The following is a 527,177-nucleotide window of genomic DNA, read 5'->3' on the forward strand; positions in this document are numbered from 1 at the left end:
AACTTTCACATTCAATTCTAGCCTTAGAAAAAGCAATTTTTTAAATGGCTAATCTAGATTAAATTACGCCACATACATTTAGCACGTGTGTAATGCACCCAGGCCCTTTGTATATAAACGACTGCAGATGGCCAGCTGTTTTATTGCATGACATAAGGTTATGTCATGACATAACTGGGAAATAACATGGACAGGAGAGACTAGGGGAGGGAGAAGGCTTAGGTCACAAACACACAGGGGTGCTTTGTCATCTGTCCGTGGCATCCCAGGTCACTGCCAGTCTGGCCAGTGCCAGGGCCTTGTGTTTTGTGAGCATTATGGCAGAAGAACATTATAGGGAGGGCAGAGATACAAAATCTGTGAAAAGTTTTTAAAATATGAGAGGGTCACGTTGAACTGGCTCCCAAAGGGAACAGGGTGCCGGGGGTGCTGTTTGGCACTGGGCCTGCTCTGCATGTGAGAAAAAAACCGGGCAGCAGCATCTAGCTCATGGCAGAGTTTGGTGAGACACGGGAGCGGGAGTGTGTGGGTCCCACTGCTGCAGCATCTGGGGTGGGGTGGGGATTAAAGGCTGAATGAGGAGCAGATATTGGTTGCCAGGCAATTCATTAACCCCCCACCCCCACCCCAAAAACTAGCAATTTGTTTTTGTAGGATCTGCAATGTTTAGTGCTGTGCTACCAAGCCAGCTGAACGAGGTCCAGCCCTGCTCCTAGCATGGTGCTGATGTGGCCTGGCCCACGGAGCAGCAAATCACAGAAAGCAGCACCACCTGTCATCAGCCCTTAAACAGAGCCGTGCTTGCCAGAGCAGGAGAGCTCAAACACTGCCGAGGACGAAGTTTCAGTCCCAGGTGTCTGGTTCGGGGAGCATGACCAACAAAGGAACACAGGCTACACCAAACACTGGAGGTCACAAAGACACCGCAGTGTGTGTACGTTGCTGCCCCTTCCCAACTGGCTCAGCCCCAGCATCAGCCTGTAATGACACCAGCGCAGTACCACATGCATCATTCTGCCTAGCTCAGGTGCTGGCCCCTCAGCGTGGCTGGGACATGCATCTCACAAGAGGAGGCTGATTACCCCAAAGGCCCATCATTGCCACATGGGTCCAGCCCATCTCATGGCACCTGACGTCTCTGCACAGCTTTGAAGCCTCTCTCCTACTCGTATGGGTCCAGGGCTGGATCATTATATCGCAGCTCCTGGGTCCACTGGCAGCTCCAGCAGTGAGCAAATAGTAACCCTGAATTACTGCCAGGGAGGGCAGCGGTGATGCTAGCTCTGTCTCTGGTTACACACACTCGGCATGATTAAGCCTCGTTCGGCAGTTTCACGGAGGCCACACACTCCACAGGGTGAAAGTACTGGAGTGAAAGCAGGTGTGGCATTGCTTGTGCCCATGCTGCTCCAGCCAGAGCTGGCTGCCTGCAGCTTCCACAGGCCAGACTTCTTCCTCTCTGGCAGCAATAAATCAGCTAATGCCTTCTAATCCACTCTGCCTCTCTGGCTGCCGCAGTAATGGAGCTGTTTCGCCCGCCCTCAGCTCCACTGAGACAAACAGCTGGACATGTCCACGGCAGAATCTTGAAAGAGAAAAGCCCCAGGAAGCCGAACACCATTAGTGCCAAAGAGCCTCCCGAAGGGAGGCTTGGGACCCTCTCGTGATTGGCTCTGGGCCTGGTGTATCCGGTAGCAAGTTTGCTGAGTGCCATTTAGTTAAGTAGGAGGCTAATGCGATGCTGCTCTGTAGGAGCAGGAATTCCTCTCTGCATGAGATGGCTTGGGCTTGGTGTGCCTGTTTCCATACTCAGCTCAGTGCCCTGATAGGGGCCCACAGGACCACACCTTGGGAGATGCTATAAAATGAAGGGCTTAATCCTTGTGGCTGTGACAGGCCCTGTGGTGCCATGCATGAGCGAGACTAGCACCAGCAGCCTGGTCAAATTCCCTGCTAGCTCGCTCAGTGCCCACTGCAGTATCCACTGGACATTGGATTCCTCGTCGCTTCCTGTCCTGAGCTGCTGTGTGGCAGCTGTGTTCCAACGCAGAGGAGGCCAAGTCTTGGCAGTGGGAAGCCCATCCCTGCATCGAGGTTGAATAGCTGGGACCTGGTGATGCCGAGTGCCCTTTTATCAAGCTTGGAGAGCGTTTAGGGCCCTTTGCGTCAGGCACACCCATGTGATGCTGCCCTCAAGGCCATTTCACAGCCTGTCAGCAGCAGCGTGAGCTCCATACAAACACCTGCCTCCCACCAACGGGCCACAGCCCTGATCTGGCAGGACCAGCCTAGGAGTGAGCACAGAGGTCAATTCCTGGGGCCCATTCAGCCCTTGGCCTCTCATGGAGAAGCACAATATGAACCCTGCCTGTGCTGCTTCTGATTTCCCACCCTCAAGGATTGATTCCTGCAGCTCAGCTGGAGAGAAAAAGGCTCAGTCTTTATTTTCCTTTATATCATCCACTTATATTCTCCTTTATATCATTGTTAAGAGTAGCAGATAGTGATATACAATGCATTTGTCATCTTATTGTGCTTCCTATGAAATGTGTGTACATAGTACAGATACCAGAGATCATTCAACACTTTATACACTTGAAGGCATTCAGAGATCGGGAACAGAAAATGGCACAATATCAAGGCCTAAATGCTACTGGATGGGTATCTACACTGATATGCCGCATACAGCTCTCTCTATATATATATGTACACACATATATATATAATAATATATTATATATTATATATAAGAAATATAAAATGAGGATGATATAGTAAAACCAGACAAATACAAAAATGAAGTTTCAGTGAGTGAGCAACCAAGCCCCACCTTTAAAAGCTTTCAAGAGCAAGAATAAGAAAGAAAGAAACCGCAGAAAGGAGCCATAAGAAAATGTATGGATGTGGCTGACCCGTTTGTCTTTGGGCGATTGCGAGCTACAAAGGACTGACCCCAGTTCCTAATTTTGGTCAGGAAGTAAAATAATAATAATAAAAAAGTAAAAGACAGACTAGAAAAATAATAATTAAAAAAATGACACTGCAAAAGCGCTTAAAGCTAAGTAGCACTTTAGCCCCGCACAGCTGTTGGTTGCTGGAGGGTGCAGGGCAGGCTCAAGCATTCTGGGGCTGGCACTGACAGTGGAATAAAATGATGGAGGCAGCCCAGGCAGCTTCTGGCTCTGGAGTCCCTGGCCTGGCTGCTGAGGGTGCTGGGTTTGTTACACACACGTCAAACTGAACTCACAGCTCCTCTCCTCTAGGTACCAGCGTCCCATGGAGGGGTCAGCGACTGGCCTGCCTCCTCCCACACAGCCCAGCTGATAGGGTACTAGTAGCAGAGACTCTGGGACGCACAACAGGCACCACTGAAAAATCAAAACCAGGGCCTGCCACTTTGAGACGTGGCCGCTGTTGGGGGATTCCATCTGGAAATGTGGTGGGGTGGAGGGTCTGTGGAGCCCCCAGATCACAGCGGTCTCTGCCTCAAGAGGCTTGGAGTGGGGCTAGGCTCAGATGACCATGGCAGAGCTGAGGAACAAGCAGGATCGTGTGGACAGCCTCTGTCCTGCTGGAAACCTCTGGCCTTGGGAAGTGAGCTCAGCCCATGGACGCCAGCTTCCCCAGCCAGCTCTGAGCCACGGGCTTCCGTGGTTTCAGGCTGTTCCCAGAGCTTGCCTGGCTTCTGGGTGGATCCATGGCAGATGGGAACGCAACACCCTACACTTCCTTGGGACAGCACCTGCCTGGGGGGGTGTGACTGGCCTGGGAAACCTGGACAGGTGCCTTCTAGGGAGGCATGGCTCCCCGCATAAAACCTGTGTCTGACTAGCCAAGAGGGCAGTTCCAGAGCAGCTGGCATGCTCCGCAGCATGGGCTGCCAGGGATAGGCTCCCCTTCCTGGCCGATCCCACCTGCATGGGAAGTGGCAGCACAACCAGTGGCGCTTCATCCATCACCGTTTTCATTGCCTGTCACGCTCACTCTAGTGCGCCCCATAGCACAACCAGCTCCAGCTGCCTGGCGGGGCAGGCTGAGCTGGCAAGGACTATGCAACAGCGGTGGCTTATGGGCGTGGGGGTATTCTTCCCTTGCTGTGCCCCATTCACTATGGGGCTTCTGCCTTAGAGGCGAAGGAGGCTGAGGCTGCTCAGGTTTTTTTAGCATGTCCTCCTTGACCCCTACACATGGCTACTGTCCAGGGGCTCATTCCTCCCCAGGTGACAGGCTTTGGAGCTGGCTGGACACAGGGAACGCTCTGCACTCTTCTGTATCGTGGGGTTCCAAATGTCAGAGTTTGGGCAGGAGACAGCACTAGGGGTGGGGCAGGTGGAGGAGGGTGATGGTGAAGAGCGGGGGAAGGCTGTGTTAGCTCACCGGTGGGGCTATCATTACCACAGCTCAGCCCACACAGCACCAACCATGGGCATGCTGGAGGGCACAGGAGCCAGGGGAGATCTGGAGGCATCTGCCCTCAAGCTGAACCCACAGCCAAGGAAGTCTCCTTGGGAACATCATGCTCAGAGACTCAGTGCCAGGGGTGGGGGACTAAGATAAGAGCAAGACTGTGGATTTGGCTGCTGAATCAGCTGCGGTGTGCATGGGGGACACAGCAGACGCTTCTGGATCCAGCTCTCACCATCAGCCTCTCCCATCCACACTCGGGGCAATGCTGAAAGCGGGGCCCTAGGCTAACATCCTGCTGTAGCAGTGGGGACCCGGGTTCAGAGGACAGACACTGGGACTTCCACCTTTGTGGAGGTGACACTTTAGTACTAACAGAGTCTCCTGATCTGAGTGCAGGGACCAGGACTCCGCGTGCTCACTCCTAGCCCCTTCCTACCACCAAGGCTCTCCCCAGTGTGATGAGTGGAAGTGGGATAGAAATGGAAACCATGTAGATGGACAAGAATGTGGAGCAGGAGAGTGGGGTTATTCCCCCTTCCCCTCGTGTCTGCAGCCAGAGCTGATTCTTCTGGGTTTCTGTCTCTTTTTAGTTAAAAGTAAAGAGAGGAGCCAAGGAGGAGTGGAGCAGGTCCCGTGGCCCAGCCTGGTCCAGCCCAGTCCACATGTAGCTCCTTCGCAGGCTGCAGAGTCAGGGCTGTGGGGTGGTTGGACCGTAACGTCCAAGAGTCTCTAAACTATGGAGGGGAAAAGGGGAAGCTGCTGCCACTGAGTCTGTATCCAGGGTCAGAAACCAACCCAACCGCCTGCCACCTGGCCCTAAACCTGAGGCCATCGCTCTTGTTAATGTCCCACTGTGGTTAGGAGCAAGGGCCCCTAGGTGTGTCCCCTCCACTGACGCCCCCCAGGGACAGGGGCAGCTCTCCGGAGGGCTTTGGTAGTGTACGTTGTACATCCAGACGTCAGTTAGCAGGTGAAGTCCTCAAATGTGCCCCGGGCCGGGTGGTGAGGTAGGATGTTGGCTGCATACGTCAACCCGGCTGGGTGGCCCCTGATGCTCTCACAGGGATTCTGGGGGCAAGGGAGATGAGGGAAAGAGAGTTAAGCCCGGCAGGTCCTGAGCCCAGGAAGACCAGATGACCCAGCAACACGAATGCCTTGGTAGAGGGAAGAGTCTAGCCCACAGGTAACCCCAGAGACCAGAGGCTCTGGCCGCCTTTGGGAAGCCCAGCAGCTCAGGGGATGCCCCAAAAGCACTGACTGTCCTTGCCCAGCGATCTCCATAGCCCAGAAGATCTCCAGGCACCTTGCTGAGTGACGCCACCTCCCATGTACAAAGACGCTGCTTACAGATGGACTGCAAGGTTCATGGCTCCTGTATAATGAGTGAACCAGCCCCCTGGGCCAAACGCCCATGAGCTTGGGGGAATTGTAGAGCTGGGTCAGAACTTTCTGGCTTGGGATCATGGCCCCAATGAATCACAGTTGTCAGCTAACTTCAGCAATCCAGTCGGCACTGATCTCCGCAGCCTCACTATCATGGTTACTGGCACACTAGCAAGACCTGGGCAGTTTTCTGGCCTCTCCCTCTGCAAAGGCTGTCAGCTACCAGTCCAGACTGTCCCTGAGGACAGGGGTATCGGGCACTGGAACATGGAGCCCCAGGCCTGCATGCTCTGTGCCCTCCTGTGGGTCCCCAGCCATGGCCTTTCACTGCAGGATGCTCACAGCAATCCGCACAGCACAAAGCTCATTCCCATGAGCCACTTTCTCAGCAGCCTTTGGACTTCAGGGGTTTCTAACGTTGGCTTTCAAGGCAGCCAGCCCCACTCAACCCTCCTCACTAGCACAGAGGTGCAGGAGAAGACCAGGACAGCAAGGAAAAGGCCTACGGGAAAGGCCTGAGCTGTATCCCCTGTGTGTGCACAGCTCCCTCTACCCCACAGTAGCACTACGGACTTGCCTCTTTCACAAACACTCAGTCCCAGAGGGGTCCCGGCTCGCTAAGCGTGGGGGGAGGGCACTGCAGGGCTGACTGTAGGGGCGAGTGAGGATGTTGGGGAGTCTAACTGGGGCTTGGCCCAGGCTACGAGGAGAGGGGCGGGTTCAGGCACTTACATGGCGTTTCACATCGTCCATGCTCAGGGCAACGCCCTTGTCTGTGTTGTTCCTTTTGTGATTCTTTTGGCACTTGCCCCGGCGACATAGCTTGTACTTTATGACCTGAAAGTGAAAGATCAGCTGGCGGGTGCTGCTCAGTGACACCAGCCCCCACACTCTGCTGGGGGCACCAGTTACAGGGGCTGGTGCTGAGATCAGCCATACACCGAGGGGCTGGTGGAAACGGCACAGGCCAGATCCTGCTCCCAGCCATAGCAAGGTAAATCCAGAGTGACTCCACATTCTGGATTGGCCTCAGGGTAGCTGAGATCAGAAACTCACCCACCACGTGTGAAGGGTCTCACAGCTCCCATGGGGCAGGCAGGGGATAGCAAGGGGGGAGCTGAGTCCAAGGGGACTGACAGGAGACCCACTCAGGGAGCAGCCTGGGTGGAGATTCCATGCTGAGAGTAAGAAGGGACTGGGAGAGCAGAGGGGTTTGCAGGATGTGACAAGGGCCTGGAGCAGGCGGGGAAGTGACATGCAGAGGGGAAGGGGAGGACCTTTGACCCAACAAGGAAGGAGCTGTGGGGGAAGCAATGTGATGGGGGGTGACCTTAAGGGAGAATCTGGGTGCACCCTGGGGATGGGTCTCCACCCACCCCACAGAGTGGGGTTCCCAGTGATCCCTCCCTCTCCATAGCTCAGCTCACCTCATAGGCATAATCAAACAGCTCCAGCACCGTCAGGATGCTGGCTCCAATGAACAGCCCCATCTGCCCGCCAATGTCACCTGGAGACAAGAGGGGATGAGAGCCATCAGGGCGGGCTGGCAGGGAGCAGGCGGCTCCTCACCCGGAGGCTCAGTTATACAGAGGAGGGCAGGAAGGCTGAGAAATGGAGACAGGACAGAGAAGGGAGGGAGAGAAGGCAGCAGCTACACCTGCCCCAGTGACTTATCCACCTGTAGGGAGAGGCTGGATCTCCACCCTGAGTTCACTCTAGTGCTCTCAGATGAGCCTGTGACATGGACACCCCCAGCCCCCACTCCCAGGCACAGCCAAAGCTGGACGCCGCTGGAGGTCCTTGGTCCTGATTCCAGGCTGCAGCTTGGTGAGCTCCTGACCTGCTGGGCTGGTGAACCTACGAGCTGAGCACCCCGCACTTGGGCTCAGGGTAGAGGTTCTGCCCCCTGCTCAGTGGAAGGAGGGGAGCAAGCCCTGCCCGTCCAAGGAATGGACTTGCCAGTTGACAGAGTTTTTCCCACCACTGTGAAGTCCCAGGGATGAGCCACGGAGCCTGCATCCAGGCTGGCCTGTCCTAACATACCAGGGTACTGGGCTCCAGGTTTTGGCTCTGTGACCCCAATAAACACTCCTCAGCATAAAGCCAGCAAAGTCCCCTGGTCCTTAGGGATGACTACTCTGGAGGTGAAATACCCACAGCTCCCATTGGCCCTCAGCCCCTGTAGGAATTGAGCCCTGACTCTCCATTGCCCTCTTGAGAAGGGGCTGGGACTGGCTGTCAGGATCTAGGGTGCTGCAGAGGTATGCAGAGCTGCTCCACTGACTCATACCAGCAGCTGGACCAAGTGGATCTGATCAGCTCCATCTCTGGAGTACCAAGGCCCAAGAGTTTCTCTAATGCAAGGGAGGGCTGGGGCAGGGAGGTTCTGCAAGGAGAAAGCCTCGGAAAAGCCAGGTCAGGAGGGATAACGTGTGTGGGGGTCAAATTTGGACAGTGATCATAGAGTGTGCTCCCTGGAATGGGGACCTCCCCACTTTCAGAGGTATTTCCCATTCCCCAATCAGCCCAGAGGCAATGTTGACCTTTCTAAACTACTCTCATTGGCTCACCTGCCTGCCAGGTAACTCTATAAGCCAATCTCTCATTGGCTCAGCCACCTGCCCTACAAGGTCCTGTCAATTAGGACCTCACCCCAGCTTCCACCAGTGACAATGGATGACTCAGTGGACTTGCACCCAGAAGATCCTGTATAATTTCTGAACTCCCATGAGTCTTACCCTCACTTGGTCACTGGCTAGAGACCAAACCCCAACAGCTCTGCACTGAGAGGAAAGCTGCTCATTAAATGGATCCATTACTATTTTCCAAATAGTTTATTCAAAAAGCCCTTAAATAGCTGCCACTTGTGTCTGCAGGAAGGAGGCTGCTGCAGAGGATGCTGATCAGGACAGAAGCTTTGGACAAGGACTGGTATTACTAACATGCTGTTTCCTGCTCACTGAGATGGTTCACCTGCCAGACATTGACTATGTGGACCCCCCCATCTGCCTGGTGGGTGGCAAATTGCTGCACTGAGCCTGCTGCCACAGGCTAGGTTCAGAGGTGAGGTGTGCAAAGGAGTATGCTGAGGGTGAGCACACAGCTGTCCGAGCTGGGAGCAATCACACTCCCAGTCATCCAGGTGTTGCTCTGGGGCAGTTACACCAGGTTTACCTCAGTGTCGCTCACAGCAGGGTCTGTCCCCAAGGGGGCAGCAGGAGATGCAGAAGCCCTCTGTAAGAACAGCACCCACTGACACCCTCCCAAGCCTCATCCTTGTACCATTGAAACCAACGGCAGTTTTGCCATTCACAGCAGTGGGATCCTGACTCCGTTACCGCACTCAAACACGCAGTGTCTTTCGGCTCCTTGATGTGCGATGCCTCCCACAGCACACATCAATACCCGCCTGGCCCACAACCCAGCCCCTCCACCCCAGAATTACAATCAGCCCCAGCACTCCCCTGGACTCAGCACCAAAGACCCTGCTCTCCCAGGGGGCTCCATAGCTCATGCCCACTGGGCTGCAGCAGAGCCAGGGTCTCTGACTGCCCTTCCTGCTTCAGCTCACCTCCAGGAATCACTGACAGGTGGGAGGGAGGCCACAGGCCAACGGAAGGGACAGGAGGCAGCTGGGGCTCTCTGCTGTGCGGGTCACTGGAGTTGAATGGACCCCTACCCCAAGCACTCAGCTAGCACTGCTCAGCAGTGACCACAAGGCCTGGCTCCCTGCCTGCCCCTGAGGATGGAGGAGGGAATGTGGCTCACCCAGCAAGCCAGCCACCTCGTAGGCCTTCTTCTGCTCAATGGTCTCATAGTTCAGGGCTTCAAAGAAGATATCCAGCACCAGGAAATTTTCCCTACAAGAAAGGAAGGGGGTGTCACTGGATGGGGCTGGCTCTGTGTGTGAGCATGGAGTCACTGAAGCACATCTGGTATGGAAGAAACAAGGAGGAACTCAGGAGATCAGGGAAAGGAGGCCAGGTATCCCATAGGTCTGGAGACTGGGTGGGCACCCAGGGGTCCAATGGGGAGTGAAATTGACAAAACATGTAGTGTCCTGGTTCCATTGGCTCTGTCCCAAGGCCTGCGCTGCAGGCTTCCTCCCCAATTACCCAATGTACTGCTCCGACTTGTTGTACTTCTTGGCCAGGTACTTGGCTGAAGCCTTGCTGGGAATTTTCACCATGGACAGCTCCTTGCCAAAGCGGGTTACATTGCAGGGCATCTCACAGATGCAGTAATCGTTGTCCTTCTCCAACAGGAAATCTGGAAGGGGCGGGCAGAAAAGGGGAAGAAATGGAGAGAGAAAGCAAAATAAAAGTGAATCAAACAATAGCAGCTCATACTCGGGGGGGGAGGGGGCGCCTCTCAACATTCATCGAACTCCAAAGCTGCCCCTGGAAAGTGCTGCTCAATACACTGAATTCAAGAATAAAGAGGAGAGAATTTCCATAAGATTTCTAGGACCCTCTCTTCCCAGTTCTCATTGTTAAAGAGATCCCCCCTCCCTTAGCTAAAGCTCTCATGATGTCAACAGCAACAAAACAAATACAAGGCGCTAACAGAGCGAAACCAAATTAGGAGAAGAAAATCACCATCTGAATATGCTGCAAATAGAAAGATATGAAGGGAGTGAGGCAACCAGTGTAGGGATCAGTAGGAGGGTCAGAGGGGAAGAGAGAGGTGAGAAATATGCTGCCCACAGTCACGTGTGACAGAAGAGACTTGGGAGTCGGGAGAGATGAATGTCAAGGGGGGGAACACGGTCCACAGCACAGGGTCTGCCGCAGCCACGCCCCCATCATTGTCAGCCATAGGCAAGACCCCAGGCCCAGGTCTCCATTGATGCCTGCCACGGCTGAGCCTCCATCATTGCATGTCCTGGGCAAGCCCCTGTGTCCGACTCTGATGTGGCAGTAGGGTCCCTGAGAGGTGTGCGATATGAGTGTAAACCACAGTAGCGAAGTGTGGGTTCTTCTCCTTCTCTAGTGGGTGGTCCACATAATAGAATAAGGGTCTACTGCAGCTGCCAGCTAATGGAGCTACTCCCTAAGCTCAAGCAGTAGAAGCTTGTGCTTTTAGCAGTGAATGGCCAGGGTTCAAACCCCAAAGACAGCTGCTGGGTGGTGATTACAGGAGCACAGACATCATCAGGATGAAGATCAAGGAGGGGGTCGCAAACACAGCCAGAGTCATCTTCGTCCTTTAGGGATTAAAAAACTAGTTGCACCACAGATAGATTGCTCCATCCATGCATGGGGAGTGGAGAGCTTGCCAGGACCATGGCTCTGAGTATCTGTAGCCGCAGGCTGGGGTGCAGAACCCCAGAGGGACTGGAACTGCACAGCTAGATGGACTGAAGGACCTGATTCAGAGATGGATAGAATCCCTTGGTGCTACTAACGCTCCTTCCTGATATCTAGGGGACCTGAGAGGTGTTGCTGGCATCCCCTGTAGAAACTGGAATGAGGTGTGACTTATGGTAGGAATGGGGACCACTTGAAATTGCACCTCCCTACACCCCACTGCTGCTGGGCGCTCTCCTTCCCCCTTGACATAAGAGGCACAGCGAGAGTCCTGTCCTCCTGAAATGGAGGGAGCCCCAGTGCCCTGCTCTGGGCCAGTGGCCAAACCTGCAAAGGGAGAGAAGGGTAAGGCAGTCTCACCTAAGGCCGGGTCCGCACACTCCTTATACTGCTCGGGGGTGCAGTAGGGGGCATCACCTGCATGGAGACAGAAGAACAAAGTTTCAGTAGAATTTGTGCTGGGGCTGGATTTAAGGTGAAGAGGCTGATTCGGTGTGTGGGGGGGGAGAGGGAGAGGAAGTGGGTGGAAGACACCAGACTACATGGGCCATTGGTCTGATCCAGTTAGAGAGGGGGAGATACCGTGCTACATGGACCAGTGGACTGATCTGGTATGGGTGGGTGGGGCAGGAGGATAGCGGCCTAGATGAGTTATTGGTCTGGTCCAGCATGGGTGTGGGGGAAGAGGGGTACAGGAATAGCTAGACCAGGAATCTTATCCTCTGCGGTAGCCTGTGTATTTATTTTGCTGCTCCTTGAATCTGTGTTTTGTTTCTTAGCCTGCACCCCTCCCTTGCCTCCTGGACTAGGAAATGGCACAGCGATCTCAGAACCCTCCCAGTACCATCAAACAGACAGTCTTTCGTGCAAACAGACAGACAGACTTTCTTGACTTTAGCACTTCACCTCGACTGTGCACGGAAACCCCATCCCCAGGCAAAGCAATCGACCAGAATAATGCATTGCCTGCGATAAATTATATTAATTTCCAAGGTTCTGTTGAACACAACTTATTTGCTATGGCCTGTCTGCAAGTGACTAACCCCGTCAATGTAAGACCAGCGCTAAACCCCTCGGAATCAAGGGCTAGTCCTATGAGGGGGAAGTGGCTACTAGTGATGGGGGAAGAGTGCATAAGATTCAGTCTGCAGCCCCCAGGGAGGGTGCTGCCTGGTCCCCGCACCTGCCCATCTCATGATTTATGTTGCCTCCAAGTCAGCCATGGATCTTAGACAAATATTAGGCTTGTCCCAATCTTGTTTCTGAGGCAACTGCCATTCAAATTCTGAGCAGCTGTCTGGTCTGATATTCAGAGATAGGCTTCGTGGGAGGTCCCTGGGGAGCATGAGCCAGAGCTAGTGCTCTCCCTGAAGACCACCACACCCAGCTGGGGAGGTACCTTGGGACCCAGCCTTACCTGCTTGCATACCCCTGAGAACAAGTTTAACCCCCAGCTGCACAACACTGCCAGAGCCAACTTGTCTACCCCAACCAGCCCCGTTCTCCATGTATCCTGGCTGTGGCACTGCCTGGATGTGTTTTCTTGAGATGCTGAGAATTCAACAGGCTTTGAGGAATTTGGGGGATTAAATTGGAATCAAGCCTGGAGCCCCAGAGCTATGCTGGAAGGGCCAGAATTGCTGGGGCTTAGGAGAGGGGGCTGCAGCTTTTCCCTGTGCAGCAGACTCAGGCTAGAGCTGTATTAACTGTCAAGGCTGTGCTCTGAGATGCACTCTCGGGAGCTGCTCACCTTCAGCTACCGCTTGGCCCAAAACAGGATGTGGAACAAGAGAGCAATGGCCAGTTGGGGCAGGAATCCCAGAGCAGGGAGATGGGGGCACTGGACTAGATGGGTCACTGGTTGCCTCTGTACAAGCAGCGGGATAATGGACTAGCTCCACCAGCAGTCTGTTTGCAGCGGGATACCTGTCTAAATGAACTATTGGTCTGATCAGTGGCAGCAATGAGGTGGAGGTATAGTGGGATAGATTGATCTGATCTGGGATGGCAGGAAGCAAGTGGGGGGGATATCAGGCTAGATGGACCCCTTGGTCTGATCTAGGCTGGCAGGGAGGCATGTGGGGGCGGTACCAAGCTAGATGGGTTCATTAGTCTGATCTAGGGTAGCAGGGATGCTCTGAACTGCACAGGGTGTCCCTGACCTCATTTAGACTCACCGCGCATGTGTACCATGCGGCAGTTGCAGTTTTCCACCAGGTAGCGGGTCTCACAGTCAATGCGACAGGCCGCGATGCTGTAGGTGTCGTAGAACTCGGAGTCCCTTGTGATGGACTGGCAGTCACCCCAGGGCGGGGGCAGGTAGATCAGCTGGGGCAGAGCAGGAAGGAATGAGAACAGAAGCCCCACCTCTTCTCTCCCCAGAGAGCGCTCCCAGAAGGCTCTTGTTGAGCATAAGATGGAGCAGGCACTGATCAGGCTGCCATAGAAGCAAGCTGAGAATATCAGAGTATTGATAAACTAAGCCCCACAAATCCCTGTGCAAGGCTCATTATCCCCATTCCACAGGGAGAAACTGAGGCACGGAGAGAGGAATGATGTTAAGGATGACACACCAGAGCACAGGACAGAACCCAGGAATTTTGGTTCCAAACCACATGCTTTAATGACTAGATTCCCACATCCCATCCCCAGCAAAGACGGAAATCCAGGAGTCCTAGCTCCCAGTCCCATGCTCTAATTACTAGCTCCCATTCTCTGCTCTCCCAAAGGGGCTGTTTCTGTCCCCACAATAATAGATGCATAGATTCCAGGGCCAGAAGTGACCACTATGATTATCTAGTCTGAATTCCTATACAACACAAGCCATATGACTGCCCCCCAGATAATTCCTACAGCAGATCTTTTAGAAAAACATCCAATCTTGATTTAAACATTCCCAATGATGTAGGATTCCCACGATCCTTGGTAAATTGCTCCATTGGTTAATTACTCTTACTGCCTTATTTCCAGTCTGAATTTGTCTAGCTTCAGCTTTCAGACACTGGATCATGTTAGACCTTTTTTTGCTAGACCTAAGAGCCCATTATTAAATATTTGTTCCCCATGTAGGTACTTACAGACTGTTATCAAGTCACCCCTTAACCTTCTCTTTGTTAAACTAAATAGAGCTCTCCAATTTGTCAACATCCTTCTTGAATTGTGGACATCAGAACTAGATATAGTAATCCAGAAGTGGTCGCCCTAGGGCCATATACAGAGGTAAAATAACCTCTCTGCTCCTACTCGAGATTCCTGTTTATGCATTCAAGGATAGCATTAGCCCTTTGGACTACAGTGTTGCACTGGGCGCTCACGTTCACCTGCTTATACACGCCAACCCCCAAATCTTTTTCAGAGTCACTGCTTCCCAAGATAGAGCCTCATCCTGTAAGTAGGGCCTTCGTTATTTGTTGCTAGATGTACACATTTACATATTAGATATTAAATATATGATATTAAAAGGCACATCGTTTGCTTGCCAAGGAATCCAGATCACTCTGTATCAGTGATCTGTCCACTTCATTATTTATCACTCCCTCCTCATTTGCAAATGTTATCAGTGATGATTTTATGTTTTCTCCCAGGTGACTGATAAAAATGTTTAATAGTGTAGGATCAAGAACAATCCCTGTGGGACTGTCACTAGAACCATACCTGGTAATCAAAGATGATTCCCCATTTACAATGACATTTTGAAACCTACCAGTTAGCCGTCTTTTAATCCATTTAATCTGTGCCAAGTTAATTTCAGGTTAATCTTTCTAATTCTTGAAACAAAAATATGTGATACCAAGTCAAATGACTTACAAAAGTCTAAACATATTACATCAGCACTATTACTTTCATCAATCAAACTTGTAATCTCATCAAAAAAGATATCAAGTTAGTTTGACAGGATCTATTTTCCAAAAATCTGTGTTGAGTGGCACCAATTATATTACCCTCCTTATTAATCAAGTCCTGTATTGGCCACTTGATTATCTTGCCCTGGGACAGATGTTAGACTGACAAGCTATGAGCTATACCTGGGTCATCCCGTTTACCCCTTTTAAATATTGACACAACAGTCACTTTCTTCCAGTCTTCTGGAACTTCCCCGGTGTTCCAAGACTTAGTGAATGTCAGCATTAACAGTCCAGTGAGCTCCTCAACCAACTCTTTTAAATCTCTGGAATGCAAGTTATCCAGGCTTACTGATTTAAAAATGTCTAACTTTAGTAGCTGCTGTTTAACATCTCCCTGTGTGGGATTGTGGCTTTTGGGGCATCTAGTGGAAGTGTTGCTAAACAATTCCCAATTATCATTCACACTTTTTTTATTAAATTCTTCCTCCCAGCTGATTTGGTTCATGATCGGCATAACTGTCAAGAAGTGCAGTTATATAAGAATAGCCATACTGGGTCAGACCAATGGTCCATCTAGCCCAGTATCCTGTCTTCCAACAGTGGCCATTGCCAGATGCTTCAGAGGGAACAAAGCAATAATCAAGTGATCCATCCCCTGTTGTCCAATCCCAGCATGTGGCAGTCAAAGCACGGGGTTGCGTCCCTGACTATCCTGGCTAATTGCAATTGACGGACCTACCCTCCATGAACTTATCTAATTCTGTTGAATCCAGTTATAGTTTTGGCCTTCACAAAATCCCCTGGCAATGAGTTCCACAGGCCGACTATGTTGCGAGAAGGAGTCCTTCCTTTTGTTTGTTTGAAAGCTGCTGCCTGTTAATATTATTGGGTGACCCCTGGTTCTTGTGTTATGTAAAGGGGTAAATAACACTTTATTCACTTTTTCCACTCCAGTTAGGATTTTACAGACCTCGTTCATATCCTACCAGTCACCTCTTTACCCCTCCAGGCTCCTGCAATGCTGCATCCACCTCCTTCCCCTGCTTAGCACTACTACTCTGCCTGTGACAGCCCAGAGTGCCCAGCCCATGAATGTCCCTGTTCCTCACCCGCTGCTCCTGGCAGGACACAAAGGTCTGGAATCCAGGTGCTACCCCAAAGCCCAGCTGGTCAATTAAGGGAGGTTCATCCTGGCTGTGAATCTGCACTTTGATCCCAGCTTCGAACGAGGTTTCATCTGCAACAAAGAGAAAAGTGGGAGCTGAGCATCTCAGGGGGCTGGGGAACCCAGGGGTGAAAACTCCTTGTAGCCCATTTCAGATCTGCACAGCCCATATACACCTGTTCTGCTCTCCCACAGGGCCTATGGCAGGACCCTGTTAACCCAGCTTCAGACAGCTTGTCCTGTCCATAATGGAGCCTGGTGCTGAAATAACCCTGTCTTTGCCAGTATGAAGAGCCTTTTCAGACCTGGATGTGTACAGAGCCATGGGACAGTTTCCAAGGGTGCAGAAGTTCCAAGGATGGGAGATCCAGCTCTGCACAGCTGGCATGTTATTGCCACCTACAGCTGTGCAATGCAGACATGTGACAGTCTCAGTGGTGTGAGTGAGGGGAGAGACCTCGCTAGGTCTCATCTCACAGTCACTTTCCATGGGCATGAATGGTGACACCAGGTCAGGTCAGGCTGAGCCAGGCCCAAAGGGGGGAATTCTACCCTCTCTTATAGCCCTGCAGCCCTGTTAAAGGTTCTGGAGTGGCAGGTGAAAATGAAGCCAGGATATACCCCGAGCTAGCTCCACTGGCTTCAGTGGGGTTACTCCTGATTTACACCAATTTGTGAGCAGAACTGGCCCATTCTTGGTGCCTTCCACACAGGAATCTCAAAATGCCTTGGAAACATTAATGAATGGAGACTCAGCCCACCCTGGGAAGTGGGGATTATTCCTCCCATTTTACAGGCGGGGAAACACCCCAGAGGGAGGAAGTGACTCACCCAAGATTACAGAGATGAGAATAGAAGCCAGGAGTTCTGACTCCCAATCTCCTGCTCTAGCCTCGAGAGCATTCTTCCTCTCAGATCTGGGGACACAATCCAGAAGTCTGGTCTAACGCGTTTACCCCCGCCCTGCCTTCCCCAGACTGCAGAGGCAGCTTTCCGTCTGGGCACGTCTCTTCTGCCCAGCTGCCTGTGTAACCATTCTGGAAGGATGCTAAGAAAGTGTGAAGAGGTGCATGTTTCACCGACAGGGCAACCAGTCATGCCCACCTCAACATGTGTGGCCAGATTTGTTTAGGTTTGGGGCTGTTCTAAGACCTACCCTCTTCTCCACCCAGCTTTGGGAGAGGGGTGTCTATCACCTGCACGACAAGCCCTCCAGTGTCTGTCTTGGGGAAGAATTCTGTACCCTTCCCTCTCCATTGTATAACTCTGCCCACAGCCCCAACCCCGCTGTATAGCCCCCACCCTTCCCCCATGCTCCCTGCACCCCAGGGAAGGTGGTTTCAGGCTAGGTGGGGGTAGGGGCTGGGGCTGGGACTCTTCAGGTTTATTGTCTGTGCCGTGCCACTCCCCTCAATGCAGGCATTGTTTCCATCTGCTTTCCCTCCCTCTCAATCCCACTATCCCCGTCTCTTCATTCCCCACCACCCTCCCATACCAGGCCCCAGAGCAGCAGAGAAGTAGCTGGAACTATTTATAGAAATGGGATGGCTACTTAATCTAAATTGGCAGGCAGTTGCTATGGCAAATAATTGAGATAAGAAAAAAGGAGGAAATACCTAGATTGACAAGAAGAAAAATGGGAGCAGCTGAGAAGCTGGGAGCCCAGGAGTGGGGTCATGGGAGTTGAGGCTGCTAGGGACAGAGCATGGCACGGGCCCAGCTCCAGGGAGACAATGCATGGCTCTTTATGGGGCTATGGCTGCCCCACGGGAACTGGCTGCCAGCTGCCCCAAGTGACTGTGCCCTTCTCCAGGCCTGTCTGACACTCCTCCCCAGGCATTATCATTATTGCTACTACGTCTGTTGTGGTGGTGCTCAGTCTCAGGCAGGACAAGTCCCACTGAGCTGGGCCCTGTTGTGCCAGATGGGCCCCCCAAAACCAGTTCAGGACCTCCCAGCACTGTGAATAACAAGCCACGCAGCTGTGTCTCCGGTTGGCTGTGCAAGAGCAGAGGGGGCGTCTGGACACTGCGGAGTCTGGCAGAGAGGCAAGAAGTTGACTGGACAGGAGTCAAGGGAATGGAGATGGCCCCCCCACTGAACGAGGGCAAAGTGCTCTGCGGGTGGAGAAGCAGAGGCAGCCCAGCTCCATGTGGGGCAGGGAGGGATTTGCAGACACAGCGGCTCCAGTGGTGCTGTTGCTGGAGGCCCAGGGTCCTGTTACCTGTCTCCCCCCAGACAGGCAGGTACTCATCCTGCTGAATGTCCAGCATGATCTCCAGGCCGTTGCCAGTGCCGCCCTTCATGGTGATGAGCCGGGGCTTCCCGTCCTGTCCAGAATTGAACGTGTAACATTTGCCATAGCGCGTGAAGACCTGAGTGGAACAGAGGTAGGAGGGGATAGTTAGACAAAGATCTGCAGGGAGGGCTGATGCCAGACCCTACTGCCAGGCTGGGCTGCTCAGCCAGCTCTGCCAAGACTGGGCCAGGAACAAATCCATCGACTTGTGCCCAGCCAGTCAGTGCATCAAGGAGTGAAAAACACAGGGTGTCACTGACTGGCAGCTCAACACCCCCCACGCTCCCTGCACACTCAACTCCCAGTCAAGATCACCGATCGGGGATACTCCCCCACCCTCTGCATACTCACCCCCATTGCAAGGTCACCAAGTGGGATGCCCCCCCTGCATACTCATCCCTCATCGCAGTGTCACCAGTTGGGGATGCCCCCCTTTAATCACCCGCATCACAGTCACCAACCAGGGATGCCACTGTCCCCCACTTACTCAGCCCCCATTGTGGGGTCACCCCACCCATGAACTCACCCCCATCACAACATCACCAATACGCCCTCCTGGACATTCACCCCATTTCGTGGGGTTATTGATTGGGAACTTCTACACCCCCCACTGCAGGATCACCATTCAGTGGCTGTTGCAATAGCTGGGGCCTGATAATCCTACCCCAACTGCGAGCTCAACTATGCGAAAGTCAGTAAGTTTATAAAATGGTCAATCACCTATCTTAAATATTAACAGCAAAAGGTAGAAAGGGGGTCAAAGAAGTGGATTAGTTGAAACAGAAAGGCCCACTGATATCACCCAAGGATTGTGCTAAAAACATGTGCGGTAAACAAGAGAAGTGTGGCACCAGAAATCCAGGGACCAAAATTGGTATGTCAGAAATTAGGCATAACCAGTGAACAAAATAATGAGGGGATGGGCTATTCCACTCATTATTCCCTTGTGGTGGTCCTCACCAAACTTTGTGGGGAATATCAAGCTGGCTGGCTGGGAGATGGATGGATTGCAAGAGAGACCTTTACCATCATGGCTGCCATCCCCAACATCTCCTAGAAGCTCAGGATTGACCATGACATGCTTGGATCTTTGCCATCCTGATCCCAAGAGACGTCCTGACCAGAAAGAGGGACCCAGATGGCTTCACCACCTCCACCAGCTCAGGCTAACTCTCCAACACCTGGGATTTGAGACTTTGGTTCCTGCTGTCACCCTTCCTTGTGCATCTGTTTTGTCAAAAGCAGGGAAAGTCCATAGCGCAGAAGTGCACAACAGAAGTAACCCTTTCCTTTGACAGAATAAAGCGAATAAAGGGACTTGGAAATGATTGGTCTGCATAACCACTCAGTTGTCATTCCAAAATACTTGTGTCTTACTCCGATTCCTTTTGCTTGTGAACCCTGATCAACACATTTTCAGATTTCAGCAGGAATTTGCTAGTGTGTCCGGCCCTGGGACTAAGTATGTCAAGGTTTCTACACTCCGAACCCCCAGCATTTAATGTTGCAAGTGGCAGGGTCAAGTGAACACCTTTGACTCTGCAGGCCATTTATTCCATGGAAATTAACACGACAGGGTTCCCTCACCATCCATTGCCTCCACTCTCTGGCCTCCTACAGGGAATTTCAGACCATTACTTACTTGGATCCAGTTCCTCATGAGTTTCCCCAGCTGCTAAATATTCCAGAGGCCTCCTGCCTGAGAACTAAAAGCAACAGCTGTTTTATCCCATCAGCACTGGTGCTTCAGCACGTTAGTAGTGCCTGCACCACTTCCCATACAGAACAGCAGATCAGGGAATGGGGTCCAGGATCTGCCAGGGACAGATAATCACATTTGGGCATTCCCCCATTTCCCCACTACCCCCATCTCGGCCAACGCCATTCTCCAGCTCCTGTCTTTGCTGTCTGCACTGCCCCCATCCCGGCACCTGCACTGTCCCCACATCCTCCTCACTGCCCCACTTCCTCCAGCTCTGCCCCATGCTATCCCCCCATCCCCACGTCCTCCCCATGGCCCCGCTTCCTCCAGATCTGCCCCACGCTATCCCCCCATCCCCATGTCCTCCCCACTGCCCTACATCCTCCAGCTCTGCCCCACCCTATCCCACTGTCCCCACATCCTCCCCGCTGCTTCAGTGAAAGATGTTGCTGGAGCGCAGGGAGCAGGAGGTGACTTGCAAGGAAGGGGCCTAGACTCACAGTGCCCCCAGCCCCACCTAACACACACAAGGGGTTCTTCTGCCAGAGATTGGTTTCCTGATGTCCCTGGAAGCAGAGATGGGGGGTGGGTGGGTTGGGCCAGGCTGACCTGTCTCACTCGGCTCCTGAGCCCTATTCACTTCAGTGGGAATGCAATGCCTCTCAGTATCAGGCCTTTGTGGCTCAGCTTTTGTCCCAGTCACTTCAGCACCACAGACAGTTCCACTCCAGGCAACGCCTGGCTCACATCACTGTCCAGGGCATTCCCTAGGGACCCTGACCCCACATCCCTCCTCGGTATGCATGATCTCCCCAGGGTTTCTCTCCTCCTCCCACTAGGGTTGCATTCATCTCTTCCTCAGCAACTGGGCACTCCCTCCCCATCTCCCCCCGGTCCCTTCACGTCACCTCTCAGGTGGGACTATTTCCTTCCGCAGCATCCCTGTCTCTGAGCCCCAGCACCAAGGGAGCAGAGACAAAGCCAGCCCTGGCCTTTAGCTGATGTCCCAGCAGCTTCCAGAAGGGGAGGCATAGCTCCCATCAAAACAGAGATGGGGAGCAAGAGGTTGGGATCAATTCAGAACTAAGGGGCTTTTGAGGAAGGGAGTTACTCAGGCATGGACAAGCCCTGTGAGCCTCCACAGTGATGCAGGACAGGCCCTGCTCGGGTTTTCTCCAGCCGTCGTTTCCAGTTTGCCAAGTGAGGAGGCTCACACATCCCCTGGGAGACTGTCGTCCTCCCTGATATTCACCCCTCCACTAGCCTCCACTAACCTCTCTGCCAGTCACTATGCAGACCATGTCCATTTGCCCTCCACCCCACAGGGCAGATCCTCCATGCCTGGGGTGGGAGTGGGGGGGCTCAGCTCTGCCTGTCATAGAATTAAAGGGTGGGAAAAACCCTAGGGATCCAACTGCATTAGAAACAGTCTCTAAGCCATATGTAACCATGGCAACGGCCTTGCAGCACTGAAGGAGCATGGAGGAGAGGAAACAAGAAACCCATGGAAATCTACTCAAACCCTGGCATTCCCAGCAGGACCCTGTCCAGAGGTGACATGCCCTGGCCAGCTCTTAGTTACATTTGGCTGCCTAATGTTTCCTCTGCAGATGCGCGGATAATGGCCCCAGTCGAGGCGCTGGCAGGTAATGAACATAACGCGGAGCAGAGGGACTGAGACTCGCTCTCTAGTGGCTTTTACTGGAGGAATGCAAAGTGGTTTGCAAACATGTAGGGAGCCTCCCAGCCCCCCTTTCTGCACAGAACCAGCCCATCGCTCACAGGGGAAACAGGCCAGGGAGGGGACTTCTCTGAAGTCACACAGAGAAGAGGCAGAGCCAGGAACAGAATCAGGTCCAGAGCCCCATCTCCAAACTGGGGCCAGAACCCAGGCATCCGGGCTCCCAGCCCTTCTACGCTCTAACTATTGGACCCCACACCAATCCCAGAGGTGGGGCTAGAACCAGATGTCTGGGCTCCCAGTCCCTCATGCTTCAGCCACTATTCCCCACTCCCTGCCCTCAGTGCTGGAGCCCTACCACCAACCTGCCTTCTCAGTGCTGGAGCCCAGCTCAATGAGTTCTTCTGAAGCTGGGAGGCTTTCATTTGCTCTTCATTCCACATTCTCCTCCCAGACCCTGGTTGGTCCCACAGCTCTGTTCTGCTCCATGGCTTTGCCTGGCCCCGAGATGCTTCTGAACCACTGGACCCATATCCAGCCTTTCCAGGAGATCAGGTGCTGGATTCTCGGTAGCTGGTTCTGGGGAAGTCAGGGCCGCTGGGCCTGAGAAATCTGTGCTAGCTGCTTCCCTGAGGCCTCAGTGTCTTCCAATAAATGGGTAAAAGCCTCAGACCTGTCCCACATTTCTTCCCTTTGCCCCAGTCACCCCTCACCTCCCAGTCACCTTTCCTTCTCCCCCAGGTACCCAGTGCTGCCCCTCACCCCAGTCACTCTCCCCTGCTCCCTGTTCCCAGTCACCTTCTCCTAACCCTCACTCCCCGACAACCCCTGCCTCTCACACCCCAGTTGCCCATTCCTGCCCTGCTCTTCCTGACTCGGATCCACATTCATATTCTTGCCAGGATGTCGCTGCTTTCCCTGGCTGCAGAGAACATGCTGTCTTCATGCCCACAGTACTGTTACCCTGCAGAGAGCAGTGGAGAGGGGATGCTGGGCCATCACCACAGAGAAGCATGCCATGAAACCAACGCTCCAGGTCCACCCTGAACCTGTCTGACCCTAGTGGGCACACAGCAGACAGGCCAGTTACAGCCACTGCAGCTGAGGCAGGGAGGTGGTAACTCAAAAGCAGGGTTGCTCTGAAGAATGAAAGCACCGGCTGGAGGTTCTACTGTCAGAGGGCAGCAGAGATGCCACACTCACAAAATGATGCTTGCTGGCCTCTCCAGCGAGACTCAACTCACTCTGGTTGGGAGATCTCTGGGCCCAGTTCTCCATCCTTTGCACCCTGTGGCATCATTTACATCAGTGTAAAATGCACTGCGGTTGGGCAGTGTCTCACACCCACCCTGTGCCGGTGTAAATGATGACAGGGGTTCTAGGCCCACGCTCACTCTGCAGGGTCCAGCACTTTAAGAAAATAAAGGCCCCCCAAACTTAACTCTTTCCTTTCCACATTCAGCGCAGACTAACATTTAACGAAATATCTGCCAACCTCTCCCTGCTCTTCTGGGTCAGACTGGTGCTGCCTCATCCAATGCACAGCTCTTGCTACCACTCCATGCAATGAAGATGCACAAGCTAGTCCCAGGAGAGCTGCAAGGGACAGACTTGCCGACGTTATGGTGTCAAACTATTCACATGTGCAAGTCAGGGCTGCAAGTGTGCCCCTTGAGCTGGAACCAGGCAGAAGTTGAGTCCAATGGCAATTTACCAGCACCGGGTACTGTGAGAACAGCCCCTGCCTCAGTCTCACGTCCCCAACTAAGGAGGAAGCTACCAGGATGAGCTGTGTTCTCACTGAGTTCCTTAAGTTTAACCTGGTCATGTGACAACAGGAACGAATCCCAGAGAGGCTGCCTTCTGACATGGAACAAGTGACCAGAGCTGCTCTGTCTGCCTGCTTCACTGAACAGCATCTGTCTAGAACCTGTCTGGCTTCCCGCTACTGCTTTACAGAACCTGCACACGTCCTGCCCAGCACAACAAGGGAAGGACCTTGCCAGGGCAGTGGGGTGGTGTGGCCAGGATATTTTGATGAGAATCTCTAACGCTCTGGCACATCCTAAAAGGGAAAGAACATTGCTCTCAAAACGTATTTGAGCCTTAGAGAGAAGCCCTCCCTGGCAGGTGTCGTTCTGTTTCATCTAATCTCTCTCAGCCATAGATCTCCCTCCTGCCTTCCATGCACTCAGCTGTCCATCTTCCTACCTACCACCTCCACTCTCCTATTCACCCATTCCTTCATCTCCCTCCCTACCCTGTCCATCTGTCCATCCAGGTACCCATTCACTCATCTAGCTAACTATCTACCATCCACTCATTCCCCCATCCCCCACTCTTGGAGACGCAGTGCGGTCACCAGCACCATAGCATCTGATTTCATTGGACCTTGGGTAGGTAGAAGGGGATGACTCCCAAAGACAACCCCGCCTCCCATTTGGCAGTGGAACTTTAACCTCCCTGCAACCACCTCCCCACTCACGGTGCTGAAGTTGTGGGGCCCGCAACACTCGCCCTGGAAGTGGAGGACAGCAGCATTCCTTGAGCTGGTGGCCCAACTGGTCCAGCGGGTGGAGGGTGGCCTGGTCCTGCTGTGGGGGTGGGAGGTAGTGGGAAAAGTCCAGCAGCTTCTCCAGCCAGTGCCAGGACTCGTCCCACAGTAGGTCCCGGGCAGTGGGTTCTGACCACAGCTTTCTGGTTAGCAGCCCCAACCAGTAGCCAGAGAGGTGCAGGTCGGCGCAGCACATGGGGCGCAGCAGCAGCAGGTCGTTGCAAATGGCGATGCCTGGGAAGATGAGGTTGTGGGCGTAGCCCATGTGGACCCTGGTGTGCATGGGCAATGAGAACAGGCAGCAGATGTGATTAGATGACCAGGTAAGCAGCAGGGCCAGTGAGGCAGCAAAGTCAGCACCTAGCGCACCCGGCACGGGCATGACAGCCACCCCGAAAAGATGTACTGCAGCCAGCGGGACTTAGTCTGGTACATGAAGAAGGTGGGAACATCCTGCAGGAAGCCTCTGTCCCTGACAGCCACATCCATGCTATGTCCAGCCCAGCCTGGCTCCCATATCCCCTGGGAGCGACCCAACCCCTCAGGGAATGTGAAAGAAGCAGGAAGGAGGAGAGGAGCAAGAGGCAACGTTTGAGGTTGTGAAAGGCCGAATCTGAGGTAGGATCTCCCCTCCTTTACTCTACTTTGTCTGGTTTGCCTTTCCAGCATCTGTTTCTCTGTGTTCCTTTCCCATTTGCTCTCTGCAGATGGCTTACTGCTCTGCTCCCAGGCAAAGTGCAGAAGGACCCCCTGGAGTGTCGGGTCTGGAGGCAGCCGTGTCTCTGTGAAACCCTTCTCTCATGTCACTCTTGCTACTCCAGAGCAAGCCCCTGTCTCCCTTTCTCTGGGAGAGGCAGATGCTTGGGATCCTGTCTGCAGCCTCCTTGGGCAGCAGCTTCCAGCCTGTTGGCTCCGGGGTGCCTCGGGCAGCCACAGCAAGTGACTGCAGCTCTCCTAACCGCCCAGAGTCCACCTGGGAGGGACTGGCTCCATTCCTTGCCTCTGACCTGGGTGACTCAGAGTGTGTGGGGGGAGGAAAGGAAAGATGGTGTCCAAGAGAGTGTGCATGTGTGAGTGGGAAGCACACAAGCACAGACTCTGTATAACAGTGATACGCAGACAGACGGGGGGATGGAGACGAGACCAAACGCAACCCGGCCCTGAGCTGACTCCAGGACTGCATCTGTGCTGCAGACAAAGCCAGCCAGTGACAGGGATCAATGTACAGTAAATGCAAGAGGCCCCAAGACAGGACTCCCTGCCCTCTGCCCCATAGTGATTGCCAGGTAGGCGCCGGGCATTCCCACAGCTTGAATGGCCCCCACTTCTGGCCTCCCAGGCCCATGGTTGTTGGTGCTATGTCCCAGCTTTAGGGGCCTGCCTCACCAGGCCTGCCCTGCTCACGGAGCGAGGTTTCAGCTGGCTCGCAGAGTCAAGGATGTCACAGACTGGGTCCAACTTGTAGCAGTTCAGACAATGAAGGTCGAAGGCTGCACTTGTCATGGTGACAACATCCTTGGGAAGATGGAAATGGCTCAGTCCATCACTCCTTTGCCAGAACTTTGCAGCTTCCTTCCCAGCCTCTGTGAACAGCCCTGAGAGCTCTTCATATCTCCTGGTGTAGTGGTGGCGGGGCTGGGTTGTGGGACAGTGCTGCCACCTGGTGATCACAGTGAGCGCATGCAGTTTCTGCAGCCCAAGGAACCAGAGAGATGCTGAAAGCCGGATAAGTAGGTGAAGGAAGGCTTTGTGCATACAACATAACCACCTCCATTCCCGGGAGGCTCTATTTCACCAGGACTTGCTCCCATAGTCTGGGAGTTGCTTGCAGGATTTCTACAAATGCAGTGGCCAGGCAGGGCTCTCTGGGAGCTCTGCATGTGGCCAGCAACTCCAGGGAGAAAGGAGGGATCCTGCCTGCAGCCTCCTTGGGCAGCAGATCCTGCCTGCTGGCTCGGGGGTGCCTCAGGAAGGATGGATCATCACAGGGAACATGGCCTTCAGTCTCAGACATGAGCACCACATATGCAAAGTAACACTCATTGGAAGGGAGATCTAAACTCCTCAGGCACCCCAAGGCTCTAAAAAAGACCTGGCAACTTTGCTGAGACACCTGGTCAGCGCGCAGTTGCAGCCAGGAAATCAACAAAAATATCAGGCTACATAAAGAATGGAATGGAGCGTAACAGAGCAAAGAGGCTACAGAGAGCTGTGTACAGATGTAGTCACCCCATCTCAGAGGAAAGAGCAGAGAGAAATCAAGGCACTGGGAGGAGTGATAAGTGGATAAGAAACCTCTTGTATGAAGACAGATAAAAACATCAGGACTGTAACCTTACCGAGGCATCAGGAGAGCTGAATAAGAGGGGATCTGATAGAAGTAACCATAATAATGCATAGGGCAGGGAGGTGAATTGTGAATGTCAGCTCACCCTGTCTCATAACACAAGAACAAGAAAAGCTGAAAGGCAGCAAATTTAGACTTGTTCAAAGGAGATATTTTTCACACAATACGTAGTAAGGCTGTGGAACTCAATGATGTCATACACAGTTAGCATGTGGAACTCACTGCCACTAGATATCACTGAGACCAAGAACATAGCATGATCCAAAAAAGTATTGGACATTTATATGGAGAACACAAATATCCAGAGTTAGAACAGTCAAGACTAAAAGAACAAAGAAACTTTCTGGAGGGGAAACAAGCCCGTATGCTAACTACTGGAGTTAGGCCGAACCTTTACCAGGGGCAGGTTATCCCATAATTCCCCACTACAGACTTTCTTCCACCTTCCTCTGAAATGGGGCACTGGGCCAGGTGAGCCTCTGGGCTGATCCCCACAGCAGTTCTTATGCTGAATGTAGCTTTGTTGACCAGAATATGTTACTTTTGGTAAATAGCCCTTGTTCCTGCACAGTCCAGCCCTGGGACTGTGGTTTCAGGGAGCAGAAATGGTAAACTGGTGGGCGCTCAGCCAAGGGACCATATGTTCTCTAGGTCTTGGTGTTTAGAATTAACATGGGTGAATTTCTCTGGATGCAGAGTTTGCAGCAGACAAGGAATACGTTAGGTATTAGCCCGGATGGGGGCCCTGTGTTCATGTACCCCAGCTCTAAGCAACAGGAGGTCCTGCTTTGGGGATACCCAAGCTCTGAGCCAGGGGAGGCCCTGGAGCCAGCAGGGTTCTTCTGTGAGTTCATGAGCTCAGGAACCCAGGGAGAGGCATGGCAACTTCCTGGTTCCTCATTAACATGCTGCGATGTCCTGTGCTCATTAGCAGCCCATCCTGCCTGTGCAATAGAAATTAACAGACACAGACCTGGGTACTTGACTCTCCATTCACTGTTACTAACATAGAGACTATGACACACAGCTGAGCTGCTCTGATTCTACCTGGCAGAGGGCAGTGGGGTGCATAGACACTCACACAATCTGATTTTCTCCAGGACTGAGTCCCAGTTTCCCAAAGTGTCTCTTGATCACCTTGCTGCCCCCACTGCTCAGTCCCTCAATTCACTGCAGAGGCCCATGAAACGCTGAGGCTGCTGCAGAGACAGAACTTCCATTAGGCTGAGAGAACGAACTGTCCCCGACTGAGCAAGGGTGAGAAAGAGACTCATCCACCCCACTGATTGTAATTGGACACCACACAGCCTGTTACCTGCATTGGCACAATAATGCGCTCCCCCTTGCTGTAGCCGTGGCAGACAGCTGTAATAGTGAGTGGCCTGACCACAGTGGGAGCCTGAGGGGCTGAGATGCCGTGTCCCCCATGGACGCCCCTACAGAAAGATCGGGGGAGGGAGATGTTCCCTCCCAGGGCCCTTCTATAGAGAGATGACAGGAGGTATCTGTGGAGAGACGGGAAGGGGTGGCTTCTGGTCGCTGCCAGCCCAGCAGGGATGGGGCCCAAGAACCCAGGGGAAGGCTCCGGGTATCGTTAGGTACCAGTGGTCCTTCTGAACTGCCACCTTTGGAAACCGCTAAGCGTTGTGATTTTTCAGGGCACAGGCTCCCCACTTCTCCAGGCTCCCAGACGCGATGCTCCCTGCCAGCTACCACACGGGCAGTAACACCCTTGCACCTTTAGGGCCCCGGACTCAGCACTCCCTGCTGCTACCTCTGGGGCATTCTACAGGGCTCATCCCTGCCAGCTGATAAAGTGGAATAACAGTTCATTCAGTGAACTCATTCCAGGAAGACAGCTGACAATAGCTCCCTGCCTTCACTTCACCTGCATCCCTCCCCCTGCTCCCCCAATCCATTTACTGTTAGTTCAGGTCATGATTTCTGCCCGTCACACATGGAGCTTTTAATTACAGTGAGCAGTGGGCCTGCCGTGCAGGGAGCCTGCGGGTCCAGCTGGCGCGAGTCACAGCACCAAAGGAGCGGCATGAGACAGATGAAGGGCCAGAAGGGCCAGCCTGAGCCCATGGTCCTTGGCTGCCAGAGCTTAGAACTAGATGCTCATCCCAGCAGCTAGTACATCTGGCCTAGCAGCCCCTGCCCTCTGAGACAGACACGCTCTCCTCCTCCCTGGAACTGGGAGAACTGATGGTGGTGGAGGGCGAACGGGCCTCAGTCTCCAGTGAGGGAGCTATAGCAACAGCAGGGGCTCCAGCAAGGGTAAGGAAAGGGCAAAACAGCTGTAACAGTAGTTTAGGCCTCAGGGAGTCATCTGTGGGGCTGAAACGGCACTGAAGACCAGGTCTCCTGGTGCACGAGCCCCTTCATGGTGGACATGATTAAAGAGCAGATCTTGGGATAGCCGAGCCCCATAAACATACCAATCGCCATTCTCCAAATGCCACTCAGACAGATACCTGGGTCTGTTCAGGTTCCTGCCGTGCCAGAATGGCACGGGCTGGCCTCCTGTGCCCATGGTAACAGCTGCTAAGTGCCCCTGCCACAGTGGCACAGCTGAGAGACAAACAGGCTGGCAAGGACAGGCCCCAAGACAGAACCAGCTGTGGGCCCAAGCTGCCCATCCATGAGGTGCCCCGTGGCTCTCTGCTGGGCTTCTCCTTCCCCACATTATGAGAGGGACAAAAGCTCCTGGCAGGAGCAGGGCTTACTCACCACCGAGAAGTCCTCTGACCCACACTCAGCACCTCGGTAGCTGCAGCTCAGCAGCATGTCCTCCAGCTGGTGGCAGGTGCGGTTGTAGAAGTTGTACATGTTCAGGGGCTGCTCAAAGGCCTTGGGGCCGAGCTGGGCCAGAGGGAAGCCCGGCTCCATCCAGCTCTCATACTCCACCAGGGGCGCAATGTACAGCAGGTCCTCCTGGCTGAGCTGTGAAATCCGGAGGAGGTTGATGTTGCAGAAGGTGATGGCTGGGAAGGTCATCTCGGGGCTGTCCTGCTCATCCAGCAGCGTGACATGGTGGTACTCCAGGTAGTAGATGATGCGGTCAGCCACCTGGTAGAGGAACATGGAGAGGGAGAGCAGGAAGGCCAGTGCCCAGAGCATCTGCCGCACCCTGAAGCCGCCCTCCATGAAAATGTGGCTGGCTCCATGCAGCGTGCTGCTGCTGGCAAAGGCCACAATGTCAGTGGCTGTCCTCTCCTCTTCCTCTTCATCCTCCTCCTGCCCGTACAGGAACTCGTCCACGCTGTCTTCTCCTCTCCCCATGGTCCTGTTGTCTACACGCCCCTCTTCGCTGGAGGAGAAGGAGATGGTGCAGAATATCTGGATGGGCATCCTGCAGTATGAGGGGGTCCTGCCCCTCCCCACCCCTCTTTGTTCCACTGCAAGCCAGGCAGTCCCCAAGGGCTTTGGTCTGACCCTCTTGAGGGACAAAGAAAAAAAGTATGAGAGAGGGAGAGAAAACTAGGAAGGACAGAGGGAGAGGAAAGTTGAGTGAAAAGGCAGGTAGGAAAGGAAGAGAGAGGAAATTAAAGGGAGACAGGGGGCGGCAGAAGGAGAAGTGGGGAAGCAGAGAGAAAAAGGGATGAGAGAAGAGACTGGAGGAGAGAAAGGGACAAATGAGGCATTATCGGAGGAGCGAGAGAGAAGGGAATGGGAGGAAGATGAGTGAGCGGGAGATCTGCAGGGCTTCCCCCAGCCCCACGGGGAGGCTGGTCCGCACTGTGGCTGGCAGGGCAGAGAAGAAACGTGTTGCTGGCTGAAAAGCTTCACTGCTCGATTTGCTTACAAGTTGGGAGCTCCCGACCCCCGGTGCTCTGAGCGGAGTTGCTGTGCTCCTTTGTGGCTCCCAGCTCCGGACGATCGCACGCGTGTGTGAGTGAGCGCAGAGCCTACAGCCCAGTGCTGCAATCAGCCCCGGCCAGCAGAGACAGGGCCTGCTGAATAATTGATCAGTGTTCCCTGTCCTCGGAGCCTGTGGAGGAGGTGATGAGGGGCCGGGGGGAAGGACACAGTCCATTCTGGCAGCCCCTGAGGGACTGATGCACCCAGATCCTGTCGCCCAGTGCCAGGTTGTTTCCTGAACCCACAGTGTCTCAGTCTGTTCAAACACATCCCAACTGTTTACCAAAAAGTGTCCAGAGACAGAGTGAGTATGGGACCCACTGAGCCCAAAGCACAATGTCTGGGGTTCGTAACACAGAAAATACAGGATCCACTGAGCCCCAACCAGTGTGTGAGGGACATGGCGCTGTAGGGAGTGAGGGGGCGGGGGTACTTTCTCCCTGAGTCAGTGCTGAACAGGGTTAGGGGTGCTCTGCATCTGACCTCCCAAGGCACTTATTGAAAAAGTTGGATGGTCGCCCTGGTATTCTGGCTAAATCTGGGTATCTGAATTCTGTCTCCCTACTCCCAATCGGATACTCCATTCTTATCTACTTCCTGTCCTAAATCATGATGCAGCCTTGCTGTGTGCTAACAGCTGCCACCCTGCACCCCAAAGCTGAGCGTGTTTGAGTCAGCACCACTCTTCTGGCCTTAAGCAGATCAAGTTCCTGCCTTGTGCTAGCAAGCTGGATTCCTGCTGCTCCTGCTGGATACAAAGCAACTCACAAATGCAGGGCCCTGCAATCCCAAATCTGATGCAGTCTCAGGGCACGGGGCACCACACCCCCTGAAAGCAGGAAGAAGGTGCTGCTATATGAGCAGAGGGGGCAACTGGCAGGAGTCTTGGAGGGCAATTTTGAAGTGGATCCTAAAACAAATGGGGAAGAAAGTGCTGGAGCCGTCCTGAGGTGTTTGTGCTGTAAGGGGGCTGACTTCAGGAGAGCTGCAATAGACACTTACGAAAGAGGCTCCTTTCACTCCAATCAGCAGCCTACTTCAGCCTCCCCCCCCTGCAGAGCCTAGCCTGCGGTTTGCCTTTCCTGCACTCAGACCATTAGAAGAGGAGTCTGATGTGGCCACAGAGTAATTTCCAGCCGGTTTCTGGCACCGCAGTTGCTACTGCCTAACCCAAGAGGGATGGGAAATGTCTAAACAGGGCAGCTGGTCAGGAAACTGGCTCAGCATAAAGTCGACACAGCCCATCCTTCTGGCCTCACGGCAAGTGGGCTGCCTCCCCTCACCAGCATTTGGGGGAAGATGGGTCCAGTCCTCCACACACCCACTCTGGAGTGCCACTGGGAGGTCTGCACATGGAAACCAGGGCTTGCTTTCTATTCTAGCCCAGTGGCAAGGGGGAGAATGGCGGTGAAAGATTTGGCTCTGGTATAACCGGAACACGCACCTGGTCAATGATGCCATTCTCTGCGCTGGCCCAAAGAGAGGATTCATCTGCAAAGATGGCATGCCAGGCATCCAGCCCGTGGGAGGTGTGGGGGCTGCACACCGTCTATGCTAAGACCTGTCTACTGCTGGGCCTCACTTTCCCAGCTGTGACACTCAGAACTTCAAGGTGGGCATTATGGGAGCTGGGCTCTACCCCAGCTCTGCCATGGACTAGCTGTGTAATTTGGTAAGTGGCCTCGGGCCAGATTCTCAAGGGAGCTCAGCATTCCCACTGTTCCCAATGATGTGTGTCTGAGTGTGTGTAGGGGATTCCCTCTGGTCCCCAGTTTACCCTGAGCTGGTTGCACGATTGCTGGAGCCAGTTCAGCAGTCACAGGTCACACCTGAGAATGACCTCTCCATGCACTGCCAGTTCTAGGAGTCAGCAGGGGGAGACAGAGGGGATCCAGATCGGCTGTGCATGATCCTCGGAGCGTAGCTTGGGGAGGCCTCTGCCTTTTAAGTCCCACCCCCTCTCTTTCCTGCTGCATCAGTCTCCTGAGACATCAAGTATAGGCCTGACAACCTGCCCCACTGAGGGGCAAGAAAAGAACCAAATGGGAAACTCTTGCAATTAATTCCACCATGGCTGCATTTTCTTTGAGTATCTCTTTGAGTCAGGGTCCAACTTGCCTTGGTTATAAGGACACAGCTGGCAAGGTCACAGGGGCAGAGATGGGAAAAGATCTACTAGCAACCTATCCCCTTTCCTTGCCAGCCTGGGATTGTGCCCTGGGATACAGAGAAGTGGGGAGGTGGGAGAAAGAACGGCTCAGCGGTCAGGGCACTGGCTTGGGACTAAATTCAATTCCCAGCTCTGCCATAGACTTTCTGTGTGACAGACTCTCTGTGTCCCAGCTGCACCATAGCCCTGCCCTGCCTCCCCAGGGAGCATGAGGATTAACACATTACTGGCTGGGCAGCACTTGGACACCATGGTAACTGGGGCTCAGTACGCACCATAGAGAGATACGGGCTTTCCCACACCAATGCCAAAGGTAGGGCTCCTTTCTGCCAATGCATTAGGGGGCTCTGCTCTGGGGGAGCATGCTCTTTACCTAGCAGCCATGCCTGCAGCCTGAAGCACCGGGGTCATTCTGATGAGCCACATGAGCCTGTGTTCCAGACGGGCCTTAAAGGCCTGTTGGATGGGAGGGGAACAATCCAACACCTACCAACGGGGCGGGGGGGGATTTAATACTTTTTCTTGTAAATAATTGAAAATAGGACTCCCTTCAGAGGGCGGGAAGAGGCAAGGCTGTAATGAAAGCACTCCATCATCAGTGGGAGCCATTAACCGGACTTGCTGCTCAGCTTAAACAACTCCGAGAGAATTACTGCTCCCTTGAGCAGCATGGATTGACTGCTGCAGCCTCACACACTGTGTGCACACCGGGTGCAGGTTGGAGGAGGGAGAGAGAAGAGGGTCGCACAGTCCTGCAAGGTCCCACCCTGCACTGCTTCAGTCCTGCAGGAAGCCCAGCCCACACAAGCCCCAGTCCTATGCCTTTCAGAAGCGCTGGGCACCATGCAGGATCCCGGCCCAATTTGCCAAATTCTCCTCTGGCATATGCCACCCTCTGCCCCACTGATTACACCAGGAGATGCATGGGGGTGAGTGACCTCTTCTGTTAGCCCCAACAGCCCAGCTCACCCCTGGGTAACGTCACTGACGACTTTGCCCCAGTGAGATTTGCCCTCACACTCTAGTCATGTAGCTGCTCTCAGCTCAGACACTGCTGCAAATGGGGCCAGAGGCAGGTTTCACTGTCCCTCCCACCTCCCTTCCTCTATTCTCTGACCCTTCTCCATCTCCTTTCCTCCCCAAGCTCACTTAGCACTTAGCTCAGGTGATCTCAGACAGCAGGAGTGCTGATACCCAAGGCATGCAACACGAAGGTGACCCTGGAAAACCTCAGCAGGCTTTGGGGCAGAAAAACTCTGAAGGCAGTTTCCAGCAATTCAAAAGCTTTTGGCCCTAACGAGCTGGACAGGGCAGGGGCCTGTGCACCCTTGCCTAATTAGTGCCACCATCCCGGGGGGGTGGGATCAATGTCAGCTCCTGCATTAACCTTGGCGCGGATTGTCAGCTGGGAGATGACACTTCAATGATGTCTGTCCCTTGGGTGATTCCTGACAAAGCCAAGAGCAGAGTGTGTCCGTCACAGCTCTTCAGTGGGTGTGTCTACACTGCAGTCAAACAGCCAGGGCTGGCCTGAGTCAGTGGGGCTACAAAAGTGCAATACAGACATTCCAGTTTGTGCTGGAGCCTGGGCTCTAGAACTCGAGCTTGACTGTCTACATCACAATTTTAGAGCCCTGCAGCCATGCATTTTTGCAGTGCAGACACCTTGTGAGGCCTGGCTCTGTGGAGTACTGAGCACCCTCAACTCCCATGCAGAAGTCAGTGGAGGGCTCTAGCCGCCACCCAGGACTGGACCCTCAGTGAGAGGCTCTGTCTTGATCTAACCACCTCGCAGCCTCTTTCAGCATATGTCTGTCGGGAACTAACTGATCCCAAGCTGCAGCTCAGATCCACAAAGCAGCCAGTGAGAGGTGCCAGGTTGCAGCCCACATCCACCCAGCAGGGATCAAGTCACACCACGCTGCAGCCCAGATCTAAGGACCCATGAATCCTTGTCTTGCACCACATGCGCCAGACTGGTTCATTGACGATACCATTATCTGCTATGTGCTGTGCTGCACTATGTCTGCCTGCGTGTTGTGGGCATGGGCACGTGTGCTGTACAGCATGATGCAGCAGGGCCTGTGTGTGCACAGCACGACCCTAGAATTGTGCAAATGGCATGGCAAAATGTCCCCGGAGTGCAGGCTAGACTGTGCTGCAAACCCGTCTGTGTTAGCCACGCGTCTTGGGCTGCATGTGACAGTCTGTTCCTAATTCAAGCTGCAAGAGGCTGGGGCTCTGGACTCCCTCCAGCTCTTCCCTTATTAGGCGTTATTTTTACCCTCTTTCAGGTAAGGCATCTTTTTTGTGTGGGGGGGGGGGGAAGGGGACATGGGGGAGGTGTTAAAAATAGACACGGAAACAGAACCAGTGCAGAGCTCAGCAGTGGCATACTGAGAAGGAGGCAGGGGGGCGCTGGGTCAGCCCTTCATGACACACAGGGGGCGGGGGGGCAGGAGGCTCGAAGGGAGGCAGAGCCTTCTGCTCCCCCTGATCTCGGCCCGTCCTGAAGGGCTGGCCTGGAGTGCACTTACCCGCTGCTCCAGTGCCACAGGCCGGCGTCAGCTCAGATGGGGCAGCAGGGCTGGCCCTTCAGAACGTGGGGGTGGGGCGCAAGAGCAAAAATGGGAGCAGGTGCCCCTCAGCCTCCTGAGCCCCCTGCTCTCCGCCCGTCATGAAGGGCCGGCCCGGCACCCCCATCCGAGCTGGCGCTGGGCTGAGGAGCTGGAGCAGGAGAGGCGGGCGCCATGCATGGGTAAGTGCGGGCAGAGGAGGGGCAGCGGAGCCAAGCCTGAATTTATGCCCCCCCATGCCTCATGCCCTCCCCCACGTAGGTACTGACACCCCCTCCCCAGGGTAGCTGGGGGGCAGCGCTGGGACCCCTCCTGCCCTGCTTGGGGGGGTGTGAAGCCTGTGAGGGGCACAAATGTAGGCTTGGCTCCCTAGCGCCGGAGTCCCTCCGTACGCCACTGGAGCACCAGCCAGCGCTCACCAGCCAAAAGTTTGCGTCAGCACTTCTGGAGCCACTTCCATTCCTAGGCACAGCTCACTGAGCCAGTCCGCGGCACCGAGTGAGGGGGTGGAGGAGGCGGATCATGAGAATCCCTGAGCCAGACCCTGGGCTCCAGGTCATTTGGGGTCAGAAAAGCAGCAGGGCAGCTTGGCACAAGGGTGGCTGCTGCCTTAGGAATGTGCAGAGTGGGAGCTGGTCCTGAAAGGCCTGAGGAGATGCTGGGACAGGAGAGAAGCAGCAAAATGTGGGAGCCAGAGGGGGCTTTTGTTGTTGAATCCTTGCCTTCATCAACAGACTTCTCAGAGCCTATGGTGAAACAAGGCCCTGAGTCCTGGGAGGGGGAGAAGCCTGGGGGCTTAGGATCCCCAGAGTGGATGGGAAAAGCCTGGGGGCCAGGGAGAGTCCCCCCAGAGGATGGCAGATGGAAGGGGTCTGGAGTCCCCAGGGTGGGAGAGAGCCTGGATCCAAGGCTGAAGTAGACTCAGGCGAAGAGTTCCACTGACCTGCACATACTTCCCGTAGCTTGTCAGTGAGCAGCCAGCCAGGAGCTGGATCAAGCTCATCTGGGGGCCTTGACTCATGTAGCAGCCAACATCTGACCCAGATAGAGAAGGTGGTCCAGGGGTTGCAGCACCAGGCTGGAACTCAGGAGATCTGGGTTCAATTCCTTGCTCTGTGTAATCCTGGGCAAGTCACTCAGTCCCTCTGTTGCCTACTTGTAAGTGACAGAGATGAGTGAAGAAGTGCAAAGACTTTGGTATTGGGGGACATAGAGGCACCACAGCTAGAAAGGCAGTCTTTCTCCCTTCTCCTGTCCATGACAGGCCTGTACTGTCTCCCACCCTTCCTCAAGCCAGCCTGGAGTCCAGTCATGATGCCTCCCTCCTGGACATTGAGTCTGCTTTGTCTTCTCTGCCTGCAGCGCAAGAGCCACTGAGATGTGTCCCTGGCCCCAGTTCTGACATGATCCTGTTCCTGGCAGTAACATGAGCTAATAAGATGCTTTTCTCATCCTTCAGATTGGAGTGTGGGGAGGTAATGACCAGCAGCTGCTCAATTCATGCCCAGCCTTGCTGGGAGACCTTAACAGGAAACAAGCCCTCAAGAAGTGAGTGGTGGGAGGAGAGCAGGGCTCTGGAGTCACCAGACCCCATATGCTCTGCTCTGCGCAGAACAGGCCGGACACCGGGAGCATCAAACCAGCTATGTTTGCCTGGGAAACTTTCCCCAATGCTACAGGGTTTGACCTGTTCCTCATCTGCCCTTCTTGACCAGGGGCGCCCCATGGTATGCACCTTCAATCTCTGTGGAGTCATCCCTGCTGCAGTTACTAGCTCCAGTGCCTCATCTGCTGAGTCCACGCCATACTCAGCCCCCACTTTGCAGCCTGGTCCCCCTAGATGCAGTGTCACTCCCCATTCCTGAGAGGAGATACAGGCATCTGGGAACGGGAACGGGGATAGGCCAGCCAGGTCCCCAGGTGCAGGAGCTGGCCCCATGGCAGTAGCAAGGGGGAGCAGTGCTGGCCACCCCTGCCCAGTATGCTCATTTAGGTTTGGCCCCATGGCCCCTCTGTTGTGACGGAGGACCACAAGCCAAAGCTCAGCAATGCTGCAACTTCTCCCTTGGCCCAAGGATCACAATGCCATTCACTCAATTTTGGGAAACTGAGGCACCAGGGAAGGCAGTGATTTGCCCACGGTTACACAGAGCAGCAGCTGAGCTGGAACAAGGACCCAAGAGTCCTGGATCCCAGGCCCCTGTTTAAATCATTAGACCCCACTGTCCTCCCAAGGTTGGGAATAGAACACAGGAGTCCTGGCTCCCAGACTTCTGCTTCACCCCTAGACCCACTGCCAACTCCAGGATGTGCTTTGAGCTGCCTCTGCAATTGTGACAAGTTGCTATACGCTCAGAGGCTTTTCTATCTGCTTTCCCCCACTCTGCCACCTAAGGCTGGGGCCTACGGAGCTCTCACACCCACTGCTGTACGAGGGCCTGGACATGCTCAGGGCACTGAGTGGTAGGGCAGATCCTCCTCACCCTGATACTACAAAGGAGCTGGGGAGTGACTCACAGAAGGCTCTTCCCCTTGCTCTGTCCTGCAGCCTTGGGTGTGACTATGGTGCATGCATCAAGATTTGCAGGGTTCGTGGCTAGAAGCCAAAGAGCTAGTGGATGATGTCTTCCTTGGCTGCCGTTCTCTGATCCCGCACCTCCTTATTGGGGTCCAAGAAACAGGATTCTGTGGGGCTGGTGGGAAGTGCAGAGAAAGTGGGCAGATTGGACAGCAGAAATGGCCCATTTCACAGCCTCTCGTGTGACCCCATGGCAGAAGAGATCCAAGCCTGGATGGAGATATTCATGGAGATAAACTAATCCCCAAGAAGATGAGGAGAAAACAACATTGCAAGCTCCACATTATCCCACTGCTTCAAGCAGCAACCACACACGAGAGAGGCCGTAGCTACGAATCACCTCTCGGTCATTTAATAACCAGGAGGCATAACCAACACTCCCCTCCTTCCCTCAGTAGCAGCACCAAGAACCAGTGGGCTAAGAGAGGCAGCAAGGTCCAGTGGCTAGAGCAGGGGATTGGGAACCAGGACTCCTGGGTTCTCCCTGAAGCTTGGAAAGGAAGGGATGTCTAGTAATTGGAGGAGGGGTCTGGGAGTGATGTCCAGTGGTTAACACACTCCCTGGCCTTTGGAGAGCTACTGATTAATAAGATTCGCCTTTCTTCCTAATACTCCAGCTTTAGCCCGGATAGAGGGAGGAGGAAGCAGAGGCTCCTGGTCCTGCTTCTGGTGAGGGCTGATGGGAGAGAGGCTGTTTCCTGGCCAGAATAAGCAGTAATGGGGTATGAGGGTTCAGCCCCCGCTCCCTGCATGCTCTGAACTTGCACCCAGCATAATCAGTTGTGTGGAGCAGCTGGTCTCTCTCATCTCCCCGCAGTAGCTGGAATCGATCAGGATTCAAGTGAACAGCTGTCCAGAATAATCAGGAGTGGTATCCAGGGAACGAATAGCTGATGAGGCAGCATGATGACACCGGAATCCACGGAGTCCTGCCTTCTCAGGGGGTCTCTTCCACAATACCTAACAGAGCAGCCTGGAATGTGCATTAAAAGGCCAGCCCCAGGGTGCAGGGAAGGGGAAGAGGCACAGTTCAGAACACATCAGGCTCCACCTACCCCTAGACTGAGACAAGCTCTCCATCCTGAAACCCCCTGGGCCTGGAGAGACACTGGTTATAGTCCAGCACTGGCAACTATGTTTGCCCTCTGTAGACTCCCCAACATCAGTACTATTTGAATACTAGGATATGGGTGGGCATAAGCCACAAAGGTTAATTAACCTGGAGTAACCCCTGCTCAGCTACCAGGGGAAAAGGGACTTGCTGAGCCTGGGGCTGATATATTGGCCTTCTAGCACTCTCCGGTAGCCATCTAGTCTGACCCTATCAAAGTATGTACAGTTTGTCTGTATATATTTTTATACACACACAGAGAGACTGTTTGTTTGTTTGTTTGTTTGTTTGGATGGATGGATGGATGGATACTCCTTTGGGGTGAAAGGTGCTACACTGTAATTTATTAATTGTTATGACTTATTCTTTGCTTAAGACCTGCCAAAATCAGTGCCTCGTGCCTGATGTGTCACATGGAGTCCAATACACAACACGCCATGTCACATGGAGCCCAGTACCCAACATGAGACGTCACACGGAGCCCACTACTTGACATGACACATCACACAGAGCTCAGTACCCGACACAACACATGGAGCCCAGTCCCTGACATGACACGTCACACGGAGCCCAGTACTTGACACCTCACATAAAAATTACTCAAGTTGCATCTGAAAAGTAGGTTTCTGCCCACGAAAGCATATGCCCAAATACATTTGTTAGTCTTTAAGGTGCCACAGAACTCTTGCTGTTTTGCTAAGAACAGGATAACATGGCTACCTCTCTGGAACTCGAGACACTTTCTTTGTTTTTCTCTATACACCCTGACAGGTAGGGAAAAGGAACAAGCTGTCTCTTTCCCCAGATTTTATAGATGCTTTCAAAATCCACTAATTTTGTCCCTGAAGGGAGCACTTCCCTTGCAGTGAAGAAAGCAAACCAGACATCAGGATGTCTAACGGATGAGCTGGAAGATGATGTGGAGCATATCTAACCACCATTAGAGAATGCAATGGACACCCTCACTCAGAATATTGTGTTCAGTTCTGGTCACCCCACTGCAGATTAGACAAGGGGTCTTTCTCCAGCAGCGTATAGAGCCACAACAGGCCATAAGGGGTTGGAGATGAATTCTATCCACTGTCTGGGGTCAGGAAGAAAGTTTCCCTGTGGCAGGCAGTAATTCTCCACGAGAAGGTTCCTTACACTTTCCTCTGAAACATCTGGTGCTGGCCATGGTCAGGAACGGAATCCTGCATGGGCCCTGGTCTGATCCCCCTAAAGTCTACTCCGTCAGGTCTGGATTGGAGGCCTGGGGAGGAGCCAGAGCTGCTAGGATCCTCCCAGCCCTTGTTATTTTCTGTCCCGACCAGAGAGTGGCCAGTGCAGTGCTGCCAGGAGCCCCTTCCATGCTGACAAGCTGGGACCTAGGGAGACACCAGGCAGCATCAGCTGGCTGAGTCAGAGCCAGGGAGAGCCTCAGTTCAGTACCCCCTTCACCATGATCATAGACAAGTCCTGCCTGATCCCTCCAGAGGGGGTGGTGTGCCCAAGTCCAACCTCCCGATCCTGTCCTGGCCTCTGAGCAAGTTCAGCTCCAGATCCGAAGGCCACAGCTCAGCACAGACCAAGGGGCCTGTGACTGCTCCACTGACCTTTTTTCTTCTGGACTTCTCCCACCAGGCACCTGTTCTTCCAGTCCACAAGATGGCATCATCTCACTTCTGTCTGCCTGGAGAGGGGTCAGCTGAGCTGGTTTTTGGGCCCCCCGGGCTGGCAGAAGAGAGTGCTGGGCTGACACACCCAAGATGCTCTGCTGTGCAGTTAGGAAACCAGTTGAATCCCTGTGTCCCTTTTAGGGGGTTATAGATGCCAGCCATGGAGTTAAAGACACAGGGGAGGGTGGAGGGAATCTACTATCCCTCCACTACTACCAAGACCCCTTTGGTCTTTTAGCCCTATGTCAGGTTGGACCTCTCATACCTCACGCTCCTCACGCTCGCATTAGGGGGAAATGACTGACGCTGAAGATTAAACATATCTGCCCACAGTGAGAGACAGGACACACTCCTCCATCGTACAATGCAATTACACTAGAGCCCCTTCCCTGCCATGGAGGGCCCTAGCGCTAGGGATGGGTGGGAATTTAGTCTCCGTTCAGTCCTTGGCTAACGAGAAGCCAGTCAGTGGTTTCCTGACATGGAAGCCTGTGTCCTAGGAATTGAGCTGAGAACGGCTCACTCATTTCACACCAACGAATGGCCACTGGACAGGAATGGTTATGGGCACCAGTGACTTGAATTTAGACTTGTGTCCTAAAAGGAAAAAGCTTCATAGCCAGTTTTTAAGCCAGCCAGGTCCCCCTACCTGACCTACATCCCAGTTCCATCATCAGCACCGCTGAGAAAAAAAACAGTGCATGCCAGTTGCCCCCAGCTGCACCCCTGGAAGCTGGTTTGCTAATACTGCAGCACAGGGATGCTTGTATCCTGGTGAGAGATGGGAACACACAGTGGACCTGGCAGGAGCAGAGGCTGGTCAGCTAGAAAGTGAGTGGATGTTTCAGCCCAGTTCATCTTTCGCTCAGGGCTGTCTGAGAAACTGCCCAAAGAAGCCAGCACTTGTTCTCTCTCTCTCATAAACTGGAATGTCCACTTGCTCTCTCTATCTCACACACAAATACACACTTAAAATAGTTCACATTCCCTCAGGGAGCCAGGGCAACTGTGGCTCTTGCTTATCTGCCTGCCTAACTCATGGTGCTCGTGCTCCCCAGCAATGGCTCCATGCTCTGACCCGAACTGTCACATCCACTGAGAGCAGAGACCTCTCTGGGGTGCATGCTGGGGGCACCTAGCATGGGGAAGCCAAGTGACATGACCCCTTCCCAGATCTGACAGCTCGGGTAGCTCCCAGCAACCTGACTGCAGGCAAGTTGCGTGATCTCCCATTTAGACCACGTGTTAAACCACGATGTGTGCGGAACTCAGTCCATGACTTCCCATGGAGACCCCAGTCACCTCTTGGCTCAGGGCGTTCACAGCTGGAGCAATACAGGACAGGGGAAGCCCAGGATTGGCTCAGATCTGTTCAGGGAATGGAAGCCCTTCTGTTCCCAGGATGGTGTGACCCCAGAACGCAAGTCAAGGATATGTCTGAACACAATTGCAGAGCTGCCCTAACACATCCATGCCCCTCCCATCAAAGCCTGAGCCATGTGGCTGCTGCTCCCTGGCTCGCTCACTAACAACAGGTCGGGGACGTGGGGCAAGGCGGGATCACCCACGCAGCTCTGATCAATGCCAAGACTAATCTTCTCTTGCCACCTACACCTCACCTTCCAGTTCCAGGCTCCTCTTATCAGATCCTGCCACTTTGCATCTGTTCCCTTCAGTGGCCGAGCTGAGCATGGCTTGTGTTATCCAGCCCTTTATCCCCGAGATTAGATGCGTCACAACGGATTAGCATGTCACATTCTAATGCAGAAAAATTGATGATTAAAGCAGAGTTTTCCCTATGTATAATTCACCCCCTTCCTTCCCCTCCTCACCTTGTCCTCACAGGCTCTGGGAGCCAGGGGAGGATGCTGCACCACAATTAGGGTAGAAGCAACTTCCTTCACCCCTGAAACTCTAATGTGGGGCTGGAGAAGTTGATTCTAGGAGAGCTATGTGGATGGACAGGAAATCCCCAAGGGGAAGAGAGGTCAGCAGGCACAGAAAAGACAGTGGATTGGGGTGGGGGAATCCAGGGTCATGGCAGGCGTGTAGGGGGACACTAAATGAACTGTACCGCAAGGATAACCCCAGCGTGCATCCCATAATACCTTTGGCAGTCTTTCCCAGCTTCCACCCCATAATACCCTGGGGGCAGCAAGCCCCAGCCTCCATAGTAATCAAACCCTAATCGTAGAGCCTTGAGGGGCTGCCCTAGCCCTCGTCCCTTCAAGGATGAATTAAGCTGGTGAGCCAGTCACCTGCACACAGACACAGGCCCAGGGCTCTTGCACCCTAGCTCTGCAGGCTCTCTGAGCTGTTCACCATTCCACTGAGATGTGTTAAGAATCAATTTTTAGCACATTTTTGCAATTATTCAGAGTGTCTGATAAAGGGGGGGAAAAGAAAGCCAGCATGTTCATGGCCTGGAGAAGGTATCTGCAGGAACCTTGAGCCCTGGGATCAGCTCCGGACCATAGGGATAGCTAAGACAGTCTTATGGTGCTGCCCTGCAGTTCTGGGACTCTGAGGGTCTGAGCACATGAAAAGATCCTGCAGCCTTAGGAAAACTATTACTGCATCCTGTGCCCAGAGCCTCTGCATTTCCAACCTCCGACCTGACTAATCAGAGAATATAAGGAAATGTATGGCGGGAGATAGAGAGTGGAGGAGAAAAGATGCTCTTCCTTTGGACCCCAAGCCCACCTCTTGGGATACATGCACCAGACACTCTGCCATGGGCATTAGCCCACGCCCCATGGATGAGACGCTGAGTCGGGATCTATGTGTGGGAATCACATGGTGATGGGCACAGCTATAACCATTCCCTTGTGGGAAGCAGTGCTGTCTAGCTGTTAGAGCAAGGGACTGGGAACTGTGGGAGGAGGGAGAAGATCAAGTGGATACTACAGGAGAATGGAGCCAGGCCTCCTAGATTCTCTTCCTGGCTATGGCGTAAAATGTGGCATGTGGATCAGAGCCGGACAGGAACTGGAAATCAGGGAAATCCACCCCATCTATGCGGTTCTTGTCCTGCTGTGCTGGCTGGTGGAATTTACCTATGGCTCAGGGAGGGTCAGTCACTGGAATTTACCAGCTTCAGACCAGAGTTACAGACCCAACGTGCTACTAAAGGTGCCATTTTTATCCTTCATTCACAGAGCTCGAAAATGCCAAATGCATCAGTCACACACAGTTCCCTTTGCTAGCCACCAGCGCCACAGGCCCACCTCTACCCAGGACATTCTCACTGCTGGCAGGGGCTGGAGATCCCCCAAACTGTCCTGGGTGACTCTGGGAACTGTGATAGGTCATGGAGGCAACTCCCGGATGATCAAGGGAGACTAGGCAGGGCCAGACCCTGGGAGCAGTGCGGATGAAGCAGGCACAGCCACCCTGGGATGGATTATCTCAGTGCTCCAGGGACAGGTGCTCCTCAGATCCCAGCCCATGGAGCCTTGGGAGCCACAGGAAGAGGGAGGAGATGGGGCTGGGCAGAACTGGGGCCCAAAGGGACTGGTGCTGAGAAGACCCAGGGCTGTGGGAGCAGCCGGAATCCCTGGTGGGGAGGGGTGATGGGAGCAATGAGGCCCCTGGGAAGGGGTGAGCAAGGAACTGCAGAGAGGAATGCCAGGGCTGTATAATGTGCCAGTGCCAGAGACCTGTCCCAAGATGGTAGGTATGGAGGTGGTTCCCGTTTATGGCCTTTGCTCCATGTGTCCACTACTTTGCTCTCTGGCTGAGCCCCAATGAGCATCTCTGATCCCAGCAGCTCTGTCCTTCAGCTGGAACATTTGAATAAGGTGAAAGTGAGTAGCTGCACTGGAGATTTGATGAGGAGGACGTGCCAGCCCACTCTGTCTCCCCCTCCACTTGACCCTGTCCTGTCCTATCCCACCCCAACCCGCCCATTTCTTCTGCTCCGCTCTCACCCAGTTCCTCCATCCCCATCTTGCTGCATTCCGCCCATCACATTCCCCAATATCATCCCAATCTCTCTGGACTGGTCTCCCCAGCCCTGTCCCGCCCCCTACATCCCACCCCACCTCACCCCAATCACCCTGGCCTCATCCTCCTATATCCCACCCCACATCATCCCAATCGCTCATCTCATCCCTTCAGCCCTGTCCCATCCCCCCTCACCCTAATCCACTTGGCCTTGTCCCCCCAGCTCTGTCTCTTCTCATCCATATGACTCACAGGCTTTTCTCCTCTGGACAGCAAACCACCTAACAGGGTAGTAAAACCAAACAACTATGGATATTTATGTCCCTGCCTGGCACTCCAGCCTACTGTGCCCCACTCCCACAGGCAGAGTTGTATGGGGGCACCCTGGTGTCTTTGTCTGAAAGCCCTGCAGGTCCTCGGGTTCCTGAAACCCAATGGGGCCTGGACCCTGGGGGGCAGAGGCAGGCTTACAACTCCAACTCACTTCCCTGACAAAATTGTCCATACAGGAAAGGAGTCTGAATAGCAGTGTAGGTGCCTAATAAAGGGAGGGAGGAAGCAAAAGAGAGAGAGAAAAGGGGCAAAGGTGGCAGTGTGATGAGGAGGGAGAGGTTACTGTCTTGTGCAGTAACCGGAGTTCTTCAAGATATGTCCCCCTACGTTGCTCCAGCTGAGGTGCACATACGCCCTGTGTGTCTTTCATTGGAGACTTTCAGTAGCAGATCTTGTTCGGACCACGTACGTGCTCTACCTCCTATTGAGATATGTGGGCACACCGTCCTCCGTTCCTTCTCCACTATGAAGCCCCAAAGATGAGACGACGAAGCAGAGGGGCAGGCGAGTGGGTAGTGGGGACACATCTCTACAAATTCCAGTTACTGTACAAGGTGAGTAACCTCTCCTTCTTTGAGTAGTGTCCTTACAGCAGCTCCACTTCAGGTGACTTCTGAGCAGTATCTAGAGCAGGAGGAGGAAGCTTCGGAGCCGGGTCTAAGACAGAAGATAGAACTGCCATGCAAACAGCAGCATGTGACCAAGTAGTGCCTACCAGATGTGTCTTGAGAAAGTATGAACAGACACCCTGGTTGTGGCTTTGCAAATTTCAGTCACCGGTACATTTTTCAATAATGGTATGGAAGTGGAGTGGGATCTAGTACAATGGACTGTGACTCTCAGAGAAGGCTGAGCACTAGCATAGTCTCAGAGACTTTCTAAATGGTGTCCTTCTGTCCAAATAGAAGGCCAGCACCCATATAAAATCCAGAGTATGGAGAGCAGATTCCTCCCTAGATTGGTATGGCTCTGGGGAAAAACACAGAAGATGTATAACCTGATTGATGTGGAAATCAGAGAATATTTTGGGTAAAAATTTAGGATGTGGTCATAAAGAAACCTTTTCTTTAAAGAAAACTGTAAAGGAGAGATCTCCCATTAAAGCTCCCAGTTTCCCAACCCTACAGGCAGAAGTCATGGCCAGCAAAAATGCCATTTAATAGATAAGTACAGCAGAGGACAATTAGCTAGTGGCTCAAATGGAGGTTTCATAAGGCAAGTAAAGACCAAGTTTAGATCCCATACAGGAGTAGGTTTCCTTATTTGTGGGAATAGGTTAATCAACCCTTTACTAAACCTTGCCTTTGTGGGGTGATCCAAGTGAGCAAATTTTGGGGGTAAGCAAATACTGAGGATACCTCTATAGCTAAATGGTTTAACTGAATGGTTTAACTGAACTCACAGAAAGATCTGACTTTCTGAACTCCAGTGGGTAATCAAGAACAGCAGGGAGAGAACAGACTGGTGAAACTGCCATTGGACACAACAGGGCTGAAATCCCTTCCACGTTCGATGGTAAGTAGTTCTAGTAGAAATCATTCTGCTGTTAAATAAGACCTGTTCACTTCTGTCAAGCAGAAAATCTCCATCTCTGAGAATCATTGAGGAATCAAGCTCTGAGTCAAAGAATGCCCTGGCCAGGATAGGGAGTCCAACTGAAGTTCTGGGATGGCAGAAGAGGAATGATTGGGAGGGGTCATGGCAGGTGGTAAGTGAGGCAAATCAGGTAAGGATATCATACTTGTCTTAGCCAATTGGAGCAATCAGAATAATCTTTGTTCTGTCCTGTTTGATCTTGTTCAGCACCTGTAGGAGCAGAGGTCTGGGTGGATATGCACAGAAAACACTTTCTCCAAGGGATGAGAAATGCATTTCCCAAAGATCGATGACCCACACCTTTTCTCAAACAGAATTTCTTGAATTTTATGCTGGTGGTGAACCCCCAAATTAGAAAAACGTGTCTGCGAGTCAAGTTCCCACTCATAATCTTGGGAGAAATGTCTGCTAAGATTGTCAGCCATAATGTTTTCAATGCCTGGAAGTTAAGGATGTGATTGACTATACACCAGTTCCAGGGATTCATTCTTTGGCACAGAGAGATGGGGATCTCCTCTTCTTCCCCCGATGATATATGTAAAACATGTAGGTTATGTTGTCTGTCTTGATTTTTACAGATTGGCCTCTGATGTGGGGGAGGAAGTGTATACAGGCGGCGTATACAGGTGTGACAGCTCTTATTTCCAGGAAGCTGATGTGAAGATGAGATTCTTGGGTATACCATTTGCTGGGAATAGTGTGCGTCCCTAGATGTGCTCTCCAGCCTACAAGGGATACAATCAAGTTATGGTGACTGTTGGACAAGGTTGGCTGACAGGAACTCCTGCACACATTTTGGAAGGGTCTTTCCACCAAATGAGTGAATCCACAACCCAACGAGGGACAGAAACCATCCTGTCTAGACTGTTTGTTTGGAGTATACACTGTTCTGAGCCATCCATGAAAGCAGCAGAGGTGTAGCCTGGCATGTTGGGCATGAAACCATGTGTCCCAGTAGTTGATGGCAATTTCTTGTTGACGTCTGTGGGTTTGTTTGAAACCTTTATATTCCAGGTATGGAGAGATTCATTTGTGGACTCGGAGAAGAGCTTAAGTCCATAAAGAGGGAGGTCTTTACAGTTCTTGCCCTCCCGAGGAAGAGAGAGCTGTAGCAAAGATACTCTATGCATGACAACAACAATAAAGATGGAGCAGGCTGCAGTGTTGGCTACATCTAGGGAGGCTTGCAACAAGACTCTTCCTAGCAGCTGACCTACAGCTACCATGGCCTGGAACTGCTCACAGTGTTTCACAGGAGGGTGTTCAATAAACTTGTTCAATCTGTCATATGAGTATTGCTGTACTTCACCTTTAGAACCTGATAATTTGCCATCCAAAATTGCAGCATGGACGAAGAGTAGCTCTTATCACCAATTCGGTCAATGTGCTTCTGGTCTTTATTGTAGTGTAGGCTTCGCATGACATTGACAGTCTCCACAACTAAAACATTTGGTGGAGGGTGGGAGACCAAAAATTCAGGCAGCAAGAGGGTGAGCAAGTGAGGTGCTCTGCTCCTGTCACCTGCTCCACCCCTGCAGCCCCGTTTCTGCGCAGTGGGGTACTGTGCCTTTCCTTTGCAGTTTGGATCCCAGCAGACCTTCCCCATGCAGGCCTTGGGAGCACCAACCCTCTCCAGGGGGCGCAGCATACAAACTCTCACACAGACATGTGAAAGGCATGAAATGTCTAGACTCCCACTCATGCCTCCAGCAAGTGACAAAGAGCCTCAGTGTGGCTCTGTTTAGTCCTTGCTGGAATTATCAGCCACGGTGCCTGACATTTGCTGCAATCGACTTTAATAAAAGGCACATTGTGATGAGTAATGTGCTAAAGTGGACTTCATTACGGACACAGTGCCTCCTTGGCTCCCATTGTTCTATATTATTTCATATCAGAACAGCCTTATCTCCCCTCCAAACACTTCCATTTAAACCCCATTAATCTTTCAAATCCTCCCTGCTCTTCCCAGCTCCGCTCTGCTGAGCACTCGCCTAGCCCTCCCCAGCCTGTCCTGCCACAACTGTGTGTGGCTATCCGCCCTGCCACGGTGCTGTGCAAAGCCTCCAGCAAACAAATGTTTATGCCTTACAACAAGCTAGGAGAAGACTCCAGGCTCTCATGTCACTGGCTTCCAGAGTCGCAACTTCCCATCGCTCCAAAGTGCAGGGCCTGCTTCACCCACTGCTGAGGCACAGACAATGCTGTCCACAGCACACAGGAATGCTGCACAATGGCTCAGGGCAGGAGGTGAAGTGGAAGGGCACCTGCCCCTACCTGTCCCGCCAGTGAGCTTCAATCTTACTCCCAGGCGAGCCCACCTACAGAGCACATTCATGGCATATTCTGTCTTTGGCCTTTGTGCTGAGGCTGGTGACAACGGGCTAATTAGCACTAAGTGGAGAGGTTTGGACTTGGGTTGAGACCTGTCAAACTCATTAAAAAAAGGTCAAAGCCATCATGTGACAACGGCTGTGTATCTGGTTCCGACCCAGCAACTTAGAGATGAACTTCTTCGTATGATCCACACCATCCTGCCCACTGAGGCCAGGAGCTCTGGCAACACCAGAGCCATGAAACGTCTGTGTGATTTTCTGTTTACCATTCAAAGTGAAAGAAGCCACATGTGGCACCAGGAATCCTGATTTGGGGCTCAAACACCGTGTGCCATGCCAGCTCTAAGCTCCAAGCAAACAATTATAGAGGAGCAAAAGACCCCTGAAAGCAAGGGGGTATCTTGCAAGCTGGGCTGCACCTGCCATGCTACGTTAATGCTGTGTTATCTGCCAGCTGCAGCTTTCTGAGTGAAATCGCTCACTGCCCTGGGCCTTTGTGAAACACCCTGGGATCAAATTCCCTGTGATGTTTAACGAGAATCCATTCGCATTAGGAAATAATAAGGGGATGAAAAAGAGAAGAAAGAGGCAGCAGCAGCTCCAGCCACTGGTTGGGAGGGACTGTCCTGAGCATTTCAACCCCAGAGGTGGCAGAGCCAGCACAATGCCATTATGGAGGGAAACCAGTTCTAGTGTAATCCCAATATGAAGTGAAACTAGCCCCAATGTGATCCCAGTTAAGCAGCACCTAGGCCCAGTATAAACCCAGTCTGAGCAGCAGCTAGGCCCACTATGAACCAGTATAAGAAGTTAATTTGAATATAAACCCTGTGTAAACAGAAGATTGTACTCATGTAAAACCAGCAGAGCCAACACTGAATCCAGATTGGAACTAGCATGGCTAATGCTGTCCCAGTATGAAACCAGCTTCTTCAATCTCATCTACTCTAACCCAGAACCCTGCAAGAGGGGTTCAGAACAAAACCACTATGGACAGCATGAAACCAGTCAAAAGAAGCTATGAGTGATGCAGAACAGTCTATAAGCAGCACGGCTCTTCATGAAAACATCAGGACTCCAGCAAAGTCCCTAGAAGGGCGGCAGCAGCGGCACCTAATCTGGCAGCTGCAGGGACTGCAGTGAGCATAGGAGGCATGGGGGTGAAGCCAGCTGTGATCGGACTAAGAGGCAGGATCAAACCAGGCCAGTCAGACAGTCTGTTACCCAGTAGATTGACAGATTCATAGGGACCATGAGAACATCTAGTCTGAGCTCCTGTATATCACAGGCCATTACATTTCACTGTTAGCCCAGTGCTCAGCCGCATACATTGTTTGGCATCTCTTCCAGCAAGGCATCCAGTTTTGATGCAAAGACATCAAGAAATGGAGAATTTACTCATTCCCTTGGAAGTTTATTCCAACAGTTAAATCACCCACACTGTTAAAAAATTGTGCTTATTTATCATTTGAATTTGTCTGGCTTTACCTTCCAGCCACTGGTTCTTGTTCAGAGTTTCTCGGCCAGATTAAAGAGCACGTGCAGCACACGTAAGGTACACTGTGATCAAGTCACCTATCATTCTTCTCTTCGACAAGCTAAACGGACTGAGCTCTTTAAGTCTCTTTCTGTAAGGCATTTTCTCCAGCATTTGAATAATTTTTGCACTCTCTCCAATTCTTCAAGATCCTTCTCAAAACATGGACACCAGAAGTGGATGCAATATTCCAGTATTGGTCTGACAGGGGTAAAATCACTTCCCTGTTTCTACTCACTATTCCCCTATTTACACATCCAAGGACCACATTGGTTGTTTTTGCCACAGCATGGCACTGGGAGCTCATGCTGAATTGCTTGTCCACTAAGACCCTTTACCGAGTCACCACTTTTCAGGATTCAGTCCCCCATTCTGCAGGAATGACCAGCATTCCTCGTTCCTAGATGTATGCCTTTGTACTTAGCTGTCTTAAAACTAATTTTGTTTGAATGGGCCCCGCTTACCCAGTGACTCTGATCACGTCATATGACTGCCCTGGCCTCACATTATTTACCACACTGCCAATCTTTTTTTTCTTCTGCAAATTTGATCCCTAGCACATATACTTCCAGATCACTGATGAAAATGTTAAAGCATGTCAAGTCTAGTACTGATCACTGAGGAGCCCCACTACAAACATTCCCATTTAATGAATCCCCATCAACACCTCTTTTTGAGGTCTGTCAGGTACCCAGTTCTTAATCCAGTTAATGTGTGTTTTTAAAAATCAGACCGTTGTGTGGTACTAACTTAAATGCCTTACCAAAGTCCATTACATGTACGCAGTTACTTTTAACAACCAAGCCTGTCATCGCATCAAAGAACGAAATCAGGTCTGTTTGACAAGGCCTATGCTCCATAAAACCATGTTGATTGGCATTAATTATATTCCCGTTTTTTTATCAACTGAATCCCATATTAGCTATTCCATTATTGTGCCTGATGTCAGGCTAACTGACCGATAGTTATCTGAGTCACCCCACTTGACTATTTGAATACTGGCACATTAGCACTGTTCCAGATGTCTGGAATTTCTCTGGTATTCCAAAATTTACTCAAAATTAATATTAGTGACCCAGAGTTCTCCTTAGCCAACTCTTTTGGGAATCTTGGGTGCAAGGCATCTGAGCCTTCTCATTAAAAATGATTATCCCTTTAACATCCTCCTGAGTTGCTAACAGTAGAGTCGCTTCTCCAGCTCTCAGTGCATGCAGTGTTGTAGCTGTGTTGGTCCCAGGATATTAGAGAGACAAGATGGGTGAGGTAATATCCTTATTGAACTAACTTCTGTTGGGGAGAGGGAGAAGTTTTTGAGCTTTGTGTAGCACAAAAACTTGTCTCTCTCACCACAAGAAGTTGGTCCAATAAAATATATTAACTTAGCCACCTTGTAACTCTGTCTGTCAGTCTGCACCCCAGTGTTACCCACCCTCCACCAGCTCCCGGTATCATAGCCTGCATTCTAGTGTGTCTCCCTGCTCACCTGAGGCTCTCACATGTCCCTGGTGCTGCATCTCAGCTATGGCTGGGCATTAGCACCCTGTAATATGATCTATTAACTATAGCCATCCCCTGTCCTCCCTGCCTGCCAGAGACCTGACAGCCAACGAAACAGTGAGTCAGACACGTGGCTCTGACATCAGGGAAACTTCACAGCTGAAAAGAAACCATTCCAAAGCAATTTCGCAGAGCAGCCAGAGACTATTTCATGGCCCAGCTCTAGGCTGCAAGCAGGTGGCATATGCCATGGAAAGCACGTGTGGCATGTCTGACTTCTATTTATAATGCCACAGGGGTCTCTCTCCCCCCCTTCTCCCAGATTCTCTCTTTCTGCAGCCACTGTCTCCTGCTATCAGCTCTCACGAGCTACTGCTAAGCAGGGCTGGGACCTGCTCACTCCCTGGATGGGAGGCAGACCAGGAAAACCCAGGATATTGGGGAGACATACAAACCAATCCACGTCCCTGGCTCTGTTCAGAGTGATTCCCAAACAATAACAGGAGCTTCACAACCCTTACTTCCTCCAGCCAGATAATGTGTGCATATGTGAACAAGTGCTATGGGTGTATCTAAGTGTGTACCGTGCGAGTGCCTATCATGATCCCTGTGTTTCTACACCTATGTGCCATGTGCACTGTGAGTGTGCATGCATGTGGATACGCAAGAGTGTATCTGGCTGCACAGTTTGCAAGTGAGAGTGCAGCTGGCTGGTAAGGGGGGTTCCCTGGGTTCCGAACATGCTGGCAGGATTCTGCTGTCTCCCTGTGCTGCCCCAGGCTGCAGTGCAGATTATAGTGTTCCCCACTATCTTCCTCATCAGCCTCCAGCTGCCCCCGAACCGTATCCCACTCAGGTCTGGGCTCCAGCGTGTTACCGATGAACTGCACTCTCCTCCCCCACACTCCCAAGCGGCCCTGGGAACAAGTCCCTGTCATCTGCAACGAGAGGCGAGGAACATGCTACCAGGAAGAACTCCTGGGCGCTGGAGCCCCTGGTTTCTTTCTCTGGGCTCAGCAGGGCCACTCATGAGACACCAGAGTGAGCAGCAGCTGAACACTCACTGGAGCCTGAGGGCAGCCCCCCAGCTGGGCCTCCCAGGAGGCTTGGCTTGGCTCAGTGGAATTAGAGCTAGATCCATGGGCTGGGCAGCATGAGCCCTGTGAGCTCTAGGGGCTGAAAGTAGAGAACAGGATGATGTAGAGAGAAGTGGGCAGGAAGCCCCTGAATGAGTCAGAGAGGAAATGGGCAGAGTGGGAGAACAGGAGGAGGGTGGGGGCCGTGACCTCCTGGCAGCAGAAGGCTCATATTGATTAACCCTCTCACAGATATCACATGCACCACAAAAGACCTCCCTCCCCTATTTCCAAAACACAAGAGTCCAGTGCAGCCAGCTGGGCTCTGAGCAAAGCAGGAGTGAGGCCCCGTTGCTGACAGGGAAGGGGTTAGGGAGAACAGAAGCTCCTGATCTTCCTAACAACACAGGAACGAGGGGGGCGTCCCATGAAACTGAAAGGCAGAAGATTCAGAATGGATTGAAGGAAATACTTTTAATACAATGTGCAATTAGCCAGTGGAACTCACTGCCACAAGATGTCACTGAGGCCAATAATTTAGTAAGATCAAAAAGGGACTGGCTGTTTATACTGATAACACGAACACTCAGCATTAGAGCAGTTAATGCTAAAAAGGATTTTGGAAAGAGTATTACCCCTCATGTTTGTGGGCTGAAGCCAATCCCCAGCTGTTAGAGACCAGGAGGAGAACCACCAGAGAGCAGAATATCCCACACCAGTCGATTGCAAGGCTCTTGCTCCTCCTTCTGAGGTATCTGGTGCTGGCCACTGTCAGAGACAGGATACTGGACCATGGGTCTGATCAAGTCAACAAGTTGTACAATGCTATTGGGCCCTGACAACAGCCCGGTGAGGCACTGGTGACATTCTCACTCTGTCATGTTGTCACCAGAGTTGGGGCTAAGCCATGAAGCCCAAGATCCAGCAGATTTGGGGTTTTCACTAAGCCTATTTCTGTGACCCATGGGGAGGGGGCTGACATCATGGCAGAAACCGCTTGCTGTGCTGTGTGGAGAAAGGAGCCTGGTCCAGAGGAGCTCACAGGCCTAGGCCCCACAGACTATGGGGAGCTTGGACTGGTGCTGAAGTGCCATTCCTGACGGCTTCTCCCAGTGCTAATCCTGCATCTCCAGAAGCAGCCAGAAAGTGTTTAAGCAGCACAACAGCTGATTGGGTTGGAAGGTGGCAAGAGCCCATTCCTATACCAATCACACAATGTGTTTGATGTGACAGTTTCTATAACTACGTTATCCTTCTTTCCATGAACCTATTTATGCTGCTATAATTGGAACACTTTATAATGCTGGGAGATTTCTGCAATGATTTACCTTGCCATGGTTTCTCTTTCCACTGGGAGGGAAGTGTGTGTAGAAGGATGGGAGGGAGTTCTTGGAGTTTGAATGCTGTCAGGGGCACAACATCCCAGCTGTAACATCCAGCATTCGGATCTGATCAGGAGCTGTCAGGGATCTGTACAAAGCTGCTGAGGTGCAGCTAATTCCAGAGCTGGTGGGATTATTCCTCGCAAATACATTTATCCAAATGCCTTTTCTTGTTTTCTCCTGATTGTGAATTATCCCTGCATGGGTCATGATTTTCACACTCACTCAGATGGTTTGCGCAAATAGATTCAAGCTGACTGTTTTATTGGAAAAAATATTCATGTCTAATTTTCTTGCTGCATTCACCCCGTTCTGTTCTCCATGCCTCATGGTTTTCAAATCAAATCTAATCTAATCTAAGGTAGGTAGTTCTAATGCACACATGGCAGTATAGTATCTGAGTGCTAACATGCAATCTGTTTTGTCACATACTGATCCTGTGCAGCAAGACAGGATTTTGTGTGTGTGTATGATCTGTGAGTGATTCTGTGATGGTGAATGATGCTGTCATAGTGAGTGTGTGCGCGCAATACTGTGTGTGCAGTCTGACTGATTCTGTGCAGTGTGTGTGTGATTCAGTGATGGTCAGTGATATGGTATCTCCATGTGTAAGAAAGGGGGGTGAGAGTGAGAACAACAGTTTGCCTGTGTATGAAAGATGATGCTGGCTTGGGGGGTAACAGAGTTCAGAAAAGACAGAAAATCCCGCTTGGGTCTTACCGGCCATCCCTCTGTCATAGCCAGGCCAGGCATCCAGCCCCCACCCAAAGAGCATTGAATAGGAAATTAAACTGATCCCAGAGCATGTGAAATGGGTTGGGCCTCTTCACACTGATGCTGCTGCAGTCCAGTGGAGTCCTCTATTCCTCTAGCTGGGCCATAAGTCTGACCCGGCCTACCTCAGCTCCCAAGTATGGACTCCCTTCTCCCTGTGGCACACACGTTGGTGGTTTCCCTCTGGTGATTGCTACAACAGTGCTTCTTCATAAGGAAACAGTCAATTGGACCATGCTACCCAGAACCTTGAGCCGGACACATTGCAAATTACTAGAAGGTGGATCATGAAAGCAAACTGGTATGTCTCAGTCATTCCTGACAAGCATCAATAGAGTCCAGAGAACACCACACCCATGAGCAGCACTCCTTGCGCATGCCCCCTTGGTGCCAATGTGTATTATAGGGACTCGCTTCTCTGCTCCTTCCTTCAGTACAGCACAAGGGGCTCAATCCTGCCAACTGCTGAGCCTGGAGCTGGTTGTGGGTGATCAGCACCTCACTGAACTGAGCCCTAGGTGAGGATATGCATCCTCAGCTCCCTGCTTCTTCCTCACACCAGCCTGTCCCTGCCCATCAAGTGAATCATGGGACAAGGCAGGGTGGAGATGGGCGGTGCCAAAGGTTGAAAGGGTTTAAGGAACAGCGGTGCAGGCCGGGAGGTCAACTTTCTGCCAGAGTCTAGAACAGCAACTCCTGAAGCAGAAGTGGCTGGTTGGGGGGCCCTGCTGGAATGTAGACAAAGGTCTGAGCTGGAGCAAAGGTGGCAGGAGTGGCTCTAGAACAGGAACTGCTTTGGAGCACAGTGTAGATTTGTCCCACATGGAGTCTGCTCAGGCAGGGAAGAGGGCACTGGTGCCTCAAAGAGGAAGCACGGATGGAGCCCAGAAATATGGGCACGCACAACAATTCCAGGCCTGCATGCCAGAGAGTGCAGCTCACCTCCGTTTGTTCCCCACCATTATGGCATCTCTTTCCCAGCTCACAGGGATTCATGCCCAGGCAGCCCTACTGGAGTCAGACTCAGAAAGATTTTGCAGAGTACTGAAACCTACTGTTTCCAGTGACTTCACGGTCAGGAATCTTTCTCTCAGTGATGTTTTAGGATTTTAACCAAGACTTTCCCAGCTTGAGTCCCCAGGGGCCTGTGAATTCTGTGTCCTGGGTTGTTTCTTAAAATGTAACCCACTGGAAATTGACCCAACCTCTTTTTCCTGCTGTGTTCTGAATCCCCTCTTCTAGTGTAACCTGCGGGAAACAGACCCTTCTCCACCCCATCCCTGTCCTGTTTCCGACCAGCTCCTCTCCTGTATTATTGCATAACCCACAGCATATCGACCCACCTCCCCTGTTCTATATCAGTTCCTTCCTACTATATTATAGCCAGGGCCAGGGGTCAAACTGAGAAGAAAAACTGATTATATGCCTCCAAGCTCCTCCCACAAAGCAAGCTCCGCCCATGTGAGTCACCAAAATGAGCCAGCAGTGCAAACAGTTGGAATACCATTAGCCCTTCTGACCCAAGTGATTAGCCAATATTTGGGGTTTTATAGGTTTTTTTCATTATCAGGAGAAATTGATGATAGACAGGTATCTGGATGCAATCCTGTTTATTTACAAAGAATGCATGAAGTCCTGTTTCCTGGACACAGGAGGAATCAAACAACATGGGGCAGTGTCTTTGCTCACATTTTCAACCCTCTGTGTTTGCATTCAGCCTCAGTCAAATCCCCCTGCTCACAAAGCTCAGCCCCTGCACTGCGCTGCATATGGCCTGTGGTTTGGGTGGAGGCTCCTATTGTTTTAGTGATTTCACTCCAAAGGGAGCTTAACTGCTTCCTATATTTATCTTGAAAGAAAGGTAGTGGTTATGCCCATCAGTTTCAATGAGGTTTCACACTACTCCAGCATAACAGGATTGTGCAGTTTCCTGGGTTTGTCTCATTCTTGGTGAGGGTAGAGCAAGCCTGGGCTCTGCTTGCCTCCTCCTTGATGGTATCTCCCAAATGCCACCCATGGGAGGCACCCGAATGAGATGTCGCTCATGGTAAATTGTGCAGGTCTCTGACTCGCTCCTTGGTCACATCAGTAACGTAATAGTTAACACTGAGATTAAATTATCAGTGGACATCTGAGTTAACCCCTCACTGAGATGAATGGAGAATTTCACACCTCCAAGTGCTATGGTTCCAGGCACTCTGCAGATTCAGGTGGATACCTGCATCAGTTACACTTAGTTCACATTTTAGAGGCTTTTATTCAGTTTGTCTACACTTGAAAAATTACCAAAACAGCTACTCTCAAATAATTCTTCCAGAAGAGCAATTTCAGTAAAAGCCCCTATGTGAACACCCTTATTCAAAACTGGGAGTTATTTCAGTACATTTCCAAGTGTATGCAAGCCCCTCACATTCCAACCAGCTAATCAGAACTTATTTTTTTTCAATGAAAGCTGGCAATTCTGGAGAACAAGAAAGCAGCTTGAGAGAGGTGCCAGTCCTGTATTGCCACACACTGGTTCAATCTGCATCCTGATTATAGCAGAATTCACAGCAAACCACCCAGCCCCCCCACCCCCTTTGTTCCAGATCAGCTTGTCTCTTGGAACTGAACTTCCCATTTTACAGGAGACTCAGACTGACCTTTTCCAGGGTTTGATATGTTTGAATTTCCTAGGGCCAGGAGGCAGTTCTTGTGAATTAAAAATCCATTATAAACACTAGGTCCTCTCACAACTGGGACTCGTTTCCTCACACCTGTCCCAGCTGGGATCCAGTGCTGTGGGCTTCTCTACAGCAGTCCCTGGAGAGTACCAGCTGGGACTCAAGTGTGGCAACCTTGCTCACAGCTGTGCCCCGTCAGTGCCAGCCAGGATGGCTGTATTGTGTTATCACTGCATTGTCCCCACTGTCCGCAGCCAACATCACAGGGATGGTTTTGTTCCCCAACCACGCAAAGCTAGAGGAGCGGGTACGGGGAGTGGACATGCTCCTGGACTGTGGAATTCTCTACCTCAGAATGGTCTTGAAGCAGGTCCCTGGGAAGTGGCGACCCTGCACTCCCCTTCGAGGAACTGGCATACCCCCTCCCTTCTGCAGACGGCTGCATTCACACACACCATTAGGATTCCCCACGCTGCAATCTGTGCCTTGCAGGCTGGAGCCCCCCATCTCCATTGCCTCTTCGTATCTCTCACAAACAGACATTATCAGCGGGAGCCAGCAGGCCTTTATCTCCCCATGCTAACGCCACTGCTGCACTGCCTGACTGTGTGGAGAGGGCTGCTACTTTAAGTTCTCTCCCTATGACCTGCCCTGTACCCCACCCCCCAAAATGGGCTGGTCCTGAAAAAATCTCCAGGCTCAGAAGTCAGGACTCCTGGGTTCCATTCCCAGCTCAAAGCCAGGATATCTTTGAAATGACAGCCCATTTGGAGTGAGGGCCCGCAAAGGACGAAGAAGCTCCCTCTTTGGGGAGTGACTTTAACTGGTCTCCCTGCCCCAAGCAGCCTCCCCCTCTGCTCTTGCACCCCAGGAGGCTGTGCAGAAGGAGAATGGCATTCACTGAAGACGGCAGACGTAGTTACCACTTTCTTGCTCCCATTTTAGGGCGCTCCGACAAAAGGCTGAAATTACAGGCCATCCATCATGGCGACGGGGCTGGCAGCAGGCGGTGAGGCCCAGCTGCAGCGCATCAAGAACCGCTTCCCATTCACATTTATCTCCTTAATCATCAGTCACCTCCGAGCAAGGCAGCTGCCTGGACAGGCACCACTGCTGCTCCCACCAGAGCCGGGGATGGAACAGGGAGCCATGCTCCTGGGCTAACAATACCCCTGCGCCCCCACCAGAGCCAAGCAATGGCCAGCTTGGCACCACCCCTGCCCTTCTCTGAGAGCTGGGGCAACAAGCCCCATGTCCAGCCAGACACCACTTCACTGCTCTCATTACAGCCAGGGGAAGGGACAGTATGTTTTTTGCCGGGCCAGGCACTGCACACCTCCCCCCCCCCCAGTAGCACCCATACACGCTTGCTGAGCTGTGTGAGACATGGAGATGGCGGCGGGGGGGGGGGGGGGGGGGGTGGTGCTGGGCCAGCATGGGGGGTACAGAGAGGACAGGCAAGGGGGGGTTGCAGGCAGCTGAGCAGTCACTTGTTGCGCAGTCCAGGCTAAGCCCAAACCCTCCAGAACCTTCGGAGACCCTCCTGCACTGTCTCCCACCTCAGTCATTGCAGCTTCCTCCTCCTCGGGATCCCTTGGTGCATGCACCTGCTTGGGCAGCAGACCTGAGGCTCCAGGGCTGGGCTGGGCTGGGCTGGGCTGGAGAAGAAGCCAGGGAGACAACTTCAAAGGAGCCACCAGCTACTTGCTGCTGTCTGGTTTCAGCACCCCACAGCTAGGGAGCCCTCCTGCAAGAGGCAGGAGTCTGGCAGCTCTCCTCCAAACTCCACTGCCCGCCTGGGTGCAGGGTCAACTGGGGTCAGATGCTGGAGCCTCAAAGGGAGAGAAAGTGATGGACTAGCGGGGGAACAGCCACACTGATATGAGGGGGGAACCGGGAGAGGAGGTAAAGGGGATTATGGGGTGAAGGGAAAAGGAAAAGGAGAGCGAGGCGGGGAGAGCAAAGGGAAGGGGGATCAAGAAGAGGGAGCAGGAGAGAAAAAATCTGAAGCAGATCAGATTGCAAGAACCCACAGGAAGGGCCTGTTCGATGGAGCAGATCAGGCTGTGGAACAGGTTGTTGCTCTCAGCATATGGAGTGAGCAGAGAGATAAGGGCACCTCTCTATCACACACACACTCTCCCTTCAGTATCTTGCAGCTTACAGCCCGTAGCTCAATCAAAGACTCCAGTTATGATTTTCCTGATAGGTGGACTGTGGGCAATGGGCTGCATTTGGTATGCATGAAACTCTAAACATTAAACTGGTGACTGGCAGCAAAATCCCCAGATAAGGCACAGCGGGGACTGTCTGAAACAAACACATCTCCCCACATGCCATGCTGCAGCCCTGAATGGAGCCCCAGACTGGACTATTCCAGGAAACATCTGTATCCTGCTACAGAGCCCACAGGATGCCCCATGCCAATGAGCACCCCCCTGCCCTGCTGGAGGGACAAAGCAGAATGCCCCATGCCAGTGAACGCCTGTGCTAGAGGAGCCAGGGCAGGATGTCCCATGCCAGCTGACACTAGGGAACAATGTCTCCCCTTTCATTTTAAATTTTATTCTTAAATTTGAGAAACATTAGAGTGGGGAAGCAAAGACCCAAACTCACCATGCAAACAAAGGCTGGATGGAAAGAGCCCTGAAGCCCTGCAACTGGCTTATACAAAATACGGCTGTAATATCCAATTGTGAGGGCCTCAGATAAATAAATAAATGCCCAAGATGGCGAGAAGCATCTTGAGTCATGATTGTTTCGGGAATTGAGATGATGCCTGCCATTTAAAGGGCCCTGACTCTGGCCAGATGCTCCACAGGCAATAAAACAAAGAAAGGCAGCTATAAAAAGCAAGATAAATGAAACTCCAAGCAAAAGGCTGTGTAACTATTAATTTAGCTGGTTTCTATCTGAACAACAAGTCGCGGCCTTCCTCACCTCTCCAAATCCATCTAATAATCTGCCCCCAGCCCATTCCAGAACGGGGTGTTCCTGTATAGCGTTAAAGCAGGGGAGAGAGGGAAAACTACACAAATATGTTTCCTGGATGGGTTCTTTTATAAAAAAAAAAAAAAAAAAACCCAGCCCTGAAATATTTCTTCTGCCTTGGCTGGAATCGTTCAGCCTCAGTTTAGATAAAGAATAAAGAGAGATTAAGGAGGAACAATTTGAAAAATCGTATATTGTGTCTTATCAATGTGAGGGAGGGAGGTCTCCCACTGGTGCAGGGTAAACCACAGCCTTCTAGTGGCACCGCCCACCACCGCACCTGCCAGGAGGGCAGCCCACCTCAAGGAACAGGTGACTAGTGCCTGGGACGGAGGGGGAGCCTGGGAGGGCTTGCGTGGGTGTGAGACTCAGTGTGTGTGAGTGTGAATGGGGGGCCATGTGGGGAGGCTGTTGCACGCGTAAGTTTGGGTAAATGTGTGTGGAGGTTTGTGTTGGAGAGAGAGTTTCTGTGAGACTGCATCTGTGAGACAAGCACAATTTTCTCCTGCCTTTTGTCACCATTCACAGTGCAAAACACTCCCACTAGTGAGTCCAGATTTGAGGGCATTCTACACTCACTTTGCATGAGTGTAAAGGGTAATGCAAGGTGCCAGGCAGGGAGGGAATGAGGCCCATTCTGTGCATGTGTGTGCACCAGGCCTGTGTGTGTGTACGTGTTGCCTATTCCATATGGCTCGGTGCTTCTGCTCCATGGGGGATCCACGCTCATCGAAGGCACAGGGCTCTGTGTCCTCGCTCTACTGGGGTGCATACTGCCCACTTGTAGGACTCATTGCTGCCTGTTTTTGCTTTGTCTCTCCATGCATGGTTACAGCCAGGAAAGCGACTCTAGATGAACTAGCCCTGCTGGTGCCTCACCTCTGCTCCAAGTCATATCTATGATCTTCAAAGGTACCTACAAGTGTTTGGTCCCCTTATCCCTGCAGGGGGTGATGTGTGGGATTGGGAGCTGAAGGCTATTCACCCTCATGCATGCATCCTGGACAGAACTTCCAGCTAAGTTCCTCCTGTGGAATCTATAATGGCTAGAGGAAGAGATGGGAAGTCAGGAGCCCTGGATTCTATTCCCAGTTCTGGGAAGGCAGTGGGGTCTACTGGGTTAAAGAAGGGATGTGGGTTGGGAGTCAGGACTCTTGGGATCTATTTCCATCTCTGGAAGGGCAGTAGGCTCTAGTGGTTAGCACAGGGAGGTACAGTTGGCAATCTGGAATCTGGGCTCTATTCTCAGCTATGGAAGTGGAGTGGGACTAATAGTTACAGCAAAAAACTGAGGGGTCAGAACTTCTGGGTTCTATTCCTGGTTCCACTGTGTTGTGAGGCCCTGGGGAAGCCCCTTCTCTCTCTGCCATCCTTCAATGGGGATAGCAATTCTCACAAGGCAGGGGATGGGTTTTGTAAAGAGCTTTTAGATCCTCCGGTGGAAGGTGCTAGTGAAGTGCCATGTCTTATTACTATATCTTCTATGATTAATTATTCATTACAAGTAATGATGCATAATAAGGAGCAGGCAGAACCCAGCGGGGCTTTCAGACCATGTCTGATCTACTGTGTGCTCATCACCATGGGATTGGGTGATCACTGGAGAGGTTTGCTGAGCCGGTGGTTTGTCATTTGGAAGGAAGGGAAGCACATTGGATCTGCAATCCCAGATGGCTCATAGGTAAGGGACACCCCACATCTAGGCTTGAGCTCTTGCCTTCTGTGCTCTGGAATAGGCAGCAGAAAAGCATTTTCCTTTGGCTTCTTGTATGTTCTTGCATGCTTGATTCTGCACCAGGAGGCTTCAGCTGGGTGACGTCAGTGAAATCAGGAAAACAGAAATCAATGTGGCTTGTTTGTAAGCAGCAAAGCTGAGGCTTGTGCCATACACAGGGGTACAGGTCTGTGACCCAGCAACCTGATCGCTCCCAGGTCCCCGGAATAAGCAGGGTTAGGGGGGGGAAAAGATGGGCCTTTAACGCTTGAACAGCCACACACGGGATCTCTCCGATGAGCAGAGTCACTCAATAGTAATAATACTTTACGCTGGAATAATATCCCCCCAGAGGAGCCTGTGGGATTTTGGGAGCAACTAGAGATGAGAGCCATATAAATATATGGATGGACAGATGGAAAGGTCCATCAGGATCATCATCCCCATTTTACAGATGGCGATATTTGGCACAGAGATGAAAAGAACTGTTCAAGGTCAGCGGTGGAATCAGGCATAGAACCTAGAAGTCCTAGCCCCTATATACTCCCTGCCCTAACTAATACACAGCACTCTGGGAACAGAACCCAGAGTCCTGACTCCCAGTCCCTTGATTTCAACTCTGCATATTCCTGCTCCCAACAAACATAGTCCAGAAAATGAGCAGCTCGGGGAGAAGGGCAGGATTTCCTGAGAAGCTATTGTCCCTACACCTGTGTCTGTGTCCCAGGTCCCTGGCTCCCCCTGCATCCCGCATCCAGGAAATTCTTGTTCTACTAGGGACAGAGCCAGGCTATAAATGGATGGATGGAAAACGCTCTTCACGGGGATCCCTTCTGGGACAGGGGTCCACGAGAGCAGCTCGGCCTTTCTTTCTGCCCCTGCCTGTCTCACATTCCCCTCTCCCTCACTGGTATCTGCTTCACTCCTATTTCCCCAGAGGCCACAGGCTAATGAGCCATCTCACTGGTGGCAGCCTGTCAGCTCAGCAGTTCTCTCCTGGTGCTTACTGCTCCTGACAGAGCCCTCCCAGGGAACAAATTCCCCAAACCAGTCGAAAGGCAGTGGAGAGGGGCATTCATCTGAAAGGAAAAACCCACTGAGAATTCAGAGAAAGAGAGACCGCAAAGGGAATGAGCAAGACAGAGAGACAGTGACGAGTCAAAGGGAAGCTGAAGCACCTGAGCGGCGGGAATGGGCATTTGTGATCAGCCTGTTGCTCTGACAACGTGCATCCCCAGGGCTGGGGAGTCCCCTGCTCCGGGTTTTCTGGATCTGTTAGCTGGGAGCTGTGGGTCCCAAGGGGCAGGAGGAGGCAGTTTGAAATGGGGAAGTGTGGACGGGCACCAGGATTTGATCTCTCACTGGAGGGCAGGAGCCTGGGACAGCATCAGCACTGGTAACATATGGAGATGAAGGGAGAGAGAGACAAGGTAGGTGAGATAATATCTTCTATTGGACCAGTTTTTGTTCACTGAAGGTACAAAGTTTCAAGCTACACAGAGCTCTTCTTCAAGTCTGGGGAAGGAAATCAGAGTAGCTTGAAGCCTTGAACCTTACACCAACAGAAGTTGGTCCAGTAAAATATATTATCTCACTTACCTTGTCTCTCTCATATCCTGGGACCAACATGGCTACAGTCACGCTGGAACACTATGGGAGATGAAGGAAGGAAGCCAAAGTGCTCTGAAGGCCAAACCTGGCTGGTTCTTCCTGCCCGGCAGCTTTGTTTATGGGACCAGTCTCAAGGAAGAGAGAATTTGCAGGAGCAGCTCCTCTTTTCATGTCAGTAAGCCTCCCCACCCCACAGGTACCAGTGCAGCACCATGGCATCAATCTAGTGATACAGTGAAGATAGGGCTATGAGCTACTGCCGGGCAGGGTCAGGGGACGGAGCAGGGTAAAAGTAAAGTACAGAGCAAGGTTGAGAGAGAAGAATTCGGGACGAGGAGGGTTAGGGGCCAGAGACAGGGCTAGGAGGCTCCACCATGCAGGAGCTGCAGCAGCATCAAGAGCTGGAGTAGGGCCAGGAGAGAGGGTTTTGAGAGTCCATATCGCAGAAGGTTAGGAGACAGGATATGGAAAGGCAGTGGTGCAGAACTTGCAACGCTACAATAACAACCCCCAGCTCTTATCTAGCACTTTTCAAGAGTGGATCTCAAAATGCTTTACAAAGGAGGTCAGTATTATGTGAACACTGGGATCAGGGTCAGACAGCCTGGCAGGCAGCAATGGCATGCAGCATGCTCAGGCTAAAAGATGGCACCAACCTCCTAGCAGACCAAAGGAGGGCCTTGCACCCTCTCAACCCAACAACCACGGACCATGGCCCATGTCCTCATATAACTCAACCCAGCCTCAGCGATGCACCTGGCTCTTTGAGGGAAACCTCCACTGAGGCAGCCAGAGTCACCCTCACAGGATACTAGCACAGCCCTCAGGAGTGGCAAAGATGCCCTCACCCCACCAGAAGGAAGAAATCTGCTCTAACAACAGGATACAAGCCCTGCTATTGGCTAGGCCTCCTGCATACCAATGGCTTTTCATTAGGGGATACCCTGGCTTGAGTGCCGAGTGCAAGAGTGCATAGATGTGTCTGGGTGTATAAAACGCCCCTGCCGCACATCGAGTCGATGGCAAAATACCAAAGACACTTAAACACCATGTGTGATTATTAGGATAAGGAGAGATTAGTGCTCCAAAAACAACCCCAGAGTATCTTGGGAAAAGGACCTGATTAATCAGGGCTTTGCGAGTGGAGACCATATTTAATCAGAGCCTTGGCTTTCCAGTCTGTGGCATGTGCCGAGATGCTTAGTTTTGGGGTGGGGAGTAGTGTTGTCTAATAGTTAGAGCAGGGGACTTGAGCCTGGCTTATGGGTCCAAAGAGGGCTGAGTGCTTAACAGGGGTCATCGGATGTGACTGGACACAGAGACATAAAAAGGAGGGCACCTGGTGCTTTAACTGGGATAGGACAGGACATGTGAGTGTTATGGGAGACCGAGGGCAGGACAGTTCTCATTACCTGGGGCCTACCTAGGCATCCAGCCAAGAACGCCACAGGCCTTTACAAGTGCAGAGTCTGCAAGGAGAAGAAACAGGCAAGGGAGATGGGACAGGAACCTGCACAACAAACACCTGGGCAGGGAAGAGATGGCAGGCAAGGAAACTGCCCCCAATCCCAATACATGCTTCAAAACTGCCCCTCTCTCACCTGTATGTGTGTCTGGGCCTCATTCCTCCTCCCATCCCACATAAGTCCAGGCCAAATCCTCTGCCCACACCTTGAATTTCTCACGCACTCCCCTACTAACCACACAGCTGGAGAGCTGGAGCACAGCAGGGTCACAATCATCATCCTAACCAGCTTGCCTCCAGCGCTGCTCATGGAACTGGCTCCTTGCCAGCGGTACAGAGAATTAGGATGGACCCTTTCCATTAGGAACGAAAGCTCATGAACTATCTGTGTTCCAACCCTCTCTACTCCTGTGTGCTCCCCCCCAGCTCCACTGCTGCTGCTGCCCAATTCCCTCTCCAGCTGGGTGAGAGGAAGGCATCCCATGGGAACAGGGTCCAGCATGGCTTTACCAACACGAACCTTAGGCCAGCCGTTCATGGGACCACTAAAGTGAACCAACTGCAGAGCTGGGGGAAGGGAGCCTAGGAGAGGATCTATAGCTCGTGCCTTAAACTCAGAGGGAACCAAGATGCCCAAGGGAAAACTCTCCCATGCTGCAGCTGGGTTGAGCTGATGCCCTAGGACATTCTGTGTGCATCAGTGACACAGGCAGAGTGCAGATTACTACAACCGCCCTCCCCCAGCTCCACTCAACACTAGGTGAGAGAGACAAGCCAGCTCCAGCTGTCTCCCTCCAGGTAATTACCCAGAAACTCCGCCATCTCCCATGGACACAGAGAGACTCCAGGGATGCTGCCTCCAATCCAGCTCCAGCCTGGCAGGTGCCAAGAGTGACAGGACAGAAAAAGAAAAACTCCTTTAGAAAGCACCCTTCAAGATGAGTGGCTGGTCTGGTTCTTTGCCTGTCCCCAACCAGGTGACATCCAGGCTCATTCACTACCCTTCGCCTTCTACCCTTTTCTGGGCAGGTGGTGATGGGCCTGGTGGGCCTGGGTCTCCATCCCTGGCACCTTGGACAGTCATTTACACCAGTGCAAAGTGAGTGTGAAATACAGCTAGCTCAGAATGGATGCTTTTTCACTCACTCCGCACTGGTGTCAGTGGCTGCACAATGTACTGGAAAATGGAGAATCAGGCTGTGTGTGTGTGTGCATTTAACCCTTTTATGTCTGAACACTACTGAAGCATCTATTCTGCATTTTACAGCTAGATTGGCCTTTCCACAGAGGACTAAGACAGTTTAATCATGGGAGCATGGGGGCAGGGGGAGAGTAGTTTGCTAGGGGATCTGCTACATAAATCAGGGCTGAACAGATCAAAATTAGTTTCTAGAAGTTTAGCTTTGAGCAAATAATCATAACATATTAGATGCTAATGAGTCGCTGGAGCCAGTGAATTCCTACCCACCGTCCCCAGACACACCCGAGACTAATTAATAATAAATAACATTATCTTATATTTCTAGAGTGCCTTTCATCCACAAGGGTACCAGAGTGCTTTGACTTATACAGCCTGTATACTACATGCAGGGATCACTTCACTCACCACTGAAATACAGCTGCCTCTGGGGTGGAATGAAGCAGCTGCTCAACAGCAAAGCTAAGCCAAGGTTCAGCACAGGAAGCACAGAAGAATACTATACTCCAATACAAGTGTATATGTAATAAAATCAGGGCGAATACAATTATCTAAAGAGGAACTTTATGAGGACACCAGAGGTAAAAGTCCTCTGTTGACAAAAAGGACATTGAGGGAACCATTTTCCAAAACATCTAAGTTCCTTAGGAGCCTGGATGACATTTAAAAAAATGATTTTCATACTTGGCTCCTAAATTGCTTTTGAAAATGGGACGTATGCTCCTAAGTCATATATGTGGTTCTGAAAATTTTACCCAGACTCTTTAATGATCCCAAATGGTCAAGATGTCAGTTTTACACCTCATCTGAAAGACAACCCCTTCTGGCAGCATAGCACTACCCTAACATCACACTGGGACATGAGACTCGGAACTAACTCAGATGGGAATGTGCCCCATCCCAATACCGACACCACTCCCTGCAGCACAATAACCCCACAATAACACGACACTGGAGCACTGCCTCTATGCTACCTTATCACATGCCTCCTACTGAATAAATACCAGATCGCAGCCCAAAGCCTACAGATGCAGAATGATTAGAGTTTCTCCTGAAGCCTCGTCAGCCCAGTGATCATCATTCTCTCTGAGACCCATCGGCTCACACCAAACCAGTCTCATGTTCTCTTTGGGGCTGCCACCTCAACAAGGTTTTTATCATAAATCAGTTGCATGAAGAGTTGTGGGAATACTGGTTCCAGCCACTTCTTGTGTAACCCATCTGTGTGTAAATGCACGTGTGAGAATCTGTTCACATATGTATGTGACAAGTATCTGGGCACCTAGGTACTTCATGGTCATCCCCATGGCCACAGCAACACCAAGGATAGAGTTCAGATCCTCCTTCTCGGAAAGCCCACGTCCTTTCACTCCAGCTAAAGGAGACTCTCTGTTAGCAGTCAGGCCTATGACACACATGGATTAGTTCTGACTCCAGTCAGCAAAGGATAGTAGTGCACGCACATGCTAGTCAACACAGATGTGTAACACACGCATTGTCAGTGGCTGCTTGTCCGCACTGAACATGTCAGACAGTCCATGTGGTTTATTATCTGTCTGCAGATTCAGGAAATATCTGGGTATCAGTGATTCCCAAGCCTGTTCTCTCCAGCTGTGTTAAAGCTGCTTCTCACTCTGGCTCTATGATTATCCACTAACGCTTCACTACAGGGGCTCTCCACTCACTGCTGGGCTCCCAGTGTGTAACTGCAAGTATTGACTCCCCAGGCCAAGAAGCACAGCAACCAGGATGGCTGGAGCAGGCAGCAGCCCAGGCTGTTGCATGATGAAGGCACCAAAAGGAATCAGGTTCCTCTGGCGTTTCCTGAATATGGAGACTCAAATCCCCTGCTTCTAAAATTAGAGGGTGAAAGCTGAGGACAGAAAAGGAGGGGGACAGGCAGTCCCTGTGTACTCGGCAGTGGTGTGGTCCCTAGTATCTGCTCACAAACTAAAGGGACGCATGCTCCTGAGTCTACTTAGCAAAGCTCTGTCTGAAGAAGGGACGGTAGAGTGAAAGGCAGTGTGCATGTTGGGAGGGGGGGTATAATAGAGTGCATGTGTGTTGGGGAGGTAGGTACAGGACAGAGAGAGAGTGAGTGTGTGTTGGGGAGGGGGAAATATGGGAAGGTACGTGAGTTACAAGCACTTCCCTCACCATAGGCGTGGCTTGCCTGGTGCAGCACTACTGGAGAGAGGGGACAGGTGGTTTAATAACTGTGTTGCAGAAGACCTGCATGGCCGGATGGCACAGCGGCACCGAAGTCTGAGCTGCCTTGTCCTGCCTGTACTAGCGTTCCCACTGGCGCTAGTCTTGGAGGAGAAGTCCCAGGGAGTACGCTCTCTGAAACTGCCTGCTTTTTGGAAAGGGGATACATGACACTTAGCTGCACAGTAAATACTAAGCAGCAAAGCTGTCCCTTGACTGTCATTCTGGTGGGAGCTGGGCTGATCTGCGTGGCTGATCTGCACCAAGTAACACAGAAAAGGGTGCTCTAGAAAGAAGACAGATTCATTGCAATCAGCCACGCAGCAGAAGATGCCTGCACACCAGAGTCCAGAAAGCTAAACATGTCTGAAGCCTCAAGATCCAAGGAGACGCCCACTGTTCTACTGACACTATTGAGGCAGACTCATGCACTCAGTCAGTCAGAGTCCTCCCGTCTCTCACACCTTCCTGCTGAGCAACTCAGAAATTATGTAACTGAACAGCTGTGTCAAACTACTTGGGGTATAAGGCCATGTCGTCTCCATTCCCGATAAGGCTCTTTCTGCGCGTATACCACTAACCTTCCCAAGGGTATCAGTATCTTCCCTATAAGGCCCTTATGGGGCCTATTCTGCCCTTGAATGCGAGTATCGGAGCAGGATTTGACCATGAACTTGAGGAACCTGTCACAGGGCTGAGAGGAAGCTGGAGCCCAGCTACTGAAACAGTGTCAGCCCCACTGCTCTGGGTGCACACACTAATACTGGATGTACATCCTTGGCCTCACAACAACACCATGCCACAGTTGGCTCATGACTTCTCAGTTAAGACCATGCCATGCTGCACTAACAGCAGGAGAGGGGCCATCTAGCACCAGGATGTGATTCTGCAGCAAGAGTACACTTTAAACCCACACTAGTGTTGAAGTACTGCTGGTGTGCAGAACATGCTCATAACGTGCCTGGGGAGCCATTTTGGCCATGGGCCAGGAGTCAGGAGAGACCTCCACTGCCACCTAGTGCATAGCACACCTGTCGGAGGTGGAAGAGTGGCTCTCTGGCGTGAATCTTCCTACCCCCAGTGCAAAGCACACCTGCCTGGGACTCTAAGCCCTTGAGGGCAATGGATGACTCCACATTCCCAGTGCTCTAAGTGGGATCAGTATCTGGCTCCAACCCATGCAGGCATTTCTGTTCATCTTAGATTTTGCCAAATTCTTTGTTATTGTTTAAATAACAAGCCCTATGGCAATGGGTGGCTGGTCCCACTAAATGAAGTGGTCCAGTTCCCCGGTGCCAGAGAAGGTATTCCAGGCTGGGCCAATTAAGAGAGCGGGGATGCACCTGGGGCTACAGAGAGTTAGAAGGAGTTCCAGAGAGGGGCTGGCTATGAAACCGTACCACCACGCCGCAGGAAGCAGGTCCAGCAGGATTGGGAGAGGAGACAGTGAAAGCCAGAGATGCAGAGGGTGAGCCGAGGAAATGTTTTTTGGTTAGTTGGTTGGTTGAGTTTGAACAATTAAAAACCTGCCTAAAAGAGACTGTAGGCATGTGACTGTTTGGCAAACTGGGCAGAACTCTGTGTTGTGACAAATGGTGGAGAATGTAGGCACCTTGCTCAGCCCCTGGCATAAGAGGAGAGGAAAGAGGATCGTTGGTGGAAAAGATTTCCCCACCACACATGGTACAACACACACACTGCCCTCTGCCTCATATACTAATACACCCAATCCCCTCAAACACACACAGTGTAACACAGCTCTGTGTGAAAGATCACTGTGCTGGGAGGTAACCTAGGGGACTGTCTCATTAGCTCCCCCAGAGGAATGGGCCACCACGGGGGTGACAGGATTCAGAGAAATTGTCAATGCTCAGCCCCACAAGAACTGTCCCATTTACTGTCTTTCTTCAGGGAGCTCGATGGAACCAGAGGACCAAATGCAGAAGATGGCAGTGTGATCCCCATAACATACCCAATTCTCTTCAGTGCAAACACAACTCCTGAGACACATTTAAATGCCCCTGAGTTTTTAATCCTATCAAATTTATCTCAGTATCTGTGATGCCTCTCACCCCATTCCCAAAGCATGACACTGAAATCCATCCCTGCTAGCCCCAGGCTCAGCCTCCCTCCCCTCCTGCATAGCTAACAGAACTGATGGTGAATGCAGATCAGAGAACGTGGCTTTAACTCACAGGCTGGGGATAAGTTTAAAGGGACACTGAAGTAATGGCCCATATTTAGGCTTTAAAAGAATGGCTTTAAAGTGGCCTCAAAGAAAGTGCTCTTTCTGCCTTTGACTGACATTAGTTTGTCACAAATTAGGGCCAAGAAACCTTGTTTGTATCTATTTATGAGGTCCCCTCACCCTTATCAGAGATCTTTACCTATTTTTGGTTTCACTTACAACTCTATCCTGCTTGGAACAGTTAAAAGGTGAATGGCTCAAATCAGCAGATGTGCATGCACATATTTCACACTTGAAAATACATGTGCATTTGATGGTCAAATGGATGAATGAAGTTATTATGAAGACACATGCAATCACAGTAAATATGTGAAATTGAGCAGACATTTACAAGCTGCAGTTATCACAGCTGTGGTGCACACTCAATAACTACACACATCAAGTGTGCCAACATATCTACTTGGCCCTGCCCAGTGCTGAACCTCCGGACCAACATAAATCACAAATGTGATTGTTCTTAAATGTATTTAAAAATGGAAACCTTCCTCTCTGCAGTTTTGGCAACACAAACAGGGGCCACAGTCCCCACAAACAAGGCTGAGAAATTGACTAGAAGCCAGTTGTGAAATAGGCCAGCCTTCTTTCATAATCCCAAGCTTTGAAAGAGAGGGGAAAGAAGTAGTCACCATTATTTAAAGAATAAATTAAGGAAGGGAGGGGGCCTGACTGTCCCCTGCCTGGTGCCGTGTGTCATTGCTCGCACCTGCATAAAGAGTGTGTAAAACTCTACTAAACCAGAATTGGCATTTAATGACTGCTGATGAGACTGGTACATGGCATTGGAGTACTCCAGTCCTCAACAATGGTCCAAAAACCTGCAGCTTACCAGACAGGAATTATTATTCATATTACAACCAAGGATAAGGGCCCTGCTGGGCTGGGCATTGTACATATACATAGGAAGAGACAGTTCCTGCCCCAAACAGTTTACAGGTGAGAGAGGCAAAGAATGGGAGAAAGGGAATATTGCTGTTCTCAGTTTACAAATGCCACACAGAGGGTCAACTGCAGAGTTGGGAACTGAACCCAAATATCCTCATTCCCTGACCAATGCCTTAACACTGTAGCATTATTTAGAGGGGTTGGGGGGGGGAAGATGATAGTACAATGCTGTTGTGTACATTTAAAAAAATAAGGACAAAGCATCACTGGCATCAAGTGAATTAGATGTTTTAAATTCCTTCAGTTTTAATCAAAGGTAATAGTTGTTTTAAAAAAACCCACCTGGACACCTGATCCATTGTTTGTGCAGTGCCCAGCACAATGGGGACCCAACATCAACTGAGCCAACTGGTCACTACCACACTACACTACATAATAAATAGAACAACAAGAGTTCCTAGCATCCTTGCTTTAATTCGTACAATTTGGCTACTGCAAATCTAGGTCCCTTCATGATCATGAATTGTAACAAATATGCCGGTTTCAGATGGGAGGAGGGGAGATTAACTGCATGTGGGATTAAAAGAAAACACACACACACACTTACTTTAATGAACTACAGCCAGTTTGCAGGCTGTGTCACCTAATTAAAATGCAACACCAAAACAGAAAACCTGGAAGCACAACTTTTCCTTCTGCCTCTCATTGTCTCAAATATCAAATCTGAGCATCAGCACTTTCTGGCCTCATGAAATATTGAGTCTCCGAACTTTCGACCGCAGCACATTCTGTCAAGTCATTTCTGAGGGAGTGATAGGGTAATAAATGTCTACATCTCCAGAGAATGCATTGTAAAACTCCGCTCCTTGCCTGTGATGTGGGAGGGGCTGATATGGCCTCTGAGAACAGGCCTGGGGACTGATGTCATAAGAATTGACAACAAACATCTTGGATTTCATTCTCCATGACCCTGGGACACAGCAGGAACAGGGCACTGGCCTTGAGAATATCTGGCAGCCTGTTCCCAGGGGCCCCGACTGAAGTCACTCTGCTCTTACAGAAAGCAAGGATGCATGTGGTATAACAGCCATGCATAGCATTTGTAAGCAAGATGCCTGGCTCACTCCCCGTGCACCAGCTGCCCTTCCAGCACTGCATTCACTCTTGCGTGTGCCCTTGTCTGGGGTAGGCCCACCAGACAGTGATACCAGACAAACAACCCTGAAGAATAAAGAATAGCCCAGGCAGCACTTTCCCTTGCCATCACTCAGCCAACATGTTTCAGCCTGGCTTGGCTTGCAGGGATGCCTGGGGGAGCCGTTCATTAAATGCTCATATTCATTATTATCCTGCCACGAGGAAGCAGAGGGAGAGGAATCATAGACGATTAGGGTTGGAAGGGACCTCAGGAGGCCATCTATTTGTCCAACCGCCTGCTCAAAGCAGGACCAACCCCAAATAAATCATCCCAGCCAGGACTTTGTCAAGCCGCACCTTAAAGATCTCTAAGGATGGAGATTCCACCACTCTCTCTATTCCAGTGCTTCACCCCCTCTTGGTGAAAAAGTTCTTCTTAATATCAAATATATAAAAGATTTCCTAAGGAACTCAGTCTCTCTTTGACCCCTTTGCCGACACTGCCAACAGGGCCCAGTCAGCAGCAGCTGTGTGGGTGGTTTTGATTACAACACCATTGGGAATCAGACTGGGGCCCACCAAATACAGCAAGCTCGCTAGCCAATGACCTGAACCGGATTCAAACCAGCAAAGTGGAAGCCAAAGGAGCCAGAGATGATGAACCTGACAGCCCTTCATGGGAATCCTGAGAGGTGTTCACTATCCAGGCAGCATTACTGAACCTATGGCCTGTGCCTCACATCAGCTATGGTGATTTTCAGCTCCTGACTGGAGAGGGACCTGGGAGAGGAGGTCAGGTAGACAGGGCTGCTTATTGTCAGAATCAACCCTCACATACTGAATCCGACCCCCTTTGTCATCCACAACCACCAGCCTGCTACATGGGTCACTAATGCCACTGAGAAAAGGCAAACAAACCAAATTAACACAATGGGCCTGGCTGATTAGGGGCTGTAATGAGCTGCAGTCTTTCACCAGCCACTGCTTCTACTCAGCCTTCAGCCTTTACACTGCTGTTTGAGCACCTCCTGCTGGAAGCAGTGAGCGCTCTGCACAGAGCTAACATCATCCCCCCGTTTTCTACAGTGCTTCCGGAGGACAGCACCCCCCAACCCTATACTTCCCCCACTTCTTACAGCATCTCTTGCTAGGAGAAAGAGTGACTGGGGTAGATCCCCCAACAGCCAGTGTTATGGACAGAATCTCTGTTCCCTTTGTGACTGCCACTCACTCCCAGAGGTGACAATTAAACGCTCTAACAGCTGGGGATGGTAGCTAGTAATCTGGAGTTTGTCCCCCACCTGGGGGGAACCCATTAGCCAGGTGGTCTGAGCGTAGGTGGGACCCAATAGACAGGGGCTGTATGGGGGGAGTCCCAGCTGTGAATGGGGCTCAACCCCCCTGGTTCCTGTCCCCACGGCTCTTCCAGGCAGGCACAGACCCTAAGCCCCTGCTGCTCCCATCAGCCCCTGGAGCCCAGTCCCTGCCTGGCCCGGTGCCACTACCCATCTCCCATGCCAACCCCTGCTCTAGGGCACAGACCATTTGACTCAAGCATGAGCCCTTTGGCTCCATCAGAGCTTCCAGCTGACGTGGCAGCCTGCCGGCCAGCAGCACTTGGTACCGGGACACCATAGGAGCCTGACATACAGGAAGTTGACCAGCTCCTGCTCAGCACTGACCATGACATGCAGGGCCCGGCAGGATAGGATCACCTTGGATTCAGGAATGAGGGGTGCAGCTCCACTGGAGCCAGGAGAGCCAGCACTGAAGACTAACTCATCCCCATGGTTTCCTTCCTGCTGAATGTGCCCCACTGGAGAAATAGTAGGGCCACGGCCTGCAGCTGGGCCAGGGCTTGAGGCACTAACTGATCCAAGATCTAGTGATGGTCTATTCCCAGGGTCCAAACCTCCTACTCTGGGGGATGTTGGGATCTGGATCAAGAGTGAAGACATGAAACCATCTCCCCCTCACCATGGGTGGAGCTGGGATTGGGGGTACAGGGACTGGAGGCAGGAGGGGGAGCTGAGGTACAGGACAGGTATGCAGATGAGGGGCAGTGGGCTGGGATCTGGGTCGTGAATAGTAAACTGAAAATTCTTGCCATTTTCTGGATTTATCATCATTTCCTGCATCAGAAAGAAGGGCACCAGGGACTACTGTGTCAGAGCAGAGGGAGCTGGGAGTCCAGCCTCCGGGGTTCTATTCCCAGCTCTGGGAAGCGAGTGGGGGTCTAGTGGGTTAGAGTAGTATTTCTCAATGATCGGTCCATGGACTGGCACCAGTCCCTGAGATCTCCCTGACACAGGATAGGAAGCCGGTCCCTGGTACCAAAAAGGTTGAGAAACACTGATTTAGAGCAGGAGAGGCTGGGAGTTAGAAATCCTGGGTCCTATCCATGGCTCTGTGCTGATTCACATGAGGTTAGGTGCCAGTATCACTACAGCCTCCTCTCCCTGTGGCAAATACTGGCGCAGCTCCCTCTCCCATGTGTTGCCTGCCTCTATGCCCTCCCCCTGCACATGAGCAGCCGGGAGGCTCTGAGCCAGCACACTAAAAGAGAAGCATAAAGCAGACAAAACTCTCTCTCTTCTCCCCTCCCTCCAGCATTTGCACCAGTAACATTGATCTTGGTAAGGAAGCAACATGGAGAAGCTGGATTCAACTACATGAGAAGGGCAGAGATCCCAGCCAGCCCTCCTGCCGTTAACCTTTTCAGGAGCAAGCTCTTTCTCCCCATCAGCACACCTGCACTGTCTGTTCTTTAGTGCAGAGTGCTTTATGTATGCCTCTCTCCAGCAGGCAGCCCATCTCTCCAGAGCAGGGGTCTTGGGTTACTGCAGAGAGGGGCCAGAGCTGTAGCTCATGAATAATGAAGCAGCAAGCGAGCAGCATTGATCAGAGCTGCTAAAGAAAGTGTCTGAGTGCAGTACAAGAGGCAAGGGGGGGGCACCTCTCTCTTTAACCCCAAAGCAGGGAAAACCTGGAGAATCCTCTCTACACACCCCCACTTCCTAAAACTGCATGTAGAGGGTTCTCTGCATATAGAGGCCCTGCCCTCGCACTCACTGCCAAGTGTTTTGTATCCTATGTGCTGGTGTGAATGACGACAAGTTGGACAGAGCCATGTGAACCTAGACCCCTGTGGGTATGTCTACACTGCAACAAAATGCCTGCAGCCAGCCAGTGTCAGCTGACTTGGGCTAAACGTCATGTCAGCCCCTCCCCCTCGTCCCCCCCATTCTGCTAGCAAGGCTCCCCAGTGAGCAACGAAAAGCCAGTCTTGCCTAGTCCTGCTTGGGTGAAGTGAATGAGTCACCAGCTCCGTGGCATTCTCTGGGAAATGAAGAGTGGAGCAGTGGGTAAAGGAGCCAAGCCGCTGCCTCAGACAGATGTCACTTTGGTGTGATGTGTCCACAGCCAGATCAGGGTTAGAACTGGATGCTCCTGCCAACTGCACCCCAGCTCCCTAGAACCTCTAAAATGCCCCCCAACAAAACCAGTGTTGCCAACTCTTGTAATTTTATGGCAACTTTCATGATATTTGCTGTTTTTCTTAAGGCCCCAGCTTCTGGAGTGATGGGATTACTAGAGAATCTTGGCTTTCATTTGTAAAAACCTTCAGTGTCTAGCCCTTGTGGTTGCACAGAAGAGACTGAAAACATGACCCAAATGTGACCAGGCTCAGGCACTAGGCAAATCTAAAGAACCAACACCGTGTTTGTGTTTAAAATCTCATTATCTTACATCCGTCTCTGGCCATTTTGGGGCCTGACTCATGATTTTTAAACAACACTTGGGGTTGGAAACTGTACACTCTTTCCATCTTCCGTTGTCCCTCCCTAACACCCGCGCCTCATCACATCCTCCCCTGCCCCTACCTAAAACATGGACAGGCCCCTTCCTTCAGACCCGTCACATCTCACCTGCTCCGAACCCCCCACTGCCAGTCCCGGGTTCATCTCTTGCACTGTACACCACCACCCATGCTCATGCTCAGTATCAGCTCCCTAGAGAGACTGAAGGTGGCACAGCCTCTTCCCCCTGCTGCTGGAGGGGAGCAGAGTTGCCCAGGCCCAGGAGGAAGTATAGCTGCAACAACAGGACCTTGGCATTCAGACACAGAGCCAGCACTTTCGGGAGCTGGGTCCCTGTTTCATCTGAGCTTTTCTGGAAAAGAAAACCCCAGAAGTCAAAGGATCCCCTGGAAGGACCTGGTCCCATGTGAGCTGGAGATGATGATTACTATTACCACCTACAGCAGGAGAACAAGCCTTTCTGTGGGAGCATCAGGCAGGCTGCAAGTTGGAGTGAAGACTGGGCCCAGACTCACTGCACAAAAGACAAAGCAGAAGTGATGTGGGTTGCCCCACCCCATGTGGGCAGGAGACCAGCCCGCGGGACAGCCCATGAGTGGGGGGGGGGGAGAGCTCTCCCTACTTGTGAGGCTGCCCGCATCACTCCTGCTTTGCCTTTTGTACTGTTAGTCTGGGCCCAGTCTTACCCCAGCTTTCAGCCTGCCTGACACTGCAGCAGAAAGGCTTGTTCTCCTGCTGTAGGTAATAAGAACAACACTAATAAAAGCCACTGCAAAGCCAACAGCCCAGCCCTAGGCACAAGGCCCCACAGCTCTCATCTGGCCTTCTCATTCATGCATGATGGAGGCTGGAACTGCACTGGTTAATTCTCCCCTCGCTACTGTACAGCAGAGGTCTCCATCTCCCATCGGAGTTTGATTCCTCCCTCCACACATGCCTGAGGCACAGTTAGACGGTGCTCTGTACCCACAAGAGATCCTTCCATATCTTAGAGCCCCAAATCTCCCGGAAATCTGTGTGCACACTCATCAACCAATAAAGGGAACCACCTGCCTTGTCACCATCACAGATTCATCTGTCCCAACGGGTGGTGTCACACAGCCAGCCACAGGGACATGTCTGCTGATTAAGACAGTAAGGGGCTGCAAAGGGGACTCGAACCAGTCGTCGTCATCGTCCCCCCCGTGCTGCAGCCCAAGGCAGGCAGCTGAACAGCAGCCTCTGCGCTGCATGGAGCTGGCAGCAGCTCCTCCATCCAGTCCCGTGAGGCTCCTTCCACTCTCCAGCTGTGTTTGGAGAGTCATCAATTTCCCACTTGCAGTGTCTGAGAAGTCCAATAAGATCAGGGAAGAGCTTAGTCTCCTCAAGTCAAGGGAAGGAGGGAGGCTGGATCCCCAGAGAGCTCCAATTATCCTTATGTGAGGATAAACACATCCCCTTTGCAGCAGCCACAGCTAGCTCTGCTCCAGGACACAACAATCTTTCTCCACCAGTGGCAAAAGGAGAAGGGCTGGAACCCTTGTGGAGGGAGTCACAGGCTCAGTGAGGAAATTATTTTCTCTGAAGACTGTCCATGAAAAAGAAGCAACAAGGTGAGAAGCCTCCCCTTCTGACAGGAATGGCTGTTCCTTTGGGCAGCCCTCTGTCTCTGAGCCATGGCAACCTTCCTCCCCTGGTCACTGCTGGAGTGGAGACAGTACGATGGACTGGCTGGGTCAATAAGGGAGGAGGAATGCCAGGCCAGACAGGCCACTGTTCTCAGTGATTTCACAGTGGTTCCCATTTCCCTTCAAGTTCCAAATCATTCCCGAATGGGTGAGAGCAGCGAAAAGGCCCCACCGCCACGGTGAGAGTGGGGGATTCCTGGCAGCCTCCTGAAACCCCTGTGCCTCTCAGAAATGTGGCCATGAAACAAATGGAGCAGAGCACCCCCAGAATTTTCATCCTCTCACTACCTTGGCCTGCCCCTGATCAGAAAAAGGGCAGGTCTAGCAACATAGGATTGGCAGTAATGCATCAGACTAATAGGCCATCTAATCCAGTATCTCACCTCCTGCCATCCCAGATGAGACCCTGCCTCTTGCCGTGCTGAATGTGCCCATCTTCTCCAGCAGTATCCAATACAGGTCACTTCAGCAGAAGGTGCTTTTTCTGCCCCACAATGCTTTTGGTCTATGGCACGATGCTAGGCAGATGACCTCTGCTGAAGTTGAGGATGAACTTGAGCCTTGCAAAGGCCAGAGGTTCCTTTTCTGCCTCTAAATTAAACACCCAAAGCAGAATCATGAGCTCCTGGGAACAAAGAATAGCTCCATGAGCAGCTGGGGCCACTCTTCAGACCCAGCAGTGTAGATATCAAAGTACAGCTGCAACAATCCTTTAAGGCTGAGCGAGCCAAGGCCTCGCTGGCTCCATTACCCTGGCCTCTTCCTCCAGAGGCAGGAGGTTACTTACATCAATTCCCTGTTACATTAATGGAGAGATAAGAATCAATTAGAGCAGCAAATGGCTCCAAGCCACTGACACACGGCAATTCTGGCACCTTCAGGGCCCTGGAGGCAGTTTAGCTCCCACTGGGCAGAGCAGAGAGTGGGGAGAGCTTGGTGGGTAGGGGAGGGGGGTGCTGGGTGCAGAGGGCAGAACTGAGAGGGGTAGAGATTCGGGCAAGGAGTTGGGTGCTGAGGGCAGAGCCAAGGTCACCCCCAGTGGGCTGGGACAGGGATGTACGGAGCTAACTTGGAGGAATGCAAATGATGGAAGGAACCGAAAACTCCAGATTGGCACTAATGCATTATGTAGTTCCAGGGCAGTGTCATGGCAGGGGGTGGGGAAAGAAAGAGCCCACACATCTCCAGGGCAGATCCATGGGAGAACTCAGTGGGGACACACATACCCAGAATCCCCAGGGTGGAACCACACAAGGGAGACTGGCAAGCCTAGCATTTTCAGCCTGTAGCTTTGCTACGGTTTGGGGAATCCTCATCTCTCAGGGCAGAAGGGTGTGCGGAGTGATAATTGTGCTGCTTGTAGCAGACGGCAGCCATATGAACAGATGGCGTCAGCTTCTGAAAGAGATTCCACACACATGCAGCATGGGCCCCACACGGCTCCGCAGAGATGCCAGATCAGATCAGGTGTGTGGGATTCAGAGATATTAACTCTGCTTGGTGCAGGGTGCGTGTGGGGCAGACCAGAAACACCGTGGGCCTACACTGCCCAATAAGTCTCCTTGGCTTTGAATGCAGAGGTGTCCACAGTGCCAGTGCCACTCTCCAAATTGATGCTAATGGATTCCTCAGCAGGAGGGTGTGGATGGAATGTGCCATGAGTGCCCCTCCTCATCACATGCCCCCAGACCATCATGTTATGGGACGTTTGATCTGGGAGGTGCCTCCTTCGGAAGGTTCCTCCTCCCCATCCATCGCAGCAAACACATCCCAAGGGTCCATGACAATACAACAACATGACTGCAGCCTTCGGGGCTAGTATGCTACAACACTGCTGCCCAGGCATCAGAGGCGGATGCAGAGCACCACAGTACAGACATCAGAATATGGACAGAGAGACTCACACAGAGGGCATTGTGGCACAGGCACAGAACTCTACAGGACAGGATCAGAGCATGTGGATAGCACTTTGGACACAGCATCACAGGGTGCGCACAAAGCACTGCTGGTGCCACAAGGCAGGTGCTGAGCACCTCAGGACAGAAGCAAGCACTCCAGGACAGGTATCGCAGTAAAGGTGCCACAGGGCAGGTGCTGCAGAGAGGGCAAAGAGTGTTGCAGGGCAGGCATCACAGCGTGGATGTAGAGCACCATGGCACAGGTGCTGCTGTATTTTATTCCTCTAAGGGATGCTGTTCCACCCACCAGAATCCATGAAGCAGCCCTCTGGGGACAACAGGTAGGAGGCAGCCGCTGCTGCCTTATCAGCTTTCATGGTTATTACGGTAATGACAGGACCTCATTTGCATTCCTTGTGTCTCACCCAAGCTCTCCCTTCTGCCGGGGATAGATAACACAGCAGCTGTGAGGCATGGCACAAGAGGGCTGTGGTGTTTGGCTACCAAGTCACGGCTCTTCCTTTCTCCCCCCACATGCTGCTCCTTGACAGCAGAGAGCCAGCATTTTCCCATTCAGCCTCAGATGTCTCTCTTCCCCCATCATTCCTCCCACCAAATGGCCAACTCTCCCTGCTTGTGAACAAAGGCACCAAAGTTGAATAGCTGCAAAAGAGACCAATGTTAAAAAGCAACAGGCCCTGTTGCCACAGCAACTAAGCCCAGCATTCCTGGCTGCACGCATTCAGGCTTCCAGGCTGTCTGCAGAGGTCTGTGCAATTGAGGAATCACCTGGGGTGCCCACCTCCACAGAGCGACAGGGGATCAATCTGGCTCTGTCTACAGCATGTGGCTGGATGAAATCTCTCTCGATCCTAAATGGGTAACCCACTGGGGGCACCACTCCCAACAAACCAGCCGAGGAGATGAGGATGCTTCATGTCCCAGGCAGCATGATCTGAGAACTCCAGGGCTGTAGCCCTGCCCTGGGAGCCAAGGGATGCTATTGTTTTGACCACAGGCCTGGAAGCCAGAGGCTCCTTGTTCCTAATCCTAGCTCTACAGAGCAGTGAGGTGCAGCAGCACAAGCATGGGAATGGGAACCAGGAGCAACTACATCCTAATCCCAGGTCTGACATTAACACCTCCTTGGTCACGCTAGCCAAGGCCTTTCTTCTCTCTGCACATCAATCTGCACGTCTGTAAAATGGGGACAATAATATTCACCTACGGAGCTTTTCAGGGGTTTGGAGAATAAACCAATTAATGCTCCCAAAGCAGGAGGTGGCACAATGCACTATGCGAGCATTATGCTTCATCGCTGGAGTTTAATCCCGAGAAGGCTCTGCTCCCTCAGTGTCAGATGTGTTACTCATCAGTAGAACCACCCCTGAGTGAAGAAACCAGCAGCCCATCTTGTCTGGAATCCTGTCTCTAGCAGCAGCCAATGCTAGGGGAAGAGAATAACCCCCCTGTGGAGGAGAGAACTCACCATGAGAGCACTTCCTCATGGCCAGGCATGGCGTAGCAGCTCTCTTCCCACGTGGGTCCCTGATGACAGCCGCTCTGGCTCTCCAGTGGTCTGCTTTTCCCCAGAACTAGGCCCTCCAGCCAGGTCACAATTTAAGTATGCCCCTTTTGGGGTAATGTCTAAACTCAACACTTCCATCCTTCCCAGAATCAACCCTCTGCACACTCTTCACCCCCCTCCCAGGCTCTGCAGAGCTCCTCCTTATTCTGTCCCATACTGCTGCCTCCCAGGGCCTTCTCCGTGGACACCCAGCTCCTCCTGTGTTGATGACCCTCAAGGCTTCTTCCCTGGCATCTCTCTTCCCCCAGGCCTGCTTTAGGAGTCTCCTTCTCCCCAGCTGCCCTCTCCGTTTCGGGACAGTCTCAGTACAAGAGGCCTCCTGCAGGCCCCTCTATTGCTCCTTTGCCCTTTAGTCTGGGCCTTCTTCCAAAGCCCAGCTTTCCTAGCTTTGCGCCTCGTTTAGGGCTTAGATCTCTTTGCAAAACCCTCACCCGTCCTGCCCTTCTTCCAGTCCTTCTCCCCAAGGATACTCCCTTTCCCAGCAGATCAACTTTTCTTTTCTTCCAAGCCTTCTTCTCATGTTGCCCTTTTCTTAGGATCCCCGTCCAGGGATGTTCCCTTCACCTACAGCCCAGCTTCACTGATGCTCTTCCAGAACTTCCTCTCAGGAGAGAATTCCAAGGGCTACTTTCTGCCTGCAACTGTGCCACCGCTCTAGCCTGAAGCCTTTCCCTTACAGTAGCCACCCAGCTCTCCCCATCGGTCTTGGCACCTCCTCCAGGTTTGCTCTCTGCCTCCTCTTACTCTAAGTGCTGGAATGGGGAGTTATTCCCCATCACATCACCCTTATAATTAACCTCACTCTGCAATACAATCCCATGAGACAGAAAAGGCTTTATGATCTCAAGCTGCTGATCCATTTATGTGCTGAAGTGGGAGGACTGAGGCCCCTTCCCCTCATTCATCCCAGCTGGTTCAACTACAAAGGTCTGGGAGGTAGAGTAGCATTTCATACCTTTGACCAAAATTTGCTAAGCTATGTGCCTCCACATTATCCTGCTGCAATGAGTGCGGCAGGTCACATACACATTGTGGAAAGAAGCATTTCCTTTAACTGTCCTTTGTTTGAGGTCTTTTAGGGGCCCAGTACTCCCTCTTGTGCTCTTATCATGGGAAAGAGAAAGCAGAGCACCTACACGGTCCTGGCCAATGCAGCTGGGGATTGCAGACCTTCTCCACAGCACTGCAGAGTCTACGGTTCCCTTAAAGGGATGAAAGAAGCAGCAGCCTGGAGAGGGTCTTCTCTGTTTTAGGTAAGTGCTTGATGGATCTTGAGGACTATGGGTGCAGCAGCGGAAGCTGCAGGCCAATTCTGTAGTGGGTGGTGAAGATCCTCAAAACTTTAAAGAAGCATTTGTTTCCAGCAGACACAAGAGTACCTCAAAATGCATAACATTAAAGGAGACTGGAGAGGTCTCAAAAGCTCCTCCTCAGGAGTAACAGCACATTAGAATGGCTGGGATCACAGGTCGGTCTGGCACCTACCATGCAAGCAGGTGGGAGCTTGCTGCTTCTGGCGCTGTGGAAAGCAGGCACAAGACAGACAGTAGGAGCTGCAGGTAGTGCTGAATGTGATGGGAAAAAGAGCTTGATCTCCTTCCCAGACAAAATGAACCCCCGGGGAGAGGGTGCTCTGCCTACAGAAGAGAAGGATGGTGTGGTCTCTGGCTGAAGCAGAGTCCAGACAAAGGGAGCACCCCTTCTTCCCCACTGGAGCAGAGACAGCTCCCTTCTTTCCCCAAGATCAGGCCTTTCTGCTGCTGCTGAAGTTCTCAACTGTTAATTCTGAAGGGCTGAGGCAGCAGAACAAACTTGAAGAAAGACTTATCAAAGCATTGACAGAAAAAGACAGAGTGAGAGGAAAAAAAGAGTGTCGAGAGTGAGTGTAAAAGAGCAAACGCAGAGAGAGTGAGTGTGCAACGAGCAAGAGAGCTGAGAGCAGGAGAATGACTGGTGAGAGCTCAGGTTGAGCAAGCATGTGCAGAGACAGTAAGAGCCTGAGAAAAAGTGAGCCCAGTGGGTTAAAGGCAGGAGGCATTGGGAGCCAGGACTCCTGGGTCTATCACTGTCCTACCATATGACCTTCGTCAAGTCCCTTCCTCTCTCTGTGATTCAATTTCCCCATCCATAGCTTGGGGATAGTTGATATTCCCAGAAGGGTGAAGTGTTTATAAGGCCCCACGTAAGTGCTAAGCATTGTTATTCCATCAGCTCTGTCCTCTTGCTTCAGCTGCTTCTATCTGGGACTATCTGACAACTCAGATAAGTGCACAGCCTCATGAGAAAGGGACCAGGAGTCCTACTGCGTGTTTGCAATGCTGTTAGACACACACGCTGGCATCTGCAGCTGGTCAATGCTGTGGTTAGAGCCAGAGCTTTGACAGCTCATGGAGCAGTCTTCTTTCCCTAGATTGTTTGCTCATGAAGTGCATTCCCAGGCAGGGCTGTGTGTGTCTAAAGACCATTTATCTTGAGATGCAGCCCTCAGGAAAATTAGAGAATGGCAGGATGATTGCATGCACAGTCAGTGAGGATCAGATTGACACAGAAGAGGCCTGTGGAGCTTCTCCATCTCTCATCTGGTTTGTAAGAAATTACAATCAAGGCCTCTATCCTGGATGAGACGACAGTGACCTGAGCTTGGTGCCCCATCCCCTGCAGTTCCAGATGGGACCACTGGCTCTGCTGCTGCAACAGATTGATTTATCAGTGATCTGAAGTTTCCAAAACAGCCCAAGTTTCAAGTGGGGGGTGGGAAGCTTGCCATGTTTCGTGGCTTCAGGGGAGAAAAGGGATATTTTAGGGTGATAACAGGACCCCTGCATGTCTCAGAGGATTGCTATTTTCTAGCAAGGGACTCATTTTTTAAAATCCTTCTGGAATAAAAATCATTTCTCTTTGAAAACATGCCATTCCACAATTCCATAGAAACTGGGGGAAAGGAGCTTTCTGGATGCCAGGAACATGCCTGAACAAAGATATAAAAGTAGTTACAAAGAATGCTGCCAAGAATGTCTTGCCACCTTTGAGCCAGTAGAGCATTACCACAGTATGCTGTAACTCACACCTGATTCAATCCCCTTCCACTTCCTGACCTAGGATTTGGAATAGCCAAAGACCCATTTCCTGCAGACAGTAATGCATTTGTGTAACTTTGTTCACATAAATAGCCCTATTGAAGACAACAGAGCTAGTCATGTGAGTTAAGTTACATGCATATGTGTTTGCAGAATTGGGGCTGAAGAGATTAACTGAAAAGAATTCAGGAGGTTTCCAGACTGAGTTCATGGCAGGCTGGAGCATGAGTTTGGAAATTTAGCCAGTGCTGTGTGGATACTCACACAGTGAGATATAATCGACAGCTCACAAATACAGATCTCACTATCAAATCTCAGTGCTTTGACCATAGTAACCTGGGATACAAGCAGATAGCACGTTCGTTTAAAAAATCGAGTTTGCACTGTGACTGCATTAATGTGCCTTTTGCATTCATATTCCCAGGAAGATCTCCGCGAACAATCTCACTCAGCCACAGCTAGTTTTAAACGAAAGCTGGGTTAGTAAGAGTCACAAAACCATTTACCCACCCCATACAATACCATGTGACCAGCATGTCTAATCAACAATAGCTTGGATGTCATAAACTCATAACCAAGGAGTTACTAGCAAAGAATTCTTTGGTAAACAATTTGGAATGACAAAATAAATACCAGAAAATTGAGACAAATTCATCTACAGGAAGAGGCAAAATGCATTTGTTAAAAGAGTTATATATTATTCTCCAAAGTCTAGGTGTGACAGAGAAGCACTGAGCAAACAGGGCTGTATATGGGATGGGAGGGGGGGAGTTGTTTGCCACAGGCATGGGCTCTAATTAATTAATTAATTATTATCTTAGCACACACTGCATTACATCACCAAACTGCTCAGACATGGCAATAAATAACACAGCCCCACATCATCTTTGCAGAACACTCACAACCAGATCCTTGGGTCTCTGCTACCAACATCCTCTCTCACTAGTCTCCTCCTCCAGCCACTAGCCAGCCTGCTCCTTCCATAATCCCATTTCTCTTAAAGGGCCAGGGACCCCAAATATCAAAGCAGACAGAACTGGTTCAACTAAAGCACAATGCACAGCCCAGGGCAGTGCTGCTACTAGAAGCGCATCATACACAAGGCTTGAATCTGCAAGCTGCTGAGTGTCTGAGGGATGCTGCCAGTAATAGATCAGAGGTGGAGCTGGGCCTGAGCCCAGACCTATGAATGGGCCTGCTCCCCACATTGTTCCAGGTGAGGGAAGAAGGGTGCCATATTTCATAGCTGTGCTCAACTCCCAGAGGGGCTGCAGACCACGGTGTGAATGAGAGGGAATCCCCTGAATTTGTAGTGTGTTTGTGGCCACAGTTCTCTGCAGTGTTAGATCTCACTGGGAAAAACTCCTTCAGATGGCCCCAGCACAAGCCAACTTGTTCTTTTAATGCAGTTAAGGCTGCAACTGCCCATGCAGAAAGAAGCCTGTGGCACCAAACCCAGTTCAGTATGTTGGTGGAAGTGATCCAAGTTGGGAGGAGGGAGGCAGAGGCAGCAGAAATTAACCTTTAAGAAAACCTCTTTAAAAGCCTCTGGCAGGTTTTTCCATCTTTCACATAAAAAAAAAAATCCTCTGAATGTTCCTGCTTCTCACATTGTCATGAAAAAAAATCTCACTCCTTTCTTGGATTACTGCTTTTTAAGGCTTAATACAAAGACAGATCCTGATGTGATGCTCTGGGAAAAGCCTGCCCCAGGGCTCATTCCAAGATAATAGGATATTAATTACAAACTGGATAAGCAGCACTAAGTAACACAGTGACACCACAATCCCCTCAAAGTGTCTCTAGTGATCTATTGCAGCCTTTAAAGGTTTTTTTCCTTTCTGTGCAGATGGGTATTTCCCAGCACAGCTCTGCCATTATGTGGGCAAACTCCCTGGAGAATCAGCTGGGAGGCAGAGTGGAGAGAGATCAAAAGAGTGAGAGAAGGAGGTAGATGGAAGGGGGGGCGAGATAGAAGGGGGGAAAAAGAAAGAGAAAAGAGGTAGGAAGAAGTTGGTGCATGAGAGGCTGGGAAAGAAGGAGAGAGAGTGGAAAAGGATGAGTGAGTAAAAGGGGCTGGCTGATTGTATGGCGAGAGAGAGAGAGAGAGAGAGAGAGCACTGGCATAGCAGACATGGGAAGGCAGAAATGGTTTGCAACATCATTTTTCTCAAGTGAAATGATATTCTGCATTAACACAACCACCACTGACAAAGCCCCTGGAACCCATGTGCAGGGAAAAATGGCCAAATATTTCAAAAAGCAGGAACTCTAGGGATGAGAATTTATTGTCTGTAGACACAGCAAAGGCTTCTTCTAACATATTATGCACAAAACCTGCATGTCCAGGGCTACAAGGGGAATCCAAAGAGCAGTATAAATATAGCACACAGCCAGCTTTTTCTAATCAAATCCATTAAATCATCTCAACCTGCTCACAAGGAATAATCCAGGTGGTAATAATGAAACAGCCACTGATATATTCTGGTTGTTCTTCCTCCCAAGTGTGAGATGCAAAGGAAGGTTATATTCTAGAGCAGAACCCTCATAAACAGAACGGACTAATCCAGAGTCACATTGCACAGTTTAGAACCTCATAAATAGAATGATCCAATCCAGTGTCATTTTGGGCAATTTACATCGCTCACGTATAGACTCAGATCCCCCTGTTCCAAAAGTACCAACCCTTGACATATAAGCTAACAAGGAATCTCCATTAGCTGATTGTAATACAGGGCCTAGGACACACAGTGTAGCAGCTCTGATTCCATTCCCAGGAGGGCAGTGCAGCCCATGCAAACTAGCTAATTCATCACATTGTTCAAAATTATCAATTTACAAAAAATATCTACTGTTGTCTCCTCTTTTGATACATATGGACATTGAGATACCTTAGCCTTCAGCCCTGAACACACAACTCCTGTCGCAGTCTATCATCACCTGGGAGATACTCATCTACACACGTGACAAGGATCATTGATTTAGGATTGGATACAGAAACCTCCTTGTATATTTGTGAAATCCATTAGCAGCTAGAAACAAACGTGCGGGATGGCTCAGAGACCAGAACCCCAATGCTACCTACCATCAGTCCAATCCATCCTGCTGAGTAACAGTCAGAGGCAGCTTGTACTGCCTGCTTCTGGGAAACCCAATCAATGAACCAAAACTGATGGAGAGGTGGAGCTGAGGTTCATAAATCATTTGGAAATGCTCAGCTTGAAGGTCCTTATTTCTGTCATCAACTGCAAAAATATAATACTTTGTACTTAAATGAACACCTTCCATTGAGGGTCTCAAAACCCTTAACATACATATAAGTGCTAGGTATCATTAACAACACACTTGAATGCATGATATTTCACAAACATCCTCCTCATATGATGTAGATAAATGTGAAATATCCCTAATTCATAGATGGAAAAACTGAGGCACAGGCAGGGGAAGAAAGTTGCCCAGTGTCAAAACAAGGTTAGATGACAAAGCCTGGAATAGAAACCTGTAGTCTGGACAACCAGTTCTCTGCTCCACCCTACAGATGACGCTACCTTGGGTGTACCAGAAACACATGAAGAATAACACCCAGTTTAGTGAATGTCTGAACTCTCACTGCTGTAAGAACTACTCAGATAACAGTGTACAGATCCCAATCCATGGCCTGTATTTGAGGACCCAAGACTGAGGCTGCAGCAGAGGTGGAACCAGTAACCACCAACCACCACTTTCTACTTCTGTTGTTCCTGCCATCAGAGAATATGAGGCTCTTTAAAAATATGGATTAATTTGCACAATATCCCCAGGAGAAAGGAAAGGGATGGCATCACCTCCTCGCTGAAATGCAGCCACCTCTCGGGTGGAACATGGCTGCTTGTTAACAAATTAAAAACATGGCAAATAATGAAGAGGAATCTTGTATCCAGCTGACACTCTAGAGGGAATTTAATGAGGCAGAATGGAATAACTTGGGCTGGAATGTGACCTGGACACCAGCTCTTGAGCAAAGTGTCCTAGGACCTCTAATGAGGTCAATACTTCAGCTTTCTGAGACAGCAGCTCTTCCTCTCATTAGTCTCGATGTAGTCCTCCCAAAGACCCCCTCTCTCCACTGGTACAGAATCAAGAAGCAAAAGTGCCACCTATAATATCCCAAGCAGCACCTTCTGCAGCACCTAGAGGTTTCCCAATCAAATATCAACACACTTTCAAACCTGTTCAGCTTGTGGAGAATCACAGTATGAGGGATGGCTGAAGTCTTTGGAGGTGGCAAGGGAACCTAGCCTGGATTTGTATTTCTTCCAAGAAAAATAAAGCCAGAGAAGTAGGACCATGCATGTTACATTATCAGCACTACAACTGAGCCTGTTCTCAAACAAACAGGACCAGCTCTCCCAACTGAATTTATTAGCCAACTTTCAAACTTGCAGTACTGTCTAATTTCCAGATGAACCTAAGAGAGAGGGAGAGACACCTATCTTAGATGCTCTATTGTGTATCGGATCTATGTGTCAGCATGAAATAAACACTGCACAGTACAGCAGGAGATGACAAAGCTCAAGTGAGTGACTGGAAACTATATTCCACTGATACACGGAGCGTCTGTGTGTCTATTTATGTTTCTCAGTCTTGTCATTTGTCTCACTCACTTTCCCCAGATTTTCTGCTGGTGACATCTCATTACAGTGACGCTCCGTGGGAAAGAGTCTACAGAATAGGGGGCAGAGGGCTGGAATCTGGGGAGAGGGATTTCCTATTACTCCATGAGAGGCCGCACTCCTTGGCCAGACACTTGCTGAGACTGCTCCAAAGGCTCCTCTTGTGAAGGGGAAATGGCACAGGAGACACACTGGATAGTTCACTTGCCGTGGATGTATCGGTGACTAGAATTCTACAATTTAGAGCTAGAAAGAAATAGAGAGAGAAAGCAAAAGAGAGACACAAAGAGAGAGAGACAGAAAGAAAGAATGGGCAAGATACACAGATCGAGAAAGAGATTAATAGAAAGAGTACAGAGAATCAGACATGATCTGAGATTTGTTACTTGGCACAAGGAGCACCATCAGGGCCCATGGAGCTGGCACTAGCCCCCAGCACCTGAATTCTGAGTCAGAGACCTTTAAATTCTGCTGCCTGTTGACTCTAAGGCTATGTCTAGACTGATGGCAGCAAATTCACCGCCGTCAGATCGATTTATCCAGATCGATTGAGCGGAAGTGGAGACCTGCTCGATCGACCCGGAAATTGATGCTATTAACCCACCTCCAGCAGGTGGAGTAATGCTGCATTGACAGGACTGCATTTCCCACTGGCTCTGCGAACTGAAGACACCGTGGTAAGTAGGAGTTAGGAAGTCGACGGGAGATACGCAAGCTACTATATGTAGCTTGCATATCTCCCATTGACTGCCACCGAATTTGGTGGCAAGTGTAGACATAGTCTCTAACCCTCCCAGACCAGATGCTGTGATAAGATTTCAGTTTCTTGCCATTTTCAATTAAGTTCCTCATCCAGGCAGTGGTTAAGCAGAAAGCAAACCCCAGGAACCTCCATTCAGTTGGATGCACACCCCAAAAAGTGTGACATTTATCTTGGGAGGTCTCTAACAGGCAGGCTCTCCGGCGTTTGGGAGGGAAGCCAGAAACAGGTATGGATAGTTAGCTGGTTGTTTGGAAACTCAAGAAAGGGGCCAAAACTTGGCTTCAGTCTAAGTTTATGGCAAATATTTCACCCAAATTCTCTCATTGCACATGCTTCCTGAGCAGAGGCTACACTGAGCCAGGGGACAGCTTGGATCCCCCCGAAATATTGCTGCTCTCTCACTGGAAAGGATGCCCTTGCCAGGACTAAGATTTCTTTACTTCATCAAACTGTGTCAGTTCCTCCTGGGTTTTAACCTTCATGTTGCATAGAAAATATCCCCGATGTGACTCAAGTGTAACCGATGAAGCAACGTCTGCAGAGCCTGAAACAGTGGGCTGGTCCTCCTAAAACCTAATGATGGCTCTTTAATAATGTCAGTATTAACTATTTCACTGCTGGTCATTTTAGCAGATGGAGTGGCAAAGAGAGTGGGAGGTGGGTACAGACAGGCAAATATCATCTATAACTGGCAGCTCCCTCCCTTCTTGGGCATGTCACACCAAACACACAGAAACCTGGGAGATCAGAATTGGCTTAAATAATTTCCCTCCTCATACTACCAAGGGTTTCCGCCCCATCTGTAGTTGACCTGACCCTGTCACTGGAAGTTTTTAAGAACAGGTTAGACAAACACTTGACAGGGATGGTCTAGGTGTGCCTGATCCTATCTCAGTGCAGGGGGATGAACCCGATGACCTCTTGTGGTCCTTTCCAACTCTACATTTCTATGATTCTTTGATGTATCTTTCTGACGAGTGAGTGCCCCCCACCACACACACACCCCACCACTCCAGAATCATTACAGTGTCTCTGTACCAACCACTCTGGCTCCTGCAGCACAGCACACCCTCTCTGCTCAGTATCACTTGAGCCATCACTTACTAGCAGGGTTTACGCATCTCCAGGACCTGCCCATTAAGTGCTGCAAAATCTGCCATGATATATATGTACATGACTATGGTGTGTCAATCTCAACCCCCTCTGAATCACATACACTGTTCAACTACAGAAATATCTACAAAAGAGCCACAGAAATACCTGCCAGAGGGTACACAATGTCCTCAGAGAACATGGGTAGATGCAGATCCAAGTGTTTCCTCCCTTGCAAAATTCCCCCCCACACCTTTTTTTTTTTCTTTTTTTTTAAATACCTGCTACTTGGTGCAAGCCAGTTCTTGTCAAAGGCAAAGGATGTGCTCATCAGACACTTAAGAAGGTATGCATAGCCACTGACAGAAACATTATCTCGGCCCTCTTTTCAAGCCCTCCCTCCCTCCAGCACGTCACTATCACAGAAATATTCACCATGGACACAAGACACCATGTCCCCAGTAATTCCCATCTTAGACGATGTCCACAGGAACATTTACCACAGTGAGTCTATGTAATGTTTGCAGATGGTGCCCACAAGCAGCACCACCACAGGCCACCCCCACAATGTCCCATGTCAATTCCTGTTGTGCTCACAGCAATGCCAGTCACAGACCCAACACAGAGTGTAAACTCACAAGACACCCTCATCTCAGGATACAAACCTAGATCAGAAAAGCAGTGGCATGGGCCAGATTGCCCTAGACACACCATCATTACAAAGAGTTAGGAGTAGAGGAAGCCCACAGCACTTACCACTTTGAAGTCCTCTGGATTGCATTCTTCTCCACGGAAGAAGCAGGACAGCAGCATCTCCCGGATATCATGGCCAGCCCGATCAGAAAACTCCAGCATGTTGAAGGGTTTTGGCTTGAAGTTTCGGAAGTTGGCCTTATCTTGTAAGATCTCCAGCTGCTTCTCATCGGCCATCTGGGTGTCTGGGATCTCGTATCTGGGGACACACAGAGTCTCTTCTTATTGCTACTTGGAGCAAGTTCTGTCCTCTCATATACAGGTGCAACTCCCACCAAGTTAACCTCTGCTCTCAGTGTCACAGATTACTTCAAAGGGTTATTTCCACATTGATGCTGGTGCCACTGATGGCAGAACTGGCCCATTAACTTAAGTGGGAGCTGTGTCTATAACTGAAGGACCAAAAGTAACTTTGTATTACAGCATGGAAAGGAAACAGCACCAATGCCCAGCATCCAGGCAGCTCCAGCACTGACACGAGACTGGGTCTCCAATGCTATATAACAACACAGGACCCAGGAATCTTCCACACTGAGATATGACTGTGTCCCTTCTGCTACAATATAGCACAGAGCCTAGGCACAAATGCCAAGTTTTGTGCTGCTCCATGCCTGATTTTTTAACATTATTTAATTATATGATTTGCATATTTTCAAATCATTTCCATGTCACCATAAATATCAGCACATGACAATGTACCTTGCACCAAGTAGGGTAATTAACCATGGGAAGAGCTTACCAAGTGGTGCGGTGACTTGTCCATCACTGGCAGTGATTAATTCAAGACAGGATGTTTTTCTAAAAGACCTGAGGTCAGACTTGACCAGCCCGGTGCTCCCTTCTAGCCTGAGAATCTATGAACCTATGAAAGCATAGGTGGCTGGACACAGCGCTGCACAAACGTGACAGCTGTGGTGGGTAGGCGGGTGCTGGGTGCCTCTGAGGAGGGGCGGATGGCTGGCTGGTTGGGTGTTGTGCTAGCTGGGGGCAATGCTTGTGATAGCTGGAGGGGCTGGAGTAACTGGGAGCCTGGGTGCTGGGTTAGGTGAGACAGGAGGCCTGGCCGTGCTGGGGTAACTGGGAGTGTGGGTGCTGGGGTAACTGGGAGCATGGGGGAGCAGGCCTGGCTGTGCTGGGGTAACTGGGAGTGTGGGTGCTGGGGTAACTGGGAGCATGGGGGAGCAGGCCTGGCTGTGCTGGGGTAACTGGGAGTGTGGGTGCTGTGGTAACTGGGAGCATGGGGGAGCAGGCCTGGCTGTGCTGGGGTAACTGGGCGTGTGGGTGCTGGGGTAACTGGGAGCATGGGGGAGCAGGCCTGGCCGTGCTGGGGTAACTGGGAGTGTGGGTGCTGGGGTAACTGGGAGCATGAGGGAGCAGGCCTGGCTGTGCTGGGGTAACTGGGCGTGTGGGTGCTGGGGTAACTGGGAGCATGGGGGAGCAGGCCTGGCTGTGCTGGGGTAACTGGGAGTGTGGGTGCTGGGGTAACTGGGAGCATGGGGGAGCAGGCCTGGCCATGCTGGGGTAACTGGGCGTGTGGGTGCTGGGGGAGCAGGCCTGGCCATGCTGGAGGGGCTGAGATGGAGTCCAGGGTTCTTGCCCTGGGTGGGAGGCTGAGGGCGCCTGGGGTCAGCCAGCATCAAAGCTCCGCCCCCCCGCCCAGTTGGCTCCTTCCTAGCCCAGCCTGCCACCCAGCCGCCAGCAGGAAGAGCTGAGCAACAAGATGAAAGCAGAGAGGCCACCTGGCTGCCAGCACAGCAGCCGCCACAGTGGCCCCTTGGGGCAGGACGACGCAACTGCAAGCAAATGCCCCCAGTCTTCCTGCCCTGCAGAAAGGACTGGCCCTTGCATTGCAGAACCCTGTGCCCAGCTGGGCTCCTCCTGGATGTGAGGTCTCCTATCAGAAGAAAGATGAGGGGGAATGGAAGGAATTCGAAGGTGTGTAGTTTTAGCCTGATCTCTGAGTAAGGAATACCCTACCCATCCACAGCACTTTTCCACTAAGGATCTCAAAGTGCTTTATAGCCACTAATTAATGAGAATAGGTAGAGATCACATCATTCACCACGGAAATGCAACCAACCTGCATTTCATCATAGGAAGACAAGACACTGGGGTAGATGGACCACTGGTCTGACCCAGCTTGGCCATTCTTCTGTGGTCATGTTGCACATCACCTCTGAGGCAGAACATGGCAGCTGCCTACGGAGCCCCTGCTACACAACAGGCTAGAACAGGAAATGAGGAAGAAAACTACATCCAATTGAGAGTAGGGGGGAAGGGAGAAAGATTTAGGGATTCTGAAAGTCACTATCAGAAAGGTAAATGGCCAGGGCAGCAGGTTTAACACAGGTCTTACAAACACCAGCATGGGATCTTTACCTTCATCTAAACAAGACAGCACAACACCCTTCTAAGACTACTGGGACAGCAGCTCAGTACTAACTCCGAGGGAAGACTGCCCTCTATTGAGTCACCAGCAGCTCTCCCTGCAGCTCCGTGTGAGCCAGCCCAACAGGGCTTAGCTCCTGCGACCTGATGGGCTGGCAGGAGGTGGTGATACAGCTGCAGGCAAAACTGGTTTTGCCAACCTTCTTTAAGGTGCAGCCTGTGTGTGTGTGTGTGTGTGTCTCCCTGCCTCTTCCCTCACCCATCTCTTATAACTCACTCACCCTAATGGCACTGCCTTTCTCTCATTCAGCAGATGTAAAGGTCTTTCTTTTGTTGCCTTGAGGCCAGATCCTGCTCCCATTTTTAGGTCAGTGTGACTTTCCCTCCTGACTTTAGTGGGAGCAAAATGGGGCATTTATTTGCATGTACTAGGATCTGCTTGAACACTGACTGAGGGCTCACAAAATAGATTGTATCAAATCTGCTGTCACTTAGGGCTTGTCTACACAGTGCAGCAAAGTGCTCTACAGGGGTATTGTTTGTAGAGAGCGCTAAGGTGGTGCACTTTAACTGCCCCATGTAGATCCTGCTGGCATACTAACATGAGCCTTTTAGAGCATGCCGGCAGAGTCTACACAGGGCAGTTGGAGCACAACATATTATAGTGCTCTACAAAATGCATCCCTGTAGAGCACTTTGTCACGCTGCGTAAACAAGCCTTTAGGGTTTCATGTTTGTGCCTATGCTGCACACAGTGGCCATAAGGATCTTCACAGCAACAGTCAGGATATTACTCCAAAAGCAAAGGCCCTTGCCACCAGCTCTTAGTAGTACAGGACCTAGGACACATGGCTGAGAAGTTCTGATTCTATCCAACAGAAGGCAATGCTGTGCATGTGCACATGCACACACCAGTGGCTGTCACATTCTGCAGTGATATGCACAAGGATCATTAGTTTTCATGCTCTCAGGCATATTAAAGAAGGCAGCTACAACATCAGCCAGAACAATCAAAGGGCAGGTGCTGCTGCCAGCTTAGAATAGCCAAACATTGTCACTGACGAAGACTAAGGAATGGGCAGGGAGCTGCCACCAACACAGCAGAGATGCTGAACAACACTGGCCAGCCTGGAAGTGGAAAACAAGTGCTTTATGGGAAGAATCCATAGTGACCCAGGGCTCTGTACCAACATGGGGAAAATCCACTGGCACGTGGACTGTATGCTAATATGGGGAAAGTGCATATAGCTCTTGGGTCCCATACCAATGTTTGGCAGAAGCATCTATGGGACTCCGTCCCTACACCATGTGGGCATCCAGGCATTACACGATCGGCCCTTCCTCACTGTCCCATCCCCAGCTGACCAAGGGCGTTTACATCTCCCTAAAGTACAGATCAAGACACTATTGCCATCTGCCCTGCCACATCCTTGTGGTACCCTGGATCTGCCTTTATGTGCCTCGCATCCTGTGTCTGAAGAGACTCGCCAATATGTGCAGGGCTGCTTTGCTTGCCTCAGCAACCATCCACGTGGGGTACAGGAAAGCAATGCATGCCCTGAGGAGCAGTGTATTAACAGCATCACTTTGCGCCCCTGCTCTCAGTCTTGTCCTCTGTTGGCAGGAGCCACGTGGACCCCAGGTCAAATTCAGCTGTGGCTGTTGACTTCATTGGGGTTGTCTCCATCTGTGCCAGGACTGTACTCACCCATCATCCCATCCTTCACTCGTATCCACACAAAGGAAGTCCCTATTCTAGCAGCCATAGCACAGGGCTGCTGAGGCTGCCCACAGTTAGTGTGCCACCATATCCCCACCCCAGCCACTGACACCGTCTTTGTTCCCGTAGGGACTGGCTTGTTTCAGTGCCAGTGGTGGGGTGGGCATGAATGTGGTTGTGGGTATGAATGTGATCTGGAGCATTCAGGAGCAGACAGGCATGCACTGCAGAGGGCATGGCTGCAGGTGCAGAATATGGGACTACATTAGGACTGGATATTGGAGCATCCTATCTAGAGGAATGCGTACAGGGAGATGCACGTGTAACGTGTGTAGGTCCCCATGATGCATGGAGTCATGTAGTGCCCTGTTTGTTGTGTGCACATAGACGGCAGCACATTCAGGTGCATGGTGTTGTATTGTCATATCTAGCTGGGCAGTGCTGAGCTCATGAAGTACGCTCGGAGCATGGCTCCCCTGTACCCACCTGTTATTGAGCAGAGTGAGGAGCTCCCCAGCATGGTACAGATCGTTCTTTGTCACCCGGCTGAAGCGGAATTCATTGAGGTTGCAGAAAGTGACAGCAGGGAAGGTCAACCTGGTTGTGGCCACTTCATCCAGCTTGGTGACATGGGGGTAGAGGAAGTAGTATTGGATCCTCTCTGTGCAGACATAGGCCAACAGGGCCACAGAGCCCAGGAAGCAGAGAGCCCAGATGATGCGCTTGAAGGACAGCCTCTCATAGGAGATGATGTGGGACAGGCCATGCAGAGTGGAGCTACTGGCAAAGGCCTGGATACTGACTGGATGGCCATTCTCCACCTCCTCCTCATCCACTTTCAGGTCCATCATAGTCAGGGCTGAGACACAGAGCTGGCCACTCTATGAAGAACAGAGGACCCCATTACTCTCAGCTGGACACATCAACAGGCCAGCCTGGATGCTGCTGCTCCTCCCAGGCCAAGGACAGCAAAGATGCCATAGGGAGGAGCGGCAGTAATGAAAAGTGTGTTCCCAGTGGACTCAACACCCCAGGAAATGGAGCGAATGACAGGACTCCTGGGAGGGTCTACGATTTGGGGAGTGATGCTCCCAGCTGCCTCTGAGGGATTCCATCCCATGCATGTTTTTTTTTAACACAGCTCCTAGTATTTCTACGTCCCTCCCACCCGCTCTCTGTCACCATGATGTCCAGACCCCAAAGCTTGTTACCATTCTCCCCCAAACAACTCCTTCACAGGCTTATCAGATCCTCCTCCTTTCCTACACCTCCCCCCACCATAAACACACACGGCACTAGCATGTCAAGAAACAGACCAAAGGGACAAGAATCCAAACCTGAAGGCAGGGTCAGTGTCCAGAGCTGGGTCCACACTACTCCTGTAGGCTGGTCCCAGAAGCAAAGGAGACAGGTTCTTGCACTAGGGTGGCCCTCTTTCCACCTCTCGCCGTCTGGATGAGAAGAAGGGAGCGAGGGAGACGCATGCACAGAAGGATGAGAGAGTCACAGAGACTGGCAGGTGGAAGAAAACCGGAAAAAGAGGGGGAGAAATAAAAATAATCCTAACCCCTCAAGTACCTTAGGAGAGAGGGTGTGATCCTGTGAGATCTGGGATGCGCCGAGAAGCCTGTTCACTGCAGCTGCTCAGGGAAACCAAAGGAGATCATAGCTGGAAAGGAGGCAGCTGAAGGGAGAGAAGAGCGATTGAGAAAGAGAGCAAGCAAGCATTTGTATCCCTGCCAAACACATGGACACCTCCCCTTGTGGCTATTCAGAAGCTTGTTATTCCTTCAGATGCATAATCCGCATGAATTCATTGTCTCCATGCTGGTGGGGCCCAAATGGCGAGCGGACGGGTCCTGCAGGGGCTGATGGGGAGCTCAGTGAGAGTGAGCGTGAGAGAGAAAGACAGACCAGGGGAGAGGAGGAGGAGGAGGAGGAGGAGGAGAGCAGCTCTGGAGGTATTGAGGCAGTGATTGCAGTCTGGCTGTGCTGTACTGGCTGGCAGAAGCTGTTGATGCTGATGCTGTGTGCATGTGGATAATGTGTGTGTAAGAGACTCTCCCATCCCCCCTTGCTGTCTTAATCAATGCTCTGCTCCTCTCCTAGCTGATGCCACTGCCTGCCATGAACACATCATGTCCTGGCCAGGGAACAATCCTGCATTGGCCAGGGCATGAACAAGCTAGAGTGACCAGATAGCAAGTATGAAAAATAGGGAGGGGGTTGGGGGGGTAATAGGCTCCTCTATAAGACAAAGCCGTGAATATCGTGACTGTCCCTATAAAATCAGGACATCTGGTCACCAGGAAAAAGCTGATCTAACAGGTCTTTGCCATCCCATCCCTCCTAGGATTCTCAATCACAATGTTACCAATTCATTCCAAACTCAGTGGCTGAGGCTGGTCTGGAACAGCAGCATTGCTGTGCCCAGAGCAGTCTCTTCGCTTTTGCCTCTGTACAGTCTTTGTGATGAATCAGTGGCCCTAGAATAAGGAGGAGCTGACTACCCACTTATCCTCTCCCCGAGGCTGGCAGGACAATGGCCAATCTCAGGGATTTATTTCTACCCTCCCAAACTCTCTGGGCCTGATTCTCTATCCCCTGCACTTTGTGTAGTCATTTACTCCAGTGCAAAGAGGATGTAAAATGCTACCGAATCAGAATGAACGTGCACATTGTACTTACAGCTGTACAAGGCATACAGTCTCAAACCCCTCTTTTTTCCTAGTTTTAAAAGTTCAATCATTTCCTAGTCAAGCAATTCCTCCTCCTCTCCCTCTGCTCCATTTTTCTTTAGTTCGCAGAGTTTTGCAAAAAAGTCACAAAGATTCCCTCCCCAGCTCCAAAACCTGATCCTCTGCCCTGACCGTAAGGATGACAACAGAGAAATAGGTGTATGCAGTCAGATATTTGTATGTACAAATCCCTGATTTGTACATGCAGTTGAACGCAAGTTAAGTACGCAATGGCACACATACTTTTACACTTGTAGTTGTGAAAATCTGCCCCTATAAAGTTCCATTTTTCATTCCGTGTGCATCAGAGTCTCCCTCCCTCAGAAATGATATATGCTTCCCCCATACAGGCACTAAAGATGTTAAAACCCTGAACATGCAGGTGAAAAGCTGTACATGCTGTGTTATGCAGTCTTCACCCTGTAGCTTTAAAACTTAGCATCAATAGCACCTGTCCTCTTCCTCAAGTCCCAAGCTCCTTTAGTGAGCTGGCAGCACAAAATGACCCACAGGCCAGATTAGCTGTTGTCCATCCCACATACTGTCTCATCCCAGGAGTTGTGGCTGTGTCAGGCCATCGCACAACTGTAACTGACCGATCTGGGGACAAGGCACGTGGGCTATATCCCTAGAATGTCAATCACAGAAATGGGACTGAGCAACAGACTGATGCACACTAAAGGGAATGAAAGTGGATTATCCTGCTAATGATGGATTCTTGTACGCAGAGGCTAGGACACAGGCCAGGTGTAGACACCCCACTGAAGAAGGTCTGGAGAAGTGATAGCCCAAATGTCCACATGAGCCCAAATGTGAAGGGAAGTGCTACATTCCCAGGATCCCAGTTCTGATTTTCACACATCTGTCCACATTTATTAAGTCCATTCAGAAATCTGGGATTTATTTCAGGACATATACTGGCAATGCAGCATCACAGAATGATGGCAATAAGTGAGTGCATGAGCCCCAACACCAGTATTCCTGGGGAGCTCATCTTGGGGCAACGGCTTTAGAGTGGGAGTTCAGACTCCACAGTTGTATTCGCAGCTCTGCCACACCTTTGCTGTGTGCTGTTAAGCAAGTCACCCTCTGTATGCCTCAGCTTGCCGGTCTGCTTCTTGTTTTGGAGCAGGAGAACCCAAGTTCTTGCCCCACTGCTGCCATGAACTTCCAGGGGCCACAGTGACAATGGGGATGTATTTCTCAGAGAGGAGCAGAGAGGCTAAATTCATTAATGCCTGGAAAGCACGTTGAGGCTGTCGGACAGAAGGTGCAACAGCTGGAGAAAATATCATAATAAATCTGAGACCAGCACAGTTGTCTGTCACTATGCTACTCCATGTGGCCTGTCAGAACTTCACAGGGACAGCAGGGATAGAAAGCAGACCCTCCTGCTTCAAAAGCACACACTCTTACCACATAAGCCAAAGGAGAATCCACCTTGATTGCTAGCAGTACAGGGCCTATGAAACACAGTTGAGCAGTTCTGATGCTAGCCATTAGAGGGCAGTGGTATGTAGGCACACACAGGTGCACGCGCACACACACACACACACACACACAGTGAGAGTGTATTATCTGTTAATACTGGCTATATCTACATTATGAATTATGGTGTGTTTCTTTGCTTGCATACACATACACACGCAAGCGCTCATCGAGCTAGTGCCAGTATAAGTAGCAGTGTAGCTGCAGCATGACAGGTAGTGGCAGGAGAGGCACAACTTAGCCATGCTATGTACCCACCGGTTTCAGGAGTGTGTGTACTTGGCACAACTAGACCTTGCCTCCATTCCTGCTACCTGTGCTACAGCAGCTACATTATTTATGCTCGTGCTGGCTTGATGAAAGCTAGTGCAAGTGTGTGTACATGAGCAAAGGAATCCCTTGCTCACAGCGTAGCTGTAGCCACTGGAAATACATATGAGCATCAAACAATCAGCACCACCATTAATAAGTCATTCTACAGTAAACAGAATCAATGTAGTGTGGCAAAAGCTTGCTGTAGTATCAAGGTTGCCTGACAGAGGCTAGGGGAGTGGAGGGGGGGCATCCCTGACTTTACTCCACTTGGTGAGTTTTCCTTCCCCAGGCCTCTGACTGTGGCTTTCCACTGCAGGGCCTCCCAGTGCCAGGAGGTTTTTAAGTGACATCCTTTGACCTTGTGGAGCTGAGGACAAGCTGACTGCAAGGGTCCCTGATGAATCCCGACAGGGCCACAGCTCTCATTGGAACAACAGGGTTCATGAATTCACCCACACAGGGCAAGTCATCATTCAAGACTTGCTGAAGGGGGCAGTGCATGATGGAACTGGGAGACAATGAAGCCAATGGGAAGAACAGATGGGCTTGAGATCTACCTGTCCTGGGAAACGGGTTCTGGCACCAACTTTCTAATGGTCAATAGCCTGAGACACCCTCACTCTAATAGCCAGAGCTGCTGAGCACGCTCAATTTCAGCTCATGGCACTTAGCACCTCGAAAAAACAAAGCCCAAGAAGTTGTTTCAACCTGGGCAACAACAAATCAAAGCCCCCCAATGAAAGGCCATTTGAAAATCTGGGTCTTAGCTACACAAGGTTCAGTAACATAGCTCAATGGGTTAGGGTCTTTGTTTTGACTTCAACACAGGAAACATAAAAGAGCACCCCTTACTGTCCCCCGGGAGCCCTGCTTTGTAGTCCTGGAGCATGCACTGGATTTATAATTTGACATGCTCCAACGAATGAGTTTGACATCCCTGACTCATGGCCCTTGGCTGATTCTGGTTGGAGATTGTTCTAATTACGCTTGATTAGGAAGTGACAACCCTCTCCCAGATGTGGACTTCCCTATTGTGGCACTGGCCTTTGCAATCTTCAGGCTCCATCACTGCAGGACACTCACTACAGATGGCTGCAGGTGAATGTCACTCAGAAACTTCAGGTGGTGCAGGGTCACCATTATGCTACAGGATCTGCACTGGCTTGCAGTTCTATTAGGGTGCAACTCAAGCGCTAGGGTCAGATTTATTAAGCCCTTTGCAGTTTGGGCACTGGGTATTTTGAGGCCCAAGGGCCAGATTTTCCTTCCTGACCTCTGGAAAACAGGAACAATTTGATTGTCTTCAATGGAGCTTAAGTGATGTGAACTGGGGAATCAGACCCGTTCTCTCTCCTTGCATTCTAATCCAGTGCATGGGAGCAGCCAGAACATACGCTGACAGTCATTAACTTCATCCATTGGACAGGTCCCTCAACTCTGGAAATTTGCTTCTCCTCATTGGCCTGACAAAGTCTGAGTTTGCTCAATATCCAGGCAGTTTGCAAGCCTTTGCTCAGGCTTTTCCTGGGGAGTCAGTTGAGGAGCAAGGGTCTCGGCTGCAGGTGGACTGGGGAGTTTAATTGTTTACAATACCACTTCATGCATGTCTTGCATCTTTCAACCAAGACTCTCATTGCCCTTGACAAGTTCCATGCGCCAGGGAAGCATCATCTCATTTTACAAACTGGCACACACTGATATCATGCAATTTACCCCAAAGGTCATATGGCAAGCCAGCATCAGAGCTGGGAACAGAACCCTGCTTCCCAATGCCTGCACTAACTAGAACCTGCTTTCTACACTGGAAAAACTTTATTCTTTAAGACAAGAAAAAATGAACACAACTCTATCCCAGCAACCGTTGAGATCAGCTGCTGAAATGCAGGAGCGTGCAGAAGAAAGATGCTATTGGGTGAGCTACAGGAATTGTGGAGTAAAGAAAAATCTATTTGGGGATGCAGAAGCATTAAAACTTTTATTGTATGAATCTTAGTATGTTCTTCACTGAAATGAGTGGATCCAGTGAAAAGATCTACAAACCAGGGCATATTCTAACTGATCTTGTTTGCATGTGAGAAACACCAGGATGCATGTAAGTATACCATTTCATACAGGCCATGTACCCATCCTGCACCTTCTCCCTCTGTAAAGTTTCTCTGAGCCAAGCCCCCAAAACCCTTTGGCTAAGTCTCTCAGCCAGGTGCTCATCTCACCCCCAAATTAGTAACTGTAACCCCCTGCTCTCCATCACACCCACAGTGCCCCCTTCAGTCCATTCAAAACTCAGCTACTAAGATCCTCTTCGTGCCTCTCGCTCTGACCACAATCACCCCCTTTACAAATTCCCCCACTCCTTCCCCTTTGCCACAACATCAGGCACAACCTCTCACCCTCACGCTCAGGGCCCTACCCAGCGCTGCCTGCCCCTCCTTTCGCCATCTACCGTTGTCTCTTACTGAACCCTCTCCCATGTTACCCCCTGACACCCATTCAATGCCTTGCCGAGCTGAGTTATAGGGCACTGCCCTCCCTCCTTCTGCAACTCCCTCCCCAAGACCCCCATCTTTCATGATGCCTACACAGAACTTGCAGCGAATAGCTGATGGATTGAGAGGGCTCGGGTATCCCGGAGATGTACTGACATTGCAGCTGTCCCTCTCTCCTCTACCCTTCACATGCCTCCGGTTTTTTCAGACTGTAAGGTCTTCAGGGCAGGGACCACACTGTGTTTGTCCACTACTCAATACAGTGGGGCACTAACTGGCCTCCTGGGGTGCAGCTTCAGTGGAGATAAAGGGCCAAGTGGGTCCTAGAAACTGATCTCCCCTCATACTCAGAGATGACCTCTCTGTCTAATTCCTGAGGCACATCACCGGGGCAAGCTTTCCCTTCCAAAGCCCATGCTGCACCTACAGTGTCAACAGAAGAGTCAGGCTCCAGGGTTGTAAATCAGAAAACTTTCATCAGTGCAAAAGTCACAAACTTACAAGAAAAATCATATTCTTCTGGGTCAGCTCCCTGGCTGCAGTAAATCTCTATTGCTCCAATGAGGTCATTGGGGCTATACTGATTTACACTATCTGAAGATTTGGCTCTTAATCTGGACATTTAAGATTTCAAAGCAGTTTTCAAACCACTCTTTTAGGTGTCTGGTGGAAGGTAGTATCACTTTTTACAGATGGCACAAGCCCTGCCTTTGCCTTTATCTTCCCCTGCTCCATTTTGCACAGGGAGCACGTTGCCTAGGCAGAGAGAGATGACAGTTACGTGCTGATAGCTGTCCCTAGAATAAGTTTTCTGATGAAAATTCAAAGGAGAATGCACCACTAGGATAAAATGTTTTCTCCTCTACTCTCTTGCTGGTTTTCCTGTCATTTATTTTTTACAAACGGGTTCATCCTCTGCTGTATTTTTACAGACAGTAAATTCACCAACAGTTGTAAGAGATAGAAGCTGAAGAATTTATGTATGTGTTGTTTCAGACATGTCTGTGCATGTGCAATGCATATGTGCCCTTACCCTCTGCTTATCTGTGTGGCATAGGCCCTATACTAGCAGCTAATAGAGAATCTTCTTCACATCAAGTGGTCAGTGCTTCTTCTTTTGGAGCAGGAGAACCCAAGTTCTTGCCCTACTGCTGCCATGAACTTCCAGGGCCACAGTGACAGCTGAACTTTGGCAGTGCTAAGGAGCCACGGGTCCTTCTGTCAGCCTTACCAGCCTCTGACTATCCTACAGACCTCACACACACAGTAAGGGGGACTTTAGTGACATGGGGCAGCTTTGCACAGCCCCTCAAAGCTATTTTTCCCTACTTAGGAAGGACGACAATTGGGGCTTTTCTCTAAAGGGAAGGAACAGCAGCCCCAGGGAAGTTGAGCTGCAAGGAGCGCTCTCTGCCCTGGAAAAGTCACATGCTTGCTGAGGAGGGGGAGGCGGGGGGAAGAATATGCTTCCAGAAGGGCATCCTCCTTCTGCAGAGAATGCAATCCCGGAGGAGAACAGCAGAGAAAGAAGTGGAGAGGTCTGGGCGTTCCCCTGCCACTACCCAGCAGAGGGAAGCAGGTCTAACTGGGCCAACATCTTCCCTGCACCTTCCCCCTGCTCTGTTGCCTTAAGACATCAGTCCTTATCTTTAAAGTGCTCCATGGCCTGGACCCAAGACAGCTAAAAGATTATCTGAAGCTCCAAGATTAAGACTGTGATCAACAACTACCCTCCTCTGGCATTCTGGAGCTCTCAGCAATAAGATTAAAGCTCATCTGTGCAGGTGACAGACCCTCTCTGGGGGGATGGTCAGAGACTGTGGAATGAACTCCCCCAAGAACTAAGGACTGTCACAAACCTCACCCTCTTCTGCTCCAAGTGCAAGGCACATTTCTTTGACCCAACCTTCTCTACTATAAACACATAGCAACAGGTGTAATCCTATTTTTTAAAAAGGACACACACTGCCAAAACAAGACATTCCACTGCAGACGCTGTTTCCTCCGGGGAGAGGATGAAAGAACAAGCTCCACGTGACAGATGTGTAGTCACAGGGCTTAATAAACTACTGGAAGGTGCTCAGATACTACGGTGATGAGCACAGTATAAGAAACCTACACAGAATGGAACAGAATAGAATTCTCCTCAGACTCTCGCTGCTGCAGGCATGCAGAGCGGATCCAATTAACAGGAAAAGAGTAATCAAGAAAAGGTGTTAATGTGCAAAACGGTGATTAGGGCTCTTAGCACTGTTCTTAGGAAGTGTGTGTGCGAGTGCACTTGTCAGGGAGAGGGGGGCATGAGGCAAGGGTGAAGGTTTCTGCCTAAAAGCGTGTGAAGGAAGGAGGGAGGCTTCCATGAGCATATCGTTACAATTCCTTCATCCCACAGCATTGAGGCAACTCCCCTCGCACTGGCCCTTGGTTCCATTCCTCACTGCCCTACTGAGGTGACACCTCTCTGGCCATTTAGGCAATTTAGGGACTGAGTGGTGACCCATGTCACTTCATCTCTGAGCTCTGTATCTACACGGTCTCTGATGGGAGTGGTAGAGGCCTATCACCCTTCCTGACTCCAGCATATACACTGCTATGTCCAGTCTCTTTCAAGGAGATTTCTCCCTTAATAGAAGCTCAGTGAACAAACAGAAAAACAGTCTTAACTCAGTCCTTACTTTTAGGTTTCAGCTCCACTCTTCTTAAGAGCCCGTGGCAGCTTCCCAGCTCTGCTCCCTCTCTGGGACTGCAACCTCAGAGCTGTCTCTCTCCCTAAGCGCTTAGCCCTTTGCTCCAGGTGACCCACTACAGGCATTAGCTCCACTCCAGGGCAGCCTTCCCTCCCCAAGCACAGCATATCCCAATCAATTCCTCCTCATCTGGCCCATCAGCAGCCCTTTATAGGCCCAGATGTGGCCCAGGCCCTCTTTAATTGGCTGGATTGGACTCACATGCTCTGGTTCAGGGGCTCTGGGTCTAGACTATCCATAGGGATCAGCTACCCTCAGCAGGTCCACCAACAGCAATTCCAGGCTCAGAGCAGAACAGTCAATGGACTCCCTAGAAAGAGAGGGCTGAGGTCCAAGTGTTTTTACTTATTTATTATGTGCCATGCAGGTTCCTAGGTGGCTGAGGCAGCAGTATCTGGACACCCCAGGGAAATGACTGATGAACACAGGAGAGCTGAGTAGCTGATACCACCTCCTCAGCTAGTGGGGAACCTACATAGCGCATAATAAATAAGCTCAGCTCAGGGGAATGGCAAAGAGCACAAGTAGGGGGCCTCAGGGGAAGGGGGAGCGTGGAGGAGAGGAGGATACGTATCTATCCTCCCATCCACCCAGGCCCCTGGGCAATTGCCTCCCGTGTCCCACCATCAGCAAGCCTGACGCTGAGACAAGGCCCTCATATACATAAGCTGTCTGCTGGGGCCCAGCACAATTCCTCCATAGGCAGACTGAAGCCTCCCAGACCACCACTCCCCACCTTTATGGGGGCTGGGATCTGTCACAGAAGAGGAAGGTCTCAGACCAGCACCTTCATCCTAGCAGAACTCTGTGTGGGGTGGGGCAGTCCTTCCCACTAGTGTCCCAGAAGGGCTGCAATGAGGTAGCAGCAGTGAGGTGCCCTCCCTCCCACAAAACCCTTTGCTAGGATGGTATCAGCAGGGATGCCCCAAAGCAGTTGGTCTGAGCTATTGTCTCAGGCTCTCTGCAGACTCAAGCAGATGTCACTGCATCACTGACACCCAAATCACGTTTACAGGGTTTCCTTCCCAACCATGAGAGCTAGAGACAGATTTTTTTAAAGGAATGCTTAGCGGTGTCACCATCATGTGATTCAAGGAGCCAGGATCCTACGCACATGCCCATAGTGACTATGTCCTAACATGACGTAGCTTAACAGTTATTGACCTGAAGAGCTCCTCCAATGCAGATCCTAAACTAGCTCCTCAGTGCTCACTCCAAACTGCTCCCCGGGTATTCACGCTGAAGTGTTCCTCTCTGTGTGCACAGTCTAAAAAAATCATCCTAGTGTTCATTTCAAACCACGCCCTAGGTACTTGCCCAAAACGGCTCTTGTCCTAGTGTCCTGGGGAACATCACAAAGTGCTCCTCCTGGAACGCTCATGCAAAAGTCCTCCCTGAGAGTCACAGTAAACATCTGCAGGTGCTCATTTTCCTGGACCTCACCCTAAAGAGCTTGTCAGTTGCTCATATTACACCACTCCACACTAAAGAACTCCTCCTAACCAATTTGGTAGGAGTGCAACCTATGCTTCATGCCATATCCTCATCCTGTACCACAGCTGGATGCTCACTCAACTACTCCTAAGTGCTTTCCTGCAATTGCGCTCCAGTAGCGCCAGATGAATGCAATCTGGGGCAGAAAGCACTTCCTCACAAGGAGACTTGTCTGTCCCTGCTCTCACATCATGGCCCTGTCCTGCTTGCTGTAGGAGTGCCAAGGGCCATTCATACAAAAGCCATCTGCTGGAGGCCCCACCACCACTCATCTGTGACCCAGCCAGTACACACCTCTCAGGGTGACTGTATCATGCTGTCTGAAGACTCAGGCAGACACTGCTGCATCTGCTACGCTCAAATCATGTCTTCAGCAATGAGGGATAGAAACTTAACTTGAAAAGGAAGAAAGCTGAGATGCTAACCTTACAATATGACTCCAGCCACTGAGGCCCTATACATGTCCCTACTATGTCCACTCGCCTAACAAGCTCTTCCCACCCTGATCCAGCCCTTTGCCCCACTCCTCATTCTCTTAACAAGCTCACATCCCGCTGTAGCCTCACGCCTCATTCCCCTACTGGGCTGAAAATTTGATCTCTGTTTTTCCAAAACAAAAGTATAAACATTTCCAGCAAATGCACTTAATATAAGCTTGATTGCCAACGGTTGTTCTCATCATCCTCAATAATTAGCAATTGTTCAAAGTGGAACAGTCCTCCTCTCTGTTGCAACATGGCCCCTGGGACACAGACTGCAAAGAGGAGACATTATCTATGTTGAAATATTGGCAACACGCTCATGGGCAAAAACTGTCTCAAGAGACCCAGGAGACCTGGCTGAGTCCTCGACAGATTCCACCCATGCTGGGAAGCCTCTCTCATTCCTGGAACTAGAGAAGCCAAGAGAGTCCTTGTAAGGGAGATGCTATAGAGGTGTTGAAGCAAACCTCGTATTTTTTCCTGCCCAAGAATTCTCCCATTGGTTTACTACCCCAGGGCCAATCTGCCAGTGAGAGCAGTAGTAGGTGCTAATGCAGAGCAGATATGCACAACATGGGGCTGTACACACTGGTAACCTATCTGCACTTGATCTCCCAGAGCTGGGTTTTTGGGGTTTTTTTCGGATAAATCTCCCAGTCTAGTGTACTGAAGGCCAAGAGGGCTGTGGTAGGCTCACGCTTACCCAAGAGTAACATGATAGTTCAGCATGTTCCCCCATAAGAATGTAAGAGCTGCAAATATTTAATACTGTCACTCCTTTAGCTTGGGAGTAGCGTCCCCTGCTTTTAGCACTGGAGGCGAAGGGTTAAATCAGCTGTGAAATGTAGGCTGTCACCTAGGCAGAGGAGTGCTCACCCCCCATCTAATAGCCAAGAATGAGATACCATTGCAGAATGGCTTGGTGTACAGGTACCACTTTCCCCTAGGATGAGATGTTCTGCTTTCAATAAGCAGAAGCTAAGGGAACTTGCTGAGTCTGACTGAAGAAACATGATCCCAGTTTTCTTTCAATCTCCTGTTTAAACAAACAGCACTAGAGTTTGCCATGGGGGAAAAAAAAGTTTCAATTTCCAGAGAGGTTGGGATGTGAACTGGGTCTTCCGAGGGGTCACAGCTCAGCACTGATGGGTAAGAGACCAGGCAAACTGTCCAAATGCTATGCCAACATCCAAGAAAATATTTCCTAGAGGAAGTACTGGCAGGGACACTGTCCGTGCAGGGAAGGTCTGGCTCACTCAGTTGCAGTCAGCATGCATTAGGGTCAAGAGACAGAGAGAAAAATGAAAGAGAAAAAGGAGAACAGAGAACAAGGAGCAATTGAGGGAACAAGAAAGAGAAAGACAAAGAAAGAATGATCAAAATACAGAGGGAAAGGGAAAAAAAAAATAAGAGCACTAGCAAGAGCCAGGAAATCAGAAAGAAGAGAGAGGATCTGAGAAAATGCAAGGACAGAAAAAGAAAGCTTGCAAGGAGGGAAGTGTGAGATGCAATAGAGAGAAAGGAAGAGACAGAGTGAGCTTGAACAGAAGAGATGACAGAGAAGATTGAAAGAGGAAGTGGCAAAAAGAAAAAGAGGAATGGGTTGCTTCCATCCAGCAGAGATGACAATCTGCCAGCGGTGATTGGCGCCATCCACAGACATATAAATTATCTGGGTACCTGAAGTACCTGCCTCATGGGCAGCTTGCACCACGCATGCCACCGCCCCATTACTTCTGGGTCTCAGGAGTCATACACTCAGGAGCTACAGATCTCCCTCTCTGCAGCTCAGTGACTGGCCCAGGCAGAGCACAAAGCAGATCATGGGTCATATGCCTATTGTCTATGTAAAAAGGACAAGACAACTGGGGAGCTGGGATTTAGATTAAATCTCAGGAAAAACATCCTTAACTGTAAGAACAGTAGGACAATGGCACATACTGCCTCGGGAGGTTGTGGAAGCTCCGTCACTGGAGGTTTTCAAAAGGGAGGCTGGACAGACATCTGTCTTGGATGGTTTAAACACAACAAATCCTGCATCTTGGCAGGGGGTTAGACTAGCTGACCTTTGCAGTCCCTTCTAACCTTACGATTCTTACCCCTCACATCCATCCCCCCACCCCCAATCTCCATGCCACCCTTTTAAAACACTCTGATCAGTCAAATTGAAGGGGATTATCCCCAGAATAATGAGAGGCTGGTGGGAACATAACTCCAGTTTGGGGGCTGTGCTTGTACCTCCCTGCATAAAGCAGCAAGCTCACCTGTGCTGCTTCCATGCCATTGCAGACGGTGAAGCAGCAACCCCTTCTTCCAACCCACCCGATCATCTGAACCTCTCCTGAGATTTAGCTGCTTCTAGGGAGAGGAACTCCCAAATGTGCTTCCTTCCTGGGGAACATTGCAAAGCTAAGCAGCCTGGTGAGGGATCGCTAATCAAAGTTAAAGTGCAGGATTCCTCCTGGTGAGTCTCCAGAGAGCTGGCACAAAGTGTGTATGCCTAGTGCCCTAGTGCGCATATAATCTCTGCAGGTCCTGTGTTTGGAGTCTCCATGCATTGCAGGACCCTAGGAACAACAATTGAGCTACACCATAACATTGCACCAGATGATTATGTTGCAGCTATACCTGGCACTTGTATTGTCTAACCATTAAGGAGTCAGTGCACCACTCACACCACCGATAGGCCCGGAGCTTTAGAGTTATCCATTGGGTGCTCAATCCTGCATGCCCTCAATTCCTAATGAAGCCCTTTGGAGCTGGGTCAGGCCCTTGGTTAGTTCCCTTGTATTAAAGGAAAAACATTAGAACAGGAAAACCAAGTTATTTTGGGCAGACAGCAGGTGGCAGCACAAACAGCATAGCACTACATTACAGGAACGCATCCAGTACACAACGCAACCTAATGCTCTTTTTCCCTGGTCAATATAGCTCACCTCCTGAATATGAGGACAATACAGGCTGTTGTCCCCTGCTGCAGTGCCCAAATCCCTAGGTATTAGGTGCCACACCAGGCATAATCAATGAAAAAGAGCCAGCTGTGTGGTTCAGGAGTCTGTTGTGTTAGAAGCCAGCAGTCTGATAAAGGGTTGCCTGCAGGTGTCCCGGGCCTCTCCACCCTATCATGCACAGGCTCCCAATCGGTCTCTGTGGCCCATTCACTCCTTTGCCTCCCTGCTGAGATGGCCAGCAAGGGTAACAATTGTCAGGGATGCCACTGCCAGCAAATGGCTGAGATCTTCCAATTTGTTCCATCTGTGGGGCCACCAAAGAAGCAGCAGAGGGTGACAGGTTTTACAGCCTGGCTCTCCCTCTCCCACCAGTGGAAATCAGGGGTCACTCCACTGACATTACACTGGGCTGAGAGGACAATCCATCCCCTTAGTTCTATAAACCTGAGCTGGATTCAGTCGGTTGCCCCAATGCTGGAAGGCTCAATGTCCTGTTACCCAACTCTTCGATCCATTCACTCTGCCCTTTTCACACTCAGCTAATGCTCTGCTTCCTGCCTTAAGGGGTAGTTCTTCAGGATGCCACATATCCTGTTTTTAAAATGGGTCCATCTCAAATTTGGGGGGGATTCTCCTGGAAGCCTCAACAGCAACTCCACATATCTCCAGGGTTTCTGTGACTCTGTCATAACACACTGGGGCATGGAGACATCCATGCGGCATCATCACAGCACTGGGTCATGGGGGTGTGATGGTGCAACAGCCAGGCAGAGGGAGCCACCATCTCAGGGAACAACTTTTCTGAGCAGCCCATAAACCATGCACTCCCCCACCCTCATTTCCTTAGACTAGGCAGCCCCCGCTTGCAAATTGCTTCTTTATCTGGAACCACAGTTGTATCAAAGGCAATTTAATTCGTATTGGTCTATTAAGTACTGCAGTTGCTGGAGATGCTTTGGTGGTGCCGTGCAATGCAGCTCTGTAATTCTTTAGGAGCTAGTAAAAGCTCACATTTTTTATGAGGCTGTTTTTCCACCCTAACGGTCTAAGACACTTTCTTAGGCATTCCCATAAACTGTGTGACCCCTGTGGCTGCACAAGACTGAAGATGGAGGGTCACTTAAATGCCAGCTATTCAGCACACAGCACAGAGACGTCATTGTTCACTGCTAGAATATTTTGAGTCTTTACAGCAATGGGGGTTGCAAATGGCAGCAATGGCTGGTCAAGTTTGGGCTTTAAGATGCACTGACTGTTACTTTTGATGCCAGAAAACAAGTGAAATCACCTACGCTCACGTAGTTGTCAGGAAGCAAAAATTGAAGTCTGTCTCAGTCATGTGTCCAGTCCCTCCCTAGTGTGGAAGTGACAGGAGTGACACCAGGGATGACGATGGCCCATACTGGCCTCATCTACACTAGAAATCTCACTTGTTTGTGACCAACTTGGTTGCGTGGCATAGGCTGAAGCACAGAAGATTCAGCATGCTGCTTACATTATGTTCAGGTCAGCTGGGGTGCTGCCCTGCAACAGCACTGGCACTTTGCTAGATGGACTCAGCTGTAATACACTCTAGTACCTTTCATACGATTCAGGGTGCAGCTTCCAGGAGCACATTCTGGGAGACTGTTAAAAGCCACCTAAGGGAATAATTTCCATAGCCCTTGGGAAACTCCCATAATTCCATAGGGTAGCCCATATCGGATTTTGTGTCAGTTAGAGAGAGGGAACACCACTCAGCTGTGGGGAACCCTGGGAAGGAAACAGAGCATTGAGCTTCTCCAGCCCTGGAGAGAGGACTATCAGACTGCAGAGCCCCACCCCACCAAAGGAGGGTGCAGAACCTCTCAGTTGAAGGGGAAAAGAACTGAGACTTACCCTGGACACTGATATGCTCAGGGCTCCTCTGAAGTAAGACAGGACCCTACCCTGAAGAGCATGGCTTACAGGTTTTTCCTTTACCTTCCTTTTGTTTAACCCCTTTTGCAGACTATGGCCTGTTTGGTGGCATCATGGGGACCCTGAGAGAAGATGAGACAGTCAAACAGCCCTGGCCAGAAGGTGACTGCCAGCAAGACACCCGCTCAGTACCCACTGGTGGGAGTGGAGTACTTGGACTCACATGTATGCATTCCCTCTGTAGCCTAAAAGAGGTGTCCTAGTGAGGACAGATTTGTGACACTATGTCAGTGCAAATAGGACACATCCATCACCTGTTTCTAAAATCAACAACATGAGAGTCTTGCTGGATCCCCAACTCCTATGAGCTTCTGAGGCAGCAGCGGTTGTCAAGTGCATTTTTCCTCTGTGCTTGGCAAGGGGTTGTGTTTTTTCCTTTCAGAGGCAGGACTCTGTCGTGACCATTTGCCAGGTGACATGTGGAAACGTACACCTTTAGAGATTGCACGTGGTGCGGAAACCTCTTTTAGGGCTTGTCTACACTTAAAATGCTAAAGTGGCATAGCTATACCACTGTAGTGTTTCAATGGGGACGCTACCCATACCAACGGGAGGGGTTCTCCACATGGTATAGGTAATCTACGTCCCTGAGAGGGGGTTGATCGGTCGACAGAAGAATTATTTTAAGTCCCTGTGTAGACAGTGCTAGGTTAAGTATACTTACCACCACCACTCAGGGGTATAGATTTGTCACACCCCTGACCAGTATAATTAAACCAACCTAATTTTCTAATGTAGACCAGGGTTTTATACTGCTGTCTGTCACCAAAGTAACTGAGCATAACACATTGGCCTGCTTATTATGGACTGGATTGCGGAACCCTTACTCATGCATGTAAGCCCACTAACTTCAATGGGCTGACTTCTGCAAGTAAGTGCTCATCAACATCAGTATGAGTTGCAGAACTAGGCCCTAGCTGTGGTCTCATGCAGACAGCACAGCACGTTATCCCAGAGTACAGGTGAGCTGCACCAGCTATCAATTCATTTTCAGGTGAAGCTCAAGATGTTGGTTCTGACATTTGAAGCCCCAGTCTTTGTTGCTAGCTATCGGAGACACGCCTCTTGCCCTATATAGGACCATGGCAGAAGGTTATCAAGAGCTCAGATAGATCAATGGCCCTGCTGGTGTGAACAGGAGGCAGCTGGTGGCAGAAAGTTCTGGCCACTGCTTGGCTTTGAACTTGCTTGGGCTCCAAAGCCTGGACCTTGGGATTTTCAAGAAATGCTGCCAGAGAAGGGAGCAGTCAGGAAAAGCGCTAGAGAACTGAAGGGCAAAGGAGAATCTCGCCATGGAGATTTTTAATCATCTTGTAGAATTTAGTAGACAATCCGATCCCTTTCCTATAGTGCCATAAATGGGTTTAGATCTACAGAAAGGATTTACTAGACACTGAAAACCTAGAGTTTTAGAGCAGTTGACTGTAGCTCCTTATTGATTTAATCTCTATTAAATTAAATGGTGGGGGGGACTGAGCACCAGGCTGGGCTACTCGGGGGTGGGCAATATTGCTTGGAGTTAGGATGCAATAATAAGTAGCTACAAGAAAGTCAGTTGTGGTGGGACCTGTTTGTGGCCTGACTGACAACACTGACTGGCTGGGCACATTGTCAGTATAAATAATCACCAGAAATATAGCAAGCACTGCCATGGCAAACAGTGTCAGATCAGAGAGCTTCTGCCTGTATCCACCCAGCCCTATACATACCCTTAGTTGTAGGATGTGGCTGTAAGGATTTGTAAATGCTAAGAGCTTGATCCAAAGCCTGAAGTCAATGGGTGTATTTCCAGTTAGTTGAATGGGCCTGAGACAGGCCCTAACTGTGCACACGCTTGGGGAGCTTCACAGGTGCAGTTTCCAACAAGCTCTGGCTGCTGCAGGATAACACTAGAACTTAGCATTTCTAACTTCAGACATGTAACACTTGCAGTACATGGGCACAGGCTCTGTAACAGCATGAGGCACACAACCCTGCTGTATCCGAGCTGCAGAGCTAGCTCAGCTGTCCTATATCTGTCTTTGGAGTTGGTGCTCTGGGGTGGGTACTCTGATCCCACCACTGCTGGGTGTGTGCTCCATAGCATTAATGAACAGTTTTTTGAGTGTACACACTCTCTAGCCCCGCCTGTCACCATTTACTACCTATCCATCACCCATTTTGGGATGCTCCTTCCCCTAGGTCTCTGCTTTGCAGTACATGTTCTAGAGCCTCTCATGTAGTCTTTTCAAGGTTCAGGTTCCCCTTTATGCCATCCCTTTTTCAGGTGTACACCCAGCACCCCTGCTTTGAGGAGGCCTGCTCCATCTCCCCCCTGGCATTTTAAGTAGTGCTATCAGTGTCAATTAAAACTGAGAAAAAAAACAGGCCCCCTCATGCTAGGGCTGAGTGACATGTGAAACTTCTCATCTAAGGATGTTTCCTGCTAATGGGTTGCAAATTGCTTCAATCAGCTCTGATCTTACAGATTGCTCATCTGAAATTGCTGTAAGGAACCCATTCCAGGGGCCAAGTGTGCTTCCTAGCTTGGGGAAAGAACCAGCAGCATGGAAGCAATAGTAAATTGTATGCAAATAAGGTACTGACATAGGCCTCACTGGGGCTTTATACACATTCCTTCAGCACCAGCCAGTGGCTGCTTGTGGACGCACACGTTCACGCTCTTGCTGCGGTACTGGGCTTGGATATCGGTTACAGATTACAGAGCCAATTGCTGTGACAGCTGCATAATTCCACAGTAAATGTAACAAAGCAGCACTGGTGGACTGAGAGAACAGCATCCCCATTTAATCAGCTGAAGGCACTTTTCAAATCTCACACTGTGGGTACCATGGGACAGTCCTGCTAAGAGGGCAGGAGGTGAAGATTTGGGTTTTTTGTTGCATCACATTGCCTTCCTGCTTGCCTCCTACTGCATAACAGTAGCAGTCCCATGAACTTCTGGATAGGGCAGAATAGGGCACTGGGTCCAGGCAGAGTAGAAGGGCTGTAATTAACCCCCTGCCTTAGGCATGTAAGGCAAGAGGTACTTGAATAGGGCTAAAGGTCAGTGGTTTCATGGGTCTATTGCTTTCTATTCAATAGGCAGGTGAGCACAGCAGCCTTGACACATAGGTGATTTTGTACCTAAATGGCTGATGAGTAGAAATAATTAGACTAGCTAACTAGATTTAATTATTGTTGGCAAGTGGAGACAGTCAGAAGGTGCAAGAGTGCAGGAGGGAGGCAGAGATGAAGAACTTGTTTGTACTTACAAACCACTTGATGGGCACCCTGAACATGCAGTGTCTGTACCATGTCTCTCAACCACCCTGCTGTTCTGGATGCACTGCTCATAATAGTTGGTTGCAATACCTAGGACAAGGTCTTGAGCTCAGGCTTGGCTGAACTGGTGCCATCTACAGTGCTTTCTTCCCAACGTGGCTGGGTACCACATGGACTGGAGCAGTAGTTCCCTTAATGCTATCCCACAATGCAATGGCTTATGTTTGTACCCAGAAGCCAGTGCCCAGGAGAGTTTTACCTCCCATAACAGACTCTACATAAAGTGTATCTGCTGCACATTTCAGGGGTTAGGAGATGGGGCCTTGTTAAACCTCCCCTGACTTACCATTTCACATGGGCTGCTGGGCACAGATCTCCCCGAATCTGAAACAACAAAGAGGAAATGCAGCCAAGCAACAATTTACAGCAAAAGTCCAGACCATTTACCTGTATTGACTCCAATGAAGAAACTGCCATTCTTGATATTGCTCTGATGTTATATAAAAAAATACTGCTAGCAATGTGATTCCCTACCCACGTGACATATCTCATGATACGTTCACTCAGCTTTGGTTCTAACCAGCCCTGGCTGCCCCCCCTCCAAATCACCTTCCTCCCCAGAGAAAGGGAAAGATACAACAGGGAAAGGGGACAAGTGCATACCACACAGGTTACAGCAGCTCTTGAAACAGGGGAAGGCAGTAGCTGTAATGGTTAGAGCAGGAGTCTGGCTACCAGGACTTCGGAATGAGAACATTATGAATTATCTGTTGGAGCCAGAGCAGATGCACCTTGTTGAGACTAATGAGGCTATTGGTGGAGACATTTCTTGCAATTGCTGATTCCGGCTCAGGTGGGGTGTTTGTTATGATCTCAGTCAGACTGAGCCTTCGCAAGCCTCATATGACGTGTATTCACACTTGCTATTATTTTTTTTAAAAAGTGGTGCCTGACCACTTTGAGTCCTGGATTTCGGGGCATTTCTTTTCAATCTAAATATTAAATGGGGGAATCAATTCTGTAATTAAAGCTTTAAGGTTCTTTTTAAAATGTAAAAACATCTTAGGGAATCAGCAAGGTTCACATGGCCATAAGCACAACAGATCAAATTCACTGAGGTCACTAGAGCTGGAGGGCTGACTTTTAATATTATTTGTATTATGGTTGCACTTACCTACTCCCACTCAAATCATGGACCCATTGTGTTAGGTGCTGTACATGCACAAAGAAATGGACCTGCTCTGTAGAGCTTACAATTCAGCTAAACAAGATATTAACAACAACTGAGGCAGAAAAAGTTTGAGTGATTTTGTCACACAGGGAATCTGTGGCAGAGCCAGGTGATCTGCATTCAATTCCTGAGTCCCAGGCCAGTACCTTAAAAGCAAGGGAGGCCTTGTGGTTACCTTTAATTTTTAATATTTGAATGTGGTAGGACTAACAGTGGGATGAGCGCTTCCCACAAACAAATGGGGAAACAGTCCCTGCCTCAAAGGCCATATGCTTCATCTGACTTTTTTGGTAAGGGAAAGGAGAGTACTGTACAAGGAAAGTAATCAGCATGAGTGGTACACAACCTTGTAAACCTATTAAATTGCCTTCCCAGCACAATTCATCCTTTGTGCATGTCTTCCACATCAATTCTCGTCTTCTTATGAAACTGACTCCACTTGGGCTGACAGCAGCACAATTGCTAACCATTGAGATTTTATTGTGAATCTTGCAATATTTGTTTAGGGGTTTTGTTTGTTTTTATTTTTTTTAAAAAGGTTCACATGATTTTTCTCTGATTTCTGTTTTCAGACTCTCAGTTTTGCCCTTATCAAAAATGGCCACCATCTCCCACGGCACAGAGTGTCCTCAGCAAGATGGTCGCTATTTCCCTACGATCTTTTCAGGTGAAAGTGAGGCTCCTTCCTCACGAATACTCAGGCCACACTCTAGATCCTCTCTCCACAGGGGCCCCTCGCACCTCCTTGATATCCAGGTGCAGTAACCAGTCATTTGCCTCAGTCAGTCAGCACTCACTAGTACCTACTTAGCTCTTTCCCAGCAGAATCTGCACCTGCTAATGGGGCAGAGGGATGACGCTGCCAGACTGTTCCACTCACCTGTGGTCATAGCACATCATTTCTTCTCCCTGACTGGATAATTTCATGTAGTTTTCAAGATGGTCACACAATTGCTTCTAGTATGAATACTCGTGCAAACGTATTCATATGATTATTTGTGCAACAAGGCTTAGTTGAGGTTGGTCCTGCTTTGAGCATGGGGTTGGACTACATGACCTTCTGAGGTCCCTTCCAACCCTAATCTTCTATGATTCTAAGGCTTCCCTTATACAAATATTCATGAAGAGCAAATAAGAGTTGCTAGTATCAGATTGAACATGTGCATTGTATTCAAACAAATTACTGCAGCTACCATCACTTGCCCCAGATCTCCATATTAACAAGGAAAGGAATGTTCTGGCTGCACACTGAGCCCAATCAGCAAAAAATCCCCAAACAAGTTACTTCTCCAAAGCAGAAGCTTTTAAAGCCTGAATATTCCCCCTCAGGAGCTCCGCACGCTGGGGAGACCAGATGGAAATTAGGTTCTTGATGGGAGAAACATTAAGGTATTAATTCAGCTGTCAGGTTGCATCTAAAAGAATCATGGCCAGGATTTGGAAGTAGTAACAAAAGCTGCAGTGGGGGCTGGCTGGCTGGGGGTCTCAGAAGAACATTTCAGTGGCTTACGTGCAATACGGGTTCAGCAGCCCAAATCTTGAGTTTGATCAGTCCCCAAAATTCAGACAAAAGCACCTGCCCCAGCCACTCTGGCCTTCTAAAGGAATCTGAACTCCAGAGTCAGATCCCTATTTTGCAGGTAGCCAGAGTGTGATCAACAGCCTAGACAAGTACCATGTCTAGGTGGGAGGGAAAGAATAGGAATGGAAACCTGAATGTCACTGTTGAGTACTGCCTTCCAGATCAGACCCACTAAATCTGGAACTATTCAGTGTGCCGGTTCAATTGTGTGGCTCCCCTCTATCTGAAATCTCCTTCTGCCACCAGAACTTAGGCTTCAGAAATGTTGACAAACCTGGGCCATGAGGCTGGAATGACACATAGGGTGCCTGAATATGGGCTCCCTTTGGAACAGGTTTTCTTGGTTTTAGCCTCAGTCCAGGAAGGGAAGACAGAAAACTATTGATGGGCCCAAATGACCATATTGACAGTGTGGACATGCCCCTAGAATCGGGGAGCAGCATCTGGGTTTTCCCCTCTCTGGGTCCTCCTCAGAGGGGGACTACCCCTCCCGGCTACCTCTCACCAGGAGCAGTCTTGTGCTCTTCTCAGGGCAAGCAGTCTAAGCGCTGGGCCCTCAGGCCGGGCTGGCAGGTGAGCAAGCCGCTCTCTGGAACGGCATGGCGGGGAAGGCTTTCTCACAAAGGATAGGGAAGGGGGAGGGGGACGCAGGCCCACCCGTCTCCACTGCGTCCCAGCCCAGGGCCCTGTCAGTGGCAACAGCGGTTGCCACGGGGTCGGCGGGGCTCCAGCCACAACACGCCACCCGGGTTGCCCCTGACTCAGCCGCTAACGTGCGGCAATCCCGGGGCTTCTTCCTCCCCAAAACCCCCAGTACCTGCCTCCTCTGGGTCGCTGAGGTGTGGTAGGCCTGCTAGGCCCTCCTCATCCACAGGCGGCAGCTCGGGCAGCTCAATGGGCTCATCTTCGGAGGGCAGCTCTTCCAGGTCCTGCGGTCCCCGGGCAGGGCTGGTAGGTTCTTGGGGTCCCAGGCTCTGTACTGCTCTGGCAGGTCCGCTTCCGGCTCCCAGGCCCCGGGTGTCTCAGGGGGGTTCTCCTCAGGCTCGTCGTCAGTGGGGAGCCCCGATGGGTCTTTTTCCGGCTCCCAGGCCGTGGGGGTCTCTGGTGGGCCCTCCTCCAAGTCCCAGGCCGTGGGGTTCCTGGGGGAGGTCTCTGCCGATCCCTAGGCTGGGGTTAAGGCCGGCCACTCCCTTTTAGCACGGCTCCCCGGCCCGGCCTTAGCTAGGAACTCAGGAGGAGCCGCATCCTTCCCCTTCGGCCGTCTTCCTTCAACTGAGCTGACCGGCCTGGCTCTTAAAGGCCTAGCTCCGCCCCCCTGCTTCTGGTCAGGTGGGGCCATTGGGCCTTTAAAGGTCTAGACCCGCCCACCTGCTTCCAGGCTTCCCCTGCGGGAGGCCTCTGTCAGCCAGGGTGGGTCTGGCTCCCTCTCTGGGTCCTCCTCAGAGGGGGACCACCCCTCCCGGCTACAGACAGATTCAGAGTGCCTCAGCATACCAGAAGTTGGGGGAGCCTGAACCATGAGTTCTGATTCTGGCCCATTTGACAGAAATTAAGAGGAATGGGCATGTGAAATCCCTAGGGAATTGATAAATGGACATTGGCTTGTTCCTTCCCCAGCATTCCTGACCTGAGCAACTGTCAAAAATGCCTGTTTTATTAATTCCAGTGCAGAAGAGTTTGGGTAGAGATGGGACACAGTCCAAATGGTTAACGCACCTGTTATTGCTTTATTATACACTATTATTTAATATCCGTGCTCCAGCAGGGGCTGGAAATCCCTTTATAGCTTGTGTAAATATTTTATACTTGTTACTGTAAATAGAAAAGCTTAAGAACAGGCCCAGAGGAGGGGATGAGGAGTTGGGCTCTGGGATTGCAGCATAAAGAGCACAGCGAGTGGATACAGATAATTCTATTGGACTGTATCAGCTGCCAGTGCTCCCCACAACCAGAATGGAAAGAGGTTTCAGTTGTTCTTTCCTGCCAACATGCAAAAGAGAAGCAGATGAGGATGCAGGAGGAAGAGCAACTTGATATCTAGACCACTGTGGAGCTTAGCCAAGAGCTATACACAGTTTCTATACCACTATAAACCAGTAAACGGATCTAACTGAAGTGGTACAGCCCCATAGAGTGAACACATCGAGTCAGTGTAAAGATGCTTATATTAGTAGAGCTTATTCCTCTAAATTTAGGGGATGGGGTATAAATGCCTTTATATGGGTGTAACTGCGACATCCTATGGGGTTGTACCATCGTAACTATTAGTTTCTATACTGAGAGCACTACAGACACGGTGCATAAAAGCCCTTTGGGATACAGAGGATTTAATTTCATCATCACCTGTTCAAGTTTAGGCCAGACCAATAGCAATTGAAAGCCATTCCTGCCCAGTGCCACGGCAATGGCCCTTGTGTGAGACAAGATGGGTGGGTCTCAGTCTAGCACCAGGTAAGACAGGTGCCCACATCACAAAAAGAGCCACTAACAAAATTCCATTTCCCCTTGTTAACAATTGCAGCAGGGGCATCCCAGGCAGGTCTTAGGTGCATTGATAGGCTTGTGTGAAGGGCAAGCTTGTTCGGTTGCTACCCATAGTGCTCCCAGGTCATGGATAAAGCCAGGCCTTCAAATTCTGGGGTGATCAAGCCAGCAGTACCTGCCACCAGAACTAACATTTAACTTTAAAAGACAGCTACTCCAAGAGCATGAGGTGCCTAAAGAGCAAACACCTCCAGCATTCCCAGGGAGCGGAACACAGCTGATGGAGCTGTCATTTGCAGCATCTCCTCCCAGAAAGGAAGAATGGCATCTCCAAAGGGAATGCTACCCCTGCCCTGTGAATCCAGAGCAGGGAAATACAGTATCCTACATAAGGTACCACCCCTCACATCTGAGACACAGTTTGCAGCTGATTTTTGGCTTCGCACATGAATGTGATTTCGGGGCATGAAGAGAAGGGAAAAACCTCGTAACAAACAGAAACAAAACAACAGGCCCAAGGGCCCTATTATGCATATGTTTGCAAAGTGGAGCAGGCTGCGATGCCGCTGGGGTCTTTAGCATATTAAAAACAGGCTCCAGAGCCTGTAAATAAGGGAAAGGATTTGCAAGTTTGCAGGATAGCATGGTGGGGCGGTGAAATCCTGTAAATGAGATCAAATCCCTTGGCTGAGGCTCCATCTAATTCTTCCTCCATCCCAAGTTCCTTCCTTTCAGCTGAAACTCCCCTAGGGTTTCCACAGCTGGGAAGAGGCTGCAGATCCCACACCAAGGAAAATGGAATGGGAATCAGATGGGATGGAGTGAGCAGCTTTCAGTGGCTTAAATCACAATAATAATTCTAAGTGCTTTAAGGTAGCTTTTCTGTGAGGATCTCAAATCCTCAAAATACAAATTCAACCTCCCCAGGGGAGCAGGTGAGGGATTTATCAAAATATAGGAATTGCTTCATCCACTTCTGAATGCAGCTTCCCCTGGGGTGGGATTTCACAGCTGTCAGCAGTGCACAGTAACATGCCCCAGCAGTTTGGGACAGGATGTGGAGAAGAGCGCACTTGAATGAACTAGAGGAGGGATTTAAGGTAGGCAGAATGCATTGGAATCTGACCTGGTTAATATCCCTTTAACATTATGGAGAGATGCCCGAGGCTCTAAGGGATGTCTAAACTGCATTTTAAAGCCCACAGCAGCAAGTCTCAAAGCCCAGGTCTGCACACGGACTCTGGCTCGTGCTAGGGCACTAAAAACAGCTGTGTAGAAACTCTGACTGGGGGTGGGGCTCTGGAGCCCCAAGCTCCAGCCCAAGCCACCTCTACATAGCTGCTTTTAGCACTCTAGTACAAGCCCTGCAAGCCCGAGTCTATAGACTTGTGCCCCAAGACTCAGAGCCACGTTTTAAACCACAGCAAAGACACACTCCCGGTGACCGCAGTGTTTGGGGACGTGGGGGGCACTGAGGTCAGCACGAAGTCAGAGGGGAGAGCACCTCCTACCAAGTGGCCTACATTTCTTCCTGCAGCACCCAGACAAAGTTCCTAAACTGTCTTCAGTCCAACCGTGTCCTGATCTGGGTCAGAGTTCTAATGGGATCACAAAGCAGAGCTTCAACCTAAGCCAGTAGCACAGAAGACAAGTTCCTCTAATTCAGTTTTTCCTCTAAATTAACACAATTTTAGCAAGCGCTACTAAAACCCACAATGCCACACAAATTCTAGTGTATTCTCTTTGAGGAGGCTGTTAGCTCTACACAGCCCCAGCCATGTGTTGTAATGCAGCCTTCCCTGAGGCTGTAAATCAGAAACAAATGGGGTGAAATGCAAAGTTCCTGCAGAGCCATTGCAGCTGGTCACACTTGCAGCCTGAATTCAGAGACTGCTGGGTCCCACTGCCCCAATAACCAGCCCCTGCTGGAGCTCGTCTCCAAACTAGGCCAGCATTCCATTTCCAGTAACAGTTCCACAGGAGCCATCCCTCTCTTTGGCCTCAACAGGGTGCACATTAAAGATCCTCATTCCAGTGCATTCCTCACCCCCAACCCCATTACAGTGTTTGGTGCCAATCAGGCACAGGTAGGTTAGGGAGTCCCCAATTGTTTGAAAGCAGGCAGAATATCTGGTACACACACCTCCAGGGAGATGGTAACAGCATCACTGGGACAGGATTAAATGGGAAAGGGGAGTTGGAAATGCCTCAGCAAGTTTGCTTTTCTTAAAACTCTACAGGAAAGGATTCAAGTCCCTGATGCTGCAGGATCTCTCTCAGGGTAGCTTTATGTGCAATAAGGTAGGGAAAACTTGACAGAGCAGGAGCACAAGAGGGTGAATCAGAGAATGAGTGGGAGCCAGGACCTCAGGCTCTTCATGTCTCTGTGCCTCAATTTCCCCCATCTGAACAATAAGAATGATAATACAGTAATTAGCCAGTGAGTATGTGTGCAGCACTGCTCTCTGCTGGATGGGATTGGAACAGCTTCACCATGTGACACAGCCCTGCAGTGCCCGTAAATAGACTCCCAGGCACTTCAGTAATACAAACAAACAACATTGTAAATGGAAAATGCCCATTAGCTCCCAGTGAAGCCACATCCCTCATGCTCCCTTCAGTGACACTTTCTCTCAGGCATGGAGTAAAAAAAAAAAGCCCAAACAGGTGCACAAAGCAAGTTACAAGAGGGATAGACCTCTGCTTCCTCAGCACAGGACCCTATTGCTTGACCTAAAGGAGACTTTCCATCACAGGGCCTATGACATGCAGGATCAAGAGACTGGGTTTGAACTGCACAGTGGCTGAGGTGGGAGTGTAGAGAATATCTTCAAAGCCATGAACGGGTGGGATCCCTGCTGAATGGAGGAGAGGGGCAGTGAATCAGAGCTGAGGTGATCACAGGAAGGTGAGAAAGGACATGGATCCTGGTTGGGCAGTTGCTTTCACTTTACCATTGTTCAGTGCAGCACATTCTGGTGAAGTACACAGGCTCCTCTGCAGTATATGCAATTCATTAAATAAAATCAGCTATTTGCTTCCCCTTGCCCCAGAACTGATGGGCCACTTGCCCCAGCAGGGAGTGCCATGTGGCTGAGTTATGTCACACTACCTCTGCACTATAATTAACCTGGCCATCTGTCACAGCATACCTAATACCCAGTCCCTGTTAAATATGGGCTCACTCATGAGCTTGGGATACAGAACCTTTCACCTCTAGGCCATCAATTCAACTTCAGGACTCTGCTTACACAGCTACCAGGAGTTTTTCCCCCCCCCGCTGAGGGGCTGTTCAGAATAGTCACTGGGTGACATGAGCTTTGGAGATCAGGTTTCCACATCCCCAAACCTCCACCAAACAGCATGAATGGGCCCCCACACCAGCAGCTGCAGCAGAGAGGCAGCAGACTGAGCTCCCCTCTTCCCCTTAGACAGGGTCGCTCTAGGGCCAAGCTGAGGCAGATGGGGAGGGAATCTTTATTTCATCGTTTCAGGGGCTGGACCCATAAAGGTCTTCATGCACCAGAGATCATCCCCAGAAGCATCACAACTATGAAACTGACCCAGCTCTCCCTCTGCTCCCACATGCATGCAGCTCTCCTGTTAGCCATGTCACTTCTTTACATCAGAGATTCTGCCATTCCTACATTCAAGTCAGTGACAGCACTGTTGCTACAGACACAAATCACACCGCACAGCTGCTTCAGGTCCACTTCCCCCTCTTTGCATTCCTCCTCCTGATGCTGGGGGTCCTTTTCCCATGTTCAGGGCTCAGTTGGGCAGACAGGGTAAGGACTGGGCTGTGAGGCTGAGATAGGTTCTTTCCCTCTGCTAGTAGACTTTCTTACAGGACCTGGGAAGAGAGTCTGTATAAGATGAATAAGAATGAAGCTAAGAAGGGCTTTGATCTCTGCTGCCAGGCAGAGGCACTCTGAGCCTTTGATGCTGCAGTTTTCAGAAATTTGCTGAGACACTGCATGGGTGATAAAGATATTCTCTTACAACCTTAAAATAGCTGGAGTCCCCCTCACACAGCATTCCCTGGCCATTCCCATGGAGCCTGCGGTGGTCTGCATTGCCATGATGGAGGGTGGAAGCTGGTCTCAGTGACCAGGTCTGCAGTTGCCACCAAGGGGGAGGACCTTCTCATGGAGCCCCTGTGGGCAGGTAGTGGAGTTCCCTCGGTGCACCAGAGGTTGGTCCTGGCTGGTTCCACTGGGATTGGAGACCTCCTGGACCAAATCTCCTCCCCTTGCATTCCCTGGCGTGTACAACAGGAGGTGAGGGCAGCCTTACCACCTGCCTCTCGGGCCTTCCTTGAGTGGGCCATGCAGGAGGATTCTTCCTGCCCACCCCTCACCCCAGCCCTCCAAACCTCACCATAGGGACCCTGCCTAGCAAGCCTCCCCAGCCATCTCCCACCTGAGCCAGCTGTGCAACCTGCAGCTGGCCCACTTCCAAACCACATCTAGGAAACAGCTGTACATGCTTGTGTGCCACACCCTTCACCTTCACACCGTTGTGTCCCACCCTGACACCAAGTGGTGGGACCTCTTACCACCCATGGAGAGTTTGAAGCCCTGGTGGGCCAGTCTGTTTTCTATCCCTCTCCATTCTGTTATGCAGGCAGGCAACGAGGACTTGGGATGGGGCATGCCTGCATAGGAGTGACACGCAGGGAGGGAACACTCCCCTGGCAGATAGGACACAGAAGGGAAACTCAAATGGGGTAGGAAGGCTCAAGGGTTTGTGGGAGAGAAGGGACAGACCCTCACAAAGGCAAGCATCTGTGTGGGAGTGAGTGCTTTCGGGGCAATGTTAAGGGAACACAGAGATATTGCCGAAGGGGACAGGCGATCCCAAGAGGAGGAGGGGGGCTGAGGGGCTGTGTTGGGCTCATGAACACTAGCTGCTCACTGTTTCCTCAGCAGTCAGGACAGTTGCTCTGGAGGCCAGTGAGTGAACGCCATACTCTCCCCACTCCCTCCTCTGAGCACTGCTGGAACACCTCAGCCACTGGTGAGTCAGAGCTAGAGGAAGGTGCTCAGCTGCCCCCAGGCCAGGGAGCCAGAAGGGGGAAGAGAGCACCAGTTGGGGTCCCCCTCAGGCAAACCTTCTGCCCATAACCCTTCTGTGACTTGGACAATTGCAGGAGGGGAGGAGTTTCCCCACTTCCTAGGCTGCTGTATCATGCAGTGTGGCCCCCAAGAAGCCTGCACTCCTTATGCAAGCCCAGAATAAGAGGTTTGTAGATTCATCGATTCCAAGGCCAGAGATCATCTAGTCTGACTGCTTGTCTAACACAGGCAGAGAGCTTCCCCAAAATAATTCCTACAGTGCATGTTTTAGAAAAACATCCAGTCTTGATTTAAAAGTTGTCAATGATGCAGAACCCACCAAAGCCCTTGGTAATTCGTTCCAGTGGTAATGATGTTGTTAAAAGTTTACATCTTATTTCCAGTCTGAATTTGTCTAACTTCTACTTCCAGCCACTGGATCATGTTCTCCCTTTCTCTGCTATACTGAAGAGTCCCTTATTAAATATTTGTTCCTGTAAGCCGGTGGCACAGTCCATCTGGGGCATCACAACCCTTCCTCAGGCCCAGGCTCCAAGGAAGGCCACAGCACCTTCCTACAGTTCCCCATATAGGTACTTCTGGACTGTAATCAAGTCATCCCTTTAACCTTCTCTGTGTTAAGCTAAATAGCCTCAAGGAGCTCCGTCTATCACAATTTTTGTTGCTCTTTTCTGAACCCTCTCCAGTTTTTCCAACATCCTTCTTGAATTGTGGGCAGCTCTTGTAGCACTACCAGATACAGAGGTAGAATAACCTCTTTACGCCTACTCAAAATTCCCATTTATACATCCAAGAATCACATCATCCCCTTTGGCTACATCGTTGCACTGGAACTAGTGTTCAGCTGATTATCCACTCCCCCATCCCTCTCACAGTTACTGCTTCCCAGGATAGAGTGCCCCACACTGGCAGTATGTTCCTTGTTTCTAGAAGGACACATTCCATTTAGCCATATTACAATGCATGTTATTTGCTTGTGCCCAGTTTACCAAGCACTCCAGCTCACCTCGTATCAGTAACCTGCCCTCGTCATTATTTACCACTCCCCCAGGTTTTGGATCATCTGCAAGCTTTATCTGTGATGGTTTTGTTTTCTTCCCAGTCATTGATAAAAGTGTTAAATAGCAGCGGGGCAGGCAGGGTACATCTCCACTGCCATCAAACACTCATGGCTAGCCCATGTCAGCTGACTGTCTATGGTGCAAATTGTATAGCCCCATTCAGATCCAGGCTAGAGTCCCAAGTCTGGGCTCCGAGGGGAAGGGTCCCAGAGCCCAGGCTCCAGCCCAAGCCTATGTCTGTCTACACTGATGTTTTATGGCCTTGCAGCCCTGTGAGCCCAAGTCAGCTGACACAGGCCAGGTGTAGGTGTCAGATTGCAGCCCAGACATACCCAAACAGATCCCTGTGGGACCCCCTTCAAAACACAGTTTTTCAATGAGGATTTCCAGTTTACAATTACAATGGAAGGGACCCAGCTAATTAGGGTTTGAGAATCAAGGCATGTGGAAGCAGAGCTGTTAGATGAGGGAAAACAAACATGGGCAGATGAAAGACCTTGGTGAGGCCACACTGAGCAAGCCACTGTGTTGGGAGGAGATGAAACTCAACATACAGAGACAGGTACTGAGCTGATCAAGATTCCATAACAGCAGGAAGGATACCAGGTAATCAAAGTGCTGAAGCAGAAGGGAGGATACAGAAGGAAGGGTGAGGCAAACTGGGCCCCTCCCTTCAATCTGATAAAGAGGAGACTCTAAAACCCATAGAGGAAGGAAAGCCTTAAATACCAGCTACTCAGAGCCATCCCAGTTCTGCAGCTCAGAAATCTCTCAAGGTATCTTTACAAGCAGGGAGGAACCTAAAGAGGTCAGTCCCTCCCCCCACCCCACCCACCAAATATTAGATACAGGGAACCTTTGCAAGCAAAGGAGTCACTAATACAGACAACAGGGAGAGATGGCATCATCAGAACTGGAACGATAGAGGAGGCACCAGCCACTGTTTCCTGCCACAATCCCAGTTCTGGAGGAGGGTGGAGTTGAGATGGCAGTGGTTTTCCTGTAGCGAATGGAAAGATGTTGAGAAGCACTGGTAGAAGGGGGACATTGTGGTTCTCAATTTCTTTCCACTTACATCCCCAAGACAACCTGTGGTTTCTTGCTGCAATCCTTATTCCATGATCCTTTGGGCTCACAGAGGATTTGGATCACAAGAAACCTGTCTGATTTTAGAAGTGAAAGAGCACAGGGTTCTCCAAAAGAGGTATTCAGGAATTTACAGATGGTCTCTCAGCTCCTTGAGGCATACTCCCTGGGAGAGGCCCAGCTAGCATTATGTCATGGGTTTCCAAACCTTGATCACTAAAGCCCTGCATGGATACAAAAGTTTTTGGAGTCACACCCATGCCACAAAAACAGTAAACAATACAACTGCAGCCACAGATGCAGATAGCTGCAGATTTGCTGGCTCTACTGATCACCACATCTCCTGCTGTGTGTGTGTGTGTGTGTGTGTGTGAGGGGGAGGGGAAAGCTCATATATACCTGGAGACATGACTAAACTCCAAGGATTTAGATGGTCATATCTCCCACAAGATCTGGAATATCATGCAGCCACTCCCCCTCCACCCCCATGGCCAGGGCTACCTCAGCACAGCCCTGAGTCACCCCTCAAGGGCTCTTAAGAACTCACTCAGTTCAAAAGGTAGTTCAAGCAAATCCCATTCGGGGGGGGGGGAGGAGGAGAAGGGAGGGTGTCCAACTTGTTGAATCTTCCAGTACATACTAACCCTCAAGCTTAATCCAAAATAACAAACACAAGCTCACAATCTGCACCTAGATGTCCTTTACTGTCTTCTTACCTGGGGAACTTTCTCTTACTTCTTTGGCTTTTTCACCTGCTGACTCAGCAATCACTTTCTTGCTCCCTTTAATAGCCATGACCCTAACTGCTATTTTCTAAACTTCCCCACTTCATTGACCTTTCCTGCTCTTTTTTATCCAGAGAGCACTTTATTCAGCCCAGGTGTGGCTCATCCTGTGATCAGGGCTGGCTTAGCCCCAGGCTCTCCAGCCCATAGGGCAAGCCACCCTGTTACAGGGTCAAACAAGGGAAGAATCTGTACCATTGAAGTGCTCCATCCAATTAGTTCAGAGCTGGGAGCTTGCAACTGAACCTTGGTGTGCCATGAGCCCTAAGCCTAGCTCCTGCCACATGGAAAGAACGCTCCCGTAGGGAGGGGACTGGGTAGGTCTCCAGGGCAGATGAAAGGAGGTTGATCTTTAGTTGTTAGCAGCATAGGGCTTATGATACACACACACTATTCTAATTCCACAGAGCAGAGGGCACTCACACATGTGCACCCTCCTCCCATTCTTTGCTTTCTTCAGCTACAGAAAGCCAGATCCTTCAAGAGCCCTCAGTCTGAAATGGATTCAGTTCCAAAGCCCTTGTAAAATTAAGGCTGTGCATAAATACAGCATGTACGGAGCAGCCCATAGCTGAGTTTTGAGGTGCTATCTCAGCAAAAGCAAAGACAATTAAGGAGTTACTTAGCAGTACACAATGCAGAGATTGGAGGCTCCCTTGGAAGAGCTGGAAGAAACTAAACTCTGATTACCCATTCATAGCTGAGCTAAGCCAACTGGTGTTGATAGGCTATGGCACAGCTGGGATTTGGGACAGATTTGCCAGAGGATCAGAGCAGTGACTTTCCAGGTTTTTTTTGTCTATATAAACCCTGAGAGGATCCACTCAGTGCGCTGCAGACATCATCCAGATTCCCAGAGAGAGCCTGGGGAAAGGGATGTAGCTCAGGGTCTGGAGAGGCCAAGGTGATGTAGTCACACAATGGACTGATAGGTCCTGGGACTAGGTGTGCCCTTGGAGAGAATGTGTAGCTCAGGATAGATCAGATGGATGTGTCTGAGGGCTGAATGTGACTTCTGCTCATCATAACGCAGTGAGGGTGATGAAGGAACCTATTTCAAATAGGCCTACAGTATGATCTACTGTGCTTCCCTTGGGGTGATATCCTCTGTCCAGAGGGGTGAGAGTGGGCAGACTGACCCACAGCCTTATCGTGGCTTTTCAGAGTGAGCGATTGCCGTGTGACACAGCCCATTGCCTGTTTACAGAAAGGTGTTTCATAGGAGTGCCAATAGTGCAACCAGAGGTATCTTCTCTCTCTCTACGCTAATCTTTGGCAGGACCTAAATAGATAAGTTTGCTCTGCAGACCCTCTTCTCCAAAACCCACCCCCAGCACAGGTTGTTGGCTGGATTGTCTCACCCCAGCAGAGGGTGGCTCACCCAGGGCTAAGATTGAGCTCCATTGATTGGTGCATATTTTGGAAATCTCTAGGGATGGATGAACAGTGAGAATGAATTCTCTATTCATGTCTGCGGACAAGGGTCCTCAAGCTAGGGCTATGTTCACCAATGGAGCAATGTCTGGGAAAGCTTGAGGCTGAATCAATCATGTGCTAAGCAGTTGGTGCATTAATAGACACTGTGTGAAGAGTCAGCTGTGTTCCAACCTGGCTACAAACTCAACAAAATTTGATAGTGCAGACGAGGTCCCATTTCTACCATATTATGGGATCTGGTTACAACACAGCTATTTCTTCCCTGCTCCCGACCGTGCTTAAAACATGATTTGGCCTTACTGTGTACATTGGACCAAACTATGTTTAACTATGTTCCCAAAAGTCTCAGACTTCTGAATGAACTTTGCTGCTGCAGGACTGTAATACAGGTAGAACTGCTTTGTTCCATCTGTGTTACAAGACTGAACTTGTCTTAACCACAGCAGAAATGACTATTAGTACTGGACCTTAGGGCCCATCTTATCAGATTTGCTCATTTCAGGCCCCCTCCTGAAGTGTCCAGTGGGCTGCCTGAGCATGCAGTTTTTAAAGACCATGTACCCTCTCTCTGCTGTCTTCTGCTGCCAACTGGTGTCTGTTTACCCTCCTGGGCTCTTCTCCTCTGTTTCCCATCAGCTGAGCTAATAGAGCTTGGCTTCACCAGGCTTGTGAACTGTTTCAAACTCAATGTCCCTCAGTTGGCATGCAGCTCTGCTGATTCCGCCACGCATACATTTTGCCAGCCTGTCTAGTAGCTAAGGATGGCAGCGGCTTTAATTTCTCACTATACCTTCACTGCCAATTCTGCTATCCACTCACCCTAAGTAAATGGCGTACAAGGATTTGTCTGCCAATGCTCAGGAGATAAAGGGCCAATTCCATGATCTCCTTCCTCTATCACTTTTGTCTCATTAGTCATCCAGTTTGTTAGACAATTAACCTGCTGCAGAAGGCCCTTTACTTTTCCTTTTTTTGTTTTGTCTCATTAAAATATCTGAATAAATCTTCCTGCACAGAACCTGGGCTGGATATTTAGGAATTAAAAAGTTTCTAGCAGCTATTACCAGGCCTTGAATTACCATTGATCGGATGATCAATAACAGTCTGCCTCTGCAGCAAACCTTCCTGTGTTTGTGGCAGGATCCAGTTTGCTAGGAATCTGTTGCTGCTGCTTGGGGCTGTTGTGTCATCAGCAGTCTACTCGGCATAAGGAGACCTGGTGTGGAGACTCTAGACAGCACAGAGAGAACCACAGGGTCTGTCTGTGTCCAGCAACCTTAATAAACAATCCCTTCTATATTTGTGTTGTCTCTTCTCTATTTCAAGGGACACTGCAGGTAAGGGATGGAACTGGCATTGCCAAGGGAATGCTTTGGGATTTGGAAGCCTTTATGGGGATGTCAGAGGTTCCCTTCCAACCTGGCAATCCAGCATTCCTGGTCTGCTCCTCTTTTGCCTGAGCCATTACATGGCTCGCCAGCCTGGCTTGTGGTACAGAGGGCCCAGATCACTTTGGCCGGGACTGTCACAATATGACATGATGTTTAACGTTCGATTTGACATGTTGATGCAGAGTGTCAAAGTTTTACTGTGTTCAAATTTTGATGAAACATGAGGAAGTTTTTGAAGCAGTACAAGAAGCTCACCCCAGCATGCACTAGCTTGACTCCAGGTCTGTGGCCCCTGTTAAGCAGAGGCAGTGATGTTATGGATATCACCGTAGTAATATAAATAGCCCCCTTTCAACTGAGGGATGTCAGGTTGCTTGGCAAAAAAATAAATGAGCAAAGCCTCATAACCCTGCTGTTGTGATCTATTGAATCACCATCTCTCTGAAATAAGAAGCAATTATTAAACAAAGCAACTATAAACATAGACACAAACAGATGGGCTTCCACACACCTTGACTTCCAGATTTGTCTCCTTTGTCTACCAGGGAAAATTATCCTGCCTGGAGCTCTGTTCAGCACACAGGCACCACCTAGTGGCTGAATGATATACTGAAGGCAAACAACATTACCCCTGATATGAAGTAGGTCAGAACTATCCCCATTTTAAAGGGACCAAAACCGATACACAGAGGATGCAAGTTCTTTCCCAGCTCACATAGGAAGTTAGATACAGAGTGGAAATCTAAATTGCATTTTTCTCTCAAAGCTAGCAATAAACCTAGCAGGCCTGAGTAGAACCTGGCAGTCCCAGGTAATAGTTCCCTGCACTAACCAATGGACCTCATTCCCATCAAGGGCCAGGAGTAGAACCCAGTAGCTTCTGTTTGCTGTCCCCTGCTCCAATCCCTACGTGATGGATCCTCCTTCTATTGGTGCCTTGACACAGTGTATTGGTCAAGTTTGTGTTTCTTACCCTTGATGCAGAAATTCTTCTTGGCTGGCTCCTCCATATCCCTACATCCAGCTCAGGTGATTGGCTAGGGGCTGGCTGGAGAAGGCAGAAGAAACAATGACCTGTGAAAGTTCCAGGCAGAGCACAGCAGTTACGCAGTGAGAAAACATTACATTCTAAGGGCCCAAATTCTGCTGCTAACGAATTCAGTAGCAAAACTTCAGTGAGTGCAAGATTGGGACCGTACCTGTTTGCTGATTTTTTTTGGTTTTTATTTTTTTTAAATCAGCAAACTGGGGCACCCTGCTCTCTTAAAGGGATGGATGCTCAAGGGGACATAACTGACTGTCACTGAAAGGGGATTCTTCAAGAGTTATTGTAGGGGCCCTGGGCTGCCACTTGCTAATAATGAAACAGGCAAAAACGTTAGACTCTTCCATGAAATAACTGCATGATTAAAAAGCATCAGAACAAGCAATAATAAAAATATTTTTTAAGCAAGGGGATTAGTATAGCCTGGGACCTGGCTCCCGCACTGTAGCACTTGGGTGCATTAGGCCTGTTGATAGCAGACGGTGTCTGCTTAGCTAAGCAGCCTTGGGTCTCATTAAGAAGCGATTTTCCTCACCTCTGCCTGGAATCTAGTCTTTCTAATAACCTTGTTGTTTAAGCTCCCAGACTCTATTAAAAACCTGCTTGCTTGCTGTTCTTAACTGCCACTGCCTGATGAGGGAGCACCTTGGGGGACGGACAGACAGACAACACTGAACCTTAGATGTCTATATTGCATCATTCACTCACTGCAAACTTTTTCTGATTCCAGGCTATGTCCAGGGACTTCAGAAAAAGAGAGGTGGTTAGAACAGGGGACTGAGAGTCAGGAGCACTTCAGTTCTAAATTTAGCTCTGTCACTGATTTTTCTGTATGACCATGGGTGAATCCCTGCCCCCTACTGTGCCTCAGTTTCCCTCTCTGAAAGGTGGGGTTAAGGAAGCAAACCTACCTCACAGAGGGGTTAAGAGGCTTAATTAATCAATGCATGTAAAGTGCTTTGAAGATCTAGGACAGGGGTGGGCAAACTAGTCTGAGCTTTTCATCAGGTCCGCCAGCTCAACCAATGGTCCATGAAAAGGTTGCGGAACAAGCTGTGCGGCCTGGTGGTGGCTACTCCCCCTCCCAGCCCCTCTCCCACCATATGGGCCCAGCGGCACCCTGGCCGGAGCACGGCGGCCACTCCCCCCTCCCAGCCTCACCCCTTCCCCCCACTCTTCTCCCACAGCATGGGCCCAGCAGCATCCTGACTGAAGCTGCTTCCAGCCCCAAGCAGCACTGCCTCTTGCCCCCGCCCCTCTGTATGACCTGCCATACAATTTCTATTATGCAGATGTGGCCCTCAGGCCACAAAGTTTGGCCACCCCTAATCTAGGACCTTGGCCAGCTATAAGGTGAGTAGGGTTTACCCTGAAAGAAGGGAGTTACAGCTGCTTATGTCACACAAGAATTTGGCCCAACACTAACTTGTCACACTGGAATCCTATCAGCCCCATAATGTGGGCTGCTGCCCAGCTCATAGGACTTGTGGCCTCCCCAGTTCCAAGTTGGTTTTGGGAACATGGCTTGATCACAATCACTTCTAAAGGCATTAAAATGTTATCTAAAGTGCTACAAATAACCCTCTGATTATCAGCTGGATCTTAATGTTACTCCCCAGAGAAAATAAGCTGGGATGGTTCCTCTGGGCCATATAATAATCACTCCAATTAGTCCCAAGCAGTCATTATTACAGTCACAGCAACACTTTAGTTTACAAAGAAGAAATAATTAAACAGGTGCCTGTGATAGGCATATGTCTAAGAGTGACCAAAGTTATTCCATGCTTCTTGCCCTGGGAAAAGGAGGCTATTTGGTCCCAGGAAAACTCATTTGCAAGAGAACCCACCACGTGTCATGCAGCTCTCCTGCAGCACCCCCCACATGAAAGTCCTTCCAATTTTAGAGAAGAGGCAAATATCTCTCCATGTGCCTGGTGAAAATACAACAGGTTCCAGTAGCATTCTGTGCTGGACACCATGGGCTCTGATGTCCCTTCTGGGGACACTAGTCTCTTTACCGCGACACTGGCATGAAAGGGATTAACTGTTGTACAGTGCTTCACAAAGAGCACTATGATATGTTTATAGACTGTGGAAGTCACAGATCATAATCATGTGGCTTGAGCTGAGTTAGCATGACATTTAATTAGTCTTAATTGGTACAAGGCATGATGAACTGGATGTAGTAATTTCATGGTCTATGGTACTTAAACTGCTATTGAATTGAGTCTAATCTGTCCATCCATCCAATTATCTGTTTTTCTATCAGATCTAATCTGCCCTATTTCTGCATTTCTCTTTATCTAAGCATTTATATTACATTCACCACTGTGGCATCCCCAGGTCAGACTACCTCTTTGGTGGCACATCAGCCTATGAATCCCACCGCCACACAGACAGCAGAGAAGGGGGTTAAAGGAATTTGCAAGTCCATTATGACAACAGGCAGAATGAGATGAAGCAACAAAGGGGTTTGACTGACGCCACAACAGGTATATAAAAGGGGATTGTGGCTAAATGCTCCTGAATGCATGTCCCACTCCCTTGACATATTTCAAATAGGAGCATCATCCAAGAGCCCTGGACGCCCCTTGCTGTGTCTTTTTCCTTATTATCAACCCCTGCTCTCTGGAGTCCATGCTCTGTAGTTTTACACACTTTATATTCTTTGTAAATGGCTCTGATTTTAAATTTATTCCTCTGCGCTAAAGCCACAAGGAGGACTGCTCTGCTCCTTTTACTGTGTGTGTGGGTACAGATGGCTTATCTTCATTGTGTCACATCCTATGATTTGTGGTGTCAATGTGTCGTCTCCATTTGTGTGGGGAGGCTTTGTCGATGACATCCCTGGGAACAGAGACAGGAGAAAAACAATGGAGAGATTGAGAGAAAATTCAACTCCCCCCCATCCCAGTGAAACCCTCCTATCTAAATAGATCCAGATCCTTCACAATTCAGAAGAGTTGTAGATTTTTACAAAGCCCTACAGCAGTATTCATTCATTTGCTTGTAGGTGAAATGAAATCTGAAAATTATTTATAGATCATTCAGGCTTCACTTAAGCAAACTGACCAGGGATCCAGCCAAGTTTGAGCCATGAGACGTCGTTTGTAACATAACAGAATTAAAAACCCGTCAGATCATAGTGGGAGGCTGTACATTGTACATTCCTCCTCTCTTCTTCATCAGTGCAGGATCTTTGCACCCTGGTCTTTGTAAGTCCCAGGGGTGTCTCTAGAAGTTCTGCCATAAGATGCTCCCAGGAAGTCCATCTGAAGCGGCTCTTCTGGCCCTAGTACTTCGCATTACTGTGGCACTAAAACACCATTTCTCACAATGCCCCCTACCATAGGCATTTGCAATGCAGAAGGTTGACCCAGCACTGGTACTGCACCTGGATGCAGTGGACTATGTGCTGACTCAGCACTGCCATTGGATGAAGTGTGGTTTTGGTTGTGACCTGATCCAGCACTGGATCTGTGGTTGGATGCAGTGGATTGTGGCTTATGATGTTAGCAAAGTGTTGCAACAAAATGATTATCCAAAGGCTATGGAATATTTTGAGTTTTCAGGTCTTCCCTCTGTCCCACGTGGAATAAAAAGAAGGTCCTTGTAACAGCTCACATGTAGTGTGAATACAGTCAACAGTCTATATAACTGCCCCTTGCTGATGCACACAATGCTCCCAGGAGATGCCAGTATCAGGTAAAAGCAATCAACTTCATGTGACTTCATGGCAGAGTTCAAATGCTCTTGCAGGCATCCATCCTAGAACAGTATCTTACATTTTTAGATACAGGTACAGAAACATGTGAACATGCACATGGCTGTAGGCACAAACACAGCAGCATAAATAAACATTCTGATGCAATCATAATCACACCAGTACAGACAATGACATACATGCACACAATCACAACCCAACCTATTCCAGCAAACAGAAAAATATGTAGTAGCACATCTCAGAATTCTCGTGCTCTCTCACTCACATTCACACTCTCTGTGTGCATACACACATACTTGCTTCAACAGAGACACAGAAACACACTTGCTGAAGATTTTAAATGACTGTAGGAGTCAAGCAGTTAAAACCAAGAGACCAGAGATCCAGAATCTGGGAACCAGAAATAAGCCCATGCAGAAGTTGGGGGGAGGTGATGGCTGGTGAATTATGCATGACACAGGAAAGCCTTTATCAGTGCGGACAAAGGCCTGTGCCAGGCGGCTAGGCTCTCTGCCGTACCTGTACTTTCCTTTCGCTCACACTTTATCTCCGTTCCCAGCTTGTAATTCAGTACAAATATCAGAGGAGGCTAGAAGATTAATTTTCTCCATTTGCATGGCAAAGGGGTGGGAGTAGGGCGAATCTCACTCACTCCAGACTCCCAGCTGCTTAATCCTCAGACAAGCACTGCGGAAGGAAAAGGCAAAATGCAAAATTCTATCAGTATTAGCAAGAGAAAAAAAAAATCAAAGGCAATTTCATGGTTTGGGAAGTGGTGTTTGACCCTGGCACTAGCCTGGCCTTAATATGCTTTGCAGATGGCAGTCACCCAACACCTATATGAATACAGGCCGAACACAGAAGACACTCCATGCCAGGCACTTCACAGGCTCACTACTGCATTCCTTGTGCTGCCCATGCCCACTTATGAGCTGGCCACTCCCACTTTTCTAAGTGCCTGTGAGGATTCTGTGGAATTTTGTCCCCCCTCTAGTGTCTGGTCCTCATAAAAGGACAAGTGCCTATTACAGCTGTCATCTGAGATTTGCTTAGAGGCTCATGCTATTAGTGCAGAAGGTCTCTAGCTGCAAACTCAGCTGTTGACCCAACTGTGGTTGATTAAAAATCCACCTATGGAGAGCTGCTGCAATTTGCCACTCCTATGGTTTGGTAAAGAGATGCTTCCACTTCGGCACAAGCTGCTCACTTTTGACAGTGATTGTGCCATTTTCCCTCTCTTGGCCTTGACCGTGTCACATTTAGGGGAACAATTATGACCCTGGCTTGTCCTTTAGAAAGAGTTTTAACAAAATGTATTATTATTAGTGTAATGAAATAGTGTGTCTGTGCTGCATGTGCATGGCATACACGTAGTATGCATGCTACCACTTCCTAATGGATACAAACTGAACTGCTCATTTGTGTATCATCAGAATGGCTATACTGGGTCAGACCTGTGGTTCATCTAGCCCAGTATCATGTCTTCTGACAGAGGCCAATGCCAGGTGCTTCAGAGGGAATGAACAGAACAGAACAATTGTCAAATGATCCTTCTCCCATCATCAAGTCCCAGCATTTGGCAGTCAAATGCTTAGGGACAGCCAGAGCAGGGGGTTGCATCGCTGACCATCTGGGCTGATAGCCATTGATGGACCTATTCTCCAGGAACTTATTTTTAATTCGTTTGGAACCCAGCTATAGTTTTTGGCCTTCACAATATCCCGTGGCAATGAGTTCCACAGGTTGGCTATGTGAAGTAGTATTTCCTTTTGTTTGTTTTAAACCTGCTCCCTATTAACTTCATTGGTTGACCCCCCAGGTTCTTTTTCTCTACATCAGTCATGATTTGATAGACCTCTATCAGATCCCCCCAAATTGTCTCTTTTCCAAGCTGAACAGTCTTAGTCTTATAAATCTCTCCTCATATGGAAGCTGTTCCATATCCTTAATAATTTTTGTTGCACTTCTCTGTACCTTTTCCATTTCTAATATATTTTTTTGAGATGGGGTGACTAGAACTGCACGCAGTATTCAAGATGTGGGAGTACCATGGATTTATATAGTGGCATTATGATATTTACTGTCTTATTATCTATCCCTTTCCTAATGGTTGCTAACATTCTGTTAGCTTTTTTGACTGCTGCTGCATAGTGAGCAGATGTTTTTAGAGAACTATCCTGCAAGGTCTCTTTATTGAGTGGTAACAGCTAATTTAGACCTCATCATTTTGTATGTATAGTTGGAATTATGTTGTCCAATGTGCATTACTTTGCATTTACTTTGCATAGGCCCTATGGTTCTAAAAGAGATTCTCTATTTGCTCAAGTGATAGGGGTCCAGAGCGGTAGGATGGGAGTTCCAGCCCCTTTGCTCTAACGAAGTTCCTAGTGCCTATGGCATGTTGTGTGGTGATCCTCCGAAATCTGAGTGGCCACAGATTTGTTACAACAAAATATATATTTTAGGAGATTTTTTAATTCATTTTAAACCTTCCCCTGCCATGTTTGTGACCCAAGAGCTGCAGTGTTGGGCCAATGCACGACAGCTAGAAAATGTAATTGATTACAAACAGATGTGAAACTGATTCACCTATTTGCAATGTCCAGTATAAAGGATGTACCAGAAAATTAAATGTTGTCAGTGTTGAAAATGATGCTTCTCTCCCCCCAGATAAAGTGCAGTGGGATTAATGATGGATGAGGGTTAGAGATTATTAGTATTATGGGAGCACCTGGAGGCCTTATCCAATATTCACTTGCATTGTGTGTTTGAGAGAGTCCCTGCACTCAAGAGTTTACACTCTAAAGAGATGAAGATTTTTACTGATGGAGACATGACTTGCCCAAGGTTTCATGGGAGGCCTGTAGCAGAGCTAGCAATTTAACCTGGATTTCCTGAGTCCTGAACCACTGCTTTAAGCACAAGTCTCCTAGAGATCAGTGCATTCATTAGACTTGATTAAATCTCATAGCACCTCTAGCTTGGCAGTCTCATCCCCATTTTACAGAGGAGAAAGGGAGTGCTAATGGGACATCATCAACTTAAAAATCACAGACCGAAAGGGAGGTGTGTAGCTAGGAATCAGCAAGTCCTGAATGCTAACCTTGGTCCTTCCACTTACTGCCCATGGAGCCCCAGGTAAGTCACTTCAGCTTCTCCATTTCTAAAGTGGAAGTAATGGGGCTGGCCCACTGAGCTCACAGGGGTGCTATGGGGATGAGTTAGCAAATGCATATGCAGTGCTTTGAGAATGTATAGCGCTTTATAAATGTTAAGTATGGTTGTATCTGTCTGAAAATTTGTGACCAATTGTTGTTATACATAATCCCTGCGATGACTAAAATGAAATGAGACAAAAAATTTCATTTTTTGTTTTCCTTTAGACAGTTGAGGGCATTTTTGTACTGTCAGTTTGTCCCTTGCTGAAAAGATTGTTATGAACAACAACAGAAGGGTAAATAATCCTTATAAAACATTTCATTTTTAAAGGGGTTTTTTAATTTCAAAACATGCCATTTTGAGGGGGCTTTGTCAGAAGATGTCCCTTTATTATGCAAACAGAATAGATGGTTTGTTAACACACATCCTTGTGTGGATATGATTATCTGTGTCTATAGTCACACTGAAGGACTCCAGTGTTCTTTCACACATATAAATCTTAGTATGCATTTGTGCATGCACAGTCACCATGGTCACATACAACATACAAGCCGGGACCCAGACTCACACACATCTCATGCATACTTAACACATCCATGTCAGCACACAGCAACCTCCCATATACCTAGCATACTGTATAGACCCCTTCACATACAGTCTGCCACATAAATACTTAACACACCATGTACACATACATGTATGTGCACATGTACAGTATACAACAGCCACACAACATACACACATCATACATATTTAGCATCCTAAATGCACACACATGTGTGCACAAACACAGAGTTCACAAATTCCCTTATTCATTAAAGCTTATTCTGTTTCTGTCAGTTCCAAGCCTTTCCCAGCTGAGCCTGGTTTATTGTAGAAACACTACCACTGAAGCACTGAGGGCTCCAGGTCATAATTAGTAATTTATGTAGCTTCTAATCAATGCAGAATGTGAATTTTTAATCCTGGCTTTCCAGCAGGAGCTACCTTCTCTGAACTTGGCATTTTATGAAGAGAGGGGGACGCAGGCCTCCGCTGTGGAAAATACCATATGGCTGCAGGCACCAGCACCTTTCTGAGGATGTGGCACTGTCTCAGCCAAGCACCTGCATCACTGAAACACAGGCTGAGGGGCAAAGTGAGGTGGCCTGAGGCTAGGGACTTCAGTGGGATTCTTATGTAAGAACAATTCTTCCATATAAGGGCTGCAGGATCAGGAGCCAAAATACAGAATTTGGGGTCAAATCCAGCCCCTTATCCTATGGGTGCAAATGTTTCCCTATCAATGTAGACTGATGCAGCTCTCCTGAACAGGTGAGAAAAGTGGATGGGAAGCGCTAGATGTGTGCATGCAGTCCCTACGGGAGCTTTCTGCATGGCAAAATGTGTAAGATTGGGGTGGGAGCAAAAGATTAATATTTGAGGACCTATTGCCTAACACTTGTGAAATAAGGGTTAACATGTTCGCAGTTTTTTGAGCTAAAGCTGTTCCTAGTTATGTAAAAGGAGCATGTTCCTACTAAAGCAAGTTGTTGCTGGCCTGGGTCCTCCTAACTGCTGAGTCCTGCATCTCCCCAGCCTTGGATCTTGTCATCATTTATCAAGTCAGAATTCTCCACTCACTCATCCTGTGGTAGCATCTTGCACTCCCTTTGCAGAGGTAGAAATGTCTCCCTGAGATGCCAGGTGGTGGTGAATCAGTTCCTGGGGTACCTCTGATAAACCCATTTGCTCAAATTTCCCACAGAAGACAAGGAGCTTTTGATCTCTGTTGAGTTACCTCATCACTTATGCTGTTGTTTTACTATTTGTGTATGTAATTGGAAGGGAAATAAAAGAGAGATGGAGTGGAAATAGACAACAGTACAGGAGAAAAACAGCCTTGTTCACAGGAATCTGAAGCAATTACCAGTGGTCAGATGGGGATATTTGTACATAGCCTAATTAAAATAGTGTCACATCATCAGCTGCTCTAAATCAGCACAGCTCCACTGAAGTCAGGGTTAAACTGATTTAGATCACCTGGTTATCGGCCCCATAGTAAGGGCTCATTCTTCTCTCACTTACACCAGTGTGCTCCATTGACGTTAATGGAGTTCCTCCAGATTTACAGCAGTATGAGTGAGAGGAAAATCGGGTCCATTAATACCAGAATAAATGAATGTATTAAGGTCCCGTTTTTTTCTTGAGTTTTTAGTCTGGCTGCAGAACCATGTTAGTGAATTTCACCATGTGGAGGTGGGAGGTGTTGAAATAGCATTTGGGAAAGACAAGCAAACAGCATAAATGATGTGCGGTGGGACTTACTGCTGCACAAGGAACCCTTTTCTGACAGATAATATTTAATGTTTTAAAGGAAAATACAAACACCAGCCAGCCAGCCGAGGAACTGATTCATAAAACCAAGTACAGTAGGGTTCAAAAATAAGTTTGTGAGTGAAGAGGTCATCAACATACTGTGGAGAGATGAAGGGAGGTTGTGGGGAGATGAAATGAGGGGACATTTGTTTGAAGTGTGAACTTTAAGTTGTGATCACTTGATAACTTATGCTGTGTCAAGCTTTGGTGTGTGTTTGTTTGATAATCCCAGTGTAGAGCCTAATCCTGTATGACACTGAATGCCCTCAACTCCTATTGTCTTCACTGAAAGCAGAGAACACCCTGAGCACCTTACTCCCTCATGGCCTTCACATTATGCTATAATTCACACCTGTGTGGTGCAGAGTGGGAGTAAACAGTTACCAGTGTGACTGGCACAGCTATAAATGACTATGCATAGAGCCCTACAGATCCATGGGTATCCACTTTATAGCCATGGACCTTTTTTGCAGATCAGATGTGGATACAAAATTTGTATCTATGCAGGGCTCTAACTATGCACAGGTCTCTAAGGCAGTGGAGAATCAGTCCCCATGTTTATTCTCCTTATATTCTGATTGGCTTCCGGGTTGATGCATCCTCCTTTCTCTCCCCAGTTTTGTAGTTTTGAAGAAGTATTTTGGAAGCAGGGTTAAGTAGTCCTCTTAGCTCCTGTGGAATGAGCAGCTCCCCCAGACAGCTGGTTTTTCTTTCAGGCCTCAGGTAACAGTGGCAGAGAGCAAGCAATCTTCCAAGCTCTCCTCTCTTTGAGTGAGAAGTTATAAAACCTGGGAGAGAGCTGCAGGCCAGCTATTCAACACTCCTGATCTGCTTGCTCCTTGCTTTGGATCTAGAGACTAATATTTCAGCTGGCTTGATGCACCACTTGTTCAAGTCACATGGGACCATGAGATCCTCGGAAGGATGGGGAATCACATACTCCCCCTCTTCTCTGGCAATGATATTGCCAGTGACAGCAAATACATTGCAGTAATCTTTTTAATTTCACTTGTCCATTCCAGGATGTGACCTCCCCTAAATGCCTCAAAGGCTGCAGAGTGCAGGGGAGCCAGATGCTGAATAAATCTTTTCCCGAGAAGAGCTGTCCCCTTCAAATGGAGATCCAAGGTTCTCTCCTCAGTATAGCATGAAAAGCCCCCACAGCTCCAAGACCCAGTGGTAACCTGCAGCTTGGCCTAAGCCAAGTAAAGATGATTTATTGGCTCTGTCTTACACTTGTAAGCAGGGTGGGCTGTTCTCATCCCTGGCTTCCATGAGCCTCTGACCCAGCTGGGCAGAATGAGCACTGAAAGTCTGACAGAGGAGGGAATTTAGTCTGGTGGGGTGGGGAGACGGGGTGTCAGAACGCCTGTGTTCTATGAAGGCTCAGGGAGATGAATGTGGTTCCCACATCCTACTTACTTGCAGAGCTCCTATCTTGCTTCTCCCCTGCTTGGGATCCCTGTCTTTGTTTCCTGAGTTCCAAGGAAAGGTCTGAGCAGCTATTGCTTTTCCCTGCCAAGTCCAGCCTGAGTCAGCAAGGGACTGAACAATGAAGACTCTTTAGTGGTTCATATATGAAACGGGGGGTCACAGTCCAGTTCCTAAAGGCACTCCTGGCATGTGGTATCTCTGCTGTGCATCTGTTTAGGTATTTCTGTGGCCCACATCACCATTGTATTTGAGTACCTGACAAATACTGAGAACTATTGTTATCCCCATTTTATAGATGAGGAACTGAGCCATGGCAAGTAAGGCCAAGATTTGAAAAGGTATTTGGGTATTGCTCTGCTCAGCCTTGCAACACTCACTGACTTAGGAGCCTAAGTGTTACTTTCCAAAGTGACATAGGCTCCTAAATGCCTTTGTCACTTTTTTACAAATAAGACTTAGGCTCCTAGGGCTGGCAGTGCCTGGCAACATGTAAATATCTTTACAAATCTGGGCCTAGGTGACTTGCCTAAGGTGACACAGGGAGCTAGGAATAGAGCCCAGCTTTCCTGAGGTGCCTTAGCCAGTGCATTAGCCGCTAGGCCATTCTTCTTCTCCTTTCTGCCGGCTCACCTCCCATGCTGTATGCTTAAGAAAATAAGAATTGCTATAGTAGTAGAGCCCTGCAAATCTGCAGATACCATGATTATCCGCATCCGCAGACCATGTTTATGGATCAGATGTGGATACAAATTTTGTAGCCATGCAGGGCTCTACATACTGGGTCACACCAATGGTCCATCTAACTCAGTCTCTTAGCTTCTGATGGTGGCTAGTGCCAGATGCTTCAGAGGGAATGAACAGAACAGAGCAATTATCATGTGAGCCATCCCTGCCATCCAGCCCCAGTTTCTGGAAGTCAGAGGTTTAGGGACACCTAGGGCATGGTGCTGCATCCTTGATCATTTTGGCCAATAGCCAGTGAGGGACCTATCTTCCAGGAACTTGTCTAATTCTTTTTTTGAACCCAGTTATAGTTTTGGCCATCACAACATCCTCTGGCAATGAATTCCACAGGCTGACTGCATTGTGTGAAGAAATGTTTCTTTCTTTCTTTTTTTTTTTTTTAAATAAATCTGCTGCCTATTAATTTAATTGGGTGACCCCTGGTTGTTGTATTATGAGAAGTGGTAACTATTACTTCCTTATTCACTTTCTCCACACCATTCATGATTTGATAGAACTCTATCATACTCCTGTTAGTAATCTCTTTTCTAAACTGAATAGTCCCAGTTTTTTTAATCTCTCATCATACAGAAATTGTTCCATATCCCTAATAATTTTTGTTGCTCTTCTTTGTACTTTTTCAATTCTAATATATCTTGTTTGAGCTGGGACAATTAGAATTGCATACAATAATCAAGGTGTGAGTGTATCATGGATTTAGATCAGTGTTTCTTAACCTGGGGTTTTAGAGGGGTCGCAAATGCAGAGCTGGTATTGGGGGTGGCAAGAAAGGCAATTGCCTGGAGCCACAGGGGCGCCATGAAACTAAGTTACATGCCTCAGCCCCGTGGGGGTGGGACTCAGGCTTCAGGGGTACAGTAGTTTGGAAAGGTTAAGAACCACTGATTTAGATAGTGGTATTATGATATTTTCTGTTTTATAATCTATTCCTTTCCCAATGGTTCCTAACAATGTTAGTTTTTGGACTGCTGCTGTCCACTGAGTGAATGTTTTCAGAGAACTGTCCACAATGATTCCATAATCTTTTTTTTGAGTGGTGGTAGCTAAATTAGACACTATCATTTTATATGTATAGTTGGGATTATGTGTTCCAATGTGTATTACTTTGCACTTACAAACACTGAATTTCATCAGCAATTTTGTTGCTCAGTCACGCAGTTTTGTAAGCTCCCTTTGTAACTCTTTACAGTCACCTCTGGACTTGACTGTTTGAGTAATTTTATATCCTCTGCAAATTTTGCCAGCTCACTCTCTACCCTCTTTTCCAGATCATTTATGAATCTGTTTAACAGTACTGGTCCCAGTACAGTGCCTTGTGCTATCTGTGTCTCTCCACTATGAAAACTGAAAACTGAATCCTGAATTCATTCCTATTCTTTGTTTCCTATCTTTTAACCAGTTACTGATCCATGAAAGGATCTTCTCTCTCATCCCATGACTCCTTACTTTGCTTAAGAGTCTTTGGTATGGTACCTTTTCAAAGGCTTTCTGAAAATCCAAGTACACTAGATCCACTGGATCACCCTCCTCCATATGCTTGTTGTCACCCTCAAAGAATTCTAATAGATTGGTGAGACATGATTTCCCTTTACAAAAGCAGTGTTGACTCTTCCCCAACATATCATGTTTATCTATGTGTCTGATGAGCCTGTTCTTTACTATAGTTTCACCCAGTTTGACTGGACTGAAGTTAGGCTTGCCGGTCTGTAATTGCCAGGATTGCCCCTAGAACCTTAAAAATTGGCATGATGCTTGCTATCTTCCAGTCAACTGGTACAGAGGCTGATTTAAGCATTAGGTTCCATACCACAGTTAGTTACATACTTTCCTCTCCCCTCATGTGCAGTATCCCCCTTGCTGCACCCAATAGCATCCCATGCTCCTTTCTGCATGGTTCCCCCAGCCCCTGCTGTGCAGTATCCCCATCACTTTTTGTTAAATCTCCCTGCTTTCCTTAGCACTCCCAATTTTTTATTTTCCAGCTGATATTTTAAAACCCCTTTGAGCACCTGGTGAATTGCAAAGGGCCCTCTCATCAGGATAAATTTGGGCTGGCTAATTGGTAAACAACCCCACTGAAAGAGGCCAGATTGTTCTGAATCCTGGCTGCTCATTCAGCCGCTCTATCTCTACTACAGGTTTTAACAAAATAACAGGCACTTTCTGTCTTTCTGTGAGCTTCCGCCAACCCTGTCAGATCCCCACCTCCAGGGTTCTATAAATAGCCAGGTGCCCCAAATGTCCCCATCTGCAAAGCTTTTCCCAACACCCAAATAGGAAATAAACCTCTGAATGCAACTCACTTCCCACAATCTCCATCTCTTGTCAGCTTCTGAAGGGCAGGGAGAAATACACTGGGACTGGCACTCTGACACCACAGTCATGGATTCATTAGAGACAAAAAGAGGTAGGCATCTCTGATGATGGATACAAAGATACATATGGCCATAGATACTTACAGCAGATAAATGGATACCTGGGACAACAGATAGATGGGTATCTATGGGGAGAACTATCTAGTAACACTGAGCAACACCTGCAGGGCTTCTGTTGCCCACTGAAATTAGTGGGATCACACCCGGAGCAAGCTGCTGTCCCTTGAGGGTCAGGATACAAGACTGTGACCCTAAGTGTATTTATTGTGGCTACGCTTGTGCCTCTTTCATGGTCACTTTTCACAGAGATTTGTGCAACTGGGTTTCACTGGAATAGACATTAATAGAAACCAGACTTTATATTCACATTAGTATGGTTTCCACCCCCATCTAGCCAGGGAACAGAACTGATACTGATCCACTTGTCTGACCAGTCATACTGAACCACTGGAGTTTGGAGAGTGAAATGGCAGAATCTCACCAAGAACCATTCATGATAAACCACAGTAATCTAAAAGAATTCCAGAAAACTAGTTATTGGCTTCTTAAAAAATAATTTGAGGAAATCTTGGATTTAAATTTGTGGGTTACAATATTAATCATGATGTATTTGTTCAACTGAGACAGATGTAGATAGATATAGATTCCTAAAAGAAAGAAAAGCATAGAGAGAGATTTCACCAGGAGTTGAACAGATAGACCCCATAGAAAGTTTGATAAATCCCCTGAGAGAGAAGTATAAAAACATAGAGTTAGATAGAAACCCCCCACCCAGAAATAGAAAATTCTAGAGAGAGAGAGAGAGAAATAATACATTAGATGGATCAATCTTCCGGGAGGGATAGAGCAAGATAGAGCATAGAGACAGAAAGACAGAGCTGATAAGAAGAGAATCTTGTCTCTAGCTGGGTTAGAGCTCTCCACTGTCGAAGCTCTTGCTGTCTCTGGAGTTCCTTGCATGTTCACACCTAGAGATGTGGCATATTTCTCTCTGCAGAGGGAGGCTAAGGGATGCTGCTGCTGTTACATGGTGCCTAGTTCCTAGAGAGAAGGATATGAACTCTTTCAGGAAGTGACAGGACTAAGGGGTGCACACTGTGTCTAAGAAAAGATAGGCCCCTCTGGGCATTCAAACACTTATTTATGGTGGAGGGGTTACAGCAAAACAATAGGTGCTGTGAGAGATGTGATAAGATAACGGGGGAGTGCCTAGCAAAACTCATCAGGACCTGAGATTCCTTTTGGCTTGGATAAATGCCCATGTTCCTATGCTTTTCTGAACTGAATCTAAACTTCAGATGGGGGTCCAAGGTGCAAAATTTGCATCCATATTTCAAATATTCCAGGTCTTAGTGGTTTGGCCCATTATAAAGATAAAGGTTGCGGCCTGGGCTGGAGCTGAGTGCTGGCCAGGATTTAGAGAAACCCTGTGTAGTGATTCTTGTCAGCAGTGAGGGCTGGGACCTACACATCCAAAGAGAACCACAGGGTCTGCCTGGGACCAGCAGCCTCAATAAAGAGTCCCTTTTATATTCCTCACAGCTGAGTACTGTCTCTTCTCTGCTGTGAGGGATGCTACATTTGCCTATCTCTCATTGCCTGAGCTACATGCTGCATGTCTGTCTTTGAAAATGACCTGCATACTTAAATCCTCACACACCAGCTCGTGGGCACATTAGTGGCCATCTGGATGGGTTCAGTTAGCATGCAAAAATCTGAAAGATCAAACCCATCAAAATGTAGAAGTGTTTGCAAAAGAAATACTTGCTGGGGAGTTTGTTTTTTTTAAAAAAAGGTCATAGAGAAATCTGGAATTAAGTTAATAAGGTATCATTATGCCATATTTCAATAAATCATGGCTACAGTTTGTGTTGCTTAAGAGCTGTATTAATCACAATGATAATGATCTTACATTTATATAGTGCCTTTCATCCACAAGGATTCCAAAATGCTTTGTGGACTATATATAGAAATCACTTCATCCACCTCTGAAATGAAGACACATCTGGGGTGAGATGCAGCAACACTAGAGAACAGCTGAGGAGAGGACAATATTGAATCCACTTGAAACAACAGAAGCATTTTACAACTGGCAGAACTGAAACTTGAATTTTGCCCGAACACTGCTGCTAATGCCCCTACTCTTCCAAAAGGATGTGCTGTGGATCCTACCAAGGATGTGCAATGACTATGTGAAATCAGAGTCCTGTTATGCCATTTCATTTGAAAGATGGAACCTCCAGTAGAACAGTGTTCCTAGGAACATACTGTTGGGGTCAATACTGCTCCAGAGAGATCAGTGCCTTTTACTGTCATCTACTCCATTTATTGCACTGAGCACCCCCTAGCACTGGGACATGGAGTGACAGTACTGAGGCAGAGAGAAGATGCCCCCTATTGAGTCACCATTGTCACTCTGCAGAATTACTACTGCACTGCAGTATTGGTCTCAATACTGTCTCAGTGGTGGTAGCACCCTCTACTGAGTTAACACCATTCCCTGCTGCAAAGGGCACCATAGTACTAGATTTGGTATGGAGGTCATTTCTGACTCTGTTGACCCACCATTATCTCATTCTTCAGCACTAGGGGTTTTCCCGAAGATCTCCCATCCCACAGCAGACTTCAGTCAGCTTCTGAGACTGCCAACATCACAGCCTCAGTTGCTATAGCTTCTAAATATTTTGCATTTGTGATGGGGATCCTTGAATACACCAAACAATACTTAACAAGTAATGATGTTAAATGCAGGGGGAAAAGTAACTGAGTAAACATGTTAAAATAGGTCAAAGGGCCTTCAGTGAGGATGGATTTATATGGTCCATGTGGCAAAGTCAGCCTGCTAGAATTATTCTCTTGCTTGACTATGTCCACTTTGGACTGAGCAAAAGATGATCTGTGGTAGATGTACAATTCAATTTGGAGTAGTCAATAACACACATACCAGGTCCTGGTTTTTAACAAGTTCTAAATGCTGTGTGTGTGTACATACCATCACAGTGCATTTTGCCTTTCTAATTCTTTTTCTTTAACATATTAATAATATTGTATAAACTTATAGAGCAAACAGAAGTTATGGGTTTGATGCAGAAATTACTTGGTGAGGTTCTATGGATTGTGTTATACAGGAGGTCAGACTCACTAGATTATCATAATGGTCTCTTCTAGCATTACAATCTATTTATTCCTGAGCTTAAAACAGAAAGTTTTCTCATCAGCTATTTTTCAGACCTCCCCTTCCCCTTAGCTCATGTTTTGATTGGAGTTAAATCATAAATTAATTTAAAAAAACACAACAACCCACCCATGTTCCTTTGATGTTACATGTAGCAATTGACAAGGGGTCTATCATTAAAGGCCTGATCACTTTCTTCAGTAAGAAGATTCCCATTGTCCTCTATGCGTGTTGGACTGAGCCCTGGATTCTCTGCTGATATTGATAAGTAATTTGCTATTTAGAATATGAAAGAAGGATTTTACAAAATTGCACCTAGGACCTGATTCTTCATTCACTTATACCCGATTTACACTAATGTAATTCAGATTCAGTGGATTATTCCTGATTTACCCATGTGTGAGTTAAATCAAAATCAGGCTCTGGGCTCTTTAAACAAATCAATAACACAAAACACAAAGCAAAAACCTCTCCTTGGACACAGTTGTTTAAAACAAGTCTGGACTACATACAAGAAAACATGCTATAGGGTCAGTGGTTCTGAACTTTTCCAGACTACTATACCCCTTTCAGGAGTCTGATTTGTCTTACATACCAGAAGTTTCACCTCATTTAAAAACTACCTGCTTACAAAATCAGACATAAAAATACAATAGTGTCACAGCACACTATTACTGAAAAATTACTTACTTTCTCATTTTTACTATATAATTATAAAATAAATTGATTGGAATATAAATATTATACTTACATTTCAGTGTATAATGTATAGAGCAGTAAAAACAAGTCGTATGACATTTTAGTTTATACTGACTTTGCTAATGCTTCTTATGTAGCCTGTTGTAAAACTAGGCAAATATCTAGATGCATTGATGTATACCTTGGAATACCTCTGCGTACCCTCACCTTGGTTGAGAACCACTGATGTAGGAAACAAACCTGCCTGGAGATTCGTAACAAGGACTGTGGCACCATCTAATGGTCTGTGACAGAAATCATCCCAGTAAGAAAGAGGTTAATTAAACTCCAAAGCAGGCAAAACTCATACAGGCTGAAACCAGGGTGCTCCTTCCAATTTAGCCTCATAATTTTAAATCTCTTTTTTTGTTGTGGTGTTTGTAATAATAACCCATTGAGGATATGAACCTAAAAATCTCTTTTCCTCCATTGTTTTGTGTGGTTACTCATAGGTGCAGTGCAACTCACACTAGTTTGTTGTTGTAGGGTTGCTTTCACTGCTTTATTTTTGAAAAGGTACTCATTACGACTGTCCTGCATACACTGGTTTATTGTTTTAGGGGTGATTAGTGTGGAACTATGAAGGTCAATTTGTTGTTGTAGGGTTGCTTGTGAGCATTAGGCTACATACACTAGTTTGTTAATGTAGATTTGATTAGTATGGAGTTGAGCACACTGGTCTGTGTTTGTAAGGTTGCTCCTGAGTTGGGGACTGTGCATAATAGATTGTTATTGGAGGGTTGCCATGAGATCTGGGTAACTGTTTTTGCTTTTCCCCTCTTCTTATTCAGAAAAGTCAGCTTAGATCATAGAAATGTAGGGCTAGAAAGGACCTTGAGATGTCATCAAGTCCATCCCCATGTGCTGAGGCTGGACCAAGTAAACCTAAGCTGTTCCCTGACTGTTGTTTTATCTAACCTGTTCTTAAAACCCCTAATAGGGATTCCACAACCTCCCTTGGAAGCTTATTCCATAATTTAACTACCCTTATAGTTAAAACAGACACCTTGGTCCTCCAGGTTGGGGGTTAGGCACAGGGCTAATAACCCTGTCCTGTAAAAAACAAAATATGTTACAGAAACAGTGGTGGAGAAATCAACTCTTACTGTGTGTGATAGCCTTCAGCAGTCAGTGACCTATATGACTGCCAGTGGTGAAAACTGAAAGGAAGCCAGTGATGAAAGCTGAAAGGAGACTGAAGTGCTCAACACCACGACGAAACAGGGAAGCTAACTCAGGTCACAGCAGAAATAAGATGCTACAACATGGTGAAGAACAGCTGAAAAACCTGGGTAACAGCTGGGGAACCATTGAAAGACTTGCCAGAAACAGAGAGGAGTGGAGGATCTTTGTCGCTGCCCTAAATGCCAGAGGCATAATGGGAGACTAACTAACTATAGTTAGAAAGTTTTTCCTAATATCTAACATAAATCTCCCTTGCTGCAGATTAAGCCCATTGCTTCTTGTCCTACCTTCAGTGTACATGGAGAACAATTGATCACAGTCCTCTTTATAATAGCCCTTAATATATTTGAAGACTGTTATCAGGTGCCCATTCATTCCTCTTTTTTAGAAAGTAAACATACCCAGTTTTTTTAACCTTTCCTCATAGGTCAGGTTTTCTAAACCTTCTATCACTTTTGTTGCTCTCCTTTGCGCACTCTCTAATTTGTCCACATCTTTCCTAAAGTGTGGCACCCAGGATTGGACACAGTACTCCAGCTGAGGCCACATCAATGCCGGAAAGAGTGGAACAATTGCCTTCTGCCTTCTGCCATACAATACTCCTGTTCATACACCCCAGAATGTTAACCTTTTTTGCAACTACTGTAGATTGTTGACTCAGTCAGTATATGATTCACTTGGTCTGTACTCTCCTCTACAGCTGTGAGACTTGGGTGACCTACAGAAAACACCTGAAAAACCTGGAACGCCAGCACCAGCACTTTCCTTGAAAGATCCTCAACATAAAGTGGGAGGATTGCCATACTAATATCAGTGTCCTCACAAAGGACAACATCTTCAGTGTTGAGGCCCTGATTATCCAACACCAGCTGAGGTGGAGCGGGCATTGCATGCACATGCCTGATGCACGCCTACCAAAACAATTGCCATACAACCAACTCACCAAAGGGGAAAGGAAATGGGGAAGCCAAAAGAAATGCTTCAAACACACCCTCAAGACAAACTTCTAGATATGAGGCATCAACATCACACACTGGGAGATAGTAGCCCAAGACAAGGCTAACTGGCAAAGACTTGTTGGAGAAGGAATGATAATTTTTGAGGAAAATTGTCTCGCCCTGGTCACAGAAAAACTTCAGGAAAAAAAAGGACAGACAACTAGCATGTAATAATTGTGGCCCAACCCTGCCTTCCAACACCACCTGCAGTGTCTGCCAATAAGTTTGTGGCTCAAGAATCAGACTCCTCACTCACCAAAGGACCCATGTAAAATAAAACCCAATGATCCACTATAACCCCTAGATCCTTTTCAGCAGTACTACCATCTAGCCAGTTATTCCCCATTTTAAAATTTTTCCTTTCTAAGTGAAGTACTTTGCACTTGTCTTTATTGAATTTAATTTTGTTGATTTCACACCAATTCTCCAATTTGTCAAGATCATTTTGAATTCTAATCCTGTCCTCTACAGTGCTTGCAATCCCTCCCAGCTTTATGTCCTCCACAAATTTTAAAAGCATATGCTCCACCCCATTATCCAAGTCATTGATGAAAATACTGAATAGTTCCAAACCCAGGACTGACTCCTTGTTGACTCCACTAGATATGTCCTCCCAGTTGGCCAGCTAACTATTGATAACTACTCTTTGAGTATAGTCTTTTGACTGACTAGTTGTGTAGTAATTTTATCTAGATAACATTTTCCTAAGTAAACTAGAGAAATGTGATGTGGAACTGTGTCAAATGTCGTACAAAAATCAAAAGATATCATGTCTACTGCTTTCTCCTTATCCACTGGACCAGTAACCCTGTCAAAGAAGGAAATTAGGTTGGTTTGGCATGATTTGTTTTTGACAAATCCCTACTAGCTATACTTTATACTTTATAACATATTATCCTGTAAGTGCTTACAAATTGTTTAATAATTTGTTCCAGTATCTTTCCAGGTATCAAAGTTGACAGGACTTCTAGATTCTTTTCATGTTCTGGAAGGAGCTGACAATTCTATAATTCCCATTTTTCCCATAATTCCCTCTTTGTTCCCATTTTAAAAGATATGAACTATGTTGGCCCTTCTCCAGTCCTCTGAGAATTCATGGAGGATGGGTGACGTTCTAAAGATAATTGCTAACTGTTCTGAGATTCCTTGGGCTAATTCCATCAGTGCTCTAGGATGAATTTAATCAGTCTATGCTCACTTCATTAGATCTAATTTATCTAAATATTCTTTAATCTGCTCTTTCCCTATTTTGGATTACACTTCTCACCCCTTGATGATGATGATAATTGTGTTGAGTATCTGGTCACCATTAACCTTTTTAGTGAAGACTAAAGCAAAATAGGCATTAAACACTAGCCTTCTTGATGCCATCAGCTATTAGGTCTCCTTCCCCATTAAGTAGAGGATCTACACTTTCCTTTATCTTTCTTTTGCCCTTAATGTTTTTAAAGAATCTCTCTTCTTATTGCCTTTTATGTCCCTTGCTATGTGTAATTCATTTCATGCTTTAACCTTTTTGATTTTGTCCCTACATGCTTGTCTGTGTTTCAACTTTCTGCAGGATTCTTTTTTGATTTTCAAGTCATTAAAGAGCTCCTGATGCAGCCATATTGGACTCTTACTATTCTTCCTGTCTTTCCTTCATATTGGGATAGCGGCAGTTGTGGCTTCAATATTGTCTTCTTGAGAAACTGTCAGATCTCCTGAACAACTTTATCCCTTAGATTTTCTTCCCATGGAACCTAACTTACCAATTCATTATATTTGTTAAAATGTGCCTTTTTTTTTTTAAAAAAGTCCATGTCCCTATTCTGCTGGTCTCACTCTTTGATCTCCTTAGAACCATTAATCTATCAATTCATGATCACTTTCACCCAAATTGCCTTCCACCTTCAGATTCCAGCTAATTCCTCTCTGTTGGGCAGAATCAAGTCTAAAGTGGCTGTTCCCATGGTTACTTCCTCCACTTTCTGAAACAAAAAGATTCCAAGAACTTATTGGAAATTTTGTGTTTTGCCATTTTACTTTTCCAACAGATGTATGGATAATTAAAGTCCACCATTACTACTAGGAAGTGTTTAGTCCAAATGTCAGTCCAATGTTTTTCAGTGGCACCAAACTGTCACACACCAACACCTTGTGATACCACATCTGTACTCCATGCCATTGAGTCATGGACAGTGAAGGCACTACCTCATCCCAGCCAAACAGTGTCATGACACAAGGAGACTGATGATACCAACAGGCACAGGTTCTCTCTCAGAGAAACCACACAGAATGAAGGTAGTGAGGTTGTCCTCCAGGCTCATGGGTGGGGATTTTGAAGGGATGAGCTGCCAGATGGAGTTAGACTATGGCAGAAAGGCAGGTGGAATTTCTACTGTCTGAAAATACAAGGCACTTCCTCTCGTAATCACCAGAATTATCATATTAGCATAAATTCTATTAACAGTTTCCCAGTCGAGACATTTCAAGGGCTGGCCCCCTCTGTTGCAAACAAAAGGGAGGATAATTACTTTGCAATAAAGAGACTGGTAAAAGGGCCTTAGTTGCCAGTTATTTTTTCTCCTTTGAAATAACACTGTACATGAAAGGGCACTCCAACTCCTCTGTACTCATCATGCAACAATCAATCGTGCTTCCACTAAAAAGGAGAAAAGAAGAGGAATTGTATAAATTCTCCATGGAAGTGTGTGGGGCTGAGGTAACCAGAGCCAGGCTGATAGTAGTTAGTGCCCTTGATGGCTATTGACCTGTCTAGGCAGAACCGTAAGAGTTTCCTGACAGGCTTTGTACTTCTTGGGCCCAGTTGATCCCTTTCTGCAATTCTATATGACAGATTGTTAATGAAAGGTATATCTGTCCTATCCAGCAGTATCACCACTGATTCTGATGCCATTTCTTCTAAACTATCAGTACTTGACCAGGTGATCTCCAGCAGCTGTAGGAAGCTCCTCTTTTGGTCATTCAATATATAGCACTCAGTATAGACCTGGTGCCCAGACAGTGGGATAATGTGCTGCTGTAAGTGCTGGATGAGGTGTAAAATCAAGAACGTGCACTTGTGGTTATCAAAGATCCTCTGGCACTATTCACAAGAACAGAAGTATTGGCCCAATATGGGAGTCACTTTCTTATCTGCATAATCATATTCTTCCTCCTTAAACTCCCATGAATTTTTGCTATTATTTACTACCTATCCTAAACTGTTGCCACACATTCCACGCCAGAAGGGGCTGCATTTTGGAAACAGAGTCTCTTAAGAAATTCATTAATGAGATGATCTCTCTAGATCAGCAGTTCTCAACCGGTGGTAAGTGTACCACCGGTGGTACTTACGAGAAGGCTGGATGATACGCGAGCCGTACCGCGCCGCCAACAGTGCCCTCCCATCCGCCCTTGTGAAACCCTGCCGCCGAAAATGGGCAAACGGCGGAAGGGTGTCGGCGGCGGGCATTGTTTCCCCCATGTAAGCCGCTGCAAATCCCTCCCCGCTGCGAAACCCCGCCGCAAATCCCTCCCTGCCGCCGCCGAGAAACCCCGCCACCGCCGCAAGTCCTCCCACTTTTTTTCCCCGAGTGGTACTCGGGTCGGGTACAGTCAGATCAAGTGGTTCTTGACCTGACTGTACCTGGCCCGAGTGGTACTCAGGAAAAAAAGGTTGAGAACCACTGCTCTAGATAGTCTGCAAAGTGCTTTGTGATGGTTCGGATGAAAGGCACTATTGAAAAGCATAGTGCAATATTATTGCATAATAACTCAAAGTGCCATCAGAAAGAGTGAAAAGAATCACCAAATGATTGTAATTAATTCCTGAGATTAAGATTCCATCCAGAACTAAGTCTTATTTTCCAGAACTAGAAATGGCTGGCCAGAATTAAGTCAGGCTTTCCAGGACTGGGTGTCATGGCCCTGAACTAAGTTATACATTCAGTCCATCCCCTACTCTTTATTGTGTCATTGTAACTCTCTGTGCTGGAATATACCGCAGAGGAAGCTTTCATTGCAGAAAGTGCTACTTACTTAACATTGGACATAATTCCTAAAGACACCTCTACAGAGTCTCATCAGTATTGTTAGAACCTATCATCCCACCCATACCCTAAATCAAAATTCTGTTTTCCCTACAGTAGCCTCAAATCCTGGTGGCCCCATGAGCAGGACCGGATGATGAGACTTTCACACCCAGCTGCATTCACTGAGTGATGGTGGGAGTGAAGTCTTTGTTTATTAAGAAAACCTCCCAGAGTGAAGGAAAAGCCTCTCAAGCACTGAGATGTGGAGGGCTGGGATCACTGACATTTTAACACTTTTTAGCTGGCCTCAGAACACTAGATGGAATGTGGCAGCATCAGCTTATGCATGAGTGTTGGCAATTCAGAGAAGACATGCTAGTTACATAGCAAAGATATGGGGTCAAGGAATGTGTCTCTTACCCCTATGTACTTGGTGTACAGAACATGCTTGGGGATGTATTGTGGCCCTTCCACCTACACCCACATCTGCTGTGTCAGAGAGCAGTGACACAGTTCAATATGAGAAGGTGGGTGAGGTAATATCTTTTATTGGACCAACTTTGGCTGGTGAGAAAGACAAGTTTTTGGGCTACACAGAGCATGATGGGAAAATCTACAAATCTGGAAACATCTCTTCATTTTTTAATGCCTCTTACCCCCTATTATTTACAGTTTAGCTTTGTAGTTATATTTAACTCTTTTGTTTTGGATATAGTCTATGGGCTTGTCTGTTCAGGAAAATTAATTCAAATTAACTAAAGGTGTGAATTTGAATTTAATTAGTTAAAATGCATTACAGCCACCTTAATTCTGAATGAAAGTCTCCACCCATGGGGTTTAATGCAGTTTAACTAATCCAATTTTAATTCACACCTTTAGTTAATTTGGACTAATTTTCAGGAGTGTCCCCACATAAACAAGCCCTATAAAAATGCTGACTCATATGAGTCAAAACATTTCAGTTCTGTTAAGAAAATATTCCCACATATACAGTTCTGATGATTAATTTTCGTTAATGAAACAAAGCCCTTCTGTTGATGGGTTCCAAAGAAGTTCAAGTTGACTTTCATCGCTTCAGAATACGTGTCTGAGAATGAGACTGGTAGCAGAAAGTAGCAGTGAAATGTGTTAAAATAACAGTACCCATCAGACTGATAAGGAAGTTGGAGAGATGTTTGTATCTCTGATAAAATTCCAGTTCTTTTTAACACACAAGTCCAAAGAAAGAAACAAGTAGGAATTTCTACCTTGTAACAGTGTCCCCAATCCAGAAGTCCCAGGGCTTGTCTACGCTTACATCGCTGTAGCTGTGCAGTTGCAACACTGCAGCTGCACCACTGTACTGCTTAGTGAAGATGCTGTCTGCACTGGCAGGTAAGCTTCTCTCATCACCATAAGTACTTCACCACCATGAGAGGCAGTAGCTGTGTCAACAGGAGAAGCCCTCCCGTTGTCATAGTGCTGTCTACACGAGGGGAGGGGGGTTAGATTGCTATCACTGCATTGCTCTGGGTGTGGATTTTTCAGGAATGTGGAATGCTTCACAGGCATTCATTAAAGGACTCTGCCCCTCATGTTTGGGAAGTAGATCAGGATTATTACTCCAATTTTAAAGATGGAGAAACTGAAGCAGAAAGAGGTAAAGTGACTTGTCCGAGGACACATGTAAATTGGTGGTAGCATCAGGAATTGTGACTCCTACCTTGGTTCTAAATACTAAATTTACATGCCTGGAAAGAGGTGGGAATAGAACCCAGGAGTCCTGCTTCCAATCTCCTGTTGTAATCCCTCAATGACAATCCCTCCCAGAACATGAAAAGAATCTAGGAGTACTCTCACACAGCCCTCTCCCCAGCTCCAAACACTGAACCACAATCACTGCCTCCTGGAGCCAAAATTCTGACTCCTAATTCCCTTCTTTAACAAAAATCAAAGTAAACAAATAATTTAAAAACCTGCTTTTTATCTTTAAGAATTTTCACGGACTAATTTCTTGCCTACTTGTGTTTCCTGATATGTATTGACAGGTCAGCACGTCCTGCAGCCTCTATATGAGAGGTCTTCAAACTGTGGGGCACGGCTCTGTAGGGGGGCAGGAAGGAACACTGGGGGTGTGTGGCAGAGCCCGGCCCATGCCCCATGGGGGTGGGGAGGGAGCACCTTCCCACCCTGCTCCACCCTGAGCTCTGCTCCAGCTCCACCCCCCAACTGTGGCTCTGGCCTCAGCTCCCGGTCTTGGCTGCTGGCCATGATTCCCCAACTTGGCTCCCAGCCTCAGCTGCCACAGCCCTATTCCTGGCCGCAGTCCCTGACCCCCACCATGGCCACACTCCCAGCCTCAGCTGGGGGGAGGGCGTGGACAAGAGTAGGGGGCATGACCTAAAAGGTTTGGGGACCACTGCTCTATATTTTCCCCATTTGCTCCACGTCCCAGCAGTGACTCTCTGAGGAAACGCAATAACCCCTTTCCCTATAGAGTCCCTTCCCGGAATTGCCTCAAGCTCCCATGCTAATTTGTCACACAAGAGCGTCATTGTCCTACCTTTGTCGTGTAGCATGGTCCACACTTTGTTCCTAGCTGGCTTATTATAAGGAGACTGTTGGCCACTTACTGAAACTTAGTGGGTCGTCTTAGTGGGCCATCTCCGGGTCAGCCTGATTGACACAGTAGCCAGCAAATGGGGGGGTGTCCCGTACTCCATGCGAGCTTGCAGTCTGAAGAGAGTGGGCGGGGCCAAGATGAGAATAAGCAGCACCCTGAGACACAGTAACCTGAGCAGGGTCACAGCAGCAGAAGCAGAGTCAGAGGAGCAGTGCAGAGAGAGAGCAGAGTGAGCACAGCCACACCCATGCTGATGCAGGATGGAGCTGGGGCTGGAGCCATCTGGAGCCCAGTGTAGTGAGCAGCTGGGGAGAGCAAGTGGGACTTTGGGCAGAGGGCCTGGTGCAGGGAGATGCCACCTGCCAAGAGGCCACGCAGGCCGGACTTGGAGGGGGAATCATGACCCCAATGGGTGGCTGACGCTGGGAAGAAAGGCCCTGCTACCTTGAGCCTGGTGGCGTGTGGCCACCACCAGAGCAAGTGTCTGGCCCATTGCATCCCTGCAGCGCAGCCAGGGCCTTGGGCAGGAGGCCTGTGACATGTGAGAAACAGACTGTGAGCTTCCCTTACATCCCAGAGACACTGGGTGTGGTGTCGCTTTGCCGGGGGTCAGCGTTGGATGTTTTCCTTTAACTTTTCTCATTTTTCCTTATTTTTTTATTGGTTACTGTTTAATACGTTGTATTGCTTTGAACTATGTGCATCGATCAGTGGGTTAGGGAAGCGTTCAGTGTGGAGAGAGTACCCCAGAGTGGGGATACCCTAGCCCCTGTCCTAAGTGACCACAAGATTGGGTGTTGAGTCTCCCAGGGATCCTAGGCCCAGCCTTGGGGTTTTGGGGACTTCGCCACACAGGAAAGTAGAAGGGGGGTCCTCGAGGTCAGGCAGGCCTCTGGGTAAAGGGAATGGGACCAAGAACTCAGATCCTTTCACTAGCCAACTCCACCGGGATAGTGTATGAGCCAGGAAAGTTCCCCATAATAGTGGGACCATTCCCCTACTTACATCATCACTGTGCTACAATAGAGCTAGGAATGTTGTAATCATATTGGGCCCAGCAAATGAGAGAGACAAGGTGGGTGAGGTAATACCTTTTATTGGACCAACTTCTGTTGGTAAGAGAGACAAGCTCATGCAACTACACAGCTGTAGCACATCTAGTGAAGAGGCTATATGCCAATGGCAGAGCGCTCTTCCATCACCATAATTACTTCACCTCTGTGAAAGGCAGAAGCTGTGGCCACGGGAGATGCTCTCCCGCTGACATAGCACTGATATGGACAGCACTTCGGTTGCTGTAACTTGTATTGCTCAGAGGGTGTCTTTTTCACACTCTTGAATGACATAAGTTAGATTGACTTAAGCAGTAGTGTAGACCTGCCCTAATAAGAAGCCATAGAATAATTGGCTACAACTTAAAAGAGTTTTCAATTTATGAGAGCAAAAATCCTTTGATTCCTCTAAAGTAAAACCAGAGAATGGCACAACTTGCCTAGAGGTAATATGGTCTAGCCATTAGGGGCACCCGAGACAAGGTGAGGTGAATTTAATGCAGATAGGCACTGTTTAGGGTCCAAGACCTGATCAAAACCCTAGAGCTACATCCTGTTGGAAATTTGGCTAGCTGGAACTCTGTTGGATGGTCTTGTATTGAAAGTAAATGACAAATTGTGGGAGATATGGATTCTATTACTGGCTTCATTTCCTGTGTGATTTTAACCAAGTTACCTCAAATTACCCCTCTATAAGAGGGGTTTATGATACTGACTGACTGCAGAGGAAGGGTTGTGATGCTTCATTCATTAATATTTTTTAAATTATTTGAGATCATTGGATGATGTGTTACAGAAGGGCAAAGTGTTATTGTTAATCCCAAACTTGTCTTAAAAGCCTGTGCAGATGGGGTTTTAGAATGATTTTGTGGTTAAATCACAGGACCTCATGCTGGGCAAGCTAGTTTTTATTCTGTTCTGCCATTGACTCATAGTGTGACCTTGAGCAAGTAATTTCTCTTCTGTGCCTTAGTTTCCCTCCAGAATATGGATAATTTTGACCTACTTTCCTGGGGAGTAAAGTAATGAAGCTTAATTCGTTAATATTTGTAAAGGGCATTGAGGTCCTCAGCTGGAAGATACTACAGAAGTCCAAAATATTTATTATTATTAAAATAGACAAGGCATGGGGCTCTGTAACCTAGGAAACACAGTTTTTTTGTGAAACAGACTATTCTAGACAGTAATATACTTTATTAACTCACTTTTCCACTTAGTAATTTTAAGCATTTAGTTCTGATTTATGATTGCTAATATCCATCCTTCCATTACCTGCTGTTTTGTTTCAGAGTTGAGAGATTAAAATGCATGCTTTTTTTATGGTCATGTGAGTTTGTTTGTGTAATTTTTGGTTTTTATTTTTATTTTAATGCGGTGCACATTGTTAAATGTCTCAGAATGGATCACTCACGTAGGGTGTGAACCAAGGTCTCGTTGTTTAGAGCAGAGGGGAAAGATCTTAAACTGTTTTTCAGATCAAGATGTCAGGGGAAAATCTCTTGAGGTATCATTTTTCTGAATTTGGAGCCCTTAAATGGTCTAATTTGTGTGTTAAAGGTCTCTGAGAGGCAGTTTTATCTAGTGGTTAAAATAACAGAATCAAGAGATGGAAAATATTTTATTAGATTATCTAGTTTACCTCTCTGAAAGCGGAGATGCTGGGTGAGAGTCGGGACTCCTGAGTTCTATCCCTCAATAATTTCTTCACAATCACAGACACATAATCTACTTACACACAAATTTATAAACTGGTCAAGCTATTTCTTTAACAAGCTGTGAAGGGAAGAGAGATTGCTACTATTGTTTTTAACTAACTGGGAGGAACTCAGACACTAATTTGATTGGGGTAGGTTTTATAATAAGTATCTAAATAGACAGATAGGCTTTCAGCAAATTACTTAACCAGTATCTTTTATTAGCAACATTTTTACAGATGGGGAAAATGCAACCTAACCTAACCTAAATGTCTGTCTAATCTGAATTAATTATCTAATTTATCTTTGTTTTATATAGTGCTTGTTCTTGTGGAATCTGAATGCTGATTAAGAATGCTAACATTTTCTACAGTGGCCAGTGATTCTGAGTGTCTCAACTAGAGTCAGACCCAGCTCCCACTGAAGTCAAAATAGAAATACTCCCATTGACTCAACTGGAGTTGTCAGGCCTTTATTTGGTGCCCAAGTTCAGCCATTTTAGGCCATATTTTCAGAGGTGCTGAGACCTGATTTCCTGTTGACATCAGCTAGAGCAGTGGGTGTGTGGGTCTTCTGAAAATCAAGGCCAAAATGTCTCAAATGGGGCACCTAAAAATTAAGGTGGCCATTTTTGAAAATGTTGATCTAAATAACTGTGAGGCACTTGGAGGTTATCAGATGAAAAGGACAGTATTATCATCCTCAGAGCCAGTGAATCTTGTTTTTTTTTTTCCTGATTCAGAAGAAACCTGAATTTGTGACCTCACAAGCAGGTAAAATATCACACTGTTCCTGTTGAGTTTAATGAGCATCTATCCTACCACAGTGCATTTTTTCTCTTTATTATCCTGTATCACCATCTTTCATTGCTTCATGCTCATAATAAAGCAAGATATTAAAACAGTTTTACAAGGAGGAATGGGCTTTCTTGTACACACTAGTAAAATATCAATACTCAGAATTATTACGTAGGGCATTAGAGAGACAAGGCGGGTGAGGTAATAACTTTTATGGGATCAACTTCTATTGGTGAAAGAAACAAGCTTATACAGAGACCTTCTTCAGGTCTGGACATGTCTCAGAGCATTTTTACAGTGCTCTATTGTGCAGACTATGGGGGTGTGAATAGTAATGTGCAACAAAGTGCTGCACTGTGCCTCCTCTGTGTGGATGGTGTGGGCATGAACTAAACAGTTCCTAGTTTGCATTAATCTCTAGTCCCCTTCAAACAGGACTACATTAGTCTAAAGTAGGAACCTTTTAGTTTGCACCTATAGTGTCCACATGGGGGTGTTACAGCACAGCACTTTGGTGCGCACTGCTATTCATACTTGAACTACAGGGCAGTGTAGGCAGGGCCGGATTAATTCTGGGGCTTTAGGGCAGCAGCCCAGGGCCTCAGGCTACTGCCCCTTCCCCCACACCACTCTCCCACGTGATGTGGGCCCAGCACCCTAGCCAGGAGCTGCTCCCGGCCCCAAGCAGTGCTGCATGGCGGCTGCTTCCTCCTCCCGACCCTGCCCCTCTCCCTCTCCCATGTGACGTGGACCCAGCATCAGCGTGAGTGCCACTCAAAATCATCTTGTGTGCCATGTTTGGCACGCATGTCATAGGTTGCCGACCCTTGTTCTACATGTTTTAAGACTGAAATGTAACCACAGAGCAGCTTTATGTTAATTAAAAGGCAAGTCTAGTATAGCGTTAATAGCCTTGGTGCCATAATTGTGATAATTTTGTTTTAAATTAGGAAAAAAGGCTTGTATACAGGGACCCCACAACATCTAATAGACCCGGGCCCACAGGAGAGTTAATCCAGCCCTGAGTGTAGGTACAGTATACCCATTTTATAGAGCAACTTTTGCAAGCCTTAGAGCATTGTGTGGAATTCCAGTATACAAACAGAGTGTCAGGATAACTTCTCATTACCAAGGACTGCAATGCAGCCACTGCTGGGGTGACACCCACTGCTGTTTCACTCTCACAGAGTAACACTGTAAGGCTGGATCCTGCATACATGCACATGCTTAACTTTACTACCACCAACAGTTTTATTGACAGCAGTGAGACTACTGACGGTAGCTATGGTAATACAAATAAATAACACTAAAGTTAAGCATGTGTGTGTTCACAGGATTGGATCCTAAGATTGTAAATTCATTGGCACAGGGTCTGTCTTTTACCATAGGTCTGAACAACAGCTGGCTTGGGATGGAAAATGGTGTATTCAGTGAAAACAAGGTGTGAATGGAAAGATCATAGAATATTAGAGTTGGAAGGGACCTCAGGAGGTCATCTAGTCCAACCCCCTGCTCAAAGCAGGACTAACCTCAGCTATAGCATCCCAGCCAGGGCTTTGTCAAGCCTCATCTTAAAAACCTCTAAAGATGGAGATTCCACCACCTCCCTAGGTAAATTCCACCATCTCCCTAGACTAGACTTATGTTGAAATATGGCCAGGTCCTTGGAACTAACAGCCTGATTCTTAGAAAAAGAAGGCCAAAAAGAAGTCATGACCTCTGTTTTATGTCTCATCTCATAGATTCTAAAGTCAGAAGGGACCAATATGATCATCTAGTCTGATCTCCTGCACAATGCAGGCCACAGAAACTCAACAACTCACTTCTGTAATAAACCTCTAACCTATGACTGAGTTATTATTATTAAAGTCCTCAAATAATGGTTTAAAGACTTTAAGGTACAGAGAATCCACCAGCAAGTGAGCTGTGCCCTATCCTACAGAGGAAGGCAAAAACCCTCCAGAGCCTTTGCCAATCTGCCCTGGGGGAAAATTCCTTCCCAACCCCAAATATGGCTAGCTGTTAAACTCTGAGCATGTAGGCAAGATTCACCAGCCAGACACCCAAGAATCTCTGTAATAACTCAGAACCCATCCCACCAAATGTCCCATCACAGGTCATTGGCATATCTACCACCAGTAGTCAAAGATCATGCCCAATCATACCATCCCCTCCATAAATGTATCAAGCTCAGTTTTGAAGCCAGCTAGGTTTTTTGCCCCCCCTGCTTTGCTTGGCAGGCTATTCCAGAACTTCACTCCTCTGAGGGTTAGAAACCTGTGTCTAATTTCAAGTCTAAACTTCCCGATGGCCAGTTTGTAGCCATTAGTGCTTGTGTCCACTGGGGCACTGATCTTAAATAACTCCTCCCCCTCCCTGGTATGTATCCCTCGGACCTATTTCCTATCTCCCCTCAGCCTTCTTTTGGTCAGGCTGCACAAGCCAAGCTCTTTGCGTCTCCTCTCAGAAGGCAGGTTTTCCATTCCACGGATCCCCCTAGTCGCCCTTCTCCGCACCGGTTCCGGTCTGAATTCATCCTGCCGCACCATGGGACACCAGAACTCACCCAGCATGCCAGCTGAGCTCTCACCAGCGCCTTGTGACACCCTGCGAACACCTCCTGTCACCACTGGAAATACCTGGTCGGACAGGTCCCGGGACACGGCCACATCACACCACACCACACCACATCACACGGGCGGGCGGCTGCTAGTCATCCCGGGATAAGCCGGAACGCCCCAGTCCTTCTCCTCAGGCAGCCCCGCAGGGGGGAGGGGGAGGGGCCGTCAGTCACGCCCTACAAAGAGCCGCGGCGGGACTGGGGGCGGGGCCGCTGGAAATAGCAGCGCGAGGGGGCGGCCCCGCCTCCTCCCACCCCCGGCGCTGGGGCCCGGCCCGGGGCGTCAGGCCGAGTGGGGCGCGCGGGCTGCGCGCTGCCGTGTGCGCGCGGGGCGGGGGCTCTCGAGTGCGCGCGACCAGGGATCGCGGGGTCACAGCCTGGGAGGCCCGTGCCCGCCGCCCCGTGGCTGGCTGTGGTAATTCAGGGCACGCGCAGAGCGGCCCGGCCCTGGGGGGTGGGGAGGTGACACCCAGCCTCGCTGCAGCGCCGGCAGGCAGTGACGCAGCGCGCCGCCCGCCCAAACTCAGCCGCTCCGAGGCGCCCTGCTGGGACACGTGACCGGAAGGGCCTCTCCTCTCGGGGAAGGTCGCCCGCGGGCGGGGGGGGAGAGAAGCGCGCGACCCGGAAGCTCAGTCGCCGCCGCACAGACCCGAGTCCTGGCCCCGGCCCCGGCCCCGGCCCCATCTGCAGGTGACGGGAGCGGGGGCGGGGGCGGCGGCCGCGCGCCTTTTCGGGGGCTCACTGCGCCCTGCTGCTCGTGGCGCTGCGGGCCCCCCCTCAGCCGCCAGCCGCTCGCGGGGTCGGGGTCGGGGTCAGGGCCGGGCCGCGGCTGCCTTCGCTGGGCGCCGGGGGAGAGCGCCCCGGCCTCGGGGGCTGCGCTCATGCGCCCCCACCCCCAGTGGGGGAGGGGTGCTCGGGCCTGGGCCCTGCCAGCGCCTGGCGCAGGTCCGTCCTCACTGCGCGTCCATGCTGGGTGCCAGCCTTTCCTATGCCGCCTGCGGGCTCCGCCCTTCTCGGCCCGCCCCCCTCACCTAGGGACGAGCCCCCTCCGCTTTGCTGGGAGTATCGGGAGAATTAGCGTCTGATCATCAGCTGGGGGGCGCGGCGGGGCGGGGCCGGGCAGCCGGCCTGTGCGAAACGCTGCCCCTGCGGCGGGGAAACAAGGCCGGCTGGCAGCGCCGCGCTCCTGGCCGGGGGCTGACCCCTGCCTTGTGTTTTTCAGCAGGAGAATGGTCTCTGCCCGGCAGCTGGCGGACTTCGGCTATAAGGCCTTCTCCAGCTCCATGATGCTACTGACCATCTATGGTGGCTACCTCTGCAGTGCCCGCGTTTACCGTTACTTCCAGCGACAAAGAGCCCTGAAGCAGCTCGAACAGAACCAGCTCGACCCAGGCACCGTTAAAGACTGAAACCTGCTCTCTGGCTGCACACCTGCTTTGGGACATTTAATGGGCTACGGGATTACTCCTACTGCAGTAATCAGGCAGCAGGGGCAGCCCTGCCAGGTCACACATGGGCAATACCTTAATCCTGGGGGGTTTTCCTCACTCACAATAAGGCATCTTGAGTTTTTTGGGCACTAGTGAGAGGTTACAAAATAACATTGGCAGCCCCTGTTCATCATATAATTAAATATTTTACTTATTTCTTCTCTTGTCAGTATGTGACTAGAACCACCTGGGTGGTAGAGTCAGTCAAATGAACATGAAGACACAGTTGTACTCCAAGCCCTTCCCAGGTGGGATGTGTGCCTTGATCCATTCTTCTAAGTCTCCTCTCCCAGGAAAGCAACCTGACTAGTTGCAGGTTGAAGGTTTGTCTACACTTAATATTGTAGCTCTGCCCCATAGTGCTTCAGTGGAGACATTACCTATGCTGTTGGGAAGGGTTCTCTAGGCAGGATAGGTAATCCGCCTCCCTGAGAGGCAGTAGCTATGTTGACAGGAGAATTCTCCCTTCAACCTACTGCTGTCTACACCAGGGGTTAGGTTGGTTTGCCTGCATTGCTATGGGGGGTGGCTTTTTCACACCCCAAGTGACACACTAATATGGATCTAATTTCCTAGTGTAGACTCCAACTGGAAAGTGGAGAGCAAGTTTCTGGGACAGCTTTGGACTGACTCCTGCTCCCAAAAAATTTCATAAACAGGTGTTAGGCATCCACAGTAAAGTGTCCCAGTCACCAAAGCATCCAGAAATGCATGAATTTGACAAGTGTCCCCTAGGGCTAGATGCTCACTTCGACAAGCTTAATTTGTAGTGTTACATGGGAATGTTAGATCGTTCTTCTAGAGGCAGGCTTAAGGATAAGAATAGAAAATAGACTAAGCAAATTGTTCATGAACTTTTCTTTATTTGAGGGAAAAAATTGTGGAGGGTAGAGTTTGCTGTAGATGCTGGTCTGAACATTGAATCTGCCAGAGGACTTGGTGCAGACTCAACTTTCCTTTAGGCTTTTCTCTCAATCCTACAAAACAGGTAACTAGCAGCTGCCGCTTCCTTAGTAATTGCAGGATGTGTAAGTATTTCTCTGAAGAGAAAGTGTGAAGTAGACTCACAAAGGCTACTTGGAAAAGTATTTGGCCATACTAGAGATGGTAATGAAAATGCAGCAGAGACTATCTTCCAGAAAGAAAACATCTTACTGTGATTGAATGGAACAGCTTAGATGGAGGCTTTATACTGGTGTAAGGATACAGGGGTTTAGGATAACACTTGTATGAAGAGTCCAAGCAAATTAAAGCTACACTACTAACTGCCCTAAGTGGATGAACTAAACTAAGACTACCCTGAGAAAATAAAGTACATAGCTAATACTACTTTAAGAAGCAACTCAAATTTGACAAACTCTCCATTGATAAATACGTTTGATTCTCAGTACACCCACAGGATTCTCTTGCCACAGACATGCTTGAGAAGAACACACAGTGAAATTTCAGTGAGGTACACTAACTATGGGGCAATTTAGGGGCACTGAATAGAACTTATTGGAGCTAAGGATAATGAAAATAATTTGTCCAGCTTTGCATGAGTGAATAATTTTCCAAATGTACCTGAGGCACAGGACACTTGATTAAAGCTCATTTGACCCACTCTAGTAATCTAACCTAGAATTTGGTCAGAGCATCATAGCTGACACGTAAGTGAAGCACACAATCTTAAACAATCAGTATTCTCTCTCATTGGAGACAACAGGCCCTAGTACTATGCTGCCTGCAGCACTGGGTTCACTAGTTCAGGAGCAACTCCACAAGAGCAGTATCACTACTTTCTGCAGTGTATAGGGGTTATTATTTATGTGCTAAACTTGCTTAATACTTCAAGTTGAGAGAAGAGCACTCGATTATTGGAAGTGGGCTTGTAAGTCTTAGGAAAATAAAGTGCTATAAAGAAAATGTAACAAGTTTACAAACCAGGGGCAGCTGCTGCCTTAGACAAATGCAGAAAAAATGCAAGTCAAACAAGTTTCTGAAGCATTTTTTTAATCAGATAAGAGTAAACAATTGTATAAAACGATAAGAAGTTTAGAAAGTCCTGCTCATGATTATGACACACTCAGGTGTCTTCATTGCCCCTGAAGTACCATTGAGTAAAGAAAGAAGCGAAGCCTCTGCCGTGGCTGCTTTCCAGCCCACTGACTTTGGAAATCAGGACAGCAATGCTCTCTTCTATCTTGAAAAACACACAGGAAGAGCTGCAACCTCTGCCTCTGTGGAAAGTTAATATAACCCATCAGCATTGCTTTAGCTTTGGCTAATGTCCTGTTTTATAAATCTAACCAACCATATCCTGTAACTCCTATAAAAGTCTTTAAATTCACATGAGTTGCAGGTATGCACGTGCTGTGATAGTTTCCTAAGTTAAGGTCAGGAGAGTAAAATTTATTAGGTTGTATCTAAGACTTTGGATGGGCATTTCAGCACCACAGTAGGCAGCAAATACCAACTTGGTCCGTCTTGTCAGCAGAGATTAACAACTATAACCTCCTTAGCACATAGCATCTCAATGGCAAGTTAGAATATGCTTTTGTCCATCACAATCTTATTCAATGCTTGGCTGTAACACAGTCACACAGCAGGACTGATAATTTAGAATTGATTTAAAGAACTTGTGTGTTACAGCCTGAGCATCTTACAGTATCTGAGGATAGTAGACCACACAATCTAAATGGATCCTGGAGTGTATCAAAAAATATACTGAAGCTGCACAGTATCAAGAACATTTTTTTTGAACGGTATCTTATCCAGTTCAGTCAATGTCCATCCCAGCCCAAACTCATTCCATCAAGCTTGAGCTGATCCTAATAAAAACCAGTTCGTCTCACACAAAAATACTTCAGCAAATAATATTAGAGATGGGACTTGGAGACTATTAAATACAAAATGGCTTATTTTCTTTAAAAAGTGAAATTTGCATCTTTGTTTTTGCACTAGTAATCGGCTCGATCCCTTCTGTGATGTGAAGCCTTACACTGGTCTGGATTGTGTCCATTTCAGATTTGATGGAGGTTTTTTGAGGGAAGGGGCATCTTGATTAAAGATCACTTGGAAATGTGGAGTCCAACACATCTAGATATTTAAAGACAAGTCCGTGTTTGCTGGAGGCCTCCCCTTGGGCTTACTCTTCTTCTGCCCATTGGCCACTAACCACATGACCATTAATCCGATTGGCACCATTGCTTGAAGTGCTGAAGATTTCTTTTGTGCTATTTGAAGTCAAATCCTCCTCTTCAGAGCTGCTCTCTACATCACTGCGATCATCTTTTGATACCTGAAAGTTTCAAATGAAATGTAGGGGTGGATGAAAGATTACAAATTCACAGGAAACTGCAATTAGAGAGGTCTTGTCTATCTGATCAGTCAATGCAGGGTTGCCCCCTACATTAGATTCTTTGAATCATTTAAAGTTGAATCTCACAAGTGAGAACTTCTAACCATATATAGGGAGCAAGGTACAGCATTCAGAACAGGGTACTAAATCAGGAGATCTGTGTTCTATTTTCCAGCAAGCTAACTTGCACTTCTATTTCAGTATTACTGCTCCCCTCACATGGGTGTGTTGGTGAAGTGCTCTGAGATCCATGGAAGGAAGCCACAGCAATATGCCACTGTTTGATTCTTCTTCCAGTAGTTAAATTCTAGCACAGATTATAAAGGATGCCTTTCCAAATGGCAAATTAGAAATAGTTATTTTAACACTAAATGTTATGAGCTACCACCCTTTGGTAATCAGCAGGAGGGGGAAGAAGCACTGGTTTTAGTCTCTAAAGGGATGGGGGTTTTTTGTTTGGTTTTTTAGGATTTGCTCAAGAGCGTGCTTCCTTAATTTCTGTTTTATTTAAAAAAGAAACTGGCCACATTTACCATGTCACCATTTGCATAAGATGTCTCCCTCTTTAGAGCCTCTGCTTATGGAGAACTGCATGGTGGGTTAGTTATCAAAGGCATCAGTTCCAGAACTTTATTGATTCATTTACCGCCTTTGTAAAAAATGATTGTAAAGTGCATTGATGGAACCTCTCTACACATCAAACTCTTAATTTGTGAGCCAAGATACATTTGAATGGTGGTCTGTAGAATGGAAATTCATTAGTTAATTCATAGTCCTGGCAAATGACATTCTAGAAATGAAGAAAGCATCTATAACCACATCAATCACACCATAAGGGGCTCATTCACCTGTACATCCACTAATGTTATATGTGCCATCATGTGCAGCAATGCCCCTCTGCAATGTACATTGGCCAAACTGGACTATCACTACGCAAAAGGATAAATGGACACAAATCAGACATAAAAAACAACAACATCCATAAACCAGTGGGAGAACACTTTAATCTCCCAGGGCACACTGTCACTGACCTGAAAGTCGCCGTACTTCTCCAAAAAAACCCTCCAAAAACAGACTTCAAAGAGAAACTGCTGAGTTAGAAATGATCTGCAAACTTGACACATTCAAACTGGGTTTAAACAGAGACTTGGAGTGGCTGTCTCACTACCGAAGGTAAATTACTTTGCTCACCCATTCTGACCTACTCAATGGTCTCATTAGGTCTTAAGTACCGGACTCCACCTCCCCCATTGTCCTCAATGCACTTGGATACCTATAAGATGCCTCTGTGTTACCTATTTTCTGTATTACTGCATCTGAAGAAGAGAGCTGAAGTCTCTTGAAAGCTTATGCCTGCAAATATTAAATTTGTTAGTCTTTAAAGTGCCACAGAACTCTCGTCGTTTTTGCTGTATACAGACTAACATGGCTACCCCACTGGAACTATAACCAGAAAGCCTCTATAATTTACATCTCTACACATAGCCACTCTTGGGTCTTGCGATCACAGGATCTGTCTCGTTTGCATGTGAATCCTTCATAATCTCTCCCTGTGCTTTACAGGGTATTGGCCAGGAAGAGAGTCTGCTGTACAATTTCAGAACAAAATATGCAAACTAGAGAAGTCAACTGCACAATTTCATGGTATTCGCTCCAAAAATTTTACTACAAGGGACAGTGTATCATCATCAGTGCCAAATGATGTGTGACAATGTGAAAGACAAGGTGGGTGACGAAATCAACTTCTGTTGGTGAAAGAAACAAGCTTTTGAGCTCCACAGAGCTGACCAGACCTGAAGAGCAGCTCTTTGGTGCTCGAGGGTTTGTCTCTTTCACCAACAGAAATTGGACCAATAAAGGATTATCTCATCCACCTTGTGTCTCACATTCTGGGACCAACACAGCTACAACACTGCAAACAACAATGTGAAAAGTTCATCAACTCAAATTTAACCACAAGCAAGTAACTCAGTAACTGGCTAAATGCCAGAGCTATAAAAGCCACAGGTGCTGAAAGACGTGAGCTGTCTCCCTATTTCCTCATTGCCTGTATGGCACTTTCCTCACACAGCCCAAGGCAAGCTCCCTGTGTCTGAGAGTCCGGAACTAATAGCCCCCAGGTACACGATGGGCAAGCAGTTTCTCACTCACTAACAAATGCCAGTGAAGTATAGGATCAGGCTCAGTCCCACCTGCTCTGAGTTGGGCATATAGATTCAGAGAGGAAGTTTCCTGACAAATGGAAAGATATGGCGGGAAGCCATTGTCAGTTAATGATTTCCAGGCTGGCTTTTGACAGGCCAGCTGCATGCCTGAGCTTCTAGGAGGTGCAGAGACACCTTTGTTGCTGGGGTCCCTATCTTCCCCTACCAAACTCCATTTTAGGAGTTCAGCTGGCCAGAGAAAAAAAGCAAAAGCCCCTAGATATTATTCTGCTTTAGTTTCAAAATTATTTGAGAAAGTATTTTTTCCACCATCTGATGTTTCCTAAGTGAGACTAAAGATAATACTTTGTATTGCTACAGCCCCCTCCTATCCATAAATCTCAGTGTTACAAACACTGAAACAGGCCAACTGAGCCAGAGAGAGATGACAGTCACACAGTCAGTCTATGGCAGTGTTGGGAACAGGCTCTCAGTCCCTTTCTCTAGTCGCTAGAGAAACCAGCGCCTTACCTTCCTATGATCTGTAACCACACCTTGTTAACTTGGAGGCAACTCAGAGCGAGGCATGCGGTTTAAAAGAAGCTGCAAAATGCAGCCTTTCAGACTCACAGTTTTGTATTGTCTTAAAGCTCAGAAAAGAAAGACACAGATATGGGCCACTCTACAAGCAACAGCACAGATTACACTTACATGCAAGGGATGAAACAGTCCAGCTCCAATCTGGCACAGAGAAAAGGAGTGAGAAAAGAGTGGAGAGTACAGAGGCAGGGTCTAGTCCTTCCCTGGCTAGGTCACCTGGTCAGGAGAGAAAAGCGAGGAGAGAGAGATGTAGACTTCCAGGTGTGGAGACAGCTGCACAAACAGATATATACTGGGAAACTAGCAGCAGCCATGGAAGACAATAACAAATGATAATAGATCTCTCTCACACACACACACACACACACCTTGTAACATGCTCCTTCCCCACCCCTCAGAAGACCCTCTCCTCAATACACATTGCCAGAGGACTCTGCTTCAAATATTCCTAAACAAGTTCACTACAAACAGGCCAGTGCAAAGGGAGCGAGAATGCAGCCATGAGCAGTATTCAGTCTTGGGTCCCAAATAGCCAGGGTGGCACCAACATCTGTGTTACTGTCTAGCTACCACCTCTGGTGGAGGATCAAACAGACTGACTGGCTCTGAAGGAAGCCATTTCCAGCCATGACACAAATGGGTAAAAATGGGGAGTAGGATCCAAGATAACCAAAATATTCCAGCCTGCAGCCACTGGCCTGAAAACAACCTCTCAACAGCACTTCTTTAATGGGGAGGAACTCAACAGCAAGCTGCTCAGGGCCTATTACCAGTCAAATGCCTGTGGATGTGTCTCTTCCAACCACCCTGCTGCCTGGCAATCCTCAAACATAGTTTCTTTTCCCCACGTGACTATCTGGTATAAGCAGCCCTTTTCACAGAGCATTTAACTAAAAGCCACAGCTTGAAATTTTGTTTCTGTTCCTTGGATGTCACATGAGAGCCAGTCAGGTTGCCTCACTGTCATGTCTTTGAAGGCGTATGGAAGGACTTTGCTGCACTCTGTTCCAAAGGATCATGTCTTGGATGAAGCAGAATCCCTCTTCCCAAAGCAGACCTGGCCAGAATCCTGGGAACTGACCAGGCATGAGCTCCAAATGAGAGAGCACAGCCTGCTCCTAGGAGAAACACTAACTGAACTACACTTACAAGTACTTCCTCTCTGGAACAACTGGGCCTGTAGCAGAGAGCAGCATCTTTCCCTCTTACAGTAAGAGCTGCCATCCTCACCCCATATCCATCAAACTACAGGAATTCATTATAACCAGAACACTCTGCACACTGAAACTGGACACTATACACAGAGTTCCACTGATTGTCAGTAGGTCCCACTACATTTCCAGTAGCCTCCCTTGCTAATTTCACCTGGTTTACCTTGCTGTACTGTGAGCTCACGTCAACCAGAAGTCACTAAGGTTGGATTTGTAACATGGACAATTTCCACAAGACAGTCAGAGGCTCTTAATGGCAGACCCAGATTAAATTGGGGAGCATCATCTTCCATGCCTTGTACTGCGTGCAGAATGATTGGTCTTCAAGCTGCCACAAGACGGAAGGCAAAAGCCTTGATCAAGTTATCAGAACAAGCAGCGTAACGCACAAACTAAACTGAACTTCATGACTGTCATTAAAGCAATTGAGCAGGCCAGACAACAGCACTATTCATTTGTATGGCCAGACCATAAAGAATTGTGTGCCTCCCTCTGTATACACTTGGGACACCTGGGTGCTAAAGTCTGCCACACCTAACAAACCAGGACAGGCCTAAATGAAGGGAGTTACTCACAGAAGCAGCAAACCTGCTGCACTTACCTTGGAGCCAGCACTGGCCTCACTAAACAATGCAGAAGGCTGGCTCAGATTTTCGAACGGATGCCCAGATCCCCTCAGCACTTGCGTGAGAGGGAAGCCAGCCCAGCCACAAGTACTCTTACCTTGCCTCGCATCAGGGCCTTGTAGGCAATGCGAATGATGAGATAGGACCAGATGACGTGCAGAATCTGCAGGGTTACCAAGAGTCCATTGAACAGCCACCAGGAAGGATAAGGGCCAATCAACTCCCAGCTCTCAAACAGGGTAGTATTCAAGATCCTGAAAGAAAATCAGAGAGCTTGTTAGATTGGCTGCTTTGCTGATGGACTAGAATTCTCAGTTTCTAGCTCTGAACTGAGCTGACTGGGCAATAGGCTTCTGTCCCATTCAAGCTTCTATTGCTTGGCACTTTTCATAATGATCTACTTTTCCTTGCACAGTAGAGAAAGACCTGAGGCTGGACTAGGGTTAAAATCACTTTAGGTTAAATATAAAGATCCACTCATCATCTTCTCCAGGGCACGATTAGCATTCAAAATAGCTTCAGAGCGAGAGATGGCAATTGTTTGGATCACCAATGCTGTTTTGAATGTATACATGGTGTTGAGCAGAGAGATGAGCCTTATTTACATGCCTGGGGGAGCTTCACCACATGTAAAGGTCAGGAAGGAATTTTACCCCTCGTGGACTTTGGAGCATTTTTTTTTTTTTAAACAGTGAAGCTGCTGTTCCCTTGCTCCTAGCCTTTTTCTCTGTTGCTTCTCCCAAGTCAAAGGAATTGAAAACCAACTAGTGGGACAAAGCCTGGTGCTTCCATGAAGATGGCTATGCCACTGTTCTCTTCACTGAGATTTATTGGCAGTACTGAAATTCCTTAATAAAGCTCTTTGATGACTGTGATTATAAAGCAGTTATTAGGGGGGATTGCAGAGAGATCTTTTTTTAAAGATCACACTTCACTTTCAGCATTTACTGAAAAAGTGAGAAATTGCCTTTCAGGGAGGGAATCCAGAGCTTTAGTTGCAGTTTAAAAAAATAATGGTTACCTAGGGACCAGCTTGTGGTGGAGTCAGCATGCAGTTTCACAGGTGTGGAATGAGATTACACCTCTGATCAGGGAAGGGAACATGTACGGAGTGGAATAGCATAGCACCTTCAAATGCAACTGGAGACTCACAAGGTCTGCCTATAAAGCTGAGGAATTACGTTACAGCGAGTGGTAACCACATTAAGGATTTATAAGACATGTTGAGTGACAGGGTGGTGCCAGAGAACACATCGCATCATGGCAGACAACAGAGTGAAGAGCAGAGAGGATTGCCTCATTTGTCAGTGGAAAGCAACAGCACCCACCCCTCTGAAGGGAAGCATTGTTTGTGGCAGGAAGAAGTGCCTGAAATTTTCCCTATCCAGACTCCTTTATATTTGTTTGGAGTTATACAAAAATAAATAGGGATGTTTATCCAAGGCCTCTTGGTGCCTCTGCCACAGGGACAAAGCTAAAATTAAGTAGGAGCTTGTCCTATTCTCAGAAATATGAAACTAGGCCTACGTGGTTTACAAAATTAGGATGTAGGACAAAGACAAAACCAGCTGAGCAACCTCCAGGTGTAGCAGAACTTATGAGACACCTTCCCAAGGAAAACAAGACATGGACAAATACGACTGGCAAAAAAATCCCACCAAGCCTGACCTTGTCCACATGTGTGTGGATGGAAGGGGAATCTCATTATGGAATGATTTAATTACAAACAGCTAAGATTTCTAAATCCAGAAATATATCAATGCCTATTTCAGGCTTTATGCCACTAGAACATGGAGTCAGCGCAGATAATCTTGGGACCAGCAGGAGAGGCAGTGAGGGAGCTAAATCAGTGGTTCCCAAACTTTTTACCTCACGCCCTCCCTTACCCCTGCCCATGCCCCCCCAGCTGGGGCTGGGAGCATGGCCATGGTTGGGGGGCTGTGGTTGGGGCCCAAGGCTGGGAGCAGGGCCATGGCGGCTGGGGGTCATGGAGGGTGCTGGGCACTGTGACAGCGACTGGGGGCCAGGGCAGGGGCCAGGGCTGAGTCAGAGGTCACGGCTGGGGGATAGGGCTAGAGCAGAACTTGGGGCAGAGCAGGGCTGGATGGCACTCCCTCACCACCCCCTGTGGGGGGCTGTCCCAGGCCCTGTCACCCGCCCAGTTTGGGGACTTCTGAGCTAAGTACTTGGGATGATCATAAACCAGAGGGTCACAAACAGAACCCTGCCTCAGGGAAGATGTGTCTCATTGGCATCAACTTTTACAAGATCTTTAACTCAAAAGACAAACTGCCTTTTTTCTACGAGTTTGTCTACACAGGTGCACTCAGAAAAGTTTAGACAAATTTAATAATGATATGAAGGTAATGCACACTAAATTGCTGTGTGACTGCTCTCATTCAGAAGTAAAGAGGCCTTTACTATAGCTTAATCCTCCAAGTCCTCAAAGGATTTAGGGTGCTTTAACGTCACACCTTTAGTTCATTCATCTTAGTTCCCTGTGTAGACAAGTCTTATTTGTATTAATCCTGGCAGATACTGGCTGGTAGAGTAGGTTGCAACTGATCAGCATTGACCTCACCCTGCAGTTTGGGGCAGAGTCCAGCTGCACTTTACGACTCTGTGGTCACACTTGGGGTGCCCCTACTCTAGGTACATGACAAAACCACTCTGACAACACCTCAAAGTGCTGCTCCTGAGCAACACTTGGGAGGGCTGCAGCTTCATGCCCTGAGGGACTGGCTGTAACCAGCGGGAGGAGCCTGAATACAAAGACTGCCTTTACAGGAGGGAAAAAAGACCCAGGTACTTACCAGAAAGGGTAAATACCCAGTCGAGTGACTATGAACACAACACCAAAGAGCATGAAGAAGGCATCGCACAGGCGCTGGTACTTAGCGTAATTGGCCAGCTTTGCAGCCTGAGAAAAACACGAAGCATTAAAACATCATACGCCCGACACAATCATTTGATCATATAGAAAACAGTTCTGGAGCACTCAAACCATTCCATCATCAAGGAGTCTGGAACATTTAAGGACTATTACCAACTTGGGAGATGTCATGGGGGAAAGCCAACAGAGCAGAATCAGCAGTGTGTGTTAATGGGACATCCAGCTTGGATTACTGAGAGATTGTGTGCATGGGGTGTAGTGGGAGAAGGGTGAAAGAGAAGGGTTAGGTTTTATTCTCTTTCTTCCAGAGTGTGCTCCTTTGTTATTAGGGATGCAAAGCTGAGGTGCGAAGCAGCAAGCAAACTCACCTCTAAGAAGAAGTCTGAGGCATCATGTAGACATAGCACCAGAGTTCCCACCCGCACCATGTTATTCATATAGGAGAATGTAATGAGTCCAACTGTAGCCAAGTGATGGACAAACATGACCAGGAAATCCTGAAAGGGGAAGATGAAGTATGAGGGATCTTTGGCAGCCAAATGATCACAGAGGCTTAGAACAGGGACCACCAGGACTGAAAAAACAACGGCCAGATGGTAACTTTAGCTCAGGCTCTCAAACTCCTTGTTTGCATAAAGCAGAGTAGATTTCAGCCACAATCATCTTTACTATGGAGGTGCAGACCACAGAGACTACAGGTCCCAGCATGCTCCATCTTGATTAACGGTTTTGCTTCAATCAAGATGGAACATTGCCAGCTGGGGCCTACTGTAGTCTCCTTGGGCAACAGCTCGGTAACAAAGGTAAGTACATCTGCAGGCCTCACTGTAATAACTCCACAGGCCATCATCCAGCCTGCACTTTGGCTCTCCCTGCTTTGGGATGACTGTATTGCTAGCACATGTCTGCATGGCAAGCAGCACACCTATCAGAGCCTGGGTCTACAGACTGGAGCTATGGCACTAAAAGTAGGTGTGTAGAGGTTCAGGCTTGAGCCCTGAAACCGACGTGGGGGGGTAGGGGGGCTTCAGAGGCCAAGCTCCAGCCCGAGACAAAACACCTACACAGCTGTTTTTAGTGCCATAGTCTGTAGACCTAGGCTCTGAGGCTTGTTGCTGCAGGCTTCTGATTGCTGTGTAGATGTACCTCTTGAGATCAATGACATGAATAATAAGAAATAGATCTTCTGTTACTGCTATCCACAGGGAAAAGTCTGCCAGAAGTTTGGCAAGCAGAGGCCATGAGCGATCCATGCACCAGGACATGCCTGGCAATACAGTAACAGCAACTCAGTCCACTAAAATTCTACAGCACAAACAATGGCCCCAATTTTCCAGTACATCACATAATTTTAAGGATTTGAAAAAGAGTGTCAGGAAAGTTTAAAGTTGAGATCAGATTTTTCTCAGACTCATCTCCCTGCTTGAATTTCCTACTGCCCCAAGACCAAAAAAAGTGGGAGGGGGGAGGAAGTGAAGTATTTCTTGGGGCTCTCCCTGAGCTCTTCAGTTGAATTAAAGTAACAACCAGGGACACATTAGAGACTAGAAGACACTTGCAAAAGTGACCTCTCTGCTATCACAGAACATTGGGAATGTACCCAAGGAGCTCAAGATTCTTTTTCCGCTATGCCTCATTTCAACATTAACTGGCTGTCAGCTTCTCTTCCCTCTGGGACACAGCCTATTTGTCCCACTATGAGAGAGAAGGTGCACTGCCAGATGAACATGATACATGGGTACACTGGTCCCATGCTGTATTCATCTCTTCCCTTCCCTATTTCACTACAGATGGTCCTCACTCCAGTATAGCTTAACAGAAGTGGCAGTGCAGGGTCCAAGCTTCTCCCTCTCTAGTATATATAACATGCCAGAGGAGCCAAGCCAGGATATTCAGAGTGTAGCTTTAATTCACAAGACAAAGTGAATATTATCTGAAGCATTTTCCTCAATGACTAACATACTGCTTAACAAATGCTACCCTCCCCCTTCCTCCACTAATAGAGAAAAGAGACAGTCTGACAAACGGTTCGAACAATCCAAAAGGCTTCTAAAAGGCATCATTAAATTGCTATAGACATTTATAATTACAGCCCTGGGGGCCAGCCAATCTCTCCAGATCAGAGGTTTTAAGACTTTGGGAACTCTCATTTGTCCCTAACCCTAGGCTCATGTACCATCTTCTATCCTCCTGACTTGTCTGTAGGAGGGCCTGGTTAAAAGCATGCCTAGAAAGGAGACCAGAGGAAGATTAACTCACTTTAAGGTAATAGGTAGGGCTGTTCATTCACATCTCTCATTCTCTCTCCCCTCCCCTTTCCCTAGCCACCAGACATAACATTAAGACTGAGCCTCCCACTCTTGCCTGCAGCAACAGAACTCTAAGCTCCAGGTTCATTTGTTATTTGGTTCTCCTCTTAGTGTTTGCCAACTTTACAATTTGGGAGTCACCTACAAATTTAATCACAGTTGAATTTTCACTAAACATGGATAATATTTTACAATGACCAATCCCTCATTATTTCTCCCAAGACTGCATAATGTATCTGTACTGATGGGGTTTTAACTACAAAGCTCCCAATTTGAGTTGTTACTTGACACAGTGACCAGAATGTCTAAGGAAGTTACCTCCAGTTTGTGCTGTGCCTTTCTCAGCTTTATGCTTTTCGGTGCTGTTTGGTTCAGCTGTTTGGATTTAATTTCTAAATCAGATTCTGAATTTTATCTAGACTGACTGACTGACTGACTGTGCTTCAGCTTCTAGGAGTATTTGATGTGTATTGAGAGACTGTTGAAGATGGTGTTACTCAGGTGGGTCATCACAGCTAATGTTACATCTCTATAGATTGTTTACTGTACTAAATCCAGGATATAATATCCAAGATTTAAACTGTGAGACAAATGCCACCCAAACACCTTACTAGCTTTGCAACACAGTACATCCTGAAACTGACTAGGAAAATGTAGATCAACCTGCTTTAAATGATTGGAGGAACAGCTTGGAATCCCACTTCTTCAGTGGGGAGGGAAGTTTTCTCTTCAAAAGGAAAAAAAGATATATCAAGTTAACAAAGCAGGTCTTGTTTGATCACATATCAAGGCCAAAAAAATTAACTAAACGCCTCTGTATTTGTTTGTAACTAAACTGAGAACAGTGTGAATATTTGACTAACAGATACAGATACTGGAGGTCAGGAAAAAGGAGTCTATTTGAAATGCATTTGAAAGAAAGATCATTGGTGTTTTGGAAGGCAACACAATGTTCTCTAGGAACAGGAAAGAGACTCCTGCCCATATGAGCTGAGACTCAAGGAGTTGACAGAACCACTTGCCAAGTCAGAGAAGAGATGCAGAACAACATTTTCAGGCATGCCTAAGTTACTTTCAGTGGGACTTAGGCTCCTATGCATCCAAATAATCTTTGAAAATGGGACTTAGCACAACATGTAAAATGTTCTAGAGCACCTGAGAGGTAGGTTAGTTCAGCCTCTGTGGGATGCCAGGCTCCCTATAGAATAATATAGGAACTATTCATTCACTTCATTTTGCCAAAACTAAAAAGCTTTCTTCTAACCTCACCACCAATACAGTTAATGTTTAGAACACTTTATTTCTATATTTTCGGGTAAGTCTCCTAATTAAAATCTATTTTTATACAAAGATTGAATCAACTGTTCTATTGGGAGAGGCTGATTGATTCCCTCTCTTCACTCCACAGAGTGAAAGGGATGTGCATAGGGTTACCAGGTTGCTTATCAGCATAGTCCGCAAAGGACTGTCTGTATACAGTCTACAAAAGAAGGTGGAATATGAAAAGAGATGAATGTCAGGAAAATGCAGTTATAGCTATACTTCAGCAGTTTTTCTGGCCAGAGACACACTATTTCTGTTAGCCCTGTCTGTTAACACGTTTAGTGAAATTCTGGCTTCTCTTACCTTTCGTTTAACGTCTGTAAACTGAGAAAACATGAGAGACCAATAGTAGGCCAACTCGATGATATAATAATAGTAAAGGCTGGATGTTAGGGGCTGGAAAAAAAAGAGTGTTTGATTAAAAGATAAAGTAATACAAAATTTTAATTAAAAGATTTCCCCCCTCTCACCTAACAACCAATCCGCCTCTCCTGTGGCCCCAGCCTTATGGGAGGAAGGGGGTAAGTTAGAAATCCCAACTTTATGTTTTGTAAAAAACTAAGTTTAATCAACATAAATCTATGGTTTAAGATTTATTTTTAAAGGAATAAAATTCCCTTTCAGTGTTTGCAACCTAAGAGCTGTGGCCTCCTGTTGGAGTAGAACAAGGAAATCAAATTGACTAGTGGTCTACAATTAACTGAGCTGAATGAAGGGCAAAAAGAAAACTGCAATAAATGGTGACTGGTACAATTACATTTGTAAAATTGCTTTACTTTTAATAATCTAAGTACCAGATAGGAAAATTTGCTTTAAAATGTGAGAGTTGGTAATCAGTCTAGTTTGATGAACCAGCGTCTACATCATGAAAAATACCACATCACAACCTACCCCTTTGTAGGCAGTTTTAGCCCAAAGACCAAGAATAGCATAGGCCAGGGGAGAACTCTGCCCACAAGCTCAGAGGTGAAATTTCCAGAGAAGAGCAGTGACTCTGACTGGAAGTTTACTTTGTTGCAGCCTGTACTGCATCTGCTCTGTGGGCAGTAAGAGGCATTCAGATCTCACAAATTTCAATCTGACACCATTCACATGGAATAACACTGGAGACGTGCAAAGGGTTCAGTTTTCAAAACTGAGGGACTTCAGAAAACAGGAGGATCACACATAACAAAAAGGCTTCAATACCATCAAGATGTCTCAGCAGCTATGATATTATACTTGCTTTGCCTAACTGTACTTTACATTCATATTAGTAAGTAAATATCCTACCTGAAAAGGGTAGTTGTACCAGCATTGTCGTGTGTCCCAAAACCAGGGTGACTAGAGTGAAAAGAACAAGAGATTATCCTACTAGCATTTTTCTCCCCATTTGCTTTGGTTTTGGCCAATCAACACACTCCCTCATCCCTACCACAATACTATTTGAAAAGAGCTTCGTCTTGCTTCTTTAGTCTACACTATATTTATTCACAGAACTCTGTGCAAAGACAGTTCAAAGAGATGGATCTATGTCCTTGCAAGTAAGAAAACAGAGTCTGCTTAAGAGTGGACAGGCCCATCCTGTTCTGGCATCAGAGTCGTCTAGCATTTCTGACAACCTTTCCTGGTTTGTAGAGACATGGCTCTAGATGAAGACGCATAAGGGTCCTGACTAGGAAACATAAGGAAGACCTGAAGCCACTGAACTCCTGTTATTTTAGTCCCATATCATGTCCCTTGGAGCAAGTAGTGAAATTAAAAACACACAAAACTCAACTCACCGACCAGATAAATCTGAGTCCATAAGAAAATATACTTAAATAAAACGTAAACCTCCACCTGGGAATGGAAATGAGAAAGGGGAAAAAATTAAATGTCTGAAACTAAATGAGCATTGTATGGTTAATGTTTGTGTAGCAAAAGCTGAAATCATTATAAATGGAACCAAATTTGGCAGCTACAGGAGTGGCGTTTTCACCCACTAATGTGTAATACTTCATGCATAGCAAGTTGACTGATATTGCCCTTTGGAATATCTGTCCACCAGAACTAAAATATTTATATAAGAATCATAAAAACAGCATTGTTCCAAAAAAAGTCTACAGGTTGTCTTGGAAATACATATGAAGGTTAATGCCAAGTAATCTATCTCAGTATGTACATATATGTAAGGCAGTGGTCCCCAATTTTGCATTGTGCTTGTCCTTGTCCATGCTCCCCTTGGTTTGGGGGACTGGGAACAGGGCTGCAACTGGAAGCAGAGCCACAGCTGGGGGCCAAGGCCAGGCTGGGAGCTAGGGGCCAGAGCTGGGGCGGCAAAGCGGGACTGGGTGACATTCCCTCCCCACCCCAGTGGAGTCTGGCCAGGCCCCACTGCACCCCCCTGAATGTTCCTCTGTGTCCCCTAGAGGGGCCCGTCCCACAGTTTGGGGACCTCTGAAGGCAACAATTCTGAAGAAACCGTTGTGATCTAGTGTGACAGATATGACAATACCCTGGACAAACCGTATGGAAATAAAGATGAACATTACTGAATTAAGTTCAGTTCTTTGGGGTCCATTGTATTAAAAATGAAATGATGTATATGTTACTGTGGAATTGTATGCAATTTCTCTAGCGGACTGACTAATGCAATCTCTGGGAAGAATTAGGAACTTCAAAGAACTTCATGGGATAATGTGCCTAAAGTGGAATTCCTAGGAGGTACTGAGGAGATTGCACATCCCCACCTGCAGATTTAGCTTTTGAAACTTCACCCTGAGGGAAGGGACCTTTTGTCTGATAATTTCTTGTTACAGGAGGACAGTTCAAAGACCCAATCTGAATGCTCCAGGAACCAACAGACAAAAAAAGGATTTTCAAATAAAGAGTCTGAGTTGAATCTGACTCAGGGCCTTCCTTCTGATCCAGAAAATGGACAGAACCTCTGGGACACAGAGGGCCCCAATCCTTAGGGAAAGGCTGAAAGGACTTGGCCTACTGAGGCCCCATAAGATTGAGTGCTAGTTGTGAGCTAAGGCTGTTACGAATTTATGACCACAAAAGGGTCTGAAAGACTCACCTGCCAGAGGCCATATTGGAGCCAACTGGGGAAATCTCTGGTAAGCTTATTAGAATGAATGTAGGTTCTTTTATGGTTTTCAATGTTTTCCCTGTAGCGCTTTTATCTTAAGAATTAAATAGGCTTGCACAGGAAGTCCTGTGTGGTAACTTATACCTGTTGGCAATTACATGGTGTACCACTGCTGAAGGGAAAGGCTAAGCAGGCCTGCTTAGGCTGGAAAAAACACAGTGAAGGCAGGGAACTGTTCAGCCTGGAAATACACTAATCAGGCCCGGTGGAGGGGGCAGGGAAGCAAAGGGGGCAATTGCCCAGGGGTCCACCAATTTAAAAGGGTCAACTCCCTCCACTCCTGCTGCTTAACCACCTCTGCCCAGCTCACTCACCACCTGAGGGGAAGGGGAGTGTGGAAGAGAGGAGAGGTACTGAAGGGGGGGGGGGGGGCGAGGGGGAGTAGGGATGCGGCAGTGAGCGGGGGAGGGAGCAGGGCCTGGGGAGGAATATGGGTAGGGATGCAGGCAGGATTGTTCTACTCTGGGGCCTGGAATTGCTGTCCGTGGGCCTAACTCTGATCAAGAAGGAGACAGTTGTGGGGAGGTCAGAAGCCTACAGCAGGCGCCATTGCCGGAGCACTAAGGTGAAATACAGATGAAGTTGGCCTGAATTGTGATAGCAGGTAGATAGCAGAACCCATGTGTTTCAAAGTACAGCGCAAGCCAATTAAGACAGGTATAGGGCAAGTCCTCTCCCATCCCCATTTGCCATTTTACCTGGTGCCTCTAAGTATACAAAACTTTACTTGCAGGAGGAGGAGGGGGAACGTTGGGGAAGAATTAATATGAGGATACTAAGGAAGTAATTGGGGAAGAAAGAAACCACAATAGAAGGAGCAGGGAAAGGTGTTCAGAAACTACAGCAAATGTGGGAGGTGGGGGGTTCATGAAAGTACCTAGACAGAAAGATGCAAAGAACAAGATAATGACCTAGAGTGAGAAGGAACAAGAATCCAGAAAGCATCCAAACAACATGTACCACTGTCTATGCCATGAAGTCAGTTGGTTCAGGAAAGTGTCTTGTCTAGGAAATTAGACAGCTCACTCCTGTCTGGAGGAGAGTTGTTCAGATGAATGCACAAGAAATGTTACTATCTGCATGAGCAATACAATCCACTACGCAAGCCTTTCTTACAAAGGGATCATTGGCCATTTATATCATACTGCTCCTGTAGAGGTGCTGCTCTCTCCTGGCACAAATACCAACTGATATGACAGCATGCTACAAAGCTGTTCTAATTTTCTCTGTGTTTGGTTGGTTGGAAACTTGTCAGGTTGGCATTTTTCTCCTTTTGATGGAGTGAACCCCCATCAAATGTGAATAAGGGCTAAAGGCCAGCAAGGCACAGTCACTCCACCTGGGCAGTAATTAGTTACTGGTCAGCCAGAGAGGGTGGGACTAAAGAGGGATCAGGTGATAAGAGTCACCCAGACCTTATCAATAGGCTGAGAGAATTCAAGGCACAGGGAGCAGACAGACAAGGGGACTCCTGGGAAAGGCTGAAGTGACAGAGACTGTTGGAGGATAGAGGCCTCAGAAAGACTTAAGTTGGGCAGGACAGTGCTTGATACCAGAGCCAAGCAAAGGCAGTGGAACCCCAGGAAATGGGTGAGGATAGGCCATTTTTTGGACTACACCTGGACATTTTGTTCTCCTGAAAGGAGGCTGACCTAGCTACTTCTCAGATGGAGGCTTGAGGGGCATCCAAAAACAGCCAACCTGAGGGAGGCACAAAGGACAAAACCCCTACAACATCGCCCCCTGATACAACAAGGTGTGCTGGTGCTGTGATTACTTCCCTAATATCCTCACATGTCCCATAATACCTAAAGGCACCAATTTACATTAAAAAAATCAAAATTTTCAATTAAAATACAACGCACAACAGGAGCTTGAGTTGAGGCCATATTTTGGTCTCCACACAAACCTACATGCTCTCACAAAACTTAGTGAGGGTGGTGGGTTTGTCTTGGCTTCTACGATGACGAAACCAGCGCTGGATCTTTCGAACATCCCAGTCTAGCTGCTTTGACAAACCTTCTAACCTTCTTCTATCTGGACACTGAAGAAATGAAACAAAAGTCAGACATATCTTCTGCCTCCCCACCTTCCACAGAGGCTTCTTCCTTGCCCAAATTTTCCGTCTGAGACTTTTCCCCTCTATACCATGACCTCTGTCACAAAATTAAGATGTATGGATAAAAAATGAACAATCATGAGAGGAAAGGCGTAATCTGCTAAAAATTCAGTTTTAGAATGAGAAATATGTTGAACTCTTACCACTAAAAAAATGTATATTCCCATTTAGCCTTCACATGCATGTTATTCACCATAACAATAATTCAGATACTGTTTTTTGAACCCCCTTCTCTTTTAAATAATGTAACACTGAAACCCGGGAAACAATTTACCAGCTAACTAGCATTTCAAGTATATTTCATGAGGAATTTTTAGCAAGCTGGTCTATTCTATCAGTGGAAATCTGCATAAATACTTGAGCATTCTACTAGTATGAATGGACAGAGTTGAATTCCTCTGGGAGTAGCAGGGGTGGATAGTATTGGCATGACAACTTCTCTTGATTTTAAAGAAGGGCTCAGATTTGGCTCATCTTCAGTGTTTATGAATTCCATAGGCGTAATACACAGATATTGACATTTCTGTAGATTGTTTTTATAACTTCATAAATATAACAATCTATCACTTGTAAAATTTAAGATCTGATACTGAATAGCCCTGTGTCTGACTGGGGGATTTAGTGGTATAATTTTTGTTTTTCTTTTTTTAAATAGTGGCATTAGTCAACATACAAGAGTAAACAAAGTTAACTAAACCTTTACAAATGACCACTGCAGGGGAAGGTCAAGTTAGTTTTAGTCCTTTTAATAACTCTGCCAGGGAAGAATTACAATTAAAATAAGCTAAACAGATTTCACAACTTGAGTTTACTCACAACACCAGACTCATATGTAGAGTGCTGAACTGGCAAAGAGGGTCACCACAAATTGTTCAACATAATCTGAATGACAGAAAAATCTTTGCTGTAAGGGTGAAGTACTAGAACTACTGTCACCTTCTTGCACTTCTGTCACACCCATATTTTCCCTTTCATATAGTCTTTAGGGGCGTGGGGTATCTTGAAAGGAAGTCTCTGCACTGGGAGTGAGTTACACTTATCTAAAAGGAAAAGTCATAAGGCTTGTTCTATAGAACTCTAGTTTCAGAACAGGGTGGCAATTTTTTTCCAAATTAAATGTCATCCTCTATGCTGATTCCCCAGATCTAAGCCAACAGTCAGTAACAGCTGTAGCAGTTCAGTCAAATAAAGTTTTGTTTTAAATTCTGAATAGCGCAGTCCCCCATGGGTGCATGTTTCATTTTAAACATTACTTTCAAGGACACCGATACATGAGCTTCCTCCCTATCACTGGCAAACCACAAAGCTCCTTCTACTCGTCTGCAGTGTATGTCTTCACTGACAGCGTCAAATTCGCCGCCGTCAGATCGATTTATCCGGATTGACTGAGCAGTCAGCGAAGACCTGCTCAATCGATCCAGAAGTCAACGCATTAAAACACTCCCTCAAGTTGCGTAACTGCGTTAACAGGGAACGCATTTTGCATCGGCGCAGCACAGTTAAGATGCCACATAGAAGAGGAGTTAAAAAGTCAATGGGAGTCACGCAAGCTACTCTGCGTGACTCCTATTGACTGCCGCCGAATTTCAAGGTAAGTGTGGACCTGCCCTCTGGCTACATAACAGATCCAGTGTTAAGCTCCAGAGAGATTAGTTTTACTGGGGGTACTTTAAGATCTACTGTTGCACCCACTAAACATTTTTTCTCAGAACAGCTGGCTGTGTTACAATATCTGAATACAAAAGTCTGTTTTATTTCCTTACATGGGAGACTGTGATTTTATCAGTATCAGTTTAACAGTCACTATTCAACAAATTATGGATAACCTGCTGGATTCAGTCATTCAACAGTGAAACAGCACAACAGACAGATATTAAAATGAAAGAATGGCTGAAAGGAATAACTCAGAAGAAAATCTATTGCCAACATTTAATGGTCTATCCCTCAACAGGACTCTTCTGTTAGCATTAATTATTGAACTGCTTTCTGTCTACAACTAGACTTCTATAGTGATAAGCTATCTAAGTCTATGATACACAGGAGTTCAGAAGAAGGCATCTATGGGACTGACCAGCGACACCAGCACAAGAATGGTCCCTAAGGAACAGTGGTAACTTCCAAGGAGAGAGCGAAAAATGCAGAGGAATCTCTTGATGAATAGTGAAAATCAAAGAGTTACACCCTATACAGAAATTAAGGGGACTGAAAGAACTCATATTTCCACCAAAATAACTTTGTTGGTCTCAAACCACTCTTCAGCTTGCAACACTGAGGCTCAAGCACAAACAGATCTAACGTCACTGCAGGAAACAGGAAAGGAAGTGGACATAGTCATATGTGAACTAATTCAAGGAGCAAAAATTACCAAGAGAAACTGTTCCAGAGGGGTAGCTGTGTTAGTCTATATACAGCAAAAACAAAGAGTCCTGTAGCACTTTAAATACTAACAAATTTAATTTCTGCAGGCATAAGCTTTCGTGGGCTGTAACCCACTTCGTCAGATGTAAGGAAAAGAAATCAAATAGCAGGTGCATATATACATAATCAAGGTTAAACAACAATGGGGAAGTAGTTGAGGCCTATTCACAACCATTGATTAGGAGGTGAGAATGTGTGAACAGTGACAATCATTTCTTGTAATGAGATAACCATTCCAAGTCCCTATTTAGACCCAGTTTGATTGTGTCAAGTTTGCAGATCAGTTCAAGCTCAGCAGTTTCTCTTTGAAGTCTGTTTTCGAAGTTTTTTTGTAGAAGAATGGCAACTTTCAAGTCATTTATAGAGTGTCCTGGGAGACTGAAGTGCTCTCCGACTGGTTTATGGATGTTTCAGCCACATCATAAGGAGCTCATTCACCTGCACATCGACTAATGTAATATATGCCATCATGTGCCAGCAGTGCCCCTCTGCCATGTACATTGGCCAAACCGGACTGCCACTACGCAAAAGAATAAATGGACACAAATCAGACATAAAAAATAGAAACATCCATAAACCAGTTGGAGAGCACTTCAATCTCCCAGGACACTCTATAAATGACTTGAAAGTTGCCATTCTTCTACAAAAAACTTCAAAAACAGACTTCAAAGAGAAACTGCTGAGCTTGAACTGATCTGCAAACTTGACACAATCAAACTGGGTCTAAATAGGGACTTGGAATGGTTATCTCATTAAAAGAAATGATTGTCATTGTTCACACATTCTCACCTCCTAATCAATGGTTGTGAATAGGCCACAACTACTTCCCCATTGTTGTTTAACCTTGGATATGTACCTACTATTTGATTTCTATTCCTTACATCTGACAAAGCCCACGAGAGCTTATGCCTGCAGAAATTAAATTTGTTAGTATTTAAAGTGCTACAGGACTCTTGTTGTTTTTTCAAGAGAAACTGGTGCTTTTTGTACACAATTTCCCATCAATGAAAGATCTACTCGAGCTGTGAAGTGTATTTCCCTTAGGCGACAAAAGAAAAGAGGCCCAGTTCTCATGTACATGCCTGAACTTCTTGCAGAACTTGAAGAGTAACTTACCTTAGTGATGGATGTAAACACTTTCTCTAGAATTGCATTGGGCTGAGCTCTGTGAGGTCCACTGTCTTGAATGCCAAGGTTTATGGCACATGGTTTGGCAATAAACCTGGAAGTCCCAAAGGAAGAGTCTTATTAAACGAAGAAATGAATTCCCCTTCCCAGTGACTAAATTATCTTCGCTCTGACTGGTCACAAATAGTCAACACTACCCAAAACAAGCTTTTCAAGAGGTGCACCCATTTTGCCCAATGCAACCTTTTTCAAACTGGTACTTTATAATCCCCGACCCCAGGATTTCCTTCTGCCAATGCCAAGGAACAGAATAATGCAGTGAGAAGAGACTGGGCAGAGGTTTATGGGACAGTCTCTTTGGTGAGTTTGTATTGTAGCATTTCTATCAGCAGCAGCCAACAGTTTTAGTGCTTATGAGAGATGCTAGATGGAGCCTTGCAGACTGAGGTCTGCTGTACATTCACAGAACTAGTACAGCTGCAGCAGAGCAAGCTTCCTCACTGATGTTTCTCATCTGCGATCCGGAAGAACCACCTCTAATAATGGAGGGAGCTGCTGGTACCTTATTGGAACCAGAGTTTGAAATGCTCCCAAATGGCTAAATAATTGTAACATATGGGACAAGTGTTAGAGAATTTGAGGATACTCTTTAAGGAAGAAGAGGGTAAAGACGGCATTGTGGTTAAAGACATAGGAGTGGGAACTGGGAGACCTGGGTTCTATTGCTTCCGAGTTCTGCTGAACTGCCTCATTTTCCCAGGTCTGCCTCCCATGAATGCTGTGAGCTTTTAATTAAAGTTTGTACAGAGCCTGGAGTCCTCTGAATAAAGGTATATATCAGCAGCATTTTAAAACCAACACCCAAAAACCCATAATCCTTGAAAACTATAGGAAGAAAAAAATGGAAGAAGTTGCTAATAAAGGAGGGAGTAGATGTATATAAAAGGTAATAAAAAGAAAGAGAGGCAATCTTGAAAATTTGAAATCTTCAAAACTTGATTAGGTTCCCTCCGCCTCTGAGCACTCTCCTTTTTTCCATTACTATGACACTCTGAAAAGCACCTTCTGGTCTGCAACAGGAGTCCAAGCACACTACTTTTTCAGATGGAGATGCTGCAATTGGTGCCCAACTGAGATCACAAAGTCCATTGAGAGATTTTATGAAGATAAGAGCCATAGTTTTTCCCTAACTCCAAGCAAAAATAAAACCTGCACAAACCAGTTCATGTGAGGGAAGGGGAGGCTGTATCAGAAACTCTTTAAACAAATGACCCCTAATTTGCACCACAGTCTAGCTCAGATGTGGCACACCAATTCCCAAGCTGATCTGATGCTTTTTGTGAATTTTAAAACACAGACATTTTGCAATTACACAGAAAAGTTGCTGCAGTGTTTCCCCTCTTCCAAGACAGTTCCTACATGTGTGCTGACTTTTGTTGCCCGGATCAGGCAATGCCTATTTTACAGACCCAGAATAAGGGTCTAATAACTTTTATACTTGTTGGATTTTGGTGCTAAATGAGCTCAGAGGCTGTCCAGAGATACAAGTTTTATACGGATACTTTCCATTGTTTTCCCTTGCTGTGGACACAAAAGTGATAAGAATCACCAAGTTTTAAAACTATATCATTTTGGGGAAGAGGAGCTGTTTCTCAGGAACCTCTTGATAATATGGCCCCAAATTTGTGCTTCTAAATCTACACTGGCCCTTCAACTTGCATAGCAAGACGATATGAGTAAGAATGTTGATTTTAGAGCACTTTGAAAGAGTCAGCCCTTAAACAGAAAATGATGCTCAGTCTTAATGGTAGTCACTACTACTCCTCCATAATGTGTTTGAATGAAAGTTTTATTCTTTTTATCTTTAATTTAAATTGACATAACATTTAAAATGACTGTATTTTATACAAAGAAAAGATTTCGGGGTTTGTTTGGTTTTTTTTGCCGCTAGAAGATCTTGTAAATCAATCTCTAGTCACTGAAATGCATGATAAACTCTCAGCATTTGCTCTACACCATGTCTGAGTTGCATTCAGTGAAGAAGAAAGAGGGGAAGAGCCAAAAAAATTACGTGATTATCTAAAAAGTGAACTAAGGAGGACAGGGAGTTTAAGTGAAGCAAATCCTCTCTAAAGATTGCACTCAAGGATTGGTACTCTAGGAGCTCCTGTAACAAAGCACTTTCAGGAAGGTATTTCTTTTGCTAGCATCAATCATCAACTAATCTCATGTATGCTCTGGAGAAACCATCCCATTATAGCCTTTACAGAATCTCTCAGGAAATCAAGTGACACTAACAGATACTGTGATCAAGAATAGCTGGTCTAGTTAGTATAATCCTGCCCTCTACAATTTCCCCAAAGAAATATCATAGCCATTACAACAGCCAGAGTTAGCAAGACTTTCCTTTCAAGCTGGCTCTTCCTTGCTCAATGTGCAATCTAGACCACCAGGCAAGAACTGTGCTGTGGTCATACAATACATATGCCTAGCCCCACACAGTACCCAGGTCTAGCAGAATGAAGAATGTCATGTCAACTTTAACGTTTAATTCCATAACCTTTGAGGGCTTAAGTCAGATCATTAGTCTTATCAGGCCATGATCTATGTGATTAAAATTGTAAAGATGCCCTAGTAAGGTAATATGATGGAACAAGAAACAACAGCAGCAGCTCCTGCAGAGCAGTCATGATCTACATCAAATTCTTATGAAAAAACTCAATGTTTCTCGCTGGAACATACCCAAGCTTCTGATCTGATCATCTCCCAGCTGTCCTCTTCAGCTGATGAAGTGGGATGAAGAGATGTTGGAAAAATAACAAGCTTGTTACAACTGTGACTATATAGCAGATACATGGATCTCAAGCATTTTTATTTCATTTTGTGGCATGTTACCTGTAGATCTTTGATTAAAACTAAGCCAAAGCTAAGGTTAAAGATCTTGACTCCTTGTCTATGAGCATATAGATTTGGTTAGGGTTTTTTTAATTTAGAGTATTTTTTTTAAAAGGAGAAAACAATAAGGAGCATGGGTGGGTGGGGTGCTCATTCTGGCCTCAAATAATTGTAGACACACACTGGTTTAAATCTTACATGGGTCCCTTAAATATTTTCAACACTGTCATGGTCTTGGAATTATTTTAAAACTCAAGATCTAATCCATTTGGGGAAGAAAAATCAAACCACTACATTACTAACTACCTTTACACAGAAAGATGCACAGATAAGGGATAAAAATTATCTCTTGGGACATAAAAGAATAACATGGCTGTCATTCTAAACTTATCGCCCTCAAAACTGTTTTGTTAGTTACCAAAACTTTGTATCCAGATATTCCTGGATAGCAGACTTCTTTGAAAACAAAGGTAGAATTTTTTTCATATGAGCTAAGGAAAAACAGCTGATTTCAAAAATCAAAAGGTAAGATGACTATTTAGAAGTAATAAAAGCTTGCTCTAGGCTGTGAATGTAACAGACCTTGGCTTGCACAGACAAGCACACAGACAGCCTACAGAGCAGCAATACAGAAATTCTGGGTGCATAACAAAATGCACATGGAAAGGAATCAACACAAGCAAATGGGGCACAGACAGCAGTGGAGGCAGGCTGTGTCCAAGAAACAGGTGAGAAACTCAGTGACAACTGTGAAATTTATCATCACTTTTAGGAGTACATTTGGGCTCTGTCTATACTATATCTTTATTAACTCTGCTAAGCAGCAGTGTTTTCAACCAGAACTACATCCGACAACTGTCTTCCAACATGGCTGTTGCAAGCAGTTTCCTGTCCCGGGGGAATGGGGGGAAATGATGCTGGATGCATAATCTTAATTAAAAATAGAGTAAATATTATCACAGGCTAATGTTATCGTTTTCTTACTCTATGACTCCAGTTATGGTCTCTGTTTTGCCAGTTGAATATGTTGCTCTCAACCCTGGGAAAACCAATCTTGTTATTGGATAGAGGTTGTCAAGTTTCAGAGAACATCTTCATACGTTCCCACTTAAGGGGACTCTGTGAGAGCAAGCTCAAAAATCTTGATGTCACTTTAGAATATACCCTGGGCACCAAGAGTGGATTTTCAGATGCACAATTTGCACAGTCTTAGCACTGTACTCCATTACAACCTTTTAACAGCAGCATGTAGCCTCAGGATTGGATTACTACAACTCTCAGCAAGGAATCTCCATCCCTTGCAGCTTGCTCAAAAGATAGCAACATGCCTGCTCATTACTTTAAGAAATAGCTGGCCTGCATTCGTTACAATGGATGCCCGCAAAGATGGAGACTGAATTTAATGACACTGCCATTATTTACTGCCCTAAAATGTATAGGCCTTAGATACATTAAAGACTTTCTCCCAGAATCTTGACCCATGGGGTACTCACATAATGGCCAAGATTTTTTTTAAGAGTGACTAGTGATTTTGCATGCGCAGCTTGAGACAACTTTGAGGCAGCTGATTATTAGAGGGCAGGAGCTCAGCACTTCCTGAAATTCGTATACGACACCTCAAGTTGGACATCCAAAATCACTAGTAACTCTTGAAACGCCTGCCTTTCACTTATCTCACCATTGCATCTCAAGTCGGCAGGCAAATGCAGCTTTGCTGTAGTGGCCACCAAGATGTGGGGCTCTTTCCCCCTCACCCCGTTTGAGACCTGCCTCAGTCCAACTTTCCAGACTTAAGAAATACCTCAAGATCTGCTGCACAAATTGATGTTCAAATGAACTTTTGTTGATTTTGTATTTTTCCTCACCTTTTTCAAGTCCCCTCCACTGATCATTTGAATTTTAATGGAGGGGTTTCGCTAATCGAGTTGTTAATTGTGCTGCACAGATGTCAAGTATTAAGTGCAGGAAAACCTAGTAAGTAAAATCATCATGTGGTCAGGCTCATAAACATCAATACTAAATGTTTTAGAAATGTGCCTGCTCCTCCTGCCCACCATTCCCAAAGGACTTTGGTCTGCTTACAACCCACAGTACATTCTCTGAACTGAATTACTTATCACTCATTTGAGCATGATTGCTTTGAAGGCTGAATGTGAAAGCAATAAATCTAGTATGCCACCAGCTCTCACTATGGAGAGAGCAATGCAACTTAGATTTTAGGTCAAACATCAGGAATCTGTACTTGTGAACTGGGTTGTCAAATTCTGTACAATGCATTTATTGTTGACAAATGCTAGCAAACTGTATATTACAGGATCCATACAACAATCTGCAATAAACTCAACCCACAGCTATGGCATAACTGGTCATTGCAGTGCACAAGTGGGACAAGTTAGCACTGCAGTGATCTTCATACTTTGAACTTGAACAGCACTTTTTATTAGACAATTTCAAAGTACATTACAAAGGATCCTGAGTATCATTAACCCCATTTTAGAGATAGGGAAACTTAGACGTTAGTAACTTGCCCAATCATGGGATATGAAAGGATTCCAGGGGCCTGAAGTTTCAGACTGTGGAAAAGTTTCCGAACTGTTATTCTTGTATCTCTCTCTAAGGGTGTGTCTAAGCCTAAGATCTGAACTGAGGCTCAAGCCTAACCTCCCCTTCCATCTACAAACAAATCACACTAATCCAGGCCTTGGATTCAGGGTCCCAGAACTCCATAGGAGTGGAGGGTCTGAACCTGAATCAAGCTGCTGTCCAGGGTTCAAGCCCTGTTGCTTTGCAGTGTAGGCACAGCCCCACGGGACTCGTGCACTGGGAGTCTGCCAAAAGTATTCCACTATCCCAAAGGCTGACTATCTTCGTCCTCTGGACAATTTAGTTTTCCCTTGAACAAAAGGCTAAAGTGACCACATTTTGGGAGGGCACTAGGAAGGCTAGGATATGGGTGGTTGGACCCAGGGACTGCATCTTGCAGTGTAGATGTTGGACAGCCAGGTTGGGACCCAGGGTTCAACAATTCCTAAACTGGGCTTACAAATGAGCGTACACTCAAGCCCAACATTAACAAATCCAGGGTCTGCTAACTCAAGTTCTATTAACTTTGGGCTTACATTGCAGTATAGGCATAACCTAACTCTACACGAGACATATCACAAGGTAAATGCAGATTAGGTAAAGTCAGTCAACAGCAATCCAGGTGCTATGGATTCCAGAACTGGGAGAGATGTGGGATCAATATAGCCCTTTAAAATCAATGACAATTAAAAACTCTCTCAATGAGCTGTCTTACTGATTCTGCAACCTGCAAAGGCAACATTCTCAGAATTAAAAAGGCACTGTGATTCATCCCATTGGAAATATATTTGTTCACTCAGTTCTCACTCAAATGCCCAGTCTAACTTTCTGCTCTCCAAAAAATATCAAGGCAACCACTTTCCCAGTCTGCCTGGATACCAAATGGACAACCAAAGCAGAAAATGGGGACAAAAAGGAGGGTGGGAAATCTGAGTGGCCTGCTCTGTCTTTTCTTCCTCCTGATGATCACAAATATCTTCTCTGGAAAGTTCTCCTTCCCAAATCCCACCTCCCACAGGGCAACATTCCATTTTGTCTGCTGAGTCCCACGCCAGCTTGGAAGAAAAGACATACGCAAAAAAAAAACCCTCTCTCTAGATAATAAAATTTATGACCAATGCACCTTTCAGCAGTTGGGATTCAATTACCAAATTGCATTCTCAAGATAAGAGGTTGAGCCTCCGTGCAGCCTCTCTCCTTCACAATCTCACTGTATTAGATACGTAAATAATTTACAGACACTAGTTTTCAACTTGTGTGCCTTACATGAAGCAAAAATCCAACGTGGTTTCTTAGCCAGACAGGAACAAGCTGCAGATTTCCCTTAGCTCCCTGGAGGATCTAAAAGAGCAGCTTGTGAGTTTAGATGCATTCTGGAGTAATCAATGTGAGCAAATCATAGGAAGAATGCATTGCAGGTCTCCCCAGGGAAGACCTCCGTTTACAGTCAACTTATAGATTCACAGATCTCTTTGTATACTGCCCTCTGCATCCAGATGACATTCATTTAAAAGAGAAACTTGTGTGTTGCTATAACAAACCTTTCAAGGAAGAAAATCCACACTTCCTCATAATGCTGAGGGATGAGAGGAAGGAGAAAACCACAGAAGGAGGGAGAGAAGCTAAAGTAAAAGAACTGCAGAAACACAGTTCAAGCGTTGAGTCATCAGTGTTACTGCCAATTGTATGTCAAAAAAGCAATTTGATTTAATCATTTCCTAGGCCTGGATGGTGGTATATGCATAATCGGATTTTTTTAGACAAATATGAACTGTTACAACATGTTCAAAGGAGGGAGAAGAGGAGGGAAGGGTTGATAAATGCAAAATAATGTACATTGGAAAACATAATCCCAACTATAAAGATATTGAATTAGCTGTTACCACTCAAGAAAGTCATCATGGAGTTGGAATCATTGTGGATAATTCTCTGAAAACATCCAGTTAATTTGCAGCAGCAGTTTAAAAAAAAAAAAAAAAAAAAAGCTAATAGAATGTTAGGAACCATTAGGAAAGGGATAAATAAGATAGCAAATATCATATTGCCACTATATAAAGACATGGTATGCCTACACATTGAAGACTGACCTCAGTTCTGGTCATCCCATCTCAAAAAAAGATATACTAGAATTGGAAAACGTACACAGAAGGGCAACAAAAATGACTGGGGGTACGAGGAGAGATTAAAAAGACTCGGACTGTTCACCTTAAAAGAGAGAATAGAAGCCTATAAAATCATGAACGGAGTGTAGAAAGTGAATAAGGAAGTGTTATTTACCTCTTCACAACACAAGACCCTGGGATCACCCAATGAAATTAACCGGCAGCAGGTTTTAAAAAAAACCAAGAGGAAGTACTACTTCACACAACGTACAGTCAACCTACAGAACTCGTTGCCAGGGGATGTCCTGAAGGTCAAAACTGAGTTAAAAAAAGAATTAGATAAGTTTATGGAGGTTAGATCCATCAACGGTAATTAGCTAAGATGGTCAGGGATGCAACCCCCTGGTTTGAATGCCCCTAAGCCTCTGACTGCCAGATGCTGGGTCTGGACGACAGGGGATGGAACACTCAGTTATTGCCTCATTCCCTCTGAAGCATCTGGCATTGGCCACTGTTGGAAGACAGACTCCTGGGCTAGATGACCATTGATCTGACCCAGGACAGCTGTTCTTTTGTTTCCCAAAAAACTAGTTCCTGACCAAAAAACCACTCTAGAACATGCTCTGAGCATTACACTTAGCGTACACTTCATTTTGACACAGAACAGTGAAAACTTATTATTCTGGTGATATGGTGCCAAAAAAAGGAACCTGCCCCCAAAGCAACCAGGTCAGAGTCTGGAGGTTTCAGTATGTAGAAAGAAGGCAGTAAATTCTTAATTGGCGTCTCCTTATATTAGCCCTGCAAGGAGAATTTCACAACTCAAATGCCAAGCCAGTCAAATCAGTGGAATTTCAGGCAAGTTCAAGTCTAAGATCAAGGACTGAATTAAAGAAAGAAGGGAAATCAATATATTAGAGATCAATACAGCCCTTGGATATTAGCCAATTCTAAAAAGGTCCCTCTGAGCCAGGTATCGGCATGACCAGTCTCATTGACAACATGCTTTTGCAAAATACAACTGACCAATGGTGGGGTAGAGGTGTGAAAACTTTCACTAAAGATATAGAAGCGCTCTCAGATATAGATGAACTACAAAGCCAGGAAACATAATCCAGAAGTTATGGAGATGATGAAAGAAATGTTAACAAGAAAGAGGCTGTACTAGATCATCAGGTATGGCACCCTGTCTCTGCCAGCAGCCAATACCTGAAGAAGCTTCAAAGGAAAGTTAAAATCTTCTGCACTTCTCCCCAAAACTAACATATCTGGGCCAGTTATTCAGTGCTGTACATGGGAAGAGGAGGAGGGATTCCACCCTGACCCCTGCAACATCCCTGTAACAGGGAACATTCTGTCACACAATTTCCTTTCATTGTTTGCTGCTGAGTGTGGACACTTGGCTAGGGCCAGTATTGGCACTCTAAGATGGGAAACATGCCCCCAGATCCTTTGCATTGGATGGCATGATACTTCAGAGGAGGAGTCTCAGAAGACAGAGCAAAGGAATTCTGGGAGGTCTGTCCTTTTTCTGAGGGCAGGATAGAGGGAGAGGGGGAGGAAAAGACAGAAAGGTTTTGTCCTTGTTACACAGGGAAATTTTAAGTACCATGAATCAGACTTCTTCTATCAAACTATTTAGAGAAAAAAAAAACAAAGTGACCTGATTAGTCCCCTCTGCTGTCTCCCTGTTTAAAAGCCCTTTGGGAAACAATACCCAACACCCCCTTCTGTGTCACCTATGCATAAAATCTGCCCTGCGCTTGGCTGTACAATGAGACACGTTCCTCCCACACCAGGCTAGAAGAAAAAACATTTTTAAGATTTATTATCTATGAATGATCTGAATCTCTGATGAGAAAATCTTATCTTTAGCCTTGGGTCAGATGCAGTGATGAACAAAGCACCCAAAATATTTACATGCAGGACAGCAGCAAGCAATTGCATTTCACTTGTCTGAAGAAAGTATTTGGCTATCCTACAATCACATTTTTTTTCTAGCTTTTCAGGCACTGAAATAAAAGAAAATTGAATTCTCAGAGTTGTTTGCTGAACCACCATCAGCTTGAAGCATCATTAACACATCAGGATGTCAGACTTCAGTGGTAGAAAAGCCCTAGATCATGTAGTGCATTTAACTGCAAATTCAAAGCTGCTCCATGCAGTACATTTTCTAGTGTTATGTAATATTCCATTTTACTTTCATGTAAAAATAACTAAAATTTACAGTACATGAAGCAAGCACCAAGAGAAATGACTAAGCTTCATGCTTTAGAGAGTAAATGTGATTGGGCAAACAATTCCCCACACCTTTCAGAGAGAAAGTTTCAGATGGTAACGGTGGTGGGATTTTTTAAATCCTAACTAGATGTTACTTCAAATAATTATTTTAGGATACTGTTCAGTACATTTCACTTTCTCCAAGCAGTTCACACTAATATATGAGTAAGATTCTATGCTTCCAGGTTTTGTGTTGTTTTACACAGGGTGCTATTCCTACACTCACAGTTCTCTATTTCTTAAGTCTAGATATAGAGCTGTAACAGAGGGCTTTGAGAACTAACAAGAGAATTGCTACATAGTACCAACTTAACAATCGGTTTCACTATTAGCAACTGTAACACAGAAGTAGTAGTTCAGAAGCCTGGCCAACAGTTGTTCAGGCCAAGTGGTAAAAGCAATTGACAGTCTCTGCATCCTAATTCACACACTGAGATGTGCAGATACTTTTTTGCACAAATGTTTTTAATAAAACCACACAAGTCCCATCCATCTTTGAACTGCATGCAACAGAAGATCCAAAATCTAGATAGTGCTTCAGAGTGGCAAGTTCACAGAGAATTAGCAAAAAAAATTAATTTGCACATCCAGAATAAATGACAAGAAGGAAGTTTAAGAGCTATCATCACACAATTTCTAAAATGAAATATTAGCAAGCGTAGACTGAACATTTCATTGAGTATGTCCCCCACAACTCTAGCCTGGCAGCTCCAACTAGACATCAGGATGAAGAGATCTTTAAATATCTTCATTCATCTTTTGTACATGTCAGAGTATGCTCTTCATAACACAAGGGTCAAAACTACACCTGCTCAGTACATCAAAACTATGAAAGAAGTATTGAAAGCAAGAGAGTATTTCAAATACATACATGCTGTGCTCTGATGGCTGCATAAGAGCACATCCTCAACAAATATAAGTATTTTAATGAGACAAAGAAAGGGTTAAGGGATAGATATTGTCACAATCTGAGGCCATGTTGTCAATGATCAAGAGTCTTGGGGTACATCTACATAGGAAAAAACAAACAAAAAACCCTAAGGCACTGAGTCTTAGAGCCTATGTTACCTGACTCGGATTCACAGGACTTCGGCTGTGGCACTAAAAATAAAAGTGTAGACATTTAGACTGGGGCTGGAGCCCACACTCCGAGACCCACCCCCTTACTGGGCTTCAGAGTCTGGGCTCCAGCCTAAGCCCAAACATGTTAAGCCTGCTATTTTTAGCCCACCAGCACAAGTTTTAGTCGGCTGACCCAGGCTCTGAGTGTGGCTGGTGTGAGTCTTTTTTTTTTTTTTTTTGGCTGTGTAGATCTACGCATAGGTACCTGAAAGCTATTTGGTGACCTGTGTGAAGTGAGTTTGGTGGGACTCCATCAGCTTTTTAGTGGATAGGTGTCCCCATCTCAAAAAAATTGTGCTACAGTTGGGACTACCTGGCTCCCTCATGGGCAGTCTGAGAAAAGGGGCCAATTACTGAATGACTAAGTTCAGATCTGAAGTACGCTGGAAGAGCGGAGTGGAGGAAGCTTGCCCTGCTGCTGCCTATACTGCACTTTTCCAATGGATAAAGGGGACTTCAATTTCTACCAATGTCATTATGCCACCCCTTATGGCCATTCAGACTTATAAACAATATTTCTGAACTGCAGGAGGCATTGAACACAAACTGGCTAGTCAAATGGTAGCAATTCACACATAAATAAGGCTTGCTAAGTACTATGTATATCAGGTGTTCTCAACCTGGAGACCTCTCAGGAGGTCACGAGGTTATTATGGGGGGGAGAGGGGTCATGAGGTTTCAGCCCTCATGCATGCCAATAAGGGTGGCATGGCAAGGGAGGTCATCACTTTTTAGTGGGGTCGTCACAGCCAGAAATATTCTCAAAGGGGGTCCAAGCAAAAAAAGTTTGAGAACCCCTGATATATATGAAGATGTCCCAATACCTTACAGCTATTAACTCTCACAACATTTCTGGTGTACAGGGAAATATCACTATCCTGACTTTAGTGATAGGCAGATTTCCTCAGGTACCACACCTGGAGGCCCCTCCCCTGTTCCCTCACACACAACATCTAAGGACCCAGAACTCTTGCGGGGAAGGTGGGGGCTCTACCGACCTTGTCCCCACACAGGTGCGCTGAACACTCCCACCCAACCTTGTCCCAGATGCTTCTCTGACACAAGGGAGGAAGTGGAAAGGTTACCTTTCCATCCCAACCCCTTTAGTCACCCAGGCCCAAGGATTCTTCTAAACGTATTCCTTCCCCACTCTGTGTTGACCTGGAAAATCATAGAGGAAGGACCATAAGTCTCACAGAGTTTGAGGAGATCCCTCTCAGGGATCTGGGGTCTCCAGACTCCTTGAAAGAGGGGACCTACAGCTGTGCCGCGGCTCAGCCTAAGGAACATTTAGGGGAGAAGACAGGGGCTCAGGAATGCCTCACAGGGCTCCTCACAGGTCTCTGATCCTGAGGACTTGGGAGCCCCAGCTCCACCCGAGTTTACTGGGGAAGACGTCCCCTGCAGAGAGGGGTGCTGGAACCTCAGAGCGGGGGATGCACAGCTCTGGTTCCCATGAGGCTGGAAGATGCTCTGGATCCCTCTTCAGCCCCGCTTCCAGAGGTCTCTAGGCATGTACCCTGTGGGCCGGGGGGTACCCAGCTCTAGTCCCTACGGGGGATCTGGAAAACTCTGCCCAGCCAGCGTGGGTCGTACCCTGCGGGGCGCTGGAGGATGCTCTGGAGAGACCTCCCCGTGGGAGGGAAAGCACCGGGGGCCCGCTTCTCAGCCCCAGACCCTGGGGATGCTCTGGGGCGCTGTCCCCAGCACGGGTGCCGGGGCGCGCCCAGCTCTGGCCCTGGGGAGCTCCGGCGCGATCCCCGGACGCCGCTCTCACCTCTCGAAAAGCAGCCTGACGCCGAAGATGCCCAGGGCCAGCGGGAAGGCGGAGAGGACGTGCCGGGGCCGGGGGTACTGGGTGCCGCTGTCCCCCTCCGGGCCCGGCTCCCCAGCCAGGTCCGCCCAGGTCACGTTGTGCGGCAGCCAGAAGCGCTCGTTCCAGAACCAGGCCGAGAGCAGCGCCGCCGCGGCCGCCGCCATCTTCCGCCGCCTGCTCCCCCCGCCGCCGGCACAGCCAGCGGGGCGGGGCGGGGCGGGGCTCGGCTCTTGACCACGCCTACTCGCGGGGCCACCTCGATAGCCACCGTACCAAACCGTTGCTGGCTCCCGCGCTTGCGCCCCCTCGCCTGGGCCACGCCGCCGGGAAGATCGCGGCTTCGCGCGCGCCGCAGAGGAAGCCACGCCCCCTGCTGACGGATTCCTCCGCGCGCAGGACCTGAGGGGAATTAAAAAGCCCGCCCTCGCGGAAGAGCCTCGCCTTCGCCTCGCCTCATGTTCGCGGGCACCGTTGTTTGGTCCAGGGAGCATGCGCAGTAGAGGGCCCGCCCCGCCCGCCAAGGGCTCTGTCTGACTGAGTCTGTCGCACAATAGCCGCAGGACGCTGAGGGCCGCGCTCTGAGCCTGTCCCCCAGCCCAGCTCTGCGCGTGTAGCGCGGAGTCGAGGGGAGACTAGAAACCAGCGGTTCCCCTACGGCTACAGCCCTGGCTAAGGTGAGCGGGGGTGGGGGGAGGCAAAGTGTCCCCTACTCAGGAGCAGCCTGGGGGCGGCTGGTTCTGCGTCCTGCCCTTCCTCCCGCCGCCACAGGCAGGGGCCGTGGGTGGGTCCGCCCCCTCGCCCTCTGGGCCGTCCTACACACACTACACACCCTCGCCTCATAGAGTCGGTGGGACCTCAGGAGGTGTCTAGTCCAACGCCCTGCTCACAGCAGGACTAACCTCAGCTGAATAATCCCAGCGAGAGTTTTGTCAAGCCACAGCTTAAACCTCTAAGGATGGAGATTCCACCACCTCCCTGGGTAACCCCTTCCAGTGCTTCACCACCCGCCTAGTGAAAAACCTGTTCCTAATGTCCAACCTAGACCTCCCCCGCTGCAACTAGAGACCGTTGCTCCTTGTTCTGTCATCTGCCACCACCGAGAACAGCCTAGCCCCATCCTACCTGGAACCCCCTTTCAGGTAGTTGAAGGCTGCTATCAAATCCCCCCTCACTCTTCTCTTTTGCAGACTAAACAAGCCTAGTTCCCACAGCTTCTCCTCAGAAGTCCTGTGCTCCAGCCCCCTCATCATTTTTGTTGCCCTCTGCTGGACTGTCTCTAACTTCTCCACATCTTTTTTGTAGTGGGGGGGCCCAAAACTGGACACACTACTCCAAATAATACTCATGCCCATCCTGCTTCCCACTGCCCCTCACCCAGGCAGCTACTCCTGCACAACCCCTGCCTGCTCTCACCGGCTAAGAGCAGGGTTTCCAGTTCCCAGTATTGAGGCTTGTGATATTGGGCCTTTTCCCTAGTCTCAGCTCCTGGAGTCGTGATTATGCAAGATTCTCAGCTTTCATTCATGTAAAAATTGAAAAGTCCTCCTGCTGCAAAGAAAAAGCTTGCAAACATGATTCCCTAAAAGCTCAAAACCAAGGCAAATATTTTGAATTTGGGGGGGGATTTCCCATCATCCTACCAGGCCTCATGCTAAAAAGGCTTATCACTATCCACATGTTCTTCTTACTGTCCAAATAGCAGAAGAGGGGTTAAGAATTGCTTCAGGCAGACCCTGCTACACCTGAACCAGCTGAGGTGGTAGCAGTGCAGTAGAGGGGAGGATGGCTCAATTCTCTCTCCAGGAAACCCAGCAATCGCTACACCACTATCCTGAGCAGGGCCCAAGCATAATTTTTTTGGGCCCAGTACACATTTATAACACAGGCCCTCTCCCACACACATACACATGGGGGTTGCAGCCTGGGCTGGGCCTCCCCAGGGCCTCTGGGTCCCAGTAAAATGTACCCTCCCTCCCCCCATTCAGACTAGTCCTCTGAGGTGGCAGCCACAGTCGGAGGAAAATCTAGACAACCTTTATAGAATCAGAGAAGATTAGAGTTAGAAGGGACCTCAGGAAGTCATCTAAGCCAATATCCTGCTCAAAGCAGAATCAACCCTGACTAAATCATCCCAGTCAGGGTATTGTCAAGCTGGGCCTTAAAAACCTCTAATGATGGAGATTTCACCACCTCCTTTGGTAACCCATTCCAGTGCTTCACCACCCTCCCAGTGAAAAACTTTCCTACTATCCAACCTAAACCTCCCCCACTGCAACTTGAGACCATTGCTCCTTGTTCTGTCATCTACTACCACTGAGAACAGCTTAGTTCCATCCTCCCTGGAACCCCCTTTCAGGTAGTTGAAGGCCGCTATCAAATTCCCTGTCACTTTTCTCTTCTGCAGACTAAACAAGCCTCAGTCTCTCCTCATAAGTCATGTGCCCCAGCCACAAATCATTTTCCTGGCCCTCCACTGGATTCTCTCCAATTTGTCCACAGCCTTCCTGTAGCGGGGGGCCCAAAACTTGGACACAATACTCCAAATGCGGCGTCACCAGTGCTGAATACTGGGAAATAATCACTTACCTCAGTCTGCTGGGAATGCTCCTACTAATGCAGCCCAATATTCCATTAACTTTTTTGGCAACAAGGGCATGTGTTGACTCACATCCAGCTTCTGGTCCACTGTAACCCCCAGCTCCTTTTATGAAGAACTGCTGCTTAGCCAGTTGGTCCCCAGTCTGTAGCAGTGTATGGGATTCTTCCATCCTAAGTGCAGGACTCTGCACTTGTCCTTGTTAAACCTCATCAGATTTCTTTTGGCCCAATCCTTCAATTTGTCTAAGTCACTCTTTATCCTATCCCTACCCTCCAGTGTATCTACCACTCCCCCAGCTTAGTGTCATCTGCAGACTTGCTGAGGGTGCAATCCACCCCATCCTTGAGATCATTTATGAATCATAGAATATTAGAGTTGGAAGGGACCTCAGGAGGTCATCTAGTCCAACCCCCTGCTCAAAGCAGGACTAACTTCAGCTATGAAGATGTTGAACAAAACCAGCCCCAGAACTGACCCCTAGGGCACTCTGCTTGATACAGGCTGCCAACTAGACATCGAGCCATTGATCCCTATCCGTTGAGCCTGATGATCTAGCCAACTTTCAATCCACCTTATAGTCCATTCATCCAACCTATACTTCTGTAACTTGCTTAACCTTAGTTCAGACCACAACCTCAGGAAAAAAGAGCATGAGTGATTATTACTGAAGACAAGGGAAGAGTTCAGCCAAACCCCATTCCTTCAGATTGGGTCATTTAAACTACACTCTTCTATACAAGCAGTAGTAGCTACAATAGGAAAGACAATGCCCTGTCAGAGCACATATCCTCTGTACCCTACACCCACCACCATTCTCACACAGCCCAATTTCTAAACCCATTACCGTTCTTCCACTGGTTTACTAGCCAGAGCTAATTTGAAAGCCATCTTTGATTGTGGCCAAAACTCCATTTCTCCTTTAGAATACATGCACATCAGTAACTTAAAATTAATTTCTACAGAGTAGAGGAACTGTATATTGGTTTGCATGTACGTATAGGCACATAGGAAGCATATGCCACATCAAACCAGCAATCAGCCTAAAACAATTGTGCTAGATATCTTTTTCAATAGAATTAAAAGGTTTGCCCCTATTTTAACCATTTAGTGTCCCTAGTTATGGTTGAGCTCCATCCTTGGACAGTAAACAGCTCATTTGAATTGTTCTCCACACCTTGGATACTGGTGGTATCAGTAGTAAGCTAACTGATACCACCTTTGTGAGCCATAGAAGACCAAGTCACTTTTGAAAATTTTCCCCCAGTAATTGTCTACAATAGGTGAAGAGTAAGACAAAGTGAAAAGATAATCCTTAATTTGTGTTTTGTCTCTCAGGTATGGTTTGAAATGAGCTGGATAGAAGGAGGCTGTTTCAGGCAAGAGCTTCATAGAAAGTGTATGTAGCAACACAGGCAAGTTAGAAGGACAACAGAGAGAAGAGTAGGGAGGAGCGATGAGGCAAGATGGGGAGTATTGAACTAGAACAGTAGTTTTTAAAAGGATTCTGGCATGCCAGAAAGCCACTAGATACATTGGTCAAAATAATTGATTAGCAACTTGTGTTGCATAATGTTAAACCACTCAAAGCTGTTGTGGGGGTGGAACTGCTAGAAAAATTGGAGCAAGCTCAGTAGAGGTTCTGAGACTTTAGAAGCAACAAAAAGCCCTTACCTGATTTTATTTTGAGAAAAGACAAAAAACCCCACCCCTTACTCCCAACCTGTTTGCTTGTGTGGGTGGTAAAGCCACTAGCTCAGCTAATTAGAGGGGGGTGAGTGAGGGTATTTGAGTGGGCAAGTGCGCATATGAGTCAATGACCTGATGGCATTAAATCTCTGGGATTACAGTGTTAACTGGTGCTAGGATTTATAGAAAAGTTTGAACTGGGGTGGGATTTAGAATAAAAATACCCAGAAGTTGGAAGTACTCCCACTCAGCAGCTTCTGCTCAAAGAAAATTGTAGGAGGATTTAACGTATTGAATTTAGAACTATAAGTCTTATGATCAGCCAGTTGACCTAGAGCACCTTCATGGTGTTTTGCTTTTTGCAAATGTTTGAAGGGACATGGACAAAAATGTTTTTTTTTGCTTTTTTTCATTTAGGATGGCAAAGAAACTGATAATTTTAAAAACATATTTTAGCAAAACAATATTTATTGGATATTCCCTATGGATTTCCCTTTAAATCGCACCTGGATTTTACCTGAAGTTAGTTTGAGAGGCAGGGGAAGAAATCTTGGCTTCATATTCCTTAACTTCTACAGTACTTGTTTAAAATTGCATTACAACTTAATTATCCTCTCACAACCCAGAGGAGGTATTATTCCCACTTTAAAGAGGATGAAACCAACTCATGTGTCCCAGGCTATTAGCAGATCAAAGTTGAAAACAACTTCCTGGTTTCTAGCCCTATTTTCAGGCCACTAGACCACATTGTCTCTCCCTAATTTATTGGGCAATGCTTTAGTTGGCACAGTGGGCAAGGAACAGAGGTAATATGCAGCAGCTAAGATTAGGTACCTATTAAAATAGGCCTTGAACGGAGTTCTATATTTCTGAGTACTTAAGTAAAGTGAAATGTGATGGGGAAGAGGTGGAATTCATCTATTTTCCAGTACAAAACTGCTATTACATAGATTTTTTTTAAAAACCTATCATTTAGGATAGATTTTCTACCAACTATTTTAAAAATTAATTAAAACCCCACAAACATTAATGGAGGAAAAAAGTGTTTTCCTTAAGAGGATAGAAGGTTTTGGTAAAAGAAATGGATCTGGATCTGTGAGGGATCATGGGCCTCAAACCTGGGCCTGCTGCTTGCCAAGTAATACTCAGACCAGTTCTCTAGCTTGCAAAGGGCCCCACCTACAAAGCTCCCAATAGGGGGAAATGTCCAGTCCCACGGATTAGCTGGGAAGCTCCACTTAAACCAGAAAGAGTCACAGGAGGTTATGTGAGCAACTGAGGAATCCTTAGCTGGCTGCTACTATATTGTTTCAATATTTGATTGAAAGTCAAGAGGATATTAGATAGGTTAATCCTTCTGTCCTTCAATACGCTACTGCAGTGTGTTTCAGTTTCTTCCTCGAGGACAGTGAGCCACACCAACTAACTGGAAGAACAAGGGTTCCAGAGACCATGAGAATTTAGAGATGCATTTCATATGGTCTTTGATCACTCACTCACTCTGGATTGAAAAGAAACTTAAATACATTATTGAAACTTTGGAGCAGCAGTGGGAGAAAGGGTGACAGAAGTCCTTAGCATTTTTGTTACCATCAGCAATGGAGTTCCTTCCTTCAAAGCTGAGTAGTAATCAAATTTGAATACATAGACCTAAAATTCTCAGACTATTACTCAGCCCACTTATAAAGAAAGGACCTAATTCTGCAGCCAAATCCATGCAGTCGCTCACAAATAAAGGGTGCAGAAGAGATGTTCAGTTCTGAAGTGTGGTTTGAGTGTACATTTCTATGCTTTTTATTGTCTAGAAGTTAGAGTTCTCAAAAATATTCGTGTATAATATAAAACCACATGGAGTGCCTAAAACAATGTTAATTACTGGGAGGCTGCTGTTGTTGATTTAAGATATTTGCTTGCTTTGATATTTTCCCAAGTAGGCTCTGAAATTCTATCACACTAGGGCTTCTGGTGAGTGAGTTTTAGGATTGAGGATTTCTGTAATCATTCTCTCTGGTCGTTCTCTTGGCAGCTGCTTTGTTGTGGATGCAAATGAACTGGCCTACGTAAGTACTCTGATGCTGTGGTGATTACTGGCTATACAAAACTAAGACTGGAAAAGGTACTGACATACTAGTTTAGAATTTTGGCAAAAACTTAACATTTTAGAGACACCTGGTGGTACGAGCTTCTCTGGGAGAAAAATATTATAGTATCAGTCACCTAGATTAGGCAGTAGGGAGCCTCATGTCTCAGGAATTCAGAGCCTTCCCAGCTTGGGAATCATGGCACTTATTAACGATGTATAATAGCAAGGTTTCAGATAGCTGTGACATGAGTTACATAATCACATACCTTGGTGGATGTAAGTTTATAGTGTTGGCTCCACATGGGATGGGTATTGGGCACATCTAACAAAAGTGACTTCATAGTAAGTATCTGAATTGAAATATTAAATGTTGAAATATTCAAGTCTTGAAAAATAGAAAGACAGCACATTTTACTTGCTATTCACTTCCATAGGCCAAGGGCTTGCTTTTCAGATGTGCTGAGCACCTGCAGCTTTCACCAACTTCAATGGGAGTTTTGATTTGTTTAGTACCTTGTAGGGGAGAGGGAGAATCAGGTCCCAATTGAATTTTAGCAGAAACAGAAAAATACTTTCTTTAACCTTATAGTCCCAATGTGATTAACAGCTCACAGATCAGCTTTCCTACACTGGCTGTGCACCACCTCCTGCCAGAGCCCAGTTTATCACTCCCTAAACACGACCTGCCAGTCAGCATCTCATGCAACTGTACATGCCTGCCATGTGTCTATAGCTGCTAAATGTCTTGAGGCCAGGCAACTGCCCTACTAGATTTCTCCCCCTACTGCATAAGTGGCTCTTAACCAGCAGCAGCCAGGAATCTGCCTACTACTCTATTTCCTCCCTGACCTTCCCAGTTTGCCCCTTCCCCAAGGAGCTCCTCTTTCAGTTACCACTAGTTACTTGGCTCCCCCCAGACCTGTGCATGTAACTAGGAAAGTTGCTTCAAGTACTCTTCACTTGTAAGAATTGTTTTAAAAATCAAGAATGAAAGGGTTAAACACACAACTATGATGTTTACCCATGTGGTCTGTCCTGTTTTATAATTCCTGTTCTAGGAGCATGTGTTTTGCCATTCAAACTGGCTAGAATGGTCACACAGTGTCACCTAGTGGTATGAAATCACATTGTGAAGACTTCAGCTCCAGGAGAAGATAACTCATCTTTTTCCATCAAAGTCTTCTTATATGCTGCTTTATTGTGGTTAAAACAAAAACACGAATTAGGCTTCAACCTTAGAGTTCACTGTAAATGACAAAGCTTTATTGAATAAAAATGTTTCATACTTAGCAGGATTGGAAGAAAGCAGAATATTTTACACCTCTATAAAATATAGTTAGGACTGATTCTTAAGTGAATACAGTACAGAGAAAAAACTTCTATAGAAATAAACCCTTCCCCCCATTCAATTACTATTATTTGTAAAATAAATCCAGTCAAGTTTTAAAATGTACTAAAAGGTTTGCCAGAAACCAGCCCCAAGAAGTAATCCCATTGTTTGTCCAGTTTTATCTCCGATTTTGTATGTAGAAGTCTCATAGTTGTAGCTATTAAAAAAAGGTCTCTGGCAGTTTAGTACAAGTAGGGTTTAATAACTGTCAAAAGGCCTTACAAACATTTTTTGCAGTTTTAAGTGAATCAGAACAGGCAATGAAATCCAAAAGTAGAAAAAAAGTCACCTCAGAAAATGCACATGGAATGCAAGAGTAATACCCTGCAAGCTCCTGTGAAAGGGATGGCTTGTCTTCCAGAGACAAGAGACCATCAGTCATCATTGGTTTGGAATCTGCACTGCACTACTACTATTCCAGCAAGGGGCATGGTGCATTAGCGAGCCAGAGGGCTCTGCAACCTCTTCAGTCCAGTTTAGAATTATCCTTATACACATGAGATCAAAGTGCAAAGTAGGAAGTTTTCCACTGATCAAAAGCAAGCAAATTAAAGAATAGAAAGATAATCACATTGCATTCTATGTACTTAAGAAATTTTAGTCACTAGATACTAAGCACAAAGAAAGTTAGTGTTTTCATGAGAAAAACATCTCAGCTGTGCCCTTTACATGTATTAAAGTGCATTCAGTCACTTTTTAAAGTAAGCCTGCAAGTCCCTTTGGAATTGGTCCCCAAGCACTACAGTAGCATTCATAGTGGTAATATGAGTGTATTACAGAAAGCGTTTTTAATACCACCTTTGGGAGAACAGTGGAATCCTGCAAACTACTGTTACTAAAATAAGTGCCAAAGCACAAAGGATAAAATACAACAGTGACCAGAGTACAGAATAAATCTGTTCTCTCATGCTGTAAATTGTGATTACCTGATGTAGGAACAGCTGTCCCACACCAAGGGATCAGACATGTTTCCACACAGCTAGATATGATCTTTGCAGGTTTCTACTGTACTTTTCTAACTCAAAAATCTGTACAAACATTCTGTTCTTCCCTAATGTGTCAATGTGCAGTATAGCATCATTTTCACAGAGGGCAGCTGCATGTTAAAAGCTACCACCCCTTTAAGGCTCAGTACCTTGCAGCAACTTTTCTAGTGAAAGACCAATTTATTCTTCATCTTCCTCATAGTAACGATTCCTCTTGATCTGTTCTTCCACAGACAGATCTTCCACATCTTCACCTTCCCAGAACCCAACATCTTGGGATTTAGGATTCTGGCTAGGGGATAATTCCTTAGCCATCACCATGTTCGCTAAGCTGAAATGTTTAGGAGAGTTGGAGTCAAATATTTCTTCATTTGGAGATGGCTGCTGCACTGAGACATTTTCTTCCTCATCTGTTTCCATACCCACTTGACCATTCTGTACTAAATTCTCTTCTCTGTCTGCCCTAGTATCAGGCACTTCCCTTCCTCTTTCTTCCTCTGGTTTTTTATTTTTCTCTTCAGTGTTCTGGATGTTCCCATTCTCAGCTCTTCTTTCCTTTTGCTTTCTTTCCATCCTTAGTTCCTCACTTTGTTTGAACGTGACTCTGTCTGCTTTGGAAGGAGAAGATACATTCTCTGTTTTATGGTCCTTAAGAGACATTGTTTTAAATGAGGCTGCTACTGTAAATGGACGGCTTCTTTCCTTCAGTGAGGAAGTTCTCCGTAATTTTTTGAGATCCAGGTCCACATCCTCCTGCACATCTAGTTTGGAGACCTCATCTTCTGGGGGCCACTTCGGTTTAAATACTTTGATACCCTCTTCCAATACACTTCCTTGACTACCTAGCTCTGATGGAGGTGGCCAGGCAATCCTCAGTTTCTTTGTTTCTGCTGGTTTCTCTTCCCTTTCAGGCAAAGCTGCAGCTTTTGCTTCCATGCTAGCTGCCAGAACTCCAACCTTTGCAATTGGGGCATCTTCCACTCCTGGACTTTGAGGGCCTTCTGTCATATTTACAGTGTGGGCAGATTTCTCCAGGGATTCTTCACTCTCAGTTTTGCTTATCCATAGTTCCTTGTGCTGTTTGTGCCCAAAACCTTCATCATAGTTGCCTTTGGCTTTAAAGAGCTGATTGAAGTGAGGCTTGCAGTAAATGTTCCCATGTAGAGATGCATATGTTACAAGACTGTTCAAGAAAACAAGATGTTAGCACTCTGAAGGTCTCAGTCAGTTGCAGATTAGAGCCCAAATTTTAGCTAGGTCACTGAAAAACTTGGCATTAAACATCTCTTCAGAATTTTTAGAAAAGCAAGCTTTACAGTGTGTTAACCTGGTGTCACCAGAGGAGAAGCAGGGTCCCACCCAATATAAAAGGCATTTCTATGGGTTTTCCTCTTAGGATCTCAAAGATCTTTTTTAAAAGTAGGCATTATCCCTATTTTACAGGTAGGAAAGCAAGTATAGAGAATTGAAGTGACCTGTCCAAGGTCATTCAGCAGGTTAACAGCAGAGCTGGGAGTAGAACCTGACTACCAGGCCCTTGCTCAATCCACTAGACTACAGCTGCCTTCATCTCAGTAGATGAATATTTGCACAGCATTCTATTCAACTTCCTATTATGTTTTAGGATGGCTGAACATCCCACCCTCTGGGCAGATTACCTGAGTTTGCTGTTGCAATGTGAGCAGCGGAAACAACCGATATGGAACACCTGCTGGTTGGCAAAGAGACGCTCCATTGGGTACACAGTCTTCTGACACGCAATACAAGTCTCCTTCACTGGCAACTGAAACTTCTAAGGGAAGAAAAGGGGGCTTGTTAACTGGGTAAGAACTAGTTGGTGAGGGGACTTGACTTGGTTTTGTCCAAGACTTTCAGAGTTCTCAGAACCAACTTACTTCTCTTCATATTTCATGATTAGCAGCTCTGAAGTTAGTTCCCAGAGTGACCCACATGAGTAAAGCAGACTTATTAGAGACTTATTGCCTTGGTTTGATAGCAAGAGCCTATCCTGCATTCTCCCTCTCTGATCTCATATCACCCAAATGTCTGAGGTAAAACAGTCCAGAATTGATGATGGAAGCATTAGGATTCTCACATGGGTCAAAGTAAATTCCATCAAGTCACTCCTAAGAGATGGTGGGTACATCTGCACTGCAGTTGAACACCTGCACCTGGCTTGTGTCACCTGACCTGGGCTCAAGATCTGTAAGACTGAAGTGTAGACATTCAGGTTCAGGCTGGAGCCCAAACTCTGGGACCCGGCAAGAGAGAAAGGTCCCAAAGCACAGACTCCAACCTGAGCTCAAATGCCTATACTGCAATTTTACAGCTGTGCAGCCTGAGCTCTGCAAGGCTGAGTCAGCTGACACAGGCCAGCCACGTGTTTAATTACAGTGTAGATATACCCTGTATGTCCTATTCTCTCCATCTCAAACCAGTTGATGGGGAAAGATGAGGAAATGGGGAAAGTGCAAGAGGGGGTAAGTTTAAAAAATAAATCAGTGGGATGAACAGCAATACAAGCAGCTCAGTGGAAGGAAAGAGTAACGAAAAGGCCAAACAAGCATGAAGGTGGGGGTCGGGAGGAGGACAATAGGAGGGGAACAGTCTGCTCAAAAAGTAAGTTTTACTAACTGCTTATGGCTTTAGGAATGGAGAAGACTCACTTAGGCAGCTTTCAATACAAGAACTGACTAAGCCAGAATTTATTCCTCCAGCCTGTTTTTAAAAAGTATCAGTAGTTCAGGGCAGCAAGAAACATATCTAACCCCCCATGAAAACTTTCAGTGCTCTAGTAAAGGCACTAGCTATACTCAGTTGTAGGGATATGTAGTCCCTCTAAAATTAAAGTTACACAACAGATAACTAAATTTAACCCTGATGTTGACAGACTAGTAACTATGTATGTAGTCAATAAGAGGCAACATCCCATAAGTTAGTATCATAAAGATAAACCCAACACTAATGAGTGTTAGGTGTCACATTGTGCTACTTGAAAATAACCTCAGACTGTCTCTTGACAGCAGCAGGGAGGTAATACTGTGTCCACCAAAGAGGTCATCTGATGCTCCTCGCTCTTTAAAATGCATATTAGAAGTGACTGAACATGGAAGCTTAATGAAGGGGAAATGGCATACCGAATAGCCAGACAAAAAGCTGCCCCTTCTGGGCTGACCTGATTACAACAGTTTTTCTAGCAATAGGGCAGAAAGTTACCTAGGCTCTGTGTCTAGGGGTACAGAAGACCATATTTAGATATTGTCAACTTTGTTCCAAAGGCACATTCTGATACAAGTTTACTAAAAACCTTTAAGAGAAGAATATGATTAAGGGATATGAAAGCAGGAAGTGCAGTGTCACAGGAGGCAGTTACAGGGATTGGTGTCTAGTCTGTATTATAAATAAAATGACATGGTTAAGCATTGAAGGTTAGGCTAGATGAGGGTCAGGTTGCTGAATAGTCAGCTGACAAACTGGTTTGTCACAACCTTAAAGTTGCACGTAACTAGGCAGTTTACTATATATGAATTTCTAGTTTGTTTAACATGCACTTAGATTGCTGAGAGATGAGAACTTTTTATAATAAACTTTCTGATATTAAGTATTTGAAATGACACTAAGGGTCTAATCCATACTGAGAGCTTGATATAGCAGTGGCTCTCAACCTTTCCAGACTACTGTACCCCTTTCAGGAGTCTGATTTGTCTTGCATACCCCAAGTTTCACCTCACTTAAACTACTTGCTTACAAAATCAGACATAAAAACACAAAAGTGTCACAGCACACTATTACTGAAAAATTGCTTACTTTCTCATTTTTATCGTATAATTATAAAATAAATCAATTGGAATATAAATGTTGTACTTACATTTCAGTGTATAGTATATAGAGCAGTAGAAACAAGTCATTGTCTGTATGAAATTTCAGTCTGTACTGACTTTGCTTGTGCTTTTTAATGTAGCCTGTTGTATAACTAGATGAATATCTAGATGAGGAGAATTACTGTGATAGGAGGGTCAGACTGAAAATCTGAACTCCCAGAGCCTCAAGGGATGTATTTATTTTTAAAAAAGTGAACTTCAAGGCATTGACACTGTGCACAAATTCTCACCTCTGTGTGTGTGTCAGTCAAATTTCTAGAATACATCATTGAAGTTTACTAGTCCAAACAAAAATCTATGCATCCACCCTTGGGACAGAGAAACAAGCATTTATAACTTGCTTGCCAATAAAAGTTACATTGTTTTGGGAAGGATGGTAAGTGCTAGGCTGCACTATACATTGCTAACATGTTACTGCAATACACATCCCCATCTAAGAGGAGGAACTTAGTGTGTATACAGTGACCCATTTGTCTGCTGAAGATGTTTTTTGGGATGTACAGAGAAAAATTTCCTTTCCAGGCATTACTGTACATAGCTACTACAGGAGGAGGGTGAAGCCCAGTTACTAAAAGAGGAGAACTGGAGAGAGAGAGAGTTGAGCTCACATTAGGAGGGAAGCAGAAGGCAGAAGTAGAGATTAGGAACCAGGAGCAGGAAACAGAAGCTGGAAGAGAAACAGGAACCTTACATGAAATCAGCAGCATCTGAGCTATTCTTTAAATACTGCAGCAACAACTAGGACTAGAGGTAGAGACCAAAGCTTGGTTTTATCAATGTAAACTGGTTGCAGATTCTTTCAAAATAACCACAAAGAACCATAAATTTAAAGAACAAACAGCTTACATATGAACACACACTGGAATACCTTCAGAGCTATACAATCCCAAAGGCATTTCTGCCATCTCAAATTTTGCACATACAACCTCTTTCATAAGAGTGTTCACAGCACTGTGATATTAAATGAATTAAATCTGTGGCAGAGCAGGGATAAAACCACTTATTTCAGACAGCATGTGTGAAGAGGATGCACCTCACAACATGTTACTGAAATATAATTAAAGTGCCCATCACTGTAGTATTTGTGTGTCTCAAAGAAAGAAAATAAACCCCTGTCCAAAAATTCTCCATTGCTTCCTCAGCTACAGTTACCTTGCGTGGGTTTGTTCTTGCCTGTTTATGGCCCAGAAAGTCTTGACCAGGTCTACAGGCATCACTACTGAAGGGAAGCTTGGGTAAAGAGAGAAGTAGCATACTGGGCTCGAAAGGTGATAAAACTTGGGCTCATCCTGATCTCCAGTGGAAGGGAATTTCACGTCTAAGGACTTGCCTTTCAGAATGCCCAGTCTCCAGCTCCTAGGAGTTATATACATGGACCTCCCTCAGCTATGAATACCTTGCTGATTGCAGCTGCTGTGATGAGAAGAGGACGGAAGACAGCCAGGCCCTATTGTGGATTAGCATCTGGACCTTGATGAAAATCTCTAGAAACGCTGATTTAAGGAAAGGCCATAGCTAGTCAATGCAATACCTACCATCCAGACTTCTGTACTCAAACTCCTCTTCCCATCCCAGAAGCAACCGGTTCCCATACTGTCACTGGAACAGTGCCCTTTTAACAGTATGGCAGCAGGTAGACTGTTCACAAACTCAGTCTTTAAGATTTAAATGATAAATGTGTTGAGATGCTTTTCCATTCTGCACTCAAAAGCCTGTGCTGAGCACTGGGCTAAGTTCCTTTATATCCAGTCTCTCTTCTGTCAGTAGTTAGTTCCAGCATGAATCTTTTGAGACAGTGTTACAATAAAAACTTTACCATACAGCAAAGCTATGAGTTTAAGCACTCTCTACTGAAGAGAGTTTGGATATTGATGGATAAACAGCGTAACATCCCCTTGGGAGTGCAAACATAGATTCATTAGCTGGAGTAATTCTTCTCTGTTACAATCAGCTTTGCTTCACTGTTAACTGTTGCTAATGCATAGGAAATAAATAGCTCCTGTACCTTCACTGCTTTTGGTGGAGAGGTGTCAGTCTGGTTGATTGGTTTGAAATCAGAGCTCTGCTGTTTTGTGTAGACAGGTCTCTGCCAGGTTTCAGTCTCAGTGTGCGAGTTTAGTTCAGCTGATGAAGGGAAGGGAAGTTTTGTTAAACAGATTTTTAAAAACCATAAGAAACTCCTAGGAAATTCATTTTGGTAAAGCCATGTAGCAATTATGTCAGAGAAAGGTTTAAGGGTCTATTCCTAAACATCTATGATGAAAGCATTAGCACCAGAACAAGCAAATATATTTAAAAGCTTGATTTACTCTTATCTTGTTCTGCACTGAAATTATCAAATGAGTGAGTGGTTGTGTTGAGGGAAGGAGATACGTCAACGCATACTCAAGTTGGCACCTGGTTCCTGGGAACTATGGCTCCAGTTTACTAAAGTGGTTAAGCACATGCTTCAAGTTATAGCAGTGGACTATAAACACATACTTATGAGCTTGTGTACCTTTGGAAGGCACTTTAAATATATTAGTACTAGCTGATTGGCTATTGACTAATCTGTTGGCTACAGAGCTTGCTTCATTTGGTCCTGGAACACATTAAGTCCAAATGGTGGGGGAACTGCACTGCTAGGGTTAATTAAAAACCTTTATAAAGCAAGTGTTAAAGCTAACTCAATACCAAAGTTACAAACCAGCTTATAAACCTAATAATTCTCAGGTTTTGAGCTGTGCTCAGGCTTTAGAACAAGAAAGATTTTTATTCAACAATCTCAAGAATCTGAAGGGGTTGCACGTGTTGAAGAATTAAGAAAAGATTGTTTTTAAAGACTACTATATTCAAAAGTAACTTTTTTTTAAAATAAAGAGCCCCAATTTTATTCAAATTTTATTAAGATCTGTTCCTTCGGGGATATCATGACAAGTTTCATAATCAGCGAATTCTAGAGCCAAGTTCTAAACCACTGGAAATGGGAGTTTATAAGACAAGAGCTGACCATTACAATACCATGAACAAATGTCTGTTTTAACCAAACAAATGGCTTACATGTGCTACAAAATTATAAGAATGCACCTAGATAATGTGAGTGGGCTTCCATTGTGTTGTGTTAGGATTGGAGTTCTTATGAACATAAGAAAGGCCATAGTGGGTCAGACCAGTGGTCTATCTAGCCCAGTATCCTGTCTTCTGACAGTGGCCAGTGCCGGGTGCTTCAGAAGAAATGGATAGAACAGGTTATGCTTAGATTGCTTAATAAAGCTCTTAAAAGGAGTCAATTAAATTAAATCCAGTCTTGACCAGTATATCCCTGTGATTAAATGGGAAGCCTGAGAGAAGCTATGTATTCTAATGGCAAACTGATCTTGACATAAGCATGGCGTACAAACAGACAGTGCTAACAAATCCTGCCATCCACCTGCCCACTCTATATTTAATAGACTAGGAGAATGCATGCTTACTGGTGCTGTCTTCAGAAAGACTGGAATGGAAACCCAGACTGTTCTCACCTAAGAATACCTGCAAAAGAAATGTTATACTGTGAACCATATGAAAGTCAGCTGGGCTCACCAGCTAACTGACTCAAATTTATAAATGGATAATCCCAGCATGAGTAGCAAAATAATGGGCAATTAACAGAACAATAAAGCATTAAAACAAGATGAAAAGGCCTGACTGACAAAAATATTTATATTTATCTCAGTTGCCTTTTTAAGGCATGAGGCAGAGTGTGATCAGCTGCCACAAGTGTGCAACTCCTGGCATATAAGAGACAATCCTAGTCATTGCTTTATTCTTGTAAAGCATGTTCAGTTTTTTCCTCTACAATGCTCGTGTTAGGAGTTTCTCACCAATTACAGTTTATACATCCCTATGCATCTAGTTTTCAGAAAAGCCTGTTTACCAGCAAATGTCCACTCTAGCCTAAGAATTTCTCAATGATGCAAAGCATGATATTTACTGGATTTCTCACCTTCTTCAATGCCTCCCTGGCTGGTACTGCCACTTCTTGAGTACTCAAGGATATATAGGAGCCTAAGTCAGTCTGCTGATTTTGAAACTACAAGCTGTGATGCTCTCAATTTAGAACAAACATGCTGGGTCTGTCTTCTACATCCTCCCTTAGAACAGAATTTACAAATTCCACTGATTTATACATTCTGCTCAGCTCACATGCTACTACTCTGCAGTACAGGATTCTTTCATTAATAGAACTGTTGACACAGTGTAGTATAAACTTGGTTCAGGTACAGAATAATTTACATAAGTGAAATTGCTCAATGCAGATTCCAGACAGCTATTTAACCTCTTCTCTATGTTAAATAAAATATAGCTTAAATACACTTACACTTTGAGGAACTAAAATGCCATAATGAGATTAACAGCAGAACCTCACTAATTCACACTAATGACTGAAAGACTTATTGCAAAGGATTGCATTTTGTAAATTAATGAGAAAGCAAACAAATAAGTCAAGATAACATACTTTGTTCATTTGATTAGTTTAATCTTAATGATACTTCCTAATAAGCAGTCCATGGTATACTTTAACAAAGATCACATTTAATCACGGTTACTGAATCTTTGAGATATGCAGGATGAGGGAAGCAAATTTTTTTTGCATGTGAATTATGAGTGTACAAGTTAGTGAGGTTCTGTTGAACATTTCTCTTTCTGCAGAAATTTCTGTCATTTAATAGGTGTTCCCTGGACAGGGACACTAAACTTATCCTGCAGTAATGTCAGTGACCATCCTACCATCACACAACTGTTCGATTCAGTTCTTACACTGTACTCCTACTACACATCAAGTCAGTTACTAAAGAAATGCCTATAAAGTAATTTCACCCTCAGAGCTAACGGAGAGAATTTTATTCAAACCTTACGTTCAATAGCAGAAAGGTGAACTGAAAAAGAAAAATTGCTTTTATTTAATAGGTTTCCTTTTAAGATGCTCCCCTTGGTGGCTGCTCTCACCCCACAACAAACTAAAATGTGAAGGCTCTCAGTTGCCAGCAAGGAGAAGCTAAAAGCAAGAGTCTGGCTGTCTGCCCAAGGAGGTTTGGAAAGATTTAAAAGCCTTCCCAGCATTAGGCTGCCACGTGTTCAGAAAGCTTGTAATACACAGCATCTGAATTATTGGCTACTTCTATTCCCTTCCACTATGAAATTCAAGGATTCTGCCACACCAAGGACATTTACCATTTTTGACAGAATACAAGTGCAACACCTCTAGATAAAGTTACAAAAAAAAGCTAGATATTCTGCACATAAGACTTTATTTTGAGTCTTAAAAACAGGCTAGTGAAATCTTCATTTATAATTGCCATCCTAAATTTTGATCATTTTGAGATAAGTCCCATAGCATGCAGATAATTTGTATCAGCCAATACAACTCCATTTCAGATGCCTGTTGTGTGTCTTCAAGCAGTTCCATTTCAAGGAGATTTCTTGATCCTCAACCAACATGAGCACATCTTACCTTCTCTCCATCCCGATGGGAAATGGAGTCCTCAGGACTTGGTGGCACATTCTTCTGATCAGATTTGTAACTCTTGATTTCACTGTCACTGGCTTGAAACTCATTCTGTAGAACAAAAAAGGACTTGAGTGTTGATCTTTTTCCCTTAGAATGAGAGAGCTTTTCATGCTTCTTCTTAAAATAAGTCTTTTGAATACTATCTCCTGTAACACATAGCTGATGACTAAAGGGAATAGGACAAAGGAGTCTACAAATATTTGATAGGTGAATAGGTGAACTACACCAAGGAGGGAGAGGAATTTAGGATCCTTAAGGAAGGTATAACTTTTTATTCCATGCCATCACTATAGTATCCAAATACCTTTCCACCAAGCACCTTTCCTTCTCCAAGTCTCTTTAAAACCAACTCTCTTCTTTCTTGTTGTCACTCTTGATAACTCCTCACCTTCCCTTACCTGAAATGCTGTCCCGTGTTATATTTTTATTTAGATCATAAGCACTTCAGGGCAAGGAGCATGTATTATTCTGTAATGCACTATGAAAATGAGTAATAATGATTCTCCATGAAAGTGAGTTCTATCAATGCATATCAACCATCTAACTGTGTGATGAATTGGAACTTCATCTTAAAGTTTGTCTCATTTCAGGAAAATTTTGCAGAAGCGTTTAATCTAAAATTCATTTAAAATGTTTTCATCTAAAAAACCTCAGAGAAACTTCATGCTTCTTTTGCCCATCAATCATTAGACACTGACAATGCACACTCCCACACTAGTAAGATCCATTGTGCCCCTGACAGTGGGGAGTGCAAAAGACTTCATAGGGGAGAATAGCCCTTAGTGATTCTGCCAAGGAATAAGAGCCATAGCTTCTACTGGAGTGTTTGAAAACTATTGCAAACATTGCTGTAGCTATAGCCATTTGCATCCATACTTAACTACAATCCATGTTAAGAGGCCATGATAGAATCCTCCTGGGAGTGACTGAGGTGATAATCTATAGCACTGACTGAGCCAGCACAGGCATTCAAAGCAGCTCTGCTCATACTGGAACAACCAAGCCAAGGTAGTGTTCCAGCTGATGTGGTTTGGTTTTCACTGTGAACAACATCTAAAGGAGCTCATGTGGTAAACAGGCTGGCTACTAGGGAACAGTTTAGTCAGTGAACTGCAGCCATCTCTGTTACAAACTGGAAAAGGCAATTTAGCAAACTGAATGTAACACAGGAAGCATGATCTAAAATCGGCTATTAGCAGTTAAGCAGATTTGTTACACTGGCTGCAATTACTTTCAGCTCATGCCATAAGTGTACTTCAATTACTGCCCAATAAAAATGCATATGGCATGGAGAAATCCCTTCAGCAAGCTACAAAATGCATCTTTAGCAATAGACACTTCTAAAAGCCACAAGCATTTTCCAAGCTTAACTTAGAGACTCTTCAACACTATCACCAGTCTAGTTTCCCTACCCAGCATATTGGCATCCAACTGAAATGTGTCAGTCTGGCTAAAAAGGACACAAAATCAGCAAAAGCCTCTAACATTAAACAAAGCAGCTGAAAGTTCCAATTGACACAGCTTTTCTTTCTGGCACACAAGCTTAAATTCTTGCTGTTTCTTCACTACAATACAGTTTGCTGTGATTCACTAGTTTCCTCATTTCCTGTTCAATTATCTGGCCAACTAGAACAGCTCAGATCTTTATAGCACAGGTTAAGTTTATAAAAATAGATGAGAAAAAGGATTTGAAGAGGAATGGTTGCAAAGGGGAAGAAGACTGGTTATAAGGCACAGGATTGTGTGCCAGTAGACCTGAACTCTATTGTATCACCTCGATAAGTCACTTCATCTCACTGTGCCTCACTTTCCCCTAAATCACAGGGAGTTCTTAAAATTACATTTCATTAGTGTTTTTAAAGCATGCAGAGAGCCTCAGATGAGGAGTACGACAGACATGCAGAAGAAGAAAAGATGCCAGTAGCATTTCAAAGGACGGTCTTCAGATAGCATGTCACCAGTTGGGTCTTTAGAAAGCCCCTCCTGAAATAAATCTTGATGCAAGTACAACTCTCTTGATGCAGGTTTCTCAGTTCTTCAGAGCAAAGTTGTTCATTCCAAGTGAGACAATGAATGCTCTGCTTCCTTCAAACAGGACAACATTACATTTAATAGCTTAGTTTCCATCAGAACCATTTCCTAGCCTCAGGGCTACACCAATACCACACTTAGTACTTCACAGATAGAACAGACAGACGTACCATGTGGCCTGTGGAGCTACCCTGCTTGGACACAGCTGCCTGGTACTTTGCCAGTCTATCCTTTATTGATGTTTCTGATGGGTAAGGCATCTCCAGGTTTCTCCTACTCTCTGGCTTGTCTGGGCTGAATGTTTGAGAGCTACATACCAGATGACCTGGAACAAGAAAGTTATATGGTTAGAGTAACCTTCATAAGTGAAGCACTTAACAGTAGAACCTTCCGTAGAGAGAGATTCAGGTCTCTTCTTCCTCCATTCTAAAAACATCGAAATCCCAGACTTGAGAGGTGTTCTACCCAATGGCTTATACTCTACCAGGAGTACTACACCAGCAAATATAACTGGATACTAGAAGCAGCACCTCAGAATGTATAGTTATCAACTGCTTTGGCACAATCCAGCCAGTAAACTCCTCAGCAGTAAGACTTGGAAGACCTTATTATAGGCGTTATCAAGCAGATAGCAGGTAAAAAGTGCTGAGGTGAACAAATGGGTGCAATCATAGTAACCCAGAGAAGAATGGGAATACAAGACTGTTCACTATACCAATAATGTACCCAAGCTTTTTTCTGAAAGATTATGGAGAAGGAAAGGCACATAAGGATAAAAAAAAGTGAAGCTCAATCCCGAGTCCACTGCTCAAGGGCCACACTACTTCAAGAGCCTCCAATGGAAGGCTTTCTATCTCCTTCCTCTGCCAGTCAACATTATTCCCCTTCTGTCACAAGCACAAAAGGGAATTGTTTTCATGCACAGGCCAAAGGGCTCGAGACTACCAACCTGAAGCATTATGGCTCCTCTCTCCAGAACCAATGTCAAGGTCTTCGGAAAAGAAGCTGTTTTCAGAGATTCTCCTGCTACTTGCAGTCCTACTCTGATCCCGAAGAATCTGTTTAAGACAAAACCCATCTATGAGCTGTCTGGACAAGACAGAGATTGTTGTGCGTAATCCTTTGAGATGCATATATGTCACTAGCAAATCTCCTTTACTAAACAAATCTATCAGATGACATCCTATTTAAGCAATATCAAGTTTGGTCACAGGATACCTAACTTCAGACCACCTGAAGAACATCTTTCCAGACATATTCACAGATGCTTTTTGATTATGAAAGGTTACTAGAATGCCACAGAACTACCAGAAACACAGATTAGATGTTTACCATCTGCAGTACATATCCTCAAGCTAGATGTCCAGGGAAAGAAATATAAACACTCACAGCACTTCATAAATTAATAGTTCACAAGCTCAGTAACAATCATTTTATTAAAATGTGAGATGAAGAAAGAGAGAAATAGGTCTTAAAATACCAATACATCAGCATTAATGTTCAGTAACTAAGAAGAACAAAAATGTTAGCAGTTCTCCTTTTGATATCAATCAGTAAGCACAACCTATCAATCAGATTGAGCCCCAAATTAGGTTTGGTAGACAGGCTGACACTTAAACAGGTTGGTGCTGGACAGAAATATCCTCATATCTCCAAGATAATCACCAACCACATGGTTTGTGATGGTGGACATAATGCCACAATATAAATCCATTGTGCACCCACACTTTGAATACTGCATGCAGTTCTGGTCACCCCATCTCAAAATAGATATATTAGAATTAAAAAAGGGTACGGAAAAGGACAATAGAAATGGTGAGGGGTATGGAACAGCTTCCACATGAGGAGAAATTAATAAGACTGGGACTTTTCAGCTTAGAAAAGAGACGACTAAGGGGGATATGATAGAGGTCTATAAAATCACGACTGGTATAGAGAAAGTGAATAAAGAAGTGTCGTTTACCCCTTCAGTAACACAAGAACCAGGGGTCACCCAATGAAATTAATAGGCAGTAAGTTTAAAATAAACAAAAGGAAGTACTACATTACACAACACACAATCAGCCTGTGGAACTCGCTGCCATGGGATGTTGTGAAAGCCAAAACTATAACTGGATTCAAAAAAGAATTAGACAAGTCCATGGAGGATAGGTCCATTAATGGCAGTTAGCCAAGATTGTCGGGGATGCAACCCTATGCTTTGGGTGTCCCCAAGTCTGATTGCTACACACTGGTACTGGATGGATCACTCAATTACTGCCTTACTCCCTCTGAAGCATCTAGCATTAGCCACTGTTGGAAGACAGGACACTGAGTTAGATGGACCATTGATCTGACCCAGTATGGCTGTTCTTATGACAGGGTGTTCTGTACTAGCAGCCTGCAGCATAGACATTCTCTGGCCAGCACCTTCAAATTTGATACATATTTGCTGCAATCAACCCTCAAATGGTCCATATACAACTTTTTAGTGCTCAATAAAAATCCAACAATTATAGAAATCTATTTCAACAGCTCCTCTGAATGCTTTATGGTGTGTAGAGTTTAGTTTGCCTGCACCAAGATCGGATGCTTTCACATCTGAAAGTCAACCTATAAAAACAGTAGCAAGTGATAAGAGCTCTCTTCTCACCAGAAAGAGTTAAGTCTCAGAAAAGTTGGAAAGTAACAGCAGGCTAAGAGAGGAGGAAAAAGGTTTGGCAAGACACTCCAACCACACATTTCTTTTCCTGCTTCCAACAAGTTTCTCATTTGCTTGTCACTTAAGTGATGAAAATTTCAGTTTTATTCTAACAGAGCAGTAATGTAAGATAATCACTGTGAAAAATCAGGCCTCTTCAGCACACAAAACAGAGGAATTTCATCGGGAAAGGAAAATGCAGTTGGAAAATCCCTTGTTTTCCATTACAAGGTTAGAAAATTTATGTTTCTATAGTTTAGGAAATTGGTAATGTTTCTTACTTGAAAAGCGTTTTATTGAGACAAGCCTTTTCCTTCTGCTGAAATACTGATAGGTTCCGCATCTACACACTTCTAAGAACTTGCAGACTCCTCAGTCGTCTCCAAGATTTGCTTGCACTTTCCTGTTGAGCCCATGTCCCCTTCCACTATCACGCTCAGCCAACACTCTCAAGTTCCTGAAACCTTACAGTCTGGGATTTAAGTATAGACAACAGGTTCTCTTTTCTCCCACTACATGGAGCAAAGTGTTTTAGGCTGAGATATTTGGAAGAGTGCTGCTAAGGAAGAGTGTCCTTTTGGGGGGATAGAGTGAACTTCAAATGTATTAACCTACTGAAAGATCCTGCTAGCATAAATTTGGAGCTGTATTTAACATCTAGTTTGCAATGTTAAACACAAAATTCATGCTTCTTTATATTAGGTATGGTTGGCAGAAAGAAAGGTGGAACAAACAAGTTCTTACAACAGCACAATATGATCCAGGTAGAAAGTTTTAAGTCGGTCAGGTGTGCATCTAGAAGTACTAAAGAACAGCAGTTCTCTCTTAAACCAGAAGCTCGGAGGTATATAACTAATCTTGTGAGTATCTCTATTCCTATCTCATTTGGATGACAAACAACTAATCCTTTTTAGGAACAAAGATGCTTAAGTCTAGAAGCTTGCTTGAGTTCCCTAAGGGGTGATTTCTTCCTCTCCCTGCTCCTCACATCCCCCATCCTCCTTCCTGTCAGCAATGAACTGGTTTGAACAAACTTTCCCTGAAATCTTCACTCAGGGATTATGTAAATTAAACACGTCAACAGAAAAATAAAATATTGAAGCTTCAAGAATCCTTAGCTTTGTGGTAAAATTCTTTCATGATGTTTTTAAAATAGATTGAGCAAAACATTCCAAGTGTTGTAATTCCAATATGTATGAAAGCACAGTGTACTGACTACCCTACCTACCAGAGCAAAACCTGGTCACTGCCCCCAAAGAGTTTACAATCTGGTGCAGAAGAAAAGATGGTTCTGGTTAGCAGGAAGTTGAGTGATTCAAAGTTTGAGAAGTATAGTCCTTTTTTTCATCATATCCCATCATGAAACAAATGGATGCTAGTTATAGGGCAGTAAATTTAGGAGAGAGAGGAAATACCACCTTATTCTGTATACTGTCAAATTGGAATTCACTGCAGTGGGAAATCAGATATTGGATGTAGATGTGTCATGACTGTAGGTATGCAGTAACATAACAAGTGTACTAAAATCTCAAACCAATCATCTCCCCAGCCCCCTCCAACAATTGCACATATGCATTTGGGGGGGGGAGGGAGGACTGAAACAATATCTTTCCCTAAAGAATCGGATATTGGCCACTTGGAGGGAAGATACCCAATTGACCTGCCACCAACTCACTGTGTGACCTTGGGCACAGTACTACATTTTGCTGCACCTAAGCTTCCCCATCCATAAAATGGGGTAAGCAAAAAAACCCAAACCAAAAAATTTACCACTCTCTGGAAAGCCCCAAGGTTCTTGGATGAAAGATGCTGCAAGTGCAGCGTTACCATTTCATTTGGCAGTGGCCAGATTTTGCTCTGGTTAGTTGTCCAACAATTCATCTTGCTCTGGTCAAACCACACCTATTTTATTATTAATTTATATAGCACCATAAGAATACAAGTCACTGCATATTAGATTAACAGTGCCAAAGAGAACAAATTATTCCCTCAAAACAACTCGGGGACAATCATATCTTAATGCTTGGACTGAATGTTTTAAGTTATGCTCCCCCTGACTTTCTTCTATTACTTGCTTTTGTCTCTTACTTGACGTGACACTATCTGATGTATCTTTGAAAATGCCAAGGACTTGAGACATTAGAACCAATGAGTAATAAAGGAAAGATGGTCTTTTGGTTCAGGGTTTGAGTCCCATACTCTCTTCTCAGGCAGGCTGCTACTGAAGTGCTTCAAAGTACTTTCTTCCCAAAGGTGCAATAAAACTGGTCTCATTTCTGAGATTCAAAAATTGGATCAAAAATCTGAACAGAAAAGAAGAACTGAGGTTTGGGCAGCATCCCTGAGCAAAATTTAATCCTGCTATTTTTTGTTCAGTTTTGTGAATCTGGATAGTTTTGTTTCTACACACACGTGGGTGAGGACATAAGGAACAATCAAGGCCATCAAGGCAGGCACTATCCATGCTGAATTACAGAACTGAGCACATTGCACTTTGTAACTACTCAGACTTGTGCTGCTTCTGCAGTTATTCCCTACATTAGTGAAACTTAACTATGTCCTTATGCTGCCTGACTGAATATGCATTGTGTATGTCTGCATGTTATCACCCTCATACCCCCTAACAAATTCCCAGGCCAAAAAACTTACAGTAGTGCTTTTTAGTTGCAACAGAAGCCTTTCCCCTTCATTTTAAGGCTCGGGCTACGTCTTCACTGACGGCGACAAATTTGCCGCCCTCAGATCGATTTCTCTGGATCGACTGAGCATCAGTGAAGACCTGGCTCAGTTGATCCAGAAATCGACATATTAAGACCACGTTCTCAAGTGGTGCAGTGCAGTGAAGATGGCGCACAGAACAGAAGCACAGAAATCAACAGGAGTTACGCAAGTTTTTTTGCGTAGCTTGCGTAACTCCAGTCGACTTCCGCCAAATCTCGAGGTAAGTAAAGACAAGCCCTTAGACATTTTACTTAATAAATTAGATTGAGGGGTGGAAATGCATATGCAAAATGAATTTTGAGTGGGGAGAAAAGAAATTTAAGGGAAGAACCCCTCAAGTAAAGTTCCATGACTTTCAGAACTGCTAGGGTCAGTTTCTGTATTAGCCAATTTGCTGTGACAGTATTTCAAAGAATGGCTTATCTATGACATACAGTTATAAATTCCAGCTGTTAAAGATAAGTAATTTGGTCAGCTCAAAAACATTTCCTTCCCTATGCTCAGATACAGTTACTCAAGCTTGCCTGGAGAACTGGTACTTTCCTTTGGAGTTTTGATGTGCTCAATCCCATGGGCACCACTTGTCAGAATTCTTAAGAAGAAGTCTTCAAAAGGCTGGTTCACACTTACCGCGCGATTTGGAGGCAGTCGACGGAAGTTACGCAAACTACACAGAGTAGTTTGCATAACTGACGTCGACTGCTCTACTTCCCTTCTGCGCGCTGTTCTCACCGCGCTGAGGCGACTTGAGGGGGTGGACTTACTCAGTCGACTTCCTGATTGATTGAGCGGGTCTCACTGACCGCTCAATCGATCAAGGAAGATCGATCTGGCGGCGGCGATTTTGCCGCCCTCAGTCTGAACATAACCAAAGTCACACCTTGCTAGTGCTCCTTGTAATTAGCACCTTAGGGATGAAGTCAATAGCAAAGGCAGCTCTTATAAATATTAATAAAGACTAAGAACTCAGATTTAAACTGTTACTGTGAAAAACAGTTTTGAATGCCTATATTCAGGCCAAATACCCAGAAAATGCAAAGATTCTGTCTCCCACTCCCCCTTTATTTTGTATCTAAAATAAATAACTTCCCTGTCGATCAAGATTTTTCTTTGTTTTGCTGAATGATCTAATAAAACCACCCTGAGTAAAACAAAACCAGAAATATAGGAAATTATGAGAAAACTGGAGAATCCACTGACGTCAAGGCCCCTGGAATCTGTTGTAAGTCACTGGCATATGCAACTCATTTTCTAGTTAAGCAATTCTCCCTGGGGATACAATCTGCAGCCCACATGCAGGATCAAATTTCATGAGCAGTTGTAGGAAAATGCAAGCCCTATGCATTTGCAAGTCAAAACTAGTAAAGGCAGGAGCTTGTCTAGCTATTTTCTCAGAGAGGATTTTCTTTGATAGGAAACATTTGTTAAGATACACAGATGAGAGCAGAGTTGAGAGGACATGGGAGTTTCAGCTCAGTGCAACATACAACCAGTCCTTGGACTTTCTCCTTAGTTTTGACAAACCTTCCTATCACACTTTAGTGGGTGTCAGGCTCTTCAAAGTGAGCTTAATAGTTTTTGGTTTTTTTTTCAAACAAGTCATGTTTAAATGACTCACTGTTTCAGGGCCCCTAGAAAAATTAAGATGCAGTCAGCCTCACCTTGCTTTAAAATAATAATTTACTCAAATACTAATCCATTCTATTTTTAATTGGATCCAGCCAAAATGAGAAATAATCTATCCATCCCAGATTAATATGTTCAAAAGAAGAATTTCCTGCTATTATGGAACTGCAAAAGAGAGACAAGGTGAGTGAGGTAATCTTTTATTGGACTAATTTCTGTTGGGGAGAGGGACAAACTTTTGAGCTTACACAGAGCTTCAAAACTTGTCCCTTTCACCAGCAGAAGTTGGCCCAATAAAAGATATTACCTAACCCACCTTGTCTCTCTAATATCCTGAGACCAACACAGTGACAAGCCTGCAATCATGGAGAGTCAGAGGCATCAATAAAGTTTTCAGCTCTTTAGCACCAACCACTGCAGGATATATTTTTCAGCTTCAGTAATGAATAAAACTACCATTGTACAGTTAATAGTGCTGAACCACCCCCTGCCAAGCATTTTCAGATGCCCAGGAGGCAGTTAATTTTTAGCTGCTTAAGGTCTGAAGTTATCCAGTCCTTACCTTTGTTTGAGTTGCATCGCCCTTCTCAAACATCATCTTTAGTTTGTTTAGTGGGATGTTATATTTCTCTATCTTCCCTGAAGAGTCTGGGTTTTCATTGGCCTCAGGTTTTCCTACTTCTTGTCTGGATTCTCTGACACAATTTTCCATTTTATCACTCTCCAGTGAATGGATCTTAGACTCCTCGCTGTCAACACTGGAATATTTCTGGAGCCCTTGGCCAATTGCAGATGATTGAACTTGAGATGTAGTATAGACCTTTAACGTTTGGTCAGTTTCTGCGACAGAAGCACGTTTGCTTTCAACTTCAACACTGGGGCCAGCGACCTTCTGCCTAACCTCAGGACAGTTGCTCTGTAGTGTTTCTTTCCGAGACTCTGTTCCCAAATCTGGATTCTCCCACTTCTTCTTTAACACACTCAGAGTCCCCCTTTTAAAATGAGGGGGAAGATTTTCTGTGTTCTAAAAAGAAGTTAATGCCAGTTATAAACTGCCTGATGAAGCATTAAAGCACTTCCTTTCTGTACAAAAGGAAGTAAAGACTCAATGCTGCTCTTAGTCCACTGCTCTTTCAGACAGCTGTGAATAGTTACAACAACTGTGCCACATGGAGAAAGCATCAAGGATAGGGGAGGGGGGAGGTGAGGAAAGTCAGGAGCTGAAGCAGGAAGTGATCAAACAGAATGGCCTTATAAGGAAAAAAAGGGAATCAAGCTCTAATGAGAGTTAAATGAGACACAGAAAGGCTTGAATCTTCACACACAAAAAAGAGAATAGACTCAACATAGCCTTTAGAAGGCGAGACTTATGTTAAAACGGAAAAGTGGCCACATGAGGTAGCAGAGCGGTGCTATGCCAAACGTTGCAATGTTTTCCATCTGTACTGTAGCAAGCAAGGAGAACGATTAGCCAGCTATTCCAAGAACTAAAGATTATCTTTAAGAAACCACTATTACTTTGGATTTTGTGTATTTCTACTTTCAGTTAGTGGTAATATTTGAGTGCCAACAGGCCTCTAATCACAGTATTTTACACCACCCAACACAAATCAAATATTACTATTCTTTTGCACCCATTTATAAAATCTGATCATATACTGGAATTTTTAATCCTTCTCCTACAGGTAACATTGTGATCACTGAATGGCACGTACTCATGCATGTAAATTATGTCCTACAAACATTACCACACCACTGCCATAAACCAACAGAACATGCCCAGGATTAGCTGGTGGTGACCACGGTAATACTACCCCTCAGATTCAAGTACTTTCAAACAGTGGTTACCCCACATACGGACACAAAACCCCACATTTAGCAAATTCACATCTAATACCTGCCAGCACTGCATTTTTATGGTCTGCTCCTTGTGGATCCTACCATAAATGAAACTAACTGCAAGTAGAACAGATCTGCAAGGCTTTAAGGAATTAAACAGGATTAGCAGCTATACTGGGATTTAAGTCTCTCACCCCATTACTCTTCTAGTTACAATACAAATGCTTCTTTACAAAATAACTAGAATCCACCTAAGCTTCAGTAAAATATCAGTTTATTTGCTCACTGTATTTAAACCAAGTACCAAAGTTGTAGGGAAAATGGTACAATGTAATCAGAGACATCAGAAAGGTATCCTGTGTGAAGGGTTTTCATGACAGAATTAGACACTGAAGTTCCTGCACCTACGGTTTCCTTGGATTCCTGTTGTACTGCTGCATATGGAATTCTGGCATGCATCATACTATGAGTCATTCTGTGCTTAGGCTCTGCTTTGCCCTGCCCATACGAGTGATGCAATATCTTCCAGTTGTGAGCTGGCATTCTTCCCTATTAACTTTGAGATTACATCCTACAAAGCACCCCACAATTTGTTCTTATATTTAAAAATAGGTTTAAATAACAATGTTTTAACCAAGTATTACTGACCTACACGACCATCCAAAGACTTATTGAGACCTGACAGAATGTGGGAATAAAGCAGCATTGAACAGGCTCCTACCTTGTCTCTTTTTCCCTGGCTAGAGTAACACAGAAACAAGACTAGCAATGTTCATTCAGTTTGCCATCAAACTGCTCATCTAAGATTGAGCAAGCATGCTCAGAGAAGGAATTGCCCACTCCTTCTCGACACTGTCGTTAACCCTGTCCATTTTAAATGGAGAATAAGCAGAGGTTCTGCTTGTAAATGCAGATCTGCAATCTTAGTGCGTTCTCATCCACCAGAATTCCCTGATCCCAGAGCAGTGGGAAGAAGTGAAACTGTAACAGCAGAGCCAAAGAGAATGGCTCTCTCTCCTCCCCCAGAGGCACATAAGTCCAAAGGATTTAAAATCTGCTTTAGAGAAGGGCACCCTAAATGGATTCTGCAGTTAGAAAGGAAGATAAATTAGAATTGTTGGAAGCTCGCAGCATCCCGTTAAGCTTCAAAGTTTAGTTAAGAAATGAGCAAAGCAGCATAGAAACCACACAGCTGCCTGGAGCACAGAGGTAGGTAACCATTCATGTTTTGTGGTTAGAACAGAGGACATGGACCCAGCTGCATTTTGGGTTCTACTTAGACCTGAACCAACGATTCAGTGTGACACCTTGGGCAAGTCACTTGATTTCCTTGTGCTTCAGTCAACCCAGTGGGGGAAGACGAGGTCAAAAGCAGGCCCTTAGTAAAAAGAGCAAACATTGCAACTGAGCCAAGTTTTCTTTTAAACACAAGGTACAAAAAAGCCACAGGGCATGTTTGGGTTGTTTAGCTATCCTCAATAGCAGCAGTCACAGGAAAGATACATAGCTAGTGGCCCTAGTTCACATATGCTGCTCATTCCAGAACGATCATAAATACTTACGTTTCTCTTTTTCTCTGCAGTAGCTTCCTCAGCTGCCTTCTGATACCTTTTAGGAAAGGAAAGGGGGGGGGGAGAGGGGAAAAAAAAAAAAAAAAAAAAGACTTATCTGCACTCCAGAGTCCCAAATCTTTTGGTGGGAGCACAATCACCCTGCAACAAGGATATTACCTTCCAGACCTCATGGACAAAAAACTGGAGATCTTGAATAGGTACGGCTGGTTGGTTGTCATTGAAAAAGTGGTAAAAGTCACAAATGTCTGAACAATGTAAAATGGTACAGGGACATGTTATTTTGAACACTACAACTCTTAGACAAATAAGAGATTTAAAATCCATTAACAAAGCCATTAAAAAACCTAGCAGCCACCCCACATTTCATTGTCCTGGAAAGACAGGACCATGACTAAGATCATGGAAGACCTTGCTCAGTGTGTTACAGAGACCACAATTTGTTTGGGCTTTCTCTTTTTAAAAAGGTCACAGGTTTTGCCACCAAAATATTGATCACAACAAACTTTCTTTACTTATGGTCATTAAAGTTCTACTTTTTAGAAGGGACGGGATGGTAGCCTGTTTTCTATCTGGGTAAATTTATATTCTGCCTCTGAATTGTCCAGAATACAGTGCAGGAGCCTTACAACTCCAGATGTCTTGCAGTCACATCCATGCCATCACATCATCAGTGGAATGAAACACCCCTGAGATCTCTCTTGCCTGCTTGGGGCCTCATGCTGAAAGATGCTTAAGTAACTTAAGAACAGAATGTATATATTATCTCTTAGGTTTTGCAAATCATCCTTATTCTCCAACCTCTGAACATGCCATATTTGAGGGTTTTTTAAATCACAAATCTGTTTGGAGGTTTACTTTTAAAGCCAAACTGTCAGCAAGTTACAGCCAGTTACTAACAACATTATAAACTCACGGCTCTTGAAAGAACTGCTGGTGACACCACCATGACTAAATCTTATCTGGTGGCCTAGTCCACCCGAAGAAAAACTCTTATCACCCTGCATATATGCACTCTATTACTGACTGTTGTATCAGGCCATTTGTTTGCACACACTGCTGGATTTGCACATCTTGCATGAGAGGTTTCTACACAGCCCTCTCCTCCTTTGTTAGTCTAAGAAGCAGACAGCCTGTGCTGCTACTCACATATTCCCACATGAAGAGCAAAACTAGCAGCTTCCATTCTGCAGGATGGAAGAAAACCAGACAAGCTCCTGCATTTGATGAGCCACACTCGCCCAAGTCTTCTAGGATCTAAGGTGTAGTGTGCTACAAAGCTTCCAAGTTTATCTTCCCAATGCAGCTCCTTCACAGCAAGGCAGTGGCACAGAACTGAAGCAAGCAACAAACAGGAGTCCCATTATGCTCTGCCTCTTACTAGATAGGAGACAAAGATGCAGTGGGGAAAACAGAATGAAGGTGTGTGTCACAGGGTGGGATGGCCCTTTAAAGGAACTAACTTAGCCTCACCTCTGACTAATTAGCTGCATCACAGGTGATTGATTTAATGCAAGGGATCATGTGATCACCAGCAGGTCACTTGATCCTCAACTAAAAGGCCAACAAGCAGCTCAGTTCCTTGAGACTTGCAGGGAACAGTCAGGCTGGCACCTGAAGTCTATATTACTCGGCTGCTGAGATGAAGTGTGTGTGCAGAGTAAAAGCCACTGCAAACACCTGAGTCTGGGAAAGACCGACAGCCCCAGGAACTGACTTCCATGACAAAGAAGCATGTGGCAGAAATACATTTGCATAACCAGGAGCTCAGGCCTGTGCAGAGCCAAGAGTGAAATCAAAACCTTCCTGATTTTTCAATATCAGGAAATGTCTGTAGAAGGAACGTGATCAGTTTATGAAAACATGGGCCAAGATTATCAGCCCTGGATATTGGAGTGCAACTTCACTGGAGTCGAGAGCTGCAGCCGCTGGCAGCAGGGCTGAATTTGGACCTAATCTATCAATAGCATCTAATCTGGGATGGGAGGGGACAATTATATTCCCCAAATTTAGTGTTTAATTTCCAGGACAGTAAATTTAGTCTCTTCTGTCTCATTTACTTGCCGATTCTCTTGCCCACCACAACCCCTGCACATTAGCAATGCCCAAGGAATATCCATCATTGAAGCAAAGTACTGTCTCTGGTAATAAGCTTGTCTCTCTGCGGATCAAAGGAGTATACCACAGTTGTAGCCTACAAGGCAAGACAAGCTAGTGAGGTTCTAGAATAGTGGATTTATGTATTCGCTTTTCACCTTTTGAAAGCCTGGTTGGCCATTTGCAACAATTAACATGGTGATTTCATCCTAATCTATATGAGAAAGACCCCAGTTTTATACAACTGGCTACCTTAATGGATAAGACCAGGATTGGAAGTGGAAGGGCAGTTGCATATGAGAAACAAGATTCACTGGCAGAGTTGTGTATGAGGCCCAGCAGTAGAATATCAAGGGCATTTACAGGCAAAAAGTGAGGTGCATTGGAAATATATAGGAAGACTGAAGGAGAGGGCAGGCTAGAAAGACATGGATGTTGCGGGCAGGGACAGAGGTATCCTGCCAGTACTGGAAAGGAGTCTGCACAATGCATGGTTTAAGTCTGCATTAAGAGCCCCTCAATTTCACTAATAGTAATAGTTAATCACAAATTTATAAAAAAAATTGAGACGAACCAGGCAGTTGGCATGGTATTTTGAGATAGAGAAAAGTTTTTTAAAGCAGTAGATTTATCCCAAAGAGCTAGGATTATGTTTCCTGCTGTGCATTTCAAGGTTGGTGAAGCCAGGGGCCACTCAAGTATCCTTTTCTAAATAGCTCTGCCATTGCTTGCATGGGGGTAGAGAGGCCCTACTTGGTTAAAGTATAGTGTGGTGGATTATCCCAGTAAATGCCATTTTAAAGGATTATTAAAGTTTAGAAAATTGACCAGATTCCATTTCAAAATCACAGCTGGAGACATTCATTCACTGACTATGGTCATAACAAGCAGCGTCTTCCTTACGCTCAATATTTCTAAAGAACAAATAACATATTTCTGGAACGGAGTGGATGTCAGGTTTTTTTTTTTAAATTCAGAGCAGCCTCTCGTGGGAGGCCTCTACACATCCCATTTTCAATTACAGAAGTTGATACCAGGCTATACTATTATAGGCTGGGATTTTCAAAGCAGCCTAAGGGAGTTAGGTACCCAACTTACATTGAAAGTCTGTATATTTCTCAAGTACGAATCACATGCATCTCCAACAAGTGCACTTAATGTGTTTGCTGAGTGGGGCTGCCTTCTTCCTTGGTTATAAGGAAGTGTTCTTGTTTGAAGGGGAAACCAATCTAAGATTCCCTAGTCTACCTCCCCTCTCTGCAAGAGAACACTCTCCTAATAAACAAAGATTTCCACAGGCTAAGGGAGAGATCTATGAGGAATCCTTTGTTAAAATATTGTTTCTAGACTAGCCCTTTTAAACCCTTGGGTTTTCTATCAGGAAATCCATCATTGGCAACTATCAGTACCGAGGCTTCGAACTGGAGTTCTGCTGTAGTGCGAGGAGATCCTGCTCTCCACCATGCCTTGCAGAAAGTGTAGGACTGGGGTGACCTTTTCATCTCACACAAAGGATGCAAAGATCTGTTTCTGATCAAAGAGTAAATCCATGGGTGGTAGCTACTAAACCCCAACTATGGATGCCTAATAGGATATCATGAATCAACAGTCAAGGTTGCACCTTCTTCTCTTCCAGCAAGAGAGGATGCTAGTGCTCACAATGGCAGCCAGAAAGGGGTATTATAATTCTATGGCTAAAGCATCAGGATTTGCCAATGCCTGAAGCACATTCTATGAGTATTTTATTGCACTGAGGATGGGGTTTAATTGAGTTTTAAAAACATCAGTGGTAGAGATGGGTGACTGCCACATGAGTTCTCAGGGTGTTGTCCGCTAGCCTACACACCTGTTTTTGAACTAACGCCTCACAGCACTTACTTGGAGAACCTCTCTAGGAGAGCTGACGACTTATTCTTGTTGACTAGAGAAAGCTCTTTGGCAGTGATTCTCAGAGAATGTGAAGTCCATTGTCTTCTGTTAAATGGTGATGGCTCCATCTTGTGAAAATAGAAGTATCTGTTAAACAAACAAAGCAAAGAAACAAGCAACATGAAAGAGTGATCCAAAAAGGAATTTTTCACTATGTGGATTTGGACTGAGTGGCTAAAAACTGTCAGTCTTCAGTTAGGCACTATAAGCATGTCTAATATTATTGTTGTCAAGTAGCAGTGATTGCAGGCTCTTTGTATCAAGTGGATAAAAACTAAATCAATAGATCTAGACTACAAAGTGACGGGAAGATATTTTTTTATGTATTTTACTGGTAAAAACACTGACTATAGCAACAGAATGGGAAGAGAAGAGAAGCTCAGAGTGAAAAGGATGCTAAAATGAGACCTTTCTGCAATTCAGGTCCATAGATTCCATGGCACAGGTAAGCTCCAGGAAGCCCTACATGCCCTTTCCCATTCTGGCTTCTAAAACAAACCCTTCAGGCATTTATGTAAGAAGGTTAGAGTTATGAAACCTAAGAGGATGTAATTCTTATACGAACATTTCTCATTTATTCTCATGATCTTCAGACAATGCAGCAGCTGCTTCCTTTTAGGTGACAAATCTGAGGAACTGTCCCAGACTGAGGTGTCATCAGAGGTGGTTTTGGAACAAATTGATAAAGTAATAAGTCACCAGGACCAGATGGTATTCATCCAAGAGTTCTGAAGGAACTCAAGTGTGAAATTGCAGAACTAACAACTGAGATATGTAACCTATCATTTAAATCAGCTTCTGTACCAGATGACTGGAGGATAGCTAGTGTGACACCAATTTTTTAAAAAGGCTCCAGAGGCAATCCCAGCAATTACAGGCCAGTAAGCCTAACTTCAGTACCAGGCAAATTGGTTGAAATCCTAGTAAAGAACAGAATTATCAGACACATTTATGAACATGATTGTTGGGGAAGAGTCAACAGGATTTTTGTAAAGGGAAATCACGCCTCACCAATATACTAGAATTCTTTGAGGGGGTCAACAAGCATGTAGATAAGGGTGATCCAATGGATACAGTGTACTTGGATTTTCAGACAGCCTTTGACAAGCTCCCTCACCAAAGGCTCTTAAACAAAGTAAACTGTCATGGAATAAGAGGGAGGTTCCTCTCCTGGATTAGTAACTGGTTAAAAGATAGGAAACCAAGAATAGGAATAAATGGTCAATTTTCAGAATGGAGAGATGTAAATAGTGGTGTCCCCCAGGGATCTGTACTGGGACCAGTACTGTTCAATAGATTCATAAGTGATCTAGAAAAAAGGTTAAACAGTGAGGTGGCAAAATTTGCAGAAGATACAAAACTACTCAAGATAATTAAGCCAAAGCAGACCACGAAGAGTTACAAAGGGATCTCACAAAACTGGGCAACAAAGTGGCAGATGAAATTCAATGTTGATAAATACAAAGTAATGCATATTGGAAAACATAATCCCAACTACACATGTAAAATGATGGGGTCTAAATTAGCTGTTACCACTCACAAAAGAGATCTTGGAGTCATTGCAGATAGTTCCCTGAAAACTTCCACTCTATGTGCAGCAGCAGACAAAAAAAGCTGATGTTGGGAGTCATGAGGAAAGGGATAGATAATGAAACAGAAAATATCATAATGCCTCTTTATAAATCCATGGTATGCCCACATCTTGAATACTGCATGCAGATCTGCTCACCCCATCTCAAAAATATATATTGGAATTGGAAAAGGTACAGAAAAGGGCAACAAAAATTATTAGGGGTATGGAACAACTTCCCTAACAGGAGAAAATAATGAGATTGGGACTTTTCAACTTGGAAAAGAGACGACTGAGGGGGGAATATGATAGAGATCTATAAAATCATGACTCTACCTTTTTTCCAAATCATTTATGAATAAGGTTAAGATTTTGTCACGATTATTTTTAATGCAAGTCAGGGAGTGATCATGGACAATAAACAAAAATTTACAGAAGCAGTGACCTCTCCCTCACTTTTACTAAAAATAACTATCTATGACAAAATGGTGCTGACTGGGAATGTGGAGAGGGCCACCTGTGGTGGCGGCTAGGAGCTGTGGGGCAGCCTACTGCTCCAAGATCCAGGTCCCCCTGTTGCTGGGCCCCCTGGCAGCTGACAGCTCTTGCCTTGCCCCAACTGAAGCAAAAAATGTCACGGAGGTTGCAGGAAGTCACAGATTCCATGACTTCCATGATAATCTTATCCTTATTTATGAATTAAAAAAGTGGCTCAGGTTTGGTAATCTCCCGCACATCCTCAGTCATGAAGGCTAATGGAAAGAATTCGTTTAGTTTCTCCACAATGGCCTTATCTTCCTTGAGTGCTTGTTTAGCATCTTGATCATCCAGTGGCCCCACTGGTTGTTTAGCAGCTTCCTGCTTCTGATGGACTTAACATTTTTTTGCTATAACGTAGAGTCTTTGGCTAGCAGCTCTTCAAATTTTTTTTTCGCCCTCCTAATTATATTTTTACAAAATATCCTCTACTCACAGTAATAACTCCAATAGTCTGTAACGTTCACCATGATTTCGCTGGTTTTCCCATTGCAGAACAGGTCTCAAAACTTGTCAGTCTGTGAGACATCAGAAATCACTGCATAGTTTCTGAGCTGCTGCTTTCAAGACAAACTATCCAGTATCTGAGTCTGACAATCAATGTCTTGAGATGCTTCAGAATGGCATCATAGGATTATAGCTCAGGACCTGCCATATCCCCCTCTTCTTCATAATAAAGTAAGGCATTCTACATTTACATTCTGGCATTTCCATTATAAACCTAGTCTGAGATGTAAATACTGCATCTATTTCAGTTTTTATCATGAAATCTGAGTTTGCTAGGTCTGTCTCCAGATTCACATTTCAGGGCTAGGAGGCAGAGAATAGGCACTAACATGCTCTAGAGCTGAATTCTGAGTCTTGCTTAGGACACAAGGGAAAATATTTTGTGGTCTAATACTTGTCTACGTCAGAAGTCACCACACAGCAGAGCAACATTTCTACCCTTGCTGATCTGATCAGAAGCTGCTCCACACTGGAATTTAGATTTAGTAGCATACGAGATATGTAAAGATGGGAGAGGCTTGTATGGTGACTATATAATCATGTTTATGAAATCCACCCCAAAACTAAAGAAAGTAAAACATAAGATGCTGTGGAGCATAATTGGCTGAGCAAAGCAAGGTCCTACACTCAACTAAATGGCATCTCATTGTGGCCATCAATGAGGCCACATCATAGTAGGTGGCTGCAGGAGTCCAGGGGAGAGATGGCCGAAGCAGGAGCAGAGATGGAGAACAGAGGATTCAACAGTAGCCTGGGTGTGTGCGGAGGAGATGTGGGAAAGTGAAAGGCAACATGGAAGTTGCCAGGCTGAGTGGTGGAAAGGTCAGGGATAGAAGGGATTGATAAGAGAGTTGGAACTGACTGAATCATCTTATTTTCCTTCATCTCCAGTTGGCCCAGGAGGGCAAGCAGGTGAACCTTCAGGCCTGTGAAGCGCTTTGAGAGCCTCAGAAAGGTGGTGCTAGGAGGGCAGGGTTCATGTTCAGGAATAGAGAGGCTGCATTCCTGCTCCTCCCACCCCATCTCTGCATCAGACAGTTCTGCCAACTCCTTAGCAATTCCATAAGCTTTGGACTAAAGGATTGTGACACCACAGCCAGCCAATCAGGGAGCATCTCAAAGATCAATGTGCAGAACCCTGTCGGTTCTGGTGAACAAAACTCAGGAAACTGGAAAAGCCTGATTTCCACTGCTATAAACACACAGAGCACCTGTTTGGTGCTGCAGGCAAAGGAATCTCTCTAGCACCCTGTGCTGCTGTCTTCATATCACAGGCACCAGCTAAATATGCAACTCTCACTAGTGTACAGTTCAGCCTACATAAGCAACAAGTGTGCAACCTCTGTGTTGTTTTTCAGTTTAGCACATTTTGAAGTAGTCTCCTGCACAGTATTATTTCCAGAGTTAGATGGGAGTTTGTCGCATCAAAATAATATAGTCTTGTCATAAACTAGGCATATTCAAATCTCAGAAACTGACAATATTTTGTTTGCCATAATTATTCAACAATTAAACTGCGAAAGCTGAACATCCTAACTAACATTGGTGCAAAACTAACAGCTCCATTCATAGCTTATCAGATTTGAGGTCACACGAATTTGATGAAGTGTTTTCTATTTTTAGGCTACCATTTGAATACACAGTGAAACCAGCATCAGCCACCATTTCCAAAAGGCAACCCCAGACCACCCTAAGGAGCCACTTTAGAGTATCAATGGTTTCCAGGACAAGTTCTCTTTTATCATTAGCAAAACACCTGTATTCCACAGGTCTGATCAGACAAGGTAACAAGAACCATCCACCCCTATTGGAGTAGAGGACACTCAATATCTGGTTGGATCAGGCTTCAATCAGCAGCCCATCTTTGCTAGTCTCTTGGGTGGTCCCATAAGAGCTTCTTTAAATACAATAAGGAAGATTTTATTATTAAAAAAGTTGGTAACGGTAAACATTCAGGTAATCATGCCTGTAATTATGGCGTTATAGAACTTTAGTCACTAATGTTGAAGCTTTATAGGGAATTTTTAATTTATGGATTTAATAATATGTACATGGGATTACACATGAAACTTGATTTTTTTTGTAAAGACTTATTCCACATGTTAACATCATCACTTATCCCAGCTGAAGTTTCAAGGGCCAAGTTTCAAATCCCTGCAAAGGGACATAATGGGGAACATGACTGTAATTTCAGTTCTGAATGCATTTGATATTACTGATTTCAGTCTCTTGACACTTTCCACACTATGTACTCTGAAACATATATCACAAGGTGAACAGTTACTCAAAGTACTTGCTTATAAAATCTTGTCCGATGACACACTGAAAATCCAGTGAAACTAGCCTATAAGACCCCTTTTTAGCATGGAAAGGAAGAAAATAGTAAAGCCCACTAGATAGCAAGCCACCGAGCAGCAAAATTCTTCCATGCACAAATAATTTTGCACTAAATGTCTACTGACATTAAGGCCTTGCTATGGCAAGGCTGCTGTGCTCCAGTATAAGTGGAAGTTAAAGGGTGCATAAGTTCTAGATACATTCCTCCACATTAACCATTCCAAGACCCACCCATCTACCCCTCTGTCAGAGCCAGCTGGCAGGATGCTGAGGAAGCAGGGTGTCAGTGGGGCCCTATGTACATTGGCAAGAGGGCACGACTCCAGGGGTCTCCGGAGCCACAGGCCTTGTCTACACCACGAGATTTACCTCAATTACAGCCATCACTGATATGGCTGCTTTTGTGCAAACGCCTGCATACACAGATAAGGCCACTGTTTGAACTGGAATAATGCCTATTGTATGTATGGCTAGAACTAAAGAAATGTCTACTGTAGAAGAGCCTAAGTCTCTAGTCATCAGGTAGTCCACTCCCTTCCTTGCAAGGATACAAAGTAAACAAGGGGCAGAGAATGGGCATATCTGAAATTTGGCTTTAAGTGTAATCCATGTGCCAACAGACCCATCTTACCACACATAAGTGCTCATTAAAAAAGAATCAGGTTCTCCATGCTTTGTACTTCACTCATGAAAGTGCACTTTTACATTTAGTGCTCCATAGCTGTGCTTTGCACTGGGGTTATACCTGCTGTTTAATGTTAGCTGAGCCTGAAAATGACTGACATCATGCTCTGAACAGGGAGCACGTAACAAATCTGCAGTTCATTTTCAGTTAACTCCACTATGTAATTTTGCATTTTCATCCTGGCTTGGGTGTACAATTCAGTGGAACAGTGACATGAGTGGAATTACTTCATGTTTAAGCAATTAGTATGTTTTTTAAAAAGACTTTTCTTGGGTAATTTTTAGTTCGTTGGAGGTCAGATCATTTACAGGAAAATCCCATTACCAAAGACGTGCTGGCCAGTTGATATTGACATTAAGAGGCTGCACTGTTGTAACTGAAAGAATATGCAAGGAAAGTTGAAAGTATAAAGGAGTGTTTCAATAGCACACCTCGTTTTAAGCACATTAACATTCTGTTCTCTTATCTTTGATAGTCATAATTTTGAGTTCCGGCAGATAACACACACACTTCAGGTACCACTCCTTTACCTGCAGTCACATCTACGTTAAAACGATCATGACTCATTCATTCTAGCAAACATCTCTTCCATAATGGGAGTAATAGCTGTTAGATTTAGAAAAACTGTAGCAAAGTAGCTTGTTTTATCTTGAATTGCTACAGGGTGTGCACGCACACACACAAATTGAAAGTTGTCATGAAGATGTTGACAAACCCATGTTCTTAACATCTTCCTGTATCTTGCTTTAGAAAGATGATGAATCTTTCAACAAAGTATCTATCCATGCTACTTTAGTCCCATCTGTGTAATTGATTCTAGACCACTTCCGAGAAGTAGTATTCATTTTCTACTATGAGTATTAGTTTACTATCTGTTTAGTACAAACATGCTCTGCATAGCACAATACGAAGACAGTCTCTGCCCCAGAGATTTACAATCTAAAGAACACAGAGAAGGCACTCAGAGAAATGCAGAATTGTAGATAATAAAGGGGTTACTTGCCAGCAGTAATGTCTGTACTCCAGATGTATTTGCCTCCACAGTCCCATTGGAGAAATTGTGTGCGTAGCTGCATGTTTATGGAACCTTTCTGAACAGTATTTGCCTGATAGGTGGCGTGAGAAATTACCTCAAGCTACACATTCTATAGGGAGGGTACATAAATAACCTGCCTCATCAACTCTTCTATCTGCCTGACGAGTCATGGAACCAACTTCTTTCCTGCTCCGTTCAAATCTGCCTGTAAATAGTTTACATTGTTAGAGCTGAAGATTAAAAAAAGTTTCATTTTGGTTTTTCAACCGTTTTGTTGTATTTTTGCTAGTATAGTTGTGAGTCTCCTTGGGTTTTGCCCAACATGGCTGACCAATCTTAAAAAACAAGAGCCACAATAGCAAGAACCAGGATTTAAGAAATGTTCCTCTTGGGCCATAAATTGTATTCAGCCTCAGACCACAACGAGAAATTCCTCTTGCACATTGTGGAAAGGCACTCAAGTAAAAGCTGTAACAACTACAAAGCCTTCTTTAAAAAGGCCCCAAAGGACCAGAAGACTGATCCATTGGCCTAGTCCTGTAAGAGATTCTGGCAGCACTTGAGTGTGGGAGGGTCTCCTCAAAATGAGTCTCCCAAGCATGATGAGCCATGCTGATGGGGTTATCACCTTGTGACAGTATCCCATAAAAACCATCAAAACAGATTTCAGGGGTTACTGGAATGGGGGCAAGGAAAGCACCCCAATTACTTCCTCTTTGAATCTGTTGGCGAAGTTCTGAAGTTTTCTCTGGAATAATCTCCACATGGATAATGAGACCTCACTGTCATTGAAACCACAGTTCTGGAGTAAGATGATACCATCTATAGAAACAGGGTGCATGGTTCCTGTCAGATCCAACCTTGGTACCATGGACTTTGCTGAACTGAGAAAAGCAGGTTCCTTCCCATTCCACTGCACTTCCACCTCAAGATGAAACTGGCTCAGATACAGGAACATCTGATTTGAACAGTACTACTCATAGTGCATGAAGTTAAGAATATGTATGTCTCTACAAGATTACAGCTTTATTTAATATTTTGTTGCTTATTTTATGTAATGATACCTAGAACTCTGAAATAGCATTATAACTCTCTAATACACTAATCACTCAATTTAAGGTAAACCCCATTAAAAGTAAAACAGCCTTGCAAAATTCATCTTGAGCTGAGTTAATGTTGTGTGGGGGTTTTGGTTTTAGCGTTTTTTTTTTAAATGGTTTAGTACGCTAGCATTTTTAACATCATTGTGGAAGGGTGCATGAGAAGATTTGGGGTCAGGCAAGTATTCATGACAATTTTGCAAAGGTGGAGTACAGAATGGTGCATCAGCCATAGCTAAGCTTCCCAGTTTGCATCAAAGCCACTGTTAATGAAAACTTTACATTTACCATAGTAGAGTAAAATCCATGTATGTTGGAAGATCTAGAGAAAATATATATATACAGATTCAACTCCCTATCGGTTAGAGCTGCCTCAAGATACGGCTGGGTGGTTTGCTTTTTAAGATGTTTCTTTTTACAGACACTTCAGTATAAACATTTGCTCTGATAGTTCATTAGTTAATAGCAAAAGGGACATCAGAGCTGAGCAGTGGGACCAACATAGTAAGATCAAATAAAGCTGAGCAGAGTTATGCACTGAGGCCTTACTAATCTACCAATTCATTACCCAAAATCCTTTTTAAAAATCTAAATGAAATATAGAGATACATACGTTAGCGGTGTATATGTTTTCTTTTCTGGTGATAACTTACAATAGTTACATGTAATGTGGTTGTAGCCATGTTGGTCCCAGGATATTAGAGAGACAAGTAATATCTTTTATTGGACCAACTTCTGTTGGTGAGAGAGAAGTGTTCATGCTTACACAGAGCCCTTCTTCAGATCAGCAGTATAAGCACTGTTTGGTAGCTCATTCAGGTGTTATTGTATCTTTGCACTCTCGGGAAGATACTAGGATTTTTAGAAGTTCATTTGGTTGTCACCTAAATAGTAACTTATCAGGATTACTACTCATTAGATCATAGTATAAGCAAAAATCTGCAATAGCTGGGCATATAATAAACGAGATATGAAACACAAGGCCACTTTGCTGAATTTCAAGTTTTGGCACCATGGTATACAGAAATAAACATCTCCCTGCCAGTTCTCTGATCTACAGAGACTTTGGAGCAGTTTTCTCAGAATTTTGTAATAGCACCTAAGTCCCAGATATTTACTGCTCACAATGACAACTTTCTGTGAATGGCATTCACAATTCATGTTTAAAACAAGAATGTAAAAACCTAGATTTAAGCCTCAGGAGGTAGTAAAAGCATTTGCTAGTAAGATCAGACAAGTGATCTGATAAATATTTGCGTTAAATAATCAAGAATGTATTCAAATACGAGGAGATCATTTAACATATGGACTAATGGACTTCTTATTTTTACAAGAAGTGTTCTTTGGTAAAAGGGCCATACATCTGCATCAGCACAAATACCTGATTCTGCCTGGGGCTCAGAGACTCAAGACTCTTCACAAGCGATTGGCTTCAATGCCAATAGTACACTGAAGTAGCAGTAGCTACCACCACATCTCATTAAGCTTCTTCACATTTGCTAAATTTCAAGCGCCTTTAGGAACAGGCTTTGCCTGTACAATTCAAATGTTCAGGATGTTTATTAAAAGTTTAATGTGTAAACATCACATTTTTAACCGATACTATCAGCTAAGAAATCTCAGACCAATTATAATAAATATATTTGAGTCATATTCTATGGACCCACTGGAGGCACTGCATATCACAAAACACAAAAACAAGGCTATCCTCTAAAAAAAATAGTTTAAATTCATTGATTGAATGCCACTTTACAAGTTGGTCAAGTTCAAAATACAGAGATATACCTGTTGAATCACTGACTTTCTAACAGAAGTTTATTAAAGCAGATACAATAGGAATTGTAGAAAGATTGTGACTGCCCAAGGAAGGAGAACAATGGATGTACAGGCGCTTCTCAACTGATAAAGATACCAACTGAGATACTGTTTATAAGAGACAAATTAAGATTCTATACTTACCACCACAACAGCAGAACTTTCTCTTTATAGAACCTGCTTTAAAAGTTCTTTGCAAGTAAATCAGCATAAATAAAAGGAAGATATTCTGATCTGTAACTTCTTGAGCAGTGTACCTGTGTACTACTATAACAGAGTAGCTTGAACTAAAAGTTACCTCCCACTTCAGAAATTCTGAAAGAATTCGCCTCCTTGGGCTGACTATACAATCTAATCTTCCAATTAATAGAATAAGATCAAAATCTCCAGTCAGACATAATTAGAACTGAAGACACCACAAACATAATATTCCAGAATAGGACAAAATGCTACCTGCAATATTTCCTGGGATTGTGGCAGGCCACCTTGAATTTTTTTTTGTTTTTCATCTTTGAAGAAAGATAGATGGTAAGTCAGCTAGGATGCCCACCTTAATCAAAAATAAAGGATCATAAAACCAGTGATCATAAACTAAAATATGAAAGGGATGATGCAGAGAGGTTCTGGTAACTGCTATCTATTCCACCCAAACCCTTCACTACAAGTTTTCATTTTCCTCACCCCTAAATTCAAAACTCTTCCTTGACTTGCCTACCCAAACAAAAAAGTCCACATGTGAAGAGGACAGATGGCCATGAACAAGGCACTTTAGATAACAAGCTTGTAGTTTGTGTAAGGTTACCAAATTAGGGTGCGACCTACAACCATAACACTGTAGCACACTACGATACTGTGGTCTACACTTGTACCAAAGCTGAATTAAGGGAGGATGACCTCAAACATTTTTTCACTTTAATGGGGATGGGAGGCTTGTAACAGCAAAATAATTATTACTGGGGCTTTTTTCTTAAATTGCATTTCAAAAAGTTTACCTAGTATTTAGGACACATATTGAAAGAATGTGAAGACTGTACCATGCCCTTGACTAAACATTTTGTTAGTAACATGTATAAAACAGCATCTCTCTCCATACAAGTACCAAGATGCCACTGGATGCCTTTTATTTCTTTGAAAGATGGTAGCAGACACCTTTCATTGCTGAATTTGTAATACTGCATAGCATAGGAGATGAAACAGACACAGAAGATAGGACAATTTACATTATGAACTCAGTGCAAGCTTGCAATGGGTTAAGCTAAAACCTCATTGAGACTGATCGGCATGAACTCACCATTCAATTAACATAAATGTAAGGATAACCCACCACCTAAGACAAAAAGTGTGTGAACTTGCCAAGGAGCTTTTGCCAAGTACTGTTTTGGGTAGGTGGTATGTGTGTGGGAAGGCAAAACAGACAAACTGGAAGAGAGAATGAAAGACAGCTGGAAGGAGCAGCTGAAAGAATGGTGGCTGACCCTAGAAGCAGCCGGGGGAGAAGTTTTACATCCCCGTACAGGCTGAAAAGTGTGTTATTGGTGCTATAGTGTTAAAAAAAATGTTTTCTGCTTATCAATTCTTTCTGCATTGAGAGAGACAGGACAATATACATTCTTTGTAAATAAACGAGTGCATTAAAGAAATACCTGACTATCACCAATTTTTACTCCCAACTAGAACCACTTACTAGACCCCAGATTTTTTTGGCTAGCTACTAAAAAGCCAAAAGGGGTAACAATATGAAGAATCCCGTTTTGTTTGTAGTAAAGGAGGTGGCAAATCTATGGAAGATTTGCAGTTATGAGACCCTTTATACAGTGAAAGCCCTTAAGGCACTGGTTTGATGACTGTAAGGGCACAGCTTTAGACCAGTACAACCTTTATTTTTTAAACTCTAAAACCAAACCAAGGGTCACACATCCAGCTTTCACTCTAAAGATTTCCACGGGGGACATGAATAAACGTTTCCTTCCCGTATCGCTTACCGAGTAGATTTCCAGTACCCAAGTGGGGCAGGAGGTAAATCCAGGGCATAAAATAGGCGTAAGAGTTTGGCCGAGCCCCTGTTAATCCTTCCAGGCCCACCCACGGGCTAAATGGCACGTGTTCCTGCCTGTTCCTGCGCCTCTGGCAGGTGCAGGAGCGCGGCGACGGCTCCAGCTGCCCTTCCGTGCGCTGCTAGCCGGGGGCTCTCTCCTCTCCTCTCCTCCCGCCCGCAGCAGCCCACGGAGGAGCAGGGCCCTGGGCCAGGTGCTTGCGCGCTGGGACAGAGCCAGTCCCTGCCCGCGAAGGGACGGAGCCCTTCTTCCTCGCGCACCCACCGCGGAGGCCGGGCGCTGAGGGCGCAGCGCGGGGCTGGGAGCGGGTCGTGTCCAGGACGAGGCGCCAGGGGCCGCGCCGCCTGCCGGGGAGGGGGTCGGGGCACGGCAGCCCCACAGCCCGGCCGGCGCCACCGCTCCCCGGGGCCGCGCGGGGAGGCGCCCACGGCCTGGGCCAGAACGGCGGGAATCGGCTCCGACGGGCCAGCTCGCGCCTGCCTGGGACCGGGCCGAGCGCGACCCGCCTCGGGACCCGACCCCGCCGGCCGGGCGAGGGGTGTCCGGCAGGAAACCGGCCCGGCGAGAGACGGAGGAGGAGCGAACCGAACCGGGCCGGGCCGGGACCCAGCGGCCGGGCCGACCCGACCCTCGCCGTCCCCCCAAGGCGCCGCAGCACCCGGGGGACCAGACCCCTGAGGGGAACCAGCCGGCTCCGAACCGGGCCAGGCGGCCCCAGCGCCCGCAGCAACCCACCTGTGCCGTGCCGAGCCGGGCCGGGCCAGGCCTAGCACCGCGCACCTGTCGCGGCTCAGGAGGCGGCGGCGGCACCTACAGCAGCGGGGTGCGACCGTCACCGCTCCGCCGGGCAGGCCGGCTAGGTCTGGCCACGCCCCCTCCTGGCCGCAGGCCACGCCCCCTCCTGGCCGCAGGCCACGCCCGCCTCCCTGCCCGGGTCCTCCAGTGCGCATGCTCCCATCGCCCGCCCTCTCCCTCTGAGCGCGTGCGCATTATTTCTCCTGCCTCGGCAGATTCTCCGGGCATGCGCACTAATCTCTGCCTGGTGTGTCTCCCTCCCCTCGTGGAGGAGCGAGTGGCCCGCGTGCATCCTGACGTGCGAAGCAGGGGCTGGGAGGGGGCCGAGGCAGGCAGCGGGCAAGGCAGGCAGGGCAGGGCTCAGCCCAGCTCCCGGTAGCCCCACCTTGGACCCTGACGCTGGCATGACACAAGCTTTCAAGGAGGTTTCTGGGCTTGTGCCCTCAGCCTCGCTCCGCACACAGTGGGCCCCAATCTCGGGACCACACAGCCTGGAAGGGTGGATGGTTTTGCACCAAAACGAGGGAAATCGCACCGAGCAAACCAGCAGGAAGAGACCTTGGCTGCATCCGAGTATTTTTGCACCAAGATAACTGCCCCATGTGCAAATCCCTCAGATAGACAATTGGGTCTGGGAAAACTGACACAGTCCCAGCTCAGCCAGATTCCGTGTGATCTGGGGCCAAAGTGGATGAGTTAATCTTTTATTGGACCATCTTCTGATGGTGAGAGGCACAAGCTATTGTGCTACACAGAGCTCTTTTCCAGTCCCCTAAGCTTTGCCTCCATTTCCCCATCTGTAAAATGGGGATAATTGTATTTCCCTTTTCCCACTCTTTGACTGTCTTGTCTATTTAGATGGTAAACTCTTCTGTAAAAAAAATCCCTTCCTATATGTGGTGCAGCACCTAGCACAATGGAGTTGGGGTGGAGCTCTGAGTGCTACCCTAATACAAATAAACAATCATAGCAATACTATAAACAATAAGGAATGCTGCTCTAATGCCTAATAGTAGTAATCAGGAACAAAAACCGGCTCCCACCTTTTATTTATTGGTTCATTAGCTTCTAGGAAGTAGTGTTCACAGTGGAAAAAAGAACAGTACATCAGAGAAAATGAAGGATGAATGATTGGATGCCCTTCATTTTCTGCTTGTAAGTAGATAGTTCTCCAGAAGCCAAACCAGATAATCTGCATTCCTCTACCTATACTAAACAGTGAGATGAAAGCAGCTTTGTGTATCTTCATTAGCATGGTAGGAGTGTGCTCTCTCTTCAGCCAGGAGAGTGGCTCCTCAAAATGTTTATCTGTACAACAAACCTTGGCTTAGTTGTGTCTGTTTTCTTCCTTCCTCTCCACTCTCTTGCTCTAATTCTTCATATTCTGTGGGCTATACATGGAAAGCCCCAAATCAATAATAAAAATAAAGTTTAGTCCATCCTGCTCCAAATCCCCCCAACACAGCTGGCACTAACTGGTAACCTGGTTCAGAGTCTAAGATGGCCTTCCTCATGCAGAAATTCTGGATCCTCTGCTAGTTGCCCCAGGTCTGCATGACAATGTGATTTCAACACTCTGCACTTGTGGTCCTGCTCCAGAACTACCAGTCTGCATAAGGGGGATTTTACAGCTATTCAAATTTCCATCAGCTGGCTTCACTGCTCCATGTCTACATGCAGCCCTTAGCAAGACATGCCACCAAGTTCTCAGGACAACAGGCTGCTGCCAAAATGACCACATACGTCTCATGCCCTGTGTTTGCCTCCTGGTTCCAAATTGAGAGTTACATTAATGCCAGCGATTGAAACAGTTCATTATTCCGAGTTGGACCCATGCCTTACCACTGGCTGGAACAGAGGCCATGGACAAAAGTCTAGAGCATGCCAAGATGGAAGAGGTTTGTCTTACTGGACTAGTGAGCTACAAGCACTTCCACAGAAGGGCTCATGAAGGCCAGACGAGTTCTCCCACAGTACACTGTAAAATAACATATAGTATGGTGCAGCTTAGTACATGCTAAGAAGTATGGGATACTGATTCTCCAACCCTCATCTACACACAAATGTAAACTGGTTTAGATAAACTGATCTAAACCCCTGTGTGGATGCTCTTATTTCATCTTAAAAATTAAGCTTAAACCTGTTCCTAATCAATTTAAACTAAATTGATATAAGCCTGGTTAAACCAAAATAAAACCGTCCTCAGAGCCTTTTGCCTCAGTTTAATCAAATGGACTTAAATCGCATCTTCAGTTGAACTGGTACAATTCTGAGTGTAGAGAAGTCATCAGGATCCTTTAAAAATTCCACCCCAGATTATTATTATTATTTCTATAGTACCAATGGCAGCAGGATGGGGCAAATGTTTCCTATGCCAACCCAACTGAAATTTTCAAGAATCCTTATATTTCTTTAACAAACACAAGGAAATTCCCACACACAAAAATCTTGTTAATTTAGAGTTAAGGTTGTTGAATAAATTAATGTAACTCAGACAAAATACAGACCATTACACCTAATCCTAACCCTAACCACTAAAACAGGAAATTATTAGCTAGTTTACATTAATTACCTTTACAGTAATATCAGTATTGATCTGTGTATCATACATAGTCCAGTAACAACCTGAACTCTGACACACAAGACAGACACATCACCAATTATATACTTCATAGATTCAAACAAACACACACACAGAGGTGATCTATATGTTGAAAGTGCATGTGAGTATGTCTTGATGGAGGAAGGTTGATACTGGTATCTGTAACGTAAACTTGCTCAAGTTAATCTTATTAATTAAATGTATGAAATATAAAAGAAATACTACAATTCTGTAAATTATCTTAGCTGGTCATTTCCTGTCTTTCTAATGTATGGGTTCCTCAATGGTAATGCTATAGTTATATATTTTAATTAAAGGTTATATTAATAATAATAATCATAATGACTTCAACAAACTCCAATTTAAGAATGTTTTTTGCATGGGGAATGACTATCTGTGCACCTATCCATCTTCTATTATTATTAATAATAATCATATGTATTATGGGAATGTCTAAGGGCCAACCAAGAGCAGGGCCCCCTTATGCTAGGTGCTGTACAAACACACAGACATAGGTGGCTGCTGCCCTGATGAACCCACAGTCCAAATAGACAAGACAGACGCAGGGTCAGGTTCGGGGTATAACACCCCAGCAAAGTGAATAGTGTAATTTCAGCAAATGGTATATTAGTTCCACCAATTTTTTTTGCGGTGGGAGAGTTTATTTAGGAGGGGATTAGCTAAATGGAAAGAAAAGGGAAGAGGTGAGGGGTCCAGGGCAAGGGAGAAGAGGGTAATAGGGTCAGGTCTAAGGTAAAGGTGAAGTGAAGAGACTGAAGGTGTGGGAGAGCTGGAGCACAGGACTGAGAAAGTCCAGTCAAAACTGTAAGTTCTCCAAATGTCCAGAGATCCTGCTTTGGCTGCTTTTGTTCCTATAGGCTGGAGTTTCTGGCTGGACTTCTTTGCTGTTTTCTCCAAGGCCCACATGGAGGGAGGGGAAGCACCACCTGAGTCCCAGTGCCCCAAGAGTTGGGGGTCTCCCCTGCATAGTTCTGGATCTAGTGCAGGGCTGGATCCCATTTTACCTCTCCCCACAGTGCAGTGGTCCCTGCTTTTCCTTAAATATAAAAATGTGACCATTTTTTTAAGCACTGTAATTAAAACAATTCTCTTTTATTTAAGGATTCCCCTACAGTGTCAGGAATCCAAACAGAAGGGCCTTGGGATAGTGCACGAGACTCAGAAAGTGAAACTGCTGAGTTTAGTTTCACTGCTCAAATAGCAAAAGACAAACAGCATATTGCTTATTTACATGACAGTAGCATTCAATCAGAATGAGGGTCCCAGGACATTGTATAAACATATAATAAAATTCAGTCCGTGTTCTAAAGAGTTTACAGTCTAAAGCCCCGATTGTAGTAATAGTGCCACAGAGCTCACTGTGGGTGCAGAGATCTGTCCACTCAGAGCTGCTTGCAGCATCAGCACCTGAATAAGGACAAGGTGTGACCCTGGAGGTGACACAACAGCAAGGGTGGGACGAAAGCAGGGTGGTGAGGGCAGCCATAATAAAACACAAGGTTGCCTAGCTGAGCTATGTGTATAATTTTCAGTCTTTAATGTAATTTAATTGAAAGTGTTTGTGATGTTTATTTATTTTAATAAATTATTGTAATGAATCTCTAACAGGCCATCTGTTTATGACCTCATCATAAATGGTGAAAACTCAATGACATTTTAATAACCCTTTCTGGATTAATAATCTCAGGTGTAGTTAGTAACAGGGTTTTGTTTTTTAACATGTGCTGGATTCGCCTCTTACATTACTCTTACAGCAGTGAAATTCAATTGACTTCAATGGAATTATTCCTAATTTACAAGGAGAGGATAATCTACACTCTCTTTAATATTTCACCCAGGGCTCAGTCCTGACAGAGACTGGCACCTTGTGGTGGAGGCTGAGTCCTTTCATTGACTCCCAATCAGTGGTTGAGGGTGCTCAGCTTTCTGTAGAACTGTCTCAGCATGCTGCAGAATTAGGCAGCGATTGAGGGCAGCTTTTACTGTATGGCCAGTGCTAACACCCGAATGCCCTTTCTGTTTCTTAGAGCTCCACCCAGTCAATTAACTTCCTAGAAGTCCCCACCCATCAATACTGGTTTAATCAGTGACTAAACTGGAATTTTACTTTATTTCCAAGCAGTCTCTATCAGTATGTACATTCCCCTTTTTATGGAGCCAAGGCAGCAGAAAAATAAGCAGAACAACCATTATAGTGTCAATTATGATGGCTGTATAAAAAGTCCCAGAAGAGATCTCACACAGTGCATATGTCAGACAAGCCTGTGCAGATTTGGGACTAATGCTCAGAGGTTCTAGTCAGGATGGCAACATAGTGCTCCAGAAAAACCTGTGTATGAACTGACTCTTTATGGAGATTAGATATAAAAGCAAGCACCAGATCAGATTCTAGTTTCTTTATTCAGTCCTCACTCAAAGAAACAGGGTGTCCTCCCTCCCCACACAACTGTTCCTTACCGCAGTGACAAGAATACAACCAATTCATTCTCAACCAATTAATCAAAGCCTTCATTTTACCAGCTAAAAATCAATTGAGAAAAAGTTCAGTGGCATCTTACAGTCAAACACTTGCAAGGCATACAAAAGTAATTGTATATTATCACAAGCCATATTCTTGACTGCGGCAGAGCTGCCTGGGTGTAACAGAGAGCAGAGAGCTGGCCCCGCATCTGCCACGATCATCCTGATTCCATATTTACCCTGCAAATCTAGAGTAACATTAGAGTTACTCCAGGTTTACATATATGTAACTCAAGGCAGACTTTAGGAGTTTTGATAGAAAAAAGACTAATTAGGAGCTGATTCTCTTTTACACTAAGGCCCCTTTACACCACTCTAGCTGTGTAAGAGGACGGCCTTAAAATGGGTATAAATTATGGTTATACTGTCAGAGTTGTGTAAGGAGCCTCAGTGTAAATGAGAATTAGGCCTTCAGATGAGGGATTTGGTCGGAGGTGTCCAGTTACATCAGAGGTTGATAAAGCAAAGGCCACTATTACTTCATGGTGAAAGTATTCCAGCCTCCCTCAGACACAGAACCTTTCAGAGCTGCAGTGCAAGGATGGACAGACAGGTCCCCCAGTCTGTTCCAATCATCCTTTGTCGTGTGCTTTCTCACTATGGGCTCTTTCATTCCAAGACATTTACTGTTGCTTCCTCATAATGAATTACAGAATTCCATTCCCTCAGCCTTCCTAAGGGATTGATAAAGAGGCTGGATCAACCTGACAGGCAGAGCTTTTGATTACTTTCCCAGTGTATGTACTTCATTTTATAGTGGAAGCTGAAGTAAATCTCTAAGAAGCTGCTGCCTCTTTAATGCCACAGGTCCCATACCACAGTTAATGCCTCTTGGAACTCCATTTAACCCAGTGGTTCATTGTATCCCTCTATGCTCCACTTTTAATCCCTTGTCCATTGCCGAGTATGCAATGCAGGTAACAATAATTAACTGAGACTCACATGACTGAGAGGCAGGTAAGCATTAGCCCCATTTTACAAATGGGCATTCTGAAGGACAGGAAGGGGAAAGATTATACAGTAAGTCAGTGTCAGAGCTGGGAATAAAACTCAGAGTTCTCCTAAGCCTGTGCTTTCTTTACTAGATCTACCTTCTGACTGAGGCTGTCAGATGAAGATTTAATTCACCTTGGGAAGAAGAATTCACAGTGGAGAAAAAGTGACTGACAATCCAAGCAAGGCGGGTGATGTTGATTGGACTATGTATGTTATGCTCCCTCCCCATGGACCTTGCGTACTGCACTGAACACATCCTTTGCCTTGTCAGCGCTTCCCAATTACCACTTTCCAGTTGCTGCGCCACAAGGGCTATTCTCCAGCGACACACATTATTGAAGAAATCTACACAGAAATGGGTCTTTCAGCAGTGCCTGTGAGCCCTGCTCCTATCTCCAGAGTGTAAATGCTACAAGCCAGAAGAGGCTTGGTTGCAGGGGGCTCCGAAGGGCCTGTTTCTGAATGGATCATTGATAACGGGGGTCGCTGGCAAGTAGCTTTTCCTTCTGTACAGTGTTTGTCTATCCTCCAGCTGCATTTGTGTGGCCAGCAAAGTGTGGAAATGGAGGCCAAAGGGTTAATGCTGTTGGTTTCCCCCCTTTCCTTCTGGAGTTTATCAGTTGGATTGTGCGCTTTGGATTATATTGTATGACAAAACCCATGCAGCTTCCAGGCCCACACATCTGTGGTACAAACAGCACAGTGCCCAGGGAATACTCTTCACCTTCCCCTCATCAAACCAGCATTAAATGGAGTTAAACATTAATGTCCCTCATGGCCACTCACTGTGCAAGGTCCAAGAGGACAAACATGCTGAGTCAGCATCTGTTAACAGCGGTTCCTCCCCCCAATGCCTCCCTCTCAACATGATTCACTACTTTCTCCCTCCCCACCCCTCCCTTCAGACCTGGGTGAAATGATAAGTGGAAGGCAAAGAGGGATGCTGTCCTGCCTGACTCCTGAGCACTGCACAGCTGCTCCTGACATGTTTGATACTGAAAGACTCCCACTGGCTATCCTAGTTAGTGGACTGACGGGAAATCCACTCTCTCTAAATGTCTTGCTTTTTCTGCTTCAGTGCCGGTGAGAGACACTGGATTAACAGCCCCAGAGACTGAAGTATGTCAGAGTCAGAACTAGTACAGCAACAGAGCACACTTCCTGCCATGCTGACCCTGCCATTTGGCCTTAGTCCCCCCACTCCAGAGCCCACATTAATACCAGCACAGTAGAATCAGTGGCCATTTGCACGCCCAAGCTGCAGCCATTTTGCTATCTGGATGGTTACGAGAGTGCTATAACTCTGCAGTAGATAAAGTGGCACCAATTACACCAAGAGAATAACAAGCCTGTGTGTCCCCAGCACTTCGCTACTGTCATGGTGGTGCACACCGTGACCGTTTGGAACGTCACAACAGCAATGGGGATAGATCTCAGTTCCTCCTGCTCCAAATGCCCAGTTTGAGCTAAGGGAGAATCTCCATCCGCTGCTAGCAGGATCGGGCCTATGCTACAGGGTGAAACTGTTCTGATTCCATCCAGCAGAGGGACAGTGGGGAGCATACACACCAGCCAGTTCATTACTCTCTCACTCCTTTTCCATGCAGGCTTTTTATACAGGTATATTTTAAATAGATAAAGAGAATCCTTAGTACAGCTGTGGTGGTTTCAGGAGGGTGTCCAGAGGCATGGGGGAGGGAAGTGAACAGACAATGATAAAACCCATTCCATTTAATTTATGTGTCACAGAATACACACTTCAGCACTGCCAGGTTGCTGGGCGCACCCAGGGCCTGACAAAGTGGATTGATTGCTCAGTGCTGTTGGCTGGCTGTCTCTCAGAGCCAGACCTCTGTACTGTTTGTCTTGTACTGAAATATGTTGGAATAAGACTGTAATTACTGCTTATCAGCTTGAAGGCTGCCGGGGTTACCTACCTCACACCAGTGCGACAGTGAACCATTTACTCCAACAGTAACAGAGGTTTGTGAAAACACAACCGTTTATCCAGCAGGAACTCTGATCCAGAAACAGAGCCGACATTCCCACAGGCTTCGTGCAAACCTTTGCTACAGTTATGACCCTTGTGGGATTGTGTAATAATGTGGCTTCTCTCTTCAACAGCCCATGCCCCCCCTGCCTCAGTTCCCTTCTACAGTATAATCACCCTTTGTACAGCTCCACACAGTTCCCCCATCCAGGGTCTCATTTAGTTATATTGGAAGTAGAGTTCAAGTCTGATAGAAGAAACCCTTCCATTCGGAGCCTCCACCTTTGGCGTGGATTTCCTCAAGGCTCCTTCTCACCAAATCAGTCCATTCCCTAATTCTTAACTCTTCCCCACTGAGAGGTTCTCAAGCAGTCCCTTCTTCTCCCCAGCAGAGACCCACTGCTAGTCCTTCCCTAGACGCCAGTTACAAGACATGCCAGACACAAGAGACTCCAGCACACAGACACTCCTTCCAGCTCCCTCTCCCACTGAGGACAGGCTGTTGCTTATATCTCCCATCAACCCTGACTCTCATTCACATGCACTCAGTTCTCTAAATCCCATGTATTAGGAGGAAAGCCAGGCACAGGTCAGAGCTGGGTTCTGAACTTGTTAAAGGCCCTTTGACAGGTTGGAAATGGGTCCTATGTAAAAACCTGGAAAAAGGAGAATGTAAGGGCGAATGAAGACAATAAGAGGTGTCAATTGTAAATTGCTCCCATTCCAGGAACCTCTCCTCTTGCAGTGAGAGCATCCTTGGCTTTTCCATGACCTCTTTCTCTCCTCTCCTCAACTTAATGAAAATCAGCATTTCCCAACTACTGCTCTCCAGCTGTCATGCCACCAGAGTTGCTCTCCAGAGAGATGAAAGGAAATGGCTTAACATCCAAATTAATCTCTGCCTTAGAAACATCTGGCTTTAAATCTCATTTTGATAGGCTTGTGGATCCCAGCCTTTTCTGGGAATTGTGCCATGTACCAGGTGGAGATTTCCAGTGTCCATTGCCTTCCGTACTGTGTGTACTCTCTAACCCCCAACAGCTCCATGCTACAGTCTTGTGTTCACCAGAAAAGCTCTCGCTGCTTCATTGATTACACTAGCACACACAACTGAGTGGGGATGAGGAGAGATAATACTGTGGGCTTACCTGTCCAGTGCACAGTGCAAGCTGCACAGACTACGTCGTGTCATTCATACTGCACAGTGTGGCTACATGCATGCCATGGATGTGATCAGGGGACAGAACTCAGACCCTTCTGTTCCAAGAACAATGGACCCGACCACTGCAACTAAAGGAGTGCTTAGCTGTGCAGGTATCCAGTCTTACCTCCGCTGTGGGCTTCTAGGCACAAAGCAACACAGTAAACAATTATAGTTATTATCTTTGTATTGCAGCAGCACCTAGAGGCCCCTGTACAGCTAAGCATAGCATGCACACACAACTGACAGTCCCTGTCCCAAAGACTTTAGCCACTAGCATGCTTGAGTAGATCTGACATTTTGTCTAACAGGACAGGGAGTATAAGCTGCCCTTCTGTGCAGGTATTTATACTGCAATCTCTGCCCGGGTACCGGAGCACCTCACCAGAGGCAGGGAGAACACATCGGTCACCTCAGCTCACTCAATGAACCATGTTAGACTCAGCTGGGACAGATTTATGCAAGAGCTCGCAGCCCAGATGTCAGAGCGTGGCTGCATGATGCAGGTATAGGCAGAACAAATATGCAATATTAGGAAAAGGGTTCTACCTGAATAGCTGCAGGTTTGGGCGGGAGGCATTTCCCATTGTGTCTGAGAACAGCCAAAACTTCAGAGCTGCTGGGGGTTTGATTCTATCCCACACCTAGCAGTAATTTATCTTTATCCCACCTCAGCTACTCCAGGTCCTGGCTACAATTAATTATTAGTTATTTGGATTTGTCAGCCTGCCTGGTAGGTATAGCATTTAACTTTTGGCCCCTTTTGGAAGCAAATTCCTGATGCTCTGCCCCCTGCACTCCTATGAGGTGGAGTTTCCTCTTGCAAAATGAATGTGAATGGTGCTGAAAAAGCTCTATGTGGCCTAAGTCAACTGGTTCTGAAGACTGTGAAAGATTTTGCTTTTGGTTCAAACGAAAGTCACAACTTTTCTCTCCTTTCTACCCTAATGCAATAGTTAGGATGTACTGAAGATGCTATCAGTTCCAGGTCACCTGCTAAGGAATAAATGACACAACCCCACACCTCTATGAAAGAAAGTGCAACTGTGATGGAGTGGCCCAATGGGGCTAGGAAACTAGAACTCCTGAGTTCTAGCCCTGGCTCTGCCATTGGTACTCCTCCCCTTATCAGTCACTTCAACCCACCACTATGAGATAAAGTCTACCATAATCTGGCCCAAATCCATGCCAAGCAAATGCTTGCCTAAAAAGCAGGGCTTTGCACCTTGCCATTCAGTCCCTTTCACTATATAAACTCTTGATTTCAGAATATATAGCACATGAATTTTGCTCTGTAACACACACAGGCAGAATGTGCAACTGCTTCTGTTGCAGCCCCTTATTCAGCTAGTAAGAGAAAGCCCAGGGAGATGGAGAGGTACATTCCTGAACAGGAAAAGAAATTCAGTGGAAGGGCTGGCGTTCAATGGAAATTGAGAATTCAGTAGAACTCCCTTATGAGCCTTGGAAAATCGCAGTCTCAAGAGATTGGAACATAAACTGCAGCCTTTACAGTAAAAGCATGATCATGAAATAAAAACAAAAATATACTTTATTTGCTTTCTACATAAATTTCTGTTGTGCATTAAACTGTATGTGGACTATCATATATTTTACGTGGGCTTTTACTTATGTCCATATGTTTTCCACCTGGGAAGATTCTGGACTCTAAAAAGAAAGACAGGCTCATTGTTACAAAATACCAATTTTTTAGTAGCTATGCAGGGCCCAGTCCTGCACACCTATTGCATCTAAAGCCAATGGGGCTGTAACTATGTAAGAACTAGGGACATGAGTGACTGATATCTACAAACAAAGGGACCAGTCCTGCAAAGTGCTGATTAACCACAACACCCCTTGGTTTATTTGGGAGCAAAGAACACTAAGCACCTTCTAGGGTCAGGCCTTTAAACAGTATGGGATGGTCTGATCAGAGTGTAGGCCCGGAAGTTAGAAAATGTTGACTTCTAATCCTAGGGCTGACACCAACTTCCTTAGTCATTTACGGGCTGATTTTCAGAAATGCTGAGCACCTGCAGGTTCAGCTGCAGTGATGGGTGCTCAGCATTACTGAAAATCAGGCCTGTAACTTCCCTGTAACTCTCTTTTCTCATTATTTTGATACCTTGACACTGTGGTGGGGGTGCACTATAAATTCATGAACAGATTCTGTGGATAAAGACAGATCTGTAAAACAGGGATAATACCTAACTACCAGACAGCGGGTGTTTGAGGATTAATAGGTTAATGTTTGCAAAGCGCCTTGAAGATGAAAAGTGATAAGCCTTATTACATCTGGTATATGGAGTAAATGAGAACATAGAACAGGACTCTGATCTCAAGCAGTAACAATTAGAAACACAGCATCATTGAGGATATGTTTGCACAGCCTGCAGAGACAAGCTGACCAGCCCGAGTCAACAGGCTTGGGCTAATGGAGCTAGCAATAGCGCTCTAAAAACAGCTGTGTAGAGATGGTTTGAAGCTGTGGCTCAGGTTGGAGCTAAGGCTCTAAAGCCTAGGGAGGGAGGTGAGCTTCAGAGCCTGAGCCACAACTTCCAAGTGCTGTCTACACAGCTTTTATTTAGAGTACTAGCATGAAACCCACAAGCCCAAATCTGTTGACCCAGGTCGGGAGCCTTGCTGCAGGCTGTGTAGACACACCTTGAATGTCACAGCAAATCAAACTCTGAAAGGTATTTTAATCTCACAGAGCCAAATATTACAGTTCACCTTAGAATATGTGCTAGCTACTTATGCAAAACTATCTGTTTGACCTTGTATCAGCTGTGACACTCTTTAGTATCTCTCCTAGACCTGAAGAAGAGCTCTGTGTAGCTCAAAAGCTTGTCTCTTTCACCAACAGAAGTTGATCCAAGAGAAGATATTACCTTACCCATTTTGTATCTCTAAGTTCACACTCGGGTATTGCATGCTCTGAGTGGGCATTATAGATTCATACTTTCCAATCCCAGAAAAGACCATTTTAGTCATCTAATCTGATCTCCTGTATAACGTAGGCCATAAATCTTCCCAAAAATAATTTCTACAGTGTATCTCTTAGAAAAACATCCAGTCTTGATTGAAAGATTGTCAGTGATGTAGAATCTACCACAACGGTTTTTAAATTATTTCAATGGTTAATTACTTACTGTTAAAAATTTACAGTTTATTTCCAGTCTGAATTTATCTAGCTTCAACTTCCAACCACTAGATCTTTTTACACATTTCTCTGCTAGACTGAAAAGCCCATTATTAAATATTTGTTCCCCATGTAGGTACTTATAGACTGTAATCAACTCACCCCTTAACCTTCTCTTTGTTAAGCTAAATAGATTAATCTCCTTGAGTCTATCACTATAAAGCATGTTTTCTAATCCTTTAATAATTCTTGTGACACTTCTCTAAATCCAGTTCAAGTTATCAACATCCTCTTGTACTGTGCGCACCAGAACTGAACACAGTATTCCAACAGCGGTCACACCAGTGCCATATAAAGAGGTAAAATAACCTCTCTACTGCTACTTGAGAGTCTCCTAGTTATGCACCCAACCAGCACATTAGCTCTTTTTGCCACAGTGTTGCATTGGGAGTTGGTGTTCAGCTGATTATCTCCACTACCAACCTCAGATCAGAGTCACTGCTTATCAGGATAGAGTCCCTCATTCTGTAAGTATGGCCTACATTCTTTGTTCCTAGATGTGTATACATTTACATTTAGCCATATTAAAAGGCATATAATTTGCTTGCACCCAGCTTACCAAGAGATCCAGACCACTCTGTATCAGTAACCTGTTCTCCTCATTATTTACCATTCCCCCAATTTTGGTGTCATCTGCAAACTTTATCAGTGATGATTTTGTTTTCTTTCAAGTTATTAATAAAAATGTTAAATAGATTAGGGCCAAGAAGATCCTACAGCACTTTTCACAAGATTTAGGGTTTCCCAAACATTTCCCAAACCACACACCTGATGCTGGACAGCCTGACAGCCCCCTCCACACCAGAGATGACTGGATTCTATTGGTGCTGTGGCCATATGGCTTGTAAGCCATGTTTGTATAAAAGGCGCTTGGTAAAGGTTGGAGGAGGTGAACCCAGTTTTGCTATTTCCTTGAGGAGGTTCTTTCCACTGAACTCCCTTGCATCCTAGAATCATCAGATCAGTTTAAATGAGTAAATGTAATGAGAATCCATGCATGTGTAGCAATGAAACAAGGCTAAATGTTGGGGATACAAATTCAATGCAGGCAGTGTCATTTTGAATACAAGGATGCTTTTAGTTTTGTGTTACTAAACAGTGACATCTACAGGCCACTCATGAAGAGAGACAGGAACGGAGATTGTCTGGCCTAGAGAGTTGAGCTAAAGGCCAGACAGATGATGTGGAAAAAGCAAAGTACTCAATGCTTTTTTTGACTCTGTCTTCACAGACAAATCAGCTCCCAAACTACTGCACTGGGCAGCACAGAACGGGTAGGAGGTGAGCAGCCCTCAGTGCTTATTGAACAGGTTCAGGACTATTCAGAAAGGCTGGACATGCACAAGTCCATGGGGCCGGATGTAATGCATCCGAGGGTGCTGAGGGAGTTGGTTGATGTGATTGCAGAACCATTGGGCATTATTTTTGAAAACTCATGATTGGCGGAGGTCCCGGATGATTGGAAAAAGGCAAATATAGTGCCTAGCTTCGTAAAAGGGAAGGAGGAGGATCCGGGGAACTATAGACCGGTCAGTCTCACCTCAGTCCCCAGAAAAATCATGGAGCAGGTCCTCAAGGAATCCATTTTGAGGCAACTGGAAGAGAGGAAGGTGATCAGGAACAGTAAGCATGGATTCACCAAGGGCAACTCATGCCTGACCAACCTGATTGCCTTCTCTGATGAGATGACTGGCTCTGTGGATGTGAGGAAAATGGTGGACATGACATACCTTGACTTTAGCAAAGCTTTTGATACGGTCTCCCACAGTATTCTTATGAACAAGTTCAAGTATGGGTTGGATGAATGGACTGTAAGATGGATAGAAAGCTGGCTAGATCGTCAGGCTCAATGGGTAGTGATCATTGGCTCAATGTCTAGTTGGCAGCCAGTAACAAGCAGGGTGCCCTAGGGGTCGGTGCTGGGGCCGGTTTTGTTCAACATCTTCATTAATGATCTGGAAGATGGGGTAGATTGCATCCTCAGCAAGTTTGCAGATGACACTAAGCTTGGGGGAGTGGTAGATACCCTGGAGGGTAGGAATGGGATACAGAGTGACCTAGACAAATTGGATGATTGAGCCAAAAGAAATCTGATGAGGTTCAACAAGGATAAGTGCAGAGTCCTGCACTTAGGACGGAAGAATCCCAAGCACTGCTACAGACTGTGGACCAACTGGCTAGGCAGCAGTTCTGCAGAAAAGGACCTGGGGGTTACAGTGGACAAGAAGCTGGATGTGAGTCAACAGTGTGCCCTTATTGCCAAGAAGGCTAACTGCATATTGGGCTACATTAGTAGGAGCATTGCCAGCACATCGAAGGAAATTATTATTCCCTTCTATTCAGCACTGATGAGGCCACATATGGAGTATTGTGTCCAGTTTTGGGTCCCCCACTACAGAAAGGATGTGGACAAATTGGAAAGAGTTCAGCGGAGGGCAACAAAAATGATTAGGGGGCTGGAGCACATGACTTATGAGGAGAGGCTGAGGGAAACTAGGCTTGTTTAGTCTGCAGAAGAAAAGAATGAGCAGGCATTTGATAGCAGCCTTCAACTACCTGAAAGAGGGTTCCAGGGAGGATGTAGCTAGGCTGTCCTCAGTAGTAGTAGATGACAGAACTAGGAGCAATGGTCTCAAGTTGCAGTGGGGGAGGTTTAGGTTGGATATTAGGAAAAACTTTTTCACTAGGAGGGTGGTGAAGCACTGGAATGGGTTACCTAGGGAGGTGGTGGAATCTCCATCCTTAGAGGTTTTTAAGGTGTGGCTTGACAAAGCCCTGGCTGGGATGATTTAGTTGGGGTTGGTCCTGCTTTGAGCAGAGGGTTGGATTAGATCAGAGGTTCTCAAACTGGGGGGCAGGCCCCCCTGGGGCAGTGTGGAGTGTATTCTGCGGGGGGCATGAGAAGCTTTAGGAAAAAAAACTTACTGCACACATTTTACCCACCGCCATGAACAACTGGCCAAGCTGATCCCTCCAGACAGATCAGGTCCTCAGCTGGCACTGTGCATTGGACTCGAGATGGCGCTGTGCATTTGGATGGATTTCTGTTAAGCTTGCATAGCATTATACGAAGTTGTTGCCATCTGTACTTTAATCCATTTGCTACGACGCGGTGTGCACATTTAATTGCAAGCACTGATCACCAGGGCAGTTTTGCTTTTGCTCTTATTACAATGGATTGTGGGCTCTGTTTCAATCGATGCTTTTCTGCTTTTCATATTTAGTGAGAGTTGCACGTAGGTTTTTCGTTATCAATATATGTAATTGTGTTGCGGGGGAGGGGGCATAAACTACTCCTGACACAAAGAAGGGGGGCACGATCAAATAAATTTGAGAAGCAGTGGACTAGATAATCTCCTGAGGTCCCTTCCAACCCAAATCTTCTATGATTGTAAGGTGGGAGCAATGTGAGCACAAGTCATGAGAGATAAGGGGCACATTTTCATCCCAGATTACCTGCTGTGTAGGCCCTGGATTCAATGCACAGCATTGTCTGTGACTGGGGGAAGGGTATTGTTGTTGTTGTTGTTGGACTGCTGTGAGGAAGGACAGAATTCCTCAGGCTCTTCAGATAACTTCCAAAATATCAGGCCTTTCTATTACAGCCAGGGGCTGCATGTGCCATAGATGCCAAAAGAGGGAGAGAAAGACGCCTGGTTGGCTGCAGAGGAGACATTCTGAAGCCCAAAGCCCCATAACTGTCTGGAATTGCATGAGTATAGCTGATCCTTTTAATCCATAGAGGCTTTTTAGATCATGGGGAACAAATGGCTTGCCTTTCTCATTTAAAGAAATGTTGGTAATTTATCACCTTTTGGGGTGCTCCCCACCCTATTCACAGGAATGAGTCTCATCCCCTGCTCAGGTAGCTTTGAGCAGCACCAGCAGGAGGCAGGACCAGCAACATGTGAACTTGGTGCAACAGGCTGTTGCAAGAGTTCTAAGAAGTTTCTGGAGGAAGGGAACACCTGCACACTGCCAAAGCTTTTGGCAGGGGGGAGAAACACACACATCAAGCTAGCAGGGTGGAGGGACATGTGGCTATGGGAGAACACAGGCAGTGTGATGTGGATGGGAGGGGGATACCCAGACCACGTGGTGGGAAGCTAGCTGGGCTATTATTAATATCTAATGCTAGGATATTTTGTTAGCTCAATGTGTACCTATTACTCCCAATCACTCTGATGGGTGTATTCATGTGCAGGTATCAAGGGGACTCTTACATCTCTAATATTGTGTCTGAAAATAATATTTTGGCCTTCCTCCTGCCCTCCACTCATACAACATTTACATCCTGCCTCCCTCGTCTCCTGCACAGGGCCTCTCTCAACCTCCTCTTCCCACCTTCTGCTCAATTACAGCTCTTTCAGCAACATACAACCAAAGAGACATGGTGACTTCAGTCAAAAAAGAAACCCCACTCAGAATGCAGAGAGGTGCACGATGGTCTAGTGGTTAGAGCACCTGACTGGGAGTTACAAGAGCTGGGTTCTATTTCAGGTTCTGATACTGACTTACTGAGTGACCTTGGGCAAGCCACTTGACCCTCTGTGCCTCTTTTTCCCCATCTGTAAAATGGGGATAAAGATGTTTCCCTAACTCACCCAGAAGTTTAACTCATTAATATTTGCAAAGCTTGGAGAGATCTTTGGAAAGAGACAATTAGAAATGGACACAGCCATATTATTATAACTTGGTTCCCTCTGCAAACTAAGGGAAAATAAAATGTAAGGCTGCTTACCGTGTCATTAGAGACCTCAGGGGTTTGCTCCTGACTGAGTTCACGTCCAGTTCCAGAAACCTAGGGATATCTGGGAAACCACCAGCCTGGGACCAGAGCAGGGACACAGGAGGTTTTGGAACAATAGGGAAACTGTGAGAGATGACATCGGTCCTCCATACTGACTCCATCTGGTCACAAACCTGCTCACTATAGGAGCACAAGAACGCAGCCATTTGGAAGCAGTAAAAACTATTCAGCTACAAGCCTATTCACACAGTAATTTGCTGGGTAAGCCCTGGGCTCCTGACTCAGCCAGAATATTCAAACAGGTGCCTGAAGTTAGGCATTTAAACCCATATTTAAGCAGCTACATAAGTGGCCACCATTCAAAGGATTTCAATGGGAGCTGGAGGTGAGAAGTGCCTCTCAGAATTAGACCCAATGACTCCAAAGGTAGTTTTTGCTTGAGTCGACGACAGGACTCCGCTCAGTAGCAATTGAGAGGGCTCTGCAGGACTTGGCTTCAAATGATGGTTGGCAGCTCTGGAGAGTGAAGTCCTCTGCTTAGCCATAGAGCCAGTACAGAGAGGAAGGGAAAAAGCTGAAATGGTGAAGATGGGAACACAGGGGATGTTTTTCTCTTGCTGGAGATCTTGAAAGAGTGAGACAGTGAAAGGGGGAGAGGCCAAGTGGAATGCTGTGGCTCTCAGGGCTTGATCCTGGTAGAAGTTGAGCACCCTCACAAAGTCAGTGAGAGTTGTGGGTGCTCAGCATCTTAGAGAAGGCAACCAGCACCTCAAAGATCAGGCCCATAATGAGAACCTAAGCATCAGACCACAATTTGCTGCTATAGCAGGGCAAGAGGTGTTAATAAGGGCTGCCTCTGACATCTCCAGCCCCCCATGTACCTGACTCCAGATGGATGTGTAAAGTCTCTGACTTTCTTCACACTTGCCAGGGGGGTTGGATAGCCAGGGGATTTGGATCTGACATGGGCCAAGGACTGGAACTCCTTCTTCATTTCATCCACTGCTTTGATTATGAGAGGGGATGGGCTGTTGAGGTGGAGTTCAGAGCTCAGGCGGAGCTAATGGAACAACAAAGAAAGGGAGCTGTCAAACAAACAGGAAGAGAAAAACATCCCCCGCATTCTCATTTTGGCAGTTTCAACTTTTTCCCTTCTCCTTTCCCTTCTCTCACTCACATTTAGAAATAACCTGATTGAAATCAAAAGGGCTACAAGGGGTAAAACTGGGCTAAGGGAGAAAAGAATAAGGTCCTGTTAATCTGTACATGGTAATAAATAATAATAATAATGTTTAAATTCTCTGCTAGTAGAAGTTTGTCTGAGTAAGAACATAAGGATTTGAGTTCACAATCATTAGTAAAAGAATAGTAGTGATACTGTAGTAATTATAGGCAATACTAAAGAGATAGTCCCTGTCCCAGAGAGCTCAGAAACCTAGATGTTAGGACATAGTAGGCAGACACAGAAGATAAATGGGGTGGGGAGAGGATCTGATGGGATGAGGGAACAATAAGAGAGAGGTTAGCATAAAATAAAAGCAGAAGCCTCAGCTCGCCACTTGCCAAACCAATGCCAGGTGACAGTGATGTGTAGGCATCATGACGGAGGTAGGTTTTATGGAGGGATTTAAAAGAGGAGAAGGTGGCACTTTATAAATTTTTACAGAGATTTATTAATTATTCCAAATCTCAAAAAGCTGCCAACCACCCACAATTCCTGTTGGCTTCTCTGGGGCTACAGGCACTCAGCATGCTACTCAGTATCCGGCATGGTAGCACTTTGCCTTTCTCCAGCTCTTTTCAGTTGAAGGTAAAGTATTTATGCAGCTCCCATTATCATAGTATCTGAGCACCTCACACTCTTTGATGTATTCATCCTCAGAGCACCCCTGTGGGGTAGTTATCCCCAGTTTGCAGATGGGTATCTGAGGAACAGAGACTTGCCCAAGGTCACCCAGGGAGTCTGTGGCAGAACAGAGATTTGTCCTAAAACTAGTACCCTAATCTCTGAATCAGCCCTCTTCTTTGCAACCATGATTGATCCTCAATACCCTTCCCACTCCCTGGGAGACTAGGATTAAAAACTAGATGGAAAATATCAGTAAAGGTGACATCCACTTCTGTGAAGACAGCCAAGACAAGGCCTGTGCACTAGTTAAGTCCCACTTATGCCCTTTGGGCCTTGGGCATAGGCCTCATGCTGGCATTTCTGCCCAGTGGGAAATTTCACCCTACACCTTTAAACGCTGTCTTTCTGTCTTGCTATCCCATTGGATATTTTTAATTTTAGGAACAAAAATGACAAATAAAAACCAAGTGTGACACTCTTCTCTTCTCCAAGAGAACTTTGCCCCAAAAACTCACCTGGGCAAACAAGGAAATCATCTTGCCAAGGCAGTGTCGTCGTGCATGCTCTACCACTTTCTGTTTGGCCACCCAGCACTGCAGCACCTTTTTCCGGTAAGCGTCCAGCCTCTCCACGTATGTGTACAAGTTCCGGACCTCAGCACCGTCATTTGCAGCTCTGGCGGCTTCCAATCGGGACATTAAGGTTTGTCTTGGAATAGAAAGAAAAGGAATTAAATTGTGAGAAATATTTCTTCTCCACAACAGAAGAGAACCCAAACAACCTATTTACATAGTTTGGTGTGTGTTGTGTTACCAGGGGAGTGTGGAAGGATATGCAAAATTGAGTGGTGCTTTGTATTTAGGGTTCTATCAAGCCATCCATCCATCTCAGCTTTTCTGGTGCCCAATCATCTTAATTTCTAGATACCACAGTACCTTATTTGGATCTCTTTTATTAGAGATGGCCCCAAACCACAACCCTGGATCCAACACCCTTGTGGGTGTTTGAAATCAAAATCCAAGGGCTATGGCTTGAGTTCATCACTGAGTTCTTTTTTCCCCAATATTCAGGGTTGAGGGTGGGATAAATGGTTCTGGATTTGACCCATCTACAATTTTGAGGCCAAGTTTTTCTCTCAAATTTGTACAATGGATCTCAGCCCTGATATTTCAGATCATGGAACCCCACTCATATCACTAGATGATGAGACTATGTGGAGTTTTCTTTGCGGTGCTTTGAGCCTTTACCTTTCCACCCTCCAAAAGAAATTTTAGAGTTGATAGGCTGACCTGATTGATTTAGGGACAAATCCCAAGAGGCACCAAGCACCCAGAACTGCCACAGAAGTAAAGGAAATAGTCTGTCTATTGCTGAGCAAGGGCCAAATCCTGAGAGATCCTGAGCATACTTTACACAATCTTGTTCCGACTGAGATCAGTGAGAGTTTGACCACTGAGCTCAATGGAAGCAGACTTTAATGGATGCTGCATGGGCTCAGCACCATTCAAGATCTGATCTACTCCCCTCCATCCTAATTGCCCTGAAAAACAGCCAGAACAAAGTGGCTACAAGGCAGCTGTCCTTTGGAGAATACCCTGGTGCAAGAGGCTATTCCAGGATGGACTTGTGTGTTTGACATGTCAGAGAAGGGAGGGGGCATGTGGTCTGAGCAAGTCTTTAGTAAGGATCTCAGGATTTGGCCCATTAGCTTCAACAGGAATTGTGCCTGTGTAAAGACTGAGCAAAGTCCCGCTCCCATTGAACTCAATGGCCAGGCTCACATTGGTTTTGATGGCAGAAGGCGCAGAACCTTAGCAAGGATTAGCCCCACGTGGATATCAGTAGTCTGCATATGTTGGTACCTGACATGCTGGAGGTGGCAGAAGGAGATGTACTTCTGGAAGAGAAGAGCCAGCCTCTCAACATCAGTGTGCAGGGTCTCAGTGATGACCTCCTTCGCCTGCGTGTGCAGGTATGGAGGTAATCTGCACTTTTGGGTTGCCTGGCCCAGCAGCACCAGGTTCTCCCTCTGAGCCTCTACATCCACCCAGTACCGCTTCTCTGACATGCTGGAGGACACCAAGCTCTTCTGCTTGGTCTTCTGAGCCAGCGTGGGGAGCCAGCTAGTCTCCTCAGTGGACTGAGCTTGAGAGTGCAGAGATACTTTGCTCTGAGTGGGTACCATCTGCTGGGAAGAAGGCTGGAAATATTCGTACAGTAGGACCTCTTCCTTTGCAGTCTCTCTCCTTGCCCTTAGTGGGGTCTGTTTTGTCAAGTGTTCCAGGGTCCCAAGCTCTCGGCTCCTGGGAACTGGTTTAGGCCTTGGAATCAGGTACTGCTCCTGCTGCATCTGCTTTTGCTGCAGCTCTTGCTGTTCATGCCACGGATGTAGCTGCTCCTGCCACAGCCTCTCCTGCTCCATCTCCTTCATCTCCTGCTGTTGCCACTGCCTCAACTGCAAGTTATGCTCCTCCTGTACCTGTTGCCACAGTTGCCACTGCTCCTCATGCTCCTCCACCTGCTGCTGCCAGCGCCTCACCTGCTTCTCATGTTCTTGCTGCTCCTGCTGCCACAGTTTCAGCTGCTCCTCATGTCGCTCCTGCTGTTGCTGTCGCTCCTGCTGTTGCCCCTCTTCCTGCTGCCCCCACAGCCTCTGCTGCTCTGCATGCTCCTCCTCCTGCTGCTGCCACAGCCTCTGCTGCTCTGCATGCTCCTCCGCCTGCTGCTGCCACAGCCTCTGCTGCTCTGCATGCTTTTCCTGCTGCTGCTGTTGCTCTTCCTGATATAGCCCCTGCAGCTCCTGCAGCTGCTGCTGCTGTTCCTCCAGCTGCTGCTGCCTCAGCCTCTGCTCCTCTGTTTGTTCCTCCAGCCACTTCTTCCACTGCCTTTGTTTCTCTTCCTGCCACTCTTTCTGCTTTTCCTGCAGTGGCTTCTGCTGTTGCTGCAGCTCCTCAAACTGAAGCGCTTCCTGTTGCAGCTGCTCCTCCTCCAGCTGCTCCACCTGTTCCTCCTCCACCTTCTTCTTTAGATCTTGCACCTGCTGCTGGAGCTGCTCATGAGGCTCCAGTGACTGCCACTGCAGCTGATACTGCTGTTCCTTTTGGACCATCTGAAACCGCTCCTGCTCCTCCTTCTGCCAATGCTCCTGCTGCACTTGCTGCCATTCCTGCTGCCACTGCTTGGAAAACTGGAAACACGCTGGGATATTGGGTTCCTTCCACAGTGTTGCAGGGAGTCCCCACGATGAGATCACAGCAATTTTGGACTCCAAAAAGGGACTGTCATGGTCACTCAGCTGGATGGAGGGAACAGCGACTTCTTCCCCTGGGATGAAGATCCCAGGAAGAACCTCCAAGGGTGGCTTTGCCTCCTCCTCATGCTCTTCAGTCAGCTTGAGGCTCCTTGGAAGCTTCTGTTCCTCTAAGCTGCTGGAATATTTCACCTTCATTTTTGAGAAGCATTCTTCCAGTTTCTTCTCTATGACCATGTAGAGCCTTTGAGCTTCTGGGTCCTTGGGCAGTGTCCTCTCTGCTCGTCTCTTCCCAGGAGAGGGACATTTCCATAGCTTTTCCATCTTCTGCTCCAGATAATTTAGGATAGCTGAATGAAATCCATACAGTGCAGTGGATGGGTCCTGCTTGCTTCTGCTGCTAGGGCTCCTAGGCTTTCTTGTACAGGTCTCCTCAGTGTACAGGCTTTCCTTCTTCCTCTTCTGCTCTCCTTTACTAGAGACCCCTTGGTATGGGAGCTCTATTGGGGATGAGAGCCTTTCAATTACTTCTTCACTGTCAGCCCCGAGCTCATATTCATCTGGCAGGATCTCATACCACTCACCAGTGACATCTTCAACAACTTCCTGGGTTCCATCCAGGAGATTCACATCCCTATTGTCAGTTACACCTCCTGCTGCCTCTGCTAGTTCTTCATCCAGGAGGTTCACATGCCATTCATCAGTAATAATTTCAGCAGCCTCTGCTTGCTCATTGTCCAGAGGTTGTTCATGCCATCCACCAGTCAGGTCTCCAGAAGTCTCTTCTTGCTTTACCCATGGGAGTTGTGTACCTGATTCATCGGTGATGTCTCCTGTCCTCTCTCCCTGCTTTTCCTCTGGGATGACAACGGTGTCTTGAGTTCTCTCTACCAGGACTTTCTGTGCTTCCCGTTTCTCACTGGTGTCTTCAGCTCTTTCTACCGAGTATTTCAGTGCTGGCTTTTTATCTAGAAGCTTTGCATCTTGTTTGTCACTGATGCCTTCTGCTCTCTCTACTGAGGCTTTCAATGACTGCTTTTTATCTAGAAGCTTTGGATCCTGTTTGTCACTGGAGTCTTCAGCTGTCTTTACCAATGGTCTCTGAAGCTGCTTTTTGTCTGGTAACTTTGTCTCCCTTTTCCCACTGGGAGATTTACCAAGATCTGCCTGGAATTTCCATGACAGCTTTTCAGCTGGTAGCTTCACATCCTTTTTCCTGCTCAGATCTTTATCATCTTCTTCCTGGGATTTCCGTTCATAAGAAGCCCTGGCTCCAAATTTTGTGTCTCTTAAAGATGGTTCTTTCTTTAGTGCTGCTTTTTCCTTCACCTCATGCAGTTCTTGCTGCATTGCCTCATTTGCTACAAGAAGCATCTTGTATTTGTTTTCGATGCTTTGGACTCGAGCCTCCAGAGACGCCTTTTTCTCATTAAGCATCTGTACTTCTTTTTGAAGGTTTGCATACTGAAATTCCTGCTTCCTAGACTCCTGGGATGATACGGTATCATACTTTGCTTGCAGGCCATGACATTGTTTTGTTACCAGAGTGAAGGCTTTGGTGAGATTGGCCACCATTGTTACTATATATTTAACAACAACAGCTTCTGCTTTGTTGAATAGTGTAGACCCTACAAATTCCTGTAACATGGTAAGGAGCTCAGAAGTCTTGGAAAAAGTTACAGATTCATCTTCTAGCATCTGTTCAGGGCTCAAGGGCTGGGCTTCCTGAGGTTTCTGTGCAACTTTTTCTCTCCATGCTCTCCACATGCCAGTTTTGGGAACAACTGGGAAAGTCAGACACACAAAGAGAAAGAATTAGGGTCTATATGGAGGGAGGAACAATGGTCCTGTCATTCAGGCACTGGGCTAAAACTCAGGAGATCTGGGTTCAATTTGTGGCTCTGCCACAGACCTTCTGTGTGATATTGGGCAAGTTTCTTCACCATTCAGTCCCCCTATATGTAAAATGGGGATAATAATCCTTTCTGTATCTAGCTTGTCTATTTAGTTTGCCTCTGACTGGAAAAACGCTTTTGGGTGCTCTCAATAAAGATGTACGGTCAGCTGGAAAGCACATTGAAATCAGCCATGCTTAGAGGTCACTTTTGAAAATCTGGCTGCATATGCATCAGATCTTTGTTCCTCCAAATTAGTCAGAAATATTAATTTTTCCCCTCTTTTGTCATTCCAAGATGCTTGAAACACATACTTGATTTTCCCCTCTTTTTCCTTCTGTGTTCCACAAGAGGTGTGCAGAGATCGATCAGCCGCATTATACACTCTTCTGTGTAATCAAGGGAGTTCAGCAGCATGGTCTCCATGTCGCTGACCCACTGGATGGTTTGGGTCTCTCCTACTTGTTCTTTGCCTTCTGACAACATTTCATCTTGGAAAGAGCCAAAGTAAAAAGGGGAGTGAAACTCACATCAATTACCTTCCAGCAGAAAATCAAACCCTTTCTTATTAAATGACGAGAAAGACCTCAGCCTGATGGTTAGCGATTTATATATGACATGTTTACAGTCGGGGTGGCCACGCAAAGGTCTCAGAGCTGCACAAGGAACATAGTAATATATCACACAAACACAGGAAAATACATAGGGAGCTGGGGACAGCAATGCTGGTAGGGTGGGCAAGGAACAGGAGTCTCTGGGAAGGAGTCTTACAGCGTTCAGTACAGCCTCTGAGAGGACAAGGATGTGGGCGAGGGGGTGTCTGCCCTTGTTAGTGGGGGGTGGGTGAGGATCAAGCTTGGGGAGAGAGCGTGTGAGAGGTATTAAAAACTAATGTATCTCATCTTGGGCCCCTCAGTGGAGAACCATGAGGGCAAGTCATCTGATTTCTGGTATTCTAAAGTTAAATTCAAAATGGTCCTGTAAATCGGATCCCACACCATACGGCTGCAGGGTTTGAGCAGAGAAGGGTGTGACAACTGGGGTCTAGACACCCCATAGGGAGAACAAAAGGTTTAAGCCCCAATATAAGCAGTTAAACCAACTGATAGCATACTATGTCATTGTACTATAAAAATATACCAGGTAAGGTATTTGATAAAACTTGTAATGTTCTGAACTTGATGATCATTATGAGAAATGTATAACCATGATTATGAATGTAGGTATGTGTATACATCAAAAACTGTACATTGTAATGGTGGTGCAACTTTAGCATCACCTCACAACAGGGAGGTGAAGCAATCAGGCAGGGACAGGCTACTTCCTAAACCAGTTGTTAACATGATACTAGCTTAAAGGACCCATCCATTGTCCAGTTCAGGAAAGGACAATGGTGGCCATTAACATTAATGGAAAAGTATTGAGACAACTGGGAATTTCCCCAATCTGAATAACCAGAAATCACCATAGTCTGAGAGAAAGAAAGGATAAATTAAAAGATTTTTTAAAAGGAGTCTTGAAGCAGAAATGTTAATCCAAAAACTGAGGGACTGCCTCTAAAATGAGAATCTGTCTGTGAAACACAGGATCCTCCTACAGTTAGGAGGAAAGGCTGGGTAACTTTTAAAAGGCAATAGGTAACTTGTATTAGAAAAAGGATTTTAACTAATATAAAAGACACAGCTTCAGGTGTCTTCATGTTTATTTACTGTGTAACTTGTATATGTTTGCTCTCCATTATCATTTAATCTTTGAATCTATGGCTTTTCTGTTAAATAAACAATTTGTTTATTTTTACCCAAGCAGTTCTCGGATGTGCAAACTTGATTGTGTGTGGCAAAGTGAGATGATAACTGGGGGGCTGGTTTTATGCCTTTGGGGGTGATGAACTAGAGGGGACAAATCAGACTTTCAGGCACCCTGGATGGAGTAAGTAGGCTGGTGGAAGCCAGGGTGAGTCCCTGTGCTTGTGGACAGGCTACTAGGGTCTGGATTTGAGCCATAGCAGTACCAGCATTAAAGCACCCCAAGGTTATAACTGAAGGTAGTGACTGAACCCCTTACCAGTCTGGGTAATCCCCAAAACATCACAATGGGCTCAAACTATGAAGTAGGAATCCAGCTCAAAACTTCCCCAAAGTTCAGAGGCTTTTGATCCAGGTTTTTGACTGATCCCATCATAGCGATGGGGGCCAGGTGGAAAGCCTGGTTCCAGACATCTCTAAAGATAAGGGTGATAACTCGGGAGCTGCCTGTAGTCTGGAGCATCCCAGCAGTCATGGACGGCGGATATCATAGGTCAGGGGAGGTTAAGCCTCCCCAAACAGCCAGGCATGGCCCAGCCCATGCTCTACCCCGAGGCCCCACCCCCTCCTGCTGCATCATATTCTTCCTGGTGGCCTCAGGCCAAGAGGGGCTGCTCACTTTTCCTGTCCTTCCTCAGTCTCTCCCCTGAAATGGGCAGGGGCTGGGGCTAGGGTGGGCCAACCATTGGTCTGGGACTGGGGCCTCCTGGCCAGTGCCCCAGCGCTAGAGCTGGGGCCACCCAGCTGGCGCTCCAGGGCTGGGGTCATCTAATGTTCAGCCTTCCTGTGGCTGGTGTGAAATGAGGCTGGCAGGGCAGCCTGCAGCTGGCAGCTCAGGCCAGCTGGCAGGCCAGGACTCGGGCTGGGCTGGGGCAAGCTGGCTGGCTGGGTTGGGAGCTTGGGGCTCCAGCGAGGGAGGGAGCAGAAGGGGCGTGACATCAGGTGGAAGTGGCAGGGCCATGGGCTAGCCTCCATTAATGGGGGGTCAGTTTACCACCCATGCCAGCAGTCATCTGTCTCCATTAACTTACCCCATTCTTTTAATGATTCCAGAACGAACTTTAAATCTTTCCCTTGAGCTGTGCTGGCCTTGAGCAAGATGGCTATTTTGTCCAGTAGAAATGCCCTCCGTTTCTTCTCAACCCAAGTGCTGGAGAGGAAGAACTGCTCTTCTGTCTTTGGGTGCATTCCATCATCCCCTTTGAAGCGGTAACACACGCGGTTCACATTGTCCAGAATTGCAAACAGCTGCTTAGAGACTTCCTAAAGAGACAGGATGGGCCTTAATAATACAGAGTTCCAGAGGGGTAGCCATGTTAGTCTGTTAGTTTGCTTAATAATACTGTTTCTAGAACACCCTGCATACAAGGAGCTCAAGCTCAAGTCAGTAAATCCACTGAACTGGGACTCAAGAGATCTAGGTTTCATTCTGCCACAGACTCCCTGTGTGACCTTGGGCAAGTCACTTAACTCTCTACGTGAGATAATACTTCCTTTCTGCCACCTTTCGTTTGACCTGTGTATTTAGGTTGTAAACTGTGGGGCAGGACCTGCCTCTCATTGTGTGTTGCCTAGCACAATGAGGCTCTAATGTCATTTAGATCTAGGTGCTACAGAAACATCAATAACAACAGAGGATGAGCAAGGAACAGAACCCATTTAGGGTGGGTTTCAGCACTGCAAATGGGAATGCTTAGCATGTCTCAGGATCATGTCCCTTTATTGCTAATTGACAAATATTAGGAAGCAAATATTCTGCTTCTTAAGTTGCTGACAAAACCACCTACCAGTGGACACGAGCAGTTCACTAAAAATGGAAAGCAGCTCAAGACCCAGAACGGAAATATTTAGTGGGGCAGAGTATCTGAGACCTCCGCCTATCTCTGGTGCCCCTCCTACGAAGAGTTAGTCTGCCTTGACTCTTACTCACAGGAGGCATTCAGCAGCCCCAAAGATCAGCAGCTCTGTGTTGACATACCTTCCTGGCTCTGTCCAGCTGAGCAGCATCAATTTTGTCCAGTATGTTCTTTACTGAGGGGGGGATTTCAATGAGAGGACTGATAGTGAGTTCCAGTTTAGAGGCTGCAGCTTCAGGCTCGGGTTCTGAGTCTGTTTCAGATTCATATGTGCTTCCTGATGATGATGATGATGATTCCTGCATTGCCATGTTTAGGACCTGGTAGTTTTCCTACACTAAGAATAAACTTCTGACAATTCCAAGCTGAGTCACAGGATAAACCTATTTAGTTTCCTCGTTCTAGAGGCGTAGTTTGAGGTCCAATGTCTCCTGCTGTCAGTCCAACAGTAGAGGGCCAAATGGACATATGTCACTAACAGCTGAGAATTGTCTGGGTGATATCATAATAAGCTTTCCCTGGTTCTATCCTGACATCATTGGGCACAGTGAATGGAATGTACAGAGACAGAAACCTAAGGAACAGGATTTACCAGTTAAATAACCTCCATGCAGATTTCAACAGGGAGGGCTTAACAAGAAGTTTCTAGAACAGCTATAGCCTAGTCAGTATGGCTTTCTGATGGAAGGTGACATTGCTGGCTGTACCACAAAAGTTCAGAGCTGCAGTTGTCCACAATCTTTCAATCATTTATGTACATGCTTACCTGCAAGCATGAGTAGTCCTCAGCAGGACATATGTGAGTGTTTGCAGGGACAAAACTTTAGTCAATCTGGACATTTTAAAAATAGAATTGCTTGGCAGAGCAATTACAAATGAAGCCATTCCTGGAGAGGAGCTGCAGGGATTTCCTAACAGAAACGGTTCTCAAGCATTTTAATTGTTTGTAAGGCTACTCATGAGAAAGCTTTTCATGCACACTTCCCCTCCCAATCTTGAGTGGATTTCCTACCATTTAGCTATAAAATATTTCATTCTGCAGACCACTAGGAAGGGTGATCACAGGTGGGTCATGGACAATATTGTGATTATCAGTGCCATATTGTGGACAGAAATCATTGTTCTGGAATCCTTCTTGTACTCTTTGGAGATTTTTCTTCCTTCAGCAGAACTCACTGTCCTGCCAAGATAGCAAATTGAAATGTTGTATACAGTGTTGTTGTAGCTGTGATGGTCCCAGAATATTAAAGAGACAAGATAGGTGAGGTAGTATCTTTTATTGGACCAACTTCTCTTGATGAATGAGACAAGCTTTTGTGCTTACACAGAGCTCTTCAGACCTGAAGAAGAACTCTGTGTAAACTTGAAAGCTTGTCTCTCTCACCAAGAGAAGTTCATCCATAAGATATCACCTCACCCACTGTTTCTCTTTAAATTAAAATGTTGGCATTTGCCAGCCTTGTTCGTTCTCCCGACACACTTTCAGGACTCCAAGCAGTGAATTAATCCATTTTCCACTCCAAAATTTCAGCTGTTTTTGCTCTTGATCTTAAGCTTTCAGTACAAAGAACTAAAGCTCTATGCCTTCTTATGGTGGGTGAGTGGTGAAAGCAGATAATCCTTGGAATACAGCCCTCTGATGGCCTTCTATGGGTTATGGGACAAGAGCAACAGAAACCTACGTATTGACAAACAAGATGAAGAGTCCATCTACTCCAGTAACCTGTCTCCAATAATGGCCAATACCAGTTACAAAAAGAAAGGCACAAGAGCCTCAAAGTGGACAGCTGTGGTATAACTTACCGTAGGAAGTATCTTCCTGAATGCCTCAATTAGAAGTTGGCTTATGCTGAGGGCTGGACAAAAATGTACACAATTTTATTGAAATGTTCATTGTACAGTTTTCAAAAAGCATATTTGTATATATTAAAAGTATTTCACAAATTTTTGTTTTACATGTTGAGGTTTGGTTTTTTTCCCCAGTTTTTCTTCCCCCATTTCAGTTCTTCTCTCCCTTTCTTCTTTTCTCTTCTCCTCCTCCTTTCCCTCTTTTTTCTGTTTTTGTATTGTGCCACTGAAAAAGGGAGAAGGAAAAAGGGGAGAGAAAATGTAGAAAAAAAGAAAAATTATAAACCAAAAACAGATGAAATGTTTTATCTTCAAGTTTTGTTTTAAAAGGAAAAAGAATTGTTTAAGAAAAAGTCAGGTTTTGAAAAAAGGCCATTTTTGGGGGGAAAATTTTCAACCACTGCTGTTTATGCTAATGGTCACCCATTTTTACCCAACTGACACCCCTCCACATCACAAAAAAAGCAAATTAATAAAATTCAATTAATAAACTGTACCCCAAGCTTTAAAATTTTTACCCCATAAGGGTGAATTGCCACTCTTCACAAAGTCCACTGGGGACTTTGCAATTTGCTATTGATTTCATGAGGAAGGCACTCAAACGATGTGTGGTAGTATAAAACTATCCTAAAATTGACATCAGAGTCTAAGTGAGTGTGCGGGGGAGAGATCCCAATGCCAGCAGGTGATGTACAAGTATATACATAAGTGGAGTTTGTGAGACTGTCAGTCTTTATCTCTTGGTTGTGGAGAGGAGCTGGAAAACATGAAATAGAAGCCAATAAAAAGAGCCCCTGGTGTATTATTTTTAAGTCAGCCTGATGATTTTGAGGGCCAGACTCCTGGTTTCGAAGGCCTGAGGTTGGTGACACTGAAACCCACGTCCAGACCCCAGGGCTCAGCATGCCGTGGGGCCGTGATGGTGTCTCAATAGGGCAGGGCCCCATGATTGCTTTGCATACTCTTAACTGAGGTTACCCTGTTTGGTTGGAAACTGCATCCTGGCTCTGCGCTGGGCACATCCTCCTGAGGCCTCAGTGACAAAAAGAATGGCACATTCCCCCGAGCACCCCCACTGCACCGAAAATGGCACATTCCCCCGAGCACCCCCACTGCACCGAAAATGGCACATTCCCCCGAGCACCCCCACTGCACCGAGCACCCCCACTGCACCGAAAATGGCACATTCCCCCCAACAGCCACGCCAACTGACCCTGCCGCCTCCGCACACAATCCCACTGGCACCTCATCCCCTGCCACAGCGAACGGTTATTCCTGGAGCGGTATCACCTTCCACCCCCTCAGCAGGTGCGTTCGTTGCCAACCCCGCCTGCCCCCCTCCCGCTGGTTTCCAGGACCTTCCTGTTCTCTGACCCCGGAAGGACTTTTAGGTGGTGACCCGGAAGAGGCGGTGGCGGCGGCGGCCGGCGGGGAGATAGAGGCGGAGGGACTGGAAGGGGCGGGGGCTGGGCTTGGGCCCTGGCGGCAGCAGCCGGAGGTGGAGCCCGAGTGTCCTTATCGCTGGCGCTGCCGGAGCGTGCCTGGGAGCGAAGAGCCGTCCGAGCCGGGGTCCCGGGCCTGCTGGCATCGGCGGGAAGCGGGAGCGGGAGAAGGAGGAGGATGCTCCTTTTCGTGGAGGTGAGCAGCGGGGGGAGCAGGCCTTGGGGGAGCGGCGGGGCCGGCCGGGCGCCTTGCGGGGCCATGTGACTTTCCAGGCCGCACACGCTGCTGAGCCGGCCGGGCCCGAGGGGGAGGGGACGGGACGGAGCTGAACTGACACAGCGAATCGGGGACCCGGCGGCCCTGGGGGAGGGGAGGCTACGGCGTCACCTCGGGAAGGGTGAGGGGAGTGGGTCGGGGGCGCTGAGAGCCCGGGGGTGGCGGGGGGAGGGGCGGTTTGAGAGCAGCGGTGCAGGACGCGGGCGGCGGTGGGATGACGGGCTGAGACGGGCGTTAAGAAAACATCCCCCGTCTCCTCTCCTCTCCTCTCCTCTCCTCTCCGGGCAGCGACGGCTCGGAAGGTTCTGTCGGGGGCCGGGCCCTCGGGGCCGTGCCGGAGAGGCAAAGCGGCTTGGAGGAGGGGAAGTCTTGAAAGGCACCGCATTGACCTTTTGTAAAAGTTGCTCTGGTGGCTGCGTGGTGCATGGCGCGGCGCGTGTGAAGGTTACGCGGTGGGGGGTGGGCGAGAGACACCCTGGGGAGCTGCTTTTTTTTTTCTTTTTTTTTTTTTTTAATTTTAAAACCTCGTGGATGTTTTTTGTCCGTTTTCTCTCTCTTTTTTTTGTAAGCAGAGGCTGCCATGGCATTTGTGCAATATAATCAGCTGATGCCTTGCTTTCTTTGACTGCCTGTCTAATGCTTTTGAGTAGATTCCAGGTCGTATTGTTCTTCACATTGTATAAACGTCAAATTAGCAAAGCAGTAACTTAGCAACTTGGCACTGGCTAACTGTGCCAATAAACAGAGTGCTCAATGAGGAAGGATGATTGTATTTTACAGGTTGTAAGGCAGCTGTGGTGAAAGAGAATCAAATCTAGCAGCATTTCTTAATTGCTTGTATATTTTGCTGTAATGAATTCCCATTAAACCATATCAAGTTTAAACATTTATTTTTAATCAGATCTGATCTTTGTTTTGCTCTAATGAGTACAGAGCATTTTGAAGGCTAAAGGAGTTGTGGAAGTGTCTTTGGAAGGTAACGTATGGGAAACATTTATTCCTCCACAAAAGAACAGTCTATATAGAGTAGAAAAGGTCTAAACTATTTAATTCTTTTTAAGATTAGGATTTGTACTCTTGGACTTGCACTCTTTCTAATTTTTTGGAAGATTACGTAAACTCAGCAATTTAGTGACTTGCAGCTAAAAAGTTGGCTGCTTCCTTGTTTCAATGACTTCCTGGTCTTCCTTAACCCAACAGCTCTGGTTAGTTTGTCAATTTACTAAACTGAATTGAAAAAATGGATGCAATGCACATTTGGTAAACTTCTAAAAAGGATATATGATTTCATTCACTAAGCCAAGAAAATACAAGTGTATAGTGTGTATTTTGAATCTAAATACACACTGCATATTAAGGAACACTACTTTTGAATCTGAAAACTTTACAGCTATTCTTATTATTTTTATTATGGTTTGTAGCCTTGATGGACAAGGTAGACTACTGCTTTATTGCATCAGCGAATACATTAGACCCACACTTTTAGGTGAAGTGTTTCTTCACCCTTGGCTGTGTGTGAAGTATCTCAAGGAGAGAAGTCTTTTCATTGTGTTTGGATGTGGTATCTGTTAAATCCAAATGATCTCTTATCTACTATTACTCAAAGATCAATGTGTTTAACATAGATTTCCTTCATCATTTTAGTGAAACATAATTCCATTGTTTAAACTTCATAGTCTGTAGTGCACTTTTTGTTTAAATGTTTAAAATTGATGGGATTTAATTTATTGTAAGACAAATCTACATAATTGACAATCAGTTTATAAGCACCTAGAAAATAATAAGGTGCTATTAACAGTTAAGAATAAATCATGTCAGCCAAACCTAAGATCCTCCTTTGACAAGGTAACAAGCCTTGTGCATTGTGGGGGGTGAGGAGGAATCAATAGAGTTGATATATCTTGACTTAAGCAAGGCATTTGATACTGTCTCACATGACGGTCTTATAAACAAATTAGAGAAATGTCGCCTAGATGAACTTACTGTACATTGGGTGTTGAATTGGTTGGAAAACTACTCAGTAGTTACCACTGGTTCACAGTCAAGATGGAAGGGCACATTGAGTGGGGTCCCGCAGGGATCTGTCATGGGTCTGGTTCTATTCAATATCTTCATAAATTATTTGGATAATGGGTATAGAGAATACACTTAAAGTTTGCTGGCGATACTAAGCTGGTAGGGGTTGCAGGCTTTGGAGGACAGGATTAGAATTCAAAATGATCTTGACAAACTGGAGAAATAGTGTGAAATAAATAGTCTGAAATTCAGTAAGAACAAATGCAAAGTACTACACTTAGCAAAGAATGATTAATTTCACAAATACACAATGGGAAATTACTGTCTAGGAAGGAGACACAAAAGGATCTGGAGATTAAAGTGGATAACAAACTAAATATGAATCAACAATGTAATACTGTTGGTGGGGGAAGCAAATATTATTCTGGGATATATTAACAGGAGTGTTTGTAAGCAAGACATCAGAGGTCATGCTTCTACTCTACTCAGCACTGATAAGGCTGATGAGTCCAGGTCTAAGTACCACACTTCAGGAAAGATGTAGACAAATTAAAGAAAATCCAGAGGATAGCAACAAAAATGGTTAAGGTCTTGAAAACATGACCTATGAGGGAAGTTTGGAAAAATGGTTTGTTTCTTTTTTTAAGTCTGGGGAAGAGAATATTGAGAGGGGACATAAGTCTTCAAGTGCCTAAAAGGTTGTTATAAAGAGGAGGGTGATAGACTGTTCTCCTTAATCACTGAGGGCAGGACAAGAAATAAAGGGCTTAAATTGCAACAGGAGAGATTTATTTTAAACATTTATAAAAAGCTTCCTAACCATATGGGTAATTAAGCACTGGAACAAATTTGGAATCTCAGTCATTGGGGGGGTGTTTGAGAGCAGATTAGACAAACACCTGTCAGGAATGGTCTAGATAATATTTAGTCCCTTCTCAGTGAAGGAGATTGGACTAGATGACCTAATAAGGTCCCTTCCAGTCCTACATGTCATGATTTCTATGATCATGTTAATTGTAGAGTTGAACATACTAAATTAGGAATAACTGACCTGAGGTTAATTAATAGGTCGTGTGCTATTACTTTATAGTATGGTAGTTTTTTTAATCTTTCAGATATGTAGTTAAATTTGTACTATGGCTAAGAATGCTTAAAGAAAGGGACTGTGTAACCCCCTCATTTCTTTCTTGAAGAAAGCCCCTAAAGTTTTGGAATGAATATTGTTTGAATCACTTTGATGGAAAAATTATGCTCTTACTACAGAAACATAGTGCTTTGATTTAGTTTTTTTCATTTTTGGTTAGATTGCAGAGTTGCTCTTCAAATCCACAGTCTCTTAATTAACACTTTTTAAAGTTGTGAACAGCTGTCTACATCTGTGACTGACCACAGGGTAGAAAAGTTAAATTTATAGCAAAGAGCTAGTTATTTCAGAGCAGCAGATGCTTTGAGGTAGATCCTGGAATTAAAATAAACTAACAGAAATGAGGCACCATAATATGAATAGGGCTTAGACTTTGTTAGCTTAAGCAAGTAGGAATCTCTGTAGCCAGGGAGTGACTGTCTGAAGATTCAGCAAGTCATATACTATAATTTAGTTAATTTTAGTTGCTGTTTGATCTACTCCTTTCCTTCTGCTGATAGTCTTTGTTATCCATTAATTAACTTCTGTTATCTCCAACTGACTGGCCAAATCCTGCTGCTGCACTGGAGTTCAAGGCAGTTAATCTAGTTTGGGACTGGTGTACCTCAGCAGAATTTGGCCAAGCAGCTTTATACCTCTGTATCATGCATTGTTTTTAATTTTCACACAGACAATCTATACAAAACAAGGTTGTATTTGAGATCAACAAACATACTTGTTGGGATGGTAAAGTGTTTTTCATCACTCATGCACAGAGTGCTAACTGAGAATAGGAGTACTGATACACTTTTAAAAATAGTACCTTGTATAGGGTATGTAACATGAAAAATTATTGGTTTGCTAAAATATTACCTTTCCAACCTGCTGTAGGGTTAGAGCCATTGATTGAATGCACTATGGACATGTAATAGTAATATAATATGGACATGATCTCTGTGCAGAAGTACTTCCTATATGTCTTTGTGACAGAGCCTGTATTTGTGTGGATCGTGCAGTGCCAAGCATACTGTTAACATTAAATAAACAATGTTAGTACATTGGAAGAATGCTTTGAGTTTTTCACAGTACAATCACAACTGTGATTTTATATTTCTAATTTGAATTTCAGTAGCTTAATTTCAGAATTAGAGACTGTGATGAACATTGAGATGGTTACCACATTACTCCCTTACTGGGAAATATTAGAATTGTGCATTTTTAGCTTTTTAGCTTTTTAGCTGTTGGAGAAACTTAAGAAACATAATTAGGCAATCTCTCCTACCTGCTGCCTCTATGGTGTTTCATAGAGTGTTGTAGAGCCATGGCAGCATGAAAGCAACATACGTGAACGGCACCATTCAGTCTGTAAGGGCTCCGGCTTCCCTTTCTGCAGCAATAAGACAAAACTCATGCAGGTTCGTGTGAGGGTTGTGAGGCAAGAAATTAAAAAGCCATGATACTCTGAGCAGAGTATAATTGATCTTTAGCTCTGCTTACGGGCCTAAAAACTGCAGCATGCATGGTGTGCATTATTTTGCATTCCCCCTCCTGGAAAACCTTGTCGTAATAAAGATGAGTCAATATAAACAGAATCTGGTTTTTATCTAGTATCTCTTAAAAGTAACACATGAGCCAAATGCTGGCAGTGGGGTAGCTTCTTGACTAATGGAGAAGCCATTATGTGTTCAATCAAATTAGCTTTCTCATATAGGCATTAATATTATAACTTGTTTTCTGAGAGTTGCTTGTAATGTTTAGGGTACCTGCTTATTTCTAATTCCTCCTCCAGCAAGATGTCCTCTAACAATGAGCAGAGAGGACCTCCTGTTTCGGAATGTCAGCCATGGTTTATCTTCTTCAACGCTGCCTTTCTCTCTTGTTTCCTAACCTTAAAGACTTATGTGCTAGATAAACTCAGAAAAAGGCAACACTTTCCCAGGTAGTAACTCAGTTTGCTGAGTTTCCTTTGTCCCCATGCAACAAATGTTTCACGTTATTCTGCTCAGGAGACCTGGGCTTTATTCCCTGCTCTGCCATAGATTTGTCATGTGACCTTTGTCAAGTCACTCTGTTTTTCTGTACCTCAGTTTTCCTAGCTGTAAACTGCTTTGGCATTCTCAGATGACAAGGTCTGCTATATAAGTACAAAGTATTTGTTCCTACAGGGTAGCCCCAGTCTTGTGCTCCCAGTCTATTGCCAGGGAAATCACTGATGTCACAAATTCAACATTATGACTTCACTGCAGGATAAAGTAGGATGAGCAAGTATCTGTTAAAAAATTCTTTTGAACAGGCTACCTAGCAGGAGAAATTATTAAATACATAGGAAAATGATCAGAGGTTTAAGTAAAACCAGATAGACTTAATTGTGAAAGCCAATCTAGAGCATTTGTTGAACATTCAAAAGAAATATAGTGCTTACATTCCAGGGTACCAGAGTGAGGTCTATCAACCACTCTAATCAGTGGGAGTCTCTTAAGGCGAATTCATTAGTTTTGCTTCTGAAAAGGACCACAGACTTGAAAAATGTTGAGTGCTTATGTTTAGGTTTTGTAAGAGTAACTGTAAAACCATTCCATAAGATAAAGTTTTTATATCTATCAAGTTGAAATGCTAACTGAATATGCTGGTATCTCATATTCAAAGCCAAACAAGCCTACTTTGTGGAGAGTTAGAGCAGACAAACTGTTAGAGAGCAGGCAAAACCAGATGCAGAGCTTCTTAGTGTCATCAGATATGTCCGCCATATGCAGGGAGTTCCAGTACTGATATTTCTCTAGATCAGTCTAGGGAAAAGACAGATGTCATAGCTAATGTTCAAAGTACCCTAACCTTTAGCAATCTCTTTCCAGATCAGAGGGAATTCCTGGAATGATGCACTGTTTGTGTTACTGTCCAGGGCATGCCTGCTAGGAATTCTCTGGCTCTGGATAGCTTCCTGGTAGACTCCATATTATATTGAGCAGAGTTTTCAAGCAGGCCAGCTCTGTCATTTTGTAAATATCCATTAGTTTTACTGATCATTGTTTCTCTGCAATGTTATAATTGCTTTGTGAAAATACTTCAGTGGACTGAAACAAAAAGCTATTATTTACCCAACCAGCAAGACTTCATGTGGTAATTGGGCCCAGTAGTATTTGAAAAACATTCCTACTTGTCTAGCTCAGTTAAATGAGGAAGAGTCCATACTGTAAACTCTTTGTGCTAAAAAGGCATTTGATGGGGTGTAATGAGAATACTTGCATTCTACACTCTGGCTTCAGAAAAACTATATACACTAGACTAGGAGCTTGATTGTGACCCTTCAAAATCAATGGATGTCTTGAGATTTAGTTCAGTGGAAGCAGGATTGGATCATAGAGTACGAGATAGACCACAATTAGTTGTCTTTTAGATGTGGACAGATCTGTTTGTTGACATCATTTATTAGGAGCATAGCCTCTCTCCTGAAAGTGAGACTTGGACAATAGAGGTAGGAAGGCCGATATAGAAGAAAAGATCTGATACCTTGATAGGTAGTAAATTATCATTTGCTCTGGGTCCTTTTAGTACTTTGCTGGAAATGGACATTCAGGTACAGTCCCAATTTAAAAAGTAAGTATGTCTGCTGATTTGTTCCTCCACAGCATTACCATCTGAAGTCTTACATCATGACAGTGGGATGAATGAGATTCTGTTTCAGCCAGACCTCCTTGGAAATTAGGGAGAAGGCTTGTTGAGTATAATATCTCTAGAGAACATGCTCCAATGACCTGCCTAAAGAAAGAGTGTCTTCTAGATTGAATTTTGGCATATGTGAGGATTATAGGATAATCCCAGGCATGTCCACTATTATGGCAAATAGTTTTTGTCCACTTCTGAAATGGCCAGAGAGCATGTATTTGAAACATTCCTTGCGATGTGATCTGACTGTATCTGACTTCAAGCACTGCTGTTTGACATGTTGATTGTAGAAGCTTCATCCTCTTTATGATCAGCAACATTCATATGGTTGGTTATTGAAAGATACTTATGTACGCGTGAAAATGCTTGGATGTAAAAAGTCACAATACACCTGTCAAGTAAACATTATGCCTGTCCTAAATAGGGATTCACTGAGCTGTACAGGTGATGAGCAAACTGAGCAATATGACCACGTTTAGAACTTGTAGAGTTCATAAGTCTTGACTTTGGGCTCCTGCAGTAGGCAGGACTATACTGCTTTGACTTCTACATGTGTACAATATCCTGTTTGGTCCTCAAGAGTCTTAATGCCATAAACTTACCCATACATTGAAATAAGATGCTTTGAAGCTTGGTATGACCTTGGCAGAGATAAATAGAATTATTCCTATGGCTAACTAGACCTTTTCCTTATCCCTGTATCTTATTTGCAAGGCACAGTACTAAGCTACCTCTTAATGCCGGAGACTCTAGAAGGCTAAACTCTAATACATCCAGCTTCCTCGTTCTCTGGATTGAGGTTCTCTAGGGAAATTTTATGCCAGGACAAGCAGCTCTCTCTTCCAGTATCATACTATTGTTATGAATTAAGAACATCATTTTCAGTAAGTGTTTGGTGGAAGTTCACTTGTGGTTTGTTTTGTTTTTAAAGGAAACTTTTGATTAGGCATTTTGAGATCAGAGGCTCTTCCATTTCTAACAGCTGGAGGAACACTTTCAAAAGCATTGTGGTTTTGTTTTGGAGTTTGGGGTGGGGGAACTATGGAAAGAGCTAGTAATATGGCAGAGGGAATACCATTAAAACTCTTGGGAACCATTGCACAGTTTTAGGCTATTAGTTTATTTGCAGTTAAACTCACTGACAGAAAATATGGCTTAACAGAGAATTGTGAGGGAGATGTTTTGTTTTCCATATAACCTCTTTCAGTCACTCTGGATTGGCTTCCTTCACTCCTTCAGATATGGTTTCTAGGCACAAATACTCAGTTTTGCTGCCTTCCTAACTTCCTGTTTCTTGAAGTCATTGTGCATCTCATAACTCTGGATTGGGGGGGAACTGTTATTGCAGGAAACTGTTTATGTATAAATATTTGTTTCTTAGTCACTGAACTGGAATGTCTCCTTTAGGTGACTGAGCAGTTTCTCTCTCAATGTGCTTGACACTTAAGTGGCTATTTCTAATTTTGGGTTTTTTGTCCCACAGTATCAAAATTTAACCTTATGGGAGTTGTGGAAGGCTGTGGCTCAGCAGAAAACTTGTGCAGGTGCCGCAAAAATTTCTCTCCTTGGTTCCTGCTCTGAGTGGGGGAGGTCTACTAGCTGTGTCTAAGGTGCAGAAATGCTTGCAAGGAAAACTTTATTCTTCAAAAACTAGTGAATTCATAAGTAATCTTTGCATAGCTGACAGCTGGTGCTTTGTCAGGGTTGAGTTGCATGGTTGAGCACTTGTATCACGCCACACATTCCACGGGTTCCTTGTCTCCAGAGCACAGTGCAGTATAGTGGGCTGCCTTCCATTACTTTCAAGGAAAGGGTTATAATGGGGTTGGAGTGGGAAGATTTCCCCCGTCTTTTGCCAATGGATGAAGGATTATGAGTGATAAATTTGTATAAAACCTGTGACTTGTGAATCTAATTCATCTGGCTCCTTCCCTCTGCTTTCAAAATATCCCCATGCTAATGCTATTGCTCTAGTCACTGGATGGCTAAACATTACTCATAAAATGGAGGTTAAAAAGGGGAGAAGAGAGACATCACAAGTAGAAACAAGATACTTGAAAATTAAATCCCTTGACAGTTTAAAGTTTTTCTGACTTTTGTCTAAGAGCCTATTTTCTGTTGGAAAGTGAAAGTCTCTCTTCTTCCTTTTTGATCATTTAGACACTTCTAAGATGTGAAACTCTCTAAAAAAGCACTATACTAAGATGTAATAACTTCCCTAATTTCTCTTCAATCCTTTCTGGATCATTTTTGCGAATAATCTACTTGTGTCTTTTCAGCAGGTAACATCAAAAGGTACTGGCTTAAATCCAAATGCAAAAGTGTGGCAAGAAGGTCCACAGGGAAGCACTGAAGCTGCACCAGTGACCAATGGGACTGAGCACTTGTGGCAAGAAACTGCCACTGCACCAGGAACTCATAATGAGGGTGAGATGTCTAAACACAAATGATGACTTAATCCCTTGCTTAGTTCAGATTGCGTGTATTCTATGTAAACCTAAATCCAGCAGTAAGAAGGAACCAGTGTTCTTGTCCTTGTAAGAACAGCTCCAGAGGATGATGTAGGAGCCAATATGGATTGAATATGACAAGTTTTCTGAAGCAGTTTACTACCTAATTGCCTCAGTAAATATTAGGGAATGGAGAAAATATCTGATCTGAATGAGCTTTAGTTTAAGACTCTGAGCTGGTACCTGAATCTGTTCTGAGGAAGAACAGGCAGGATATGAAAAGTAATCCAAAAAGGGAGTAGTGTTTTATGGTCCCCTGTAACACTTAGAGGTTCGATGATGACCAAGTATTGCGCTAAGAGGGAGACGAGTTGCTAAATGTGCGGAAATGGATTCTATACTTTATCTCCACCTCTTTTTTTCCTTCTTGATTAATTTTTCCTTTCTCTGTTGCTTTCTCATCATTGCTGCACTTTAGTATACACTTGACCCTGTGAACAGAAAGATTGAGATCTGAGGGCCACACACAATCCAGGTAGATTATTGAGCTATTCTGCAGTTACAGTTCTGCTGGAATGTATGCTGCAAAGCAATTAAAAGGCAATTGATTGCTTTAAGCTTTGAGTGTACTTGTGTAAATCTTTATTAACTTTGTTAAATCTAGTTGACCATATTTTAAAAAAATATGGTGGTGAGACATGTCTAGGTAAGTCTGTGTCCATATGAAAACCAAGGGCTGGACTACACTAGGAATTTACGAAGGCATAACTATATCTCTCAGGGGTGTGGATATGCTGACCTAACCCCCAATGTAGACAGTGAAAGAGTCAATGGAAGAATTCTTCTGTTGACCTAGCTACCACCTCTTGAGGAGTTGGATTACCTACACAAACAGGAGCACCCCTCCTATTGCCGTAGGTAGTGTCTGCCATGAATGCCACAGTGGTGCAGCTGCAGCTGTTTAAGTGTAGATATACCCTAAGTTTTTAAAGACATGCTAGTGTAAGTGAAGAGGAATGCGGTGACAGAGGAATCTGACTCTTCTACAAATAGTAGCTCTTCCAGCATGGGTCCTATACTGAACAGAAAATTTCGTTCAAGGCAATCAGTCATTTTGCTTTGATGAATTAGAGTGTAGTCTCGAGTGATGCTACTACATGTAAATCAAATATAATTTAAGCCTATAAACTGAACATCAGCTCTCTGATACTGAGAAATGAATAACCATGATTTAATTCGTCTTTTCTGTTCTGACACTACTTAATTAGCAGCTATAGATGCAACCATCTTATCTTTAAACAGCTTTGAATATTGGTCTGTTCCTGTGTTTATAAACCTAGGCCTTGTCTAAACACACAAATTATACTGCTTAAGCTATACTGGCATAGTTAAAGCTGTACATCCCCTATAATGTGGAAGTTGTTGAATGATATAAACACATTAAAACTGATATAACTTCACTCACATTAGGAGTTGTAATGGTATAATTCTTTATTTTTTTTAAAGAAACATTTAACCAATATAGTAATGCTCATTAAAAGAAATCTATAGACCAGACCTGTGATGTGGAATAAGATGGAAAAGCTCTAAGGAAACAATGCTCATTTTCAGAAATTAAGATGTATTCCTGTCACATATGTAGCTAAAGGAGAATAGGAAGGTTAGGAATCCATGTCAGTATCAGCTGCCATTTATCAGCAGCCTGTGGGAATGCCAAACCTTAGAGACATCTGCCCCCTGTGACAGCAGGTGAGACTATCCCTGGGAAGTGGTGGCTTTGCTGTCAGTGTATCAGCAAGGTCTCTATTTGCTCTGGCATTAGTCTCTTGACAGCTGCTAGAGAAGAATAAACATGTCTCCTGGGTTTAAAACTGTTCATTTGCTGTCAGTTATTTGAAGTTCTCAGTCTGAGTGTAGCTAAGTATCAGGTGACTAAGTCCTGCAGAGGAACTGTACAAACCCCTGTGGCCAAAAGGGTTGGCCAAAGGTCTCAAACCAGATAAAGGTGAGATCCCTTCTCCTGCAGAAGAGGGCACAGAGTAATGGAACCCTGAGGTTTCCTTCATTGTATTTCCCCCAACATTGCTTTGACGGAGTCCTGGAGATCAGAACACACTTTGGATATGTGCTCAAGGCCCTATGTTTTTGCTGTCTCTCTTGGCTCCCTATGCCCCTCTCTGCTGTTATCTCTGGCAGAGCTATTCAGACAGATTCCCCAGCTGGCCACAGCACAGGAGTCTCCCTGGTACAGAAGACACAGCACAGGAGTCTCCCTGGTACAGAAGGATTCTGTAGGAGAATGTAGTGGATTAATCAGTAAGAACTGAAAATAAAAGGCAGTGAAAGGTGTGGGGATGTGTTTGGGGAGGGAAGGGTACTGCCCATGTGGCAGTTGACAAAGATGAGTCTCTTGGTTGCCAGGACCTGTCTCCTTACCAGTCTTTCTCCCCCATGTCACAGAGGAAGCAGAAAGGTCTGTGCTGAAGGGCTGGGGTGAGGAGAGATGCCAGTGGCCCTCTTCTGCTGTACAGAGCCCCTTCCTGACCTTGCTAAACCTTCAGCGTGGCCTCATCTGCTTCCCCCGCAGAAAAAATCCCAGGTCCAAAAAAGCCAATTTTCAGGTGAAAATTGGTAAAATCAAAATGCTTTTTTCCCCAAAACCAGGAAATGTTTTTGGGAAAATTGGTAAATACCAATAACAAAGGGCTTTAGAGGTCACTCGTAGCAACAGTCAGTTTAAAAAAAAAAAAAAATGCTTCCAGAACTTGTGCATTTAGGTTCTTTAGCTCAGTGCAAGAACCATGTCTGCTTTATTTTTGGAAAAGTACAGTGAAAAGATTGTATATAAACATTTAAAATGACTGGAAAACTAGTAACTTTTATATTCCAGTGGAAGCAATGTATAGTTAATGTATATTAACTGATGCAGATCATAAGCAAATATTTGCTTCGCAATAGTAATCCCAAGGTTAACTCAGATTTGCTATTCTGTAACATTGAAGTTTTCTAGGCCAGCAATTCTCAACCAGGGGGCTGCAAGCCAGTTTCTGGGGATCCGTGAACCTCAAGTGCCTGTGGGTAGAAGCCTTGAGCCCATGGGTGGAATTGCAGGGGGGGAACAGGGAATGGGGCTTTGCTCCACAAACTACAGTGCTTTAACCAGAGCGGAGACAGTCCCAGTGCAGCTCTCCACATACACCTCCACCTCCTTCTCTCTCCACTAGGCCCCGCCCCCTGAGCTACCCCCCTGGCCGCGCACAGCCTTTAGATACCCCCCTCACTGCACACAGCCCCTAGCTTACCCCCTGCCTGCATCCTGAGCATTTTTCAAATTTTTTACGCTTCTTTCCCCCTTCCCCAGTTATACTTTTTGGTTGCAACCTTTCCCCCTGCCCCAAACCCAGACAGGCTGGGTGGCCTGCTGAGGTGTGTTGGGGTGGAGGTGGCGGTTCCTCCCCAGAGTCCACCATGTGGAGCTCCAAAAATTGAAGTCAAACTGTGCCTGTGCCAAGGACCCCCTAGCCTCCATTGGGCCCTGGAGTTTTTTATAGAATGTTGGGGGGGAGGGGAGGCTCAGAAAGAAAGGTTGAGAACCCCTCTTCTAGGCAGTTTAAACAATTATGACGTAGAAGGTTGCTATCTTGCTACCTCAAGGAATTTAATCTAATGATCTCATCCTGTGAGATGCTCAGCATCTCCAACTCCCACATACTTCACTGGCAGTTGAATGAATTCTTCCTGTGACAGAATTGGGCAATGAACTTGCAGTTTTATCTCTTGGGGCAGAGATCCAAAGCTCACAGAAGCCAATGGACTTTGAATCAGGTCACTTTCACATAGTTCAGGTGTATCTAACTCTACATTCATTAGCTGGCATACCACCTGAATTTGTTTGAAGCCTATCTTACTTTGGGTAAGAGATCACCCTGTTATATGGATCGTCAGGCTTGCTTAACACTAGAATCCACCACGTGACTCCAAATCTAAATAGCGTTAAAGATTATCAAGTTGATATTTAGATTAAAGATTGGTAAAGGACACAGACAGTGATCTCCAAATAATTATGAGACTGGCTAAATTCCAAGTGGATTTTTCATGCAACCAGACCCAAAATGAGGTTACTCTTACGTGACTGGCTGTTTCACCACACTGAGCCACTGTGACCATTCTTAAAAACTTGAAGCCTCTAAAATTTGTTTCCTCAAGGCCTTGATCACAAAAGGAGATGGCCTAGAAGAGATGTCTTACTGCTCTGGTATTAGCTCATTCCAGTCATTCAGCCAATGTTCTGTGGTGCATGCTACCCTGTGACTTTCAAGAGTAAGTTAATGTGTTTGAAGTGGCAATGCTAGTTGGGGTGCCCCAGTCTGAGTCATGTCTCTCTCAGGTTCTCCATGTTCACAGGGTGCAAATATTAAGGTTGCTTTTCAGATGGTGTTTCTGGTATTCTCCATTTATGTGTTCAGACTACCATTTCCTCTCTATAAATGACTTTTAGCTAACTGAGATTTGAGATGTCTGATATGTCTACAGGATGGATGAGGCTATTGGAATAGGTGCATTATGCTTCAGGTTGTGAAAATGGCTTAGACTTTCATGAAGACTGGTATCTTGAAGTCAGTACCTGATGCTTCAAGGGAAGGCAAAAGCCCCCTTAAATACATGTTGCCAGTTATGCAGCACAGTGCATGGGGTAGAGGTTTGAGACCTTTGTATCAGTCAGCAATCAAAATGAAATTTAATTTGGTTTAAATGCTGCTATGTTCCAGAGAGACAACCCAAGCATCCAATAGAAATATGAAGGGCAAAGCTATGGCTGAACCTATGAGAACTTGCATAAAGATGACCAGATGCAAGGAGTCTGGAATAAGAGGTTTATATTTCTAATCTGAATGAAGGCATCCTAATATGGTGCTCTAATAAATCTTACTTCAGAAGCAACCATGAGATTCACACTGTTAGTTCTAGTGGGTCATGATAGTTAAATCTGCTGTCTCTATTTTTATTTGTATTACCATAGTGCCTAGGAGTCATAGGCTGGACAAGGACCTCATTGCGCTAGGTGCTGTACAAACACAGAACAAAAAGAAGGTTCCTGCCCCAAGGAGCTTACAATCTAAGTGCAAGATGAGAGACAGAGTACAATGAGACAATATTGGGTGGCATGCGAGCATGCCAGCAGCCTAACAATTATCAAGGTATTTTTATAGGCATAGTGGAAAAGGAAGGAGGGCTTTGAAGGAGAGTAATTAGTTTTGTAGATGTCTACAGGGAGTTCCTTCCAAGTGTGGAGGGCGACATGGGAGAAAACACAAGGTGCTTGTCTGAAAATTTAACAAGCGGACTATCGAAGCCTTTAGTGGCAGGAGTTGCCATCTCGGTAGTGAATCGGAGATGATGGTTGCGTTGGGGAGGGGATAAGCAGTGAAGGGCCTTAGCAGCCAGGACAAGTAGCTTATGTTTGATGTGATAGAGAAGGGAGAACCAGTGGAGGGATTCAAAGTCAGGTCACGTGATTAAAATGACAGGTGAGGAGAATGATCTTTGCAGTAGTATTCTGAATGGATATGAGCAGGGCAAGATTGAATTTGTCAAAGCCAGAGAGAAGGCTGTTGTAGTGATCGGGATGGGAGGTGAGTTTTAGCTGTGCGGATGGATAAGAGGCTGTATTCTAGAGATACTGTGCAGATAACCTGAATGTATGGACCTATAGAGAGGTCAGATTCGAAGACGATGCCCAGGTTATAGGCTTATGTGATAGACTCGGTGGTGGTGTCAGCAATCTTTTTGCGAAAAGCGATTGTGAAGAAGTCTGAGAGGGGAAGGGAGTGTTACGCTCCATTTTAGTGACATTGCTCTTGATCTGACATTTGAAATCCAGAAGGAAATGTCAGACTCAGGTTGATATTTCAGTTTGGGTAGAAGGAGACTTGTCTGGAGTAAAGAGGTAGATCTAAGTCCTCAGCATAGAGATGATAGTTGAATTTGTTTCTGTATGAAATTACCCAGAGAAGGTGTAGTGGGAGAAGAGGATTGAAGATAGAGCCCTATGGCAGAAAGCTGGAGAGGAATGAAGAGGATCCTCCAAAAGACCTGCTGAAGGACATACAGGTAGGAGAAAACCAGGGAAGGACAGTCATGGAAGCCAAAGACAAGATTTCAAAAGATTGGTTGATAGGTCAAAGAGGATGAGGATGGTTCTGAGCTTTGACTAAGAGGAGGTTGTTAGACTTTGTTTGCAGTGTTGTAGTCATGTTTGGTCCCAGGATATTAGAGAGACAATGTGAAAAAGAGCTTGTGTGTCTCACCAACAGAAGTTGGTCCATTAAAAGATATTACCCCAGCCACCTTGCTTGGTGTTTTTTGTTTTTATTTATTTATTTTTTTTAAATCTTGGTGTTTTCATGCTTATCTTTCAAATGGCTAAAAATATTTCATACTTCTATATGCTGTTTAAAAAAACTAAAGCATGTTTCTCCAAATCTGCCCTTTATTTGCCTTCATGCAGTTTCTTCTGTACTTAAGTGCATTTAATCAATAATGTCCTTTGTCACTTACATGCCTTTGCATAGGTTCATTAAAGTTACAGTAGACCTGGAAAAGACCTATTACATCAGAGTCAATCCTTCTGCAAGTAAACTCTCCTTCCCTGTCCAAACCACATTAATTATTAAACTGAAACTACACTCCATTCTATACCCAATAGAATGTGTTAGTCTTTTCCGCAAGCTATCAGAGACCTGAGCCTTGACAAGACTCTACTATCAACATGCTTCCAGTGCATTTTATAATCACACTAAGTTGACAGTCCCTGAGTACATGCAGCTGTCTCTGTGGCATAAGTGCTCATGTTTATGGACTCAACTTGATGTTTTTTAAAGAAAAATATTTTTCAAGTGCTACAGTACTGGCCCCCCACCATGATTTGATTTTTCCAATTTTAAAAACATATTTGTCCCCCCTGTTGTTGAGACTAGTACAAATAAGGGAAACAAAGAAAAACTGCCTCTCAGGTGTAGGGCTATCAAATACAAAGCAACTAAAAAATAGGAGTCTTTCAATTACCGTACTCTTGGGTGTTCTTTGCAACAATGGTAGTAGGTAATACATTTTTCAGATGGAAAATATTGTTAAGCTCATATGTCCTTTCTGTTGGTTGGGCATGTTCTCTTGCCAGGTAATGTAGAGACTGTAGAGGATAGCTGTAAGCAGTATGAAGTGATGTATTCTCCATCTTGTGAAGCTACAAGAAATGGCACTGGTATTGAGGAAGCAGCTGCTAATGGAATGGCCCGAGCAACTGAGGATCTTGGATACCAAATTTATGATGATTCTGGTGAGTGTTCAAGCACAGCATCTTATATTCTATGTTGTCTTCAACTCCTGTAATCTTAAGGGAAGCATGTCTCATTGTTAACTTTCACACACCCAAAATGTGATCTGCCTTTAAACGTAACACAATTGCTTGTGCTGAAATGCATGAATGTTTTTCTCTTCACCGATTACTTATAGCATAAATAGGCAAGGCATTGAACAAAGCAGAAGTTTGCTTCTCTGTACAGCTTACAAGTGGAATGAGTAATATGAAAAGCCCTGCGATAATAATCTAATACATAATATACAAGAGAAATAAGGTTATGTAAGGAAAGATTAATAGAGCTTCTTAAGTATAAAATACTTGTCTTTGCTGTCCCTGCAGCTTCTGAAAATTACTTTAGCAAATAGTATTGCAAAAGACATTGCTGGGTATAGTATTGGAGGATAGAGGGAGGGAGTGAGGTGTAGTTGGGAAAGAGACTCAAAGAACCCTTCACAGTGGAACTTGAAAATGGAGCTGCAGTGAGGGAGGAAGGGAAACAAGAAGTATCTGAATTCCAGAAGACATTATGCAGTCACATGTCAAATAGCTGTGTTAAGGAACCTTTCTATGACATCCTGTGAGCAATGTATTTCTTTTAATAAATTTAGCCTTTGCGGTAGGTAGGGCTTTGTAAGATTTCTCAATCTTCATCTAGAGTTGAACCACTCTCCATAGGATAATTGTTATATGCACTCCCCCTGAAATGAATAGGGCATGTCAAAGATCTTGCTTTTCTTTGTTTACAATGCCCTCTTAGAACAACATCTCATGTAAAAATGTTTTTTGCATGCACTGAAATCTTTTTCTTGCCATCTTCCAACACAGAAGAGCTGTTTCAGTGGAGGGTGGAGTGAATTGTGGGTATACACACTAATTTGTGCACCCCTTTTGGTATGGTAAGACTTCTGTGAATGCAAGGAAGCATTTCTTTTGGAAAGCAGAAATAAATGTGGCTTGGCTTGTTTACTTGTTTGCTTTGATTTGCCTTATTGATGCTGGCAAGAATGTGCACAGCCCTGAGAACAGTGTTAATTACCTGCTGCAATGTATCAGGTGAGCTCATGTTCCTCTCTCAGCAGGGAGGCTTTCTCTAACTTTGACCTACAGGAGTTGGGATAGGGACTTTGATCACACTGAATGAATCCTAGGATTCTCCTCACCAAGACAGCAAAACTACTGTACATTTCCCCAGAACTTGCTGCAGGAGGTTCATGTGTGTGGTCCTACTTAATATGTCTATAACAAGGAGAGAAAGTTTACTAAAATCATATACAAATAGCTCCACTCTCATCCTGCATTTTCACTTCTTGACTTTGATTGTCAATTTCTGTTATGGTGGGAAAAGGTCTTGTGTGTTAAACTTAGTTTGGGTTTTTCTAGTGAAATCTGGCATGTTTGTATCTGTCTGGTAGGAATGTGAAAATGAGTGGGGGGGTTAGTGTGGTCTTTGTGGCCATGTCTTGAAGCCTTTTAACATTTGAGCCTCAATCATAAAACTGCAGTTGTATGTGCACAAATGTCTCGTTTGTATGTGCAATCAGTATTCCTTAACACAAAGGGTTTAACTAGTTACTTGCATAAACATCAGAGAGGTAATTTATGCATATATACCTTTGTCTGCGTAGTTCTAAAATTGTGGTTCATGGTTTTTCAAGTCCTCTTTTGACTATTGTCTGGTCTTTGAGAGCGTTTTAAAATTAAAAACTTTCCGGTACAAAATTTGAATCCTCTCTTCAAGGCTTCTGTCGTCAGGGGAGAGGATCCAAACAGGCCAAAATACATGGATAAATAGGTCAAAATGATAATACAATTGGAGAGCACATTTTATAAAAGCAATAGCATGTACAAAGTGCTTTGTTTGTCACTGCTTAATCTAATTGCATATCTCAGAATTCCATTCCTCTCATGTTATACTGGAGGACATTTAACTTTTTTCACTTCTTACACAACTAAAATTCACTTTTTGAATTATATTCTGGGTTACACATGATTGGGATCCAATGAGGGTATGCTAATTTAATTCCTTTTTCAGGTGAAGGCAGCTCTGCTGCGTCTACAGAAGACCTGAAAGAATGTTTGAAGAAACAACTTGAATTCTGCTTCTCACGGTATTGTATGATGAATTCATTCCGTATCTACTAAATGCTTCGTAAAAGTTGCATCTAAATGTCCCCTTGTTTTGGTTGTGTGCTCTGTGCTCTGGGTCTTCATGTCTGTTTACTGTGAAAAGGGGGCTATAGGCCAGAGATCCTGATTGCACTTGCTGCTGGATAGCAGGCAGTACCGGAGTAATGTATTCAGCTCCAGGGAAGATTGCATTTTGTAATTGTCAGGCAGCCTCCTTGGGGTCAAAGTACGTTGAATGTGGGATATGTGTATACATGGAGATCCTTTAGCATAAAAGATGCAGTTACTGTGTTTTGCCTTGAAGCCATAAGGTTAAAGTTTCAGATCTTGATCTTGATTCCTTGCTGAGCTTGACCAGCTTAAAGACCTAGATGGATAAAGTGAATTACTTTTGTGGAGTTAGATGTTAGGGAAGAATGTTTTTCTCCCACTAAAGAGGGTTATGGAATTAATTGCGAGTTGTCAAGGGTGATAGGGTAGGTGTTTCCTTCCTCTAGGACTTATTCCTTTCAGTAACTGAGGGTATAAGTGCAAGTGGGTTCAACTGTCAAGTTAGCGCCACAAGTAGAATGTGGTTATGCCAAGTCTGATTTTGGCCCAGAGTCTGATGGAAATGCAAACTTGGGACTGTTTTTCACTCTGTGGAAAGCTATTAACAGAAACCACTGACAGGTATGCTTTCAGCTTACAATACACATACAGCTTTTCATGTTCACACGTCTGCAAGTATTGGTTGCATGGGTCATATGCAATACCTGAAGTGAGGTCCTCTAGTTCTGTGGCATTTTGTGTCTTTTCTCACTTATTTTGGACAAGAAGCTAGAAGCGTTGCAGCTGCGCTAGTTCAGCTGGCCCTGCCAACTCCATCCCACAATGCACACCCGCAGCTCACATCTGCTGTATCCAACGACTACTTCTTCCAGCAAAGTTCTGGGTGCTAGGGATAGGTGTTTGAAGGGTTTTGGAATGTAGTGGTCCAAAAAGACCTGTAAGTGGTGCTGTGGGGTTTTGCCACAATCATTCTGTTGGTGCTGACTGCAACCTCTGAAATGTTGCAAGGGCAAAGAAGCCAGACAGCCATCTCCTACAGTCCTTGGCCCTATAGTGGTGTTCTTGGTTAGTGAAGACTAATTTTCTGTATTTCACAAATCTAGGCAGTTGAGTCTGCTTAGTACTGATAAGTAGCTCTGTGGGCTGAGTGTTGTATGGGTAGGGTAATATGCCAGCAACTTAGCCTTGGACACCTTTCAGCTGCTTTCATTTTATTTTCATTGCTTTGATTCTGCTTTGTTTGCATTTATTCCCAAGAGTGAAAACCTCTGGGAGCATGCGTAACTTTATTAGAATGGCATTTATTATTTTGGGTTTTTTAATCTTAAACCAGTAATTGTTCTGTCACTCTGAAGATTTTTTTCCTAACATGTATATTTATTTACTTTTAGTGAGAATCTTTCTAAGGATCTTTACTTGATGTCTCAAATGGACAGTGATCAGTTTGTTCCAATATGGACAATTGCCAACATGGAAGGAATTAAGAAGCTCACCACCAATATGGACCTTATTCTTGAAGTGTTGAGATGTATGTCTGTCTCTTTTTTTAATTTAAAAACTTGTCTAGATCAGTAGAACAAATGTGCTGCTAAAATCTAATACAAGGAGCTCTCAGTTTTAAAGAAACCGGTTGTATTGTTCTTTCTGTAGGACTGGTCTCTGGCCTATAGTTACTGATTTCGTTCATGGAAAAGTTAGGTTGAGATTAATTCTTCTTTGAGGAAGCCAAACTATGCAAAGCAGATCCATGTAAGAATAGCTACCTCAGTCTCTTGTATTCAGTAAACTTTCTCAAATTTGTCTTTAACTAAATAGCTTTCAGGAGGACTGAGTTTTAACCAAAAGCAAAAATCTTATTCCCAAAATGTAAAGAATGGCAAGTCTGCCCTTCTGACTTAATGTAGAAAGTTCACTAGGAAGGGTGTTCTCCCATGGTGCTGACTCTGCACACAACATCTCCTGCAACAAAGCTTGAATCAACGGCTTTGCAATGTTTACTTTGAATCTATAAATGTTTTTCCCTGTTCCCATCTGGATTTCTCAGTAGGACTCTGCTTAAGAGTGTCAAAAAATGAACTTTTTAATGCCTTTCCCTTCCCTGAGTTCAAACAAGACATTGAGTTTCATTTGTTGTTTTTTGGTTTAGTTTTCTAGGCAGAGAAACACTGAATTGGGATGGGAGGCAGTATCTACTTCCCTTTGATGCATCCATGTAACCCTGAGCTATGTTCACATTTATGGGATAATAGATCTTTTAAGTTCTTTCACTATCACTGCCCCCTCCCCATCTGCTCAGAAGTGGAGAAACGACTACACTTAAGATTTCTTTTTCTTATTATTGACTGCTAATGCAGTTAACAGCCAAAGAAACAAATATTGTAAAATCTGTGCATCACTCTCCTAGAACTGTTGCTTCACATTTAAATGTGAAATTCAAAAGCATCAACTCCTGGTGCATGTTTCATGAATCCCTAAAACTGGTTTCTGTTCAGTTGGGAGCCTGTGTGTTCTGATTCTTTCAAAGGTACTGAGCATCCACAACTCCCATTGACCTGGGGCACTGCAAGTGATTTGTGCCTTTGAATATTAGGAGTGTGTGTATATTGCATTGTGTAGTTAATGTGTAAATGAATTAATGACTCCAGATAATTCAAGAATTCATCATGCAGTTACACAAAAAACTATCGACCAGTATCTGCCCAGGAGCAGCGTTGAATTGTGATCACTATTTTTTTTAAAAATAGCTGCATAGCATTTATTAAGTCACAGTTCATGGTCTTACGATACAAGATTAGTTACATGATTTCCACTGTTTGTTAGTAAGGAGAACGTACCTGGGTGTGCCCATGGCTAGTTGATACAGACCTTGTGCTGCCAAAAGGCCCAGTCACTTCACTGTACGTTCAGGCTGTGCAAGAAGTGCAGATTAGTTCCCTTAGTGGCATTTCTTTCCGAACTACACAATATGAGTGGAGACCAGCACCTATTATAAAAATAAAAAGTACAAGCCAGTTGGGGAAAATGCTATTTTTGTGAAAGCTTAAATTCCTAACTACCAAATACGATTTGAAAATTTAGGTTTTACCTTAACTTTTCAGATAACTTTGTCTCTCACCTGTCATGATTGAGCTCTGTTGCAGTTGGTTTTCTCTGTAAACTGTACAAGTAACTAAACGTTGTGGCAGGATACCTAACAGGATATGTAGGCAATGAAACAGTAGTCTCTTCCCAAATTCAAAGCACACTTTACAGTCACTCTTGCACTCATTTGCCAGGGTCATGTTTTCTGGTATTTGAATTCTGAACAATTTTAGAATTTGAAACGTTCGTTCCTTCATCTCTTACTTGGCTATGCTGAAGGATAGGCTTCTGAATTGTTGGTTTGATATTTATATGTGGACTGAGTTGTAAAAAATTAGATACTAACCAAAGTAGATCCCTGTTGCCTACAAATGTGTCAAAATATTAATTTATTTGAATCTTGTTGCTGACAGTTGTGTGTATTACAGAGAATCTTATAGCTCCTAACGTCTAATTGTATCTTAATTTTAGCTTCCCCTATGGTACAAGTAGATGAGAGAGGAGAGAAAGTAAGACCAAACCATAAGCGATGCATTATTATTCTCCGTGAGATCCCTGAAACAACGCCTATAGAGGTAAAAACAAAAAAAACCCCATGGCTTCCAGTAAGTATGCTGGGACTTGAAAACATTGCTGGAAACTGCAACAAGAAGAGCAGTATGCTTTTTAGAAAACTGATCAGTGTTGTTTGAATTAAATTGTATGTACAGCTTGACTGAATGATGTTTCTTGTAAATAAATTCTAGTTTATTCTTCCTTGAAGCAATGTGAAATCCAAAGCCCATATCTCATTCCACCCTTTCCATTGCGTTACTAATGTCGTAAAATGCTCTTTGTTGTATGAAATCTATTCTGTTCCACTGAAACTATGGAGCTACCTGGGCTATTCTGGAAGGGAGGTTGAATTGGTTTCCTTTCAGATCCAATAACAAGAACTCAGTCCAGGGAATAACTTGGATTTCAGGCAAAAATTTTCACAGCAGGCACTTTGCATTAAGTCAGAGGGTTGTTTTGGCAGATTCAGACATTAATAAATGTTTCTTATTCATTGTGACCCAGTTTGAGTCAAGCTCATTATGGTGATAGAAAGAGGATAATAAAATGCCCACTGATATTTGGCTGACAGAGTTGTTAGTTAATGAATTTTTTTAGAAGATTTTAGAGCTGTAATGCAAGGCATTTGTATAGTGGCACTTTAAATTAGCAATACTAATGCATTTCTAGATGAACAGATTTGTCCTTGTAAATCTCTGAAGTCTGAGGCTCCTTTTGAAACCTGTAACCCTTTGTGACACCAGCAACTTCTTGCAAAGCTGTTGCTTTTCTTGAAGTTAAGAATCTTGCTTCAGAAGGACCCTTTTCGAGGTAACTTGCCTAACTTGAAGCCAAGGTTGGTGAGGACTATCTTTTATTGGACAAACTACTGTTGGTGAGAGAGACAAGCTTTTGAGCCACACAGCTCTTCTTCAGGTCTGGGAAAGGTACTCTGATCATCCCAGCTAAATGCAAGGTGGAAAAGATTGTTTACCATAAGTAATTAGTGCATATTCTAAGGGACTGTTCAAAGTAGAGTGTATTGCATATAACTTGAAGCTGGTTATTCATAATGCTTTGTTGGCAGCTTAATGCTGAAATCTCTTCCTTTGCTCCATGGTCCCCTCACCAAAAATGCCCACTGTGGTTTTTTTGTTTTTTGTTTTTTTGTTTTTTTGTTTTTTTTTTTTTTTTTAAATGTTTAAATGTGAGTAGCTCATGAATGCAAGGCTGATCTAATTCTCTTAGAGAACAGCACAGTTGTACTTGTCCTATAGGGAGACATCTCAAAGAATTAAACTTTGCTAAAGTAATTTTTGGGCATCTGTCTCATCAGGTGTTTTTCTTAAACAAATGTATATGTGTGCATGTTAGATATTGAAGAAAATTAAATGTTGCATAACAAAACTTAAGACGCTGCTGTGCTCTGACATGTAGGAGACCTGCCTGCTTCCAGTTTCCTTCCTACCTAGGGTGGAAGCCTCTGGGATGGTGATAGTGTCTCTTACAAGGTTCCTTTCTGCTGCTTAAGAGCCGTTCTGAAGTGCATTAGGGTTTAGAAGTGAAAAATGTACCTAGGAGAATGTATGAATCAATACACAAACCAACATACCAATGTAGTATCTGGAGAAATATACAGACATTAAAATGTTGGTATTTTCAGCTAGACCAGTGCCAGTCTGGTAATGGGAGATAGAGCATAGCAGTCATATGCTTCTCCTAAGAGATTGGACATAACCCTGTCTAAAGGATGAACCTTCAATAACCAAGAATATAGAACAAAAACTTCCACTGGTATGGGGTGGACATTAAATCTTCCAGTTGGTTTGGAGTGGTAAGACTGGGTACCCATAACTAACGGGTTTCCTTTTCTTCAGGAGGTTAAGGCGCTGTTTAAAAACGAAAACTGCCCCAGAGTGATAAGCTGTGAGTTTGCTCACAATAACAACTGGTACATTACATTCCAGTCAGATACTGATGCACAACAGGTAAGACTCCAGTGGATTTGAAAGCGACCTCTACCCTTTAATTGAACATTCCCAATTATTCTTGGGAACTGCACACATTCCGCATGATGAAGTGTTTGTCACGAGGGAGACTTAATTTAATTTATTTATGCAGCACCTATTGCTTTGGGAACTAGGAGCTTATTTACAAAGTTGAATTCAGTTTAACTGATTAGAAAAAATTGAGGTGATTATGGATGACTGTTGTTCTTGGACTACGTTTCTACTGTGTGCCTCTCTTACCATGTTTGCTGCTGCTCTGTGTCTCTTGCTACTCTTGACAATGAAATGAGTGTCTAGTTAATGGAAATATTGTTGGATATTGGATCTAGTATCCTGTATCTGAAATGCTGGCTTTGTTTAAACTAGAGCTGGTAATGGGGAAACAATCCATGTGGATATCGCATTAGGTTCTGTAGTCCTTACAAGCGACTGCTGGGACAAATTAGTATAATATAGCTTTTATAGAAAGCTTAAGGGTAATAGAAATAGTTCCATGAATTCTTTCTGTTGGCAACTCTTCTCAAATGCACATCCTGCTGCAGTAGCAACTACTAAACCTTGCAGTTTTGTGCTCCTGCGTGAGATTCTGAAAGCAAAACTGTATAGAAATTGACTGGGCAGGAAAATGAAACTGAAGCTTTTTTTCATTGAACAAACAGAGAAGTGGATTTATTTATTTACTTATTTTTTAAAAGGATAAATTAATTATCCCTGTAAATTACTTGATGGGCAATGATACTTCGCTGCTGCTGTAGGAAAAAACAGGTGCTTTGCAGTGAAGACAACATAATATTACAAACCTGGGTTTGACTTAGTACAAATTCTCCTTTTGGTGTGGTTTCTCAAGTGTCTCACACAAATATTGAAATGGAGTGGCAGTGAGACACTCAAGGTAAATACTCTTCTGTTGCTGTGTTAAACTGCTGGTAGTTTAACCCTGGAACAGAGGTTAAATATTTCCTTTTTGATAGCAACATACTCTGGTTGCCTCTGGATTGGGATTTAAGAAAGATGGATGAAGGCAGGAAGCTGTGTACTAACACATTGCAGCTTGAACTGCATAAAGAACCACAAACTGTTGATGCTCTGAAATAACACAATGGCTTTTCCTCTTGTAAAATTGTTATAAACATCTCAAAATATAATGTAGCTTGAATTCAGGCCTAGGTGTGATGTTTGTTTCTAAAAACTGTCTTTTGAAGTGCAGTTTTACCAAAATGATCTTTTTCAATAAATGTGTTTTTATGTACACAGGCATTCAAATACTTAAGGGAAGAAGTAAAAACATTTCAGGGCAAGCCAATAATGGTAAGACTCTTTGTTTAATGTGGGTATAAGGAGGTTTCAGGACAAAACGTTGGGTGTCTTTCTTTGGCCAGCACTGTAAACTTACTAAAAATTAGGTTTTGGGAGGCAGAGCTTTCCTCTGTTGCACACTAGCTTGAATCCAATTTGTGAGTGTGTGAGTGTGTGAGAGAGAGATGGGGGGGAGAATGAAAAGTTACTATCTAGTGTCTGGTGGAGTTCCCGCTGGAGATGTACATATACTTTTTTTTAAGCTTCCAAACTGGCATAATTGCAAGACTCAGCCGAGAGATTAATGACTTATTTGGTCATTGATTGAGTCTCTTCCTAGAATCAGATTTAGACAACCTGGCTGTGCAATGTGAGGGAGGCTTTTCCCCTCTCTGCTGCTCCTTGTGCTGTACCTAATCTGCTGACATATGACAACCTTACGAACTGAAAGGTCTTCAATCTGGCATCTTTCACAGCACTGAATTTCACTTAAATTCTTAGTTAGTCTCAGATAACAGGGCAGTTATTGCCACAGAAGGCAGCATAAAGTTTAAAGCCTTGAGTGATCCTTCGGCTTAAAACGAAGGGTGAGTATATCACTTTATTGTAAGAAAGGGATAACCAACACTGCAGCCTAGTCTGTCACACAAGGTTTATGCTTGTAGTCAGCAGTTAACCTAGTTTTTCCTTTCCCTTGTTTTTATAATAGTGTAGGGGAAAAAACCCGAAAAACCCTGGTCTTCCCCTTGCGCTCTCCTTCTCAAACGTGGCGCACACAACATGGTTTGATCTCTCTTACAGGCAAGGATAAAAGCCATCAACACATTTTTTGCTAAGAATGGTTATCGGGTAGTGGATTCCAGTGTGTATACTCAGCCAGTTCAAACACAAGCACAGTTTGCCTCACCAATGTTTATGCAGCCTGTATATAGTCCTCAGCAGTACTCTATTTACAGTATTGTGCCTCAGACATGGCCTCCGAACCCTGCACCTTACTTTGAAACACCACTGGTAGGTAACTATTGCTAATTTTTGTAAAATGGGGGAGGGGGAGGGGTTGTTATCAAGGTTGATGACCAGTACCTATTGAACTGTGATCACAAATCTGGAATACTGTCACCCAAGCTCTCAGAGCAGATTTTTGGAACAAATTGGCATTCATTGATTGGGTTGATCTCTCACTGTTTTGTAAGAGACATCACCATCTGTTCCATGTGTTGTTTGTTACTGACCCTTGGATTCAACTGGTGATGTGTAGGCCCAATAAGATGATAGCATGGGCACCTTTTAGGATCTCATCAGCTTCAGTTAAATCTCAGTGACCTCTGGTGTAAACTCAGTTTATCCCAGGCAAAACTGGGGAGGCAGGGAGGGATTTCTATGGCTGCTCTTGGACAGAGGACCATGAGACTGTAGTGGCTTTACAAACTATAGACCCAGGGAGGATTTTTTTTGTGTATGTGAGGGAGGGTAATATAATAATTGTAATAAGTGGAATGTGATGGAACAGGGCTGAAGTGTAAAACATTCTGGACAAAGCAGCAAGTTAATTTGATGGCAGCAGTGCAGAAAAGGCCCAAATCATGAACATCTTTCCTTTTATCTTTAGTCTTAGATCAACTCTTGACAGCCTGATGTTCTGTCTTTGCATTGCAGGCCCCCTTTCCTAATGGTGGATTCGTGAATGGCTTTAATTCACCAGGATCCTATAAGACGAATGCTGCTTCCTTGAGCATAGGCCGCCCATTCCATAGAAACCGGTAAGAGAAAGTCAGGAAGCTGGCAGTGCTATTAGAACTTGCAGTTTCCAGAACTTTAACGAGTCATTAAGGAATGCTTATTACCAATGGTATAATGCCTTGTAGTTGATCTAAATCACTTGTCTCCTTGTTTGCTAAATCTACATGGAATTTTCTTGAAACTAAATTTGGCATAAAATCCAGGCCAGCATTCATGAGGCCATACAATAACAAATCTGCGTGTACTAGACAGAGAACAAAGGTAAGGATTTATTTGAAAACTTGAAAGGAGTTACAATTAAGAGGTGGATATTTAAGTCCGAAACAGAGATGGCTTCCTATTAAAAATTGGTGCTTCCTTACTTCCTGAACAGAAACTTCCAAAAGACAAAGTCAGCTTCTGTAGTGAGACTAACATTGTGTGTAGAGCCGCTCACCTCATACAACTTCAGAGATGCAGGCTCTTACTATTAGATAAAATTGTTTGATGCGGAATTTATCACTAATTTATTTACCACGTCAGTCTCCTCCTGATACAATTTTAGAGAGTGAGCTCAAATACATTCATTTGCAGAGGAGAAAAACAACCTCGTGTGTCATTGGAGCAATGCTCTGTAATTACAAAAGACTGTACAGTAATACCCTCATCTTGTGTGAGTGGAAACTTTTATTTGCAGGCTTCCCTACTGAATGCAGCAAGCAGGCTGAATTAGCACAGTAATTGCTTTTATGTTGAGACTTCATTGACAACTGCCTGTGCTGTAAACATTTGGTAAGTGAAGTTAAAGTTCATGGCCATAAATTGACGTGATCAGCAGAGGATGGACTTTGAAATTTGGCCATCAGAAACAAAGTGAAGTCTTTATTGCTGCATTTGGGATAAGCAAGGCAGCTTAATTTAGAGACAATTGTTTCTAATGGGGGCAATCCTGCCCCCAGTTATTCCTGCATAACTGCCACTGAGCTGTGTTAGAGCTGTGCCTGTTTGTTAGAGTCCCATTGGTTATTAACATTTAAATGGAGCATTTTTATAGGATTTCTTGTGCTTATGGACCTAGATTTTGACTCTTGTCCAGCCCAGCTGGTATGTACATTAAGAATAAAAACCTAGATGAGCAAATATACCCACTTCCTAATTACCAGAAAGAAGTATAAACATAATTTTTGCCTTTGAAACTGCTTTTTCTCAGGCAACCTTGACTCGGCCTCCATTCTAGCTGGCAGCCAAAGCAACCCTATCAGATCCTCTTGATGCATGGTCCCTTGTTATTCCTTGTAGGAAAGATTTAAGTACACTTGGCAGCAGCACTGTACAGTCATAATCACATAGAATCATAGAAGTGTAGAAGTGGAAGGGACCTTGAGAGGTCATCTAGTCCAGTCCCCTGCACTCAAGACTGCACTATGTAATAACTAGACCATTTCTGACAGATGTTTGTCTAACCAGTCCTTAAAAACCTCCAATGACGGAGATTGCACCATCTTCCCTAGGCAGTTTCTTCCAGTGCTTACACTGAAATGAATTTTTTCCTAATGTCCATCCTAAGCCTCCCTTGCTGCAATTTAAGTCCATTGTTTCTTGTCCTATTCTTAGAGGTTCTTAGAGGTTCATATCAGGGATTCTGTCCTGATAAGCTCAGCAAAGCATAGTGTAAACTTTTACTGTTAAATAAGTCATCTAATTTCACACTCAGTCCAGGGTTGACCAGAAACCATAACACATAATGTTATGGCTCTGTACAGGAGCTCCATATCCATTGGTGACCAGGAGTTCACACATGCTTGCTCCTAGGTAGCTTCTGCTTTATTGTTGGAATTCCACTGCATGTTGCAGTCCCTGGAAGAGAAACTCCCTTCAATACAGTAGGAATTTTAAAGGGTTAAGACACTCTCTAGATGAGAATCTCTACTGAAGAAAAAGGTTCGTACAGTAGAGTAACAGCATGTTGAGTTATTCAAGCCCTTTTTTCTCTACAAATGGAACTCTGCTCTTTCCAGGTAATAGAAAGATGGAGGTAGTTTTATTGCACACAATACTGTGGAATCTGGTTTCAAACATGTTTTGTTTGTCTTGGGTGTGTTCTTGCCTTCCCTGCTGCAACGTTAGTTTAGTGTGGTGCTTTCCTCATGCAGTTGCAACTTTCTAGCCTGTTTCCAGGATTTGAAATGTTATATTTAAGGAGGATAATGGAAGCCTCTGAGGGCTTGTCTACACTTGTGCTTATGCCGGCAAAATTTATGTCGCTGAGTGGGGTGTTTTTTTTCACACCCCTGAGTGTTAAAAGTTTTGCTGGCATAAGCACAAGCATAGACAAGCCCTGAGAAACATTCTCTCTCCACTGGGGTCCTAGCAAGATAAGTGAGATGCAGGCTCAGAGGTTCGGCCCAGTGATGATCCAGTATCGCGCTTAGAGAGAACAGGTCTAACATTCAGAAGTCTGGGCATCTCTCTACATTTCATGCACTCTCTCCTTGCTCGCTCTCCTGCTTCCTTCTCTTTGCTTTCTTCTATTTTCTTGCACTTTTCTCCTGTACTTTCTGTTCTTCTGCTCAGATCAAGATTGTGTGGCCTTCTCAGTGACAGGTGAGATTATGAGATCTGAGGGCTGAATTATACAGCTAAAAACTTTTTCCTTCACTTTGAATGAATGGTTTCCAAAATGGCAAATTTAAGTGATTTGACTAAAGAGAAAGGAAGCTAGTTCCATGAAAGAACTTGATAGTAGAAGGGAATCTACCTCTTTACTACCAGTCTAGAATTCCTGGCATTCAGAGAGTACCATGGGACATCCTCTGTCACACAAGGGATGTATAGATTTTTTTGGAAATGCATAAAATCCTGTGCTTCAAACTGGTGTTGGTTCTTGAGTTTTGCTGTAAGGGAGGGAGGAGGGAACAAGATGGGACACTAGAGGAAGCCAAAGGGGGTGGGGATTGGGGTGGGGTGGGATTGCAAGGAGGGTATCTATTCTCTGTTTAGATGGTATGTAAATATTCAGACTTGAACATTTAGTACATATTAAAGTTATATTACTTGTCACTCGGGCTGCTGTCCTAGGAAAACTTTCTCTCTGCTGTGAATTGGATGTTATTGTGTAGTCTCAAATACTTTTGTTTGGAATCTGCTGCTTGTGTTTTGAGAATATGTGCAACTGCCATTAAGTAGATACTGAAGTAACAAGCTGGTTGCACTGAGTGTGATGGAATTAAGCGTCTGTATTTGTTCTTGCTCCTGCATAGGCAAATCTAACCTTTTTTACACTTCTAATCAGAGCCTGTCTCCCTCTGTTTCATTTGTATGTTAGTGATAGTATGTTAACTGCCTAACTCTTGAGCTTTTGCAGGGTTTTCTGTTGGGTCTTTATAGTCCCCTATTTTTTTAGGGTCAGTAGAGACTTTTGGAAGAAAATTTAGGATTACTAAGAAGAGATGATTGAGGGTGCCTAATTGTATGGTTTGGGAGCTGTATAATGGAGTATTTTGTCCTTGGACCGTACCCTGTGGGATATTGTTTTAACAATGGAGGTGCAACATTTATTTGTCGCCTTTTTAATTACTTCAGGCCATATTATCAAAAGTGCTTTAGCTTGTGTGGGAGAGAACTCTGCTTATTGGTCCTTATGTTGTGGTGATGACAACCTCTTATACCTCATACAGTGTGAAGCCTCACTTCCGATCATCAAGTAGCTCAGAGCACTGTGCGGAGGGTACAGCCGTGGTTGGTACAGTGTCGATGGGGGATGGACCGCTGAACAGAACCAACTTGAGGAATTTTGGTATGGAACGACATACCAATACACTAACAGGGCACCAGGAACAAGGCTGTTCTCAGAAGGATTACCCTGCCTCGCAGATGGAGCAGAATGGAGACTATAGTATTGGCAGGGGCAGGTAAAGAATTGCAGCAAGGAGAGCCAGACCTTACAGTGATGGCAGTGTGGTTGGAGAAACACTGTGGCCCAAAGTTGAGAAAAGATTGCCAAATCCGCTTCAGATGAATTTTCATAAGCCAAAATAACTTGGTGTTGAACACAACTATTCAGCTATCTGTGGAGTGGTCTAGGGAGGGAATTGATATTCAATTAAACAAATTGAGCATAATACATTTTGAACTTTTATAAGTGTGATTGGAAACCTTTTCACTCCATTCATTTTTACAGGCTCTAATGGTAGGAAATCGATACAGGTGGTAGTAATAGAAATGTCCTTGTTGAAGTTAAAACTAGTTTATTAAAAAAAGACCTGTTTCTGTGCAAACTTCATTCTATGTAACATTTACAATCGGAGTGTAGTGTTAAGGCTTTTATTTAATTATTGTTAAACATGCCACAAGTCTCTCCTGGCTCCCTGTATGAGTGTGGGGGACTTCATGCATGTTAGCAATTACCTTCAGTTAGTAGTTAAAGCAAAATGTTAGAAACAACTTCTCAAATAAAGCAAATGGAGATTATTTTTCCTCAGCACATGTTTGTTTCTCTGTATGTTTAAAGACAGCTGTGCTAACTGGGCTTTTTTTTTGTTCAACGATATTTTGGCATGAAGATTCAAATAACTTGTAGATAGTGCAAAGACAAGTAAAATTGTACCACAACTCTGTTTGTGACTGGCCTTCAGAACACACACACTCCATTAAGTAAAACTGTGGCCTTTGGGGTTGCATTAAATTTTAAACAAGTACCAAAGTCCTCTGTGCTCAATGTCTGAGAGTGTCAAACATTTATCTTATGAGATAAAACCAGTTGAGCTTTGGTGTCTGTTGTACTGGGGTTCTGACCATCTTTGAACAACTTGCTGACTAAAAATTCTCAAGTTCAGCAGTCGCTACAGCACAGGTTTTGAAAGAGAACCCAAATAACAGTTCACTGTAATAAAGTCTAATCCCCAACAGGAACATGGTGTCTTAAAAAAGTAGGTCTAAACACCTTTCCTTGCAACAGAAAAGACATAAGTCTCCAAAACAAATTAATGCAATGGGAAACAAATATAGACCCTAAGAATGAGGAAGAGAACAGGACTGTCTTGAGTCTGATCAATAGGCACTTAGGAATCCCCTGCCAGGTGCTCCCCCTTATGGGGGATATAATTAGGAGCTAGGCTAATATGCTTGCTGAGGTTCATCTTCATCTCCTTCCTTTTTCCTTTAAAGGAGGAATGTTTTCAGAGGTCGGAGAAGACGAGAAGATGACAGGCTTTCAGTAAGTTCCATTTTCATTATTGCATGGGGGGGAGGGGAATAAAGGGGAGAGACCTCGGCAGTGAAATAGGCTCTGCCTTATCACTTCATGTACCATCTCCAACAACACCCCCACCCCCGGGCTCCTTTCTGAGGCTGTGAAGATAGGATGTGTATGCTTGCCTGACAAGTGAAAATCCATCAGTCTCATTGTTCCAGCCATTACTTCCTGTTTCTTTTTTTAGAGCTTGTCTTATCTCTTTAGTAACAGCTGCATCTTATAGGAAACCTGGTTGCTGATTTACCTTCCAAAAGTGTGCTGCTCCACATTGACCACTAGGCAGAACTCAGTGCCTCTTGTTCCCATTATCTCTCCCTTACTGAAGACCTGATCCTCTTCCCATAGAAGTAATTGTCAAAAGTCTCACTGGCTTCAATGGAAGCCTAACTGGGACCTGAGATGACAACATATTCAAAGGGCGTGTAAAAAGTTAAGCTTATGGGAAGTTATTTAGCATTTATGGTAAGACTTTGGTTTGTGGCTTCTTATTTTTAGGGGACAGAAAATGTTGAATAGCTTTCCCAGCACCTGCCTTAGCAATGCCTTGTTCAGGCAAGTGTTGTTGTTTCAGGACTGCTAAAATAATGCAAGTACAAGAATTGCATAATTAACCTGTGGAGGGTACAGCCACAAGATATCACTGAGGCAAAGTTTGGTAGGATTCATACAGACAGCATATGGCAGTTCATTTGTCTAACATTTTTACTAAGAAAAGACGTGCATCTTCCAGTAAGATGTTTTCTTGAGCTGAGACCAGAGCAGTATAACAAACTGCTGTGCGATATTGACCAGCAGTAAGCCATTGCTGCTTAGAATTTGTAATGTTTCCACTCTCCTGGTGTTCTTTATAGATATCCAAGGCTCACCTCGCCTGCTACGAAGATGCTACTGCTTCTCATGTGATACTTGGCAACTTTTTAGCAGTGCATAGCAACACTACTTTTTCTTTGGGTGGTGGCACATGTCCATTCTATTTCAGGTGTCTGTGCACCAGTGCATCTAGACAGAGAACTTGCACTTAGCGATACCTGTATGCATCCTCCAGGCACTTGTGCTTCTATCTGAGAGCATAAAGTGATGGAGCCATCATAATCTCCCTCAGTTCCTTCTCACTGCCTATCATTGGTAGTCAGTGAAGACAGAATTCTGGGCTCTATGGACCGTTAGTCTGACCCAATGTGACCATTATTATTTTCTAAGAGAGTTGGTGTATCTCTGGGTATTCAAACTGAGCTGGTCCCAGATAACCATCACAAACTTGTGGACATTTTTACATTCATCAGGACCTGTTAGGGTGGCTTTGCTTATTAATGAGGTGATCTTGGAGCCTGTCAAAATTCTTTGGCATACCCTGGCTTCTTTAGCACCCACAGCTAAAAGAACTGAGAAGGCATCAAATCCCTTTACAGTGGCAGGAATATTTTTATTCATATCCAACCCTGGGTTCTGTGGTGGTGGCTATGAATGAAAAGTCAAGACAGGGATGGGTTAAGTCTACTGCTAAAGAAAAGAAAGCTTAAAAAAAAATTGGACTTACTGGGTGGGAGAGTTACTCATTTTCAGGTGTATACTTTGGGATTCTGAATTGCCCAGCAGTGCTTGCCAGATATGACTATTCAGACAAGGATGCAGTTTCTAAGTTTTCAGATAAGTTACCTGACTATGCCCAGGAGGAGTTTAGGGCCTTTGTAAGTGAAGGCTGTTTAGTTGAATATTTATCTCTGTAGGCAGCATTAGGTGGTAGATTCAGTGGCTCGTGTGATAGCAGCGGCTGTCACTATATGGTGTGCTTCATGGGTGCAGATATCTGGCACACATGTTCAAGTGCAGCACACTATAGAAGACTGGGCTGCACCCTGCAGTTCACTTCTATCTCCTTTTCTGATGCCCTGTCCCTTTTCAGGGGGTCACTGTCATAAGGCTGTGTTAATTAAAGAAGTTCAGTCTGTTAGAGTTAGAGACTGTAGATGAAGTACCTTCTCACTGTTGCGGGAAGGGATTTTTTTCCTGATGCTTTCTCAGACTTACTGTAGAGCTTGCGAAACCTCAACCAATGCCTACACTTTGTATGATTATCCTGTCTTATGTTATCCTTTCCCTTTGTCGCATTGACTGTCTCGCTACTGTTCATTTAAAGGATGCATACTTCTGTGTAGCCATATGCCAGAGTCACAAAGATATTAAGGTTGTTATAGCAGTTCTTTATGGTCCCTCCATCTGGTCAGGCTGTGGCCCTCTCAGGCATCTATGAAGTGCATGGTGTATGGTGGTGGTAGCAGCTATCTGAAAAGTGGGAGCCCAAGCGTATTCATACCTGGACAATTGAGATACTTTCCTTACAAAGTATAGGATGTTCTCTGTTTGGTCCTGACAGAATACCCTTCTTTCATGGGTTTCTGTTTCTTATTCTGGATTATCTGCTTGGCCTAAAAGAGTTCACTGAGGGTCCACCTGGCTGCAGTCTCAGCGTTTTCCCCACCTATAGATGGCAGGTCTGTATTTTCCAACTCTGTCAGATTCTTCAGTGGTTTGGACGGACTTTTCCCCACTTAAAGATTCTACTCTGTCCTGGGATTTAAACTTAGTTCTCACAGGAAGAGACCTCCTTTTGAATCCATGGCCACCTGATCGTTGTCTCCTCCCTCCACAAAAGTAGCATTTCTAAAACCATTACTTCAGCTAGGAGAGTTGCTGAGCTTTGATGGCTAACCCTATTTGTACAAAGACAAGGTTGCCTTGTGTCCACATCCCAAATTTCTCATTGAAGGGGTTTCAGATTTTCATTGGAATCAAACTGTTTATTTGCCAGTCCCCTTTCCCAAGCGTGTGTGTCTCAAAGATAGAGAGAAGTTCATGAAGCATTAGCTTTTTACTTGGACAAACTAAACTCCTTAGACCTATCTCCTCCATTATTCATTTCCTTTGCTGAGTGAATGAAAGGAAAGCCTGTTTGCTCCGAGAGAATCTCTTCCTGAATTTCCTTTTGCATTTGTGTCTACTATACCATTGATAATGTTCTGTATGTGAAAGAATTTTAGCACATTCTACAAGGGCTTAAGCAGCGTTAGCAGCTTTCCTGGGTTATATTCCCATCAGTGACATTTGCAGAGCTGTTACATGGTCTGAGTAGCACTGCAGTCCTTGTTCAGGAAGACTCGAAACACTCCTCCATTGGGAACTGCTTATGAGTCACCTAAAGTGAAATGGACCTGTGCAAGCACTTGAAGAAGAAAAAATGGTTACATACCTCTTCTGTAACTGTTCTTTGAGATGTTACTCATGTCCATTCCACAACCCATCCTCCTTCCCCTCTCCATCAGAGTCACTTCAGATGAAGGCTTTCAGTGTGAAAGAACTGAGAGGTATTCAGAGTGGCTTCATGCCTTAATATTTTCATCTAGCGGAAGTGTGTGGGGGCAGTATGTGCTGCTCCTGCAGGTATTACTATGGGAACAAATTATCTGTCTTTGATGCACTGGCACACAGACATCTAAAGTGGAATGGACATGTGGAACATGTCTTGAAGAACAAGAGTTACAGAGCAGGTATGTAATCATTTTATACTCTGGATGGACAGTAACATACACTTCACTGAACTGAAACTGCAAAATGAGTATAGGGAGGCAAAATGAAACCACTGCAGTTGGAATTTGGCCAGGAAACATCCCAATTCTTATTAAAGCGATATGGAGTTTCTAATCTTGCTTCTCTTCTGAAAGACGTCACTGCAGTGACATCCGCCACCAAGTGTGGGCTGCATACTGACTCTTAAGGGAAAGACAATCCCTGAATCTTCAAGATCTCATCATACAGCATGTGGTGTTTGATAGGACAGTTCCTGAATGGGAATTTGATGCTGCTTAGCTTGAGACTTTTATAGGCTCCCAACACAAGGTGTTATGGTTACATAGTGTATGTTAATAGATCTTCCCTTTTCTTCTAGCGACCTCAGCCTTCAGCAGAAACAAAGATTCAGACACCAAAATTTGACTTACTAGCATCAAATTTCCCTCCTCTGCCTGGTAGTACAGCAAAAATCCAAGGAGAGCCTGTGTTGGAAAACAGGATGTCTGACGTTGTTAAAGGAACTGGCAAAGAGAAGGTACTTGTTTCCACTTCAGAAGTGCACATCAAGATGGCTAACTTCTCTCCTCCACACTTTCTTCAAATTTTTTTAGGCTTATTCTGGCAGAGCTGTAAACTAGACTGTCCTCAAGCAGATCTAAACATATTATGCTATTGATCATGTAATACTCTAGCTTTCTCTGTTTCCCTTAGGCTCCCTGACTTCCAGGTGGTGTCTAACTGGAACCAGTGCAATTACTTTCCTCTTTCCAGACTTAGTGTTGGCACTTTGCATTTCAAAATAAAGCAGGCAGATCAGCAGTGGTGATTCTGAAGTATAGATCAGTGAAAGGGAGTTTGAATAAGGGGTGGTTTGTGAAGAATCTGTTTCCCTGCAGTGGTGCTGCTGATTTGCAGTGAAATAAGTGCCATGTGCATAATCTATATAATAAAATACATGTATGTACAATAGGTGTCAAGATTTATTTAACTTCCTAAAATCCTTGATGTTTGGCGACTTAAATTTTGGGGAAACTAAAAGACAAGTACTGGAATAATGACTGTCATCTTTCTGCAGTTTTACAATTCCTGTTCTCTCTTCAGGAGAGCAAGGACTTGGCGATCAGTTGTCCTTCATCTGCTCAAGAAGACCAGGCACACAGTCCAGTCCAACAACCTGTCACAAGTGTGAGCTTGCCAAGCAGGGCTGAGGTTCCTGCACCACGGTATGTGATTCACTTGACTCATTTGAGAAGTGTTTAAAAATAAGCTGCTGCATAGTACAAAGGATAGTCTTGGCTACTTCTACTCTAAGGAAGCATTATCTCCACTTCCTCTCGTAGACACTTTGAGTAGAGGCCTCTATTGCTCTGAAAAGCTGATTGCTATTCAGAACCTGGTGGTAATGGCCTTGGGCATTTTACTTGGTTAAAATTGGTGCAGTGACTTGAAAGAAAGGAAGACCTTCCTGAAACTGAACTAATTCATCTGCAGATTCTAATGCTGAACTATTTTGTCTAATCTGTCAGCACAACTCAGCCAGACAAGAAGCCAGAGGAGGTTTCTGCTCAGAAGGATGTTACAAGCCACGCTTCCCCACCTGTGTCTGTATGTCCCCATGGTGCTGGAAAGACACCAAGGACAAATACCACTTCATCCTCTACCAATGCAAATGCATCGCTTACTGTGACAATACAGGTAAGGTCAGCTGCTAATCAGTGACTCCTAGTAAATTGACTTCCACGCTATTTATTAGGGAAACAGGCTACTTTCCTCTGCTCCATCACCAGGGCATTTCATGTTGCTCCTCAGTCTGGAGGAGGTTCCTTTCCTCTCTGCTCCACCCCCAGAGCAGATCATGGTACTGTACTCCCCAGTCCAGGAGCAAACTGGTACCTTCATATAGCTTCTGGATTTTGAGCTGCCCCTGGATAAGAAACCAGCCTGGCTCACTACACAGAGCATGTTCTGACCCTGTGTTCTTAGACCCGTATGCCTGGGGTGTTCTTGAAGAGCCCTTTCAGGTGTAGGTTGTCCTTAGCAGAATGTGTAAACTTTATTCTTTTTCCACCCTTGGCACCCAAAGGAGCCACGCAAGCTCAGTTATGCTGAAGTCTGCCAGAAACCTCCGAAGGAGCCAACTCCAGCTCCTGTTCAGCCACTGAGGGAGCTTCGTCCCAACATAGCTCCCCCTGCCAGAAATGAAGAAAACAGTACTCCTGAGAAGGCTTCGGAGAGGGCCCATGAGCAGCTTGAAGGCCGGGCGAAGGATCTTTCTGGGTTTAGAGGCAATGGGCCTCCCAGGGGAGCTGCTGGGAAAATCAGGGAACAGAGACGCCAATTTGGACGCAGATCATCACCTCAGGGAGCACCTCGGCGTATTGGCAAGGAGCAGTATGTGCCACCCCGATCACCAAAGTAAAACTCATCCAACTCTTCTCTATTCAATTTGAGATGTGGACTTAAGAGCAGTAAAGGAGATGGACTAGAAGGAGGAGGTATTCGAGGAATGCGAATACTGAATCTGAGTGTATGGTTTGAGTGTGGAGAAATGTGGGGAGGGTCCCAAAATTCATCTCTAAAAGTGATTTCACAAATGCTGGAGGATTCCAATCAATATAAATATATAGAGATTATAATTTTTGTATCTTTTTTTTTTTTTTAATTTGCAGAGGGTTTCCTGCCTGAAATCAACTTTGGGGTTGTGAATTAGTGTTTCGACAAGATGAAAAAATGAAATGACACATTAACATGCCCCTCAGTTTAGAAGGAAGAGGGCAAGAGAATATTATTTTTGGAGGGGGGAAAAAAAGCATTTTCTGTAAAATTAGAAATTACTTTTTTAAATCTATTTAATGTTTGGCTTGTAGGATGATACGTATGCCATTAATGGCCTTGCATTGCAAAGCAGAGCCACACCTGAGATCCTTGATTGGTGTGCTTGAGTTGAGTGCAGCCAGATACTGTTACGTCATGACTTAGTCACTGATGTTAAAACCTGAATGCGCCACTGTGCTAGAACTTCGTGTTTCCATCTTGAAATTTAGTCTTCTGACCTTACTAATATTTCATCAGCAAGCGTTTTAAACTCTGATTTTACTGGAGATCTGATTGTAGGTCAGACCATAAGGACAGTAAGAATAATCAATCTCCTAGAATCTAGACACGAGGAGGAGAGCATGTTTGGGATTTTTAATTTTCCCTTTTTCCCATCAATCGAGGGCAGCATTTTAATTTTTTATTGCTTAAATGTTACTTTCCCTAACCCCTTTATTACAGATGTGTGTGTGCGCGTTTACCTGGTATGTTTTCCTGAGGCAGGTCCAGTTAATGGAAGACCGCACAGTAGATGGTGGTAGCTTCACATGTGAAGAGCTTGAACTTTCGTTTCACTCATGGAATTCTATTTGCGGATAGGAGTCCTGAGGGCAGGTTAAAAACCCCAAATGAGTCTAAAATGGAGGCTTTTTTTTCTTGGAGACATTCAACAGTTTGGGGGTATGGCCAGGCTTCCATATAGTGACTCACATTAGTTCTCTGAACTTGTGTTAAACTCTGCTTTATAGTATATGTTAGGGGAAACTCTACAGCGGATGATAGCGCCTGACCTTTTTCAGTTGCTTGGAACGAACAGCTTAAAAGTGGAACAAAGGCCATGAAGCTTTGATTTTATTTCAAAGAAGTTTGACTTAATTCACAACACTATTATGTAGTAGGTAGTTAAGTTTTACAAGCTAGTAATTACCGTAAATGACTGAAGAAACAGGAAAACTACAATGCATTAATCTGCCAAAATAAGCATGCCTGCATTCAAAGTTCAGTATGAAGTGTTAAGAAACGTAGCTTGCAGCGGCAAGAATTGTACCTATTTTTTTAGTGATTAGGAAGTGTACAAATTTAAAGCTGTAAGTTGTGAACACTGGAAAATTCACTTGTGATACATTCATTCTAATGGCATCACTAGCATATTACCAAGATGTTTACGGTATGTAAATGGCAGTTAAAAATGATGTTAACTGTGAAATTTTCATCTTCTGATTTCTTAGCCAGGTAACCCTTTGGTGATTTCTTACTGAGTAGGCATTCTCTATCCACTGCTTTGAGAACTCTTGTGTCTATTTTTATAAATATATATAAAGCCAGAGTTGTCATTTCTCTAACTTATTATTCAGCTTGGCAGTAGCTTTTGATTTGATTTCATAAGTCTCATTGATGCCGTTAACTGTTCATTTTGCGCATGTTATAGATATAAAAACAATCATTACTCACTTTTGGGAGTTTAATTTACCAAAATCATGGATCAAATCTATAGTTTAAGAATGCTTACAAACCTGTTTCAGTTTACTTGGATAATTCTACATTTGATGGAAACGATACAAGGAAGTTTAAATGTTTAAACTGTTAAGAGCTCTGTGAAATGCATCCAATTTCAAAGAAGCTGCTTTTTATAAATATTTTATAAACTGAATTATGGCACTCAGAGTGGAAAATAACATGTATTCAGTACAGTAGTCACCAATATTTGGGTAACATGCACTCTCTTATTGCAGAGTGAACATATATTGGAATTCTAAGAGCAGCCATGAGCTGGTTGCAGTTAAGAGGAAGAGCTCTTTGGGAAGAGGCTTTTGCAAATGGATCAGTCTCTGGCCTAACTTGGCTGTACTGGCATGTTAATTTTGAACTGTGGGCATCTGCTTTCAATGCAGTGCGTAGAGCTTGTTGAATGGAAAGATGAAAGTCTAGTATTTCTGACATCTGTAAAGTGTAGCTTTTTCCTTTATTGTACCCCCAAAAAAAATTCCTTACAGCTCAATCTTTTTCTTGTAAGGTGATTGGAAAAATTTGACATGTGGAAGGAATGTTTTATGTCTTAAATGTGCATTTTCCAGCAACCGATTATGGCTCTTGTATAGTGTATGCAAATAAATCTGTAAACCTGTTGGCTTTTCCCAGCATATTCTAACTCTATCAGATTAGGGAGCTCACCATAACTAAGCTGTTTGATACTGGTGTGCAAAGATTTAACATTAAGATTCCTGTCCTTCCCCCACTACCATGGATACAGTTTGTCTTTTTTGGGGGAGTGGGGTGGAGTGGGGAATAATAACTTGAGTATAGAGGCTGTGAAAACAATAGTTTTTTGTGTGTAAATTCTCCTGCAGTACTTGTATTGCATGGCAAACACATAACGTAAGTGGGCTAGCTGCTACATTCTCATTCTCCAGATATAGTCTCAGGCAAGTTCTTGTGTCTTGACACACCAAGTTTTCCATTTGACTGACTATTGGAAACAAGGACAAAATGACCATTTGGGAGCCAAATTCACTGTTGGCGCAACTCCACTGACTTCAGTTGAGGTGCATCATCTTATGACCAGAGGTAATACTAGCTCTTGTTTCACAAAAGTTCATCGAGCTGTTGAAGATGATGATTTTGTCAGGAGCTTTCTCCTTGACAGGTCATCACATGAATCAAACTTGCATTCTTCTACCTGCTGACTGTATGAAAACTCTCCCCCCATCCACCCACACACACAAAGTGCAGATCGCAAATAACTTTGTTTTATGAACTGTCACTTGTTTCCAAAATTAGTCTGTTTTATTTTGTTAGCTACAAAGGTGTATTTCCCCGGTTAAACTTCTTCCACTTTATTATGTGTGGAAAAGATTGGGCCTATTTTTTGTACTTCTTGGGAGGGGAAGGAGGGATGATTTGCATGTGATTGTAAAATTAAGAAGTGCAAAAGTTTAATTTCTAAAATTGTTAGATTTATAGCATCTTACATTCCTGCTATCTTTGTTTTAAAAAAATAACCAAGTTAGCTTGGCACAGTGTGATGGTGCAGTTTTAGCAGTAGGTAAAATAAAGTAACCCATCCTATTAATCAGAAGAGAACAAGGATGATATTGTGACAGATCAGTAGCAATTAAGTGGCTTAATCAACGCTTTACTGTAGTTAAATAGCTATGGCCTTACTACTTTGTCAATATCCACTTAAATATCTTGAAAATGTCCACTGTTTTTACTGTTACCCAAGTGAATGTTCACCTGGGATAAAATCTGTGTATAGGCAATATTTTAAACTTGTAAAATGAACCATTGTATTACAGATAAGATGCAACAAAAATGCACTTCGGAGGAAACTTGCTTCTGATGAGTTTTTTTATTTTGTAAATCCTTGATTGCAACAGATATGCAAATAGACTTTTGTTTCTAATTTTTGATATTTCCTTCTGAAATAGAAGATTGTTGCCATTAATCTGAATGATTTATCATGCTCTTCTTGTTTGTGTATATATTACATATAGTCTGAGCTTCCTTTAGGATGGTACATGATTTTGTTTTAGTTTTTTTAGTTGGCTCTTCTCTTAAGTGTCCTCAGCATAGATACTTCAAGAGGTCAAATGAGTCTGTTTTTAATATACTGTTCGGAGGACTTGAAAGGAGTTAAAAAGATTATTTCTGAAAAATCCATCTGCAAACTAACCTGTAACAACTTACACTTTTATATTTAAGAACTAGAGGTTTATTTTTATGGAGCTTCAGTTATGGATAAAATATCAAAAAAAAAAAAAAAAAAAAAAAAAAAAAGCAGAAAAAAAAAAGCAACTTCACATGTAAACAGATTGTGCACAAATGGTTTTTGTTCTAATTTTTATAAAATACAAAATATTCAGATAATATATTTGAGTTTAAATGATGATTGACATCTTTCCTCCCGGACAATTCTGACATTCCCTTGGCATTTATGATCTCTCTTCAAAGTGGTAGGGCTTCAGTGAAAGGAGAAAAAAAGCAACTTATCTGGCTTCTATACTCTGTCCATTGTCAAAACTGTCCAAAAAAATTTCTGTAAAGTAGGTTCATGCTTTAAATGTTAAAATGATAATACATGTATTTGTATTTCTGTTTTTGACATTGCCAAGGTGCTATGGGAAATTGAAATAACAGTTAGAAAAATAAAGCTGATTTAAAGAAGCAACCCTGATGTCTTTGATTTCAAATGGAAATGCTGTGCTGTTGTTAAATGGCTTCTAATACTACTTTCCATACATATCTGAAAACTTTGCATAATGTCTTTTATCCTTGCTGTCTTGAGATAGTGTTTTCTTCACATTACAGAAAAGAAAACAGATCTCTTTCTTAAGATGGAAAGGTTGAAGGAAAATAGTACAGGCATGGTAATTCAGATTCCTTCTGGAAAGGAAGAAGTTAGTGAGGACTTGACTGCAGAATGATGTGTCGAGTGCAGGTGGACCAGTTCTTCCTTTCCTATATTTGAGAGCAAGAGGACATTAATGGCAGGTAAACAAGTGCAAGTAAGCGCCTACCTCTGTATTTCTAGCACATTGATCACTCTAGTAGCTTCTGCTAGTCCGTCCGTCGTGTCGTCCCTCGTCCTCCCCCCGAGCCTTTGGAAGCCTCCAGAGAGAGGAACCCAAGGAAGAAAGTCTAGCTGTTTCACCTTTTTTGGGAAGGCCTCTTGAGTGTGGCATGTCTTGCATTGTGCTCTAGAGTAAGACTTGGATGCAGTAGGGGATTCCACAGTTGTGTGCCCTTCAACAGAAGCCTGTCTTGCTCCAAAGAACTTCTGTCAGCTTCATGTGCTCTGAAGCACCACTTCACCGTATGTACAGGGCAGGTTACATGCCACATCTGTGTGACAAGGTAAGCAATGTGTCATCCATAGCTGTTTAGCCACCTTAATGGCCTGACTTCCAGTAGTATTCACTGGCCTGTTTACATTGTACTGGGCATGCAGGGCTGTGGATGGGAGTGGTAATTGACCTAAATCCCTACAGAATGGGGATTTTAAGTAGAGTGAACTAGAAGCAAGCTGCCACTGACGAAAGCAGGGGTTTCCCATATTGTAATGCATGAGCTTGATGTTCCATCAGTTAATTTCACAATAACTTTTTTAAGGTGGTATATGAACCATCAAGTTTGGGAGCTGCTGAACTAGTGTTGCCCAGGTGTTACCTAGGTGTGGAAGGAGAGTGTCAGCATGCAGCTGCCACAAACCTTAGTCTCCTCTTTGAATACATTCTCTGTTGGCTGGCCTGTGTGGGAGTAGGCTGCAATCTAGACTGCCCCTCTCTCTCTCTCTTTTTCCCATCAAACACAAGAGCCCTAAGCAGCACTATGCTACAACATCCCCCTGAGATTCTATTGCTGATGCCACAGAAGGTGGTTGCAGGCCAATGCCTAGTGAATGGATACACCACTGTAACTAGCACCAATGGCCCCTGCTTTTAGTACTATTAGCTGTGGTGCCAAAGCCTGAACGGGTGTGGAAATGTAGGAATGGCCATACTGGGTCAGACCTCCTGAGTCCATCTAGCCCAGTATTCTGTCTTCCGCCAGTGTCCAGTGCCAGATGGTTCAGAGGGAGTGAACAAAACAGGGCAATTTTGAGTGATCTGTCCCCTGTTGTTCAGTCCCAGCCTCTAGCAGTTGAAGGTTTAGGGACACCTGGAGCATGGGCTTGTGTCCCTGACCATTTTGGCTAATAGACATTGATGGACCTACCATCTGTGAATTTACCTAATATTTGTAATCCAGTTATTCTTTTGGCCTTTACAGCATTTCATGGCAATGAGTTACACAGGTTGACTGGTTGCATTGTGTGAACAAGTACTTCTTTTTTATAAACCTGTCTGATTTCATCAGGTGCTCCCTAGTTCTTGTTATGTGAAGGGGTAAATAACACTTCCTTACTCACTTGTTCCATGTTTATCATATCTTCCCTTGGTCATCTTTTCCAATCTGAACAGTCCCCTTTTTAATCTCTTTATATGGCAGCTGTTCCATACCCCCTAATCATTTTTGTTGCCCTTCCATATACATTAGAATTGGGAAAGGTATCTTTTTTTTTTTTTTTTTTTTTTTTTTTTTTTTTTTGAGAACTGCATGCAGTATTCAAGGTGTGGGCATACCATGGATTTATAGTGTTACATTTTGTCTTATCTATCCCTTTCCTAATGATTGCTACCATTGTTTGACTACTGTGGGATATTGAGCAGATGTTGTCAGAGAACTAACTAGGCTGACTCCAAGATCTTCCTTGAGTGGTTATAGCTAGATGACTCATGATGCCTGTCCTAGGGGGAAAGGGGCAGTAAGCCAGCATCCCTCCTCAGCTACACCTCTGCAAAATATAACAAATGAAAATAGCAGCACTTGATTTCCTTTAAAGTAACTTGTCCCCTGCTCTCATGAACCTCAGGGTGATGGAGAAGAGCCAGGGCTAAGCAGGTAAGGGAGGAAATAAGTAGCTGCCCTAGCAGCTGGTAAGTCATAGTGCAGTAATGTCACAGACCTGTTCCTAAATAAATGGCTGCTATGTCTACATGGTTGTGCCTTGACCTGGCACCTGTTTATTTGTAAAGCACCAGGTCCACAATTGCAAACATTCAGGGCTGGGGCTGCTGCAGCTGATGTGAGGGGTATTGGATGCAGCTGGGGGCTGAGGTGTCAAAGCTTTTTGTTGCATGTGTGGTGTATTCATGTTGGTTTCAGGGTAGTAGAGAGAGACAAGGTGGGTGAGGGAATACCTTTTTATTGGACCAGATTGTGGTGGAGAGAGAAACAGAGCTCTTCAGCTGTTGGAAAGGTACTAAGTGTGTCCCAGCTACATACAGTGTCAGCTCTATGCCATGTTAATTGCTTATGCTAAATGACGGGATTATTCAAGGTGAAGTGGCCCCTTACCATTGGCATAGTCATCAGACAAAAACAGGAGTGAGTCTAGAGCAGTGGTTCTTAACCTTTCCAAACTACTATACCCCTGAAGCCTGAGTCCCACCCCTATGGGGCTGAGGCATGTAACTTAGTTTCATGGCGCCCCTGTGGCTCCAGCCAATTGCCTTTCTTGCCACCCCCAATACCAGCTCTGCACTTGCGACCCCTCTAAAACCCCAGGTTAAGAAACACTGGTCTAGAGCTTGTTGTAATAAGTAAAGATATGATTAATGGTAATAGAGTTTGTAACTTCACACTTCCCAGAAGGCTTTGGCTTTAGCCCTAGCTGCTGCTGTCAGAGCCCCCCCCCCCCCCCCCCGCTTGCTCAGAGCAGGCCCTGTTTTTCAGTAAACGGCAAGGACCATCAGGCTTCCATGAGTTTGTTTGCTGGGGTCTGGCCACAAGTTTTACTAAAAATAACAGGGATGATCTTAACCTTAATCATAAGCTACCAGGCAGGTGCTGGCCATAGGACCCTGCTTCCCACCGGCCCCAGCCACCTTCGTGCATGGGTGCTGCTCCATGGATGAGCACAGGAGCAGCTCTGTGGAACTGGATGGTCCAATACCCCCTATTAATGCCCCCAGTGCGGGGCCCTGAGCTAGCCAGGGTGGTGTCTGCAGGGGTGGGGGTGCGGGGGTAGAGGTGGGGCACTAGGTCGGGGGGGGGGCGCCGGGGCTGCAAGGCAGGTCCATGGTCTTCATAGAGAAAAGCGACCTAAAGAGGGAGGGGTCCTAGCCCCAGCTCCCGGGACAGCTGGTCCCCTGGGGGCAGGGCCGTGGGAGGACGAACTGCGGGGTAACCTTCCAGGGCGGGCCGCCAGAGGGCGCCGGGCGCTCGAGCTGGGGGTGGCGCTGGCCGGGCCCCGCCCCGCCCCGCCCCCTCACGTGACCGCGGCGCTGGCCGGGCCCCGCCCCGCCCCCTCACGTGACCGCGGCGCTGGCCGGGCTCTCTCAGCATGGCGGAGGCGGCGGCCGCTCCTGCTGCGCCCGGGATCCGGAGCCCTCAGCGCTGAGCCGGGCCGGCCGGGCCTCCCGACCCCGACATGGCCGAGCCGGCAGGCGGCGCCGCCTGCGCCCTGCCCCGGGAGGTCCGCGAGCAGCTCGCCGAGCTGGAGCTGGAGCTCTCCGAAGGTAGCGGGGCCGGGCCGGGCCGGGGCTGAGGGAGGCCGGTGTGGGCTGGGGCGCGCCTGGGGGAGAGGGGTGGGGGTGGGGCAGCGACCCCTCCTCTGGGAGGTGTGTGTGTGCGTGTGTGTGTGTGTCTGGGGTGTGGGGGGGCGGGTGTGTGTGTGTGTGTGTCTGGGGTGGGGGGGGGGCGGGAGGTGTGTGTGTGCGCGTGTGTGGGGGGGCGGGTGTGTGTGCGAGTGTCTGGGGTGTGGGGGGGGCGGGTGTGTGTGTGCGAGGTGTGTGTGTGTGTGTGTGTGTCTGGGTGTGTGGGGGGAGGTATGTGCGAGTGTCTGGGGTGTGGGGGGGGGGTGTGTGTGTGTGTGTGTCTGGGGTGTGGGGGGGGTGTGCGAGTGTCTGGGGTGTGTCGGGTGTGTGTGTGTGTCTGGGGTGTGGGGGTGGGCGGGAGGTATGTGCGAGGTGTGTGTGTGTGTGTGTGTGTGTGGGGGGGATCCGGGATTCCTCCTTTACTGCTCCTCCGGTCCCCTCGGCCTCTCCGGGACGCTTTGGGGCGTTTCTTCTTCGCTCCCTTCCCGCGCCGGGCCCTGGTCTCCCTGGTGCTGGGATGCGCTGGGCTGGGGGAGCCCCCGGCTGCTGGGCGGTGGGTGCGGGGCTGGGGCGGCCCCCGGGGGCCAGGGATGGTGGAGGCTTCACTGGGTGTAAATCCCCTTCGCCTGCTAAAACCTGCTGGTGCCTGTTTCCACGAGGCGCGGCGGGCGGGCGGACACCCGTGAGCTTCCCTTCTGCCTCCTCACAGACAGGCGGGGCTGCCTGGGGCTGGCGGGCCCAGCTCCCGGTGTCCCGTGTTTAGTGGGGAGAATCCCCCGGTGCATCCATCCTGCGTGTACCTTTTTAGTGTCGTGTCCCGTCCCCCCCGCCAGGCTCTTTCATGGGGTGATTCCCAGTCCCTGTAGCCTGTCTGTCCCCCGTCTGTAGCCCATGTACACAGCCAGTCTGACCGGCCAGCGTGTGTTGTGCCAGGCTTTGCAGCATCCTCACTTTCGATATGTACTCTAGCATGGTCTCTTAGTCGGTGTCTAAATGCCCCGTGCCTGCTTACTCTCCTGCAAAAGTCTACGGGGATGGGAGCTGTGGTATCTTGAAAGATGATTTCTTCCTTCCAGAGCCCTGGAGAACAAACTTTAGGGAACAATCGTGTGCAAGCCTCCCAAGGTTGTTGCATGTGCAGAGTGGCCTGATGGCTCTCTACAAGCCCTAACCGATCGTTGTTTATCGTCTGGGAGTGACAGTTCTCAGCTGTTCTTACAGATGTTTTCTTTTGTTTACTGCCCTCATGAATTTTAAAAGCTGTTTTAAGGATATTCAGGGCAGAGGAGACTGGAGAAAATCAGTGGCAATGGGGGGAGGAGGAGGAGAGAGAAGCTTTGGATAACAATGGAAAAAATACACCATAATGTTCTTTCCACGTGACCAGAACAAGTTGTTTCATGCAGCCATAATCAGTTCACACAAAGTTCCTGTTTATATTGAAAACAAAACCTTAACTTTGTTTGAGACAGTGAATGTGACATTTCCTCTTCTCTTTAAATGTACATATGGCGTTTTCTGTGCATTAGCATCTAGCTTGTTGCTGTCAATATGGCTTTGTTGTAAATGTCTTCTTCTAGAGCTGTACATGAATATTGCTGTAAGGCAAGAGAAACGTGTTGGAATCTGGGGTGGGTGGATCTACCTCTGAAGGAAATGGCTCTATTTTACAGATTGTGAAATGTTCTAGATCCATTGCAAGTTATTGGATTCAGTGCAGAAATCACTAGGCCATGTTTGTTGACTGGCAAGAGGTCTAATTAGATGGTCATAATGGCCCCTTCTGGCTTTATAATCTATGAAAAATCAAATTACAGAAATGTTTGTCCTTTCTCTATCTCTCTACAAGAACAATCAAATAAAGAAGAAGGAACTGTTCACAAATTAGGACCTTCAGGATTGATTGGTCAAGGTGCTGAGCACCCTAAATTCACACTTGGTTGGCAGTTGGCACTCAGCATCTTGCAGGATGATTAAGGTAGCCACATGAAGACAGCACTTCTAAGCAGAAGCCATTTGTTAGGAGCCTTTTAATGTTGATTCTTGTTTTGCCTAATACTGTTCAGTAGCACTTTATTTAAGCATTTAACTAGAGTGGTAATCCTGTCTGGCGTTAACCTTTGCAGACTGTTTGACAATATAAAGTAGTGAGGAATTGTCCTCCGATATCTTCTGTAGAAGAACTCTAAATTGCAGAATTTACTGAAACATTCTGCTTCTGGGAAAGCATTTGTATTTTGTAGCCTGTGTAACTTATTTCTCATGATAGTAAAGAAAAGGCTAACTCTTTGCATAGTTTAACCTTTGGATACATACTATCATGCTCGTTGAAAACCTTGTCCTGTTACTGTACTCTCTGATCTTGAGGATGTTTAAACTGCAACTCAAAGCATCATGAAGCCATTTCAATAACTCCCTATTCAAATACCATATTACTGTATAAAATTGCTTGAATTGTTTGCATAGATTTTTTTATGGTTCTGAATACTTTGAATATTGGTGCCTCTTTGCAGAATCTTTTGCTTGCCATTTACATCTTTGCAGCTGGCATTTAACTTGTATTTTGCTTGAAAATCTTCCCAAGGAGACTCCTCCCCCCACCCCCCCCCCCCGTTTTTTTTTTTTTTTTTTTGGAAGAATGAAATTCTCATGTCTAAACAGTGTATGTAAAGAAATCACATTCAGCATAAAGGAACACTGTCAGACTAAAAACTGTCTCTGCTCTGGTACAATAGTACATTAAATTAAAGTCTATCTCCTAAGTAACTCCCCCTGCTTCTCCCCCCAGATTGTGAAACTAATGTGTTTGCTATCACATTGTTCACTCTGCAAGTGTTATATCCTTCCCCCATCTGTGTCCCTTATGGGTTTAGACTGTTACCTCTTTGGGGCAGGGACTGTTTACTAATGTGTTTGTATAGTGCCTAGCTCAATGGGGCCCCATTCATGGTTGCTCCTTAGGCTCTGCTCTAATATACATGGTTATTAATCGTCACAATGCTAAATTTTAAGGAAGGAGTTTTCAAAGAAGCCTAAAGGAATTAGGTGCTTTGTCGTCATGCACTAGAGCAAAGCTGCATACATTACTGTTTAATATGAGATCTGGCTTAATCACCACATTTTTAACAGGCTTTAAGGCCTCAATCCTGCAAACTGCTCCTCTGTCTAAAGCCAGCATGTACAGTGGCTTGTCTGCCATAGCAGCTTCCATGACCGGGACCAAAAGCTTCTTGAAAATGTCAGTTAACTAATATGTTTCTGAGACAATTGGGGCCTGGCTTATACCCCCATTGACTTGCTGAGCACCTACAAAAGTGCTGAGCATCTCTTGAAAATCAGTCCCTTGTTTGAGTTACGATTAGAGATTTTAGCACGAGCTTCTCTCTGTTACTTTGATCAGCATAATCCTGGGTTGGTGTGCGTAGTGAACGGTAATGCATGTGAGTTATATTAAAAAGGCAAGGCAGCATTAATAACTTTTGAAGATAACCAGTCTGTGGTTGTGTAAACAAAAGGGATCTGGTTCTTCTTTCTCCTTGCATCTGCTTTAATCTTTGTGCTTCATTGTTAGGTCGTGGTTTACCGTCTGGGTGTTTCTAGTGGCAGTTTGGAATAGGACACAAAAGGGATGCAACTCTCTCCCCATTTCTGAAAGGGGGGAGGAGCGGAACCTATGGAAAGAGTGCATATATGAACATCAAGTGATACATGGGGGATGTGCAGCATTGTTTGATTCCTGGTATAACATCATGAAGAGTTGTGGTACAATGTTGTGCAGTTATCACTGGGTTTCTTATGGCCCCCTTAGTCTTATGGCTTGTTTTTGCACACATTGTTAGGTCACTGCTAGCCTACGTGGTGTGGGGTATTTGTAACACTCCCAAGGAAAATACAGTATTAAACCTAACCTGGCACCATGCATGGAAGAGATGCTGCGTCAGCGTGTGGGCTGCAAAATGGAACAGAGGGATTATTTTAAATACATACAGAAAATAGAAATCATGAGCCTTCCTTAAGGAACAGTCTGTGTGGCCAAAGTAATTGGACTAATTATACCTCTGTCCTCTGCAGATCATTACTGACCAAACCTTGTGGTCAAAATGGAAATGTCAGAAGCCCCAACCCTCAGTACACTTAAAACTTTTGGTGAAAGCACTAAAGACATTTCAGAGAACAGCGCTTGTGCCTTGTGGCATATGTATCTTCAAATGCGTTGTCAATTCTTCTGTTCTGCTTGTGACAGTATGAACTTCTAGTAGATCTGTCGTTGCTATGAATGTTACTAGAAATATTCTCCTTGTTAATGGCAGGAGCAACTTTTTTCCTTTTTTCATTTGTTTAGGCTTCCATTGCACATCTCCTCTATCTTATTCCAGTGACAGATCTTGTTCTGTCTCTTATATTGTAAGCTCGTTGGAGAAGGGGCCTGGTCTCTCCCCATGTCAACTCACTCTGTTATAAACAACAAATGAACCATTATATATGTGTCACTGACCCACTGGGAACTTGCATCTTGTTCTTCCTTCTCCTGTGGCTCCTTTCTGGTATTTTTAGCCATATCATAGGTTATGTATATTCTACAGACCTATACTGAGATAACAAGGATGCTCCGGATGTGAAAAATCCATGCCGCAAGCAATATAGTTATACTGACCTACCCCCTTGTGTAAACAGCGCTATGTCCGCAGGAGAGCTTCTCCTACTGACATAGCTATCGCCTCTTTGGGAGGTGGATTAACTTTGCTGATGGGGGAGCTCTCCGCTTGGCATAGTAACGTCTTCACTAAAGCACTACAGTGCCACAGCGGCACCTCTGTATGTGAAGACTGGCCCTCAGTATCACTGATATTATGCATCACTAATGTGAATTTGCATCTGTTGCTCTTTAATGAGATAATATCTTCAGCACTTGGACAAAGGCTATTGATTTGCTTTTCTCGCTCATCCTTGACTGAAGCTCAAAAGAATTAAGTTTCACGTTTCCTTTAGAAATGGACACTCAGTTTTACCTCTCTGTTTGCTAATGTGCTGCACCTGGAATGTCCTTTTGTGGCCACTCTGGATGCTTGTACTTAAATGTTCTCCTGAATTTCTGTGGAAAGTGCTCTCAGTTCATCCCCTAATTAAGATCTCTTGCCCTCTCTGTAGATTTGACCTTAGTCAAATAGAATGTTAGCAGAAGTGTCTTTCTTTGGCACTGAATTAGATTATGTTCAGTGGAAGAATACATCCTGAAGGGGCGCTGAATATCTTAGGGTTTCTATAACCTCGTCTGTTCCTCTAGCTCAGAGGATTGATAAAGGTGAAAGGTTTTGTATCCCGTTAAGCTTGATCTTATCTCAGTAGTTGGAAATGGTTACTTTCTTTGGCAAGCTGTGTTACCTGATCTATTGATTGTATATTGGTTATTTGAGACTTCCCAATTGACAAAATAGCACTCTGAGGTTTGACAGATTTCAGTTACAAGACCAGGCCCAGAGTTATTAGAATTATGATTAAATTGGAAACCCCAACATGCATGGTTGGAACACTCACACTTGGAGAAAAGCTTTTGAATTTGAAATATTAGCACAATCAGCAGGGTCATGCCATACGCATATGCTCACAATTCTTGTGGAGACCTCGGAGTAGAGAGAAAGGTGGTGTTCCACGAGAGTCCTGTCCTATTCCTGGCATGCCAAATTATTGGTCAAAGTCTCGATGGCCTAAGCTGTGGTTATTATCCAATGGCTTACATGAGTATACATAAGAATATTCTGCCTCTTTTGTTCATAACTAATTTCCTCACCCTAATAATATTGGGGTGTCCTTATCATGTAGGTTAGCGCATTAATTATCTCAAACTTATTAGCACATATGTCAGTTGGTTACTATAGCAATTGTGTGGTTAAGTATCTGCTGATGTTCCTATCCCAAAATACCCTCACTGGCATCAGCTGACTTCTTGAGGTTATATATCTGTTTTTTATGCTAGACGACAGCAGAATTAGGTATTGCAAAATTATATTGTATGCCATCTTGTGACCTAGGGTCACTGCCGGTCAGTTTACTTATGCTAAGATTTATAGGCTTAACTTCCTTATGCTAACTGCTTAAGCCACTTTCTTACAGACCTGGACCTGTAGGCTTCTTTCATTATTGCTTTGTAGCTGTATCTTTCTATATTTTAGCCTTATGCTTAAAAGCTAACTTTAAACCTATGACTAACCCACAAACTACATCTGTGTGGACTGAGTTGGCGCAGGTCCTGGCAGAGAGGAGCCCATGTTAGAAAGTCCCTCATATCCTTGCTCCCTTCTGCAGTGGTCCAGGAGGGAGAGCCTGTCATGGACTCCCAGGTCTTATGGGAAGAGTGGATATCTTTTTCTCCCCAAAAGGTTCTCAGCAGAATTCCAGGCCCAGACTGACTGACTTGCTGAGTTGCTGATACATTCAGGAACAGGTTTGTCTGACTTAAGGGAGAGAAGACTAATATGTGGTGGGTTAATTCCGTTTTTAGCTAAAAATGTTAGTATTAAAACACTAACATTGGGGCTGGGACTGTTCTTTCTAGGCAAAATTCTCACATAGGGCTTCTTACACAAACTCCATCCTAACTGTGCTATGGGCCAAAAGGGGCAAGATATGGAGAGGACATGCTTTCAGATGATCAGTGAGACAGAGTTACAGAAAATCAGCTTCCTCCATCTGGAACTCAAAAGAAGTAGGGTCCGTTAGAGAGGGAGGCCTGTGCTGAAGGTGATGGTGTTTCTGTAATTATCATGCCTGTCCAGTGGATTCCTGTTATATAATACAAGCTGTGAGGCTGTTGCACTGTTCGGTAATGTGGTTATAACATAGGCGAGGCTAAACTGTTAAATACCAGCCTGTGACGTGACACAACTTGTAGTGTTTAAGTGCAGGCTCAAAGTTTTCCTGCTTGCGTATCTGAAGTTAGATGCCTCAGCAAATGGTCTGATATTCAGTGATGCTGAACATTTGCTGTAGGCGCTCAGCACCATTGAGAATCTTATTTAGGCTGCCAACTTTGCAAATGGTGTGCAGTGCTTTTGTTCTGGGTGACCATGCAAAGTCACAACTGTACTAGCTACAACTTTGTTGTAACACAGTTGCTGTTAACCAAGCTTCCCTAACTAGTGTGGACAAGTCAACACTAGGCCAAACTTCACACCAGCCTCCTAGGCCTTATCACATTTTTCTTCAAGCTTCCCAGTGGTGGGACTGCTAGTGTAGACAGTCAGATGATGTTTTAACCACCGTGATATCTGCACCTGCTCTGTGCCGGGGTAGGTGATGCAGTGGCTAGTGTGCCGATAGCTGGTCTACATTAGCACTCCTACTGTTACCACCAGTGCAGCTGCAGCCGTATAAAATTCGAAGGAAAATGCCAGTGTCAAGACAATCCTAGCAGTGCATAGTTTGGCGTAGAGCCGTTTGAAAATGGGATTTGAACAGCAAGAAATCCCCTTCATATTGGTCACGGAAACACTGGTAGAACCTTGCTAGCAATAATAGTGTCTGAGTGTGAGTGCAGCCCCCATAGACCCTGATTGCCAGTGCTACAAAACTGGCCGGCTTTAGAGAACAGTAGTTTGTCACTGTGGTCTTGCCCAAATGGGTGAGATCCAGTTGTGCTACAGCTAGGCATAAAACCCTTGTGCTCTTGGTGCAGTCATGGTCAGATCGGTACCTAGCTCCTAGGTGTCAGCAGTTCTCTACATCCATGAGACTTGGAACCATCCACTGCAAACTGAAATTTCTGGAAAGCACCTTTCGACTAAGTGGATGGAGATACTAATTCCAGAGGTTCTCTTCCTCTGTGAACTGTTGCATTGAGCTGGTATTGCTGTCTGCCATTCCATCTGGCTAGACAGAACTGGAGATGCTGGTAAGCACCGGGGAAGGTCTCTTTGTTGTGTGAGGCTCCCAGATCACTATAAGGGCTCAGGAAGGTGGTGTGGTTGTCAGTATGTTAAAATATTCTGGGTTAGGGCTTTGGGGTGCACACAGGAGTTAGGAGTTCAGGGGGCCTCAAGGGTTATTTTCTCCATCTCTGAAGGGCTGTCATAATGTAATGCCCCTTTGTACAGTGCCCAGCACAGATAAATGGACGTTGACAGCCTCTGCCCCAAAGAGCTTAAAGTTCAAAAGGTGAGATATGGCAGGTGGAGGAGAGACAAGCAAGAGGTTCTGAGTGGGGCTTGGGAAGATGGGTTAATGCATAAAAGTGTGTGTAGGTCTTAGCCAATCAGGGGCAGCAGTCACAACTCACCACCTACCTAGTCATTATTCTTTGAATCCCTGGCTTCTTTAACCTCCCCTCCCCCGCTTCCCCTGTCCTTCAGGAGCCCACGAAAGCTTATGCCTGCTGAAATTAAATTTGTTAGTCTTTAAAGAGCTACCGAACTCTCGTTTTTGCTGTATACAGACTAACATGGCTACCCCTCTGGAACAGTTTCCCCTGTGGCTCACCACTGTACGGGGTAGAATTCTTTCCTACAGAGTTAAATGGTCCAATTCCGTAAAGATAAATAAGAGCCTTATTTGGCTCACATTTGCTGTTGGACCTTGGTTTCTGTCTTTTCTGTTGTTTGTAACTAGTCTGTCTGTAGAGAATTTCAGCCTGTGCAGTCTAGGAAGGAACGGGGTGAGGGTAGGGGGACTTGTCTCTCTTTAGTAACAGGCAGGAATTCCCTTGTTAGAGGTTCAGCAAGTCACTTTAATGTGATTTCAAACTTGCTCTGAGCTGACTGAGGCAGGGTCATTGTTTCTTTGTGCTTGCTTCATGCTGTTGAAGGAGTTAAGGTTTCTGTTTACTTTTCTGGTTAAACATACATTTTGCTGTCTCGTCTGTAACTGCCAGCGTGGGTGTTTCTGTGAATGACTTCATGCACCTTCATTTATTCTTCTCAGGGAGGGTTGTGTCTCGTTGAGGAATCGAGACTGTATTGTCTATTTGCAGAGTAAGGTTTCATGTTAAAGTTTCTAGAGAACAAGGAATTGTGCTGCTGCAGGTAAGGATTGAGAGATGTCAAGAGAGTGATGGGAGTTAGTCAGGGATTGGTTTTTCAGGGCAAGATGGAGGTGTATTGGCAGAACTGCATGGGGAAACATATGCTGCCTGTAGCTAATGGGATAGGGTAATAATTTCCATTTGAATCAAAATTCACTGCAAAATCTTGATTTTCTTCTTATCTAATAAGTTGTACTTAGCAATTTTCATCCTAGATCTGAAAGATGCATGAGAATTATTACCTGTATTTTACAGCTGGAGTAACTGAGGCATAGAGAGTAAGTGAATTAGGCAAAGTCACACACTGAGGCACTGGTAGGGCTGGCAATAACTCAGATCTTATGAATATTCTGTGCCTTAGCTATGGGGCCACACTGCTTTTATAACTCACACATGCAGTAACTGTGACGTTAGTCTTGCATTAGACAGAACTGATTCAGTGGTGATTGTGATTTACTGTGCTTTTTTAATTTACCTGCAGGACTGACAAGTCTACTGAGAAATCAGAATCTGAGCGCAGCTTTGACATGTTTATCCTGTCTGCACACTCTGCATGCAGCCTACAAAGGGACTGTTAGTTGTGAAGCAATGCTTTGAAATGCATAAACATCCTGTTTGATCACATGATCGGGGGTATTATGCAAATACAGAGGGCAATACTCTTGCCTTTTTTGCTTTAAAAAAGATTCTGATAAGAGCCTGTAGTTCTGATCATACTTTATTCTCTTAGGCCTTATCACCTGGGAAAGAGTGACGCAGACACGGTCACACATGGTTCTTAGTCAGTGTCTGTGGCTTGGTTGGAAAGAGGAAGTAGAGCCCAGAAATACTGCACAGTGGAGAAGCAAAGTAACAAATATTCCCCATCACCAATGAATCAAACAGAAGGCCCAAAAGTTCCCCTGGAAGTTATACCATGCAGATGATCAGAGCAGAGCAATGAAAATGTTTAAAGGACTGGAGAGAGTGATTTTAGAGTAAAGATTATAGATTGAAAGAGTTAAATACATATAGGTTGGCCAGGCTGTGGCTGTGGCAGTGGTATTACTATCAGCACATGTCTCAAGGGTGTAAACACCAGAAAAGGAAAGGGATCTGTTTATGGGATCCAAATGAGGGTGACTGAGAGCAGTGGGAGAAAGTAAAGAATGCACCAGGTCTTCCAAATACTCTCACTTACTGAAATAGGGGAGAAGAGAGTGTTACTTGAAACCTTTGCTGGGAGATTTTATGTAGCCCTCAAGATTAAAGGGAGAGCCTGTACAAGCTGAGGGAAGGGAGTTAGGGGACTTAATAGGTTCCTTTCTTTCTCTGAACTCGGCACCTTAATGTCTGGAAGAGGAGCCTGTCTGCAACCCAGCCCTCGACAGCCCCCTTGAATAACTTTCTGGTTACGTCCTGGTCCTACATGAACACAAGCTTGCTTAATACCTCTGTCTAAATGCTTCACACTTGCAGGTCTTTTCATCTGAGCATTTCTCAGTGCTCTGCAAACGTTCATTAATCCTCACAACACCTTTGTGAGGCCCCCCTGTCTTACGCATGTGGGGATGAGCGTCAGAGAGGTGGGTGATGTGAGTTTCCAAAAGTTATGCAGTGAGTCAGTGGCAAAGTTGCTTATGAAATCAGGAGTCCTGGCTGCCCCATTCCCTTAAGGGAACTAAATAATCCCAGGCAGTGACTTAGTACTAAATTGCATAGATTCATTTTCTTCCTTTTGGTTTCACTTTTCTTTGTAGCGAACATCAGCTCTGTGATCTTAAACTGTGACTCTTGTGCTGAAGAAAAATGCCAAAATGTCAGTCCTGAGGACCGAATCTCTTTCCTTTCCCCACCCCATGAAAATACATACAGCAATGGCTGGACAAGCCTCCCCCAGATTTACCCAACATGCATCACTCCCTGACCTAGAGGAGAGGGGAGCTTAGTCTGTATATGCCATGGCTGTCTTACAGTTAGCCTGTGTATCGGCTGTATTACATTTTCAGGTGGAGCATAGATTGATTATAAAGCTAAACGTATAATTAAAATTCCACAAACAAAGGCCTTCCAGGTGGAATTGCCATTGAGGGGAATTTTTGTTGTCTTGTTTCTTTTTAAGTTCCTAAGTGAGTTCCTATGTATAGTTTATGAAAGGACATGTATTGCCTCACCCATCTTGGGTCTCATTTTCTGTATGCAATATCTTTTATTGGGCCAACTTCTGTTGGTGAGAGAGACAAGCTTTTGAGCCACACACAGGTCTTCAGGTCTGTGCAGACCTATAGAAACCCGGCCCAGACCTGAAGCTGTGGCTCAAAAGCCTCTCTCTCACCAACAGAAGTTGGGTTCAATAAAAAATATTCTCACCCACTTTGTCTCTCTATTTCATAGTACCAACAGAGCCACAACTACACCGCATACATACCAAAAATGGTCAGTGTTTGAGCATCAAACAGAAAAGAGAACCATGGATGAAGACAAAGCAAGTGAGTCACATGTAAATGATCCTATTATGTCCTGGCTGCAGCCACACCTAGAAACCTTGAACTAAACAGTGGAGCAGTGTTTGTTATGCTTGCATTTGTAAACAGGATTTAACAAGCAAAGTGTAAGTTTGCAGTACATCACAATGTTGTGTGGTTCGTTTCAAAGTAAGCTGTCAATTGAATCACTGTTAAACATTTGATCAGAGTACTGATTATTATCTTTGACCAGAGAGAAATTGGTAGAACATGATAAATGAGTTAATTTGGTGGTACTTTCTTCCAGGTCATACTAATATAAACTTTCAGAGTTAATTAGTGCTGCTTTAAAATGCTAATAATGGGATTGCTTTTTACACTTCACCCTCCTAGCAGAGAAAGTAGATCACAGAACAAACATGAAAATATAATTGTGCTCTGTGGCTTGGGTATCAAAAGATATTTCACTTAAGCTGGAGGCTGCAGGGCCTGGGAGTCTCTGCTGCCAGTGGCAGCTTGGAGCCTGGGTGTCCCTGCCGCCAGTGGCAGCTCGGGGTTCACTGGGAGTTGCAGCAGTTGGCCACCCGCGGCAGCTCAAGGCTCCAGGGTGTCCTGCCACCACCCACTGAGTGCTCTGGGACCCTTGCCACTTGTGGTGGCTGAGAGCCCACAGGTCCTTGCAGCTCCCAGAAGCTGATAACTTCAGCTCCGCTGCCTTAGGGCATGGGGTGGAAGCTGTAGCGCAGTGGTTCCCGACCGGTGGCTGGCTGCAGAAGGGAGCTACTGCCTAAGTACCTAGGCGGAGTGCATTGCCGGTGCAGGCTCTTTGCTGCAGCCTGGGGGATGGGAGATCAGTGGCTGTAGCAGGGAGCATGGCAAAGCGCTTTGCCTGAGTCCCTGCTGGAGCCAGAGGGAGGGGAGCATTGATCTCCTGTCCCCCTGGCTGCAGGAGGGACATGCTGCCTAGGGACCCAGGTGGAGCACATCTTTCCCTGCTGCACTGAACTCCTTCCCTCTGGCTGCAGTGGGGGGGAGAGAGGGGTTGCTGGTGGAGACTGGTGGCCCTTCAGGGTTGTAAAAATTATATTTGTGGTCCTCAAACCTAAAAGGATGGGAACCACTGCTGTAGAGCATAATTTCATGGAGGTCATGGAAGTCACAGAATCCGTGACTTCCATGACAGACTCTCAGCCTTACTTAATTACCCACAGGAATTATGTAAGTCATCTCTGGGTGAAATGTGACAGCTGTTTTCTGCGTAAGTCCCCAAGAGCTCTTGCCTTACACAAGTGAATCGGTACTAGTGTTTGAAGCAGTTGCATAGGGGTTCCAGGTTGAAAGGTGGGTCTCTGCTTTCTCAATACATCCTGCTCAGTGCAATCATATGCAGCGTTGACTCACTAAAAGACAGCTAATGTTTGAATGTACTTTGAACATGCTCAGTGCTATTTAAGTGCTAAATACTGTTGAATAAGCAGGCGTTAAAGGGGCTCTTGGTATGTCAATTGTTCAAGGGAGTCACTATCATGAAGGAGAAAGGCTGTGTTAGGTTCCCTGTGATATCATTCTCTACCTCTGTGCAGGGTGCAGATTCAAAGTCAATTTACCTTATCTGTGCATGGAGAAATCCGTGTAAAGGAAGAAGGCAGCTAGGCTAGGCCAACTGGCCAATTATTTAAAGCCTTTGTTAAGAGACTCTTATGAGAGTAAAGGAAACCTGTGCCCCTGTAGGCAGCAGCACAGCCCCAAAGACTTTCTTGGCCTCATATGTAAAGAAGACGAAGGCAGTCACATAGAAATTATTGCACGTCTGTCTAGATTAAATCTACAGGCCTTGGTTGCTGCTTCTGTGTTTGAATGGTCAGATCTTGGGCTCAGTTTTCAGTATCTTCATCTTCCAGGGCTGTTAGTTGAGCACTTTCCCGGGCACCAAACTCTTAAGTAAAAAATAAAGAACCAGGAAAGTTTTCTCATCTGCGGGAAGGTGCACAAAACCACTTTGTCTTCACTGAGCTTTTCTGAACCAGTAGATGACTTTTCCTCCTCATCACAAAGAAAGATAGTTGTCTCCATCAGACTTCCATGATGCTATCTTCAGGAAGGGTGACTGCTTTCTCCTCATGAAGACTGTCTAATTATTGGTTTGCTGCAAAGTGTAGTTAAGTGGAGCCATGGAAAACAGCTTAAGTGCTCATATGAACTTTTGATATAAAACTAGCAAGACCAAACAAAATAAAAGCACAAAAGAATGCCCCCATCTCACCACCACTACTTTCATGCATTCAGTTATACTCCAGAAACATTTCTTTTCCCCAAACATAAGAGGTACATTTTGATGTGGTGCACAGCAATATATAAATACAGTAGACAGGTGGTAATTTCCCCAGGCAGTGTGGTCTAGTTAAGTAGCTGTCGCTGGGGACAAAGTCAGGAGGCTTTGGTCTCTTTCTCCTCTACGGATGTAAAAATCACAGGGAATCAGTTGTAGAATGGAGAATCTACAACCATTTACCGGCCAGCTGAGGATCTCCAAGTTGCTTAGGGAGTGCAAAGCCTTATTTTATCTGGAGCATTCAAGGTGCCATTGCTGTTAGTTGATGAAGCCTTGTGAAATGCTCTTCCAGACCCTGTGAGGTGGTTAAGTACTTATCCCCACTTTAGATATGGGTAAATGGAATCACAAAAACCAAGCTTCTTGAGCAGGATAACACAGCAAGTCAGCATTGGGAATAGAATTCTGGAGTACTGTCTCCCAGTCTCCTGCTTAAATCTCTTCTTTACTAAGAATGAACATGAAAATTTTCCTTCATTCTTCTTATTCCAATGCAGACCAGTGGCTTTGGTGCTACTAAACAGTTGCTGTGAGCTACCCCAGAAGTGGGTGCAGCAATCCTAGTTTCTGTCAGTTAAACGCTTTGGAATCCCTGGGGGTGAAAGGTGCTATAAGAACTTAGCTGATGCTTTATTTTAAATCCCATACCTGAGAGTCTGTTGGGTACATAGATCACTGTGGTTACATGCAGTCTGAAGTGCCTGCCCCAAGTGCATACAGTACACAATAAGGATATGAAGTTTTCATCTGGAATTGTGTGTGAAAATGAATATTTCAGTTCATCCTGCAATATGTGCTGCCACAATTGGGTAGCACAAATTGAACCAAAGCAAACACTGGCTAACCTAACAATTTTCCTTCATCATATCAATTAATGTCGTAACAATATGGGAGCTTACATACTGAGCAGCTCTGCAGGCTGAGGTGACGTGAAGGTGTTTTCCTATGGAACTCTAATCCTGTTTCACTTAGTGAAGCTGTAGTTTAAATATTAGCCACAATCTCTTTCTGTATCCTTGACTTTTTTTTGTGGAGAGCTGGTGGTTGCCTTTTCTTTAAAATTTCAGAAAACAAAAAGTTGCCTAACAAGAAAACACCCTGGATATGTTATCTGAAAAGGATGGAGGTCCCCTCCCTGTTGTTTTTACATAATGTTATATATTAATAAAACAGTTGAATTTTTTTAAAAACTCCTTAAATTACAGTGGCCAAGGTTTCAAACATACAGAGCCTTAAAGCTAAGCTCCTAAAATATTTGCCTGAGTCTCAAAGGTGCAGAACATGCACAATTTCCATTGAGCCTCCACAACTCTACCAATATCGGTGCCTCTGAAAATCAGACCTCTCATAATCCTCAGTATGGCTTTAGTTGCTTAACTCAAGGCACTGGTATCTGAAAATTTTGGACTAAATTTTGTGGCACTTACTCATCATGGTGGATTAATTGGTACTGGTTTAAAAAAATAAAAACCAGTTTAACTCGAAAGCTAGCTACTAAAGCATTTGAATTCATGAGATAGAAAATGTATCCATTAGGTATATTATTGAGAACAATCACTGGTTAAATACATCTTTTATGTTTATATTACATAGAAACCATCAACTGAAACTGGGCCCCAAATTAAGGTACTATACAAACTTTTACAAAATCTAAGACTAATGAAAATGTTTCCATGGCTTTTTTAATTCCAATGGAAAATGGTTTTAAATGAAATACTTCTCTACAATGTCTCTAATTCAACTATTACAGTGCTAAGAAGCTGAAAGGGAACTGAATTAAAAGTGGAAAAGGTGAAGTTGGCTTCACAGATTTTCATTGTCCGAGTTCAGTGGTGAATAGCATAAATGATGAAAAGTAAATCAGACTTTTACAATTTAGTTTTATTTAGAAAGGATACTTACTTAAAGGGAAGCAATTTAAAATTCATGTATTGAGGTGCTATTGCAATTGTTACCAATTTAGGGCTTTCTAGAGGCAGCATGGGCCAGTGGCTAGAACACTGGACTGGAGTTGATAGACATTCAGTCCACTTCCAGCTCTGCCACATTCAATATGTAATCTTAAGGAAGTCACCTCTCTGCCTCAGTTTCACCATTTGTAGAAAGATGGATAATGTTGCCTTCCTTTCTAAAGTGTTCTAAAATCTGGATGAAAGAGCCAGATTATTGCTGAGCATTAACCTTATTGAACTGTTAAATCTAGGTGACACCTTTTTCTTGTAAGTAATAAATGGGGTGGGGTGCATTGTTTTCTTTCCTTCATGTATGTATCATATGTTGGGGGGAGAGTTACAGGAATATCTTAATAGGTTAAACTAAAGAGCCTTATGTAAATAAGCAAGCTGCTTACCAAAGTTTAACAGAAGAAACGGTTTTATACAAGGTGAACAGAGGTGCTCTGCCAGCACTATATTAAGTAAAGCAAACAGACGTGCACAATGCAGTAGTGATCTTTGTTTAGCACATGCTGGGGCCTGAACTAGAATGGGGAGTGAGTGGTTTACCTTCTGCTAAGGCGGGCTGCTCCTCAAGTTCTGGTGAAGTGATTTGAGGGAAGAAAGTGGATATAGTTAGTAAGGATCTGCTGCTGCTTACTAACCGGGGCACCATGAGGAAGTAGGTAAGATAAAGCACCAATGCCTATGTTTTTGCGGAGCAAATTTTCAGGTAAAAATAAGCTGTCATTTATGCAGAATGGTGCAAGGGATGTGCATGAAACTTGGAAGGATTTCTCTATCCCCACAGAGCAGTGTTTGCAGGTTACTAAATGCATGTCATTGCTTGCTCTTCGGTTGAGTTGAAGTGTGAGTTTTATGGGAAGCTGCTAGCAGTTTGACCTGTGAAATGGAGTGCAGCATCACTTGGATTGGACAAGAGTGCCTGGAGCCTTGGAGACTCCTGCAAGTTTGAATGTATGGTACTTTGTTTCACAATACAGTTTGGCTGGGCTTGTTTGGTTAGTGTGTAACTTTGCTCTTGTATTAGTGCATTAGGGAAAAACCTTTGTGTTTCCATATATGTAAGCCCAGTTCACAAAAACAAATCCTGCATTGTTGGAGGACTCAGTTGCAGCCTGGTTGTCCTCCAATATGGTTAGAGTTGTTCCTCTTTGGGGTGCAGAAATGACCAGATCATATTAATTGTACTAGTTATTGACTTTTTGCAATATTTGGAAACGTGCTTAAAATATGTTCAAATCCTGTATACTCTGCAAAATAGAATCTTGCGTTAACCATTATATAGGATTACCATGCAATCACTGGGCAGAAATTAATATAAACTGGTGGGACCGTGCACTATTGCTCCTGTAGTGAGAAACTATAATTTGTAGATCACGTTTCCACTTTAGGGCCCATCTGCACTAGTTTCTTACCATGTTTGTAACATGGACAGATGCACACTAGGTCTCTGTCTATGTAGAACGCTGTTAACATGCACTACAGCGTTCTGAGCAGGGTACTACAATTATCTGGTTGGAACTGGGTTCTAAGTTGTTTTTTCCATGAAGATGTAACTACCAAACATCCCACCTCCAACTGCCATGTGGAAATCACTCACTTCTCTGTAGGGTGACCATATTTCCCAAAGGGAAAATGGGACACCATGTTGGGGCTAGCCTGAGCCCTCCCCCCATGTGTGTAGGGCTGGCGTCATTGCTTGCTTGAGCCCAGCCTGCCACACACACACCCCTCCCACCCCCCCCAGGCTGCATCTGGCATCACCACTTGCTCGCTGGAGCTCTGCATGCCCCTCACCTGAGCCCTGCCTCCCCCCTGCGTGGACCTGGCCTTGCTTCTCTGCCCCCCCCCCCCCCACGTGTTCCTTTGCACCCCCCATTTTTGACAAAAGTAGGTATTTGTCCCGTTTACTTTTGCTGACTGATCAAGTTGGCGAGAGCAAATCGGACGAATGCCCACTTTTGCTTTTAAAAAAAAAAAAAAAAGTTGGGATGGCCTGGACAGGGCTTAAAAAAGGGACTGTCCCTGCCGAAACAGGACATATGGTCAAACCTACTTCTCTGCCCTTGCAGAGGCAGCTGAGATGGGATAGAGCAGCTGCCCAGGTTTTCCCAGAGGGCACTAATACAGAATATTGTGCAGGGTTGTAGTTGTGGGCAGCCAAGGTGGTCTTGTCATTTTAAAAAAAAGCTGTCCTATGAATGTGCTGCACCATATTGGCTGAGTGTGTCTGAGTCTGGTTCCCCTAAACATGATTTTAAATGGAATACAGTTTATTATTTGTACTGTGGTAGTACCTAGCTGTGGATCAGTGCTCCATTGTGTAAGATACTGCAAAGGGCTGTATAAAGAGGGGTTCCTGTAATGATTAGGAGCCTGTTAAAAGCCTTGTCCCGATTTTAATTTATATTAAACTTATAGAGTAACAGGTCTTTCTCACCAATCTGAGGGCAGTATAAATCCATGCCCCTTCTCGGCATTCTGCTTTTTCCAGGAATTTAGCTAAATTGCAGGCTTCCAATTTGCATTTTACTTCTCTAATGTATCTGTCTTGGCAGATTTTCTCATCTTTAATTATTGCTATCAACACTGCCTTAAACCTCCCTAAAAATGGTTTAGAGCTGCCTCCAGTGCTTCAAACTACTATACAAAGGCCATTTAAAAATGGATAATGGAAAGCAAGCCTTTAGGTTATCCAAGCCTCTCTCTGTCATTGCATGTTACCCTGGTGCCCTGGTTTTGTAAACATATTTGTCTCTGGAAGGGTTAATTTCCAGCTATTATGGCTCATCAAGTACAGTAGTCGATCGCTAAAACAGTACGGCTTTATTTTCTATCATCTCTGTTTTGGCATGCCAAAATGCCTTGGAGTTAAACAAAGCAAGAAGATGGCTAAGTTTTCATTTGAACTCTGAGGAGGCACTTGAATGAGTCTCAGGGAGGCAGAGGCAGAGGCAGAAGCAGGAGGAGAAGAGAAGGCGGCTCTGTGATCAAGGAGAGGAATCGATTGCTAAAAAAATGAAGGGAAACAGGAATGAGAAGGAGCAATGAAGCAGACTGGAACGAGTCCATGGAGACAGTATATTCAAACAAGGGAAGTTTTCAACTGAATCCTAAAATGAATGTGAAGCCAGTGAAATTGTTTTAGGATTGGGGTGATACATACATGCTTCCTTGTATCTGAGGGGGATTGGCAACTGTATGCTGTAGACCAGGGCTCCAGAGGAAGCTGCAGATTTGCAAGTCGGATAAAAGGAGATGAAGGCCTGGAGGAGGGTTTCAGTAGAGGTTTATATGTCAGTGGTGCTGTTGGACAAGATCAACAATCCAGTTGCTACTGTAGGAAGGATGTTCTCTTACCTCCTGTTTCTCCTGAAAGCATTTTTCCAGAACTTTGTGTCTGCTCATTTTTACTTCATGGTTGCCAGATGCTCTGCCTTCAGCAAAGGCAACAGATACATCTCTCATACACAAACACAGGAGAGTTGAGACCTTGTACATCAAGGTCTGAGTGACTCGATGACTGAGTGAGTAGGTTCATATCAGTAATGATTTATAATGAGTGCACATAGTGAAACCATTTACATACAACTGTTTTTGTCTTCACTTATCTATTGTTTTTTTCTGATTGGGGGTGTAAATATTTTCCCAGAAGGCTTTTGTTCAATAACTACCTTTAGAGTGCCATCCTTCTTATTGCTAGTATCTCTAAATTCTCAGTTGCATGATAAGTTAATGGTTTCATTAATTAGTGCATAATTCCTGTGGTAATCTTATGAGAGTACCTGCAACTAAGGTTTTGTTAATCACAACTGGCACAGGAGTCACAAATTCCGTCACACTCTTTCTGGGCAGTTCTGACACAGGTTCAGATCCAGTTTGAAACCCCAAGAATGGCAGTAAGGCCCTTGGCTCCTCCATCAGCTTACGTCTGTTATGCTCCTTACATTTTAATTCATTCTGCATAAATAGGGCTTAATTAACAGTTAGAAAACCTAACAGATTTGCTATGACAAATGCACAGTTCTCCTCTAACCACTCATGGTTTTACATGGATAACTTAAAAGAACTCTTGCTGATCCAGGTGATAAAAACTGGAGTTCATCATAATTAATGTTTTTACAATTAAATACCAAGAGGAAATACGGGTATAAAGATTAGACCATTGGTAGATGGGATATCGAGAGAAAAAATTGCACAGTAACAATAACTCACTGATTTTTTTATATAAGGAAGTGCAGTGCAGTTTTATGCCCAGTAAGATCTCTGGTCACTGACGTTGTTGGCTAATTACCAGGTTTCTTTGGGAGTTTTCAATTGTCTTAAATTGACAAGTCTTTCCATGTGGTTGTTTAGCCCTGTACCAGCCAGTCTTGACAGCTAATAACATTGGGATTCTCCTGGAAGCTGATAGGAGGGCTGGGGAGCAATTACTGGGCCTACTATATGCTTGGATAGAAAGAAGCAGTTAATATATATATTATAGCTGTAGTATTATCAATGTAATTTCAAAAACAAAATTTCTGTGAAGGAAACATAAAATCCAGATCAGCCAAAGCACAAGTACATCCATCTGCCTTGATGCGTTTTACCTTTCCTGCTATTGATCTGAAGAAAAGTATTTCCATGGATATTTTAGGGAAAAGAACCCATCCTACCTCTGGGTCAGCAAAAAAGCCCAGTACAGTTGTAATCAAAGTGATGAAAATGTCCTTGAAATATAGTATAGAGCAGTGGTTCCCAACCTTCTCAAGTGTGCAGACCCCTTTTCAACCTCCAAACATTTCACGGACCACCATATGCTACTTAGTTTTATTTGAAATTGTACATTTCCTTGGAGAGGATGTTATTTTTCTTTTCCGCGGACCCCCTGTAGTAGCCTCGCGGACCACAGGTTGGGAACTGCTGGTATAGAGAATAAAAACAAATGCAGAAAATGGGACTTTGAAAACATGGGTCCAGATTGCACGTTTCCACTTTTTTCAACTTGTAATGCTAAATATTGGTGCTGAATCTGTTCTGTTTTGATTGCCTTTCTAGCTGCTCCAGTTTTCATTAGCTGGCGTTATAACAATTAACCATTGTTACTAGCTTACTCAGAATGGATTTTGCTGCAGTTTTCCAGCAACCTATGCTGCTATAGTTTTGTTGGGTTTTTTTCCCTATTTATTTATACCATAGAATGTTTGTAGGTAAAAAATGCATCCATGCATGTGAAAACCTTTCATCTCTAGCTTTGGGCACTATATAGAGGTTGAGTTTCCTGTGATTTTGTGTTAGTCTAATCATTTTTGAGAAAACATGAATCTTTGATTTAGGCTTTTTAAAGCTTTTAACAGGTAGAGCAGGCTGTTCCGTCCTTCATTGTGGTGGTATATTTGAGGACAGCTTGGAGTGCATACAACTTAACTTAGGCTTTGTCTACACTAGCACTTTTGTTGGCAAAACTTTTGTTGGTCAGGGGTGTGAAAAAACACACCATGACCAGCATAAGCTTCACTGACAAAAGCACTGGTGTGGACGGTGCTGTGTCGGTGGGAGACTCTCTCCGGCTGACATGGGTACTGCTGTTTGCTCCTTGGGAGTAGTTTAATTATGCTGGCAGGAGAGCTCTCTCCTGTTGGCAGAGTGGCTACACGGGAGACCTTACAGCGGTTCAGCTGTGCCATTGTAAGGTCAGTAGTGTAAATATAACCTTAGTCTGTGGCATATAATTTGATATATTTATTTACAATGGATGTAACTTTTAAAAAGCCTGTCTTGGGCTCTAAGTGCTTTTGCTGTGAATTAAACATAAAATGAAACCAGCAGCTTTGTGCCCAAAAGACTAACCAACCAGAGATCAAATCAATCCTAAACAAGACCCCTTCTTGCCCACAAATAACAGTCCGTATCATGCCCTTCCCTCACCAGAAGCCTTTGGAAGTTGATGAGTCTTGCAATGAGCCCTAGAGGTCAACAGATCTGGGTCTGTTTTCCAAGGATGGCAGGTGGGAGGGAGGAAGGAAGCAGGTTTCAAAGAAGCTGTATTGCCGGCCACTCCTACTCTGTTTATACTTGATTTCAGTCTCTAGTGAGGACGCACCTCCACATGAATCTCAGAAGCTCTGTAAGCATGCGCATGTGTGCTATTGCTGCTTCAGGTCTTTCAGTATACATGATGCAATGAGCTTTTGCATGTCTGGGACTAAAGTATGCTGGTTTATTTACATTGCTGCTATTTTTTAACAGTTTTATAAGTAATAAAGTGTGTTCTGATCCTTAAGTTTTTCATGATAAAATTGACTTCTGGAAGATTGCAGCTGTTTGCACCAAAATGTCATAAAAATGTTTACCAGCTATGGAAGGAAAGAAAAAGTTCCTATTCTTCCACAATAAAAGTGGATATCTTAGCTCAAATGGAAAATATAGAGCAACACTGGGCCAGAGCATTTCAATTAGTTGTCTTTAAAATAGATTTAAATACATGGAATAATTGGTCAGGGAAAACTTTTGAGTCCTGATCGAGAAAATGCTGATTACCATGAGTAAACCCATTGCCTTCTATGGGACAGCTTGCAGTAATAAATTTTACACCCAGATAATAGGTGCAGGATCAGACCCTGAGTTTGAGAAGTATATACCTTTCATTCAGTTTAAATTTAACAGCCTATACTTCTCTGACACTCAAATATGCATCATCAGGTGCCTTGTAAAACCAGGTTACTGAGCTCGCATGATTCAAGATGGCAACAAAGGAGAAGTGCACTCACTGTTTTGTTCCTGGCAGAGGCCATGTTTGTTTTCCAACTGATGTTAGTTTGTAAATGGAAAGCATCTATGCTGGAGCAGTTAATACACTTTGTTAAAGCATTTGTTCTTAGTTAATTATATCTTGTGCTTCTTTAACGTTGAATTTAGTAACAGGAGTTTCACTTGCCTGGTGAAAAAACATAAGTTATGCTTTGTTTTATTTTTATTATAAATAAAAAAACCCAAAACCCTGTATAACTTAAACCAAAGGGCGTTTTTTCTTGCTGTGTTAAGGGCCTGTGGGACTCAAGTGGGAAAGAAACTCAGCAAATACACCAGGATCAAATAGAGCATATTTGAAGAACTATATTTAAGAATCTGCTAATCCAATAAAGCAATATTTACTTGCTGACCTTATAGTGACAAGTCCAGATATAAAATCTGCTTCCTGGTCCACTGATGTTCAGGTACTCTATGTAGTTAGAAGGGTGCAGCATGAATGTAACACTGTTATATATTGCTTTTGAGTAACTCTCCCTTTCACCGTCTCGTGAGGAGGAGACAATTTAATTGGAACCTGCCCAACTTGAAGCTTCATGAGGTCTCAGGCAATGAGGCTATTAGTTAGGCCTTAATCTTTATCATGGTGCTTGCTTGGCTTTTGCAGAGGTGGCCTTTCTTTGGGTATATATGCTCTGCTGGAACAGATACCTGGTCCATCAAGGTAGTATCCTGCCTTCTGTAATGGGGAACATCTGATGGATCAAAGAAAAGTGACCCAGCTCCTGCTTCTTAGCTGTGTGGCTCTGAAAATGAAAAGACTTTATTATAGAAATACAGGCCCACGTGGACAAGATCCTGGAGGCAGGAATAAGAGGAATTCAGATGATGATCCTGCAGCTGTTCTGTTATCTAAATTGCTTCAGAGGTTTTAGTCATTGCTTTTGTAAACAAAGCAGAGACTGTCTACATCAACCTTTTGACTGAATTGTCCTCTGTCCTGCTGTCTTATTGAATCTTTCTGTCCCCAGCTACCTACTGTATTAATATTGCAGGAAGAAAGGTGTATTGGAATAATTTGATCCGTTGTTAACTCCTGTGTCCTGCATCACAATGGGTATGTCTTCTATTTGATTTTTGACTGGTGAAAAATAAATAGGATGTAAGTTTTACCTTGCATGCTTTGTCCATGTGAATTCTTTTAGATTGACAATTTTGCTTTCAAAAAATTAGGTGACTTCTTAAAAGTTTGTAGTGTCATATTATAAAGTGCATGTGGTACAGTATTTCAGAACATTGTTCCATTGCAGATGTCCTCTTTCTGCTAATTAATCTTCTGTCAAAGATCAAGCTAATCCCTGTGTCTAAATGGGAGGAACTTCCTTTGTACCCTTCTGTATATTTCTGTTTTTTTTTCTTCTATTGGTAAATTGCTGACTGTATTCTCAAAGAATCTTACTGTAACTTCCCCAAACTGCTTCCCCTCTACCAGTAAGTGGACACCTCTCTTGAGAATTCAGTGTATAAATCTCTTAGAAACAATGTTGTTACTTAGTATTGCAGACATCATCAAGAAAAGCCAGTACACCGAAACTAAAAGTTGTGTTCCTTGGAGAATTTGTTAAACAGGAAATAGAACATGCTTGTTTAGGTCTACGTGTTTGGGTTCAGGGACCATTGGTGTTGGCAGAGAAAGGGTAATTGGTCCCATTCATCACAGTTGTGTGACAGTGATGACCTACTGATGGAAAAAGGGAGAAATTAATCCCCCAGTGTCCTGTTAACTGTGGGAGGCACAGGGATATCTAAACCAGACAACCATTTATTCTGTGTATTAAAAGGGTAGGTTGCTTCTATTTGAGAGCAGGCGAAAAAGCACTAATTGGTAGCAACAGCTTTATTTAGACCATTTTATTAAAGTATTTGAAAATCAGTGGAGACTTGCTTCTTTTGCATCAGCTGCAGAATTTTCCTGTCAAGTAACCATGTGGCATTTCTTCTACAGTTGTTAGCATAGCCCTGTGTGAAGGTCTAGAATGTGTACCCTGCAACTCATGTGTCAGTGAGCAGACCCACACTATGATCATGTTCCATTTTTACTTGTTTTGTAGCTTAAGGAAGGCTAAGTAGTTTCCTGTCAAAGTAATGTTCCTCATCTACTAAACATGTATTGGTCATCCTTGCTACTAAGCTGTATAATGAAATTAATTCGCTTATCCTCTGCCTCTCCTACTTCCTCTTGTGGGCGTTGTCATTATTAGGTTAGTAAGGTGTGTTTCAGACTAGCTCTTTCAGTTGGATGGTGTGTCATGCAGGAAATGTGTTGACTAGCATGTGCTTTCACTTTGCATCCAAGATATGTGTCTGTTAGTTTATCGGGCTTAAGGCATTGGGAATTGGTGTACATATGGTTTTTGTGAGGCTGTGCATTGATCCTGACATAGAGGAGTTTTGGGATATGTGGTTTTTTGTTTTTTTGTTTTTAAATATTGATTTGGTATTAGCTTTTGCAAAATATCAGGGTTGACAAAGCCAGACACAATTGCCTGGTTCCAAAATATCCTTTGCTCTGTGTAAAGACTTGGTATTGTTTGTTGATTAAATTTAACAGTTGTGGTCAATCTCTTACATGCTTTTATAGTGCTGCAAACTCAATTTTTTTAAAAGAACCAAAGCAGAATTCATATAATTCCATAAAGCCAGAATGGAAGGTCAGCATGTACAATAAATAGACCCCGTTAGAAAAAATTTCAGTTCTTGACTCAAAACAACATGAACTAGAAGCTGCCCTCCCCAGTCTTAACATAGAAGAACTATCAACTTGTCAATATCACCAGCAGTCACTGAGCATGGTTGAGTATGATCTAGCTCAAGTATATTGACTTTCAGGGTTCATGAAACACCATCTATCAGATATCACTTCCCAGGCACTTTCTCTGTGTGGGGGGTTGAGTTGGTGGGTGAAGTGAATGGGACAGGGTTTTAATATGCTTTTTTATTATAAACATTAATTGTATCTTGCCCTTGAGCAGTGAAGACTCTTGTTTACAATGGGTCCAAATAAAGTACAGAAACAATAAAGATAAAAAAGTGTGTGTGTGTGTGGGGGGGAGGTAAAGCCATAAAGTAAACTGTATTTTTTTCTTCAAATCGTGCCCATCTTCTAGTGATTAGCAGAAGGAGCGAAAGGCAAATTCAGTCATGTATTAAGTAACTGTAGTAATAAGAGTAATGTATATGCTGGTGGGGAGGGGGTTTTAAAATGGTTTTTCTATGCATTTCTCATGATTCCTGTCTCAGATGGCTGGTTTCTTAGAAAATGTTTCCCACAGTTCAGTGGCTGAGTGCTAAGTCTACAACACACAGCTAAACTACTGAGCAGTGTGCAGTTCTTTTAATGTTTGCTGGTATCATTTCTCTTGCCCATTATCTTGATCTTAGCTTGAATCTTAAAGGCCTTCACAAAACAAGGCTCCTGCCACATCCTAACATCCAGCATTTAAAGAAAGTGCTCCTGAAACTTTGAGACATTGTCTCTTCTCCATTGTGCCCCAAAAGCCCCAAACAGAAGTCTTTCCTCTCATGTAAAGAACATTGTAGCTGACAGAATAATGGGGGTTTTTTTTTTTAGTTTGGTTGGTTACTTGCCAGTACGGTTTCCTTAGCAGTGAAATTCCTCAAGAAGCAGTGGCTGCTGATGTAAACAGAACTGAAAGCTTAACACTGTCTGCCCTGAGCATGGAGCCTGAAATCTGCTTCTTGTACATGCTCTGTGCTCACACTGTATTGTATGGTGCATTGGGGCATGTTGGGTCACTTTTTCTTCTGCTTTTTCGATTTAAATCAAACTTCCAATTTTTAGTGACCAAAAGTATGTTGAGTACTTTCTACGCCAAATAGGAAGGCATGATCCATGCCCTGAAGAGCTTGCAAAAATAAGGGACCAGTCCTATAGTCTCATATGCAGCAAGGACTCTGCAGCTGCCAAGCAGCCCATTGACTTCTGTGTCTGGGTCTGTGTTGGTGCAGGGATCTGCATTAGCAGAGCTGACTGTAGGACTGGTGGCTAATTGTGCACTGACTTGATGGGGGAGAGGGTGAGCGTGAGAGGCCTGGGTTGGTGTGATAATATGAAGCTATCCAGTAAGCATGCTTAGTTACGTTTCAAAAATAATTATTCACTTCCTGTGGATACTGTGAAAGTGGGGATGAGTTTTAAGGAGGGATTTGAATGAGGGGAGTAGTGGCTTATTGGATCAGAATTGGGACAGTATTCCATGGTGTGTGTGTGTGTGTGTGTGTGTGTGTGTGTGTGTGTGTGTGTGTGTGTGTGTGTGAGAGAAAATGCATGGAGCTGGTTTTGGGAGCAGTAAATGCACAGTGCCATAAAACTGGCATCATTGGCTGAGAAACAGATTGTTTGTTTAGAATCATGACAGGCCAAGTACACATGGCATTATGATGCTGCCTTCAGATTCCTTAGAAACTCAAACTGTTTGCAAAGCCTTCCACTGGTCTCTGCTCCATGCTCGTTTGCACCATTATATGGTGTTGGGTATTTGTCTGGATCAGACTGTGAGCTGCCCACAGTAGCGACAAGATCTTCTACTAGTCTGTCAGGTAACATGGACACTTGTCACTTAGGGTCTGTCTACACTGCAGGTGAAGGTGTGATTGCAGCTTGGGTGGACATACCTGTGCTAGCTGTAGTCTAGCTAGTTCGGGTACCAATACAGTGAAGCCGTGGCAGTGTGGGCGGTACAAGCCACCTGGAACCCTGGGTATGAACTCGTGTTCCTAGCTCATGCTGAAGCCTGTGCTGCCATGGTTTCATTGCTGTTTTAGCCACCCTACCTAAATTAGCACTAGCATGTTTATGTATGTCTGTTGCAATCACACCTCCAACTGCATTGTAGACAGACCATCAGTGTGTTTCCAGTGTAATTGGAAACTCCTGAGCGATTCTTGTTTTTGAGGTAATATAGTAACTGAGTCTTGGGCTAAACAAGCTCTGAGGCAAAAGTGATGAGGGAGATGAGCGCTTTTCAAATAGTGTCATTTGCTAATGATTCCTGAACAGTGAGAGGATAGGGATCAGCAGTGTTTGTCAGTCCTTGAGATGAAGGTGGATGAGACTATGAGGTGGCCATGTTGTTTGTGTTCATATTGGTGGGCTGACGGGAAGGCTGTAGCAAATAGGAGTGGGATGCTTTGAAGACTATATAGTTACGAGATTGCAAGGAATCATTATCCTAGTGCTTAAAGCAGGGAACTGGGAGTCAAGACTCCTGGATAGTATTCTCAGCTCTGGAGAGACTTGCCAAAGAGCACCCTGAGTGTGTCTACATTGTAATAAAAGATCGGTGGCATGGCCGCAGCTTGCCTGAGACAGCTGACTCTGGCTGTGGGGCTGTAAAATTGAAGTATAGATGTTCGGGCTTGGATTGAAGCCCAGGCTCTAAGACTTGTGAGAGGCAGGGTCTCAGAGCCTGAGCCTGAACATCTACGCTTCAAATTTATAGTCCTGTAGTGTGAGCCCTGCAAGCTTGAGTCAGCTGACCTGGACTCTGCGACTCAGTGCCACGGGTGTTTTATCACAGCATAGACGTACCCCATGAGTCAGCAGCAAAATTGGGAATAAAATCCAGGATTTTTGTTTTACAATTCCATGCTTAGTTTGCTGAACCACAGCTTCTCCATCAAAGACTTGTTTTCAGGATTTGTAATGCAGAGAATTCCCCTCCCCCCTCAATCATATTTTAAACTGTAAGATAGTCACAGTTTGGTGTTTGCTGCCCAATGTTAGCTGTGCCTGAAATCCCAGGTCCCTCCTGTGATGGCTATAGGCTTTCTGGACTGACTTGTTGGGTGTGTTTGTACAGTGCCTGGTGCAATGATTGGAGCTCCCTGGACCTACCTCAGTACAAATACTAATCTAATCCCTCTTTTGACAGGGTGAGAGATTTTAAACTCCTCCTACATACAACCTACTGAAGAACATTGAATATTGGTCTTCTGGTAGTTCAGAACTGGTAGGACCACTTAGGGGAATGTTGCATGTAGAAGTGCACTTTGTCGTCATCCTCTCACTCCTACCCAACCCCCCACCACCAGACCTCAGAAAGTTCAGGGATAAGGAGCCAAACTCCTTTCCCTTGTCTTGCACTAGCTTTTGTGTCTACTGCTACAATGCCTTCATTTCACAATCTTGATATTGCCTAATGTGATCATACTTGTTGCGCTTGCCTCTCTACTTTGGAAGAGTTATTGTTTTAAAATCTCCAGCAGTTATCTGTAATTATAACTCCTTAATTATTTTATAGAAAGAACATCAGTTGCCATTCCCTTTTTATTAGCAAGGACTGGTGGTCTCAGACACTGAAGCATTGGTTCCCACTTCAGTTATCTTCCCTATTAGCCATTTCCTTATCAGAATAAGCGGGAGGGAGGTGAGCAGTCTCCAGGGGTAGCTTAGTTCATTCTGAGCTGCTCTTCCTCGCCCTGCACCCCTGGCACATTTCCCAAGACACCCAAGGCACATTCTTCATGCTAGTAACATGTCTAAGGAGAAGTGCACTGCCAGCTGAGTGCCACGGTGTGCAACGACGGTGTGCAAACAAGGCTTTTTTGCCCCAGATTTTCCACTACCAGTTTCTACCAGTTCAGCTCCACCATTGGTAGCTATAGGGGGGGAAATAGTGTAGACCACGGCTTAGGTGACTGCTAGTATTTTAAATCCCATGTTGTCAATCTCTGTTCAGATCAGGTTTAAAAGACACTAGGCTTAAAATAAACAGTGGCTGTTGGTTCCTGTTGATGCTAGCTGAATCAGCAGTAGCAATGGTCGGGAATTTTGCACAAGGAAGGATTAGGGGCTGTCTACACAGGAGTTAATGTGGAACAAGCTAGGGTGTGAATTTCAAGTGCACTAGCTATTCTGCTCTAACTCTCTCAGTGGACATGCTTCCTGCACACTGAAAGTGCCTTTGTGTGCTTTAGTTTAATACACTTCAAAGTATACTACTACATTAAGCCACCTCGAGGGCATTTTTGATGTTCAGTAAGAGTGTCCATGTGAGGAGTTAATGTGAAATAGCTAGTGCATTTTCAATTCACGCCCTAACTTACTCTGCACTGACTTCCTTTGTAGACAAGCTCTTAGACTGAATACGTTCCTCTGCCAACTTCCAGTATCCTCCTGGCTTTAGGAGAAGTCTAAAGATCATTGATGAATGGGTCTTCCATGTTTCATTGTGACATGCTACCAGTTGAGTTTCAGTAGCTTCAGTTTTCAGTCATTCTTGCTCTTTATAACTTTCATTTCTGTTGAGGTAGTTGAGATCTTGGTGATGTATTTTCCGATTTTTTTTCTACACAGGCCTGATAGTTCCATTATTGTATCTGCCTCTGTTAGAGACCTGATGGTTTTCTATCTCACACTTTGGCATCACTTCTATAGCTTATCGTTCCAATTGAATGAAGACTTCCAACCTTGATTGGTGGATAAACATGTTTAATTTTTGTGACAGACTAAAAAATAATTGCACATTTAATGTGCTCTCTTATGCTCTGAAATAGTCTGTTTTTCTATCCACCAAGCATGCTTCTTCAAATAGCTCGTTAAATCTACTCCTTGCTCAAAATCCTCCTAATGAAGATCTCACTGGCCATCTTCTCCCTGTAGTTTCCCATGTTTTGGATTGTTTGCCTGCATAGGCCTGTATGCTCTTCAGGGCAGAGACCATGCTTTGTAACTGAAAAATAACATATACAGGTACAGGGTTCTGTACATTTATTCACTTTTATTTTTCACCAATTTATCTTTTTTGTTACAGCTGTAATGATTTTGTAATGATCATTGATGATAAATCTGTTTTTGGTGTGGGCCAACCAGTGAAACTTGCCAACTTCATCATGCCTACAAGTCGTCATTATGGCAGTTTCCCCTCCCCCACTGTTTAGTTAGAACCCATGTAGGATTTTTGTGGCTTTCACTGCTTGTCGTCAATATGATAAAATCTCACTCTGCAATAAGGGCATCCCCTGAGATTACCAGCATCTGCTTCCTCCAATTGGAATTTTATCATCATAACATGAAAAGCAGCACTGTTTCACTATAAAGATGCAACAGATGTGGTGACATAATGTAGGGTTGTCAAGCTCTTCCTGATGGCTTTAAACCCATTCTGTTGCATCGCTAGTCCTGACTTCTGCTTTCTGAGCATGATACAGAGAGAGATCAGGAAGACTGAAAAAATGCATGGGAAAACTCATTTTTTAGAGTGGTCCAAAATCTAGTTCTGCACCCTGTCTTTAAATATTGGTACTATTTGTTTGTTCTTTTGCATTTTTCTATAAATATTCTAACACTAAAGTGAGTGTCTTCTTTCCTTTTCCAATAGCCAGTCCGTAGTTTGTTGTTCCAGTGCCCCTTCAACTATTCCTGTTTTCTTTCTATGCCATGAGGAGCACAACTTATATAAGAATGGCATAATTGTTCAATGAGTTTCACCGTTTAAGGGGAGGCAAAATCAGGGGGAAAATCCTACTTGAAGGTAGGCACTTTAGTTTCCTGTTACTCTGCAGCTGTTAGCCTTTGTGCACTTACACTCTTGAATTTTGTTCCCTAACTGACTTTTCTCCCCTTCTCCCTCTCGTGAGGGAGAATTATATTTTAATTCACTGGTCTGCCAAAGACCTGAACTGTGGAGAAAGCAGTTTGCAAATCACAAGTAGATAAGACCCCATAATGGCAGCCTTTTACAACTGTTTTCAGAAGGGTGAATCTGACACCCAAGTGACTTCATGTTGTCCAGGATTTGACAAGAATGCCTGATGTGCAATAGAGCTGCTCTTGTTTGCACTTAGCTTCCAAACAAATTAAGCTAAGAGCCTGGGAAATGTAAAGATGTGAAAAGACAAACTTTCTGCACATTTTTTGAGGGTCATTTATTTACTTAGGTACTGGTTTTCATGACTCTGAATATCAACCCTATACACCTTTCAATTATGAAATGGACTAGGAATGGTATGAAACTTATGCCTAAAGGCACAAAGACCCAAGTGGTGTTTGGGGGTGGGTGAGAACAGGAAGTGGGAAGGGTTTTCAGACAGCACAGGTGAGTTTTGATATGAATGATTAGTTAGAATTTTCATAGGAGGTAAAGAGAGCCACAGTTGCTAGTAAGTAATTTTTGGCAGGAGGCAACTGATCAATATCAGTTTTATTCCTCAAGCCAGAAGAGTAGAAATTTTCTCTGCAAGCGTTGCTGGGAGCTAAACTTAATGTAACTGACATTATAGAACAATGCCTTACTCTTTATATATTTGACTAAAGGAGACAAGTCTCTGATTAACAAGATTTTTTTATTCACTTGAAAACAGTGAGACTGCTGCAGAGTTCACGGGAGGGTTAAAACGGAGATCTGGAAGATTGTGCCTCTCCTAGAATGACCAGCAAGTGACTGTCCCTGAAGTCCTCCTGGTTTCTTTTGTTTAGCTGCCAGGAGACTGCTGCTGAGGAAATCCCCAACTGCCCCTAGGGTAAAGAACATTTCCGGACATTTGTGGAAGTGTTCTTTGGCCACCAAGCTCCGAATAAGTGGGAGCGTGGAGGTTTGTTTGGACTACACACTAGCATTCCTTTAAAAAAAACAACCTCACTGATCTTGCTTCCTCTCTTGCCAGCTTACTGATGGAATGTGGTAGGGATTTGAGAGCTGATTGTCAGTGCTACAGAATTAATTTGGGACTTGATTTGCTATAATTTTCAGGGTGCTAATCATGCTATGAAGATTATATTTAATATTAAAGTGCCCTAAAATAAGCATTTGCTTGTGCTGTAGAATGACCAACCTGATCTTGATAGTTCGCTTTTAAAATCTGTGAATGCTGAGGGGTTAAATGTTGTTTTATGACTGTCTCATGCAGCTAGTTTCCTCTTGTGCCCACACCTGTGACTGTGGAGTGATGTCCTTGGCTGAACAGTCCGGAGTCTGTGACAATCACTTTATTCCTTGTGTTAATTGGGAGGCAAGGGGGTATTGTGGGTGGGAGGAGGGACACACCTTTGTATCTGCCAAATTTAGGACTTGTTTTATCATTAATTACCTTGGCTTTTTGGTGCCACAGCTTTTGTCTAGTAACTTCCCTGTGTTTGCCTCTATTGGATCATGCTTGGCTGATTCAGCTGTGGTTTTAACAGCATTTTCCCTCTGTAAATATTGTAATTATTGTCTCAGGATATGTTATGGCACCTGACTGAGGGGCTGCCACACTCAGCCCCGTGTGAAAAGGTGGGATGCTTGACTGCCCACCAGCATGTTTCCACATCTGGGTACTTGACAGAGCCCTGGCTGTGATGGTTTAATTGGGGTTGGTCCTGCTTTGAGCAGGGGGTTGGACTAGATACCTCCTGAGGTCGCTTCCAACCCTCATCTTCTATGATTCTGTACTTTGCACAGTGTTTCAGGTCGGCTTTCTTTTGGTAGAGTGGAGCGTAAGTTCTGCTTAAGTTCTGTCTTCTGCCACTGTATCCCCTTGCTGAAGGGTCTGGAGCTTAACTTTGCATACTGATTAAAAAGTGTTTTAGCTATTTGTAGCCTAGTAGAACTGAAAGGCGTTAAATACCCAAGGTGCTTCCCTGAGAGTGTTGAGCAATTGGACAAATATTATGTCTGCCTTCCTCTGATTTCCTCTACAGAAGGGAACCAAAAGTAACAAGCATATAAAGAAATAGCCATTCTGCATGCTGATAGTGTGGGAGGAAGCCTTATTACTCTTGATAAGGGGCATTCCTCTCTCCACCCTAAAATATCAGGGTTCATTTTGTGGGTGGGCTCCATTTCCAAGTGTAGTTATCCTGCCCTCCTCTTCTACCATTGCAACAAGGGTGATCCAGCCACTTGTGTGACTCTAGGACTTCTTGAAAAGCTGCCATCCCTATTGCTTTACATTATTGGTAATGGTTGCATGCTATGATGTGGTCCAATCTCTCGCCATTGGGTGGAGGAAGGAAGGGAGAGTCTGAAGATCACTCATGATCCCAGGTCTCCTGTGCAGTCACTGGGCCAGTGCAGAGCAGAGCAGATTTCTTTGCATTTTGATTTGCCTGTCTCCTCAGAAAAGCAACCCTCCAGATACTGCTTCATACGGGTGGTGCATAGCTGGCTGACACCAGAAGCTGCCATAGCCCTTTTTGTCTAGAACGGTGGAGAAGGATGGCAGGGAGCATGATTACCGCAGCGGTCTCCTAGACTCTCAGAAACAACAGCTGGCCGCTCCCAAGCACAAAGCTATAAATAGTCCCTAGCTTCTTCAATCTCCTAGTCACCCAGGCCTTGGCAGAATTCACCAACTGACTGTGCACCTCAACTGAAGAGCCTGACCTCCTGTTCCCGCTCCTTGAGTGCCTCAAATTCTTGTTACATGGGCACCATCCCTATGCACCAGTATTGTAGTCTCCTCAAGGAAAGCATTAGGTAAGAATTATTAGAATGATTAAGATTTACATTAGGTAAGTATTAATATGATTTTTCTCAGTTTCTTGCCAGGACTAAGAAGTCTAGTGAAGAGAGCCCAGAAACACTCCACTGCATGGCCTCTCTCCCCAGGCAAGGGTTAACTCTTCCTCTTATTCAGAAACTTCTTTTCACTTTCACCCTCCCCAGGCTTTCCACTCTTCCAGTAGCTAACTCCTATACTGCAGCCATGTTACTGATAGAGTTAAAGAACATTCCTAGTTTTGCTTTCTGAATATCAAAAATCAAATGCATACAAAGGATTTTTAAAAAGTATGCTACCTCTTTCTAACTTGCTGGGTTAGCTGCAATTGGCTTAAAACCACAGGAATGGCACAGTTTGTAATGTCAGCACAAAAGAAAGTTGAAGTAGGCCCCATTGTGTCCTTTGCCTTGTGAAGACAGCTCTAAAGCCAACCTCGGCATTGGAACAACACAGAGTTTGTTGGAAGTTTTGCAAACATGCCTGATGTTAGATCTGCAGAGGGCAGGCTACTGAACAAAGGACACCCTTGGCATCTGGCCTGTGTTGGAAACATTAAAAACACTTCAGAGAGCTCTATTAATATTGCAAGCCCTACACCCTGAAAGAGTTAGTGATAGAAGTCTCACAAAAGATGACATCCATAGTCACTCCTTTGTTACTTTCTTCATAGGCCGATTTCTCTAGCTATAGTACAGGCCTTGTATCCACAGGGGGTGGAATCTCAGCTGAGATATAGAACAAAAGGATTCAAGAATTTGATCAGGCTTCCTTTTTAGTCAATTAAGAGAGGAGAAGCTAAACTGATGGAAGAAACATCCTGGTCTAGAATTGAGGATTGTAATCCCATTAAGAGAGAGCCTAGTCTTCACTGAACATAGTGCGACATGAGTTGTGGCAAACCTAATGCTAGGAATGTATAATTTTTGCTGTAGTGTTTCAATGTAGACAAGCCCTTTTTTCTTTGAATCTGGGGTGGTATTCCTGCCCTGCAACCTCTTGAGGGAGACATATTAGTGCTTCAGTCAAACTGTGCCCTCCTGTAAATGGTGCATGAGGCACAAAAGGTTTTGATTTATCAACAAGCTTCGGCCAGGTAGTTGAGATGCTTGTAGCTCATCGCATTCATCAATTATGTGACTAGAACCTTACTCATCGAGTGAGTTTTCTTGGAAACGTTTGAACTGAAAACCTTGCTCATTTGCTATCCTGCAAATTCCTCCGTTGTGTGAGTCATGAAATCTGCGTTTCCCACCACAGTAGAGTGAGATCCATGTGTTTCTGTCACCATTGGGTGTAGGAGTTCTTAAAGCATCATCAGTAAGGAAACAATTTGGTCACACAGGTCATGGATTCCGTGGCTTTCCAGGAACTCCCTGAATTCTGGGGCAGGGCAGGAGCAGCTGCCAGCCCTGGGGCTGCTGCCAAACAGCTGCCGGGCAGCCAGCCTGGTGCTGCCGCCCAGGTTGGGTCAGCCCACCCTGGGGCTGGAACAGCAGCGGTCAGGCCCTGCTGCAGGAGCAGTACCGGTGCTGGAGCAACTGCAAGCTCTGGCAGCGCTGTCCCCTCTCCCCCAGAGTATTTTTAGTAAAAGTAAGGGACAGGTTGTGGCTTCCGTGAATTCTGTGAATTTTTGTTTGACTGGGACCTGTTTTACTAAAATACCTGAGACAGAATCTTAATCATCTGAAATGCAGGGTTTCTGAGAAGATTTTTTTTGCATACTGGTATCTCTGAAACTTTGGGGGCAAACTCCATGTGGTTTAATTTCCTTGCATGTTGCCTGTTCCACACACTTCTTTTTCTGAGACTATTTAAATACTTGAAACAACTTCAGAATTATTTTAATCTTTTCATAATCGTTAGGTTATTAAAGATTAAAGTTTAACCCGCCCATACGTTCTTAGTGGGCATTTTTTCTAGAGTTGCTAAGAAATGTTTCACTTTAAACACTTCATCCTGTTTTATCTTTAAAGGCTCCTGGGTTTTTATTTAGCTTTGATTATTTCTTGGCAGACTTGTATCCCATTTTAATTTATGTGAAGGTGAAAGCAACTAATATTCAGCTTGTTCACAGAGGAAGAAGGGTCTTATAGGTAAGCTATTGCATTGGGACTTAAGAGATCTGGGTTTAGTTCCTGGTTCTGTTACAGATTTCTGGTGCTGCTCTGTGCTTTAATTCCCAGACACAAAGGAAAATACTACAGTACTTCCTTTTTTCCTACCCTTATATCTATTTTGACTGTAAGACTTTAGAGAAGGGACTTTGACTTTAGAGAAGGGACTCTCATTTTGTATGTGTACTGCTCCCCTGATCTTGGTTCGACTTGTAGGTGCTGCCATAATACAAATTAAATAATAATGCCTCAGGAATAAATCAAATGGAGAAACCTGCATGTATCCAAGGAGAAGCAAAGAAAAATGTTATGAGTCCAAGGTCAGTCTTCTATATCTGTCCTATAGAGTGTCCTTCAGAAGAGTGAGGAACTAACCAGGATTGACAAAAATAGAACCTAAAAGTTACCATATGAACTCCAATCAGTGCTGTTTTTTGATTAAGAGAGGGAAGCCTAGTTATTTTTAAAAAGATATCCCAGGATGGCTGCTTGTTGCACATAGATAAATTGTAGGGATGGCTGGATAAATTGACTATGTACCTATCTGAGTAACTTGCCTCTGATATCTCTTAAGGAAACTTACTGCCAAGGACATGAAACCTCCCCTCCTCCTGCAGTATAATGTTTGCAAAATGACCTAGAGCTGTTTAAAATGGGCATGCTATTCTGCATAAGAATGTTACTGTCATAGTGGTGCCTGTTCACAGGAGCGCCATCATTTCCATTGGGAATCCCCATTTCCTGTAAGAAATTTGCTCTGCGCTGCAACTTGGTATTAGTTTGAGCCTTGTTTTTATTTTTATTTTTTAAATCTCTTTTTGTGGTGTTTTTAAAAAAAAAAAAAAAAAAAAAAAGTCTCACAAAGAAACCCAACCTCCAGACATCTGCCATTAGTGTACTGCAGACTAAAACTAAACATTCAGAATCTGCAAAATCATATATATATATATGAAACCTAATATGAGGTATATGCTGTTTTTAGATATAATAAAAACCAAGTTTTTAATATGAGCATTGGTTGCTATGCAAACACAGGAACTTTCCTTCAGATGAGAGTTTATGGAATGAAAGACAAATGGGGAGTTCAGTAAGATAATAGCAAGTTCTCACATAGTGCTTTTCAGACAGAGCTCTCGAAGAGCACATCGAGGTGAAGTCACTTGCCCAGAGTCACCCAGTAGGCCCTTAGCAGAGCCAGAAATTATCCACGAGGCCACACTGCCTAGTGTGAATCAATCAGGTGCACATTTTTAATCTTTATGAGGGGAGAGAACATTGAAATGATCAAAAATATTGTTTTGTTGTGATAAATAAAAGGAGCAGGGTAGGGAGGGGGATTCTTTTTCTTATTCTCTAACTACATAGAATTCTATTTCGTGCCTGTAAATATATAAACGCGCACACTGTTGTGTTACATGTATTGTATGCTTAGTGAAACTTTTTTTTAAACTGATTTGGGAAATTGCCACTTTTGTAAAATGGAGGGTTCAATTAATGGGATTGTTCCCATCATTTCAGTAGAGAGAGCCAGCCACTTCTGCAGTCAAGCAGAGGAGAGAGTTGCCAGGAAATTTATCCTGTGCTTCTTGAGGGATGGGGAGTTAGGCTGCAGTTAGTGACATCGTGGGGCAGACTAGTCTGAGTTAATCTAGACTCAATAAATAAGGATTGTGTAATGTGTATTTAATATCTCTGTGAAGTCAGTTTCCTTTATCTCCAGTAGCTACACAGAAATTTTAGTGATGTTCTTGGTAAGTGCACAGAATTTCTTTAACGGTTTACAGGTACCATCAGTAATCGAGACATCTAATATCCAATATTGGAGCTTGACTTGCTACCTCATAGTTGTTAAAACTGAAGCAAAGGATGTTAACATGCCATGAGTTATTTCTAGTTTAATTTTAAATATAATTTTTCAATCCATCCTCTGACCCTATCATCCTTGCCCCACTCCCAGATACTGAAATAAAGAAATTCTAAGGTAAATTTGGAACCCTGTCATTAGCTCATCAAATTAGATGATACAGCACATATGGCATCTAAGATTATTACCCATAATACCTAGGCATAATTAAGGACAGAATGTCAATTGAGAATCTGAAATGCTTTTGTGAGATTAAGACAGAACCTCTGATTCTTCAGCATAATTTTTAGTAGGTGAATTCACTGTGAGATAACTGAACACTATTTAAGGCAGTGTAATCTACTAAGGTAAAGTACACCCTGTGACCTTAATTATGAGCTTGATAGACCCAGTCAAGTATAACAGTTTGTGAAGCACTTGAACACTTAATAGGTTAAATTTTGTGGTAGAATCTAATTTTAAAATGCATGCTTTTACACTGCAAATGTTGCAATTAAAAGAGTTTAAACTTGTTTATTATAAATCTCTAATTGTTGTTCCATCTTATGTGGGGGGGGATTCCCATATATGTTTGCTATACAGTGCTACAGATGCTTTCATCAGTCTGAAGACGCATGGCTGTGGCTTTGGTGAATTAAAATAGTTCACTCATGCTTTTTATACTGATAACACAGTCAATATAATGCTAATATTTACTGAGAAGACCCTTGTAAGACTTGCTGCTGCACCCATTGAAGTCCATGAGAGCTTTCCCATGGAATTCAGTGAGAACAGGATGATGCTTTTAAAGGAAAACTGCAAAGCAAAGCTGATTGGTTTCTGCACGTAACTGTTTCTTTAGGCTATATGGAGAGCCTCACTTTTTAAAAAGTGTTTTGGTGTCTATATAGTCATGAAATATCAGGCTCTTTTTGCTGGAGGTCTCTCATAATTGGAGGAACTTGATGGTGACAATCACAGTTCAAACCTGCAGCTCTCCCAGATGAAAGAGGCATTGGATTTTCGAAGCTGCCTCAACAGGCAGCTCTGTTTTACAGAGTTAGGGAATTATTTAAACTTGTTTCTAACACCATTTGGCTGCTGTAGACCATCCGTGCTATGTTAATGCGCTGTCTGATGTAGTTAAATATACCTGTGGTTATAAGACTGTCTTGGTCCTGGCCATGGAGCCCAGCCACATTGTGTAAGAAACAAAATTTAAATGTGGTCCCGGAGTTTGGTTAAAAGTTTATTGTTGATGAAGGTTAAGACTCTGTCCTCAGTTGGGGACTATGGAAACTGCAGCTCAGATTTGAGCTTTGAGCTGTGATGTTGCCATCCTGACTTCCAAAGATAGCTGAAGTTTTCCATTCACAATCTCTCACAAGATTTTTAATTTGCAGTTTACCTGCTGGGGGACCATACCTAGCCCTGGGGGCCTTGTCTAGAAGAGATAAAAGGTATGGTGTTAGAGCCTGTTGGCCAGCTTGTTTTAATGAACATGTGAAAAATCTAGTGCAGACAAGGCTATGATGCCTTTAACATGTGCTAAGCTGCTGGAATTGAAGCGTAGGCTCCCACCCTAGGCTCAACCACTTCAGCGTGCGTTAAAGACAGCTTTCCTTCTTCACACACTCTCTCTCTCGTTGTGTCAGCTAAACGTGTTCTGCAAAGCCTAGGATAGACAAGGCCCAGAACGCTTGGTTGCCTGCCTGGTATGTGTGTTGGGCTTTAACCCTGCCATTTGATTCAGCATCTCTTTCCTACCAAGGACAAGAACCCAGTATCAAATTTCAGCAAAGCCAGACTTTATTTTGTATAGCGTCGTTGAAACAGACTGTGTCCCCAAATTCTTTAGCGCTAAGTGACATCATTCCAGGAGTGGTGGTAGAACCTCAGAGAGACCTTGCAGGACAAGAGTTAGATAGGAGTGAAAAGCAGGGGTGGGTGGGAGCAAACAAGAAATACAGTATGTCAAGATAACTTACAAACAAGGGAGATGCCTGAGCTATTGGTACAATGGTGTTAATAGCGTGAGTGATTCCTTCCCTTTGTTATGGTAAGCCAGTTACAATATTTACTGTCAGAAGAGAGCAGTTAAGCTATCCCCATGGGCTGACATTTCCCTCAGACTTCACAGTAGCAAAGCATCTACAGGGATATGCTTCACTGGATTCTAAAAATAAGTACTTTAATTTTGATGTTTTTAAGATGTAGACACGCCCGTTGGAAGATTGAATGTTACTGGAAACATTGAAATGTTTGGAATCTTTGTCTGGGGGATTTTCTGCCCTACGTGATTATTTTCTTTAATTTTGCCATTGTAGTAACTATGGTATTGTAGACAGTAAATGATTGTGTTCTGATTCCAAGAGGGGAAGGGGAACAAGGATGTTGAAAGAAGCATTGTCTGAGCATAGCAGGATTAGCTGGTGTTACCACCTTGCACTATTTGAGGACCACCATTTAGAATGGATCAACTTGAATTGCTAAAAAGTGGCCTTGAGTCACAGGTGGTGTTGGTCCTGGAGTTGCAGGCTCCTTTATTTCAGGATTTTGGTGTTGATGTAACATTCAGATTAATCACTTGTGACTCCTTGGTCCAGCCTCCATCCCCAGTGTAAGTTTGTGCAGTAAAATTTTGGTCCATAAAATTGCATACCGGCTCACACCAATGCTGAGTTTTTCTCACAACCCTTCCTTCCTATGCCCTAAATTGAGCCAGATTGTGCAGATGGATTTGTATAATGAAGGTTAATGCTGTTTTTCCTTGAAGGAATAGAAAAAATCATACCAAAAGGAACTTTTAAAAGATGTTCTGCTTTAAAAACAAAATCCTTTAAAATCTGTTTATAAATAAAAAGCGAAGCACATGTGTGTCGGCTATTACATGATTATAACTGAGTGTATTCTAACAACTAGGAAAGAAGTTAAACCAATTGTTTTATAGCTATTAAGTTTCTCTTTCAGTTTTCAGTTAATTTCAGTTAGACTTTATTGGCTTGACAAGTTATGCAAGTGTTGCCAAAATGTAAGGAAAAAAATACATACCCCTCAGATGTCTGGCAAAAGTGGGTATCATTGATACCAATATAAACTCAACGAGAATGTTTTTTCCTGATAGTGTTATTTTCAAGATGATAAAGATTGATTCCCCCAGTCCAAATACCCACTGTTCCAAACCTATAATATGCATACGTTTTATTGCAGCAATAATTTAAATGTACGTAGCCCCCTCTCGTGCCAAATGCTGGGGTGTTGGATTGTCAGCAATAAATTCAGTGATGTCAGCACAACACTAATAATAGTGTCAGCAAGTCTCTTGCTGCTGAGTCAGCACAACATTTATTTTTGTGGGTCCCACCATAATGGTGGTGGTTTCTAAAAATCTTGGCGATAGAGTTGAGTTTAATAAAGCTGTTAATACGGGTTCAGAATCCAGAGGCTTCTCATTAAATTGTAACTTCAACATTGATCTAAACTACTTGTTTCCTTTTAGTTTATTACAATTTATAATCAAGGGTTTTCAGCTCTAGAACCATAAACCCTTGAGTAAACTGGAACTTCCTTTGTGTTTACTGATATTTTCTGTTTTATTTCTTTCTTTCTCTCTCTCCCTCCCTCCCAGGAGCAAAGCCTTTCTAAATTTAGATGCTTTACTTGTGTTAGTGGTAGTGTATTAAACTTGGTCCTACTAGTTTAAATTTATGCCTGTTTAGCGGCACAGTTTTAACAGATTAGCACCTCTTGCGTTATGTGATGGGAATGACTGAACTCTCAGGAGACCAGCAGGGAAAAACGGAGCAAAGTTCTGTCTCACTTTGACTAGGCTAGAGGCAACCCTTACTTATACAAGTAGATCCTGCTCGCCCAGGTAATCCCACAATGGAGCAGCTCGTATGAGTAAGCATTTGTAGTATCTGTTTTCTCCTGGAAAATGGAGATTTTTCACTTTTCAAGAAATAGCACCTATCTAGAGAGGGACTACCTGCAGGTCTTCTGTCATCAGCAAAGCGCCAGCTGGTGAAATTATCTGTTTTAGACAGGTGAAGGAACAACTAGTCATTTGCTCATTTGGGATTTATTAGCTAGCGATTGAGGTGGAAGAACATATTACAGTTTCATATCTAACTATTTTGTATAGCATCTGTCCTATAAACTTTGTGATGAAATGCTTTGAAAGTTTCATTTAAAACAGGGAAGATAGCAAAGGGGAAAAGAAACTAAATGGATGCATAAGCAAAGGGGGGGAGAATGGTATCAAAAGATTTGGAATGATGAGTAATTGATAATTAATTGAGACATGCAGAGCGAAGCTGCACAGAAGAAGGCTGTTTCCCCAGCACTGGTGACATAGTGCCGAGTTAAAAGGTGCCAGAGACCCAATTCTGTGAGGCTGGCTGGAATAAGCCCACAAAAGAGCTGCCAAAAAAGAAAAAGGAAAAGAAAAAGGAGGCCAATTTTGACTTGGTTGCTGAAATGTCTGGGGGTTCCTGAGGAGTTGAGATGAGGGGAAGGATGCAGTTTAACTTCTTCTATATGTAAAGGGTGGCCAGCTGCATTCTGCATGTGATAGACTGTGGAGAGCTGAGGGATCCGGAATCCATGGCCCAAGGGATGGATGGCAATGTATGGGAATCTAGGGGGACTCCTTTAGCTCATGGTCTAGTGTTGTACTCATAGAGCCTGGATCCACAGCTCATTGGAATAGGAGTCTTTCTAGATGCCACACTGTGCTTTTGGATCAGGCCTACAGAAGGGAGGAGAAATCATTATATGGACTAGGAAAGAACATTGTATGTGGGAATTAAAAAGCTGGATGAGACATTCTGGGGCTCTGAATCGAGACAAATGAAAGTCTTATTGTAACTGATTTGTTACAGATGGCATTGCATTCTCCTGAGAAGGAAGGACTTTTCCCATTAGACATAGCATGTTCCTTAGCACATGGAGGAAGCAAGGCTGTGGCTAATATGGAATATAAAGAAATACAGAACACAAATAGTAAAGATTGTGATTGGGAGGAAGGCTAAACATATGTCTGAGCATTAAGGGTTATTGTTTGTTAACATCTTTCCTACAGATAAATAAGCATTTTTAAAGCTAAATTGTGTGTACTTATTTATTTTTTGCAAATACTTCCTCTTGTATCTATTGTCTTGTTCTTGTGCAGATGGGAAAAGGGGTGGGGTTACTGCAGTTGTAAAGATTGTGTGAAAGAACTCCATGCTGTAAATGGTACAAACCTTTGCAGTTATTACCAGCTCTTTGCATAAATCACTAGCTCTCTGTGGTGGAAGGGAACAGTTCTTGAGATTGCAGTCTTATTGTCTTGCTCTCTTCCTGTTGCTGTAATTTATGACAAATACTGTGAGGAAATCCTTATTTATGTTCAGATCCAACTGTTTCCATTTCCTGCAGATCACCAGAACAGGGGCAGGAGGGAAAAGGAGCAGTTTTGTATTTTATTATTGTATCTCCAGCTTTGAATAGATTCAGGTCCAGTTTGGGTGTTTGTAGGACTGAAGACAAGAAATTTCAGACAATTGTAGGTAAATTGTTGCCATGTGATTTATCAAACAGACTCTCAGCCTGAGAACTAGCAACATCAGTGCAGGCACAGTTTTTGTGTGGTTACAATAATTAAATAAAAAATATCCAATCTCATGTTGCTTTTAGGAGTCATTCTTCATTGGATTTACAGACTTTGCTCAGCTTTACAGAATTATTTCAGGGGAAGCAGATGCTTGTGGGTCTGTCACTCCCATACCCATACCATAATTTTGAATCCTGGCTTATTCTGGAAGAGACTTAAAAGGGATCTTGATCACCAGTGATAAATTGACTCTGTGCCTCTTTTTTTAAAGCATTAGCCCTGGTGGTGTGTCCAGATTCTTGTTTGGGTTCTGACATTCTGCCTCCCTATGTTCTCCTTGTAGCTTCAGCATCCAGAATTGTTCCTCACTGCCTGTCCTAAACTTTTGCATAATGTTGCTGCTATATGTTGTTAAACAGCTGCTATGTGCATGTGTGTATAACTGAAGTGATTTCTGAAATACCCATTGTAGGTATTCAGTTATATGGTTTATTAAGTGCTGTAGGGTGAACAGCATAATAGAACCTTAATATCACTCCATTGCTTGTTCTGCCTTTTCATTTGAAAGTTTTTAAAATTATTTATGCATTTCTCAGATTCTTTAAAAGATTCATTCATGTTTCAAATCTACAAATTGTGACATGATTATATTTGTTGTTGTAATTATGTTAATAATGCATGCAAGGGAACACAGGACTTTTCTGTTTGTCATCTTCACGAGTTGTTGTTCTCATGTTCAGCAAACAAAAGGATTTTCATTAGAAAACAAACTGGAAACAAGAAAGCTAACTGTCGTGGTTTCTTTATAAAATCAAAGTGTCTTTAATTCCAGGTAATAAATCTGCAGCAATTTAAATTCACTTCTGAAAACTGAATTTCCCCCATATGTCTTTACTGATCCTTGGTTTGATTGTGCTACACTGCATGGTGTCTGTTAGGGACACAAGCTGAAATGAGGCCAAAGTGCTATTGGAATCTTTCTGCAGTATTTCAGAAAGCTTGCAAGATCAATGTAATGCCTTTCTGTTGCTTTTCCCTCCCTTCCCCAGGGAGTAGCCTTCCAGAGAGTGACATTAACTAACCTTTACGTATGTACTGATATGGCAGCAAAATGGATTTAAAATAAAAGTAAGTGGATAGCAGCTCACTTCTGATTAAAACTGTTGCCATAGCACAGAGGTGAGTAAAATGCAGTTAAGAGTTCTGAAAAAATGTCCCCCAGCTATTCCCTGTCTTTTTATACAGAGGCACGGTCTGCTGAGATTCCTGGTCACTCCGTCCATGTGGTTTCCACTAGGGCTGTGGCTACACTAGAGAGCTTACAGCAGCGCATATGTGCCAGTGTAAGCCCTCTAATGTAGCCGTTCTAAGCTGACCCACTGAGCTCTCCTGCCAACATAGTATTGTGCACACAAGCACTTATGTTGGTGTAATTTATGTCGCTCAGAGGGGTGGTTTTTTTCCACACCTCTTTGAGTGACATAAGTTATGCTGACATGGACTGTAGTGTAGACATAGCCTTAGTCTCAGCTTCAAAAGAGAAGGGAATGAGATTTTCTTTTGGGGATTTCTTTCCCTCTGAAGTACTATTCTAGTACTATTCCCATTGCCTCGATCTGCTTCTCGGGTCCTGGTCTGAAAATCACACTAGGCATCATGGTTTTTAATCTCATAAGGCATAGGGAGAGGAGATGTTTATTTCATCCTGTTTGCCAGGGCATGTGGTGATCTAAAGTTCCCTGCTTGGAGACCCTGTGTAGGACCACGTTGCAGCACCACAGGAAGAATATAGTTTCTGCTGCTACCTGGATTTTATCAAGTTGGAACTTTCCCGCTGTTTTAAACCAGCCTTGCAAGATCCTATACAGCTCTTCGTTAGAATCATTTTGTGAAAGGCAAGTAAAATAGTATCTTTCTCATGGTAGAGGTCAGCAAGTTGATCTTGTACCTGAGAGAGCACATTTTTGACAGTTTTGCAATGCTGGTTTAGATTTTTTTGTTTTGTACTTGTTAGTCTGTGCTCAGCACTATCCAATTGTCAAATAACTGGATAGGTCCTTAAGATTGGTTGGTAATTAAATTTGCAGTCAGTTAATGCTGATGCTTGTCTGAGTTACCTTCATGTTTTTGATGATAGTTCGCATCCTTACAAATGTTTCTAGGGTGTTTTATTAACTGGAACTCTTACATGTTTCAGTGTAGATGGGGAGATTTCCACTGACTGGTCTGAGTGAGTGATAATGCTAGCATCCTTTCCTCCCCAGATTTTAACAAGAAATTTGATCATTACAAATGAACAAGCTGTAAATCAGGTGTGCAGGTATCAGAATGTGTGCTGGTGGCTCTGTTCAGACCCCTCTCCATAGTAATTCCTGTAATCTGCAGTGGTGTTTCATTACATACAGTGTAAAACCACTAACAAAGAGTACCCGTTAGATCTGAAGGAGAGAAACTTCCTGTTGCCAAATAGTGAATTACAAGTAAAAGTAAATGGCTAGGCTTCTAGGGAAAAGATCTCTGCCCCCTCTGCAGGAGGGTCTTCCAGTTAAGATAGGAAGGGCAGCCTCTTCAGTTTGTCTGTCCCCTGATAGATCCGGTATGGGGGTACCACAGTCATTCAAAAGCTGGCCTCTGAAAATTTATAGAAAATAATCTCTTGGAAAACCTACAGTTGATGCCTTGTACTTGTGAATGTTAACACAATGCTTTCCCAGTGCTTTGAACAGAACAGAGCATTGTAGCATTTAAGAAAACGCTTAAATTGTCTCTGTGCTGCTGTTTTTGAAGGTATAGTTTTGTTATACTTACATACCTTTCCCATGAGCTAGGTTAATTTGACCAGCTGCATATTGCAATCAGACTTATAAACTTGTACTTGGTGCTTGGTTGGTGCTTCATGAACATCTTAACTTTCTGTTGCTTGATTTGTTTGGACTTGTCGAGGCCTGGCTTAAATGCTATAAAAGAGAGAAGTTGAGATAAAATTTAATGTATGCATGCGTACACACACACCAGGCAGCATAAAGCATTGTATTCAGCACTGAGGCTTGAGTCCAGGTGCTTTATTTAAAAAAAAAAAAAAAAAAAAAAAACGCCACACACCTGGTATTGAGATTATCCCTTCAGTGTAAATGAAGTGATTTTGTTCCAGTTCATAGTGAACAAGTGTCCATGCCACAAAATCACCTGTCTAATTGATACTGATTGGCCCCTTTGGCAGCAATTTCAGCCAAGAGGACAGGGATTGAATTGGCCACGCAGAAACTCCTTTAATCATTTCTAAAGTGAGACCCTCCAAGTTAGAGCTGAAGGACATCGGTGGGGAAATGTCAGGAAACCTTGCAGGCCTGTGGCCTGGGCTATCCCTGTCCTGTTGATAGTGTTTGATAATTTACTACTTGGCAACAACAAATCACTGTAAAGAGAAAGTGCTGTAAGTGATCAGTGGTTTCTTGATATGATATGATATGATATTGGCCTTAGTTCTGCCTAGACTCCATATTACCAAAGATTTCTGGTTTTCTCCCTGCTGTGTGTTTGATCACTTCCAACCTTTGGCTCCTAAGAGATGAGGTTACAAGTGCCGGCCAAGCTACAAAGAAGCTTGAAATGCTTCAAGGGTTTTTTGTTTTAATCCCTTCAAGGTTTCAGTCTCTTTTCTGCAGTTCAGATGTAATGCTAGAAATTAAAGTAAAAGACAGCAACCAGATGGTACTTCTTGTGGTCAGACAGATTAGTAGTTTTAGAAAGATTTCTTATTTCTTTGCACTCTGTATGATGCTTTCCCTTTGTGGACTTTCAAGCACTTACATAGTACAGCACTCCTGAGGCAGGTAGTGATGGTCTCCCCATTAAATAGAAAGATAGAGACCCTCTGCCTGTGTGAACTGCAGTGGGTATCAGTAAGGCAGGAGACACAATTCAAGGTCTTAGTGTTGGTATATAAGGCCCTAATAACTGATCTGTTGCAGTGCACAATAAATGCTTGCTGGACAGTACAATTTGCTAGAGTGGGTCTGCCCATCCTTGCTTGGCAGTTCAGTCACCTGGGTTGGGTCTGTCTCTAAGTTTACTTTTGGCTCAGGGTGAAACATTTCATTCTGGAATGGGCTCATCATAGTCCCTTGTCGGCTCTCTTTAGGGTCCACTGCGAGCCTCTTTCTTTGGTTGGTTTATTATGACTAAGCTCTGCCTTTGCTATTGCCCTTTCCCCCTGCTTCCCTTTAGCAGAGGGAAATTGTTCCCATTTGATGGTGTCTGGGTTTGTCCTTGTGCTGGCCTGTCCCACACCACCTGAGTAAGTCGTTTTTTCTTATTAGGTTTTTATAGTGCTATCCCAGTTGTTTTGATTTAAATCACCCCCTTTAAGTGGCATATATTATCCAGGAAGAGATGGAAGCCCCATTGTTTGAAGGAATTAAAATGAAACTCTAGGCTCTTAGAAAAATGCACCGCAGGGAACGTTCCTGCGCTGGCTGAGGATTTTGATTCAGCAGGGACCTAGTGATCTGCTTCCATCTTTCAGTTCTGTGAATAAAGGCTAAGGCTGAAATACCTTGACAAATACTTGGTTCTTCGAAGTAATTCCTGCTGCACATATGCGGATACCTCTCCGAGCCCCGTTGTTGTGCTGCAAGGCTATGCAACTGAAATCCTCTTGCAACAGAACACATCAAGGACAAGGTAACATGACTTTCCTGTTTGCTTTAGGGGACATCACACAGAAGGGGTATGAGAAGAAAAGGGCAAAGCTGCTGGCTCCATACATCCCGCAGACACAAGGTAAGTACCATATCTCAGTCCAGATTAAGAGCATTTTATGATGATTTACTGCATCAGCCTTGTCATTAAAGGGGTTTTATAAAGTGAAGATGGGGCCTGAGGGTTGGATCACTTGCCTGTCAATTCCAAATTGCCCTTGCCTTAGTGTAGTTTGTTTGCTTTAGCTGTTTAACAATTCCATTGCAGGGGGCCAGATGACTGCAATAGAGTCATGGGAATAGAGTCTTTCACCTCCAGATTGCTGATTCACATCCAGTTCAGGAGTTCCTGAAAGTTCCCATCAGGTGGCTCTGTATTGGAGACGGGTTCTGCCTGCTTAGATGGGATCAGGGCCATGGTGAGCACATTAGTATTTGAGTACCTCACATCTGTGCTGATGAGTGCCATAGAAACACTCACCCATATGCTCTTGCTGCTTCACCAGACTAGGCCATGGGTTTCCAGCTTCATCTGCTGTTGTGATCTGAGATAGTGGTGTTCAGTGCAGTAAAACATGATTTGGAGAAAAAGGAAAGCTTCTGCATTTGGAACTTACACAAGGCTTTTGTCAAAAGACAAGCTACAAAAAACTGCCTAAAAATGGTTTCACTCCAAAGTTAATTTGCCAGTTCATAAGTCCTGCCCTACAAATACTCTCTGAAGCCATTCCTCATGTTTGCTAGAGAGGCATTAATATCTTCATAATTGGCCTTGTTACCGTATTTATCAGACTTGCTGAATTCACTTGTCATTTTGTTTATATTCATTTTCTTTCTTTCAAAGATCCTTAGGAGTAGGGCTGGCTATGAGTGTAGGATAATTAGAGATGGATAACTGTAAACGCCTTTCTAGGGCAAGGCCTAGAGCACCTCCAACAATTAATAGCAGGATACTTAACGCAAAAATAATTGCACTATTGATACACTGGGAAGATTCTTCAACTATTAAAAATCAAATAAAGCTTCTGGGTTTTTGCAGTTGATCAGGAGTGAATCAGTGTGACAGGCACTGTACTGTAGTTGACTGATACTGAACTAATGCCAGAAAGGGTAGGGGTTAAAGGGCTTTGACTGAATGTCAGCTTGTCAGCAGCTGCTTTTAGTAGATTGTGAATGTGCACGTTGTTTGTTTTTTTTCTTTTTAAATGGCATCAGTTCTTTTTACCTCAGGTGATTTTCAGCTGGAGCTCAAAACAAAAAAATTCCGTCATTGTCATGTTGTATCATCTGTTTGGTATAGAATCTCTCTCTCCTTTCGATTTCTCGCCTCTTCTTTGTTCATAGGACAGTAACTCAAGTACGCACTCATTGGAGCTGTCTCCCCAGCCGTAGACACTGGAGTGACTTACTACTACAGTAAATATTTTAAACACAAAGGCTATGGAGAGGCACACAGTATGCTGTCGTCAAGCTAATTCATGGACATAAACAATAAAAGCAAAAATCCTATTTTGGCCTTAAATTTTGAGACTTTCATAGGCAACTGAGGGGTGCCTGACTGGACAACTGTTTGATAGAAATTTCTCTTAAGACTTGGTTGTTACCTCATCAAATTGATCATCATTGTATTAATGAAGAAATATAGAATGGCATGTCTGTAACCCATGCTAGTCCTTATAAGTCGAGATCCACTGAGCAGATTTTGCAGGCTCTGACTCAGGGCATACTCTGGCAGAGTCTTTAGCCCTTAGGAAGTTGGGGTAGATGGGCTCCTTTCACACCTTCAAGCTGCTTCTCTTTACAGATTTGCTCATGGCATGGAGTTCAGTGTGCAGCAGCCAGAACCAATAGCAGGAGTTCTGCAGGCAGCTCTGTATGCATTGATGTGGTCCTTTGTCCCTTGTGCCTGTCACTTTACATACATGTTTGTTTTGGAAAATGTTTAATCAGGAGGGAAAAAAGGTCTGGAAAGACTGTGCGTGGTCCTGCTGCACTAATTGATGCGCTTCTCAAGGCAGCAGAGCAAGACAGAGGATGGGGAGAAACTAGGGCCAGATAGCTTGTCACTAATTAAGGTGGAATTCACTACTGCTGTTCTGAGAGTCTTGTGGCTCTTTATGGGAGCAGTCCCTACTCTGGCAAATCTCCCATTGACTTCAGTGTGTTTTACACATGCATAAGCGGAGCAGGATCAGTCCCTTAGGTCTGATGTTTTCCTCTCTGCTGGCATGTAGAAAATTGGTTTTTCTTCTGCCGAAGAAAACTGTAACAATCCTCAGCAATTAATTAGCAGGTTACATTCTTAAAGTACTTTGCAAATGTTAACTAATGCTCAGGCACATCACTCTGTAAGACGTTGTCCCCATTTCAGACACGTGGGGGGAATTGAGATACAGAGAGATACAGTGATGTGCTGCTGAAAGTTAGTGGCAAAGTCAAGATTAGAATTTGAGAGACCCTTTCTCCTACCTCTGGCCTAGTGGACTGGGCACACACTGCCTCTGGGAGTTGCCTCCCTGTTTGAACTAGGACAATTAATGTTAGTCCTTTTGAGAAACTCATTTTCCTAGTGAAGCATCCATTTTTGCAAAAGTTAACACACTGAAGCTATGGTCCTGGACTGACTCTTGCCACTCTGCATTTGCTGACAGCTGCTGGAGAGGCTAAGCAGAATCTTATTTTAAGAGACTTCACAGTTCATACATATTAAGGGATTGCCCACATGTGGATATTTGGGAAAGTTAAGGTGAATCAACGGAAGGTGTGACGTCACCTTAAGTAAGATTTGCCTTCGCTTTCGTGAGTGTGCCTGTGTAGACATGACCTCAGACGTGCTACTTGTGAACGTTGAGATGAATGCTGCATGGACCAAAATAGATGGAAAGGGACAATCTCAATTTGTATTTATACCATGGTATGTGACTTCAAAAGGAACGGCTGTTAGCCTAAGCCACAAACAGCCACGTGAAATGGAAAGGGAGCGAACTGCTTTGTGGGTGTAGGCCTGACACTTCGGCCTCCTATTGGAGAGAGAGAGAGAGAGCAGCAGTGGCTGAATGCTTTTTTAGGACATTGAAAAAGTGTGCTGCAGCTATGATAAATGTGCACCACAGAGGATGAGAGAATGACAATGTCTTTGATTTCTCCTTCCATCTGTGGACACAGGTATCCACCAGAAGGCTCCAAGTCACTGAGTGAGCCTTTTATAGGTGCTTGCTATCTGCTTGAATTGCTCTCTCTCCTTGGGGTTAGCCACCTCCCACTAGATGGAGGCTGGAAAGGGAAAGGTTAACAGGGATACCGGTTTGCAAAGTATGCACTCTTGCAGAAAGGGTGAAAGAGGCAGTTCAAATAAGGGACACTGAAAATTTTCTTAGAGACCACATGTTGACTTGCGGGTAGAATGAGCACAGCTGGATTTAGGCTGGCATGGTAGGAAGAAATTGGCTCCCAATGAGTTGCGCCTTGATGCCCATTATTTTGGATGGGGTCAAATGAGACGCACTGTAAGAAGTGCAAGGGACACACGAAAAACTGGAATGATATCATAGTAATCTGTATGTTAGAAAATCCTCTCCTGCTGGGTGGACAATTGGAAACCTCTGGATCCACGTGATGACCCAATGATATTGGATTTATTTCCATTAGTGTCTGACATGGATTTCTAAATACACATTATAAGCAAGGCAAATCCATTGGCTTTAATGGCATTTTCCTCTAATATTATCTCTGTCATTTGCAATATTTTGCAGAGCTCTTTAATAAATATGCTTATTGCTAGCATTAGGAGGTCTGTAGAGGACACACACAGCACCTAATGTGTCACTTGAGTTTGGTTCTTCTTGTGGTCTAGGATATATTTGCCCCTTTGCTTAACATAATGAGCTCCTGTCCTCTTCAGATTGCTGCACACCTGGCAAAGCATATACAGCTTTTTGGCTCAGGGAGTGCAAATGCACAAAAACCTCATTGCTAAAATTAGCAACTCTTGCAACCAGACACATTGTTGGCTGAGTGTGTTTTATTGCTCTTTGAGATGATGCATTATGGAATCAATTCCTATGGATAGGACAAAAGAATCCTCTCCTTATGTATAAAGGAAATTATATTCACCAAGCCCTGATTTACTGTCAAAACCTTTGTCTGCATTGCATAGAGTTCTGTTCTTACCCCTTCTCACATAAACAAGAAACTACTTTATGGGGGATTGTCATGTAGACTTCCATTAAAACATGCATTAAAGGCTTGCAAATCTTTGGGGAACAAGGAATTTTGCAAACAAAACAGATGTCTGACTCTACCAGAATTTTTGCCACCTTTAAGTTTCAAAATAATTCTTGTACTGTCGCTGATCCTTACTCTTTATTTTGGACTTCTCTCCGTTCCCATTGCACTATGTGCAGGTGCTTTCTTTTAGCACTTCTGACTTTGACAGATTTCCGCAACATCTCTGTGACAGAACAGGCAGAGCATCTTGATTTGCATACAGTTAATGTTTCTTGAATTGCCTAGCAATCCTTGTATCACATGGAAGTCTGAAAGTTAGTGAACTGTTCCAAAAGGTTCCTTGTGTAAAGAACTGAAGAATTGTGCATGCAGGAGTAACGTTTAATGAACATGGATCCAGTGTCTGTATATTTTTGGTTTATGTGTTCGCCCGATTAGGAACAAAGCAGAGTTTGTCAAAGCTCTAAAATGCAAAACAGAATGGGGAATATATTTTAAAATGTAAACTACTTTGTTTCAGGGGGAAGGTGATGTTTGGCTGTTCTGCACAAAGGCTTTACTTTCTCACTCTCTGAAGTACACACAAACCTAGTAAAATTATCCTGAGTGCAGCTGATCAACCCCTGTAGGTAAACAGCAAACAAATGAAGAAAGCCCTCATTCTGGGCCCCTTGCTGAAAGGAGTTACCTTTGTACCCTCAGAGCCTGAGGCTTCAGGGAAGAATAGTACAATGTGAGCGTTGGAACACTGGTTTGGAGGGGTCGGAAGTATATGAAATGGAGCCTTGGGTGAGCTAAGATACCCACCCCTTCCTCCTCCTCCTACTCAAGACAGGCTTGGCTTTCCACTGCCTACCGTTACAAGGGATCACCACTAGATAGACAGAGGAAAGACCAGTTAGAAATCAATCCCCTCCCACTGGCAGTGTGGGACATAGTATCCTGCTAGATAGAGGCTGTATTGATAATTATGAGCATGGAAGAACATAAGAATGACCATGCTGGGTCAGACCAATGGTCCATCTTGTCCAGTATCCTGTCTTCTGACAGTGGCCAGTGCCTGGTGCTTCAAGAGGGAATGTACAGAACAGGTAATCATCAAGTGATCCACCCCCTGCCACTCATTCCCAGCTTCTGGCAAACATAGGCTAGGGACACTTCAGAGCATGGTTTTGCATCCCTACCCATCCTGGCTAATAGCCATTGATGGGCCTGTCCTCCATGAACTTATCTAGTACTTTTTTGAACCCTGTTATAGTTTTGGCCTTCACAACATCCTCTGGCAAAGAGTTCCACAGGTTGACCATGTGTTGTGTGAACAAGCGCTTCCTTTTATTCATTTTAAACCTGATGCCTATTCATTTCATTGGGTGACCCCTAGTTCTTGTGTTATGAGGAGGAAATAACACTTCCTTATTTATTTTCTCCACACCAGTCATGATTTTATAGTTCTCTAGGATATCCTCACTTAGTTGTCTCTTTTCTAAGCTGAAAAGTCCCAGTCTCTCTCTCCTCATATGGAAGGTGTTCCATACCCCTCTCTGCACAAGACATAAGCAGACACGGTTCCTGCCCAAAGGAGCTTATACCCCAGATACACAAGACAACGTGAGAAGCAATGGGAGATAAATATGGCACTCCACTGGGATCCTTTTATGCCTATAGTGCTGACAACTTTGGTGGTTTCTGCTTTTTGTATGCCTTACAGAAGAAGTAAACCTTCAAGAGGATTTTGAGTAGAGGGTAGGATAGGGAGGATGTTGGACATGTAGAGTAGAATGGAAGAAGGAGTGTGTATAGCAGTATGAGATATTACTGGAGGTATTAAACTGATACGACACAGCATTATCAATGTGGCAGGAGCCTCAGGGATTTCTCTATTGACAGTGTCCGCAGCACCAGCCATACCTCATTTATAAGAGTATATAAGGAAAGGTCACCCAGGCAGGATAAATACATTTATACTTCACTATTAAATTAATGACAAACAGAAAGTTCAATCAATAGAAATAAAGTGTGTTAGCTTTTCTGTTAACTATCTGAAACAGCATTTTACATGGTCACTAGCCCCATCAGCATAGACCAGTCTTAGACCAGCCTTGCAGAGACTCCCATACTGATGCCCACAAGCAAGAAATTTAAATAACCTGAAACATGCAACTAAAATGGTGTTTCAGAGCTAATCCCCTCTCCTCTGTTTATGCTGATCAGTCTCTTCTAATGTAGTGCAGATTCCTTGAAGATTTGATATTAAAAGACTGACAGATTGCAAAAACAAAATTAATAGCATGAGAACCAAAGAGAAGATTTTATTTGGACTGAACAAGAAAACAGAAGTTGAATCAGCAGAACCCCAGTTGTATCCATTTAATATGCAAACAGTCCTTCAGAACCTACAGCAATAATCTTGGTGAAATATTTGACTGTTGATCTTGACTGGGGAGGTTCCCCATCTGGCAAGGAAGGGAGGGAAGCCTGTGTTGTTTGCTGTGGTCAGTTTAGTTAAATGTGTTTGCTTTTAATGTTTGAAGTATGACGGGGAGAAATTCAAAAAATGAAAATGAGTTGGGATAGGAACTAAATCTGCAGTGGAAGCCATTTGATGGCCATGGATAGGTTCCTGCTCATTAGGTGGTCTGCTGTGCTGAATGTTATGCTGTGTATAAGAAAAGGCAAGATAAATATGATTCTGCGTGTTTAGATTTCGCTTGCATTAGAGAGAGAGAGAGAGGACTTGGGCTGTCCATTTCCTCCCTCTTCACTGCTGCAGTGTTTGTAACTTCCTTGCAGCATCACGGGTGACTGTTATGATTTGACACTCTCCTAGAGCTGCTTTGTGTCTAGTCATTCTCATTGTGTGCCTCCTCCCCCCCATCCTGGTACAGTTTGCTCCATTGTTTGTGTGGGTCTGTGTTGCAACACTAGGAGGGGGGAACTTTTTTTTAAAGAAAAGGGTAATTTGACTGTTAATCTACAGAAATTGGCCCAGGTAAGAGCTGAAGCTATTTTTAGCTGGTTCTTTAAATTGACTAAATTTCAAGTTGTCGGTGTCCTTCTAATTGCCTTAACCATTATAGGGCCAATCCAGACTACAAACACTCACAATTCCATGAGTGTGTATTGTCATTTGGTCCCACAAGTTTCTGTACTTTTCATCCTACATTTTTCCTTGGTCTTAGACTGTTAGTTCATGTTCTTGCTTTACTAAGCATTATTCCCCCCCCCCGCCCCCCCTCCCGGTCCTCTTTCCAACATCCGTGTGTGTGTGTTAGCTCACCTCTGTCTGTGGTTTGTTCTGTTACAAGTCCCATGGTCTTTAAAAAACTCTGTAAAATTCAGCTTTTTCCCTCCCCCTGCCTGAGCAGGTCATCACTTACTTCCTGTCTAAATCTACAGAGCTCTCCATTTCCATCCTGTGTCACATGCCACCATGCACTATTCCTGGTGGGAGCGTCTATAGTAGACCAGCAACCAGTGGTTTAACCACTGCTCTGTCTAACCATGTAAATGACACGTGCGCCAGGTAAAAACATTGGCTTAAAGAGTTGCACCATTCACAAGATCTGACTTGCAGCTTCCATAAATGGGGAATTATTTGCTCCCATTAAATTGGAGTGAGTGTCACAGTTGCAAAGAAAAGCCAAAATTCTAATCCAGGACATGATTTTTTTACCCTTGCATGGCATCAGAATTTCCCCCAGATGCAGATCAGCTGGCTTTCGCCTTTAGGTCAAATAATTTTGTCCATGTGCATAATTTTGAGATTATTCTGGCTGATGGCGCCTGCAGAACAGGCCAAAATTTTATGTCCAAGGAGTTCTTAGTCTCCCAAATATGGAGGGGAAGGAACAATACTCTCAAATTGAACCTGTTGCAACATGTCTGCTGTTGAAAAGGGGCTGACCCCCTGCTTTGAGGAAATGGTGCTCAAACTGACCTGCAGACCCCGCAGACAGGCATTTGCTTTTCACGCTGTTTCTATAGGTTTATAGCTGTGCCAAGGCTGCATCACTTTACCAAACAGCAACTCAGACGCTGGCACTTTTGTTCAATTCCTTACACAGACTTGCAGGTTAACTGCTTTTCTTCTCTTTAGTTTGTTCTTCTGTCAAATGAACCCTATCCTGTCTCTGGCTTTATTACTAGTGTAACTCTCCAGCTTGGCTGTTCTGGCATTCTTATTGATCACGAATGATTTTTTATTGGCTCTTTTATATAAAATCACTTTATCGATAAAGTGTCTCTTGCCCCTTACTGACATGAGAGGGAAGGAGGGAGTCAAGGAGCAGCACATTCAGTTCAAATCAAATGGCAATTAAAACATCAACTACAGCCTATAAAACCCATATAAAACACGACCATCGTGGTGCCTGGGTGTATGTGGATCCTGCCAGCAGAAACTGCAGCTTGTAGCAGGATTATTCTAAAGGGAATGCTAAATAAAGTATTCAACATCTGCCAAGCTTAGCTCACTTCTGCTGCTTTGTCAGAGCACTTTGTAATTGTATATGATGTACTCCCAGGTCTCTGAATCCTGCTTATGGGCTTTATATTATTTTGTACTCATACATATTGTTTAAATATTTTTATTATATAATAAAGAACTAGATCTTGATGTTTCATGTCACTTTGAGATACATTTTATCCCTGTGCAAATGAACTGTCATGCCTATACTGTGATGTCCTGTGGAATAAACAGAAAGCTTTTGCATTTCGGAAGCAAGAAATTAATGTGTATTCAATAGTTCATTTTAAAGAATGCTATTTAAATGTGCTGCTGACATCTAGTGGGTACTTACAGTCCTAAATAAATTGTCAAATGAACAGGAAGCATTAAGTTGCTTCGTTAGTTATTGAAGTTCTTTTCATTGGGTCTGAATAAAACCTTGTTCATGATGAAGACACAAACATGGGTAAGTATTAAGCAAAAGTGCAGTTCTTCAGCCTGTAATTCAATTTAATTTGTAGCTTGGATAAGAAGCGTTTATTTCGATAGGTACCCAAGGAGGATGCCTTTGACTGTCATTGGCATTCAAATTGCTTTTTCATTTTTAAGCCCAGATGATGTGTTTGGCACTGTACAAAGCAAAAGAAGACAGTCTCTGCCCGAGGAGCTTACAGTTTGACCCTGAGCCTGTATTTGTAATGGTTTGCATCACAGCTCCTTCCATGACTGCAGCGGCCCAATGGGGCTTCCCCCAGGTGTAAGAATTTACCACATGTATCTAATTTCAGGATTGGGCAATATAAAACAGTGACTTTTATTTGGGAGCCTGGTAATGCACAGGCACGTGTGCTGCTTTGGCACTAATAAGGCTCACAGCATCATCTACTGACCTGTTCTAATCGACAGATTAAATTTCCTACAGTAATTATTCTCCCATTCATATTCCAGGCTTTTCACTATTTTCAGTGTTTTAAGTTTTTTAAAAGTCTATAATATTGTGTGCAGTTGGTGCTTTGTGAAAGATACCAAAGTAACAGTGTGGAACGGTTTAAAAATGCTCTTCATCCTCCAAAGCAATTTAGCATGGGCAGCAATAGCACAAGCTTCCTGGCCAGTGTATTTCCATCTTGAGATCAGGGTCCCCTTCTAGGGCCGTGAGGAGTGAGTTCAGTCTTGCTGGCACCTTTAATGAAACATGTTGTATAGGGCCAATTATTATTAGGGAAGAGTGTCTGGTGTGTACCACCTGGGAACAGAGAACTAGATTCAAACAACCAGACTCATTATACAGAAACCATTGAAAACACATCAGATAGTAAAACTTTTCAAGGCTACCGGCCTGGGCTGGAGAGTAACACTCTTGCGTCACTGTCCCTGATAAGTAAGTAGCATTCAGCTGCGTTTTCAAAATGGTGACATTCTCATTTGGTGACAGTGCTGATATGAATACACAGAGTCCATTGTTGCAGCTATTTCGTTACGGTCACTTGTTTTGAATTTTAAATTATCTATATCTAAGCATTGCTAATAAAGTATCTCCAAGTGGTTTACAAACATTAATTAAATTAGCCTACGGTCCCCAGAGATGCAGCTGAATGCTCTGAGACTCCTTTTTGCAAATTGGTAGACTTAAAACAAGTTAAGTACAGAAGTTGTACAGATCCAGATTTAAATCCAGCTTTCTTGGCTCCCAGTCCTGTACTTTTTCCACAAATCATACTTCCTCCCTTCCCAGTTGGCTTATTGTTCATTGATGCTCTTAACTTCTATGCCCAGTAAGTGGTTAAATGAAAATAAGGCTTGCCCCTTCAGTTAGCCCTTTCACGTGAGACTCTCAGGATGCCTCTTGCATAAGGTTATTTGTCACGGTTATTTTTAATAAAAGTCACAAACAGGTCGCAGGCAATAAATAATAATTCATGGAAGACCGTGAGTCTGTGACTTTTACTAAAAATAATGGGGGAAGTGGGTTGATGGGGGAGGTTGAAGCCCAAGTGGGGGAGTGGGGAATCAGATCCTGAGCTCTGCTGCAGAGCTCCTGCTGTCTGACCGTGCCGGCCCCCACCATCCCAAGGCTGAAGCAGAAAATATCACTGAGGTCTCTGAAAATCACAGAATCCATGACTTCCATAACATAGTATTATCCTTACTCATGCATGTATTTAAGCCTCCTTCCGCCACTCTTATTTGGGAATGTGAGTGTCCACACAAGGTGTTATACTGGTACTATAGCGATATAGTTCTACCAGTAAACATTATGGTATAGACCAGCTCTAGATTCATACTACATCCTTAGCCATCGTATTGAAGTACCTGTGAGAGTATATGCAAATGTACCATCACTGAGGTTCTAGTCTGCAAAATGGCAGGTAAGACCTCTCTTGGCTGCCTAGTCAGTTTCATCACTGCCACTAACTAGTTCGTGAGCTTGGATGAGTCACTAACCCTCTCTATACCTCAGTTTCTCCATATGTGCATTGAGAACTTGTCTGTCTCCTGGGGGAGTGGTTGAAGCTTAATATTTGTAAATTGCTTCAAAATCCTCCGATGAAGGGCGTTGAAGTATGATCTGTTGTGGTACTCATTTGGTAGCTATTGTTTTATTTCTGATAATTTAAATTTCTGGATGGAGACCATACCTGAATCCTTATATTAACTGACATAAAACTTATTTTATTCTGTTCAATAACAAATTAAAGGGGTGGGTTAGTGACCCCCAAATTTTTACCACTCAGCATTGATACTTACCAAAACTTTCACATCCAAATTCTGCAGTCACTGGCTAAACTACCACGTTACAAATAAATATTGTCTTTTGGGATTTCTAGCTAATTTTGGAATCATGTTATTTACATACTAAAGCAGTTTGATCTATTCTTGTAAATCCTCTGTTCATGCAACATTGATCCGATACCCTCCATGACTATTAATTAGTAGCTAAAACGACAGAAGAAAACTGTAATTACAGCGCTGTATTAATGGACTATTCAGTTTAGAGTGATGTTGGCTTGTTCATGAGCAGTGTATGCTTAACATGTAAATTATATACCTTGATTGTAGTTTTGGGCAAGTGGGATCAAATAAGGAACTGCTACTGAAATGTACTGTCTTGCACTTGTATATCATCCTTTATTAGCCCCGTTGTACGTGTGGGGGAACTAAGGCACACAGAGGTGAGGTGACTTGCCCATGATCTCACAGTAGGTCAATGGCAGGAGAAGGGCTAGAACCCAGGATTCCTGATTCCCTGGGTGAAATCCTAGCCTCAATAAAATGGATGGTAAAACTCCCATTGTCTTCATTGGGGCCAGAATTTTCCCCCCAGTTTTATGCTGTAAACACGGAACTATATTTTCAAGCCCTTCATGTTAATTCAAACAATTTTTGCCCTTTTTTAGTTCTACAAGACAAGCTGTCTTTGTGAAAGAATCAATTTCCTTCCTTCCTGTTTACTGAATGTGACCTATCAATAAAAATAGCTTATTTCGATTGCTTGTTCTTCACTCAAACTGCGTTCAGCTATTTTTAAAGAGGTAGCTTTTTTCCAAAAGAAGGGTGCAATGCTATGTTTAAAGCTCTTTTGTGACACGTTTGCTCACAGTGGAAAGTTTTTTCTCTTATAAAATTGCAGGATTTATGTTGGAGAATTGCATGAATTATAGAAAACATGCTGTAATTAGGACTTCTATGTAGCTAGTTTCTTCACTAATGATTGAAACCACTTTCTTTAAGTGTTATGCATTATAATGATCAAAAATGGTTGCAATAGATCAGACTTTCCTTCTTTATACTTCTCTTACAAAATTCCTTCTTTAGATATCTATCTTGGTGGAGAAATGTTTTTTCCAAAGAAGCAGATTTAAATCTCAAGAGGAAGACGTATCATTTTTAAAAAGCACAATGATGCAGTAATGCTGGCAAGGGTAAACCGCTCTGGTACAGATCATGCTATACCCGTGTAATTCAAGTCCTGTATTAAGGATTTGCACCAATGGCTAAATCCCAGTTTAGACAAGACCTTAAACATACTTACTGAACAGCTCAGCTGGCAACCTTAATTTCAGTAGCCCATTGTGCTAAGCTGTTTGTTCCATGTGGATAATTTGGCAGGTAACAATGGATTTTTAATGTTGTCCAAAAGAAGGTTGCTTTGTTTTTTTAATCTCTGAAAGAGTTGTGGATTTGTATTCCAGGAGTTGATCCAGCATTACAAAAGGAACCCCGAAATCAGACACCTGCTCCAGCAGCAACTTCAGCACCATCATCATCCAAGTATCACCGAGCTCGCTCTGGAGGAGCCAGAGATGAACGCTATCGGTCTGGTAAGGGTATAGCAATTGCTCCTCCGAGACCTTTGTCAATGGGAGATTACAGATCATTTGGTCGGAGTGGTTCAGCCAGTTAGTGGTTCAATTGCTGAAAGTCCTGTCTTGCTTATAGTGTGTCTAGAAACCAGGGTTGCTCAGGGGCCTGCAGTTTCTAATGAAAATCAAGGAACAAAGAATGCTGATCAGGGAGGGCAAATGACTCTTTACCTCCTGGTTGAGTTTAGCTGGGAAGTGAAGAGAATGTCACGAGATGACAGTCCATATTTGTGAGTGACTGGAGGCAGATAGGCACACTCTGGAAAGACTAAATGAACTGAAACGTCCAATGCCACCTCTGAAGGGAGCTCTTGAGTAACCAGTTTCTCTTCACCTGTTAAAGGAGCTCCAGCTGCACAGCAGGTTCATTGGTTGATGGCCAATGACTGGATAATAACACAGTTTAGCTTATCTGTAGTGAGGAATGGGCCCAGGACTGAGCTCCCTTAGGATATGTCTACAGTGCAGTTACACACCAGCAGCTGGTGCGTACCAGCTTACTCTGGCTCACGGGACCTGGCTGCGGTGCTGTTTAATTGCAGGGTAGATATTTGGGCTTGGGCTGCAGCCTGAGCTCTAGGACCCTTTCACCTGGCCGGGCGCTAGAGCCCGGGCCCAAGCACAAATGTCTACATCTCAATTAAACAGCTCTGCAAGCCTGAGTTAGCTGGCATAGGTCAGCCATTGGTTTTTAATTGCAGTGTAGACATACCTTTAGAGCCCCTCAGACCCAGAGGGATGGCTGAGTGCTTGGAGTTAGCACTGAAATAATTGGCAAAATAGTGTTGGAATTAATTTAGCTGTAGCCACCTACCAGCCTAGGAAAAAAATCTGTGTTCAACAGCACAGGGCAACCAAAGCCCAGTTCAGATCAGTGATATTGAATTACCTGCTGCTCCTCAGACAAACTGCATTATAGAATCAGACTGACAGGAACATGTGCACTGGAGGCTGAAAAATGAGAACTGGTCTCCTATCTGCTCACATATGGCGAGCACCTTCGTGGTGCTGGAAAAGTGGATGCGTCCTGTGCTGCTGATTTCCTCCTCTGCTCAGGAGGAAGATGACTGGGGGTCGGATGTGTAGAAGCAGAATGCCAGTTCTCACTTACAGTTTCAAGCTGGATTTGCTGCTCAGTTGGTGTTATGAGGGTTTTAAAATGCTGTTTGCTCAATGGGGCATGCAGAATGTATACAATGTACCTACTCCAGGGACCCTTACATGGGTATTAAAATACCCTAATTTTCTAATTCAGGAAAAGCCACAATCTATCAGTGGCACAAAGTAGCTACCATCACATGGGGAGGTGAAGTTCCTACAGCAACAGAAAAACCCCATCCCTTGCTGTAGCCTGCATCTGTGCTATAGGGTTACAACAACATAGCTACAGCTCTATAGCTATGCCTCTGTGGCATCGGTTGTGTAGATATGACCTAAGTCACTTCACCACTTTATGCCTGTTTCCCCATGTGTGTGAAAGGAATAATATTTACCTCACAGGGGGATTGTGAAACTTAAATCACTTTTGTAAACTGCTTTGAGCTGCTTGGATGGAAGGCCCTATAAAAGCAAAAAAATAGCAGCAGCAGCAGCAACAATATTTTTTGTGTAGTATTGTGCTGTGAGATTTATTTAGGTTTCATAAGGGCTGATGCCAACAGCTAAACACTGATTCAATTGACTGTCCCCCACTGCAGGCTTCCCTGTCCCATCACAATTCTGATTACCAATCCAGTGATGTATGCCACGATAGTTGGCACCAGAGTCCCAAGGTCACTTTGGAACCATTCACGTATCCAGGATTCCAAAATCCTTTTCCCTGTTACTTTTCTGAAATTATTCCCATAAAACTGCCCTCAAAAGACTGAAGAATCTCTGACCTCCATCAGAGAATGGTTGGAAACAGTATTTCACTGGCTTTTGTTTTGTATTTAGATTGATTTGTGGGGGGTGAGGGAATACAAATAAATATTTGTCTTTTTTTATTTTAAAAAATCAGTGCAGCTTTGACAGCTTCTTCTGGCCAACATCTTTCTAATTTCCCTTTTATTTTCCTCTGAGGGCAACAGATTAAACAAGATTTTATTTTCTCTTACTGTGCTCTGGTAAAATATTTGATTCCTAAACTTACGAGTTTGGTTCATGGCACTGGGGTGGGGACAGTTCCCTGGAACCCATGGGCTGGTTCCCTGGCGCTGCCATTAAATAATTGCAGTAATTCTTCTGAAGTTCTGTGTTAAAACTTTGGGCAGGCTGCTACTGAATGTGCAAAGCAGGACACGCTTTTTATTCATTATATTCTGATGTTTAAAATGTAATGACCCAGTTTTGTTTCCAGCAGCCTTTGGTAGGATTTTGCTAATATAGCACAGTGGAAAATATTAAACTACATCAGATTTCTTTTTTAAAAGGCTAAATGTGTCAGATCTTCTAAAATACTTCAAAGCTGATTAGTTCTATGATGCATTGGCACCTGTGCATTTTTATTCATTAATAATCTGTGGTATTGCTTAGTGGCCAACCAGTTTGGTACCCTATTGTGCTAGGTGTTGTACAAAGATGAAATGGAAAAAGAGAGCGCCCTACACCAAAGCTTGTAGTCTGAAAGACATGTTACAGTTGGTTAAGACAAACAATCAGGTTGGGGTGGGAGGTTGGAGGGTTACAGAAGTGCAGTTTGCTACAAAATAGTTGCTAGAGAGACACAGGGGTCTAATGGTTAGTGCAGGATACTTGGAACAAAGGTTTCTGGCTCTTCCACCAGTTTGCTCTGGACTTGGCAAATCACTTAACCACTGTGTTTTATTTTCCCCATCAGTAAAATTGAAATGTCGTAAGTGGGGTGGCAAAGCTGAACTCATTGTTTGTGAAGGTGCTGTGAGATCTTGGACAGAATGTACTAGGGCAAGGAAGGATGGTGGCTATAGTATATGTGAACAACTCATTTTAAAACCACATGAAAAATTATCTCTATTATCGTCTTCCTAATATGTTTTTACTTTTGCAAAACTAAGAGCTCTTATTTCCATTTTGCAGATATCCACACAGAGGCAGTTCAAGCAGCATTGGCAAAACATAAAGAACAGAAGATGGCCCTGCCCATGCCAACTAAAAGACGGTCCACATTTGTACAATCGCCAGCTGATGTCTGCACACCCCCAGGTTAGGATTCTGAGGGGGCTTGGTAAATCTCCTAATAGTTTCCAAGCCAGGAGGCTGAAGTTGTACAAAGAGTGTTAAATATCCTGTTGCACTTTTAGCTGGTATGTAATTCCTATGGCTCCCTTGTCACATCTAAGTGATTGGTGATTTGCATGTTCAGGGAATATGTGTTGAGTAACCCTCCTTTGTGAAGCAGATATCTCAGCAGTGCTTTATAGTAGGTGAAAATAATTCATCCTCCAAGGCCTTTTAAAAAGGGCCTGTTGTGAAAGCTGAGGCACCTTCTTGGACTGAGAGTTTCTCTTTTTCTTCCCTAGTCCCTATTTCTGTCTCTTGATCCATAAGGAGTTAAAACAACTTTGTTTTTTTCTAAGGTTAACACACAGCATTCAAAAGCAGGCGCCAGTTCTCCATAGCTTAGTACAGTTCTCCAAAGGTTACAACGATGCACCATTCTGAGGTGTGGACTAAGCCTTTCTGGGATCCCAGAATACTCAGGGTCTCTTAGCTCTACTTAGCAGGGTCTAGTAATATCACGAACAAAGGGAGACACTGAATTCCTCACTGATGGCAGCTCTCCTAAGAACCAATTTTAAGTCATTAAAAACTCTTTTAAAGGACTGGCAAATTGGGTAATTGAATTGTTACAATGCACCTAATTGCATAATTGATCCAATAAAGAAAGCTAATAAAACAAGCCCAATAACCAAAAAACAGTTTTTGTTGCCTTTCTCAAATCAAGTTATTTTAATTTCAGGTATATTAAGTTAAAACAAATTAAAATAGCTTGATGGTGTCTATTTACAGCTGCAGGGGAAGCTGTTCAATGTAGAGCCTTAAACGATGTGTTTTCTTTTGATAAACTTATTCCTTCAACAGGTACAAAGGCCCCACTGTTTAATGAGTTATATTTTAGGTTTATTATACTGAATATATTATCTTTGACAGGTGAATTTCCAAATGCTGTGCTTCTTGTGAATAGCAAAATGCATTTGCCATATTGCAGGGCATGGATTATCTGCTCCTTTCTTTAGTTACAAATTTGATGTTTTATGCTCTGTTTTATTCTGAGGTTGAATTTTACTTTAAATGATTTGTTCTTTTCCCAGATATCTTTTCAGAGTGACTCTCTGTTACTGTTGGCAGTGTCTGTTGTGCCAGTGCTCACTGCTTGGGCCCAAAAGTGAGCCATGTTCCCTATTTGGGGTCTGATCCAAAGCCCAATGAGAGCCTTTCCTTTGGCTTCAATGGACTCTGGATCAAGTTCTCAATTACATATCATATACAATTCCATGTTCAGATTTTGACTTGTTGCCATATTTTGTCCCTGTACTTGTCTTTTTGAATTTGCCCAGGCCTTCCTAATTTTGTGATGTTATTTAAAATGGCAGTATTGTAATACAAATTCAACAGCTGTCCACTTGCTCCTTGGTATAAGAGGAGGGAAATGGCATTAGCCAGCCCTGGGGATCTACACTTGCCATTGAGCAAATGGATTCATTGTCTTGCTCATAGGTACAATAAACCCTTAATAATCTGGCCCCCATTTTACACTACACCTCTCTAAGGCCATGGAGTTAGACTGGTTTATCACTTGTGGTCTTGAGATTCCATCTGGATTGGGAGGGCAGCAGGATCTTTTTGCCTGAGGGACTCAATCTGTGGAATCCTTTCCCTCCCCTCCTCAAATTGGGGTGAGTTCTTTCTGTTAGACTCACTCCAACTTTAGCTATTTTTGTCCTATTTTGTTAGTCATTCCTGGTGGTGGTGGTCGGGGTCGTGCCCGCCCGCCCGCCCCCCCGCCCCCCCCCCCCCCCCCCCATCCCATTGGTTGACTGGTTGCTCCCCATGTCTGCATGTGTCTCTTCTTTTATTTTAGTTATCCCAACTTTTGTATAAAGACCATGGGCCCATTGAGAGTCCTGGGTGCTGTGTGAACACATTAGAATATTCTATTGATTTGTAGCATTAGCCTCTAACTGCAGACTCTTTCCACTTAGGTGCTGTATCTTGCCATGGCAAGTAGGTGGCCTGTGATATAAGTTTGACTCATGGCTTGAGAGACTACTAAGGGGCAGGATTATAGACCAGTTGCTTTCAGAACACTAAAATATTTAACACCAAAGTCTAAAGTATATTTATATATATGCACATTTATGGCACCTAATGTGAGATCTCTTCTGATCTCTGTATTCTTAGCTCATGGGTTCATAATAGAGGAAATACCTGTCTCCTTGCACAGGAGGATGCAGCCCCCTGTCATATGATTTTTTTTCTAGACGCTGTTCAAATATGTACAACAGTAAAGGGAGAGGTATTCATGCATGAGCAGCTTTATTGGCATAAAAGTGCTGCTCTCTGTATATATCCCTGCAAAATAGTTATTGCATTACAGACATTTGTCCATATCTCCAAACAAACTTGTTCCTTCCCAGAGCTCATCTCTGACACAGCCTGATCCTCTGATGCCTAGTTTTCCATTTCAGAATGACTGCTGCTGAGCAACACAGCAGATGGCCCAGTAGAGTTTGAATGGAACAATTATGGGGGACAAAGGAATGCACAAATGGGTTTACCTATGACAGGGATAACTGTCTGACTAGGGTTACATTATCTTTGCAAGTTTTTCTTTGTAAACAGGAGTAAATTGGTTCAAACTGGGGATGTTTGCTTCTTTAACAAATTTTATCTCCATTTTGGCTTATGTAATCTTATGGACTCCCAAGTTTCTAAAGCTGTGTTTCTCAATTAAATTTGGCCACGGAACCCTTTTGAACTCCATAAATAATTGCGGAACCCCCCCAAACTCTTAACAGTCTTCAAATGTCGAAATAAGCAAAGGTCAGCATTTCTTACTTAATTAAATTACACTTACACTGGATACCCTCCGCCGGAAAATCCGAGACATCTTCCCTTTTTCGGCGGCGTGGAGAACAGCTGCTCGCAGAACCCTAACAGTGTTCCCGCGGAACCCCAATTGAGAAACACTGCTCTAAAGAGTATCCTCCATGTTAGGAATGGGGAGCCTTTGTCAATAGGAGGTCAGTGGCAAAGGAGCATGCTACATGCAATGTGCTTTCCAAAGAGGCTAGATTCTCTGTTTTGATTCCACACAGACACGTCTTCTGCATCTGAGGATGAGGGGTCACTAAGGCGCCAGGCTGCTCTTTCTGCTGCATTGCATCAGAGCTTACAGAATGCTGAGTCCTGGATCAACCGATCTATTCAGGGGTCATCCACATCTTCATCAGCGTCTTCTACACTATCCCATGGAGAAGGCAAAGGGACAAGTGGGTCACTAGCTGATGTATTTGCCAATACTCGAATAGGTAGGAGCTGAGTATGAATAGCAAAACTAAAATTGCTTCAAGTTTAGATTCTGTTTTCGCAAAGTTAGAATCCCCCATTGTCTAAGGAAAATTTGAAGTAAGGCATCATTCAATCTCAGTGGAACTCACTGGGCTTCAGTAGTCTCACTACCACTGAACTTGGCATAAGAGTTTGGAAAAGTGCAGTTGGTCAGAGGAAAATAGGAGCCTGCTGGTGTAGAAAAGGTCCTAGGGATGCACTTACAATGTTGACATGCTCAGCTGGAATAGCTTTCTTTCTGCAAATTGGTGTTAATTATCGTTGCAACTACCTGAAGCTACTGTTTGCATAAACAATTCTGCCAAATGTAAGAGGTGAATTTGCCCTTCATGTTCTGTGGCATGTCACAGCTCTATCTTTTCCTAAAACAACTGGGGGTAAATACTTTGCTTTTTAAAAATTCTACTTGCAATATAGACCCTAATAATCTGTTACCTTAGTATTTACTGTTTAAAAAAAAAACAAAAAAACAAATGCACACAGCTAATCATGAGGGAATTGCAACCTCACAGATTAAAGATCTGACACAGATTTGAAGCCCTGACTATTTTCCAAGCTAGCCGTCCATGTTGCTGAGAGGGATGGTGGGGGAATTACAGATCTGGATACCCCAGGCTCAGTTTTTTGATGCTCTGAGGTGCTCCCTGCTGCTGCTGCTGCTGTATGAAATTTCAGGGTGGGTGTGTTTTTTTGTTTTGTTCCATTGCTTGTCTTTCCTTTTTATATGCTCTTAAGGCTATTACTGCATCCCAGAGGAATAGCTGTATCTATGTGCTCTGTGCTTTGGCTTAATTGGTTTGGAGCCAGCAATTCATAGAAGAGTTGGTGATTTTAAGTTTCACTTTACTCTGTTTCTTTGATGTTTATATTGCTGATGTTTTATTTCTCCTTAGTGGGATGGAAAACTTGGGAAATCGCACACAAAAGGTAGTCAGTATAATTAATGCTTTACTGAAGCACAGAGGTACTTTAAAATTGAGAAATGCAAAAAATATTGCAATTGAAGAATCAGCTTTCTGATAATGAATTAAAGCTGCTAGCTATTCCGCAACTATGTAGTTATTGCCAAAATAATACATACATTTATAGCACTTGTTTTCAAATGATGCCCAACAGATCTTGTGCATGTTAGTTTAAAATAAATAAAAGCAATCTTTTCATCATAACTGGTTGCTTTGGTAACATGAAATAGGTAAGTTCATCAAATGCCAGCACCTAAAATTGTATGCATCAAAACTGTTGCAAAACGTTGGAGAGGGAAGTAAAAAAGTTCTGTTTGGTCAACATTGCACAAGCTGAACAGAAACAAGCACCTTGTTTCCACTAATCTTAGGAGAGCTACAAAGCAGGTACATTCCCCACCAGCGTGATGCGCCTCTCCCGTATGCCTCCTTTCTTGCATGTCATAGGAGATGTACAAGTGTGGAACCTCCTGCCCTGCTGTTCTTAAGAAGTGGGTGGGAGGTTCCTCTCCTTTGCACTGCTAAGATCTATAGGAAGTGGAGGACCTCAGTGCCCCAGATCTGCTGCTACTATAGAATGTCATGCACCAGCTGCATGGAAACTACTGCCGTTTACCTGGTGCTGCAGTAAACTTCATGCTCCTGTGCCAATCCAGTTTAAACTTGCAGGGCTCTTGATTTTTCTTTAAAGAAAAACAACGATGTTGTTATAATTCTGTATATCTTAATTAGTAGCTGAAATAATTAATATAACACTTTATGCAAAATGCATAACTACAGCATCACCATTAATGAAATGTGAAACTGTAAGCAGTAAAGAAATAGGAATAACCAGTTAAGGTAATTTTTATTGATATTCTAGTGCCTGTACAGGTCGCACATTTGCTTAACAATCACATTGGTGTGCGGAAAATTTTTTGTCTTAGCTTTCATAGCGCAGGATATTAGTAATGTTGTGTGACTTGTTTTACAGGCCAGTGTTAAGATTGTTACATGAATCTTCATATATCAATATTGACATAAAGTGCAAATTATAAAAGTAATGGAGTATTTATGAAAATTACCTTAATTTGGTTATTTCCAGTGTGTTCAATGCCTATATTCTTTTATAGTAATGTTCTAGTTGTTTTACATAAGGGTTATATTTCTTCAGTAATATTAACCTTGGTTTAACAAGGTATTTTGTGTAGGACAATAAATATGAATCTGATGCAGCCACTTCTGTACTTTAACAATGCACAGCAACACCAAGTGGCAGCTCAGGTAAAGTGAAAAATATCATATCCAATTAAACCCACAGAGGAGTCTTAGCTTAACTGGAGCAGAGCCAGGTTTAACACTCCTGCTATTGCACAAAGGACCTTGTAGTTTTGAAGTATTGCAAGTGGATTTCTATTTTATATCTCATCTGAAAGCCCAGACCTCCTGTAACAAAATGCCCCGTAAAGTCGAGGCTCTCAGGACTGACAAATGGAAGACCAGTACCACTTCATAAAGAGCACAGGTTTTTCTTGCACGTCTATTATCAACTACTGTCCAGGTTCCACCCTGCTTAGCTATTGAAATTGAAGGGTATCACAACCCAGCATGATGTTTCTTTTCCAAGCTCTTTCTAAGGATTGCATTTATGACCAATTTTTCCCCTCTAGTTTAGTTTACAAAGCTGTAACTCATTGTGAGACATTATTACAGCTCTTGATTCTAGCAGGAGAGAGAACACAGCAGCTTTCTGTTTTAGGAGTTCGACCAGTTGAAGGCAAATTTTGATCTAAAAGTACTTTAGGTACTGTTATTTAAAAAAAAAAAAAAAAAAAAAAAAAGCGTCTAGAGAGTTCTCGTGGTCTAGTGTAGGAGTAGCTTGACCTGTGTCAGTTGCTTCATGACTTGGAGAAAGTCAGTCTTTCTGTGCCTCTATTTTCCATTGTGCAAGATGGATAATGCATGCCATCTCAGGGTCGTTAAATAATGTTTAGAAATCACCCTGAGGTGCTGTCACAAAAGCCATGGTAGAAGAGCAAAGCATTATTTTGCTATTGAGGTCGGTGGCTGACAGTGGTAATTGACACTTTATTTGAGCCATTGGATAATGGAAGGTGCACGTTAAATTGAATATCAGTTTTCTCCCTTTTCCAGAGAATTTCTCTGTTCCTCCTGATGTCACCGCAACTACCTCTTCATCCTCTTCTTCAGCACGGTCAGCAACTATTGACCTTCCTCCATCAGGAATCGTGAAAGGCATGCACAAGGGATCCAATCGGTCTAGTCTCATGGACACTGCCGATGGTAAGGAACCTTCTGAGTACCCATAAATTAGAACACTAGGTGTGGGAGGAGTCAGTGATGTGTATGGCTTGCAAAATGTGCTTACACTTATTGTAGGTGCCTAAACTGATTCAGACTCCACAAACACACACCTTGTTACCTTTAAGTGCCTGCCATGTAAGTCACTTGCTTAGAGTTCTCAAGAGCCTATCTTCAACATAGCTATTTTAGAGAATAACAGTTGCTTGGTGAGATGAAGCAGTGTTAATACTTTCCCCAAAGTGCCTGAAACTAGGTTATAATTGCCTTTCAGGGAGACTGAATGTCTCTGAGGATGGGAATTCACACACTTTCTTGTCTCGATTGCTGACTCAGTTCCTGCCCTGCGATTTACATTCAGTACTATCCGATGGCCTCTGAAGTGAATTTCTTTAGTCTAGCTCCTGATGGACAAACAAAAATAACAAACACCAAGGGCCTCCCAGTTGGCAATCTGAGTAGAGTGTCTAAGAAGTGATTGGGCGCTTCCCACTCCTCCCTCAGATAGCTGTTGAGGCTGATGCAGTGACGGGTCATGTGGGGAGCTTGCACTGCTGATGTATGTAGTCTCAGTACCGAATAGTCCAGTCCCCAGGGCTGTTGACAGATTAGCCCTGGAAGGTGCCAGGTTATTTAATTTTACTGATATTTTGTTGGTAAATGTCAAGCATCAGGTGCAGAGGTCAAGCTCATGAACAGTACATGGAGCAGGAAAGGAAGGTCTCTGTAAAACTCTGTGAGGAAGGAATTGATTTGTAAATGAACCCAACAAAGATCAGTCATGCTTAGGAAAACTGTTAGTTTCTTTGGATGGGATTTTCAAAGGAGCCTTTATTTCACTGCAACATCTAACTTCACGTTGAAGGTGCAGCTAGTGAGGGTGGCTTTTAAAATAAGCTCTGCTGTCTTTCTATTCAGTTCATTGCTTTTTGGTAACAAAGTCCAGAATTTATATCTGGGTTTGTTGCCTTTAAAATGCTGTTGTATTGGAATCCATGCAAGCTGAGGGGAGACTAATGAAAACACAACTCTTAACTACAGTTTTGATACTATGTAGCTGATAATACTGATTATTAACGGTTTGGTCTAAGGGTATATGTACACTGCGGAGTGAAGTTGATTTATTTTAAATCAACTTTCACCCGCCAAATTTTAGAAGTCGCAGGAGCGTGCTCATACCACGTGCATTGCGTCGGGGTATTGCGTCCCCATTAGCTGCGCTTGGGTCGACAATCAAAGCAGTGCACCGTGGGTCACTATCCCACAGTGCAACTAGACGCAGAGGGTTTTGGGAAGGTTGTCATCTTCCCATGATGCAGCGTGCTCCCTCCTCCTCCTTTCTTGTCCCAAACAAATGGACAAACGCTTTTTCGCACCGTTTTTCTAAATGCTTCAGTCTGTGCCACGTGCACGCCGTTGCTGGAGAGGCATGGAGCCCGCTCAGCTTTGCACTATCATTGTGAGCGTCACAAACTCCTTACAACTTATCCTGCAGTACTTTCAAGGCCGAGACAGGAGCCACAGTGTGGAAAATTGCAATGTTACTGAGGCTGACCTGCTACAAGCTATGGAGCAAAATAATTCCCGTTTGCTGCAGGCTGTCACGCAGCATCTTCAGTCGGTAGAGCGCCGGTTCTGGTCCCGGGAAACAAGCATCGATTGGTGGGACAGTATCATTATGAAGGTGTGGATGATCAGTGGCTGCAGAACTTTCGTATGCAAAAGGCCACTTTCCTTGAATTTTGCACAGAGCTGTCCCCAGCCCCGAAGCGCATGAATACTCGCTTGAGACCTGCTCTGACAGTGGAGAAGTGAGTGGCCATTGCTCTCTGGAAGCTAGCAACCCCAGACTGCTACCAGTCAGTTGGGAATCAATTTGGAGTCGATAAATCCACTGTAGGAGCTGCTGTGATGCGAATGTGCCAGGCCATTAATAGACTTCTGCTAAGAAGGGTAGTGACTTTGGGAAACATGCAGGACACAGTGGACTGGTTTGCTGCAATAGGGTTCCCAAACTGGGTGAGAACAATAGATGGCACACACATCCCTATCTTAGCGCCAGACCGCCTTGCCACAGAGAACATAAACCAGAAGGGATACTTCTCAATGGTGTTGCAGGCCCTTGTGGATCACAGGGGACGTTTCACCGACATCAATGTGGGGTGGTCTGGAAAAGTGCATGACACGCGCATCTTTAGGAACTCAGGTCTGTTAAAAAAGATGCAGGTGGGCACTTTCTTCCCTGACCAAAAAATAAATATTGGCAATGTTGAAATGCCAATAGTGATCCTGCCTACCCTGTTTTCCCCTGGCTAATGAAGCCATTCACGGGACACCTGGACAGCGAGAAGGCGCGTTTCAATAATAGGTTCACTAAGTGCAGAATGGTGGTGGAATGTGCATTTGGTGGAATGTGCAAGATAATGCTACCTGCTCACTAGGTTAGACCTCAGTGAATGCAACATCCTAACGGCCATCTCTGCCTGCTGTGTGCTCCATAACATTTGTGAAACAAAGAGTGAAAAGTTCCCCCAGGATTGGGTTGTGGAGGCTGATAGGCTGGCTGGTAATTTTGAGCAGCCAGAGTCTAATGCTATGCTAAGAGCCAACCATGGAGTGCTGCGCCTCGGAAGCATTGAAAACCCGTTTTTGGAATGAACCACAGAAATGTACATCTCTGTCAGTGCTGTGCCTTCCGTTCCCATCCCCCACCTTTGCACCATCGGCCCCCTCCCCTTCTTTCTCTGCCAGCAATCCCCAAGCTCTCCATGAATAAAGAGAAATGTTTTTTAAAGCAGTAAAGTTTTACTGGTGATCAGTTACCCGGGGGGGAAGGGGAGGAGAAAGAAGATAATTGAACATTCTCATAAGGCTGCTTGGGCAACCAGTGCAAAGTGTGACTGTGCAAACAGCAAATCACGCACATTCCTAGTTCTTAAAGGGGCCATCATCTTTCTGCTCGCCTACACCGGTGTGGAGTGCAGCATATACTGCACCCTGCTCAACCTCCTCCTAGAATGTTTGGGGGTGGGGACTAGGAAACAGCTTGTTGGCTGAGCGTTTTGCAGGGGCTGCAGAGGGAGTTTGTCCTGCCGCTGCTCTTCCTGGAGCTCTACCAGACACCTCAGCATGTCAGACTGATTTCTCATAATACGCAACATCTCCTGTTGCATTGCATGCTTCTGCTCCTGTGCTGATTTTCACTGTTCCATGTCCATGTTTAGTTTTTCTGACAAGGACATCCTCCAGGCTCTGAGCTCTGTGTCAGCAGCCGCAGAGGTGTTCATTGAACAGGTCATCCTGAGGGTTTTTTTTTTGCTTCCTAATCTGGGAAAGGCGCTCTGTGGGAGTGGAAGATGGGGGTGAAGTCTGAGGTGTCCATTGTAAGGCAAGCAAAGCACAAAGTTGCAATTGTTAGCTGACCCCATGGAATAAAAGAAATGTTACAATGTAAAAAGAACTCCCTTACCTATTCACAAGGCAAAGCCTGGCCCGCATACCAATCTGTACCTATCGCACGGGTCAGAGTGCCATTCCAGACATGGTAAGTAAGGGGCCCTTGCATCCATTACAGGGAAGTCTGTATAGCACTAATTCCCCCAATTCACACACAGAGAAGGATCATTGGGCTCCCCTTTACCATCCCAAAGACCGGTTTGGGAAGAGTTGATCAAAAGAGATTGGAGGAGGGTGTGGGTGAAGTGTCTGTAGGAAAAGAAAAAAAAAAAAAGGGGGGGGGGGAGGATGGGGGGCACCAGTTCCCGGACCCATAATGCCCATGCCAACAATATCATGGCTAGGAATTGTCTGTGTAGGGGCCCAGGGACACCGTCCATGGCAGGGGAATAACATGCAGTGACTACATTGGTCGGGTATTGTAAACTTGAGCCATCTTCCCTAGGTGACCATGTGTGATATCAGTGTGCTGAGGGAACACAGGCGGAAAGGGAAGATTTCCTGCAAGCATCAGGGTACACGCCTGGCCCTTATGCTGCTATGCTGTGTTCTGCAATGATGCCTGCTTATTTAATTGCAGAGTGGTGGGGGAAAGTGTCCTACCATGGTGGAAGAGATAAGGCTGCCCTCCCCAGAAACCTGCAAAGGATTGCAGAGTACCTACATGAAAGTTTTCTGGAGATATCCACGGAGGATTCTCAGAGCATCCCTATGCACATAAATAGTCTGTTCAGGAGGTAACCCTCTGCTGACGTTTACCAGCCCCCAGGAAGCCCATCCCCACAAAAACACAAACTCCTTTTTCCCCCAAAATAAGAAGCTGGACTGGGGCATGACCATAGAAATGCAATTTGCTATACACACTCACCAGATGTGCCTTCCATGGCATCTCGGTCTCTAACACTGTCCTGTTCCCAGCTGTGCTGCTCTGGGGTAACAAACAGGTCCTGGCACTCTGGGAGAATGAATACCCCTCTTTTCTGCCCCTTGTTCTCCCTATCCTTCTGCTCCTCATCCACAGAGTCCTCTTCATTCATCCTGGACTGTGATTCTTCGGAGGTATCAATGCTGCGCAGTGGCACAGTGGTGGGGTCACTGCTGAGAATCGCATGCAGCTCCTCATAAAAGCAGCATGTCTTTGGTGATGAGCCAGAATGACTTCGCCTGCCTAGTTTTCTGATATGCCTCAGCTCTTTGATTTTAATGCAGCACTGCTGCGCGTCCCTGTTGTGGCCCTTCTCCACCATACCACGTGATATCTTCTCATAGATATCTAAATTTCTTTTGCTGGCTCTGAGCTGAGCCAGAACAGACTCTTTGCCCCACAGGCTGATGAAATCCAAGACTTCATGTTGACTCCAGGCTGGAGTGCATTTGGGGCGTGCAGTCACCAAGAGCAGTTCAGCTACAAAGCTCTCTCCACGCTGACCAAACAGGAAATGGAAATTCAAATTTCTGGGGGTTTGATGGGACGAGCTATTTCCTGTTTATGTGGTCACAGTGCAGCAGAGTGCAAAGTCCAGAGAGGTCACAACAGAGCATTATGGGATACCTCCTTGAGGCCAATTACGTCAATTTATGTTGTGCTATGCCTACACTGATGCTCATTCGACCCATAGAATTTGACTTCAGTGCTACGCCACTTGTGGAGGTGGTTTTATTAAGTCAAATTTTACTGCGATGTAGGTCGGTGGAACTGACATGTGGCTTACCACCTAAAGTATGCGTCTCCCCTGGCGTTACCTTGACTGCCGTTGTCAGTGTAGACCAGGCCTCGGTCTCTGAGGTAAAAGTGATGTCAATACTTGTAATTCTGACAACACACTCTGCTGACAAAGTCATGCAGTATCACTGGCAGTTATTTTTAAGACATGTTAAATTGCATGCCATGTTTCACAGCAAATGTAATATATCAAAGACAGATGGTAATGAGACTTTGGAAAGGGAGATGATTCAAAAATGACTTTCCGTTACTAGGAATTTCTGTTGTCTTGGTTACAATAGAGCTAAGCCCAATAATATCAGTCTTCACTGGTCACAGTCATTAAGATTGTGCCTATTGACAGGGCAAGTGAGCACATCAGGAGAAAATAATTCCTTGTGAAGGGAAGTAGGAAAGTAATGTTGCTAGAGATGACGAGCTCATTGGTTAGCTGAATTCTTTCCCTTCCCCACTAGGTGTCCCTGTAAGTAGCAGAGTCTCCACAAAAATTCAACAGCTGCTGAACACCTTGAAACGACCAAAAAGGCCACCCCTGAAGGAATTTTTTGTGGATGATTTTGAAGAAATCGTGGAAGGTAACAGCCAGCAAGAAATGCTTTTATTGGTCATTTGTTGTAAGCACAAATATGTGATGTGTTTTATTATGCTGTTGTATGGAGTTGACTCAGAGATTGACTTCCTCTTTAAAGGTGATATTAGCACACATGGACTGTCTGTGGCTAAGATCCAGTGGTAGGAATGTAGTCATTAAATGAATCCATTGTCCGATGAATGATGCAAGTCTCCAGGATTGTCTGTCTGGCCCCTTTCACATGCACTATATTAATGTAAACAGCTTAGACTTTTTTTTAACAAAACATTTAAATGGATTTTGGAAACCTAATTTCTAAGGTCACCTGAACCCTAATAATTTCCCAAAGAAAAGGTGGATTTTTTTTTTTTTTTTGCATTAGTAACTTCAAAGCAACGTGTGGATTGTTGGTTCAATACAGTGGAATATCATTAATTTCATACAGGTTTTTACAACCCCCGTTACTGCAATATCTTCCAGTCATGCATTAAGCAGCATGACTAACGTGTCTCATGGTTTGTTCTCTCTTCCCAGAGGGAATATTATTTGTGCAGGGCAGCGTTTTGTTTTCAGTAGGGTTTTGTTTGGGCTGCTTTGGGTTCTGTGTGGAACAGCATTTGTTTTCAGTTCTCTTTCCTGCTTGTGGGTGTGTGAGCTGGGATTAACTGGGCAGGGGATTTAATTTTCTTTCAGTTCCGCAGCCTGACCCAAACCAGCCCAAGCCAGAAGGCCGCCAGATGACACCTGTGAAGGGAGAGCCACTGGGAGTCATTTGTAATTGGCCTCCTGCCTTAGAAGCAGCACTGCAGCGTTGGGGGACCACACAGGCCAAATGCCCCTGCCTGACGGCACTGGATGTTACCGGGAAACCAGTCTATACCCTGACATATGGTGAGTGGTGTATTTCTGCTGCTACATCACTCTTACAGCACTGGGGTGTGACAGAGCATGAATTGGCTAGTGGCAACAAGACTGGAAAAGTGTTTGCCCCAAATACCTGGGGTATGAGAGGTTTGTAGACAAAACACTGTGAGTCCAGCATGAGAGAAGAGATTCTGTAGACTTGTTGTAATGGGTTTTCCTGACTCTGGTGGTCAGTCTCCTCCTTATACTGACTTTACACTGATATAGCACCGTAAGTGTACCAGATACTTTATAGCACATAGAATATGACACGATCCCTCCCCCAAATAGATCAGGGAAGGGACATGGGAACACTGAGGGAGGGAATCTTGGAAGCAGTGGATTTGAAAGGAAGATATGGAGGTGCAGCATGAGCAAGTTTGACACAAGATGGGAAACCTTTCCAAGTACATGGGATGCACGGAAGGAGGAGCAAAGCCAAGAGTTGGAACTAATTCCGAAGGGAGCTGTGAGGGGCGTAGGAGTGGCAGGAGAACATGAAGCAGATACTGGTGAAGTTTTCATTGGCTCTAGAAATACTTGTAGATTAAACCTCCACCTTTGCTCTTAGTTGCCACTTAATAATTAAGAATATGATTTGAGTCTGTGTAAAAATAGGAGACTGTGTTACCTTAACATCACTCTTGGATTTACTCAATTTCTCTTTGTGATGAGCAGCATAGCCAGGAAATAGCAAAACAGCTACTTGTGTCCTTTTTAAAAGGAAGCCTTTAATTTAATTTTTCTGAATCATAAGGATTAAGTCCTGGGTGTATATAAAGGACTCTAGTAGGTGGGGTTTGCCTTGGCACCTTCTTATTGTTACATGAAATACTGCGGAGGACTGGGCATTGGATTTCTGTGTGTGTTTCCATCTCTGCCACTGTCACCATGGGCAAGTCACTAACCCTCTTTGTGCCTCCTCTTCTGCAAAATGGGACGTAGGATCCTCAGCTGTGTAAAGCCCTTTGAGATCTGTAACTGATAATTCTACTTAGGAGCTGGGTATTATCATCTATATGCTTGGTTGTTGTGGAGTTGGCAAACTTCTTTTCTTTGTGTTTTAGGTAAATTGTGGAGCAGAAGCCTTAAGCTGGCCTACACGCTACTTAATAAACTGGGGACCAAAAATGAACCTGTGTTAAAGCCTGGAGACAGGGTAATTGGCTTTAAAATGTTTGGCTCTTCCTATGAAATGGGAAGAGGTTTTTTTGCATCATCACTTGCCATAAACATTATAATCTTGTCCTTTTAACAACGGTGAGTGGGTGACCCTCCTCATCCTAGAGTCCCAGGTGAGTTTTAAAGAAATGTTTCCAGTCTGCATGGAAAGTCCCCTGTCCAGCACTCAGTAAAAGAACTCCTGGACTGAGATTTTCAACAGTGTCTGAAGCAGTCACTGGGATGTGTACTCTGAAATCCTCTACGTGCCTTTGAAAATCTCCCCTACACTAACATCTCTCCATAGGAACAATGCTTGCAAAATGTCAGAGGCCTTACCACACCACTCTTGATAATAGTGAAAAGCTTAAGTTCTGTATTCCTCCTGTATGCATGTATATATACAGAGATTAACTACAGTTTGTATATATGTAGGAATATACACCCAAACACACAGCCTTGTACACTATGCAGAGCTCCCAAAGAGAAGATCTATATGGGATGCTGTGTTAGAATCTGAACACACATGACCTCCCTTTAAAAATGTCTGAAAAGCTATGAAGTTATATCTTTGTCCCTTTCCCACCTCTGAAACAAAATTCCTCATTGGACCCTGAGTGGAGGGTTGATGGCCATGTCAGTATCATCATGCTAAAGAGGATATTTTTAGCAGGGCCCGTGGACAAGTTGGTATTACATTGTTTATTTTAGTAAGCTACAATTAAAAAAGAACCTGTTAAGAGAATTTGTTTACCCTAATAACCTACTCTGGAATATCATTGCAGCCCTTTTGAATCCATACCCCTGGGAGGATCACACTAAAAAGTAAACTTATCACATGCAAAGATACAATGCAGAGGGGAAAGTGGTGAAATGAGCACATTTTAATAGTTGGTTCAGTAGGAATAACCTGGCAAGGAAATAGACAGCAAACTCTTTATTGAAAGAGGTTCTGCATTAAACATGTTTCTACCATCTACACATTTGCTCTAAACAGATCATTTGATTTTCACAAATTCTTAATTGCTAATTATCGTTTAATATTTAATGTGTTAGGACAAAAGGGAATTGAATGGATTTTTTTGGCAACATTTTCACTTCTTGGGGGGTAGATGGGAACAGCCATTGAGTTGACCTTAATTCTTTTTGTTGAATTACACTCCCAGTGATTAAGCTGTTAAACAAACCCAACTTTAATGCTGTTCCTCATATCTTCTCTAACCAAATACTTCTGTGAATTGTAGGTAGCCCTTGTTTACCCCAACAATGACCCAGTCATGTTCATGGTGGCGTTTTATGGCTGTCTGCTAGCAGAAGTGATCCCAGTGCCTATTGAGGTACCTCTTACCAGAAAGGTAACGTTGACGCAATGTAGAGGAGTGAGAGGCTGATGTGGGATGAAAACCAAGTCAGACCATCAGCCTCTGATTTGATAGTGTTTCATAGTGATCCACTGCTGCTTTAGCTGTTCTTCTGTACCAACAAAATGTGCAAGAGTCCTAGGAACCTGCCATTGCAGAGTCGAAAATTGGAAAAATATATTGGCTACCTAGAGGAGTTGATCAGTGGATTTCCCTAGACATTGTGATGGACACATGTTTATAACACAGAGTAAATGTTTCTACATGTCCTTGTTAATCTCCCTTCTGATAAGTAGGTAGGGACTGCCTTTCCAGCAGTGCTGATCACCTGCAGCTCCCTTCTGACTTCAGTCGGAGTTGAGTGCTCAGCACCTTTGAAGAACAGCCCCTTATTGTCAGTCACCTGTCACTCTATAATCCCTGCTCCCAGGAGGGTTTTTTCTGACCTCGCAATGTTGCCATATTGTTGCTATTCAAGCTGTGAAACCATGGGATTTTGTGAGAGGCAACCATGTTAGCATAATAATGGCAAGCATACGGCAAGGGTGATGCTAGTCTAGCAGTGCTGTGGGTTTCCTAGAGCTTTGCTTTGCAGCCTCAACACGACAACTGCTGTGGCAAGCAAAATATGAAATTAAAGCTTCTACCAATATTTGGCAAGTCAGGTCACTTTATCAGGTACTTCATTCCAGTGCTTTTATCTTTGTGAAGTAGGGTTAGTCAGCTACTGGGGGGATATAGGGCATGATTATTATTTCAATTTTCATTTTTGATTGATGGTTACAGTTTTAATTCTTTCCTTAGTGAAAATAAACCATGTAAGTGCAATGGCTATACGCTGACGTGCATCTGAGCAGACCTGTCTCACCATTGAGGACACATGCCTTTCATCTCTGGCCCTTTATGGTTATGCCAATGCAGCATCATCTGTTTTTTTCCTGGAGAACCAGGACCGTTTCCCACAGTCTTGATTTAAATCAACTTACATCACCTCAGAATTAAGTGAAGGGAACAGACTTGCTAGGCAGAACATTAAGTAAGCGTCCACATTTTTACAATAGGTTCTCATTTTTCTGTGGACTTTTATTTGCTCACAGAAATACATCTGTCTCAGCTGCTCAATGTGCCTTAGGGAACAAATTCTGTTAGAATTAGAGTCCCCATTACACCAGCATGCCATCATGATGCATATATTGTTTTCTAGAACATGTTAATATATGACTGAATCCATATCATCACTGCCAGACTGTGGTTGTCATTTGAGTTTCAAACCATTGCCAGATGCCCATGGGGCAAACCAGATTAAACATTTATTTTTCCCAATGTGGTCCATAATATTAACATCCATTTATTAGAGCATTACCGTGCCTTGAATTTTGGTAAGGGTGAAGGCTTCATACTCTCCCATCATGTGGAACTCACAATGATTATATTTTTTTCCCTCAGGATGCTGGTGGTCAGCAGATTGGCTTCCTCTTGGGAAGCTGTGGCATCACTTTGGCTCTCACCACTGAGGTTTGTCTAAAGGGGCTGCCAAAAACCCAAAATGGAGAAATTGTGCAGTTTAAAGGTTAGTTCAGTCATGCTTTTGTTTTGCAGTTTGACCGAGAGCTGAACTCTTAAAACTAGCTGTCAGATGTCAAAACCCATGTGCTATTTTGCTCTCCTTTTGGTTGAGTGAGCAAGGTTTCTGGTGGAGTCATTGCCTGAAATAAACCCAGTCAAGTCCAAATCACCTTTGGTTTTTAAGTTACACATTTATCTCAGTTGAACTTGCATTTTGCTTATTTAACCTTGCTACTGGGAAAACAAGCCCTAAGTGAAATGGGCACATGATCACTTGTATATTTCAGATGAATATAGATTTTCAACAGATACACAGATCTAAACGTTGCCTTTGATTTTGGCTCTAGGTTGGCCCAGACTCAAATGGGTTGTGACAGACTCAAAGTATCTCTCCAAGTCACCAAAGGACTGGCAGCCCAACATCTCGACTGCAGGAACTGAGCCAGCATATATTGAGGTGGGTAGTGAATGAGGGTCAGAAATGAGCTTCTCTGGATTTAATTTAATGTACAGAAGCCATCAAAATGGTAGCACTTTCACATGAGCTGCTCCAAACTTACCAATCTCTTGTCAAAACAACTCTCATCATGTACAACTTGCCATGATGCTTGTTTTTAGTTGTATGCCAATTTGTGGCTTTGTTTGCTGCTCAAAATGCAGAGGAAGATGCAATGTCTGCTTCAAAGACAGATGAAACAATTCAGATATAGTGCTGTGCTTGACCAGAAAGTGGCTTAATCTGACAGTGCTGTAGGGTTGCTCACAGGAGTATAACACATTTTAGCTTAGGGGCTTAATGCAGGGAGATTTGGTACAGTCCAGCCTTTCAGCTCAGGGGGCTTCCCTGTGCTCATCTTTTCATTTGGTCTGTTTAAATTCTTTTCGGTACTTGGTAGCTCTCAGATTTCTGCCTTTGTTTCACATGGCAATGCTTTGGATTGTTTACTTCTCATGGCAAGGCCTGTCTTCCTCAGTAATACTAACTGTGGGAACTACTGCATCCTAAATAATATCAGTGTTTGGTTTACACCTAGTCTATAGACTGCTTTTTCAGTTTGCCTTTTGTATTGGCAGAAGTCATAATAATACAATTAAGTATGACCAGCTTTAAACAGGTGTCTCCGTGGATTTACCTGTACATGTTTAGAGCTTGGGACTAGGCTATATCTATGTCTAAACATGCCTACCTTTACTTTCCATGGATAATCTTTCTCCCCTCTAGTGAATCCTGCTGATGCACCTACACAACTGTCCTTTTTAAATGTGACTCCATTCATTTAAGGAGAAAACGTGCTCTGATTAATAAGGACTAAGCCTTGCAGCCTCCTTTATGTGCATAACTAGTTTGCTTATGTTTGGTGTTTTCCAGTACAAGACCAGCAAGGAAGGCAGTGTGATGGGGGTGACAGTGTCTCGAATTGCCATGCTCTCTCATTGTCAGGCTCTGTCTCAGGCTTGCAACTACTCTGAAGGTGAGTAGTGTTACATAGTGAGTATGTTCACGAAGAGGTAAAAGCTCAGCTCGCTGTGAGATCATTCTTTCCACTGCTAAATTAGATAGATTTTTAAATGTTTAAAAATCAATCTCACAAATTAAAAATTGTAGCTTAGATGTAGACAAAGGCCAATCCATAAGTATTTCCACCTCAGCCCCATCCTCTGCCTAACAGCCTTAACAGAGAGGGATCAAAAATGAGTTTTGCGGTGTGCATGGAAGTTTATAAATCCATGCCCTGGTGAATCGGGGGACAGTAGAGGGAGAGTTGCACAAGTTTCCAAATAAAAGTTCAAAGAACACCCTGCCACCAGCTCCCTTTCACTTAAATTGAAGGAGCTCCTACTGGATTGCCTCTGTTCACCTTCATGGTCACAATGCACACACACCATGGGGCCTCTCAGATAACTGTGCCAAACCAGTTAGAGCCTTTCAGGTTAAATCTAATTATGGAGAGTGGAAATTACCCATGGTGATGCACAGAGCTTTTTCTGCAGGAAGTGTGTTAGTCTGCTCTGCCTACAAAATCAGTCCTTTACATACCAAGTATCTCAGAGCTTCTTTAATGAGCTGTATGTCACCATTTCTGTTTGACATGCAACTATATTCCTTTTGGGAGCCATCCCATTCATTTCTGTTGCTGCAGATGGTCAGTCTTCCAAGGTATTTGAATGATGGCTCTGTAGCCTCTTCCCCCCAACACCTCATGTAAAAGGAGGCTAGGAGACACTGATATTACAATGATGTGTGTGGTATAAAAGTCTAGATATGCTAGACGTTATATTCTTGCAGCTTTCTGCAATGTGTTCCTTCCCTTAAATTCATGTTTAGTTTTAGGTAGGTCTGCTCTGTGTCTTGTAACCCTTTTTATTGTGCTCTTGTATATGCACCTGAGCATGTCTGTTTTGTATGATCTATAACGAGGAACTCCGGATCTATTTAATAATGCATAAAAGGGCAAACAGACTAGGCTTCATGCTTGCTCTTTGCAGAATGCTGCCAGTATGTGTTGCCATGGACAGGTGCTTGCATGGAATTTAAGTACTGTATGAAGCAATTAAGAAATAATTAGCACTTTGTCAAGCTTAAGGGAAAGAGAGACCTTTAAATGTTTGTGAAGAAAATGCCGAGGTGAATAAACAATGCCTTCCTTGACTTCAAAGTTCCTAGCATCTGCCTGAAAAGAGTCACTTAGCCTGCTTGTTTGGGAGCTCAGCAGGAGCTGCCTCAGGGAGCTAACTTGACTTTGCATTAGAAAAGGGACAAGTTCCAGTATCAGTAATACAGCTGCATCTACCCAGCCATCTGCCAAATTTCTTATTGATGTCACAACTTTCCTCTTCCAGGTGAAACCATAGTGAATGTTCTGGATTTCAAGAAGGATGCAGGGCTCTGGCATGGCATGTTAACGGTGAGCTGGTGCTTCAGGGAGAAAGCTAGAAGGATGGTTTTTCTGGGTATTTTATAGCCCTCCCTGATTATAATGTGAAGTAGCGTTTAAGGAGGAGAGTTGGGCCCAGTTTGCCCTCAGATCCAGCTTTACGCACTCCCTTTGGAGTCAGTGCAGATCTGCTGGCAGGAGCAATAACATCTTCTGTCTAGTCATCATGCTCTCCTGTTCATTCAATGATGTTTTGAAATATTAACTGCCCTGCAGGAAGTGCACAGGCTTTACCAAAAATTTGGGAGGGGAAAGGTGCCTCCCATCTCTATTGGATGTGTTTTGCTGGCCCTTTCCTACAAGCCTCTCTCTTTTCCAGAATGTAATGAACAAGCTACACACCCTCAGTGTGCCCTACTCTGTGATGAAAACCTGCCCACTCTCCTGGGTGCAGAGAGTTCATACCCACAAAGGTAACACAGGCATTCCTTATGATTCTAGCATGTGGCTTTCCAGATGAACATTTATAGGGCAACACAAACAACTCTTCTGTTTAAAGCTTGGGAGCCTGCCTGATTGCTAGTCGGAACATCTCAAGGGGGCCAAAATCCTGGATTGTCTTCCATGTGTGCATAGGCCAGGCCACAGAAAGCCTGATGGGGAATCTTATAATGATGGAGAATCTTGGAGAAGCTTCTATGCTGCAAGGTGGTACTGGTTAGGAATGGCATCAGCATGCAGGAACCACTAACCCCAAATCCTAGCTGGAGCACTCTGAGGGCCATAATCACTACCTAGTAGGCTGCAGTAGCAGTTTTGACCTGGCACTGTGGGTGCGCCCTACACCCATCTCCCATGTGAGAGGAGGATTCCATCCCTCCAACCCTTTTTACTTGGCCTTCAAAAGGGCAAAAGTGTTTGGGTCCCTGAGCTGAAGTTACTTGCCCTAATGGGGGGCTATTGGTGTGAGGCTCTTGCAGCTTCACTGAAAGAAACATTCAGCGAATTGTTTTATTTGTACTAACTTTGTTTGCTCCCTTCATTTGCAGCAAAGGTGGCTTTAGTGAAATGCCGAGACCTGCATTGGGCCATGATGGCTCATAGGGACCAAAGAGATGTCAGCCTGAGTTCCCTGCGAATGCTGATTGTAACTGATGGTGCTAATCCCTGTGAGTATTCCCTCACACCGCTGCCAGGAGTGAGGTTCTTCTGATCATGCTTTCAGTCACTTCCATGTACTGACTTCTATCTGGAGTAAGCCAAGGGAGCTGTCTTAACAATCCAGAAAGGTAGGCCTTAGTGCCCCAAGCACAAGGGTACAGGATTTCAGGTTCTACATCCAACGCAGGGTCCTCCTGCTGGTTCTTGGCTTGTAGAGTCACATTTTCCTATCTTTAAAATGCTTCTCTCCAAGACCCACACAAACAAGGCAAACTGCCTAACTGTACAGGGCAAACGGTGCAGTTGATGAGGCGAAGAACTTAAATTGTGTCTCTCAAATACATGAATGTACATAGAGAATGATTTTCCCTAAACTTTCAGTTACAGTAACTATAGATGGAAGGTTTTCAGATAGAAGGGTGATTTGTGTTAAGTTGTTGTTGTCCCTTCAAGTCTGAATCCTAAGAATGGTATTTCAAGGGAAGAGATGATAGGAACAGAGGACTTGGCTGGGTGGCAGCTGGATGCTCTGGTATGTAATTCAGGGAATTCTGGCAGAAAAGGTTTAAAAGGTTAGTGCAGAGATTTCTCTAGCAGGCAAGAGAACAGGAATAGGCACATTAGTTGGCAATGTAGAGGAGGGGTGTAGGGTGTGAGTGGTTCTAAACTGAACACAAGGGATGAGGGTTTTTAAAATGGCGCTGAAAGAAATGAGCAACATGGCATGCTTTATGGCATGCTGGTGATTATGGGGCTTAATGAATGTCTGTCCAGATGGTGCTGACTGGAGGGGTGAGATTTGAATACAATTAGGGCTAGTTTGGATTTGCGTTTGGAGGGAAATGGAGTCTGTGGACATGTGCTAGGACATTTGAAAAATGTAATTGTTCTCTGAGTATCTCTAAATGTGTAAACTCTGGAGCAGATAGGAAGGAAAATTGTTCAGGCCATAGTCAGCATTATTTTGAAGTATGAGGTATCTTTCTGACTTGGTCAGTTCTGTACCAAAACTGATTCCTTTACTGTAGGGTTGAGTGCATAAATATCTTATCTTTTAAAGAACCAAACCTGAAAGATGTTTAAAAGCATGTGGATGGAAAGTTGTCACTTTTTTTTTTTTTTTTACCCATTCAGCATTTCACACAATACTTCCAAAAAAATTATTGTATTGTAGTATATCCAGGATTACAGAAATACAGTACAACATTATAATTAAACAAAGTAGACTGCTCTCAGAAAGAGATACTTGAGTTTTATTACTGTTATAGGTGACTGAAGTATACTTAGGCTTTTTAAAAATTCTGATGTGATGACTTAGAAACCTAAGTCCCATTGACTTTCAGTGACTCATTTGGGCTCTTTAGTGCCTAAATTACTTTTGAAAAATGTACCCTTAGTTAGAAATGAGGTTGCAATTCATGAGGTCCCTAATGTTCTACTTATTTCCAGGTAATTTCTAAGCAGAATTCTTTTTTTCAATTTCAAAAACTAAGTAACAGTTTCAAATGTTGTCTTATCTTCCAGGGTCTGTTTCCTCATGCGATGCTTTCCTGAGTTTGTTTCAGAGCCATGGGCTTAAACCTGAGGCAATCTGTCCATGTGCCACATCTCCAGAAGCAATGACTGTAGCAATACGGAGGTACTGTGATGCATAACATTGCATCCTGCTAATCTATGTCCATATTTAAAGGGACATTACTAGGTTAAAATATTTTTAAAATAATTTCCTTTCCTATGTTACATGTAATTCCTGAGATTATTGAAATTAAGATAAATTTAAAATTTGAATTTTTACTGTTTGTTCTGTATTTTCAGCTAAAGCAGGAAATAACGAGTAGTCAGTTTCCATTTTGCTGATAGTTTTTAGTTTTGCTTTCAGGCCCTTGCAGTGCTTGAGCTGGGGGAATGTTTGGTCTGTTTTTGTTTTGTTTTTAAAAAAAGCTGTTCCCACTGGGAATTAAAAAATAACAAAACATCATAACAATGTTTCTATTGGTCTTAGCTTTTATTTTGCTACACCTAAATATTTGGGCCCTTTAAGACCTGTCAGTGTCACTTTAAATAATAACAGAGTGTTTTTACATGTGTTGTGAATTGTGCTGTATTAGGTGAACCTAGCTAATGTTTGTTCACGTGCATCCAGTGATCTTTACTGATTTTAGTGGGGTTTCTTACATGCTTATGGTTATGCATGAGCTCTAGTGCTTGGGTGAATCAGGGCTACAAGTCTTGGTTCTTCTTGTCAAGCAGGTAAAAGCCAGTAGCAGGATCGGTGCCTGTGAGAAGCAGGCATTTTTTTCTCACTTCTGCCTGCAGTAGCTGGTGTAGGGCTGTTTGTGCTTCTTTGCGATAACGTCTCACATTACTTTGGGAAAGCAGTCTTTCTCATGCTCTGTTCATGTCCATTGGCCCTCCCTGTAGTAAACACAGCAATGATCAGCTAGCCCAGGAGCTGGCACCTAGAATAATTACCCCGGTGACCAGATGGAAGAGCTTCTCTCAGGGCTTTTTGCTGGCTTTCCCAGTGCTTGCACTGGCCCAAGACTAACCTTTTCCAACTCACTTATCAGCATGGCTCTCCCAGCTGGTGTCCCTTACTCTCTCCAAAATTAATTCAGTTGTGAAATGGGATTTCAGTAGCATGTTTCAAAATGATACATATAAAAACCCAGAAAAGCATCCTTACGTCACTGTTTCCTATCAAGGCCTAATAAATAATGTCATATGTTTCCTGATGTTTTAGCATGCTGGTTTGTTTCCTTCAAAGGCCTGGTATCCCTGGGGCACCCTTGCCTGGAAGAGCCGTCCTGTCCATGAATGGACTAAGTTACGGTGTCATTCGTGTGAACACTGAAGACAAAAATTCTGCTCTCACGGTACAGGATGTTGGCCATGTGATGCCAGGAGGTGAGAGTGCACAGGGCCTTGTATTTCCATAAACATACCTTGGCAGATGGCATGGATGTAGCGGTTAGAGCAGGTGGCTGGGAGTGAAGCCTCTTGGGCTGAGACTTTCAAACCACCTAATGGGTTCTGGACACTCAGCGCTCATTTGAAATAAACAGCAATTTGGCATTGAGGTCCCCGAGACAGCACTGAAGATCTCAGCTTTGGCTTCTGTTATTGCCTCTGCTGCTGAGTGATGAGTTGCTGGGGCAGCTGCTTAGCTTTTCCTTGCCTCATCTTACCCATTTGTGAAATGGACAGAATACTTCCTTCCTTCACAGGGGGTTGGAGGGTCTAGTGTAAAGCATTGTAAGTTCCTTGCATGAAAGGCCCTGTCTCAGTGGAAGTCCTGATCTTCATTAAGTTATTTCTATGGCCTGGGCCCCTATGTCCAGGCAAATTCTGTAGCATGTTCCTTTGTGTTCTGCTCTACAGTAATGCAAACTTTGCAGCTGATCCACATGGCACACAGGTTGGTTGTGAAGCCTTTAATTTAAGGAGCAGTAGCTTGATGCCGATGCATGTTCAGCTCCAGGATTAAGAACATTTAGCCCCTTGCCATCACTTAATAAAAAATAAATCCTGCCTTACGCTTAAATGTGTCAGGTGGTTTTAAAAAAAAGAGAGGCTCCTGAGCACTGCTTGCTAAGTTTTGTAACAGTGTGTGCTTTGCTCTAGGAATGATGTGCATTGTGAAACCTGATGGATCTCCTCAACTCTGTAAAACAGACGAGATTGGTGAAATCTGTGTTAGCTCCAGAACAGGAGGGATGATGTATTATGGGCTGGCTGGGGTGACAAAGAACATGTTTGAGGTGTGTATCGTGGTAGATTTTTGCCTTCTCTTGGGTCACTGGCTTTCACCTACTGCCTACAATGTGGAATTTATTTTCCTCCAGAAGCTTTTGATTTCTATAACAATTAATAGTGTTAAAATTTGGGCTTTATACATGGGGAAAACTTTCCCTGGAAGGCTTCTTACAATTAGGAATTGCCTGCACTACAGTGATGACAACAGTGACTAGTGCAGCTAAATTACTAGCTTCCTGAAGAATGGGAGCATCAGACATTCAGTGTTTGCTCTGCCCTGGTTCATGGTATCAGATAGTTTGCCAATAGAGTCCTCATCTGCATGTCAGAGAGAATCAGTGTTTTATCCAGGCTTCTGATAACACAGTGATTTTCTTTCCCCGTTAATGTCAGAGGTAGGATTTAAATGAATGAAGTTGGCTCCAGAGAGACACCACGCTGTAGCTGGTAATTTGAGGCTTTACAGAGGAAAACCCAGTAGGAAGAAGGGATTTATTTTTCAAAATTCACTTGGATCTAGTGTGACTCTTGCTGCAGCAGACTGGTGTGTGTCTCTCCCTCCCATCCCCTTTCTTCCTCCAGAACAAGAGAATCAACTCCCTGAATGGCCTGTCTTTTGTTTCAGGTTATTCCTGTGAACTCGGCTGGTTCTCCAGTGGGCGACGTGCCATTTGTCCGCTCAGGCTTGCTGGGGTTTGTTGGACCTGTACGTCATGTAGCTTTTGTGCTTGCATTGATGGTTTTATCTTGATGTTAAAACTAATAGCCTCAAATGCCTAAAAGAAAAGCAGTTGGGGACCAAAGCAAACTGTTCAGAACTGCTAACTTACTATGAATGTTGGGGCAAGTGGTTTCCATGGGTCTCTTGGTGGTAGAGGTGGGGTCGCTGTCTAGGATGGCTTCCAGCCCCTGATAGAAGCAACAGGTCTTTGGCTCTGCATCAGAACGATGGTTTGATTCCCCTGCTGCAGCTCTGATTTTCTCATAGCACTGTAGCATGTCCCATTCATAGCCCTTCTCCACCATTAAATGAGAAATTTGACCATATGTATCAAAGTTCCTTTGGCTGGAGCAGAGCTGGGACTGCACAGCCTCCTCTCCCCAAATGCTGATCAGATCCAGAAGCTCCGGTATGCTCCAAGTGGGAGAGCATTTGGTGCATGGAACCGCCATGGTCAGCTGGGAAGATGAGATATGAGCTTTCCACCCTGACCAAGCAAGAAGTAGAATTTCAAAAATTCCCAGGACTTTAAAGGGGGAGGGGCGGATGGCAGCAGGGCAGCGGAGTTCAAACTGATGGCCAGAGCGGTTAGAGTGAGCATTGTGGGACACTTCCGGGAGGCCATTTACTATGACAGAACCAAGCGTGGTGTCTACAGTGATGCTTTGTTGCTAAAAGTTTGGTGTTAAAAAGTTCTACGGCTCTCGTCGAGGTGGCTTTATTTTGTCACAAAATCAGGGGAGTTGAGTTACAGTGTGTACACCACCACTGTTTTGGTGCTGACTTTGGTCAACAAAAGTCTGTAGTGTAGACCAGGCCTGAGACACAAAAGGAAAGGGGTTGCTTGCCCTAGCAGAACTCATTTTCCCAATGCATTCCCCTCACACAGCCTCACTGCAGGAGTTTTGTGCCAGACCACTAAGCTTTACTGAGCCATAACAGACAGAGTTCTTTCAAGTTTTTCACAACCCCATAGTGGTATCAATCAGCTTCCCGGCTCCTGTTTTGGCCCCACCACACTCTTCAGGAGAGTTTCAAACTAAATTGTAAAAACTTGTGATGTGATTGTCTGTCTGTCTAAAAAATATACATTTTGAAATATGTTGTCATCTTGCAAGAAAGAAATCAGCCCATAGTACTTCATAAGCTAAAACAGACAAAATGAAGTACTTTTGTTTCCCAAGTCTAGTGCTATAAGATGTGGGCTCTATAATTGATTCACACTTATGCAGTTTTAGAATAATGTAGAAGATTTTATCCAAATTCTCTCTTGCAGAATCCAGTCTAAAAAGCAAGTGCTGTTAAATCTCTTTATATCAACGTGTTTGGTCTTACAGTGCACAAAAGTAATCACTAAACGATGCATGAACCAGCAAAGGCATCTGAGCATCTGTGTCTTTTACCTTTCAGGGTAGCTTGGTGTTTGTGGTTGGAAAAATGGATGGCTTGCTGACAGTTAGTGGGCGCAGACATAATGCTGATGACATCGTCGCAACCGGATTAGCAGTTGAATCAATAAAGACAGTCTACAGAGGAAGGTTAGTGGTAATGAAACCCAGCTCTTTTTTCAGGCTTTGTCTGTGTCTCTTAATAAAACATGATGGGGTGGTTATGTTGTCGGCTGTCCGTTTTTTTCTTGAGTTAACTGGGTTATTTTTTTGGTCTCAGTCATAGAAAATGTTTCCTTGACCGTTCAGTCTCCATAGCAGAGGCATGACTGGATCAGGCCTGAGGTCTGTCTAATCAAGTATCCTTTCTCTGACAATGTTCAGCACCAACTGCTTTAGAGGGAGGTGCCAGAAACCCTGCAGTGGGGAGTTCTGGGGCAACAACTCATAGGGAATGTTTCCTCCAGAGCCCCAATAGTGCATGGTTGGCTCATGGCCTGCAGCCAGCTGGTTTGTAGTTCCTTCCCAAAGAGCTTGGATTTTATTTAATATTTGCTGTGGATCTTTTCAAAAGGGTCCCACATCCCAGTGACTGCCAGTGGGAGTTAGGCTGCTAACCTCACTAAAGTGCTTTTGAAAATTTTACCCTTCTGTATCCTAGGATATTTAACATTTAGCCTAGGCTGGAATGTGAACATGATGACTAGAGCAGGAGGGCAAAGTGCTGGTGTGCATGTAGGAAGCTTCTCTGCAGAGTGGCAGTACTCCCTTACCTGACCAATGTGATCTTTACTTTCCCAGTTTGCTGTGATTTCAGCATCACCATCTCCTTTTCCCCCTGCTCCTGGAGCTTTTGAAGTTGTTCCCTAGCTAGTGTGTAGTGTCAGTCTCTTTCCTTGGATATCCAGGATTTCAGAGTTCCTAGGGAAGTGGAATGGTAATTCCTACCAATCCGCATTCTCTCTCTCCCAGGATCGCTGTATTTTCCGTTTCTGTGTTCTATGATGAGAGGATCGTGGTGGTGGCAGAACAACGGCCAGATGCTTCTGAAGAGGACAGTTTTCAGTGGATGAGCCGAGTGCTGCAGGTACCTAGTACAGATGTCTGGGTGAGAGATCTGAGCTCATGTTGTCCCCCCTTCAGCATATGGACAACTCAAGTGATATTAGTGTGCCCAAGACAGATGCCACTTGGCAGCAAGATGGCAAGTTGGGTGTGTAATGTGCATTGGCTGTGCTGACCATGTGTCCTGGAGGTTTTGGAAAGGCAGCAGAAGCACAAACTAATGCAACCTTCGATGAGGTAGGTTAGCGTTATCCTTGTGACGCAGGCAAGGCACAGAAAAGTGAAATTGCCTTCTCGATGCCACAAAGCAGAACTCGGATTAGCACTCAGGAGTCTCTAGCTCCTAGCCCCATAGATCATGCTGGTGCTCTAAGAACAATTCTTCTTTAAAGCGGCCCTTGTTATCAGCTGAGAAACAATTGCAGCAGTAAAGTGTTGGGAGCCATTGGATAATTGAAAATAGGTAAAACATCCACAACAGTCAGGTCTTTAGAAAATGGTGTGTGCAGGATGAGTGGCAAACCCTGGTTTTTTGGGTGTTTTTTGGGGGGAGGGGGGCGGGGGGAGTGTAATTTTTGGGAACCTTACATGGTGTTAGATATATTCACTGATGGGAGAATATACACTGAACTGAGTAATATGTTAAGATGCGTGAATGCCAGGGAGAGGCAGAGGCTGATGATTAATTCCAGGGCTGAAGAGGCTGCAAGATAAAACCTAAACTCACCAGAGACAGATGATTCACAAAGCACCTTTTTACAGATTGAGACTTCAGTCATTCATGACCAAAAGTTAGTGTTATGGGTGGGATGGATTGTAAAGGAGGGGGTGCTAACAGGCTCTTACTCGTTTCCTAGCATTCCACTGTGTACATGATTACAGTCTGGCTAGTGTAGTGTGCTCTTCCCGCCTTGTTGATATTGGTAACTGGGACCAAAGAAGGCACCCAGATATTAGTCTGTTGCCTGCTCCATTCTGCCACACTCTCCATGGACTGTTTACACCACAGTTGTAGGACTTATTCTCCAGGTAATGTATTCAAAGCATGTTGCTGAAGGCAGGAGGCAGACACTCCCTATAGATAACCAAGAGATGGTGTTTAAAGCTGAGAGTGGCAGCAAGAACACTTCTTTCAAACATCAGGCAAGCAGGCCAACGCTGCTGCTCTGAACAGTTGTGCATTGCCTTTGCCTGGCATTTGCTTATGGCCCATATGTGAGTGACACATTATATTCTGATTTGTTTTTTAAAAGCAAGCTGATGTTTGTATGTATTGCGGTAGATACTAGGATTTCCAGTTCTGGGCCAGGACCCCTTTGTGCTAAGCACTGTACAAATACAGAACAAAGAGATGTCCACTGCAGCCAACAAGCCTATACGTGCAGGAAAAGCTTCTGGAATTCGTCAGGAAATCCTGTAACACTGGAGTCTACCCAGTGAAGTGACTTCTTCTCTCCTATCTCTAGGCAATTGACAGCATTCACCAAGTGGGCGTGTATTGCCTTGCTCTGGTTCCCGCCAACACTTTGCCAAAAACTCCACTCGGAGGAATCCATATCTCTCAAACCAAACAGCACTTTCTGGAGGGCTCGCTGCACCCGTGTAATATCCTCATGTGCCCGCACACATGTGTGACCAACTTGCCAAAACCTAGGCAGAAACAGCCAGGTAACTCAAGAGTGTTTCTCATTCCTAGGAATGCTGGCAAGTGCTTGAATGCAAGGGGTAGACTCTGAACCTTTTTGTTTCAGGCCTGGAAAGTTAGGCTAATGGCTTAACTCGTGTTGTCCTTGCTAAAATGTGTTCTAGCTGCTGGGGATCACAGTAAGATTGTCAACCTGCCAGGCCTGTCCTTGAGTGCATCAGTTTGTCAGGAACTCATTTCAAACCCATCCTAGGTAAGGCTCACTGCTCTAACGGGCAGGAGGCCTTTGAAGCAGAGACTAGTAGCCTAGCAAAAAAACCCATCTGCACTTCCAGAGTTCTCTTCAACCACCCCTGTGGCAGCCATGGTTCAAGAGGAGCCTGGTCTTGGGGAGCAGCCTTCTATTCTGCTCGCTCATTCTCATTCCATTTGAGTGCAAGTCATGTGCTCTACAGGAGACTAAGGCCATAGCATCACCTCCTTGTATCTTGGGGTATATGCTGCAATTCTGGGCTATTGGTGAGCTAGTCTCACGGGGTTCCCTAGAGCAAGGTAGCCCAGGCCCTTTCATTTTAACCCCAGTTGTGCAGCGCTATTATTGACTAAAATGCATGTGAATCATGAGGATGTTTCCAGTTTCTGCATTCCCCTTTCCCCAGCAGTTTGACTCTGTAATGAGATCACGTGGCATCTCCCCAGAGGGGAAAACCTGTAGGGGTGGGGAGTAGTTTTGTTAGTTCCAATTCTCAGGTGGGAGAAACTGTGTCCGTCCCAGGGTGAAGTGACTTGCCAAGGTCATGCACTGAGTCATTAGCAGAGCTGGGAGCTCTGATACCCTTTCTCTGGTTTAACCATTAGCCTGCACTGCTGCCCAGCAGACTGTAAAATATGGAATGGCTCTTCCCAGTGTGTCTGTAAATTCCTATCCTTTACCAAGTCTCTCTGGCTGCTCTTTTCCCACAGGTGTGGGCCCTGCCTCTGTGATGGTGGGGAACCTGGTTGCTGGGAAGCGCATTGCTCAGGCTGCTGGGAGGGACCTTGGACAAATCGAAGACAACGATTTGGTTAGAAAGGTAAATCCCTCCAGCTGGATGCTTGTTGTGGCCAGCAGGTGGGAAAGCATTTCACCTGAGGTTGAATAGATCACTGAGCAGTGGTGTGAAATGTGTGCAATCGTCATCTTTGGAGCACTTGTGCTGGCATTCACTACTGCCTCTCATTGCAGCACCAGTTTCTGACGGAGGTGTTACAGTGGAGAGCTCAAGCAACCCCTGATCACATGCTCTTCCTGCTGCTAAATGCCAAGGTACAGGTTGGGATTTTTTTTTTTTTGTTGGGCTCAGATTATCATGCAGTGCTGCTTTGGCAGAGGCTGTGATCCCCACTTTGTATTCTCCATTCAGTCTTGGGACCTTGACAGCCACAACTGCAGTCTGTGTTGGGTCTCAGGTGATGGGGTGCATCTTGGTCATCAGGATGAATGTGTCACCATGGCTGCTGTAATTATAGCGGTGGCATGTGACATGGATTTGGGAAGTTTTCATTAACTTCACAGCATCATCTCTTCATGTTGTTTAGCATCATAAAAGTGCCATCATTAAATGACCAGAGTTGAGGTGCTGCTCCTCCTATGTTTTAAAGAACTTTTTTCAGAGGATCATTCAGGAGCCAAGCCAAATTCTTGGTCTTGGTTTTGTCTTCCTCTCTTCCCTCCCCCTCACGCTGCAGAAATCTCTCCCTTTTCTCCCCCTATTTAAGTACAGTAGGGATTAGTCTGCTGCCTGAAGTGGGACTAGAAGCTCTAAATTCAGAAGGATGTTTCTATAAACATCCCTGTCTCAGGCTCCTTCACAGAATTCCCAATGTGCACACACTACATCTTTATCTATCTATTTGTGTGTGTGCATGTGCGCGAGCATGCATGTGTATGTATATAAATATAAAAAATAAACCAAAAGATAAATATACCAAATAAATAAACCAAAAGATTTCTGGAGACTGCAGGGATGCCTACAAGGTGAAGTGTACTTTAGGTACAAGGTGAACTTCAATGTGCTGCTTAAGGTTTTGGGTTTGTTTAATTCTTTAAAGCTGGAAGCCTTTTTCACCTGTAGTGTTAGAATATACTGCTTATTTAACAATTGCTGCACTTTGCTTTAAAACCATCAGTCCTTGCACCACCATATAATGTTCTATTTGAGCGTTTTTTCAGGGAGCGGAGCTGAATAGCACAGTAGGTGCAGGAGAACCTGCTGAAGTGACTCCCTGATAAGTTCAGTTCAGTGCCTTTCAGTGACATTAAACAGTGCATAAATGGTCCATCAGGCACCCACAGCCTATTAATGGTGGCTAATGGGTATGGATTGACACTGGCTGTATAAACTTCCATCTGTGCTGCCTTTTGTGCAGCTGACTTGTTCTGTCCTAGCTCTCATTCAGTACATTTCTCTCTCCTTTCAAGGGAACTACCGTGTGCACAGCCACATGCCTCCAGTTGCACAAGAGAGCAGAGAGAATTGCATCAATTCTATACGACAAGGGACATCTGAATGCAGGAGACAACGTGGTGCTGCTCTATCCTCCTGGTAAGGATAGGTTGGAGCTGGCCAGAATCCCTACTGGAAACATGCACAATAACCTGTTGTAACATATTCATCCAGCTTTTCCAACTTTTGGAACACTGAAATGGTTGAGCAGCATCTGCACTGGGATTGCTGAATGGTGATACCTGGAGTTGCTCATATACCTGATCTGGTTTTAACACTGAGTAGTCACATTTCATAGGGACTGGGGTGTGTCTTAGGGGTCTCAGCATCAGACTTGGCATCCCTAGGTCATGGTGTTGAACCCAGGAAAGGCTGACTCAGCATGACCTCATTCCGACAGATGCCTGAGTTCTGTGCATCTTACTGTGTCTTGGCCTTTTGGATGAAAACTTAGAAGCTCAAGTCTTGTGACTGTGGACATCAATGGTACTCTGTTTTATTTGAAAATACTGTCCTGGCCACATCAGATCTAATGGAGAAAGGGGTTATCCCTACTCCAGAGGACTTGCATGACATTACAGTATTGAGGCCTCGCCCATGTTGGAATGTTCTGCGTGCCAGTTGGTGGCTGCTGTCTGCCTGCCTTTCATTCATGATATAGAAATGTCAGAGTTACTGTGACTTAGCTGCCAGAATGGCTTGCTGTAGGGCTATTGCTGCCACCACCTTTTTGTAACTGCAAGAAGTGGGCACTTTCTTTGGACCCTGGTGGGAAATGCTATGTGCATTATGGCGTATGCAGTGGTCGTGTAGTTGTCAGTCCCAGGATATTAGCGAGACAAATTGGTGAGGTAATACCTTTTATTGGACCAACTTCTGTTGGTGAGAGACAAGCTTTCAAGCTTACACAGAGCTCTTCTGCTTTCCTTATGTTATGGTGTACAATTCAGAGTTCCTCGTCATTAGTCCTGTGTGGGACAGATGCTTCTTATGAGGTAGAGTCCAGTTCAGTATGACTCTGTGTTCATTTCTCCTCACATTGGTAGGGTGTTCTTTTACGTGCTGACTCATTTCTAGTTCATTTGACTCTATAAATTCTTTCATATGGTGCCTGATTCCAATTGTTCTTTTCTCAGCTGTTCTCATCTGGCCTTTTCATCTCCTCTGCTTTCCTGCTTCTTTCCCTTTATCATCTCTTTTCCCGTTAGCATCTTTGTCCTGCTGCTATTAGTGTTTGTGTATTGCTTGGATTCCTCTGGACTAGTACCGCCTGAGAGTGTGTGTATAAATTCTCTGCCATGGAGGATGGTAACTGTAATTCTTTGAGTCAAGATTATTCTGAGTAGAGGTTAGTGTCATGAGGGCATCAGTCAACTCTTATGTGATAGGCTCTTGTGTCCTTGCAGGTATTGAACTAATTGCTGCATTCTATGGCTGTTTGTATGCTGGCTGCATTCCTGTGACTGTTCGACCGCCTCATGCTCAGAATCTCACTGCTACTCTGCCCACTGTGCGAATGATCGTAGATGTAAGTAATGGGGAGCTGGAGCCTATAGGCCTGGCAAGGACACCATTATTCTGGTGTTTGGCTCTGGGGAGTATAAGAATGAAATCCCTTATGGCTATCAGAGGTCTCATGGTACTTTTCATGGCTGCAGTATATTAGACCAAACACCCTCTTGGGATGGAATGAACTGTTTCTAGCTGTATGACTTTTTTTAATAAATGAGAATTCAGTGTAACAGCTGCCTCTGGCTGTTAAGAGTGTGACACAAGTTGCTGCAAAATATATGGTAACAGGAATAGGGTAACTACAAGACCCGCAGGTTTGTTACCTAATAACTCATGCCAACACTGTACCTTTAAGTGACTACTGGGCAAGTGCCAGTCTACCAATTACCTACTAATTACAGTAACTGGCCTAGGCTGACTCTGTATGTATGGAAGGAGAGCTACTGTCCACTTGCCACCTGACATTACATCCTTACTCAGCCTCTCCAAAGATTTTGCCACAGTCATTTGCATTTTAGTCTGAATTTGGGGTCTTGGCTGAGCAGACTGGTGTGTTTTGGAAGAGCAAAGGAAGTTAATGAGAGATTGTAGGGGAGAGGCTGCCCCACAGGTGGAGAAAATGCATTGCACAGGCATACTCAAAACCTCCACTAGTTATGTGGCTTGAAAGGCCACATGTTTTTTCTCATTTTCTAGCAATCATTTTGTTGGTTATTTTTTTAGGTCAGCAAAGCTGCCTGCATTCTTACAACTCAGATCTTAATGAGACTATTGAAATCCAGAGAGGCAGCTGCTGCAGTGGATGTGAAAACCTGGCCAACCATCATTGACACAGGTGAGACCTTCTCTATGCCAGATATCGCAAAGATTTTCAAAGCCATGTGTAGGGATTCTCATTGACTCTGTAAGAAGTTCTGGTTATTGTCAACACACACACTGTTTGGCTGTTCTGGGGGCTTAAATTATTAGAAAAAGCATGTGAGAGACACACTTTGGTTCAGCAGCTCTCAGGCGTTACACTTTCACTTACAGCTTAGGTGGGGGCTGTGCACGCAGTCTCCTATTACAAGATGTGACATTAGTGAATGAGGAAAATGACCCTGCTCAGGTGCAAGATGAGTTAGAAGGGAGGCAGTAGCCCAGAAGCAGTTTAGTGATAAGTGCTTTGTGACTGTTCACTCCATGCAACCATGAAACAGCTTTTCAAAGATATTGAGCAGTATTAGGAGTGAAAAATCTGCCACATCAAATTGTGGGAAGGCTACAGTGCTGGGGGGAACAAGGGAGGGTGTGTCAGGAATTTCTAGACTCTTTCAGACTATAAATGTTGGATGTTCTTGAATGAATTAATTTGAATGAAGAGTGTTGGCTGGGATTTCCTTGTAATCTGAGCTATGGTTGACCCTACAAACTCTAATATTTCCTTATGCAGAGCTGAGCTCAATCTATAGCACTGGGGTAAACTTTAAAGTTCAGTTGATGTTAGTGGAGTTAGTGACGTCAGAACAGTATCCATGTCATAATTAGCACTGATTGGCCCTTTCTCTGGCAGTCTCAGCAGAGAGGACAGGCACTGAATGACACATAACAAGTGTAATATCTCGATAGCATTTACGTATTTGATTCAGTGTCTCACAAAATTTATTGAATCTCCCCACCCTTTACTCCTCACAATGGTATCAGAGCACCTTGCAAAATGAGCTCAATCCAAATGAGTGGGGTTCACTCACAGATCTAGATTCTCTTTTCTCCCCCTTTCCAAGAGCAGACAGATATTTTTAATGGGAAAGCTTTGACATGGAAATGGCCCTGGCACTTCATCCTGAAAGCAGTGAGACGTGTTGGTCATTCTCTTGTGGAAGGTAATTCCACAACTAACACTTGGGAAGACTCGCTTAACCTAGTCATTGAACATTCCATCATCCCTGATAATCCCAATTCAGAAACAACAGAATCATAAAATAACCACTTTGTTTCTTACCCACATAGATGACTTGCCCAGGAAGCGGCTACCTCAGATCTATAAACCACCCACACCAGAAATGTTGGCATACCTAGATTTTAGTGTGTCCACGACAGGCATGCTTACAGGAGTGAAGGTACAGTAACACCGTGCTGGAAGGAAGGTCTCACATAGCTTTTTTTTGGCTGAGTTTTAAAAAAAGTGGCTCTTATGATTTAATTCAAAAGATCACTTGGCTAAGTAGCTCTGTGTTGTGCTGCAATGTAGGAAGACTGGGGTTAGAAGCAGCCTCAGGATTCCAGTTTCCTAGGCTGATGGAGAATCACATATTAGGTGAACAGGGAATGATGGTATCACTCTGCAATCCCGACTAATGGTGAACTATTGGATCAGCATTCATTGTCCTTCACTGAAAGCAGAGAGTAGCTCTGGCAGTTGGCAACAGAGAGGTGTGAAAGAAACAGGAGTAAAAACTGAGCCCTCAGGCTCTGGTGTGGGGTGTTGGCTAGGCTCAGATATTGTGAGAGGTGTAGAGTGAGAAAATAAAGCTGCCCAAGAAGCTGCTGCTCCTTTAATAGCATGTTTATAGCGGTGTTAATGGTCTAATAAACAGAGCTTCGTGTGTGTGGAAGGTTCCACAATGTTTTGCACTTACCATGTGCATCGAGGGTAATTACTTTGTGGAATAGCATTGTTAGGAAACCAAGCCTGTATCTTGCTATACCTGGCTGTCTCAGAGAAATCCTGTTCCTGCCTTCTTGGATTTCAACACTCACTCCCTCCCTCACCGTCTTTTGTTGCAGATGTCCCACTCAGCAGTGAATGCTCTTTGCAGGGCGATAAAGCTCCAGTGTGAGCTCTACTCCTCTCGGCAGATTGCCATTTGTCTTGATCCCTACTGTGGACTTGGGTTTACGCTCTGGTGCCTTTGCAGGTATGAGTTGGAATAAAAACAAAAGGGTAAGGTATTGATTGGTTTTAAAACAGGAAATAGAGGGCCTAGGTCTTCAACTGGTATAAATTGACACAGCTACATTGATTTAGGTGGAATGATTCTGGTTTACACCAGCTGAGAATTTGGCTCTGGATGGTCAATAACATGACCCCCTTCCCTTCAGGTTTTAAGATCTATCCATGTATGACTATTTTTCTCTTAACATATAGATGCATTGCAAGAGTTTATTAGCTCGAGGGTTTCTCCCATTTTTTTTGTTGGTTACATATTAGGATGGAATGTATTTTGCTGAACCTCCATTTCTCTTTCACATTGATAATGGGAGGGTGTGCACCACTTCTCAGTTACAAGATGTTCTTATTACTATTACAATGTTGCTGTATGTTATAAAGGAGATGGGCACTAGTGTTGTCATTAAATTATCCCAGATCTGGAATCCCCTTACCTACTTTTGGTCCTAACATCACTATGTATCTGACACACACACACACTGACACACACACACACACACACACACATCCCCTTACCTACTTTTGGTCCTAACATCACTATGTATCTGACACACACACACACACACACACACACACACAAGGTAAAAAATCTCTTAATGCTAACCAGCTTCTATAGTAGTAAAATCTTCTTCTCTCTAATCTTCCATGGCAGTGTGTATTCTGGTCACCAGTCCATTTTAATTCCTCCTATGGAGTTGGAATCCAATCTTTTTCTCTGGCTATCCACAGTCAGTCAGTACAAAATAAGGGACACTTTCTGTTCCTATTCAGTCATGGAGCTGTGCACAAAGGGACTTGGAAATCAGGTCGAAGGGTTAAAGGTAAGAAACTTTGTCAGTATCTTACACTAATTTTAGAAGTTGGTACCCAGTCTTGTGCTAAAGCAAATGGAAATGGACTGTTAGAGCATACCTTAGGAGGGGGAGGTGGTAGCAGCAACATCATGCTGCATGAATAGTCAGCCATGTACCATCAGCCTGCTGGAGAGCTCTAGGCCACCGGAAGATACAGATTGTCTGCTGGCCAATCCATTAAGAAGCAGCACAACTCTTTCTGGAAGGGCAGGAGGTAAAAAAAAATAAATACAGTAAAGGTTTATGGTTACTTCTTGCAAGTGTTCCTAAAACTGGCTTTGTGCTCTGTCTACAAAGTCAGGCTCAGTCATGCACAGTACAAAATGTTCTCAAGTTTTATACTTTGCATGATATCCCCAATCACATAGGTGTTTATGCAGCTCTGAAAAGCTGATAGTGTTGTGCATTTATTCTTAATTATGGGGCAATAGTGATGTCTTCCAGTGGTTAGAGTACATAACCGAGGGGTCTGTGCCCAGCTCTGCATTAGACTCAGTGTGACCTTCAGCAGGTCACTTTACCCATCTGTGCCTCCATTTCCTCATCTGTAAAATGGAAATGATAATCCTGAGCTACCCAGCAGGGATGTGGTGAGGCCTATTTAAACTCAGGGTGGAGATCCTACAAAAATGTGGATAGCTTTATTCCTTATAGCTGGATAGGAAGCAGAATTGACAATGCCATTATTCCATTTATGGCTTTTTGGGCTGCCTGATTAGAGTCACATTTCAGAGCCTGCAAACAGGGACACAATAGGTACATATATCATTAATAGAGTAATGGGAGATGTCCTTCACTTCTGGAACTGTCTCCTGCTGTTTAGCTGTAGAGAGGGAGGGCAAGCAGTCTTCAGTATGACTCTGCTTCATTTGTCAGAGGCAAAGCAGCAATTGTTTGCATTTATCTGTGTCTGCACCATATTTCTGCAGGCAAGAGGAATTAATCTGTCCTGTGTCCGGACCTGTGTGGTGGTTGCAGAAGAGCGGCCACGAATTTCTCTCACTCAGTCCTTCTCCAAGCTTTTCAAAGACATTGGCCTGTCATCCCGTGCTGTGAGCACCACCTTTGGGTCAAGAGTCAATGTAGCTATCTGTTTACAGGTATCAAAGGGATATTTAATGGGGAAAACTATTACGTTGTCAGTAAACTGAAAAAATAACTAGAATAATAAAACCTTATGGTAGACCACACCTTGACAGAAACTGTCCCATGGCACTACCATTCCCATGTATGACTATCATCCCTCTGGCAATGCAGTTATTGCTTAGCTGGAAATGTGATAGTTGGCAAGTATTTCATCTTCTTTAATGCAATCTGACAGCTGGAAACAAAGAGCAACTGCCAACACTATGTGCCATGCTCTCCCAGAGCACCAGAGTGCTCCTCAGACCAGAGGTTGAGCTAAGTTAACAATTTAGAAGCATGTGCTGGTTATGCTGAGTTTGCCAAATCAGAACTTAATGGAATCTGGAAACCTGTTCCAGCATTGCCATTCCACAAGCAGGAGCAATGGTTGGAGCATTCAGAACAGATGTAGTAGCTGGTGACCTGTCTATACTATCGCTCCCTCTGGGGCTATTGCAAGGGTGGGGAATATGAAGATGAATTCCAGCATCTGTATGAGGTCTAAGGAAACATTAGGGAGTTCATGCCTTAACACGGGCAGGGATTTGTCAGTGCAGTGCTTTGAGCTCCAACCTTCTTCTTGTTTGATCTTTTAAAAAGTGAGACTTGAAACAGTTTGGTATTTTCTGGATTTTTTCTTTGACGAGTTACTAGAAAACAGAGTAAAGAGAAACAAACCCTAGATGGAAGGGCCTTTTGACATCCTTTGAGCAGGAGACAGAGATACTAAGATGGTGTGGGTGAGAAGTGAGGATACTTCTCCAGGTAACCCAAACACACACACTGCATTTGTACTAATGAGACTGCAACTATTCCCTGAATTGCCTGATGGGAATCTGTGTCCAAAAAGTAACGTTCTTTGTGTGGGTGGGTCGTTTTGGTTGGTTGGGTTTTTAATCATATAACTGCCTGCTCTTTTCTATGGTTTTTACACTTTATATTAATTACCATTTCTCAGTCATACAGTTAGAAACAGGAAATATAAAAACTTTCTTTAATATTCACCCTTTAGGGAACCTCTGGGCCTGATCCTACCACAGTGTATGTAGATCTGAAATCCTTAAGACATGACAGGTACAGTATGTTTACGTTGCACTTTATTAATTATTCATCCTCTGCATAACCTTCTGGACAATACTGCATTGGCCAGGAGATTCCTTCTTGTATATGGAAAACGCAAGTTCTAGCTTTTCATAATAATGTATTTTCCCTTCAGAGTGCGTTTGGTAGAGAGGGGAGCTCCACAGAGCCTGCTGCTTTCGGAATCTGGCAAGGTAATTTCACATCCACTTCCTAATGGCTTGGCATACAGAGCATCTGACTGTGTCTGTCTTTTTATATCCTTCAGAAACATTTTATATGTGAACTTATAGTTCAGGAAAGCATCTGTATTAAGCCAGTCAAACTATTTGGCATGGGAGAAATGGTCATTGAACTAATGCTCCGGTGCAGTGGAACCCACTTATGATGAAGTCTTTTTTCACTCTACTAGCAGGCTTACCTGTAAATGCAGTTGCAGTTCTCATATTGTAAAGAACTGAAACAGTTTGGGGTGAGGGCAGCAGGGGTTGATTCTGTTTTGTCAATAAATATTTTCACTTTATCAGAGTTCCGTAAGCAGTCTGCAGTATCCTGGAATGTAGCATGCATTGGGATGTGCAGTGGCTGTTAGTCCTTTGCTTAAATGAAGTAACAACAACAAATTTTTTCCAAGTGGTCTGGGCAGTCGTCATTATGGAAACTCTCAAAAACCATATAGGAGTAAACTCCTGATGTCCTGAATTTACAGCCCCAGAATACCTCACTTGTTTAGCCCTTGTGAGTCATGAATGCACACTTGCTGTAACAGTAGAGAGTACTTAATATACTGTATAGATGTGTACATACAGGTACATGCACATTCCATAGAAGGTGAAAGCCATGCTAATAAAAATCAAGACGTGAACTAACTGCTTTTGTATTTTGGAAGCTTACATGTGGACCAACTTTCCTTGTTCTGTCCTTTAGATTTTACCTGGAGTCAAAGTGATCATAGTCAATCCTGAGACCAAAGGGCCTGTTGGAGATTCTCATCTTGGGGAGGTAACTGCTGGTTTAATTGCTGTTCTAGGATTTTTTTCTGTTTTTGTCTGCTGTTCGAGCCATATCTCCATTTGATAATTTTAAGGCGGCTGGTTTGCAGAGTTTTTTTTGTACGTAAGTGTTAATGCTGCTGGATATTTAGAAGTCTAAGTATTGTTGGGGTGCCTGGAGCTTTTGTGAGGGCATTTTGTTTAATGTCAAAACTAAAGAAAGATAAATAATTTTAGAAATGAAGGTTCACTCCATTGCAAATTTCACTTAGCTATGAGGTACTGTATCCAGATTACTGTTACTGACAGTTGGATTCTAAACAAACCATCAAAATGGCAATTGAATTTGCATGCTGTTCTGATTATTTTATTGTAGTTAGACCTGTTTTGATAGATAAATAGAAACCGTTGTTTGAATTCATAAGCAGTAAAAACCTGCAGTTTATCCATCCACTTCTTCCTCCTCTTGCCATTATGGAGGAGGGCAGCTGCAAAATGCATTTTAAGACTCTGCAGGATGTGTTTGGCCCTTGGGCTGTTCTTTGGGCACCCAGAGCTAAACTGCCAAATAGTTACTGCTCCAACTAAACTTAAATGAAGAAAACTTCCTTTTATGGCTCAATCCCTCAATGATTTCTTTGTGAGGTACAATGCATTTAAACCTTTTGCTGGAAGAAGGCTCCATTTCCATGGTGTGTGGGTCTCAGTACTATATTATCTCCTTTATAGATTTGGGTGAACAGTCCCCACACAGCCAGTGGTTACTATACCATCTATGATAATGAATCACTTCAAGCTGATCATTTCAACACTCGTCTGAGCTTTGGTGATGCTGCTCAGACACTTTGGGCTAGAACTGGATATCTTGGCTTTGTTCGCCGGACAGAGCTTACAGCTGCCAGTGGAGGTAAGATAAAAATGGGTGCCTTTCTCCTCTTTTTAGCAAAGATGGAAAATTTTCCATAGTTTCTGCTGATAATGTGAAACTACTACAGGCCTCCTCTGCACATTCACTAAAGCTCTTGCTATTGATTTTAAATCAGCTATTCCTTCTGTAACACCAGGTTGCCAAACACCTGACAACAGGTATCTGGCACTTTGCAACCTCCTCCAGGCTGGAATAGTGTTTAAAATAAAACCCACGTGCCTTATTCCCCCAGTATGTTCTGTGTCTGACTCTTCATTGGCCAGTAGGGATGAACTGAGCTCTCTTCAGGTCTCAGTTAGTTGCACTTCTAGTTAGAGACCAGGTGCCGCTGTAGTTATAAGACGTACACCACCTCCTCCCTCCCTTTCTCCCCCTCCCCCAACAGCCTCAGGAAAGACATACACCTAGTCTGGCATTTAAAACCATGGATGATTTCACATGATGTTTTTCTAGGCTGCAGGTAAGTGAATTGTTCCCTGACACTGCTGTGGCAAAGAACATATGATTTCGGATACAAGTCTTGTCTGATTGTGACTGTCTCAGTTTTTTCTTACCCCTTTATTCCAGGCTATTTTCCCCTTATAACTTCAACTCTCTGGAGCAGGACATGCTGGTGGGAAGGAAGAGAGCAAACTCTTTGACCTTGTGTATGCTACAGAGGGTTTGCTGATACAGCTACATTGGTAACTCCCCCAGTGGAGACGCTGCTTATGCTATCAAAAGGACTTTTTTGCTAATATAACTGCATCTACACTAGGGCCTTTTGCCGGTATAAAAATATTGTAAAGAATCAGACCCCTAACCAACATTATTATGCTGGCAAAAGTTTCTAGTTTAAACCTAGCACTTCTCAAGGCTGTCTTAATTCTGTCACTTGTTTGGCCACTAGGGCATACCACGACCACAATTTGTAATGCTTTACTTAAAGCACCACTTACCTTCTTCCATCACCCATTTTTAAATATGTATGTGTAATTTTTCATTCCCCCCAAGATCGCCATGATGCACTGTATGTCGTAGCAGCGCTGGATGAAACTTTGGAGCTGAGAGGACTCCGTTATCATCCGATTGACATAGAGACTTCAGTATCTCGGACACACAGGAGCATTGCTGAATGGTAAACTAGAACACCAGGGAATGCATGTATCCTCATTTAGCTGGCAATATAGAGGTGGTTGTATAAAGTAGCAGGATCAAGTGGTAAAAGCATAAGGCTAGGATTCAGATAAGTTCTAGTCCTAGGTCCACCACAGACTTATTGTGTAACCATAGACAAGTCATGTAACTGTTGGGTACCTCAGTTTTCCCTTCTGTACATTGAGGATAATTTTGAGTTGAGGCCTCATTTACTAATGTTCTGTCAAGAGCCTTAGCTGAAGATGACAAAGTACTTTTATCTGCATGAGTGTGTAAAGAACAATTTACTCTTCTTCCATTTACACTTGCATAACTGAGAGCTACATTTAGCCCACAAGTTAGACTAAGCACCATCCTGATCTGCTTGTTAATAAAGTGTTTGAAATTTGCAGTGGCCTTTGACAACAGTTTCCTCTGTTCTTTTGCTCCCACTCATTTATTTGAAGGACACCTGCATTCTCAGAGGCATCCCTTCAAATTGGAAGGGAATTCAGAAATCTTAAAGCTGATGCAACCACTTAATGTGCCTGAAAGAAAACAAAACTGTCCTGAAGCCTTATGCCATGTAACCAATAGAATAATCCAGGACTGGTGGAGAGGAAAATGGGAGCAGTTGTTCCCAAATGTAGAAAGGACTGTGGCTGGGAATCCTGTTGAAAGTCAGAAGTATAACTTCAATATGCAGTTCCTCAACACTTTCCCTCTCGTTCCCCCCAGGCTACTACTACCATTTCCTTGCTAAAATATTGGGTATGTAGTCTGCTCACAAATAAGTGAGAAGCGTTCAAACATATGATACATCAGGTATTCGTTATGCTAGATCTGCCTTCCATAAACTGGGTACCTAATGGTAATGTTAGGTTACCGTTACAGGGAAAGGTCTGGTATGTGTAATGTTTGTACATCACCAGGATATCTGGGGACCTGAACAAAAGAGGAAGATAAGGGAAGGGGGAATGAGATTTTTAACTTCCTATTTATACAAAATATATGCATTAAATATATATTTTTTAATTAAATTTCAGTGCTGTGTTCACATGGACCAACTTGCTGGTGGTAGTTGTGGAGCTGTGTGGTTGTGAACAGGAAGCCCTGGATTTAGTCCCTCTAGTTACCAATGTGGTTCTGGAAGAACATTACCTAATTGTTGGAGTTGTGGTGGTGGTGGATCCAGGAGTTATTCCCATCAATTCCAGAGGAGAGAAACAACGGATGCATCTTCGCGACAGTTTCCTGGCTGATCAATTAGATCCCATCTATGTGGCGTATAACATGTAACGGGATAGGGGGTATAATGTTCACAAACTTCGTAGGACCACTAAAAATGCCAATGGTTGCTATAGAAATGAAGCTGGTGAAAAGTACTAATACTTGATGTAAAGTTTGAGATTGCTACCATATTACTTTCATTTCATTTTATGGGATTATGATCACATCAACAACTGAAGGTCAAAAGGAAATATGGTAGCCAGTGGAAAATGTTTGTAACAGTTTACTGAACATTAGCTTTATAGACAATGCAAAGTTGACAAGTGTGTGAGTTACAGAATTCCTAAGGCCTTTACAGTAGTGTTACTTTTTTCATCTGTTGTACATATTTGTATTTTTATCTAATACTGTTTTATGATTCTATAAGGGGACTGTTTATTTAGTAATATGATAAACTATTATGAAAAGAGTCATCTGAGTCCTGCAGTTCCCCAGTATATAATGTACTTTGCAACTGTACTGTAGCTATTCATTCCATGGGATCTCTCTGCTTATTTAAAATTGTGCCATGACCAAATCTAATAACCCCCTTACTTATTCATATAGATATTTCTTTAATTTAAAATGGATTTTGCCTATATTTTAAAAATGTAAATATAAATATACATAATTCACTTAGAAAATGGGCTTATGTAATGATGACACCTGAAGTAAAAGGACTGTAATTTTTGAAGTCCTTAACATAAATTACATTTGGTTAGACAACTTATGTGAGAAATGCAAATCTTACACAAGTTTTCTTAATTCAGTATGTTAATTCAGTCTTTTATTGCTGGCCAGAATATGTTCTAGTATGTAGAAGCCTATGTTTTTAAGGCACATCTTTCTAAAAGAGGCTGAAGTATGTAAGCTTTAAAAACATTAAAAATAAAATAAAAAATTGATAGAAACTACACTGCATCTCCACAATACTTAACTGAAATTTGTAGATCTGTGTGACAGCCTCTGCTTCTCCTTATTATGGAGCTTTGTGTTTAAAAAAAACCCAAAAGCTAGGATTATGGCACAAATTGACAAAAACAATTACATTCATTGTTGGGCTTTTGGATCCATCCTTAATTTATTCCACAGTGTGCCCACAGTTATAGCATGTGTTCAGGGGTTTTATACTGGAAAATACCCTGAATTTCCTTGAGACATTCATCATAAAGAATTTGATAACTCTGGGAGCGGGTTGGCTGAAATCAGCAGTGTGATTTTTAAAACAAGAGTCACAAAGTAGCAACGGAAAGTAATTCTGGTGCATGCATAGTGAAATATCTTCAAATAAATCAAGATTACAGCATCCCAAAATAGTTGGTCAATTTGCTGCCTTTATAAATGCTGAAAAGCTGAAGCCTTAAAGTGTGCAAGAACACTAGCTGTTTGGAAATTATTGCAGCCTGCTGGCATAGTGGGCTGAGGGAGAGACAAGGTTTCAAAATCAACTCAGAATTACCTTTCTTTCATCTCTAACCTTTAGCAGCATTTGAGCATAGTTGGATTTCCTGTTTTCTCCCTTATGTGATTAAGAAAACAAAACTTGGAAGCATATAAGACTTGATAGCAGAAATTGTAACAACTCTTTTGGGCCAACTGTGGTCTGTCATGTAAATACATGCTTAAAATATTTTAATATGTATTATTTACCCCTGTAACAAGTATACAGTGTGTTCTGGTAATTTTTATAAAGGTTTATAATGTAAACTTGTATAAATCCAAATCCATAACAGCTATATTAAGTGCTGCTCCGACAGCTATCTGTAAACAAGTCGTGGTCCTGTACTTGAAACCCCCTCCTTATGGATGCTTTATAACAGTTCTTCATTGAAGGCTGGAGTGTTACAATTAAGATATAAAGCTCTGAATACATTCTCAAAATATTTAGGTTAATTTGCCTGTCACAGATAGAGGTGGAGGGATGTATTTTCAATTACTATGGCAGGTCTAACACGGGGAGAGTTCCTTGCAAACAAGCAGCTTAAAAAATTTACTTTTCTGAAGTGTTGATATTTCAACATCTAGGAATTTAACAAGACCCTCATGGATATTTTAAAATAACAGCATTTCCAAAGTCATGTTCCTATGTAGATATAAAGTGTACAAAGCCTTGATATGAATGTGGTTTTAACAAATCCCCTGCAAAAATGAGGACATGGACAATTATGTAGCTGTTGCTGATACAAATTAAATGCTAGTGTAGGTCAGCTGGGCAACAGCTTATAAATTGCCCTTGCACTCCAGCCCTGACCTCCTTGAGAGAATCTCCCCTTTTTATTACACGTTTTCCTGGCCTGTGAAGGATGATTTGCAATGCAACTTCACTTGGTTCTCCTGAATTTTGAGAATACAGTTCTGAAAGGCTTTTTTCACATTCTAGTTACCTGACTTTTTATATGTATTGTTTTGACCATTTTAAATTCTTGTCCATGGAAGAGAACCATAGCACAACTGTAGAAACCTCTTTGACTGGGTTTTTCCACTTGTGTAATTTTGCATTAATAAAAATTCACAAATGTCTTGTGATTATGAATTTAACCAAGAATTGCTAATATGTCCAGTGCAGAATGATTTTCTAGAGTGGCAATTTGGAATTTTCAATCTAGAAGACAGAAGTTTTCTCTTTAATACTGAAAAGCTCCATGATTTTGATTTTCCCCCACTTGGATTTCTAGAAGTTGAATAATTAAGTTTTTAAGTCTGTCTAGTTTAGTGTATGATTCTAATTAACTGTTTTTTTATCCATACATTTCTGAGACTAGGGCCTCATGGATTCAAATTGTAACTTAGTCTTTGTCCCCTCAGTGCCCACAACATTCAAGTCTTGTTACCCATAAATTGCATATAGAAATGGCCAACTTTGATGTTACTGGATACCTCTGAACATGTTCAGCATATTAGGAAGAAGCATGTATTAGAGGAATGAACATGGGGCTGAGGTCAGGAAGTCCTGGATTCAAATGCCATCTTTGCCGCTGACTTGCTGTGCAGCTTTGAGCAAGTCATTTCACTGCCTTACTTTGCAAATCTGTAGATGGAGATATATTCTAATCCTTAGTGTCCCTGTAAATAACTAGTTGTACAGTACTAAGTATTAGTCGCTGATGCCTCCTTGAGGTTGGGAACACAGTGATGCTCTTCCAAACTGATTAACAACTTACTTGATTCATCTTGGAACCTTGAGAGATGTAACCAATTCACCATAAAATATTTCCTCATTGTAATGGGGAAGAATCCCTTAATTTGAATGACTCCTGACATTTAGATTCAGGAACCTGGCTGGCCTCCAAACGCTTTCACATTAGCTATTCCTGTTCACAGCTGGATTTGCCCTTTCTCCCAACCCCCCATAACCATGTATGGTACCTTTTGAATCAAGCAATGAGTCCAAATGGGCAGGCACAGGCTCAAGTTCATCTCTTCATTCTAGTCTGTCTTTTTGCAGTTCATCCAGCTGCAGAAACCAAATAAATGTCCCATTAGTGTCCATGCCATGATTCTGCATTGAGAGCTGTAGTGTACCCTGAGAACTGTTAACCCCGAACTAAAAGAAGTTCTTATACACCTTACTGTTGTGATTACTGCCCTAGCAAAAGTATTTGTGGCATAAAATTACAGTACTTTACATCAAAGTCTTAGTCTAACACTTGCACTGCACTTCTGATAATTGTGTAATTAAGTTAGGCCATAGTAATTGTCCTCGAGATAGAACTGTAAAAACAAAATTAAATTTTTAGCCTAAATGCAATTTTTCATTAATTACTGTCAACATATTTACCATTGTCAAATTCAGACTATAACATTATGTAATTATGTATAAAGGTTTTTTATTTATTTGAAATTAGAGTAGATACACATTTTTAAATTTAACATCTGGCTGGACAGTGTTTCATTAACGCATTGATTGTGTTTCCTTTGTCTTGTGTTAATAAATATTGATGCCTGATTGCTTGCTTAGTTCTTCATCTGCTGTCTCTCTTAACTTCTCTGAGGAAGTGAACATTGATTGTTACTTGTTCTGGCAAATTTGGGAACATGGAAGCATTTTTCAAATGCATTAAATTGTTTGCATATGCTGATATATACAAAACCTGCTGTATTGCTCCGTGAGCTATCTCAACTTCCATCAGTCAAAACATAGGTGCGCAGACCTACAGAACTGGGCCCTTCTCTCATTTCAGATCAGGTTACAGCTGAGTTCCATTGGTTGAGGGAGGACTAATATGCAGTCCAAACATTATGCACTTTTTAATGTTTTACTTTGAAAATTGATTTGTTCTTAAATTACTGAAAATAGACCATCACTTGGCTTTTGTTTAGAATGAGACAATTTAGATTGGAATTTCATGTAATATATACTTCTGCTAAATAGGTTATTATAAAAAATTGCTATTGATCAATATATCAAAATATTTTACCTTATGAAATGCTTGTTTACATTAAGCAAAAATTTGAAAACTTTCATGTAAGATTTTAAAAGTGTTCAGCATTACACTTCAATAAGAGCAGTTAGGCCAATGCTGAATGCTTTTGAAAATCTCCCCCTCAGATATTTATCCTGTTGTGTAACTAAAGGCCCTATTCAGCAAAATGCTGAGCTGCTTGCAATCCCACTGAAGTCACTGTGAGTGGATGGCACTCAGCAAGTTACAGGATACAGCCCTAAGTAGTTTATTAAGGATACTTTTTTTTGCTATAAAGTTTTGATATCCATAGTAAATGAATTTTGAAGTAAAACAAACTTACAATTTCAAATCAGGAATTACTTATCCTATCTAAGTGTTCAAGTTTACTATTATGCTAAATTGTTTATCTAGAAAATAAATACCACTGGAACACAATTTACTGCACCATAACTGAAAAGCTGCATTCTGATTGCCCTTGATTATGTTTGGTGCTTCAGCCAATCAGAAACCAGCCTATTCAAACAGTGAATATGCAGTTTAATTTCATTTTCTGAAAACTCAGCCTTCCTGCAATCTGGTTGAAAAAGATGCAATTTATGGTGTGACTTTTAGCATAATTACAAACTTGTAAGAGTGCTTTCACTACACACACAGCACTGTTTGCTCACTCTAATGTGTTCTACAAAAGTTTATTGATGATTTTAGGAAATGTGGACATTTGAAATAAAGTCCTTTTTTAATTAATGCATATTAGCTTTGTACTCTGGCATTAATATCAGTTAAGCCATTTAAAGGGTTGACTTAGTTTAAACACTGTACTATTAATTGTTATGGAAATTATTTTGATTATTGAATACAATTTACATTGTCAGACATAAGAGCCTTTTTCTTGACTCTGGATAGCTTTTGGCACCATTTATTGTCAGGGAACATTTTTATGCCATTTATCTCCTCTTCAATACACTGTATTGAAAACAACCATTGATACATATACAGGACAAAAATATCAATAAAGTTGGAAAGAATGTTAGACTATTTTGGGGTATTAATTTTAAAATTGAGGAGAAAAAAAACAATATTGTTAATATTCCCCACCCTTAAATTTGGTAATTTCAGACAAGATTTGAGTTCTTTGGCCTCTTGCCATGGCAGAACAGCTACGTATGTTTTTTCCACTGAGAGATGAACTAGGACATTTGGCATCATCTGAGATTCAGCACTGAATAATCTCTGCTGTCAAGTACTAACAATGGAGATTGTGTTGAAAGAAGTTTTATCTACTTCAAGTATCTGTAGATGTAAAGAAACACTTGGGTAAAGCGAGATTATAATTATTTTTATTATAACCCAGCTCTTCTGTGTATAAAATATATGTGCGTGGATATATCCAAACAGGCTTTTCCAAAAATCCTAAATGGCAGTCCTACCATGCTTCCTTTTTTTATATTAACATTCCCTTTCCAGAAAGCCTTTTTCACACCTTTAGCTTAGCCTGACATAAAATCAAAATAAAATAAATAATTTAAGATGTTTTTTGTAATTTTTCTCCTGTTTCTAGGGCACACAACGATTTATGCAGTCTTGGTTGTATAGGGGAGCTACATAAATACAGAACAATAACTAATCGGACTAAAATGTCCTGAATCATACAGGTATCCAGTATACTGCAATGGTCAGTTATGGCACTGTTTTTATTTTTTATTCTGTTTATCATGCCTTTCAAGAAGTGGGCTTAGATTTTAGTGACCTCAATTTGTTATGTGATTGAGGACACTTTCCGTTTCGGTTACAGCAGTACTACCAAGATATGCTTATATGCTGGTGAGGTATTACAACAATGAATATATTCATTTAGTACTTTATCCCTCTCGCAATACTTCACACAGCTACTGCTCCAGAGCTGTCTTTGTCTAAACAGATTCTTGAGAATATAGAGCTTGAACAGTAATTACAGAGGAATAAAAAATATACTGAGGACATTAACAAGGCATTTTTCTATTTGCAATATTTTACATTTTTCTTTAAAAAAAAGTTGAACTATTTGTTTCCTTTTAAACAAGTGGTGTGAACCCTCCCAAGAATGTTCATTATTTTCTTGGGCTCTGTGAGAGAGAATCTATCGCCTGGAAAAGTCACGCAGTAGCTCAGAATTATAGCTGTTTCAGCAAATCAAAACTGAGGGAAAACAAAAGTGTAAAACCGCATATAAAATGTTATCCCATATTTAATGCTTTGATCTTAAAATGGGAAACATTCAGAGGTTGAAAAAGTGGCCAGTAATAAATTATTGTGCACTAGAAGTCACTTTTTAAAGCTAATGGGCAATAGTTTTACAGTACAAGGTGAAACCTCCAGCCAATATTTGTTTTATTAAACAAGCAATGGAACCTAATTTTTGATACTGTAGAGCAGAAGTGCCATGAATCTTGCCCATGACCAGCACTATAATGATTATTACTCTCTGGAGTTTGTCTCCTGTGTATACTGAAATGAACCTGAAGTAGGGCAGTGTGCCGAGATGCCTTTCAATGAAGCAAGCTACTGCTTCCAATTTGAAATGTATATCAGAACAATGCTGGAGAAAGAGTTTGGCATTAATGGTCAGTTTTTGACAGTTAATTTGCTAATCAGCCAGCTAATTTGCTGGAAGGGGAGATATCTCATTATTAGGATGTTTTCAAAAATTTAGATTCACAGTTGTAACTACATGACATTAAACATAAGGGGAAATCCTACAAACCTCTTTGTGGCCCTTTCATTAGACTGTAGTGTTCAAATGACCACTTAGGTTTCTGTTGCTTGTCTTAGTCTCCTCTACAGTTACAACCCAGCCCCCTCACCAGCCACATGGAGCAATGAGGTGTTTCATAATTGCTTTATCATAGAACTAGAAGTCTGAAACAAACCACTGTTTTTTCTTTTTTATAGCAAACCTTTTACAAATTTTATGCACACAGAGGCAGAAAGGACTTTTTGTAAAATAATTTAAAGGTCAATGTCATGTCAAATTTGTCCCCAAATTTAGCATTTTGGAGGTGTAGAAAACCTATACCCAGTAAAACATAGCTTAATTATATTTTAAAATCAAACTAACAATTAAAAAAACAACTTCCTTTCCATTATTTGTAACACAACACAGCAGAATTTTAGTGCAGGAAAGTAAAATTTGCTACTAATAACTAACTGAAAAAATGGGATTGACTAGTCTTACTGAGCTTCAGAACTAATAAGTGAAATGTAAATTAAATATTTTAATCTATTTTGTAAGAATTATAAAGAATTTAAAAAAGAAAATAACTGGGAATGGATGGATTTTAAAAATCAAATTGTTAAACTTTTAATATATAATAAAGAAAATAAATATCCAACTAATGTAAATATTAAATACATGAAACATGAGAACAAAGTATGAAGGTTGACGTGCCCCAAGGTTCTGATGTGACATCAGATCATGAGCTTTCATACTTACTATGTTGTCACTGGAACCTTGTTGATTTGTGAATTGGTGGCAACTGTGTTGTGTGTGAGATTTTATGTACATACAAACTGCAAAGCATTTACACTCTATTCAATGTTAAGTACATTTCAGCCTTTGAGGGCCTGCTCCAACACACATTGAAGTCAATGGAAAGACCCCTCCTGACTTCAATGATAGGTGATTCAAGCTTGATCCTGCTTCCATTACAGTAAATAGCTAAACTCTCTGTGATTGGGACCCTAAATGTAGCTGTGAAAGAATCACTGGGAACAGAAAGGAAATGTTACCCATAATGTGCTGTACTAACCACCACTTACAACTTTTATTAGTTTTTCTTTAAGATTATTTATGCAGACAAAAAAGTAGCAATCTGTATGTTTCACTCTGATTAAGAATGCTAGCAAAAAGATAGTTACATTTACATGTTTGATCTTTGCCATTAGTCTAAAGTCACCTTTACTATGCAATGAGGCTAAAGAGAAACCCTGGGTCTATTTTCAATGGTGTAACTTCCTCTGTTTTAAACTGTACGGGAACAATAGTGGTTTTAAAAAAAAGTCTAACAAGAATTGCTTAAAATTGCACATCATTGTATTACAGACATACATATATACCATTTTAAAAGAAATATATTTTTCTGGCATTGGTTTGTTACTGTTTAAAGTCTGGTGGATTAGGTGTTCACCACCGTTAAATTAACTATAATAATTTTGTGGCAATATTTGATGTTTTGCTTTATTCATGTTTATTTGGTACATCTGATTCCTTTTTTTGGATATTTCAGTTGCAAAATAAAATTAAATGCTTTTATTTTTGTTTTGGTGTGAATGATTTCTTGACTTTGAAATGCAAAAGGATCGAGCTGTACAGATGGTCTCTGGACAAAGTCAATTTTAATTATTTGGTGTTACATTTAAATAATTTTGCTCTGTTGGAGATTTTTCTTTCAGCAACCTGTCAGGCCAGTTGCGTAGGCTTTTACATGCTTCCGTGCAAACTGTTTGCACTGTCTATAGTACTTTAGTTGACCTTTATGTAAACCTAGAACTAGTATTGCAGCTTTAGGCCAGCAAGGCATCATCTGTAAGAAAGGGGCAAATTTTGAGAACCATCAGAAACCAATGTTATAGATGCCATGGATCTATTAAGTAACATGTTAACATTGTCATTATTGCATTGGCTTTCCACTTACCTCTTTGTAAGAGGTAGTGATTATAAATATTTTCTATATTAAAATGTATATAAAAAGTTGTGATAGAGGTATGCTATAAATAAAATAACTATAATCTCCACTGATGACAGGCTTAAAAATCAGTCTAGAGCAAAAGCGGAGGTTTTAGAATCTTTTCTGCCACCAAAATGCTGAATGGTAGTGTAACATTTTGAAAGAAAAATAAAATTTGTCAACTGTAAATGTAAGAATACATAAAAGGATTGCTTTGCCCACCACTGAAATTATACTTTCGTGGTAGAAATCAGCAGCTGTTTAACATCGCACAGCAACACTAAACAATTTAGTAGGAAAATGTGTAGCTAGTCTTCTTTTCTCCTGGAGGGAGTTTTTATTTTTGCTACTGCCAGGCTTTATTTTGTTCCTCAAGCAGAGCATTTTTATTAACACCTTGCTGGCTATCTCTATCTGTGCTGATTGTCTGGAAAATTCTGGAATTACTGTAGGCAGGTGTGGTTAGGACACTGCTTGGGTTCCATCTGTCTGTTTCTCAGTATTGTTTGGCTGGTCTTTCTTTCAGTACCTCTCTATGCTCGTGGTTTACTTCCTTGGTGGGAGTTGGGAAATGGAATTGGTGTCCGCTATAAAAATAATCATCTTAATGTGTGGGAGGTCTTGAGAATCTAGCAGATTATTGTGTGGGAAGGAGCAGGAATGGGAAAGAGACTGCTGGAAGTATCTTCTGTTGGTGAACTAACGTTTTGTTTTTGATTATACTGTAATTCCTACAGGTTCCAATCATAGACTGGTATCCCAGTGAGCTATGCACACAATAAAATGATGGTCACTAACTACACAACAAAACTGGTGGAGGGAGCACAAGGGAATGGTGCAACAAGTATCGGGGCTCCAAAATAGTTGACTACAACTGCACTGAACATAAGAATGGCCATAGTGGGTCAGACCAATGGTCCTTCTAGCCCTAGCCAGAGGGAATGAACAGAACAGGTAAACATCAAGTGTTCCAGTCCATCACCCATTCCCAGCTTCTGGCAAACAACAATCCTTGCCCATCTAGCTAATAGCCATTCACAGACCTATCCTCCATGAACTTATCTAGTTCTTTTCTCATCCTGTTATATTCTTGGCCTTCAGAACAGTCTCTGGCAGAGTTCCACAGATTGACTGTGCATTGTGTGAAGAAATACTTCTTTTTGTTCATTTTAAACCTGCTGCCTATTAATTTCAGTTGGTGACCCCTAGTTTGTGTGTTATGAGAAATAAATAACATTTCCTTATTTACTTTCTCCACACCAATCATGATTTTATAGACATCTATCATATCCCCCCATAGTCGTCTCTTTTCCAAACTGAAAAGTCCCAGTCTTATTAATCTCTCCTCATATGGAAGCTTTTCAATAGCCCTAATCATTTTTATTGTCCTTTTCGGTACCCTTTCCAATTCCAGTATCTTTTTTCAAATAAGGTGACCAGAGCTGCATACACTATTCAAAATGTGGATGTACCATGGATTTACAGAGGCAATATATTTTCCGTCTGTTTATCACTAACATTCTTAGTTTTTTTGACTGCCACTGCAAACTGAGTGGATATTTTCAAAGAACTATTCACAATGATGCCAAGATCTTTCTTGAGTAATAACAGCTTATTTAGACCCCATCTTTATATATGTATAGTTGAGATTGTGTTCAATGTGCATCACTTTGCATTTATCAACATTGAATTTCACCTGCCATTTTTTGTTGTCCAGTAACCCAGTTTTGTAAGATCCCTTTATAACTCTTCATTGTCTGCTTTGGACTTAACTATTTTGAGTAGTTTTGTATCATCTACAAATTTGGGGAGACACTATTTACCTTTCTCCATTCTGAAAACTGACCATTTATTCTTACCCTTGGTTTCCTAGCTTGTAACCAGTTACTAAGTCAGAAGAGAACCTTCCCTCTTATCCCATGACAGTTTACTTTGCTTAAGAGCCTTGGGTGAGCAACCTTATCAAAGGCTTTCTGAAAATCTAAGTATAATATATCCACTGGATCCCCTTGTCCATATGCTTGTTGACCCCCTCAAAGAATTCCAATAGTTTAATGAGGTATGATTTTCCTTTACATAAACTATGTTAACTCTTCCCCAATAAATCGTGTTCATCTGTGTGTGATAATTCTCTTTACTATAGTTTCACCCAATTTATCTGTTACTGAAGTTAGGCTTACCAGCTTGTAATTGCCAGGATCACCTTTGGAGCTTTTTAAAAAAATTCTGGAGTGCCTGAAGTGTTCTTATGCAGCTTAAGTGAGGTTTCACGTGCCATGATGCCCCCACATTTCTCTTGCTGAAGAATGGCAACTTTTTCTGTGAACATCTGTATGTAAGTCCTAAGATATCAGCATGACAAGGTGGGTGAGGTAACATCTTATTAGACCAACTTCTATGGATGAGGTTGGAGAGAGACGATTTGGACTGTGCTGTTGCTGGGCTGAGGCAATACCCTGCAGTGAGTTTCATGCCAATGGAGCAGTGTTGGCCCCTTTGAGCTGCTCGTGCTACCCCTTGTCAGGGTCCTCGGGCAGGCGGTCGATGGTACTGCACCTCCTCGATGGCTGCCCCGCAAGCAGCACCCTGAGCTTGTGACGATGGTTGCCAAGACACTGAGTTCCGCTACAGGACGGGCGTGGTGATGTCCTGTCCCCCGGGTGGCCTACCCCACGGGTCCCTCCCAGAATGAGAGGCGGAGGAGGCTTCCAGTCACAAAGATGGCGGCTGCTTGGCCGACGCTCTGACCTAGCTGTCCCGTAGCCCCTGCACAGCGCTCGCCTCCAGCCTGGCCTCCCGCCAACTCGACGGGAAGATATTCAAGACTGTGGTAGGACGGTTGTAGGGACGTCAACGGAAATCTAGGGTGCGTCCCAGGGACGCTGTGATAGGCGCTCTAGGCGGGGAACTCGATAGTCGGAATCTCTAGCCCAGGCCGCCGGGGGACTCTATGGTTGCAGCCCGCCCACCCTTAGCGTCCCGGCTGGGCCTGCTGTGTTTACGATGCCGGCGGCGCCGGTTTCCTGAGGCGGAGACAGACGTGGTGGCGGCGGCAGCTCTTCCCTCGGGCTTCTCGCGGCGCAAGGAGGACGGCGGGGCCTCTCGGAGCCTCTGAGGTAAGAGCGGACGCGACCGCGAACGACTCAATCAGGGCGCGAGCGGGGCGGGCGACGGACGCGACCGAATCAAGGAGCGCGAATGAGCGGTGGGGGGAGGGGAGAAGCGGACGCGACCGACTCAGTGGCTGAGGGAGCGCTGCGCGAGGGAGGCTGGGGAGCCTCGCGCCCGGGGGTTGGGGGAGGGGAGCGTGAGGCTTGCTCAGGCCCCCTCCCCTCGGGGCGTGGGCGAGGCGGCTGTTCTGCTCCCTCCCCCTCGTGTTCCGTACGCACCCCCCCCCCCCATTTCCCCTCACACCTGCCCCGCGGCCCCTTGCGCTGCCCCTGCTGCACCCCTGTGCAGAGCTCACAGCCCGCGCTGCCCGCCACGGCTCCTCACCCCGGTCCCCGCCAGCACGGCAGGTCGTGCCTCACCTGCCCCTCGCATCCCGTCAGGCCTGCTCGCCTCACGGCTCTGTCTCACCACAACACCCATGCCCCTCAGTGCCCCCTTGCGCCACCTTTGTGATGCCCTGCATTGCCCATAACATGCACACGCAGCACCCACCCCTAGTCTGTGTCCTGAATCCCGCCCGGCCTGCCTGCCGGGGTCCCGCACACAGACGTCTTGCCCACGCCCTGTGTCCCCTCACACCAGCTTTGTGATGCTCTGCAATGCCCATGATGTACACATGTACCGCCCATGTGTCACTCGTGCCCTGTGTCCCCTCGCTCCACCGTCATAGGCATTGCATCACCACAACACACATACGTGCCGCACATGTCTCACTCACACCCTTTATCCCGTCATGGCACCCTACGTTTCCCATAACATACGCATGTGCTGCCCACGTCTTAGCCACACCCTGCATCATCTCACACCAGCCTTTTGTGGCCCCGTGTCCTGCTCAGCATATACCCACACACCAACCATATCTCACAAGTTCCCTGTGTACCTTCCCTCCTACCTCAGAGGGTCCCACATCACTAGCAACACAGGCCTGTGCTGCCCATGTGCTCTATACTCTTCTAATACTTTCCATGGGGGGGAAGGGGGAGACATTATTCCCCAATACTGTTTCACATTTGTCCAGTTTACTTCTGGCACCCACCTTGTGGGGCCTCATGTTGCCCCAGTGCAGACTCTGACTGGGCATAACACATGTCCGTATTCCCTCTTTGCCCTAGCCAACTGTAACCCCATGTTATTCTTCAGTGCAGGCCTATGCTGGGCCCATCACACACAGGACCCATATCTTCCCATGATGTGCACTCCTTAATTTCATTGATGCTTTAACACACCTTAATTTTACTGTTGCTTTTCCTACATGTTACTTCAGGAGGCAGACCAGAGGCTGGCATGTCTGACACAATCCCAGTATCCTCCCTGTGTCAGCCCTCTGAGGCCCCCCTTTACCATACAATGCATGGCCACACTGGACCTTGTAGGGAGAATAACCTTTCTGAAACCTAGAGTCCCTCGTGGGATTCTGCATCACCACAACACACACAAGTTTTGTATGATACGTTGTCTATGAAATTATATCAGGATAAACTTATTATGAAAAATAGCTACTGTACATGTCCAGTACCTTAACTGTACAGATGCAATATCTTAGTATTTTAACATTTAATAAGTGGACTACCTTTTTAAAATTTGAGGCTAGGGATCATTTTTCCATAAGGGCCATATTCTAGTTTATTTTTTAACTCACGTGCTTGTCTCCTTAGTACAACTCAAAGTTCATAGTCAATTCAGGTTTTGCTGAATGGTCATTCAAACTCAGGAATCTGGTTAGTTGAAGGGAATGATTATTAGTGATCCTCAGGCTCAGAATAATTAATTAAACCTGTCTATGGTCAGCTGTAAAGCACCATCTGTGCTGAAAATGAACCAGTGTTTGAGATCAGAATAGTTTTTTTTAAGTGAAATGGCTGGCCTGTGTGAAGAGTGTCAAACTGTTAGAAATTAGTTTAAAAGATTGGCCCTTCAAAGCAAATATATTCTGCACAGTGCTTAGATTGCAGAGTCCTTACATTTAGATTGTAAAGGTCCTTGAGGCTGGTATGTGTAGTTTTTAATTTTTCTGTAAAATACTATTCCTACCTACCGTGCTATAGAAATAATAAATAAGTTGGAGTTTTGGGGAACCCAAGTCCTCTAGCTAATGAGAGCTGTACAGTGATTCTGAATTACCTATTTTCAGTTCTCCCTGTGTCATATAAAACTTTTCTTCATCCCAAAAGTATGTAGTTTAGTTTCAGCTAAATATACATTTTCCATATTCAGTACACTGATCTCTCTTTGGTGAGAAGTTGTGTCATCTGAGGTTAACTTGAACTATTTCTCATCTCTGACAGTAAGTGTCTTCCTGAAACTGAATATATAGAAATCACTATGTATAAAACGTTAGCATGCTACCCATAGACAATACATGTTTTTCCAGGTAAGTATGTTACTTTTGCAAGACAGAAGCTTGTAAAATTTCCTGCACACTTAATTGTGCAATGCTTGATAGCATGTTTACTTCCTTACTTATTCATTGAATGACATAAGTGCTTCACATTGAAGAAACGATATTTTCTACCTTGTTAAAAAAGATTTGCTGAAGTTTTTAATTCAGATTGGCAGATATTGGATAAACTTCGTCACTGGTTTTTTTAAGGTGCCCCTTGCTATGGTGTCTAAGTGATGTACAACAATTAAAGGACAAAATCAACTTTAAAAATCACACTTAGGTCTGAAAATATTTTATCTACTATTTTTACGAGTAACACCTAAGATTACTATTCTGAAAGAGATCAGAGAAAATATCTTTTTGTATTTCTTTCTGTTTATTTACTTTGTGCATTTGAGAGCGACTTTCTGTCTAATCGGTTTCATTATTTAATTACAGTCAGTTTCTTCTGTTGTTGATGTGACTCTTTCATATAGCAACAGAAGAGAGAAAAACATTTTTTTAAATAAGAAATGTGGTTGAAAACTACATAAACTGCTGAGTACTTGGAGGCTGGTGTGGTATCTGAAATGACTTTTTAATTTTTTTGCAGTTGACTAAATTTCAGTTTGACAGCGTCCCGTTTACCAGTGACATTTGTCATATCTTAGTTGGCAAAAATACAAAATGTACAATTTTCCTTTATAAGCATATAGTTGATTTTCACCAACTTTACCTTACTTTCTTTTGTGTGTATTGTGACTCTAATAAATAAACGTATATAAAAAAGGTTGAAAATTCCTGCTTATCACGTTTTTCAATAATCCTGTTCTTTCCTGTTGTAAGTTTAATGCTGTTTAAATTACTTCAGTTTCCAATTCTCTGTCATTTTTTAAATCTTTCCTTTAAGCTTTCATGTACTGTAAAACAACAGCTGCTGTGGAAAGAAAATGTATTGGGATTAAAACCCTGCCTTTCCTCCTCCACAGTAGATGGTGGGTTTTTTTTGCAAGCACAGGCGTGTGAAATTGAGTAGCATGTCAATCTGGTTCCTACCCTGACTCTCACTGTTGCTGGTGCTATGGGGAAAGCACTACTGCATAGGAGCATCAACTGCCTGGTGACAGTACCCAATGCTGTGGGATGATTCCATTTAGGTGGGCATTTTAAAAAAGTGGGAATATCCGAAGCAATGTACAGCTCTCACGGTCCCAGCATTCTGAAGTTAAAGCTCTGTTTTGTGTTCCAGACCTAAAATATGGATACATTATTTTAAAGTTTTTCAGACTGTTACAGTGGTATTTTATTTTTGTTGGTAAACTATCACAAATTTTAAAGAATCCTAATACCTTGCTTTGAGGAGTACAGCTTCCAATATCTCACTTAATCATTAATCTCCCTAGTTTTCTAACTACAAGGCTGCAATCTTGCAATCTCCTTGAGGAGGAGTCCTGTTGGCTTTACTGTGACTCCTCATGCAAGTAAGAATTGCAAGATCAGGCCCTGAGTCTTCATGTAAATTGACTTTTTACCCTCTGAGTATACGTCAAACTGTAAGAGCTGTGGTTGATCACAGTAGGGAAAAATCAATGACTCACATTTCCACAGAGAGAAATGTAATTTCCAGTCTCATAGCAACTGTCCTTGCAACTGTTTCAAACCTTGTGAGACAAAATATTTAGCACTTACAGATCTTCTTTTAATGTCTCAGTCCAGTCCACCCCCTCGTCCTAAATGTGTCCGCATTTTACATTACACTACATCTTGACTTTATAATGTATGGATTTGGTAATTTCATAGGGTCTTAAACGAATTAAATCTTGGATCTACTTAAGTTTAAGGTCTAAATACCATCTATGCTGTTTACACTTGGGGGACAGTTGGATTTTAAATAAAATGTATTTAATTTTAAATGTTTTATGGTAATTTTGGATGGTGTCTTGGATAAACAGGTTTTAGAATCTGATCTCTATTAATTACTGATCTAGAGATGCAAACAAGTTAACTATTAAGACCACAGTCTTCTTTTAGTACATTGATACACATGCTTAGTGGTGGTAACTTTAGTGTAGATCGCTTCTCGGCCTTTTGGCTAAGAGTGATAAATTTTATAAACAAATTTAACCCTTGCTGACAATAGGTGCATCTGAACCAATGCTGAAAATGGTTGAACTCTTAGAGTTGACAGAAGTAAACCATATTCAGCATCATTTCAGAAATTGGTTGAGGATTTAATGGGATATAGACTAGCACTAACGGACAGGACTCTGGGGTAGTATTCTTGGCTTTTCCACTGATTCACTGTGTGGGTGGTCAAGTTGCTAATGTGTCTGTGCTTCAGTTCCCCCATTTCTAAAAAGAGGATTGTAACACTTAGCAATGTCAAAGGCGGATTCTGAGTCTTAATTACAGAATGTTTGAGTGCTTTCCTATCCTGTGATGAAAGGAGGTGTAGAAATGCAAAGTACTGATATTAATTATGTTAGGGATTTTCATATATGCATATAGAAGTTAGGCATCCAAATCCCATTGAAAGTTGATGGAAATTGGGCACCTAACTTCCTTTGAAAATCTCAGCCTACAATTTTGAACTGCATTGTTAACTGAATTAACTCTCTGTTTTTCTTGTAGCTGATTATGGAAGAGGTGCACAAGAGCACCAGTAACAGTTCAGCAACATCACCACAAACCACGTCCATACAAGGTACAACACTACAGGCAGCTCATCTCTCTCACATTGCACAACAGGTAAACTTTTTGAATTGGTTAAGAGAATTTTTTGTGTTCAAACTATATTAGTTCTACAGTTTTATAAAACGTTCAGGAAGAATAAGAACCAGCAAATAGGGTGGCAGAAATGTACAGTTGTTTGTTTTTTTAATGGACCCCACAAAATTAATATCTTGGCTTGGATTCAGAATATCTGACTGTGTCTGATATTAGTACAGTGCAGAACATTTGACCGTCATTCTTGTTAAATTTTAGATCCTTTGAAATATTCACCCAGCCTAACAAATGGGAGTAGCTTAGTAGTAAACGGGATCTGATTTTTCAGAAATGCTGAGCGCTTGCAGCTCCCTTTGACAGCAGTCGTGGGTGCTCCACACTTCTGAAACACTTTTCTTTTAAGCCATTTGGAGTTGAGTAAATGATTTAGTTTTACAAAATAAAACATATAGGTCGGAGGTTTTACTTGTGAATTCTAGTAGAAAACACTTAATTTGAAAATATATATATTGGTGCTTTGGAAATGTTGTTTGTTATCATTGTTTTTGATGAAAATCTTTTAATGAGGCAATAGCATTTGCAAAGCTCTAAAGTGAATCATTCAAGATGCAGCCACTTTAAGACTGTTGCATCTGCAAGATGAGTTTTCCTAGAGAAAGTCTGCTCCCACTATCCTTCTGTCCCTTTTTTGAGCTCTGCAAAATAACACTTTTATAGATGATCCAGAGTTTGCCCCATGTATGCAGATTTTAATGTGAAATTTAGCTACAGTTGAATCATAATTGTTTGAAGCAACAACTAGATAGTGAACATGAACAAATATCCTGTTGTTGCTTACTGTCTAATTCTACAAAATATTTGTTTTCATTTAGCATAGGGCTGCCAAAATAACTTTACAGTTTGATTTGTGATACCAAAGTAGGTTTTGATTATATAAGACGTTAGCTATAGCACTTTTATGAATATTTTTGTATATAGGTTTTAATGATTCATCTTTTCTAAAACAAATATCTTTTCTATTTCATATTAAGAGAAGTAATGCAGAATTTAGGGGAGGAAACTGGTTATTTAACTTTGCATTTATTTGTATAGCTTTAGTAAATTGAAAACTGCAAAGGCTCATGTGAGTTCAAAGTCATGAGTATAAACTTATCAGAATATTAAATTTGTTGTATAAGGAGATCACATTAATAGAAATTAGGTTTTGCTTATTAGGCTTGGATTTGAGATATAGCAATAACTGAGATTTTAACATTTTAAATATAAATATTGAAGACCTAACATCTTAAGTTTTATATTGACAAAGGTCAGAAACATTATTCTATAAAACTTTAAAATATATTCTGAATAATGCAATCAAATTGCCATAAAAATGACTGCTTGTTTTTTTCCGCTATGGAATCTTTAAATTTTAGCTAAAGATTTCTGCATAGTTCATTGGACTACAAACTGAGCAGTGCTGTGTTTGTTTTCCTGGAATTTATCAGAGTGATGCAGCCATTGTCAGTGGCTGCCAGTTTCATCGACTTCTCTGACACCCTCCCTGTCCACATGTATACATTCTTTGTGTAATTGTCAAACTCTCTCTCTCATTCTCCCCTCCATGTTGCTGATATCACTTAATCCTGCCAGGTTTTCCACTAGTATATCTCCAGAAGTCATCACTTCTTCTCCATGCTCATCAGTAAAACCCTAGGGCAGGCCTTGTTAGTCTCACATCTTGATACAACAACACTCCCTTCTCTGGCTTCTCACCTGTCTCCAAACAATTCATAATTCAGCTGCAAAAATAATCTACCTTGTCTGACCATGCTCAGATCTGGGAACTCTTTTGCTGGCTCCCTTTTGCCTTCTGCATCAAATTCTACCTCCTTCTCCTTGCCTTCCAGGTCCTGTACAATATGGCCCCTCTGCTGTTACTTCTTTTTGCTCACCCCAAGGTGCCTGCCTACCTACCTGTCTCACTTTGTTTTTTTCTCCCATTATTGCTTCTGTGACTTCTTCTATGCATCCTCCTTTGTGTTGAACCCCTCCCTGAATTGGTCCAGCACCCTTCCATATTTGCCTCCTTCAAAACACACTTCTAGTAGGAGGCCATTGAGTCATAGTCTTTCCCTGTTTATAAAAAAATCCAAAAAACCCTCCATATGCACACGTTAATTCACCCATGCTACTGCATTATCTTGTTATTGTCGCTCTTATCCATCCTGAACCTCCATTCAACTTTTGTCCCTGCCCTGTTGTTGATTTCATCTAATTTAAGGTCTGTTCTTGTGAAGTGCTGATTCTTCTCAACTCCTGTGGATTTAAGTGGGAGTTGAGGGTGCCCAGCATTTTATACAATCTGTCTTCTGTTTGTCTAATTTAATGCACCCATTATGATGGAATTAAAGCTTAAACAATAAGATCTCCCAGAGGGGGGCTTTGTTGTTATCTGTGAAGTGCCATGCACATATTATGGAGCTGTATAAAAAAAAATCATTCTCAGTGGCGGGCCCAGTGGTTTTGTGGAAAAGTCTGCTTTACTACCACAGATTCAGTTTACTGTAAAATGCATGGTTGTAAGGCATGACATTTTTAAATTTTGCACATATTGCTAAAGCATTTGACTTTCTCACTAATTGAAGGCAATTCAATGACTGGCTTAGACTTTTTCATACACAGCAGCTTGTCAGAAAATCAGATTTAGTTTTTAAAGAATATTTTATGGCTCAGTTTAAAACAAGCCTCTGTTAATGCCCATTCCCCACTAATTGTCATAGGCTCATCTGCATTTTCTAGATACATGCTATGAAGCAGACATCTCATTTGGTTAATAAACTTTTTATTTGTTTTAGATGTCTCTCAGAGGTCCTTCTCCACTGACAGTTGTACAACTTCCTGGAGAGCAAGTACAGGTCCAGGGAGTCATTCAGACAGCTCAGTCCTCTGTAATCCACTCACCCCAGGTGCAAACAGTGCAGGTAACTATGTAGGTTTTTTTTTTTTTTAAACATACATGAAGAGACTTGTAAAGTCTTATATGATTGATCTAAGCAAAGTGCAGCCTGGCTGGCACTACTAATAAAGTGTCTGTGAATTTTCTTAATATAGGGAGGATGTCTAGGAATCCAATTTGTAAATCCAAACCTTAAAAATTCGTATTTTTATATACATCATTCTTAGTTAATTGCTATTTAGATCTTTCATGTTTTATATTGCTCAGAGGTGCCCTTAGAGTTAAGATTGCATTTTAAAACTCTCTTTTAGGGTTTTATAATTTATATATATAAACATTTGATTGGAGCTGAAACTTTACATATACAAGATATCTGTTCAGAAGTCACTTTTTATTTATTTATTTTTGCAAAAATGTAGGACTTATCAGATACTTTTGTGTGCTCCTTATAATTTATAGAGGTTCTAATTGATTAATGAAAACAATGTGTAATGAAGTAATTGCTTCTGATGTTTTGACATCTAGTGTATATGTAATTATATTGTTAAATAGTTATATTCCTAGTTAACATGCTGTATATTCTTACATGTGGCTGTGTTTTGTAATTATATAATAGGGATACATATAGGACCTTCATATTCGAGGTAGCCCAAAGTTCTTTAAATACTGTAATAAGGATAACAGTAGTGCAGTGGCAATACATAGGCATGGCATAGACTAGATTTGGGGAGTATTGGCCAGAATACCAGGTTTATTTCCGACTCTCCACAAATTGCCATGAGATTTTTAAATTGAATTACAGATGGACAGAAAGAACCTCTGGTTAACATCTTATTTGAAGGAAAGCACTGCTAACGGTTCATCGACCCATGTACTTTAATATCCAAATAAGGAATGAACCAAAGCAAACTAGGGGTTAGTGTAACAAGTGGGTCTAGTCAGTAGACCTGAGTGGTGGTCTTTATTTGTTGAGTGCCAACAGTGTTTTCTGTGTTGTACAGAATATAGCATAAGACAGAGTCCTGCCCTAAGGGACCTGAATCTGCCACTCACTCACTGTGTGCTTTTTGAACAAGTCAGTTCATCGCTCTGTGTCTCATTTTCCCCATCTGCTTTTAAAAAACACATTAGGTATGGAAGAGTGGAAAATTTACCTACCTTCATAAAGCACTTTTAGCTTTCAGATGAAAATTGGTATAATATTCCTGACGTGTAAAATGCAACGTAAATGTCTCTGGGGTAATTTGCAGGCACAAAACCTTTCTTAAAAGAATGGTATGATGAAGACATAAGCTCACAGGAAAACCAGGAAAATTCACACTTGGAGTCGGGGAGTGGAGGGGTAGTTGTGGAAATGTACAGACTATCTAATGCATATGCTTGACTTAGTGCGTAAAGCATCTATGATGATGCCCCTTTGTACGTGTATCTTGAAAGAGATATAGTATAGCCCTCTTCTTAAAGTGTAAGTCTATGGGATGTTGTTTACTTGCCTACTCAAAGGAACACTTCACTTTCTGTGCGTTACATATATCTATCTGAGACTTAAATATGCGTGGTATTTGTTGTCATTTAGAAAACTCTTCCCAGCCCCATTTGGTTTCTCCTGGTCTGTTGATCTCTCTCTAGCACTGATTTATTGTTACTGTTAAACTTTTGTATAGTGCTGTATATGTGCATAGTACTTTATAAAGCCAATCCTGAATCTCTTATTCACCTGACTCATGCCATTGAAGTCAGTGGGACTACTCAAATGTGTAAAGGGTTGTATGGTCAGACACGTAATTCAGAGATATGCCCCAAAAAGCTTACACTCAAGTCTGTTACCTGCTTCAGCTCTGCTTGGCTGCAGTGAGCTTCCACAGCACTATGGCACTGAATTTGCCAGTTGAAATAGTCACAGTGGGCATTGGCTAGGAGAACCGTGCTAAGAATGGATTTATGTCATTAGGCCTTATCTTGCAAGGTACTGAGTGTCTTCTGCAACTTCAGCTATCATTGCTCTCACAAGATTAGGCCCTGAAAGGGTTAGGGTTAGCTCAGAACAACCTTAGCATCTGACTTAATGAATGACCATTCTAACAGTGCAGTACCTGCCGTTCCTGTGTTTACCACTGGACCTAAGCCTACTCCGTTTGTAGCTTGTGAATTTCATGGCCTTCTAGCCTAGAGACAAAAGGAACATGAGCAACTTTCTATAAATGCTGATAGCAAACCCCTGTTTGCTGGCTTTGCTGTGGCAACTAATGAAGAAGTACTTTTCCCAAAGCTATACACATTCCCGGTGACCTTATGTTGCTGGTACAGAGATAAGTATAAATAAAGGAACTTTGTTTGTTTGTGTTTAACTGGGAGCATCAGAGAAAAAACTGACACTTTCCAGCTGGAGAAGGCTACAAATGGAATAAAAAGAAAATTACAGATTAAAAACCTTTGATTAAAATAAAACCTGTTAAAAAGTAATTGTCCATTTGAGTAGCCTGTACGTATATTCTTGTATATTTCTTCCATAATATGCTGCAGCTTCTTTAAATGTGTTCATTGTCTTCAGTTGACTCAAGTTATAAATACAGTACTCTGAGCAAGCAAAATACAAGCCTCCACACAATAAATTTGTATTATTTGAACTTTAAAATTCCCTCATCCCTTCTTTTTTTAAATGATGTTCCTTCTCCCACTCCCACCTTAACCATATTTCTATATGCGGGTGGGTCACCCTTTTCCACTGGTGTCCAATCCCTAAAACTCACCAGCAGAACTGTAATATTTATGCTGTGGTTAGTAGTGATAACGTATAGCCTTCCTTCAACACTGCCGTTAGTTGTCTATACTAGGAAGGATTACCAATACAGTTCTTATCCCCAGTTTCCCCCAGTGCCATGAGTGAGACACTCCTCATGTTGCTTCAAAACTTGAGTTTCAGGAGTCAGACCTAAGGTTATAGTATTTTTATGAAAACCTTTAACATTGTTACGTGGTTGGCAGTGCTATTAGTAACTTCCTGAGTTGATTAGTTCTACGGTCATAGAACACTTTGCTTCAAGAAGTTGTGGATTTTCAGATTTTAATGTTATAAATAAATCTATTTCTGGGATATCTTGATATAAGGTACTAATAAAGGTGCATCCTTGTATGGATAACTATAGACTTATTTGTAGTAGTGAGTTAACATTTGCTTTCTCAAACTGGATTAAGGATTACATAAGAACAAAAAGCAGCCATAAGGATCAGACCAATGGTCCATCTAGCCCAGTATCCTGTCTCTGACAGCAGCCGGTACTAGAGCTTAAGGGAGAGTACAGAACAGCGCAGTTGTACAGTGAACCACTAAATCTGGAACATACTGTTTCTTGCAGTTTTTTGGTAGTCAGTTATATGTATTTAGTTTCCTTGCCCTTGTGTCCTGTATAAATTTAAATTGTGAACTGTTTTGGGTACTTTTGTAGTGTACAGCACAGTGACATGGGATATGCTTTTTAGGTATCTTCTTTGTCAGAGAGTGAGGATTCTCAGGATTCATCAGATAGCATAGGCTCTTCGCAGAAGGCCCGAGGTATTTTAGCACGACGTCCATCTTACCGGTGAGTACCTTTGTGACATTCCCCAGAGTACAATCTGGACTACTGAACCTCTGGCATGCCCCCTTAATTCTCTAGTCTGGGATGCCTCTTACACTGCTTTGTTGGTGAACAACTACCTCTCAAGGTTCTGCTCACACACAGCCTCCAGTATGTAACTTGCTCCCAGCTACACAGTATTTTGAGTGCTACTAGCTAGCCACTCATAAAATACTGACAGGGCAACATCCGCATATCCTCCACTCTAGCCTTGTTCCCCAGAAATGTGCATCTTGCACTGTTTGGATTTCTCCTGGACAGTGTAAACTCATAATCTGTCCGTCATTGCAATACTGGGTAATGGTTATGCACCAGCCTTGTTATCCTAAGTAGACATTCCCAAACACTTCAATCCAAACACACTGGTTTAGATAAAACAATAAAACGAGTTTGTTAACTAGAAAAGGATAGCTTGTAAAGGATTACAAATGATTAGGCATAAAAGTCAGAAGTAGTTATAAAAGAAATAGAGATAAAACCACAAGCTAATACCTAAATGAATTGAAAGCAAAATGTCTCTCTCACCTTAAACTGTAACAGTTCAGTCTGGATTTTCTTTCAAATAGGGACCCCTCCCCCAATTCAATGTTCTTCGAGTATTCATTGATGCCATGAGCAGAGAGATGGGATGAAGAAGGGGATGATGTGGAGATCACTGTCTCTTATTTTTATACCCTCCTCCTCTCTTTGACGATTATCCCCCCACCCCGCCAGAATGTAGACAAACAGTCCCCTGCGTACATGAGAGTCAAGCCATCTCTGGGATGAAATGTGTATTTTTTGTTTATACCTTCTCCCCTGCTAGGGTCTGGCCAGTTAAGCAGGTAATGGCCCTTTAGCACCTTGCTGCCATGCTAGTGTGTCTTTATCTTGGAGAAATTGATTTGTGGGTGTTACCCAGAATTACAACATATTTCAGTAGCAATCATAAGCAGTGGTCCATCTAGCCCAGTATCCTGTCTTCCTACAGTGGCCAATGCCAATTGCTTCAATGGGAATGAACAGAGCAGTAATCATGAAGTGATCTGTCTCCTGTGGCTGTTCCCAGTTTCTAGCAAACAGAGGCTAAGGACGCTTCAGAACATGGTTTTGCATCCCACCCATTCTGGCTAATAGCCATTCATGGACCTATCCTCCATGAATTCGTCTAGTTCATTTTTTAACTCTGATGTAGTCTTGGCCTTCACAACATCCTCTGGCAAAGAGTTCCACAGGTTGACTGTGCATTGTCTGAAGAAGTACTTCCTTTTGTTCGTTTTAAACCTCGTGGCTATTAATTTCATTTGGTGACTCACTAGTTCTTGTGTTATGTGAAGAAGTAAATAACACTTCATTTACTTCCGCCACACCAGTCATGATGTTATAGACCTCTATCATATCCCCCTTAGTCGTCTCATTTCCAAGCTGAAAAATCCCAGTCTTATTAATCTCTCCTGATATGGAGGCTGTTCCAGACCCCTAATCATTTTTGTTGCCCTTTTCTGTACCTTCTCCAATTTCAATATATCTTTTTGAGATGGGGCAACTAGATCTGCATGCAGTATTCAAAATGTTAGCATACCATGGATTTATAGAGAGGCAATATGGTATTTTCTGTTTTATCATCTATCTCTTTGCTAATGATTCCCAACATTCTGTTAGCTTTTTTGACGGCTGCTGCACATTTAGTGGGACTATGTCTAGGCAGTGCAGGATCGATTTTGCAGGTTTGATTGAGTGGTAGTGAAGACTCACTCAATCGAACCCGGACATCGACTCTGTAAATCCACCCCGGCAAGAAGCATACCACTGCATCAATGGGAGGGCATTTCCTGTCGGCACAGCACAGTGGAGATGCCACAGTAAGTAGCTGTTAGGAAGTCGACAGGAGATACGCAAGTTACTGTACATAGCTTGCGTATCTCCTGTCGACTGCCGACGAAATCTGCAGCCAGTGTAGACCAGGCTTGGGTGTTTTCAGAGAACTTTCCACAATGACGCCAAGATTTCTTTCTTGAGTGGTAACAACTAATTTAGACCCTTTCACTTTGTATGTATAGGTGTGATTATGTTTTTCAGTATGCATTATTTTGCATTTATCATCATTTAATTTAATCTGCCATTTTGTTGCCCAGTCACCCAGTTTTGTGAGATCCCTTTGTAACTCTTTGTAGTCTGCTTTGGGCTTGACTATCTTGAGTAGTTTTGTATCATCTGCAAATTTTGCCACATCACTTTTTACCCTTTTTTCTAGATCATATATGAATATGTTGAACAGCACTGGTCCCAGTACAGACCCCAGGGGACGCCACTATTAACCTCTCTCAATTCTGAAAATGGACCATTTATTCGTACCCTTGGTTTCCTGTCTTTTGATCAGTTACTGATCCAGGAGAGAACCTTCCCTCTTATGCCATGACAGCTTTGGTGAGGGACTTTGTCAAAGGCTTTCTGAAAATCTAAGTACACTATATAATAGAATCATAGAAGATTAGGGTTGGAAGGGACCTCAAGAGGTCATCTAATCCAATCCCTTGCTCAAAGCAGGACCAACCCCAATTAAAACATTTTAGCCAGGGCTTTTTCACACCACACCTTAAAAACCTCTAAGGATGGAGATTTCACCACATCTCTACGTAATCCATTCCAGTGCTTCACCATCTTCCTAGTGAAAAAGTTTTTCCTATTATCCAAACTAGACCTCCCCCACTGCAAATTGAGACCATTGCTCTTAGTTCTGTCATTTACTACCACTGAGAACAGCCTAGCCCCATGTTCCCTGGAACCCCTTTCAGGTAGTTAAAGGCTGCTATCAAATCTCCACTCATTCTTCTCTTCTGCAGACAAAACAAACCCAGTTCCCTCAGCCTCTCCTCATAAGTCATGTGCTCCAGCCCTCTCATCATTTTTGTTGCCCTCTGTTGGCCTTTCCCCAGTTTGTTCACATCCTTCCTATAGTGGGAGGCCCAAAACTGGACACAATACTCCAAATGTGGCCTCACTAGTGCCAAATAGAGGGGAAATAATCACTTCCCTCAATCTGCTGGCAATGCTTCTGCTAATACAGCCCAATATGTCATTAGCCTTCTTGGCAATAAGGGCACACTGTTGACTCACATCCAGATTCTTGTCCACTGTATCCCCTAGGTCCTTTTCTGCAGAACTACTGCCTAGAGGGATTCTTCTGTACTAAGTGCAGGACTCTGCGCACCCTCAGATGCATGGCATCCAGCCCCATGGACTTGTGCATGTCCAGCCTTTCTGAATAGTCCTGAACCTGTTCTTTCAGCACTGAGGGCTGCTCATCTCCTCCCCATTCTGTGCTGCCCAGTGCAGTAGTCTGGGAGCTGATTTGTCTGTGAAGATACAGTCAAAAAAAGCATTGAGTACTTTGCTTTTTCCACATCATCTGTCACTAGGTTGCCTCCCCAATTCTGTAAGGGCCCCAGACTTTCCCTGACCACCTTCTTGTTGCTAACATACCTGTAGAAACCCTTCTTGTTACCCTTCACATCTCTTGCTAGCTGCAACTCCAATTATTCTTTGGCCCTCCTGATTTCAATCCTGCATGCTCGAGAAGTATTTTTATACTCCTCCCTAGTCATCTGACCAAGCTTCTGCTTCTTATTAGCTTCCTTTTTGTGTTTAAGCTCACCAAAGACTTCTTTGTTAAGCCAAGCTGGTTGCCTGCCATATTTGCTATTCTATCTGCACATTGGGATGGTTTGTTCCTGTGCCCTCAGTAAGGTTTCTTTAAAATACAACCAGCTCTCTTGGACTCCTTTCCCCCTTTGATTTTCCTCAGGGAAGTGATGGACAGGATCCCCTGGGAGGGTAATGTAAGTCTACTATATCCACTGGATCACCCTTGTTCACGTGCTTGTTGACACCCTCAAAGAATTCTAGTAGATTGGTGAGACATGATTTCCTTTTACAAAAACCATGTTGACTCTTCTCCAACAAATCGTGTTCATCTATGTGTCTGATAATTCTGTTCTTTACTAGAGTTTCAACCAATTTTCCACGTACTGAAGTTAGGCTTACCAGCCTGTAATTGCCAGGATCGCCTCTGGAGCCTTTTTAAAAAATTTGCATCACATTAACTATACTCCAGTCATCTGGCACAGAAGCTGATTTAAATGATAGATTACATGCTACAGTTAGTAGTTCTGCAATTTCACATTTGAGTTCCTTCAGAACTCTTGGGTGAATACCATCTGGTCCTGGTGACTTACATAATTATATAGCAAAATCTGAAAATTTTACATGCAGTTATGTTACACACATTTCAACAGGATAAATATATTCAACATATGAGTTTTCAAATGATATCTCACAAGGCATACTTTGTACAAAATATATCATAACTCTATAAAAGTGGGGAACATAGGGTACAGGTCATAACCTTAATAAAATATATGTAGTATTTTTATTAGAAACTTCTAAAAACACTAACAATAATCACAGTTCCATCAATTATCTCCATATATTTCATCAGCCTTAAGAATTATTTTTTTATTCCTCTAAATATGTATTGTATCTGTTTATACAGAAGTTATTTCTGTTTTTGGTGAAACACAATAAACTGTAGCATTTATTTTTTATTTTTCCATAATGAAGAATTTTAAATGAAAGTTGATAGCAAAACCAATGTTTTCTAATAGGTTGGGCTAAATTCACTGCTGGCATAAGAGAGTGATTTTATATATATAAAATATATATATAAAATCTCTGTGTGTTTGCTGTTGAAGTATAGATGTTTAGTGACTTTAATTCTCTTGTGTGGAATCAGCTAAAGACCTGATTTTTTAAGCCAATGTTTAACTACAGCTCTCATTGACTACAAGGGGAGTTTTGCTTAAATAAGGACTGCAAGATCAGACTCCAGGATGATATTGTGTAGTGGAAAGTTGTTTATCGTTTTAACTGTATTAGTTGTTGCCATTTTATTCAAATGAGGAACTGAGTGAAACACTGTTAAGCTTTCAGATGACATACAGTATAATTTCTGTTATCCAAACATCCTAGTTATCCAATTCCAGTGTCCCGCATGTAGCCCTATCTGAGTTAAGAGCAAAACGTTTGGTTATTTCCAAGGTTCAGATGTTCTCTAGGCCATCTGGCTAAAAGGGGGTGTTCTGTACTTTTTAAAGTGATAAATGAAGACATAAAAGTAGAATGCATCTTCAACTTTTGTAGTTTTTACATGGATATTCTGAAAAGATACAAATTAAAGCTTGCAAAGTTACCCCAAGGTCCCAAAGAGTGGCTGCTTTTCCTACCTCCACCAGTGCTTCTCATTTTGTATATTTTTACCCCCATTCTCTCTTCTGAGTATTTTAAAGTAAAAACCAAAATACACTGTTTACATTAAACTTTTTTTTTTCAGTTCTGCACACAAAAAAGTTAGAGTGAAAAAGAATGGTCAACAATTCTCACTCAAAGAACCCTTATGAGAAAGTACTAGTTGTGCACACAATTTAGATGGAAGTAATACATAGCAGTAAGAGCATGGGATTGGAGTCAAGAATTCTGCTTCCCTGTTGGACGGCTGTTAACTCATTATGTGACCTTGGACAAGATGTATAAACTCTCTGTGCCTCCATTCTTCTATTAAAATGGGGATGATTTTATTCTTGTAGGGTATTGTGAGCTATATAGTGCACTAGGCATTTGAAGAGCTATACAAAAGTTAAGTCTTTTTATTAATGAGTTTTGAGATCCTTGGATGAAATGCACTGTATAAGTGAAAAGTATTATTTTGTATCACAGAGCAAAAAAATTAACTGATGAATTTTAAAAAAGCATGCCACTTGTTTCCACTTTATTCTCACAACAACAAAAATTGTCAAATTAATTTTTATTTGAATTAGAGATAAAAATCCAGTTATTGTGAAAAATCAGAGAATGAGGTTTTAAACTAGGGAGAACTTTTGACTATAGAAATATGATTACCTGAAGAAGTTTAGAGAGAGGAATTTCCACATGAAATTTTGTTTGTTTCATATTGCCCAAATTGCAATTTTTATTTCAAACTTTGCCTACTTATTTACAGTCTGTATTACATAAGTATGATAGTGCTACTGATAATGTATTTTATATTTTGTTGACTATATCTGCTAAGAATTATTGAGAGAACGTATGTTTAGCAGATATTGGCTTCTCTTAAAGTAAGCATCAGGATTTCTTGACCCCAAGTGGTAGTGACTGAGGTCAGGCCAACAATTACCTGAAACACAACACGTTTTGATATTTATTGAAATATTAAGTCAATATGTGTATGATTAAGTATAGTCTGAATTTCTTCACCAAACTGTCTTGAAGTCTCTTAATTAAGGACATGAATTTTAAAAAAATAATGTATGCAGAAAAGTAGCTATTTCTGTTTGCAGATCCACTCAGGAAGAGATATGTACATGCTTTCTGATTGGCTCTTCCAGAGCAAACGAGGATAGTTTTGACTGCGAACACAGCTGCAGCCAGTAAGGATGTACATACCTGGGTTACACTGTACATTGAGGTTCCATTTATAAAGGGTTAATAAATGATTAATAGATACTATTACAGATATGTGTTCTAGATGGTTATAAACAACCTGTTGAGCTGTCAGACTCTCTAGCAATCTATAACAATTAATTAGCCAAAATGGAACCTTAATATTAAGTGTGACCCCTATTTGCATATGCAGTCTAATTGGTTAACATGGCTCCAGACTTCAGTTACCTCCGAGGAGGTCATGTTATGTAAATATATAAGCAAATTACCTCTGAGGAGGTAACAATACAAATTTATTAACTTGTCATATGACTTTTTCAGCCAGCCACAAGCTAGAATTTGTCTTTTATATGTAACAATATATAATGCTATTATAGATTCAGCTATGTATTTTAGCAGCATGTTTCTATAACTATGTTAGTTTTAGGTGATCTATCTCTGTTACATTTGTAGTTTGATTAATTTAATAAGTGCCACCAGTGGAGAAATATTTCCCAGCAAAACTTGCCTGTCACATTTTTAAAATTTGTACTCAGAGGAGTAATTGCCAGTCAGTTTGCTACCTTTTGCTTTCACCAGTGCTAATGAAGAAATATTTTTCTATAGAAAAATCTTGAAAGATCTTTCTTCCGAAGATAGAAAGGGAGATGATGAAAGTCCTGGCGTCTCTTCTGTTACCTCTATGTCTGTTCCCACACCTATCTACCAGACCAGCACTGGACAGTACAGTATGTTATATTAAACCAGACATACTTTTGTTACACGAAACTGTAATTTGGAGAAAGTTTATATTCTATCTCATACATTTTATACTAAGATGAAACTAAAAAGGATTGGTAATGCAACATAAGAACGAAAGAACGGCCATACTGGGTCAGACCAATGATCCATCCAGCCCAGTATCCTGTCTTCCGACAGTGGCCAATGCCAGGTGCTTCGGGGGAATGAGTAGAATCATAGAATCATAGAGTTGGAAGGGACCTCAGGAGGTTATCTAGTCCAACCCCCTGCTCAAAGCAGGACTAATCTCAGCTAAATAATCAATGTAATCAAGTGATTCATCCTGTCAAGTTTTTTACATCACATGCTATAAGCAATGATATGCAGTTCATTTTCAAAGTACTTGCTTTGCTTTGCTTTAAAAATATATTTTGCTCCAGGGTAGCAGTAGCCTAGGGGCAATTTATAATCCATTAAGTAATTAAAACAGTAGAATGTCCTATAAATCATAAACAAAGACGTTTCTTTATTGTCTTAGATAATTTTTTAAATCAAATAAAGCTTGAATTTCTCCTTAAATGACATTGTAGAATTATAAACTTGTTTATTTATCCTGGAGAGAATTGATTAATACACTTAATTCTTGAAAAATATCTGTTGGAAAATCTCAAGTAGCTTAGAACGTAAATAGTTTGGGTGAGTGAGTAAACTACAAAGGGATTTAATTTTTCATCTTGTTTCGATATCAGTGTTAAAAATAAGAGAAACGAAGAAAAATTGTAAAAGGTGGTATGCTAGACTTTCAAAAGTGCAGAAGAGTTCAGCTCCCATATAAGCATCTAAATAAAGTGGCCTGATTTTCAAATGAGGTCAGCATCCAGCAACTCCCATTGCGAAAAAGATACTTTCTCTTCCGGTTAGGAATAACAGGAGTTGCTGGTTGCTGTTTTTGTTTTAAATCTGGCCCTGTGTCTTTTTAGGGGTTAAATGAAAATACTGGCAAATATGAAAATTTTCTGCATTTATTTTTAATTACAAAAATGTCCACATATAATAGTTGCAACATATATTGCTTCTACCATCAACCTGTTCCCTAACCGCAGTGTCACTCACCACTGATGTCACAATCCCACCTCTTGAAAATGTCACAATCTTGTCAGTCAACAGTGAGCTGTTTGGGCAGTAGCAGAGGGAGGGGAGGAGTGAAGGGAGGACTGTTTCTACCACATAGTGAGTGTTAAATATACAAGCAAATAAGCCTCAGTCTTTGGGCTTCTGGTGCCAGTGCAGCCTACGATTGGGCCTGGCTGGCTTAGTCTATGTATTCTATATTGCAGTAAAACCAAGAGTCACATTTGATCCAACATTTAAGAAGTACATAAACAAGGTTTTATAAAACCTGAGGCTACTAGACATTTCTATGACATTGTGGGGAAATGTAGAGATTTTTTGTTTTAAACATTAAGTATTCCCTGTATGTTTGCAACCCAAACACTGCAGCTTTGTACTTGTGTATGAGCCTGAAAGTGACCAGAAGCTGATGTCTCTTTTTAATCTTCAAGCTATGTGAAATGCAAAACAGTAAAAAAAAAACCAGCATGAATCCTGAAAAGTAAATTAGGTTGTTTAAATGTATTCAGTTTAATAACCTACCAGATGTAAGGAAATTTTGTTGTAAATACATGGTTTTAACCCAAAGTCTCTGACTGCCCCATGACTGTTAAATCAGTCTTTAAAGGTGGAACAAAATTGGCCTTCAAATCTTGGGCTTTTAAAGTACCAGCTTAAGATAGGACTTGGAAATTGCCTGTTGGAAGTGGATGTACTTAGTACAGGTAGCTGCAGAAGGAAAACATTTTCTGTCTATCTACCATATTTTCTCTTTCTCTTTCATTGAAGTTGCTATTGCTCCAAACGGAGCACTGCAGCTGGCCAGTTCAGGTACAGATGGTGTGCAGGGTCTGCAGACATTAACAATGACAAATGCTGGTGGCACTCAGCCTGGGACAACAATACTACAGTATGCGCAGACATCTGATGGTCAGCAGATACTTGTGCCCAGCAACCAGGTGGTAGTGCAGAGTGAGTATGCATTACAAAAGCCTTTAGGAATATTAACCCCCACACCCTGCCCCAAAGTGTAGCTTTCTAAGATTTCTTCCTTTTAATTTAACTTATTCTGCTGCCTTAACAGCTGCATCAGGAGATATGCAGACATACCAGATCCGCACCACACCAACAACCACTTCCCTCCCACAGACTGTAGTGATGACATCTCCTGTCACCCTTACATCTCAGACAACCAAGACTGATGATCCACAGTTGAAACGAGAAATAAGGCTGATGAAGAACAGGTATGTAAGTTTCCATGTACTGCTATCTAACCAACTTTATAGCTGCAATCAGATTCTTAAACAGCATGCTAAAACATAACTTCAGATGGCAAATGCATTAAAGGTACACAGTCACCTTTAAAATCACAGTTCTGTCTGAGAATTATTTTTATCTGTTACAGCTGTGTGACATTTAAGAATACTATACTATGAAAGAGATTAGAAGCTTCCTCTCTTTTCATTTTGTTTACTTTGTGTAATTAACATTTTTCTTATATGCAGTGTTGTTATAGCCATGTCAATCCTAGGGTATTAGAGAGACAAGATAGATGAGGTCTTATCTGTTATTCGGACCAACTTTTGTTGGTGAGAGAGACAAACTTTTGAGCTTACACAGAGCTCTTCTTCAGGTCTAGGAAACTATTAAAAGAGCTCTGTGTAGCTCGAAAGCTTGTCTCTAACGAACAGAAGATGGTCCAATAAAAGATTCACCCACCTTGTCTCTCTGTTTTTCCTAGTCAGTTTCAAGTTGACAGTATTCCTTTATATTTAGCAAAAATGAGAATTATGTATCCGAATTCTGAATCCCACATAAGCAAAGTTAATAATTGTGACATTTATGCATTATTTATCCTATACCCAGTGTCACTAGGAAATGTCAGAAAGCTAGATCCAAACGTACTACACATTTTGTTCCAGAAAAATTGGGAAAAAATGTGAACTTTTTTTCCCCCGTAAGCTAACCAGTTTTTGTTTAACCAGCAATATTTTCTAGATTTCACACATTCCTTGAACTGCCCAGTAGTTTTTCAGTTTGTTTTGCTAATGCCTGTAAGTAAATAAAACCTCCTTTTTTATTAGTATCCCAACCTTAATTTTGTAAAATATTCGATAAACAGACTTCTCTTGTGTGTATATACATGATGTCTCATTTTAATTTTCTTTTTGCATATATGTTGGCATATGTTTTCTTTTAATCTACTTGCTCTAGAGTGAAACTTCCAGTGACATCTGCATGCATTATTTAGGGTAGTATATGTCATTTAGTTCTTGGGAAGCATAAGACCCAGAACTTTCTGGAAACCAGTGATTTTTGATCAGGGATGCATTTTTGGTTTCTGGTAATGTCAACTACATAAAGTTTCTGATGCTCATAGAGAAAAATCCATTAACTTTAGAAAAACAAAGTGTTTAGGGTTTTTGCTTTGTTTTGATCTTTGTCTTTGATCAGTCAATGCTTTCATGTGAGGTGAGCAGAAAATTAGTTTTCTGTAAAGTTCTTCTTCTCCCCAGGTGTGTGTGGTAGCTATGGATGGAGTCAGTATTCAAAGCAAAACACTAGTGATTGAAGACCTAATGATATATAGTTACTGACAACTGCCTTTTGATTTCAGAGAAGCTGCTCGAGAATGCCGTAGAAAGAAGAAAGAATATGTTAAATGTCTGGAAAATCGAGTTGCAGTCCTAGAAAATCAAAACAAAACTCTAATTGAAGAGCTAAAAACTTTGAAAGATCTTTACTGCCATAAAAATGTGTAGGCAAAGGAGGCACAACTTTTTGTGGACTGTCTAAATTTCAGTGGGGAATTTTTTTATACCTAATTTTTTAAAACAAAATGAAAGGTCAAAAATGAAACTTTTCTACCTAGATTTCACAACTTAAAGACTATAAAGATTTTATTTACAATGTTTTAGTGACAAAGTGCAAAATGGAAACAAGAAAACCTCAACAAAACACCTGCTGGCACAACTGGAAACATCATTAAAATCAAGATTACATTGGCAATAAAAAGACATGCACATTTTATCGGACAAGTGATTTGAATTTCCTGAACTACAAATTAATTTGGTAATAGCAGCAATATTTGATTATAGTTAAAATGTGGATGAGATGGAATCCTTGCCATTAGTTGAAAATTATTAGCACCATATATAACCAGTATAGGTTTTAATTTCTTACTGTTTTCCGACCCTTATCTTTTCTTTCAGTTATTTGTATGTAAATATTTTTATTTCAACCTGTAAATTCTAACTTACAGGTGTTGAAAATAAAGAGAAGCTAATACTTTGCTAAAAGTATAGATTATGTTGACTTTTCTCAGCTGGCAATCCGTTTGTAAAATATTTGCTGTGTTTATCAAAGTTGGAGAGGTTTTGCAGAAGACAATGGGAAAATAATTTTTCGGGCCTAATCTTGACAGATGTCCAAGGCACATGAATAAGATTGAGTATTCAATACATCCAATTACTTTAAACTAACATTTTGGTAGAATGGGTACAGCTGAACAAAAGTTGTCAGAGAATGCTTTTGAAATAGTTTTGTTCTTGGTTACTGGGTGTGATAAACTATAATTGAAAAATAAATTGTGTGCTGATTATATATACAACTGAACATGCATTGCTTATTCTGTTTGGAAATCATACTATGCTTAAAAAGTTTACAGACCAAAAAGAAAAAAAGAACAGTAAAATAAAAAGCTAAAGATACATACCAAAAGGTTTAATAAGGTTCTAATACAGGGTTTATAATTGAAAAAATAAAAGTGCACAGTTACCAGACTAATTTTGTAAGGTAAGCAATATTTTTTGAAGTAATGGCGTCTTTGTAAGAAAATACATTATTGAAAACAGTTAGATGGTTGGTATATTTTTATAAGTAAACTATTACCTTTACAGAGTCTAAAATTGAGTTTATATGCAGATAACAGTTTATACAGTTCCTTTTAGTAAACAAATAGCTATTTTATGTCTCAGATCATTGATTATATATTTTTATGGGTTAATGCAAAGTAAAATGAGATTCTCTTTGGAGTAGAAAATATTTTAATTACTTTTGTCTTTGTCTGTAATCAACTGATCCTAAAAATAAATCTTAAGGAATATTGTTGGGAAAAAGAAACATTAGTAGTTTTTTTCCATATTCAATAAAAACTGAACATGTGCATGAACTTACTGCAAAAATGATATCAGGGATCCTAGTATGTATCATTTTGACTTGTTTCTTTCATATAAAAGTGAAAAGATATTTGACATGATCAGAACTCTTGAGTTTAAATAAAATATTGTGTAGACCAGTGGCTCTCAACCGTTCCAGACTACTGTACCCCTTTCAGGAGTCTGATTTGTCTTGTGTACCCTAAGTTTCACCTCACTTAAATTACTTGCTTACAAAATCAGACATAAGAATACAAGTATCACAGCACAGTATTACTGAAAAAATTGCTTACTTTCTCATTTTTACCATAAATCAGTTGGAATATAAATGTTGTACTTACATTTCAGTGTATAGTACATAGAGCAGTAGAAAAGTCATTGTTTATATTAAATTTTAGTTTGTACTGATTTAACTAGTGCTTTTTATGTAGCCTGTTATAAAACTAGGCAAATAACTAGATGTTGATGTACCCCCTGGAAGACCTCTGCGTATCCCCAGGGGTACGTGTATCCCTGGTTGAGAACCACTGGCATAGACGGTAATTATTGCATGAACAGTGAATATGCTATTTTCCGTAGTTAGGACTGGTTTCTGCTTCCATTATTTCAATGGAATTGTGCCATGATCTATGTTACTAAAATGTGGTAAAGCCATCAGTGAGTTGTGCTAGCTCAATCCTGAGTGAAATTGAAAAATATATTTTCTCCCCTTGTATATTGTTTATGTAAGGTCTCTCAACATTGATTTTATTAATTAGTATATATATAATATTATTAAACTTCCTACCAATCAGTCAGACTCTGAATTCCACAAGTGAGTTGTTAGTGGGTTAGATAAATATTTTGTTGTTTCAAAGTTTAATATAACATATGTGACTGTTGTGGGACATTGTTTGCTATATAGTTGCTTTAAATAGAACTGAAATATACATTAGAATTCCCACTCTTGTCAAAAAGCTTTGTGATGCATTTGTTGCCCAGTACTAGAAAAAACTTGCATGCTTGGAGCTCAACCCTTCAAGCTAAAGAGACATCCTAGGAGGTTCTGAGTGCCTCAAAACTTCCATTCTGGTCAATGGGAGTTCAGGATAATGAGCACTTAAATAGGACTGGATTCTTTGGTCAAACACTGCCACTGAATATGTATGCACTACTCTCATTAAGTTCAAAGGGAGACACACTTGTGGCTGTGGGCAGAAGCTGACCATCAGTATTGAAGCTTTAAACAATGGCTTTCATGTAAATGAAACTAACTTGAAACTCTTCTATGTGGTATTTTTCTCCCAACTCTGTGCTGTTGCTGTTCTTTTTTAATTTCTTCTTTTGTTATAAAGGATTTTTTTAGATGAAAACACTGATAAGTATCATTACAGTACCAAAAAAATGATAGCTGATTCTTGCTCTGGTCTGCAGCTGAACAATATTTATTGCTGCCAAAGAGAAAAACGTCAGTCAATTTTATCCTATTGAGATAGTAGTGTTTGGGAAGAAGCAGCTTAGGTATATTCTTTATTGTGGAAGAATGAAGTGATCGTATTGGTTTGTTTGAGTGATTACTTTTCAGGAAGAAGTAATTTTGGAAGATGTATACAATTTACTTTTAAACCTATATGTTAATAAATTACAAAGATGTATCCAAAAAGTAAAGAGGTGTAACACTGAATACTATTGGTCTGGTTCTCTCCAAACATAGCTACATACTTCATATGAATTGTATATACTTGTTGAAACAAATAGGTGCTTGCCACTCTTGACCTCAGTAATAAAGACCCCAAAATACAATTCTAATGTTCCTTATTTATTGAATCACAATTTATTTAGTTAAAGGACTGCTGTTGAATAACTTAGGTCCAAAATTTAATCAGTCTTAAAATCATGATGTAGAGAATTTTCTCTGTGTTCCAGCATTTTTATAACAAACTTCAACCACTACCTAGAACTAGAAAATATTGTATGCTCTGCTATTAGTCATCCAGAAGAGGGAGCACAAGTTAACCTTAACAATCCCCATAAATACTCTACCTACCATTGTTAAAAATCAACATGCACGATTACTGTAACTGAGAGACTGGAAAAAATAAATTAGTTTTGTTTTCTGTTTACTCTTTGCATAGTTCCTGTGACAGATATTGCAATCCCATGCAGTATCTTTGGGGACCACTGTATTGAATTTATAAATGGCTTGTCTTATTGTGTTTTACTGCATGGGGAAGGGTTATAACAGATCCTCCAGGAAGTAAAACCAAACCAGTGCATGGGAATTGTAAACAACTCAAGAGAAGCATCACTCCCTGAAGTTTTTGAATAGGCTGGTCCAAACTGGGTTTTCTGGAGTCTCAGATAAAGAAAGGGCTTTTGGTATAAAAAGCTGAGATTGAATTGACTCAGGGCCTTCACTTTGATTCAGCAAACACGACCCTCTGTTTAATGAGGGTCCCAACCCACGTGGAAGGGTTGGAAAAACTTTGGCTTACTAGGGTCCCATAAAACTGATGGGTGATCTTTGGTAAGGTTTTAGCATACGTATAGGAACTTTTATCAGTTTATACATGTTTTTTCTGTATGTTTTTTTGTCCTTACAATAAATGTACTCTGCTGAGAAAGAGCTGTGTGGTCCCTGGTAAAAATGCTATTGTAGTTCTCAAACAGGAGGCACAGCCCCAGGTGCTGGCCTTTAGGCAGACTGGCTTGCTGGGAATATCATAGTATATGATGGGATTTTGCAGCTTTAAAACTTCCAATCAGAAGGGAGTGGGACAATGGTCCCTGCCCAGAGATGGGTGACAGCTGGAGACCTGACTGGGCATGTCTGGAGTAGACAACAGAGGTGGCAACAGGTGCAGTTATCTTGAAACTGTGACAGTTCCCACTGTAGTTTGTTAAACATTTTCCCGTTTGTGTCAGTCTCAGAGAGAACAAAATAGAAAAGTATGATTGTAAAAATCACAAATACTTTTAGGGGATTTAAGCAAGTGTATTTACCTGAAACTACTTTTAATACTGTTTTTAGCTAGATTTCAAGTTGATAGCAGTGTCCTTTTAACCCAAAATCATTTTTATAGAACTGTTCTGACACAAACTGTTCTGGTGCACAAACATGCCAGGAAATCAAACTCTTAAATTGTTTTTTCTACAAACAATACAAAATCTGTATCTATCTGGGTGGAAAATATCTTTTATTTTAAAGATTCTAAGATGTTATTACAATATAGAAGAATCAGTTACATGGCAATGTCCCTTTAAACCTAGAATAGAATACATATTGTGATTTGTTTAAATTATACATTTTCTGCTTTAAACAAAAAGGGACCACTGTGCTGTGCCAGCCAATCACTGTAATGCACATTTTCTTTAATGGTCCTTTAGTTAATGAATAACAACTATAACCTTATAACAATATTCTATAAAACAGGCTGGTTTTCATCATGCTTATAAAGTTCAAGACCCATAAAATATTCTAATGCAATTGTACAGTTTCTTTCTCTACTGTGCATACTTGTTACTTATGATACCTATGATAATATTTCAAATAAAAATAAAAAGCTTTAGTACAGGCTGTGTACAGGTGGGTAGGCTAGTAAAGGAAAAGCATGCCTTTTACTAAACAAGTAGCATTTACCCACATTCATTAAGGATACTTAGTCATAAAAAGCATGAGCAGCTGCCTGTTCACTCAGAGCTCAAGTGGCAATCTCAGAGAGGTCACTGAAGCCTCTAGTACAAGGAAGTGATAGTGAGCTGGTTCATACAGCTGTCCACCCCACAGTCAAGAGAATCAGAGCAAGTGTAATGCTCAGGCTTCTGGTGGCTTTGTTAGCTAGCAAAAGATGTGCATTTACCCACCTTCTGTATTGAAACACACGTACGTAGATCCCAGGAAGTTTGGGTCGGCCACATCCAAATCCAAAACTGGTAATCCCTATCAGATAATATTTGCTGGCATCAGGGTCATAGCACACTAAAGGTCCACCACTGTCACCCTAAAAAGAAACCAAGACACCCGCCCACCATAATTATTGCTAGTATTTTAAGGCACAGACATTAGAATTAAGATTACAATTTTTTTAATGGTAAAAAGAAAGAATCTATATCCAAAATATATGGCTGAATCATGATAAATTTGCATCTGGTAACCTTAACATGGCCAGAATAGCAGACCTACAGTAGGTTTCTTTTAGTCCCTATTACTGAAGGTCTCACACATTTATTTCCACCACAGGTCTACATGCATGCATTCAGGTCACCCTAAAGCTACATAGCTATGAATTAATAACTGAATGTAACATCTACCTCTCTAAACCATATATGCAAATGAGTGTTGAGTTGCACTGTATAAACAGTGATGGCTCATAATCTGCCTATTGATTCCCAAATCACCTGTTCAAAGGAAGAGTGCTGAAAAAAATGGGGACGGATAATAAACAGCATACATATGAATACAATGTTATCTTTAATTATAGGAAATAAGCTATTTGTTTCCCACATTAATGGGCCCAATATCTCCACTCTAAGGCCCAAATTGTGAGATCCTTATGCAAGCAACCTCCCTTTGACTTGAATACTGATGGTAAAAAATAGCAAGAATGCAATCAAGTGAAATGCAGCTTCTTCATCAAAGAAATGAGTAAGACAGGTCCTCAGCCTCTAACTTATGTGGTGTGTCTCCTTACTAATATGTTCCTTTGATTGTTAATAATGTCTTCCAGGTCCATTCTGTTTTAGGTGTGGCATGACCTGAATCCTAGTGCAGGATTCGATTGAGAGGTGCTGCCATGGTACAGAGTTGCACTCTATGTACGCCACAGGGTGAGAGCTGATGTCATGACCCTTTCAGTGTAACTAGACCAGTACAGTAGATAAGTAGCTCCAAATTAAAATTACATAATACTAATGAGGAATCTTGCTGATGCCACACTTGAGTGACATGCCAACAGCTTGTTAGCGGACCAAGATGTAATAATATCCTTTTATACGTATTTGCTTATTTGTTGCTTTAATGTATGGTTTTGAAGTTAGTAAACAGTGTAAGAGATTTCAGTAAAATCTCTTAGTAAAGAGTAGGAGAAGTTAGCAAAACAATTTTCTTCCTGAAATAATGACATCTACTAGTATTATTTTGGTTTTAGTGGTACTCTGAAATGTTAGAGTCACAAGGTGGGTGAGGTAGTATCTTTTATTGGACCAACTTCTGTTGATGAGGCAGATGAGCTTTTGAGCTACACAGACAAAGTTCTTCATCTAAGCACTCTGTGTAAGCTCAAAATCTCATCTGTCTCACCAACAGAAGTTGGTCCAATAAAAGATACTACCTCACCCACCTTGTCTCTCTAATATCCTGTGCCCAACCCAACTACAACAACATTGCATACCATTATGAAATGTTATCAGTCTAATGTCAAAATCATAGTATTAAGACTTTGAAATATCAGGGAATACTGTTGTGTGTGTACTATAAAAGGCACTACACATGTAGTGATTACAAAATTAATTACAAACAATGGTAAATTACAAGGAAATTAATATATAAGCGGTTCTGGTGACTTGAAAGTGAATCTTAGGTGTTCATTTTACTAGTAACTTTTGTCTCATTTCCCCTTTCCCTGTTGCCTTTGCTGTATTTCAACTTTGTTCTCTGAGACACTGACTAAATAGAGGCCCATATATGCATAGGGAAAGATTTTCAAAAGAGCTCAGCACTTAGAAGCTCCTATTGCTCTCAGTGAGGGTGGCGATGAGGACAGGAGAGGTGAAGAGTCTCCACTGGTATCAATGGGAGATGCTGATTGCTGAGCAATTCTGAAAATCTTGCAGCTAAACCACTTTGTTCACCAACATGTATAGGTATTTCTTGTCAAATACAAGGAAGCATGAACTTACATTAAATGAACAGATTTAGTGTGGATGTACACTACATAGACACAATATATTGACATAATAGACATACATGCACAGTTTGTGCATGTATATACACACGCAGAAATAAAATCATTTAGATTTTATTGTAATCTTCATGTCAAGCATTGCATACATACAAATTTGTCTTGTTTTTGTTCTTCCTTCTTCTGGCAAATTGGTCTTTCCTTGTATCGTGTATCACTGTTTTTAAATGCAGATAATTTTTCTCTAAAAATCATCGTTCTTGCCTCTTGTTTCTCTGATACCTTTTCTGACTTTACTTGTGTTTTCTGTTATTCCTACAGTTTTACGGCAATGCTGGCCCAAATCCTAGTCCCAATGAAGCCAATGAGCATTTCATCTGCTAATTTCCATGGCAAAAGGCTTGGACACTACATTTAGAAATAAAAAATTCCAGTCTTACCTGACAGCTATCGATACCTCCAGCTTCAAAGCCAGCACAAAACATATTATTATTAACCATCCCTGCATACCATTCAAGACTGTTACACATATCAGAAGGAATAATGTCTACTTGAGCTTCTTGTAATATAGACGAGGCTTCACCTGTAATAGAATATATGGAAGATGAAACATTTTGCTACTAGAATTGTAGCATTTTTGTGCATAGTTTTTTTTAATTCAGTGGGACTACTCATGCTGAAAATTAAGAATGAGTGACAATGTGGGGCATCTGTCCATGTACAGTTTATGACTTCTGGTTGGCTTTAGGAAACTGCTTTATCATTAAAAAAAAACCAACAACGAGAGTCCTGTAGCACTTTAAAGACTAACACATTTAATTTCTGCAGGCATAAGCTTTTGTGGGCTGTAACCCACTTTGCCTCAGTGTGTGTGGAATCTACCATTTGCAGAGCTCTTCTAGTTCAGATCGCTGCACTCAAGGCAGGACTAAGTGTTATAGACCATCCCTGACAAGTCTTTGTCTAAACTGCGCTTAAGAATCTCCAATTACAGAGATTCCACAACCTTAGGCAATTTATTCCCATGCTTAACCACACTGTGAGATAATAGTACTTAGCACTTAACATTTTTAAAGTGCAGGGCCATGTCCTGTAGACTCATCTGACCCCAGCTGCTCATGTAGCTTCCCTTAGGGAGGCAGTTCCATCATGAAAGTAACTAACATAGTGTGCACTGGTGTTTAGAGAGGAAAGGATCGTGCCAGCCCACTACCCATTTGGAACTCCATGTAGCCTCAATCATTCTATCTCTAACTCACTGTTTTTAAACATGACATTTTTTCTAAATCTGGGAACTGAACCGAAATCTAAAACTCAAGTTGAGTTCTGTCCTTGTATATTATTCCTGGAATAAAGACTACAGGCCAAACTATACCCTCAGTTACACTTGTTCAGCCCTAGTTTCCCTTCAGTGGGGTTATAACTGAAGTTGACTTGCAGAATTATTTATGGATGACGTACATGGAGATTTGAACCCAGCTTGACTTTCAGACCTTTTTGTGAGTTTGAGGTGCTTATGGATAGAAAAATAAATGTTTTATTTTATTACAGTTAGTGACCCATGGCTCAATGTCTATTTGGTAGCCGATAATAAGCAGAGCACCTCAGGGGTCAGTTCTGGGGCCAATTTTCTTCAACATCTTCATTAATGATCTGGAGGATGGAATGGATTGCATCCTCAGCAAGTTTGCAGATGACACTAAACTGGCGGGAGTGGTAGATATGCTGGACAGTAGGGAGAGGATACAGAGTGACCTAGACAAATTGGAAGATTGGGCCAAAAGAAATCTGATGAGGTTCAACAAGGACACGTGCAGAGTCCTGCACTTAGGACGGAAGAATCCCATGCATAGCTACAGACTGGGGACTGACTGGCTAGGCAGCAGTTCTGCAGAGAAAGACCTGGGGGTTACAATGAACAAGAAACTATGTGCTCTTATTGCCAAGAAGGCTAACAGCATATTGGCTGCATTAGTAGGAGCATTGCCAGCAGATCAAGGGAAGTGATTATTCCCCTCTATTTGGCAATGGTGAGGCCTCATTTGGAATATTGTGTCCAGTTTTGGACCCTACACTACAGGAAGGATGTGGACAAACTGGAGAGAGTCCAGCAGATTATGATGATTAGGGGGCTGAAGGACATGACTTATGAGGAGAGGCTGAGGGAACTAGGCTTATTGAGTCTACAGAAGAGAAGAGTGAGGGGGAATTTGATAGCAGGCTTCAACTACCTGAAGGGGGTTTCCAGGGAGGATGGAGCTAGGCTGTTCTCAGTGGTGGTAGATGACAGAACAAGGAGCAACGGTCTCAAATTGCAGTGGGGGAGGTCTAGGTTGGATATTAGAAAAACTTTTTCCCTAGGAGGGTGGTGAAGCACTGGAATGGTTTACCTACGGAGGTGGTGGAATCTCCATCTTTAGAGGTTTTTAAGACCTGGCTCAACAAAGCTCTGGCTGGGATGATTTAGTTGGGGTTGCCCCTGCTTTGAGCAAGGGGTTGGACTACATGGCCTCCTGAGGTCCCTTATAACTCTAACATTCTATGATACTTGTAAACTGAAAAATTTATATGAAAATACTGAACATAGAACTTCACAATGTTAGCAAAACTTTAATTAATCAAGTTTTATGCTAAGCAGAGTAGATTCCTTTATGTGAGCTCAGTTGCACTGAAAAATACTCTGTCCTCTTCATTTTTACTTTTTATCTTAAAAAAAAAAAAATCACTCCTAATCCTAATAAACTCAGGCCTGTAGGTAGAGTTTTAATGCTATTGTTATTCCAGGTAATAAAACTTTCAAGCTTCATCAAATTCTTTCTTTCTCTGGAATAAAATAAAGGCAGTAGGAGTACATCATGGTTTCTGTCATTAAAAGGGGGATGCCTTATGCTTTTGGAATAAAGCTAAGAAGGGCATGAATGGCAGCAGTATCTAGGAAAGAAATGCCAAAGAGATGGTTTAAAAAAAGCTGCCTTTTAAGCTCAAAACAAAACCATGTTCTTTGAATAATGGCTTCACAGCAAATAAGCTCAAACAATTTGAAATCAGCTATTTTCGTATCACCAGTTAGTTAAAAAAAAAAGGGGGGGAGCAAATATTTACCTTTCTCTGAAATACTTCCCCAGCCACTTATGAAGCACTTTGTTTGGTTGTTGATGTTTAAATGAATGTGAGCAAAGGGTAAACAGATGGGCTGAATATAGTCATTGTAACTTACAGATTTAGATAGTTTAAATAATGCAATATCATTTTCAAATGTCTCTATCTGGAATTCTGAATGGACAATAATCTCTCTAGCACTTCTTTTTACAGTATGTCTCTCAGGTCTGGAAGTATCATGAAGGCCAATCACAATCCTCCAGTTGTATAGGTCCCTAAAAAAGAATTAATCAATTTCTTACAACTATGGCACAATAAATTAATTAATTGTTTGCATTCTTTAAAAACTATTTTGTTTTGTTAGCAGTTTATGCACATTTGACAACATGCCTTGAAAATCCCATAGTAAATATATTTTGGGACAAGTTCATAATTAATATATAGAGATAGCTGAACTGAGTACACAGATTGCCACATTTTGGTCATATTTGGCACGGCAAATACAGATCAGTATTTTCAGCCAATATTCAGATCTGGCTGCACAGCTATGCCTGTGGAAGTCAGCTGTGAGTTGTTTAGGAAAAAAGATAAAAATAGAGATTTTTTATAGAAATGTTGAATACTTAATGAAAGAAGCATGGAATCTTGACAGTAAAAGAAACAACCATGGAGACAGGCTCTGTAAGAAAGAAGTCTAGAGGTGAGATTCTAAGAGGTGCAGCACAAAACTCGCAGCCAGGGAGAGGAAAAAGTGGCATTAAGCCATCTTTTCACCCTCTAGATTCTGGGTGCTCTGGGTCTGGAGAGGTACCCATTGTAATTTAAGATAGCTCTGGGCCCTAGGGATCTGTCTAAGGATGTGTCAGTAGATTAGTAAGCCTCTTTTGACGTGTTTATTACCGTGCTGTAAAATGAAAGTTTAGCCCCCGATAGTTGGTTTTCTAAATAAATGTTTTACAAACCTAGTGGAATAAAAGCGATAAAGTAGTGTGTGGTTTAGATTAAAACTGAAAAATTCCCTGCAATGTTTACTACCCAAATATTGCAACATTTTGTTAGTGCAGTACAAGGGTTACTGGACAATAGAGCTGATGGGGGGGGGAGATATTCCTGGAAAAAAATTAAACTTTTCATAAAAAATGTGACAAATTTTGGTTGAAAAAGTCAGTCCACTCCCAATCCTGCCCTCTGTGGTGGCACTGTTGATGAGGAACCCTCAACCCTACCCATGCTGGGGATGCAGAGACCTTCAACCATCATTATCCTGATTACATACCCTCTGGTGGAGGGCAACTGATGGGCTTAAGTTGCACAGAATGTTTTAAATGGGTCCTCTGAGCCAGAGTGGAGCCAACCACTAGGGAATAGCAGGATACAGGAGTCAGGCGTTTACTGCTCAGTAATTTTTCTACAAACTTATAGCCAATCCACGCGAGTCTGGCAAAATCCCCACTGATTTCTATAGTGTAGTATCTGGTCCTCCATTTTGGTCAATGATAATGCTGATATGATTTAAAATTAAGCTATGGGAGTTACAGGTGATGCATTTATGGACAATTACACGTAAGTTAACATAAGTGGATTTAGAACTGAATACATACATTCTTCTTCTAACACAATGCGCTGCTGTCAGCACTGAATACTCATTAATTAAAGATCCACCGCACAGATGTTTAAATCCTACACCATATTGGTAAACTTGGAGACTAACTTGCCACGGCCATGCTCCGAGCTGTGCATCATGTCCACCTACAATCCGAGGTCCTGATATCATATCCACAAGTACCCGCTCTCCACACACTACAAAACAAAACACAATCAATTAAATTGTTCGGATTGCAATAAGAAGATTTTGTGCATTTCTAGTGTTTTCTGCATGGGTTTTACAAAAGGTTTACAAATGTTGTTAAAACTACTTTTTGCTTTCCTATTTAGAGCCCTGATTCAGCAAAGTGCTTGAGTATGTTCTTAAGTACATCACTTAAAGTTGAGCTTATGTTTAAATGCTTTGCTGAATTGGGATCACTTTAAGCAAGTGGTTGAAGATAGTATCTGAGCACCTTACAATCTTCAAGGGATTTATCCTCACAACACCCATGAGATAGGGAAACGCTATTATCCCCATTTTACAGATAATCTCTGTGTCTCAGCTCCCTAAGCGACATGCCCAGGATCCCACAGGAAGCCTGTGGCACAGCAGGGAATTTAACCCAGTGCTTGAATAGCCCAGGCTAGCCCCTAACCACTACTAGACCATCCTTCTCCATACAGATACCAAATGTAATGGGCTATCAGCATGCACTGGGATTCCCTCTGAGCCCTTTTCCACTCGGCTTAGCCAGAACACCTTGTTCAGTTCTGGGAGAGCACTTTATCCAGGTCTCTGGGATCCAAAACACAGTTTCACTCTGGAGTTCATCAGTCAGGTTCCTTTGTTTGGCATACAGCAAAGCTACACTGAGTTGATCCGACTCAAGCATAGTGGGTATGTATAGGGCATACGACACATCCAAAGACCCCTTCCTTTATATACAGTTACATTGCATTTGCTATACCTTAAATCACACATTTTTGGCTTGGCTTGGTTACTTTGCAGGAACCAATTCCTGTCCAGCATGCTCTGTTCATGTGGAACCTGATCTTTACATTCCCGATTTATCTTGTCCATAGTCCTTAGCCTAGCATCAGGGTGTTGCTGCTTATCTTAGCTAGCACAGATATCCTGACTCCAGCATCCTGTTTGTCAAGCCCCTATTTGCAACTTAACCTTCCTTTCATCCCAATTATGCCCACTAAGAAATGAGACCAGTTACTTATGTCATGCCAGGCATATAGTGCATAAAACTAGAATAGCATAGTGCCTCACAATAAGAAAATATTATCAAACAAAATTAAAATACCTATGGATAAACTTGTATTAATGAGAGCTCTGCCTCACTTATGCCCCATAATCTTTTAATTCTTTGATCAAATTGCCATAGACAACTCTTTCAAATGACCACCACAACCACTGCAAACAATTTAGGAACGGGTTTGGAAACACGGACACTACATCCCATCACCATTGAGGGTGCATTATGATGGAACATCATACAGAGAGGAAGATAAAGGAACAGGATAGTGTGTTTATTCAACACTATTGAAACCCTACAGCTAGAACTGGAACTGTGTATGTGTGTGTCATAGCCCTACACTGCCAACAGCTAAATGAGATTTTCTTTTATCTCAAGTGGCATAGGCCTGTGTGTTTGACGCAGGAGGAACTGAATTCTGTTCCCACTGCAACTAAATTCCAAATGGCTTTGGTGTGAATCGTAAGAAGCGCGTAGATGTGTATCTATGGCTTAAACCAGACTGACTAAGATGAACTGAAGCGATCATGTGGCTTCTGCTTGTGGGAAACTCCCGAGTCCTGAAACCCTTTTCCAGTCACATGAAATACCCTTGTGCAGTAACCCCACACTTGTGCCATGGGGCGAATACTTCGTGGCATTTGCACCTCTATTGCTCGGGGACCAGAGTCCCAGCACAAAGGAGATGGGTGTACCACGAAACCTAACAGCCCCTCCAACCAGGGCTGCGGCCTACGACCCTTCCAGCACATGCCCTGCTCTGCGAGGGGACACACACAAGGAACTTCTTTCTCAGGGGGAAACAGATCCGCGGTCATTGCACTAAAGCGTAATGGGATTATGGGAAATGTAGTTCCCAGCAGGTGGGCTGCATGCGCATGCGCGCAGCACGCCTCTCGCGGCAATGAGGCGCCTGAAGCACAGCCCACCCAAGCTGCTGCGACGCCGCCCGGCTTTCCGCAGCTCCTAGCCACGGGGACCTTACTGCTCGCGGAGCTCCACAGGGCCAGGACCCCGGGGCAGCCGCCCGCTCGCAGCAGCACTGTTAGGGCGGCGGCACAGAGACTCGGCCACATCCTCCTTGGGGCAAACAAAATGGCGGCTGGTCCTCTTCCAACGGTTATTGCCTCGCCGCCGGCGCGCGAGACTGCTGGCCACGTGGCAAGGAAATGGCGCCGCCCTGCGTCACGTGGGAGGGGCACTGGTCGCGTGGTGCTGGTGCTGCTGGGGGTCACGTGGAAAGGAAACGGCGGGGCGGGGCGGAGGGGCAGGACCCGTCTGAGAAAGGTGAGGGAGTGGGGCGGGGCTGAGGGAGACAGAGTGTGGGGCAGGAGAGGTCTGAGGGAGGCAGGGTTTGGGTAGGAGAAGAAGGGGATAATGGGGCCGGGTCAGTGACGGTGGAGGGGGACAGTTTGGGGAAGGAGAGGGTCAAGTCTGTAGGGGGAGAACAAAGGAAGAGGGTACAGCAGGGAGCGGGTTTGGGGAGAGAAAAAAGGGAGGGTCAGGCTTTGGAGGGAGGGGGAGCAGCTATGGTGAGGTGACAGGGCTTGGGAGAAAGCAGGTCTATGGGGAAAGTTTGGTGTGAAGAGGGACTCCTTAGCAGTTGGGTGCAACAATTAATTGACTTGCCTGGATTTTTCGGGGGTGGAGAGGGCAGGTGTAAGTCTCCAGTAAAGAAAACAAAAACACACACTTGCACTTTAAAAATTCCATGTTTTATTTAACTTCTCCAAGAAATTTTTTCCCTCTGAGAAACAATATGGTTCCATCACAGAATAACATTGCTATAGGACCACAACTTTTTTCAGCAAAACACCAACATTTTATTGGCAAAGATATACCTACTGCTGAGAGAAATAAGGATTTCAGTCACTCATGCATCACAAGAACTGGGCAGAGTTACTACAGGTTAGTGTTTATCAGTAATGTTTTCACTAATTGGAAGTAAAAGAATAAAAAGTCTTAACAGAGATCAGGATCTTGAGAACAGTGGCTCTAATCCTGCAGTGAGCCACATTCTGCCAGAGCCATGCACCTTTTGTAGGGGTTTCAGTGATATTCTCCCCTGCAAGTACTAAGCAAGGCTTCCTTCTTTACCTACAAGATCTGCTGCAATCACACTACAAAGGTGCTATCACTGAGGGGGTGAAATCTTGGCCCCACTGAAGTCAGTGGAAAAACCCCCATTGACTTTGTTAGGGCCAGGATTTCACCTGTGGAGAAATTGTATTCTTCTGTAGATGTCAGTTTTGATTCACAGTATAATTTCTGAATCATTTGATTGGTTGGGTAATTAACAGTATAAAAATAGCACACAAACTAGTAGACTTTGAAGCAGGCTTAAAAACATCTTCCAACATAGCGCTGTAACAATATTATAATTAAATTGACTATAGTACAACCTCAGCTATCTTAATGGTATGAGATATATTAAAATAACTTGATAATTGTTATGAAATGAGCAGGAAAGGGTTAATATTAGAGAAAGTTGCAGCCTCTTGCCAATAAACATTTGCAGCTGAATCAGTTGTTATTAGGGTCAAGTAGCTACCTACCAACCTATGGTGAATAAAAACAAACTACCAGTGCAAAGTCAGGGCAGGTGAGAAAGAAGCAGGGCTAGCAAGATAGTGAAAATAAAGATGTGACTTTCTATAAAACAATTTCCACCAAAAGCTTTATCATCACTCTTGTCTCACAATTGCCTTTTGATGGTGAAAATAAACTAGTGATCATATGAAGGAATTTGCCAAGATAAAAAGGCATACTTAGGAAGATGTTTCCATGAATAGTCAGACAATAAGTATTCTTCTTTCTTGGCTTTGATTGCTCCAGATAGATGTTCATGATATCTCCCACTATTATGCACGGGGCAGCTCCACTAGTGGTAACTGCTGTGGAAGCAGTAAGTTTTACCAGTATTTTTGCCTCTGTATTTAGACTTGCTTTCAGCAGGTTTGGATGAGACAGACAAAGGACACAAGCATTTTTAACAATCTGCACTAGTGTGTGATTGCTGTTTGCCAGAGGCTGGGAATGGCCAACAGCATGGATCACTTGATGATTACCTGTTCTATTCATTCCCTCTGAAGCACTTGGATTTGGCCACTGTCGGAAGACAGGATACTGGGCTAGATGGACCATTGGTCTGACCCAATAAGGCCATTCTTATGTACCTCCTTGTTTCTATAACTGGGTGCAGTGCAACGGTCAGACTGAAAAAGGCTAGCATAGACACAGCCTCTCTGAGACAATGTTTTCCGCATCATCAGTGGTGGTAAAACTAAGAAGTGGTTTCCAGAGTTTTTTTGATGCCTGCCAAACACAGCGACAGGGACAATGGTATGAAACATGTGGCTCAGGCAGAATTCTGTTGCACTTCCACACAAGCTGGAACTTGATATATCCCAAACTATAGTAATTTACCTGCACACAATCTCCTACCTGTAGAATGTTTATTTCTAAAGAGGTCTAGATGCTGGTTTATTCCTCCTGGAATTGACTTCTGAATCAGGAATTTAAGGTGACTGAAGTATAGTCATGTTATTACTTCTACTGAGATCTGAGGATTAGTGTATATCATCCTATTTGCTTAAAAGTGACTATTAATTACATGTGAGTAAACTAACTAGATAATTTGTACAGAAGCAAACATAAAAAGTAGATATTTCACAGCACAGTGAGAATTACTTTATAGCATATCCGATTATATGAGGCTGAACAGGAGTCCAGTATAATGGGACATGTATGTGCCGTAACTTTATTTCTGAAAAGTTGGTCTGTTCAAGGTTTTTCCAGGTCTCTCTCGTAAGGTAGCATCCATCAAACACAAGTTTCCAACTTGGATAGTAGACTTGCTGCCAAAAGTAGCCCCAGCTAGAATGATCTGCAGCCACATGCTCCAGGAAATACAAAGCGCCACCCTGGGAAACAAAGTAATCAAAATGCTTCAGGAACAAACAAGGGCTCTTAAAATCACCAAACACATCTCCCCTTCCACTTTGGAGACACAAGTCTTGGATCAAACTCCCCACATTCTAGGCATGTTTGGTTCACGCTCACTATTATATCTTCAGGAACTGCTACCCATTTTCAATGATCCATGGAGCCAATCAGTCTTCCACCATCTCCCTGTTCTGTCTTATTTCACTCCTATAACACTTAAAAATACTATCCAGGGAAGATACATGACTACAGAAGGAAGGATGCTCTTGTGGCTGGGAGTCAGGACTCATGGATTCCGTTCCCAGCTCTGCCACTACTGCCCTATGTGCCCTTAAGCAAATTACTTAACTTTCCTGTATTTCAGTTTTTCCATCTGTAAAATGGGATGATCAGAACACTTACCATACCCTCCAAAGTGGTGAGGGTTAATTCATGGTGTATAGCATGGTGAAGTAGGTGCCACTAGACAAGGATCAGGCATCCACAGATAGCAATAGACTCTATTTTTTATATTAATGACTCACAATATGCAGTGGGGTTCACTTCATTGGCATTTCTGTGAGCTGCACAGCAGTTTAATTGAATCCATTCCTGGAGAGCAGATCTGGTGCATCGTATTTCAGTGGATAAATAGCAGAGCTAGTGCTGAGAGCAAACCTATTATAACATTCAAAGCTGTTTTTAGTGAAGGCCAAGATAGGCGTTGTGGATTCTGATTTGATTTTTTTCCCTGCCTTAGTGGCGAAGTTGCTGTATGTGTTTTTTCCCCCACCTCGAGTTTAGCTCTGCAGTGAAAACAAAGTGTATTGGATTACCTTAACGAATGTTCTTGATAGTCACATCCAAGGCTAAGGCCTTACCTACATGGGGAAACTTCTACCAGTTATACAGGTGAAACCCACTCCATCCCCTGTGTGGACACTCAGGAGTAGCTTTTTTCAGCTGAGCTTAAACGTGTTCCCAAATGATATAAGCTAAACCAGTGGTTGTCAACCTTTTTTCACGTGCGGACCCCCTAAAACATTTTTAATTGAGGTGTGGACCCCTTTGGAAATTTTAGACCAGAGGTTGAAAATCACTGAGTTAAACCAAAAAAGGCACTCTTACACAAGAATAAGAATGTCAGCTAAGGGGGTTATACTGCTATAACTATATCACTTTCAGTGTCCATGGCTGAGATACTAAAAGCAATAGGCAATATCAGTGAATATACAGCATTAACTTTGTTAGGCATAGATATCACAGGACGATGCACAATTTTGCAGTCCCAGGGATATCTACAAATATGTTAGTAATGCTGCAGGGTCCAAAGCATCTGGCAGGCATTCGCTGACAGGCAATATTGTTAGCAAAGAGCATGTGTGAGTTTGGGAAGAAGAGGAGCTGGTAGTGAAAGAGGAGAGCAGGGTTATTCAAACTAATCTCTTCCTGCTTATCTTGCTCCTCCAAAATGCACCCTTACCCACCATACATTTCTCTACTCTCGATAGATGTGTTCATTCCAATGTTGCCATAAAGTCCCTGCGGCCTGAATGAGAGTCCCTGAAATCACACACTCTTGGGATTGCTCTGTTTGAAATGAGGGTGTTTCTTCAGAATTCCTTCTGGATGCCATTCTCCCTGTGCTTTTGGTTCAGGGAACTGGAGTTCCAGAAACTCTGTGCTATTGGATGAACAGTAAGCATTGCAGTAAGAACACTTGGGGAGTGCACCAGAACAGCTGTCCAATTTCCCTCTAAAAAGTGGGTTTCATGTAACAAGGCTGCCAGCTGTACTAGCCGTCAGATTGCACTGTAGTTCTGCCAACCCTGCTCTGCATAATGGCAGAATTCAACTGCCAGAACTAGGAAGATAAGGACTTATTTTTAATTCCCTCTCACCTAAATTAGCTAGGCTCAGCCTGGTAGAATTCCTGTGTGGGATAGCTTTCATCTTAATGAGAAAGTTACTTGCAGTTTTGCTTCCACATTCAGGCAATAGCAATTTTATGACCACATTTCTTAGCTCTGTGTTTTGAGATCTGTGGACTAGAAAGCTGGCACATTTTATGCTTGATTCTTAAGTTTAAAGGGGTGGGGGGAGGAAAAATCAAAAGTAACATTTTCAGAAGCACCTAAATAACTTGGGTTCTAAGTCCCATTTTCAAAAGTTTCTTAGATGCTTAGACACCTGAGTCTCATTGGCTCTTAAGGAAATGTAGGCTTCTAAATGCCTTAGTCACTTCTGGAAAAAGAACTTTTAGGCTCTGAAGTCATTTAGATGCTTCTGAATATTTGACACCAAATCCATTAAGGGATAGAGTTAGGTAGTTTGGGCTTCAGAAAAAGGGGCTTTATGAATAATTTGTAGCATGCTTGCATGTGGATGTTTTAACTAAGCTAAACCATCTAATGCTTTTATGATTAAAAAATGTTAGGGGAATATCTGTTTGAATTCCCCTGCCTATTGGGGTTTATACTGCAATCATTGCAGCATTGTGCTAGTGCATGTGAACCAAAATGTGAATTTTCTGCTTACATGAGTGGAGCAGATGAGCCTGTTTTCATTATCAGCATCACTGTGATTTTTAAAATTGGTTCAGTCAGAGCTGAGCGACTCTCTGCTTGTCAGGTCTGTCTCCATTCTCTGCTTCTTACAAGAACAAGGGGGAGAGTGTGGTATTGGCTTTTATTTGGATATTAGGCACATCAAGTGAGTCAAGGCAGCCCAGGGCTAGATGTCTTATACATGTGTATAATAAACAACGAAATGGTGTACATGTGACACAGCAAAGGAGATGAAGGTGGCTTGATTCTGACTGTTTTCCTTTTATTCCTTTCTGCTCAGAAACCTGCTGGCTTCCACACAAATGCATACAAATAACTAGTCTTGGTAATGAAGGGCCAGATTGTGAATGGCTCAGTTTGTGGGCATTTGCAATCTCTGCCTCAAGGGGAACAAAGTGATATCCCCTTCTCTGTCTCTCTGCAGCACTTGTCTCCAAAGGGGGAGGGGAGACTGTGGGTCATGGCTTTACCCCTGCACACTAGGCACTCGGGAGGGATGCATCTCTGGGGCAGGTGGTTCCACATACGCTTCCACTATGCCAGTGTTTGCATGGCACTGCTTGGCCCATAATTAAACAAAATAGCATTCCCCACCCCAATGGCACCCATACTCACCAGCCTGAGTACTCGCAAGATTTCTTTCAGGACCTGCTCGATGCTGCGCACTGAGCACAGCACCAAGGTGCAAACCACCACATCCATGGAGCTGTCAGCCACTGGGCGCAGGTCCTCACCGGAGGCCACCACGAAGCGTTCAAACTGGAGGTGTGAGCTCTCAGTGACACCCTTGAGGAGGAACCTTTCAAAGTTGGGGTTGGGATCAGTGCATGTCACCCGGCAGCCCGGTGGGTAGAACTGGAAGTTGGTGCCTGTGCCTGTGCCTATCTCCAGAAGCCTGAGCTCCCCTGAGGGGCCTGCAAACTCCCTCAGGCTGCTGAACAGGTCCTGTTTCTGTTGGAAGAGCTTGCGGTTGTATTGAGTGCTGCACTTGGCCATGATGTATGGGAAGATCTTCTTACAGAGGGGGTCCCATAAGCCCAGATAGGAGAGCAGGTACACAGGCAGGATAAGGAGCTGGATGCATCGCTGGAGGAGCAGGATCAGCACCATCAGTGCAGAGGGGAATGTCAGAATCCTCAATCCCAGCTGTAAACAGAATGCCAGTCCCACTGCGGTTCCAGCTTTACTGAGCCGTTCCTAAAGGCTCTCGCTCTCCCGGCCAAAGGGCTGCCTCTGAACTGGTTCCATCTGGTTTCTTCAGCTGTCTCCCTTCCCAGTTCTATCTTAAAGAGACAGTACACTGCTTAGTCATAATTATACAAGCACAGCTAAAGTGGGAGGCAGAGGGGAGAGAAATCGAGCTGTTTGCTTATGTAATGTTGGGTTCAATCCTTCAAGGTGCTGTGGCCTGGTAGAACAAAGAACTTAAGCATGTGCTTAACTTTAAACATAGGAATAGCTCTATTGAAGTGAAAGGTACTACTCATGTTCAAGGCTAAGCACGGGTATAAGTGCTTTGCTGGAGTGGGACTGAACATTCAGCCCCTGGCAGGATTGGATTGGGGCCCATTGTCGGTAAGAAGCAGCAATTCCAAACCTGAAGTACATTCTGGCAAGTCTGTATGAAGGGGGCTACATTGTCATAACACTGCCTGCTTTTAGAGCACCTTTGTGTTGGACACTGTGGCATGACAATGTAGTGTCAGGGGAAGGACAGCTAATAACGGATGACATCAAGAAAACTGAGGTGTCTAATGCCTATTTTGCTTCATTCTTCACTAAAAAGGTTAATGGTGACCCGCTACTCAACAAAATTAATATTAAGGGGGGAGGAATGCAATCCAGAATAGGGAAAGAACAGGTTAAGGAATATTTAGGTAAGTTGGGTGTAATCAAGGGCTGATGAAATTTATCTTAGGGTACTTAAGGAACTAGCTAAAGCAATCCTGGAACAGTTAGCAATTATGTCTGAGAACTCCTGGAGGATGGGTGAGGTCCCAGAAGACTGGAGAAGGGCAATCGTATGATCTGTCTTTAAAAAGGGAAACATAGGGGACCTGGGGAGTTATAGACCAGTCTGTCTGACTTTGATACCTGGCATGATATTGGAACAAATTATTAAACAATCAGTTTATACACACCTGATTCTGTGAATGCGCTACCTGACACACACAAGGGGCTAAGAGAGTTATCCTCATTTTACAGAGGAAGGCACTGTTTAATTAAATGGCTGTTCCATATATGCACTGTTGTTGTAGCCATGTTGTTCCTAAGATATTAGAGAGACAGGTTGGGTGAGGTAATATCTTTTATTGGACCGACATCTGTTGGTGAGAGAGACAAGTTTTTGAGCTACACAGAGTTCTTCTTTGGGTATAGGAAGTGTACTCACAGGTAAATATAAGGTAGATTGTTTAGCATAAGTAATTAACACATATTTCAAGTTACCCTTCATGGTGAAGTGGACTGTTAACACCTCTCCAGTCTTGGGGGAGGTAGGGCAGGCTGGGAGAGAGGTTTAAGTGGGATTGTTGTAATGAGCCATAAATCCAATGTCTCTGTTCAATCCATGCTTTTTAGTATCTAGCTAAGTTATGAATTAAAGCTTTGTTGTGTGTCTCAAGTTAATGATGATTCACAATTGTTGAATAACAGGCTCAATTGGAATTATTTAATCAAATATTGTCAATCAGAGATTAGTACAGCACTATACAGAAAGAATAGATACATTACCACTCTTGTTAGATCAAGAATCGGGCTGTTTCTTCTTTACTGTAACTAGAGGGATGCAGCAGTTTTCATTCCCCAATTAAGTTCCCACACTGGTGGTGTTATATAGGGTTTTGAAACAAAGAAAGCTCTGTTTGCCTAAAGAAACGTACGTTCTGGTGCCATTTCTATACATTCTAAGTTTACCTGATTTATGTGTGAAGGCATGTTATTTGCAGCTGGAAGGACTAAAAATTCTTCAAGATAATATATTTCAGTGGGTCTTTCTTCCTCCATAATCATTCTGTCCTCTTGATTCCCCAACATAAAACATCTGCTAACAATCACTTCTGATTAGTTTTCCAGGTTTATATATGCCTATGTGAGCATTATATTTATATATTTTCCCAGATTATCAGGAGTTTTATAGACATGGAGATGCCATGGATTATTAAATACAGTCTAACATAGAGAATTCCTGAATAGGGATACTTATTGCTCAAGGACCAGTGTTATGGGCCTTAGAATTCAACATACTCTGTTAATATCATAGAGATTCTAAAGCACAGTTAATATATAAATGAATCAAATATACAGATAGAGAAGGACTAAAAGGGTTAATATTTACTAACAGATAATAACAGCTTCCAGGCGTGTCTTTTGAAGGTGTTGTGCAGGTTTCCTTTGAGGATGGGGACTGTGAGGTCAGTGATAGAGTGATTGCTTTGTGAAAAGTGTTCACCTATGGGTGATGTGCTGTGATTTTTGTCTTTGATCATTTTTCTGTGTGAGTTCATTTGACAGCATTCAGCATGTCTGTAGCAAGGCTTGGAATTGCACCCAGGAGTCCAAAGAGCTATTAGAAATCTGTTAGATTACAGCAATTTCTTCAAATTTCTCTGGATTGTATAACCTGTCCAGCCATGAAACTTTGTATAAATTTCACGGTTTGCAACACTAAGTGCCTCATTTGGTATGACCATGGATAGGGTGCTCCATCTCACTTCTGAATCCCCTTTGTATCATTTTGTTGCTCCATTAGACTTTCTCTACTGTTCCTTCATGGTACAGTGACTTTCTCTGTTCTTGTTTTATGTATTTAGGAATTTAAGTATCCCATAGGCTTGGTCACTTGGCCCAGACCGTTCAGCTGCTGTCTTCTACCTGATGGGGAAACTATTTCCTTCTCTTTTACCCTGAAGAGAGCTTTCATTTTTATTCCTGCTGGGGATATGAACAGCTTTCAGTATCTCTGTAACTGTTTCTTTAAATAATATATCATCTTTACTTTTTGTGAGCAAGTCTCTTTCTGTGTGTTTTATCATTTCTTTCTGGTCTGCTTCTCCATTTTCATAACCCTTCATGTCTGTTTCATGCCTAGTTTTTCTTGCCTTGCTGACATTAAATCATTCACATGGGTCTCTCCCCTCCCTATTTCCCTATATAATTTCGATGTGTACATTCTCTCCATAGAGAAAAATCAGATGTTCAGTTTGTGTCCCCATATACAGTTCTCTATACCTTTAAGGTTAATGCTGGGGAGGTGTCTAACATTTCAAGAGTACAGTTTGATATCAGCTATCCCTGGACAAATCATAATAATAGCGAGGAGTTTCGAAATGATGGGCGATAATGTATTGATGTTCTCCCATAAATGAGACTCAAAGCAGTGAGGATCACTTCATGGTTAACAATAGGATTAAACAAATTTAGCTTGTACAAGCTAGAGACTTGTATTGCTAGTGGGAACATTAGTATAAAAACTGAGGTAAACATGCTCCTTGCTGGGAAATGGAGAAAACAACACGCATGGTGCAGCAGTACTGATTATTTCCCTAACTTTATAAGCACATTTTGTCTTTGTAGAATCACCATATAAAATGTACCAAGGGAATCAAAAAGAAAACAGAAAAAAATTGCAAAATCCATTTTTGGTCTTGACAGAAAACTGATTAGGCTAAGAAAGTTACTGTACATGAGAGCAACATACTTGTCAACGTACTATCTATGCATTTGTCATGGGACATGACCTAGTAATATGTAATATTTAACAGTGATTTTTAACCATCAGAGCTAAACAGGGAACCATTATCCCATTTTTAAAGCTAGGGAAACAGATACAAGTGAAGTGCCTGGCCTGAGGTCCCAAAGGGAGTCTGTATCAGAGCTGTCATGGGAACTCAGAAGTTCCATACTCCTAGGCTGGGACCAGAAATTGAGGGAAAGATTTCCTTTAACTTCAATGGGCAATGAATCAAACTTTTGCTCAGACTACATCTCTCTCTGAAAGAAACTGGCACCTTTGCTGATGGTCAGGGATTGAATATGCTAATTGGACTTGTGTTATGGATAAGGAAAAGACTCCAGGGTTTATTCTCCAGGGTTGACAATGTTGTAACATTTAACTTCTCAACATCTCCTTCAGTCACTTTGGTCACCATGAGCATATGTAACCCATTAGTGAGTATATGTCACAGGTCCCCATGTGGATGAGTCCCAGGCTAGAGAGTATTGGCTGGTTAGCTCAAGCTGTAATAGTTCACGATGAATTTTATAATTAACACAAAAAGCACATAAACCCATTAACACAGATTAACATGATTCCTTTTGTGCAGGTGATCTAGAATTAGTGATGGAGACTTACAAAGTGGCACAAGTACATTATTCTTCATCTATTAGAATAAATCAAATTAAACACAGATATGTGAAACTCAGGTAGGATATTTTCTCCCGTCAAGGCAATGGGTTCCTTTTTTATCATGGTTTTGGGGCCAAAATTGTGGTCAGGAGATGTGGTTCCAGTGATGTGGTTCCAAACAGCTGATTGGGGGGCCCAGAGCTGCTGGTGTGGATGAACTATAGACGACTGAGACTGCAGATGGTGGGTCAGATGTCAATTGATTCTGGCAGATGCAGATTGGATGCGAATCCACATTTTTGTACCCATGCAGGGCTCTACCTGGGGGTACACAGAGGTCTTCCAGCGGGTGTATCAGGTCATCTAGATGTTTGCCTAATTTTAAAACAGGCTACATAAAAAGCACTAGCGAAGTCAGTAAAAACTAAAATTTCATGCAATATCTTGTTTATACTGAAATACTGTATACACTGAAATGTAAGTACAATATTTATATTCCAATTGATTTATTTTATAATTATATGGTAAAAATGAGAAAGTAAGCAATTTTTTTAGTAGTAATATCTTTAGACACTTTTTTGTATTTTTATGTCTGATTTTGTAAGCAAGTGGTTTTTAAGTGAGGTGAAGCTTGAGATACGCAAGACAAATCAGCCTCCTGAAAGGGGCAGAGTGGTCTGGAAAGGTGGAGAACCACTGTCCTAATCCATGTTTTCTCTCATTCCTTTGGATTGTAAATTCTCTGGGACAGGGATTGACTCCTACTGTGTGAGTGCACAGTCAAACACAATGGGGGCTTCTGCCTTGGTTGGGCTACTAGAATACAAATCTCCAATCTTTAGGTGCGAATGGACTATAAACAGTAATAATTGCATAGTCACAGCCAAGCGGTTCTTGGGTTTCCATGCAACTGTTACAATTTATAAGACTATATTAATTTCTGTCCTCCTAGCTCCCAAAATGCTTGGCTGTGCTGCCCTGCCCATTGTTTCCATCTATCAATTATGTTGAGGTTTTTCTAAAATGAATTTGCGACCTGCATATTAGGAACCACTGGATACAAAGTGTTTTAGTTTAATTTTAGTTTTTTTAGTAGCTGTGCACAGAATCCTTTTCAACACTATAACAACATGACCAACCCATAATTAATCATCAATGGGTTCTGTCTAACTGAGTCCAAGTATAGGAATAAAACTATAAAAACACCACGGGATCTGGTCAAATCAGCTAGTGGGACCCATGAAATGTAAATAGATTTCAATGATAATTGGAGATCAGTAGGTTTCTGGAGGTACATGCACTCAAATGTGACTGCATTTTCACTTGTACAGTGCAGGGCACAGGATAGAGCAGTGGATTGAGAGTCTGGAGTCCTGGATATGATTCCTAGCTCTGCCAGTAGACCTGCAGCGTGTCCTTGGGTGAGTCCCGTTCCCTCTCTGTGCCCTAGTTTCCCCTCCCACCTTTTTTGTCTATTCAAACTGTAGGCTTTTTGAAGCAGGCACTGACTCTCACAGTGTGTATGTACACACCCAATAAGGCCCTGATATTGGTTGGGCCTTCTATGTATTATTGTAATTAATAATATAAAAAAGTGCTTATAGAAGTCACTTATTCCTCCATCACTTATCAGGACTTGAGGAGGGTTACAGTGTTTCAAATTTATAGTAAAGAAAAATTAAATGGCATTTTTAGTCTCCCTGCAGGGAGACCAATGTTCACATGAATATTGTAGGTTTCCGTTTCAAATATGAATAAAATCTGGTAGGTTTTCCATGTACAAAGAGTGACTATATACTTTCTGCTTGATTTATTATTATTATTTTTTATTTTAGGTTAAAGAAAAAACAAAAAAAAACTGAAGTAACATCTTCATGAGAGAGAGCACAGTGAGTGTGTTTCCTGCATAACAGCCTGTATCAGAACAGAACACAACATGGCAGCTACTTCCTGTGAACTAGAAATTTAAAGGTGCAGTACCCTTCCTAATGAAAGCTGCTTTGCAGAAAGAGGATTGGTGCTGAAGAGGAATATGAAGTAGGAGAGGGAAATGGTGTGGCATCCATGGCCAAGGAGGGAAACACTAGGCATAGATGAAGAAGTTTATGCAGCATTAGTTAAGCATAATTAAGCATAAAAACATAATTAAGCATAACCATATGGGATAAACTGACAACTCTCATTGAACATGTTCTTTCATTTTATTATTTCTATTACATTAGTGTCCATAGGCAGCAACTGAGATCAGGGTCCCATTGTGCTGGGCACTGCCAATGCACATATTAAGAGATGGCCGAGGAGGAGTGGGAAGGACAAGCACAAAGAGTCAAATTTACTTGTCTAAGGTCACACAGCAGAGCTGGGAATAGAGCCCAAATCTCCTGCTTCCCAGTCCAGTGTTTTTTGTCCACTTGACCACACTGCCTCTCTATATAGCATGCTGCCTGACTACTGTCACAGGCATGGTGAACTGTGCCAGCCCATCAGATCCTTCCATCAGACTGACACAGGCATTTATGAATGCATTTTAATCCCATGCTGCCTTGTGAAAGTACTGTAAATTCACTCTCTCCTTGATTTCTTGCCTCTACTTTGCTGGAGGACCTTTTAAAAGGCTCTCTTGGGAGTCCCCTCCATGCTCAGTCTGATCTGCTGGCAGTGGCTGCTGTTGAGCTTCTTGAGGAGCAGTAAGCCAACTCCTGGATTTGAAATTTGGCCTCCTGGTCCTACTCTCTGTGGCATTGCCACTAGCCGGTATATAGAGACATATCTCAAATATTACATTACTTCCTGAAATAGAGGCCTCTCGCCTCCATTTCACTACCAGATAGAAACAACGAGAGTCCTGTAGCACCTTAAAGACTAACAAATTTCTGCGGGCATAAGCTTTCGTGGGCTGCAACCCACTTCGTCAGATGCAGTTCGTCTGCAACTACCAGGTAGAACGTCTTTAAAATCATTTTCAATACAACATTTGTATTGCAGCAGCACCTAGAGGTCCCAGCTGAGATCACAGCCCCATTGGGCTGGGTGCTGCGCAGAAATGTGGTGAAGACAATGCATGTCCTTAAGAACTATGTTCTAAATAGACCAACAAAGGGTGGGAGGAAAAAAACTTAAAATCAAACTTTTCTGAATAGGTCTGATGAGCTGTTACAAGTAACACTTAAGATTCCTGTAACTGAAAGAGATTAGAAGGGGAGAAATACTTTCTTTATCAGTTTACTTATTATGTGTGTAATTTGCTAGCTAACAACAACAAAAAAGGCTCTATTGGTGATGACCGCTGTACTTATGAATACATTTCCACCCCTCTTCTGTTAACACAAGCTAATGTCCTGGAGATGGACATCACTGTGTTGTGAAGCAGTTCTCTGTATGACAGCTTGGTGCATCTGTGGCCATGTTTGGAAACTGAGCTTCACTGGAAAGGCATATCCATAAATAATATATTGGGTTTGAAATTGGGTTGTGGAATCTATTTTGAAGACACACTGAATTATACATAGACAGATACATTCCATAACTCTTAGAATCCTGGGGAGTGAGAGTTTGTCCTTGGATCACAGCATATATTCTGCTTTATACCTTTCTTCCAAGGATCTGTGTGTCTTGTAAATATTGACCCTTCTTAGGTCTGTGAGATAAGAAGGAAGGAGTGTCATTTTTATAACTGGGCAAAGTGAGTCACAGAGAAGCACAGAGACTTGTGTAGAGTCGAAATCTCATTGGCAACACTGGGAGTAGAAGCATACAAATCCCAAATCTACTGACCCCACTCCTCTCATTTGAGGCAAGCCCAAGACTTAGAAGTTGGCACTAAGATGATGGTTCATGGCTGTTCTCTGTGGCCTTATCAGAGGACTTGAGGTCAAATCCTGCTAAGTGCTGAGAACTTCCTGATTGGGGCTGAGTCCATTCAACTCACATTGAAGTCAGTGGGTGCTCAGCATTTTAGTGGTTTAAAGTTAAATCCTGGCCCTGTTAAATCAATGGGAATTTTGCCACTGTCTTCTCTAGAGCCAGGATTTCACCCTTCATCCCTTAGTCAGGAAGTACCTAAACTTGGGCAACTCCTCCAGAAGGGGACTTGGGTGCCAAGGCCCTGACCCTGCACATGCACATGCTCAGCTTCACTCGTGAGTAGTCCTATGGAATTCAGGGATCAGCAGGCAAGTGTTTGCAGGATGGGGCCTGTGGGTGCTTGGCTGTGCCAGTTGGCAGTAGTTATTAGAGCTGGCGAGAGGTGTCTTTCACACACACAGAGCTCTCCTTTGATTCATTACTTTTATAATCCTGTTGTCAATGTTTATTTTTCTCTCTCTAAACTGGCTGGGATTTAGAGAGGTATCGTGTCTGAGAGACAAAGCCATGCTGGTACCTGTCAAAGACACCCTTCCTCTCCTGGCTACTCCATCTCACATTCCTGTGCATTGTGGAGCTTTTAAAAACAGGCCTTTAAAAAAACAGTTTAGTTCCTGTGTCTCCATTTAATTTAATTTTATACCTATTAAAGTTGGGATTAGAGCTGGTCAGGAGTTTTTCAGTGAAATGCGTTTTCTCTTGGAAAATGCTGATTTGTCAGCATTGTTTGTGAGAATGGGTCCATTTTGACAAATTTCCCATTTCAAAAAACTTTTTGAAAAATTTTGAAATTGTCAAAGCATCCTGTTTCAGTGCTTTACAAATGAAATTTTTTTTGGTTCAAACTGATTTTTCATTTAAAAATTTGTTAATTTATAGTAAACAAGTCATATTATAGATTGATTGATCCAATTCAAAATATTTTCAGATTTCAGGTTTGTGAAAATGTTTTAGATTTCGACTTTTCATCTCAATTTGGGATGGGAACTTTTTTTGTTGTTGAAATCTTAAAAATTTTTGTGGGTGGGAAAGCTGTTTCCTGCCCAACTCTAATTAGGATGAGACCTTCATAGGGACAGATTATCCCATGTGCCTACTGTGGGGTTTCTTGCACCTTCCTCTGAATCATCCTGTGCTAGCCACTATAATTCTTATGTACCTGAGGCAAAAGGGTTGGATTTGAAATTGGAATCACCTCCATGGAGTATGTGGGATATATGGGGGATTTTAGCATCCAGGTCTGTTCAGTTTTGGGTATCTCCGCTGGGACCAGTAATGGTGTTGATTAGATCAATTGTCTTGACACGGGTTGATGCTAGAAGTTATTCTTCGTGGATTTTGGTGGAATTGAGGGAAAATCGCCAAGATGTTAGTGTGCCAAATTACTGTAGATATTTTGAGAAACCATTTTAAGATTGTCATCATGTTGTAGTTTCTAAAAAATAATAAAAAACAAAGAAAACTTTATGCTCTTCAGGGCAAAGATCATGTCTACTTCTACCTAGCACAATGGAGCTCAGCTCCTGATGGGTCTTCTGGGTGCCACCACTATAGAAATATTTATATTATTATTATTATTATTTTATTTTTAATAATAATAATAATAATATAATAATGAATGGATTGGCTTTTCTTGAACAAAACTAAATTACTTTAGTGCATCTCCAGACCCTGGTGGACAAATACAAATATTAAGTAGTGTTAAAAATATCACAAAAACGTCCTCCCCAATTGACCTTAATTACCATCGTCACTACTGGTTACGAGATTGTTCTGTAGAAGAGATATGTCTGTAATAGTTAATAGACGGTGCTACATATGGAACATTATAAGTTAGTTGGGTCAATGTTTAGTCTCATGTAAATCCAATTGGATATAGGGTCCTAAATCATGTAGGCGCTTTTGAAAATTTAACTCTTTAATTTTAGAGAGTAACTTAAACAACAACCCAGACCTGACCTTTCTAAGGTACTATGCCCAAAAATGACAGCTTCCCATAAAACTTTGATATGTTCTAAGTAAGATGATGGTACTGGTGGTGGATAGAGATGGTTGAAAAACAGGAAAGGAAAAAATAATCAAAAAGTTTCTCCCTCCATTTTTTGGGGGGAGGTGGCTGGATGAGGGTGGGTGGGTTGAAATTAAAATTTGATAAAAACTTTAATTGAAGTATGAGGTTTCCCTGAATTCTGAAATAACAGGTTGGATTTTGAACAGCTCAGGGTGTTGGGTTTTAATGCTGAAGCTTGTAAAATTTGTGTGAAGGTGAAGAGAAGGTATTCTGCTAAAGAGAAAATGCTGTAACGGTTCTAGTCTTGGCCGTTTGTTTGTTGTTGTTTAACATTTATACTCTGGTTCAAGCACTGAGAGATCTCAACCAGGGCATAGCTCCCTTGTGCTAAACACTGTACAAGCATGTAGTAAATGACAGTCACTGCACCAAAGGGCTTACAGTCTGTTTGCCTTCTGTCTGCCCTAACGGCTAAAGACCTGCTTCAGGTATGTTGTGGAAAGTTCTTAAATTCTGTTTTATCTCTGAAGGTGAGGTGACAAAGAAGGAGAGGAGATGGCAGGATTTGAGATCATGACGACACAAGAATTGACGGTGGTGTATGTAGTTCTTGTGGATTAGATGAGTTCACTTGGGAGGATGGGAAAAGAAAATCCAGATGGTTTAAGGTGTTAAATCCTTCTATATCCACAGTGAGGGAGCTTTTCATCAGCAAGCACTAACATGTCTTCCAGTTATTTTGCAAATGGTCTCAAAAGTATTGCACACATGTGGAAATAACCTTAATGTATTGTATGTATGAATGTACAACTGACCAGTTTTCATAAGACGCATGTTATGGCACAATATATGTTAAGGTGATGATGGTTTTAAAAATATATAATTTGTACCCCTAATATTTTCTATACTACACATTGGGCTAGCTTTTTAAACCCCTTTTTGTTGTTTGTAAGTAGACAGACACTAGATACGTGATTGTGGAAGGATCTTTAATGTAACCAACAAGTGTACAACAAGACTCAAAGGCTGGAAGTGGAAGCTAGGCAAATCCAAACTAGAAATAAAGCACAAATTCTGAATGGTGAGGATAACTCACCGTTGGAAAAACTTACCAAGCGTCATGGTGAATTCTCCATTACCTGAAGTCTTTATAATTGAGAATGGGTGTCTTTTTGAAAAATCTAGCTCATCCAGAAGTCTGTGGCCGAAGTTCTATGGCCTGTGTTATGCTGGAGGTCAGACTAGATTATCATCATGGTACCTTCTAATTCCAAAACCCATCAATGAATTATAGAAACGTAGAACTGGAAGGGACCTTGATAGGTCATCTAGTCCAGTCCCTTGCATCTAGACCATCACTGACAGGTGTTTGTTTAACCTGTTCTTTAAAACCTCCAGTGACAGAGATTCCATAACCTCTGTAGTTAATTTGTTCCAGTCCTTAATTACCCTTTGTGATGTGCCCCTCCCTGCAATCTGGACTGGTGTGTAGCTGTGCCATCCCAATCCCTCACTCGTGGGCCCTGGCTTACCCTGCTTTGCTGTGTGAACCACCCCCTGGGTCAGCCCACGCCCAGCCTCCTGCGAGTAATCAGTCCCTGACCAAGTTAAGGAGTGCTTCTGACCAGCCACTCATGGGATAGATCCCCAGCAAACACCCCCAGTCCCAGATGCAACCCTGGGAACTGCTGTCTTGTAGGGTTCAGTGCTGTACACTGCACCCTGCAAGCCCATCTACATTTGTCCGTCAATTTATTAAAGAAATTGATATGCACCAGCTCTGTCACTCTGAAGTCTCTGCATGCACTCAATCCGCATTCACTGTTTTTAGATAAAACAAACAAATAAGTTTATTGACTACAGCAAGTTTTAAGTGAATCCAAGTCAGATTAATATAAATCAAAAGATTAATAATGTGTCAAGGAGTTAGTCAAATCAACTAAAAGATAACTCGCCTCCTAAACTAAGATTAATATTTCAATCTGTATTCAGTTTACCACACAGGCTGGTTGCAATGCCTCTAACAACCAGGTCTCCCGCCCCCCTCCCCCCATGGATAGATTCTCAGTCTTTTGGTATTGCTTAGAAGATGGATTCCTGGGGAGACCCCAAGACAAAGATGCCTCAGCTTTTAACAAGTTTCCCCAATACCACCTGGGGTCAGGTGATCGGCTCATGATTTCTTCCACTTGAGCCAAAATGCTCACAGGTGCTTAAGCCAGTCCATTGTTCCTGTATGCATGCCTCTGCTGGGCATGGAAACACAGCTTTGTGTTCGTTTGCATCTGTTCAAGCCATGTGAGACACATTTGGGATATGACACAACAGAGTTTCATATCTGTACATATGTATGACATTGCAGGAAACATGCTACCATAACTAATGTTCAGTATGTCATGAGCATTCCAAAAACACCTTACATGGCACACTTTGCATCAGACGATACTCAGTTATACTGTAAGGATGAACATAAATTATATACAAATCACACCATTAGGGTGTACATGCTGTACAGCATATCACACCCTTACTGTTAGGAAGTTTTTCCTAATGTCTAACCTAAATCTCCCTTGCTGCAATTTAAGCCCATTGCTTCTTGTCCTGTCCTCAGTGGTTAAGGAGAACAAATTATCACCTTCCTCTTTATAACAACCTCTTACCATGTCCTCCTCAGTCTCTTCTTCTCCAGACTGAACAAACCCAGTTTTGTCAATCTTTCTACATAGGTCATGTTTTCTAGACCTTTAATCATTTTTTGTTGCTCTCGTCTGACTTTTTCCAATTTTTCCACATCTTTCCTGAAACGTGGTGCCCAGAACTGGACACAGAATTACCTTATCAGTATTGAGTGAAAGAATTACCGGTACTTCTTGTGCTTTGCTTACAACATACCTGCTAACACATTCCAGAATGATGCTTGCTTTTTGTTGCAATAATATTACATTAGAATCATAGAATCTTAGAGTTGGAAGGGACCTCAGGAGGTCATCTAGTCCAACCCCCTGCTCAAAGCAGGACTAACCTCAGCTAAATCATCCCAGCCAGAGCTTTGTCAAGCTGCATCTTAAAAACCTCTAAAGATGGAGATTCTATCACCTCCCTAGGTAACTCATTCCAGTGCTTCACCACCCTCCTAGTGAAAAACCTTTTCCTAATATCCAACCTAGACCTTCCCCACTGCAACTTGTTGTCTTTTATTTAGTTTTGTGATCCATTATAAACCCCAGATCCTTTTGTGCAGTACTCCTTTCTAGACAGTCATTTCCCATTTTATATTTGTGCAATTGATTGTTCCTTCCTAAGTGTAGTACTTTGCATTTGTCCTTATTGAATGTCATCCTATTTAGTTCAGATCATTTCTCCAGTTTGTCAAAATCACTTTTTGAATTCTAATCCTGGCCTCTGAAGTGTTTGTAACCCCTACCAGCCAGGTAAAGTCCATAAACTTCACAAGTGAATTCTCTATGCCATTATCAGAATCATTTATGAAGATATTGAATAGAAACAGACCCGGCACAGATCTCTGTGGGATTCCCCTTGATATGCCCTTCCAGCTTGACTATGAACTATTGGTAACTACTCTGAGTACAGTTTTGCATCCAGTTGTGCCCCCACCTTGTAGTAGGTTTGTCTAGGCTATATTTCCCTAGTTGGTTTATGAGAAGGTCATGTAAGACCGTATCAAAAGTCTTATTAAAGTCAAGAATCATATCTATTGCTTCCCCTCCACATGGCTTGTTAACCTGTCAAAGAAGGATATTAGGTTCGTTTGACGTGATTTATTCTTGACACTATACATATAAAATGATGGGGTCTAAATTAGCTGTCACCAGTCAAGAAAGAGATCTTGGAGTCATTGTGGATAGTTCTCTGAAAACATCCATTCAATGTGCAGCATCAGTCAAAAAAGCTAACAGAATGTTGGGAATCATTAGGAAAAGGATGGATAGATAAGAGAATATATCTTATTGCCTCTTTATAAATCCATGGTACACCCGCATTTTGAATACTGCATGCAGATCTGGTTGCTCCATCTCAAAAAAGATATACTGGAATTGGAAAAGGTACAGAAAAGGGCAACAAAAATGATGAGGGTATGGAACAGCTTCCAAATGATGAGAGATTAATAAGACTGGGACTTTTCAGCTTGGAAAAAAGACGACTATGGTCTATAAAATCACGATTGGTGTGGAGACAGTAAATAAGGAAGTGTTATTTACTTCTCATAACATAAAAACTAGGGGTCACCAAATGAAATTAATAGGCAGCAGGTTTAAAACTAACAAAAGCAAGTATTTCTTCACACAACACACAGTCAACCTGTGGAACTCCTTGTCAAAGGATGTTGTGAAGGCCAAGTCTATAACGGGGTTCAAAAAAGAACTAGATAAGTTTATGGAGGATAGATTAATTAATGGCTATTAGCCAAGAAAGTCAGGGATTGCTGTTTGCCAGAGGCTGGGAATGGCTGACAGGATGGATCACTTAATGATTATCTGTTCTATTAATTTCCTCTGAAGCACCGGCATTGGCCGCTTTCGGAAGACACGATACTGGGCTAGATGGACCATTGGTCTGACTGGTTTATAATTCCCTATGTTGCCCTTGTTCTCCTTTTTGTAGATAGGTATATTTGCCCTTTACCAGCCCTCTGGGATCTCTTCTATCCTTCGTGAGTTCTCAAAGATAATCGCTAATGTTTCAGAGATCTCTTCAGACAATTCCTTAAGTATTGCATGATGTATTTTAGCAGGCCCTGTCGACTGGAAGATATCTAACTTGTCTAAGGCCTTGTCTACACTAGCACTTATGTTGGCAAAACTTACCTTGCTCAGAGGTGTAGTTTTTTTTCAGCTGCTCAGTTCTCCGGGGTGGGAGGGGAATGGCTTTCTTGTCAGTTTCACTGGTGACAGCTCTACAGCCAATGTAAGGGATGCAGTGTCTACACTGACACTGTATTGCCCTAACTATGCCGACATAAGCCCTACACCTCTTGTTGAGGTGATTTTATTATGTCGGCATAGCAGAGGAGTTACATTGGTGGGGGGAGCATTTTAGTCTATTATTGTCTTTTCCTCCTCATTGAGCAATGGGCCCACCCTGCCCTTGAATATATGTCTATCTGCTTAGAACCAGGGTTAATGTAACAGGATGAATTCCACACATTTTACTCTCTGAAGCTTTGCATGAGAATAAGAGGAGCAGGATTTGTGAGAGGCTGGGAGAGTTTCTCAGCCATGTATGGAAAGCACAGGTCTACTTTCTAGACAGACTAAAGGCAAGATTCCATTGGCCTTTAAAATTATTTGTCAATAATGTGCACACCACCTGCTCATGGGACACAATGAGGGAGATTTTGACAGGCACAAATGAGGGGTAGGTACCCCACATTCATTGACTTTCAGTGGGTACTGGGTACCTAGTTTCCTTTTTTGGCTTTGCAAATTTCCTCTCAACATGATTAATAAAGCAATCCAGTTTTTCTTAGAATAGCACTGAGCCCCAGGTCCAAAGTGTGTGTGTGTACATACACTGTGCATATGTTTTGTACAAGCACATGACGTGTGTGCACTGCTATTTCTGGGAGCCAATACACTTATACAGCTCTACTCCAGTCTGACCTGCCCACGATTTCCAGCCATGAGGCATGAGCTGTGACCATATTCAAGTGGCTAGTCCATGCCTTGGCAGCCGCACTATTTTTAGCATGTTAGCTTGAGCAGAGCAAATGCGTATCTGTCTACCCAACCCGGTAGGCACACTCCTGATGCAGTGTAGACACACCCCAAGAGGCACCGTTTCTGGTGCCACCAGCAGCACTCTTATGGGGAAGAAAGACAGTGAGATCTGTAGGTGTTATGTTGCTATGGGGATGGGCAGCATTTGTTCATCATGGTGGTGGGGAGGGGATTTGTGTTGGTGTGGAAGGGCAGGTTAGGGACACTTGTGAGGTGGAGTTTGGTTTGATCAGCCATCTTGATGTCTCTGAGGGTGAGAGCCACACCTGGCCAGAAGGAGCTAGAAAATTTAGCTCTTTTCCCTGGTCATGTGTGTCTCCTGTCAGAGGGTGACTGCCTCGGAGGGAGAATATCTGTTCTGATCTGGGAACTGATAGGGAGATCTCCTTGAAAGTGAAAAATTATAGGGTTTGGAGAGAGATTTGCATGTTTAGGGATCTCCTTTTTTAATGTCTCTTTCTTTATATATAAAAATGCTTCCAAAAGATTGGGTTTGGGGAGCTGGACCATGTCGTGTGCTTCTCTAAAAATACTTCAAAAGTGGCTATTAATTTTGGGTGCCCAACTTAAGCTCCTTTTAAGGATGACTCATTTCTCCCCTCCCCCCACCAGAAATTCAGGGCACCTTTACCTTCTATTGCTGATCACTTAGCACTTCTGCAGAGGCCAGGCCCCAGCATGTCTCAAATTGGGCACCCAAAATAAGTGGTTGCTTCTGAGAATTTTTAATTGATTCACACTTCCTGCCTTCCTGAATCTGCAAAAGCTGATTGTAGAAGCTCTGATTCAACACCTAATTTAAACACATGGTAAAATTTTGGAAAACAACTAAATGACTTAGGTTCCTAAGTCACATAGACACTTTTGAAAATGTTATCCATTAAATCCTATTGATGCCAATGGGACTGGCACATGCTTAAAATAGAGGCCCTTTCATAATGAAACTTGAAACCAGGTGAAACTTGTCTATTTTTGTTATGGAACTCTAACTTTTGGCACAAGTTCAAGAAACTTTCAGGGATGTGTTGTTGGGATTATATGTGGTTTCAGGGGTCTGCTCACCTGGGTCTGGTGAGAGAATCAGAGCCTTGGTGAAAGTTTCCTGCAAACTCCCTGCCCCCTAATAGATGTTGGGGAATGATTTGTATTTTCCCTAATGATTTTCAATTCCACAACTTTTTTGATCAAATTCAGAGGTGAGGTATAAGGTGTGTAATTTAGGACTTGTCTATACACATACATTGTACCACTTTAACTATTCTGGAATAAAGTAGCACAATCTCTGGGTGTGGCTGCAGTTGTATCAATCTATGGGTGCTATATACTAGTGTAGCTATTTCTGCATGGGATTGGGAATAAGCTATATCAGTATAAGGTATCTTTATACCTCTGTAACTGCCTCTACACTAGGGGTTGTATTGATATAACTATTTGGTTTTAAAAAAAATCACACCTCAAACTGAAATTGCTATACTAGTACAAAAACGGTGAGTAGACTAGGCTTTATAGGATTGGGCCAAAAGAAATCTGATGAGATTCAACAAGGACAAGTGCAGAAGATTCCCATACACTGCTACAGACTGGGGACTGACTGGCTAGGTAGCAGTTCTGCAGAAAAGGATCTGGGGGTTCCAGTGGACAAGATGCTGGATAGGAGTCAACAGTGTGCCCTTATTGCCAAGAAGGCTAATGGCATATTGGGCTGCATTAGTAGGAGCATTGCCAGCAGATCGAGGGAAGTGATTATTCCCCTCTATTTGATATTGGTGAGGCCTCATTTGGAGTGTTGTGTCCAGTTTTGGGCCCCCCACTACAGGAAGGATATGGACAAATTGGAGAGAATCTAGTGGAGGCCAACAAAAATGATGAGGGGGCTGGAAGACATGACTTATGAGGAGAGGCTGAAGGAACTACGCTTGTTTAGTCTGCAGAAGAGAAGAATGAGGGGGGATTTGATAGCAGCCTTTAACTACCTGAAAGGGGGTTCCAGGGAGGATGGAGTTAGGCTGTTCTCAGTGGCTGTAGATGGCAGAACTAGGAGCAATAGTTTCAAGTTGCAGTGGGGGAGGTCTAGGTTGGATATTAGGAAAAACATTTTCACTAGTAGGGTGGCGAAGCACTGGAAATGGGTTACCTAGGGAGGTGGTGGAATCTCCATCCTTAGAGGTTTTTGAGGTATGGCTTGACAAAGACTTGGCTGGAATGATTTAGTTGGGGTTGGTCCTACTTTGAGCAGGGGGTTGGACTAGATGACCTCCTGTGGTCCCTTCCAAACCTAATCTTCTATGATTCTGTACTCAGACACCTTTAGGCCAATTTATAGACACTTACTGATGTGGATTAAGACCTTGGTTTTGCACACACAAGTTGTACTGGTTTAACCAAAATCAGTTTTTAAATTGATTTAGGGCTGGTTCACACTGACTGCGCGATTCGGCGGCAGTTGACGGGAGTTACGCAAACTACACAGAGTAGTTTGCGTAACTGACATCGACTGCTCTGCTTCCCTTCCGCTCAGCGCTATGCTACTTGAGGGGGAGGACTTACTCAGTCGACTTCCTGATCAATTGAGCAGGTCTCACTGACCACTCAATCGATCAAGAAAGATCCATCTGGCAGCAGCGATTTTGCGTCCGTCAGTCTGAACATAGCCTAAGTTGAACTGGTGCAAACACACTTAAATTAGGTTACCTTTGTCTCTTCTGTGTTTTGTGAATTCAGTGGGCCAAATTCTGCTGGGTGAAACTGTAGCAAAGTGGAAGTAAATCCAGTTGCTTCAGTGATGTTGCTTCCAATTTACACCATTGTACCTGAGAGCTAAGTTTTGCCCAACAGTGTGGACAAAGACTACAACTAAGAGTCAGGAACTACTGAGCTCAGTTTCCAACTCTGGCACTGACTCCCTTGGAGGCCTTGGCAAGCTGCTTCACAGGCCCAGTTTCCTGGTCAGTAAAATGTGGATAATAATGCCTACCTCAGAGATGTGTTGTGAGGGTTAACTAATGTATTATTTGGACAGCACTCTGAAACCATAAGGTGCTGTGTAAGGGCTCTATTACTGGTGCTCTGTTTGTTCAGGGCCTTGGCTGACACCCTAAAAAGCTCTGCATTTGAAGCTCAGCTTTAGTGTGAAATCACACTAGCTCAATTCTGCCCAGCACTGCCCCACTGACTAAGGGTGTTGAGGAGTCAGGGTGTTTTTAGAAGTAGGGAACTGAGTTTAGGGGTTGGTGACAGGAGCAAGCAGTGCATTATTGTTACAGCTTGTTTCAGAGCTGTGCTCCTCAAACTTTTTCCCATTCTGTGCACTCTGAGAGACATTCTTCCCAGCAAGGCCTCTCCTCATCTGTGGCTTCAATATATCCCCCTATTCCTCCACTGCTGGACTCCCTCTATCCTCCACATCAGTCCAGGGGTTTCTCTCTCTCTGGGCAAGTGACCCAGGGGGTATCCAAGGTCCCAGTGCTGTGCTGTGCTGTGCACACCCAGTCAACCACCCCTGTTGTCCTAGCTGCAGAGGGTGGGTGCTGGGTGGTGGGTGCTGGGTGGGGGATTTCCCCCCCTCTCCCCCACCCGTTCCGCGTTGCTGGCTGCGTGGTCCCTGGGCGGCCGAGGGGGGGGGAGCGCCGAGGTTTTCGACACGCTCCCTGCCCGTTCTGCTGAGAGTCATCAATTATGCAAGGGAGCCGCACGCTGCACTGGGGGAGGCGGCGCGCTAAGATGGCGACAACCGCAGTTTCCCCTGCAGCTCCCGCACCTCTGCAGTCCAGCAACGCCTTGCGGGAGTCGTGCTAGTGCCGCCGCCGCAGTAAGTTGCCGCCGCAGCCCGGGACTCCCGCGGGTGGCGCCGGGGGTCTCGCCGGCCCTGGCCCCCATTGGCTTTTTTTGCCCCCCCCCGGCGGGGGTTTTGCCGCAGAGCGATTTTCCAGCGCCGGCAGCCCTGGCTTGCATGGGGGGGGAGGGGGGAGCCCTTCCTCTCCCGCCCGCCCAGCTGGGGTGCCGGCCTGGGCCCCCTCCCCAAATCTGCCCCGTCCCAGCCGCAGCGGCCCCTCGGCTGCCGTGGGGAGCCCAGGGCCGCTCGCGGGTCTCCCCCTGCACGCGGCTCTCCCACGCACCCCGTAGTCTGCACCGGGCGCTAGGGCTTCTGGCCGGCCGCTGTGTGTGTCCCCGCCCGCCGCCCCGTCCCTCCCTTGTCCCCGCAGCCCGGCTCCTAGCTGGCACCGAGGCGCCCGGGGCTGCGCTGGCTCCTTCCCCTTCCCCCTGCTGCCAGCTGCAGCCTGGCTACCCCGTCTGCACGGGGGGAGGCTCGGGCCGCCTGGCAGCCCCGGAGCCGGGATGCCCCTCCGGCAGCTGCGACAGCCCCCGCCCCAGCAGCCGGGGAACTGGTGCATTTCCCCCTCCCAGTCCGCCCACTCGCAGCTCCCCCCAGCGGCCTGGGCTCCCTCTAGGCCCCTTCTCTGCGCCAGGCCCCCCCACCCCCAATCTGGGGAGCCTGCCCAGACCCCACCCCAGCCCTTCAATCCCAGCCGGACTCCCGGCTCCGCCTCGGCTCTCTCCATGCCCACTCTCTGGCTGCGGCGCTGATCATCCCCTTCTGCACTGCCCTCTTATCCTCCAGCCGGGGCGAAGGAGGGGGAGGGACGCGAGGGGTGGCCTTGAGGTTTTCACCTGATCTAGGGCTTGGTACCCCAGCTTCTGCCTTTGAGCCCCCTGTTGCACTAAGATTTTTTGGGAAGGGGGTGCAGGGTTTTCAAGTGGGATGGGTGTGTTTTGTTTTTTGCATGTTTGCAAGTCTTGAAGACAGGGTGTCAGTCCCCCCCTCCCCCTTTCTTCCTGGTGCAAATTACCCCCGGCTGATGTGGGGATGGGGAAGCTGGAAGATACACTGCACAGCCAGAGCTGCCAATGATCGGAGGTAAAGTCTAAAAAGGGAAGTGTGGGGGTGGGCAGGGGGCACTTTGCAACACTTCTCTCAAGCGGCTAACTCCAGGAATTTTGGGGAGAGACTGCGGGCGTGGTAGATGTATGCACTGTTTCTCCTACATATGCATTGTGTGTGCTGCAAATACCTGGTATGACTTGATTTAGGAGTAGTTTTCCCCCAGTGGGGTCATTGTTTGGGGGATGAGGGGCATATTTCCGTTGCATGCTGACTCCTAACCTGGTCCTTGTAACACTGCAGCTGAGAACGCGTGACCCATACATACGTCCTGCATTTTACACTGGAAAAAATGTTTTTTTTTGGGGGGGGGGGTGAGCCAGGCCCCTCTGCCCAGATACCAGTAGTATCCTTTGAGGGAAAGGGGCGAAAGTATTAAAAGTTTTTTTTTGTGACTTCCACATCCCCTTAAGATTGATCATCGGTACAAATACTGTTTGTGTGTTGGAGTTGGGGGAGAAGGCGGTGTAACAAGGTGATGTGTGTATTTTCCTTGCTTTGGGATGGAAGTGCTTGTAAAAACAAATCAAGCTACAGGACATGTTGTCTAACCTGTGTGTTTTTATATGTAATGCTAAGCAACGACAAATAGTGGTAGTCTTATTTTATTTCCTTTCTTGGTGGCTGTTTTTAGGGGTTTGAGTTCCCTTTTGTTAGTGACTGGTTATATATGTATAAAATACCTTAAAAACATATTTATCTTCCTTTTGACCAATCTGTCGCACTGGGACAAGGGGTGGTCCCTTATGCACTTTGGGGTTGGATTTGTTGTGGGCGTCAGATGTGTGGTGCTGAAATGGACAGTTCCCTGGGAACAGAAAAGGGCTAGTGAATTTCTTGATGTTCCCAGCCCTATTGCTCCCTACAGTGTGTTTGTGCTGTGTTCGTACTGGGGCCTAATTATTGATCGCTAATTCATACCTTTTTAGGTTTTTCTCCTTCTCTGAGGCTTGTGGAGGCTGAACTCAGTGACATGATGCTACCAAAAATTCTTATCTAGAACATAACTGAAATATTGAGTCAGACCAATGGTCCATCTAGCCCAGTATCCTGTCTTCCAGCAGTGGCCACTGCCGGTGCTTCAGCAGGAGTTAACAGAGCAGGGCAATGATGGCATGATCCATTCTTGTCTTCCACTGCCAGCTTGTGTCAGTCAGAGATTTAGAGTCTCCCAGAGCATGGGGTTGTGTCCCTGACTATTTTGGCTAATAGCCACTTATAGACCTACCCTCCATGAACATATCTAATTATTTTTTGAACCCAGTTATGTCTGTGGCCTCACTTCATCAGCTGGCAATGAGTGCGTTGTGTGAAGGACTACTTTCTTACATTTGTTTTGAATCTGCTGCCTATTAATTTCATTGGGTGACCCCTCGTTCTGGTGTTATGTGAAGGGGTAAATAACACTTCCTTATTCACTTTCTCCACTGTATTCATGATTTTATAGACCTCTGTCATATCCGCCCTTAGTTGCTTCTTTTTTAATCTGAACAGTCCCAGTCTTTTTAATCTCCCCTCAGGTGGATGTTGCTCCATTCCCCTAATAACTTTTGTGGCCCTTCTCTGTATTTTTTCCAATTCTAATATATCTTTTTTGAGATGTGGCAACCAAAACTGCACATGATATTCAAGGTGTAGCATCATTATCTTTTCTGTCATATTGTTTATCCGTTTCCGAATGGTTCCTAACATGGTGTTAGCTTTTTTGACTGCTGCTGCACATTGAGCAGATGTTTTCAGAGAGCTATCCACGATGACTCCAAGTTCTCTTTCTTGAGTAGTAACAGCTAATTTAAACCCCATCATTTTGTATGTATAGTTGGGATTATGTTTTCTGATGTGCATTACTTTGCATTTATCAGCATTGAATTTCATCTGCCATTTTGTTGTCCAGTGATCCTGTTTGGTGAGATCCCTTTTTGACTCTTTGCAGTCAGCTTTGAACTTAACTATGTTGAGTAATTTTGAATTGTTTGCAAACTTTGCCACTTCACTGTGTACCACTTTTCTCAGATCTTTTATGCATATGTCAAACAGGACTGGTCCCAGTACAGATCCTTGGGGGACCCCACTATTTACTTCTCTCCACTGTGAAAACTTGCCATTTATTCCTACCCTTTGTTTACTACCTTTTAACAAGTTACTGATCCAGGAGAGGACCTTCCCTCTTATTCCATGAATGCCTACTTTGTTTAAGAGTTTTTGGTAAGGGACTTTGTCAAAGGTTTTCTGACAGTTCAAGTACACTATATCACTCTTGTCCACATGTTTGTTGACCCACTGAAAAAATTGTAATAAATTGGTGAGGCACGATTTCCCTTTACAAAAGCTGTGTTGACTCGTCCCCAACATATGGTGCTATCTGTGTGTTGGATAATTCTGTTCTTTACTATAGTTTCGACCAAGTTGCCTTTAAAGTAGGTTTACTGACCTGTAATTGCCAGAATTGCTTCTGGAACCTTTTTCAAAAAATCAGCATTACGTTAGCTATCTGCCAGTCATCTGGTACAGAGGTTGATTAAGTGATAGGTTTCATCCAACGGTTAGTTCTGCAATTTCATATTTGAGATCCTTCAGAACTCTTGGGTGAATACCATGTAGTTCTGGTGACTTATTGCTGTTTAATTTATCAGTTTATTCCAGAACTTCCTCTATTGACATCTCTGTCGGGGACAGTTCCCCAGTTTTGTCACTTTAAAAGAATGGCTCAGGTTTGGGACTCTCCCTTATGTCCTCTGCAGTGAAGACTAATGCAAAGAATTCGTTTAGCTTCTCTGCAGTGACTTTGTCTTCCTCGAGTGCTCTTTTAGCAACTTGATTGTCCATTGGCCCCACTGATTGTTTGGCAGGCTTTCTGCTTCTGATATACTTAAAAAAATTTTGCTGTTAGTTTTTGTGTCTTTTGCTAGTTGCTCTTCAAATTCTTTTTTGTTCTTCCTAATTATACTTTTACATTTGACTTGCTGTAGTTTATGTTCCTTTATAGTGTACTAAGTAGTAGAAAGCTGCTTAAAATTATCTTAATGCTTCTATGAGATATAATTTCAGTAATGTTCAGTTGTTCAGTAATAGGTGTGGTCAGAAATTAGAAATATGCACCCTCATTTCATTCTCTTGGATTGCTTTGTTTAAAGTTGAGTTGTTTGACTTTTTATGTGCTTTTTAGATATGAGCTGATATGACTCTTCCGTGAATATAAACTGATACCGTATTTCAATGGCTTAAGGTGTCCTCAGCGCTGAAGGTTGTATGTAAATCCTAGGGCATACATTGCCCATGCTGACATGTGACTCCCATTCATTATTGATTGCCTCTCTGCTGAGGTGGTTGCAATGGTCATTGAAATAAGCAAATACACTGGAATCAATGAGCCTATTGATTTGTTCAAAGGAATGATCTGGGTTAAAGAACACAAGGTAAAAACAAAACAAAAGCCTTTAAAAATGAAAGTAAGGTTCTTTGCAAATAGGAATTAAAATGCAAATGGTTACAGATGACATATGGTAGGTTGGACTGGATGGCTCAGGTTACTGGTGTTAGGAACCAGAGTCTGTAACCCCTAGGCTACTGGTTTGAATCCAGCGTGGTACAGAATTGATTGAAAACTCTTCCAATCTGAGGGCTGCGTGGCTTGTTGGAGTGAACTTTGATCACAGTTCAGTCCCTAGTGAGACACATCAGAAAACCACCAGGAAAACTGTCACCAACTGTCCCCCTTTTGGAAATCTCAGAAGAGAGGCCATGGGACTGACTTCCCCCTCCCTGCCTAAAGGCATTCCCATTCCCTGCAGCACAGGGTTGAGGTGCTTGGCAGAGTTGTATGGGGTAGATCAGTCTCCTCATTTCAGTGACTAGTTATCCTGCATTACTAGTATCCTGCAGTGGGGAGGGTTGGAACTCCTGTGCGGTCAGTCTGGTTCCTTTAAAAAGCATGACATTAACCATTAAAGAAACCCAAAAAACGAAACAAGGACACATTGTGTCTTCATTCTGAGACCATTGCTGACCATTTTGGGGAGCTGTTAGTTCTCAACCAGGGATATTTGTACCCCTGAAAGTATGCCGAGGTCTTCCAGGGGGTACATCAACCCATCTAGATATTTGCCTAATTTTACAACAGGCTACATAAAAAGTCCTACCAAAGTCATTACAAACTAAAATTGTATACAGACAATGACTTGTTTATATTGGTCTATATACTATACACTGAAATGTAAGTATAATAATTATATTCCAGTTGATTTATTTTATAATTATAGGGAAAAAGTGTGGAAGTAAGCAATTTTCAGTAATAATGTGCCGTGACATTTTTGTATTTTTATGTCTGATTTTGTAAGCCAATATTTTTAAGTGAAGTAAGACTTGACAAATCAGCCTCCTGAAAGGGATACAGTAGTCTGGAAAGGTTGAGAGCCACTGGGTTAGAAGACAGTTCGGCCAGATTTTCAAAAGTTCTTAACTTCCAGTAGCTCCCCATTGAGAACAATGGAAAATCCCCTATCACAGGCCCCAGTTGGGGTCTGTAGAGGGTCGCTTGCTGGGTTCCTTGGGTTTCCCAGTTTACCCCTGGGTTGGGGTAGTCTCTGGGGTTGGTGTTTTTCTTTCTGAGTCTGTAGGCATGTCACTGCCTTGTCAAGGGATTCGGGGAGTCTTAGGCTGCCTGACACAGAGTTGTTACTGCTCTGCTGTCTCAGGCTTCTGTACCTCCCTCTCCTTTGTTGCTCTCCCTCTTTTATATTAGACTTTGCCTCCTTCATGAGGTTCAGCTGTGGGGTCTGTTTCCATGATTGGCAGCTCTTGCAGCTGTCTCTGGGCATGGCAGGTCTATGTGATTGCAGGTAGGGAAGGCTCCCCTCCCGCCTAAATCCTGAATGGGGCTTATAGACCCCACTACATTCCCCCATTTCACAAAACACACCCCCACCATTGAGAACAATGGCAGCTGCTGAGAGCTGATATCCATTAAATTATGGCCGTTCATTTAAGTGCCTAAATGGGAACTGTTGGGTTCTGAGCTCTTTTGGGATCTGCTTTTTCCCTATAGACACAACGAAGGTCTCTTGGCAAAAGATATCTCCCAAAGAATTTGTTTGGTTAAACTGCCTCATTTTTGTAATTTGCTGGCTGTGATACTTCTTTAGGATTAGCACACTGAAGAGTAGCATGATAAATTAGATGCACACTGGAGTTTGCTGAAGAGAGAGATGCAGATAGTAGTCATCATTTTAAGACTTTCCACCTTATGTTACTTACTGCATGCTGAGTATCTTTTTAGAATGGAAGCTATAGAGAAGTTTTGAAAAACTTATAATAATTTATCATTATTTATGAATAAATATTTATAGTTAATTGGTGCCCAAAGGCCCCAATTAGCATTTGGCCCTGTTTCTGCAAACACAGATAAGAGAGAGCCCCTGCTCTGGACATGATGGACATAGAGTGATTGGTTTATGGCTTAGGAATATATGCAGCAAAATGCCTTCTTGATACTTCTCCATTTCTGCATCTTCTGACAATAGCCATTTCAATGTTTCATCAGTTCTCAGTTTGTGAAGAACTTTACAAGAAAGTCCCAGCAGTCAGTGTTGCTCCTACTGCTTTTGTGTTAACTGTCCTGTACTACCAGATGGGCTGCTGCAGTGTGGAAGTTTACTATAGTAATGGCAGGAGTTTTTCCATGCGTGTAGTAAATCCACCTCTCTGAGAGGTGGTAGCTGGGTCAATGGAAGTCTACATTGAGGCTTAGGTCAGTTTAACTACCTTGCACAGGGTGTGAAATTTTTCACAGGCCTCAGTATCTATAAGTGTCTCAGTATAAATAAACCTAATTTCATAAGTACTGAGCACCTGTAGTTCCCCTCATCTTCAGTTCTGCATTTCTGCAAGTGTGTGGGTGTGTGTGTGGGCGTGTTGGATCGTGTCTCTGAGGTTTCCTAGTGTGCTGGCATGAAAAGATGCTGATTTACAGCAGCTGAGGATCTGGCCCAGATGTAAGCTAAAATGTTCAGACATGGAGGCCTCCTGTTTAGGCTCCTAAAATCCAAAATTAGGTACTTAAAATGAGTGCCTTGATTTTCAGAAATGTTGCGTACCCACTATTTCTGTGGAAGCCTAATAGAGCATGTCAATGCTTAGCACCTTTAAAAATCAGGCCATTTATTTAGGAGTCTAAATATGGATTTTAGGAGCCTAACGTTACAGCCAACAATTGTGAAGATGGGGGCCTGTTCTTCAGTGGATCCCTGGATCCTGTAATCCTTGATGATTTGAATGAGACTTGAGTGTTTACTATTTGTATTATCGTAGCACTTAGGAACCCCCATTCATGGACCAAAGTCCCATTATGCTAGACACTGTACAAACACAACCAAAAGACAGTCCCTGCCCCAGAGAGTTTACAATCTAAGTAAAGTGAATGCGGCACAGGCATTGTGCTGCCTCTCAGCCTACGTGTTACTATCACCTGAAGTGAGGATGTGTCCTGGAAACATGAGGCAGAAGAACAAATGTAACATTATTTCTAAAACATTTTAAACGAGTGGGAGGGGAACTTATTATTGATGGACCGTTGAAATCTATAGCAAAGGGAACATTGTTGGAAGAAGTGAGAATAACTGAAGAGCTGTAACTAAATCTTTCTCAAAGGTATGTGTCCTTATAAGGGAGGGATGATACTGTCCAATTAAATAAGCTCTGACTATGAACAGAGGAAGGGTTGAAAATGGTAGTATCATAACTGCTAGTGCTACTCAGCCAATTTAAACCCAGCGCATCAATAGGCTGCATGGCTCAAGCTCCAGAATGTTAAGGGAACCATGAGAATCTGGCAACCGCTATTTATCTGGCATAACAACAGAGGATTGAAAGGCCGCTCATTCTCCCCTTCCACTCCTATTTGTTGCATATAGGGCCCTTGTTGCGATGATAGTGAGCACCTCACGTTCTTTAATGTGTTTATTTTCACGGTGCTTCTGGCAAAGTTGTGTGGTGCTGTTGTCCCCATTGTACAAGGACTGAGGTACAGAGAGGCTAAGTGACTTCCCAAAGTCACACAGAATGTCTGTGGTAGGGCACTGAATTGAATCTGGGTCTTTTGAGTCCCAGTTCAGTGCCCTAACCATTGGGCATCCTTTCTTTGTCAAACTTTAAAAAGAGAGGGTGTGAAACTGCTTAATCTGAATTAATCTCCAGATTCTCATGTGGGATTGGGGATGAATGAATGAAAGGTAGCTCTGACTATTGGCTAGGACAGGAGATAGAAGTCCAGAAATCTGGGTTCTGCTGTTCTCAGCTCTGTTGATGCTAGGCAAGGTATCTTGCTGCCAAGATACATCTTTTTAAAATGGACTGACTAGTTTCCTAAATGTTCATGTTTCTGATAGAGCCCCCTTTAATAGTAGCCCCAGCATTTTTAACCTTCTTTTTAAAAAATAGGGGGTTTTCTGCTCCTCCTTTGTTCGGGCAAGTGCACTGCTCCTTCCCTCCTCTTCCTTTGTGTGCATGCTTTTTCCTGTCGCTTGTTCAGTTTCAGCTTTGTTGCTTCATCCTCTTGAAAGCCTTGGGCAGAGCCTGCAGCTCAGCTCCCCCAGGCCAGAGCACGCTGCACAGGAGTAATTTCACCATGCTAGTGCATGAGACAGGGAGTGCAACCGACCATCGACAGAACATTGATTGTTGTTTGTATGGTGAAACTACAAAGTGCTTTCAGATGTACAGCATGAACTGGTTGTGGGGGGGAAGAGAAAAATATTTTACTTCTCATTAATCTCCTATTATAGTGATCTTAAAGGATACTTGTAACAACTCTGGGCATAAATTTTCAGTGGGAAATGTGATTTTTCAAGTTGATAGTGTCTCTGTCTCTTGATCACTGTTATTGTTTATTTGTATTTGATACTGCCTAGAAGACCTAGCTGAGATCAAGGCACTGCTCAAACACACAGAAAGAAAGTTTCTGCCCCCTTAAGAGCTTACATTCTAAATAGGCGGGACAGACACAGCAGGGATAGGAGGGGAAACAAAGGCAGAAGGAAGTGAAGCAGCTTCCTCAATAGAAGAGCCAGGAGTAGAGCCCAGATCTCTGGACTCCCAGTTTAGTGCCCTAAACACCAGACCACACTGTTCTGCTTGAATTCTTTACCAACCTGGGCATGTAATGTAAACAGAACTGAAAAATGGGTTTTTGTGGGAAGAAACCACATTTGGAAATTCTGTGGTGGGGGCCTGGGCTCTTCAGCATATTTGTTACTGACTTAAAAGAAGGCCGTGTCTGTCAAGTGGCAACATTTGCTGAAGGCACCAAAACTGGATGTGTTGTTAAAAGCTTAAGAGAAAAAGAATATCTTCAGAAAGACTTGGACAAGTGCAGAGAGAGGCTGTTGTGTTTTTGCAGTAGTCAGGCTCAGGATCCCATTTTGCTCACCAATGTACATGTATATAATGTAAAGCTGATTGCTGCCCAAAGTGACCTCCTGGTCTGAGGTCTATACAGTGATAGGAGTGTGGGCACCTCAAAGGTGCAAATCCAAGGTGAAGATCTGGAATGCCCTGGCAGGGTGAGGCACTTAGGTATTCACATTAGCAGCAGTATGGAGATGGGAGTTATTTGTTCAGTTTTGGCAAAGTAGGAGAATGGGATTCCAGGCTGAATCTAAAGGGATGTTTATAAACAGGATGGGGAAAGTTATTCATCTTGTATTGCTGTACCAGGACTCAGGGCCTGCTCTGAAGCCCTTTGGAAAGACTCCCAATGTCTTCAGTGGGCTTTGCAGCAGGCTCATATGTTGGTTCATCTTGGTGCTCTTCGTCTGTGTCTCAGATCTAGAAAAAACAAACTCACTGGAACTTCATTGTTGACTCAGCCTTTCATCCCTAAGAAGTAAATAAACAGATCTACACAATGTACTGTAAGAGAGATGGAACCTGCTGAGTAACTGTCTGCCTTTTATGAGCATAAAAATATTGCATGGCACATGACGTAAGAGTAGGGGTTTGCCCAAAGTTCACCTTGGGCTCTTGGTTGTGCAGGGTGCTGCGTGCTTGCTGGCCATGTGGCTACCACAGGTAGCTTCATTACATTGGGATAGTATACATATATTATGTACTGGAGATGGAAAAGACATGTTAGGTCCCATAGAGATTGTGTCCCTGACAGCAGAGGACTGTCCCTTTAATTTACTTCAAGTATCGTGTCCAGTCTAATTTTAAAGGAGTAGGCCATGGGGGGTGGTGTCTATGAGTGTATACATAGATACACGTGTCTGTATGTATGTGAAACATATAGAACTTCACACAGGCGGACCCTAAGCAAACAACTGGGAGACCCATTGTGAATGACTGACTCTTGCAAATTAATAAATGCATTAAAACAAGGATACTGCCTCAAAAATAGGTTTTGTTAATTTATTTTATTGACTTTAATAATTTATGATGATGCTTCATGAGGCACCAGTAAGTGGACTGTAGGGAACATTTGTGAAAATAATGAACTGTTCGTAACTGGAGACTTCACTGCAGTGCTCTTCTTCTGTGTTAAATCTTCAAGGGGTGTGTATATGATTCTTTATTGCCCTGCACCTTGTCTAATCAAACAGGCCCCAGGGGAGGTTTTTTGTGTGTGTTACACTCAAGGTACCTGGTGTGAAAACCTGGCTCCATTAAAGTCAATGGCAGTGAGACCAGGATTTAACCTCTGATGTGTACTTATTCTCAATAAGAAAAATTCAGACCATTTCCATTGGTTCCACTGCACAGGCCATGTAATGAATGATACTTTGCTAGAATTTGCAAGATATTAAATTTTTCATCCTCCAGCAGTAGAAATATTGACGTTTTCCCCTTTTCCACTACAAATTCCAGCCTCTATTCTGGTTAATTTCTATAGGCCCCAGCCAGGGCTTGCTATTTTTAAGATAACAAACTGGAATGTGGTGTGCTTTAGCGGGACTAGATGCATATTGGGTCTGAAGTATTTTAGTGCTGGCCTTAGCGCAGATTAATTGAAACAGTTCAACTAGTCCTGCTGCTGTCTTCCAATTCACCATTCAAAATCTCCCAGAATGCACTGCTTCTGGAAGTTGTGCTGTAAAACTGTGGGATACATACTCATAGGCCATAGGAATTACTGGACTGTATCAGACCAGTGGCCCATCTAGCCCGGTATCCTGTTTTTGACAATGGCCAATTTCAGAGGAAGGCGCAAGAAATCATGCAGTGGGCAGGTATGGGATAACCTGCCCGCATACCTATGGAAGCTCCCTCTCTAACCCCCATTAATTAAAAGTGGTTTGTTGTTTGTATTGTGATAGCACTTAGGAGCTCCACTCATGGATCATTGTGCTAAGCCCTGTACAAATGCAGATAAAAAAAGTGGTCCCTGCCCTAAAGAGTCTGAAATCTGCCCTGAAGGAGGAGGGTTTACAGCCCTTCGAAAGCTCATTGTTTTGCTTCATTGATATGTACTGTTTTGTCTCTGGATGTATTCATTATCCATATCAATGTCCAGTCCTTTTTTCAATTCTACTGAACTTGTGGGGTGAGATTTTCAAAAGCACCAAAGAGATTTAGGGTACGGCTGCACAGAGTTGAGAGGTGTAATTCACAACTCTCTGGTAGACATACACATGCTAGCTTAGCAGTGCAGGTGGCAGCCCAGGCTCGCCACCCGAACACAGTCCTGCCCAACCCTGCAGGTGCATCTTTGTGTGGCTATCCTGAGCCACACTGCCTGTGCTGCCGCAGCCATTTTTCAGTGCTAGCTCAAACTGAACTTGTGGGTTTGTGTGTGTGAGGCTGGCTGGCTACCTGATCTGAAAATTACACCTCCTAGCTGCTGTGAAGACCTAATCGCAAGTCATCTTTCAATGGGGCTTGTGCTCTTAAGACACTTATGCACTCTTGAAAATCTTGACTGTGGCCACCAAAGTAGTTCAGGACCATAGTGAATAAAATTGTGTCGGAGAGAGCTAGTCTGGATGCAGGGGAGCCTGTAGGGATTGTTAACACTGTTCAGGGTGGCTAGTGTATTTAAATCTATGCAACACAACTCATTCAACTATGAATGGTTCAATTTTCTAGTGTAGACCTGGCCATTAGTTCTCTAAGTTAGAGATTTGTGAGGAGGGGTGGAGATGTGTTGGTTCATCCAGTCCCTCTTCCTCCATGCAGGATTGTCCTCTGGTCAAGAAGTATTTTATCACATCTCAGTTACACCTGATATTTAAATAAGATTTGCAATCAATATTTTTAAGCATTCATGACTGTATCTTTAAAAATCAATTTACTTCCTTTCTGTGACCACTATCCCTTACTTTGTGAACTGTATGTACATCAGTTTATGCTGAATCTTGAAGCTGAGGTATTGAGAAACAGGAGCTCGATCCTGGTTGGGCCTTTAGTGCTATCGCAATACAAACAATCATAAAAAAAAGTTTTTAAACCAAAGAAGGCTGATCCAAAACTAATGTGGCACCCTGTGGTTTTTGCTCTTCCATTCCCATCGCTCCCGGAAATTTTGGATCTGTGTGTCTCATTCAGGCCTTGGTGTCTTGAGAAGCTGGAAGCTGAATTTAGCAAAGTTCAACCTGGAAATAATAATGTAATGTTTTTTAACTGTTTGGGTAATTAACTATTGGAATAGCTCACTAACAGATGTGGTGAATTCCCATCATTTGAAGTCTTTAAATTGAGATCAGATATCTCGAAAAAAGATGCTTAAGTTCAACCACAAGTTACTGGGTTGGATGCAGGAATCTCTAGGTGAGATTCTCTGGTCTGTATGATGCAGGAGGCCGGACTAGATGATCATAAGTCTTTTTTGGCCTTAACATCTATTAAATCTACATTTCCAAGATTCCTTTTGTTGATCATGGACCTGATAAAAAGTAACCTCATTTGTGACACTGGCTGTATAGAGGGGATTTAATGACAAAGGCCTTGATCCCATAGCTGTTCGTCAATCAACTGGAGTCTAGTATGTGGAATAGAGCAAAGACTGAAAAGCGTTTTCATCTGAATGAATTCTGGCTTAATAATAACTAGACGGTACCTTGCTGTGTGATACTTAAACAGCAAAGCAGTCCTTTTGGTGTTTTGTTTTGGGGTTTTTGTTTGTTTAAAGAGT

General features: G+C 44.3%; 9 protein-coding genes and 1 long non-coding RNA gene across 22 annotated transcripts; 4 read left to right on the plus strand and 6 right to left on the minus strand.

The window, feature by feature from the left end:
• Positions 1 to 2,419: 2,419 nt before the first annotated feature.
• Positions 2,420 to 134,869, minus strand: ASIC1 (acid sensing ion channel subunit 1). 5 transcript variants are annotated; one of them, XM_067529525.1, is made up of 15 exons: positions 133,691 to 134,869; positions 116,929 to 116,966; positions 98,237 to 98,342; positions 97,996 to 98,109; positions 97,145 to 97,539; positions 92,554 to 92,749; positions 18,334 to 18,484; positions 16,054 to 16,181; positions 13,277 to 13,427; positions 11,460 to 11,516; positions 9,906 to 10,059; positions 9,559 to 9,650; positions 7,218 to 7,297; positions 6,523 to 6,627; positions 2,420 to 5,475 (listed from the first exon to the last, which is right to left on the minus strand). In XM_067529525.1, the coding sequence occupies exons 5-15, from the start codon at positions 97,507 to 97,509 to the stop codon at positions 5,371 to 5,373; spliced, it is 1,584 nt and encodes a 527-aa protein (XP_067385626.1). In that variant the 5' UTR covers positions 97,510 to 97,539; positions 97,996 to 98,109; positions 98,237 to 98,342; positions 116,929 to 116,966; positions 133,691 to 134,869; the 3' UTR covers positions 2,420 to 5,370. The 5 variants fall into 5 exon arrangements, with proteins under 5 accessions (XP_067385626.1, XP_067385627.1, XP_067385625.1 ...); XM_067529526.1 differs by lacking the exon at positions 97,996 to 98,109; XM_067529524.1 differs by lacking the exons at positions 116,929 to 116,966; positions 133,691 to 134,869 and adding an exon at positions 106,361 to 106,526.
• A 145-nt stretch (positions 134,870 to 135,014) lies between these two features.
• LOC137140901 (uncharacterized) lies at positions 135,015 to 166,475 on the minus strand. The gene is made up of 3 exons (XR_010916505.1): positions 166,380 to 166,475; positions 138,006 to 138,173; positions 135,015 to 136,609 (listed from the first exon to the last, which is right to left on the minus strand). It is a non-coding gene; the product is annotated as an uncharacterized lncRNA (long non-coding RNA).
• Positions 166,476 to 166,688: 213 nt separating this feature from the next.
• On the plus strand, positions 166,689 to 168,556 carry COX14 (cytochrome c oxidase assembly factor COX14). 4 transcript variants are annotated; one of them, XM_067529930.1, is made up of 2 exons: positions 166,689 to 167,123; positions 167,659 to 168,556. In XM_067529930.1, exon 2 carries the CDS (start codon positions 167,663 to 167,665, stop codon positions 167,840 to 167,842), a length of 180 nt encoding a protein of 59 aa, XP_067386031.1. In that variant the 5' UTR covers positions 166,689 to 167,123; positions 167,659 to 167,662; the 3' UTR covers positions 167,843 to 168,556. The 4 variants fall into 4 exon arrangements, with proteins under 4 accessions (XP_067386031.1, XP_067386029.1, XP_067386030.1 ...); XM_067529928.1 differs by having other exon boundaries at positions 166,699 to 167,123; positions 167,656 to 168,556; XM_067529929.1 differs by lacking the exon at positions 166,689 to 167,123 and adding an exon at positions 167,150 to 167,378 and having other exon boundaries at positions 167,656 to 168,556.
• A 1,342-nt stretch (positions 168,557 to 169,898) lies between these two features.
• CERS5 (ceramide synthase 5) lies at positions 169,899 to 204,220 on the minus strand. Of its 3 annotated transcripts, none has more exons than XM_067529925.1 (10): positions 203,909 to 204,220; positions 191,138 to 191,243; positions 187,398 to 187,528; positions 184,133 to 184,190; positions 183,642 to 183,692; positions 182,673 to 182,765; positions 179,106 to 179,234; positions 178,658 to 178,764; positions 175,942 to 176,098; positions 169,899 to 171,203 (listed from the first exon to the last, which is right to left on the minus strand). In XM_067529925.1, exons 1-10 carry the CDS (start codon positions 204,109 to 204,111, stop codon positions 171,051 to 171,053), a joined length of 1,188 nt encoding a protein of 395 aa, XP_067386026.1. In that variant the 5' UTR covers positions 204,112 to 204,220; the 3' UTR covers positions 169,899 to 171,050. The 3 variants fall into 3 exon arrangements, with proteins under 3 accessions (XP_067386026.1, XP_067386027.1, XP_067386028.1); XM_067529927.1 differs by lacking the exon at positions 169,899 to 171,203 and adding an exon at positions 174,164 to 174,223; XM_067529926.1 differs by lacking the exon at positions 179,106 to 179,234.
• A 7,330-nt stretch (positions 204,221 to 211,550) lies between these two features.
• On the minus strand, positions 211,551 to 278,371 carry LIMA1 (LIM domain and actin binding 1). Its single transcript, XM_067529566.1, has 15 exons — positions 278,145 to 278,371; positions 275,623 to 275,799; positions 272,026 to 275,197; positions 270,679 to 270,871; positions 269,196 to 269,374; positions 238,546 to 238,683; positions 234,562 to 234,607; positions 231,723 to 232,184; positions 225,083 to 225,191; positions 224,304 to 224,458; positions 222,046 to 222,150; positions 220,025 to 220,082; positions 218,578 to 218,696; positions 214,350 to 214,483; positions 211,551 to 213,874 (listed from the first exon to the last, which is right to left on the minus strand). The coding sequence occupies exons 1-15, from the start codon at positions 278,299 to 278,301 to the stop codon at positions 212,872 to 212,874; spliced, it is 6,207 nt and encodes a 2,068-aa protein (XP_067385667.1). The 5' UTR covers positions 278,302 to 278,371; the 3' UTR covers positions 211,551 to 212,871.
• A 3,909-nt stretch (positions 278,372 to 282,280) lies between these two features.
• LARP4 (La ribonucleoprotein 4) lies at positions 282,281 to 321,354 on the plus strand. The gene is made up of 16 exons (XM_067529731.1): positions 282,281 to 282,455; positions 291,618 to 291,765; positions 298,966 to 299,124; positions 301,181 to 301,256; positions 302,718 to 302,854; positions 304,879 to 304,982; positions 306,819 to 306,929; positions 308,205 to 308,258; positions 309,048 to 309,257; positions 309,903 to 310,006; positions 313,643 to 313,876; positions 315,132 to 315,180; positions 319,163 to 319,321; positions 319,888 to 320,009; positions 320,313 to 320,481; positions 320,870 to 321,354. Exons 1-16 carry the CDS (start codon positions 282,438 to 282,440, stop codon positions 321,203 to 321,205), a joined length of 2,190 nt encoding a protein of 729 aa, XP_067385832.1. The 5' UTR covers positions 282,281 to 282,437; the 3' UTR covers positions 321,206 to 321,354.
• An 8,147-nt stretch (positions 321,355 to 329,501) lies between these two features.
• DIP2B (disco interacting protein 2 homolog B) lies at positions 329,502 to 442,397 on the plus strand. Of its 2 annotated transcripts, XM_067529708.1 has the most exons (38): positions 329,502 to 329,660; positions 377,986 to 378,057; positions 390,843 to 390,971; positions 394,050 to 394,175; positions 397,292 to 397,504; positions 400,640 to 400,789; positions 406,442 to 406,561; positions 407,251 to 407,448; positions 408,528 to 408,619; positions 409,866 to 409,976; positions 411,429 to 411,552; positions 411,896 to 412,005; positions 412,918 to 413,020; positions 414,390 to 414,454; positions 414,804 to 414,897; positions 415,474 to 415,593; positions 417,110 to 417,224; positions 418,353 to 418,492; positions 419,210 to 419,346; positions 419,967 to 420,047; positions 421,473 to 421,600; positions 422,423 to 422,537; positions 423,982 to 424,183; positions 425,124 to 425,233; positions 425,386 to 425,466; positions 426,622 to 426,745; positions 428,053 to 428,174; positions 428,882 to 428,993; positions 430,148 to 430,257; positions 430,925 to 431,055; positions 431,740 to 431,908; positions 432,871 to 433,041; positions 434,079 to 434,140; positions 434,283 to 434,340; positions 435,074 to 435,148; positions 435,868 to 436,045; positions 437,060 to 437,183; positions 438,229 to 442,397. In XM_067529708.1, exons 1-38 carry the CDS (start codon positions 329,573 to 329,575, stop codon positions 438,479 to 438,481), a joined length of 4,713 nt encoding a protein of 1,570 aa, XP_067385809.1. In that variant the 5' UTR covers positions 329,502 to 329,572; the 3' UTR covers positions 438,482 to 442,397. The 2 variants fall into 2 exon arrangements, with proteins under 2 accessions (XP_067385809.1, XP_067385808.1); XM_067529707.1 differs by lacking the exon at positions 329,502 to 329,660 and having other exon boundaries at positions 377,696 to 378,057.
• Positions 442,398 to 450,185: 7,788 nt separating this feature from the next.
• On the plus strand, positions 450,186 to 477,363 carry ATF1 (activating transcription factor 1). 3 transcript variants are annotated; one of them, XM_067529960.1, is made up of 8 exons: positions 450,186 to 450,676; positions 455,725 to 455,841; positions 458,658 to 458,783; positions 462,239 to 462,339; positions 469,456 to 469,577; positions 471,469 to 471,651; positions 471,764 to 471,923; positions 473,297 to 477,363. In XM_067529960.1, exons 2-8 carry the CDS (start codon positions 455,731 to 455,733, stop codon positions 473,439 to 473,441), a joined length of 948 nt encoding a protein of 315 aa, XP_067386061.1. In that variant the 5' UTR covers positions 450,186 to 450,676; positions 455,725 to 455,730; the 3' UTR covers positions 473,442 to 477,363. The 3 variants fall into 3 exon arrangements, with proteins under 3 accessions (XP_067386061.1, XP_067386062.1, XP_067386063.1); XM_067529961.1 differs by lacking the exons at positions 450,186 to 450,676; positions 455,725 to 455,841 and adding an exon at positions 456,843 to 456,943; XM_067529962.1 differs by lacking the exons at positions 450,186 to 450,676; positions 455,725 to 455,841; positions 462,239 to 462,339 and having other exon boundaries at positions 458,670 to 458,783.
• A 632-nt stretch (positions 477,364 to 477,995) lies between these two features.
• TMPRSS12 (transmembrane serine protease 12) lies at positions 477,996 to 487,788 on the minus strand. The gene is made up of 6 exons (XM_067529827.1): positions 487,652 to 487,788; positions 485,416 to 485,614; positions 483,818 to 484,089; positions 481,156 to 481,298; positions 478,680 to 478,816; positions 477,996 to 478,081 (listed from the first exon to the last, which is right to left on the minus strand). Exons 1-6 carry the CDS (start codon positions 487,740 to 487,742, stop codon positions 478,054 to 478,056), a joined length of 870 nt encoding a protein of 289 aa, XP_067385928.1. The 5' UTR covers positions 487,743 to 487,788; the 3' UTR covers positions 477,996 to 478,053.
• A 571-nt stretch (positions 487,789 to 488,359) lies between these two features.
• Positions 488,360 to 494,358, minus strand: TMT1A (thiol methyltransferase 1A). Its single transcript, XM_067529829.1, has 2 exons — positions 493,773 to 494,358; positions 488,360 to 490,589 (listed from the first exon to the last, which is right to left on the minus strand). Exons 1-2 carry the CDS (start codon positions 494,265 to 494,267, stop codon positions 490,353 to 490,355), a joined length of 732 nt encoding a protein of 243 aa, XP_067385930.1. The 5' UTR covers positions 494,268 to 494,358; the 3' UTR covers positions 488,360 to 490,352.
• Between the last annotated feature and the right edge of the window lie 32,819 nt (positions 494,359 to 527,177).

Source organism: Emydura macquarii, unplaced genomic scaffold, assembly GCF_026122565.2.
Source record: "Emydura macquarii macquarii isolate MOO-44397 ecotype Brisbane River unplaced genomic scaffold, CSIRO-AGI_Emac_v2 contig_2994, whole genome shotgun sequence".
Taxonomy (NCBI): Eukaryota; Metazoa; Chordata; order Testudines; family Chelidae; genus Emydura; species Emydura macquarii.

Bases quoted from the DNA above. Each gene is read 5' to 3' on its own strand.
- ATF1 (XM_067529960.1), top strand. From the start codon at position 455,731: ATGGAAGAGGTGCACAAGAGCACCAGTAACAGTTCAGCAACATCACCA. The intron at 462,340-469,455 runs GTGAGTACCTTT...ATTTTTCTATAG, and splicing joins GCACGACGTCCATCTTACCG to AAAAATCTTGAAAGATCTTT. The intron at 471,652-471,763 runs GTGAGTATGCAT...CTGCCTTAACAG, and splicing joins CAACCAGGTGGTAGTGCAGA to CTGCATCAGGAGATATGCAG.
- DIP2B (XM_067529707.1), top strand. From the start codon at position 377,874: ATGCGGATACCTCTCCGAGCCCCGTTGTTGTGCTGCAAGGCTATGCAA. The intron at 409,977-411,428 runs GTAACGTTGACG...TTTTTCCCTCAG, and splicing joins AGGTACCTCTTACCAGAAAG to GATGCTGGTGGTCAGCAGAT. The intron at 428,175-428,881 runs GTAAGTAATGGG...TTATTTTTTTAG, and splicing joins CTGTGCGAATGATCGTAGAT to GTCAGCAAAGCTGCCTGCAT.
- CERS5 (XM_067529925.1), bottom strand. From the start codon at position 204,111: ATGGCGGCGGCCGCGGCGGCGCTGCTCTCGGCCTGGTTCTGGAACGAG. The intron at 183,693-184,132 runs GTGAGTTGAGTT...TTTTCACTCTAG, and splicing joins GACTCAGATTTATCTGGTCG to TCACCCTGGTTTTGGGACAC. The intron at 176,099-178,657 runs GTAAGTACCTGG...ATTTTCTTTCAG, and splicing joins CTGGGTATTTACCCTTTCTG to GATCTTGAATACTACCCTGT.
- ASIC1 (XM_067529523.1), bottom strand. From the start codon at position 30,046: ATGCCCATCCAGATATTCTGCACCATCTCCTTCTCCTCCAGCGAAGAG. The intron at 10,060-11,459 runs GTGAGACTGCCT...CGCCCCTTCCAG, and splicing joins GTGTGCGGACCCGGCCTTAG to ATTTCCTGTTGGAGAAGGAC. The intron at 9,651-9,905 runs GTAATTGGGGAG...CCTTTCTTGTAG, and splicing joins AAGTCGGAGCAGTACATTGG to GGAAAATTTCCTGGTGCTGG.
- LIMA1 (XM_067529566.1), bottom strand. From the start codon at position 278,301: ATGCACCCAAAGACAGAAGAGCAGTTCTTCCTCTCCAGCACTTGGGTT. The intron at 269,375-270,678 runs GTGAGTTTTTGG...TTGTTCCATTAG, and splicing joins TGATTTCCTTGTTTGCCCAG to CTCCGCCTGAGCTCTGAACT. The intron at 214,484-218,577 runs GTACAGGAGCTA...TTCTTCCCTTAG, and splicing joins CTCCACCAAAAGCAGTGAAG to AAGTTTCAGTTGCCAGTGAA.
- LARP4 (XM_067529731.1), top strand. The intron at 308,259-309,047 runs GTAAGACTCTTT...TCTCTCTTACAG, and splicing joins TTCAGGGCAAGCCAATAATG to GCAAGGATAAAAGCCATCAA. The intron at 315,181-319,162 runs GTAAGTTCCATT...CTTTTCTTCTAG, and splicing joins GAGAAGATGACAGGCTTTCA to CGACCTCAGCCTTCAGCAGA.
- TMPRSS12 (XM_067529827.1), bottom strand. From the start codon at position 487,742: ATGTGGCCGAGTCTCTGTGCCGCCGCCCTAACAGTGCTGCTGCGAGCG. The intron at 484,090-485,415 runs GTATGTATTCAG...ATTCTTTTTTAG, and splicing joins CATTGTGTTAGAAGAAGAAT to GGACCTATACAACTGGAGGA. The intron at 481,299-483,817 runs GTAAATATTTGC...ATTCTATTACAG, and splicing joins GGGAAGTATTTCAGAGAAAG to GTGAAGCCTCGTCTATATTA.
- COX14 (XM_067529930.1), top strand. From the start codon at position 167,663: ATGGTCTCTGCCCGGCAGCTGGCGGACTTCGGCTATAAGGCCTTCTCC.
- TMT1A (XM_067529829.1), bottom strand. From the start codon at position 494,267: ATGGTGCTGATCCTGCTCCTCCAGCGATGCATCCAGCTCCTTATCCTG. The intron at 490,590-493,772 runs GTGAGTATGGGT...TTTGTTTCCCAG, and splicing joins TCTTGCGAGTACTCAGGCTG to GGTGGCGCTTTGTATTTCCT.